The sequence below is a fragment of the Podarcis filfolensis genome (genome assembly GCF_964270895.1).
Source record: "Podarcis filfolensis genome assembly, chromosome: 4".
NCBI lineage: Eukaryota > Metazoa > Chordata > Lepidosauria > Squamata > Lacertidae > Podarcis > Podarcis filfolensis.
The window spans coordinates 21,105,326-21,578,788 of NC_139607.1; the positions used below are offsets into that span (position 1 = coordinate 21,105,326).

At 41.6% G+C, this 473,463-nt stretch overlaps 7 protein-coding genes and 3 long non-coding RNA genes across 44 annotated transcripts; 6 read left to right on the forward strand and 4 right to left on the reverse strand.

Annotated features, from left to right (window-relative positions):
* Nucleotides 1-10,037: 10,037 nt before the first annotated feature.
* Nucleotides 10,038-19,024, forward strand: LOC310761223 (DNA dC->dU-editing enzyme APOBEC-3H-like). The gene is made up of 4 exons (XM_083611068.1): nucleotides 10,038-10,192; nucleotides 13,398-13,977; nucleotides 15,806-15,848; nucleotides 16,364-19,024. Exons 2-4 carry the CDS (start codon nucleotides 13,435-13,437, stop codon nucleotides 16,552-16,554), a joined length of 777 nt encoding a protein of 258 aa, XP_083467194.1. The 5' UTR covers nucleotides 10,038-10,192; nucleotides 13,398-13,434; the 3' UTR covers nucleotides 16,555-19,024.
* Nucleotides 19,025-22,267: 3,243 nt separating this feature from the next.
* IPO5 (importin 5) lies at nucleotides 22,268-59,324 on the forward strand (the record flags this gene model as incomplete). Of its 2 annotated transcripts, none has more annotated exons than XM_083610497.1 (26): nucleotides 22,268-22,573; nucleotides 26,057-26,137; nucleotides 27,898-28,090; nucleotides 28,648-28,750; nucleotides 29,133-29,229; nucleotides 30,705-30,809; nucleotides 32,758-32,880; nucleotides 32,973-33,093; nucleotides 33,931-34,018; nucleotides 39,629-39,735; nucleotides 40,729-40,853; nucleotides 40,934-41,023; nucleotides 41,104-41,277; nucleotides 41,389-41,607; nucleotides 43,696-43,779; nucleotides 44,821-44,953; nucleotides 45,034-45,155; nucleotides 45,656-45,752; nucleotides 47,101-47,273; nucleotides 48,407-48,518; nucleotides 49,101-49,156; nucleotides 53,947-54,069; nucleotides 54,669-54,888; nucleotides 55,066-55,294; nucleotides 56,709-56,850; nucleotides 58,595-59,324. In XM_083610497.1, 26 exons carry the CDS (start codon nucleotides 22,268-22,270, stop codon nucleotides 58,679-58,681), a joined length of 3,510 nt encoding a protein of 1,169 aa, XP_083466623.1. In that variant the 3' UTR covers nucleotides 58,682-59,324. The 2 variants fall into 2 exon arrangements, with proteins under 2 accessions (XP_083466623.1, XP_083466624.1); XM_083610498.1 differs by lacking the exon at nucleotides 22,268-22,573 and adding an exon at nucleotides 22,775-23,538.
* Nucleotides 59,325-64,222: 4,898 nt separating this feature from the next.
* LOC310761390 lies at nucleotides 64,223-67,296 on the reverse strand. The gene is made up of 2 exons (XR_014547459.1): nucleotides 67,224-67,296; nucleotides 64,223-65,681 (listed from the first exon to the last, which is right to left on the reverse strand). It is a non-coding gene; the product is annotated as an uncharacterized lncRNA (long non-coding RNA).
* Nucleotides 67,215-268,410, forward strand: FARP1 (FERM, ARH/RhoGEF and pleckstrin domain protein 1). 14 transcript variants are annotated; one of them, XM_083610515.1, is made up of 27 exons: nucleotides 67,215-67,448; nucleotides 116,188-116,382; nucleotides 188,102-188,206; nucleotides 191,151-191,193; nucleotides 193,868-193,946; nucleotides 195,944-196,041; nucleotides 197,391-197,505; nucleotides 198,535-198,682; nucleotides 199,188-199,283; nucleotides 201,011-201,174; nucleotides 212,754-212,822; nucleotides 213,784-213,847; nucleotides 216,574-216,817; nucleotides 230,178-230,365; nucleotides 233,035-233,124; nucleotides 233,816-233,949; nucleotides 250,119-250,200; nucleotides 252,371-252,608; nucleotides 254,979-255,109; nucleotides 256,421-256,489; nucleotides 257,628-257,717; nucleotides 258,696-258,778; nucleotides 259,183-259,295; nucleotides 260,421-260,584; nucleotides 263,419-263,526; nucleotides 265,244-265,395; nucleotides 266,589-268,410. In XM_083610515.1, exons 2-27 carry the CDS (start codon nucleotides 116,212-116,214, stop codon nucleotides 266,668-266,670), a joined length of 3,120 nt encoding a protein of 1,039 aa, XP_083466641.1. In that variant the 5' UTR covers nucleotides 67,215-67,448; nucleotides 116,188-116,211; the 3' UTR covers nucleotides 266,671-268,410. The 14 variants fall into 14 exon arrangements, with proteins under 14 accessions (XP_083466641.1, XP_083466644.1, XP_083466648.1 ...); XM_083610518.1 differs by having other exon boundaries at nucleotides 67,235-67,448; nucleotides 213,784-213,859; nucleotides 230,175-230,365; XM_083610522.1 differs by having other exon boundaries at nucleotides 67,235-67,448; nucleotides 213,784-213,859.
* LOC310761225 (uncharacterized protein) lies at nucleotides 216,824-227,986 on the forward strand. Its single transcript, XM_083611073.1, has 2 exons — nucleotides 216,824-223,921; nucleotides 224,111-227,986. Exon 1 carries the CDS (start codon nucleotides 217,090-217,092, stop codon nucleotides 217,834-217,836), a length of 747 nt encoding a protein of 248 aa, XP_083467199.1. The 5' UTR covers nucleotides 216,824-217,089; the 3' UTR covers nucleotides 217,837-223,921; nucleotides 224,111-227,986.
* STK24 (serine/threonine kinase 24) lies at nucleotides 268,411-310,949 on the reverse strand. Its single transcript, XM_083610839.1, has 11 exons — nucleotides 310,042-310,949; nucleotides 302,678-302,908; nucleotides 286,656-286,712; nucleotides 285,293-285,401; nucleotides 284,948-285,105; nucleotides 283,725-283,910; nucleotides 281,948-282,093; nucleotides 280,193-280,316; nucleotides 278,042-278,110; nucleotides 275,089-275,225; nucleotides 268,411-274,214 (listed from the first exon to the last, which is right to left on the reverse strand). The coding sequence occupies exons 1-11, from the start codon at nucleotides 310,084-310,086 to the stop codon at nucleotides 274,175-274,177; spliced, it is 1,302 nt and encodes a 433-aa protein (XP_083466965.1). The 5' UTR covers nucleotides 310,087-310,949; the 3' UTR covers nucleotides 268,411-274,174.
* Nucleotides 310,950-311,743: 794 nt separating this feature from the next.
* On the forward strand, nucleotides 311,744-315,088 carry LOC310761396. Its single transcript, XR_014547466.1, has 2 exons — nucleotides 311,744-312,771; nucleotides 312,805-315,088. It is a non-coding gene; the product is annotated as an uncharacterized lncRNA (long non-coding RNA).
* SLC15A1 (solute carrier family 15 member 1) lies at nucleotides 314,773-351,591 on the reverse strand. Its single transcript, XM_083610677.1, has 23 exons — nucleotides 351,573-351,591; nucleotides 343,808-343,836; nucleotides 341,613-341,697; nucleotides 341,367-341,508; nucleotides 338,789-338,908; nucleotides 337,536-337,635; nucleotides 336,656-336,746; nucleotides 335,202-335,285; nucleotides 332,249-332,331; nucleotides 329,804-329,890; nucleotides 328,800-328,889; nucleotides 328,221-328,265; nucleotides 327,952-327,984; nucleotides 327,755-327,843; nucleotides 326,904-326,985; nucleotides 325,466-325,591; nucleotides 323,750-323,896; nucleotides 322,480-322,529; nucleotides 321,374-321,481; nucleotides 319,385-319,484; nucleotides 317,934-318,080; nucleotides 316,881-316,988; nucleotides 314,773-315,552 (listed from the first exon to the last, which is right to left on the reverse strand). Exons 1-23 carry the CDS (start codon nucleotides 351,574-351,576, stop codon nucleotides 315,361-315,363), a joined length of 2,142 nt encoding a protein of 713 aa, XP_083466803.1. The 5' UTR covers nucleotides 351,577-351,591; the 3' UTR covers nucleotides 314,773-315,360.
* Nucleotides 351,592-368,732: 17,141 nt separating this feature from the next.
* LOC310761321 lies at nucleotides 368,733-370,130 on the forward strand. Its single transcript, XR_014547380.1, has 3 exons — nucleotides 368,733-369,158; nucleotides 369,408-369,734; nucleotides 369,964-370,130. It is a non-coding gene; the product is annotated as an uncharacterized lncRNA (long non-coding RNA).
* A 130-nt stretch (nucleotides 370,131-370,260) lies between these two features.
* On the reverse strand, nucleotides 370,261-468,357 carry DOCK9 (dedicator of cytokinesis 9). Of its 21 annotated transcripts, none has more exons than XM_083610324.1 (55): nucleotides 467,845-468,357; nucleotides 435,629-435,745; nucleotides 432,201-432,290; nucleotides 431,240-431,322; nucleotides 429,978-430,047; nucleotides 428,789-428,884; nucleotides 428,288-428,422; nucleotides 425,969-426,143; nucleotides 425,081-425,148; nucleotides 422,367-422,441; nucleotides 422,129-422,269; nucleotides 421,374-421,577; nucleotides 421,157-421,279; nucleotides 419,254-419,336; nucleotides 418,370-418,492; nucleotides 416,991-417,070; nucleotides 416,723-416,910; nucleotides 416,515-416,580; nucleotides 415,143-415,235; nucleotides 413,177-413,300; nucleotides 412,666-412,787; nucleotides 412,002-412,088; nucleotides 411,443-411,532; nucleotides 410,117-410,232; nucleotides 409,910-409,979; nucleotides 409,681-409,806; nucleotides 408,773-408,844; nucleotides 408,003-408,149; nucleotides 406,639-406,722; nucleotides 405,546-405,657; nucleotides 405,184-405,225; nucleotides 402,855-403,033; nucleotides 401,751-401,867; nucleotides 401,520-401,640; nucleotides 400,338-400,471; nucleotides 397,775-397,889; nucleotides 396,017-396,083; nucleotides 393,743-393,790; nucleotides 391,031-391,167; nucleotides 387,335-387,450; nucleotides 385,918-386,055; nucleotides 384,763-384,945; nucleotides 384,124-384,237; nucleotides 383,274-383,489; nucleotides 382,807-382,864; nucleotides 381,334-381,440; nucleotides 380,675-380,797; nucleotides 379,393-379,506; nucleotides 378,734-378,769; nucleotides 377,904-378,050; nucleotides 377,357-377,567; nucleotides 375,522-375,712; nucleotides 373,997-374,097; nucleotides 373,761-373,899; nucleotides 370,261-371,419 (listed from the first exon to the last, which is right to left on the reverse strand). In XM_083610324.1, the coding sequence occupies exons 1-55, from the start codon at nucleotides 467,977-467,979 to the stop codon at nucleotides 371,297-371,299; spliced, it is 6,372 nt and encodes a 2,123-aa protein (XP_083466450.1). In that variant the 5' UTR covers nucleotides 467,980-468,357; the 3' UTR covers nucleotides 370,261-371,296. The 21 variants fall into 21 exon arrangements, with proteins under 21 accessions (XP_083466450.1, XP_083466459.1, XP_083466452.1 ...); XM_083610333.1 differs by lacking the exons at nucleotides 391,031-391,167; nucleotides 467,845-468,357 and adding exons at nucleotides 390,496-390,539; nucleotides 453,128-453,636; XM_083610326.1 differs by lacking the exons at nucleotides 405,184-405,225; nucleotides 467,845-468,357 and adding exons at nucleotides 391,780-391,817; nucleotides 453,128-453,635 and having other exon boundaries at nucleotides 393,736-393,790.
* Between the last annotated feature and the right edge of the window lie 5,106 nt (nucleotides 468,358-473,463).

Genomic DNA, 473,463 nt, shown 5'->3' on the forward strand with positions numbered 1-473,463 from the left:
ATACAGAGAGAAAGGCAGGAAGGTTTGAAAATGACTGATGCAGACAAAGATCAGAAACTGCTTATCTCTGCAAATGTTAAATTTAGGCACCATAGGATATTTTGTTATTTCTTTGGCATGTTTGGTACAAATAGATACGCTTTTCGCTTTAAAAAAACCCCATACGGTTTCTCTCCATAGAATTTGGGTGAAGTATTAACTTAAACACACAAGGAGTGCCATCTAGTGTTCTAAAACCGCATCAAACTATTTTATTTTTTTTTAAGTGTGTCTCTTTTTTGTTGCTGGGAGGGGAGTATTCATACTGAAACTGCTTTTTGTTCATTTATGCAATTCAATTGTCTCACTGTAAAGCTGCAATAAAGCGCAATCAAGATCCACAGAGACGCGTCATGAATGGTTTGATTTATGTTCAAAAAGAAGAAGAAGAGGCAAAGGCAAAGCCTTCAACTGGAGCTTTTAGTTGTAATGATAAATTACTATTTTGGAGCATCACCTTGAAACCTTAAGTTATTGTTGCTGTTATTTTCTCCTGCCTTGATGTGTGCTCTGACATCAGGCTTCGTCTTCGGCATTTATTTGGAACCATTTGCACAAAACTGCAAAAGGCTACACCAGAGTTTCCTGAGCCTGCCCAATACATTTTGGCACCTGAGGCAAACCATAAAATGGCATTCCCCACCACAACATTTTTGGACATTTCAACAACATTGAGCACCCATCACCACCAAGCAACTACACACTGCAACCAGAACCACAAGGGGGAAAGACATGTTTGGTCATTCAACAGCACTGAGCACTTTAAATAAATGAAAATGGGGGCAGGGGAGTTGGTAGTCCCACGGAATTGGGCACCCCTGCCCCCGTCTACTTCTCTGTGGCACACATGTGTGGTGAAAAGGAGCTGGTGGTTGCTGCTATGCTGCGCACACCCTGGCCATGAAGAATGGGAAGAGCTGGGGATGTCCACTTCAGCTAAGTTTTTGGTCACTCCAAAATAATATAATGATACTTTCAGGACTAGGTCTTCTGTTATAGGAATTTTAAGGTCTCAAATATAGAATAAATATTCATAAATGCACACATATCTAAATATATGAACCACATGTCTGAAATAGTATGTGAGAGCAATCCTGAAGCCATTTTGAGTCTCCCAATGACCTCAAATATTCCTCTGCAGTAAGGGAGGCAAATGGGGAAAGCCTTTCCATTGTCTTTTCCACTTATAAACCCTGTCTTATGGTCATATTTGTGTATGAATAGGGTGAGCCTGTGACCTGGATTCAGGAACTAAAGTATTTACCATCACGAAAGAATGGCCAGGCTGCCCAGGTAATGCAATCAGCAACTGTCATCAGGTGTCCTGTCAGACAGGATTTCTGCTGTACACCTCCTCCTTCTGTGATGTATTTATGATTTTTTGGGGGGAAGGGGTCTTGGGCTACAGGGTGGGCAATTTCAAAAGTCTATATAAGGGCTTGCGCACCATTGTTCAGGGTTCTCCTCCTTCCTGCTTGTGGTGAGTGGGGACACTTTTGGAACTGTTCCTTTAATAAAAAATCAGGCTTACTAGCCACTTTGGATTTGATATCCCACTTTTTCACTACCCGAAGGAGTCTCAAAGCGGCTAACATTCTCCTTTCCCTTCCTCCCCCACAACAAACATTCTGTGAGGTAATTGGGGCTGAGAGACTTCAAAGAAGTGTGACTAGCCCAAGGTCACCCAGCAGCTGCATGTGGAGGAGCGGGGAAGCGAACCCGGTTCACCAGATTACGAGTCCACTGCTCTTAACCACTACACCACACTGGCTTTCACACCACACTTGCTTCTCAATATACTCTGGTTGGCCTCTGTTATTTTCTCCTACCGATAGGGAACCTACTTAAGGACTCTAACAGGCTTCGAAAAGGGAAAGGGAGCAGTTTTTCTTACAACATCTTCTATGAGATGTCACGGCAGCACATCCAACATGATGCTTCATTTGGGCAGAAGACACTATCAAGTGTGATGCCTTCATGCCAGTATGTCCGATGTATGTAGAAATGAGCATAAGCTGCCTTATACTGAGTCAGACTATTGGTCCATCTACCTCAGTACTGTCTACAACAGGTTTCCTCAACCTTTGGCCCTCCAGATGTTTTGAGACTACAATTCCCATCATCCCAGACCACTGGTCCTGCTAGCTAGGGATCATGGGAGTTGTAGGCCAAAAACTTCTGGAGGGCCGAGTTTGAGGAAGCCTGGTCTACAATGACTGGCAGCAGTTCTCCAGGGTTCCAGACCTGAACCAGAGACACTCAAGCTTTGTCCTGCAGCCAGCTGCAGTTTGTGATGCGCTCACTGCTACAGCCCCACAGATTTCCTTCTTGCACACCTAGACGGCACACGGATGCTGGACTCAAAGCAGCATGGCACCCCTCAATCAATCCAGCACAGCCACTTCCTCTTAAATCCTGGGAACCACTCTTTGCTTCTTTGGGTTTTCAGCAGTTGATGTGTATGCTCCAACATTTCCCAAGAGGAATTTGGGGCATCCCGCAACACCATCCCACCCCCTGCCACCTCTTGCCTGCTCACTCCCCCGCCCAACACTGCCACCGCTTGTCCCCGGCACCTTACATTGGGCACCTCTCTCTCTCTCTCTCTCTCCACCACCCTCTGTGGTCTGCAGTTGCAGGCGGAGGCTGTGGCACAGCAGAGGAGGCAAAGACTTCAGCGCACTGGAGGTGCATCATCGGAAAAGCCAGCAGCCTCAGTCCTAGGCTGCACCACCGCCTGCAGGGAGGCCATAGCGCAGCAGTGACGGTGTTGGCCAAAACAGGGCATCTAGGATTACTTTCAGAAGCTTCTGTAAACCCAGGATGTCCTGGTAAAATCAGGACCATTAGGCGGCATGGTTGTTGATGACACTTTGGGGCAATTTTGCAGTCTGCAACTCTTTCCAGCATCGTCCAATCACTCTCCAACCTCTTCTGATGACTCTCCAAAACTCCTCCACGACCTTCTCCATCTCCTCCGCAAATCCCTCCAGTCTCCTCCAATGACTCTTCAACCTCCTCCGCAACTCTCCCTGGGCTCCCCTGCATTTCTCCAAACTCTCTCCGAACATCTCTGATCTCTCTGCAATCTCCTCCGCGCTCTCTCCACATTCCATCGACTCTCCAACCGCACCTAAACACTTGCCCAATAGCTCATGGGATTGCAGGATGCTTTTTCTTGTTCTGCCACCCTCAACATTTATTTATTTTATGGCAATCTGCACAACGCTGCGACCACATAAGTGAAACTTGCATAAGATTAGAAATACATAATCCTTTTGGGAGAAAAACTTTCCCTTGAAAGAAACCATGGTTGTTGTTGTTGTTGTTGTTGTTTGATTATGGCTTATTTCTTATTAAATTTATATTATTGTATAAGATGTTTAGTATAAAGTTTATACTGTGCTTAGCTGCCTTGTTGTACCGTAAATCCTTTATGGAAAGAAAAGCCATATATAAATATTTTAAATAATATTTTTAAAATAATCTCTCCAGGCTTTTTAAAAACAATTTTACAAATGCAATTTTCTTCATATGTAAACTATTTGAAGCTAACTACATTAAAGAAGGCTATCGTAATCTCCCCCCCCCCAACACACACACTGTAATTAGATAGCAACAAACCTTTGCAGGCATTGTTGTTATTGTTTAGTCATTTAGTCGTGTCCGACTCTTCGTGACCCCTTGGACCAGAACACGCCAGGCACTCCTGTCTTCCACTGCCTCCCGCAGTTTGGTCAAACTGATGCTGGTAGCTTCAAGAACACTATCCAACCATCTCGTCCTCTGTCGTCCCCTTCTCCTTGTGCCCTCCATCTTTCCCAACATCAGGGTCTTTTCCAGGGAGTCTTTTCTTCTCATGAGGTGGCCAAAGTACTGGAGCCTCAGCTTCACGATCTGTCCTTCCAGTGAGCACTCAGGGCTAATTTCCTTAAGAATGGATAGGTTTGACCTTCTTGCAGTCCATGGGACTCTCAAGAGTCTCCTCCAGCACCATAATTCAAAAGCCAAAAGAGTGGCGAAAGCTGTACTGGGATGCAATCTCAAAAATGATAGAATGATCTCGATATGAATCCAAGGCAGACCTTTTAACATCACAGTAATCCAAGTTTATGCACCAACTACTGGTGCTGAAGAAACTGAAATTGACCAATTCTATGAAGACTTACAACACCTTCTAGAAATGACACCAAAGAAGGATGTTCTTCTCATTATAAGGGATTGGAATGCTAAAGTAGGGAATCAAGAGATAAAAGGAACAACTGGCAAGTTTGGCCTTGGAAATAAAAACGAAGCAGGGCAAAGGCTAATAGAATTCTGTCAAGAGAACAAGCTGGTCATCACAAACACGCTTTTCCAACAACACAAAAGACAACTCTACACATGGACATCACCAGATGGACAGCATCGAAATCAGATTGATTATATTCTCTGCAGCCAAAGATGGAGAAGCTCTATACAGTCAGCAAAAACAAGACCTGGAGCTGACTGGCTCAGATCATCAGCTTCTTATAGCAAAATTCAAGCTTAAACTGAAGAAAGTAGGAAAAACCACTGGGCCAGTAAGATATAATCTAAATCAAAACCCTTATGAATACACAGTGGAAGTGAGGAACAGGTTTAAGAATTTAGATTTGGTGGACAGAGTGCCTGAAAAACTATGGATGCAGGCATTAACACTGTACAAATTGCTCTACAGTAACCATAAAATAGAACTAGTGGATCCAATTCTAGCTCTTTGTTTCATACAATAAGTAAGTATCAAAAGTGAACAAGGTGTGGCTCCTCAATTATAGTATCAAACAAAGATGATACATATACAGATGGTAATCTTACCGAGGTCTTGCTTAGATGATTCATTAATTATGTCAGTGAGAAAGTACGGGGAAGTTTTTGCTTTCTCATGATTGGGCATTACATATAGATGTGAGCCTTATAAAGCAGTGAAAAATCCTTGAGACATAGGTGACACAGTGCTAGTTCCATCTATGTCAAAACCAGTTCCATCCTGTTCTGACTGGCAGCAGTTCTCCAGGGTTCCAGACCTGAACCAGAAACACCCAAGATTTGTCCTGCGGCCGGCTGCAGTTAGTGATGCGCTCGCTGCCACAGCCCCACAAATTTCCTTCTCGCATACCTAGATGGCACATGGATGCTAGACTCATTCTGGCCACGTTTATGTGCCACAGTACACAAAGACATGTCACCCCTCAATAAATCCAGCACAGCCACTTCCTCTTAAATCATGGGGACCACTCTTTGCTTCTTTGGGTTTTCAGCTGTTGATGTGCATGTTCCAACATTTCCCAAGAGGAATTTGGGGCATCCCGCAACACCATCCCACCCCCTGCCACCTCTTGCCTGCTCACCCCCCCACCCCAACATTCCACCGCTTGTCCCTGGCACCTTACTTTGGGCACCTCTCTCTCTCTCTCTCCACCACCCTCTGTGTTCTGCAGCTGCAGGCGGAGGCTGTGGCACAGCAGAGGAGGCAAAGGCTTCAGCGCACCGGAGGTGCATCATTGGAAAAGCCAGCAGCCTCAGCCCTGGGCTGCGCCACCACCTGCAGGGAGACCATAGCGCAGCAGTGACGGTGTTGGCCAAAACACGACATCTAGGATAACTTTCAGAAGCCAGGGCGGCTTCTGTAAACCCAGGATATCCCGGTAAAATCAGGAACGTTAGATGGCATGGTTGTTGATGACACTTTGGGGCAATTTTGCAGTCTGCAACTTTCTCCAGCATCGTCCAATCACTCTCCAACCTCTTCTGATGACTCTCCAAAACTCCTCCACGGCTCTCTCCATCTCCTCCGCAAATCCCTCCAATCTTCTCCAATGACTCTTCAACCTCCTCCGCAGCTCTCCCTGGGCTCCCCTGCATTTCTCCAAACTCTCTCCGAAGACCTCTGATCTCTCTGCAATCTCCTCCGCGCGCTCTCCTCATTCCATCGACTCTCCAACCACACCTAAACACTCGCCCAATGGCTGATGGGAATGCAGGGTGCTTTTTCTTGTTCTCCCACCCTCGACATTTATTTATTTTATGGCAATCTGCACAACGCTGCGACCACATAAGTGAAATCTGCATAAGATTAGAAATATAGTACATAATCCTTTAGGGAGAAAAATTTTCCCTTGAAAGAAACCATGTTGTTGTTGTTGTTGTTGTTGATTTTGCTGTTGTTGTTTGATTATGGCTATAAAATGTTTAGTGTTGTTTGATTATTGTATAAAATGTTTAGCATAGAGTTTATACTGTGCTTAGCTGCCTTGTTGTAAATCCTTTATGGAAAGAAAAGCCATATATAAATATTTTAAATAATATTTTAAAAATAATCTCTCCTGGCTTTTTAAAAATAATTTTACAAATGCAATTTTCTTCATATGTAAAGTATTTGAAGCTAACTACATTAAAGCAGGCTATCGTGATCTTGTCCCCCCCACACACAGACACTGTGATTAGATAGCAACAGACCTTTACACTGTACAAATTGCTCTACAGTAACCATCAAATAAAATAGGGTCATGGGTGGAGCTGTGGGTTAAACCACAGAGCCTAGGACTTGCCAATCAGAAGGTCGGCAGTTTGAATCCCCACGATGGGGTGAGCTCCCATTGCTCAGTCCCTGCTCCTGCCAACCTAGCAGTTCGAAAGCATGTCAAAGTGCAAGTAGATAAATAGGTACCGCTCCAGCGGGAAGGTAAACGGCATTTCCGTGCACTGCTCTGGTTCGCCAGAAGCTGCTTAGTCATGCTGGCCACATGATCTGGAAGCTGTACGCCGGCTCCCTTGGCCAATAAAGCGAGATGAGCGCCGCAACCCCAGAGTCGGCCACGACTGGACCTAATGGTCAGGGGTCTCTTTACCTTTATCTTTAACCATAAAATAGAACTAGAGGATCCAGTTCTAGCTCTTTGTTTCATACAATAAGTAAGTATCAAAAGTGAACAAGGTGTGGCTCCTCAATTATAGTATCTGATCTCTCTGCAAACACCCTCCACCTCTGAGCTCTCCACATTCCATCGACTCTCTAACCGCACCTAAACACTCGGCCAATGGCTGATGGGAATGCAGGATGCTTTTTCTTGTTCTCCCACTCTCGACATTTATTTTATGGCAATCTGCACAAAGCTGCGACCACATAAGTGAAACCCGCATAAGATTAGAAATACACAATCCTTTAGGGAGAAAAATTTACCCTTGAAAGAAACCATTTTGTTGTTGTTGTTGTTTGATTATGGCTTGTTTCTTATTAAATTTATATTATTGTATAAAATGTTTAGTATAAAGGTTATACTGTGCTTAGCTGCCTTGTTGTAAATCCTTGATGGAAAGAAAAGCCATATATAAATATTTTAAATAATATTTTTAAAATAATCTCTCCTGGCTTTTTAAAAAGAATTTTACAAATGCAATTTTCTTCATATGTAAACTATTTGAAGCTAACTACATTAAAGAAGGCTATCGTAATCTTGTCGCGCCCCCCCCACTGTGATTAGATAGCAACAGGCCTTTGCAGGCATTAACACTGTACAAATTGCTCTACAGTAACCATAAAATAGAGCTAGTGGATCCAGTTTTAGCTCTTTGTTTCATACAATAAGTAAGTATCAAAAGTAAACAAGGTGTGGCTCCTTTACTGTGCTTAACTGCCTTGTGGTAAATCCTTTATGGAAAGAAAAGCCATATATAAATATTTTAAATAATATTTTTAAAATAATCTCTCCTGGCTTTTAAAAAAGAATTTTACAAGTGCAATTTTCTTCATATGTAAACTATTTGAAGCTAACTACATTAAAGCAGGCTATCGTAATCTTGTCGTTCTCCCCCCCCACACACACACACAGACACTGTGATTAGATAGCCACAGACCTTTGCAGGCATTAACACTATACAAATTGCTCTACAGTAACCATAAAATAAAATAGGGACGTGGGTGGCACTGTGGGTTAAACCACAGAGCCTAGGACTTGCCGATCAGAAGGTCGGCGGTTCAAATCCCCACGACGGGGTGAGCTCCTGTTGCTTGGTCCCATCCCAGCTCCTGCCAACCTAGCAGTTCAAAAATACGTCAAAGTGCAAGTAGATAAATAGGTACCGCTCCGGCGGGAAGGTAAATGGCATTTCCGTGCACTGCTCTGTTTCGCCAGAAGTGGCTTAGTCATGCTGGACACATGACCCGGAAGCTGTACGCCGGCTTCCTCAGCCAGTAAAGCGAGATGAGCGCTGCAACCCCAGAGTCGGTCACGACTGGACCTAATGGTCAGGGGTCCCTTTACCTTTACCTTTAACCATAAAATAGAACTAGTGGGTGCAGTTCTAGCTTTGTTTCATACAATAAATAAGTATCAAAAGTGAACAAGGTGTGGCTCCTCAATTATAGTATGAAACAAAGATGATACATATACAAATGGTAATCTTACCTAGGTCTTGCCCAGAATCAACAGAGGGCATTGGCTTAGATGATTCATTAATTACGTCAGTGAGAAAAAAAAATTATTTTTTTTTGTTTTGACTATGGCAGACCAACACGGCTACCTATCTGTCAGTGAGAAAGTACGAGGAAGTTTTTGCTTTCTCATGATTGGGCATTACATATAGATGTGAGCCTTATAAAGCAGTGAAAAATCCTTGAGACAAAGGTGACACAGTGCTAGTTCCATCCACGTCAAAACTAGTTCCATCTTGTTCTGACATTGAGCACACATTGTACAGCGTCACCTTAACCAGGTATTCCTCTCCACAAGTCTCCAGCCCACTCCACCTGAGAAGACACAAGATTGTATCTGCAGTCTCTCCAACTCAAATTGAGGTAATTTTAAATTATCGTTTAATTTCTGGAGTTGCAAATGATGATTTCCCCTGCCCCTCCAATGTTTTTTTCAGTTGGATTCTAGTGTTGTCAGTATAGTTCTGCCAGGATCGCTCACTGTTGATATTGCCATGAAAACCTATTTGGAGAACTGAAAAATTAATCTGAATAACCCATTTGCTTATCATCAGTGAGTCCTGAATCAATTCATGACTGTGGGGGTGGGAAGGTGAAAGGGAAAGTGTCATAAATGTTCACAGCTGTCTTCTTCTTCGGCGATCACTTGTAGCCGAGTAAGATTGTCTTCCAGGAACACGGTTTTAACAGTGAGTCTGTAAGTGACTGTGGAGGCCGATTCTGGATCCACATGTCCTTTCACAGTGGAGACACTGGTTTCCAGGCGGGGTTGATCATGGTGAGGGTTTGCCAAATGTGCCTTCCTCTTAGCTCGTTTCTCCCTTTCGTCCTGAGTCTGAGCATCTTCAAAGCCCATGACACTTTTGGTAAAGGCTGTTCTCCAACTGGAGCACTCACAGGCCAGTGTTTCCCAGTTGTTGGTGTTTATACTACTTTTAGATTTGTCTTGAGAGAGTCTTTAAACCTCTTTCCATTTTTAAGTTCAGAATAGAGCAGTTGCTTTGGAAGACGCTAATCAGGCATCCGCACAACATGACCGGTCCAACAAAGTTGATGTTGAAGAATCATTGCTTTGACGCTGGTGATCTTTGCTTCTTCCAGTACACTGGCATTAGTTTGCACGTCTTCCCAAGTGATGTGTAAAAATTTCCAGAAATATCCTTGACAGAATATTTTGAGGAGTTGGAGGTGGTTTTTATAAGTGGTATCCACAGTGCACACACTGAACTGAATATACATTAATAGCAAGCAATTACTCTACTGTGATCATCCTCTCCTCTCTTCATTTATTCGCTCTTCCCAAACACTATATATAGTGAGAATACATGTATATTCATGACATGTCCCTAGCAGCTGCTTAAGATCCTCCCTCTATGAGAAGGTATCCAGATAGGGAGAGACCAACAGCCTTCATGAGAGAAGCGGCAAGATCTTGACTTGAAATCTCTAGAAGGGGAAAGAGTTAGTTGCTTAACATTACCAGGGCACATGAAGCCCAAGGCTTAGCTAAGTCTGCCCTTATAGCAAATAAGCTACCAGGGCAGTGAAAAAAAATCTTTAACAATTTTTTAAAATGCCACCAGGTGGCACTGTGGATAAAGTTCTACTTCTTTATCTCCTGGAAAACCTAAACTGAAAAACATGGCTGTATCTCAAGAGCTGCTTCTAAAAATGTCATCAAAACCTGGCTTAAATAATAACGTAAGTGCACATATTTTGGTAAGTTTACATGCGGTGGAATATGTAATGTGTAAATAGTATGGCTGGGGATTCAAGTCTGGAATGTGATTTGACCGTCTTCTCAACTTGTTCGCTTGTTTTCTTTTTAGAAGAGCCGACAGAACTTTTATTGTATCTGCTGTCCTCACTCCCAACCAAGCTATTTATAACGTATTTGTGCATTATTGTTCTGGAAACACAGTTGATGTATTCTAAAATCCATATGACGGCAATTATTTTATTAAGTCAACAAAAATGTCACAGAATAGATGGCAAGCTTTAGAGTTCTCCAGAACTCTTAATCAGGCTAGACAGTAATAAACCTGAGTCAAAAAATGGAACATGGGAAAGAGGAGAGGCAGCCATCATTCAAAACAGATTTCAGTATGGGGTGCGTGCAGGTTTCAGATTGCACATAAGACTGCTGGACTGAAGAAATATAATAGTAGTAGTAGTAGTAGTAGTAGTAGTAGTAGTAGTAGTTCATTTATACCTTGCCCACTCTGGGCGGCTTCCAACAAAGAATCAGTCATTAAAAACTTCCCTATACAGGGCTGCCTTCAGATGTCTTCTAAACGTCAGATAGAAATACACAATAGTCCATCCCTCCTTTTAAAAAAAGGTAAAATCCACATTTATCTCCAACCTTAGGCAAAACAAGCGGGTTCCAAAATAGCACAAATAGCATGGAAGCATTTTGGAAGTGATTGTGTGGCTCTGGTGGGAGTGAGCGCTCAATTAACAACAACAACAACAACAACAACAACAACAAAACAACAACATGGTCTGCACAGACTAAACTAGCCCCACAGATGGCCATAAAAGAGGGTTGTCGTCTCTGCCAGCCAAGCCAATCACATTGCTGCCATTTATATCCCCCCAACTCCCACTTTCTAATGAGCAAGACACAATTTATATGAATATATTGAAGTTAACACATCTAGCATGTCGCGTGGCAGCGTTTCTTCTGGTACTCTATAAATTCATTTTGGCTTAATTAAACATTAAGAATTGTGGTTCGAGCAGTACCATTTGAGTCACAAAGAGATACTTTTTAGGGTGGGGCTGCCTCTGTGCTGCTCTCACTTCCCCAAAAGTCTTCTTCTGTTTGGAAAGATAACCAACAGAGAGGGTAGAAGCAATAGCCGGGACAGCTGGATAACCAAAGCCAGCTAGAAAAGGATGTGGCTAGTTGAGATCAATTTTACATATACATTTTAATTTTATTTATTATTTAACAAGATGCATATGCAGCTTAATCAACAAAACCTCCAAGCTGTTTACAGAAAACAATATAGAATCTTCATTTTAAAATGCCCATCAAATCAAACGTTAAAAACATGTACAGTGGTACCTTGGTTCTCAAACGCCTTGGTACTCAAATGACTTGGAACCCATACACTGCAAACCTGGAAGTGTGTGTTCCGGTTTGTGAACCTTTTTTAGAAGCCGAACATGCTCCGTTTTGAGTGTTATGCTTTCGATTTGAGTTTTACGCTGAGGTCTGTCTGTATTTGCTATTTATTTTGCGTTTTTGTTTTTGCAGCTCTTTTTGTTTTGTTTTTGTGACTGTGTGGAACCCAGTTCAGCTACTGATTGTTTGTGTGAATGCAGTACATTGTTTATTGCTATCATTTTATGGATCAATGGTCTCGTTAGTAAAATTCATGTTAAATTGTTGTTTAAGGGGTTGTTTTTAAAAGTTTGGAATGGATTAATCCGTTTTGCATTTCTTTCTATTGGAAAGTGCGCCTTGGTTTTGGAAGGCTTTGGTTTTGGAATGGACTTCTGGAACGGACTAAGTTTGAGAACCAAGGTACCACTGTAGACATAAAGCTTAGGTAAAGGTAAAGGGACCCCTGACCATCAGGTCCAGTTGCGGACAACTCTGGGGTTGCGGTGCTCATCTCGCTTTATTGGCCGAGGGAACTGGCGTACAGCTTCCGGGTCATGTGGCCAGCATGACTAAGCCGCTTCTGGCGAAGCAGAGCAGCACACAGAAACACCGTCTACCTTCCCACCGAAGCAGTACCTATTTATCTACTTGCACTTTGACGTGCTTTCGAACTGCTAGGTTGGCAGGAGTAGAGACCGAGCAACGGGAGCTCACCCTGTCACAGGGATTCAAACCGTGACCTTCTGATTGGCAAGCCCTAGGCTCTGTGGTTTAATCCACAGCGCCACCCACCCATGTCCCAGACATAAAGGTTATCAAGATATAAATAAAATTGATTTTTAAAACAAATACACAAAACAAAATTACATGTCTGAGCAGGCTTGCCTAACAAAACATTTTTAGCTGGCATCCAAAACAATACAGTGAAGGCACCTGTCCAGCACTTTATTATAAAGGACCTCTTACAATGTAGCCTTAATCATGTTTACTCAGTAGTAAGTCACTCTTAGTTCAATGGGACTCTCAGGTTAGAATGGGCACTTTGAGTGCAGTCCCAACTCCTGCTACCTACCGGGGGGATTTGTGGAGCAACAGAGCCACAGTCGCATCGACAACTCTGCCACTCATTGCAATTATGGTGGAAGGTGGTTGGGTGGGACAAGTGGACCTGAATTGGGGTCCAATGCAGTCCCGCCACAGCTGTGAGACTGGCTCAGCCCTGCCCCTTCCCTGACTTTTGGGGGCTCTCCGCTGGCCCCTGTAAATGGGGGTACTGTCAGTTGGCCTCTCAACTACCCACACATTTTGAAGGTCACTAAGGGACGCGGGTGGCGCTGTGGGTTAAACCACAGAGCCTAAGACTTGCCGATCAGAAGGTCAGCGGTTTGAATCCCCGTGAAGGGGTGAGCTCCCGTTCCTCGGTCCCTGCTTCTGCCAATCTAGCAGTTCGAAAGCACGTCAAAGTGCAAGTAAATAAATAGGTACCACTCCGGCGGGAAGGTATACAGTGTTTTCGTGCGCTGCTCTGGTTCGCCAGAAGCGGCTTAGTCATGCTGGCCACATGACTCGGAAGCTGTACGCCGGCTCCCTCAGCCAGTAAAGTGAGATGAGCGCCGCAACCCGAGTCGGTCACGACTGGACCTAATGGTCAGGGGTCCCTTTACCTTTACCTTTACCAATGAAGAACTAACCCCCCCCCTACCCAGCCATGTGTTGAGGGTGGTGCTTGTAGTTCTGATGGACAAAAGCAGTGATCCATTTCTATTTTAAATGCCCTTTTTATCTTTACAGCCTTTTGAAAGTTTCTGGCTTAGAACTGTCAGAGGAAATGCCCTTCTTCCTCAAAAAACTATGTCCGAAAGAAGGCTTCCAAGAACATTTTGACAACACAAAATTACGCAAAAAAACATTACTATTGTTTAGTTTTAAAAAGGAAGAAAACCCGATTTGGGAAATATGGGGCCATGCGTACAATGATCCTGGTGACAAGCATGCTGAAGTTTTAGTTTTAGATTATATTAAAGACCAAATCGCAGAAAACATAACCAAAGGAAAATATGAACTGAACTTTTTTGTGTCATACACCCCTTGCCATGAATGCAGTGACAGGATAAAGTCTTTTATGGAAAAAAACAGTGGAATATGCATGGAAATAAAAGCTTCGAGGCCATATTATTTTAACAGAGAAGGAGAACGAAAAGGTCTACACCTTCTGAAGAGCTCTGGGGTTTCGATTAAAATGATGAACAAATCTGATTATGAAGAATGCTTTGCTCTATTTGTACACCCATCAGAAAACTTTACACCATGGTCAAATCTGGATGAACAAAGCAAGGAGAATGCAGATGATCTGGACACACTTTTGAAACAGGTAAAAGGGAGGTGGAGGCATTGCAAAACTTTGACCCAGATCATAAATGATAAAATGATACACAAATTTTGTTGGGTTGTAGAAGGACAGAGGGCCTTCCAAATGCTCCTTCTAAGGAAAATCCACCAAGTGGACTTCCACTCAGTTCTAAGAATGATAAAAAACCCTTCTCAACCTTTTGGTTCTGCATTGTCCCAGATACAGTACAGTCGTACCTTGGTTTTCGAACAGCTTAATTCTTGAACGTTTTGGCTCCCAAATGCCACAAACCTGGAAGTGACTGTTCTAGTTTGCCAACTATTTTTGGAAGCCGAACGTCCGACGGGGCGTCCGCGGCTTCTGATTGGCCGCAGGAGCTTCCTGCAGCCAATCAGAAGCAGCGCTTTGGTTTCCAAACATTCTGGAAGTCGAACAGACTTGCGGAACAGATTCTGTTCGACTTCCAAGGTATGACTGTACAATATTTCCTGTAGGTGCAGATCTATCATTTGCTTTGCAACACAATTGGAAGCTTACTAAGTTTATTATTAGTTTGCCTTAAATTTCAACCAGGTTTATATGAAACACACACAAACAGAAAATCTATTTCACTTTGAATGTAAATTATTATGTTATCAGTGTTAAACACTGATAAAGTACCTAAAGTTTTCTAAGAACTGGAGAGTGCCATCTATTTATAAATTAAATGCAAGCAGTTCATATAAAGTACAGGAAACATTTTGAGAGTGGCACGTTTCCTTGTATACAGTGTTGCTAAAATGATGGCGAATAAGGTTCCTGGGATTAGAGCTGGAAAGGGAGGGTTCAAATCTGCTAGTTTTACTTTCTCATTTTTCTAAATCTTATCTCAGTTCACCCCATATGTACATCAGCTTGCTTTTAAAGAATTAAAGTCCACACAATATCCATACATTTCCATGTGCGTTTGTTCTATTTTGCCTAATATAAGCATTTTTTGCAAGCCATTTCCCCTAATATAATGCATTTTTGCACTTTATTTCTACTAATATATTAATTTGTGTGTATCCCCCCCCTCATGTATGCATTTTCTGTTGGAGAATTGCACTGCAGATTTCAATATGTGGGAATGTTGAAGGAAATCTACATTTAGGTTTGTGTATCACTTTGGGATGTGCAAAGTGAACCAGATTAATTTCTCCCCCACAATCTGTTTTTCATATGCATGAACAAAACTGGCCAACCCTAAACTGCATGCATGTTCAGAATTGCATGGACAAATGTTAATATGAACCAGGTCCTACAACATGGATTTTGCCACAGCAAATTTAATGACAGCTGGAAAAAGAGCTACCACAATTACTGTAATATTATGTTTCAGGAAGTGAGAATTTGATAGATTGGCCTTTAAATGCAAACTGAATAGAATTTCTCTCCCATACCTAGTCAAGGATGATGGGATTTGTAGTTCAAAACATCTGGAGGGTTTCACGTCAGCTAGCCCTGTGCTACAGTCTTGGCTTATTTATGCTTTTATGTGTGTACTATATCAATCTGTTTAATGTTCAGCAACAAGTCAATTTTATACTGTAAAATTCAGTTGTATGGTAACATACAGAGGAGATTATGGACTCAAAATACAGCATTATAAATGTGTTATAACACAGTGACACCAGATGAAATTGCAACTCAATGATATTTTGAATTGTGAGCTTTACAATGGTTTTTTGCAGAGCATGTAAATAGTGTTTTTTAATAGCTGTGTAGATCTAGCCTATGCTAGCCATATATCTTCACGAATGCTTCAACTTAACCAGTGGTCTCTTTATAGTCCTCTTCCCCAACTTGTGTTATTGTTTTTTTACCCCAGGAGGAAGAAAATGACAAAATGATTGATTCAGACAGCATTTCAGGTAATGTCAACAGTATATTAAATTTAATAGAAACTCAGTGTGCTGTATCCAGTGGTGTCCTTAGAGCTGACAACAGTTCTTAGATCCAGTGATGGCTTTCCTCAGAACAATGGGGAGGGTGAGAATTTTTGCCAGTTTCCCCTCTCTCCCAGACAGCTCCCCCTGACCCTCTTGAGCTCATGTTAGGGGAACATTGGGTGCTGCAGGGAGTTACACTGAGAGAACACTCTACTACAGGCATGGCCAAACTTGGACCTTCAGATGTTTTGGGACTACAACTTCCATTATCCCTAGCTAACAGGACCAGTGGTCAGGGATGATAGGAATTGTAGTCCCAAAACATCTGGAGGGCCAAGTTTGGCCATGCCTGCTCTACTAGATCAAAGAGCTGTCGGTATGGAGGACACCACTGGACACTGGGGTCTGATGAAACTTAAAGAATCAAGCCTTCAGAACATTTTATTTCCCAAAGTTCAAAATGTGATTGTAACAAGTTGTTTTAAAAATAATTTTAGCTCGTACAACACAACTTGGTGCCCAAGAAAATTCCAAACCAGATCTTCCTTTGGATGGTCACTGTCAATCACCAGCAATGAAAAGAAATCAGCTATCAGAACCAGAGACTCCTCAGAAATTGAACCGTTCTCCTGGAACAAGAGAAGCGGTCTCAGGAATTAAAAGAAAACTTGATTTCCCAGAAGACTAGAGACGTGGATGTAAGATTTCCCTTTCGATATTAGGACCTTTGCACCTTGTTCTAAGAAAAAAAAGTTATAGGAATCTATGTTGGGCATTGCCATCATTTTCCCGAATGTACCTATAATGGATGCATGACAGACAAAGGGGTTTAGATTTTCTAGTATTACTGGGCTGAGTGCTGTTTGAATGTTGCCACTGGCAATTGCTATCAATGTTTTTTGTTGTTATTTACCATAGTTTTCCGTCTATAGGATGCCATGTATAAGATGCCCCCTATTTTTGGGGACTCCGATTTAAGAAAATGGCGGGAGATAGCACAGAGTAGTTGTTGAGCTTTTTTTGCGGACGATTGCCCAGAGCTATTGAGCTTTTGGGGGGTGGAATTGCCAAAAATCACTCACCCACCGCTGACAATCAAACCCGCTATTGACACAGAGGCAGCCAATCGCTAGCAGCCCTTCACACTGCCACTAATCACCTGCCCTGTCGCCGCAGAAAATCTCCTGCTCGCAGCTGCTACCAATTGCCCAACCGCCCTCTGCACTACCCATGTATAAGACGAGGGCAAATTTTAAAGCTCTTTTTTTAAAAAAGAAAAAAAACACTAGTCTTATAGACGGAAAAACACGGTATGTTGTCCGGTTTTAAATTATGATTCTTTATGCACTTATAAGAACAGAAGAGATCTGCTGGATCAGATCAAAGGCCCATCCAAGCCCAGCCTTCTGTTCTCATAGTAGCCAACGAAATGCCTATGGGAAGACCACAAGCAAGACCAAAACGCAACAGCACTTGTGATTCCCAGGAAGCGGTATGGTATTTAGAGGTACATGGCATCTATCACTGCAGACAATACATAGCCATTCTTGTGTACTGTGTGGGGAAGAACCTCCTTTTGTCTGCTGAATCTTCCAGAGTCAGCATCATTGGATATCCCCAGGTACTAGTGTTACTGCAGGGGGGACTTCTATCATCTTTCTGCACACTATGCACAATTCTATATGCCTCTAACACGCCCGTCCTCTCCAAATATTATAACCTATTCTCATAGGGGAGGTGCTTCAGCCCTTTAATAATAACTTTGGTTACCCTCTTCTGAACCTTTTCCAGCTCTACAATTCATATATCAAATTTTAAATACATGAACAGAAAGTGATGGTTATACTTTATATTTGGCTTTGATGTAGAAAAAATAGGGGTGGTTGGCTTTTGCTGCCCAACTCCCCAAGTCCCCTAAGGTGCCCACACTTTTTTCAAAGTGGGCCAGATTTGATGAAGTGAGGGCCAACCAAAGTTGTTGAGCTTTTTTTAGGATTTTAGGTAAAGGGACCCGTGACCGACTCTGGGGTTGCAGCACTCATCTCACTTTATTGGACAAGGGAGCCAGCGTACAGCTTCCGGGTCATGTGGCCAGCATGACAAAGCCGCTTCTGGCAAACCAGAGCAGCGCACAGAAACGCCATTTATCTTCCCGCCAGAGCGGTACCTATTTATCTACTTGCACTTTGATGTGCTTTCGAACTGCTAGGTGGGCGGAAGCAGGGACCGAGCACCGGAAGCTCACCCCGTCACAGGAATTCGAACCGCCGACCTTCTGATCAGCAAGCCCTAGGCTCTGTGGTTTAACCCAGCCCAGGACATATACTGCATACTACCACAGGGGCTGGATTAAATCGACTGGCGGGTCGGATTAGGCCCCCAAAACGGACTTTGGACATGCCTGCCCTAAGTCCATGATCGGTCAGAAATGAATGGATGGAGGCAGGATGCAGTGAAAGCAAGGCAGATCTTTATTTTCCTGTTGCAACAGAGTTCCCTCCCCTCCTTGCAAGGAAGCAAGAGAGACCCCGAACCAAGAAGAAACATCTCTTTTTAAGGATTTGCATTTTGGCTTGCAGAAGGACACCCCCCCACACACACACACAAACAGCCAGAAATTGCATCACACATAAGGTGGGGTTACTGTGCCTCAGGCAGGCCAAGGCGTGATACTCCTGAGGATTTAGCAAGTTTTACATAGTTCCAGACAGTTTACAAAAAACATTAACATTTGATAAGATAATCAGGACGCCCATCAGGCATCCCTCAATGCAGAGCATCTGGGCAGGCAATGACAATTAATACAAAGGAGGTTCATAGATATAGGAGAGGAATCCCTTCAGGAACTTCCCCTGATTGCTATCTGCCTACCTGGTCTCAGGCAAGGGGGATTAAGGAGGCAGAGGAAATACCTTATTTAGAATCTTTAGGAGAACCAAAATGGCTTTTGGATTGCTCCCCTGTACAGTATGTGGTTTATATACTTAGGTATGTGTGTTTACCTTGTGCAATTATCAACATTTGTTCTATATTTAAGACCTTAGAATTCCTATAACAGCTTTATAATACCCTCATATTTTTCTTTGTATGCCTGTATTTTGATATATATTGTAATTTTTGAAAACTTGGGTTTGGAGGAATAAAGCAATTCTGATGGATTTCTTTGTTTTGTAGCAAGACCCAGCTCCTCACCATGTTATCTGTGCTTGTGCATTCATCATAGATTTCTCTGATTATTTTTTATAAAATATTTATCATGTGCTTGATATTTGAAATTAACAAATGAGACCTGGAACTAATTGGTACTGTCTGGAGAGATGCCGCTCAGGAATAATGCCAACCAGCATTTTTCCATGGCTGCTGGGCATTATTCTCCTGCACTGTTTTTTTCCAGCAGTCCGTCAGCATTCTATATCCACTCAGTCCTCAGTTTGCCTTTTTGTGGGGGGCGGGGAGTCCCTCCTTAGGACTTTCCCCCTAAATATATATTTGTACTTCTGCAAACCTTGGGGTTCTCTCAGGCTTGCTAACCCAAATAATATTGAAGGTGCCAAAACATTTCTCCACTTCTTCTTGCCAATTTTCATGGAATTACGAAGCCGGTACCATTCCATTTCAAACAAGTGTGCAGGTTTTATCTTTGACTTTCCCCCCTTTAACCTGATACCTGAGTAGCAGCTATCATGGTAGAAAAAACTTTTTAAAAAAATACAAAGAAGCCAAAGGTAGAGTTGGAGCAGAATATCTCCAGGGCTAGTTACAAATCTCCTCACAAGGCTTTTTTTCAATGAGAACTTGGGCAGCATTGCCATTATAAGAGAACAAGGAAGGCGTTCATGGCAAGTTCCGGCACCTCTTTTTCTAGAATAATAGCACTGGAGGTCTTACAGATATGTCACTCTCACTAGCAACAGCAACATGATCAATCTTTACTGCATTTCCAATCATAGGGGTTAACAGGACTGAAAAACCTGTCACCATTGTGACAAAGTGGTGATGCAATAATTATGATGATGCACCTCATGTTTAACCCTTAATAAGACAGCCATGGAATAACCTTGATTTTTGAAAACAAAATTTGAACAGCGTTTAGAATAGTTGGGAGGGGATAGGGAATTACATGGAGACAGCAACTCTAGATTCAGTGTAACTGGCTAAAGGCTGCAAGCCTACACACACACATACATCCCTGGGAGTAGGTTCCATTTAATTCTATGGCACTTACGCTGGAGTAGACAAGCAAAGGACAGTAATGAAAGGCTTGCTATCTTACACATGGGAAAAAGTTGTTTTGATGGCTCAAAAGAAAGTAAAAACTACTTTTGCCATAGAAGTGCTCTAAGATTACTTGCACTAGTCTAGGACACAACCATACTGTCATCATATGAAATCATGTACTGTGATTTAATTGACCATGAAATGCTAAGACTAGATCACATAATTTCCATAAAACTCTCAGAACTCTATATTCAATAATGGTCTGGGACTCTACAAAGTTTTGTGGGATACCAATCTTTCTGCGTTCACCAATGTGCATTTCACAGATTATAAAAATAAGGATATTTGTGCAATCATACCAAGTATGTTCTCTGTGGTGTATAATTTTCCTCCTACACACACAAATACCCAGTTGCAGAAGGATTTTCTTCATCCGTTATATGTAGCATTCATTTGCCTTATCTTTCATGGGTGAGAAGCTGACTGCAACGACTTCCTTGGAGCAAAAACCTTAAGCATGCTTAACCACACAACAGAACTACTTGACACACATTCGGCCACATTCTCTATCTGGCAAGATGGTTATGGGCAGTAAGGAAGGCAGTTTTGACAGCTGTGTCATCATTTAGAGCGAGAGCATAGCAAGATGACATGCAGCAACCTATAATCAAAAAATCACAGTGCAGTCCTACAGATGTCTACTCAGAAGTCCCATTATGTGCAATGGGAGTTACTCTCGGGCACACAGAGGTGCCAACCAGAATAAAATACTGGAGGGCCCAGGTACATAATCAATCACGAGACACGGCACACATACATCATGTGAATGGCAATGCCCATCAACTGGGGGGGGCCTGGGCCTCTCACATATTTTGGGGGGGGAGGGTCAATGGGACCTTGGTGCTGGCTCCTATGCAAGCATGTATGATATGTGAACCATAGTGTTGAAAGTCGAAATGTGGAATCTGCCGCCTTCCAGACATCCCTCATCATTCCTGACTATCGGCTACTCTAGCTGGCGCTTACAGGAGTCCCACAAAAATCACAGGGTCCACAAATCAAGATGATGGGAAAACATACCTATTGATCTTAATAATATTAATGCCATTTATATATATGATGACCTATACAGTGGTACCTCGGGTTAAGTACTTAATTCGTTCCGGAGGTCTGTTCTTAACCTGAAACTGTTCTTAACCTGAGGTACCACTTTAGCTAATGGGGCCTCCCGCTGCCGCCGCACAATTTCTATTCTCATCCTGAGGTAAAGTTCTTAACCCAAGGTACTATTTCTGGGTTAGCGGAGTATGTAACCTGAAGCGTATGTAACCTGAGGTACCACTGTAAATAGGCAAAACGGGCACTTTACCAGCACAGGGTCCCCAAAATGGGTCAAAATTCTTTCTCACCCCCAGTCAGGGGCTGCTTACATACCCTGCAACATTTCTCTGATGAAAATAGGAATGATAATAATTTTTACTATTTATACCCCACCCATCTGACTGGGTGGCCCTAGCCATTCTTGGCGGCTTCCAACATATATAAAACCGTAATATTAGAAACCTTCAGATGTCTGCTAAAGGCTAGGGGAGGTCGCATAACTCGCATACATTTCTCCGATGAAAATAGGGAATATAGGGACGTCCTACCACATCCTCCAGCATCTCTCCGATGAAAACAGGGACGTCCTAAGGAAAAGCGGGGCAGATCAGAAACCGCGACGGTTTCTGGAAAAATAGGGGCACTTGGAGGGTCTGTGCTTATAGGACACAGTATTTCCTACTCGGGGCGGTAAGGTCACAACACAAAGCCGACGCGCTCGCTTCGCACAACGAAGATCAGGAGCAACGCGCCGGCCTTTTCCCGCCGGCCAAGTCCCCTCACACTCTCCCGCCTTTTTCCTACTCTGTCCCCCGCCCCCCACTCCCTCCTTATTGGCCGCCCGACTGTTTTCCCGCCCAGTCAGAGAACCTCTGTCAGGGCCTCCCGCCAATGGGCGCCCAGCTCGATGAAGCAAACCGCTTCCCTCCTCCCGCCCCTCCCGCAAGGGAGGGGGAGAGAGAGGGAAACGGACTAAGGGAGGCGAGAGGGAAGTGACTTCACAATGGCGCTCTCCCCCCCAATCACAAAGGCGGCTGGGCCGCGGCCCAATGGGAGCAAGGCCGCGTTTCGCCCTGCACCCAATGGGAGCGCCGCAGCAGCAGCCCGGCGTCGGCAGGAGGCGGGCGGTAGGGGGGGCGTCTGTGTTGCCGGCAGGGGCGGGGAGAAGTTCACCAGAAGCGCGGCGGCGGCGGCGGCTCCGCCTCCCTGTGGTCGGTGCGCGGCCTGGAGACCCCGCCTCCTGCCTCCCTCCTCCCTCCTCCCTGCCCGGCTGGCCTCTCTCTCTCTCTCAGGCAGCCATGGCGGCGGCGGAGCAGGAGCAGCAGCAGTTCTACCTTCTCCTAGGCAACCTGCTCAGCCCGGACAATGTCGTCCGGAAACAGGCCGAGGTGACTGGCGGCTTCGCGTTGTTTCGCCCCCCCCCCCGGTTCCCCGCTCTCCCTTTCCCGCCGGCTCCAGCCTCGGCCGACCGCGCTCTCCGGACCCGGCCTTGCCCTGTCAGCCTCCCAGCGCCGTGTGTGTGTGTGTGTCTCGGCGTGCGCGCCGGGGCGGCCCTGGCGGGGCCCACGTGCTCCGGCCGGAATCTCCACAGACGGGGCCGGCGGCCGTTAAAGCCGTTGGCCGGGGGGCGTTTCGGCCACCAACCGCCCTTCCCCCCCCCCACACACAAAGCCCCCCCCCCCCGGCGGCACCTCCGCCTCGCACCGTTTTCTCCTCTTTCAGCTTGGGAAATCCGGCCCCCGTGTTCCCTCTCTCTAAACGTGGGCCTTTCAGAGGATCCTCCCCATCCCATCCACCCTGACCTTTTCCCCTTCCACGTCCCCTGATTTTTATTTTCTTTTTAATGCGAGATCCCACGTTTCTAGTGCTGGCCACGATTTCTCAGTATTCTCCTTTTTTTCTCTCCCCCCCCCCACAATTCTATTTTCTATTTCCTTTTCCTCGTTCTCCACCTCAAACCTGACCCTGGTCGTGGAGATAAGCGCCCGAGGCTGGAGCCACCATGGCCTCCTCGATCAAGCCCTAATATTATTAGGATGGAACTGTTGGGAAGGGACCACGAGGATCATCCATTCCGACCCCCTGCAATGCAGGAGTCTTTTCACCCACCTTGGGGGGCTATCACAAGGAATAGAGCTGTAGCATTGTAGGGTTGGAAAGGGGTTCCCAAGGGCCATCTAGTTCCACCCCCTGCAGTGCACGAATCCTGCCCACACTCGTCCCTGGGTGGAAAGGGGTTGGGGGGTCGCAGTTCCCTTTTCTATAGGGACGGGCTCAGGAGGTGCAACCCTCCCATTAGATTTACAGGGGAGGGTCAGATGAGGGGTAGTTGGCTGTACCTGAGTAGTTTGTGGTAAGTTGGGCAACATTATATAGCAAACTAATCGGTAGACACAGTAGCTTCAAATACTGCTTATGCTGGCAACAAAAATGACCTCAGCTGCAATGTTCCTGTGTTGTTCTAAGTTTTGTCATTCGTTTGTTTACATAGGCATGCGCCATTCTGGGCTGTGCTGGAGCACCTGGGGGAGATGGGTCTGTTCTGATTGCCATCTCTTTCCAAGACACTGGGCAGGGATGGGGCCACCCTTGAAGAAGAATGAGTCTTATGTCCACAGTCAGCTAATTTGCTGTGTGGTAATCAAGGAGGGATTCTTAAAATAAGTGTCATGTGTGCTTTCCCTTCCCCCAAATTACTGTGGCCGGAGGGATGTAGATCTCTTGAAAACTTAGCAGAGCTTGTGCGAACCGTGAGATAATGAACCTGTCTCTTCAGCTTTGTGTTTTCTAATCTGTGAAGTGGCTTCAGTGTTCAATAGGGTACTGAATGAAGCTTTCCCCCTTTTCTGTTGTATGTGTCTTATTATTAGAGAAAACTCTGAACTACAGGATTTCTCTGTAATTAGTAAATCAGGATAGTGCTTTATTTCCACCCACAGGAGTGCTTTACATCCTTTATTGTAAAGCCTAGTGGGGAATCTCTGTTCCATTGAAATAAATACCGGCGTCTGGCTTAGCATTTTCTCATTGGATGGCTGTGCTGGGGCTTTTATCATTTACATCACTGGAGCGGTCAGTAGAGTTCAGCACATTCTTTCATTGGGAACAATAGGGTAAAAAAATCTGTTCTTAGTACCCTAATGTAAAACAGATCAGTCTGATTATTTTTCAACATTGTACATACCAACACAAGCAATTTAAATATTGTGAAGCTGCTTGGCATACATGTATGTTTTCTGAAACATAGATGAAAGAAGAGGCAAATGGTGTATTTGAGCAAAAATAAATTCTCTTGTGCTGCTCATAATGTGACCAGTTTGTAAGGACCATGTGAGAGGAAAACCTTTTGCCTCTGGACATAGACGGTGGTGGTGTGTGGTCCCTGGAAGGTTACCCAGGATGAAATGCTGAAAAAAGTTAACCCAACCCCTGCTGGAAAGCCAACCAGTTGAGGAGAGCTCTTTAAGTGGAAGTCCACATGGGTTAGGGTCCTGAAAGTAGTCTGAACAGCAACAGCCAGTGTGTCAGGTAGGTGAAGCTGCTGGTAGACAGTGTATGGGAGCAGAAAAGGGAACTCCTGCTCTTCTTGGCACTGGGAGATGGGAGTAGGGTGCCGCGTTCATCACCAGGTATTTGCATATTGAAGGATGTGTCACTGTCTACCAGCACAAAAAGTGTAAGGAAAGGAAATCACTCTCAGCCCTTTGTCAGAGTGCATGGCAGTTTTTCATGGCGAGTCACCATACCAGCCACTACTGAGTATGAATGAGAATGATGTCACCAAATTAGAAGAGAGGATTGAGATCACTAGTTTTTGGAGTAGGTTTGCATACGGAAATAGGCAGTCCTTAGTCTTGATTTCTTTTACTTCTCCACTGTGCTTACTTTGGAGAGTTAGCAGGATCTAGGCTGAAGAGTTCCATTTTTCTTTTAAAATGTCCACAACGCTACATTGAACCTTTTTTGTGTTTGTTTTCTGGAATCTATGCAAGAGGGATGTCTTGAAGCTCTTTGCATTTTGAATATGCAGTGTGAATACACACAACTTGCTTAGCAGTCGCACTGGGGGGGGTCTGCCTAAAGTCGAAACCATGCATGACCATCGCTACCTTTTTGAAGCCAGTGTGAGAAGTGGGCTTTGTCCGCCTTCCTTACTGGGCTCTGGGAGGGTCTTGCATGGGCTCTGAGAAGCTCCAGCGAGATCCAGAGCCCATCTGAGACTTTCCCTGAGGCCGGTAAACAAGCCTGAGAGCTTAAAAGCTCTCTCCACACCAAAAGAACTTTTAAGCTTTCCACTTTGTGTGCATTTAATTAATGCTCTGTCGGTTGACCTGCCATCAAGTTTGTAAAACTGCAATAATGCAAATTGCAAGTCAACTGTATACTTAAATACCTGAAGCAAAGAATATTGGGAATTGTTCATTCCAGCCAATTCCACAAAATCCCATTTCTCAGTCATTCTAATGTTAAAAACGGAAAGCACTGACTGTCTCACAGGGCAAATCAAAGTAAAAGTAAAGAGCTAGATAGAATAATAAGCAGTACTTCATAGGCTAAAGTAACTAGCGCTATTTGGCAGAACAGAGTTAAGAACACAGCAAGCACTAATCTCTTTAGAGATGTTGATAGATGTTAGTCTTGCTTTCTAAAGGAAATGATAAAGTTAATTTTCAAGGTTTTAGTTTAGAATTATACCTTTGTTCAATAGAACTGGTGGATCAAACTTATTCAAATTGAAAGTTAATCTCAACATAGGTGCTTCTGTGATATGCTTTCTAGTAAATTTAAAAATTGAACTTATTGGAGCATATCTGAGGGTCAAATTAATGCCCCATGGTTTTTGTTTTTAATGATTCTCTTTTCTTTCGTAGGAAACATATGAGAACATACCAGGCCAATCTAAAATTACATTCCTTCTACAAGCTGTCAGAAATACTACGGTTGCTGAAGAGGTATTTTCTAAGAAGTAGTCCCTACAAAACATTTATAATGGCATAATTGAAGCATTGTTTCATGTTGTGGTAAAATGAATTAGCATTGTATTTAATGTTATCAGCTGTAATAGGCACCTGAAAAGAAATATATTGCTATCAATGTCAGTAAGTTAAAGAAGAATTATTGGAAACTTGTCTCAGTAGCAAACACTACTGCAGTAATGCTAAACCACAGTTCGGTTTTATGGGAAGAAGCAAGCATGATCATACAGTTCCTTCCTGTCTTTGCCCCATAGATTGGAAGCTTCAGTTCCCATTTTAGTGGCAAACCATTGGTTTTTTCAATGGTTTGATAAACCCATTGGCTTGGATCCTAAATTCCCTTCTGTACACGAGTTAAGGCATTCTCCCTTTCCCTTTGACTCCTGGTGCCGTCTGAAATTCTGTTTTCTGAAAGCAGCCTATCTAATATGCACCTCTGGGCTCATAATGTCTTGGAATCTACTCCTTATTGCATTGCTCCTTAACTTATTTGCTGCCCAAACCTATTATTGCTTGTGCATTAGGTTTTAATTTCACTTATTGACTTAACAACTGTTGTTGTAGAAGCATTTGGAATCAGTAAGTCATGGCAGCTGAAAATGCTATGTGTATAAGATGCACGTGTGTTGCTATACTATGCAAAATTAAGACCAAATATATCAATATTGCAATAAATCACAGTGAGTATTCTGGCATGTACGCTGGTGGAACCATCACATCTGACATACATCAAGAGATCTGTACAATGCCTGTGTTGCCTGACACTGCCATAGATGTTCCCACACAACACAAATAGAAGTGGTTCAGTCTTCCACACATTCTATTTCTGTTGTCCTTAGCATACTTGTCCACTACAATGTGGCTGCTCATTTGGTAGGATTGCATGTTCGCTGTCTCCCTATTCCCTACAGAAGGGCTGTAGCTCAATAGTAGAACATCAGCTTTGCATTTAGACGTTCCCATGTTCAATCCCCAACATCTCCAGGTCGGGCTGTGAATATCCTGCCTGAAACCCTGGAGGGGACCTGCTAAGCTAGATGAAGCACTGGTCTGACTTTATATAAGGCAAAATGCTGTGGTCCTTTGTCAGTCATCACAGTATTTCAAGTAGAACATGCCACCAATTTTGATTCAAATGCCTTGTACTAATTAACTGTCAATATCTGAGCTGAAATAACTGATAATTCATATTACTGTGGTTAGTGTATACCCATTGACCCCCTTCTGAGGAACTTATTCTGGAATTTTTCTGGTTTGGAGTTTGCAGTTATAACTTGCTTGAAAGAATGAATACTTAAGTATTCAAAGTAACATTTGAATTAATATTTTTCAATAGAGTCTTTAATATATACCTAATCTGTACACAATTCACTTTATTCTTTCATGTTAACACTAAGTTAACTGTTAACAAATGATGTTTCCGTATAAATGTTAATATATGGTAGAAAACATTTGATTTAATTTTCTGAAACTATTTACTAAATGCCTCTTAAGTTCTTCTAACATAGAGTCAGTCACCTAGTTTAGTTCTTATACCAACTGTGACATGAAATAGTTGAGTAAAAAATAGCTATGTGACTAAAGATGCCAAAAATAGGTGCGGCAGAGTCAGCACTTTGGCTGAACTTCTAGGTGTTTTGTTTATGCTTTGTAGGAAAACAACAGCAAAGAACAGAAGTGGAATATATTGTGTTGAAATTAATTCTCCCTCATACAATGTATATCTGTCTTAATAGGCTAGACAAATGGCTGCTGTGCTTCTCCGAAGACTTTTGTCAGCTTCTTTTGAGGAAGTTTATCCAACGTTACCCCCTGAAGTTCAAACTGCTATCAAAAGTGAATTGCTGTTGATTATTCAGCTCGAAACACAATCCAGTATGAGGAGAAAAATATGTGATATCGTAGCTGAGCTGGCCAGGAATCTAATAGGTATATTATAATATTATCATTTATTTGTATTTCTGTGATGCTGGCTGTGTCTGAGAACATTTAAAGGCAATGTAAACTTAAATGAAAAATACAGTAAATCAAACAGGCACTAATAATAATTTTAAAGGGTGAACAGCTAGCAGAATCATCATAGGCTAGAAACATGACCATGTTTGACCAGACAGCATCATCCGTTCATAGATGTTTTCCTAAATAGAAATGTTGTCACTTTCTAGAAAAAATCAAGTGAAGGAAGTAGGCAAGTGGGTTATTCTAGAGTGTGGGTGCAATTACAGAGACGGCCTATTTAGCATCTTCTCTAATCTTCCACTGTGCCTGAGCTTTCCCATCTCTCCTCCAAGTGTTGTGGGGCTTTAGAAAATACTCCTGGCAACCATGCAAGAATATAATGTCCTCACAGTTCACAGCCTATAAGGAAATGCTATGCAATTTTGGCAGTTTTTCCCTTTAAGAGAATGAAACAAATTATTACTTTTTGGTTAACTATTGTGGTTTCAAAAATTCCTGTCTTCATGTTTGTATTCTATCTGTTTTAGATGAGGATGGCAATAACCAATGGCCTGAAGGGCTGAAGTTTTTGTTTGACTCTGTCAGCTCTCAAAATGTGGGACTGCGTGAAGCTGCACTGCACATCTTCTGGTATACTATTATTTGCAGACAAGTGCATGGTCATGCAAGATTGTCAGGTTGTTTAACATTTCTGTTAGGAACCGCATCTTCAAACATGGCTTTCTGACTGGGTTGCAAGGTTCCTAGAAGCAATTGGATAATGGTGGGTGATCATCCGCAGGGAAGTTATTGAGTGTATTCTGGTGCATGTTCCAATTCACTTGGGGCAACAGTGAGACTTAACTGGCCTTACCATTGCTCTGTGTGAGCTGTGTATGAACTTTAGATCTTGCATCAGAGCTCTGACTTAACTCAGAAGAACTTTGTGGCAGACAGTTTGATGTGTGGTGCTCTGCATAAAGTTTTTAAGGCCTCAGGGATGCTTAAATGCACATTTGTATTGTCCCTTTAGGAACTTTCCTGGTATTTTTGGAAATCAGCAGCAACATTATTTGGATGTCATCAAACGGATGTTGGTGCAATGTATGCAAGATCAGGAGAATCCCACGGTAATTCAAAACTCATTTCCTCTTTCGTTTGAAAAACGTTGTTAGTCTTGGAATGTTTTCTACTCTAAAAAAGCAAATGCCCGAAATGAAAACATGCCGCCTTTGTTGAACTGTTGAAATCATTGCAGAAGGATAGACTACCTGGTTGGGATAAACTTGGAAGCATTGTTTTACAGTAGTTTTTGTTCTCCTTGGGATTGTGGTTCTGGCATTTTCTTGTAGTTGTCTTGGTTGTTGGCCTGTGGAGCCCTTTGGGGTCCCATCTTGTGTATCATGCTTACATGAAACCATTGGACGTGGACACCTGAGTTTTTGGGGAGTCACAATGTGCTGATGATGCCCAGCTCTGTCTCTCCTTTGCATCTAAATTCAAGGATTGTGTTCAAAGTCTGAATTAGTGTCCAACACTGGTAATGGGTGAGATGAGAGAGAACAAATGGAAGCTTAATTTCAGCAAAACAGACGTGTTCCTGATCAAATTAGAGAGATTTTGCCTGCTTTTGATAGAGATGCACTTATCTTTAAAAGTTGGATTTGTGACTTGGATATTTTTCCCAACTCAGCCCTGAACCTGAATGCTCAGATTTTTGCAATGGCCAAGAATTATTTTGCACAGCTAATGCTAGTGTGCCAACTTCAGCAAAGTATCAGATCTGGCCAAGGTGATACATGCTTAGGTTTCATCTTAATTATATCTTATAGTACTGCAACATTATTTTTATGTGGCTGCCTTTGGGGAGAGCATTAGGAAACTGGTTCAGAATGCTGTAGCCAGACTGACTTGGGACACTTATAAGGAGCATGTGACTCCTATCTTCATAACACCTTCATTGGCTACCATTGTTTCTGGACACAATTCAGAGTACTGGTTGTGACCTACAAGCCCTTACACAGCTAGAGACCAAACTGCCTTAATTACCATATTTTCCCATATGAGATGTTTCTGAGAGACCCTTCTTTTTATCCTGCCTACATCTGAAGCCTGTTTGGCAAGAACTAAAGAGAGAATCTTTCTAACTAGCTACACTTAGTCTCTGAGGAACCTGTTCAGCCCCTTCACCTTACACCACAGGCAAGTACATTTTTATTCAGACAGGCCTTTGACCGAATAGGCTGGTGTATTATAACCACTAAATAAGTTGCATTTGTCCAACATAATTGGACTTAACTGCATCATCTCAACCTGATATAAGACGAAGGAAGCTCAGGATGAGCATATCCTTTCTTCTGAGGATGTTTTCTAGTTTACTGCTTTAGGAGGACACAGTGTCTTGCTTTTTGAGCATAAAGTTTTAGTACTGATACTATGTATTGGATCTCTGTACGCATACCTGTGGCATGAACAAATAAATATCTGATGAGGAGGGAGTGGGTGTGAGTGCAAAAGTTATGAGTACCTTTGATGTACAAGTATGAATTTAAAAGTTTGAGGAACGCTGTATGTTACTGATGTTGATATTTTATATTCCTTCTAGATCAGGACACTGTCGGCTAGGGCTGCGGCTGCATTTGTTCTTGCTAATGAGCAAAATCTTCCTCTTCTAAAACATTTTGCAGACTTACTTCCAGGAATCCTGCAGGTAAAAACTCATCCATCAAGTTGACCGAAGTATGTTACCTCCTATAGGCTCTGGCTTGTATTTTAAGAGTGTTGCTGTTTCCATGTCAATAATACATGAATTCTAGTGTAAGCATCAAGTACACTAGGTGTCAGTAGCAAAAGTTTAAATACAAGGCATAGCCTAATAAATAATACACTGTAAATGCCTAAAATACACATTACGTGCTTCCTGCATTTGAGCTTTACCAGAATGTGTGCAAGGGCAGCTACTATATCTAAACACTATAAGCGTTAATATTTGTAACAGGGAAGTTGGGATTCTGTGGTATAGGAGAACAGAAGAATTAAGTTCCTCATGTGACTCTGTGATCCTCCGTTGCCATATCAGCATTTTTTTCTTAAGCTTCAAATCTGAAAATTTTAATGTTGAAATTAATCTCTATACAGTCGTACCTTGGTTGTCAAACTTAATCCGTTCCGGGAGCCAATTCGACTCCCAAAATGGTTCAGAAACCAAAGCACAATTTCCAATTGGCTGCAGGAGCTTCCTGGACTCAAGCAGAAGCCACGCTGCACGTTTGGCTTCCAAAAAGCATTCACAAACCGGAACACTCACTCCTGGCTCTGCGCAGCTCAGGAGCCAAAATGTCTGGGTACCAAGGCATTTGACAACCAAGGTACGCCTGTAATTGGACCTTTGTTTTTATTGAGAGAGTCCTAACTGAAACAATTATTGCCTTTTTGCTTCACATATATCACAAAATATATGGTCCTATGCCAAAGAGATATTTTGATAAGAATTTTCACAAGGGGGAAATATAATATATCTACAGTCTATCTTCTTGTTTATTGCTAACCTCACAATATGTAATGTAACCCTTAAGAATTCCAGTCAAACATAATAATGTATAGCAATGATAGCCAACCCGGTGCCCTATAGATATTTTTTTAATTGCAAAAGCCATTCACCCCAATCAGTCCACAATATCTGGAAGACCCCACATTGGCTCTTCATGGTGTATAGTGTCTGCAAATATAAAAGATTGTTACCAGTGTGGAATGGAGGATTTTGAAATATTATATGATTGGCTTTCTTTTGACGCCTGTTAAAACCCTTGCTATTCTTCCAAGCTTTTAGTGGGTACTGATGGGTGATATTTTGTACCTGCTTTGGCCATGTCAGGGAACGTTTTCCTATATGTCAGTCAGCTTTTATGGCATTGTAACATGCAAGATGGAAACAATAATCTGAGGTCCTGAAGCAATATGACCTAGTGCTAAGTCGAAAATGAAGTAGATAGCCCTGGCCTAGGTTTTAAAAAAGAAAATAGACTATAGAATAGATCTGCAATACTATCCTATGCATCTCTACTCAGACGTAAGTCCTATTCAGTTCAGTGGGGTTCCATCCAGATAACTGAGTAAAGGATGTTGGTCTTAATAGTTACAGCAGATGTAAAAACAATATACATTACGTTTCACACAAAAAATCCTAGTTATTGCAAGCAAAAAACAGGAAGTGCATATCTTTTTATTAAGGTGCTATGATTTCTTTAGACCTTTAGCCCCAAGGGATATCTGAAAATGGAGACAAATTAGTATTGCTATTATTATTACACCAATTTGTAGGCGGGAGGTGAGAGAGCTAAGGAGCACCCTGTAGGCTTTTAGTCTCCTAATCATAGTTAAGGGATCAGGCGGTATTGCATCTTCACTAGGCAGGAGATTGAGAGGGAGAAGAGCAATGTGAGCAAATAAAACATGCCTTAGTAGGTGAAATTATTTGAAATAACTCGGTGAGACAAGATACATTTTCTACCTTTTGAGCTCTCCAGTATGTCCTCTAGTCTTTGGTTCTGTGTTTTGGTTGCAGTATGTTGAAGCACTGAATGGTGTCTTCCTAACACAGTGCTTGGATTTGAATGTGAATTACAGGTGAAAAAGATATTAACTGAATTCTCTTTTAGGCGGTAAATGACTCCTGTTACCAAAATGATGATTCAGTATTGAAGTCCCTTGTAGAGATTGCAGATACGGTTCCAAAGTATCTACGGCCACACTTAGAACCTACATTGCAACTAAGTTTGAAGGTAAGTTGACTGTCCCATCCCAATTCATGTTTTGGTTGATTAGATAGGTGGCCCGATTTTTAGTACTATACTTCAATATCTTTCTTTTTCAGTTGTGTGCAGATACTAATCTCAGCAACATGCAACGCCAACTGGCTCTTGAAGTAATAGTTACATTATCTGAGACCGCAGCTGCTATGCTTAGAAGGCATATCAATATTGTTGCACAAGCTAGTAAGTAAATTTATTGTCTTTTATTATATTTTTTTCTCAGTTAGAATTAAAACAGTTAATGTGGCATAGGTTTGTAGATTAGGTAAAAGACACATACCCTGGTCTTACACAGTAGTCACAGAGCTGTTTTTTAGAAGCCTACTCTAGTCCGCTACCCAAACAACCAGAAGGACGGTGTTTTGCCTTTTTTATAAGACTCTGTCAAGTATGCAGCCCTGACTGTTGAATCTAAAATGGGGCCAGCATGAAGCAAAAATAAAACACTCATTAACTTTATTAATATGGGCACCACATGCTTATTAAGAAGGTATTCTCAGTGCTGCCTGTGAGCTGTTTTTTGTGACCCAAGAGTGGCTTAATAGGTTGTTCTTGATTTTGTTTTTATTATGTGTTTTGTATTTTTGTATTGTGGTTTTATGTTATGAATTTCCCTGAGATCTGCTGGTATAGGGTGGTATACAAATTTAAATATTAATACTAATAATATTAATAATATATTAAGCTAGTGTATATTGAGTCAGTTGAACGGTCCATCTAGCCCACTTCCTACCTTGCAACCATTTTTAGGTAGAAATGCCAGGGATTTGGCTTGTCGCCTTCTGCACGCAAAGCATGTGATATAATAATCCTTCCCTGTGGGGCCATTGCACAGATATAATTCGGAACTGGTGCCTCACAATCCAAAATTACTCTGTTGGTACACGTTGTGGCAGAGTGAAATATGGACAAGTGCCACATTGCTTCATGAATTCTACTGGGATGTGAGGTGGCTGTTCATGAGCAGTCAGATCTCTGTTAAACCTTTTTCTGTAGATTGAGCAATGTTAATTTCCTTAGTTCCTCAGATGTTAACAATGATGGTTGACCTAGAAGAAGATGAAGACTGGGCAAATTCTGATGAGTTAGAAGACGATGACTTTGACAGGTAAACAAGTTGTTTTTAAAAAAGGAAAAAAATCATATGGTTTGCCATTCTCAAGGGCTCCCTTTCATTGCAAGCTTTTCTTTGGTACCTACTCAGGTACCCAATCAGAACCGGGGGGGTAGAGTCAGAGGGACTATAAAACCAGCTCTGGGAGGGGCGAAAGAGGAGTTCGGTGGGAGTTGGGTGGTTGGTTGGAGTGGGAGTGAATTGAGATAGAGTCTGGGGGTAGGTTGAGTTAGTGTAGCGAAATAAGCTGAGTCAGGAACAGTTAGGAGCTAGGAAGACAAGTAAATATCTGAGAGGTGGTGTTATAGGTCTGGATAGGCACCCTATGATTGTAATTGACCGATACCGTTTATGAAACCACACGCTTGTTAAACTGCAATAAATAAACAGAAGTTTATGTTTCAGTTTAAACCTGACTGGACTCAGTATTGTACCAGGTAGGGCCTGGGTGGTGGCAGCGAGAAATAAAGTGGTGGCACAGGGATCAATAGACGATGAAATGTCTGGGGACCCTGTGTGATCGCCACACCTACTGCTGGCTTGCATGCCCTTACCTGTGTATGCAACATCCCCACGTTGAGCTGCCAGGTTTTAAATGTCACCTTCATGCAAAGGTGTTCAAATGGGAGCTAACGTGATACATAATTAGCCCTTAGGTTGATGCGGGTAAGAAAATAAAGGTGCTTAACTTTTCTCACCTTAAAAACCCCAGATTTTTGCAAAAGAGAATCCTTTCTTACAAAACACACTTTGCTGAGAACAAGTACTGAGGAAGAACTCTCCTACCTGTCTGTAGAGAAGATCTCATATCCTGTAGGGGCCGTAGTGGAGGGGGGAACAAAGGCCCCAGTTGTACATGCTATTCTTAAATCCAAGGCAATGTTGATTACATCTTATAACAGCAATCTGTCTGTCTTACTAGATGCTTCTATAAAAATCATTTGTTATGTGATTTCTAGAAGCAAGCATGGTCCTTCTCAATCATTCTTTTTATTGAAATCAGAGTTTTCAGAAGCATAGAATTTAGTTGTAAAGGGATAACTCTCAGAATACATTAAGGGAGATCGGTGTGTTGATGCATATCAGTAATTTGTTTCATGTTTCCGATTTGTACATCAGCTTTTTATTTAAGTGATTTATTCACATTTATTGATATAGCCATTAAAGTATAGTTTACAACGTGCCAGGAGCGCTCTGCTATATTTAGAACATATCTTTTGCTTTCTTGGCAACTACTTAGTAAATTATGTGTATGCCAGAAACCAAAAATAAATGGCATATTTACTAGAGCAGTTTGTTCCCATGCTGGAGTGTACTCAAGCTTACTTAAAGACTGTAACTGTAAATTTATGTTGAGATTTCAACCATTTAGAATTTGTATAGGAGCAGGAAACTAAATAAAAGATACTTCGTAGGACTGGTTACTTCATGAATACAACAGTCTTTGCAAACAGTAAGACATGGACTGTGTTTGATCTCCTATTAAAGGGCTCAACGTTTGTTTAAGTATCATGTGTAACAAAGAAAAAGATTTTTTGAAGGGCAGAAAAATAATGCACTAACAATATACTGTCAGTATTCAAAGGCCATTAGTATTTCCCTCTAAAATGAAACATAACTCAATATAAACCCTCCAGATGTTCAAATAGCTATCTGCATGAAATTGGCACTGATTTAAAATACGTTCAAATGTAGCAAGGGCCTTGTAAGTTCTCAGACCGTTGCACAATGGACAGTGAGCATTTATCCTTCCAGGATCAAGGTGTATGTCTCTTGACAACCATAAGTGCTCACAATATCCACTTATTGTCCTGCTATTAACGTGCATACCATAGGAATATAGTTTAAAAATACAGCACCTGCAGTAAAAAACAGTAAAAAAAACCACCTGCAGATTGATTTTGCCAGTACAAAATTTATATGAAATTTAGCTTTAGACTAAAAAGAATATATCACTGAGGTCTTTCAGCATTGCACCTCCAACATCTAGCTGTATTAGACAGTGCCTTCCTCTACAAATGTTGTGGAATCTAATATACCTGAAACAACATTTTTGCTGCATCCACCTCGGTTATAAATCTAAAGAAACATTCTGTATAGATTCTGAAGCAATTTCCATTGTCTGGGTTTTGTTTATCTATCTATATCATTACATTTTATATCCCACTTTTCCTCCAAGGAGATCAAAATGGCACATATCCTCTCCCCCTCCCCATATTATCCCAGCAACGACCCTGTGGTGTAGGTTAGACTGAGACTCCAAAGTTTCTGAGCATCTACTTTACAAAGGTCCAATAAGCAACTATAAATAGTAGTCGTGGATTTAACTTTCTGAGAAGATCCAGTAATTCCTTCCAACAATTTAGGAGGTGCCAAAGCACTCAAAGCAGTTGGTTTATAAATAGACACCAACAGGTGTTGTAATTGAAGATATTGTCTCCCATTTGAACCTTTCAACTGTATAAATTCCTCAGTCAACCTATTTCTTCCACAAAAAAGACTGCCACTATCTTAAAATTAGAATTACCCCATAATTTGTCACGTGCATATGGGTCAAATTGTAACTGACAAGGCAATGTATGTTATGTCTCTTTAGTTGCTAAATTTTTAGGTGCTGTAGGTCTTTTTCTTCTTTAATCCTTAGATCCCACAATTAGCCACATCCTGAGAATTCTTAAAATGGCCACTAGCACACAGTCCCCTAAACCAAAAGATAAGCTTTAAGTTTTTTGAGTTTAGAGGGCACCTGTTCTCTTTTTTTAGGATAACCGAAGTCCTTCACATTCCATGTGCAAATTTAAAGTCATATGATGGTTACATTACTAGTATTATATTTGTCACAAATATGTTTGGAACACTTATTACTCTTCCCCACCACAACATCTGTAAAATCTCCTAATGCTCAGGCATGTAACACTACTAAAAATCCATAGTAGTGTTTCCTGCTTGGCAGGGGGTTGGACTCGATGGCCCTTGTGGTCTCTTCCAACTCTATGATTCTATGATATAAATCACAAAGACAGTGTATTTGTTGATAAGCTAGGAGGATACTTTCTAGGCATCTATATTACAGTGTAGAAACCACAAGAGCCTTATAACGTAAATATCTATAGTATGTATCCATGCTGAGCAAACAGATTAAACATGCAATTTATGTAAACGTTGACATAACACCATCTATAAAAACTTGCAAGGCCAGAGGGCAGGGGAAGAAGAAGAATGAATATCCAAAAACCAAGAAAGGGAGGACAAAAAAACCCACTACAACTTTCATATTCAATAACAGCATACCTCATTCACCGCCTCCGCCTCCCATCCCATTGTCTCCTTAGATTTTTCACACACAAAAATAGAACACACTGGAATCCAATACTGCGATAAAAGTATGGGTTGACTACAGACATAATATGCAAACCACTAACAATTTTTCTATTAGTCAGTGCTTGTTTGACCATATCGCAGGGCTGCTGATGGAAGGAGTCCTTAGGTTTTTCTTCAAATATTGGTTCAATAAAGTAATGCTCTCATTTCTGAGAAACTGACTCCTAAATTGAGGGTATCTCAGGGTGCAGCTTAACCTATGCATTTGCTGCTCATTTGACAGGCCAATCAGAGTGATGGAAGCCCTGAGGAGATATGGCTTTATTTGGTATTCATAACATTTGTTCTGTATTTTTTCTGTATCAGGTCGGTTTTTGTTGTAGCATCTAATTCATTCTGTAATCTGAGAATATACTTTGTTTTGAGATAATGGCAGTGAACCTTTTCTTTGTTTACCCAATTTTTTCTCTTATTTATTTTATTTCATAATAAAGTATCATTTTTAAAAAAGGAATGCAAACATTAATAATATGTAACAATCTGTAAGAGCATAATAAAAAGGCCACAGTTCTAAGTTGGAGGAACGTCCTCAGTCACATCACGATTTAATGCCACGTACGCCTTCGCAATGAAGATAAGCCGTAATCACTTCAAATTAGTATCCGCAGTCCAGCAGAGATAGCAGAAGAGAAGGCCTTAAAGCACTGGAACATTTCACTCTGCATCCAATGTTGGATTTATTCCAAGGATGTGTTGTTCCTCTGCTTTGTACTGGGATGAAAAATGAATGTTGCTGATCACCTATACAAAAGCAAAAAGTAGCAGGGAAACTTAACGAGTAAATAATTTCCTGTTGCCATGCTTCATTAAAAATCTCTGTTGATTAGAGTCTCTTTTGTGCAATCTGCAAATAGCATAATATTATGCTGTTCCATTCCTCACCGAAGTTCCCCCTTTCTGGCACATTGCAGCAGAAACTCTCTAACTTAAAATGTAAAAAAATTAAAAATCAATAAATTGGCAATGTTTATCTGTAACTTGTAAAGAGAGGGCTGATATCTGGTGAGCCTGATCTCTACCAAGTTGATAATATTCAGGTAATGCCAATATCTTTCATAAAATATTTTCAATGAACTTAACAGGCTGATCTTACTTTTGGCCAGATTGCCAAGAATCCATATTGCATTTTTGTGTGCAGTTTTCAAGTTGAAGCATTCTAGCCATCATCGCATAAGTAGATTTTGGTAGTGCCACCATTGATGTGTCATTTGCAGCTGCACTGTTGTCCAATTTAGACATTCTGGATTCTGCTTGATCAAGCCTAGCTGCAGTGCTCTACAGAATCATGAAGCTGGTCAACAGATTCTTTAATAGGCTTTTATAGCTTTTATTGTCCAGCCATCTTTTTAAGAGTTGACATTATTGGAATAGGTCAGTCATTAAAGCATGAGACGCTTGAGTTGTGGGTCCATGCCCCACATTGGGCAAAAGATTCCTGCATTGCAGGGAGTTGAACTAGATGACCCTTGTGGTCCGTCCCCCCCCCCCAGCTCTACAATTCTATGATTCTAGAATCTTCAGCAATTCCCACTGTCCCTGCAGCCTGGTGCGAGGCTGGTGCCTGCAAGTTTGTGGCAGATGCACCTGAGTTTTAGATGCCATGATCTCACAGAGAAAATCACTCCTTGAAAAATAATCACCTGCTTTCAGTCCACTGGTTCAGTTTGTGTAATTATCAGGCTATGTTTAAGCCCACAATTGCAGGAGTAACTGAAGAGTATCTGACTATGCCATCATTTGAAACTAGAAGTCAACTTTTATTATTTATATACTGACTTTGGGGGCATAGCCCATCACCCAGTGTGAAATATAAAATTCAGTATATTAAATGTCTTGATGTATTTATATTAAGAACAGAAGTGGGTTTAATAAAAAATCTATGCAAATAGATTTCAATTTTAAAATGTGTCATGAAAGCTGTGCCTCTAAATACCTTTGCATCTAATGGATAAAGTACACATTGTTTTCCTGATAAATCAAAAATACTAGGAAGCATATCTGAAGGAATACAACCAAGTACTTAATTTATTGGGTTGGAAGCAGTTAAGTCATTCTTGGAGGAGATTTCATTGAAATTGGCAGATTAAAGTCAGTCAAGATTAAATTGCAAGCGCATTGATTTTATAGGGTCTGCTTTGAGTATGACTTAGTTGGATGCAATGCATTGGCTATTATCCTAAATTTTGACTTACAGGTTTTTATTTTTTTACAAACTTGCTTTAGCAATGCTGTTGCTGGTGAGAGTGCGTTGGACAGAATGGCTTGTGGCCTTGGTGGAAAACTTGTTCTGCCTATGATAAAAGAACATATTATGCAAATGCTTCAGAATCGTAAGTAATTTAATTTTGGACTCAAGGCAGATGTTACAACATGTTGATCAGTGGTAATGCTTCTGGTGCTGAGCTGTTAAAACAAGTGAAAAATGTCATCAAAGACAGGCTTAAGTAACTTTGAAGCCAGTGGCAAGGTGCAATTTGTTCTTTCAGCAACAGTTCTGAGTGATCTGTAGTAGGAGCTTCTTGTGCAGTTATTGCTTGTAGGAGAAGAGAGCTATTAATTTTTCCTAATATTTAAAGGTTCTGGGAACGGATTCATCAGGATTGATTCTGTTCTGCAATCCAAGATTGTTCTTCATTGTGACTGTAAACCCTTCCTCCAGTTCAAGGAGTGTCCCAAGTGTGTGAACAGGAGCATCAATGTGTCATTCTCCTTATTTGTCCAAACAAATAGATGGGTAGTAGGATTTCATCTGCCTGCCTTGCATTCTAACCTTTGCTGTAATGCAGGTGTGGAGAATTAGACCGAGTCAAATCCGTACTTTTCCCAGCTCCTGTGAGCTAACTTTCAGCATGTGGGCAAGACCACCAATCTGTTACCTGATGTCATAATTATGACATGTGATTGACAGCTTTCAAAGTCCAGTGGAAGTTGCTATAACAGCTGATCTTCGTTTACAGGAATATACTTTGAAATCTGTGGAGGGGGAAATACTGCTAATGCTGAGCACTTAACCTCTGGAAAGGAAAAAAAATCTGTTTTTAAACCACTGAAGGAAGCATGTGCTCCACTTTCCCAATTCACATTGCTTGTGGCTTTTGATATGGCAGACCTTGGTTCCTTAATATCAGCTTACTAACCAGGATCTCAAACCACAATGTGCAGCTTGAGAGAGAAAGGATGAAGGTTGTATTCACAGCTTAGTATAAGAGAGAGAGCCACTGAAATTGCCTTGAAGAGATTCATGTTATGTGTAAAAATATATTCCTAGTTTCTGTATGCTTTTTACTAAACAATATTGCTTCTTTCAATATCTTTCAATGCAGCTGACTGGAAGTGTAGACATGCTGGCTTGATGGCTCTCTCAGCTATTGGCGAAGGCTGTCACCAACAGATGGAGGGGATTCTGAATGAAATAGTTAACCTGGTTTTGCTTTTTCTTCAGGACCCTGTAAGTTTAAAGCACTTGGCTTCTTCAAAGTTTGCATTTGATTCTTTTATGAATTTATTAATCAAAGCTAAATATTTCAGCACCCAAGAGTAAGATATGCAGCTTGCAATGCAATTGGTCAGATGGCTACAGACTTTGCACCAGGCTTCCAGAAAAAATTCCATGAGAAGGCAAGTAGAAAGCTATGTAATTCAATATCAACCAAATTCATTCTGAGACAATTCACTCACAGTAGCCATCTGTGTTGTAGGTAATTGCAGCTCTTCTGCAGACCATGGAAGACCAAGGCAATCAGCGAGTTCAGGCTCATGCAGCCGCTGCTCTGATCAACTTTACTGAAGACTGTCCCAAATCACTGCTTATTCCTTACTTAGATAACTTAGTGAAGCATCTTCATTCCACTATGGTATTAAAATTGCAGGAGGTAAGACAATCAACTGGAGGATGATTTGAAAGCAGAATTGGTTTGACTAAAATCCTGCTTTGAGATTTCATGAAGTTTTTTAAAAAAATAAATGTTTTTTTCTCCCAACAGCTGATTGAAAAAGGCACTAAGTTGGTTCTGGAACAGGTCGTTACATCCATTGCATCAGTTGCTGATACAGCAGAAGAAAAGTTTGTTCCATACTATGATTTATTTATGCCTTCTCTTAAACACATTGTTGAGAATGCTGTGCAGAAGGAACTTAGACTCTTGAGAGGGAAAACCATAGAATGCATCAGCTTAATTGGCCTTGCAGTAGGTAAAGAAAAGGTAAGTTGATAAGAATTAAATAAGCACCTATGTTTTCATGGGAGATAGCTTTGTGTGCGCAAACACCCCAGAATACTAGCAGCTGGGAATCGCAAGGGGGTAGAGTGCTGTTGCAGTCAGATACTGCTTTTGGGCTTCCCATAGGCATCTGGTTTGTTATTATGAGAGCAGGATACTGTACTCTATGGGCCATTGACCTGATGTAGCAAGCTCTTATGTTATTAATGTATGCTGACTATTAATACTACTGCTAGTGGTTACAGGGAACCAGGCAGAGGGCGTTCTCAGTAGTGGCGCCCTCTCAGTTTTTCAGTTGTGTATTGTGACCTCCAGCCCCCAAAAAGTTTTATACCCCTGTCTTAGTACAACATGATCAAGCCTCAGTCAGCCCAAAGCTCACATGCTCCCCTCTTCTCCCACATAGCTAAGAGAAGGTTCTTGAAGCTTTTGGTCTGTTTTTTATGTAACCACTGTTTCCTAGGTACTGTAAACCAGTGCATGCGCTTAAAACAATATTATTTAAGAAATCTAGCTTCAGAAACTATGGTTTGCAGTTGTCTTGTTTCAAACTGCCCATAGTTGGTGTTAGCTGCTGATAGTTGATGCAACAAACCACGGTTAACTGAAAAGATGCAAAAGCTCCCAAATTCGTCCTCAGTCACACAGCAGGAGAGAGGAGGGAGGGATTCCATGAGACCAAGTCATCCTCTGGCTCTTTCATTGTGTAGTGAACAGTATTGTATTCAAGCCAGGAGCAGCTGGCATGGTGAGGTGGTACTGTGAAGCCACACTCCCGAAACTGGCATTGCTGTCACGCATCAGAGTAAGGGCTGCGTGGATGCACTGACAGCTCTCTCTATGTGCCTTTTCAGCTAAAAATCTCACCCCTGTCCTAGCAAGCAGCTGCAACACTGATGTCAGGAGGCAGCCCTGCCCAAGACATCCGAATGACCAGTTCTAATTCTTTATTAAGAAAGTTACAGACCTATAGCTAATCAGCCTGCCAGTTCTCCTAGCCTTTGCAGACATGGGATGGAGTCCACAGCAAGGAGATGACTTGTCCGCACCTAAGCAAAAGTGCCCACATTCTTTATAAACAAAACAACATCCACCATGCTGCCCAAGACCTCCCATTGCTCCCCCTGCCCAGATGAGGGCATAGGTGGCAAATACCCAACTATTACAGATAGTTCCCCTTTCTGGGCTTAGAGCCCAGGACCCCAAGCTCACCGATAAGGATAACATCAAAGCGAGCCAATTAGTTTATATCAAAGCAAGTGAATATAAGCATATATGAGCTCATTGCTACAACTACCAATTAATTGTAATCTTGACTACCAAGATGGCAATAGCAGAGCTTCTGTAACAGTTCATCTTTGGTTCAACACACAAACTGAAAATAAATTTGGTTGTTTTATGTGTTTGGCTATTATTTTATGATTTTCGCTTAGAACCTTGTTCTCTGCTGTATTTCAGTATGTAGTAGGCTCTCTCTGTAATAACTCATGAACTCACATTTTCTCCTGGGATCTCCAGGGTTTTTAAGATAGCATAAATGACTAATCTAAAGCTGCCATTCTAAATGAAGTAGGTTCTTAGAGGCCAACTAGATAGATCCTGTTTCTTCCCTGTGGTGTCAGATTTCTGTAGCTGATCTGGACTCTCCAGTTTAGTATGGATGGTGAACCCATGTTTATTTGCAACACTACTGTGGTGCTTTCATATCCTTTCTGGTCTCTTATAAGAAACTATTGTCTTGAAGTGTAATCCATTCAGGTTGCTTTGGTGTGGCGACTGTTGCATTTGTGCAGGTGTTTGGATTACATAACTGTTTCCATCTGGCGCTACAATTCTTTTCTGAAATTTTGAATAACTATATAAGTTAGCAGCAAGCAGCATCTGAATGTACTTGGTTTCACTGCTTTTGATGTCACTTCAAATGTTCATAACTTCATTGCAGTGTTCTTGCATTCTTTGATTGAAACCAGTTTAAAACCATGAGTATCTTTTCACAAGTTTTAAGCTTTTTACTTAGAAAATAACTATTTAGCTGCCCTGACATAATTTCTTGGTTCTTCCTATTTATAGTTCATGCAGGATGCATCAGATGTGATGCAGCTCTTGCTGAAAACACAGACTGACTTCAATGACCTGGAAGATGACGACCCTCAGGTATATCAAAGCCTTACTTTTACCTTTGAAAGCACCTTATTACTAGAGTATCTCTTGCCTGTTGTCAGGGCGGTGGCTGTTTAGAAAGCTGATCCATACTTTGGCCAAAATTTCTGTTGCCACATGCATTTTTAGTAGGATCTGTAGATTAAAAGGTTTCTGTGGCAATGTGACTTGTTTTAGTTTTAGCTTGGTTTGAGATTTCACTGTACGTAAGTGGCCCAAATCTGCCTTTTTCCAGTTGGTTGTATTTGGAGAAGGGAAAAGCTGCGGAACTAATGCTAGCTTTATACCAAACTAGCTAAAGGCTCATTGTGTGATAGAGCGGAGATGAGATGGGGAAAAACTGAGACTTTTCTCCAACCCCATTCATCATTGTACTGGGTGATTGGTGAGTTCCAATCTTCAGTAGCTTCTGCATTTGTCCCACTGCTCTCTGGAGTCACTTTTTCCTATAGTCACATTCCTTGCCTATAGGGACAGTTCGTATACAGAAAATAGGATTCACTGGGGAAGCCAGATAAGGAATATGCTTTGTTTATAACATTGGTATGGTACAGTTCTGTGGTACTTTCCTACATCTTTATCAATGCAGTATTCAGAAACCACTTTTGACTGGAGTCAAAAGTTTTGACTTTTTAATTTCCTGCTGAGTGTTGTGGCTCCAGCTGATTGCAGTTTTTGTCATCTAATGGGATAGTGGCTTTTGGCTACCAAGATGAAATGTTCCCTTCTCATCGTACCTCTGCCCATGAGCTTACTAGATGGCCTTGGGCAAGCTATTCTTTTTCAGCCTCACCCCTATCTGCAGTATGGGGACTTAGAAGGCTCCCCCTAGAAATCTTCAAAACTACAATTTTGAAATGCTAAGGATTACTGCTCAGCTGTTGCCTGTAGAAAATAATTCCTAACAATGTGAAGCATCTGTACGACTTAATTTTTAAGATGGGTTTGATTTTTTTCTCAGCACAGGCAGTAATGCAACTTTTAAGAAAGTATTCTTGCAGAAAAGAAAAGTAAACCAAGGCTGTTAATTTTCAGATATCGTATATGATTTCTGCATGGGCTAGAATGTGCAAGATCCTTGGAAAGGAATTCCAGCAGTACCTCCCTGTTGTGATGGGTCCTTTAATGAAAACTGCATCAATTAAGCCCGAAGTGGCTCTCCTTGACAGTAGGTTCTGAGACATATTCCATTCTTAAATTAGCTGTAGGGAATGGCACAGCTCTCCTAATTATTTTCTCTCTCGATAGCACAAGATATGGAGAACATGAGTGACGATGATGGCTGGGAGTTTGTAAATCTGGGTGACCAGCAGAGTTTTGGTATCAAGACTGCAGGCCTTGAAGAAAAAGCAACTGCATGCCAAATGTTGGTGGGTATTATTTTGACCACAAGGTTTGAACTGAAATCAGTATTCAGCAGTCTGGAGGCCCTGAGACTGCAGCTCAGGAGCTGAATTTGGCTCATGGGGAATTAAAATTTAGGAGGGTGCAGCAAGAAGGGTGGAATAGCCTGGTGACTCAGTAGGCTCTTTCACACTATTAAAGATAGGGAGCATTTGCCCTTGGGAATAGAGAAGAGAAAGTAGGACCAACTTTAGTGAAGGAAGGGTATGGACAGACTAGATAACACTTGTGGAATGTTATTGTTGTTAAAAGATTTAATTGTTCTGTAAAGTCAAAGATGTTTAGGAATGAATTAATCAGACAAAGTGCGCCAACTTATCACGTGACACAAGAGTGTCCCATTTTCCTTTATCTTCGTAGGTGTAGTTTTCCTGTTTGCTTAATTGTTTCTCAGTATACCTGATGGTCATTTAATAATTGCGCAACAGTATTCCTTTTCTAAATTGCTTACATTTTTTTGTTTTAGGTTTGCTATGCCAAAGAGCTAAAAGAAGGATTTGTGGAGTACACAGAGCAAGTTGTAAAACTGATGGTTCCTTTGTTAAAATTCTATTTCCATGATGATATCCTTTTACCAGAATGTGTCTGTAAATGCCTTGTGAAGTTTTAATATTATAACCTACAAAATGTTCCCAGGTACTTTGATGTCATCCTGTAAGCCAGCAGTTCCCAGTTTGCTAAGTACTGGAACCCCTTGCTTTTCAAAAGCCAAGCCATGGACCCCCCATTTTCAAAGATTTTGGATATCTCTCTGGTAGGTTTTGTAACGTGAATGGTGCTACGGACCACCACCACCACCCCAGCATCTATGGACCACCAGTTGGGTACCACTGCTGTAAGCTATTTGGAAGAGCTGCAAGATCTTGTCATTGAGGCAGGATAGAATTCCTACAGAATCAGCATATTAAGACTCTTAAAGGGCTGTTAGAATGGTACCCCTCTTCTTTAAGGCTTTTCCGTGGCAAATGTGCATAATTCTGCCTTGCTTTCCATATTTAGGGATGGGGAATCTCCAGCTTACAAGCTGAATGTGACCTATAGGATCTCCCCACCCAGCCCACAGCCTCCAAAATAACTACTTCCATTAATGCCACCAGTGGGAACTTTTGTAAGCCTGATTGCCACATGGGAATGATTTTAAGGAGGAGCATCATAGCTGAGAAAGGAAGAGTTAAATCTCCTTTCTCCGTGCACTGTAACACACACACAACACAAAATTCCTCTCCACATATACCAGTTGGGCTCAAAAACACCTTGTGCTGATGGAAACTGATTTTTAATCCTAATTGTTTAGGCTGGGAAGAGGGGGTTGTATATAAGAGGGAGGGAGTTTGTGAGTGAGTGGTTCTGAGTCTCGCCCAGTGTTGACATGCAGCCCAAACAAATTTCACCAAAAGGGTTGTGGTCCTCAAGGTGGTGGGGTAGGTTATCCAACCCCTGGTGTATAGGATTCTAATTTAGCTGCAATGATGCAAAGGCCTGTATTCAGCTAAGGCAACACTGAAGGATCAAACCACCAGTTTTGAACATTATATGGAGGTGTTTTCTAATTTACCTTCATTTTGAAAGGATAGGAAATATTTAAACACCTTTTCAAATGTAAAATTGCTAAGCACTATACCATTTATCCTTCCATGTTGTCCAAAATGTAATCCAGGAATCAATATTGTTTACCCAGATTTTTAAAAATGTGCTATACTTCGTTTATTTTTTACTTCGTTGAGTGGAATCAAATTGTAACAGATATATATAATGTTCTAGGCTTAATTGTAATTTAAATTCGCGTCCTAGGATTCTGAACTGGGGAAAGTGGGATTCGATCATAGCCTCAAGAAGGAAACTATATGGTTGGTGGTTGTCTGACACTGGCAAAAAAAATGTTTGGCAGTCATTTACCTTAATGAATTCAACGTGTTCGTGTGGCAGCTGCAGAATCTATGCCTTTGCTCCTGGAATGTGCAAGAGTTCGTGGCCCAGAATACCTCACCCAGATGTGGCATTTTATGTGTGATGCCCTTATCAAGGCCATAGGGACAGAACCTGACTCAGATGTACTGTCAGAAATAATGCATTCTTTTGCCAAGGTAATATTTTACTTTGCATGAGCTACAATTCCTGTCTCCCTGAATAGAAAATGTTATATTTTCAGTAAGGAGAAATAAAAGAGAATTTAAATTAATGGTTTTCATGTTGTCCTAGTGCTCATGTTTTATCTGAATTTGGACAAGCAGGTACAAGTAGCCATAAGCCTTAGGCTCACACTCCCCCTCCTTACAAGAAGAAATTAGAAATATTCACCTTTTGTAGCAAAGCACTAAGTAACAGCACTAACTAAAAGCAAAAAGTTCTATTTGGCTCTAACGGAGATGAAGGGAAGAGGGAAAGATGAACCTGGAGATCCTTATATATTCCCAATCTTTCAAACCAAGAATACAGTTACTGTCTAAGAATTTTTGCACAAAGGCAGAGCAGTATTAGCACTGTGAAGCAGAGTATATTTAGCAACCAACTTTAGGTGCCTTGTGATTGAGATTATATTGTTTGTGAATTTCTTTTGAAATTGTCAAACAAACTTGCTGGTTTTCTTACAAAACTGATGCAACAGCGAAAGGTTGTTAAAGTTTAAATGGTTAGTGAACAAAAACTCCTAGTTCCAACTGTATGTTTTCTTACTGTACAAGAATATACCGGTAAACCTATCTAGCTTTGCATTGAAAACTGGTAATCCGAATTAGGTAGATTTAGATGTTTATTTCGTTTGCAATTTAAGTGATTAGAATAGTGCATGGAAAGTCCCTGTTGGGGATTGATTGATTGATTGATTGATTGATTGATTTAAAATTTATTTTTAACGCAAGTACTTAAAAAAGACCACAAGTATAGCGGGTAATCTTTGAGAAGACAATTCTTTCACAAGAAGGAATAACTTTTCTAAGATTGTGCCTGTGGCGATGTTTGTTCATAATCTAAAAGCAATAAAAGGGAAATTTAATTTAGTTAAAGCTCATACTATTAATATTTTACACAGACTTTGTAATGTAGCCTATAAAATGAAGTAGAGAGAAGCAAGTACACCAGCTTGAGTTCTTTGGAGGAAAGGTGGGATGTAAACAATATGATTAGTTATTTATATTATTATATATAGAGTGTTTTGGAAAGTATTACTTGAAAATGTTTGAACATCATTTTTCAAGCTGATGAACTTTTATTTCATTAGTGTATTGAAGTAATGGGAGATGGCTGCCTTAACAATGAACACTTTGAAGAACTTGGGGGAATATTGAAAGGAAAACTAGAAGAGCACTTTAAAAATCAAGAATTAAGGCAAGGTAAGCTTAATTAAGGGTGCTTAACGTCATCCAAATACTTCTCAAGGCACAGCTTCTAAATTTTACTAACAATGGTTCACAAAAAAGAGGTAAATAAGTAATACGTCTGGTGAACCACAGCCTATACTATTGATAAACACTGTTGTCAAGTGCCAGCCCAAGAAAGCACTAAATTCCTTAAACAAGATGATAATTCTGTATCTATCTCAGTAGCTACAGCAATATTTTTAGTAAAGCTTGACACAGCTTTTTTCTTATTTTAGTATGTTTATATACTTAATACATAAACATTTATTTAATATGCTGCTGAATATTCAGAATTTCCAAGCTGAATAAGAACAATTAAAATTCATTCTAGAAACATGAAACTATCTTAACTTGTCTCGGGATAGGTTGCCATTTATTCCTGCACGTCGTCATCCAAGGGTCCTTCTATCCTTTTTAGAGCAAATCTCCCGTCCCTTGGGTTGATCTACCAAATAATTGCCCTCTGCTCCTTTTCTACAGCTTTCTTCTTGCAGCAAGCATGAACATTTCTGAAAGCAGCCGTGCTAATACATTAACAATTTGCTTTTTAATTAGTGAAAAGGCAAGATGAAGATTACGATGAGCAAGTTGAAGAGTCACTGCAAGATGAAGTAAGTGTTCTGTTGGTTGTCTTCACAAATAGAATATTCTTAGAAGCCATTTCATATTACATAATGCTATGAAATGGTGCTATCGCTTTTCCTCATGCCCGATTTGCAGATAATTTTCATGTTCTTTGGGAAGCTTCTATCAAGTAAAAACCTAATAGTCTTGGGTAGGCAGTGCAAAGGAGACAAACTTCCTAGATTCTCCCAGGTGCCACTCCACAACATGCCGGAAGAAAGTAGATTGTGGAGTAACTATTGATGGGAGACTGTTTTGGGGAACATCACAGCCTTCTGGCATGCTTCCAAACATCTTCTATGGCAGTAGATCACAGGCTGTTTCTTTCAGTAGGACTCTAGGCCTAGCAACAACCTTGAATCTACAGAACCATCCAGATCATGTTGGGAACAATGTAGGACTGGCCCTGACTTGATGGAGCCAGTGCTTACTGATCTTACGACAGGAAATTGACCGTACACAACCACACACATGAACATGGCCTTCTCTTCCTGATACTGTTCCTTGGGGCCCAGTCCTGGAGAACTGGTGCCCAGGGTTCCACAATTCCACTTGTCTTTTTTTTTTTTTAATAAATGTTTATTAGGATTTTACAACACATAAAAATCAAACAAATACATATCAACACAAAAAACAAAGAATACACACTTAATAAAAAAAGAAAAAGAAAAAAAATCCACTTTTAAATTTCAAGGTTCTATATCCCTCTTTCCTGACCTCCTCACATCTCCCTTTTTTGTGTTCCTCTTTATTCCGTCAAATTCAGCAAATTCTAACCCTCTTTCACATCTCATTTATATTTGTGTACTCCCACTTGTTATATCTCTAATTTCCCCTCTTTTTTAGATCCTTTTTTTTTTCATACCTCTTTTAACCATATCCCAAATGCCGTGTTACCTTTACATCCCACATCATTTTAGCATTCAAACAATTTACTATATTTCTGTAGATAATCCTTGAACTTTTTCCAGTCCTCTTCCATCAACTCTTCTCCCAGGTCTCGAATTCTGCCGGTCATTTCTGCCATCTCCATATAGTCTATCACTTGCATCTGCCATTCTTCCACGGTGGGCAAATCTTGTGTCTTCCAATATTTAGCGAGAAGTATTCTTGCTGCTGTTGTTGCGTACATAAAAAATGTTCTGTCTTTCTTTGGCACCAATTGGCCGACTATGCCCAAAAGGAAGGCCTCTGGTTTCTTAGGAAAGGTAAATTTAAATACCTTCTTCAGTTCATTATAGATCATTTCCCAGTAAGCCTTAACCTTTGGGCACGTCCACCAAAGGTGAAAGAATGTACCTTCAACCTCCTTACATTTCCAACATTTATTATCAGGCAAATGATATATTTTTGCAAGCTTGACTGGTGTCATGTACCACGTGTATATCATTTTCATAATATTCTCCTTTAAGGCATTACATGCCGTAAACTTCATACCGGTGGTCCACAACTGTTCCCAGTCAGCAAACATAATATTATGACCTACGTCTTGCGCCCATTTGATCATAGCTGATTTGACCGTTTCATCCTGTGTATTCCATTTTAACAGCAAGTTATACATTATTGACAAAATCTTAATTTTCGGTTCTAGCAATTCTATTTCCAACTTTGATTTTTCCACCTGGAAACCAATTTTTTTATCCAAATTATAGGCCTCTCTTATTTGATAGTAATGAAGCCAATCTCGCACTTTATCTTTTAGTTTCTCGAAACTCTGCAACTTCGATTTGTCACCTTCTTGCTCCAGAATTTCCCAATATTTTGGCCATTTGGCCTCCATGTTGGACTTTTTCTGAGCCTTAGCTTCCATTGGCCACAATTCCACTTGTCATGGCAAGCATTGTACTATCATCTGGCAAGGGTGATAGGCACCAGGCTTTTTCCCAGTTTCAAGAGCTGGAGAATAGGGATGGGGATCATCCCCACTGTTGGCGCAGCACCCTGGAAGCACTCAAAGCACTTCCAAAGTGCTGCACAATTCCAGTGACTTCAAGGTTGAAAGAAGCATAGCTTGTTTTTGCCTCAAGAGACACAAATTAATAAAGCCCATCCTTCCTGGGGAGTTGCTGTGTTTCTGATGCACTTTGGAACGCCTCTGCACCAAGATACGGCCCAAAACTCCTCTCTAGCTTTGAACGGATGAATGTCCCTGTAATTGGGTTAGGCTATCAGGGTGCATTGCCTCTCCATCTTGAAATGTAACAGTGAGGGAGAGGGGTATTATCCCTCGCCTTGGGATGCATGTCAAGGATGAGATTCTGGATCTGGCAACCACAAATTTGCTTGCTATCTGCCAGCGGTCACAGCATCTCCATCTTTGTGGCAACTATCTGGTATCCATTAAAATATTACATTTAGATTTTATTATACATTGCTGTAAGCAGTCTTAGAAACCAGGTTTGTATGACATAGCCTCATCAGGCAAATACTGCCCCTGCAGGCCTGCCAACAGCAACTATTGTAGGGGACTTCTTAGTAAGATGTAGGGTTTACTTCTGAGTAAGCATGCATAAGGTTGTGCTGGAAGTCCATGACAAGTTGTTTCAGATCAGATATTGAATTACTTTCCTGTTGTGGATTAATATGACAGATACGTTGATATCTTTATCATGGTGGATTAAGGCATGCCTAGGACCATGATATTTATTTCCAAGTTTAAGTCTGTGCACAATATCTGCAGGGCTCTCCTTCATAATGCTTGCCTTGATTTTGTCAAGGTACGTTTATTCCCTTCCAAAAAGCACTTGTTGGGTCTTTGTTTTCCGTGGCCCAGGGAGTTGTCGTGAAAGGGTACAGTAATGGCACTGCTTTTGGGTGAGGGGGCAGCTTGTGCTGTTCTGCCTCAATCGGTGGTTCTACAGATTTCTTAGCTGAACTGGGATTGGGGTTATGTAAAGGGGGGGATGGGACGCGGGTGTCGCTGTGGGTTAAACCACAGAGCCTAGGACTTGCCGATCAGAAGGTCAGTGGTTCGAATCCCTGTGACGGGGTGAGTTCCCGTTGCTCGGTCCCTGCTCCTGCGCTGCTCTGGTTGGCCAAAAGCGACTTAGTCATGCTGGCCACATGACCCAGAAGCTGTATGCCAGCTCCCTCGGCCAATAAAGTGAGATGAGCGCCGCAACCCCAGAGACGATCATGACTGGACCTAATGGTCAGGGGTCCCTTTACCTAATGGGGCAGAGTTAACCCAGTGTTTTCCAGGTGAGTTCTTCCAAAGCAGGTGTTAGATGCAGTCTTGATCAGTTTTTTAGTATTTCAAAACGTTAGCACACTAGTGTGTAAATGCAAAATAATAAACATCTTTGATAGGAGTATAACCCATCTTGCAGAGTGGTCTCTGAAAGAAATTCCCAAGTGAATATCCATTTGGCTGTTTTCTTTTTCTTCATTTCATTGGTTTCCAATGTAAAGCTGCTGGTAGGAGCTGTCCTGGCCTTTTCTTTCTAAGGGCTGTTCCCCTTTCCCCCATTTTCTTCTGATGGACGAGGGACTGTCTGTACTGGAAGGGCTAGGGTTCGAGTCACAAACCTTAAAAAACCCGGACAAGTACCATCAGCCTTCCTTTACACTGGTCAAGCCTTCACTGAGGTCTGGAAAGTTCATTGGATAGACATTCAGCTCATTTCAAAGAAGGATACTTAGTCACATTTTGGGCAAGCATTCTGCAAGATTAATATTCAGCTGTAGTTTAAATTCTTCTCATGTTTGGACAAACTGAGGTAGATACTTTTATTTGTTCATGGAAATAATAATAATAATAATAATTTATTATTTGTACCCCGCCCATCTGGCTGGGTTTCCCCAGCCACTCTGGGCGGCTTCCATAGAAGCCTAACTGGTCTTAATTAGCAGTGGGTATTGGAATCAAAGCAGTCAGTTCTAAAGTATTAGTATTACTATATAAGCAGTCACTGAATTTCAGGTCCTGGCTGGTTCATGAGTATGCATATTGTTGGTTACAATAGATGTGTTCTTCGCCTCCGAGCCATGCACTGGGATTGAAAAGAATTGGTGAGATGACCAAGGAAAAGGCAGTTATTTTAATGTGAGGGGAGGAAGGGTGAATACAGATGACACTTTTTCACAATTGCACCTGATGTGTAGCAAGATCTTCCTTCCCATTTGGCAAGATTATACCAATAACCATTCTTTGGAGTACAGCTTACTCTATTGCAGTTTAAGCATTTGTAGAAGCCCAGCGACCCCTTGTGGAAGCAAGGAAAGCAAACATCTTGGGCTTGGGCTTCAGTGTAGGAAAATGCAGATGGCTGGCTATAGGAAGTAGCTGTGTGAGTGGGGAAAAGGGCTTTAGCAAATAGTGCTAACTGTGAGAAACAGGGTCTGTTGAGGGTGGGAGAGAAGAAGAAAAAGCTAACACTGACCTAGATAAAATGAGTGATATAATACCTTTTAGCCTAGAATATTCTCATCTCCCTGCCATTTCCATAAGATGTCATTGCTAGGAAAATACCAAGTTAGTTCTAGTCTGATGGTGAGAGCCAGCATAGCATGACCAGGCATGTGGCCATGCAACAGGGCTTCTTCCTCACCTCCCCCTACAGCCCCCTAATCTGCTCCATCAAGTAGATGAACCTTCAAGCAGATATTTGGGGGAAGGGGGACCCTGTGGAGCTGCAGGGATCTGCAGAAGTCCCATTGTGTAAGTGGGCAGACAGCATTGCATACCACCCTGAAACTGTAAAAATGTTAAGATCCATCATTCAACATCATCCAAAATGGTAGATACTGATTCCATTGCTTTTCCCCCCTTTATCAGCACGACAGCGATGTCTACATTCTGACTAAAGTGTCAGATATTTTGCACTCGATATTCAGCAGCTACAAGTCAAAGGTGTTACCATGGTTTGAACAGCTGCTACCACAAATTGTCAACTTAATTGTAAGTATCCTGGAGCTCCTCAAGGCTTATTTGGAATGGCACAGAGGACCCTCAAATTAATATTGTCAGCTATGGGAGGATGGGTCAGGGAAGTCTCCTTGTACAATGATGCTTAGGTGCAACATTTATAAGAAATTATTTCAATAGCTTATTGGCTATAATTCTGTGCAGCTTTTCCCTTGACACTAAATGTAATGCTGGTATATACATTTGCACAGAGACATAAACACTGCAACAAGAGGAATATTGGAGGAATAGGAAAATACTAAGGGTAAAGAGTAACTTGGAGCAGTGAAGATAGGCTTTTGTTTTGTAAATAGTGCTGGCATATTTACAGTGAGATGGTACTTTTGTTTTTCTTAAGAAGCAATTAATTATCTAACTGATGTAGGGTGATGGACCCCGTAATATGTATATGTAATTATGTATATGAAACCTCTTCAAGGCTTTAGGGCTGGGCATACAATATTGGTAGGTTAGGAATCTAGGGCAATCTGGGTTTCTAAAGAAGTTCTAGATGTAATGAGGTGGGAGGACAAGGGACAACCTTCAAATAGGTGGAAGGAATGCTGATTATGTGGTTTTTTTCCCCTTTACAGTGCCCACATAGGCCATGGCCAGACAGGCAGTGGGGTTTATGCATTTTTGATGATGTCATAGAACACTGCAGCCCATCCTCATTCAAATATGCAGAATACTTCTTGAGACCAATGCTACAGTCAATATGTGACAACAGCCCAGAGGTTAGACAAGCAGCTGCATATGGTATTGGCGTCATGGCACAATTTGGCGGGGACAATTATCGGCCTTTCTGCACAGGTATCTTACATGCTATTTATCTGGCACATATTTTATCTTTTGCATATGTGACCTTCTGTTCAGGCCTGTAGGCTGCCAGTTTGACAGCTCTACTTGAAAGTGTAATTTTGCCAAAAAATTCAAGTATATAATGCAGTGTGTGTTTTTTCCCCACCAAAAAAATATTGGCATTACCAGAGGCCCTTCCATTGCTGGTGAGAGTTATTCAATCAGCAGATGCCAAAACCAAAGAAAATATCAACGCAACAGAAAACTGCATTTCAGCAGTTGGGAAGATCATGAAGTTTAAGCCTGACTGTATAAATGTTGAAGAAGTGCTGCCTCATTGGTTATCATGGCTGCCACTGCATGAAGACAAAGAAGAAGCTGTTCATACTTTCAATTATTTGTGCGACCTAATAGAGAGGTAAGAAGAAAATGCTGCTTGAGCCATAAAGGTTAAGACTGATTTCTACATGTGTGTGCGTGAAGTGTAACATTTGGCCATGATTTTAATTTTTAGGCATTACATTTTTAGATTTTATTTCAGTTTCCATATACAGCGGTACCTTGGTTCTCAAACTTAATCGGTTCCGGGAGTCCATTCGACTCCCAAAACAGTTTGAAAACCAAGGCGCAGCTTCCAATTAGCTGCAGGAACTTCCTGCACTCAAGCGGAAGCTGCGCCGGGCGTTCAGCTTCTGGAACACTTACTTCCGGGTTTGTGGCATTCGGGAGCCGATTTGTTCGGCCACTAAGCCGTTTGAGAACCAAGGTACAACTGTACTCCTCAAATGTGAAAATGAAACAACCCTTGATACAGTGTCTGCAGTTTTAACCCTCATGTATTATCTCAAACTTTTTTTAAAAAAAGTGAACACCCATTGATTAAAAGTATCAAACAAGTCGAGGCAATGGAGATTAATAATTATACTGCCCACCTCTTGTTCTATTTGGCAAATAGATGCCATGGTGTACCCATAAGGAAAAGGATTAACTTCCTCAGTGCCACAGTTGCAAAATAAAGGGATGAGAGTTCCACTCGTGTCTTTGTTTGGCCCGTGATAACACAATAATTGTATGTTAACATTGACACCTTTTTTAAAGTTTAAAAATGTACAGCAGAAAAGAGTTTCCTAGAGGGGCTTCACATAAAGTTACTGTTAAAAAAATAAGCAACAAATAACTGCCAATTAACATATTTGACCCTGTTACCAGGTTAATAATTGCACACACAACATATTACATATATCTTATCTTGAGTTTATGTTGTGTGTGTATGCCGTGTAATCAATATTAGCACAACATGGTAGATCCTTATGTAACATCTGTAGAGAGTGATAGTTTAATGTGTTGCTGGATATCAAAGGGAACAAACCTGCCTCAGATTTTTATTGCACATTTATTACACTGTTTTGGTAGTCCTAATAAGGTAGATGAAATTTAGTTAATCCAGTTTAGATTAGTTAATTTCCTTCATCCAGAGATCAAAATCCTGAATATGTTTAGAAAATAACATCCACCTGCACTTACTGCGTTGCAGCATCTGCAGAAAATAACTCCTAGGGAGTACCTGATCTCAGATGAGCCCACCACAAAAAAGATGCTTTCTGGTTGCTAGGAAAAAAGGAAGGGCAAACTAGGGAGATTCCAGGGTGTGCTAGAAAATAAGACAGAAGCAGAAAAAGGAGGAGGGAAGAACACAAAATATTTAGGACACCAATAATGGCAACCTGGAATTTTAATATAATACTCTGCATTAAAGTTGTTGTGTTATGTAGCTAGAAACCTTTATAGTGTTAATGCTAGCTAATTTTAATTTTCTTTTGCCTTCCCAACAGTAATCATCCCATTGTTTTGGGCCCCAACAATTCTAATCTGCCCAAAATATTCAGTATAATTGCGGATGGTGAAATGAACGAAGCTATGAAGCGTGGAGATCCATGCACCAAACGACTGGCTAACGTAGTTCGGCAAGTGCAGGTAAATGCAAATTAATATTTTCATGTCTGCATTTTCACATCTCGCCAGTCCAAACCTTGGTTAGCATAAATGTGTGAGCTGTTAAGGAGATCACAGGTGCTTTGCTCCTCTCCAGTACAGCAAGTATGTCAGGGTTTCTCCTGTGATTATAGGTCGTGCTTTAAGAGGAGAGATCTTAACAAAGAGCTCATATGTTTCCAACCACAATTCAAAGTGTTGGTGCTGACCTTTAAAGCCCTAAACTGCCTTGGACCAGTATACCTGAAGGAGCGTCTCCACCCCCATCGCTCAGCCCGGACACTGAGGTCCAGCTCCGAGGGCCTTCTGGCGGTTCCCTCACTGCGAGAAGCCAAGTTACAGGGAACCAGGCAGAGGGTCTTCTTGGTAGTGGCACCCTCCCTGTGGAACACCCTCCTATCAGATGTCAAAGAAATAAACAACTATCTGACTTTTAGAAGACATCTGAGGGCAGCCCTGTTTAGGGAAGCTTTTAATGTTTGATTTTTTATCGTGTTTTAATATTCTTTTGGGAGCTGCCCAGAGTGGCTGGGGAAACCCAGTCAGATGAGTGGGGTATATTTATATATTATTATTTTATTATTATTATTATTATTATTATTAATGACACACTTCTTTACCTTGGCATTCGACACTTGGGGGTGAAATTTTAAAACCCACCTTATTTTTGTGACTAAGTTGTTTTAAACTCTTTTGAATATTGTGTTTTAATGTTGTGACCTTGCCAAGGGACCCTAAGAGTGAAATGTGGATAATTAATAATAATAATAACCACAATTGTAAACTGGGATGATATGCTAAGCCAAACCTTGACTTAGCTGCTGCTTTGCACTAACCCAAAAAGTTCAGAGAGGAGCAAAGCAGATGGCAAGCTGTCATGGTAAGCCATATGCCAGCTTCCCATGACATGCAAACCAGGCTGATGTGTGACGTTATTTTGTCACTTGTCAGAATTGTAACATTTCCCTCAAATGTGGCTGTATCTCTGACTGGAAGACATTTCATTTTGAATGATAGCCACCGTCCAGTGGCCCAGAGCTTGCTCAGATTTGTGTGGCATATAAACACAATTTACAAATAGTAGAAGGAATGCACACGTCTTAGTAGAGTTATAAAGCATAATCTACTCTGCTGGGAGAAGATAAACAAGACAAATAAGATTTCAGATCTTGTGATTCAGCAAAAACCAAAGGAAGGGGAGGTTCTGTAAAGTAGCTTGCCACATTTTTGCTGTGGTTTTGTCCTTCTTACCCTGGTTAATTTATTCCTTGTCTTTCCAGTCTTGTGTCTAAGAATCACCATATACTTTCTCTAGAACAGAGATGGGGAATCTGTGGCCCTCCAGATGTTGTTGAATTCCAACTCGCATGCTCCTTAACTACTGGGCATGCTGGCTGGTATTAATGGAATCTGAAATCCAGTAACATCTTCTAGAGAGCCTCTGATTCTCGTTCCTGCTCCAGAAAACGTGAATCTCTAAAAGAATGTTAGCAATGCTTATTATTTTAGCTGTATTTAGTACTTTTTACCTGTTGTGTTCCAGTCCACTCATTTTAAACTTTAATGTTGTCTTACCTTTACACACCTGAGCACACTTAGCAAAATGAAGTTGACGGTTTTTAAGAGTGGGAAAGATTTTGTGTGCAGGGGTGTCTTCTAAAGCTCCTATTGGGTACTTATTAATATGCATGTTGAACTTACCCCCTATTTTTCCTTCATTCTGTAGACTTCTGGAGGTTTGTGGACAGAATGCATATCTCAGCTCAATGCAGAACAGCAGGCAGCCATACAGGAGCTGCTGAACTCTGCGTAAAGGGCCTTAATTATCATCCACAAGAAAACTCCAAATAAACATTTACCCTTCGGTTTAGGTTTCTTTGTTTTGTTTTTAAGAGAGAAAACTGTAGTGCATGTAGGCCATTCTGCAACCTACAAGCAGTGGCAGCAGGAAGAAACGGTTTCAAATGGTGTTGCAATGAATTTCTACCCATCAGCACTGAAGGAGCTCCCTGTAAAACCTGCAGTAGCACTGAAGAGTATTTTTCTAATGGTATGAACCAACCACATGATGGTGAAAGGGAAACAAGTTGAATTTCCATTAAGCATAAACTTAATTAAGACAGCTTTTAAGACCAGGTATTCAGTAGACACCCATTATAACAGATTACAGGCATTTTTACCCTCTAGTGTTAACATGTATTGGAGTGTGAGTATTTTTGTAGGGTAGAAAACACCCTTCTGCCCACCAAACCAAGTAGATTAAGAGACTATAAACTGACGGCAACATCGAGCATGAAGACTTCATCGATATCGCATTCAGTTCTCTGAAACAGGCTTGTGTAGCGACTCAATGAAGAAAGCCATTGAGCTCTCAGCCCTTGAATGTGAAGTGTCTTTGGCATGTCTGACAGTATCTCATCCACTCCTTCAATAAATGACATTGAAATACAATCAAAGCTTGTGTAACAGTCCAGTGCTGTGTGGTCTCTTGTTTGCCTTCAGTGGAAATAATTGTTTACTTTTCCAAGTGCAACATGTCACGCTCAGAATGCTTGGTCTGTAATCATGTTTTTTCAGTCTTCGTATTTCCGTGTGTAGAGATTTAAGAATCCACTTCTTAGGGTACTTTCATGTTCTCCATATGTCTTTCTGTTTGCTTGTTTTGACCTGATTCCATATTTTGTGAGATGTGCATTTTAGCAACAGAATGATCGCTGAATAGAATTGCCCGGTCTTTGTAAATCGGCACACATACAAGGCTTCATTTCAAAATGGAATTGGTAACATATTTTGATAGGGGGGATGTGACTTAAGCACTGTTCTGTGTAGTGCTTCATTATGGGCCTTTTTAATATGAGATCTTCAGTGTTTAAGTATTTGATTTTGTTCTATGGTGTCCCAAGGAACAGGAAAGAGCTATGCTTGACTCAAAACCACTAGGACTTCTAAGTAAGCACACATGATTGCACTGTAAATGAACTCAATCTGACTTTGACAACTGAAACTGAAAAGCTGAAACACTGCATAAAGGGACTACAGTAACATAGAATCTAGAAGGTGTGTCTAGATCTTGTGTCTGACCTACAAAAACTCATGCCACAATATATTTTAAGTTAAAAAAAATCCACAGTACTTGTTTTTGTCAAGGCCTGAAGAATGGACTTTTCTAGTTCATGGTTAATCATCTGGTACCATGATGAAAGAGAAAGGTTTCTATTTAATCCCTGTGCTTTTGAGGAAGGAAAAGGCTTATTTCTAACAAAAGAAACAAGTTCCACCTCCATCTTCTGTTTTGGACTATATTTTAAAATAATTGTTCATTTTGAGCATCTCTCCTCCATAGTTTCTTCAGGCTGTTTCCACTTGGTATATATATGTGATAGCTACTATTTGCCTTCATGCCAGCTCCTTCATGGAGCCATGCATATTGCATTGTAATGTCACTAAAACTTCCAGAATTGAGCTAAACACATGAAATACTGAGCTTTGGGTGGTTCAACCCCCCTCTCATTCATTCCTCTCTGGAATAGACAGTACTGCTAGGCTCTTCTGATAATGGCTACAACAGTGGATTTGTCTGTATTTTACACCATACAGAAATCTTTATATCCATACTTCTGCTCAAATGCTCCTGCAGATTAAGATTAAGTTATAGGGATGAAAATGGATTGATTCTTTATGGCACAAAGTACCACTATGATCAGCACTGTCTGTCATCTTAAATGTTGGGACTACACAGGAAGCAAGAATATCATAGCTATGGCTTGCTTCAGCATTATGATTTTCTTTCACTAAAAATGACTACCCAAAGTTATATGGGAAAAGGTTGCAGAAATTGTCATATTATTTGCCATATTATATTTGAACCCTGTTCTTTAATATTGCACTTAAATCTCACTGCAAAAATATTGGTCCACAACAAAGCATTTAAATATTCTATGCTGTCTACTTGGAGCATAATCTGGAGTCTTGAAAATCTGTCTGCTATAGGTTCAGAAGGAAGTGTCATGGTGCTGTCCTGCTTTTTGTGTGTTTTATAACTTATCATAGTTTCTTCAAAATTTTCAAAATGATCCTCAAGTTCCTGTACTTTCATGCAACTCCCATGTTCTGGTACATGCATTCTCTCCCTGGCTCACAATACAAATTCACGGTGAAGCACCTTTTCCCAATTTTGACTTGAATGGAACGCTGAGTGAAACACCTTGAATTGCTCAAAACACAACACAAATAAGCCTGACCCAATATATACAAGGATTGAATAATGTGAGGAGACTCTTTCAATGTAGCATTCTCTGATCCAAATATCCATGTTCATAATGCTGTATGTACCATATAATGGTAATCATTTCTGATTTTGAAGCTCTTTTTTTTCTTCCAAAGGCTATTCTGATCAATAAAAATAGGCCATCCTAGCACATGTTTTCAAAACAGTCAATGTGATAAATGGATGGTTAATAAGCAATACCTGAAAAATATCCAGCTGTGAAATTGCTTGTGAAATTGTACTAGTCTTAAAAACTGTTGAAATTAAAGACGTTTCCGTTGTATCTTTTCTTGCCACTAGAGGGAGGCAATTTTAGAAAGGTACACCTTAAATAGGAACATGCATAGCCAATACTGTGATCAGATATGGAAAACAGGAATTTGGTAAAGGAATAATTATCTTGTTTGAGAATATTTCTTCCACAGATGATTTCCACCAATATGTCTTCACCCTGTAGCATGAGGGGAGCGAAAATGGGGCGCAGCTATATCAATATTTGCAGTCAGCAGGAATGGGAACTGCCCTAGTTCATTCCAGTTTTGTCAGCAAGTATACCTTGTTTCTTTACCTTTGCCTATAAGCACAAATAACAGACACTGCATTTGGGGGGTAAAGTACAGCAGCTGGGCCCTATCTTGTGGGAAAAACACGTGTCCATCATCCCTGAGAATAGAAAGCCCATTCGCTACACTCTGCTGGGAGGAGGAGGAGGAAGAAAGCAATATCACCTTACCAGTGCTATTTTTCTAGAAAAAGGGGTGCCAGAACTCACCATGAACATCTCCTTTGTTCTCTTATAAATCATAGAATCATAGCACTGTAGAGTTGGAAGGGACCCTGAATGGCAGTGGTGCCCACCTGAGAGGGGCCGGAACTGAGTTGCCATGAGTTCTGGCAGGAGAAAAAGTTGTGCACCTTACCATTGCGAAAGCATCTTTCTCTGGCTCTGAAAGGGGAAACCTTTTTCAGAAGGTGGAAGCTAAAGTTTTTTTTCACTTATTTACTATATTTATATAGTAAATATACAGGGACGTGGGTGGCGCTGTGGATTAAACCACAGAGCCTAGGACTTGCTGATCAGAAGGTCGGCGGTTCGAATCCCCGCAACGGAGTGAGCTCCCATTGCTCGGTCCCTGCTCCAGCCAACCTAGCAGTTCGAAAGCATATCCAAGTGCAAGTAGATAAATAGGTACCACTCCGGCGGGAAGGTAAACGGTGTTTCCGTGCGCTGCTCTGGTTCGCCAGAAGTGGCTTAGTCCTGCTGGCCACATGACCCGGAAGCTGTACGCCGGCTCCCTCGGCCAATAAAGCGAGATGAGCACCGCAACCCCAGAGTCGGCCACGACTGGACCTAATGGTCAGGGGTACCTTTACCTTTATACCGCCATTCATCAGAAGATCTCAGCATAAAATAGAGGATGAAAACATCCAAATAAGTAAAGCAAAACAGCAAAACAATACCCCCAACTTCCCACAGACCCATATAAAAGGAAGTAGGATATTAATCAGCCAAAGGCTTGAATTAGTGAAGTGTCTGGTGGTGTCTTGATAAGTTTCCCTCCCAATGTGAATTGCAGTCTGGAAATACTCAGGTTTTTTGTGTTTGATTTTTTTGAAAAATGGCTTCCTCTTATACTTATTCCATAATGTGAGGACATTATGGGCATCTTGCCGCTGCTTTCGAGAAGTGAGGTTTGCTACTGACGTGGGCTGACTGAGGGAGAAAGCAGATGCTTTGGTCTTGAGTTCAGATCCTTAAAGAAAAAAAAAAGTACTGGCTTGCACTGTGTGTGTCCTTCACCTGATAAAATAATTTCACAGGCATTTTAAGGTTGCAAAACTGTACAGGAAACTTTGAAAAAGTGTGTTGCTGACATCAGTAGGCAGTGGCTCTCCATAGCATGGTTCAGCCAGCATTCAGACTCCAGAATTCCAAAGCTCTGCAAAACAGGCATTTCTGGACCTTATCCATATATAAATAAATATAAAACAATTAAACCCCAAACCTGAACCTAATTACTATTCTGAGCTCTTGGGTTGATTAATTCCATGTACTATGTGGAATGCAATTCCGAAACACTATTATGAAGGAGTAAGCCCCATTGAAGGGGGGCTTACTCGTGAGTAAACATGCTTATGATTCCATTCTTGTGTGAGTGGGTGGGTTAGCCCTCTGTCTCCTTAAGTGGGAAAGTTAAAAATTTAATCTTTCTACAGTTATGTCTTTCTTTGGAGGAGTATACTGGACTCTTATTTCCTCATGGGACACAAGCCCATTTGAAGGCTGGAGCTTTTAAAATTAGAGAGAAGGAAAACAGATTAAAATGATACGGGTTTATCCATTTCTTCTCTTTCCTCTTAACCCTGTATCAGAGGGACACATACCATTTATTTGTTTCAGTGAAGCTGAAGAAACAGCAAAGATTGCACACCTTATAACAATCTGATCCAACACAAAAATGTCATAATAAAAACATAACTTTATAATAAGCAACTTATATCAAATAAATTAATATTCAATAATTGGTTCAAATATAATGGTACACAATAAAATTTAATGTCAGCAAATAATTGCACAGAAATTCACTCTTAACAATTACAATAAATGGTTTCTGAACTATAAAACAAAAAACAAGTCACAGTGCATAAAATAATACAAATAATGGGAGGCAGGAGACAGTATACCAATGGCATTTACCTAATTGGACTTTTACAGACATACTGTTCTCTGCTAGGCAAGCAACTGATCTCTGAGGCACAACTGCTCTTCCACAGCCACTTTTATGAAACTTGGGCCTCCTGAATTCCTTAAAGCAGGGGCGAAACTAGGCTTTATTTCACTTGGGTCAAAGACCCAGCTTGGCAACCCCCCTCCAAACGCATTTGCGTACACACACATAGGCTGGGCGTCTCAATGGGGCCCCTCTGGAAGTTTCACTCAGGGCCAAAAACCCTGGCTAGCCCCACTGTAGCTACAGGTCTGCCTAACAGCTACCCACTTTAAGAATTGCCTAGTAATTTTCTTTTCTTTTGTATCAGTCCTTGTTGTTTACAGACTGAAATCCAATGCATTTTCTTCCAATAGCACTCATGACTATGGGCCATGGTTCCTTTCAATTACTTGGTGTGTATAACATGTACATTTTAACTTGTAAGAGGTGCATTCTTTAAATCGATGTCGTTGCAAGGATGCTCTGGCCATGCAGCATTTGGATTCCCTTCCTAACCATCCTTGTAATGTGCATTACAGCTATTTTGACACACTTCCCCACTCTGTGGGTTGTAGCAGGGAGAACATAATGAGGGGCAGAAATAGGTTACCAGCCAACAGCAGAAATAATGAGACCATTAACCTCCCCGTCCATCCTTTTCTGCTCCTCTGGAACCTCTGTAATTCAGACAGATGCTTAAGGGATGATTGAGTGGGCGTACACCCCTCCTGGCAAATCTAGTCCTTATCTGCTCATGCTCAGAGCAGTGCATGACCGTGTCCTGCTGTTCAGCAGTCAAGCTTATGAAGAAAAGCATAGACTACTAGAGGAGCAAAATATATTGTGAGGAGAGGAAGGGGGTTGCAGCCTTGTTACCTATCTCTAGATAAGGTGGTTTTGCTAAAGCATTTGGTGGGGGGGGGGTGACACACTAGCACTGATTGGATGAGCTGCTCTGATGTCACAGAAGAGCCTTTAGCTTTCATACTCTGGACTGCGGTGGTATTAGAGGGACTGAGTAGAAAGATGGACAAATGCAGGAAACATAGAAGTTGAAAGAACTTAGGAAGAGGCATTTGTTTTAGAGGACCGCAGGGTAGAATGAGAAAACTCAAGAGCAAAACCAAAGAGAATGGGCAGAGGAGACGCTCACAATTTCTAACCATCTTTTTAAACATAAAACGTGCATTTTTAATGTCATGCAATTTTTTAAATGTGTCTTAATACAGAATGCAGATAAGAAGATCACAATAGTCGGTATTACTTTATTCACATTTGTTGAAATTGTTCTCCTGTATCATCATCCATCTTTGCTAACATGAAACGGCAGTTTCTCTATCTGCATACACAGGTCTGGATTGAGTTGAATTCATTTCCCATTTAAGTCAATGGGACTAGTAAATGATAACTTAAATGTATTTCAGTTCAGATTAAGTTCGACCAACAGGCTGAGCAGCCCTGTGCTTATATACCAGGCCTGGAGATTTGCTGATGAATCCGATACATGCTTAAGCAAGAGGGGAGAAGAATGCAAAGGAAGAAAACACAAAAACAGGGTGGGTTTGGGAAGAGGCACACAACCACGGTGAACACTGCCACAGCTCACCAGCTGGGATTACATGGCAAAGGTTAATTTATTGCAGCTGGGCGTCAGACTCCAGAAAACAAATTTGTTGGCCGTTTTCTACTAAGTGACAGACTTACATGGAGGAATAGTTCATTTTCTGGATTTTGTACAGGGGAAATCCATATTTTAGTCAGTAGACATCCATGAATTTGCAGAAACTACTCAGCGGTGATAACAACACAAAAGTCTGGAGGGTATGAGACGATACCTGCAGGCAAATTTGGTGGTGGCATCGTAATTGTGCAAATATCATAACAACAACAACCATCATCAGGTTAGTCATTTATGGACTATATTTTGTAATACAACATCTTTCCAATTAAAATTTGCTGGTCTCTACATCGAAATATTGTTATAGGTTCTGAACTTCAAGGTGAAGCAGACTAGACATCAAAACACCTTTATTTAATTTTTAAAGCATCCCACTTGTCTCCTGATTAGAAATGGAGTCAGGAGCATCAGCCTCTAGCTTAGAAGAATAAGAATGGTGTAATGGCTAATTAAATAACTACAGTAGCTCTATTCAGCAGTTTTGAAGCTTTTAATTAAAATAGAAAAAGGTGCGGGGTTAGTAGCAAAAATAAAACAAAAGCCACCATTAAGCTGGTGATATTCAAGTAGCATTCCTCCTGGGAGGTAAGTTGGCTCAAGGAAACATAGGGTTGTAGTCAACAAAGTGGACCAATTGAAATTAAAGACCATATCTGTATTAGCTCAATGGGTCTAATCTGAGTAAAGTTTAGTTGAATACCATCACAGTCTGAATAATAATGTGAAGTTTGCTGGTGCCTCCACCTATGCTCAACCTGCATATTTGTAAATACTGGTAAATTACAAAATCTAGCAGCCTCCTTCCCATAGATACCAGCCCCAAGTAACACTATCATCAGCTTGCATCAGCAGTAGTACATATTGAATATGTATTAAGTAGTTCATAGTGAAGAAAAAGACAAAGCCATAGGTGACATGCAGGCTGTTGCAAGTACCGTAGCATCATTTTTTGTGAGTCATTAGAGCTGGGGAAATGGCAAACACAACAACCATATGCAAACACAAAAACCATATGCAAAATCCAGGTCCACCAGGAATTTTTTAATGACAGTTAGAGGTGTTTGACCGTGGAACGGTCTCCCTCAGGAGATTGTGGGCTCTCCTTCTTTGGAGGTTTTTAAGCAGAGATTGGATGGTGATCTGTCATCGATGCTTTAACTGAGATTCCTGCATTACAGGGGGTTGGACTAGATGACCGTGGAGTCCCTTCCAATTCTATGATTCTATGCTGCACACATTCTATGTGTTGCCATCATAAGATGTACCGGTAAGTAACCGAGAACTGTGAGAAAGGGACAATGTTCAGGTCTCCGGATAGTGGTGAATCTGATTTCCCTGGAGTAGGAGTGCCAACTTGGCCCTGTGACTGTGGGTGCCATACAGGGTGCATGGCCCTGGCACCAAAATTTGTGGGAACCTGGCCCCTTCAAGGGGAATTTTGTGGGTGCTGGGGCCCCCAGGGAGTTGGCACCTATGTCCTGGAGACAAGAATGGTTTGAAAGGAACCTGGATTTTTTTTTTTTTTTTTGCAAGGCAGGTACTATAGGAGCCAACTCCTAGGGGCTGACGTCCTTTCTGGCTCCCCTCCCCTCAAAATAAAATATTTATGGGACACCCCAAAAAAGTTGATGGGCGTTTCCATTCGAATAGCGTGTTTGTGTGCCATGTCATGTGATCGATTGTGTGGGGCGGGGCTTACCTGGCCGCCCCCCACCCAATATTTTATTGCAGTTGGCGGTACCCCTGACAGGTACTGAGCCTGAACTGTTGCCTCGTAGCTCGGCTTGAACCCCGCGCCGCTGCCTCGAGACCTTGTGGCCTCCGCCTCTTCGGGCAGCGTCCGAAACGAGAGCCTTGCATGAGTTGACCCTTGTGGCGAGAAGGCGGGAAAAAGGCTCCTCCCGCCCCGCGTTCTGTGCGGAGGGTGAGTCTTGGGTGGGTTGGGGGGCGCTTTGCGCGCGCGCGGGCTGCGCTTATTCCGCGTGAGGAGAAGAAGAAAGGCGGCCGGGGCGGGGGCCGCCTGTGCAGCAGCCGGGGCAGGACTGGCGCGCGGACGCTGGAGGGGGCTCTTCGCCGCCGCGCCTTTCCCCGAGGCGGGGGCCGGAGTGGGAGTGGGAGGGGAAACAGAAGGCGGCGACGGCGGCGGTAGGAGCAGCAGCAGCAGCAGCGCTCGCTTCCCGCTCCTGGGTCGGCGGGGCTCCGCTCCCCTGACCCTTTGGCCTCCCTTTCCCCGCGCGCAAAGAGGCGAGCGAAGCTGGAGAGCCATGGCGCCCTCGTTCCCGTCGCCCGCTCGCCGCCGCTGCTCCCCTTGCCTTCCCCCTCCTCCTCCTCCTCGCCGCCACACCGCCTCCCGGAGCCTTTAATGGCTCGGACCCTTCGGCGGCCCCAAGCCGACTCGTCCTGCGCCACCACAGCGAGCGAGCGAGAGAGCCCCAGCAGGAGCGCCGCGCACGGTGAGCAGGGGCGGGCGGCGCGCGGACCTCGGAGCAAACAATGGGGGAGAGGGCTTGGAGGGGGCGGGCGCGTGGGCGCTTGCGGGGCTGAGGGGGCGGCGGCTCCCGAGTCCGGGCGCGGGGGGCCGCTCGGGCGAGGAGGAGAAGCAGCCCTTTTCATGTTCGTCCGCCGCCGGAGACGCTTCTTGCGGGGGTGAGGCGCCAGCCCTGGAAATCCGCTTGGACCAGGCTGAGAGGTGTGTGTGTGTGTTGTGTTGTGTTGTGTTGTGCGGTCTCTCTCTCTCTCTCTCTCTCTCCCCCCCCCGCCTTTATGGCCCACGCCCCCGCTCCGGTTTTGCACGCCGCTACTTCCAGAAGTTGCCTTTTGTCTCCTCGATCCGATTTGGAAGTTGCTGGGGCGAAGGGCTCCTCTTCGGACTTCTCTCGCTCTCCCCGCCCCCTTCTCGCTTTGCAGTATCTCTGGTGGGCCCGCGCCCCCACCCAGGCTTCAGATGCGATCTTTCGTCTGGGGTTGTGCTTTGAAATGTTTGTGTTTGTGTGATTCAAATCGCCTCACCTACCCCTTTGTATATAAGAATAAGAATCATCCGGCTCGCCTTTCTCTATTGACGGCCGGGCGGTGCGCCTAGGCAGAGCTGGCTGCGCACAAAGGAAGCCGAGGGAGCGCCTGGGATGGACGGACGGGACGGACAGACGTGGGGAGGAGCAGCCAGCCTTGCTTCTCATCTGGAACCGTTTAACTCCGCGCAAGGTCGGGTCTCGACCCAGCGGCGGCGGGGGGCGGGTAGGGGATCGCGGAGCATTTATTAGGGTTCCTCAATATGGGCAGGGGAGGGGTGCGCAGCTAAGGTAGAGGGTGCCATTCAGAGGAGGCCTTGGTGACCAAGGTGTGGTATTTGCCTCGGTTGGAAGATACCTGGTGTTTTTAAGCAGGGTGGGAGGTGGGGAATCAAATCAGAGCTATTGGGCACAATACAGTGTGTCCCGTTGAAGTGAGAGGATGGGTTCGCAAGAGCCTGGTGGTTCATTTCGGAGGAGGGGTGGTTGTTTGCCCCCCTGGTAGATTGTGCCTCATGTTAATTAGTTGGAAGAGGTGCCATTTGGCTTTCCAGCCTCTTGACAGGTACCAAGGTGTTTTAGGTTTTGAATTGACTGAAACACACCCTTTTCTGGCTCCCATGATCAGACCTTGCAGCTGAACAATGCACAGTGTCTTTACAGATCCAGAGTGCAACTGCTGCCTTCCTACCATGGAAGCTCATAAAGGTATGCTTGTTATCTACTGTATTTGCTCAAATGCAGCGCACACTTTTTTTGGCCAAATCAACGTCGCGAAAATCAGGGAGTGCATTATTAGATTTGATTGTGCTGGCAAACCAAACCCTTTTGGTTTCAAGGTTTGAGGTGCGGATTAGATTCGTGTAAATATGGTAGTACAAGCTAAGTGAATTGTTTTTGAAAACGGAGGAGACGAGGGGAAAGTTATGGAAGGGAACTAAAGAATCCAGCTACCAAGAAGGCCCTCTGGACTTAAGCTCACTCTGTGTGTGTGTGTGTGTGTGTGTGTTTGTACACAACAGGCTGTATACACACACACACACACACACACACACACCCCTGGCTGAAAACCTGGATCTAAGTTGCAGCTGATACCCCAGATCTCAACTGAGTCAACAAAGGAGAAAATGCTAAAGAATATGTGACATGCCACCCCACTCTCCATGACCCAATCATTCTAAATTAATAAGAAGTGAAGCTCCAAGATCAGGAGTTACATGACCTATTTGGTCCCATGGCAGTGGCCCTCTTTTTTCTTTTGCCTTGATCACATAGTTTCAGGTGCAACCAAAATAAGACATGGTATGGTCTATTTGGGCCGCTTCACAGATATGTTTACATCAGCTGCTTTCTTATCACTTGATTGCTCAACACCTGATGACTCACAGCTGAATGTGCGAATTGACTCAGCATTGAAAAGAACCGTGCTTGAGGCTATGGGAGGCAGTACAAAATTTGTTTGGGGACTTTTTCACACTGTGGCCAAAGGTTGAGATGCTGGTCGTTGGTCAAATATTCCATGAAGTCAAGAAAGCCCTTGTGGGCTCCTAAATCATGATGTGTTCTGGCAGCAGTGGCAAGGGATAAAAGGCACTTGCTTCCCATGCCTGAAGGTCAGGAGACACCCTGCTTCACCTCATCTTGGAGCAGGCAACCCCTGCCCTATAGATCATTTGGAAGAGTTTCCCCCTCCTAGCTAAACTACATAGTCTTAACTCTACTGGGCTTTTGATAAACTACATGCATCTCACTGCAGAGGAATTTGAAGTATAGGAAAGAGAATGAAACAGACAACAGAATTTTGGAAGGTATTGGCTGCATTTTTACATGCATGAACGGTGAATGCAAATACATGTGCAGCCTCTTAGTAAACGGAGCATGCAATGGCTGGTAGTAATTTGCAGCTACATTCCATAAGGAGCATGCAATGGCTGATAGTAATTTGCAGCTACAGTCCATAAGGAGCATGCAATGGCTGATAGTAATTTGCAGCTACAGTCCATAAGGAGCATGCAATGGCTGATAGTAATTTGCAGCTACATTCCATAAGGCTACATGGTATGTGGGAAACCATGCATATCGATAGCCAGCACAGAGCAGAGCTGCAGATTTTCTCTTACTTCAGTTGAATGGGTCGCCTGCCATGTCTAGATCACTTCTAATGCAATGAACCATCTGTTGGGCCACAACCACCCTGAGGGTGAGATGCAGGATCCATATTAGATAGGTGCAGAAGTAATCTCTTCCCAAATAAAACATGCCCAGGAGCACTGTGCCATCAGCCTTTGGGGGGGGCATTGTTCTCCATTGCAAAGGAACTGTGCACATGCTGAGAGGCACCCTACACAAGCCACAGGTGCACATTGAGTCTACTGCATTTGTTGTGTGTGTGGGGGGGGGGAAGACTTCTGTGCCATTTGGAATAGTACTGTATAAAGCTCTTGGGAGCTTTTAGTTGTGAACCTTCTAGAGAAGTGGTAGAAGCAGAGCTATCATTTAAATTAACTGATCAATGCATTTATATCTCATCTTATTTCCAGAGCCCTTATGTGGCTCTAGCTCAGATCCCTATAGGTTGCCTTCCGGCAAATGTGCGTTATGCAGTTCTGGAAATCTGATAGTCCTCAGCTTACTTGCTTGCTTCCAGATGACCCAGTGGCCAAGGAATCCCCTTCTTTTCAATCTTCCCACTCCTGTTTGCACATGGGCTGACTGGGTTCTGCTTTTGCAGCCTCATAGCTGACTTCATGCCAGCATGTGAACTACTTTAGAAGGAACCACATGGGAGGTGCTAAGGAAACATCACTGCCCTTGGGTACTCTTGGTACCCTCTCCCTATGTAACTTTCTGTAAATTAAGATCTTCATTGTGAAATGACTCCTTCAGGTGTCTCTGCCACATAAGCTGAGTCAGGGGCTGATGAGAGAAAGGGCCTTCTTTGTGTTGGCACCCCAGTTGTGGAACACTTCCCAGAAAGACCCACCTGGTGCCTAATTGCACTTTCAGCACCAGGCAGAGACCTTTTTTTTAATCTTCCATGCTTGTAAGACAATTTCAATCCCACTGTCTTTAACACTGCTTTTACCATTTGTTGCTTACTGTTTAATTCTTCTTTTTGTAAACTGCCCTGGGAAATTAATTGAGGAGTAGTATAAAAATACTTGTAATATATTATTTCTGGATGAGACTGGAAGAGGGAATGTGTGCTTTGTTACTAAGCAACCACATTTGTGGTTCCTTCAGTCAGTCTTCCCCATTCCAGATAATCTTATTGCTGTCATAAAGGAATTATATACAGATACACAGTTTAATTTATTTCCATCTGAACTGGCCTGTGCTTGTTTTGGTTCTTGTTGACTGTCCACATAGGGGACAGGGAGAAGACTTGAGATAATGATGGTTGACAAGACCGGCATCTCTGGGATGCTAAGGATTCACAGCATTGACAAGGGTTTTGCCTTTGTGGTTTGATGGTGTTTAGCAGTAGTATCCGAGGAGCACTTTGTGCAGCTTCCTTGCTTATACCTCGTGTGTTGTCAGAGTGGCATCATCTCTCGCTCTTGCCTTTGCAACCATAATGCTATTCCACAATAATGCAGTCTCGTGATTCTTAAACAGAGCTTCCCTTATGCCTTGACAGTTACCCCTGGGCACAGTGAAATTCATTTCACAGCACTGACGTCCAAAAGGGTTGTGAAGGACCGTTTCACACATTACATGTTTTGATGTATACCTAAAAATAGGAGGCATTTAATGACATAGATAGGTCCTCAGAAATGCATGTGCACCAACATGTATGTCATACAGGTACATGTCTCAAGGTGGACTGTAACTGCTGGTATATTCAGTGGGAGACCCGGATTTGCCTCTGCATCTTGTGTGACATGATCTTTGCATGACCTTGGAGGCTACCTCTTCCCTTATGTCTCATTATGCTCCCTTGTATCAGCTGTGAACATCCCAGTTCAGGCAACAAGGAGTTGCAAGAACAGTGGCTTCCCCATGTTTATGCCCTTCTGTTTTTCTGGAATCCTGATGACATGCAGAATCTCTTTTAAAATCACTTTAGGTTCTTTTAATTTGGGATTGCATTTGATGGTCACAGAGAAACTTAATCATGGAAAGAGCTTTTGGCATATGTTTCGTGTGGAGTCTTAGTTCTAGGTTTGTTTGTTTTTAATTCCTTTTTAAAATTGAAAGCTGTACTGTAAAATATTTACAACACAACTGAACAAACACAAAATACTTTGCATGAAGTTTGGTTTATTCTGGAATGTTAAAAAGTTCTAAATTCCTCTCCCTACCCATCACCAGACCAATCCACAGTAAGAAAGATTGATATTAAAAAAAGGAGAGTGAGTGATTATTGGCTAACCCAAAAATGAGGTGAGGATCTGAAGGCACCTGAAAAAGGCTTTTATGGAGACTAGAAGCAAACCAATACAGTCGTACCTTGGATTTTTGAATGGCTTAGTTCTCAAATGTTTTGGCTCCCGAATGCTGCAAACCCGGAAGTGACAGTTCCAATTTATAATAATAATAATAATAATAATAATAATAATAATAATAATAATTTTTTATTTATACCCAGCCCTCCCCAGCCAAGGCCGGGCTCAGAGCGGCTTACAAGCAATAATAAAAACAAGATGAATGATTACAACTTAAAAACAAAAATAAAAAACAACATTAAAATAATGGAACATTAAAATATTAAAATGTAGCCTCATTGCAGGAGGAGAAGGAAAAGAAAAAAGAAAGAGAGGGAGGGAGGGAATCAAATTGGCTCCAAGCCAAAGGCCAGGCGGAACAACTCTGTCTTACAGGCCCTGCGGAAAGAAATCAGATCCTGCAGGGCCCTGGTCTCATGAGGCAGAGCGTTCCACCAGGCCGGAGCCAGAGTTGAAAAGGCCCTGGCTCTGGTTGAAGCTAATCTAACTTCTTTAGGGCCTGGGACCACAAGGGTGTTGTTATTTATGGACCTTGAGGCTCTCCGTGGGGCATACCAGGAGAGGCGGTCCCGTAGGTACGAGGGTCCTAGGCCGTGAAGGGCTTTAAAGGTCAAAAGCAGCACCTTAAATCTGACCCTGTACTCCACCGGGAGCCAGTGCAGCTTGAAAAGCACTGGGTGAATATGCTCCCATGGCAGAGACCCCGTGAGGAGCCTCGCTGCAGCATTCTGTACCCGCTGGAGTTTCTGGGACAGCTTCAAGGGCAGCCCCGCGTAGAGCGAATTACAGTAGTCAAGCCTGGAGATGACCGTCGCATGGATCACTGTGGCCAGGTCGGGGCGGGAAAGGTAAGGGACCAACTGCTTGATGCGGCGAAGGTGGAAAAATGTCGCCTTGGCTGTTGCTGTAACTTGCGCCTCCATGGAAAGGGAGGCGTCAAGGATTGCACCCAAACTCTTAACGGAAGGCAATGGCACTAATTGGGCCCCCGCAAGAGAAGGGAGTTGGTCCCTCATCACCATGCCATCCCGACCTAGCCATAGGACCTCTGTCTTCGAAGGCTTTAGTTTCAATCGGCTCCCACGAAACCATCCAGCCACAGCTTCCAAGCATCTGGTCAGTGTGTTCAGGGCCGAGTCGGTGTGGCCATCCATCAGCAGATAGAGCTGAGTGTCATCAGCATATTGGTGACAGCCCAGCCCAAAGCTCCGGATAATCTGGGCAAGGGGGCGCATGAAGATGTTAAAAAGCATCGGGGAGAGAATTGCGCCCTGCGGCACTCCACACACCAAGGAGTGGCGCGACGACATTTCCTTCCCTAGTGCCACCCTCTGTCCCCGACCAGAGAAAAAGAGCACAACCAGTTACGTGCTATGCCCTGTATCCCCACGTCTGCGAGGCGGTGGTCCAGAAGATCATGATCAACCATGTCAAAGGCTGCTGACAAATATAAAAGGATCAGCAGTCCTGACCCACCTCGATCCAGTTGTCTACGGAGATCATCTGTTAGGGCAACCAGAGCCGTCTCCGTCCCAAAACCAGGACGGAAACCGGACTGAAATGGATCTAATGCCGATGTTTCCTCCAGAAACCTACCAAGCTGTTCAGCAACCGCTCTCTCAATTACCTTACCCAGGTATGGAAGATTTGAAACTGGGCGGTAATTGGATAGGTCTAAGGGATCTAATGAAGTTTTCTTTAAGAGTGGACACACCACTGCTTCCTTCAGTTCCCCTGGGAATGTCCCCGTGTCAAGGGACAAATTGATAATTTCAACCAGGGGGGTCCGCGCAACATCTGGACACTCCCTAATCAGCCAAGATGGGCACGGATCAAGGAGGCAGGTGGTGGGCCTACCAACTTGGAGGAATCTATCCACATCAGTAGGGAGTATCCGATCGAAATGGTCCAACACTGGACCTGAAGTCAGCCGAGGGGCCTCCAGTTCAGTCACTGTATCTAAATTGGCAGGGAGGTCACGGCGGAGCAACAGGACTTTCTCCGCAAAAAAGCTCGCGAATGCCTCACAGCTGTGGGTCGAATTTATGCTTAAATTTGGTTGTCCTTCTAAGGACGTTATTGACCTAATTATTCTAAAAAGTTGTGCCGGGCGAGAGCTAGCGGATGCAATGGAAGCTGCAAAGTAAGATTTCTTAGCAGCTTTCATAGCCATCTCATAGGCTTTCATAAGCGTCCTATAAGATTTGCGAGCTATTTTTGGAAGCCGAACGTCAGAGGGGGCTTCTGCGGCTTCTGATTGGCTGCAGGAGCTTTCTGCAGCCAATCAGAAGCAGTGCTTTGGTTTCTGAACGTTTTGGACGTCGAACGGACTTCCAGAACGGATTTCTTTCAACTTCCAAGGTACGACTGTATTGTCCACACTGATTGCTAGTGACTCTTTGGCCTATCAGTCAAAAGCCTTTTACAGACCTACCAGGTATCTGAGTTACTTGAAACTGAAGATGCTGAGCATTGTACCTGGACTTTCTGTGTGCAAAACAGGAATTCTATAACTGAACTACAGCTTAAAGCAGAGGGATCTGTGGCAGAGGACAGTGTGTACATGGGGATTTTTTTCTGACCTATTTCTTTTCCTTGTCGTCTGCCCTAGTTTGCACTGCCAGCCAGTGTACTTGACCATTTGTATGCAGTTGTCCATGTCCCTTACCAGGCAGAAACATGAATCTGATGTTCTTCTCCTTCTTTTTAAGGGTGCACATTCTCTCCAAGGTTATTTCGCGTCAGGATTGAGAATACCCATAGTGGGTTATGTGTAATTAGGACTGCAAGCTTTAATCGATTTTAATCAGTGTGATTATTCAATTTGAGTTTCAGTGGCTGATTAAAATTTGCCCCTCAACTAACCCGTGATGTTGACAACAAAAGTCAGATGGGGCACTTGAAGGGCATGTCACTCGCTGGGCTATATAGATGTGCCATTTTCCTTTTCAATGAGCCAAAACTGATAGAACTCCTTGAAGGATAACTTTTCCCATAAGATTTATCGATAGCTAGCAAAGTTTTCATGGAACACTTTCTCTCCTTCTAAAAATAAGAACCAAAAGCAGTTGATAGACATGAGGGTGAATTCTGTGCCAATATACAGTGGTACCTTGGGTTACAGACGCTTCAGGTTACAGACTCTGCTAACCCAGAAATAGTACCTCGGGTTAAAAACTTTTCTTCAGGATGAGAACAGGAATCGTGCTATGGCGGCGCAGCAGCAGCAGGAGGCCCCATTAGGTAAAGTGGTACCTCAGGTTAAGAACAGTTTCAGGTTAAGAACGGACCTCCGGAACGAATTAAGTACTTAACCCGAGGTACCACTGTATCTTGATCTTTGATTGGAATAGATGAATCTTGAAGATGTTCATTTCAGAAGCTGTTTGGCATCCTACTACATCTGGGGAATATTATGGATGCTGTCATTTTAATGTGGAATAGTATCTTTTATTTATTGCAATTTATTCTACCTTGTACTTAAGGAAAATGTACTTTTCCAAGAACTTCAGAGTCCTTTCTGTACATTACAAAATGTCAGTGATTGACTTAGATTTAATTGGCTGAAAAGCTTGACAGCAAATCGATTTGAGAGTCTTTAATCAGTTGGCATTCCTTGCTAGTAATAAATAGAAGTTTTAAAAATCTGGAGTTCCCCAGTCCAAAAATTGAAAGCAAGACAGAGCAAGTTTTCAATTTTTCTTTCCTTTTGTTAAGAAATGTTGTTGTTGTTGTTCACTGCAAATTGTATAAGTGTAGCATGATATGTTGAAAGTAACATTCTATTAAACCATGATATCTTCTTAGGCCTTCTTTTAAGTAGATTGCTCTCCTGAGGATGAGGAAATAACTGTTTAAACACGGGGGCTAGTTGGTTGTTTTAGTGTGTGTGTTTTTCTTCTAAGTGCATAGACATTTTTGCCTTGTAACATATCCAATATAAATCTTTGGATAACCTGTTGATATTGGAGTAAATCCATTTTAAGTAATGTTACGCTGTGTTATAACTCTTCCACCATCAAATACGTGGCCAGTCGTAGTGAGTTTGTATCCAAAATATAAGTTTGCCACCAGACAACAGAGAATATACTTGGTTTACAGATACAGTGGACGCTCGGGTTGCAAACGTGATCCGTGCGGGATGCACGTTCGCAACCCGCAGCGGCGCGTCTGTAACCTGAAAAGACGCAACCTGAAGCGTCTGTAACCCAAGGTATGACTGTAGTCATATTAACTCCATTCAGATGTCATGCCCAATGATGGATATCAAGGAAGTTTCTCTGTAGTGTTAGATGCAAAGCTTTCTTGGAGCTATGCCTGTATAGATAAAATAGAATTGGAAACCTTGATTTGAAATGGATTTTCAAACTATGTTTTGTAATACCTGTGCTTTGCAGTAATTTATTAAACCATAGTTACATCTCAGGAGGTTGCTGCATCAGAGAAATGGGAGTGCCAAGTAAATGTAAACAAACACTAAACAATAGTTTGCCTGATTTTTAAAATTGAAACTGTGGTTTGAGCTTCCTAACTATTTTAGCACAAACCATAGTGTAATGTTATGTCTTGAGTTGAGTTGAGACAACTGAAATGGCCAAGAGCAGCTTGGCACATGGAGACTGCTGTTGGCAATCTACCGGCATATGAAGCTGTACTTTATTGCAGTTGCTGTTTCAAAAATGAGGAATTGCATGCTGAGAACTGTAGTTCTTGAGCTAAATATTTTCTTTCAAATGAGTTTTCTGCGGCCACTCAGTTGACAGTGCAAAATTCCAGCGGTAGTACTTGACACTTGGGATACCCCCCTATCTTTAAGGAATATGTTATTCATTGAAAAAGCTGACTTTGCATCTGTTAGAATGGGATTTGAATGTTCCTTTGTAAAGTAACTTTCTGTGGAACTGGATAGAATTAGAGCCATTCAGATACCTTAAGAACCAGTTATGTGTGTTAAAGGCAAGTCTGTGAGCTTAAGCTTTAAACATGCAAACATCTGAATATACATTTTATTTATGGATTGCAAACTTACTCCTGAGTACCCTTGCGATTTCAGCCTACTGCTGTTGGCAATTGTATATATATTTTATCTTATTAATAACTGATTTCACTACAAAGTCTGATTACACCTCAGGTGAGAAAGTATTGCATTAATACAAGTTAGATACCAGGATGGCTTATGTTACAATATTCGCTATGCCTCTTTTTTTGGTGTTGATACACTTTGTAGTGAGTTCATCGAGCTTGTTGTAAGGGGCGGGGGGAAATCCTGATTTATGACAGAAAATAAACCAAATGATTGTGTTGAGATTACTTCTCTCCCTCTCCCTCTCCCCTTTGTCCTGCTAACACAGGCATAGTAAGCCTTTTTCAGTCTGAGAGTCACATTTCATTCTGGCCCAAATATCAGTGGTGGGTGGGGCCAATGTCAGAATGGGTGGAGCTAGCGGAACTTCCAGGTTGGCACCTCCAGCAATGGCGGAGCTCCTCCGATCGGGAGGAACTTGCTCCGTGAAAAGCAGTGTCTGACCGCCATGGCGAAGGCGGAGACCCATTGAAATCACAAGCGGGAGAAGCTTGTGAACTTGGGATTCGGCTGGCACCTTTTGTGCCTCCCCTACTCGCGGGGAAACCCTGTTTTGGGGATCCGGAGCGACGTGGGGTGAGTGGCGCGGTGCTTCGAATTGACTGCTTCTTTCACGGAGTGAAGCCGCATTGCTGTTGCCGGAGAGCGCTGACTTTTTCCTGTGGACAATTGGACTTTAAACAACTACCCGTGAGTAGAACGGAAAATTGGATCCTTAAATACCTTAATTTGGCACCGAAATGGGAAGGTCTTAAACAGGAAGTCCGCCTTCCTCTTTTGTAAATAGATTGAAGCAAAGACGTTACAAGCTAAAGTCTTGGAAAGCCTTTGGCAAAGGATTAAATTTCCATCGGTTAAAATTACAAAACCCCCCTTGGAAGCAGGAGAAGAGGGGGGAAATTTTGGACCTAGCGAGCCTGCAGGAGAGAGTGAAAAATCAAATTACAGTGGTGCCTCGCAAGATGAAATTAATTTGTTCCGCGAGTCTTTTCGTCTTGCGCGGTTTTTCGTCTTGCGAAGCACAGTCCGTTGCAACTGCACCTCTTCGAGCGGCTTTAAGAAAAAAGGAAACAAACTCGCAAGACGTTTTCGTCTTGCGAAGCAAGCCCATAGGGAAAATCGTCTTGCGAAGCAGCTCAAAAAACGAAAAACTCTTTCGTCTTGGGAGTTTTTCGTCTTCCGAGGCATTCGTCTTGCGAGGTACCACTGTACCACTGCTCTGAACCTGGAAAAGGGCTGCCAGAAAGAGTGACGTTTTGGGAGAGTTCATTGACTGCGAACAGAACGTATTTGACAGCTAGCTAAATAAGAGAAAGATACTGTTTCCATTGTCCTCTTCTACGTTTAAAAAGGAGGAAAAGTAACTGAAAATTGAAACTATCTTTATGGCTTGAGTTGTGTTTGAAAGGATTGATACAAGTGGAGATTGTTTCCCTCTAGAGGGAGCTTTTGAAATTGTTACAGGAGTGTAACTGGGGAATCTCCAGCTGCAAGATAAGAAATTGTGAGAACCAGAGATTGACCTTGGACCATTTAAAAATGTTGACAGGAGAAGCCATAGTGACTGTATTATGCAAGATAAGCTATTCGCTGGAACAGCTTCATAAGAAGACGGATGACATGGCTTTTAAAATTGACAACTTGGGACAAAAAGCGATTAATATGGGACAAAAAGTGAGCACCAACACAGAAATAATTCAGGACTTGGTACAGGAATCTACTTTGGCAGGACAAATTGTAGAGGAGAAGGAGAAAGCTGTTGTTGTTGAGCCTAAAGTAATACAAGTGGGATCTTCAGTCTTACAGAAGAAAATTGAGGACTACAAGTTGAGGCCTTTTATGATCGAATCTAGAAAAAGTCAGATTCTGAGGATCGGATCCCGGCCTGGACTGAAGAAGGAAAGTTGGAAAGATCCCTCTATGCAGGGATTAACTGACTTTTGGGACATAGACTTGGGTCTGGAGGAGATTGAAGTTCTGGGGGCCTTTGGATTTGGAGGAATCTTGAAACATGTCCTGAAACACTTTATGGATCTTAGCTTCAACTATGGAAATTTGGCTGACCTGTCCAGAAGGAATAAAAGTATTGTCCGGTTGGAGTCTTCCAGAGATCTGCTCCTTAGAATTAAAGAATATGAAGAAGACCTGCAGAAGGGACCTGGAAAAGAGTTAAGAGCCTCGGACATAAGATCTCCAGGTTGATGGACTATATGGAATTGACGGAAAGGACTGGTAGAATCCGAAACCAGGGAGAGGAGATGGTGGAAGAAGATTGGAAAATTTAAAGTTTATATCTAGAAATACTGTAAAATTAATGAGTGATAGAAAAATGGTGGAATGAAATTTTATGGCCTTAGCAGAAATGTTATAAGGAGTTAAGCATATATAAGTATTTTAGTCTTAATGGAAAATAAGGTTAAAAATATGTTGAGATATTTATAAAATGATAGAAAATAGAGAAAGATGGAAAGGATTTGCTGAAACAATTAATAGAAGTGGAATACAAAAAGGGAGGTGAGAGGAGGTTGAGGAAACAAGGGAATGAAAGATAGAGTATGGAAAAGGTGTGATGTATGTTTTTAAATTGTTTTTGTTTTGTTTTATTTAGGGTTAGGATTTTGTTTAGTTTAGTTTAATGTGTTTAGTTTAATGTGTTTAGGTTGTGTTTTGTATTATTTATATATTGTATTGTATTGCTTTTTTCTCTTTTGTTTCTCTTTTCTCTTGTCTTTTCTTTTCCTTTTCTGTAATCTTTAAAAGTAATAAATATTATTTAAAAAAAAGAATGGGTGGAGCTAGCTTCTGCACATACACAAACTCTTCACTGTCCATCATCCAGGCAAAAAAAAGCATTACAGGAGTTCAAAATTCTAGCCAGGCAAAAGCACTCAAGGAGGGGGGTGCAGAGCAGGGGCTGGAAGGGTTGTGGGCTGGAGAAGATTGTAGCCTGGAGAGAGACCAAAGGACCAGATAGAGAGACCAAAGGGACTTCCGGAGGCGGCGCCATCGGCAATGGCGGAATCCCTCTAGCTCTGAGGGACACAGCTCCGCGGAAACCGGGTCTTGCCGCTACGGCGAAGCGGGGACCCCTTCGAAATCACAGGCGGGAGAAGCCTGTGACCGTGGGACTCGACGGGCACCTTCAGCGCCCCCCCAATCTGCAAAGGAGCTCGGTTACGAGCTCCGGAGCGTAACGGGGAGTTTGGCGCGGTGCTGAGAGTCAATTGCTTCTTCCGTGGAGTGAAGCCGCACAGCTGTTGCCGGAGAGCGCTGACCTTTTTCCTGTGACAATTCGGCTATTAAACAACTACCCATGAGTAGGTCAAGTTTAAAGACCGGGGATTAAAGAAAAAAATACTAAATTTGGTACCGAAGCGGGAAGGTGCAAACAGGAAGTCCGCCTTCCGTTTCTTGTAAATAGATCAAAGCAAAGACTGCCTAAGCTAAGACCTTGAAAAACGCTTAAAAAGACTTAATTCCTAACATCAATAAAGGAGAACTCCCTCCCTGAGGTGCAGGAGAGGGGAGGGAGAAGGGGAAGTACTTTTTGCCTGCAAAAAAAGAGAGAAAAGGGAACAAAGACCACCACTTAATGCCTGGGAACGGACTGCCAAGGGACAATAGAACTGCCGCACTGTGAATCGCGCTGTTTAAGGACAATGCAACTTTTTGACAGCTAACTCTGTAAGAGAGATACTTTAAATCTGAAGGGTTTCTCCGGACTTGAAACTGTTGCTTTTTTCGTTAGAGGGGGACCTGTGAAAGTTGGAAAAGTTACTTTATTGTTACAAGTTTTAACAGTTACTGTGTCCCCCTAGAGGAACTTTGAAATTGTTACAACTGGCCAAGGAATTTTCCACTCTAAACTGGCCAGGGGAATTTCCCACTACAAAACAAGCTCTAACCGTGTCATTGACCTTGATCCTTAGATAAAGTGTTATGGCAAATTTGACTCAGGAAAAAACAAGATCGGGCAAAACTAGACTGCAGCAGCGTAGAGCATCAGCATCTGGCCCTCCTGCCCCATCAGGGGAAGATTCTGCTCAAGTGGCGCTTAAAGGAATGGCATCTGAAGGGGGTTTAGCTTCAGCATTAGAAAAAAAATTTGAATCTTTGGAAAAATTAAGCAAACAAGTTGCTGAAGCAACAACTAAAATTGATCAAAACACTTCAAGTATCAATAACTTGGGGCAGAAGGTGAACTCAAATACTGAATCTATTGAGAAACTGCTGCAGGAATCCACTTTGAATCGAAAGACAGCTGAGGAAGCAAAGGAAAAAGTATTGGCTGTAGAGGAAAAGATACCACCGATATGTAGGCAGCTTGAGGACCACAAGTCATTGCTGTCTATGATTGAATTAAAAGAAAAACAGACAAATCTAAGGATCAGGGCTGTACCTGAACTTGAGAAAGACAGTTTGAGTGATTTTCTTACGCAGGAATTTGCAGACTTTTGGAACCTAGATGCAGACAAGTTAGATTTCAAGATAGTAAGCGCTTTTAGACTTGGAAGAGGGGGGAGAAAGAACAGGGTGAGAAATGACTGGCAGAATCCGAGACCAGGGAGAAGAGTTGGTGGAAGAAGATTGGAAGAAATTTAAAGACTATTTACAGAAACATTGTAAAATTAATAAATGTTAAAATGATGCTGGATTGAAATTAAGTGGCCTTAGCAACAAAGATAATAAGAATATGTAAAAATGGATTGATAATGGATGAAAATACATAGTTATAATGTGTTGAGATACAGTGGTGCCTCGCAAGACGAAATTAATTCGTTCCGCAAGTTTTTTCTTCTTGCGAGTTTTTCGTCTTGCGAAGCACGGTTTCCCATAGGAATGCATTGAAAATCAATTAATGCGTTCCTATGGAGACCGCTTGCCAGGCTGGCGGTGCGGAGAAGGGCTTTTCTCCCCACCGCAAGCCTTCAGGACAGGTCCGGGAACAGAGGGGAAGGCGCGCAGCGCTTCTCCTCTGTTCCTGGGGCTTGCGGTTGGAGGAGGGTTTTTCCTCCCCACCGCCAACATTCAGAACAGCATTCTGAATGTTGGCGGTGGGGAGGAAAGCCCTCCTGCCACCGCAAGCCTTCAGGACAGCCATCCGAAGGCTGGCGCGGGGAGGAGGTCTCTCCGCCCCACCGCCAGCCTTTGGAGCAGCCTTCCGAAGGCTGCCGGTGGGGCAGAGAGACCTCCTCCCGCCGCCAGCCTTCGGAGCAGCCTTCCGAAGGCTGCTGGTGGGGCGGAGAGACCTCCTCCCGCCGCCAGCCTTCGGAGCAGTCTTCCAAAGGCTGCTGGTGGGGCGGAGAGACCTCCTCCCGCCGCCAGCCTTCGGAGCAGCCTTCCAAAGGCTGGCGGCGGGAGGAGGTCTCTCCGCCCCACTGCCAGCCTTCGGAGGAGCCTTCCGAAGGCTGGCGGCGGGAGGAGGTCTCTCCGCCCCACCGCCAGCCTTCGGAGGAGGTCCGAGGACAGTGGGGAAGACGCGCTGCGTTTCCCCGCTGTCCTGGAGATTTCCCTATGGGCTTTCGTCTTGCCCATAGGGAAATTCGTCTTGCGAAGCGCATCGAAAAACGGAAAACCCTTTCGTCTAGCGGGTTTTTCGTCTTGCGAGGCGTTCGTCTTGCGGGGCACCACTGTATTGAGTCAAGATAAATGAAAGAGGGTAAGGATTTGCTGAACTAATGAATGGGAATACAAAAAAGGGAGGTGTGAGGAGGTCAGGGAAATAAGCAAACGAAATTTAAGATAGAAAAAACTAATTTATTTTTAATTTTATTTATCTTTGTATGTATTTTGTATCTTTTTCTATGTTTTTTTGTATTTTTTGTATTTTTTCTTCTTTTCTCTTCCTGTTTTCTTTTACTCTGTAATTCTTTGTTTTTTGTAAAATTTCAATAAATATCTTTAAAAAAAAAAAACAGATGGAGAGACCAAAGGCCACATTCTGTTCCTGGCTTTGAGGTTCCCCAACCCTGTTAAGTTATCCTAACTCATGGGTATGCAAACTAAGGCCCAGGGGCCAGATCCGGCCCAGTCACCTTCTAAATGCGGCCCACAGACGGTCCGGGAATCAGCGTGTTTTTACATGAGTTGAATGTGTCCTTTTATTTAAAATGCATCTCTGGGTTATTTGTGGGGAATAGGAATTTGTTCCTATATAGTCCGGCCCCCCACAAGGTCTGAGGGACAGTGGACCGGCCCCCTGCTGAAAAAGTTTGCTAACCCCTGTCCTGAATTTTGTGGTGCAGAGGTCCACCCGGTTGTTGCTTTTCCACTGGGTTTAATTTTCTGCACATTTTAAACATGCCTAGTAGGTGTAACGGATGAAATCAGTATTTGGGGTTGGAAAGAAAAAAAACTAAAGTGTATAAGAAAAGAATCTGCATAGGGCAATTACGTTATTATTATTATTATTATTATTATTATTATTATTATTATTATTAAAAATCAACAACAAAACAAAACTATTGACCCATCCTTTCCATCAAAGGATAGGGCAGCACCTTTTGGTTCAGAGAGATACTGTTTTGGCATGGCAATTTGTAATATTTCTTGCCCGTTCCATTAGAAAACCTTGATAATTCTCCAGACAGTTTTAGAAGGACGTAGACAGAGAGATTGAAAATTAAATTTGCAAAATGTGCTAGGCAGTTCTGCTGTGCTTTATACTTTTATCTTAATTCTCAGAAATAATGGATTTGGTTGGTAATAATTAATCTTGCAAAAATGGTTACAGTTTATAAGTGGCGTATACTTTATGGATCGAGAGATTGTTCTCATATTCAGCGTTCACTTGACATGTAAAATGTGAATATGACTTAGGTGTGTCCAACTCGTGTATAATATTGATGAACTTCTCCGGGAAGTTGGCCGCAATTGAGTACAGTTCCATATTAAGTGTCTACTTGGCAAGAGACCTGGGTTTGCTGCCATGCAGTGTGTGAAATGTTCCTGAACAATGGAAGGACAGGAAAGCAAAGGAGAAACATTGACTAGGATCCAAAGAGCTGCTTGAGCCTACCCCAACGGCTTGTTCTCACCCAGCAGATTTTCTTCTTCTTGCTTTCCTTTGAGCAGTAGATCACCATGTGATACCACAACTCCTTTAACAGTTCCTTTCTTAAAAGCCTTTTGTGTCATGGTGGGGTTACTACTGTACAAGAAATCTGTCCACAGCACCTTCAGATACACCAAACTGGTTGGACGAGTTATTTGGATTCAGGCCATGGTGTGCATTGTATTAATTTAACTCTTTTTTCAGTTGAATGTGTGTGAGCATAGGTTTCTATAGGTTATTCTCTAGCAATAGATTTTTAATCATCAGAGGAAAAGAGCATGCTATAATTAACATGGCAAAGGTAGTTTGACAAGGCAGTGGTAAAGACTGCTTGCATATGTGTCACCTGTTTCTGAACTGAAGCTAATGAACCTTTTAAAAGGAACTTGAATAAAGTGAGTAGAGGGGACTCGGGTGGCACTGTGGTCTAAACCACTGAGCCTCTTGGGCTTGCCGATCTGAAGGTTGGCGGTTTGAATCCCTGCGACGGGGTGAACTCCCGTTGTTCTGTCCCAGCTCCTGCCAACCTAGCAGTTCAAAAGCATGCCAGTGTAAGTAGATAAATAGGTACTGCTGTGGCAGGAAGCTAAACGGTGTTTCTGTGCGCTCTGAATTCCGTTGTGGTATTATATAGAGTACAGTGGTACCTTGGTTTAAGAATGGCTTTGTTTATGAACAACTTGGATTCAGAACGCTGCAAACCAGGAAGTAGGTGTTTTGGTTTGTGAACTTTGCCTTGGAAGCAGAACATGTTCCGCTTCCTGTTGAGTGTGTTCCATTTGTAAATTGAGTCCCCCACTGCTATGGGAAAGCACGCCTTGGTTTAAGAACGCTTTGGTTTAAGAACGTACTTCCGGAACGGGTTAAGTTCGTAAACCAAGGTACCACTGTAAAGAGCATCAATGTAATACATCATTATTCAAAGGTTATTCTTGGCAACTAAATCAATTGAATAATAATAACCCAGGCTTGTAAATCTTAGCATTCTTTCATTTTTGTAACGTGGGTGAGAAATGTATTTCAAAAAACAAGCAAGAGTACGTCATCATAACTTGTTATTGTTTAAGATTCCACAAGACTCCTGGTTGTTTTGGCTACAACAGCACTAATGTGGCTACCCTTCTGAATGAAGTATTTCAGAGGAGTCTTAAGGTACTTACCGGTGCTAAGAACAGAATGACTGAAAAGTATAAGTAAAGGAATGCACAGAATATACATTAGACTTCGAGAGCCAGTGTGGTGTAGTGGTTAAGAGCGGTAGTCTCGTAATCTGGAGAACTGGGTTCGAGTCTCCACTCCTCCACATGCAGCTGCTGGGTGACCTTGGGCCAGTCACACTTCTTTGAAGTCTCTCAGCCCCACTCACCTCACAGAGTGTTTGTTGTGGGGGAGGAAGGGAAAGGAGATTGTTAGCCGCTTTGAGACTCCTGAAGGGGAGTGAAAGGCGGGATATCAAATCCAAACTCTTCTTAGACTTCGAAGGATTATTTTACTTAGAATTGTAGGGTTGGAAGGGGCCACAAGGATCATCTAGCCCAACCCCCCTGAAATGCAGGAATCTTTCAACCAACATGGGATTTGAACCCCAAACCCTGAGATTAAGAGACTCATGCTCTACCCGACTGAGCTATCTCTTTTTTTTTTTTTTTTAAATATTTTTATTTTTCCATATAAACACAATACAACAAACATAAACATACAAAAACAAAAACAAAACAAAAAACATGTATCATTTCATATCCTAATTTCATATCCTATCTTCCCCGACTTCCTCATGCTTCCCCTTTCTGTATTCCAAATTCTTATCGATTGTTCAGCAAATCTTCCCTTATTTTAATTTAAATTTAGACTATTCTTCCTTATTTTCCTTGTCTTAACCATTGCTAATAGTAACCATTTACTTTCCAGTCCAACATCATTCTAACTTTCATTAACTTTATGATATTTCTTTAAATAGTCCTTGAATTTTTTCCATTCTTCTTGCGCTGCTTCTCTTCCCTGGTTTCGGATTCTGCTCGTCATTTCTGCCAAGCCCATATAGTCTATCACCTTCATCTGCCATTCTTCCAGTGTGGGTAGTTCTTGCGTCTTCCAGTACTTCGCAATGAGTATTCTAGCTGCTGTTGTAGCATACATAAAGAAAGTTATATCCGTCTTTAACACCCCTTGGCCGACAATACCCAAGAGAAAGGCCTCTGGTTTCTTGGGGAAAGTATATTTAAATACCTTTTTAAGTTCATTATAGATCATTTCCCAGAATGCCTTAATCTTCAGGCAGGTCCACCAAAGATGAAAAAATGTACCTTCAGTTTCTTTACATTTCCAACATTTGTTGTCAGGCACATGGTAAATCTTTGCAAGCTTGACTGGGGTTATGTACCACCTATATATCATTTTCATAATGTTTTCTCTTAAGGCATTACATGCCGTAAATTTTATCCCGGTGGTCCACAACTTTTCCCAATCAGCAAACAAAATATTATGACCAATGTCCTGAGCCCATTTAATCATGACCGATTTAACCGTTTCATCTTGTGTATTCCATTTCAGCAGCAAATTGTACATTTTGGACAAATTCTTAGTACTGGGTTCTAACAGTTCTGTCTCCAATTTTGATTTTTCCACCTGGAAGCCAATTTTACTGTCCAGTTTAAACGCTTCATTAATTTGATGGTAGTGGAACCAATCTCTCACCTTCCCTTTTAATTTCTCAAAACTCTGCAATCTCAATTTGTCCCCTTCCTTTTCCAAAATTTCCCAGTATCTTGGCCACTTGGGCTCCATATTTAACTTTTTAACTGCCTTAGCTTCCATTGGCGACAGCCACCTTGGAGTTTTATTTTCCAGCAAGTCTTTATATCTGTCCCAGACATTTAGTAGTGCTTTTCTGACAATATGATTTTTAAAACTTTTATGTGCTTTAACCTTGTCGTACCACAAATATGCATGCCACCCAAAAATGTTATTAAAACCTTCCAAATCCAAAATGTCTGTGTTTTCAAGAAGTAGCCATTCTTTCAGCCAGCAGAAAGCTGCCGCTTCATAGTAAAGTTTAAAGTCTGGCAGGGCAAACCCCCCTCTTTCCTTTGAATCCGTTAGTATCTTAAATTTAATTCTGGGCTTTTTGCCCTGCCAGACAAACTTAGATATGTCTTTTTGCCACCTCTTGAAACAATCCATTTTATCAATTATTTGCAATGCTTGGAACAAAAACAACATTCTTGGCAATACATTCATCTTTATAGCTGCAATACGGCCTAACAAGGAAAGCTTCAAGTTGGACCAAATCTCCAAATCTTTTTTCACTTCTCTCCAAGTTTTTTCATAATTATCTTTAAACAAATTCACATTTTTAGCTGTCATATTTATACCCAAATATTTCACTTTTTTAACCACAGTCAACCCTGTCTCATTCTGGAACCTTTCCTTTTCTATCTGTGTCAAATTTTTCTCCAAAACCTTTGTCTTAGACTTATTCAATTTGAATCCTGCCATTTGACCAAACTCTTGGATTATTTCCAAAACTCTTTTCGTGCTAGCTTCTGGCTCTTGCAATGTAAGTACTAAGTCATCTGCAAATGCTCTCAGTTTATATTGTTTAGCTCCGACCTGAATCCCTTTAACCAACTGGTCCCTCCTAATCATATTAAGCAAAACCTCCAGGACCGATATAAAAAGTAATGGGGAGATAGGGCACCCCTGACGTGTCCCTTTTTCAATCTTGAACTCTTCTGTAACCACATTATTTACAATTAGTTTGGCTTTCTGTTCAGAGTATATTGCACCTATACCATTTTCAAACCCTTGGCCTACCCCCATCCCCCGGAGGTTCTTCAACATAAAACTCCAAGAAATATTGTCAAAGGCTTTCTCGGCATCCACAAATATCAAAACAGCTTTAGTGTTTATGTTCACTTCCAGCTTTTCCAAAATGTCAATTATATTCCTTACATTGTTCGACAAGTGCCTTTTTGGGAGAAAGCCCGCTTGGTCCCCGTGAATCTCCTCCATCAAAACTCTCTTCAGTCTTTTTGCCAAAATATCAGCAAAGATTTTGTAATCCACATTCAATAACGAGATGGGTCGGTAGTTTTTAAGTTGGGTCTTTTCAGTCTCTGTCTTTGGTATAAGTGTAATGTAGGCCTCTCTCCACGTATCGGGTGCCCTTTTCCCTTCCATAATCTCATTGCAGACTTCCTTCAAAGGTTGTATCAACCCTTCCTTCAAAACTTTGTAGTATTTGGAAGTCAGTCCATCCGGTCCAGGGGATTTGCCCAGCGTCATGCCTTGAATGGCATCTTCTATTTCTTGTGCTGATATCTCCTGGTTCAATATTATCTTACTTTCATGCGAAACCTTTTTCAGCCCATTTTCCTCGAGGAACTGTTGTATGTCCATTTCTTTTTGCGGCCCTTGTGTGTAAAGTTGTCTAAAGTAGTTCTGAAAACAATTCCTAATTTCCGCTGGGTTGCTTATGTTTTTTCCTTCCACTTCTATATTTGTTACCGTGTTGAGTTTTTGTCTCTTCTTTATTTGCCAAGCCAGTAACTTGCCACATTTATCAGCAGATTCAAAAGTCTTTTGTCTCATTTGTTTAATTCTCCACTCTAATTCTTGATTCATCAGTTCCATATATTGTGTTTGATGAAATTTGATTTCTCTTAGAATCTCTTGGGATTTTGGCTTCGATCTTAATTGTTTTTCCCCTTCTTTTATCTTTTCCAAAATTCTCTCCTTTTTCTCATTTTGCTTTCTCTTCTTTAAAGTATTTTGCTGAATCAAAAACCCTCTCATCACGGCTTTGCTTGCGTCCCATACTATTCTTTTTTCTACTTCAGACCTTAAGTTGATTTCAAAATAATCTTTCAAGGTTTTTTGGGCCTTCTTACAGATCTCCTCGTCTCTAAATAAGGTGTCATTCATTCTCCATCTGAAGGAACCAGTTGTTGTTTGCCTCATCACCATCTTTACAGCATTATGGTCGGAGAAAGTTTTTGGGCAGATTTCTACTTTTTTTATATTCGGAGCCATACTGCTAGTCACCCAGATTTGGTCAATCCTTGTCCATGTCATTTTGGCTTCAGAAAAGAAGGTTCCCTCTCTTTCTAATGGGTGTTTTGTTCTCCAAATATCAATCAAGTCCATATTGTCAGTCATTTCAAAAAAAGTCTTTGGTAGTCTTCCATCTTTTGTTATTACCTGTCTTTGTGCCTTGTCCATATTTGTTGAAACCACTCCATTCATATCTCCCATCAAAATTAAGTTGTAATCCATATGGTCCATCAAAATTTCATGCAACTTCTTAAAAAATTCAGCTTTCCCTTCGTTTGGTGCATAGATTCCCACTATCAAATACTTCTCTCCTTGAGATTGAATTTCAATTGCCAAATATCTTCCTTGATCATCTTTAAAAATTTGTTTCGGTTGCAATTTTTCTTTTGCATAGATCACCACTCCTCTCTTTTTTACTCTGTCTGAAGATATAAATTCCTGTCCCAGTCTTTTATTTATTAATAATTTTCTGTGTGCTCTTGTCACGTGGGTCTCTTGTAGGCAAATCAAGTCCAATTGGTCTTTCTTTAAGGCATGAAATATATTTTTTCTCTTCCTGGGAATATTTAAGCCATTACAATTCCAGGTTAGAAGTTGCAGAGCCATGATGGGATTATTTACTCCTTCCTCCTACAGCTCCCTGTTTTTGTTCCTCGTCTGTCGGTGGTACCGTGTTCGTGTCCAGTGATGGATGCCCTTGTCCTGGAAATGTCTCTTTCTGTAGGTCTTCTTCGTGTTCTCCCAAGAACTTGTCTTTATCACTTACAGTCTTTATTCTTCTCTTCTTTCCCTTATATTTAAAAGACAAGCCTTGGGGAAATTCCCACCTGAATGGTATGTAGTTCTTCTTCAGCAGTGTCACCAGGTCTTTATAATGTCCTCTTGCGTCCAAGATACTCTTAGGGATGTCTTTAAAGATCTCAATAAAAAAGTCTTCAATTCGAAGGGCTGTTTGGTAGTGCAGGTTCAATATTTTATCTCGCTCCTCCTTTGATCTTAAGGTAATAAGACAATCTCTGGGTCGATTTCTCTTCTGTCTTATTCCCAATCTAAATGCACTTTCTATCTTAAAATCTTCTTTCTTCAGCTCCTGCTTCCAAAAGTCAGAAAATTCTTTTGTCAAATCATCCACCAAGTTCTCTCCTTCCTTTTCCGGCACAAGTCTGATCCTCAGGTTCCTCTCCTTGCGTTGCATATCCTGCATAGAGAGTGCCAGTTCATATTCATCCAATTTCTTGTAAACTGGTGGAAATTTTTCCTCCGCAGCAGTTGCAATTTCCTTAGCTTCCTCAGCTATCTTTCGTGTTGTAGATGAATCTTCCAATAATTTCCCAATTGCTTCTGCATTTGAGTTCACTTTATTCCCTAGGTCAGTTATACTTTTAGTATTTAGGTCAATTTTCCCAGAGATTTCTTCAATTTTTTTATTTGTTTCAGCAACTTGTACTTTAGTTTCAGCAACTTGCAATTTAGTCTCCGCACCTTGCTTTTTTAGTTCCTCCAAAGAGTCATTTATCTTCTCCAATACCTTGGCAAATGATTCTTCTGTAGACATTGCTTTCGCTTTTGGCTTTGCAGCCACTATAGTTCCAGAGGCTCCTGTTACAGAAGCCCTTCTTTGCATGTAAGTGTCAATTTTGTATTGTCTGCCAGATCTCAAGGTTGTTTCTTGTAACTCCCCTTTCTCTTTACCATCTGCCATAACAAAGTCTTTTAGTCAAGGTCATTCCCAGACTTTGAAACTCACAAACAAAGTTCTCAAATTTTAAACTCCACTTGTTGCTGAAACAATTTGTAGGTCCTCTAGGGTGCGTAGAGTCAGTTCTATACTTCTCAAAGTAATCCCACACTCTTCAAAAAAGAAGGAATAAAAGTTTCCTAGTCCCTTTCAATTTTTCTTTCCTTTTTCAAGGGGATCCCAGTCAATAGTGTCCTGTAAGTAACTTTGTAATGCCACAGAAACAGTGTTTCAAATTGGAAGTAACCAAAGTCAATTTGAGATATTTTTTAGCTTCTTATGGCAACAGTCCTTAGCCGGTTCCTTTTCTCCGGCAGTCCGATCCCAGGTTAAAGAGCAGCGATACTTAATCCAATTCTTTTAAATTGGCAGGGAAACACTTTTAAAATCTTCTTCCCCCTCCTCCTGCCTTCGGGGGGGGGGAGTTCTTTGCTTTGGTGGTGGATTTCTTAAATCCCGCAAATTTCCTCTCAAGCAGTTACAGCTAGAGTGCCTTTCGCTTTGATCTTGCTACAGAACGGAAAGCAGACTTCCTTTTTAGTGCTTGTCCGTCTCGGTGCCCAATTTCTTTACTTTTAGTGTCCAGTTATATTTTAGCGGTCAATCCTACTCACGGATAGTTGTTCTTTTAATCCAATTTCCCGGGAAGAAGTCAGCGCTCTCCGCTAATGGCGACGCGGCTTCGCTTCGCAGGCTGGGTGAAAACGACTCTCAGCACCGCTCCAAGACCCCTCCGCTGCTCCGGAGCCTTTAAAAAGGCTATTTCGCAGCGTCGGGGGGGCGCAAAAGTGCCCGCCGAGTCTCCAGTTCACAGGCAACGCGCCTGTGATTTTTAAGGGTCCCCGCTTCGCCGTAGCTGACAGGACCCGAACCCGCGAAGCAGATCTCTCCCGGAGCTCCGGTTGAGATCCGCCATTAAGCGCCGGCGCTGACCGGAAGTCCCCGACTGAGCTATCTCAGTTGGAAAGGTTTGCTCATTAACAAGGTAGAAATGTGTTTTGGACTCTAGATTATAGGCCAGGGGTGGGGAACCTGAAGCCTGGGGGCCAAATCCAGCCCTCCAGGCCTTTCTATCAGGCCCTTGGGATTCTCCCCAGGCCACGCCCCTTAATAGCCCTGTTTTTTTGCCAACCTGGAATGGGTCCTTGCTTCTTGCTTGGGTGAAGAATGGAAACTAGCCTACAGCGCAAAAGCAAAATTGTTGCGCCACTAACTTTTGCTGTGGCTCCACCCAGCATTTGCCATGTGGCCCCCGGAAGGCTGCCCTGAAGTAAATGCGGCCCTCATGCTGAAAAAGGATCCCCGTCCCATTAAGAGGGAAATAGCAAGTTTTCTAGGTAGAGTAAAAGGGTGGGACCCTACACAATCTGTTATCAGGAGGTACCTATACCTGATTCATTACTGCCCTTGTCTGTTTCTGTATTCTGGACATACCTTGTGCCTCCAGTTGCTGCATTTTCCACAGAATAGGTATTCCAGACTGGTTTCCCAGCCTCCCAAGGTGTCCTAGGCTGAGGAGGTATTCGCTTCAAAAGCCACTTGTTTTCCTAGGATCAACACAGCTGCTGTTGTTGTTCTTATATTAAACCCAGCTGTGGGTCCCTAAAGTATATAAATAAAATTGCTTTTGTCGTCTCATCTTAGAGTAGTCCTTATTTGTACTAGGCAGCCAGATTAAAGAATCCACTGCGTTTGGGAGAAGCTTTTATAGCCTCCCCACTAAACCCCGACTTCGCTTTTTAGTCTATGAAGTCTGCAGCGCTGTCATCTCCAGAGGCAAGGCAATCAGGCAAAAGTTTGATGGATTCCCCTTTTATTTATTTTTAAATTTATTTAACATAATGCAAAATATAAGCAAAACATTGCAAATGCATACATACATATACATACATACATATATACATATATACATATTTCAAATAAGCACATATATATGAAAAAAGGAACAAAAGAGGGGGGAAAGAAGAAAAGTTGGAAGAATTTCTTCCAAGTTTATTCTACAAATATCTCAATATGAAAATAATAATAAAAGTTCATTGATTGACTTCCATCGCTTACACTGCACTTCCTGTATACATTTTAAGCAACATTGTATCTGTTACCCCGTATTTTTCCCATACAATCTCACACAAATATTCTAATCAATAAATTTTCTAAATCTTTTGTAAATCTTTTCTAAACACAACCAATACCTTACATTTAATCCTTGTCTACATAAATAATCATTTAAACATTTCCGTTGTTTCTGGATTATTATTTTTTTGGTTTTTCTCTTATCAAATCAGTCAACTTTGCAAATTCCAAGTATTCACATAGTTTATTCAACCGTTCTTCTTTGGTTGGAACATAATTTCCTTTCCAATTATTGGCTATCAACATTCTCGCTGTTGTTGTCGTGTACAATAAAATATTACGATGGATTATGATGGCAAATAGATAGATAGATATAGATAGATATACTACTGTGGTAGTAGATTACAGTAGTAGTGAGCAGAGGAAGGAATGAAAACCACTTGAGATCAGTTCTCAAAGTGCACCCTGCCTTTGAACCCTTGCATTTTTTTCTCTTCATCGCACTCAGTATGTGTGAATAATCGGTGTCTCTCTTTGCCTTCCATAATGTATCGGTCAATGTGGCTAAGGTATGCTTGAAAAAAAGGAATGTATCCGCTTCTAGGTTGCATTATTAGTGGAATGAAGATTGCAAATGGGTGTTTATGTTAGCGGAAATGAAATCATGTAGGGATAGCTGTTACAGAATGCATGCCTGTTCCTTTTCACAAGTTCCTAGCTTGGCAAAAATAAATAAAAAATGAAAGAACTACCAATTAACTGGCTAGGGTATTTGAGTGGCTAATATTGATGTGCTTGGAAAATATGTTTATACATTGATCCTGACAGTGTTGGTAACTCGGATCTATAAGCTAGGCGCCAAATGGCTCCTTAAACCAAAGTTGCAGGGCACCAAAATGGAATATCTAGTTGCCCTTTTTGAGTAAGATGGCTCTGTGAAGTCTTATTTTTAAATGATGGACTGGACTGTGATTGATTCTCAGTTAAACGTCTGGCTAGTTCAGATGACAACTTTGAGCCTAGGATTAAGAACCTTGATAACTTGAAAAGTCATTTTATCCAGGGACAGTCCACATATATATTGGCCTATTCCGATCTGTTTTTCTTAATGGTGACTACTACTGCCCAGGCTGCCCAGAAAAAGCATTTTGGTTCCTGAAATTCATTCCAATTGTGCAGGTAAAATATAACTCATAGAATTCAACAGGATGTGGCATTAGTGTGTGAAAACAGCCAAGATCCAATGATCCCCAGGCATGTGGAGTTGTCAGGCGCCATCCTGACATCCAGACATCTTCACTTGGTCACAAGTGGTTGATAGCAAAATGTGCCTGGCTAATTTTGAACACTGGATCTTTGATATCAGCCCCTAGCACAGGGGTCCATAAAAATCTGGAACCATCTCTGGTTTGAAACTTGAGGGATGGTTGGCTATTTAAATATCAAGAGTTTCAATGGCAGCTAAACAGTCAGACTAGGCACAGGATTGCAGCCAAGACTCCAGTCAGTTGGAAATAATTGTAGCAATATCATCAGCCTAGCTTTGTGTTAACATACGGTGTTTGCTTTTCTTCTGTTGAAGCAGCTTATTCATATCTCTCCTGCTCTTTGGGCATGCTGTTCTATATTGTTCTTCATATACATATGGCATAAATACTGTATATAGTTTGCATTATGTATGCATGGTCTGTAATTCAACACTAAACACTAAAGGAAGGTTATACATTGTGTTTATGTGCATTGGTGCTGATGTTTTAATTTTGTACTCAGTGATTTTTTAAATTTTATGTAACTCGCCCTAGATCCTCTGATGAAAGGTGGGGTTTTATACATCTAATAATAATAATAAGTAGTAGTAGTAGTAGTAGTAGTAGTAGTGTTTGTGTGTGATGTATGATTATTTCACACATATTCCATGTGAACAGAGTCGGTCTTTTCGAGACACGGATTAGAACGGGGAAGTGTAGCATGTGAACTGGGTATTTGTCAGAAGTTTCTGTGATTGCTCTTGTAGTTTGAAAAACGTTGAGCCACTGCGATCTTGAAAATCGATGCTGACCACCGAAATGTTCACTTGGCTGACACATTTCCTGGTAGGCACATGGCACATGAATGTGCAAACAGGAACATTGGATTTGTAGAGATGTGTGCTCTTTGCATCAGCTCCCAGTGAGACTCTTAGAAGTATTTTATTTGTCTAGTGTATGCTGAATTCATCATGTTTTGAATGCTTTAGTTTTCAGCATAGAGGAAAATGGTGATAGATATAGATATAAATATAGATATAGATATCCCACCTTTCCTCCTAGGATTTGAGGTGGCATACACACTTCCTTTTTTTAATACCACAACAGCCTTGTGAGGTAGGTTAGGCTGAGAGAATGTGACTGGCTCACAGTCACCCATTGAAGTTCATGGAGGATGAGAGAGGATTTGAACTATAGTCTCACTGGTCCTAGTTCAGCACTCTAACCAAAACCCCACCCTTTGTAATATACTAATCCCTTTACTAATGCATGAGTAAATAAGTTCCGCTTAAAGTGGCATCACAGAGTGCTTCATTGCTTACTCTGTAGTTTGAAAGGATACTTAGCCGAACAGGTGGAACCTGCAACAGAATGTTCCAGTGTAGAATGTTCCTATTCTAAATGCCAACCCATCAGTCATTCCCTTTTCTAGCATATTTCGTCCCTTTGCCCCCCTCACTCCCCACTGGCCATAAGTATTCTGCGGCTACTAGGCATGGTCAGCGGGGGGTTTTGGTGTGTGTGTTTTACTCCCTTAAGGCCTGTGTGTGTGTGTGTTTCCCCCCACTTCTGCAAACCTTGCAGTTTCCATGATCCTGTTGACACCTCTCTTGTACATACAGTAGATTGTGTTTTGGCTAGATAAAGATGGGCTGTCAGAAAACATTGTTTATTGGCATAGAATTATTCTAGTGGATTTTTTTTTGTTCATAACATCACTTGTTTTAGTAAATAGGCCACAGTTGTTGTCAGCGAGTTGTCTTTTTAAAACTTGGATTGTCTTTTAAGCTCTGCCTTTCACTTTAAGATGTATTGAATATATTGCATAACTCATTCCGGAAAACTGGATTAATAATTCTTGATGCAGTCTCGGCGTGATCACAAATCAAGGTATGAAAACATTTGTGCTTTGCGGGAGCTCCATTACTTTCTTCAGAGAATGACAATTCGCAGTCATGACTGAAAAGCAGAAATAAAAGTCTCGACCTCTGAATATTTGAAATTGTTTAGGGATTATCTGCTTCTAAATTAGCTCACATTTATGGGAACAGGAATGGCAGTGATGTGATGCTTAAACAAATATTTTTGCATTGATTTGTGTGTGTGTGTAACATATGAATGAATTTGTGGATATGATAAAATTATGCTTACTATGACACTTAAATATGTTGTCCAATATTGTGGTTTCAATTGTTTAATCCTACTGTGTGGATTAATCAACAATGCCTTTTTAAGAAGTGTGTTGTTGTTTTTCATTCTTGAATATTATGAACTCTGAGTAGTGTACTCTGCGTTAACCCAAATTCAGTGACTTGTGTAAAATTATACTGACTTAGGCAAATCTATATGTAGTTATTTTGCATGATTTATTTTGTTTCTGCTGATAATGTGGAATAGCAGAGAGTTAATCAGGGCATTGAAGCCATGTATTTGACCAACAGGAAGCCTACTGAGTCTTGTTTACAAATGCCAATTACAGGCCAGAAACGTGCTTCTGGACTCTGTACCAGAGATTGTCTGGTGTATGATCAGCTAATTCAGCTGTGAAAATATTAGCCCACAAACATGAAAGAAAAGCTGCTTTCAGGAAGTAAATCACCGGCTACTTCTAGCAACTCTATAGTGTGGATTTATAACGAGCTAAGATTTTACAAGGCATCGTACGTAAAATGCTGTTTGTTGCTCCAGCACAAAAAATTGTGAATCAAAATGTTTGGTGGGCAGGAAACATGAGACTGGAGGCAATTGTTGAAATCATTATAAATACAGTGGTACTTCGGGTTAAGTACTTAATTCGTTCCGGAGGTCCGTTCTTAACCTGAAACTGTTCTTAACCTGAAGTACCACTTTAGCTAATGGGGCCTCCTGCTGCTGCTGTGCTGCCAGAGCACGATTTCTGTTCGCATCCTGAAGCATAGTTCTTAACCCGAGGTACTATTTCTGGGTTAGCAGAGTCTGTAACCTGAAGCTTATGTAACCCGAGGTACCACTGTAGCCTTACAGTGCAACCCAAACCCAAGATCCACTGGATGAGTGAGTTCAGAACCAGTGTTGGAAACTCAGATACAGTGGTACCTTGGGTTACATATGCTTCAGGTTACATACGCTTCAAGTTACAGACTGCTAACCCAGAAATAGTACCTCGGGTTAAGAACTTTGCTTCAGGATGAGAACAGAAATCGTGCAGCGGCAGCAGGAGGTCCCATTAGCTAAAGTGGTGCTTCAGGTTAAGAACAGTTTCAGGTTAAGAACAGACCTCCAGAACGAATTAAGTTCTTAACCCGGAGTACCACTGTATGGTGACTGTAACCTTGGTTTAAGAAGCCAAAATGGAATGATTAATTCTATTAAAGTTTGAAAATACATATGCACTAGTGGTTTGGAATACAGACAATTGAATTCCAGCTGCCATTCCAGTGGATATTGGTTGATAAGTCACCTAAATGTATCATTTGAATTTTCGACCATTCATTGAGATGCCAATATTCGTATATAAATGGCAACATTTACACTTTATAAACTCTTCCCCCATCCCTGGCATTTAATCTTCTAAAAAGAAAAAAAGGCTTTTTGTTTTGAGGAACCTCTTCTGTATGCAAGTTCTCCCTGTCATGAAACCATTCCTCTTTTCAGCCATGCCACTTCCTTGTTTAATCTTTTATCCTGAGAGCTTACATCCTCCAAATACTTGTGGTGTCTGTTAACATGTATCACTTCCCACTCCCTCATAAATGCTTGCAGGAAACCTTCTGTTCTTGACATCATTCTAAGTGCTTTGTCATGCAATATGTAGTATTTGAGTTAGTTTATCCACAGATGGGTTCAGTTTATGGGGCTCTTGAAAGTGACTTCTATGGCCATCCATTTTTAATTGAATGATTTCTCTCTTTCAGTTTGTGAGCTACACTTTATCTCTTCCCTTAAATCTTTTAGGAAGTCTCTCTACCTCCCCCCCCCATCACTTTATTGGTTTGCTTTGTTCTTTTGTCCTCAATCTTCTCCTTTTGATAGGAATTTGAAGAGTGAGGCTATTTTCCCTCTGGAATCTATAAATTTTATAGCAATGATTTACTTTTATAAACAGGTTCCTTTATTATTATTATTTTTCCATCGGAGATTAAAAGTGCAGGTCAATTAAACTGTGGAATATTGAGGAGAGAAAGTACATGCTGGAGCACTTTTTACTCTCATAAAATGTCAAATGCCATTAAGGTTTGCACTTTTGTGTTTTATGAGCGGCTTGCAAACAGATCTGTCGCTTTTATGATGTGGTTGTATTTGTTGCTACAGAGATCATTTAACGCCTTTTGGGATAAGCCTAGCTGTTCAAAAAGTGATGTCAAAAACTTTATCTTGGTATTTCCTCACCTGGAAAGGGCATGCTGGCGTGGAGCCCAACTCTCCTTCTGTGAATGGAGCAGGGCTTTCCAACTTCCCTCTCGCCTCTGTGGCCTCCTGGCCTTCCCAAAATCAAATCCTGGGGATTGTTGTCTTGTTGGGGGTAGGGGGTGGTCAGGAGGACGGCAAATGGAAGGGGAGTTTGAGGAAATAATACCTATTGTTAGGGGATGGCCCAATAAATTTTGGCACCTTAGGCAAACGACAAAATGGTGCCTCCCTCCCCACCGGGGAGGAAGGGGTGGGCCTTTACATAAGGTCTATACATAACATACACAAGCAGTGTTAGAAACTCAGATATACAAGCTAGGCATCAAGATCCAATGATCCCCAAGCATGCACCTCCAGATGGTGATGTCAGGCACTTTCCTGGAGCCCAGGCATCTTCATTTGGTCACATGTGGACAATAAAGTAAAGGGTAAAGAGACCCCTGACCATTAGGTCCAGTCGTGGCCGACTCTGGGGTTGCGGCGCTCATCTCACTTTATTGGCCGAGGGAGCCGGTGTACAGCTTCTGGGTCATGTGGCCAGCATGACTAAGCTGCTTCTGGCGAACCACAGCAGCACACAGAAACGTCGTTTACCTTCCCGCTGGAGCGGTACCTATTTATCTACTTGCACTTTGACGTGCTTTCGACCTGCTAGGTTGGCAGGAACTGGGACCGAGCAACGGGAGCTCACCCCGTTGCGGGGATTCGAACCACCGAACTTCTGATCAGCAAGTCCTAGGCTCCGTGGTTTAACGCACAGCGCCACCCACGTCCCTATGTGGACAATAGCCAAGTGCAGAATGTGCCTGGCACTTGGCTAATTTTGAACATTGGGAACAAGCGGAAGGGATAAAGATCTAAATCGGGACCTGCTGCCCCTTTGGATTCTGCTGCCTGAGGCGGTTGCCTCACCTTGCCTTGCGCCTGGGCCGGCCCTGCCTATCTTTTACATGAATGGAGGAGAAACCTAGGGTCCAAGCCTCTTGTTTTTCCAAATCTAAATGAACGGACTGACTTAACTGCTTTGGCTTCTTGCAATTTTATGCTATTTCCAAGCTGTTTTAACAAGGCTCCTTAGTGAGCAGGCCTTTGACAAATACTCCTGAATTGAAATACTGTTTTGGCAGACTATGAAACTGCAACAAGTTATAGGCAGCTTTGTGTGCTACCATTTCTTTCCCACGGCATTACTGTGGTATCTGAGAACTGAATAGGAATATTGTGTGTGCTTCTTTTTTCTTAAAGTAGCATTTTTGCGCCATCAGAGCATGAAGTTTGGATTTCCTCCACTTGTCAGTTTTTTTACTGGAATATGTTAATGGTGACTTCATTGTTCCTGCCTCCTCTGCAGACTGGATTCTAAAAAATATATACCACCATGGCATTGGCTATTGAATGAGGAAAGGTTGTTTATAAAGGGGGATGAGGCTTAGCTTTAAAAAAATGTGTTTTCCAAAGTGGGTACCACCCAGGGTTGAAGGGAAGAATTGTAGAAGTCAGAGGTGCATAGAAATAAAGGATTGGATACAGCCTAACTGTTGAATGTAGGACCCATTGTAGTTAGTGGACCAAGTTAGTCAAAACTTCACTGAAATCCCATTGATTTTGTCTCCACGACTATTCTTTTTTTACTTCTCTTGTTCTTGACAGGATGAACATACCGTATTTTTCGCTCCGTAAGACGCACCCGACAATAAGACGCACCTAGTTTTAGAGGAGGAGAACAAGGAAAAAAATATTCTCTTGCTCTTTGTGCAGCGCCTCTCCAGCAAAGCGGGAGGAGAAATGGAAGGGGCTCCGTTTCTCCTCCCGCTTTGCTGAAGGGGTGCTGCACAGCTTTCCCTCTCTTCGCAGCAGTGCCCATAACCTAGGTTTAAGATGCCACTTAGCTCCTGTCTTTCCTACGTGTTTCTAACACTGACCCAGATCCTGCCTCCTGTCTTTTAATGACTTCAGTCATAGCTACTGTACCCTGAAACTATCTATAAAAGTAAGAACCATGTTGAGCATCCATATTTATATATATCTATATTTCTCCATATCTCTATCTCTATCTCTATCTCTGTCTATATCTCCCTTGCACAATAAAGGCACTGTTAATGTGCAGCAGTCATCGTGTACAAACTCCTGTCCTAAACTTGAAAATGCTTTTCTTAAACTGCTTCTATAGGATAGTCTTGCCCCTATGAGGCAGCTGTGGAGAGTGAAGGTCCCCACCTTAAGTATCCTCCTCTCCTGCATCTTTCCCAAGCAATCTGAGACTGCGCCTGCATGTCTGCCTTTGCTCCTCTCACTTTATTCCTCTTCTGGTTCTGGAGACCAAGGGGGAGGGGAACTTGTTGCAGCAGGAGGGGGAGACATGCATGCCTCTTCACCAGCCTGACTCATCTCTGCCTCTCGGTCCTTTCTCATCTCCTGCTTCTGATTCTGGACTTTCCTCTGCCACGAACTCTCCCTGCTCACCAAGCCCTGTTACCTCTTCAGCTTCTGACACCTCCTCCAAGTCTTCTCCCTCCTCTTCCTCTGACCACTTTGCTTGGGAGTTCCCCAGCTGGTTCCTCCCACCATTCCTCTTCGTCCAACCAGTCCATAACACCTAGTAAATATGCTTTGTAGGTTTTATATTTTGGAAACTTGGTTGAACAGGGATCTATAGCAAGCTCTTTATCAAACAGCATTCGCTTTTCTGAAAACTATTATCTGTATACAGCCTTACATTCTTGGCCTGTGAGTTTATAAATCTTGATTTTTCTTTTGGCTTTGTCTCTTATGTTCAGAGAACTGCCCTGTCTAATTTTGTTGTGCATGGGTGGGAGGTGGGTATAGATCAGAAGGTGGAGAACTGCTTTGATACTAGAGTACTGAGAAAAATAATTGTCTATTTAGTCTGTAGTGTGACAGCTGTGTTTATCCAAAGGATGCTGGCATATTTTGAGGTCAAATATTGCTGGTAAAATGTGTTCTATTTACGAGGAATCCAAAGGAAGGCTAGATGCCTCTGCCAGATTAGACATTTGAAAACAAATTGTTTTACACAGTATGTGGGATGGAATATCAGACTACATGGAACATTTAAATTAAGGACCGGGGGCGTATCTCATTGTTTGAAGTGCTTCCTTGTCCTCAACCTATCCAGCAAAGGGGAAGAGTTTGGAAGCTTTTACATTTGCTTTTAGTTAACCCTGGTTAAAACAAGTCAGCCAGGGTTTCTGAAGCTGGCTTATTTAAACTAAACATAAGTAATGTTAACAACAGTTCCATAGGTTCAATAATATCTGAAGCCACAGTTATCTAAATGCAGAAATGAAAGCTTCTAAGCTTCTCCTCGTGGCCATATGAGAAGGGAAGAGCATAAGTCTAGGAGGAGGCTAGGTTTGTTCATGTCTTGCTATACCACAGTTTAGTATGAGGTCCAAATGGAGCGAATGAGATGCAGTAGGGACCTCCATGTTACTTTTGAATGCTATTTCTAAACCCTTTTAGGGGATGAGACTCAATATCCATAGTTAATGAGGTCATTGTGTGCCATAGAATCCTGTGAAAGACCCTAGTCTATGCTGGAGTACCCAATTTTTGCTTCCTTAGAATTATTCTTTCTAAACTTGAAATTGTTTTCAGAAATGTGAAGTGCCCTGCCAAAGCCAGTGTGAGTGCCTAGCAGTGGGAGAAGCAGCTCTTTTTGCTTGTTTGTAAAGTTGAACTAAAACCAGTTCACTCCTGGACTAAATTGATCATCTACCCTTGTATGTGTTGCAGCATTTTTGTGTGCAAAGTAGCACAGTAGTAGAGCATGTAAAAAAACAACCACCCTTGTGTGTGTGTTTTTTACAGTGCTTCATATGTAAACAAAACAACAACCCCTCTTTCATCTTAGGAACTATTTCTCACTGAAGCTGTATGTGTAGGTTTCCTACAAATTCAACGTAAAGGATAGCACATTTCCATTTTGAATTAGCTTTATTCCTCTTAAATGCTGCATTAAAATGGTCCATTAGTAGTATCTCTTGCTCGCCACTTCAAGAATTCTTTCACACCATTAGCAATGAAAATGGACTACTGTTTGAGTTACACGTAGTGTGGCTGACCTGAACATCTAATATATCAAATTAACCCTTTGAAATGTGCTGCGATTTGGCACCACTGTTCCAACAGCAGTGATTCGCATTCCCGGCTTTACAGCCTTGTTGCACCAGCACGACAAAACTCACCAAAAAATATCCCACTTAGCATGCATACTACTATTGCAGTATTGTAATGTAGTCAGAATAACTGAAAGCTGTTTATTTTCCATCTCAATGAGCTAGCAGCTAATTTTGGTACTTAAGATCCTGGTTTCCTTTTCTGTTCCCTGAAACAACTGTAAACTTAGATCTGCGGCAATGCCAAGTTAAAACAAAGCACCTTGGGCGTATGCCGTTGTGAATTTGGTGCAACCTGTGCCATCTGGCAAGAAATGAAAGTATCTTCCCTGAATATTGAATTCATTTGTCCTCTTGGATAGTACTGTACTAGAATACACATGTTGTTGTTTGTTTGTTTTGTCTTTTGGCCATATGTTAAAATAGTAGGGGTTTTTTTGGTGGGGGGACCCTGTATGAGCATTTTTATTTATACATCTGATGACTTTCCATATTGTATCTAATGAAATGGACTCTATTCCATGCAAACGATTAAAGCCTGTTGAACCACGCCAATGGCCCATCAAGTTCAGTATCCTGTTCTCAAAGAGCCCTGTGTGAATGGCATTTTCTCCTTTCTCTCTCTCATTGCACTGGTGTCTTGTCTACATTCTCCTTGGGGACTGGGCACACATGTCTGGATTCTTCCACAGTGATGCCTGGAAAGAAATCTGATTACTTGTTATGCACATCTTGCTTGGCTTTCACATGAAAGTGTGTGTGTGTGTGTGTGTGTGAGAGAGAGAGAGAGAGAGAGAGAGAGAGAGAGAGTGAGTGAGTACAAAATCTTCCAGCTGGTACAACAGTTTTATTTATATATATAAAAAATGCCAGCGTTAAAAGACATTCTTGTAAATCAGTGTTGGCCAAAGTTGGGTCTCCAGCTGTTTTTGGACTACAGCTCCCATCATCCCTGACCCCTAGTCCTACAAGCAAGAGATGATGGGAGTTGTAGTCCAAAAACAGCTGGAGACCCAACTTTGGCCAACACTGGTAAATGCTGACTTGGGGGGAAAAAGCTTGCCTAAAATTTTACAGAAGGCACACCTTGGTTTTCACAAACCAATGGTGAATCAGTATAATCTTCGCAATGATAGCACATGGGTAATATTGGTTACTCAGCTGATTGAGAGTGGAACTGTAAGATTCAGATGAAATCCTAAATACATTTTCTTCTAGGTCCGTTGAACTTGTAGAGATTCAGTGTTGTTGTAAATTGGATTTTACACTGTGAAGCAGAATGGTATGTAGAATTTCTAAACTGTATCTGATGTGATGGAGCTGAAACCTATCTGTGCCTTTACTCTTAAGTCATTTTGCATGTTACTGGAAGAACACGCCCCCCCCCCCCGGTCTTTACATTTACATTGTGGTGAACACAAAGTGTATTTCTGTTCCTTGTTACTTTTTAAATGTCCCTACTTTGTAACTGAATACAAAGGAAAGCGGAAGATTGATAACTTAGTAAAACGCTCCTTAAATGTGCTTTTCAGACTGACACTAAATACAAGCATAGACATACTTTGAATAAGTGCCAGAAATCATTTGGATTTGAAGCAGGCAGTGAGCGCAGTGTTTCTGGAGAGATGGGAAACTAAAAATACTTCCTCTTTTGAGCTGCTAAATATTGATCCTAGGTGCCAATACGTTTTAAAATAGCTTTTATTTTTATTTTTGTGGATTCATTTCAGCATTAACCAGAGTCTAGCTTTGGATAAATGCCCTTTTTCTAATTAGATGATGAAAAATGTTCTATGCTGAGCACAGTAGGAAAGTAGGGCTGTGTTCTTGAAACATCCAAACAAGCAAATGTGGAAGTTAAAATCATATTGCCAATCAAAACTCAGTGGGGATTCTTTATGCAGCCTCTTCTAAAGCATCTATTTTTCCTTTTCATAAAGGCAAATCTGTCAAGGCTTTCATATTTGCTCCTACATGATGAGTGATGACACTGGCTCAGCTGATAAATTTTGGTTCTTTATCTCTCCTCTCGCTGTCTTTTGCACAGATAATCAATCCCTTCTCTTAACATTGCTTGGCTGTTTGCCACTCATAAGGTTTTGCATGCAAAACTCATAAGGTTTTGCATGCCTGTCACCACCCTGTGTTAGAAATTCACGTATATAAGCTAATGGCACCCCAACCCCGGGTTATGGTTGTTGCAACAGAATGTCAAGGCACCATTTCCCCCCCCCCCCATCATGTTTATTGTTGTTGTTGTTCATTTCATTTCTATACTTCTTTATATTTTAAAGAAAAGATTGCAAAAGCGCCTTGCATTAAACAAAAAAAATCCAGAATAAAACAAATTCAAGCTTCAAGGAGAATATTTCAGATCCTTGAGAGCCAGTGTGGTGTAGTGGTTAAGAGCAGTAGTCTTGTAATCTGGAGAACCGGGTTCGCGTCTCCGCTCCTCCACACGCAGCTGCTGGGTGACCTTGGGCTAGTCACACTTCTTTGAGGTCTCTCAGCCCCACTCACCTCACAGCGTGTTTGTTGTGGGGGAGGAAAGGAAAGGAGAATGTTAGCCGCTTTGAGACTCCTGAAGGGGAGTGAAAGGTGGGATATCAAATCCAAACTCCTCTTCTTCTTCCTTCTCTAAGTTACACTTTGCTTTCCCCATATTTTTTTTGTCTACTTATATAGCTGCCCCAATTAGAAGTATTCTAGGAAACCAATGTGGTGTAATGTTAAAGAGTGTCAGACCTGGGAGATCAGAGTGCAATTCCCCACTCAGTCTTGAAACTCACCGGGTGATCTTGGGCCAGTCATGGCCTCTTAACCTAGCTCTCAGGGTTGTTGTAGGAAGGGGGTGAACCATGTATTTTTTGGAGAAAAAGGTGGGATACAAGTGCGGTAGATAAGCTCTTCTCCTTAGCTGCCTAAGAAAACTGGAGGGGCCAGCCAGATGGAGGTGTTCGTCGCCTACCCAGCCTCCAGAGATCTCCATGTGGTCACAATTGCATCCATGCCACTCGCAAAACTGGCACCTGGCTACTTTCTATCACAGAATTCCTGACATGAAGGGAGGGAGGGCAAATGTTTTTTAGGAGAGAAACTTCCTCCCCCCCCCCCATTAAGTTCCCAGTTAGCAGAGGATAGGGTGACTAAGGCCTGAGGTTTAGGGAAGGAGCCGGAGTCGTGTTTTGCTTTTGTATTTCATTCTAAAGGACTTGCAGGTTGCCTTGGCAGCACCAGTCTACTATGTGACCCTTGCCCCAATCTTCTAAAAATTCCATGAAGCTCAGAATATATTGGCAGCTACATGTTTCTTCATCTATGTTGTACGGTGAACCAGTAGTCGCATTTCCAGTTTGGGTCAATATAGAATGCATAGCTGTGTGGCAGTGTTAGAAATTAGCCGGGTGCCAGGCACGTTTTGCTACTGGCGTGGGTCCAGTTGCGACTACGTGGAGATTTCCAGGCACCAGGTTGGCGACCACCTTTTCAAAACCTCTGCCTTAGTCCATAGTACCATTTCCACTGTGTGTGTTTCTCCTTTTTGCATACTGGGACAAGTGAATTATTGCAAGAGCAAGCTACAGTCAAGCAATGCCGTTGAGATCATAGAATTGTAATGTTGGAAGGGACACCAAGGTTCACCTAGTCCCTACCCCCTGGCGAACAGGCATTCCGTTGTGGCGACTGTAACTTAGATTTAAGATACCATTTGGCACTTAACTTATATATCTCAATTTCTAACACTGGTGTGCCGCTAGCAAAAAGAAGCAGATTGTTCACTTTGCTGCAGAAGACTTTCACAGCCAACACTGACTGAGGTCAACTGAATTGACAGAATTGGCCGCCCTACATTCATATGTGCTCCTTTCTCTCATCATAATGGGGATGTAATATGCCATGTACTTGGGTAGTTTGAGTATTACATATATACTAGAAAGGTGGGACATACAGTGGTACCTCGGGTTACATATGCTTCAGGTTACATACGCTTCAGGTTACAGACTCCGCTAACCCAGAAATAGTGCTTCAGGTTAAGAACTTTGCTTCAGGATGAGAACAGAAATTGTGCTCCAGCGGCAGCAGGAGGCCCCATTAGCTAAAGTAGTGCTTCAGGTTAGGGTTAGGGGAAATTTTGGAAAAGGAAGGGGATAAATCGAGATTGCAGAGTTTTGAGAAATTAAAAGGGAAGGTGAGAGATTGGTTCCACTACCATCAAATAAATGAAGTGTTTAAACTGGACAGTAAAATTGGCTTCCAGGTGGAAAAATCAAAATTGGAGACAGAACTGTTAGAACCCAGTACTAAGAATTTGTCAAAAATGTATAATTTGCTGCTGAAATGGAACACACAAGATGAAACGGTTAAATCGGTCATGATTAAATGGGCTCAGGACATTGGTCATAATATTTTGTTTGCTGATTGGGAAAAGTTGTGGACCACCGGGATGAAATTTACGGCATGTAATGCCTTAAGAGAAAACATTATGAAAATGATATATAGGTGGTACATAACCCCAGTCAAGCTTGCAAAGATTTACCATTTGCCTGACAATAAATGTTGGAAATGTAAAGAAACTGAAGGTACATTTTTTCATCTTTGGTGGACTTGCCCGAAGATTAAGGCATTCTGGGAAATGATCTATAATGAACTTAAAAAGGTATTTAAATATACTTTCCCCAAGAAACCAGAGGCCTTTCTCTTGGGTATTGTCGGCCAAGGGGTGTTAAAGACGGATATAACTTTCTTTATGTATGCTACAACAGCAGCTAGAATACTCATTGCGAAGTACTGGAAGACGCAAGAACTACCCACACTGGAAGAATGGCAGATGAAGGTGATTGACTACATGGGCTTAGCAGAAATGACGAGCAGAATCCGAAACCAGGGAAGAGAAGCAGCGCAAGAAGAATGGAAAAAATTCAAGGACTATTTAAAGAAATATTACAAAGTTAATGAAAGTTAGAATGATGTTGGACTGGAAAGTAAATGGTTGCTATTAGCAATGGTTAAGACAAGGAGAATAAGGAAGAATAGTCTAAATTTAAATTAAAATAAGGGAAGATTTGCTGAACAATCGATAAGAATTTGGAATACAGAAAGGGGAGGCATGAGGAAGTCGGGGAAGATAGGATATGAAATTAGGATATGAAATGATACATGTTTTTTGTTCTGTTTTTGTCTTTGTTTGTTTGTTTGTTGTGTTGTGTTTATATGGAAAAAATAAAAATATTATAAAAAAAAAAAAGAGAACAGAAATCGTGCAGCGGCGGCGCAGCAGCAGCAAGGAGGCCCCATTAGCTAAAGTGGTGCTTCAGGTTAAGAACAGTTTCAGGTTAAGTACGGACCTCCGGAACGAATTAAGCACTTAACCCGAGGTACCACTGTACATATTTGCAATAAATAAGCAAGCAAAATCTTCCTGGGTATTGAAGCTAATTATATCACTTTTTGGAAGTGACTAGCAAGGGCTCCTTATCTTTCCTGTTCCTTTTGATATTTGTGTTTCATTATTCTCATTTGTAACCTTGAGGCTCAAGTACTGTAATGCATTTGTCGAAGGGCTTCTTGTTATTGCCTGGAAGCTTCAGCTGCTGGGAACATGTTGACCTGCCTCTTGGCAAGGTGAGCTCCACTGCGAGTATTTTCTAGCAGAGCTGTGGTTCTCTGGTGAATTGCGTGTTTCAGGCACAATACAAGGAGCTGGTTTTTTGTTTTTGTTTTAACTTGTAAAGCCTCTTGCCCTTTTGCCTCATCCTGATCTCTAAAGAATGAAGCAGCAAAGGTTTATGCATGACAGACTCACACTTGGGCTTCTGAGGTGAAATTGGAGAGAACGCTGTGTGTATCTCAACTGTAAAGTCTGTTCACAAGCTGTGGTAAAGTTTTGTGGGCACCTATAGATATGGGTTCGGGACGCGGGTGGCGCTGTGGGTTAAACCACAAAGCCTAGGACTTGCCGATCAGAAGGTCGGCGGTTCGAATCCCCGCAACGGGGTGAGCTCCCGTTGCTCGGTCCCTGCTCCTGCCAACCTAGCAGTTCGAAAGCACCTCAAAGTAGATAAATAGGTACCGCTCCGGCGGGAAGGTAAACGGCGTTTCCGTGCGCTGCTCTGTTTCGGCAGAAGCGGCTTAGTGATGCTGGCCACATGACCCAGAAGCTGTACGCCGGCTCCCTCGGCCAATAAAGCGAGATGAGCGCCGCAACCCCAGAGTCGGTCACGACTGGACCGAATGGTCAGGGGTCCTTTACCTATAGATATGGGTTAACCATGATTTAATCATTTATGGTTTGTTTCTGTCCAAACAAACCACAAGCCCAAGGTTCAAATGTTGCAAGAAGCTGGACCCTGGCTTGTTTCCTAGCAGCGTAACAACAACAGATGTGTAGCGAGAACTTTTCAGCAGTGTGTATCGGCACACTATGTGTCCACATTAAATCATCTTAAGCATATGCTCAGTGTGATGTGCAAATCTGACCAGTGACTGGTCTAGTGGTTGGAAAAAAAAATCTAATCCTGCCTTCTCTCCCTGCTTTTAAGCTAGATTTAAATGAATTAATTAAATTTAATTTTAAATAATTTAACAGGCAACTATGGTTCTTAACTGCAACACTTCAAATCTCATTACATTTTAATACAATCTTTGGATTACTTTAAAAATTCTTAAGTAGCACAGTCATTGTCTTTGCTTACTTAAATTTTATTCCACTTGCTCATAGCACGACTGCTTCTTTTGTTTTCCCTGTTTCTAATGACCTTTAAACCTTGGATAATAATTAATTAAGGCCTCAGGTGTCTTATATTTCTCCTGTATGCAGGGTTTGAAATTAGCAGGGCGCCAGGGGTATTTTGCACTTAAAGATTCTCGATTTGCAAGCACATCAAAAAGTCTGGGTGCCGTTTTTTTGCACCTGCCTGACACTCAATGATTACTGAAATGTACGGTATGTGCTTTGAAGCCTCAAAATTTATTTTAGGGACAGACTGTATGTTAAGGAGTAGAGCAATAACAAGTAGAGTGTTTTGCAAACTGAAGTATGGTACCAATATTTTTATTGTAAACACCAAGTTAAACATGTATTAACAATTTATGTTAAAAAATGTAATATTAACAAAGTGTCACTTATGTGAATTGCGTATTAGTTCATGGTTATAAAATTAATAAAAAGTGATGTGTGTGTGTGTGTGTGTGTGTGTGCGCGCGCACGCACACACCCACCCACCCACCCACCCACCCACCAATGGCAACTAGACATTCTGTTTTGGTGCCCACAACCCAGGTCGCAGGAGCCATTTGCCTACTAGCTTTTCTATCCCAGTTTCTAACACTGACTGCATGTCTTTCTTCCTCAAATTTCTTTTCGGCTTGAATCCAGGACCCCACAAATATGGTTGCCACAGTTGCCATGATGACCAGGAATGTAATTCTGGCAGCCAGAGCTGGGATGGAGTAGTGAGAAAAGAGAAGTCAGTATTTTGCCCTTCTGTGTTTTGTAACTGCTAGCAGTTTTCCCCATTAAGCTCCGCTAAACTGTGCTGTAAGACTGCCGTGTCTCTAATTCTGCCACTCCCTTGCTGTACTCCCAATTGATTGACTGAGTAGGAGTCGCTAGCATCAAATTTAAACTCCTTTTCTACTTCCCATTTCTCTGCAAGTGTTTGTTTGCTACTCTCTGCTGCAATCTCCTAACTTCTCCACTTCAGGAACCTCCCCCACCCCCTCCGTTTCTTTGGGACTTGTCTGTTGCAGAGACTGCTTCCAGCTGGCTTCCATCACTGGATGAAATCTCTCTCCACCACTTACTTTCAGAAAACACCAAACTTGCTCCAGTTGCTTGAGATCCAGTTACAAAAAAACCCCCAAAGCAAAAACCAGTTCATGTAGAACAAAGTTTTTGTGCAGACTTTTTTCTTCTTCTTTGCTTTGTTCTTGAGGGGGGTGCGTTTGTTTTTTTGTGAAAAGCAGCTGGATAGGAGTTGGAGGGTATAAACCAGGACTGAAATATTTGGGCAGAAAGGCTGTGTTTGTAGTTGTTTGCAGTATATTTTCAAGGGAATTGGGGGTGGGGGAGTGTAATTTCTAAAAAGAGGAGGACAGGGACTTAGGCCTATGGAAAACCAATCCATTGGCTATTAAGCAGTTCTCTGTAATTCTGTGGGTGGTGAACTGATCTTGCTCAGTGGAAAGGGAAGGGAATTCTGCATGTGCTCAGAAGCACTTTTAGTATATTTCCTCTGGGCAATATAAAAAAATTCTAGCTGCTAAGCTACAGACCTTTGTTGCTCTTTCTATCCCTGTGTTTCTTCTATGTGTTTAACATCATACTGAACTGGATAACTATTCCAGTACATCAACTCCTGAAGAATCCTTTCTTTGTTTAGTTGGACAAAATGAACGCCTCTGGGGAGAGCAGCCCTTGCATAATGGATCTTTATAATGTAAACTTGCTCTGATGGAAACTTATTAGTATCCAACCATTGTTTGCCTTGAGGTTGAAACCTCAAATGAGGAGAGAGAAATTAGGAGACTTCTGAAGGCTGTGTAACTACACCAAACACCCCTTAAGCATCGTGAGCTGCAGGGAAAACCTCAACTAGAGCACCCCCTTCGCTTGATTTGATCCGTAGCATTGGATGAATTGCTCAGGCACTAGCGCAGATGACAGAGCTAGCTTGGCAGAAACGAAGTTTGTGCAGAAACTGGGCAGAGAAACTGGTCCTCATTTTGTATGCCGTAGCAACTTCTCAACTTGACTACCCTAAAGCACTCTCTGTGCAGCTGCACTTGAAGATGAGAAGGAAACCTCAGCTAGTCCAGAATGTTTTGTTTTGTTGTTGTCTGGGCCCTAGGCATGGAGCTTATTACACCAGTTTTGTGAGAGCTCTGTTGGATTCTTGTTCATTTCAATGCCAGATTCAAGGTGCTGATCTTGACCCTTTAAAGCCATAAATGGCCTGCATCAGGAATATTTGAGGCGACTACTCTATGAACAGGGACGCGGGTGGCGCTGTGAGTTAAACCACAGAGCCTAGGACTTGCCGATCAGAAGGTTGGCGGTTCGAATCCCTGTGACGGGGTGAGCTCCCGTTGCTCGGTCCCTGCTCCTGCCAACCTAGCAGTTTGAAAGCACGTCAAAGTGCAAGTAGATAAATAGGTACTTCTTCGGCGGGAAGGTAAACGGCGTTTCTGTGCGCTGCTCTGGTTTGCCAGAAGCGGTTTAGTTATGCTGGCCACATGACCTGGAAGCTGTACGCCGGCTCCCTTGGCCAATAAAGCGAGATGAGCGCCGCAACCCCAGAGTTGGCCACGACTGGACCTAATGGTCAGGGGTCCCTTTACCTTTACCTTTACTCTATGAACTACCCAAAGAATTCAGATACCCCTATTGGAGGTGAGATAGTAATCTGCTAGAAACAAAACTTGCTGTAGTTGCCTTGCACTTGAAGGAAATCTTCTGTCTTTACCCAGCCTTGGACTCCTATAGAAGACCAGCTGAACCCTTTTTATTTTACATGGGGTATTATGTAATTGTCTACTTGACTGCTTTGCTTATTTTTAATTTGGAGGCAGAGAAACTCGGAACAGCAATTGCAGGAAGTAGTTGCAGGCAAAATTGTCCCCCTTCTACAGTGAGGCCACTGTCTCTCATGTTTAGTTCCCGGTTTTCAACACACACATCCCCCAAGCTGATTGGTACTGTACAGTGCTGCTCTTTAATCTCATGTTGCCGCACAGCCACCATCAGCAGACCCAAGACCTGGAGCCTTGCTTCCCTTCAGGTCCACTCTCAACAGTAGCCCCTGGGAGGGCATGTATTTTCTCTCCCAACCCTCTAAATTATAGGAAGAGGAAGATCAACAGAAGATCTCTGATTCCCTGGTTCTTTGTTACATGGTGGTTGATCTCGCCTGGCCCAGACCTTAAAAGAGGGTTAAATCTGCTAGGATCAAGGAATATAAATAAATGTCAATTGTTCACTTTTCTCTGCATGAGTTTGTAGCCTTCATCTGATACTTCCCTAGGGACAATATGGGAAGAAAAAACTCTTATCCCATAAGTGCCTGTTTTTGGAGCTTTCTGAAGCAGGGAGGTTTTTGGGATTATATAGTTCAGCTTTTTTTCATCCTGTTCCCCTCCAGACATTTTGAGGCCCAACTCTCAGCATCCCTGATCATTAGCCATGCCAGCTGGGGCTGATGAGGTTTGTAGTCTGAAACAGCTGGAGGGCACCAAATTGGCCCTTGATAGGCATGCCATTGTTTCAGTGATATCCTTATTTGCTGCCCCAGCGAAACAAGCAAATATTTATTCTTTTGCTTTGTGTGCCATCAGCTTTAATAGCAAGGCAGAAGTTCATTCTAGCTTGCTACCAAATTGACCAGGAGTCTCTTCTGTTTGTGTTAATTAAGCAGAAGAGAAGAAAATTACCCCTAAAAAGCAGTCCTTAGTTTTCCAAATTAATAATTGATTTGTTTACAACAATGCAAAACTTGAAAGTATTTCTAAAGAGATTTTGTAATGTGATTATTATTATTTTAATTGTCCTACATATCTTGGTATACTAAGGCAGAATTATTGACTTTGAATGGATGGTGCATACTACAGAACTAATTTGCATGTGCTGAATTACACCAAATAAGCAGCTGTTGCCACATCTAATTTCTAGGACTGTACAAAGGATGGACAGTAGCAAGGTCCACAAAATTTGGCTGTACCTGGTAGCCAGCTGGAACCTTTGACTTTCTACCAACTCGCAGGTCCTGCTCTGAACAGGAGAGTTAAGGTTCACTGGAAAACAGTTTGTAAAAACAAGAAACAAAACCACTGGTCTGCTGGTGCCCAGGGATTCACATATCAGCATAGGTGCTTTTGTGGTAGAATTTGTATTTTAGGTCAGTGTTGCATTATTTAGGCTGTTAAATTCACATGCTAATATGAAATAATGAATAACAATGAATTAAAAAACAGCAACAGCAGTCATTTCCTTTTTTGCCGTTCTGCCCTGCTTCTGATCCCTGGTGCTATGACTGTGTTTAAAACGACTGGAATGGCTGGGTCTATTATTACTGTATGTTTGTTCAGCCAGAAAGTTAAATTCCTGTTCCTCCTGTTTTGTTACATGCTTGTTAATGATCATCGATCAGGGCATACAAGTCCAGGAGAGATGGAAAGGCAATTACCCAGCTAGACAAATACTGTGGATGGTAGCAGCAGGTTCAGTCTTGGACTCAGGCTGTTTTGAAGAACAAAAGAAAAGAGTGGGATAAATATATATATGAGGTTTTATATATATGGTTTGACAGATCAGACTAAGGGCCCTTGCATTATGTATCAAACGATAAAGCAACAGAAGTAATAAAAAAGGCAAGACCAGTTGCATCAACAATTGGCTTTTCCATGGAAGATAGAAAAATGTGAGATTGCAGAAGAATTAGAAGTTCGTTTAAAGTTGTGTCTTTGAAATAGTTTGCTATCTTTGAGTTTGCTTTCAAGTGTGCAGTAATAAAAGGTGGGGCATTTTCTTCCAAAGTGATGTAGCGATCTTCCCTATTTGGTTATGTTCTTTTATGTGAGGTGAGGGAGGGCATGAAAAAGACAAGTTCGATTATTTCCATTACTGCTTAAGTTTTTTTGAGCTAATTCTAAGTCCGGTCCAGTTTGATTCTAGTTGTATCCTATCCACCTTTCCGTTGGACCTGCTTGGCATGTATATCATTTAATTGTTTCAGGTTCTGATTGCTGAAGAAATGGAACTTTTCATAGTTAAATGCCATTTTGAACAAGTAGTAGTTTTTGTTCATTTAGTTTTTTTGCACATGTTGCATTTAGAATTATGAGTGAACTTGGCCACACAGAATTGCAAACATTGCAACTGGTGAAAGTGAAGATATTTCCTCCCTCCAATTACTGCTTAGCTTGTCTTTATAATGCTTGTGGCATTGCAGATCTTCGCACTAATCTCTTGGTATCTTGAGGGTTGATACGATATATTTCTTGATTCTTCCTCCTTCTGGAGTGCAAGGAGATCAGCGAAACAATTTGAGGTGTGTGGTACCTGCTCCTCTTCATTTCACAATCCGAAATGATGTAAGAAGATGTAGTGCCTGGCTGATACTACTTATAAAATTGATAAACCAAGACTGCAGCCATTACACATTTCCTAAGTCCCACTGAAAATAGCGGGACTTACTTCTGAGAAAACCTACAACGGATTGTACAACACCAGCAAGATACTAGGGGGTTCAAACACCATTTTAAAAAAAAATATTACGAGGACAGATACCCTGTGCATCTTTTGCTCAAAAGGAAAACAATTCACAACTACAAAATGGTGTGAAGTAGTACATTCCTGTGTGCATTATTGTCTTTGAACAGTTTTTAAGTAATGTGGCTTCATATTTTCTTTCTTTCTCTGTCTCCCATTAACAGATATAGAAACTAGCTCCTCCAAACATGGGTGAAGTGGAGCAGAGAACAACAGCAGGATCCCGGTTAGGAGTTCAGGAAAATGCCGGGATCAGTACTTTGGAACATGGACAAAAAATGCCCACAACCCCTACAGGAAAACTTATTTCTATCAAAGTCCAGATGCTGGATGATGCACAGGAAGCTTTTGAAGTTCCGGTAAGATGATTTTCATTGCCTGTGGTTTATTGCTGGCTGGTTACAATTTTATAGTGCACAATATTACTTTTGTATTTTGTGTTTAATGTACACATGGGTTGAAATTGCAATGAGGATCGAGTTACCCATTGTATTTCTCATAGAAAAGTGTACGTTTTAAAGGTTGGTATTATGTTGCATTGTCCTCCATTTTAGGAACCAACGAGTCACACCAAAATACTAGGATGCAAATGAATTAAATTATCTTAAATGAAAAGGTTCTTTTTTTAAAAAACAACAACAATTAGCTCCTTTGACAATCTTGGAGTGGAATCCCTGTTCTTTTTAATATAATACTTTGTGTTCATAAATGGCTCACTAATGAGTTTGTTTCCATTGCCTCGACAAAGGTGGTTACATAACTTCGGTTATCTGAGGACCACTTCTTACAATACTCTTAGTCATTTGGGCACTGATACAAAGTGCACACACATTACGAATTAGTTGTGAATGAAACATGCGCTGAGCTGGAAAGGACTGACCTGCTTCCTTGCCATTCACAAAGACAAGTGGTGATTGCAAGTCATGTGTGGTCCTTATATGTAAAGGGGCTAAATATGCTTCTATTACATTATTTATACAGAGAATTCTACAGAATCGTTCTAAGCACAGTTCTGATTAACCGGTGGGGAACCCTGCAAAATTCATTGGATGCAGTGCGAATTTATGACGGAGCAGAGGATTTTGTTGTTGTTGTTTGTCTCTTTCTCTGTCTCTCCCCAATCGTGTCATAGTGAAAAAGTGAAGAAAAAGGAGAAATGTACCCCCCCCCCCAATTCCCTCGCACTGCAACTGTTGGCAGGGTTGGGGAGGAGCTGCAGTTTCTTGTGCTGTCTCAGCTGAGCTCAACCAACTCAAATCAACTCACTAGTAATAATAATAATAATAATAATAAATAATAATAATAATTTATTATTTATGCCCCGCCCATCTGGCTGGGCCTCCCCAGCCACTCTGGGCGGCTTCCATAAAAACCAAAAATACAATAAAATATCACACGTTAGTCCCTCATATTGCCCTTTGTGTGGAAATGCTCTTGACTTGAACTAGTTGAGGAGATTTTGGGTTAATCCCAACATGTTCTGCAAAGGTAGTTTGACACACACACCCTCCATATTTTCTAGTACTTCACATCTAGACTCCCTGGGTTAATTAGATAGGGTAAATGATATAAAAGCATGGCTGCAAGTTTCTCCTTAATAATGTCTAAATGGTGAATGCATCCCAGTAACAGATTGATAAATGCCTTCCTTAAATGTTTCGGTTTGAAGAACCAATGCAGTGTATGGTTTTCAGATTGGTTAGCATGGTTCTGAATGTCTGGAATGCTAAGAAGAGAACTCTTTCACTCTCTCTTTAGCTGGCTTACGATGTGACCTTAGGGCAGTTGATTAGCCTTACAGGATTGACTTTCCATCTGTTTCAAAGAAGGATTTGCCCTGTATCAGTGCTGTCGTTTTAAGGCATTCCTCCTCATTTTTGACATGAGCAGCCATGAGGTCCCGTTACACAGTTGGCTGATAACACCAAGTCTCAACCAGCAACGGAACCAACAGCACAAGAACTGTAGAAATGAAAGCTAATATAGCAGTGACAACAGGACTTCCAGGATATGGCTTCACCTGGCCTATGAAGTTGCTCAGACTGAAAAGCAAGTCCAATCTGTTGTTCAGTAACAGATGGAGCTGCTCTCTCACTGTACATTTCAACTTGCTTGCTTGCAGTGTTAGGAACTGGGATAGAAAAGCTAGGAGCCAAATGGCTTCTGGGACCTGGGTTGTGGGCGCCAAAACAGACTGTTGAGTCGCCATTTGCGGGGGGGGGTCAGCAACAATTTTTATTTATTCTTTCGATAAGCAAGAAGTAATACACAATTCACATAAGAGACACATGGTCAATATCACATTTTTATCAGAAATTGTTGATACATGTTTGATTTGGTGTTTACAATAAGAATATTGGTACCATACTCCAGTTTTCAAAACACTCTCCTCTTTATTGTTAAACTCCTTAACATATTGTCTATCTTTAACATATACTTCGAGGCTTCAAATCACATACATTTCAGTAATCCTTGAGTGCTAGCCAGGCGCAAAAAAAAAAAAAAACAAAAAAAAAACACCCAGACTTTCTGAGGTGCTTGCAAATGGAGAATCTTTAGGCGCAAAATGCGCCTGGCACCCTGCTAATTTCGAACCCTGCTTGCTTGCCTCCAGGCTGCTAGTTCTGACTATCGCGCAGGGATTTGGTGCTTGAAGCCGGTGTTTTCACTGAGGGCTTCCTCACCGACTGTATTAGACACCGTGGACTTGCTGACACTGATTTGATTGGAACTAGGATGGCGATGCATTACCCGAGGTCAACGCTTTCTGCTTTCATTAAGGCTTTGGGAGATGTTAAATTGTATTAAAAGAAATAGCAGAAGAGGTAGTTTCCTAGTTTTCCTGTCGGATACCGGTGGTTTTTAATTATTATTTTGTTCCAGGGGTTTGCAGCAGAGTGTGAGAGAAAGTTGATTACATTTTCTTTATTCTGCTTATGGATAAAATAAAGGGATTCACGGAGCTCGTATATTATTAAATACATTGGCTGGTTGATCTTCGTTACTCTCCTCCACATTCCGGCTCATTTTAAAAAATAAGTTTAAGATTCAGGAAAGTCACAGCTTTCACTATTTTCCCCTATATAATTTTTATTAAGTTTCCTATTTCACAATTTAAAATATTCATTAAACAACCTTAAAATGTTAATGACTTCCCTTCTTCTCTTTCCATGGTTCAATTTGCATACCGTAAATCCATGCATATTTTACATAGACTAAACCATTTAGTATTCCGTTAATACATCCATCAAAACTTGTTTACAGTGTTGAATTTATCTTAATGCTGCCAACGTTTTCAATCTTCTTTGAACATATGTTCTTGTTCTCTTATTCTATATGTTAGGTCTGCAAGCTGTGCATATTCCATCAGTTTAAGTTGCCATTCTTCTTTAGTTGGGACCTTGCTTGTTTTCCATTTTTGGGCTAAACAAACACGAGCTACAGTAGTAACATACATAAATAGCCTTTTTTTGACACCTGGGAATTTCCATCTGAATTATCCCCAAGAAAAAGGATTCTGGGTTTTTTTGGAAAAGTACTTTTATACATTTTTTTCAATTAAATAGAAATTATTTCCCAATAAAATGTCACAGCTTTCTCCACCCTCTTGCACAGTTTCTCCCTTCTTTGCAGAGCTCATGCTGGAGACATTTGTACTCTTCATCCTCTAATATAGGCATTGGACTGTCCAATTTGGACCCAAAATAGGTCAAGGCAGTATACAGTTTCTCCCAATTTCATCTGGGGTTTGTGTTGGCTGAAACACACTTAATGAGGATATTGTACCATGCAAACCGCCTGCGATCTCTTGAGGAAGGGCAGTATACAGATTTAGTAAATACAACAATAATAAATAAAGGTGTTCCTAGCATCCCCTCCTGCCTGCTCCTTCGGTCTTCTAAGGCTTCAGCAAAGTTTATTTTCTGTGTGCCTCTATTCACAACCTGTGCCAGAGGTTGGCATTATCCGGCAGTTGCAGCTGTGTGTTCATCCATCAGCTGAGGTAAAGAACAGGCAAGGGTGGGGCAGCGAAGGTGGATGCATTCAGAATAGTTACAGTAGGCAATAAAACAAAGGTGTTTTTGCTCCCCCTGCTTGCAGCCGAGATGCTGTGGTGCTGAATGGAATAGAGGAAAGGATTGGTGTGGCTGATAGTTATGGCTCTATCATCATTTAAAAAGGCATGGGGGGGGACGACCTGCACCAGGACTGAAAACACACTGTAGTTCTATGAAGCACCCATAGCCCCTGTGTTTCAAAAAATAAAATCCCCAGTTCACTCATCTGAACACAAATAATTCCCCACCCAACCTCCACGAGACAGATAAGGGCCTCAATTGTAGAATGAATTCACTCCCAGCTCAGTGCCAGGCAAAGATTCTCTCTTCATTTGCCAGGGTTTTCAAACGTGTTTTTAAAGCTTGGGTTTTCGCAGTTCTCGCTGCTGCTGCAGCTTCTTCGACACTCTGCTTTTGTGTTTCTTTGATTTTACAGTGTCTGGTTTTTTTTTAATGGTGCACCACACTGATGAGTCCTCTAAACTCTATTCCCGGGCAGCTTGTAAATGGGCAAAATAACACTGCAAAGAGCTTATTTTGTTGTATCATACAGTTCTGTTCTCCACCCTCTTGCAAGATTTGTAGCTCTAGGTTTTGGGGGGGGGGGTAAGCGTCAGTCGAGGGAGTTGTGCAGAAACCACAAAGCAATCTTTCAGGCGAGTTGCCCTTCCTTCCAACTTCAGAAATGAACAGCAAGTCAAGTGTCATCTATTCATCATTCTGAGGCTTTATTCTCCGTGCCTGAAATTCTCCATGCCTGAAATTATGTGGCCGTCACTGTCAAAACTATTCCCAATGGAAAGTAGGGCATTTAAATATTCACCGAGTAGTTAGTCCCAACAGCCAAGCCGAGTCTTGTGAATTAAGAAGAGGGAAGTGACATTTCTCTTCAGTAACTTGGAACTGCAGTAGTTTTAATTCCTGGCAGAACACATTTGGCACAGACTCCTAAAAGGACGGAAGACTTTTAGCCAAAGTGTAATTACATTGCATTTGTTGAAATGCAAGGGGTCACGTGCCTCATCTTTTAAAATATTAATCTTTTCTTCAGAATGATAAAACATGGATTTAGTGTGGGGTTTTTTGAATAAATTTTATTTGTGCTTATAGAGGAAAAATACAAAACTTAATATTACATATCTTTTCCTCTCTTTTTTTGGTCCAAACTAAAACTGTGATATAAATGCAATAAAAACATAAAGGGGGGGAGAGAATGGAAATAAAGAGAGGGAGAAAGAAAGAAAGAGGTTAAGAGAGAGAGAAATAAAATTGAGAGGGTAAGGGACTTACGAGTCGTTGTCCGCTATATATAAACCATATTCACTTCATCTACTCCCAGTATAACACCCAACAAAGTCACTCCCATTTCATACTCACAACAACCCTATAATTGGGTTAGGCTAAGAGATGGGGACTGGCCCAAGGTCCCAGGCCTCAAGGAAGTTAAACTGGCCTCAACCAGGGCCAAGGCCTTTTTGGCTTTGGCCCCGGCCTGGTGGAATGCTCTGTCACAAGAGACCAGGGCCCTGCGGGACTTGACATCTTTCCGCAGGGCCTGCAAGATGGAGTTGTTCTGCCTGGCCTTCGCTCCAGGCCCAATTTGACCCCCCTCTATGGGACCCTGTAAGTTACCTCATTGGCCCTTTTATGTGGGACCAACATGGATAGCCGGCCCTGATGAATACTTGAGGTTCCCGACCTCTATGGTTGTAATTTCATGGGCAGTCATTTGATTTTATCCTGATTCTAATTTTTAAGCTGTTCTTTAATCAATTGTTTGATTGTGTTTTAATGTATTTGATATTTGATGTTAGCTGGCCTGAGCCTGGTCTTGGCCGGGGAGGGCGGGTATAAATAAAAAATTACCTACTTACTTACTACTATCCAGTGAACTTCATGGCTGAGTGGGGATTCGAACCCTGCCCTCCCATGTCCTAGTCCTAGTCCAACACTAGTCCAACCATTATGTCACACTGGGTCATGTTGGTTCTCAATATCAAAACACTCTTGTTGGCTGCAGCTTTTGTCACCTGGAAGCCAAATTCACAAAGCTACTCCACCTTTGCTGCCCCACCAACCATACTAGCTCCATGACACACAGATAATATTTTTTAGACCTTTTCCCGAGTATTGCCTCCCCCCCAAAGAAAAGCTCTCCAGAAGATGTCACTTGCTGCAATGTGGGAGGTAATGGCACAATATTTGATGTATAAACAAGGTGATGCAAGCTCTGACTAAAAAAACGAGAAAGCAGCCTTTTGTGTTACAAGCAAACTGGTGTAGGAGGGAGTGTAAACGAGTTTCCGGGCTTCCGTGTTGCACATGTGGGGAAGTGGCACATCTTTAGAGTGAGATATTTGAGTTCCAGGTAAATATAGAACTGTGATGGTCCACAATTGCAATCAGGTAATGACAGGAGCGTTTCGCAACAGCAGTAATTTCTGAAATTTAGATCCCACCTTTCTATATCGGGCATACAAGCTTCAAAACTGATTTAATGCAATCAACATACTCCAAGCAATGTAAACCAGCAATGAAATAGCTCTGCATGGTTAAAAGCAGCATTATGATGGAATGTTCAAAGTATATTCATTTATTTGCAGTTTCTTCATCCTAAAAAAAAAAGGTGTTTTTCTCTCTCACCCTCACCCCGCTGCTGATTTTCTATTTCATGTTGACTTTGGCCATCCCTTTTGGCAAGTAGTTTTTGATATGGGCATTATACAAGAAGGAGCCTGCAAAAATCATGCAGTTACCTTGCAAAATCAAGTCCTTGAAGGAGACTTGTTTTTAAAGGTGGGATAGAGGGAGGCTGTTCTAATATCTGGAAATGTGTGTGTATATGGGAGAATGTGGAGAAATAAGGTGATCAAGTAAGTAATGCTTAACAGAAACTGAAGCATTCATTTGTCACAATTTGCAAATACAATGTCGCTGTTCTAAAACAAATAGCAAATGTTCAGTTGGTAGTTTTGTGCCAGTTTGCTTTTCAGTAGCCTAGTGCCAAGTAATTATTAATTTTTTGCATATTTCGATATGAGAAAGCAGTAGCTACAATTTTCCATTTTCTTTCCATTGTAACCTTTCCTCTCAAGTGACCTGTATGTCAGCCAGACATTTCCGTGTCTTTTCACCAGTGGATTTTCCTGCTTGGTTTTGTGTTTCCTGACCCACGTGGTTCTCACTAAATGCATTTTTTATGAACTTAGGGAATTGCCTATGTGAATGCTAGACACTAGACATCAATTGACTTACTGCATTTCAATTTAATTTATGTAACTCTCCCACCCACCCTACTAACACAACTATACTTGAGTTGCTTGGACTTTGAGTCCAGTCATTAATCTGTCTTGTCCCTTCAGTCTCCTTAAATCTTAATGGCTTGATTTCTTTAATAAATTTGTGTGTGTTTTGCATACATTCTCTTAACTGTAAATCTTGCGCACCTTTTTGTTAATTTGTGACGATTCTTTATCTCTCTGCTACTTCTCAGCTCATGGCTGTATTTTAAAATATCTACAACAGGGTTGGGGGGAAATAGTTCAAATTCCTAGATGCCGGCATCATATATTTAGACACCAAGCCTGTGCAGGGCTAAATAAATATTTCACATTCCTAGATGTTAGCAAACACGTGTATGTGCCTGTCTTCCTGGACCCTCAACTCTACTAAGCAATTCAATAAACCAAAAAAGTTGCACCAGAAATTTATGAGGCTACAGTTCTTTACCCATTTCTCAGGGAGTAAGACACACAAGTGGGGCTTGATTTCTAGGTAAACATGCATAAGATTGTGCTGCAAAGCCCATGCTAGACAAGACACTTCTGCTTAGAGGTATATAGAACTGAGCTGTTGAGCAAAGTGAACAGAAATAATTTAGCCTCTTTCGTCAGCTCTTTAAAGCATGCATCTATTTTTGTTAACTAGCATACTTCAATTTGATCTCTGCTGAGGTAAGAAAGTCAGAATTGCCTGATGGTCCAAGTGAGAGGTGCCTGCAATTTTAATGTTGTATTCTGACCTTGCTGTGTGGCAGTCGGTTGGGAACTCTTAGGATCTGGCCGAAGAGTCTTAATGCTGGTTCAATGCCTGTGCACAAATGATGCTTTCTTCCGTTGAGATCAAAGGAAATCCCGTGCAATCCTGTGCGTGGCTTTCCCAGCAGTAAATGCTTGGGTGGTTTCCCTGGCAGGGATCAAAGACACTTGGCTCCATCCCAGTTGCCAATAATAGTATTTAAATTTAGCTGCTGCCGGTCAATCCATTGTTTGGGCTGCCATAGATGAGGCAGGTTGTAATGGCCTGTCACGTAACATTAGAATTTAATGAAAGAAGTCAAGAGATGGTTTGCATTAGTCTGGACCAAGCCATACATCCGAAATATATGCCTATCAAATTGAGTCACAATTTCTCGCATTTCCACTATTCAGCTTAAGTTGCAACTAACTATATATAACATATCATTTGGTGTGCTTGGTGGTTTTATTTCACACAGACAAACTCAAGGACCAAATTAGGTGCTGGAAAGTTGGCAAAGGGTAAGCTGTTCCCACTGAAACAACAACCCAATTTAGGAGTATGTAGCACAAGGAAGGATGTGAAAAGCAATTGTTGTCAGATTGGATGACAAGGCCTTTTTATGAAGTGTTCACCCCTCTCTCTCTCTCTGCTTGTGTCTTTGTCAGATTTAGTTCAAATTAAAGAATGTCTAGGTTAGAATGACCTATTGTTTCCTATTTCAAAACTGGTGATTTAGAAGTACAAAAGCTTCAGGTTTCAGTTAATTTGTGTGCCTGTCCTTAATACATGCAATTCATCCTATGCTCAGTGTTGTCTTAACTTTGCATTGGGCAGAGCATAAAGGCATTTGATATTATGACCAGAACCCTGTTATATGTACCGTATTTTTCGCTCTATAGGACGCACTGGACGATAAGACGCAACTAGTTTGGGGGGGAGGGAACAAGAAGAAAAAAATTCTGAACCCCAGAAGCCAGAACAGCAAGAGGGATCTGGCTTCTGGGATAGCCTCTTGATGTTCTGGCTTCGGGGACAGCCTTTGAACCCTCCACAGAGCAGCAGGGTGCCTTCCCCAAGCTAGAACAGCAAGACGGAGCGCTGCACAGCGCTCCGTCTCCCTGTTCTGGCTTTGGGCTTAGCCACGCAGCCTGCATTCGCTCCATAAGACGCACACACATTTTCCCTTACTTTTTAGAAGGGAAAAAGTGCGTCTTATAGAGCGAAAAATATGGTAGCTTGTACGAAGTGCACCATGATATCTGGGGGGAGGGGGCAATGACTGGCATGGTTACCACTGTTCTCATCCACGAACGTGCCTCTTCCTACAAGCAGATAGCCACGTGGAGAGGAGCCCATGCAGTTTGTGCTCACAGCAGCAGCAACCACAGTTCCTGCACAGTGTAAATCAATATCTTCCTGGTTGTACCATGGTATGTTGCTGCTGCTTTGTCAATTTCAAGAATAATGAGGAAAGATTTGGGTTTCACGACCCAGCCTCTGTAATACGATATACGTGGATCAATGCCAGATGCCAAGCAACTTAGCATTTATAGCTTTTGTAACCAAAGCAGACTTAATAGTGGCCTTTAAGAAGTGGGGGTGGGGAAGGTTCAAGAGTAATCAAATTATTTGATTTTGTTGTTCTGGTTGTTGTACTGTCACCACATCAAAAATTGCATTTTATTTTTTATTTTTATGTCGAAAATGAGTGAGAAGAGAATTGCATGTGAGTAAGAATGTATGGTAGCATACTTGCTTTAGATCAGTGGTCTTTAGATTAGATCTTTTTCAAAGAGGGCCAGATTTGATGAAGTGAAGGGCCGTGGGGGCCAACCAAAGGGCCAACCATAGTTTTACCCCAGGAAATAGGCCCCCGAAATGGACTTTGCTTTAGGTTAATGTCTAGGGTATGGTGTAGTTGTTTGTGTGTCAGGCTAGGAGCTAGGATAAGGAAGGCATAGGCTCCAATTGCCACTCATTTATGAGGCTCACTGGGGAACCCCGGGTCAACCCGCCATCTCTCAGCCTAAACTGCATCATGTGAGGATACAGTGGAAGAGGGAGAGTTGTGGACACCATGTTGAGCATATAAATTAAATGAAATCTTCGGTTGTTTCCCCATTTCTTGCAGTAACGTCCCTCCCTAGCTCATCTCACATAGGAGGGGAAAGGTGGTTATCACTTGCAGATGAAAATAAAAGGGTATCAGATCATTTTCTCATTGGTGGAACTCCTGGAGCCACCAGTAGGATTTTCAGGAGCAAGTTGAGAACCTGCCTCTAAAACAGGGTTTCTCAGAACTTGGGTCCCCCCCAGCTGTTTTTGGTCTACAATTCCCACCATCCCTGAGCCCACTGGTCCTGCTAGCTTAGGCGTGATTGTAGTTGCAGCTCAAAAATAACTGGAGACCCAAATTCTAAAATTCCAGTGCTCCTGCTCCCCTCAAGGGTTTCACCAGAGTATGTTCAGTCTCTGTGCTCAGTGTTCCTGAACATACAGTGGTACCTTGGTTTACAACCATAATCCATTCCGGAGGTCCGTTTGTAAACCAAAACAGGTTGTAACCCAAGGCACGCTTTCGCCAATGGGGCCTCCAAAAAAATTGTGTTCGTAATCCAAAAAAAAAAGGGGGGGGTTGTAATCCAAAAAAGGTTGCAAACTGGGACACGCACTTCCAGGGTTGCCATGTTTGTAATCCAAAACGTATGCAAACCAAGGTACCACTGTAATCCATTGGCAAGAAATTCATTGCAGGGTCTTACTCATTGGTTTTGCTTCCTCCTGTTGCTGAGGAATGTTTAAGGCTATATTATATAACACTTTCCTGGAAGTGGACCCAACCTTTTCACTGGCACAAGCGTTATTGTTTTCTCCCTTTAGAAAGGCCTCTCTCTAGTTCTGCTGCCATGCCATGTTTGGGGACCCGCTAAAGAGAATTGAATTTGAAGGAGAAAACATGTCCTGCCAAAACGCTGTCCCTGGTCCAAGCGCTGCAGCTGAACACTTTTTGAAAGTGCATTAAGCCCAAGTGTCTGAGAGGATAGAAGGCAGCCAGCTGGCTGATAACTGCAGGATATACTTCCTTTTCTCTCTTGACTAGGAAGGAGGGACTGAGAACAAGCCAGCTGAGCGTTCACTTGAGAAAAGGAGAGAACAAAACTCCTACCGCAGTCTTTTTAGTCTGACATATGAAGTGAGCTCAGGAACTCTGTGCAAAAATCTTGCCCAAACCCTTGTTTTCAAAAGGATGTATGCATATACTGTATGGGGAAAACGTGTGCCCATCAGCTTGATTTGCATAGTTAATGTGAATGTTCAAAGTGGGATTTTAGTTACTTGTGGGTTTTTTTGCGGACTTTTGAATTTTCTATCCAGAAATGACAAAATGATGGAAAGGAGATGCACACATACACAGTAGATGCATCAAGAAGAGAAGCTGGAGAATGCTGGAGTGGTCGGCAGCAGGCAAGACACAAACACGCCTGATTTTGAACACCAGTCTGCAAAAAAATTCTCCTTGGAGCTTCTTGCCATATTGCAGTTCCTATTTGGGCAGCAGCCCTACAATTCAATTATTGTATAAAAATGACAGCATGGAAAGAATGCAGTTGGTATCTTGTAGCAGAGATAAGTGTGTCTAAAATTCTGGAGAGTGACTTGACCTATCTTTAGTCTCACTGCATAAGCAAAATGGGTAGGTAGATTTCCGTGCAAAATACTTTGTGTTTTGTTTTGAATGAGTGCTATATTAAGTTTTTCTCTATAGAGAATATGCAGGATGTTATATTCCAGATCAGCCTTGGTATGAGAAATTAGAGAACTATTCCTGCTGCTCCTTGTGTTTTCTAAAGATCTCTTTGATCCCTATATTACTACACTATCCACATCTTAACAGGAATTGAGCACAATAATTGCCCTCAGGATTTAAACCTTATATTCACAGGCGTGAACATATTCTGAAGATGCTGGATTCTGCAGTCAGTATCAAGTTCTGCAGGAACACAGGAAAATTACGGAACAGCAGAACCCATGAACTGTGACCATAGCAGCATTTTTTTTTATAAAACCAACCTTTTAGGAGCCTGAAGCCCAGCTCTGTGTTATGAAACTGATGGGAGTTTTATAAGTGCTGTAATTCCAAAACGTCTGCCACTCCGGGTTCTCTTTTACCGCAAAGATACTAATTTGTACATGTGGGATCTAACAGGATGTGTTAATCTCTTTTAATAGTTTGCGTCAAGTCATAGATCAAGATGTTGCTAAATATTTCATTACTCAGTGGGAGCAGGGAGGGGAAACCCCTTCCACAAAATAACACACGTTTTCCAAGAAAGCTCTCTCGACAGCAGCTGTGCTTTCATTTTTTGTGTGCAATAAAGTAGACTATAAATTCTGCAAAAATAAAAGACAAATTTGAGACGGGAAAGGGCCTTATAATACACTTTCCATGGGTACTAGTTTGGGTGGGATCCAAGCTGCTTTCAAAGCTTTGGAGAAAGAGAGAATCAAACCCTGCCCCTCACACTATCCTATTATTTTACTTCTAAAGCAGAAAAAAGCCAAAATATATATGCAAATTTATCTTATTAAAATCACTTTTCAATTTTTTCTCTTCTCACTTCTTAAAATATAGAACAAGAGTCAGGTGTCTGAGGTGCTATAACGTTTATGCTCCTTTCTTGAAGCCAAAGATCAGCCAAAATTAAACAGAAGCTTAAAAACCACTTATTTTACTCTTGAGAATTTTTAGGGATTATTTGAGCTTACCTAACAGTATAGTTCCTCTCTATCTCAAGTTGCTTCTTTCTTGCAGAAAATATATATCCCCAAGAGAACCATAACCTTTGGTATTCTGCTTTAATTCCCCTTTTCATTTGGGAGTCTAAAAATATTCACAGCAAGAGAAGGGGGGAAGCAAAATGCCCCACTGTTCTCATAATTTGAATCTGCTTTGTTTTGAAAGGGGGAAATATCACCCTTAAAAAAAAAAGTCCTTTCATTGCCATCGATTCCAAAAGCAAGCAACGTTCCAGGAAGTAACATGATAATGAAACCCAGTTATTATTATTTTGATACATCCTCTGCTCCTGTAAAAGCCCTCCCCCCCCCCTCGTGTACCCATCCATATGTTCCATCAACAAGTAGACAGGAGCAAGTCTGCACCTTTTGGAACAATCCCCAACTCCACATGTTAAGACAGACTGCGAAAACAGACTGAGCATAAACGTAGGTTCTGTAAACTTCAGTAACCTGGTAGATTAAGGGTTCCCCAATTGTGCATGTACATGTATACAGTATTTTTTTTTTCATTCCACTCACACTATGAGGAGGTCCTCTGTGTCTGTTCTTGCTTGTAGTTCTTTCCTTTAACCCTGGAAAGATATGTAAATATATACAAAGTATGCAGTTAGCCGAATAGTTTACAAGGGTCTATCAAAGATTGAAGGATTGTGGTCTCTTCTGCAGCCATATGTACTTGTGTTTTTAATTACGCTTCTTGGTTCAAGTCTGTAGTCAAAATCCAGGTCAGCAATATATAGCATGCCATTTCCTGTAGCTTTTGTGTTGCATGAGCTATATTCATTTCCAAGGGACCTCTTTGCATGCTATGTTGTGGATGCATGGAAGCAAAATAAAGTCACAACCTCATTGGCTGGGCAGATCAACTAAATTTTCACAGTTGCCAGTGTGTTGACTTAGAACCGCACTCTCTGAAGCAGCTGAATACAGTTTTAACATGTAAACACTTGACAGCTACATTAGAGCAAAACAATTTCTAACACAACAGAACATGACAGTGAAATGCCAAACATGTCGGACATTGTTCCTGTCCAGTTTGGGAAAAGTTCACTTCATTGATTAGCCCTAGAAAAGCAGTCAATGGTTGTTTCGGAGGGGTGTGCTTTTTTATTCTGAATAGCAACACACTGGGAATTGAGAAATCAGCTTGTGCTTCATTCTTTGAGAATGATCACCTTTTACCCAATTTTAGTGAAGTGCCTGCCTCCCATTGGTTTGATAAGTAAGGATTTATATAGACCGCATGTGAGTAAACCTTTAAAACCGTGCTCCAAAAGCATGGCGCCGTTCCAAACATCTAATGAATTTTTATGGAGCACACGATCTGGTAAAAATGAAGCACTGCTTACATTTGATCTCAATTTGAAAGATTTCAACTCCCAGCAAGTTAGACATATCACTTAAAGTGCTTTGCTTGGACTGCATCATGGCCTTAAGAGTTATGAGTTTGGGGTGGAGGGAAGCAGGCTGTATGCAGAGACCCACTGATCCCTGCATCCAGCAAGTGTTAAAAGCTAATCAAGCCTTCTGGTTCCGGGAAATAGCCAAATTAGCTTTCCTGGTGAGGTGATGGAAATAAAGGGGTTTGGTGCGAGGCGGCAAATGGGTGGGGCCCCCTCCCTCAACAAAACAAACCAGAATTGGGAGCAGAGGTGATGGTGATATGAGCTAGAATAATAATAATAATAATAATAATAATAATAATTATTATTATTATTATTATTTATACCCCACCCATCTGGCTGGGTTTCCCCAGCCACTCTGGGCAGCTTCCAACAACGTGTTAAAATACAGTAGTCTGTTAGACATTAAAGGCTTCCTTAAACAGGGCTGCCTTCAGATGTCTTCTAAAAGTCTGCTAGTTGTTCTTCTCTTTGACATCAGGTGGGAGGGCGTTCCACAGGGCGGGTGCCACTACCGAGAAGGCCCTCTGCCTGGTTCCCTGTAACTTGGCTTCTTGCAGTGAGGGAACCGCCAGAAGGCCCTCGGCACTGGACCTCAGTGTCTGGGCAGCAAGAAAGAAAGCAGCAAGCTGGAGACAGAATCAGAGCAATGTTTGGTTTCTGTTTGCATCCATGGCTGCGCCTGTGGAGGAGGCAGGACCCTCTTGGGCTGTTAATGCTGCAAGCTCCTCCATCACAGGCTCAGGTTGTATATATGTGTAAATAAACGATATATCATAAATACACCATAGTATCCACTGTGCCACATTCCCAAAAGGAAACACAAACCCTGGGTAAGGGCCTGGAGCCCCCGGAATCTCACGCCGCGGGGAGATTGGGGTGGCGTGCAATAATAGTTTTGCATTGTTTTGTTGTGGCTGCTGCAAGGATGCCAACAAAAGTGGTCCCTCATGGTTCGGCTGCATAGCTAATATGCAGCAGAACCTATGTTTTCAGTATTGTGGGCCCATCTAGTCTACAAAAAGACAGCTGATTTGTTTTTAGTTTTTTTGGTCCCTGGAGTACAAATACAGATCATTTGTGTGATGGGGATTGTTTTTAAACCTGTCAGATACCTGGGGGCTCAGATTCCAAGAACTCTCTAATAAACAGTATGCCTTTAAGCCTGTGCCCAGAGTTAATAATGAAATCTGGGTAAGCTTCAAGTTGTTACTTTAAGGCAAAATAGTTGCAGTTTTTGTTTTTGTTTCAGGTGTTTCCCATTTTAATTTCGGAAAAAGGTTATTGGAAAATGGCAAACTTCCATTAATTACTTTATTTTTAGAATAAAGAGGGTCAGATTTACTGCAAAAGGGGCACTCTGTGGGTGGGGCTGAGGAATTTCCACGTGAAAAGAATTACAAAGCTTTTCGTTGCACCAATTAATTTATCTGGTACTGGGCAATAAAGACAAGCCCTGTGAGGATTCGCTCTATGGCACAACCCTTCCTTCCAACAAACTTCCATACAATTGCCAAATGTATTCATGACGCACATTTATTTAACAGAAATCATGACAATCTAAATTAATCCTAGCTACCTCTGTCCACTCCCACCCCCACCACAAATACCACCCTCCCTTCTACAGTGTAGACACACACACACACACACACACACACACACACACACACACACACAGTTTTGGGACTAAGGAGAGGGTTTGTACTAGTTTTGGGACTTCTGTGTCAACGTCTGTGATTTCCATTCTTGGGGAAAACAAATGAGAGCTCAGTTAGACAAGTTGAACGTCTTAATATGAATTGTTTTATTTCCAACAGGCAGGTTCAGGAGAAAGCTACTAGAGGTCTTGTGCCTTTTGAAGCCTTAGTTTTTGATGTTGCAGATGAGTTGAGCGGCCTGGTTTCAAAGATACGGTCTACATTATCGAAAGATAACACAGAAAAGAGGGTTGTTCTTAGGGCAATTTGGGAGACAAACAGAAAGAGGGGGAATTCCATCTAGACAATGGGGTAGCACCTAGAAGGTGAACCTAATCTGTTTCTGTGTATGTTGGAGAGAAGCCACCATTGATGATGTTCCCCAGTAAGATGTTGGGCACAGTGCCCCTTGCCCACTCTACCAATGGGGCACTTATATTCATCTTCAGGTAGTAAAATGCTGGAATGAAGTATTCAAGGAGATTCACACTTCAGCTAGGCAAATCATTGTTAAAACACCAAAATTAATGCATTGTTCACTGTTTGATTCAGGGTGTGAGTGTGTGGTGTTTAAGGACTTGATTAGGCTCATGTTAATTGCTACCAAACTTGTGATAACACAACTTTGGCAGAGCAATACAATAGTTTAGGGTTGCTATTTTTTGGGAAATTTGCCAAAAAAATCAACACCATACACCCGGATTTTCCCGGACATTTTAACCAGTTTCCTAAAATTCCACCAGGACGCCATTTTTGACAGACGAATCCCGGCTATGTCCAGGACTTTCCAGGCGTATGGCAGCCCTGCAATAGTTACTATTAACCCCTCAAACAGTTAAACTTAGAGAAATTGTGATTGTGAAGAAATGTATCCCTCAGTCACATGTCATCAAGGAACAAGCAAAACAGGATACTCCCCACCCCCACCCCCGAAGCCTTAAACTGGAGGAAGATTAAACTCCTGGCATATAATCTTATTTACTATGCTGCTTCAGTTCACACTCATTGATTTCACACTCAACACCTGCTTTTTTCTCAGTTCTCTTAATTAATTCATTGTTTTGCAAGAATAAAAGTGTTATAAGCCTACTGTTCTGGGACTCAAGGTAGGTAAAAATAAGTCTTCTCCCCATTGTTGTTTATATTCAAAAAGGATTTTCTATTTAGGAAGGATAACCATTACTCCTCTGCCTCTCTCTGGAAAATAAGCAAGTATGTTTGAGTTCCAGAGCGAACAGACAAGAACAGCAGCAAGCAGGAAAACTTCCACTATATGGCCTTGTTAGGTTTCCTAACAGCTGCCAAACCAGCAATTTCCTCTGTATGGAGCTGTCCCTTGAATACCCATCAGTTAGAGTGCATCTACTCCCACTGTTGGCTGTAACACATCCATATGTTTTCATTTACAGAATCATGGGAATTCTCCAGACAGCCAGTCTGTTGGAAAGAAATTAATCCCAGCAGTGAAGCAAGATTCTGAATTCTCAGCAGTTTAGGAATTCATGTTTTCATGTTGAGTCTATTTATATCAGGACTGAATCTCACCAGCTGCTTGTGGTTACATGCTTTTTTACATATGTTGGTGAAACTTCGTTTTTTTAAAGGCTTTTTGCAAGCTGAAAATGTATAGTGGTTACATTCCAAAAGCTTGATGCACAGCATTTTATAAATACTGTACATGATTTGCAAGTAATTATACCTGAAAATGGTGAGGTGTTTTATGCATTAGTAAGATACAGTATATATAAATACACACACACATATATATATATATGAAGCTACCTTATACTGAGTTGTGCTATTGTTCTAACTAGTATTAGCTCTACTTTGATCTGGCAGTGTGCTGCAGAGGGTTTCGGCAGACTGATAGCAGATATCCTTTTAACTGGAGATTTAGGGCCTGTACTTGAGATCATCTTCATACAAATTGCCACTGAGCTAGGATATCAGTTGACTATATTTTTGGTGAGGAAAAAGTGTGTTGCTTTCAGATCACCATAAGCCCTGCAAACATGTCAACCCCACCGGATTTACTGTACCAAACTACCTGGGCTGATCGAAGGTCTGTCAGGTTACAAATACTTTTGCCATAAGTGTTTCATATTTACGGATAACCTAGCTGAGTAAGCAGCTTGGTAGAAGCCTTAGGTTTTAAGCTACGTTTCAGTTGTAAAATAGAATGCATGGAAACAATTTGATTAAGAGCTAGAAGTACAATATTTAAACATCTGAAACATAGCATTTTGCATTCTACTTGTTCTGTGTAAGTGCAGAGTCAAAAGAGGGGAATTTTTGTATGTATGTTTAAGGGGAAGTGATGACAATAGGAACCAAATTATCTGAGTGGCACAGGGCTGCTGTGGCTCATGGTGTTCACTGTTGACCTCTTCCCATGAGCGCTGGGAAGCTGCCAGCTGACTTCAGTGCTGGCAAGTACTTGGAGAGCTAAATTGAAACCAGTTTCATGGAAAACGTGCTGCCCATTTGCTCCCATCCAGGGGCTTCTTGTGTATATTCCAAACCTTATGCTCTTACATAGCTCTACCTTTGCACATTCTACTGTGCTGCCCCATACCTTGGAGGGAACTTGATAAATCTGCTCCTATGAGATTTTTGTGCTTGCACACATACATCCACAAGTTCTCAAAACTCTGGAGTAGAGGCTAAGCCAGCCTCCTCAATAGACCAAAAAACCTCACATCATTCTTATTTTTTTTGCCAGTCTCTCTGATCACTTGTTGGTAATTTGTTGTATTAAAAACCCACCTCGTTGTAAATCAGGATTAGCCAGTTAGGTACCCCCCAGAATATGTTGGGCTAAAGCTGCCATTGTCCCTGACTGGAGAGCCAGTAGTGGTTAAGAGCGGAGGACTTGTAATCTGGGGAACTGGGTTCGCATCTCCACTCCTCCACATGCAGCTGCTGGGTGACCTTGGGCCAGTCACACTTCTCTGAAGTCTCTCAGCCCCACTCACCTCACAGAGTGTTTGTTGTGGGGGAGGAAGGGAAAGGAGATTGTTAGCCGCTTTGAGACTCCTTCGGGTAGTGATAAAGCAGGATATCAAATCCAAACTCCTCTTCTTCTTCTGACCATACTGGTTGGGGCTGACGATGGAGTTCTAGTCCACAACACTCCTGTTGTGAGGCATCCTTGCCTTGCCATATGGCAGTGATTCTTGAATATACAGAGTCATGCTGTTGACAGCACCTCAGCACAGTCTCAGTCCTGCTTCCTGAGAACATTTTAAGTTGAGATACCAATGGCAGAACCTGGAGCCATCTGCCATTGATGGAAGCAATCGATCACTGAGCTTCAAGCTTTTCCCAGGGCCAACCAGGGAAGTTCCTGTTCACAAGATTTCATCTCAGTAAATCCACTGCTACAATATTAATGTTCTTAATTTGAATTTAAAGGTCTGCAAATAAAACGTTTTGTGCTTTTATGAATGAAGTTTACATTTTGGATGGAAATTATCAAATTGAAAGTTAACTATCACTCCCCCAACCTGTCCTATCCCATCCTTGTGACCTACTTACTGTGGCCGATCAAAATACTGGAAGAGAAAGATCTTATGCTCATGAAAATGATTAATGACTCTTGAGCAGTTCTGGGATACAACATGCTAATTGCAAATCAATTCACTGGTAAACTACTAACTTTGTATTAATTAAGGATTTGTCTGCTAATTAGCAATTAAGTAGCTGAGTAAAATATTTATAAATGAAAAGAGAAACATCTTAGTATATAGTTTCTTGGGAGAAAGTAATGAATGAACACATGCTGGCTCTGGGTTTTGGCTTGCAGCGCCATGAACTTCCTCGTTGTGTGCTGGTTTTGGCTTGCATTAAACTGTGGTTTCCCACTGCATCCAAACTGGAGAAATATGGCTTAATTTTGGTTGACATACCAGGATCATAAGCCAGGATGTCTTATTACCCTGGTTTTTTAACCGACATTAAGCCAGAGTTCTGCAAAATGTGGCTTTCTGAATACTGAAAGGAACAGCTGTCGGGATCACGCAGCACCAATCCTGAAATATTACTTGTCCACTTCTGGGCCACATTCTAAGTCATGGGTAGGCAAACTAAGGCCTGGGGGCAGGATCCGGCCCAGTCGCTTTCTAAATCTGGCCCGCGGACGGTCCGGGAATCATCATGTCCTTTTATTTAAAATGCATCTCTGGGTTATTTATGGGGCCTGCCTGCTGTTTTTACATGAGTAGAATATATGCTTTTATTTAAAATGCATCTCTGGGTTATTTGTGGGGCATAGGAATTTGTTCATTTTTATTTATTTTTTTCAAAATATAGTCCGGCCCTCCACAAGGTATGAGGGACAGTGGACCAGCCCCCTGCTGAAAAAGTTTGCTGACCTCTGTTCTAAGTGTTGATATTGACCTTCAAAGTACTAAACAAATTGGGGACCAGGTATCTGAGGTAGTGCTGCTTCATGTAATTTTATTGTGGGTGTTTTAATATTGTCGATTCCTGCTATGGGGTTTATATGAAGGGCAGAACGGAAATGGAAATGAACAAATACTATTTTTTGAAATGTTTAAACCAATTCTGTTCTTCTTCACACCCGATGCGACACCTCACATCCTAACTGTCTCGAATAAATCAAGCTAATTTATATGGAGTTGTCATATCCCATAACTTAAAATAAAACAAACCAGAATAGATAACAACATAGCAGAATGGCAGGATTATGTGATCATGGGCTTATTTTGTGTTTTGGGACAACACTCTGAATGTTCCATCCTAATAACTAAGTTGGTTCAGGATTGGGCCATTACAATAATTACTTAAATCAGATGGTTCTCTCAAATTATGTGACACTAAAACCCCAGCTACTGTGTTACTCTACCGTGTTGAAAGCATGGCTTACCTTCACTATTGTGAATTTCTTTGAAAAGAATGCATATGAACCTATCAAGTGCAATTTTAAAGAAGTGGTGCATTTTACAGTACAATTCTTCTATGTCATGCATTAAAATGTTTCATTTCTTCTATAAAACCTACTCCCTCACATACACAAGCTATTCATTTTCATCAGAGTTTATATTGAACTGAAATGAAACTATTGCATAGAGCTGTAGCCCACCACCCAATACATATAGAAAAACAAAATACGTATGAAAATACAGATAAGTTTAACACATTACATCAAATATATTTCAAGTAACACACATAAGAAAAGGAACAGCAACAAAAGACTTCCTTGTGGAACAAAAGGAATCCTGGTCTCTCTATGAATTAGTGCATAGGTATTGCAGATATGAAGGAGCAAAGCCACATCTCTCTCACCCTACTAGAGCATTATTTTGTTATCTCTTGCTCTTCATTTTCTAGCAGCCAGAGCAAATTTTGCAGCCTGGATAGTAATATGTCATTGCCTGCTAGCAGTTTACAAACCTGTTCAGAGGGAACGGAGAGTCTTGTTTGGCAAGGAGCGGAGGATACAGATGAGAAATTTATACCTTGGGGGACTCATACGAGGGACAGCTTAATAAAAGTAGTGTGATATATTCTCAGCTTCTCCAGACTCACAGATACAAAGCCTTTGGTGAGCAGGAATGTTGTGAAACCTTCCGTCCAAATAGGCAGAGAGCATGCACTGAAGCCCTGAAACTGTGAATTGTTTTCTTAACAGAGTTGCAGTAAGGAAAAGTATTGCTCCAATCCAGATGTCATTTTATAGAAATGGTACCAAATAGAATTTGTTCTCTGTTGCATTTTCCTAAAATGATACTACAAGCACAAATGCATATAACACATACGTGGATTTTAAGTTGAAACGCTAAGGCAGAACCGCTGCACTAAACAGTGACATAAGCCGAATTTGATGGTTAATAATAATAATAATAATAATAATAATAATAATAATAATAATTGTATAACCAATGAATACAATCTTCCAGTTAAATTTTACTTCCACACTCCCACCCCCAATTCTCTTGAAACCAGTGTTAACATAATTAATAGCCTGCAGGAGTAATGAGGATCAGCAAATTCTCCACTGGGTCGTGGCACCCTATAGAAAATATCAATGAATACTCAATACCTCTCATTCACACTCTAATAAGCAGCAGGGAGCTGATTTCTCTTTAGCATTGAGGACAAGGAGAGGACAGAAACAGCAAATACTTTCTAGTATTATTTACAGCAGGCATAGGCAAACCCGGCCCTCCAGATGTTTTGGGACTACAGCTCCCATCATCCCTGACCACTGGTCCTGTTAGCTAGGGATGATGGGAGTTGTAGTCCCAAAAATATCTGGAGGGCCGAGTTTGCCTATGCCTGGTTTACAGCCCTGATCTTTTTTTTTTTTCCTTTTTGACAGACCCTCCCTATTTTGTCTTTTTTTATATAAAATATTTATTAGGGTTTTACAAAAAGCAGAAATTTACAGAGTAAAAAGAAAACAAGAAAAAAAAGAAAAATACAAAAATACATAGAAAAAAAGAAAATACAAAATACAAAAAAGAAATAAGTAGAAAAAGTTAAAAACAAATCTATTTTTTTCATATCTTTAAGCTCGTTTGCTTGTTTCCATGACCTCCTCACACCTCCCTTTTTTGTATTCCCGTTCACATAGTCAGTTCAGCAAATCCTTACCCTCTTTCATTTATCTTAACTCTATATCTTAACATATTATAACTATATATTTTCATCCATTATCAATCCATTTTTACATATTCTTATTGGCCTTGTTGCTAATGCCACTTAATTTCAATCCAGCATCATTTTAACATTCATTAATTTTACAATATTTCTGCAAATAGTCTTTAAATTTCTTCCAATCTTCTTCCACCGACTCTTCTCCCTGGTCTCGGATTCTGCCAGTCATTTCCGCCAGTTCCATATAGTCCATCACCTTCATCTGCCACTCTTCCAGGGTGGGTAAATCTTGTGTCTTCCAATACTTTGCAATAAGTATTCTTGCTGCTGTTGTAGCATACATGAAGAAAGTTCTATCCTTCTTTGGCACCAATTGGCCGACTATGCCCAGGAGAAAGGCCTCTGGTTTCTTCAGGAAGGTATATTTAAATACCTTTTTCATTTCATTATAGATCATCTCCCAGAAAGCCTTAATCTTTGGGCACGTCCACCAAAGGTGAAAGAATGTACCTTCATTTTCTTTACATTTCCAACATTTATTATCGGGCAAATGATAGATTTTTGCAAGCTTGACTGTACCACCTATATATCATTTTCATAATATTCATAATATCATGTACCACCTATATATCATTTTCATAATATTCTCTCTTAGGGCACTACATGCCGTAAATTTCATACCTGTGGTCCACAACTGTTCCCAGTCAGCAAACCTAATGTTATGTCCAACATCTTGTGCCTATTTAATCATAGCGGATTTAACAGTTTCATCCTGGGTGTTCCATTTCAGCAGCAAGTTATACATTCTTGAAAGTATCTTAGTTTTGGGGTCTAACAGTTCTGTTTCCAATTTTGATTTTTCCACCTGGAAGCCAATTTTTTTGTCCAAATTATAAGCCTCCCTTATTTGATAATAATGAAGCCAATCTCGCACTTTATCTTTTAATTTCTCAAAACTCTGCAATTTCAATTTGTCTCCTTCTTGCTCCAAAATTTCCCAATATTTCGGCCATTTGGCCTCCATATCGAGCTTTTTCTGAGCCTTTGCTTCCATCGGTGACAGCCACCTTGGGGTTTTATTTTCAAGTAAGTCTTTATATCTTATCCAGACATTAAACAATGCTTTCCTGACAATATGGGGTTTACAGCCCTGATCAGCAACTTTTTTGTAGAGGCAGAAAAAGCCCCTTTACCAGGGTCTCTGCTCAAGAAAAAGCAACAGAATTCATGCTCGTGGGTGTCATAGTTTGGATCAGGGCCTCCAGTTGCCAACCGCTCCTTTACACGATTCTGCACAAAGCAATTCTCCAGCCTCTCAGCAAACACCATTTTGCTAATGTCAGCTACACTGAATATCTCTCTTGGCGGAACATACCGTATTTTTCGCTCCATAAGACGCACTTTTTCCCTCCTAAAAAGTAAGGGGAAATGTGTGTGCATCTTACGGAGCGAATGCAGGGGGGGCAGGCAGGAAAAGACCCCAAGAGCCGCACACAAGCTCCCCGCGGCTCTTGCGGGCTTTTCCCCAGGAGGGAGAAGGGACTGACGCTGCCAGTCAGTGCCTTCTCCCTCCTCGCAGAAAAGCCTGCAGGAGCCGCGCGCTCCTTAAAGGGTGCTCGGCTCCTGTGGGCTTCTGCGGGAGGTGGGGGAATTGCCATAGCTGCGTGCAGCCTCTCCCGGCCGGAGAAGCCACTAAAGAAGCCAAGACAGCGAGCAGGATCCATCCATAATATTTTTTTTCTTGATTCCCCCCTCTAAAAACTAGGTGTGCCTTATGGTCAGGTGTGCCTTATGGTGCGAAAAATACGGTACTTGACCACAGCTGATGCCTTGAAAACATTGCTTAGCCAGGAGAGAAAATCCCAACAGCAGACATGTATGGTCCGTTACAGGAACCCCTAAAGCGGCGGTGATTATTTCAAATAAATCGAGACTGCTGAAAACCATGGACTGCAACTCCAAACAGTGTTTAGCTTGCTGTTTGCATTCACCAGCACCAATTATCTCCTCTCATAACTGCAGTATACTTGCCTTAATTAGTGGTTTGCTGCTGGCAATAGAGGCCTGTCTCTGCTCACAAGTTCTGCACTCCAACGCCCCCCTGTTCCCTTTCCCAGGGGAGGACTAGCAAAGCCAGCTTGATTCTGAAAACAAATCTTTTTCAGTCTATAGTACTTGCTCAAGGCATGTTTGAAAGGAGAAATGAGGAAATGACCATCTTTATAATGTTTTGACACCAAAAGGAAGCACTGTGGTCCATGAAATCAAAGTGCTTTTATAAACAACGACAGTCTTTAACCACTGGAGAAAATGAGAGGTCTAGACTGAGGGTGCAATCTTACCTGGGGGGTAAGTCCCACCTGGTCAGCTCCAGTAAGTTGTCTATCATTCTCCTTTAAATCGAACTGCTTGTTAACCCAAGATTCCATTATTTTCTCCCCATCTCCTATTTTCCCACTTACAGCTAAAGGTCTCCAGCAAACTGTATGCTTACATCAGAGTTCACAGTGTGCAGATATTAAAAGCAAGATAACTAGCACTAGAAGGGACGCGGGTGGCACTGTGGGTTAAACCACAGAGCCTAAGACTTGCCAATCAGAAGGTCGGCGGTTCAAATCCCCACAATGGGGTGAGTTCCCGTTGCTTGGTCCCTGTTCCTGCCAACCTAGCAGTTCGAAAGCACGTCAAAGTGCAAGTAGATAAATAGGTACCACTCCAGTGGGAAGGTAAACAGCGTTTCCGTGCGCTGCTCTGGTTCACCAGAAGCGGCTTAGTCATGCCGGCCACATGACTCAGAAGCTGTACGCCAGCTCCCTCGGCCAATAAAGCGAGATGAGCGCCACAACCCCAGAGTCGGTCACGACTGGACCTAATGGTCAGGGGCCCCTTTACCTTTTTAACTAGCACTAGGAATAAATTTTGGAGTCAGGCAGGAATTCTGGATTTTAGCAGCGTGTTTAAAAATGGAGGAAGAGTTATTCCCCTTCTTCACTGAAGTTTTGTATATTTACATGTGCTTATATGTTATCTGTTTTAAACACATTGGTATAAATCCAGACCATTTAGCAAGCACTACCAAGAAGAGCGGTAGCCAAATTATGCAGCTCATGTGCTCACTTTTGTTTGGATCTTCTATGCCAGAAATTCAGTGAGCAAATAAAATTTGTTCTGCATTTTGGAGTTCAGATATTTTTGGAAACTCGATAAGCCATCAGTCCTCAGAATACCTTGGAATTTATAACTTGTGTAGGCTTATTTTGTCTCTTCCTCCTGATTCTAATTAGAAGAATGTAGCTGAGATTGTGTCGAGGCTCATCTGCTGTGGAGAAATCTAAATATTTTACTTGAATGCTGCTTTTTTGCTGCATTCCCAAGGGGGAACCCAAGAAACTGTTTCTTTAATAAAAGACATTATTATTATTATTATTATTATTATTATTATTATTATTAATTAACAACCCACTTTTCATCCTAGGGTCCCAATTTTAAAAACTGTTTAAAACAACCTAGAATGGAAAATTTAATAAATATTATTATAAAAAGCAACCTAGAATCACAAAAATAAAATCTCTCCTAAAAATATACAGGTTAAGTGTCATGAACCAGGATGCATAATACAGTGGTACCTCGGGTTAAGTACTTAATTCGTTCCGGAGGTCTGTTCTTAACCTGAAGCTGTTCTTAACGTGAAGCACCACTTTAGCTAATGGGGCCTCTTGCTGCTGCCGCGCTGCCGCTGCTCAATTTCTGTTCTCATCCTGAAGCAAAGTTCTTAACCTGAGGTACTATTTCTGGGTTAGCGGAGTCTGTAACCTGAAACATATGTAACCTGAAGCGTATGTAACCCGAGGTACCACTGTAGTTGCATCTTGAGCATTTTCTGGAAGCTGTAGAATGAAGCTGCTCCTCTGTGTGGAGGGAGTTCCACAGCTCAGGGGCCACCACCCTCCAAGCCGCTGAGGGTGGAGGAGCAAGAGGACAATCTCTGGTGACCTCAGCACCCAAGAAAGTTTGTAGGGAAGGAGGCGGTTTTTCACAGGTTTGGGACTTGAGTTGTTTAGGGCTTCAAACATCACCATGAGTGTTTAAACGAACTGGCAACCAGTGTCCCTGCTGTCTTATAACAGGGGTTATATGAGGTCTAAATAAAAGGCCAGCCTGAAGCCAAACTGGCATGGATCCATCTGTTGGCAGGGTTGATTTGTGATTGATCTTGCTTTTCCTTTTTAAAGCAACGAAACACATTTTCATAATCGACTCCTAAACCTAAACTACTTTTCTCTGAAGCAGGATTGTTTTATTATTATTATTTTGAAAATAAACTAATAATTAATACAGCAAGCTGTTGCTGTCTGCTAATTGCCTTTCAAATGTTTCTGTGTGGCATATGGCTCTGTGAAGACAAAATCTTGAACTAAGGGGAAATCCCATTAAAATGTTATTTCCCCATTGAACCCACTGAGCTGGGTTATTCTAGATTTGTATGAAAATTATTTTCAGCTGTATGAATTGTGGGGTGGGGGCTTTTATTGTATTTAATAAAAAATGGAGGTGGGGCAACTTTGCCCTGCCAGCCTCTCTCTGGGCTATTCCAAAGGTAGAATTCTGGCCATAATTAATTGGAAGCTGGCACAGAAACTGAAGATTTACTCTACACTTGTACTGGCATAGAAAAAAACCAATATATTTCCCATTTCCAACCTACTGGAATCTCCTTATAAATTACACATACAGAAATAATTCCCCACATAAATATCCCAAAGCTAATTTAAAAGTCTTACATGATTGATTTGTAATTAAGCAATCTATTTATGTTATGTTTTGTTTTTAACCTACTTGTTTTTAAAAGCCTAACCAGCCTTTACTCACTTTACACCTTGGGGCTTCCATGTTAAGTATATTTAATGTTGCTTATTAAATTCAACTGAGTTTGACTGTTGCCTTTCAATCACATGTGCCAGCAAGGGGGGTGGGAAATGCTTTGATATCCCACCTCTCTGCTGCTCAGGGGAAACAGCAGGGAAGACGGGCTGTGATTGAGTCAACACCGCAAAGCTGTGTTTCTGTGCTGCACTCTTGAGAAAGGTTCACATTAGAATTTAGAAGGAATTAAAGGAAGCTTAGGAGAAGGCTGGGGTCCTCCCCGACACCCTTTATTGCAAGGATGTGGGTGGTGCTGTGGGTAAAACCTTAGTGCCTAGGACTTACCGATCGTATGGTCGGCGGTTCGAATCCCCGCGGCGGGGTGAGCTCCCGTCTTTCGGTCCCAGCTCCTGCCCACCTAGCAGTTCGAAAGCACCCCTAAGTGCAAGTAGATAAATAGGTACCGCTTTATAGCGGGAAGGTAAAAGGCGTTTCCGTGTGCTGCGCTGGTCTGGCTCACCAGAGCAGCTTCGTCACGCTGGCCATGTGACCCGGAAGTGTCTGCGGACAGCGCTGGCTCCCAGCCTCTTAAGTGAGATGAGCGCACAACCCTAGAGTCGGACACGACTGGCCCGTATGGGCAGGGGTACCTTTACCTTTACCTTATCACTATGTAAAGAGAAGATGCGCAAAAAGGAAGGGGTGTTGAAACTGTGGGTTGCTTCTTTAAGAGGAACGTTTTGGGAAGTACACAGGGAGAACTCTATGGGAGTATCCTTTTATCTAAATTCCCACTGAACAGTATGAAAAATGAAAGAAATTAGGATTTCCCACTCTTGGTTTTCTTCCCTTTTCTTCATAGTTTTGTAAAAGCGGAGTTTTGTTTGTTAATAAAAGTTCATCAGTTAATAAAACAAATCTGTCTTCAAGCAACCAAGCTTCTGAGAACCATAATTCCTGTTAAGATAACCTTGCCAGCTACAATAGGTAAAAATAGGTAAAGGACCCTGCACAGTTAAGTCCAGTAAAGGAGACTATGGGGTGGTGGTGCTCATCTCGCTTCAGGCTGAGGAAGCCGGCGTTTGTCCACAGACAGCTTTCCATGTAGCCAGCATGATGAAATTGCTTCTGGTGCAACGGAACACCGCGACGGTAGCCAGAGTGCACAGAAACGCCATTTACCTTCCCGCCACAGAGGTACCTATTTATCTACTCGCACTGGCATGCTTTCGAACTGCTAGGCTGGCAGAAGCTGGGACAGAGCAACGGGAGCTCACTCTGGTGCACGGAATTGAACCGCTGACCTTACGATCAGCAAGCCCAAGAGGCTCAGTGGTTTAGTGATAGAGGTTCTTAAAAATAAAAAGGCTACTGCAGTGGTGAACTAAAATATAAGAAAGCCAATACATCAAAACAATTTCAAAATCATAAAACTAAAATGAAGTTTTAAGGAGCAATCCAAACCCAAGGTCCACTGGGAGGAGCAGAATTTGGAACAGGTGGGTCTCCCTCTGAGCTGGCTGAAGCCCCTCATCCTGGCTCAGATGTGCCCACCTAAACCCTCCATCATGTCTCAGCTGGGACTCAGTTGACCCATGGCTAGCATAAGCCTCCCCCCAAAGGCGTGTTCCTGGGATGGATGAGTCAGGGGGAGAATTTTCCCTATTCCGGACTCCTTTCAGCTTGGTCACATGATCTAGCAACCCAGCAGAAGTTACACTGGTAAGAACAGCACTGCAAGTCCAACCCAGTTTCAAAGGATTGCTGCCTCAGTAGCGACTCTATTGAATGGAGTTTGGAATAGGGGTAAGTTACACCGGCATAAATCACCCTGGTAGAAATTACACTTATTTCCTATACATTGTTCTCTTGAGATTTGTTTTTTTCCCCTATCAGTAATCATCTTGAGCAGCAAGAATTCAAGAGAGACAAGGAGACTTGTGTCTAAATGAAAAACATTCTCATCTGATGCTGAAAAAATCAGCAAAGGTGTGGCTTAGTTGTAGTGGCAAGGTGTGGTTTAGTTGTGTTATAAAAACCTGTGGGAAGATTTTGATTATATGAGCGGCCTAATGAACCACTATGTGCTGATAAAGAATTGCTTACTTAGCTTTTTTCCTTTTTTTTGGAACAGCTAAGTGTTGTGCTAGCAGAGTAGAGATGGTGTAAATATCTATGTTTAACAGAACAATGCATAATGAGAAAATGGGCTGGGAATTATAGGAGAGAATGCTTAACTGTCTAGACAACTTTTCCACTCTCTAATAATTTTGTTCTGAGCGTATCAAAATTGCATAGTGAACTAAAAAAATCTGCTTTGCGTTTTGAGTAACACTTGCAGGGCACTGAATTTCAGCTTTTTCTAAACTTCTCTCTCAAGGTTGTAGCTATTTCCAATTACCGTATTTTTCGCACCATAGGGCGCACTGGACCATAGGGCGCACCTAGTTTTGGGAGGCGGAAAACAAGAAAAAATTATTCTGAACCCCAGAAGCCAGAACAGCAAGAGGGATCTGGCTTCTGGGATACCATGTGGCTGTTCTGGCTTCTGGGGTAACTGCGCCAAGCCTCTTCAGGGCAGCGGGATGAAGGCTCCCCCTGCCCAAAGAGGCTGCGCAGGGCTAAAGCAGAAGCCAGGACAGACGCGTCGCTGAAGGGGCGCTGCACCTTCTCTCTCTCTCTGCGCAGCGCCTCTCCTTCACAGGAGAGGCGCTGTGCAGAGGGAGAAGGCGCAGCGCCCTTCAGCGAAGCTGGAGAAGGAACAGAAGGAGACCCTTCTGTTCCTCCTCCGGCTTCGCTGGACAGGCGCGTTGCTCATGGGGCGCTGCGCCTTCTCTCTCTCTCTGCGCAGCGCCTCTCCTTCACAGGAGAGGCGCTGCGCAGAGAGGGAGAAGGCGCAGCGCCCTTCAGCGAAGCTGGAGAAGGAACAGAAGGAGACCCTTCTGTTCCTCCTCCGGCTTCCAGGACAGGTGCGTCGCGGCGAAGCCAAGGAGCCTGCATTCGCTCCATAGGACGCACACACATTTCCCCTTCATTTTTGGAGGGGAAAAAGTGCGTCCTAAAGAGCGAAAAATACGGTAAATATGGCAAAAAGAAAGGAGAATTCATAGCCTCTCGTGCTATTAATTTCTCCTGCCATCCTGTTCGCTTCTGATTGTGCTCTCTGCATGTATGTTCATAGAATCATAGAATCATAGAGTTGGAAGAGACCACAAGGGCCATCAAGTCCAACCCCCTGCCAAGCAGGAAACACCATCAGAGCACTCCTGACATATGGTTGTCAAGCCTCTGCTTAAAGACCTCCAAAGAAGGAGACTCCACCACACTCCTTGGCAGCAAATTCCACTGTCGAACAGCTCTTACTGTCAGGAAGTTCTTCCTAATGTTTAGGTCCACTTAAGATATTAGGTGATATGTGCGAGTCGGTGTGAAGCTATCAATAGCTGCTGCTTAGATCTAATGCCATTATTCAAATCTGTCGCTACTCAAGACGTGAACACAAATAACCAAGTTGAAAAGGCATCACCTACAAAGCTGGAAAGCTCAGGAGAATAACTCAGAGCTGCGCTTTTGTGCTTGCTTGCTACTGCTGCAGAGAGCCCAGGAATCTAATGTTAATGTCAGCTGCACAGTTATAGTTTGGGTTAGCAAATACAGCACAACGTGTAGATCCTTTAAGAAAAACAAAACAAAACTTTGCGTGTCAATCCTTAAGTTACCGTACTTTAGAAAATGTAGCATAGAAAGCTTGGGGCAGGGCAAGAGGAGAGGAGAGGAGGAGGAAATTGTGTCTTCACGTCAGAGGCAAAATTTGAACCAGGGAATTTATGATTCATTGTCTTATGCAGGTTAAGTACTTAATTCGTTCCGGAGGTCCGTACTTAAACTGAAACTGTTCTTAACCTGAAGCACCACTTTAGCTAATGGGGCCTCCCGCTGCGCTGCCGGAGCACAATTTCTGTTCTCATCCTGAAGCAAAGTTCTTAACCTGAAGCACAATTTCTGGGTTATCGGAGTCTGTAACCTGAAGCGTATATAACCTGAAGCGTTTGTAACCCGAGGTACCACTGTACTTATAGACTGAAGGATTGATGTCTAATCAAGCGACGTCAATTTTCTGGGCCGTCACAAAGTGTGAGGGGCTCTGGGCACTAGGCCCCCCAGTACCACACCCTGGTATCTAACCCCCACCCCTGGCCCAGGTTACCAAAGAATCCAGCATTGCCCGAGCTCTGCAAGAGCAGCTTTCTTCTGATTGAAGTACAGAGTGTTTGAGGACTGGGACATTCACAGGGAAACCAAAATGCTTGCTTACAAAGCTATTGTACTGCCAACATTACTGTATGCTTGTGAAACATGGACCACTTACAAAAACTATCTCCCAGTTCCTTGAAAGATTCCATCAACGGTGTCTCTGAAAAATTTTACACATCACTTGGGAAGACAGGCAAACCAGTGTACTGGAAGAAGCAAAGATTACCAGTGTTGAAGCAATGATTCTTCAACTTGGTTGGACTGGTCATGATGCGCAGATGCCTGTTTATTGTCTTCCAAAGCAACGACACTATTCCGAACTTTAAAATGGAAAGTGTAATGCTGGTGGTCAACAAAACAGCTTTAAAGACTCTCTCAAGGCAAACCTTTAAAAATGTAGTATAAACACTAACAGCTAGGAAACACTGGCCTGCAAGTGCTCCAGTTGGAGAACAGCCTTTATCAAAAGTGTCATGGGCTTTGAAGACGCTCGAACTCGGGATGAAAGGGAGAAACGTGCTAAGAGGAAGGCACGCTTGGCAAACCCTCACCGTGATCAACTCCCTATGTCCCACTGTGGAAGGACATGTGGATCCAGAATTGGCCTCTACAGTCACTTACAGACTCACTGTTAAGACCATGTTCATGGAAGACAGTTTTACTCGGGTACGAGTGATCGCCAAAGAATAAGTATAGCAGGGCAGCATTTGGGATAGGTGATGCCTCTGAAAGCCATGCTACCATGTGAAGAGAACAGCTAGGTGAGGCAGTGGCTCTCTAGGTCAGCCCAGGGCAGGGCCCAGAGGGACTTGGGGCTAAGGTAGATGGCAGCCTCTACCCTGCATTTCTTCTCACAGCACCAAGTCATTTTAAAAATGGTATTTTATTTTAATTTTTTTTATAATATTTTTATTTTTCCATATAAACACAATACAACAAACATAAACATACAAAAACAAAAACAAAACAAAAAACATGTATCATTTCATATCCTAATTTCATATCCTATCTTCCCCGACTTCCTCATGCCTCCCCTTTCTGTATTCCAAATTCTTATCGATTGTTCAGCAAATCTTCCCTTATTTTAATTTAAATTTAGACTATTCTTCCTTATTCTCCTTGTCATAACCATTGCTAATAGTAACCATTTACTTTCCAATCCAACATCATTCTAACTTTCATTAACTTTGTAATATTTATTTAAATAGTCCTTGAATTTTTTCCATTCTTCTTGCGCTGCTTCTCTTCCCTGGTTTCGGATTCTGCTCGTCATTTCTGCCAGGCCCATATAGTCTATCACCTTCATTAAAAATGGTATTTTAAATGGTTTTAAGAGGCCTGCATCAGTAGTGATGGGCCTATCGGGGACCTTGGCTACCAACACTTGCCCATCTATACTGAGTACCTAACTCCTTTTTAAAGCTTTCTTTTTTTTTTGTACACAAGATACTTTACTCTAGTGAAACACTGGGCTGAAGCCAGTGTTCTTCATAGGGTGCTGAACAAAAATCCCTGCAGAAACATTAGGTAGGTCTCAAAGCAGACCTCTTAAGAGTAATCAAATGAAACTTGTAACACATGGCATGATAAAAGTCTGTAATTTTATCAGGACATGTTACTTGTTGTTTACTGCTGTAACAATTGTTTCCTCAACATTGATCTTCTGTACCATGAAAATAAGGGACGCGGGTAGGACTTGCTGATCAGAAGGTTGGCGGTTCGAATCCCCGCGACGGAGTGAGCTCCCGTTGCTCGGTCCCTGCTCCTGCCAACCTAGCAGTTTGAAAGCACGTCAAAGTGCAAGTAGATAAATAGGTACTGCTCCGGCGGGAAGGTAAATGGCGTTTCCGTGCACTGCTCTGGTTCGCCAGAAGCGACTTAGTCATGCTGGCCACATGACCCGGAAGCTGTATGCTGGCTCCCTCGGCCAATAAAGCGAGATGAGCACCACAACCCCAGAGTTGGCCACGACTGGACCTAATGGTCAGGGGTCCCTTCACCCTTTACCTTTACCATGAAAATAAATAAAAACAGTTTTGTTTTGGTTTTGTTTTTTTAAAAAGGCAGACCAAGGTTTTGATAAACCGAGCAACTCCTCATTCTGGGCAAGTGGAAATCCTTGTCTAAAGAATCGGTTAAAGATCAGCAGCAAAGGGAAAGCAGAAAACAAGCAGTTATGGGAGCTGCTGGTCTTTCTGCCAGCGGCGTCCTGCTCCTTCCTCTGAAATAGTGCTGCTGTGAAGTTGAAAACCAAGCTAACTAGGCTGCTGCTGCTGCTGCTGCTGCTGCTGGATCTAGTTGCCATGACAGCAAAAAAAATGTGACAAGAGAAGGGCTGGGAGTGAATCCCGATGCCACCCTACCTCACTATCTGGCCTCTTCAGCTGAGGGAATATTGCCTATTTATATGCCGTTCGTGTTAATTTGCTAATACAGAAAGTGCCAGTTGCACAGAAGCTCGGTGTTCTGTGTTGGACTATACACAAAGATGCCTTATCAGCTCACTAAATTAATAAATAATCTTGATTTAATGGGAGATTGTCAGCAGGGCTTAGAAGGGGGCGGGGGGGGGGAGAAAGCTCCTCATCACAGCTCCAAATTTCTTCTCAGGACTTCAGGCCATGTTTGATGCTGTTTGGGAGCGTGCAAGAACTATATTCCTCAGCGGTGACAAAGTCCATGACCTTTAGCACTGATTGGGGAAAAGAGGCAAAGAATGTATGTATTCTGATTGGAAGGATGATGCTGTGATAAGCATTAGAGAGCTTTTTATTCAAGATGACATACTCCCCACCCCCATTCTGAACCTCTCTCTTATACAGTGGTACCTCGGAAGTCAAACGGAATCCGTTCCGGAAGTTTGTTTGACTTCCAAAACGTTTGGAAACCCAAGGCGCGACTTCTGATTGGCTGCAGGAAGCTCCTGCAGCCAATCGGAAGCCCCACCGGACATTCAGGTTCCAAACGGAATACTCACTTCTGGGTTTGCATCGTTCGGGAGCCAAAACATTCAACTTGCAAGGTGTTCGGGAGCCAGGGTACGACCGTAGTTCCTTATTATCTTGTTACTTTCTTGTGTTACTTTTTCCAGAATTTCCCTTGGGGTTTCCCCCCCCCCTTTGTGGATATTATTCTCATAATTCCTTTGTTCTACTTGTGTCTCTCCTGCGAGTCACTTCTATGATAATTCTTTTAATTGCATAGACCTGGTAACCCGTTGTGACTCCTCATACCTATACGTTTGTGCATTGAACATTTCAGCACTTACCTGCTGTTCAGAACAAGTACCTTTTCCTTTATGGTACTTTAAACACTACTTCTCTTCTTGTGAACAAAACACTCTTTATTCAAGCATAAAGCAAGTGTTTTAAAATAGTATTTTCTTTGAAAAGAGCTTCATACAAAAATGACAATGCGCAGAATAGTTTAACTTGTCGCTGTACAAATTCTAGCCAGGAACTGGAAATCTAGAACTTCCGTAAATCCCAGTTGTATTGACAAAATGACTTTTGCCCAAAATGGAATTGTTTCATTACCCACAAGAGTCAGATTCAGAGAAAGTGTAACCCATTTGCAATACAGTGGTACCTCTGGATATGAACAGGATCCGTTCCGGAGCCCCGTTCACATCCTGAAGTGAACACAACCCGCGTCTGTGCGTTCGCGGGTTGTGATTTGCCGCTTCTGCGCATGCGCGTGACGTCATTTTGACCATCTGCGCATGCGCAAGTGGCAAAACCCGGAAGTAATGCGTTCCGTTACTTCTGGGTTGCCGCGGAGTGCAACCCGAAAATACTCAGCCTGAAGCAACTTCAATCCAAGCTATGACTGTACATGAAACAGACTTATTTATTTACGTCATAAAAACTTACATAACTATTTGATTGGAAAGGAAAACCTCAAAGCTGTTTATAAAAATAATAAAACAATAACATTATCAACAAAACAGCTACAGATTTAAAACATTCAGATAATTAAAACAATCAATAAGCTTAATGATTGAGCAGGTAGACATTGTACATATCTTGTTTAGTTAATCATAGTTAAGACTTGTTCTTGTATATCCAGCAAGGGAGCAATCCTATATACACAGGAAGCTGGAATGACACAAGCCAGTGCAAATTAAGCCAGCATAAAGTTACACCAGATCCAAACTCGGTTCAGCCATGGGACTACTGCTGGCTGAGTCAGCCTAACTAAGCCTGGCAGAGGGAAAATGAGCCTTTAAAATAGTGTTAGAGGAACTACACCATTTTTGCTGGGTCCTGGCTGAGTTGGGATGGGGAAGATATGCCAGTGTATATTCTGCTGAGCTGAGAACCTCTCAGGAAGAGATCCACAGGATTCTAACCCACTCCTCCTGTTGCAGGGCAAATGAAATGTAACTAAATGAGTTTTGGCTAACGACAACTTGTATGCTTCTTTGAATGAGGTAATGAGAATGCATATGATTGGAAGAAATTGTAATGCTTTGTGTAAGAAATCTATAAGTAACCTGCCCCCCCCCCCCCCGGCACTGGGGTTGGGTTCCAGTCTTTGTAGAGTGATCCCGCTGAAACACTTTACTGCAGTAAATAAGCTTTCTGGACTCTTCCTTCGACCCGACTCACGAGTAGTTAATGGTACAAGTGAGACAGCAGATTTGCCCTGCAACACTCCCAGCGGATTTTGCTATGCACTTGCCCCCCTAGTGAGTTTCAAGAAGTAAAACTACGTAAAAGGAGGGAAATATTCTGGAGGAATTCCTTGAGTAAGGGACATGATGTAAGCTTTTGTATAAAAGCTGTACCATAGGTTCAAATTTGCTTGTTTATGATCTGTCTTTTGGGGGGGGGGAATTCAGTGATTTTTAAAAACTTGTCAGACATAAACTTTTCTGGTATGAATACCTTACCTTTTCGGAGTAAGAACTTAAGCTATCAAAGTGACCATATTTTTCTTCTTGGAGCAACCTTTTGCTATTTTCTAGTTATAGCAAGCCTTATTGGTTTCCAATACAAAATAAGAACTAAAGCACTGAGGGTGGATTATAGTTCCTTCCCAGTGATTATTTATTGCCTCTGAGTTTACTGCAATTGATTTTTTTCCAAAGAGCTCTCAGGCGAAATTTGGGTTGAAAACCTAGGTAGAATTACTGTTCATGGTTGAGGCTAGTAAATTACAATTTGCCTTATCAACTTACTAAATGCCAAAGAATGGAAGGAAAAGGGCCAAATCATCTGTAATGTGAGAGATTTGTGATCAGGGCATTCGGGTGTGTATGTGTGAGCTGGATTTTGACTTTTTGCATCAAGGGAGTTTTGAATTTTATCAGGATTGCAATGCTTGGAGAGCCATTTCCCTGATCTAAAATCGCCCCCCCACCTGCTATTAGCATTGTGAGGGGAAAATTATAGTGCGTTTCACATACATCCCCCTGTCAGTCCCATGAGGTCAATAGCCACTGGGAGGTTAGATTGAAGAAATGGAATGTGGAGAAGACATTAAACAGCCTCTCTGCCATTGCTACTGCTCTGATCAAATTGAATGTCCTCTATGCCTTTTTTTAAAGGTAAACAAACAAAACAAGTACTCCTGTATATCCTTACTAGTTTGGCCCCTGACAAAGCAAAATCCGGCAGTTTGTTTGGGCTGCAAATCTATTGATGTCCTAGGACTTTTTGACTGGCACAAAAAAAATCATGATTTCAAGCTTGTCACAACCTCAACAAACTACCCTACTATTCTGAATAAAAATTTGCTCACAAACTACTTGGGGTTTTTGAAAAAGAACCTCCCAGTCTGGAATTTCCTGTTGGTTAATGACTGGCTAGGGGAGATTTTGATTTAAAAAAAAAATGTTGCAGAAGACTCAGCTGTTCATTAACCGCTGTGACAGAAAACCTGACCTTAGGATCTGTTTCACTTTGATGAATGGCAAAAGTCTGGGAAACGTGTAACTGTATTTTGAATTGCTGAGTTTTCACATGGAATTAATGTGTGTGTATGTATGAGAGAAATACTTATGAGGACAATTTTTATCACTTTACCTAATCCTATTCCAGGGAAAAAGCAGAGCAGTTGTCCAGCATTTATAATATCCATTGAACAATACATTCTAATACTTTACATTTTAATATGATAAAACATGTCTCATCACAAATACTTCTTAAACTGTAATCTGGGATAATTTTTCATTGCAAGACCATCCCCAAGAAAGACTGCAATTTTGTGCAAAAAGTCGTCATGGAATTTGGTGGGAAGTCTGTAATTTACGAGACTGCAACATTAATTTCTGCGTCGTTCTAAAAAGTTTGCACATTTCTCTCTTAAAACTCAAGGGTTCCCCCACCCAAATTATTGGTTACATGCATGCATACATCATTTTACTTGTATGGCGCCTTGCATAGTTCAGGCCATGTTTAAGGTGCCTTACAGCATGGGGGGAAACCCTAATTACGAGACAAATGTAACCATGAACAATAAATAAAACATCAAAAAGTACACAACCAAATTAAACAATTTCCACATAAATCACAATAAGGTCTAAAATAAAGGATACCAAAGTTAATAATGTTATTGGCAACAACACCCCTTCCCAACAACCCCGCGTAAATAACACCCCAGCCCAAGAGTCTTTTCAGCAGCCTCGGCTTTGTAGCTGGTTGATAAGATCAACGTCCGAGGATTGTTTTGCATAACTATACAATAAGATGTGTGGTTTTTTTCGTCTATAGGATGTCCCCTTGTATTTTTGGGGACTCAATTTTAGGAAAATGAGGGGAGATGGCCCAAAGTTGTTGAGCCTCTCTCTCCCCCCCACCCACGCAGCTGCGGGCAGGAAACACTGGACGACCCCAGTTTTTTGATGTGATTTTTGAGTTAGAAAAACTTCGTCCAATACATGGAAAAATACAGTAATTTCTTGTATCATATCTGCACTTGTGCTTTTGAAGCACCAATTGCTTTTACAAGCACCTGTTTATTTATTTTTGTAATTTCTTGCCAACAGATTGTGACTTTAGTGTGGGCAGGATGGTAACAGAAAAAGCACACACACAAAATTGACATTTTTTGCTTGTTAATGAGGCACAGGGTGGCGTATGTCAGCTCGCTACCCTGTCTTTATGCATAAATATGTTACGAAAGGGAAAGAAAATGTGGTGTTACATTTGTACCATGAATTGGGGCGTGTGCGCCTGGAATCTGGATTTAATTTTATAAGGAGAATGCAATAAAATACCTGCCACGGCACTGCGGAAAGTGACGAGTTAATAATTGTTGGTGTGACCATCTGCCTTCCAGTTTGAGAAGAACCACCCCTGGTGGTTATTTATGATACTGATAAGATAAATTACCTTGTTGGAAGCTCTAGGCCTCAGTTGTGTTTTATATTAAACTGAACAGTTAAGTTTCACTGGTAAATAGCAGTGTCTGTTCTGACTGGAAGCCTGAGGGCATCTCTGACTCTCTACTGCAGTAGTGAACTTGTGGATTGTAAACACATCTTAATTATGTAGGCCTACCTGCACCACATCCTTAGCTTTTCAAATTATTCTCTTGTCTCTGGGATTTTGGACCTCCTGCCACCTGTAAAGAATCACACTGCAGTCTGTAGTGTGCCTTTAAGCATTAGAAATCTTCCTGGGTTTAGTCTGCAGGCCTAGCACCCCTGAATTCAGTAGGACTTGCTTCTGAGTAAACATGGTCAGGACTGCACTGTTAACGTCTGCACTGCACGATACCTCTTTCACTGAATAGTGATCTCCCTGGCTGTCAGGGTGATAACTTTCTTGGAATCCTGATTTGTGAAGGTTTCAGTCTGTTTTTATGGTTCCTGTGTGGTTAGCCACTTAGAAGCTTTTGGAGGTTTTGGAAATGCAATTTATAAATAGAAAACAAATGGGAGACTGGTCGGCTTCTGTTGCAAACCTGTCAATGTATTATGCAAAGTGTCATGTTTTTCCTGTAATTATTTTCTTTGTGAGGTATGTAGAGGAAATGCCATGCATTGTTTGTGTATAGAAAGATGTCCATTTATGCATGACAGGAAATAATTGGATAGAAACCCTTTAGTCTGGCAGTAAGTTCTGTTTCAGCTCAGTTCTTTGTAGGTGTAGTTGCAAGACATTTGTTCCTAAAAGTTAGGATGATCCTGGAAAACTCTTCTCTCACTTTTCCCCATACATGACTTTTTCTCAAGACTGGAGAAGGCATTTTAAATGAAAGTTAAGAAACTAGAAAGTAATGGTTCATCCTTTGGGGAGTCTTAATTACCGGTAGTATAAGTAGGATTGCCATGTTTCAAATAGTCTGGTCACAAAAGTTGTTGAGCTTTTGTTTAAAAAAAATTTTTTGCCATAGGTCTGGATTTTCCCGGACATTTAAGCACTTTCCACATAAACACAGTTTCTGGATGTATGGCAGGAGAACACACTTAAGGGGTATGTGAAACAGTGCCAGTGGGAAGAAGTGTGACTTTGGAAAGTCCCAAGGCTAAGATACAGAGCTTTATTAAATCAATGCTATATAGAATGGTTACGGAACAGTGATTTCTGATGTAACTGGACAAGTTTGCAAAGCATCAACAGCAGCGACCTGAGCAAATGGATTGGATTCATTCACCATTGCTGTGAAGAAAGGGAGAAGTCAAGAGTGTCCTTTATGGCCCCTGTTCTCAGCTCTATTGAACTGCCTGAAATTTAATTAAGAAATAATAGAAAAATTGCTGGTGTCCCTATCAGTAGTCAAGAGCACAAAATACATCAGTTTGCAGTTAGACATGAACATTATCACTAATTCTCCTGAAATGTGACTTCAATAAATTTAAAGAGAAAGAAGTTAGTACAGTAAAGCTTCATGCTCTGAAATTAATTATGGAAGAATAAGAAATCTTGGCTACAAATTTGGATGTCCAAAGAGGAAACCATCTTAGCAAGATTATATCAATTTGCATGCATAACTAGGTCATGGGAATGGTTAAGCATCAACATCACACAAAAATTATAAAGACCTGGTTAAAAATAACAATTTCTCAGTTATGAAGCAATATGAAATAACATTTTTCCAGGATTTGAGAAGATCACCGCCATTGAAATGACATTGCTTCCAAAGCTTAATTTCCTATTTCAGAACATTCCAATCTATATTCCAGACAATGTCTTATTAGAGATGGCAAAAAGCAATCAACGATTTGATACGGAAGCACAAAAGGCCCAGATATAATTTAAACAAATAAAGAGAAAGGTGGTTCAGGAAATGCATACATCGCAAAATGAGAAGCTTGTTTTTAAATCAGTTTTTTCTTCTTCTTTTGTGATTTAAATGTTCTCTTTTTAAAAACCAGTTCATCCTCCCAAAAGGCACAGGTTGACTTTTAGATCTGCTCTTCCTTGCAGCAGTTAATGGCTAGAGAAGTGACAGTCATAGCTTTATTATGCAGGAATAATACTTAAACAGCTTCTGGGCATGGAACCCTGCTGTAGGTGTTCTGCATTGGGGATTGCCCACTTGGGTGAAGGAAGAATTCCACTTCCAGCCAAGCATACATTTGTTATTTCCCCAATCTCAAATGTTGGAAGAGGGTGACCTTGGGCCAGTAAATATATCCACCTAACATACCACACAGAGTTCCTATGAGAGTAAAATGAGGAAGAGAGGAACCATGTACACCATTGAGCTCCTTGGAGGAAAAGCAGGATATAAATGTGATAATAATCATAGTGGAGAGACAGACTATAGAAAAGGAAATGGCTAAGACACAGCCTAGAAAATGACTGAACAACCTATACCAGGGGTTCCCAAACAGTGGTCCATGGATTACCAGTGACCTGCAAGCTTCATTCAGGGAGTGTGCAGTAAAGGTAAAGGGACCGCTGACCGTTAAGTCCAGTCATGGACGACTCTGGGGTTGCGGCGCTCATCTCGCTTTATTGGCCAAGGGAGCCGGCGTTTGTCCACAGACAGCTTCTGGGTTATGTGGCCGGCATGACTAAGCCGCTTCTGGCGAACCAGAGCAGCGCACGGAAACGCTGTTTACGTTCCTGCTGGAGCTGTACCTATTTATCTACTTGCACTTTGATGTGCTTTCGAACTGCTATGTTGGCAGGAGCAGGGACCAAGCAACGGGAGCTCACCCTGTTGCGGGGATTCGAACCGCCAACCTTCTGCTCGGCAAGCCCTAGGCCCAGTGGATTTGCAGTTGAAGATATATGAGACTCATATTTATTTTTAATCGAATTTTACTGCTTTATTATTTCTTATTGCATTGCACTTTGAATTCTTTGTGATTCAAATGTTAATACCATACAATAATTGTATTGTTAATACAATAAATGATAAGAGAAGCAGTAAAAACAAGTAAGAATCCTTCAGCATCTAGCATAGCCAGGAGCAATGTGTCCCGTTTTGCCACCATGCTGCCACCCCACCACTCCTGAAGCCTTCCTTACCTGGTCTGCAGTGTGGCAGCCGTGAAGCAGCGGCAAATTCCCACAAGAGCTCACAGAGTGCATAAGATCTCACCAGAAACTGCTGCCATTGCTGCTTCTCCACTGGTGGCAGAAAATTGCTATAATAGGTAGGAAAACCATTAAGTCATCTGCAAACCTGCAGCAATTTTTCAAGCGTCCTAGGGAGTTTGGGAAGCACTGGTTGTGCGTCCATAACCCTACAGGAATAACAGTGGGATCATCTGTATCTGAAGAAATTGAGCAGCTTTTCCATCAAGTTATTTTATTATTATTATTAAATAAACCTGAGCTTTGAAGGTGCACACACCAGAAGTTGAATGGGGGGGGGGACAAGAGGAGACTGTTCCCAGTGTTGCGTGGTTCCCCCGTAAAAACAATGTGTAACTATTCCACAGAAGTACCTAGTGCGAAAGCAGTCTGAATATATTTGTAGTACTCTTGTGTAATCAAAGTACTTCAGTTATAGTAACCTTTGTTTGAAAGGTAATTCTTACAACAGCTTGACGAGGTTGGCATTATCATCTCCATGCTGGAGACTGGGACTGAAGCTGAGAGAGGGAGGAGGTGACCTCTCTTGTCTACTGAGTTCAGGGCAGAGGTGAGAGCTAAACCAAGGACTTTCTGATTTTCAACTCATTTTTTAAGAATTAGGCTATAGCAGCTGTCATAGTTGTGAATATCTTCAAAGATGGAACGGGGGGCCCTGTACTGCCATTTTCTTATAAATACGCATTCTTGTTACAAAGCCATAAGAGTCGTCTCCTTTAAATCCTTCTTGAATATAATGTTTAGCTGGATTACATGAACAATGGATCAACTAAGGGTGCTTTGGGAGCTGTTAGATAAGGTATCAATGAGTTTAATTAATTTTAATTAACCATTGAGGAACAAGGGGGCCTGTTTTGTATCCACTTACATGTCTGTGGCATAGGAAATTAATTCTGAATTGCTTATTCATTCAGAGACAAAGGATTTTTTTAAAAAAAACCCTAAGAAAAAATTAATTACTTTGCAAAAATTGTGCAGTGGTGGTATACAGGTCAAACGGTGAACTCTTCATTATATATTTATTTTTTCCTAGGGCAACTTCACCAATTATGGGGAATAAAGGAGCATTTTTGAATATGTATGCTTTAGAGTAGGGTGCCTCAACAAGTTCTTGGCTGCCAGGCATATGTTCTTGTGTCTTGTCCAACACGTGTCTCCCTTGAACTTTATGGTTTTATCCTACACATTCTAAAACAGCGCCAGGCAAAAGTTCCCCTTGATTCACCCAAGTAATGTGTATTCATCTCCATCTTAAGTTGCATGAGAAACAAGATGAGTCCAAGTTGTCTGCTGCTGTGCATTGGTCTGAGCTAACCAAGGACTTTTTACCATGCATCGCAATCCTTTTGCTTCGACCATTTTTTGATGAAAGATGAAATGCAGCAATGAGGGTTTGAGAAACAGTGTGGGGAATTTGGGTGGTTTGGTGAACTCTCGCCCCCCAAGCTTGGAGTAGAGTTGGGGAGCAGGAGCTGAACATCTACCTATGCCTGAATTTTTTTGATCTCACTACAATTTGGGTGTCTATCTTTTTCTATATGATTAGCATACTTACGGCAGTCTGTGGTCTGTAGGCGAGATGGATTTACTATACTGAAGGCTAAGTAGTAAGTAGTTTAACTTAATCCTCAATAGGCAAACAGATGCTCTCACCAAGGGCCTGGCATCTGTGGCTGTCAACAGTTATTAAAGAGAAGTTCAGATGAGATAAAATTATCACTAGCCCTCAAAGCAAGACCAGCGAGTAGAGAAGAGTGTGCTTGTGAGCACACAGGAGTTTTAAGAAAGCCGCTGCTATTTCAGTGTGTGTTTAACTCGTTTGTATTCAGAGCAGAGTACTATTGACACAAAATAATGTGTAGAATCTAAATAATGCAACCTTATCTCATTTGGAAGTTTACTATTCATAGCTACAGTGATTTACATAAAGTAGTACAGTGGTACCTCGGGTTACATAATGCTTCAGGTTACATACGCTTCAGGTTACAGACTCCGCTAACCCAGAAATAGTGCTTCAGGTTAAGAACTTTGCTTCAGGATGAGAACAGAAATTGTGCTCCGGTGGCGCGGCAGCAGCAGGAGGCCCCATTAGCTAAAGCGGTGCTTCAGGTTAAGAACAGTTTCAGGTTAAGTACGGACCTCCGGAACAAATTAAGTACTTAACCTGAGGTACCACTGTACTTACATCAATTTCCTGCAGGTTTGTATACACGTTTAGTGGTGAAAGCTAGGATGATAGGCAAAACCATTTTTTTTAGCCTATAATTGGACTACCCCAAACCTAAGTGTGCTCAGAAGTTCTTCCGAGTCCAGAGAGACATACTTCCTGGCAAATGTGCTTACAGTTGCAGTCTTATAGGGACTAAGAATGCATTAATTTCTAAATGAAGTTCACAATTTACAACCCCCACTCAAATCTTGGGGCAAAAACCGGGATGCCAAACTTTTAATCGTGCAGAACTAATCACAGATTTTACTTATTTGTTGTTTTAAGTATGTCTTTATAATCTGCACTTTTATTTTATTATTTTATTTTATTTAAATCAAGGCAGTATGCAACATAAAACCTATATATAAAAATAATAATAAAACAAGTTAAAAGCAAAGTAATTAAAAACAAACATCAACAGAACTTTGTGGGGGAGGTACTCTTAATTGCCTGCATAGGCCTGGAGGAATAGGGGAAAAATCAACAGGCATTTAAAAGTGTGCCTGTTGCATATGCTGTACTTTATGACCTTACTGATGCTGCAATCCTATACATTGGGGGAAAATGTTTTGTAAAAGGGCCCTTTAATGGAATCTCTCTTTTTCCACCTATTTCCCTTACTTGGGTTTGCGCGCGCGCACACACACACACACTCACACTCTGGAGGCCCAGTGGGATGATATCAACCCTAGTGATATCACTAAGGTTCATAGTTAACATAGTTTATAAGACTAATGAATCCAACTTGGAAGTATTGCAAATCAAGTGCCATTCCTGTTAGAAATGCTTTCTTCTCCAGCTCCAAGGGCAAAATGTGTGTGGTCCAACTTCAGTAGACCAGGCACCCAAAGCCTGCTGCTGCTTGTAAATAATTTTATAATTGCAATAGACTTTTAATTCTAACTCTCATTGACACCCATCCACCTAACCAAGCAGTACTTTATTTGTCGAGTATATTTGACTCGGTTAATCCCGATTTGTTTCTTGCAAGCAGTTGATTATGGCGTTCTCTATCCAGATGCAAACCCAGTTTACTTGTTTTGTTAGGAGTGGAGGTGATAGGGGAAACGGCAAAAATCTCAGAGGCAATACAGTAGTACCTCGCATCTGCGCAGGTTGCATTTTGCTGTTTCTGCGCATGACGTCATTTTGAGCGTCTGCGCATGCGTGAGCGGCGAAACCTGGAAGTAACACGCTCTGTTACTTCCGGGTTGCCGCAGAGCGCAACCCGAAAGCGCTCAACCTGAAGCATATGTAACCCGAGGTATGACTGTACAGTAAGGGCATGCTCGCATTCATAAACTGTTATTCAGAAAGAACTCCCAAGGGGGAGAGGGAAACAAATGACCTTTTCCATTTAGCTGAGAGAGCTGATAAATACAGAGCCAATTCCAAATGAAGCTGAGGGGTATTGGCGTTCACCAGTGCACATGCAGGTATTTTCACTACACTGTGCAAAAGTGGCTCTGTTTTTGCATGATTGTTCCCATCAAGAACAAAAAGCATTGTTATTATACTAAAGGGTTAATATGATCTGCTCTTTACTTGGCAGGCGAGAGAGAGAGAGAGAGAGAGAGAGAGAGAGAGAGAGATAGTTAGTTCTAGGTGCTAGAAATGCAATTTATTGCAGGTACAATACAGTTCTGGAAATTTATTTCTTCAAGATCACTGTAAATATGCAAACAGCATAAATATAAAGTGAAACAACAACAATAGATAGAGGATAAGGTACAAAATGTAAAGAAATAGAATATGTCCTCTTAAACTGATATTAAACTAATGTATATTACCATGTACCCTACTGGTAAAATTTAAAATGTAATTATATAAAACATCAATAAGAATATTTCAAAACAGACTCCTCAGAAGGAGAGAAACAATCCCCTCTCAAAACATATTTTGATGGTCTTTCAAACTAACAAAAAGCCTGATAGTGAGTTTAACCAGACAAAAAATACAACCAGTATCTCGATAGGTGGCCGAACCTCTGCCAAAAAATTGGGCAACATCATGCTGAAGTGACATTTTAGTCCGCCATCTTGATTCAAAATGGCAGCCAGCATCCTAGTGTCAACAAAACCTCTGCCTGCACTTAGGGAACCCTTGGGCCAAGTTTGAAATGGGTGCAATTTGAACTTACCACGCCAAAAATTGAGCAAAGTCACATCCAAGTCACGTTTGGGTTGACCACCTTGATTAGCCAGTATGAAAAAACCTGCCACCCCCATCTCATAAGCTCTCATGCCAAATTTGGCATCAATATCACAAGAGGCGGCTAAGCCTTTTGACAACAAACAGACCATTTCCCAAAATATACAGCAGATAAAACTCTTTTTAGATATAATTTTCATATCCAAGGTATTCTGTGGTACAAAATGCAAGTTTTGATATTGTAGCCAACTAAGTTTAGCTCAGAGTAGACCTATTGAAATTAATGTACCTGTGTCATGTCCATTAATTCATTTCAGTTGGTGTATTCTGACTAAAATGTAATTGGATACAACACTTTATATCCTTTTGAACTAAGTGTCTGCTTGGCCAGATGCTACCACTAAGCAGAATTCTAAAGAGAAAACTTCCACCGGATGCAATGCTTAAAGCTAATCAAATGAAATTGGGGTGGTGGGGTGGTGGAATTAACATCTTTCTGGCATTAAGATTCCTGAACCCATATAAATAGGTGAAACCTGAAAACAAGTGGAAAAATCCAAAACAGGAACAATGAAACGAAGATCTCTTCTATTTGTATTCAAAGCTAAGGGAGGAAATACAGTGGTACCTCGGGTTAAGTACTTAATTCGTTCCGGAGGTCCGTACTTAACCTGAAACTGTTCTTAACTTGAAGCACCACTTTAGCTAATGGGACCTCCCACTGCTGCTGTGCCGCCGGAGCACAATTTCTGTTCTCATCCTGAAGCAAAGTTCTTAACCTGAAGCACTATTTCTGGGTTAGCGGAGTGTGTAACCTGAAGCGTATGTAACCCGAGGTACCACTGTACTGCACTGGGTTTTTTTCTGCACACAGTCTAAGACATGAGACAAAATTCACTACCTCTAAGGCCTTGATACAGACTCTTCTCATTTGATAGAAATGGAAGAAAAAGTCCACCAGCTTTTAGCCTTGAAAAGCAACTCCTTATTTTTGGGCTGAAGCACAAAGCAAATTCAGCAATGCAGACTAATTGCCGTGACTTAAGTCCCTGGGGGGTTGAAACATACCTCCTTTCTGTCCTTACTAATATTGTTGACTTTCTACAGCAGCAGTAACGGTCTCATAGTACTCAGTGTGCGGAAACCTTTGCAAAATTGTTTTGTGGGTGCACTTGTGTAGCCACCAACTAGATCATATACTAGTCATTTCACGAAGTAGTTTCTCTTATTGAGAGAGAACTGTTTGAGAGAAAAATTACATTCAGGGTGGATATAGGCTGTTAACTCAGAAAGCCTGCAGTGATGCCTTCATAAAATAAACTATTTGCATACTAAATTGCTCCGCTTCTTTTCTTATTGCCCTTACCACAGCCTCATGCTGTGGGATTTCGCTATAGCAGCAGCACACCATAAAGCTGAAATGTGCAGGCCTGGGATGACTGTCCTTTAATCCGGCAGAGTCATCTGTGGCCTTGTTTCCTCATTTACTCTCCCTGCTCTTGTCAATTAAGGGCACCACATGTGGGGCTTCGCAAGCTGTGGGGCTGGCATGAGATTCCAACACAAGAGCAGTATTTGTAATTTACTTCTTGATGAGGATCATCAACCAGCATTAGATTGCACGGGAAGTTGTGTTTCATGCATGGCTCATCTCCTAAACTCGCTTCCTGACCCTGCAAACTGGCCATAATTTCAACCTGAAATTGACAACCAGTGGCTTCATAATTCGTTATGTTGAATTTGCATTTTGTTCGTTTAATACTTTTCCAAGTTAAGTGTTAACAACGTGTGTTTGTGCTTAGTGACTGCTAATCATTAAAAGCTACCTGCACTGAAAAGAGTTGGGAGCCTATAAATGATTTATACCTTTTTAAAAAAGGAGTTCAACCATGTGACTGGTTATTAATTTTTACACGTGGATGTTAATGCTGGGCTTTCCATATTATTACCAATCAGACATTTTTAGCATACTGTTTTGTTTTCATCTTGCCTTCTCTTTCTTTCCGTCTTATCGCTGCAAGCGTTCACATATGTCTCCATTACTTTATGGTTAGCTCTTCAAAAACTGAACATGATGAAAAGGAGTCTGTCTGATACATGCACTGAAGACAGTAATGTTTAAAAATCAAACATCAGGTGAAATAATGAGGTCCAGAATTGAGTGGCAGAACTTACTGGGCTTCACATGAGGCTTTACGTAGGGACTCGGTGGTGCAGCTAGGTCCATTGTCTTAGACTTAGTCTAAGACTTAGTCTTACAGGGGCCACATTTTAGACAGCTATGTGCATTGCTTCAGCTGTGAAGCACATGGTTGACATTTATCTTCTCACCCACAGCACCACCCCATGTCTGACAGCTGATTCTACATCCCTGATATATCAGAGAGAAAAACCCCACCAACAAAAAAGTGTGCACTCTGATAAAAAGTAAATACTCTTCTTGTTTTTTTAAACTCACTTATCATGACTTCTCACATCACCATGAATACAGCGATAAAATGGAGCTTGCTTCTGCTGTCGTGGTGCTAAACACAATTATTTGGACATATACACCATTCCTTTTGTAGAAAAGGATAATTGGCCTAGAGCAGAGAAGACTGATGGCATTCTTCAGATATCAGATGGGCTATTACATTGAAGAGGGTGAATGCATACACAGTCTGGTGCCTCAGAGGGGCAAGGCTAAGTCTTAATAAGCTTAAATTGCAGTTTAGTAGACTTTGTGAGAAAGTTTGGAGGAACTTTCTGGCACTAAAAGAATTTTGACAATGGAAACAATTGGCATTCAGTGGTAGTCTTCAAGCAAAAGGCTGAACAGCAATTTTTCAGGAATATGTTGGGTGTATATGCTGCAGAAGCTCAGTCAAGTGGTTAAGTTCACCATAGAAGCCAGCCATTTAGCAGAGTTGTCTTTTCCAAAGTCTGACCATTTTTCCAACTACTTCTTAAGACGATCTCATCAAAAAGTCTTCACTCGAATTCACAGTTCCAACAGATAGCCTTCAACAACTCTGGGTTCTCCTACCAGAACCCACACAGCACACTGTAACCTGAGCCCTTTTATACACAGTTCCTTTAATACATACAGTGGTACCTCGGGTTACATATGCTTCAGGTTACACACTCCGCTAACCCAGAAATAGTGCTTCAGGTTAAGAACTTTACTTCAGGATGAGAGCAGAAATCGCGGTGCGGCGGTGCGGCAGCAGCGGGAGGCCCCATTAGCTAAAGTGGTGCTTCAGGTTAAGAACAGACCTCTGGAACAAATTAAGTACGTAACCAGAGGTACCATTGTAGTTACTTGCCAAATCTGCCCAGTAACACAGATAAAGAGTCACAAGATGCCTCCAAGTGCATTGTGGGGAATGAGTCATCTCTTCTGACTCATGGAGAATCAACCCATTAACTGCATTCCTTAACAGGATCCTCTAGTTTTGAATTTCCTGCACTGAGCTGGGGGTTGGACTGCATGACTTACAGGACCCCCACATCCAACTTTGTGTTCTATGACATTTCACACAGTTCAGTTTTCCAAAACCACATTCTTTCTGTGAAGAGAATTTTGAAATTTTATTATATAAGCTAGGAAAGGGGAGGGGGAAGGGTAGATGTTACATGTGTTGTTTATGTATAAAGGTAAGGTAAAGGTACCCCTGCCTGTTCGGGCCAGTCTTGCCAGACTCTAGGGTTGTGCGCTCATCTCACTCTATAGGCCGGGAGCCAGCGCTGTCCGCGGAAACTTCCGGGTCACTTGGCCAGCGTGACAAGCTGCATCTGCCGAGCCAGCGCAGCACACGGAACGGCGTTTACCTTCCCGCTAGTAAGCGGTCCATATTTATCTACTTGCACCCGGGGGTGCTTTTGAACTGCTAGGTTGGCAGGCGCTGGGACCGAGCAACGGGAGCGCACCCCGCCGCGGGGATTCGAACTGCCGACCTGACGATCGGCAAGTCCTAGGCTCTGTGGTTTTACCCACAGCGCCACCCGCGTCCCCTGTTGTTTATGTATAGGTAACCTTAAACAAGAGAGACAGGGTTGTGCTATTCATGTTTAAAATGTTCCTAGCAGCTTGGAAGTGATAGGTGAGCTGAAGCTACAAGGCCACCTTTTCATACCCTGGAAATGTACTATTCAGTACCAGTGAAGAGAGTTATTCAGCTGGCTGCATGAGTGAATTGAGCTAGCAGGATGTATCTTTTGTGGCAGTTTGTATTTCAAGCTGAGGCAACCTGCAAAGGGTACTGAAGGCATATTCTGGGTGGTAGTTGTAAAATGGAAAATGAGGAAGAGCACAGTTAATAGAAGCCCTGGTGACGTGACTAGGATAATGTGCAGAATATAAGCTCCTTTTATACTTGCCTTAATGATTGAACAAAAGAGGGGGAAAGAATTGCCAAAAGATTATTATATACATAGGGCATGCTGGGAATCTGAATGTCCTGAACCCTGGCATACCTGGACGTAAGTCCAATGGTCAAATACAGGTTCCTCTCCTCTGGTCCTATCCCACGTTCCTGGCTCTCGCACATTTTTTAGCCATGTTTGCAACCTGGCCAACGGCTCACTACGATCTCTTTTTGCTCTCCATTGGTTTTCCAATCTCGCTTCAATTTTGAGGCAAGCTTGGATGAAATTCACCAAGGACTGGATAGTGGGAACGTGTACCAGTTCATCCAGAACATTATGGTTCAAACTATGCTGGTATAAATCCTGTAGTGCTCTTTCGTTCCACCCCACATCCCTGGACAGCAGTCTGAAAGTAGATGTGAAATCAGATTCAGACCAATGCCCTTGCCTTTAAGTTCAGCAGGCTTTTGAGGTCATTATCTCTTTTTCAGGGATCCCGAAAAGCACTGATAAGCTCATTCTTGAAAGTTGCATAAGTTTCCCCAAGCTACAGGATCTAGTATCTGTGGAGTAGCCCATTTGCTTCCAGTGGGCTCAGTACCAATGCCACACTCACTGAGTCAGCCAAAAACTCTGTGCCCCCAAGCCTTTATGTACAGTTCACACTGACCCAAGGAGGCTTAAAATTTATCACAGGATCAATCAAATTTCTCAGGCTTAGCAATGGACAACCATGGATTCTCTTGGGGTTGTATGTTTTGTAGCACCTTCATCAGCACCTGCTCAGTTTCTAGGAGGGGCAAAGGTGAAGATCAATCACTATTTGACCCAAGACACCTCGTCACCAAAATGATATAAGAAGGCACCAAATTGCAGTTGTCGTTGATACCTAAATGACCAAGCAGGGACCAGAAGTGCAGTCAAAAACATCGTGTTTAGTTATGGGGCAGCTGTGTGGACATAACCTAAATCAAATGTAAATGTAAAGGGACCCCTGACCATTAGGTCCAGTCATGACCAACTCTGGGGTTGTGGTGCCCATCTCGCTTTAGTGGCCGAGGGAACTAGCGTACAGCTTCCGGGTCATGTGGCCAGCATGACTAAGCCGCTTCTGGCGAACCAGTGCACGGAAACGCCGTTTACCTTCTCACCGGAGTAGTACCTATTTATCTACTTGTACTTTGATGCGCTTTCGAACTGCTAGGTTGGCAGGAGCAGGGACCGAGCAATGGGAGCTCACCCCATCATGGGGATTCGAACCACCAGCCTTCTGATCGGCAAGTCCTAGGCTCTGTGGTTTAACCCACAGCGCCACCCGCATCCCTAGAGCATGATAATCTGTTAACACTTCATAGTTTCAGTGAAAGGTACACATCAAAGTCTTGAGTGTCTCCCTTGCCCTTTCCACAGATACTCATTTAATAGTGGAAACATCACTGTTTTCAGGTAAACATTTTGGCAGAAAGGAAGGTTGTAAAACTCAGGAGACCATGGGATCCTGAAACTTCCCATTATCTCTCTCCATATGCATCATACAGCTTTTGGTTTCTTTTCATCTTTTGGGAACTGCTTTGGAAGTTCTGAAATTCAGCTCACAGCTTAGAAGCGACATAGCTGCAGATCTATATTTAGCTGGGGAATTGTTATTCAGCTGCAATCTCAAAAGTGGGGGATTTAGTTGAGCAGTGTGTGTGCAGTGTTCTCTCAGTGTTTTGCTTGCCAGTATTGTTCCTAGATACATTTTATCAGTTTCAGAAGATTTATAATTCTTGTTAGGAAAACAATAGAGGAACCATTTAGATGACATTTAGAATTCAGCGATGTGTGCTAAGTGGAAGCACATCCATTTCCTTTCCAACCTTCGAATATAAACATTATCTCTATATTACTGCTTAATCTGGCTCAGGCTATGAGCTCTCCTGGTGCAGACTTGCGTTAAACTTTTAAGTGAATAGTAGACTCCCTTCTGTCCATTCTTGCCATATGAAAATATAAAACAAAATTTATGTAAAAGGGAATAATTGCAGTTGCATTAGAGCCGGACTCTTGGGAAATCCCAACAGTTGAGCAGGGGAGGGCATGGGAAGAAATGAGCTTTTTAATAAATAAAAAAAGCTTAAGGATTCAGTGACATTTCCTCTTTACAATGCATTGAACTCTCTTCCCCCCAGCTACCCATTTAGGATTATGGGTTGGTTTCCATTTTGCTTGCCTTAGATTATAGACGCATTGGTCCCGGAGCTTCAAGAACAGTACATTGCATGGCCGTATAATTCTTGGCCAAGACCTGGGCTCTTCTGGAAGGAAACATCCACACCTGCCGCGTCCTCCTGAGCATTAATAATTATTATATCATGAGGAAAGGACTTGTTTAGTTTTCCCAACGAAAAAGAGAGTAAAGAATGCCTGGAATCCTGGTTACCACAGGATGTGGTTTGGCAGGAGGACAAATGTCATGACTAGGGCAAGGAACAGTCAGAAAAATCTATGGCTGCCTTCTCCCACTTAACTGGAGATTTAAAGGAGTATGTCTACCACCATACAAAAATAGATGAAGAAATGAGTCCCTAAAGCATTAATAGTGGGTTCTGGGTCTGAAAAGGTTGAAAATACCTTCTCTAAAGTAACTACAGACCAGGGCCAGAAGAAATGTCTTAATTGGGGCGGGGGCGGGGATATTTTGTCTTTTATTGCAGTTGGATGGTTGCAATTCCAGGCTAGGGTTCCTATCATAAAACAGACAAACTGCTGTATAATGACAAAAGATGACTGTAACTCTAATCCCTAAGAAAGCAGTGCTTTGAAGCTTGGAACGGAAGCCTGTATTTGACAGGATTACAACATGTTTGCCCTGTGAATGCAGGTTCTCATTGTATGTTAGAATTTGGCAGCACATGAGATATTGGGACAGCAAGCCAGCTACAAACCAGAACACTGGAGATCTGGCAGTGCTCTAAAATACAGACATGTCCTGTTTCGTTTAACTCCATTGGCCTTGCAGTGACTTCTGTATGTATTGCTGGTGTTCTATATATTTTGCATGTGTTCTGATAGTAGCAAAACAATGTGACTTAATTATTTGGTGAATATTTATACATACATACATACATACATGCATGCATGCATACAGCGTTCATCTGGCTAGGTTTCCCCAGCCAGAAGGACAGTGAAGCAGAGTGTGTTTTGGGGAAACCCAGTGGTTTTCCAACTTCCAAACCACTAGAAAACTGCTCAGGGTCTCAGTGGACCATTTAATGATTTTTCTGCATGTTAAAGCAATTGTAATGCACTGTGCTAGATGTTTTTTATTTTATTTCTGGTATTTTCACAGACACTCCACAGACCACCTGAATGAAGCTCAAAGACCACTTGTCGCCCATTGACCATAGTTGGGAAACACCTGTACTAGCTTGTTTTATGTGATCTATGTGAAATTTTTTTTACCCTAGTCATAATCGGGTATTTGTCTGAACACACAATGTTTGAAAGCAGGTGCTGGGTTGCCTGCACAAGCCTTGCACCCATACAAGCATGTGTATCATTTTTAAAAACGACAAATAGTTCATGATGATGTTGAAGTTGTACTAAGTCATGTGCAATAATTTAGGCATAATCTTGTTGGATGCAAGCCCATTGCACTCATTGGGGCTTGCCTTTGAGTCGACATGTGTAGGATTGTGATGCTAATTATCTCATTTACTTAAAGATTCAGTTTTCATAAAACAACAGACAATCTGTTCTCCTGTGACACCACTTGCCATTGAAAATATCATGCTGCCTCTTGCACTTATCTTGGAATAATGGTTGAAGCCAAGGGTAAAAAAGGGATGTCTTGCTGCAGGCTTATCCATCCTTCTGGGACTTTTCCCTCCCGTGCTTGCTGTTTATGCAGCAAGTTGTGCAAAATTTACTGGTTAAACTGAAAGACTTCTCCAGCTTAATCTGCTGAAGTGTCACTAAGAGCTGCTACACATGATAGACTTTAGACAGAGCAGAGGTGGCATAATATTTTGTTCAGGTGCTCAAGAGAGAGATCCCAGGTAACTGCCCCCCCCCAAAAAATGTGTACCCGTGTCATTCCATTGATAGACTGAAGTGAACTATTAAGTTTGCACAATCAAGTGGGGTGGGTGTGTGGGTGTGTTACACAATATTACCTTGCTTATGGGTTTCTTGGTCCAGATTTGGTTCACTCGGGTTGTTCCGATATAACAAACCTTTACATTATACAAATAAGAGATTGCAAGATATTATAGTTAACTTCTGTCCGTTGACTGATTTGGGGGTAATTTAGAGGTTACCAAGTTTCTCTGTGGAACTGTGAACTTGTCTCACCAATGGTGACTTTGCTATAGCTTCCACGATCAGTATTATCATAGGGTGAAAAAGAGGTTAATTCATAATCCTAATCTTGCCAGCGTTTATTGATTCACTTTCTGCTCTGTTCAACTTCTAATTTTCTCCTTGAACATGTACTCAAATCAAATCTAAGGCTGGAATGAATTCAAGTGTTGGAACCCTAAAGGAAACTGATTTTGTAAATAGAGCACAGGCTGGCTAAGAGGTGCTGCCTAACTTAGTTAGTATACAATTGTAGAATGGACTTTAGGAAGGAACTACTTGCTTCTCTGCAGACTGAATGCAACGACTTCCGGATCTACAACAACTTCTAAATCAACAGATTTGGATTACAAAGAATTTCAGATTACTAAGATTTGGATAACAGGCTCCTCGCTAAGCTGCATGATCTCAGGATAGCTTGCTTACAGGATCAAAACTAAAGGTGTGATTTAATAGTACAATTGCACACACCTTTAGGGCTCTGAGGAACAAAAGCATCCACTGGATTACATTATAGCTCAGTATTTTCTTCAAGAATTAGCCAGGCAAACATCAAAGGTAAACTGCAATCCATTTACATCAACTAAATCCAAGCAGTGTTCTAAGATTCTGCCAATTTTGTGGCATTTCATTAGTTGACTGAAAGCTTAACTGGGCTCTGTTTGTATAGCTCACAAGTTCAGTTTCCCTGAAGAGAGGCTTAATGTGAAATGCCTTCCAAAGAAAAGGTCTGAGGTAAGGAAGGAATGTTGTTTGGTTCTGGGAAGAAGAGAACCAACAAACTGCCACTCTTCTGTGGTAGTTTTGTGCCACAATGTTCTTAAAGTCAAGTTTGTGAACCTGGCAAGACTTCAGCTGGCAGTCCAGATAAGCAAAGAAAAATATGCTTCAGGATTCTAGATGTAAGGCATAATTTATACCATTCTAACACATCCTACCTGTCAGTTTTATTAGCCTCTTATCTCCAACACCTCCCTTCAGCAGGAAAGAAAAGCAATATGTGTATTATAGAGATGTTGAAAAGTGCTGGTTATGAAAATATGACCACTGTAGGCCACCAAGCAAGCTGGCTATAGATATAGTGGTTCTATTGTTCTGCCTTGGGAGACTGTAATAAGAGCTTTGTATAAATATTTTGTATGTAGGTGTGTGTTTTCTAAGCAAGTTGTTTTTCCCCTTCCTGGTTTTATTTTTTAAAGAAAACATCCTGGCAGCAGCACTCACTCTAAATAGGCAACTGTTTGCTTTTTGAAATACTACTGACGTGTTTTGAGCCATCCTTCATTTGTATTTAATGTGTGGCCAGCGTCTTAGTTACCCTGTTTCTTCCTCTTTAAGAACGAACCTCCCCTCCTCTCTGACATAGTACTGTATTCTGTTATCAACTCCATTCGCTGCAAAGAGAATTGCCAAATGGTGATGTCGTAAGAAAGGACTCCGTGGAACTTTGAAATAGTTAGAAGCCACTAGACATAGTCCAAGGAAGTCTCACCATTCCATGCGTTACTATTTTGTTGATGCTTTATTGTGGTTTTGGCTGTATTGATTTTTGTGTGATTTACGTGAACACAATCCCTGCTGTATCAAACAAAAAGCCCATCTAGTCCAGAACCCTCTTCTCACAGTGGCCAACCAGGTGCCTCTCGGGAAGGCCATCAGCAGGGCCTGAGCTCAAAGCACTCTGCCCACTTGTGATGCTCAGCACCTGGCAAAACTGGAGCATAGTACATAGCCATCACGGCTAATATCCCTTGCTAATCCTCTTTTAAAGCCATCCAAATAGGCAGATCAATGGGATATACAACTCTACTTCTTATACCTTTCTAATTATTCCTGCTGTACATTTCCTGTTATGTAATCAGTTGCCGATCCATAAGAGGACCCTTCCTTTATCATAATGTTTCCCAAACTTGTGTCTCCGCCAGTTTTTGGACTACAGCTTCCATCATCCCTAGCTTCCAGGGCCAGTGGTCAGGGATGCTGAAAATTATAGTCCAAAAACAGCTGAAGACCCAAGTTTGGGAAACAATATCACATGATTGCCAAGTTTTCTCAGGAGGAGTCTTTGCCAAAAGATTTAAGGAAGTCCAGATACAGTGTTGACTGGCACACCCAACCACATGCTTGTTGATACAGCTCAGAATAATATGGTAAGGCTAGTTAGACAGGACTTGTCTTTGCAGCTGCCATATTGGTTCTTTCTCAGCAAGACTTGCTCTTCTGTTTGGGGGATGGGAATCATCCCAGATGTAGTTGGACCACAGCTCTAACAATTCCTGACCATTGGCTATGCTAGCTGAGGTTGATGGGAATTGGAGTCCAGCAACATCTGCAGGGCCAAAGTTTCTACATCCTAGTTCTGTATCACAAGCTTTCCAGTAACAGATGTTAAACTAACTGATCTATAATTTACTGGATCCACCAGATTCCTTTTTTAAAATTGATATTATACTGGACCCATTTCAGTCCTGAGGCTTGGAAGCCAACTTTAGGGACAAGTTATTTTTGTTGGACGATCATCACTTTAAAAAACATTCAGGTGGATACCATCTGGACTTGGTGTTTTGTTCACTTTTATTTTTGGCAATGCCAGGAATAACCTTCCCCATTCTGGTGCCCTCCAGATGTTTTTCCATCAGCCCCAGCTGGGATGCAGCTTCATTTCTTGTCACCATTATTTGCCATGGTTCTTCAGATGCACTCCCTGAAAATGTCGGTCCAAGACACAGTTAATCTGCCCTACATATTCTGCTGTGAAGACAACTCTTCTGCAATCTGCTGATCTCGCTTTAGTACACTTTTGACATACTTGTTGCCCAATGGTCCCTTCACTCTTAACCCATTTCCTGCTTTTAAAGTATTTATTTCATTGGTGATGGTGTGTTTAGCAAACACTTGTTAGTGTTGTTAACAATACACTCTTCAAAGTCTTTCCCCACCCCTCCCATTATTGTTTGCTTGCAGTGTTCCTTTTTGTTCCCCTCATTTTGGCAATACTTCCATTTTCTGAAAGAAGACTTCTTGCCTCTGATAGCTTTCTTGACTCTGCTCATTAACTGCCCCTGACGTCCTCTTGGACTTCTGCGGTATGCATTTTATTTGAGCATCTTTTGTGGTGTTAAAGAATCCCCGAGCGTTTTGGACAGATTTCAGGCCACTTTACCATACAGACATTATGGGGATTCTGCTTTCTGTGGACAGCATTTTACAAGCATTGCTGACTGCCTAATCACTCAGCCAGTTGTATCTTTAGCATTCTACTCAGATTGGAACTGAACCCATTTAGGGTGAATAAGAAGGGAATGATAGTTTTTTTAAAAAAATCAACTGTAATTTCCTAGTATTTCCAGAGGAATTTTTTAAATTGTCACTTTAAACAGAAGTGGCATTATGGAGAAAGATAGAGGCATGCCTAGTTTAGTGTTGGTTTCTGACCTGCGGGAGACTACCAGCTACTGAGGAGAAGTGGTAGCAGAGGAGTTGCTTTGTGGCTCTTCCCACCATTTCTCCTTTAAGAGGTATCATCTTCAGTGATGAAACTTTTCAGCTTACCTTCATGATAGCTGAGAAATAGTAATTATGGATAGGAGGGATCAAGGAGGGATCAAGGAGAGCAACAGAGGATGGCTTCCATAGTATCCTAGCAACCACATAAGCATCTCTTCTTATTTTCTCCTCTCTCTCCTATCTGGTGTTGACTATTTCTCAGTGCTGAAAAGTTGAATCCGTCCTTGGGCTGTGCACCAGATCTTGTGTGTGGGCTGCTATTTGCTAGTTCCTCACAGGACTATTTGTGTGGTGTGTGTGCCCTATGCCATTTCTTCATGTGGATACATGGCATTCGCTTTGCCAGAGATGTGCATATATTTTATTACTTCCCTATAAATTATGCTGCAGATTTCCTTGGGGGTTTGTTTCCTCAATATTTTTGCAATCTGCGATTTAAGTCAAAATAGACCATTGGTACCTTAGAAAGCACTTCATTCTTTGCTTTCGCTTCTTAACCAACCTCTGTGCAAAGTTCATACAGTAAGGGCTTGTGAATGATGCTTGTTGTGATCACCCCTGAACTATGGCAATATTTTTCCTGCCAAAGCCTGAGCGTCTTTTTGAAGTGTTGGAAGAAATGTCTGGGCTGTCTTCCCAGCGATCATGGGTAATCCGTAAACTGGAAATAAGTTTTTAGTGCTTTTGGTTGTTCTTTAACCAAGTATTCTATCCAGTGGTTTTATATTACAAGCTGCATTGAGCCACAGAGATTGGGCTGCATTAACTAACTAACTAAATATTTTTGAACGCATGAAATGCAATGTATGGGAATTTTCAAATGTAGTAGGAAAGAGCAAAACACAACCACCAATTTAACTATGTTGCCTTTAATTTTGGTAGGACTTGAAAGTGTGATCTCCTTGCACTGGGGCTGCTGTGGTGGGGAGTAATGTTTGATATAAAGGAGGCTATTGAGATCGTTCATTCCATAGAATACCCTGTAATGCCTTGAAACTGTGTAAGCTGGAGGGAAGATGAAACAATTGGTAAAAGCCAGGAAAACAAAAAACTTCACCGATGTTCTTCAACATATATTGGGTAGTCTGTATTGGCCCTATATTGTGGAGCAATCTTGAACTTTACAGAAAATACAGAGACCTGACAACTTTCTGCTTGATAACTCGCAGCATTGCCAGTTACCGTACTTTTGTTTTCTGTTTATGTGGGTTTGTTGTTGTTTTTTACAAAATAAACCCCTGTTTTCAATTTCCAGAGAAGCAGCTATGTTAGTCTGTTGCATCAAAACTAGCAAAGAGTCTTCTGGGGCACCTTAAAGACTTAAAACAATGTACACTGGCATAAATGTTTGTGGACCAAAGTCTGATAAATGAGGACTTTGGTCCATGAAAACTTATGGAATCATAAATCTGTTAGCCTTTAAGGTGCCACAAAACACACTGCTGTTTTTGTCTGGTTATACGTCTGTCTTGCATAGCTTCAGTTTTATATAAGTAGGTGGATAACAGAGACTCCTTGGGTATTGACTTGACTATTTATATCTTGTGTGAAATGAAATGTTAGCAATCAGTTGCAAAACTATCTTGATATAACTGACAGAAGATTGTAGGCAAGATAGGAGTAAAGACACGGTCCTTTATCATGTAATCAGATCCTTTCTTGATGAAGAAGAATGGGGAAACATACACTGCTATTTAGTGACAGCTGGGTAGATGTGATGCCAAATCTACAGTTAATTTACTTGTTCTGAACTTCGGTTTCCACTGTTGTCAATGCACTTTCATGTGAATAATTTAAAGGGAATCCTAGGAATATTCTGTATAGATAATTGCGAGTGCCCTTTGCTAAAATGCATAACTCCTAGCAGAGTATTTTTGCTATTTTGATATTATTACCCATGGGTGTTCTTTCTACTTCCAAGCGCTCTTCATTTCAAATCATTGAAAAGTCCACAGTAGCAAAACAAAAGGAAATGGATGAAATATTTTAATCAATGGAATACTTGGGCAGCCTCACATTTTCTTCCTTTCCATTGTTCAGACTGTGAATGCAATTGCTATTTAGCCAAAACAAACACTAGGGAGGTTTCAGCAGACTCTGGGGAAAGTTTGGAGTAAAGGAGGATCCAAAAAAAAACCAAAAACCCCAGTCTAGTATGGACTGAGCAGGCTCAGTGGCCACAGACTGCTGACTGAATTGAGGGAAATGGAGGGCTGGGGGAATCTTGACAGCAGCATTCCACAATGCAACATCTGGATGCAGTCACCACTTCTCCTCTCTAGTAAGAATGGCAAAGGCAACTCCCTCTCCACAACGCACTGTGATTTGTATCACAAGCTAGATCCTACTTCATCCAACACAAGAGGTTGAGATTGAGTACCTAGGCTCAGGGACCAGGATCTAAGCTAGCATCCACAGGGGGGCATTTTAACTTCCCTTTCGCAATAGCAACCACTGCCCCACTCTACCATGTTCCATAACAGCTGGAAAACCCTGCAGGAACGTACTCCATGAGACTGTTAACGATCATTCATTATTATTCCATAGACCCTAGGGTAGAAATGGAGAACAAATGTCCCCACAGCTGTTGTTAGATGCAGGGGTCAGCAAACTTTTTCAGCAGGGGGCCGGTCCACTGTCCCGCAGACCTTGTGGGGGGCCGGACTAGGAAAAAAATATATGAACGAATTCCTATGCCCCACAAATAACCCAGAGATGCATTTTAAATAAAAGGGCACATTCTACTCATGTGAAAACACACTGATTCCCAGACCATCCTTGGGCCAGATTTAGAAGGCGATTGGGACAGATCTGGGCCCCGGGCCTTAGTTTGCCTACCCATGGACTACAGATTCCATCAGCCCTGACCACAAGATTCTTTTATTCACAGAAAAGACTAAAATACAGTGTAAGCTCCCACTGAAAAAAGGAGGAAGCAGGCAACTTTTGCTGACTCTCTCTCTCTTCCCTTTGTAGCCCCCCTCCTGCTACTTTCCACACTGCTCCAGTGTCCCCCAGCCTCAAGAACAGAATTTCAATAGATACAGGAGCTTGCAAGGTGAAGTGAAAGTTGTCTGTCCCTCAGAGGGTCTCATGAGTGGGACCCCCCAGTATTTTATTATCAGACCTCAGTACCCAGTGTTGGGTTTATTCCCAAAATATGTGAAGCATCCACAACAGTGACCACAGGAGATATGGCCGCTGGGAGGTGTGTCTCTTCCATTGTGCCTCAAGACAAACAATGTGTCTCGAGATGCCAGCAAGATGTGAAGCACTTGGCGGGTGGCAATCCTCCCTTCTGATTACTTAGTTTTTATATGGCAGTGTGTTGTGAAAACTATTTCGGCAACTCATACTTTCGGTATGAAATATCTTGCGAGCCTCAGTGTTTTAGTATGCATGGAAGGAACCTGCTAGGCCTTATAGGGGAAAGAGATTTCTCTGCTTTGAATTGTAGGAGCATTAGCATCAATGGTAGTTGTTAAGCCTGGCAAGCAAGCAGCATCATGCCTCTTGTCTCTGTTTAGAGCCAAGGGCCAAAATAGGCAGCAAGCATTTGCAAAGCTGCAGGGAAAAGGAAAGAAGCAAAATTTGCACTGGGGATCTTTTCCTCTGCCCAGTTTTTTCCTCTTAAACTCCTCACCCCAACTGCTTTGCTCTGAGGAAAGCCTCATCCACAATTCCAGCTGGGGGAAGGGGTTGCACTGGGTAAAGCATCAGGTGGAGAATGATAAAGGTTCTCCCTTCTTTCCTGGCACTCCTTCATTCCAAACTGTGTCCCCCTCACACTGCTTTGCTGCTGTCAAATGGCAGGCTGGGTTTCTAGACTTGGGACTGCCATTAAAACACACAGTTTAACTGTACACTGGTACCTCGGGTTAAGAACTTAATTCGTTCTGGAGGTCCGTTCTTAACCTGAAACTGTTCTTAACCTGAAGCACCATTTTAGCTAGTGGGGCCTCCTGCTGCTGCCGTGCCGCCGCCGCCGCATGAATTCTGTTCTCATCCTGAAGCAAAGTTCTTAACCTGAGGTAATATTTCTGGGTTAGCGGAGTCTGTAACCTGAAGCGTATGTAACCTGAAGCGTATGTAACCCGAGGTACCACTGTAGTAGCCTGCAAAGAAATCAATCAACTGCTTAATTCTCTGAAATTATTTGGATTATTACATCCTTAGTACCGCCCGGTTTGTTTGTTTTTAATTGCCAGTTGTGAGCTTCCATGAGGAAAACATTTTTTTAGCCAACCCTTCATTTTTTTCTTTTTAAATCCAGATTCTAAGTTTGAGTTCTTGTTCAGCAGCCTTCAGTCTGTAAAAGGTCATTTCTCAAAGTTTAATTCCAGGCATATGAAACTCATGTGTGTGGGGAAAGGTCAGAAATAATTTGATTAATTCGCAGTGTGTGTTCTGCTGTCAGATCCTTTTACCCCTTAATTTCATCTGAACGAAGAAAAGAGTTTGTAAAACAGGTAATATAATTTAAAAATCATTTTAAAAATAACACCGTGAAACAAAAGCAGTTATTTTAATCACAAAGGAATGCATTTTTTAGTGCGCAGAGACATGTTTTTCTAAGGGAACACTGCTCTGTTTTATTAATATAAACAACTGCATAGACCTTGCTGTGTTAAAAGTTCATCAAGAGATGCCTGAAAGTTAGTAGTGAAGATGCCTGGTGAATTTCTGCTGGAAGAGTACTCTGTAGTTTGGGATCAGCAACACTAAGCAGTTCACGTCTCCTTCAAGCCAAGTTGGCTTCTGTAGCACGGGCTCCAACAAACAGTACTTCTCCTGATTGCAGTGGTTGAGTTGGGATATAATAGTGCAGCCAGTCTTTAAGGCAGGGGTCCTCAAACTTTTTCAGCAGGGGGCTGCTCCACTGTCCCTCAGACCTGGTGGGGGGCCAGACTATATTTTGGGGAGGGAAATATGAATGAGGGACGATGAGTGGTGCGTGAAAGGGCTCTGGAGAGGGGCTGGCACCAACAAAGCCCAGCCCCCTTCCTCCTCTAGGCAGTGCAAGGGAGAAGCCAGGAGGATGGAGGGAGGAGGCGGCGCCGGCACCGTGTGAGGGAGAGGGAAAGAACATGTGTGCTGGCAATCCACACAGCGATTCCCGGACCGTCCACAGGCCAGATTTAGAAGGCAATTGGGTCTGATCCAGCCCACAGGCCTTAGTTTGCCAACCCATGCTTTAAGGTATCCTGGACCCAAATTGTTCAGGGCCTTTTATATTAATATAAAAGCCTTGAGCCTGACCCAGTAGTATATGAGCAGCAAGTGCAGACATGTCACATACCACCAGCTGTTTGAGCCCATCAGCAGTCTAGCTGCTGCATTCTGCACCAACTGGAGCTTCCAGGCTGGGCCTAAGGGCAGCCCCATGTAAAGCACATTGCAGTAGTCCAGCGTTGAGATTACCAATGCATACGCTTGCTGATTCAAATAAGGAGTAACAGGTGAAGCTGATTAAAAGCACACACTCATACAAGCTTTCTAAATATCTGGGTAAAGGTAAAGCGACCCCTGACCATTAGGTCCAGTCGTGACCGACTCTGGGGTTGTGGCGCTCATCTCGCTTTATTGGCCGAGGGAGCCGGCGTACAGCTTCCAGGTCATGTGGCCAGCATGACTAAGCCGCTTCTGGCGAAACAGAGCAGCACACGGAAACACCGTTTACCTTCCCGCTGGAGCGGTACCTATTTATCTACTTGCACTTTGACGTCCTTTCAAACTGCTAGGTTGGCAGGAGCAGGGACCGAGCAACGGGAGCTCACCCCGCCGCAGGGATTTGAACCACCGACCTTCTGATCGGCAAGTCCTGGGCTCTGTGGTTTAACCCACAGCGCCACCCACATCCCTAAATATCTGGGTAGACTTGGCTAAATAAGAATGTCTTCAGCAGGCGTCAAAACGAAACGGTAAAAGGCACCTGCCTGATATCAACAGACAGGGACATCGCATCATGGTACTTATTTACTTACTGGTTGTTAACACGGGAGGGGAGAGAGAGGAGCAGGAGTCACATGGCGGCAGCTGCTTTCAGTGGCTGTCAGGTTATCTGCACAGTGTCTGTCTGTAGCTATAGAACTATGACCGTAAATTCCCTTCTACTTCCATTGATAATTTGATTAGTGTTATGTATTGATGAATTCAGTAAAGGGTTGTTTGATAATAAAATTGAATAAAGGAAAAACTCAGGCATTAGAGGAAAAAAAGGTTAACACCAAAACCTGCAGAGATTATTTGTGAGCGTGCTGTCAAGTCACAAACTGTCTATAAAATGAATGCATGGTGGTAAAACTGGCCCTTTTCTCCCTTCCAACTTTGGAGGCACATCTTGGGGGCAGGAGTGGGGAGGGGTGGAGTTTGCCAATACCTCATTACGCAGCGTTTGCTGCACAGCTAAACTAATCTGAATGGTACTATTATGCTGCTCTGCAGAAATTGTGGACTATGAAATTCAATCTGAAGTACTTTTAATGAGCATTCTGAACCTCGTTTCAACCCCTGCGAAGAAACAAGGGACACAGTGTGCTTTTGAATAGCTTGGAGGCTTTTGGGGGGGGGGGGAGATGCACTTCATTCAGTACTTGCAAAAGGGGGTGGGGAAGAAATAATGCCAGTTCTTTGTTTAACTTTATACACCCGTTATGAAATTAGCCATTTGAAAAATATATACCGGTATATATCATTTAAAAATTAGACTTGGTGAAATTATGCAGGTGGCCTCCTAGAGCTTAACAAATTTCACTGCTGTTGGGATACACAAGTACCACTTTATGTGTTGCTGCATAACCTCATTGTACTTGTTTTAGTACCATCTGTCAGGTTAGGCATCCTGCCTCAGGTGCCAATTTTGGAGGTACCATTAAAGACAAAAAATTGTCAGTAGTTTAGCTTACGATGATACCTTTACTTCTATAAGGTACATCAAAATGACCTCTGTCAAGCTTTGTTCCTTACTTCCTTGTAATGTATAAGCCATTAGTGATAACAAACTCCCCTTCTACACACACACACACACACACGAGAGAGAGAGAGAGAGATTGCTTTGTAAGTAGCTCAGGTGTTTCTGAGTATACACACAGTGCTTAAAAAATAAATAAATGAGGTGCCAGTACTCATACATTGATAGAAGTGCTGTGGGTGCCAACACAAAATGGCTGCCATGGATAGCAAAAGAAACGGTGATGGTACTCCACATCAGTGAGTTCCTACTCTCCAACATTTCACCAATGAAAATAAGGATGCCCTGTTCCAAAATAATAATAATATTATACCCCACCCAACTGACAGGGTTGCCCCAGCCACTCTGGGCAACTTTCAACATAAATAAAAACATAATAAAGCATTAAACATTAAAAAAAACTTCCCTAGCCAGGGCTGCCTTCAGATGTCTTCTAAAGGTTGCATGGTTAGTTATCTCCTTTGCTCGTGAGTTGCATATGCTCCGACATTTCTCTGACGAAAATAGGGACGTCCTAAGGAAAAGCAAGACATTCCAGGATCAAATCAGAAACCGGGAAGGCTTCTGTAAATCCAGGACAGTCCCTGGAAAATAGGGACACTTCAGGGGTCTGTGAGTTCTATTACATAGAAAAAGTCCTCTCTGTGTGCACACAAACTCACACACTGACTTGGCATGCTGGATCACCTCCGGTTGGTTGCATTCAGAGAGTTGCTTGTTCATTTGAATTGCATGTTACTTCAAAATAATGGCAAGATGTTTTCAAGATTTACTCTTTGACCATGAGATCCATTCCCACAAAGCGTGTTCTCCTTCATGGAGAGCACGTGTTGCGGTGGGGGCTGCCAGGACACTCCAAAGTTGGAGGGCGGGCTAATTGATCGTTGGCCACAGATGCGATTGGGGCTTCCCTTGTTGTTGGGAAGAAGTTAATGTTGCCATTTGTTGATTGACAGCCAGAAATGCTAAAACTCCTTGCACGAGGCTAGGGCTTCCTCTTTTCGCCCGTGCATCGGATTGCCCGTCCCCCCCTTAGAATTCCGGTTGTTCGCTTTGACCTTGCTATGCCTGTCATGGGGTCGTCTGCTCTTGGGGCAGGGGCCCGGTAGGAATTTTGTCCATCTGGCTGATTGGCTGGGGCCATTTGGTTTTTGCCTACTGCGTAGCAAATCGTCACAACTTGTAAGGTTGCGGTTAGGCATTGGTTTATGGTTTGGTTGGTTGAGGGGCAGTGGTTGAGTGCCTGCCCTTGGTAGGTTGAGTGCCTGCCCCTCTAATGCTGCTGCTGCAAGGGATTCTGTTAAAGGAATTGGGGGCTAACTATTGCTCAAAGGGGCTTGGGCCATAGCAATGAGCTCCTGGTTGCATTTGGGGTGAGGGCAGGTTCCCTGCTCCGTCGCTACCCCCAAGTGTATTCCCCTATTCTGACTTTCGCATCGTGCGGAATGTCACTCTGTCCCCCATGGTGGGGGCAGATAGTTGCAACCAATGCCTAAGCAACCACTCACAAATTTGAATGTTAATAAAGTTGTGGCCAAAATTATGCCAAAAATCTTAAACAAAAAATTCTGTGTGATGTGTGAGTTATTCGGGTGGCCCTGGGGACCTCGACACGCAATATGTTATAAAGGCCACTAACTTAGCTGGCTTTAAAAAACATATGTACAGTGGTACCTCGGGTTACATACGCTTCACGTTACATACGCTTCAGGTTACAGACTCTGCTAACCCATAAATAGTGCTTCAGGTTAAGAACTTTGCTTCAGGATGAGAACAGAAATCGTGCTCCGGCAGCACGGCAGCAGCGGGAGGCCCCATTAGCTAAAGTGGTGCTTCAGGTTAAGAACAGTTTCAGGTTAAGTACGGACCTCCGGAACAAATTAAATACGTAACCAGAGATACCACTGTAGTAGCTTTTATTAATGATAGCTAAATGGGACCTTCATTTCCAGAGTCAATATTACTTCCCTGGACCAGTTTCATGAGAAAAACACAGTTATTGAATTCATGTTTGTGGACTTCTAAATGCTGGCTACTGGATTGATTTATCATCAACCTGAAAATTAATTCTTAAAGTTCAGGAGAAGAGAGGAAAAACTCCCTTCTCATTACATACAACTTTCATTTTTAAGCAAAATTGTTAAAAACTCCTTGGGACTTTTTTAAAAAAACGTAACGCCCTCATGGGCAGATAAGCAAACAGAACTTGTTTCCTTTCAAATGATTTTCACTCTCAAGTTACTAATAACAAGAGACATTTGGTGTTTTATATTTAAAAATGATTCTACAGACAAGGTAATTCCTGAAAAAGGTGATTGAACGATAGTAATAATAATCAAAACTGCCTCAAAACTAGATTCTGTACAAAGTTAAATAGAAGCCAGCAAGCAAAGAGAAGCAAATGTAGGACGTGCAATAAAATGATCAATGTGATCAAAATGAGATTCAGAAAAACCCAACCGAGTAGTAGAATTAAGAATGGAGTTTGGGTTTGATTCTCCCAGCCCTCTCTTCACTTGGATTAATAGAAAACCCGTTGCTGAACTGTGTGTCGGGAGCGCCATTAATGAACCTTTCACATTGGTAGCATCTGAACAGTAATGAAGCAGAGAAAAAACCAAACTAGGGGAGGGGAGAATTGCAATAATCAAACGTTGAGGAAAGAAAGAACTTGTAATGTTTAAAAGTAGGTATGGAAAGTCTGAAGAAAAGAAGAAAAAGAAAGAGGTGTTGAAGACGACTCTTAAGGTTCTGTGCTTGGGGTAAGAAAAAGAAAAGAAACATTACTCCACAGAGAGAGAAAAAGCACAGTGATTAATGATAAAAGTATCAGATAATGTGGAAAGAACAAGTAATGAAATATTTGGAGCCAATCAATGTTAATGTCTGCATCCCATTTTGTTATTAAATAAAATTTGATTTTATCTCCATTTAGAAAAATGGCTGACTGGGATACTTTGAAACCCTACGAAACCTCTATTTTGTTATTAGAGCTTTATTGGAGTGCAAGGGATTCAGTAGCCTATGAGAAACTTTGCTTACAAAATCATAATCCAAAATCACTTGGGGTGGATTAAAAACTGTGTGTTGATAGCAGTGTCCAGCTGGGCTGATGAAGAATCTCTTTAAATTAGAAGGATCAATTTGCTCAAAGAAGCAGTGGATTAAAAAAAAAAATAGCTTCCAGGACATGGGTTCTGTAAACATTGCTGAACATTTTTCTCCTTCAACCACTTCCTTATTGAAAGGTCATCTCAAAGAATGAGGTACACACAGTTCTTGACCATAGAAGAAGATAATCTGTTTATTGATTGAGAACTTCTTTAGGGTCAAGCAAATGTTAAAGCTATTGGAGACCCTGAGCTTTTTCTAATGAAAGAAGAATAAATACCCTTGTTCAAGGCTTGGCAGGATCGGGGGGGGGGGGGAGACTGAGCAGAGTGGAAGTGACTAGCAGACATGAAGAATGCTGAACACATAACTTAGGTGGTAACGCTAAACACACGTAGGAAAAAAACTAAGCCCAACTGAGCACAGTGGGACTTTCTTCTGAGTGAACATGCATAGGATTTTACTGTTAACTCCCCTCACTTGAATGGAATATGTATCTGAAGCCAGAAAGGTCAACAGTTTCTCGAGCCTGAAACGGCTGATGACCCTGGAGAGGGACTCTGTGGGTTGGGGATGGGGTGCGTCACAGAGAGTTACGGGTGAGTCAGATCCTGGGGTAGTCCCCCAGCACTCTGCTCTTCCCACCCACTTCACCCCCAGCTCCTGTTTCTCTCTTCACCTTCCATCTCAGTACTGCTCCTCAGCATTGCAAGGGCACACCCCAGCCCATCCTCTCAGGAGAAGTCAGGTGCTCAGTCCAGTTCAGAGGTGCTGCTGTCACCTTTGCTGCCTAGGTCACAGAGACGTCAGCACATTGACGAACAGACAACTCAGGTCCAGCCTGAGTTACCATTTGCTTGCCTGTTTCTGCGCAGAAATCGGGCCCTCCCTTAAAGAGGGCACGTATTGCGGTGAGACCTGGAAAACCGACACCCTGTGTTGTGGGTGGGTACGATTGGACAGCCACAGCACCCGATTGGTAGGTACCTTGAAGCTGGGTACAATCTGGCCAATGGGACGCAGTCCAAACAGTTCGAGGGACCTATTTATGCCCATGCACGTGACCCAGAGCTTCCTCTTTCGGCGCGGGCATTCAAAACACCCACCCACCTCTCCCTACTTTTAGGGCATTTTGCGATTGACCTTGCTATGCCGTCGTCTGTCGTTGGGATAGGGGCACGGCAGGAATTTCCCCCACTTGGCTGATTGGCTGTTGCCATTTGGGTTTCGCCTGCCGCGTAGCAAATTGTCACAACTTGCAAGGTTGCGGATAGGCTCTGGTTCAGGTGATATGGATGGGAGAACGCTCTCGCCATCCCTATGTGAAGGGTATTCTGTTAAAGGAATCCAGGGACTCGATGGTTTGGTCAACCCCTGAGAGGGAGTTGTGCCCGTGCCAGAGTCCAGGGGGACATTTGGGTGGCGGAGTTAGCCTATTCCTGGCTTTCCGCTTATCCAGATGTTCACCCTTGGCTGACCTATGCTGGAACCCTGGGTCAGCGCTACCTGCATGGCAGGGAGCTAGTCGAACCAGAGCCTATGTAACCAATCACATTCTGTAATCAATAAAGTTGTGGCCTAAATTCTGCCATAAACCAAACCAAAATTTGTTGTTGTTTTTTTAAATGATATTTATTGGAATTTTCAAAATGTTACAAAACAAAGACAAAAAAAAATACAGATTCAAACAAAAAAGAAAAAAAGAGAAAAAAAATACAACAATACATCGCAAACAATTAAAAACATTTAAAAAACAAATTCATTATTTCCAAATCTTCAACTGTCATTACCTTCTTTCTTAGACCTCCTCCTCCTCCCTTTCTTTGTATCCTAGTTATTAATTATCCCAGCAAATCCTTTCCATATTTCATAATATTCTGTCATTACATTACCCTAAACTGTTTTAGTCTTATCTTTCTATAATAAGATAAAACTTAAAGCTTAAAACTTAAATCTTGTCCTTACCAGCTTCTCATAACCATAACATTCTTTCATCATTCTTTAAACAATTTTGCTAAAGCCAAGTAATTTCATTCCAACATTTTTCTAATGTTCATCAATTTTATAAAACAGTTCTAATGGTAGAAAAAAGAAATACAAACAAGTCCAATCTTCATCCAACGTCCCTTCCTCCTGGTTCCGGGTTTTGTCAGTCCTTATTATCACGTCAGTCTAGCTCATTAACCTGGCAACCTTATATCCGAGGCCCTCAGGTCTCTTCCATGGCCCTTCCGCAGCTCTTCTTCATATTTGTAACTGTATTTTCCTTTGTCTCCTGCTCGTAATAGCTCCAGCTTGACAATATTTTTAGCCCTTCTCGACAGATCAGCCCCTTTTCCATATTCAACACTAAATTCCATATGGTATTTAACAGCATGTTTCAAAAACCCTCCAAGATTAGGAGCCCCCACAATCCCAACCAAACCAAAATTTGAGTCAAGTGTGAATTTATTTAGGGGGGAGGTTTCTGGGTCTGAACACACAAGTTGTGTTTCGCCAGGAGCTGGGTGTGGTGGTGGGCCTTATTTTTCATTCTTTTTAAGGCTGCATGCATAATCAGATCAAAAATGATTCCTAAATTCATTGGAAGATAAGACTTGGATTTTGCATCCTGGTTTGTTTAAGCATATTTGCATTTCTTCTTTCCCACAGTGTAGTAGTTACTCTGCTGTTTTTACTGTTTTGCATAATTTATTCTGCTACTTGAGGGAAGGCAGAACAGGAAGCTGACGCTTCCGTTTCGGTCCAGTGTGTGTATCTTATTCAGCTCGACTGGTGTGGCTTCTGAAACTATTAAGATACGGATTTGTAAAGAAAAATGGCGGTGCAGTTTTGTGGGAATGGTTACAAGCTGAACTTTGAGAATGGCCATACAAACCTATTAACAATAATCATCTACCTTGCATAATCAGAATAAGTGCAGAAATGAATGTTGAGCACAGAGTGGCTTGTTATAAAGAAGTTGCACACATAACGAGCGTTCTGGGCCAGTCCTTGCCCATCTCAGTTTCAACAATCCTTGCAACAATGAGAAAAATATCCACAACTGAGTCAGTACTCCCAACACTTTGGCATCCAAATAAAAATAGCTACTGCTTTTCCTTCAATTGAACACCTAACTATAAATTAATTGCGTTTTGTGCTCACCGAGGAAACTGGATCTATAACTTTATTTTTCTTTTCACGTGGATGTACAGCGTGTAACCTTTTGTTGTTTTTAATTACAGCAAAGAGCACCAGGGAAGGTTTTGCTGGATGCAGTCTGCACTCACCTGAACCTTGTTGAAGGTGACTATTTTGGCCTTGAGTATCTGGATCATAAAAAGATCATGGTATGTGAAGAAGCATTTTATATGCATATTTTGTCAGCGTAAAAACAACAACATGGGAGTGGGCTTGCAAGCAGTTGCATTTAAAATGCTTCCCAGTTTTCTTATTCTGGTACTGGAAGAAGAAGAACAAAATTGGGCATATGCAGCTGGGTGTAGTTTTTAAATTTTATTTATTTAAAGTATTTCTAAACTGTCTTCCGAAGGCACTAGGGTAGTGTACAATAGACATAAAATTATTCAGAGTACATAAACAATCAAATAAGAGCCTTCAGAGTAAATTGCATACTGAGATGCAACAGAACAATATAGAAAGTAAAAGCAGACACACTGCACAACCTTTTTAATGGTTAGAAAAATCACCTGGTGCTTAAACATATTGTAAAATTGGCACTAACTTTACCTCTTTAGGGAGGGTATTCCAGAGTTGGGATACCACTGCAGAAAAGCCCCTCTCCTTAGTGCTAACTTAGTGCTAACTTCAGAACTACATGTGAACATGTAATTTGTGTACAGAGTTGTTTTTAGCATAACAGAATCATAAGCTCTATCAGAAGGGTTTGTTTTTTTAAAAAAAAAGTTGGTTAAAACAAGAAAGCTGCTGTCTTTATACATAGATGATGAATGTTGAATAGTCTCCATATAATTTGCAATATCTTTGTCCAAACTGCGTTCCAGTAAATGGCATTTGTTTTGTCCATTCATTGGTTTATCTCTGCTAGCAGAGTATTGCTAGAAAGATTGGCCCACCTATCGTAGCTTGGCAATGGCTTCCTATACTACCCTTTTGACTGGGATAAATTCACATATTGCTGGCAAGGAGATTCTGACCTGAGTTGCTTCTTACCCATTTCCAGTTGTAATCTCTGTGCGAAAAATAACAAGGCACAGTTACCTCCTCCTGTGCAGGATGCCCAGTCATTTGTAGCTTAGTTACTCATTTTCTTTAGGAAATTGGCAGTGCACAACATTCTTCACTGTGCCAAATGTGAAGCTAAAAAAACAAGATGTAGAGTTAATGGAATGCCGTCAAACATTAAGGTGTTGCAAACAAATAAATGACCAGCGCTTTAAAGGTTTTTATTGGCTAGCAAAAATAGGGTTTTTTAAAAAGCTTGCTTTTCAAATTGCATCTCAAAGGAATTATTTATACATTTTCATGTGCTTAAGAAAAGAACCTTGAAATGAAAAATGCCTTTGTTAAATTGCTATTTTAGCTCTTTAATAATATAAAAATGGGGGTGGGGGACTGAATAATTTAAATATTTCTCAGGTTTTTTGGGTTTTCTTCACATGCGGCTCCTGGGGCTATGCTTCTGTAACAAGGACACTGGAAATGAGTTTTGCCTTTGCATAATTTAAAGCTGCTCAAGGTCACACTTAACAAATATGCGTACAGGTAACTCGCAGCTTATGCGCATTTAACTTTGGCGCATTCAGCTTTACTACATACTTTGCAAAGTTTGAAAAAAAATTAAAGGGAAAGGAGGCGGAACCCCGTGTGGTTTTTACTGTATGTGATTTTTGGCTTTACGTACTATTCCCTAAAGAGTCACCTGTATTCCTTTCTAAAGCCTATTTTTAAAATAGTTCATTTCCAGGAGAAAGGTGAATTTTCTTTTTGTAAGAAACATATGTTATAGATTTATTTATTTTTAAATAAATGCATGCTCATTTAATGCTGCAGCCCTATGCCTATTTATCTGGGAGTAAGCTACTGTGACTTCCTTCTGAGTAGACATGTATTGGTTTGTGATATAAAAGTTGCATCTAAACCCAACCAAGCATGTATATTCTATTAATATGATATGTTACTGATATCACAGTCCTGTGCATGTCTGCTCAGAAGATAGTCCCATTGAATTCAGTGGGGTTTACTCCCTGGTAACTGTGCATAGTATTAAAGACTGAACCTGTTATCTCTGTTTTGTAAAGATGGTAAGCTTCACCTGTATCTTAACTTTCCAGGTGTGTTCAGCTTTCTTCCACACTTTCATTCATGCACCAGGAATTTGTGGAAGCATCATCAAATGTTGCTCAGGTCAAATAGGCTTTATATTATGGAAGCTGCATGTTTACTACTCTCCCTATGGAATTTTTGGATGCTACTTTGATAGCAGAGGAATTCATGTAAGAGCCCTGCTCTATCAAGCCAAAGGTCCCATGCTGTTTTCCTCAGTGACCAACCAGATGCAGTAGCCATCTCTGATAGTCGGCCCCCAGGACTGGTGTTCAAAGGCATACTTCCACTTAGTCATAGAGCTATCATGACTAATAGTCATATTTCCCCATGAGTATTTTAATGGCACAGCTCTCTGCTTGCGTCCTGCAACAGGGAAGGCTAGAACCAGCTTGTGCAAGTAATGCATCTAATTGACTGGCCAACCAGCAAGCCACCCAGCCCAGGGACTGATCAGAGTGGCAGAAGCCACAATGGAGGGATAAGATCATTTAGCTTTTCTCTTTGGTCACTACTCTGGGTGTCTAACACTGCCATGATCCTCACCCCTTGTGTGTGCTTTCTATATTCCCAAATTACCTAAGAAGCATGGAATAGAGCTACAGGAGAGTAGCAGCTGTACCACCCTCACAGCATTAAGCAATTTAACAGCCTTGTCCCATTTTTCAGTGGGAGGTTTTTGTGACTGTTCATTCCACTACTAGTTGAGGTTTTGCCATGGTCTTTAAATTTTTGAATGCTTCTTGTTACATACATTTCAGGGCCCTTTGGTTGAGGTTTAATGGCGGTTTAGGCTTTTAGTTTCCCTTGGCAGAGAAAGAGGAATCTGAAAGCAGAAAAATGTGTGCTGGGTGACTGGCTGGCTGTTAAAATGTGGTGAAGACTGCTGCATGCTGTATCAAATAATTTAGTTGTCTACACCGCGTTGCTATATTTCTTGCTATATTTGCAGAGATGATCGTGTGCATTTCTCCCTCCTTCCCCTAGGTATGGTTGGATCTTTTGAAACCTATCGTGAAACAGATCAGAAGTACGTAAGAATGGGAACCATTTATATTATATTTGCAGAAACAAAGAAAGTCAATAGACTTGATGGCAGGATTTCAATAAACATTCACATTATTAGTATTAGAAAATGTTTAGAAAATAGTGAAATATTACAGTGTATCTACTTTTATTTTTAGGTTTTTAGGCTTGATGTTATGTGTTATTAATAACTTTTTCTGTTAGGAGATAGCAAAGTGGGTGAAAAGAGAAACAAACCAGAAACGGAAGTTGGGGGAAGCCCTGGAGGGGAGGGAGGGAGGACTATATAATATTTGTTAAGAAATTGAGATGTAGGTAATGAATGAAAAAGAAAAATGAATAAAATTTTAAAAAGAAGAAGTATGTACCGACAGTTTGCTTCATATAGATAAGACAAGCGTGAATCCATAAACAACTCAGCTCTTTCCAATATTTGGTGGAGAGCAAGAGCATGACATCTCTTTTTACCCACCTTCTTCCATGGATGCTCAGGTGGTAGCATTCTGATAGGGCATATGTATGTAAAATTCAACATGTGTAGGCCCTGATTGCATGGTCAGTGCCAGGATTGTATCTGGGCTGCTGAGCATGCAGAGTAGGTATACAGTAATTGGACTTTATATATGCAGGTCCTGTTCAGATATTGTACCCCTATGTGGAAGTCCAGGAATGTTGGAGGCAGGACAAGCTAAACAAGGTGCACTCTCACCTCTCGCTACACATACAGGACAGATCCAGGGAAAGGTATCCAGTCCATGGTGTGTTTGTGTGCACACACAGATCACACTAACACACACTGTCCTCAGCAGTATCCTGAGAAGTCTCTCTCAGCAGCCATTCTCCTCACACACACAGAGAGAGAAAAACAGTCAAACAACAGTTACAGGAATAACAGTCACAACAGAATAGAATGCCTCTCTCACTGTCAGCCAGTTGCATGAGAGCTACTGTCAAAGGAAAAACCCCAAGCTAAAAATACATGGCAATTCAACATAAGTAAACATTCCCATTTCAGGAAATCAAACCATTTCCCTTAACAGTACAGACCATAGTTTACTTGAACTGGATCAGGGGACTACTAGTTCCTTTCGAATGCCGTGTATTGTTTTGACTTTGTGATGGTGAAGTGTTTTATATGCTACCTTTCTAGCAGAACTTTACGATTTTTTTCAGCAGACTGCTTATCCAAATTAGGTTCTGACAATAGCCACTGGCAGCTTTATTTGCCAGTTGCAAAACAGGCTAGATGGACGTGAATGCTGACTTACACCTTGAATTAATTTATATTGAATTAGTTTCTCCTGGTTCAAAGCCTGTCAATGTGGCTTTGAAAAAGAATATGCTATAATGATTGAAACCATTTGCTTACTCCCGTGCATCTGTGCTTGCTCACTTCTCTCTTTCTTCAGAACATTGCAGCAAGTCACAAGGGGTGGTTTCAGAAAGAAGGTTAGAAGCTAGGCAAGTTTTGGAATTTATGTCTGCCGTCCTTAAGAACTTACCTTTGCAGATGAGGTGGCTGAATACACTTCAGTTGTCGGTTGTTGCATTTTGTTAATGTTCCCACACATACACCCAGCATTCCCCACATGTAGTGAATTATTCCTTTAAGGAAGAGTATTTTTTAAAAATCACGTCTTCATTGAGGCCTTTCTTTTCCCCCAGTATAACAATATAATTGCATACAAATAAACAGCATCAACAATACAACATAAAGTACAAAAACATGCATAAGACAGTATGGTGGGATAAACCTGGCCCTGCAGTTTTCAAAACACAAACCAGTATTGTGTTCTTAACATACATAAAGCGTAACAGTTGCACAACAGTGCAGTAATCATGAGTTGTATGTTAGTGGTAGCAAGAATATGATCTTACAGGCTGCTCAAGAAGCCTATGCACAATCACCACATTTCGCAACTGCCTGCATATTTCAAATAAATTGGTTTCATGAAGCACGTAGTTTCTGTAGCTTTCTGCACTGTCAGCTACAGAGATAACACCTTCCCATTTGGAATCCAGGTTTGAACAACCCTAGATATAGTTCTAAAGAAATTATTTTGAGATACTCACACCATCATGGGTCGGTCAGCTTCCGCATTTAATCAGGCAATGGCAACCAAAATGGAAGAAGTGTAGGGAAGGGGAACACTATTAGCCATTGTTTTATTATGCGGTTGCCAGCGGACGTAGAGATCATCTGAGCACAAATGTCCACACTGCCTTTAGTTTTATTAAAAATAAAAGGGCTTTCAGGCTTGGAGTTCTGGTCTGAGATTGCTTCATTGTCATTTTGTGAAGAAAGGAGAATAGTTGTTCTGGCTGGGACTAATGGGAGTGTAATCAAAAGCGTTCTGGAAGGGCACCAGGTTTGGGAGCAAGATGCGCCAACAGAATGGCAGTATAAGGCAACTTTCTATGTTCTTAACACAGCAGCACACACTTGTCAGTGGCCATTCTGATCCGCAAGGATCAGAAAAACGTTGAAAGCTGTCTTTGTGCGATTACTTTGGCAAAATAAGTCTTGGCTCAAAGTGAATGGGTGTCCAATGGTAATTGTGGTTGATGGGTACTAGTCACACCTGAGTTCAGACAAAGGTGTTTGTGTGAGCAGGAGGAAACTACTTAATTCAGAATTTTAGGTTTCTTCTCACCCACCCCCCTTTTCTTCCCCCTAGGGCCTAAGCACGTGATTCTAAAATTCGTGGTGAAATTCTTCCCGCCTGATCATGCTCAACTGCAAGAGGAGTTAACAAGGTCAGTACTGCCATCCATTTTCATTTGTGCCTCATTAAAGGAGGGGATTGACAGCTACTTGAAGCATGCATGTAGATATACTGCTGAATGAAGAAAAGAAAAAATAAACCAGATTATGACGGGGCTAGGAGTTCATTTTGAATTGGATTCTAGTGCCTGGTCTGACATTAATCTGGATGGGGCCATTGGCTGGTATAGCAAGGAAAGGGCCTAGAGACCTCAACAGATTGGCCCTCTTCTTTCCTGGTTTGGTAGCAAGATGCCATTTGTGGCTTCAGCTTTCAGTGACATTTTAGAAGCCTCTGTAAATGTGTGGGCTGTCCATTGTAACTGCAGTTTCCATGACACTCACATGCTGTAGACATATAATTCATGTGCAAGGCTGTTCAAGGGCTATAGGGCACCTTTTGGTCTTCACACTATATTTTGGTGCCTATTTGTCCTCTCCAGTTCTGAGAGACCATGGAATCAGTATCTGGCCCAAGTTGTAGGTATAAACATCTCCCTCCTCCTACAAATTTAGTTGCACTTCTCTGTATTCCAGTTCTGTATTGAGTTTTCTATTTTAAAATTGGGGGGGGGGGGAGAGTTTTTGTGTGTGTACAGAATTATAACTGTATAATCTTCAGGGTGTGCACCTCTAGTGAATATGTAAATGACATACTTTAGCAGGAGGGTTTTACTGTTTCAAATTCTCCTAACATTATAGCGAGCTGCTACTACTGCCAAATGCTGAGTTTCAGTACTATAGACCTTTGAACCATCATTCCATATTAGTAATTTTAATTGCTCTTACTTATCTGCACCTCTCTGAAGTTTTAGCATCACTTTTTCTGTTTGATCTGATTTCCCCCCCCTCCATGATTTCCTGCTTCTTAAACTAACACGTACTAAGAAGGGGTGGTGGTGGTAGGATTATGGGTGGAGAATACTGTTTATATTCCTGAAAGACAATAAAGGCAGGTAACAACAGTCCTGGAAGCTTATCTTAAGTAGCAGGCAAGGCCCTGGAGCAAATATTAAAAGGAAGAACAGTGAATGGAAAATACTCGTTGTTATTCATTTATTCATTTGCTTTTTTAATATGCTGGTTTTCAGGTATAGGCAACCCCTGAAAGTTCTGGAAGAAACTAGCAGATGGAATATAGGGCAGCACAGGTTCTTTAAAAAATCAAAGACCAGACTAATCTGATACCCTCTTCTGAGAAGATGGCTCTCACTTGCTCTCTGAATAAGAAAAATGTGGTGGAAATTTCAGAGAGAGTGGCCATGTTCTTATGCAATGCTAAACTTTTTCTTTTTTTAAAGATTAGTTTAATAAGGCAGCCAAACTGCAATCTAACAGTGGTAGAGTTTTTGTTTTGTTTTTCTTTCCTTTTTTTAAAAAAAGCCCTATATCCAACATAAATAGGATATAATGTTTTCTGGTGCAATTGTTAGCCTACATAGCTTATGAGTTTGTTTTAAAGGGGGGGGGGGGATATCATTTGGTGGTTAAAAATGTGAAATTCCTGCAACAACTAGATTTATTTATTACCCGTCTTGCCTCTCCCCACTCCTCCCAGGAGCTTGTAGTGGGATACATGGTTCTGCTCTGTCTTCACAACAGCCCTGTGAGGTAGTTTAGGCTAAGGGGTCGCGAATGGCCTGAAGTTGCCCTGTGAATGTCAAAACTAAACAGAGATTTGACTCCAGGCCCTAGTCCAACCACTGCACTCTGCTGACAATTGTTGTTTTGCTAGTTGCAAGTTCAGGAAATGCAGATAGTGTTTATATTTCAGACACCCATAATTTGAAAGGTGAGAATTAATTCCATGAAGACTGTACAACCGCTACATTATTCTGCAGTTATCTCTTGTTTGCGAAGTGGAAGGGATCATTGCTAAATCTCCCCATGTTATCAAGTAATGAGTTAACATTTCGATTTCACAGATGCCCTTGCCACTCCATGGAAGCCTTCTTCATTCCTCCACTGCTTTTTCTTTTTGTGTTTTCAGGTACTTATTTGCACTGCAGGTAAAGCAGGATTTAGCACAAGGAAGACTAACCTGCAACGACACCAGTGCTGCTCTCTTAATCTCACACATCGTACAGTGTAAGTAAAACTTGCTCATCTCCAAACCCTTCCTGCATTTTGAAGAATAAGGTGCTTGTCGCCCAGGGAGAATACTGACTTATGAATACATTTTCAATAGATTTAAGGTCAGTTGCCGTATCCATAAATGTATGTTCACAAAGATACATTGGGCTAGTATCTGAGTAGCATCCATTTTCTTCAGGTTGTTTCAAAATACTATGGCGAAATGGAAGCAGGAAGGAATTGCTATTTGCTTGTTTCAATATTCTTTGCCGCTGGAATGTGTATAATTGAAATGGGATTAATAAATAACACACACACACACACACACACACACACACACACACACACCTGGTGGGATTTAGAGTATTCACTTTCAGTTAGCGCAGGTAGAATTTGCCTTCACAATTTGTCTGCCAGATTAGCAGCTATTTCATGGTGGAATCTGTTGTGAGGTATTTTTCTGTTGTGGTTGCCTTCATATGGTTTTGATGGGCCTGCGTGTGGTTTTCTGTGCTCTCCTATGTGTGACTAGAACCTTATACACGTCTTTCCTCATTAGTGTAAATGTGACATGTGCCAGCAAAAATGCCTGAAAGAGAACTACAGTGAGAGCCACATGCCACTATTTTTCTTCATCAAAGTTTCTGCATTTCTCAGTGCATTTTCTCTCCAGAGTATCTCTAACTAGTTATCATCTACTGTGCCAAATCTTCCCTGTCCTTTCTCATATGTGTCATCCGAGTAAGATGAAACTTGTAGGGATAGAAATGCAGACCGGCGGACAGGGTGAGGCTGCAGAAGTCGGGCTGTTGTCACAAGGCACCCAATTATCAATTCTTTCATTTATTATCATAGTTTAACCACTATTTGGGGTGTCACCCTCTGGATTTTCTACTCTGGGCATCACATTGCCATCTACTATTCCCACAGAAGTCCTGTAACAGAAGAAAAACAGGCCTTTTGAGAAAAGCAGCTGTAAAGAACAGCATGCTTTGTGATACGCTGGAAAATGCTGCATGTTTTCAAGAGGAGCTTGTGTAATTTGCTGAACCCTCAGAAATCTCACTGCTGTGGTTTGATCCCAGTGGATCCTTGCTAATTGACAGCAGACCCTACAGCTCAGTATCCTTCCTCCCTGTTTTCAGTCCTTTGCATGAAATGTTCAGGACCACAAGTACAGTGCTCTGTTATTCACTGCATCTTTCAGGATTTTCTGTTCGTTCCACCTCGAGAATAAGAATCCAAACAACTTAAGAGTGCATCCTATTGAACTCAGTAGAGCTTAATGATAAATAAACATGCATTGGGATAGGCTGCCTCATGCATTTCACTTATTTGAGTGCACTTTCCCCCCCTCTCCCTAGCTGAGATTGGGGATTTTGATGAAACCATTGATCGTGAACACTTAGCAAAGAACAAGTATATACCTCAGCAAGAAGCATTAGAAGACAAAATCATGGAATTTCATCGTAATCACATGTAAGTATTACTATTTAATGCTTAAGTAATGGCATTCTTAGTGCTGTTGTCTTATAAAGCAGGACATTTGTCCTTAGGATTTATAAACGTAAGATAACCAGCAGAAAGGTATGAGGAGAAGACAGGGCTTCATAACAGAGTAGAGAAAGAGGGCAGAGGTGGGTTAACAAATAGCAGAAAGAACGGAAGTTTTGCATGCCAATAAGGCATCGCAGAAGTGGTTTTGGGGATGAAAAATTTGTGGTTTTGTCTGATGAAAAATTAAAGGGAGAAAGACAATGTTTGATGTATAAGTACCTGTGTAGTAGAAAGCACAAAAACTAGACTCTGGAGTAGGACACAAAGGAAAGAAGGCGAGTCTCTGTTTTTCCTCAGCTTACTCGTTTCTTCTTTTGTTTTATTTTTTACATTTATTTATCCAGTTTGTGAATAGAGCCACACAAAACCTTTTGTGTTGTTTTAACTACTTGTGTGTGTGAAAACTTAACAAACCATGGCTCAACTTTTCTCTGGGAGTTCACAGGAGTGTTTGGGTATAGTATAAACTTGTCACCTTTTGGGGGAGAAGAATTTATTTATAACATCAACAACAAAATCGTATTCAATTGCCAATGGGAAATCTTGTTTGTCACCATTGGGAAATGGTTCATTTCCTAAATGGGAGATTCCAGGTTTGAGAAGATACACAAAGTTGTGTTGTAGAGGAACAGGAAGTGTGAGAAGGTTGCATGTCTTCATTTTGCTTCACTGGTACACCTGAAACTACTCTTTGACTGGTTAAAATATGAGCGGTCACAATCTAGTGTACCAGTTGTTGCTCCAGCAGATAGTCACAAAGCATGCAAGGACGTGCAATAGATATGGAATTTATTTGTACTAGGTCTTTCAAACCATCAAATTGGTGCTAGGGTCTGTTTCACAGTGACTTTGTATGCAAGTCTGAGCAGGAAACAACATCTGCCATGAAAAGCTCTAACGGTTCTTTTAAACCTTCTTTGTCCTGTGTAAAATCAATTATCATTCCTTCAGTGGACAGACACCAGCAGAATCAGATTTCCAGCTGCTTGAGATTGCCCGTCGTTTGGAAATGTACGGAATCCGATTGCATCCAGCCAAGGACAGGGAAGGAACTAAGATAAACCTGGCAGTTGCCCATACAGGCATTCTGGTGTTTCAGGTGAGAAGCTCTGATCGTAGTTCAGTCTAGACTGCAAATGAGAAGGAGTCAGCCCAAAGCTGCTATCTTGTGAGATCCAGTCTGCTAGTACCCTATAGTAACTGTTTGCCAGTGTAGAGATGGCTTCTTCCATGGGGAAGCCCTAGGGCAGTTGCTCCATTGCAGATAGTTCTCTTGCAGATAGTTATTGGATGTTAAAGCCTTAAGGTAGCTAAGGCTTTAAGGTACCTAACTCTATGGTAGTTAGGCTGGCACTGATAATTGCCTAGTTGAGCAGAAAGTGGAAATAGGTCATTATATTCAGTTTCCTTTATTGTGCCACTGAAAGCGGAATTGCCTTATTTGTTTTAGGCAGCTAAGCAGGCAGACTAAATTAAAATAGTTTGAGTGTAGTGAACTGCACCTTTTGTTAGTTTTGAAAATTAATTTTGCAGATGAATGAATGCCTGTTTTGGGGGAAGAAACGTATTCATACCTTTTCTTTTCCGTTCTTCTTCGTATTCAGGGTCACACCAAAATCAATGCCTTCAACTGGGCTAAAGTTCGAAAACTGAGCTTTAAGAGGAAGCGTTTTCTTATTAAGTTGAGGCCAGATGCAAACGTAAGTCTCTGGAATGCGCAAGGCAATTTGAAGTGGCAGATGCCTGACGAAAACGTAAAATGTATTATTTCCATTCAGCTTATTCATACTGGATTCTTTAAACCACCTTTATCTCTGCATAAAGTTGTGAGCTTATACCTTGCCCAATTCAGTGGGCTCTGAACTGTGACATAGGAAATGAACATTTGTTTTTCCCACCCTGACAGCTGCTGACTTCATTTGGGACACCCCTTTTCTGGGTGTTCCTCTTCCCTCAAATTGCCCCATTAAACCAGTTGCCGGTAGTACCTCTTACAGAATGTACCCTGGTTTGGAAATAGGCCACAAATGGTAAATTCAGAAGAGGCTTGATGGGAGAGGTCGTAAAATATGAAAGGAATGGGCAAGTGAAGATGGTAAAATGGATTGGGGGAAGGGTGAGGAGAGGTAGGAAGTGAGATGAGAGAATATTGCCACTCCAGCGTAGAAGGAGCATCATTAAGACAAAAGGACACATTAATAAATTATTATTATTGTTATTTCTATATTGTAGGGATTCTACTTGCTCTCCATGACATCCAGGTTTAAATCTCAGCTTGGCTATGAAAGTCAAGCCCTGGAAAGTCACTATATATCAGCCTCCGATTCTGCCTATCAGATTCCGGTGTATGTTATCCTTTCCCCTTTTGGTGATCTCCCTAGGGAATAACGTAACAATTGACTACCTCCAAATACTCTGTTCTGTTCACTAGGCTTAGTCCTAGTTCTCAATGAACTGGTAAACCTTCATTTTGGGCTGTGCCACTTCAGACTACAGGTGAGGACTTAAATAAGCCTTAATTAGAAATGCATCAGCATGGAAAAACTGGATGTCAGGAGGATTCTTGGCTAGAACCCTGAAAACTAGTTTTCTGTGTGGGAGGAATTGTTTAGTCATGGGAGTCCCCACCCCCAAACCCGTGGTCCAAAATGGTACAGTCCTACCACATGAGTGGAAGCTAGTGTCTTATCTCTTAGATTTGAATATCAGGAACTGACAGTTCAGCAGATTCTTGTTTCCAGTGAGCTGTGATTACTTAGGAAGCTCTCACCATTCTAAAATATTGCCTGTCACTTCTCCTGTAGCATTCACAAAATGAATGTTTTGAGGCTGGCATTAAATGCTTTGAGGCAGATGAAGTGGGTCAGCAAGAGAAATGATTACTTTAGGGAAACAGATAGTCATGTTGATATAGTTGGAGATCATCATAATATTCCATTATAATGACTTTTCAGGAAAGTTACGTTCCATTATCATACAATCATAGGGTTGGAAGAAACCTTGCGCATCGTCTAGTTTAAACCTCTGCAATGCAGGAATATACAGCTGGCCCTTACAGGGATCAAACCTGCGACCTTGGCATTATTTGCACTGCACTCTAACCAGTTGAGCTAACCACCTGCCTTGTTTTACATTCTACATAACAAAATGAATAGTTCAGCCTCCCAGTAGGGTCCTTTTCTGTCTAGGTACTGTATGGTATAGAAAAGCATAGTAGATGCTGAGTAGATTCAAAAGCCATATCATTCGTAAAATAAATAATCCTAAAAATAAAGGGATCAGTGTTATTGCTTGCTTTAATTTTATGCAATATAAATGTCCTTTTTTACAAGTTGGTGTAGTTGAAAGTGGAGGGAAATGTCCACATTTGCGCTTGGACGATGTTCACTCTCCTTCCAGTGTTAAATCTCCCACCATTATCTTTCAGAGTTCCTTCCAGGACACCCTAGAATTCCTGATGGCCAGTCGGGATTTTTGCAAAGCCTTTTGGAAGATCTGTGTAGAGCACCATGCCTTCTTCAGATTATTTGAGGAGCCTAAACCAAAGCCTAAACCTGTTCTCTTTACCAGAGGTTCATCCTTTAGGTTCAGGTAAATATACTTTACTTTGCTACAGTAATCCATGAGAAAAGTGTGCTCACCCACCCTGAGGTACTGGCTCAGATCGGACATAATGTTCTCCAGCAAACCATAGTATGTTGCAATGGAAACAAGCAATAAACTTGAGCACATCCTCTTCCCTCCTTCCCTGACATCCAACCCCAGAAACTCTAGTTTAAAGGCTCCATACAAAAGTCTCTCCAAGTTCGTAGACAGGAAATAAACAAGGGAGTGCTTGAGTTTGTTGTGAGTTCCCATTGCCACAACCCATGGTTTGTTGGAGCAGGAGCATTATGTATTGACAGAATTACTGAAAGATAGGGAAATTTACAGTGGTACCTCTGGTTACGAACTTAATTCATTCCGGAGGACCGTTCTTAACCTGAGGTACCACTTTAGCTAATGGGGTCTCCCCCTGCTGCCCCGCCCTGCAATTTCTGTTCTCAGCCTGAGGTAAAGTTCTTAACCTGAGGTACTACTTCCGGGTTAGTGGAGTCTGTAATCTAAAGCGTTTGTAACCCGAGGTACCTCTGTGTTTATTTTCCATGGTTGAGCTTGCACTTAACATTTCTATACTGAACAGTTTCGGACTGAGGACTGTAGACTTCATTAAGGCATCATGTATTCTGCCTGAGTACTAATGCGTATGTGCATGAACACAGAGAGAGCCACATCAAAAATGGCAGCACCTATAATTTAATGTTCAGTTTAACAGTGCACATCAGGCCCAGTTTTTGTCATTCTTGGCTTGATGAAAGGTTTATTGAATGCTAGGGGAGGGGAAATGTTGAGAAATTTGCGGATGAGGTTAAAAGTGACATTGAGATGCACCTGGTGATTTCTCTGTCTCTTCTTTGTGGAATCAAGTAGACGTTGTTTATGACAGTGAGGCATCATAGCCCTTCAGTTGTCTCTGAGTGTGGATAAATGCTGAGAATACCTGCGAAGGGTTGCCCATACTGAGGAATTATTTCTTAAATTTAAAAAGCCCATCGTGGAATATAAAGGTGGTGTGATGGGATGGTGAGCTGCTTGTGCGTAAAATCCTGATCCCTCAGAGTTTGGCTAAGTTCCCAAACCTCTGTCTGTGATGGAGCTCCTTAAGCATGGCTCCATCAATCGCTCGTTGAATCGGACAGTGGGCGTTTACGGAACTTCTTCCAGCATAAAAGCTCCTTAACGGAAACGCGTCTTCTGGACTCTCGGCGTGACAGTTTCCGCCGAGGAGTGGGTGTCCCTACGGGAGGTCCTGAAACCTCTCCACTGTTCTCGCTTGAAGTATCTCTGAGCCCTCCCTCCGACTCACTTTCCCTTGTAACTCCACTTCTCCCCCTGCTGGTCCCCTCCTCCGCTGAGTGGTCTCTCTCACCCTCCATGAGCCCTTTCACCTCCTTCGTCTCAGATGACAGTTCCCTGACATCCACCTCCCCTCTAGGGCCCCCTTCACCCCCTTCCCTCCCCTCCTCTGCGGGAGGCGAGGGAGCAAAACCCCTGAAGGAACCTCCCTCATCTTCCGAAGTTTCGAACACTTCCCTCCACCTTTTGCTGTTCCCGGTTTCCAAGTACTCCTCCTCCTCGGAGTCTGTACCCCCTTCCAACTCCGATTCCCTGAATCCCTCCAGTTCCTCCTCATCGTCGGTGGTGCCAAAGTACCCCCTCCGGAACCTCGCTACTGTCTGAGGTTTCCTGGGGAACCTTTGGTGGAACGTTTCGATCAAGACCTCGTCATGGACCTCCTCTGCCTTCACCCAGGTGTTTTCCGACTCCGGTTCCCCTTCCCACGCGACCAAATACTCCACCTGATTACCCTTCCACCTGGAGTCGATGATTTCCGCCACATAGTTGCGGCTTTCCCTTTCTTCTATGGCTGGCCCCCGTGTGGACACCCCTTCACCTTCCCCCCTGTATGGTGACAGTAATGACCTGTGGAATACTGGGTGCAGTTTCATGTGGTTCGGTAACCGGAGTCTGAAAGCCACTGGGTTGACCTGTTGGATGACCTCAAATGGTCCCAATCTTTTGGGTCTCAATTTCTTGCAACTCCCCTTGAACGGCAACCCTTGGGTTGATAGCCAGACCCGACTCCCCACCCTAATTGTTTCACCTTCCCTTCTGCTCTTGTCTGCCTGCCTCTTATATTCTTCTTTGGCCCTTTCTAAGTTGTGTTGGAGTTGACGATGGATCGCTTCCATTTCTTCTACAAAAAGTTCAGCGGCCGGAACACTCCATCTCTCTCCTCCTTCCCCTGGAAACGCCCTGGGGTGGCACCCATAATTAGCCAAAAAGGGGCTCATCCCGGTGGACACATTCTCTGCATTATTGTAAGCAAATTCCGCTAGTGCCAACTTTTCGACCCAATCGTTTTCTCTGTCATTGACATAACACCTCAGGTATTGTTGAAGGATACCGTTTGCCCTCTCCGCCTGCCCATTGGTCTCAGGGTGCCTGGCAGTCGAAAAGTTGACCTCTACGTGCAACAAGCTCATAAGCTTCCTCCAGAATCTGGACGTGAACTGTTTCCCTCTGTCGGAAACCAGCCTCAAGGGGGCGCCATGCAGCCTAAAAATATGTTCTACAAACAATTTTGCTGTCTCTTCCGCCGTGACTGCATGTGAGCAAGCTACAAAGTGACCCATCTTAGTTAACTGGTCTACTACGACTAGTATGGCGGTTTTCCCCTGGGATTTGGGCAGATCAGTCATAAAATCTATCGACACCGCCTCCCACGGTCGTTCTGGTGTGGGTAACGGTTCTAATAACCCAGCTGGTGCCCGCCTTTCTCCTTTGGCTCTCTGGCATTGGTCACACCTTCTCACATACTCCCGTACATCCTCCCTCACCTTGGGCCACCAAAACTCCCTGGTCACCAACCACATGGTCTTGTGTTGCCCAAAATGCCCCGCTGTGGGATTGTCGTGCAGCTGTTTGAGTACTCTCCCCCTCAATTCCCCTTCGGGTATATATAGCGCCCCTTTGTAATACAATGCCCCGTTTCTTTCTTCAAAACCTCCGGGGTCTTCTCCCTCTCTCCTTAAACCTCTGAGCTTCTCCTGGGCGTACTCATCATTTACCGTTCCCTCTACCAGTTCTCTTTGCCCCACCCAGGCCGCACCACACACCCAGTGGTCCTCTGGGATGATATGTCTCTCTTCTGGCGCTCCCTCCCCCTCCAAATATTCAGGTTTGCGAGAGAGCGTCCGCTCTGATGTTTTCTGGACCTGGCACATAGCAGATTTCAAAATGGAATTTGGAGAACTCCTGGGCCCATCTCACTTGTCGTTGGTTGAGCACTCGTGCCGTTCTCCAATACTCCAAATTCTTGTGGTCCGTACACACTTGCACCTTATGCTGTGCGCCAATTAGTAAGTGTCTCCATCTCCGGAACGCTTCGTGAATGGCGAGTAGTTCTCGGTCATATACCGTGTAATTCCTCTCGGATTTGTTCAGCTTACGCGAAAAGAAGGCACACGGTCTCCATTCCGACTTATTGCTCCCTGGCTGAAGCAGCACCGCCCCCACCGCCCGGTCTGAGGCATCAGTTTCCACTCTCATGGGTTTTTGTAAATCCACATGCAGGAGCTGTTCTTCCGAAGCGAATGCCTTTTTCAATTCCTCAAAAGCGTGCTCCGCCTCCGCCGTCCAAACGAATTTCTTCTTGCTGCTTAGACAGTCCGTGATGGGAGCCGTTAAGTGGGCAAAGTTCTTGATGAATTTACGGTAAAAGTTCCCAAACCCTAAGAACCTTTGCACATCTTTTTTCGTTTTCGGTGTCTTCCATTCCAGCACCGCCTGTACCTTGCCTGGATCCATGGCTAATCCCTTGTCTGATAAGCGGTACCCCAGGAATTCCACCTCCTTGGCGTGGAACTGACACTTCTCCAATTTCACCCACAACTGGTTTGCTTGCAGCTGGCTCAGCACTTCCCTGACATCCTTTACATGCTGCTCCTCATTCTCTGAATATATCAGCACGTCATCGAGGAAGGCCACGCAATTCTTGTAGAGCAAAGGTCCCAGTACATGGTTCATGAGCGATTGAAAACAGGCGGAGCCTGCTTGTAATCCAAAGGGCATAATGAGATATTCGAAAGCCCCTCGGGGGGGTGAACATCGTTGTCTTCCATTCATCCCCCTTCTTTATTCGTATCAGGTTGTACGCTCCTCTCAGGTCCAGTTTCGTGAATATCTTTCCCTTCCTCACCCTGGTCAAAATGTCATCAATCCTGGGCATGGGGAAAGTCACTGGTTCTGACACGGCATTTAGCCGCCGGTAGTCCACGATCAATCTCGGTTTATCCGTGTTTTTTTTGTCCACAAAAAACACTGGGCTGCCCCCCACCGCTCTGGACTCTCTGATGAAACCTCTCTTCAGGTTTTTGTCAATAAACTCCCTCAACTCCTGCATTTCCCTGTCTGACATGGCGTACAGCTTGCCCACGGGGAGCTGGGCCCCAGGGACCAGGTTAATTTGGCAGTCAAAGTCTCTATGCGGTGGTAGTTTATCTGCTTCCCTTTCGCTGAAGACCTTGCTCAGGTCAGCGTATTGTTTGGGCACCTTCCCTTTGTCCGCCACTTCCATCCCTGCTAGGGAGGCTTTTGCCCCTTCTGGCACCTTTCCCTCTTTGCAGTGTTCCAGGCAATGTGCTGACCCAAAGGAGACCACTCTCTGATGCCAGCCCACTAGCGGGTCATGCAACGCTAGCCAGCTCATTCCCAAAATGACTGGCGCCCCTCCCAGGGTGGCTACATTGAACGCTATCCTTTCAGTGTGCCTTGCCACCCTCATAACCATTGGGACGGTCTGTAGGCTAACTTCTCCCCCCAACAGCTCCCTCCCATCAATCGTGGTGACCTGCAGGGGGTTGCTTAAAGGGAGTGTTTGTATCTGGTGTTCAGCTGCAAACTCCTTGCTCATAAAATTACAGGAGCTGCCTGAGTCCAACAGCGCCTTGGTCTTTAGTGGGTATCCGTTTGCCAGCTCTAGCAGCACCTCTATTACTAGAGCTGGTCTTGGAGGTTCCGGAGTGGGCACTTTTACTGCTCCTTGGCCTGTCTGCAGTGCCCTGACAGTGGCAGACAGGCGTTGGCTTTTACTGGCTCCTGGACTTCCTCCTCCTTCCCCCCAACAGCTCCCGCCATCCCTTGCCATTCCTTTCTTTGCGGGCAGACTCTGGCAAAGTGACCTGGTTGCTGGCAGAGGTAACATTTCTTGGCGCTCTTTCCCTCCTTCTTCCTCCCTTCACTGGGATTTGAAACTGCGCTCGCGCGCGCTGTTCCAACTTCCATCGGCTCTCCGGGCGGGAAACTGGGTTCTGGAATCTCTGGAATGCGGAAATCCCTCCAACGCTCTCCTTTCCCCTCCCGCTTCTCCAAGGCTCTTGCCTCCTGGCGCGCTCCAATGGTCAGCGCTGATTTGGTCAGCTGGTCCATAGACTCCGCCCTGGGCGCCCGGGAAAGTTCGTCTTTCACCGCCGAAGAAAGCCCCTCTTCAAAGAGCATTTGAATGGGTTCCGCCGATAGGTCCCACCCCAATTTATGTATCAACATTGTAAACTCAGTCCAGTACTCACGAACCGATCGGCTCCCCTGTTTGCAAGCCATCAATTGTCTGCGCACCAGTCCCTGTTCAATCTCGCTGGAAAACATCAAATCCATGGCGCGAAAAAACTTCCTCGCGTCCTTCAGCATGTCACTATTCCCTGCCATCAGGGGCCGGACCCAGTCTCTCGCCCCCCCTTCGAGATGGCCAATCACAAACGCCACTCGCGATGCCTCATCGGGAAAGTCGTTAAACTGCAGTTCAAGAGCATACTGCATCTCTGTCCTAAAGGCTTGGTAGTTCCTGGGGTCCCCCCCAAACTTCTGCACCATTCCTGGCATCTTTCTTGCTAGTGTAGCGCCTTTTGCCTTTTCTGCATCCTGCGCCCTCCTTTCTTCTAGCCTCGCCGTTTGCATTGCTAGCTGGAGTTCCAAAACTCTGTACCTTTCTTCCAGAGTTGGACCTTCTCCAGCTCCTGCTGCTCCTCCGGCTCCGGCTGGGTTGCTCATGATGCCTCTCTGCACAAGCTGCTTTCAGGGACTGTCCGATTGCTGTGATGGGATGGTGAGCTGCTTGTGCGTAAAATCCTGATCCCTCAGAGTTTGGCTAAGTTCCCAAACCTCTGTCTGTGATGGAGCTCCTTAAGCATGGCTCCATCAATCGCTCGTTGAATCGGACAGTGGGCGTTTACGGAACTTCTTCCAGCATAAAAGCTCCTTAACGGAAACGCGTCTTCTGGACTCTCGGCGTGACAGTTTCCGCCGAGGAGTGGGTGTCCCTACGGGAGGTCCTGAAACCTCTCCACTGTTCTCGCTTGAAGTATCTCTGAGCCCTCCCTCCGACTCACTTTCCCTTGTAACTCCACTTCTCCCCCTGCTGGTCCCCTCCTCCGCTGAGTGGTCTCTCTCACCCTCCATGAGCCCTTTCACCTCCTTCGTCTCAGATGACAGTTCCCTGACAGGTGGCATACGTAATGTTCCTAGGTGGTCTCCCCTACAGCCAGCTTCAGCTAAGCGGGTAGCCCCGTACCCTGGAACCAGCATAGTAATTAACAAAATATCTGAGGCCTGTTAGGAAATCATGTTCATTTCATGGAGTCCCAGTCATAAGGAGGCACTGACCCAGGGGAACACCCAAGCTAGCACCTCAAATATATGATACCAGAGATACTTTTGGAGAGGAATTGGGACACAGTTTTGGCAGCAGCGGATAGGAAAATTCTGATGCTGAGCAGAGTGAAAGGCACAGGAGATAATGCTATGATGTGATTAAAAAGGTAGGCCACCACCTACACATGGACATTATTGGCTGTAAAAGGCAACCAGGTGACTGCTGCTCACTTGACAAAATTAGAAAGTATAATACCTCCTAATAGCTGTCGGCATTGTAATTGCCCGGTTGTAGGAGAAGGAGAAATTCCACCGGAGCGAATTTGGCAATAAATTTTTGGTCCTCAATAAAGTGCCTGAAACATAACCCATGTGTTTTGAACCAGAGAAGGCAGAATGATGAACATATGAAAATAATAGAAAAGTGATTTTGAGTTGGCAGAAAGATACAATCATTTTTTAAAATAGCCGGGTTAAGAAACTCAGTAAATAAATAAATGATAAAATTAATCAAATCTGACAATGAAAGATGTGTAATGCTTTGTGACGGGTTCTACAGTGTCTGAGTGAAATCTTACTGTCTTGCAGTCTTCAACAGTGTGTGTCATAAAACAGCCTTCACAGGCCTGTTTTTGGATGTTTTGGACTACAGTTCCCATCAGCCCCAGCCAGCACGACCAGTTGTCATGGGTGGTGGGAGTTGTAGTCTAAAACATCTACAGGGCACCCAGTTGGCAGAATATTGTTAAGCACATTATCAAAGATTATATGACAATATGATTTCATCCATGTTTGGTTGTTATTGTATAATATTGAATTGCTTTGCGGGGGGGGGGGAGAGTATTAAGGGTGCTGCAATATTTTACTGGTTTTACTCCAACAGATTAACATAAGCATCTCTGTGGAAGTTTTATTTATCAACTACATTACATAAAAAGCCATTTCCTTCTCATATATATGTTTAGGCTTCCTTTTGAGGGTTGAGCTTCAATCGGGTGATGGAATGTGGGGATTTAAATTTATTATATTTATCAAGGAGAGTTTATATGCCATATGTCATGGGTAGGCAAACTAAGGCCCGGGGGCTGGATCCGGCCCAATCGCCTTCTAAATCCGGTCCGCAGACTGTCCCGGAACCAGTGTGTTTTTACATGAGTAGAATGTGTCCTTTTATTTAAAATGCATCTCTGGGTTATTTGTGGGGCATAGGAATTGGTTCATTTTTCTCTCTCTTCAAAATATAGTCTTGCCCCCCCACAAGGTCTGAGGGACAGTGGACCAGCCCCCTGCTGAAAAAGTTTGCTGACCCCTGCCATATGTGGCTATTTCAAGATTCACTTTTTATATTCCAGTTCCTTTTTTAATTACATTATGACCTAGATAAATTAAGTTAAATTGAGAGAAATGCACCAGAATTGGGATTTGCTCTGTTTCTTTTGCTGTCTCAGCTCTGTGGCTCATCACATATGTTCCTTTCCCATTTATCTCGACCGCTTGAGTTCTGTGTGATGTTTCCTCTGCATACCAAGCTTTTCATGCTTATTTTCAGGATAGCTGAGGGATGCAGTTTCCCAAGCATGTAATTTGCGGTGGCCGTTTATGCTGATCTACACACTACTCGCTGAATGTCCTAGAAATTATTCAGACTCGTAGTAAAAGTCTGCCTGAAGCATCTTTAATAATTAGGGGCTATTTCATTTCATGCTAGATATCTCTCCCCACCCCCAGCCTCCAAAGTCTTCAGATAAACATTTCTGAGAGTAAAAATATGTGTTGCTTTTCTTGGGTGCCTTGCACTCAGAAGGCCAACGCCACTCACCCCAAGATGTTCTAGGAGGCCTTGGAGAGTTAGATGCTGGTCAGGTGTCACCAGTGTGATGCTCTCCAGATGTTGTGGAGTACAACTTCCAGTCATCTCTGCCATGATAGCTGGAGCTGATAGGACTTGTGTTCCACAACATCTGGAGAGGACCACATTGGCTAACTCTGGGCTAAAAGGGCCAACCAATAGTCTGACTTATCGTATTTGATCATATGTTTGACTTTCCTCTTGTCTTAAGTAGCAACTTTAGTCTACAGTGGTACCTCAGGTTAAGTACTTAATTCGTTCCGGAGGTCTGTACTTAACCTGAAACTGTTCTTAACCTGAAGCACCACTTTAGCTAATGGGGCCTCCCGCGCTGCCGCTGCACGATTTCTGTTCTCATCCTGAAGCAAAGTTCTTAACCTGAAGCACTATTTCTGGGTTAGCGGAGTCTGTAACCTGAAGCGTATGTAACCCGAGGTACCACTGTAATTGTTTTAGTCTATATGTTTGAATTGTATTTAAGAAAGGGATGGGAAACTTGTGGTCCTCCAAGTCCCATCAGCCCAGCTGGAAGGGCCAGTAGTCAGTGATTATGAAAGTTGTAGTTCCAACAACATCTGGAGGGCCACACGTTCCCCAGCCCTGCTTGCAGAGTCTTAATTAAAGCAAAACCATGGTATCCTCAAGTATTCTGAAGAGCTTAGTAAGAGACTGACAATAGCAATGCCTCAGGTACTTTTTTATTTTAATGCAAAGAGAAAATTGACATCATTCTGTCCAAAGGCATGCACTATTTGTTAATCTTCTTTTTTTTAAAAAAAATTCATACAGAGACAGAACCATCTTCATTTGAATCTTTAGTACACTTTCACTTAGTATCTATAGGGACAGCTTCCTAACAGAAAATTAAAATGGCATGTTAAATCATAGCTTTTCAGCTGATTGCCTAGTTCGCAAGGAAAATATATTGTTCGGATAATAATGCACACTCTTGATAGCACACAGTGTGTTTTGCTTTATTTATCCACAGAACTAACTTTTTGAGACGTTTCACGCTTGGCAGATTTCTTGCACAAATACTGCCTCTGTGCAAGCGGTTGCATGCATGGCATCATGTATGATTGACACATACATGTCTCTTGTGACATGTGCACACGGGGCAGGAGACCCTGGTTACTAGCTGGCTACTACCAGTTTGTAGATGTGGTGAAGCAGACGATAGTGTGACTAGCATTATGTATTTCTAATGTTAAAATAGCATTAAATTAAATTATTAATGTTTTCGTCCATTTTGAATAGCTGAACATAGTTTTAAGCCAGATATGAGTTTCCTCAGATGCTTAATAGGACAGAGTTTCATAGCTCCAGCTTCAGTGCCTCTGTATGCAGCCTAATGCATAATTCAGTGTTCCCTCTCTGGAGAAAGGGGTGTGGGAATCAAATAAATACGGCATTTAATAGCAGCGACCAGCAGCTTTCACCACCAAATTTTCTGAACTGGAGCCACCTGGGCAATTAAAATTTGGAATTTCAACAACAGTATTCTTAAAAATTCATAACTCGTTGTGGTGGTGGTTCCTTAGAAGTGGTATAAGAGTATAGAACTGCCTGAGGCAGGTACATAAGTAACTGAGGTCCTTGAAATAGTTCCCACAAGAGAATTCATCAGTCTTTGCGATAGGTTAGAAATGTACCCAACAAGGGAGTTGAATGGCACGGAACACAAGTTTTCTCAATGTCTGATATATCTTTCTGCTCTTAAGAGTGGCTGGGCAGTGCTGCAAGTTGCTAAGCTTCACACTCACTGTTTCAGAGTAGGCAGATAACATCTGTGTAAAGGTTTGGATAGAGTTGACTGCACCCCATCTTGGCTTGTAGTAACAAACCATTTGACCTCTTGGAGAACCTTACAGCTTATGGAACTCATAGGGGTGTGGGTGGGCGTGGGTGTGCAGGCGTCCCCCCACTTAACGTGCAAATCACTTGCATGCAACTATATACAGTGGAACCTCAGGTTAAGTACTTAATTCGTTCTGGAGGTCCGTACTTAACCTGAAACTGTTCTTAACCTGAAGCACCACTTTAGCTAATGGGGCCTCCTGCTGCTGCTGCGCTGCCGGAGCACGATTTCTGTTCTCATCCTGAAGCAAAGTTCTTAACCTGAGGTACTATTTCTGGGTTATCGGAGTCTGTAACCTGAAGCGTATGTAACCCAAGGAACCACTGTATATGCACAGTGCCAGGAAAGAATTAAATGAATTCAATTCAAACCCAGAAATGGCAGAAGAGAACTTGAGAGTCCTTGTGGCTAATGAGGGGACCCTCCTTGGAGCCCCCAAAGGACATCAGTGAGGGTGGAGGAAGTCCTGAAGAGACCCAAGGCACAGCGGGGCTTTCTTTAAGCTGCTCAGCCTCCCCGCCTATCAGCTGATGTGTGGTGTAGCGCAGCATTTTTGCATTCTCAGGCAGCAAAAGCCAGAGGATTACTGGGGGACGCATGGCCCACCATACACAACCAGAGGACTGCATTCAGTTTAATGGGTACCAGTTGTGAATGCCTGCAATCATGTCGTGAGCAGCTGAACATAAAATCACTCATATATGTAAAGGAACATTTTTATGCTAAAGAAGTAGAAAGTAACACAATGGTTCTGTTAACCTTTGGACATCCGGTTCCGCCTACCCGAGGCATGTAGGTGAAAATTCAGTTTTGCTTTTTTGCAAGAAATGAATGGTTTTAGCAGTAGCCTGAGAGCAGGGGCTTTTGTGGTGCCAGAACATGCTGAGCGATAAATCAGTGCCACCACATTGCGAGGCTCCTTGCCTCTCCGCGACACTTCCAAGAATCTGCAGCCGGTGGGGACAGAGTCTTTGACAGTGATGGTGCTGATTCAGAGTGATGAATACTCCCAGGCATTGTGGATGAGTTGACATCAGAGGCATTCTCATAGCAGCAGATTCTCCAGCTTTTATTTACCGTCCCTGGTAACTAATAACCATGCCTGGCATCAGAAACAGTCCAGAGTTAAGGATGCACTAATACTAGAAGAATGTACTTCCACAGCCTTTTATTTTCATGGTTTTAACTCTTGGTTTTGTTTTGTTTCCTTCCCAGTGGCCGAACTCAGAAGCAGGTTCTGGACTATGTCAAAGAAGGAGGACACAAAAAAGTACAGTTTGAAAGGTGAGAAAGAGTCTTTGCAACAACAATAAAAATAATTTGCTCTGTTTACTTTTTGAGGGTTTTCTTGGGCCTCATGCATGCTCATTCAGCCCAGTTAGCCAAATGACACAGCTGCAGGAAAATAGGGAGAGTGTTCTTGGCTTGAATAGTCTTCCCAGAAGGAAATGGCAATATACACAAGAAAAAAACAGTGAGACATAGATTTTTCTTTATCTCCACCCCGCTTTCTGGCTTCTCCTTCCTGCTTCCCCAGTTTTGTGCTTAGGTGTTTTGGAGTTTTGGAACTTTTTGTTTATTTGTTTTTGCCTTCTAATTAGCTATCTATTGCTTTTTGTCCCATGTGTTTGGGTTATAACGAATGGTCTGTAAAATAATTCCTGCTTGTTAACAGTGAGGTATTACAGGGCTTGCTGCATCTTGACCCCAGGTCCATGAAACCTGCTCAAATTACTGGTGTTGTGATCATAGGAATTCAGGCCATCTGTGGATAGGTAGACAGTTACTTCTTAATTAAATAAACAAAGCAGAATGAGGAGAGCAAATTGGCGCAGCTGGCTACAGGCAGTGAAATGTTGAGACAATAGAAGGTTGGATTGTTGCATGCTATTGCCAAATGTGTTTCTAAGCCAGTCTGCCACATGATGAGTTCAGTGTTTTTGCTAAACTGTAGAATGATCCTAGAGACAGGTTTGTGTTCTGAGTCATCTTTTGGAGTTGGTGGATTTATTTTTTAGTGACTTGTCCTTTCCTTTTATGCCATTTATGTAACGCATAGCTTCACTGAAATACCGCATACATATACGACGACAGAGAGGAAATCTTTTTTGGGACAAGAAGTCTGTTTGAAGCTGGGTTTAGAGACATGATTGTCTGCCATTGATTTATTCACAGGGGTGGGAAATAACATGCATTTTAACTTGTTGCAAAATATGTTCGCTTTTTTCTTTTCACCCCTTTCCAGGAAACACAGCAAGATTCACTCTATTAGGAGCTTGACAGCAAAGCCTTCAGAACAGCATTCAGAGGTGCCAAAACAAGTCAGTTATATTTCATGCTTTTGTAAGCAAAAATGTCCAATAGTTCTGTTTGTCTTGCGTGGGCCATGTTTAGCATTGCGCACTGTACCATAATTCACAGTCAGGAGAGGCCAAATGAATGGCCACACTGCAGCTTTAAGCAACTTTGTCCTTTTCTCTGGTTTGGAATGTTTCCAAGCCAAGTAGAAAGCAGTAGCAGTATTTTTATTTGTGTTTATTAATTGTACTTCTGAGGCAAGCCTTACACACATTAAAATATTTAAACTGCGTGCCTAGCAAGTTCATATGTCACTCGTTGATTAAATAAATACATTATGCAGATATGCATTGCTGTACAGTGGTACCTCAGGTTAAGTACTTAATTCGTTCCGGAGGCCCGTTCTTAACCTGAAACTGTTCTTAACCTGAAGCACCACTTTAGCTAATGGGGCCTCCTGCTGCCGCCGCGCCTCCAGAGCACGATTTCTGTTCTCATCCTGAAGCAACGTTCTTAACTTGAAGCATTATTTCTGGGTTAGCAGAGTCTGTAACCTGAAGCGTATGTAACCTGAAGCGTATGTAACCCGAGGTACCACTGTATATAATCTGCATGTGCACTTACGGATAATTTTTACACAGGGTAGGCTTCTTCTTTCCAAGGTTTAGAGGAAGAGGACATGACAGGTTTGGAGAACATGCCATCCTAATTAGGTCCTCCAGGGTTTCCCATTTGAGCCAAGGCATGCCCACTTCCCCTACCCCTGCCAACATAGATGAAGTTCTTCCTGACATTGTGACATGTAGTGATTGACAGGTGGGTGACACTGCCCACTTGCCAGACTTGGCCCATGAGGCTTAGAGTAAATAACAGGCTGGCCCTCGGGGAGACTCCTGGATTGAATGTGTTATTTTATGATCCATGTAAACAGTTCCATTCTACTTTCTGAGAATGTTGAAGAAATTGACCCCAGATTTAACCCGGTTTCACTCAGTGAGCACAGGGAATAAAACAATACTCCCCCCCCACCACAATCCTGATTTTCAGAATTCTGAAGGGTAAAAATAAAGCCAAGCCAAGGCAACCTGTTCCTAATTTGTGGTCGAGGCTGCCTTCTGAGAGAAGCTTGATCTGTTGCCTAGAAGCAGCTCAAAAGAAGAGAATGTCTGTTGGTGAAATTCCAGTTAAAGCTAGGTGAAAAAATTAATAACCTTGCTGAGAACAGAAACAGTAATGGTCTTTATAAGCATTTTGGCTAAAAGTTCTCAATTCATAAAGAATTTTTCCCTTAAGCTGGATTGGCTGATATGACTTCCTGTGGCATGTAATGATTTTTTAAAAATGTTTGTTTGAATCCCTCTGGTATAGCTCACCTAAAGTACAGTGGTACCTCGGGTTAAATACTTAATTCCTTCCAGAGGTCCGTACTTAACCTGAAACTGTTCTTAACCTGAAGCACCACTTTAGCTAATGGGACCTCCTGCTACTGCCGCACCACTGGAGCACGATTTCTGTTCTCATCCTGAAGCAAAGTTCTTAACCTGAAGCACTATTTCTGGGTTAGCAGAGTCTGTAACCTGAAGTGTATGTAACCTGAGGTACCACTGTATTGCCTTGTCATAGTATTTGCCAATAGTTTTGACACACACACACACAGATTATTGTAATATTTATTTATACCCTGCCTTTTCCCCTGGTGGGTCTCAAGGCAGTTTACAGATAAAACAAGAATTGCTAAAAACATAGGAAAAAATATTTTTTTAAAAAAACTTCAATAGAATTAAAACTACATACATATATAAAATCTGTTTAAAAACATACAAATAATTACAATAAAAACAGCCCAGCGCCGGCCTTTTCATTAAAAGCAGTCAGTTCCCCAAAGCCTGTTGGAACAAAAAAAGTCTTGGCCTGCTAGCAGAAGGACAGCAAGGAGGGAGCCAGTCGTAACTTCTCAAGGGAGGGACTTCCACAGTCTCAGAGCAGCCACCACCGAGAAGGCCCTCTCCCGTGTCCCAACAAGCACGTCCTTCTGTATTATCTTCATTCTAGTGCATGACTTAGAGATCCATATTAGACTAGAGATGGGGAATTGGTGGCTCTCCAGAGATGTTGCTAGACTACAACTCCCATCGCCCTTCCCCTCACAATTGGCCATGCTTGTTGCAGCTAATGGGAGTTAGAGTCCAACCACATTTGAAGGGCCACAGGTTCTCCAACCACATAATAGGAACAACAAGATGGCATTTCACAACCTTTTAATCTCCTTTGATAATGTACCATAAGTGAGAGACAATCCACAAAACTGTTGTGGGACATTAGATTTTGTTCTCATAGGCAGCCTGCCATCTACCAGATCAGACTGTTTTGTCTGTTTAGCCCAATATTGTCCGTGGTGAATGGCAGTGCCTCTCTAGGCTAGGATTTCAGGTGGAGGTCTTCCACATTACCTGTTTACCTCTCCTAAGGTGGCAGGGACTGAATCTGGTACTTTTCACGCATGCAATTCCAAAGCATGTGCTTCTGCCACAGTGTGGTTTTCTCTTTCATGGGTCCTATGTGCTGCAGAAGTTGACCAAAGGAATGAGCTCTCCTCTCTTCTATTTTCTAGGCTTGAAGGCGTATTTAAATTTGTAGCACTATGTTGTATGGTGCATTTGTAAAGCACTTGATGTTGAGATTGGTGCTGATTTGTCATCTTCCTGTCCCCTCTCATCTCTTTCCTTTCTCTTTCCAGAGCTGTAGTTTTACATATGGAGACGGTGCTGATTCCCCAGCAGTCCAAAGCTGCCGGCAGGGGAAGGAACTAAAAGTTTCAGTGGAAGATGGTGGACACCACATGAGCCCTTCCCTGAAAAAGAGCCCCGAAAAAGAAGGCAGGAGGCTGGATGGTGCTGTCATGGAAGCCATGGAGGAAGAAGAGGAGGTCGCAAAGGACAGATCACAGCACAGTAGATCTCAGACACAGCAACCGAGCACAGGTCCTGCATCCCGGGCTGCTCGTGGCAGTAGCACATCAATTCCTTTCATTGACTGCAGTGATGTAGATAGTGAATATGACCTCCTCAGAGGGCAGATAACCTGCTCACAGTCCCAAACAAATGACAATTATGAGGGTGATTCGACCAGTGGTGCCTACGTTGATTATAGAGGTGAAAATCGTAATAGAATTAGATACAGGGATTCTTCCATCTCCTCTATAAAGGCATCTTACCATCTCACTGAAGACTGCAATGATGGCAGCCCTTCTAGTATGTCCTTCTATGTTGGTGGGAGTCCCAGAGTCCCACGGCACAGCACTCTAGTTGATGAAATGTTTAGAGGTCCAGATACCCGCAGTCCATTGGCTACTCCCTTGCCTTCCAGTAGCAAAGGATCAAGTCCTCACATGAGTTTCAGTAGAGCAGGCTCCCAGGGTTACATCTCCGAAAACGGGCATGACTGTAGGGTTAGGAGTAAAGACGATGATACTCGTTCATATAGCTGCCACAGTTACAGCAAGCGCTCCCCAGTCTCGCAAAGGCCACACATGGATGTGGTTTCACATGCGCGCAACAGATCTGAAACAGACCCATTTATCTTGAGCCAGGTATCTTCCACTCCAAACCAAGACTATAGAGCAGATAGGTATCATAAAGGAGGGACGGTTAGAATGGTCCCGTCACAAGGCAAAAACATGGCAAATGGTGTGCCAGCTGCTAGTCAGTCGAAACAAAGCCCAGTTATACAGTCCTTGTATGCTAGGGGCATGATGGACCATATGTCTACCATCCAGATATTGGAAGGTTCTACCAGCAGTGGAACGGAGTCTAGTGACTCAGATTCAGAAATGGTCAATCCTTTCACCCACCCTCTTGTGTTTGGAAATCCTATAGTGCTCAATTCATCCCCTATGCCAAGGAACAAGTATTCATTTGGCAGCCTCCAGCTAGAGGAAGAGGTAGAGGATGTGTCTTTGGCCCTCAGTGATGAAGATGGTGTTCATGTCTTCAGTTGCTGAGAAAACCAAGCAGCACTTCCAGGAATAGACCAGCCTAACAGGAAAGTGATTTGTTGGAAGGTTGTTCATCGAGTACATAAACAAAGCAGCATGTCAACCTCTTAACCTTCTCCTTTTGAGAAGTTAGAAGGAGCTACTGCTATACAGAGAGGTGGTGAAATCTACTAGTGACGTGGGTTTTTAGGGGGGCAGGAAGGAGACCCGATTCCTCATCTAACAACCCTGTTAGTAGATTTGTTCATTAAGAAGAAAACTATACTCTAGTTGTGTGTCATATTTAATGAAGTATAGGCCAGATAGAGATGACTTGTAGCCCCAACCTATTAATTTTTACTTAGAAGCATCTCCCACTGTTTTCAGTGGAACTTAATCACAAGTAAATGTACATAGGATTGCAGTGTTCGTTATTTGAGAAGCAACGTGATTTGAGTTCATGGTACACACATGTGCTTTTCTCTCCTTCTAAAGGAGAGCTTGCCCTCCAGTGCCTCAGTTTAGAGTTTAAAGTTTTACATTGCAATCAAAATGCAAAAAAAAAGGATATTATCAAATCTAGGCATTTTTTAAAATAATAATAAAAGAGCTTAATGACACATTTTTTAAGGAAGCAATACTATATTTTGCTCAACAAAGCCACAAATCATTCTAATGCTGAAAGTATGAAAAGTTTCATTTGTGACCTGAACAAGTTTTTTCCTATTTGAACATGTTGAAGAATATGGAACATGCAAACTTTAAATAGGGTGTGTGTGTGTGTGTGGAAGCAGTCTTTTGAAAGAAGCTCAGTTCCTGTAGTTATTAATGGGCTTGTTTAAACATCAGAAATCATAATTTCTATACATTGGTTGTAAGATTGCTTTCAGCATAGTAGATCTTACTTGCAAATGTTCTTCTCGGGTATTTTGTCATTATTAATCATGGGGCCAATTCGAAACAGGAACCCCAATGTATCTAGATCAGATGCTGTGTTAAAGCAGGCTTTACACATGCATCCCTAGCTGGTTGGGAAACCAAGTGTACATACATTTTCAGACATGGTTCATATCTTGATCAAGCCGTTTCTGAAAACTAAGCATTCAGCTAATTGGGAGGGCAGTAGGATACAAGAGTTAGTCTCCCACACACACCACCTGACCGCTGGTCAGCATTCTTGTAATTATCTGAAATGGTTTTGCACAAGCAGACCCTGCCAGCTGCTGCGTTCTTGGACACGGGGGTCAGGTAGACTCTGAATATTGCATATCTAGCAAGGCATGGAATGCTCCAGTCTTTCTTTTTCATTTAACAATGTAATAAGATAAAGAACATTGGAACCAGGAAATCTGTAAGGAGTAAGAAAAATAATTTACCTTTTGTTTCAGGAAACTTTCTTGAGTAAAGAAAAGCAGCAAATTATACCCATTGACCTTGCCACCATTGCTAAATGTGGGTCAGAGGGGAAGTATGGGAAAAAGTATTCTCAAATGAATGTGTCAGAATTAAATAATAGAGGACAGGTTTAGCTGAGTACAGTTGATTCCAACTATTCATTCATTCTCATGAAAAACAAATGAGCCAGTTACAGGACATCTTTTAAGCCTGAGCAGTTCTATATTTTGATGGTTTTAGATTTTTATAAAACAAAATCGATACGTTTTATAACCTTTTTCTGATGCCTTGAACCAATACATGTTAAGTGGTACATCTGAGTGTAAGAATATTTTAACAGAACTCAATCTATAGTTGCCTAGTCCTCTTCAGTATTTTACATATTCCTAGAACAGGGTAAATGGCAAGCATGGGCAACATGTTTGCACTATAGACTGCATTGGAAATACTTGGCCATTGCATGAGCAAACTTATTTCTGTGATTGTGAGGGCTGTTTTTTATTTAATGGGAACTGGGATTTACAGGATTCTAACAATCCAAAGGGTTAGGGTTTTGTTTTTTAAAGGCCTTTGGGATGCTGACATATGCATAGGTATATTTAACCTCCTCTCTCTCTCGTTTTTGTTATACTAATGTGAAGTTCAGTGCAGATGTAAATGCAGTTCAGATGTTTTGTTTAGTTAGTAGACAAGAGAACAAGTAATCAAATCTGTGACTTTGTGGTTAGGCGGCAGCATGGGCTAATAAGGGAAGGTTTTATTTAATGTTGTGCTGAGAAGGTGATCTGTGTTTTGGGTTTAGAATAGTTTGTCAAATCATTGCCTTTAACTACTGAATGTTTAATTTAAAGCATAACTAAACAAAAGCCCACTTTGGAAAGTGTAGATAGAATGTACACAGTGTGTCCTTTATTGGCATGTTTGCTGACTTCTGGCGATTATGGCATAGAAATAACGTACTGTGGAGTAAAGCGCTGGCTTGTTAGGTGCTTCACAAAAGCACTAGTTGTTTCAATTATTCCCCCCCCCCCGGCATTCTCGAACAGATTGCACGATAGTTCATTTCCTCCTTAAGCTAAAGCATCTTAATGTTATGATTAGAAGTGGCCATTGGTCTACAAAATGTCTATGTTGTGGTGGTGATGTGGATTCAGTGGAGAATGTACATTGCCACCTACCGCTGTGTGCGCATTCGCTAAGCATTGTAGAGAATGTGCAGAAACGAAACAGCATAAATAGGATTTTGTATTACCCAATCCAAGTGCATAGCCTCCACATGATGTGTTTGGGGTCTGGGGGGGTGGGAAGGAGAGAAATGGGGTATTCCGTACATTGCCAGTGAATATGCATAGGAAACCCACAAGCAGAATATGAGTGCAATATAGCCCTCTCCAGGTTGTGATCCTTAGTAAGTGCTATTCAGAGGCATACTGGGCCTCATTCTCATGCAATGCTAAGCCTAACCAAGAGTGAGCAAGCATACAGGTACCCAGAGGGAAAACCGCAGCCATTTTGCTCTTCTCCCAGTTGTGCTGCTGCCATGCTACTCGTAAAACATGGTTTGGATTAGTATTATGTGCAAACCTGGGCTAGTGCTTTGTCTTCCCCAAAACAAACTACAAGCAGGAAAGGGAAAGTAACCTTGGTGGTTGTTTGTGGTTTGCTGGAAGTGAGACAAACAATTGAGTTCATGTGTGATGCTAGACCAAATGAATGGCTTTGTGCCAGGTCGTACATCATCAGTAGGAGCAGGAGAGAAGCAAAGCAATTTCTCTCTGGGTAGAAGCACACTTGCTCATTCTCACTAAAGCATGATACCACTTAGAGTTGCATGCAAACTGGACCATTGTTTCTGATGCTGGAGGCAATATATAAGGGCTTCCACCCATTGATAGCCTTGTCATCCACGGATTTGTCCAGCCCCCTTTTAAAGCCATATTAAAGTCTCTGCATCTTGTGACAGGAAATTCTAAAGTTTAAATATGCCACTGTTTGAAAAAGTATTTCCTTCTGTCTAAAATCTCCTATCATTCAACTTCATTGGGCGACCCTGGGTTCAAATATTACTAGAGACCACCCATCATGCTTCTCTTTGTACTTGCCTTTTTAAAAAGACCTAAATGTTGTAGCCTTTTCTCATAGGGAAGTTGCTTTAGCCAGCTGATCATTTTGATTGCCCTTTTTGGCACCCATTCTAGCACTGCAATGCTCTATTTGAGGAGCGGGAACCAAAACTGTACACTGTATTTTGAGTACAGTTGCACCATCGATTTGCAGAGAGATATTACTAATCACTATCATGAAATTTGCCCCTCTCACACTAGATTTGCATTAAAGGCATCGTGTTATAGGCAGCTCTATTTTTTATTATGATTTCTTTTCTAATGATTCCTGATTATTGTCCTTGTTTCAGTAACAGAGATGTTACCTTGATCAATACGTAATTATATAATGGTGTTTTCCATCACTGAAATATCCTCAAAGGAAATGGCACAATTTAGCTTTACCACTAACCATAGGGCTGGTATTGCCGTTTCAGCCACATAAAATCATGCTCTTGTTTGTTTTTAAATTTACAGTCCTATTAAACAGTGCAGCTCAGATCAAAAATATGAATTGTGTAAATATGAAAACGACAAGCCTGTTGCCAATTAGAATTCTCATTGTTGGTATCCACTACTTTCTTTATGTCTGCTCTCTGTGTTGTGCATAGAGTTAGGAGTAAATTGGAATTTTGCTACTAAAGCAAAGTAAAATGGGCATTTTTGATGGTGGGGAGAATCCCAAACTGAGGCCCACTTTAACCATTCCATGAAAGTAGCAAAAGAGGAACCATTAGGGGAGTGACACTTCCTGTCTTCCTCTCTACTTTTCTGGCTCTTGTGGGGCGACAGTTGATGCACATTTACCCTAGAGAGAGTGGTGCACATTCTGTCTTCTTCATTTGGAGACTAAATAGCTTGCCCGTTCACATGAGTCATCAGTGTTGGGAGAGGACGCACAGCCAACAGTTCTTTTCTTGTCACTTCTATGGTGCATACAAAGTGAACCCAAGAATTTCCCAAGAATGACATGGTTTCCCGTTAAAGTCTCTCACATGCTCTGTGGTACCTGCACATTCCCTGCAGATTTGTTTTCTTATCAGAATCTACAGAATCTTTGTGGCTGTCCATACATTGGTCTTCACTTTAGATTATTATTTTTTAAATAAAAAAGTTGCACTTCCTTTTAACGCTCCTCTTAAAAATTAATGTAGTATTAGTAGTGTGTGGCGATCAATATTTTTTGTGTCTCCATTTTTTGGAGGGTTCACTTTCTAAATACGGCAGTATTTATTTATTTTTTTGTTAATGAACCCACCCACCCCACTCTCAATCATCTGTTCTATACATGTGGGTCGCCCCCCCATAAGATTCTTGCAAAGGTTAGGAATAGGTCTGTTTCTCTGATTCTTGCAAAGCAGTCTAGTATACCCACCCTTTCAATGGGTTTTCATCTCACTGATGAGGAGGAGCTTTTTGATTACTTGTCTGTTGTGCTTTATAGAAAGATCAGTTTTAGCTAACTATCTGTTAAAGCAGCTCTTGCATTTTACTTTTTCCAACAAGGGGAATAAAGTTCACGTCAGGAATCCGTGCAAAAGAGCATTTGTTAATGAAAAGCAAACACTCTGTTTTATATTTGCATGGAGAGCATGCTACTCAGCATAGGGTCGCCGTATTTCAAAATGTGCAAATCCAGACAGAAAAATTGTTGGGCTTTTGTGCCAGAGCTGTTGGGCTTTTTTTCGGCTGCAGTATTCCGGATATGTCCGGGAAATTCTGGACGTACGGCAACCGTAACACAGCAGCTGCAGCAAAACGCTCATGACATCATTCAAATATTACTTTTTATGCAGAATTTCCAACATAATTATCAATCTTGGGCTTGAATAGAGTTACCTATTTCAGAGCTCACTTTTCAGGAAGGGCACGAAATATTCCACTCCAATTTCTTATCTCTACCCCACCCCTTATTGCTGTTCTGATAGTGACTTGATCTAAAATACAAACTTTGGCTGTGTTTCCTATCATTGGCAGTTCCCTGATATATTTCACACATTGAATTATATGTTTGGAAATTCAAAACTTAGAAAATACCAATTCAAAAAAATTGCTGGGGTCTTCATTCTCATTCTTGTCATTTGTTTAACAATGGTTTGTTTGTTTTTTAAAAAAGAAATATACCACTGTATGTTTTTTCAGCATGTACCTCTATGGGAGGAAAAAGCCTTTTTCCATTGTTCTGTCTTTATACTCAAAGCATGGTGTATCTTCTGTTCCTTGCATTGTTTGCCACGCTGCCCCAATGACCTTTTGCTAGAGGGGGAAATGGCCCACTTGGAAATGGAAATATCCTCCTAGCACAGTGATCCTGCATTCATCTATAAAATTCATTATTTCGCGGTCACCCACTGCAAGAATCCTACTTTGCAATAAATAAATAAAAAATGGAGAAACTGATGAATAAACGAATGTGACCTTCTGCACAAATATTTGGACCGTGGTGATGATATGGAGCCACCATGCCCTTCGCTTTCCAGTGAAGGCAGCACTTAAAATGATTGGATCCATTACAAAATTGCTTTTTAGCAGGATCACTGCTTTCTTAGGGAGATGTGAAGCCAAAACGGACAGTAGCTGCAGCACATGCTTGCTTGCACATGTGGATTGGACCAGTGCAGTGGCGTAGCGTGGGTTGTCAGCACCCGGGGCAAGGCAAGTAATTTGCGCCCCCTAACCCGTGGATTTGCGCCCCCTAACCCGTGGATTTGCGCCCCCTAACCCATGGATTTGCCCTAACCCCAGATGTTGCGCCCGGTGCGGCCGGCCCCCCCTGCACCCCCCACGCTACGCCACTGGACCAGTGTCCTAGACTGTGCAGGCAAACATATTCTGTAATGTTTAATATGCATCTTATTTAGAATAAGCAACTATTTCTACATGCATGTGTGCTTTAAGGAACTGTATTCAAACCACTATATTTTTTTCCTGTCCCTTTTCGTTTTGCTTAGTTCAGCGATGGAAAGAACAAAAATAGACAAGGGACTCTAAAAGTCCCCCCACCCATATTGCTATTAGACTTACCATGGTGTACATTGTTTTCCATCAAAGGGTAATCCATTATCAGCTAACTGCTGCAGTTACTGTCCAGTTTTGTACCTGCCACTGTCTAATACTATTATATATCACTTCAGCATGGATTTTCGTACCCAAGAGGAAGGGGTTCCTGGCTACTAAACCTAATGCTGAATTTGGTGACTGTCTGTAAGCATGTCAGGCTGAAGTTATCCTATGTATGCATGACATTAATTTCGTTTTGCTTTTTTATTACCTGTACTGAAGGCTTTACCCTTTCTAACTGGTGTCTTGCTGTAAAACTTTTCCTTGCTTAATTGTTGCTCAAATTGTTGACCCAAGTGCAGGGGGACATGTTCATTGGTACGTTGCTCCATACTCTCAAATCATGCCCTATCACCACTGTCACGGGTATCCATTTCAAGCCTTAAGAACCCAAGAAAACCTTTTTGTCCTTCCTCTTTCGTTTATCTCAGCAAGGCAGCCTCTGTCCCATATCTTTGCTGAAATTGCATTATTTTTATTTTATGTTATTTTTGAAACCTCTTGCTGCATCTCCCCTTTGAAAACCTCTTGCCCAATAAATTAGCTCAAGAGCAAGCTGTGGCTTTGCACGTTCCATAGAAATTGTAAGAGGGGATGCATGACTTTCCTGGGCCCCTCTGCACTATACATTTAAAGCAATATCATCCCTCTCTGAACCATCAAAGAATCCTAGGAACTGTAGCAGGAACTCTGTGAATTGTAGCTCTGTGCAGGACGCAGGGGAGATCTTCCTGATACAGAAATGGAATACTCGTCTGCCCCCAAAGATATGGGCCTCTCTCCTCCCTTCCCCCCACCTTTGCCCAAGGCTCAGAAAGGGATGGATAGGGCCACACAAAGCCATTTCTCTGTTCCTTCTTATAATCTTTGCAGGCTCCTCTTCTTTAAATTGGGAAAGGGAGATCTGTGAAACAAAAGAACACTCAGAATTAATTCTGTTTTAACTGTCTTGACACCGTTGAGGAGTGTATGAACTCAACTATCTTAGCTATAGCTGTCAATAGTACCTTTATTTGTTATTATTGAGTGCTGGTTATAAATCTACATTTCTTTAACACGTTCTTACTGAATGTGTCTGCTTTCCATCAGTCTTTTGAGTACGTTGTCTGTTTTCATTTTCTTTTTTAAAGAAAAGGTGGTTAGATTTTTGGTGGTGATTCTTTAATTAAAAAAATAGCTATACATAAGCCAATATAAGCAACCTGTCCCTACCCCATTCCAGCACTTCCACCTCAAATTTTGCTTGAGGGAATCCTTATTTTGTTGTTGATGATCTGAGGAATGACAAGAACACCGCTTGATTTTCAGGTTCTAAAGTCAATCTGGATGCTTTGACATGAAGCTAAAATTACTATTCACCCTCCATTTTATAGTATGAGGAATGTGGAATGCATCAGTTTGATTTAGAGGCATTTGCATTTCTGACTCTAGTGTGTACCAAGGAAAAAAATTAAATAACCAGCATTTAAATATTTTTGAGGTCCAAAATAACAATCTTACGAGTATCCCAGTTCAGTGATGCAAATTTTTTAGTTATAGAAGTCTAAAGGAAATTTTAATCTTATTTGAAAGCCTTTTTTATAGACTTGCTATGAATCCTTCTAGGGATTAGTTCACATTACACATCATCTGCATTATTCAGCTGGGCATCAAACAGATTGGGGTGGGGAGTTATGCAGACATAGATCTAAGACAGTACAATCCTATGTGTAATTACATATGGATTAGCAATCCAAATGCTTGCTTGGGGTTAAATATTTATATAAAGACACCCTTCAAGGCATCAGCTGAGTCCTTGCTTATGTGGAGAAATGAGTTTTGAGAGAGAAGAGTTCCAGAGAATCTTACTTTTTTTGGCCAGTGAATAAGCTTTCTACCAGGAAAATACTGCATTCATTACTTCAAGGCTAGAGTTACGTCTTTGGCTACCTTACAGCCCCCTGAAATACCACTTGTTTTCTACAGGGCAATTATATATGTGTTCATAGGAAGCATTTCTCAAAGGTGCCCCATTTTACAGAAAGGCACCATGTGAGCCGTTCTCCCAAAGCTAATATGACTGAAGTGAACTTCAAATCGTACAATATGTTTGTAATGTGTTGTGATTTTCTGCAACTCCTTGTAGGAAACAGCAGACTTTGAAGACTTGACAGATGGTTATTAAGGAGAGAAGCCTTCCACCTTTGTTCTCGCATGAGCTCTTGGAAGTTACATAGCATTTCTAGGATGTAGCTTATCACATGTCTTGGTATGCATTGTGATAAGTTCAAAGCAGTGCATCTGCTTGGCAGGCAAAGAGCAAAAGAGTTCTGCTTAAAAGGCAAGGCTGATTTTAATCTAGATCATAACGTACAGCATGGCGAAAATGCTGTGAAGCCTTCTGTCCATTTTAGTTCCTAGCCTTTGGCCTTCAGTAGATAGAAAGATAGGTAATTTGTCGATATTGGTACAGATATGACATCCAATAACTCTCACAACTGAGGCAGAATTTGCAATGTAGCATAAGATAAAGCAGGCGTAGGTTATGCTGCTATCAATCAAGCGTCCATGAATGCTTAGGAATTGCGTCTGACCACAATGGGGTCTTTGTGAAATTAGAAGGAGCAATTTATCATCTTCTTTGTCCTTATAAGCAACGAAGGGGTACCAGGTAACAGAGAAATACTTCTGCATTTTGACTCCTATAGCCTGTCCCTTGCTAATCCCCAGATTCCAGTCCACCAACCCTGTAGCATAAAATGTGTGTGGCATCTTCCACACATGCAGCTGCAAGTAAGAAAATGATTAGATCTCAATTCTATGCAGTATTTGTTTAGTCTCTTCTTCCTGGATATTTTGACAGGGGGGAAACACTGTATTAATTAAGCCTTTGGAAACGCAACTATCTTACATTTGGTGGTCACTGGGTGATACTAAATTAAGAACGCTCAAAGGAATCTTGACTTTTTTGCTGTGAACTGTCCCCAACCAAACCTTAGTGGAGTTTAGATTCAGAGAACTGCGAAACACCAGTTCTGAATTGCAGTAGGCTGCACAGAGAGACCCTTTGCTGAGGTGCTGATTAATGCCTTTGGAGCTTCCATGCTATCTAGCTGAGCCACGAGTCAGACAGGAACCCTCAACAGTACAGCAAGTGTTTTGATGGGACAGCCCAAGCATTTGCATCAGGCTGCCATACGGATGCCCTCCTCTATAATGGCAAATACACCACTTCAGTTGTTGAAGATCTAGAGAAATAAAAGCAAGCTTCTTGGTCATGTATAGCTGCTACTTCCTATGATTAGCTGTGGCCAGTTCGTAAACTTAGATTTCAGATGCTTAATGTCTGAGAAGCAGAAAACTTCACATATGGATGCTAATGTTTCTTTTCTTCTGTCATGTGGGCAGGCACGGTGCCAGAATTTCTGTGTTTTTACTACATATTTGAGGTGATACTATGATTCTTGTAGGTCTTTTGTACATGTCGTTTGAAAACATACCAGTTGTAAACTTAGAAAATACGATTTCCTGACCTTAGGGCCCCTCCCTCCTTCTTTTTCTTATAACTGCATTAATTTTATTATGAAATTATTGTATACAGTTGTGTACTAGTGTCAATAAAATTGACATTTGTGTAACAAGCTCTGGCTTTCTCTCAGATTTTCCTGAGCATCTGCATAGCCTGGAATTGTGGGTAAATTTATTTCATTGAGGCATATATATATATATATATATATATCTACAGGCAAGTATCCCATTTGCTCTGCATAATTTGATTTGGTGCTGATAAAGATGATGAGATAAATATGAAACTTGCTAGTGCAGCTCAAAAATCTATACACTATTTAGGTCCTGCTGAAAAACAAATTGATCATAATCTCTCTGAATTTTTGATGCTGTGCTATATTTTACTGGGGCTTCCAAGATAAATTTCAGATGAAACTTCTTGATATGTTTGTAATAAAGAGCCTATCATTTGTGCGTGAACATGATGGGTATTGTTAGCTGTACTAGCTGACAGCTTATTTGTTTCCCTAAATTAAGATGCTTTTGTAAAGCATGAAGGAAGATTAATGGGTTGCAGAAATATGTGGTTGGAAATATATAGTGAATGTGAGCTTGATGACTACTTTATGTTAAAAAGAAATGGTAGATTTCATCCAAGAAAGGAGGACAGCATTTAAAGCCCTTTGGGGCCATTGTCTTTCACGTAGCCACCAAAGTGTGCAATTGTCCATTTTCACACTTTTTTGTACACTTTTCTTAGGCTTAACAACAGCGAACATTTTGAAGTGGTCCTTCCACATGCTTTTTTAAAAATAACATCTATTGTATCAATGTAATGCTAGCATTTCAATCCCAAAACAGTCAGAGGAGCGTGGAATAACTTGAAAAGGTACACTGTACATATTTATGTTGTACGTAGCAAGAGGGCTTGAGTAGTTTGCTCCCTTTGTTCTAGATGTGACATTGACATAGAAAATCACTTTCCTCCTCTAGATTCTGCTCTTTCTAATGCTTATTCTGTTAGCACCCTGTGAAATAATTTTAATCAGTTGCATTTCTGGAGTTTAAGTTTGTAGGAGGGTGAATAAAACGCCAGTTAACTATAGGGTAACTCTCTCTGTTTCTACATTTATTATGTACTAAAACTAATAGTAGAGCACAGAGAAAATTTACAGCTTTGACAACGTCCTCTTTGGACAGTATTACTCTCTCCCACACAACTTGACTGCTTCTTAAACATCTCATATTTTTTTCTGATTACAGGATTTCCCCAACCATCTGAACTGAATCCCACCCCTATCCCCATTCGTTTCTATTTAGATTAAGTGATGAGGAAGACAATGAATTTTCAAATAAAATTGTGGGGAGAGGACAGAGCAGGACACTTTGCTTGTATCTCTATGCATAACAAGTGTTGGGGGTTGGAGTTCAGTGAGAAAAATGTCTCTCTTTCTTTGGGTGCTGCTAATTGGGTATTAGTACTAATGGATGATTAAAAACCATACATTTTGAATTTGTAGTGAAAGCTGCAAGCTTTACCTCTTTTTTTGAGCTGGCTGCAGATCGGACATTTTTATTGCCTACTGGAACAAAGACCAAGGTCCTTTGACCGTATGGCTCAATTCAAAGTTATGAAGATGAGCAGGTCTTAGCCTCCGATTCATGTGCTCCCCCATTTGTGTGCAAGAGGAGGAGGTTTAAAACTTCCCGTCACGGCTTTGAACAAAATGCAGTTTCCTCTTGTGCCTGGATCCAGGAAACGGTGACTGGTTTTAACCACGGTTAATTGGTTAATCTGGGATCTGAAACCACAATTTGATCCCGGTTTGCTTCGACTAACTTGAAAAAGCCAGTTCCTATAGTCAGATATAGTGGGAAGCTGGTTTGCTTAAAACTAAAAACAGAAGCTTGAAAACTTCTTCCTTTTGTTCATGAAGGGGGAGAGGGAGCAAGAATAATTTATTGTGGCATCTGAAATGTGTGAGTGGAATAAGATCTAACAACAGAAGCTCATACATCCCACAAAGCTGCCTCTCTAAAGCTGTTCTAACTTGATTCATCACATGCTAGGAAAGAAGCAGATGCTCAAGCAAGGCTACATTCTTCTTTCTTCACTGCTGTAATACAATGCGAATCTTACTCAAGTCCGTTCTCCATACGCATTAAATAGGCAGATTAGCTCTTCAGATAAAACTAGTAGCTTGATTTAACTAGCTGGAACCATCTCATTTACATAGGCTGAGGTTCTTGGCTAGAATTCTCATATATGCTAAAAAGTAATATTTCTAAATTGTTCTGAATTTTACTCTGTTGTTCCTTCAGCAGGCTCTCTCACTGGCAGCCCCCACCTTTCAGAACTGTCCATCAATTCCCAAGGCGGACCAGCTATGACAAATGCAACGTTGTCTCCTAATTTGAGTCCTGATAACAGGCAAGCTTCTCCATTAGTCAGTCCTCTGATGAATGACCAAACTGGTGTCCGCACTGATGATGAAGAGGAAGTCAGGAGGAAGGTACTTGATGCTCTTACCGTTTTGGTTACGATATCTGACATGTCTGAAACACATAGGATTATAACTGCATTTATTATTCTGTCAGATTCCGTCCAACCAACCTTCATTTTTTATACAAGGAACTAGCATATGCTTAACAGAGCATAAGTGTCTGCTACTAATTTTTTTAACACTTAACAGATCTAAAGGGCTCAAGCAGTGATCTTTCAAAGTCACTGGGCTGCTGGGAAGCGAGCCTTTGATTTGCGGCATTTCCTTTCCACAAATGACTTCTCTTTCCTTTTTTAACTTTAAAAAAACAACAACTGAAAAATAAATTCCTGTTACCACAAAGTAGGTGATGCAATGAATTTGTGTGGTCAAATTGATATAGTGATTCACAAGTAATGGAGGCCACATCTACCACAAATATTGTCCACCTGCCTCTGATGTTGAACTACACCATCAGCAGATTCATGTGGTTGAGCTCTTGGTGCACTGTATTAGTCAGACCAAGGGTGTCTGCTCGTATCTGAATGCTTCCCCATAGATGCAAAGAAAAGCTTTCTGTACATGTTAGGGAACAGGGTTCCTATCTTCTCCCACACACCCCAATCCCTTGGATTCAATGCCTTTTTCTTCCTATTGCCACCTCACTAGGTCCCCTTTGCCTGATGTTGCTTACACCCACACTGATAATATCCAACTCTCTGCTCTTGCTCTCAGTCGCAAGGCACGATTAGGCAGCTCTTAGCCTTGATTCTTCTAATGGAGCACACAGTAGGGTTCAGCTGCCTTCTTCGACAAGGCAGGCAAAGTGCATGAAGAATGAAGTCAAAAGCCTGGAAGCGGATTTTCCATTCCACGTGTTGGCTAGTTGGCTGACTGTACAGCTGATTTGAGCTTTTTCCTTGCACTTTGTAGACAGCCAAATCATAATACATCCACGTTTGACAATGCCCCTTTGACAACCATCACAATGAAGAAAACCTGGGCTGCAATCCTGCTTTGTGCTTACTAGAGAGCAAGTGCCAGTGAACTCTTGATTACTTCTGCGTAAGCTTGCTTAGAAGTGCTCCAATGTTGGCTACAGGGTGTGCTTAGCACATCACTGATCGTTGGATGGAGGCAGGGCAGTAAAAGTTGTTGCGTTGCCTGGAAGAGTTTATGTCTTTAGGGTAAGGTAGCAGGAGAATGCAATTTCTTTATATGTAAACCTCAGAGCTTTCCTTTGCCATTTGTGAATCATGAAATTCATTAGGTTTCTCGGAGGTATGACGTGTACTTCTTGCCTTGTTTGGAATATGGATATGAAGTCATTCTTGGTCAATTACTGCATGGAGTGCTAACTGTCCTGCATGCAAACAGTTCTTGCCCATATTTACATACATGGAGGAAGCAGTATGTGCCCCTTATTGTATCCTAATACTGAAAATACTAAGTACATATAAGCCAAAAACGAATCTTGATCCAGAAATAGATAAGAGGGAGAGTCAATTCCTGATTGCTTCTCTCCTCCCCTCCCCTGGGTCACTCCTTCATACAGAAAGAGAAAGGACATAGAGATATATTTTTTGCTTTTCCACAGGGTTCAGACAAATGTCACATCCAGGAGAATTAAAATGGAACTTCTGACATTTGCATGATTTTACATGGTACCCGCCCCCCCCCCCAAAAATCCCCAAAATTCCATCAGAAAACTCTATCAAAACAAAGCTTGCAGTGGCAGCTTTGTGCTAAAAACCACAGCTCCAGTGCTTTTCAGCACCACAAAAATGACTCAGGGCACAGATCCTCATGGATCTTTGGATCTTCTTGATTCTTTTTTTTTTTTTTACATAGGATGACAACAGATCCAGGAAATTACAGGAGGCATCCATGGGCATGGGAGTTTCTTACTATTTCGTGGGGGTTTTGAGAGGGTCCTTTGAAAAATCATGTTCTCACAAATCCTGCGTTGGAAGCCCCACGACCATAAAAAGTTAACCTCAAATCTTTAGTTAAAATTTCATATTTCTCCAACATTTCTCCAGTGAAAATAGGGACATCCTAGGGAAAAGTGGGACATTCAGAGATCAAATAAGAAACCAGGACGGCTTCTCTAAATCAGGGATGTCCTTGGAAAATAGGGACACTTGGGAGTTCTGCAGCCGCTGTGTCCAGTTGTTTAAACTTGTTAACATTTTTGTGGTGTACTATGATTTACTGTATATTTTGTTGTACAGCACCTTGATTTTTTGTATGAGAGAGCAGTCTAAAACCATTTTTAATAAAGACATAGCAGCTAAAAAAGTTTCATATTTTTGAAAATATACAGTGCTACCTCAGGTTAAGAACTTAATTCGTTCTGGAGGTCTGTTCTTAACCTGAAACTGTTCTTAACCTGAGGTACCACTTTAGCTAATGGGGCTTCCTGATGCCGCTGCACCGCTGCTGCACAATTTCTGTTCTCATCCTGAAGCAAAGTTCTTAACCAGAGGTAATATTTCTGGGTTAGTGGAGTCTGTAACCTGAAGCGTATGTAACCTGAGGTACCACTGTATCACATTGGGCAAGGCTTTTCCAAAATTCTCTGAATTATAATCCTCTAAATTATAATGGACCCACTCCTCCTTCCTTATTATTTTTCTTCAATTTGTGAACTTACTCTTTGGGTAAAGACAAAAACCTATGTTTCTTGCTGTTTTTAGAGGTTTCCAACTGACAAAGCATACTTCATTGCTAAAGAAGTTTCCACCACAGAACGAACTTACCTGAAAGACCTTGAAGTTATCACGTCGGTATGTCTGCTTTTGCATTACGCACACCGCCATGAGCTTTTCTGGACAAAACTTAACTTAAGGGATTCTAGGGGGTTGTGCATTCCCTCCCTCGCAACCCTCTTCTTGTGGTAGGGGGGAAAATACCAAAAATTAATTGATATATTTTGCTCAATACCTTCTCCCTACCGGATGGGGAATATGTGAGGCAATGGCCGGCTCCTGATCTACCCCACTTTGAGTGGCCTCTCCTCATCAAGTCACTTTTCTCATCCAATTAGTGACCAAGAATTTCTATGCAGCAAACCAATCAGAACTGAAATTTTACAATCCTTTAACACAATAAAAAGAACCCAGCTTTTCTTGGCCACCAACATATACATGCTATTTTAAACTTAACCCCTTCATATAACGCTGCCACCCCAACATACTCTTGACCCCAACATAGTAAACTCTTAAACATTTTATACATTCCCAGTAAACACATTCTAGAAGCTAATTTACTTTGTTTATAAGGCGTGCTGTGTCTTTTTCTCCGTTATATATAGCACCCTTTGGCTGAGCCAAGATGCAAATTTGTGATGTGATATTGCTGGGGAGAGTCATTCACCAAGCAGAACCTATGCTCTTTTAGCCCCATGGAAAGGCTATGCTACTCAACAGACTTGGACCCAAAGGTGACCTGCCTTATTGCTTTTCCTTGTCTTTGTAGTGGTTCCAGAGCACAGTTAGCAAGGAAGACTGCATGCCAGAAGCACTGAAGAATCTCATCTTTTCCAACTTTGAACCTTTGCACAAATTTCACACCAACTTTTTAAAGGAAATAGAGCAGCGGCTTGCCCTGTGGTAAGCAGTTTTTTTTTTAATTAACGTTCCTTTTCCATGCTAAATAGGTTCATGTTCTGTTATGCCAGTGTGGTGTAGTGGTTAAGAGCGGTAGTCTCATAACCTGGGGAACCGGGTTCGCGTCTCCGCTCCTCCACATGCAGCTGCTGGGTGACCTTGGGCCAGTCACACTTCTTTGAAGTCTCTCAGCCCCACTCACCTCACAGAGTGTTTGTTGTGGGGGAGGAAGGGAAAGGAGTATGTTAGCCACTTTGAGACTCCTTAAAGGGAGTGAAAGGCGGGATATCAAATCCAAACTCTTCTTCTTCTTCTTCTTCTTCTTCTTCTTCTTCTTCTTCTTCTTCTTCTTCTTCTTCTTCATGTCAGAATGGGTTGGCTGTCAGTTCCAGCAAGAAGAGTGTTACAAATCTTCGGGTGCACCTAGACGTGATGCAGGAGATCCTTGATTACTTAAAAAGATTAATAAAGGGGGAAGGGCAGTGACTGGATTTATACCAAAGCAGTGGGATCTAACCCTTTTGTCGTTTTCTGTTTTCCAGTTCCAAATTCCCTCACACTGTAAATGTACAAATAAATGAATAAAATCAGAAGGTTTTCCTCTCCATGGCAAAAAGCAAACCAGATCATAGGGTGGAGAATCAATCTTTGAGTGAGAATACAGCGTGTGGAAGAAAGGATTAAGCCCTGCACTGTCAGGATCATTCTCCCAATCTGATCTCCTCCAACCCAAAGCTGCTATTAATTTTCTTATTCCCTGTAGGAGATCTTTATCAGATATTCTGCACTGCTTCTGTTTGTGCCTTTAGATGTTGCATTCTAACCTGTTCAGCCAAATCCACTTGTTTGCCTAAATATACCCTTTTCTCATTCATCTTTTGTAAGTTTTCTTTGCCTGTGGAGTGGAATAGGGGCATACAAGGTTATGATCTGCTTCTGCTGAGTCGGGTCTCCTTCCCCAAACTATTTTCTATCAGAGGAGGGCAGTGCCATGCTCAGCTTCTCGAATATCTTGCTGTAACTGACACCCCATTATAGTTTCAGTTCACCAGATGCTTCCACCTCTGTCCATGTCTTACTTTCCCCCCCCCCCCAGGCTTGATCTACCAGTTCATCAGAATGAAATGTAGACTGTTGGGAGGCCATATTTTTAGTGTTCCCCTCTTCTTAAAATATTCTGCAAAAACGGAATATTGGGGTTCCAAGCCCTTTGAAAATCTGGATTGGGGGAAGAATATCAGGGATATGTGAGTTAATGTCATGTGAATGGTTTGGTGTAGGACAGCTATAGAAAAGCCTCCATCTTTTAACACACCCACCCCAGTTGTGATACAGGTATATTACAAAGCTGGATCGCCTTGATTTGTTCAAGATTTGTCTCTTTATCTAGTACAAATGCATGGTAGCAAAACTTAATGTTATGTTTTATTTTCTCTCTTTTGTGTGATGTTTACCAGGAGTAAAATAATGAGATCCAAGCATTAGAAGATTGTAGTGCTAAAGCTTTTGTCTCACTGAAATTAGTGGAACCACCTAGAACAAGCTGCAAAGCTTTATAAAATAATAAAATAGAACATCAATCATGGCTGAAAACATTCATTTGTATGATAAATCAGTAAAATTAGTTCATCTAGATCATCAAATGTGGGCTGCTGAGTTCAAAGCCCCTTAAATGATTTCCAAAACTGATTTTGTTGAACCTGTACATCTTTTAATTCAGACGAATTTATTTTACAAATATATAATAGTGGCATGCATGCCCAAACTGTTACCTACATTGCATAGTAGCCTTTAAAAGGTACTGTTATTTTAATTACTTGTTTATTGTATTGGATGAAAGCAAGACAGTTAATCAGCCAGCGGGGCAGAGGGACACACCTGTTAGCTTTAGGAGAAATAAAATAACACTCAGAGAGACATGCCACTTGAAAGAAATGTTCATCAAAGGAGACGTTTCTTTGCTGGCAGAAATCTAATCAATGATCTGAGCATGTTCAGAATTCTATCATTCTTCGTAACCTTTATTCTTTTGCCTCTGGTATCGCTGTGCAATAGGAGAAGCTGGTTGACCTCATTTCGGAAGTGAATTGTAATATGAGGGAACTGTAATCGTGCAATCAGACCTGACGAGCGCTAATCAATTTAATTTTGCTTTAATCAGTCACTCGAAACAAAAGCAAAACAAAGGATTGGAGAAGTCTAGTATTTATGGAAGCAAAACATTAGGATGCCGAACACAAGTGTTTAAGTCTGTAGATGTTCTCCTTGGGGAATATTTCTCCCTAAACATTCCTCCTCCAGAACAATGCTGTAAAGGATACTTCCCCTTGTTTCTGAATTAATGCTTTTGCAGCACCAATGAAAGCTAAGCACCAAACAGAGGATTTGCTCTCTCCTCTATCATGAATGCTGTTGAGAATGTGTTTAGATTATGTCTCAACTCCCATCCCCATCGTACCCAAGGAAAGATCAGAAGTGACCCTGCCTTCCTTAGTCCCCTCACAGCAAGTAGGTGAGCAACCCAATCAGTTGTTTCTTATTGGATGCCGTGACAGAAAGGGAGTTGTATTCAGAACACGGTCTGCAGCTAAAGAATTGTGTTTGTGTGGTACTCATAGGATCTCCCAGGATCATTTATTTCAACTTGCAGTATTGCAGTAGGATTCAAGCTTCCCAGATTTAAAATGCATCCCCTCTTTGCTGATCTCCAAAATTTGCCTGCATTCTTGTCTGTACCCTGTCAGATGGGTGAGGTAATAATAATATAATCGTCATCTCCAAAGTGACATAAGCAAGTAAAGCTCATTTGGTTTTGTATGTCATAGTCTTCTTTGTCAGTAGACAAAAAAATGCCGTCAACTTTACTCAGACAAGCCCCTTTGCAAGTTAGACAGCTTTTTGTAAATATGCAGTGACATAAAGTGGCAGGTAAGACGATGAATTGTACTTCAACAACCTCGGCAAAATATTTATTCAATATATTACTGAAAGAAAGTTATTTCACAGAGAAGACACCTACTTCTGATGCCTCACATGCCATTTCTATAGCAAAGGTGTCCATTTTCTGTAAAAAAAAATAATTAGATTTCATAGCAGGAGTAGGCTAAACTTAATAAAATTTATGAATGTGTGCCTGATTGTGTTGGTTGTACTAATGTGTAATTTCACTTAGAGGTGGCATTGTTTATCAGTGAGTTAGCTCTCATAATCCACAAAGGATTTCCCAAGTATTAGGAAAGAAGAGCGGCTGATAGATGAGGGTTTGCGATTTAGATTAACCGTAGCCATATGTCTTACGCTACAGCGATATAAAGGAGGACCCTGCAGTTATCATACTTCTCTGAGGCTGATTCTGCTGAAACCTGGTTGGATTCCGTTGCAAGAATGTGGAGTACAGTTTAGTCTTTTCGGCAATCCCAGACAGCAAGCCTTGATAGAGCCCACCAACTTCTGCAGTCTTTAGCACGGTGTAATAAATACCTATCCAGAAATGATATTTTGCTGTTACATAGTCTCAAGTGAAAATTCGAAACTAGGGCAATGGCGGGTAGATAAAAACTGTCTCCGAAGCAAGGTTTTTTGACGTGTTCGTTTGACAGATGTGATCCATTTGCCAGGCATCGGTTTGTAAGCCTTCCAAAAGCACAATGTACAACATGGTGCCACGGCCTTGCTGAAAGGCCCACAACGTAACAAAAGCTATATTTAAACCTCCCACCATAGCTGTCAAGTACTCCCAAGCATAGTTTGAAATTGTGTTCCATTAAAACGTTGTGTTCCTTGGAGATTGTCGGGGTCTAACGATGAAAAGGAAGGCAAGCTGCTTAGCAGACCACTTTCCCATAATTTCCCATTTCCCCTCTAGAATATGTAGCCAGGTGACTTCTTACCTGTCAGTTCCACCTTGTATGAACAGTGTGCAGCCTAGAACGTTGTCATTTACAGTATGCAGGGATAGGATTATGTAGAAGGTTAGGCACCTGAGCTTGTGTAGAAAGAGTATTCTGGAGGTAGAATTTCAGGAAACCATGGCCCTACCTATCCACTGCTTTATGACCAGACCCTGAACCCAATGAAGCACATATAGCACTTGCATTAATTTTTTTCCTTCTAAAACCATTACTCTATCTTCTATCCCAGTATTGGCAGCAGCTGCCTAAGGTCTCAGGCAAAGATGCTGATGATGCTGATGATTTATTTATATCCCGCCCATCTGGCAGGGTTTCCCCAGCCACTCTGGGCAGCCTCCAACAGAATATTAAAATACAATAATCTATTAAACATTAAAAGCTTCCCTAAACAGGGCTGCCTTCAGATGTCTTCTAAAAGTCTGGTGGTGGTTTTCCTCTTTGACATCTGGTGGGAGGGCGTTCCACAGGGCGGGTGCCACTACCGAGAAGGCCCTCTGTCTGGTTCCCTGTAACTTGGCTTCTCGCAGGGAAGGAACCACCAGAAGGCCCTCGGCACTGGACCTCAGTGTCCGGGCAGAACGATGGGGGTGGAGACGTTCCTTCAAGTATACTGGGCCAAGGCCGTTTAGGGCTTTAAAGGTCAGCACCAACACTTTGAATTGTGCTCAGAAACGTACTATTACTCATGAGATCCTTTCAAAATGGCGGGTTGTAGCCAACATTGCACAAGCAGAAGGTAGCTCGTGCAACCAGTAGTCCAACGCTTCTGCAGCTTTCAGTACCCTCTCCTGGAAAACTTATTTGGATGACCAAGGCAGCAGCAAATGGGTGGAGCCTACTGAACATTCTGAACTATCTTTTTGGGGGGAGAAATCACATGAAATAAGGAGTCATGTGACAGTAGTACAAGATTCCTCTGCCTGATTTTAGGCACACACCCCCCAAATTTCCACACCATATGCCACATCCCAGAATGTTCTGTAGCCCCTTCCCAGATGGTCCAATGTTCAGAGGGTTGGAGGATATCAGTACTATGGGAAAGGAAAGAGAGGCTGCTCAAATTGTTTCCTGCATGTGCAACATTGGCTGGAACCCAGAGATTGGATTCGGAGATTGGAATTTGATGCAAAGGATAAAACGTTATTCCTGAGTTATGCACACTTTTTCTGTGGTGGCACCTACAGGTTTGCAGCTCCCAAGTTTACAGATTCCTCCTCTTCTACTGTTGGTATTAAGCTTCACCAATCTGATAGCCCAATCATCTCATCAACTTCTTAAATCCCTCTAGATCTTTAATGTAGACAATATATTTAAACCTCTGAGCAGGAGATCGATTACGAGAAGGGATTCAGCTCTAAGGTCAAAGAAGCCCTTTTTAAAAAGAGAGGTGGAATGGTGCCAGAAGGAGCTAATGGTTTTTATAAGATTAGTCCCCACTGTGTGATTCTAGCTAATCCTGATTTATTAAAAACAGAGGCAATAAGAGGCAGATCTGGTGACTTATCAGAATCGGCTAACCGTTTAAGGAACCTTTTCCCTACCTATAGTGAGTAATTTGGAAATGTTTTTGTTTTGCTATTCCATCCCTGTTAAACCCTCCCTTCCCACATTGTGCCCTTGAGCAGATAGATTAATATATATCTCAGATAGTAGCCTTACTCTTTCAATTGATCACTGATCTTTAATGAATCTATTGGCATCTGTAATTTTCTTCATCAATAGTCAAAGAAGAAAAAACTGAAAGGAATTAAATTCTAATGTACTCTAATGTACTCCTTAATCATTGGCATAGTACATATCTATAAAACCTGGAGTTTAGTAGTGTTACTCAGGAGAGTAAATTCTATTTGGTGGCGATCAAAGAGAAACGAAATCAGTTTTCCTTTACAATGCCTTTACACATTGCTTGCTGGGCATGAGCCAAATGTGATAAGTAGTATTGAGCTGAATAGCAGAAATAATAAGAGGCAGGACAAAGTTTGCACCCCTTTTTATATTTTGTAAAAGTGCCAGGGGATAAAAATGAAACGCTTTCTACTAAGCTTTTTTGAAACAAAAACAAAAAAATTAGCTGAGACCAAAAGGGTTGTTTCTTTATTTAATTCTACTCTTTTTCTGTCACAAAATAGATAAGTTGTAAAGATTTGAACTGCTATGTTTTCTTTGTCCAATACTTCAGTTTACAAATAGACTTGCAGAAATATAAGTGTTTTATACTGAGCATACTCAGCTGTATGGCATATTAACCTAAGATTTCACCAATCGTCTGCCTGACAACTCGAGTGAATATGCCTTGGAAATAATGTAGTTGGCAGAGCTGGAGCTTGTAGAAGGACTTGTTTAGCTTATTTTATAACTTCTTATATATAATATAATATTTCTTGCTTCCTCTGACTTATTCCTAAATATTACTGGAGGCAGAAGCCTATTTTACCAGTGATAAGATTTGCTTATGCTTAAGGATGTGCTTTTATGGATGGTGGCATCTCCCAACCTGATGCCCAGCAGAAGGTGTTGGACTGTAACTCTAGCTTGAGGGTACAAGGTGATGAGAGCAAGAGACTCTTAATCTCAGGATTGCGGGTTCGATCCCTGCATTGGGCAAAAGATTCCTGCATTTCAGTGGGTTGGACTAGATGACCCTCGTAGCCCCTTCCAACTCTACAAGTCTATCTGTAAACATCTGAAGGTTGGGATCCTGCGGCATTCAGTTAAAGGACACAATTGTCCATCATGAATGCTGAACAACACTTTAAAGTCCAGCCAGATTTTCAGGGGGGAATTCAACATTGCACTCTTATTTTGTTGGCACAAACTTTTCTGCCTGCGAGATGGGACGACCCCCATTCTCCTTCCCCCCTGCGTGCTGTTCTGGGAGTTTCCTGACCCTCTCGCACAGATTTTAGGGAGTAGACCAGTGGTAATACTGGTACTGCTCCCTAGCACACTGGGTTAGTTGAATCCGGGCCTTAGTCACTCTCATTTTCACAATGATAACCCATTCATTTGCTTTCACTTTAGAGGTTTATTCTCTACCTGTAATGGCAACAGTGGTTGTCTGTGTTGAGCAGGTATTCCGTGTAGTGTTTTGTCTGTGGTGGGAAAAATTAACCTCTTGCACCAGACGTATTTTTTCCTCCAGCCCTATATTTGTGCAAAGTGAGTTAAGCCCTTCCTTAGAATGAGTTGATTTGTAGGGTTGCCTGTGCCCAAAAGGGATAGGGGTAGTCACCCTATGAATATATTTTCCAAATCAGTGGAGCCAAATCGATACTAAGGCTTTCTTCTGTTAGGAGTATTTCTTCTTTCTTTCACATTTAATTAGCCAGAAGCACAAGTTAGGAATTGTCTCTGCAGCAGGGCACCCTGCCCGTTCTATAGTAGTGGGGATGCAGAAAGCATAATTTGCTAAGACTTCCTCTCTTGGCATTTTTAAGGAATGTTCAAAGGAGGCCTCAGACAGGCATTTTTGCTCACGGACATAGAATTGTTTGAGATGGTGAATGATTTCAATATGGGCTTAAAGCTCTTTTTAAGAAAGAACAATATGATCTAGTCCTGGAAGCCATAGTCTTGTTTCATATTCACCCTTTTTCCTGTTTTTTATCTAACGTCACACTTTTTTTGTTATGCATTCAAATATCCGTTACTTTCGTTGTGCATTCATAGGTAATAGAAACTCTTTAGTCGTTCTGCAATACGAAGTAAGTAGGCCACTGGGAAACCTCTCTGGAGACAGCGCTTGCAAACTGTTGTTTATTGTGTTCTGGAAAGCTGTACTAGTCCAGGGGAATGTGTTAACCCCAAACTCATAACAATTTATAGGTCTGTCTTGGGAGGTTTTGACTGAAAGCAAGGTCAGTAACAAACTGCAGTTTTGTTTCTCTGGCCTGTGATTTAAATTTTATGTTTCGCATGAGGAAATCCTGTGCGTTAAGATTTATCCTAGATTATTTTTTATTTTTTTGCACAGCGAGTTCTTTATTCTAATGTAATAGTTTTCCCAGGCAGGCTAAAACACCACAGGGGGGTTTACTAGTTTTTATCCATTGCGCTGAACAATAAGCTGACTGAAAATAATGAGGCAAGTAAAATATGTAGAGTGATTTTTATCTCCTTGCAGTTTCTGCAAATAAGCCTTGCTAGTTGCTTTCAGCATATACAGTATAACCTGTATGTCAGATTAGTCTCACCAGCTGTAGAAAGCCAGATTGTTCCTTCCATTTTTACTGTGCATGTCTACTTAGGGTTTATTTCCAAGCAAGTGTGTGTATATAGGGATAGGACATACTTCGGAGTAGTCATACATAGAACAGAACTAGTAAAATTGAATTTGCACATAAGAAATTCCACTTTTGGCTTGAATAATTTTTTTAAAAAGGAGGTCATGAATACATTTCCTCCTAGCATTCTCTCCCTCTTTAAAAAGACTGTTTGTGATTGATTTCTAAGGCCATGGCTCATTACTTAACCTATGCTGGATGTGGTCTGTTTTGTCTTCATTAGAGTCTGAAATAAGAAGACAAAGCTTGACCTCAAGGGGCTTCTTGTCTTAACATTTTAATATACAAAGACTTGGCTGTGTTCCCCTTAATTCAATGGCTGTATTAAGGGAAGTTCACAGTGGGGGTGGGGAATTCCCCGGTCCCATTGTCCTCTCAGCAGTCACCAGTGTCCCTTTCTACATTGTTCAGGGATCATAGAATTGTAGAGTTGGAAGGGACCCTGAGGGTCATCTAGTCCAACCCCCTGCAATGCAGGAATCTCAACTAAAGCATCCATGGCAGATGGCCATCTAACCTCTTCTTAAAAACGTCCAATGGACCACCACCTTCAAAGAGAGTCTGTTCCACTCTCTTCCTGATGCTTAGTTGGAATCTCCTGTCTTGTAACTTGAATCCATTGGTTCACATCCTAGCCCTCCGGAGTAGGAGACAAGGAGCTTGCTCCATCTTCTGTGAGACATCCCTTTAGATATTTGAAGATAGCTATCTTATCTCCTCTCAGCTTCCTCTTGTCCAGGCTAAACTCCCTCATAAGGCTTGGTTTCCAGACTCTTGATCATCGTGATCACCCTTCTCTGCACACATTCCAGCTTTTCAATAACCTTCTTAAATTGTGGTGCCCAGAACTGGACACTGGATTCCAGGTGTGGTCTGACTGCTAATAGAGCAGTACTATTACTTCGCTTGATTGGGGCACTATACTTCTGTTGATACAGCCTAGAAGAACATGAACTCTTTTTTGCTGCTGCATCACACTGATGACTCATGTTAAGCCTATGGTCTACTAAGACCCCTAGGTCCTTTTCACATGTACTACTTGCAAGCCGGGTGTCCCCCATCTTATATCTGTGCGGCTGATTCTTCCTGCCACAGTGTTACATGCCAATGTGATGTTGTTCATCTGAGGTTGTATTCACCTAATTTTAAAGACCTGCTAAGGAACAGATTGTTGTTGTTATGTCCTCATACGTTAAACCATAGAAATCAAAGAAAATGTACTTCCTTTCCCCCCATGACTGTATATAGTAAGCAAATAAATAATAAACTCAGTTGGACTTGTGTATGAGTAGACATGTGCAAGACTGTGATGCAAGTTAACTTCTTTTGGAGTTAACTATACTCACCAAAAGCATCAGTAACCTGGAATAAGCATTTCTCATTTTAACTATCAGGTACACTTTGTGCTCTCGCTTCAGAGCATGTTAAAGTCATAATACGGGGGTACTTAGAGCGCTTTTACCTGGGTGCTGGATACCACGTTATTTCAGTAATCCTTAGTAAAGGTAAAGGGAACCCTGACCATTAGTTCCAGTCGTGGCTGACTCTGAGGTTGCGGCGCTCATCTCGCTTTATTGGCCGAGGGAGCCGGCGTACAGCTTCCAGATCATGTGGCCAGCATGATTAAGCTGCTTCTGGCGATCCAGAGCAGCACACGGAAACACCATTTACCTTCCCACTGGAGTGGTACCTATTTATCTACTTGCACTCTGAGGTGCTTTCGAACTGCTAGGTTGGCAGGAGCAGGGACCGAACGACGGGAGCTCACCCCGTCGCGGGGATTTGAACCGCCGACCTTCTGATCGGCAAGTCCTAGGCTCTGTGGTTTAGCCCACAGTGCCACTCGTGTCCCCCCCCCCAAAAAAAATCCTGTAAAATAAACTCTGGAAGAGTGGTCTTGAAGGCATCAAAGCTAAAATGTCTGGCTCTTGGTGCCAATTGAATGAGAGACCAGCTGGGCACCATGTGTGCAAGTAACTCTGAGTGCCTTGGAGGAACAGCTGGGTGTCAGCGCAAGAAATAGTAACAGTAAGCTAGTATTCTTCCTGCAGATGCCCAGCCACTATATTTCATCTTGCTTATTTTATCTCAGAGGCCCATTTGATGAAGATTGGTTTCTAAAATCTGAGTTGATTAAAGAAGGTAGTTAAAAGAATCCCTAGGTTGTAAAAACAATTATTGGGTTTTTATCATCTTTGATCCCCTCTGCTTCATCTGTCTTCTTCCTGTGTTTGGAGATCAGTTTTCTTGAAAAGATGCTGCAGATTCCTTATGGCTTCCTATCGACTCAAGCAACAAGTGGTGATCAGATGTTTTGCCTTGGGCTTTATCCTTTTCTGTTCTGGTCTCCATTTTCATGTCAGGACAAGAACAATATTCCCTTACCAGGAAAAATGCCATAATTCAGTCATTCTGCATGTTATTTCAGGATTGCCTTCTGTTTTGAAGGGGCTGTGTGTGAATTAGATTTTGTTTTTCCTTATTGTAGTTTGGAACGCATGACCCTTTTGAGCCATTGTTTGAACTAATGCAACCTTTGGGTGTAGTCCTGCAGTCAAGGAGACCAAGGGGCAGAATTACTTCAGCATGTCAGCATCCAACAATTTCTCCTTCCCTCTCACCTCAGCAGGCGACCTACTTGCACTCAGAGTAAAACTAGGAAATCAATTCAGTCACAGCAAAGGTGTGTAGTGTTAAAATGACCTTTGCTGCATCTGAATGGTCACATCATCATTATTATATGTACATCTGCTCAGAGCTTTCCCCAAAATCTGAATTCTCCTTATATTCAAAGCTTAATTTCTGGCTAAGCTTTTATGTTGATTTCTATAGGACCAGTTCAAGATTTTTTTTCTTTAGCAAAAAAAAAAAAGAAAAGAAAAGAAAAGTCACTACAGGTATTTATTCTTTACTGCTCTCCCAGTGTAATAAAATTAGCATTGAATATTGAGATGCCGATAAGTGGAGAGTGGAATTATTGCTGTAAAGCATAGTTTCTAGCGCTCACAGGCAAATTACAATATGTTGCTATATTTCTTATAGCATCATAATTTTTTGTTGGTTTTGGGTCCCGCTTTGGGGCCTTTTATACCACTTTTTGATAAAAAATTAATTTTACCTTCTTTTTTGGGAGGTATAGCACCATTTTATGCTTCTATTTGGGTAGAATATCCTTCGGCAGAGTCAGGGATAATGTCAGTGGCAATAATGTTGGTAGAGAAAATAAGGGTGTATTCAACTAAGTATTGCTCATAGTAGAGCCACCGGAATTGACAGACATAATTTATTAATTTCAATGGGTCTGCTCTGTATAAAACTTAGCTGAATTTCACACATCATTTTAAACATTTTTTCTCACAAAATTTGCATTTCTAAATATATTTTCTGTCAGAACTGCATTTCATCTAAGAAATACATGCATTTTAATGAATCATAACACTTTCTTGAGCTGAAAACCTACCTCACAGAATTTGGGGAGGTGCTAATTCTGAAGGATAACCGTTTTGTTCAGATCTGCACATTAGTCTGGAAGGTGTGAACCAGATCATTCTTAAAATCCCACTTATGCTGAAACAGGGTGTGACAGACTTATGAATGAACATATTCCAAAGTGACATGGATTAGAAAGAGACAGTTCTACCCACCCTGAGGTCAGGCTAGCCTCTCCTGGCAATTGCGCACACTTCCATAGGCAGCTCCACCTCATAGGTTTATACGTGGTCCTGAAGCAAATGCCAAGCTTGTGACATTCATTACATTTTTTAAAAGAAAATCATGCAATATTCATGTCTTTCTTGTAGCACAAACTGGTCTTTCAGGTAGAAATTATTTTTTTTAGCTTTGTTCTTCATATGGAGGTCTGAGAGCATTTGACAATAAAGCTAGAAGATGCAGCAGTCTGGGGTATAATATAATTAGAAAATGTGAGATACCGCAGTCTGGCTTCACTGGTCCACTAATATGAAATAGTTTAGCTTCTTCTTTTGGAAACTCTTTTTTAAAATTCTTGTTGGGCAGAGATAATTCAGTGGTTGATTCTCTCTGCAATATTTGTTTTTCCTCTTACGCTTCTCGTGTAGAAAATAATACACAAGAGGCCTGTGTAATAAGGATGCTGAATGCAAATGCATGCTCGCCCAGAAGAATTGTCTCAATAGCATTATTCTTTTTATCTTAAAACGTTGTGGATTCAGGAAGCTTTGTCTGCTCCACAATCATAAGAACGTTTATTTGGAAAGTGGCCCTGTTGAAATGAGCAGGAACAGACGCGGGTGGCGCTGTGGGTTAAACCACAGAGTCTAGGACTTGCCGATCAGAAGGTCGGTGGTTTGAATCCCCACGACGGGGTGAGCTCCCATGGCTCGGTCCCTGCTCCTGCCAACCTAGCAGTTCAAAAGCACCTCAACGTGCAAGTAGATAAATAGGTACCACTCTGGCGGGAAGGTACACGGCATTTCCGTGTGCTGCTCTGGCTCGTCAGAAGCGGCTTAGTCATGCTGGCCACATGACCCAGAAGCTGTATGCTGGCTCCCTCGGCCAATAAAGCGAGATGAGCGCCGCAACCCCAGAGTCGGTCACGACTGGACCTAATGGTCAGGGGTCCCTTTACCTTTACCTTTACCAGAGAAGTACACAGTTCTTTGCGCCCAAGGCAGCTTAGGGCCCACTGTTTATTGAACAGCAACCTCTCCCCGCCCCCCAATGCCACACAACAAACAACTTTTGAAAGAGAAGGAAAATTACAGCAGCAATTTGAGCTTGGGCATGGAAATGTTCTGCTGAAGGAACACCCTCAGAAATCTCACTCGGCTGGCACAAAGGCCTTCAGCATTCTGGATTAGCTCTTTGGATCACACGAGCCTGGCTTGGTTGGCATACATCTGTCTCGGGAGACAGTCGAGGAGTGCACCTTCGGGGGTGAAGCCAAACCATTGGAGAGTTACTGCGCCTGCTGTGGCTGGAGAGACAGATATGGGGGAGACATGTTTTGTTTCAGCTGGGGCAGATGAAGGCGTCCAGTTGTGCTGATGCAGGTGTACCATGGCGTTTCTCATCTCTGTGCTTCTCCTAGCGGTAATTCCTCCTCTGGTCACTGCTGTGGATGCACACCTGATTTAATTGTCTAATGTGTTGCAGTCACAAGGGATTCCCACACAGCGGGGTTAATGGTTCCACCCTTCATTTCACGTTTGCTGACAACTTTGTAACACAAGAGTTGGTCTGGGGCCTGAAGCCTTGTAAGGGCATGTCCTTGGGGACTTGACCATCATGCCAAACAGGAGGGCTGGCTCCCACAGAAGGAGTTCACAGCCTCTTGGCTCCTCCCTGGTCCTTTTAACTCGGTGCAGCAGCTAAACCAAAATTTGGCTTAGCATGTTGCCGAACCAGGATTGTGGTTAGCTGCCTCTGCTTTACCCATGATCTATAGAAAAGAACAGTTTAACCATGATCCTGGGTTCAAACCTTGGTGCTAGATTGACCTAAAACAGCTAAGAGGAAGCAATGCTGCCATGATCTCCTCCCCAAGAGCCAGCACATCTGCATTAAATCATAGTTTGGCTTAGTGTTATGGGCGAACATGGTCAGTGTTTTATTAGGTGTGAATTCTTTCTTCTTTCTTTCTTCCTCCCAGTTAAGCCTAAGCGAAACATACCCCCTCTTTTTTTTTTTAATTGAAAGCAAGATTACTTGTTTGCTTTTAATCCCCAAATTCCAATCCCCAAACTTGGAACTGAAGTACAGTGGTACCTCGGTTTAAGAACAGTCCCGTTTATGAACGATTCGGTTTGCAAACTCCGCAAAATTGGAAGTAGTGTCCCAGTTTGTGAACTTTACCTCGGTCTAAGAACGCAATCCGAATGGTGGAAGGACACCGGTGGCGGGAGGCCTCATCAGGGAAAGCGCGCCTCGGTTTAAGAATGGTTTGGGTTTAAGAACGGACTTCCGAAACAAATTAAGTTTGTAAACCAAGGTACCACTGTACTTGCATTTCAGCATATTTGGCCGCATTGCTGTAACCGAGAACCTTTGTGAATTGGGTTTTAATTCAGCTGAAACCTATAGGTGCTGAATTAACTTGTGGCTGAATTATGCACTCTTGCAGCAGAGGTTAGTTGCCTCTAATTCAGTTATTTAAGGAAAGAAGAGGAAAAGTCTAACTAGATCTAGCTTTCGTTTTTACTACAAAAATAAGTAAACATCTTGAATAACTCCTAATGCCTTGAATAACTACCATAGAAAAATGGGTTTTCAACCAAATATCTCATTGCTTCTAGCTACTTTTGGGGGGGTGCATTTAGATTTCTTACAGAAAAAGTGTTTGCAATAAGAGAGTGCTCACCTTGTGCGAAATCACAATCTTTTACAGTATGTTAGAAAACAAATGAAGAAGGATCTTCCTGCATTTGGAAGATTTGTGTTTGTTCCCATTAAGTGATTGGTTGTTCAGAATAGATCATTATTTCAAAATCAGTTAATGGCTTGCTTTGGCTTTTCCAAATGCTGAGTGAATGGGGAGTCTAAATATCTCCAGTGGAGAAGGACCAAATTTATTTATTTTTTTAAGTGCCTGAAAGTAAAGGCTTGCACAATATACTGTGATACACAAACTAAAGTCTTCACTCTGATCTGGAGTTGTCTGGGTGCAGTCCGATCAGTTTCATCTATAGAAGTTCAGACTAACTTCCAAGGTTTGTAGCAGTGCACCTCAAAGTAGAGTCAGGCTTTTAGGAATCCCTGGTGAGGTGGAATCCATAACTTTTTCTGGCTTAGATCCAGGCAGGTGATAGGTGCTTTCCTGCCTTACCACTTGCTGCCAGCCACCAAGCCCCTTGCTTTACTTATTGGCACGTGAGAACAGCAATTCATCCTCTTTTCCTCTCCCTCCATTGTCCTAACATGATCCGTAGCACACCAGAGGTGATAGAACAGCAACCTTTGGAAAGAGACCCAAGGGTCAGTGCTGTTTCGCTGGAAAGGAACATATCAGGGCAGTGGAGAAGGGTATTCTAGACCCTCCAAGGGTCTATCCTAGACCCTCTGAGTCTCCCTATTTTCCAGGGACAGTCCCCACTTTACAGAAGCCATCCCGGTTTCCGATTTGATCCCAGAATGTCCCACTTCTCCTTAGGACGTCCCTATTTTTATCAGAGAAATCTTGGAGGGTATGCAGTTATGTGGCCCCCAAACCAAGAAAACAAGTAACTACATAACATTTAGAAGACATCTGAAGGCATCCTTGTATAGGGAAGTTTTAAAATGTTTTATTATGTTTTTAAGTATGTTGTAAGCCACACAGAATTGCTGGGGAACCCGATGGCTGGGGTATAAATAAGAAAAATTATTATTATGGAAGAGAACATCCTTATTTTCATAGGAGAAATGTTGGAGGGTATGCTATCCCATTCACGCAAGAAGTAAAATGAATGGTTGCACTTGTCACTTGGATTGCCTTGGGGGGATTTATTAATTTGTTTTCCAGTTTGGCAGGGGGGTCAAATTGATTCATTTCCAGCTCAGTCCAAGGAGACAAGGGTTTCAAATAGCATCCTTTAAGTCTATCCCAGGATACTGTGGGCTGGAACTTTTGAATCGAACATTACAATTATTCGGCAAATGCGTGTGTGTTTTCCCACTGTGTGGTAAATTTCCTTTCTGTTACTATCCCAGCATTTCTTTTTCCACCCCCCTCCAGTTGTCGGTCCTTGTAGCTTTCAAAACGTTGCATTTGCCCTTTTGTCTTCAAAACTTTGTAGGTTTGCAAAGTTCATGGCCTTGGCACTGTCAGAAACACAAGCTGTTGCAAAGGAAGAATGTACCTCGTGTGGGAATTAACAGCACATTAATAAGACTCCTAAATAGCAGCACAGAGCAATGTTGGGGGTTTTATTTTGTTTTTAATGTAGAAAATCCTTTTTCTCTTTGAGTGATGATACGGTTATAATGCTTGACTGACATGGGATAATTCTGTTGTTGGCAGGGAAGGCCGCTCTAATGCCCACTTGAAAGGAGATTACCAAAGAATTGGGGACGTTATGCTGAAGAACATCCAGAATATGAAGGTATGAATTATGCACAGCCTTCAAACCCTAGTGTGGGTCATATGGGACCAGTTTATGCATGCATGCACACACAGGTGTTCATGCAGCCTTGCTTGCTTGCTCTCTTTTTGAACAACATCACACAGTCCCTGCTGTATTTCTTGGAAAAACTTAATAGGTTCCCTTCTACAGTTATGTCTAGTTGGCTCAACTAGACACGGCTAGTGTCGGTGTGAACAACCAGCCGTGGAAGAGCTGGAACATACAGTGGATGCAGTGCGGTCAATATAATTGTCTTAGACATAAGCGTATAGCAAAGTGATTGGAAGGCGAAAAGGGTTGAGTAGGAGAGGACATTTTGGTCTTCTTGGTGACAAATCAGACCCATAGGACCATATGAGACTTAGCTAGCTTCCTAGTTCTGGGCCAAATCCCCTATGATGGATCGCCAGCATGATTTAGAATAATGAAGGTGGATGAAGAAGGTGAAATAGTAGAGGACTGTGAAGCCCCTGCATTGTAAAAGGATATGATCATTTTTTGTAGTAAGTGTTTATAGTTTTTCTCATCATGATAATTGCAAAAGATATTGGATCTTTCAGTGGATTGTGCCTTTCATCGTATTTTTTTTTAAATTATACCGTTGTATGATTGGCTAAGCAATAAAAATTTGTGATTTCTGCTGCAATTGCTCACTGAAACAAAAACAAGTCAATGAATTTCTGAGCAATTAGAGTGGAGCTTCTGCAGCTGAAAACTATGGGTTGTCTAAAGCCCAAGTCATTATAGAAACAATAGTTATTAAAATTTGTAGGTCACCTTTTTGCCATAAGGTTTTCAAACACACAGGGGTAAGTTTTCCTGTAAGTAGAAGCATAGGATCACCAATTCAAAGCTGGTTTGGAAATGGTATCATAAGGGTCAGTTTTTTGAGATGCAGAACCCAAGATCTTTATATGAAAGCACCATTTGTTTGTGCTTCTGGTCCACACATGCATGGAGGTAAATAGGTTTGGAGAATACTTGAGCAGCATCCAACTCCAACCAGAAGGAAGTTAACTGGGTGGGAAAAGCTACTGAGGCAATATTCATGTCTGGGCTTACTCCATCAGTTTGTGGAATGCTCTTTTATCCATGACACTCCAAGCTCTCCTTAGCCTTTGCTGATGGATAGCACACAGGGCGTACAAAACTGTTATTTTTCCAAGGCCAACCATAGCGTTTAATTTGAACATTACAACCCCATGTGTTTGCTGCTGTAATAACCTCCACATGGTAAGTGTAATATTCAAAAGCTTCCCATCTCAGAGGTTGAGGGAAATTCCACAAAACACCTCCAAACCAGTGTCCAAGATGGTCAGAGATGTTTGGGCCCAAGTTCCTCACAGCCTTTCCGAAAGTGAGTGTTGTTGGGACACTGAGCATTCCATAGGGAGGATGTCACAACAGAGAAGTGACCAGGCAGATCTTTGAAGGCACTCAGAGCAGAAACTCATTGGATTTGTACCAGCAGAGGAAGACTGATGTAGGGCTAGGAGTTCCCTAAGATATCCATGGTGTCAATCAGAGGTAATGAACCTGTGGTCCCTCGTCTGCTGTTGGACCACAGCTCCCGTTAACCCTGCCCATTGCCTGCATGGTCTGGGGCTGATGGGTGTTGTGGATCCAATACCACTTGAAGAGCTACAAGTTCCCTATCCCTGGTCTAAACCCTTTACATTGCCGGCATGAAAACAAGAAAGAAGTAGTAGTGGTATTCAGTATGGCAACAACATGGTGCTACTCCTTTCCAATCTCACATGCAGTTCATTGCCAGTCTGCCTAGTTCCTGAGATCACTGTCGGAAACATTCCTCCAGGTACTTTCACCTTTTGAGCTAAAGCACATGGCAACCAGGGACAGAGTTTTTGTGGCACCCCACCTCAAACAAATCTGACCTTGTTTCAAGCAAAGATCTTTCTATTCTCCTAGCCTTGTAAACCCTTTTAAGCCACTACGGAAGCAGTGTTGTTATTATATGTGTTTGTATCTACTGTGCATTATCTTCTTGTGACGTTGCATTGTGTTGCCCTTGATTTTATAGTTATGCCATCGTAGTAGCTCTTTACTATACACCTTTGCACTGAAGATGCAAAGTTAAAGATGTACTGAATAATGACTATGTCTCTCCCCAACCCCTTTCTCTCTCTAGCAACTGACGGTTCATTTGCGGAAGCACACCGAGGTCCTGGTTGAGCTGGAGAATGGGATCAAGAATTATCGAAAGCTGGAAACCTTATGCAGAGATTTTGAGTTGCAGAAAGTCTGTTACCTACCCCTCAACACCTTCCTTCTCAGGCCTCTGCACAGACTTATGCACTACAAGCAGATAATGGAAAGGCTCTGTAAACATTATCCACCGAATCATGTGGACTTCAGGGACTCCAGAGGTGAGTTGAGTATTGGAGGAAATCTCCCTCGATTAGCAGATCCATACCTCTTAGCTCCTAAGGACATATTGCATGCAGATGTGTGTGACTGAACCCTGACAGCCCTTTATTTTATTTTTTATTCTGTGGCTTTAGGAGGAGGTGATCTAGAGTAGAAAGAGGGGGTGGGATTAAGCAGTAACCTGCTGTGCTGTGTCACCAGTCTAAGGTATGTTGGGTATGTTTAGCCTGGAAAAGAGGAGAGTCAGAGGAGATATGATAGCAACCTTCAAATATCTCAAGGGCTGTCATATGGAAGAGGGAACAAGCTTGTTTTCTCCTGCTCTGGAGGGTAGGACTCGGACCAGTGGCATTGAGGTTCTGACTAAACATCAGAAAAAACTTAAGAACTGTTGGACGGTGGAATGGTCTCCCTTGGGAGGTTGTGGACTCTCATTCCTTGGAGGTTTTAAAGCAGAGGTTGGATGGCCATCTGTCATGGATGCTTTCTCTGATATTCCTGCATTGCAGGAGGTTGGACCAGAACTCTATGAAATTGTCTTCTGCAGAAGCTGCTTCTTGAGAAAAGGAGAGGTGGAGCTTAGTTATATGCATTTTTGTGTAATGCATAGTTGGGTCCTTAACAGAGTGATCCAGGCATATCTCTCAGAAACCCCGTAAGTTCAGTGGGGCTTGGATCTTGGATAAATAGGTATAGGATTTCAGCCCACCTCTCCCATACGAGTCCATTTCACAAACAACTGAACAATTGTGCAGAATGCTGAAACGAGGGTGGAAATGCTAAATAATTTATATTTCACTACAACAGGGTTATCCCTTGGGCTTCATTGTAAGTAATGATGCACTGGAAGTCATGGCACTCCAATAGGTTCCTTAGGTAGAGCCTCTAGAGAGAGATTTAAAAATACAGACAAACACAACACAATCATTGTTTATGGGCATTAGCATTTCAATCTTTCAAGCTTCTTATGACATTTCTGGGCAGCCATCCAGAATAATGTGATGACCAGTGAGTGTAAAAGGTAGCTGAAATGTGTGGTTTTAAATACAGAATAGAGAAGCAAAAATGCCTGAGATTGAAAGATGCATGAAAGGTGCTTTAAAACAAGGAAATGTGTGCACTAAAGTTATGTGAACTGCAGACCCACAAGCTAAAAAAATCAATTGATGGACGACTAAGATAATTTAATTATCTTGAAACCCAGAGGAACCATTTTTTTTAATCAGAAATAACATTCCTTGAAAGAATCCCAGTGTAATAAAAGGAGACAAGAGAATCTTATAACAAAATGTTGCACTTGTTATTAGTCTATATAATACTTAAATGTGTTTATACAGACCAATGGGGCAAGTACAGCTAAAGTAGAACCTGAAATTATTTACATTAGCAGTTGTGGGTTGCTAAGTTTTCGCCCCGAGATGGAGACTGCTGGAACTCATGCCGTGCTCCCTACACCATTAGCAGGACTGGCAGGTGGTGCTGTGGTCTAAACCACTGAGCCTTGGGCTTGCCGATCAGAAGGTCGGCAGTTCAAATCCCTGCGACGGGGTGAGCTCCCATTGCTCTGTCCCAGCTCCTGCTAACCTAGCAGTTCGAAAGCATGCCAGTGCAAGTAGACAAATAGGTACCACTGTGGCAGGAAGGTAAATGGCGTTTCTGTGCACTCTGGTTTCCGTCACAGTGTTCCGTTGCGCCAGAAGCGGTTTAGTCGTGCTGGCCACATGACCCGGAAAGCTGTCTGTGGACAAACACAGGCTCCCTCGGCCTGGAAAATGAGATGAGTGCCGCAACCCCATAGTCACCTTTGACTGGACTTAACCATCCAGGGGTCCTTTACCTTTGCCACCTCCTGGCTCACCTACTAAGTGCGGGGCGGGGGGGGGAATCAGTCACCGAGAGAAATGGCGGGGCAAAGGGAATGGTGGATGAGAAATAGGAGGCCCCACTATTGCCTGCTGTTTCCTTGCTTTGGTGCTTTTGAAAACAAAAGTGCACCATCCCTGAGTGAAGACCTGGCTACGGGAGCTGGCAAGACTAAATCTGCCCCCAGAGCGGTAACATCAGATCTTGCATGCAGTCATGGTCCGTGTAACGGCCCTTGTATGACCTCCCTTCCCTGCTGCGGCTTCCCAGGAAGGAGAGGGGCAAGGCATTGGCGAGGTTGCAAATGCACATGCAAGAACAACAATTTGGCTCCCCGGGTGCATTATTGCATTGCACGAACCTTGCTTCTCTCCTTCCCGGTATAAGTCGCAGTGCCTATTATGTGTGGTTCTTGAGGCATTTGGCAGAGGGAGACCCATGGAATGCAGATCCGGCCCAGGTAGTTCATCTGCTACCTTCTTCTGCGTATGTGTTTCATTTTGCAGCTGCTCTGGCAGAGATTTCAGAAGCGGTCGCTCAGCTTCACAGCAGTATGCTGAAGATGGAAAATTTCCAGAAGTTGCATGAGTTGAAGAAAGATTTGATAGGTATTGACAATCTGGTGATCCCAGGAAGGGTAAGTGACAGAACAACGTTTGGGAGCATATCCCTGTGGGGGGGGGTGTTTTAAAAATACTGTAATTGGGCTGAAGGAGAAGTATCTTGAAAGTTGTTACACTCCTTATATGAGCTTGGAATGTCTTGTTTGACTATGGTTCTGCCCAAAAGGGAGCATGTTAAACCAAAGGGGTGAGAAGCAAGGGGGGCAGGTCTCCTTACCCTTACCCTTTTCCTCTGAAAAAGCAGGCAAAGGCTTATCTCTTTATCTTGACACATTGGTACCACAGCATTAAGGAATAAGATAAATCCTGTCTGCTCTTGGACAGTAAAATGCATTACTCTTACCTTAGCACTACAGGACTCCTTTGTACACATCACCCCCTTCATTTGATTAATGCATAAAAGGATCCTGTTTCTCAACCACTTGCTCTGCGCACTGCTTCAAAACACTACTTTCCAGAAACAAACAAAATACAATTATTGCATATGTTGGAGGCAGGTGACTTGACAGTCAGAATTGGAGCGCCAGTTACCTGCACTGGTAAGGGTGGGTGGGTTCTGCATCAATTGGACTAGGAAAATAAATGCACCATAGGTGGATTCTGTACCAAGAGCTGTGATTCTCAATAGACCATCAGTGTATGCCATCACCCTAGGAGATCTAAGCCCTTGCATTGTAAAATATATTTTTCATGTGATGATTCCTGTTCCACATCCTGTCTTTGTGCCGTCGCTGCTGAGAGCGACATGCGGAAGCAGCCTGCTATAAATGGACACTTTGAGGATGAGCCAGTTGTACTTCTTTCCACATTGAGCTGGCATTTGCTCAACAAGGCTCTCTGTGTAGCCTTCCTGGCTAATGTATTGCCAGCCTCTCATGGAGGTGCAGAAGGAATTAAGGGATGTTTGGTTCCCCTCTGACTTAGTTAGTTAAATGACGTTATGCGTTCCTGGGTTCTGTTTATTGCTCATTACCATGGCTCTTATTTTTTAATTGCATCCTGTCCTCTAATTCCCCCCTTCCCCTTTTGCTCAGTGCCCACCATGATAGACAATCCCACTTACCACCTCATTGCTCTGCAACCAGTTCCGACTATTTCCTAAGTGTCACCCAACTTCCATTTCATAACTTCTGACACAATGACAGAGTGAGGCCTTATGGGCAGAAGTGGCCTAGAGGATATCGCATGTGTGTAGCTGAATTAAAACAGGGTGGGCAGGCGTAACATAATAAATCGAGTGATGCAACATTAATTAGGCCCAGACTTTTAGCCAGATGTTTGAATACTGCTCTGACATGGCATGTTTTGTTTCCATTCCTGCACAGGAGTTTATTAGACTGGGTAGCCTTAGTAAGTTGTCTGGAAAAGGCTTACAGCAGCGGATGTTCTTCCTGGTAAGTGGCAGGAATGTTTGTGTGTAATAATCAAAGACAACTGTGCAATAAATGCCAAGTGATGGAAAAGGCGGGGGGGGGGGGGAGCTCACAGAAGGAGTTTGATGCAAATTGTAAAATAATCTAAGAAAACAACACTACACTAACACACAGGGGAAATCACAGCCCCTGGCATAGAGTTGCATCCAACTTAGGATGGCGGTTTCACTCCCAACAAACCATGATCACTCAGCCAAGAACAAACCTTGACTGCAGATATTGTTTTGTTGGGAATGAAACAAGCCATGCTCCCTGGTTCAGACATGATGGTAAACCAAGGATCATGTTTTGTTTCCTCAGTATGGGTAGCTCTTCTTTGGCGATTACTCATAGCCAAGTAAGATTGTCTTTCATGAATGTGGTCTTAACAGCATGGGTAGCACACAAATGGGCAAGAAAGAATTATGGCAAACCATTAACTATGGCTTACTGTTATTTGTAAACAAGATCTATGTCTGAACTGGGCTACTATCCTGTCCTTTCGTCTTCCTGTTTTATTTGCATAAATGTGTACTAGTGACAATAAATCAACTGGTACTTTCAACCTTTGGTGCATCATCTTTGAGTCCCAAAGACCACAGATGCATGACTTGAAGGGTCTGCACCCGGTTCCAGAATGGAACAAAGCCAGCTCCTGAAATACCAGAATCTGCTACCTTGCCAGTACGCAGCTTAAAAAGCAAAGCAAGCCATCTTTAGGGATGGCAAAGCAAACTTCCCTTTGTGTCCTGTGTCTCTCAAGATTTATTTACTTATTTTTGTGATCTTAAGATATCATGAAATTCTGAGATATATTTGGGCTATTGAATGCCAGGGATGGGGACAACAGCCCAATACTGGAAGCATGTCTAAGTGTTTCCCACACTGTTGGATCATGTGATTAGACCCCTGAAATAGTGTGTGCTCTGGAATGTGGGCCCATTGGGCATAAATAGTGGGATGGTTGCAGGTACATACTGATGATCCAATGTACATTACACACAGAGTGGTGGGTACATTTGTAGGCTCTGTGTGCTTCCTCCAGATGGCTAGACCTATGAACCAAACCTTTAAATCTGTTTTCAACCAAGTTACGTTGCTTCTTGTGTTTGCCTTTTAGTTCAACGATGTCTTGCTGTACACAAGCAGAGGCCTAACAGCATCAAATCAATTCAAAGTCCACGGGCAGCTTCCGCTATATGGTATGATGGTAAGTATGAGCTGTGGATTGATCAGTTAGCTGCTGGACGTCTCAAATCACATTACGTTGCAATTGATACTTTTTTGTCTTTATATGAAATGAAAGCCATTTCTGGAATTTTTGAGACAAATTAGAAATGAGAATGCATGCGTGCTGTTCTAGGGGACTGGAATAAATGGTCCAGCGTTAAATCATAGCCATTTTTTTATTTGTAGACTCTGTGTTGGAACACAGTGGCTCTGTTGGCTGAGAACCATGTGAAATCAGTTGATAACCAAAGCCTAAACAAGAGGATTCCCTAGGAACATGGAAAATAATAGTTTTCAAAATAGAAACTTTGCATTTGACACCCACCACTGAAACATAACTGCTGCTGCCAGGGGTGTGCTAATACTATTTGATGCACACAAACATCCATCAAGTTACCTTTTTTGAATTGTTTTTAGTTGTGATTGTGAATCCATGCAGGCTTGCTCAAAATCCAAATGCAATTATTTCCTGTGGTCATGATGAGGTAGGCCAGGCATAGGCAAACTCAGCCCTCCAGATGTTTTGGGACTACAACTCCATCACCCCTAGCTATCAGGACCAGTGGTCAGGGATGATAGGAGTTGTAGTCCCAAAACATCTGGAGGGCCGAGTTTGCCTATGCCAGAGTAGGCCATGCCCAAGTCATTGTGCATTTCCTCCCATTTGCTGACATTGAAGCGAGTGTGTACTGCTGGAATTGTGAAGCTAACATGAATGGCTAATAGCCTCAGAAGGGCCTAGATCCAGACAGTGCTTACTCCAATCCTCCTGTATTTTTTGCCAGATTATCCTGAGCATTGCAATGGGAATTCAACCTTAGTTTTTTCCCAGAAACAAAACTGTCCACGTATTTATTCCTATAGTGCAGAACTGTGCTGCATTCTGCAGCTTAACATTTCTGCGGATCGTTGTCTCCTTTCCTGTCTTGTGAGGGTCTCTGTATGTCCATATCCTCAGATTGAAGAGAGCGAAGATGAATGGGGGGTTCCTCACTGCTTCACACTGAGAGGTCAACACCAGTCCATTGTTGTGGCTGCAAGGTAAGTAATTTCCACTTTGCGCTCTCTTTTTTTGCAACTTGTCAAAAGAAGAAGATTATTACTACAACAACAGTTCACTGTAAATACCTTTGTAATCAGTTGTTTTCACCATAAGAGAACACACTAAAACTAGGGTGTTCTTAGAGTGTAGCTCAGGCATAGGCCAACTCGGCCCTCCAGCTGTTTGAGGACTACAACTCCCATCATCCTTAGCTAACAGGACCAGTGGTCAGGGATGATGGGAGTTGTAGTCCCAAAACAGCTGGAGGGCCGAGTTAGCCTACGCCTGGTGTAACTTAAGGAAACAGGCTGAAAACTTGCATTCAGCTAAAAAAAATTGACCAGCTTGTGAAGCTCATAGTTGCTTGCAGTAAAATGAACAAGATCTCCCTTCGTGTTCCTAGCAGCCGCACGGAAATGGACAAGTGGACTGAGGACATACAGATGGCTATTGACTTGGCAGAGAATTGTAATGGCCCAACTCCTGAATTCCTAGGGGGCAGCCCACCAGACACTAGTAAGTACAGACTTAAGGCTGCAGTTTGCAGAAAACACAGCCACGTAGTATGAAGTCTGCTGCATGACAATGTAGCTATAAATAATTCTTTTGACTGCACATTTAAAGATCAGCATTACCTTTATTCGACTTTAGTTCAGATAGTGTGTGTGTGTGTGTGTGTATAAAAACAGTGCCTTGAATTGCTATTTTTATTCAGCTACAGCAACCCTAGCAAGGGTGCATTTTAAGAAAGTTAAGGAACTACAGTTAGGTTGCAATCGCATACCTACTTAATATTGCTAGCCAGCTCCACTGAATTCAACAGGACTTATTTCTAAGTGAGATGTACAGGATTGCATTAAAGTACCGTTAAGTGCTCCAAAACAATGCCACTGAGAATGTATAACTTTCCATGCAGAATTGGGTGAGCTTATCCCCAAAACCAGATCCTATGGTTTTTCCACTTGCAAATACATCCCGCTGTGTTCAGTGGGGCATACTCCCCACTATGCAAGTGTGCATAGCAATGCACCTTTGAACACATTCAACTAAGTTGCTGGCCAGTGGAATGCGACCTGCTGCACAATGTGACCTTTCCCCCCTCTCCTCCTCCAAGGCTGTGCTCTAGAGGGTCAGGAGAACAAAATGCACGCAAAGTTGTTTGACTTACAGAGGTCACAGTGCAACAGTGAATTAAAAGTGTGCTCGAGCCTAGAGAAGCAATAGACGAAGCGTACAAATTCCATGTTGGATTGTGGCATAATTTATTTTTTTTAAACCTACTTCTTTCCCCAATACAGTGGTACCTCTGGTTACGAACTTAATTTGTTCCAGAGGACCGTTCTTCAGCTGAAACAGTTCTTATCCTGAGGCGCGTTTTTGCTAATGGGGTCTCGCGCTGCGCGCACCCCTCTAACACACAATTTCCGTTCACATCCTGGGGCAAAGTTCGCAACCAGGAGCAGCTACTTCCGGGTTAGCGGAGTTCATAACCAGAAGTGTTCGTAACCAGAGGTACCACTGTACTTCACAGGTTTGGAAAGTTTTAAGCTTTACCAGAAGTAGCCTTTTGCTTAATGTTTTCATAGTTTGTATCTTCTGCAAGGGGGGAAAAAAGAGATGGTTTCTCCCTGCGTTTCATAGAATCCCCCGAGGAATCCACTGTAGACCAGGAATCGGAAGACGATCTCAATGCATCCCGCACCTCCCTCGAACGTCAGGCCCCTCACCGTGGCAACACAACGGTGCACGTCTGCTGGCACAGAAATAGCAGCGTTTCCATGGTCGACTTTAGTATTGCTGTGGAGGTATCTGCCTCAGAACAACCTGGTCTGCAGCCCCTGTTCTTCAGGGACAATTTCCTTTCCGTCTCCTCAGAGGAAGCAACAACCAATCATCGCCTCCCTTTGTTCCTGGGGAGTTGGCATTCAATTATATATTAAACCTCATTTTAACAAATTCCATTTTTTAGCAAATTATGAATCGTTTTGGTAAACTTTGAATTTTTTCACAGTTCTAATTTAATTTCCAAATATTGAGATAGTATTTCCTCTGAGCATTTTGTTGCTGTTGGCTGTTTTGTTTTTAATCCCGGAAAGGATGTTGTTCCTGACTCTGGCTGCTGCATTTTAATGCAACTTTATTTTTAGGCTGTTTTTTCTCCCCCCCCCCCCTTTGGATTCTTGAAGTGTTCTCTTCTCAGTCTCTCATCTGTCTCCCTCCACTTGTGTCCTCTCTATCACAGGAAGTCTCTGTGTATTTTTTGATGATGTATTTGACTACAGCTAAACCAATTTTACACAGATCAGTTGGCTATTGAATCAAAATGCTTCAGCTCATTGAAATGCAGAATACACGCAACAGTATTGCATTTTAATGACAGCTAATTTCAGCTTTCTTGTGAAACTTCCACAATTAATTCCAGCTCTTTAGAAGAGACTATTTGAAGAGATCATGAGCCTTTTGAAAGTCAGTTCCTTGAAGATAATACTGCCTCAGTGTTCCTGGAAAATAACAGAATGAGCAAACAGTTCTTGTAAAGCGAATAAATCTTCAGTAAAATTGGTTCCAGACGAAAGGATAACACGGAACTTGAAGTAAACTATAAATTGGTTTAGCTTCTTCAAGGTACCTGCAGACACCCATTCTCAGAAAGAATGCCTCTAGGATGCTTTTAAGTTGTATTGTGTAATGGGGCGGCTAACAACCATTTGGAGATTTACCGATTAGCTGTAGTGCACCTGCACTGATTCACCAGAGCTATCAACTAAATCATGCAGGTACAAAATTCGCCTCCTGGGCTGCAATTCTATACAAACCTAGTTAGCAGTGCATCTCCTTGGAACTCAGTTAAATGAGTACTTCAGTGGACATGTTAAGAGGACTACATTGCTAAGCCTCCCCCCTATGCATTAACATCATTTATTTTGAGTTTAAATGATCGGCATGAACTATTGAGCAACCTAGAAGCAGATTCCACTCTTTATACATCTGTCTTCCGTTCCGCAACTGCCCCTTGGCAGGCAGAGTCGCAGTCATACTGTCTCTTAAGTCTGTGGGTAATGTCACATCAGTATCGTAGTTTATGCTTTCTTTCTGTGTCTCTCCCTCCTTTCTTTCTTTCTTTCTTTCTGTCTATCTCTCTCTCTTATGGTGGAAGATCCTCTCACTGTCAGTGACTGTCCTTCCCTACCTGCTGGACTGATCAGTGATCAGCGGCCTGTTACCATTTCATATGTCTGCTGGTACCGAATGCAAAGCCTGTCCGTTTATGATACCCTCCAAAGTGCTGAGGTAACCGAAACAGAAATTAGGAACAGTAAAAGGAGAACATGCACTTTTGTACTCCAGCATACTCAACACCCTGTCAGGTTTTTAGAATTCAGCTGGTTTCCAAAATGAAATAGAAACACAACTTTACCAGTTCGCTGCTATCATTGGTGGTGATATGAGGGACATTCTGTTTGTCTGTCCCTTTGGCAAATTCTATTGGAGACAGCTTATTATTAAACCAGAAGCAGAATAAAATATATCAGCAATGGTTAATATATTCCACTTGGGGAGCAGAGGCAGTGTATATTTTCAAGTTAAAACGTGTGTTTATCACTCCTTTGTCAGGCCGGGATCCAGCGGGTGATCTCTGCGTGACTTACAGCAGATTGGCAAAGCTCTCTGGACTCCCAAATCCCTAACCATCGCAACAAGTAAAAGCCCCTCCCAGATTAGGCTATGAAACAAAGAATGCTTTGGGGCAAGGATGGAGGAACTAGACCCAAGTTTTTGTCCAGGACTGAGCATGTTCACAGTGGCACCCTGTCCTTAATTCATTGCGCAAGTCCACACAGCCCTGAACATTTTACACACAGCACTGCTTGGTGAACCTTAGGATTCTGAATAAAAACTTCAGTATATCCTACTCACCAAAACAAATTGGATTTTTGCGTCCAACAGAACGCCATCCCTCAAATTAGCTGTCAATTTTTCCCTTCCTTCCCAGAGAGGAAGTTTACAGGTGCTTATGTTTGAAGACTGCCAACTTAACTTGCTCATTTATTACATTCATACCTCAGCCAAAACCCTTATAATCAATGACACCACAGTCCAGGCTCCAGGTTTTTTCTCAGGAGTAAAACTGTTCCAGACCTGCAAGGGGGCAGGGAGCCTATTTCCTAGGGTTATTTCTGTTCGTGCATTATATCTGGTGCTTTCAGTTAATTAAAGGATGTGCTTTCATTTTTCCTAGTAATTTTAAACATCTGTGCTTGTGCACAGGACTTAAATCATTTGTGTAGAGATGTCTGTTCCCGTAACAAGGTTGCTAAATTGGTATAATACTAAAGCTAACACCCTCCCACCCCAATATAGATATATAGATATAGAACTTCTTCCTGGAATGAGGTAACAGCAGATGATTTCTTTCCTTAGAAAATCAATTTACAAGCAAGCCTCATTTAAAGAATGATAGGGAATTCTGAATCTGGAACTCTTAATCATGGTAAATGACCAATGGAGCAAAAAGTCAGCCAGTTTCAATTAGAAAAGTATGATTTTACATGAGGCTTGCCTGTTTTTCCATCAGCCTGTTTTTCCACCTGCATATGACTTAACTCAAGTTTGCTGCACTATCTCTCGTCATTTTCAGAACCAACTCTCTGGAAACCTTTTGAGAAAGTTCAAAAACAGCAATGGATGGCAGAAGCTCTGGGTGGTATTCACCAATTTCTGCATGTTTTTCTACAAATCCCACCAGGTAGGTAACTGATGGTTGGAAGTCAGAGATGAATATAACTGTTAACTGTTCACACATTACAAAAAAAAGTTCCTTGCTATGCACTGTTGATTGCCCCAAAGGATGCATTTGCAGAGATAACTGAAGCTTTTGTGAACTTCATGGATACAGACAAAGTTCTTCCGTGCATGGAGAGAAAAGTTGAAAATGCTTAACTAGGATCAGGCTCAACCCTAATATTAATGAGGCAACTGCTTTAGGCAGAAGATGTTCAGGAGCAGTCTCTGGTCCCCTAATCTGGCCTGCTGCCTCAGGTGTGGTGGTGGATATCATCCTATCACCAATGTCAAAAGAAAGTTTCACTGCCAGTCCAGTCTGGAATGGGGAAGTGTCATCTTGTCCGCCTCCAGTGCAAAATGTATTGGGCTAGACCCTGACTGTGATCAGCTTGGAAGCCGCTACCATATCAGTAGAGGCTTTGACTCAATACACTTTCCCTAGAAATGTGAGGTCAGGGGCACATGGGGGCAAAATAAGACAGAACTATTCTGTAACAGATGGTCCAGCCACTGTCCTCTGCAAAAAGGTCAAGTCAACATTTGTTCACTAGGATGGGGCGGAGGGGAATAAAAAAGATCACCATGTTAATTCGAGGCCACTTCCCCATTACTTTGAGCAGTTGGGAAAGAAAACATTAGCGTTCAACAGAGGCTTAGTCCAAAGGCAGTGCAGTTATTTAAAAACCACGTCAGTGTTCAACTTGGGAATGTGTGCTTATTATTCCATGGTGTAGTTACTGCTTTAAGAGGTCAAAGTTCTGCAATACAAACATTGCTTATTTGCATGAAACAACCACACAAAAACCTTTGGGGGGGGTATATTTTTGCTGAGAAGAAAAATGACTATTGAAATTGGTGCAGACAGGTGTATAGAGAAAATCAAGGGAATGAGCAGACTCACAGTGGACTGGCCACTGTGGGTGGAGATTGGCAAGGCTTTTGTGTCCATTTGCCCCATTCAGCAAGAGCACTGACAGATTCCCACCTGGGGATGTGCTCTATTTTTTTATTTTGTTTTTAACACTGACATTTAAATTGCTGTCATACACACACGCATGGTGCCTTGGGTGAAGGGTGAGGTAAGAAATTGATTAATAATAAGATGACAAGCTACTTGTGATAAGAGGGAGAGGGAGATGCAGCCTTCTTGTGAATAGTCCCCACACCCCATGAGACACGTTTCCACGCAGACTCACTTCACAGCATCTATCTAGGGCAGTGATGGCCAAACTTAGCCCTCCAGCTGTTTTGGGACTACAATTCCCATCATCCCTGACCACTGGTCCTGTTAGCTAGGGATGATGGGAGTTGTAGTCCCAAAACAGCTGGAGGGCCAAGTTGGGCCATCACTGATCTAGGGGATCAGAGGAGCCAGAAGAAAGGGATACTCACACACACCCCCAAAAAAAACCCACCTGCTGGCCAGAGCTTTGAAAGGCCTTTGAGTGACTCACTTCAAATAGTGCCAATCTGATGAGGAAGATTGTAGCTTTTGGATTTGCACCCAGATGCCTCATGTCCCTCCCAGCTGTGAGCCTACCAGGGCCATATATGAGAGGCATTTTCTGTTTAGGTCCCAAGAGTCAGTGAAAACTGGGGGGACACAGCATTCTGGATAAAGAGAAGTGACTTCTGGGGGGGATGGTCCGTTTGGTGAACAATTTCTCTTTTGTTTTTAGGACAATCATCCTTTAGCTAGCCTCCCTCTGCTGGGTTACTCTCTTACCATTCCTTCCGAATCTGAGAACATTCATAAAGACTATGTCTTTAAGCTACACTTCAAATCCCATGTGTACTATTTCAGGGCGGAGAGCGAATACACGTTTGAAAGGTATGTCAGTTTTCCGTGAGCTGAAATGTCATTGCTTTTTAATTCTGTACTGCAAGGCAGAATTATTCATGTCCTTATGCAGCTGCATTTACACCTTATGGATGTCCCATGAGCTATAACATAAACACACAACTACTATTATAAAGTAGTTGTTGTCTTGTGTTATAAATCAGGCACTGCTTGGAGTCATTTCTTTGTGTTTCCCGTCAATGAAAAATACAGTGTGTCGTGATCAGTGTGAGCCAGAGGAAAAAAGTTAAGAGAACCAGTGGTCTATGGTGTTAAATGTATGTATGTACCGTAGATTCCGGCGTATTAGGCGACTGAGCGTATGAGACAACCCCCCAAATTGGCAGCTGAAATTTGGGGGGTCATCTAATACACCCAGTCGCCTAATACGCTGGGCAGCTCCGCGCCGGGAGAAAGCCGCCCGGCGCGGAGCTGAGCCTGCCCACTGCTGCTTCCGAAGCAACAGCGGCGGGCTCCTTGCCAGGCAGCTTTCTCCCAGCACGGAGCTTGCCCACCTTATACCCAGCGTATAAGGCGACCCCGACTTTTAAACCTCTTTTCCAGGGTTAAAAAGTCGCCTTATACGCCGGAATCTACGGTAAGTCCCCACTCCGTGCCAGAAATAGAGGCATCTATGAATGAGCACACAAATACAGTGGACGCTAGGGCTGCGAACGTGATCTGTGCGGGATGCACGTTCGCAACCCGCGTCTGCGTACACGCAGGTTGCTCTTCTGCGCATGCACGACTGCCAAAACCCGGAAGTAACCCATTCCGGTACTTCTGGGTTTCAGCGGTCCATAACCTGAAAAAAAGCAACCTGAAGCATCTGTAACCCGAGGTATGACTGTATCCCACAGGATTAAAATACTTGAGGTGTGTGCATGTTGTACAGTACAGTGGTACCTCGGGTTACATACGCTTCAGGTTACAGACTCCGCTAACCCAGAAATAGTACCTCGGGTTAAGAACTTTGCTTCAGGATGAGAACAGAAATCGTGCTCTGGCGGCAGCGGGAGGCCCCATTAGCTAAAGTGGTGCTTCAGGTTAAGAACGGACCTCTGGAACGAATTAAGTACTTAACCCAAGGTACCACTGTATTTCATGTGTTAAAAGGCACACCATCAAATCTTAAGGGGAAATGCACTGTATTAAGTATTCGTTTCTGTTTTTGTATCGCATAGATGGATGGAGGTGATCCGAAGTGCCACTAGTCCAGCCTCGCGCATCCACGTTTTAAGTCACGAGGAATCCCATGCTTATTGATGACTGAACTCCAAATTGTTCATTCCAACAATTGCTGCTTTTCTAGAGGACAATTGAATTCTTTCTCCTTTTAAAGTTCAGTAAAAACATAAATTCGTTTTTTAAAAAACTTGTTTTTTGTAATATTGCCTCAAGCAGGGTTGTTTACTATTATCGGCCAAGTGACTGTCTCGTATTTGTCCTTTGGTGTGGTTTTTTTTTTTTTTTTAGCTTGTGCCAGTATTAAAATATTGTCCTTGGAGTGCCAAAAGAAGTTTTCCTTGCCTCAAAGATTTGCACCAGAAATAATAGAATTTTTGGAAAGCAAAATGCCTTTTCTTTCAGACAAACCCCTCAAAGTGATTAATTAGTAAACTGCCATTTTTTTAAAAAATATATGTATTTCCTATGTATGCATTAACAGCCTTCAAATGTTCATAAGGGGCAGTCTCAAAGCAAGGAGGGGTAATTTTAATTACATTATTCAGTGTTTCTACACATTTTACTTCTAAAAATTAAAGTTACCAACCAAGGCCGTAGACTGCTCATTTCATCTTACCAGAAGCCGAGAGCATTTGCTTCAAATATGGTCGGAAGGTTCTCTCTACTCTTCCATGGCACAAACTATGTTCCAGTACATAAAATTCTGCAAGGTGAACAGTTTACATGATTAACCTGTGCAATATTTAGAACACTGATGTCCTGTGAAGGTTGAGAAGGGGAATTTGAAAGCTGGTCTAACATGTCAACAGCTGTCTGGTACAAGAATTGTGGCACTAATTTGTGGTTCAGTAAAGACAGTAACAGCATCGTGAGTTTTGGAAGAATCCTTTTCTCTCTCTCGTGTGGTATGTTTCCACACCTTTATTTAGAAATGCTACTAGAAACCAATCCACATTTTGTGTATATATATATACATCTGAAAGCAATTAGACACAACATCCTTAAATGTTTTTGCGTTTGCTATGTTTGAATCAAATGTAGCCCAGCTGGAAAACACAACATTTGCCCTTTTCACAATGTGCAAAAACGGTTCAGAATGTGGCTTACTGGAAAAGGGAATGAAGTATATCAACATCTTAAAGAACCCAATAATTTTAAGGTAATAATCTGTCATATTTCTCTACCTACTTTAAAAAAAAGTATGACGCTGAAATCTTGAAGACAGAAAATCTCATTTTTAAGAAATGCCAAAATACATGACTTGCCAGTGGTATTCCTTTAGGGAATAACAAAACCAACCAGGTTTGATCTTGCTATTTACTACTTTCAATCCATACATGCTAATTTAGCATAACTAATAGAGTGACTGTCTTGTAAACATGCCTGCAAGCTATTCAGTCCAGGTTAACTGGGCACCATCTTCCAGTATAATAAAAACAACCAATATACACCCCAGGAGTGCAAGGCAAGGGACATCTAGTTGCAATTTGTAATTGTGCTATGTGTGAACCTCTCACCTTCCCCTAGTGCTGGGTTTACCACTCCCACCTACCGGTAATTTAGACAAGTATCGTTTCTTACCTTCTCATATGACAGCAACCTACAGGAACAAACAACCACAAATTAATGTATATTTACCTGTATATAAGTAAAATTCCTGCGCATGATGGCTATAAAGTTTCAAAATTCTCAGATGCACATATAAATGAGCTGCTTTGAATCCCCACTATGCTGTCCCTTCTCTCCCCGTGTTCCTTAAACTACTGGAAACTGTTTTCCTAGATAATGTTGCCCATAAACACACTCACACACCCAAAATTGTTGCGTTTCTTTATTTCTGTGTCATGTAACATACAAGGAGTTGAAGAACAGCTTGATGTGTGACCATAAGCAATTTTTATACAGGCTTATAAATAGAGAACAGCATTACAGAAGAAAATAGAATTTGATAAAAGGATAAGGGGGGCTATTCATTGGGTATTTCCTCACAATAGCTAAAAATGAGACCTCCATGTACAGAGACAATAGATACCCAATTACCAGACACTCGGGGTAGAAGGAGAACGGCTAGTTATCAACAGAATGCTGTGCTTGTGTATTTCCTAAAGGCAGATGGCTTTGGACTAGGTTTTGATCTGATCCAGCCAGGAAATTCTTTTAATTACCTGTAAAAAGAATCCAACACATGCTGAGGGCGGCAGTAACCACCTGGGCAAATTCCTTAGCCAAGTGATCACTCCTCATTATATGAAACATATCCTTAGCACGTACTTGGTTAATAGACACCCTAGCCTGATATGTTAAGATCTGCCTTCCTCACCAAAACTGGTTTTATACGGAAAGATGCCCCATGTCTGTTTACTGTACCTTTTGCTTATGAACTAAAGATAAACTCTACTTTACTGTAACGGATTCAAACGGGGTAGCTGCCTTAAGCCTGCTGCAGCAAACACAGTACTGTCACATCTCAATTGATCTATTGTGGCGTAAGCTCTCCTGGACCATGTAGGGTATAGCACACGTTTTTGCGTGCCCAAAGGTCACAGGTTCAATCCCTGGCATTTACAGGTAAGGCAGGGGGGAAAAACAACCTCTGGAACAATGCAATCTGGGGGAGGGAACCTTAGGCCCCCCTGAAGTTATTGGAAGTACATAAGCCCCAGCCAGCAGAGCCATTGGTCAGGGATGATATGAGGAGTTGTTCCAAAAACATCTGGAGGACTGCAGGCTCCCCATCCCTGATATAGACAATACTGAGCTAGACAGAGTTAATGATCCGAGTCAGTATAAGGCAACGTCCTATGTTCTTAGTGATTTATGTTTACTGGAAGACTTTCAATTAGGTTTTCCAGGGGAAAAAATTTCCAGAGAACTTTCTGATGCCCTAAATTGATGGAGATCTGCTTTAGCATGTTTAATTTACATTTTGAGTAAAAGGAGATGGTTTTATGTGCTGTATAAATATCGCAATTTTCCCCCAACAGCCCAAAGTATTAAGTGAAATATTTGATGGGGGGGTGTCAATAAAGCAAATGTGTTTAAATGTCATAGTCGGAACAAATTCAAAGGTTTACATAAAATATTCCAATAAAAATTATTTGTGACTTAATAGCATATATCACCTCACATGGTTTAAGTTTTAGGGGAAGGCACTGAAACCTGTCAACGCTAATTTTCTGCACACCCAAAAACTATGTGTTTATATTATATATGCATGCATTCTCCCAAGGGATCGTACCTAAAATAATAGTAATTAATAATAATTTCAACTCTTGATACTGCGTAAGTTAACTAGTTCTGTATCTGTTTATTATGTTACTAATTTTATGGAACAACTTGTTTTTAGAAGTGGAAAATCCTCCGTTTCAAAATATTTGTGGATTTCTTATTTACAAAAATTTAAATCCTACGCTGCTTCTTTAAATTGATTACGGCAGTGTTTACTTTATCAGATGCATAAAGGGTCGTCTAGAGGCACACAAGTACCGAAGAAAAGTTGTAATCAGTGGCACCAAAAGGTCACGAAACATGAGAGGCAGATGAAAGTCTGCTGAATCCAAACAGATACAAGACCCACCACCAGGCCTTTTGTAGACCTGCTATCTCTTACACTTGGGCACACTGGTTACATGTATGTGCATCTGCTAACTGATAATCCTACATGCATCTGATCAAGAGGACTCTAGCCAATGAAAACACGACAACAAATCTTTCAGGTGTCATGGGGCAATCCTTTTTCCAATCTTTTTCCCCACTGTGCATTTGCAACTTCAATTCAGTAGCAAATGTCTATAAAGAAAATATGGGGCCAATTCAGATGCTTCTGCAATGGCTACAGCAAGGTGAGGTGTAGGAATAGGTCTCGGGATCTACAGTCCTGCAGCTGCCTTGATCCTTCCTCTTCAAAACGGGTGACGGAAGTGGTAATCATGTTAATCATCATTATGTAGAAAAGCCAAGACAGACATTACCCGCCCCAATCAATAAGCAGAGGTGGGTGTGCTGTGTGGAGGGGACAGCTAGAAGAATAAACCTCCGAACTTCCCCTAAAGATGTTAACAAAAACGCCCGTGCTGCAAGGTACCAAAAACACAAAACGCTACATGACAAGAACAAAACAAGACCAGATGCAACTCCCAACACGACCAACCATTGGGGGAACCAAAGAGCCCATGGCACCTAATCAGAAAACAGGAGACTTTCACTATTTCACCAGAAGTTCTGTGCACCAACACAACAGCCACCTAACCTCCTACACCCAACTACAAGAGTGCAACGGCAAGAGAAGCAGATTTCTAACGAAACGTGAAAAGTGACCCGACCCACACAAACAGGAAGCCTTTCTTGTTCAAAAGACTTGGGTTTATTTTTACAGCTCGCTTAGCGCCCTAATTATACTAAATCTTGGAAAAGTGGGAAATTTCTAGAGTAACTGTGGAAGTGTTTGGTGCTCACTAGGCAAGAATATTTTAAGACCGAAACTCCCCTGGCCAAGGGACGAGAAGCTGTATTAGCTACTCCAGCCTTTCCCATAGTGGTGCTCTCTAGAGGTTTTGAAGTGCAATTCCCATCCGCACCAGGAAGCATATGCTGACACCATGCATGTCGAAAATGCAGAAATCATACATTGCAATGTTGCATTTCCCTAGAAGAGCACAATTCTAATACGACGTTTAAAACGTGACACCCATTAACTTAAAAGGCCAAAGTAAAAAACATATAGCAAAGTTTGAGAGGGGATTTGGAACTACAATCCAAATTTGACCATAACCAGAAGAGAATTGCAATTTTACTTTATCTTCTAACAGGAGGGTAAGAGTGAATATCATGACATCAAACGCAACAGGAGTTTCCCTCCTGCAGCCTCCCACCTGCAAGCAAATTTTGGAGGTGCACAGGAGGGGGAGGAACCCCGCGGAAGTACAGTCCATTGTATAAGCAGGACACAACAACTGGACATTCTCACCCCCAAAAATTATTGTTCTGTAATCCTATGCATGTTTACTTGGGAGCAAATGCAACTGAATTCAGTGTGGGACTTAGGTAAATAGATATAGGATTGGATGCAAATCCCTAAATCTTCAAGCAAGTCTTCAACTAAACACCTCTGTTAAAAGCCATCTTTGTATAAGATCTGCCCAATTATGCAAATATAGTACTGCAAAAAAACCTACCAATTAAAAGAAAAAGGCCACAGTCAAGGTGTCTCTTGAAGTCCAATGCCCAAATCTTCAAGAGAGTTTTCTGCCTCGGTCTCAAACTGTGAATACTCCTAACAAAGTGAATTGCAATTATTTTTCTTACAGTAACAGATTGTTCACAAATAATTTCTAGAAGCTCCATTTGGAAAATGCTGTTAGGTCTTAGGCTCCATGTAGACTGGAAACTGGATCACGTGTGTGTGAGGAGTTTTCCCACAGGGTACCCTCTTCAGACTAAAAGTTGCCTCTTTTTCACCAGTACTCTGCTCATATGATTCAGGCAGGCTGGTCTCACTTCCAGATGTTACCTCCTCTCTGTTTTACAAGATTCCCCCCTTTCCTTTGTGCCTCGTGTCACAGCCCACCGCAATCATTAGAGCGCTCCAACTCTCAGGGAAGTCTTTTCAGGGAGCCTTAGGGGCAACCCTATAGAGGAGGAAGAGGTGGCAAAATCAGTTTACAGCAGACCATTTTAGCAAGCAGAATATGGTATGTGTTGAAAATGCATTTTCACACCTGGCTCATCTTTAGTCCATACGGCATAGGAAGTTCTCACTCAAGGTGTGATCAGGCATGGTTGGACTCAAAAGGGTACGTTCCGAGTTGGACTTTAACGTGTTCAATAATATTAAGACTAAAACAAAGATTTCACGTTCACTCGGAACTGTGAAATATTAAAAATGTTGACTACAGCTGCAAGCCTACCCTCCTTTACTTAGGAGCAAGTCCCACTGAAATCAATAGGACTTACTCCTGACTAGACATGGTTGGATTGTGATGTAAGTCATTGTCAGCAACCTATTTTCTTTTGTTAGCCCCTTTTAATAATTCTTGAGAACTACATCTTCACACGGATGTATTCCATTCACCTCAAGGAATTTCTTGAAAAGAAATAAGAGTCAATGGAATATCTTATCAGATATTTATACAGCATTTACAAAAAAATATTCCCAATAGGCAAAATGTTGACATTCTACTGATTTCTGCCCATTGTAAAAGAGGCCGAGTTCAGAAGATGAACCACAAAAGATGTAACAAGCAAATATACAGATATTTAACTAAAGTACAGCAGTGAGAATATCTATTTTAAGTTTTGATGAAATTTCAAGTATTCTCCCCCTTAACAATGGATCTTGGATACCAAGTTAAATCAAATGTATCTCTCAATGATCATGATTAAAAGTTTTCATATACATAAGCTTCATATATTTTATATTGTTTTTAAGATCACCATCTTACAAATTGCCATTATCCAGCCAGAATCTCTTAAGTGGTGTTTCAAGAGAGAAAAAAATATTTAGTTGTATGAGATGTTCTGATTTTACAAGGAAGTTTAAAAAAACCAAAAACCCTAATAAAACTGAATTCAGACTTTGGATTGGCACAATTTAGACTGATAAAAAAAAAACCACTAAAGCAAACAAGTATTAGAGAACCTCAAACCAAGTGATTCAGGAAACTGAAATAATCAATGTCGTACCATGATTAGAAACCCAACTCTAGATTAATAAAAAGAATAACACCGTGTAACAAAACTAGAGCAAACTTTGCATCTGAGGTACAAACCAGATTTTTTTATAGCACAGCTTTTTGACCTACAAATACAAGGTCAAATCAAACCTCTTGTCATACGGTTCGAAAATGTCATATAACAAAAGGCAAGCCAATAAACAGTTGCGACCTGCCAAAATATTTACCTCACTAGCATCATCTACAGAGAACTTGGCCATTTGTACAGAGGGATTCTATATGCACATTGAGCAAGTTTTGAGTAAAAAAAGTGACTATATACAAATCTGTACACAGAGCCAATGGTATGTTTTCCAATTCACAGATTCATCGACTTAAAGCAGTTGTCTTCAACTTGTTCAGGTCCGAGATCCATCTTAAATCCCAACCTAAAATATGATACCCACTTAGTCCCCCCCCCGCACCCCTTTATTTCATCTCCCAATCTTATGCATTTTGTTAAAATAAGACCCTGAAAGAAAACAGTGGCCGTACCATTGGGGTGCCCACTTTTAGATTGAGACATAAATCGCTTCTGAATCTGGATCGTTGAGTTGAAGACCAATGACTTAAAGCAAGATACCTGAGATTTCACAATAGCTTTAGTTTCCTAACTGCAATCCTAAATATACATCTCAGAAATTTAAAAAGATACCTCCTTTGAATATGTGCATTATTGTTTTTTTCTTTAAAAAAAAACTATACAGAGCTGAAAAACAATGCCCTTGCTATGTTGTCCATTTGTGTTGCTGCACCTTCAGGAATGTCCACACACTGGAGAGCTCACCACTGAAAGCAACAGCGGCAGACCAGCATTTGAGGAGGTGCCTATAGGAGCCACATCGAACAAGCAAACGCCGCGAAACAATACTTTAGTGGGATGATGTGCTTCCTCCTCCAGTTACTGAAAACCTGGTGGCGGGGGAGAAATGGTGTCATGAAAGCAAAACCGGTGATCAAGCTATTTTATAATGGCAGTTAAGATGATGCTTTTCAAGCCTATGGCTCTAGAGATGGAGGCAACCTCAGAAGATTCCAAAATCAATCCAAAACACACCCAAGTTTGAGAAACGCTGTTCTTAAAAGTGCCCAATTGGCCCTCCCCTGCCCCTCATATGCTCTGGTAATTTTACTCTCTTTGCAATTTGCTATGCTCTCATAAGACATTTGCTCAAATCCAAAGTTTGTGGATGTCTTAAAACCTGCCACTACAGTGGAACCTCGGTTGTCGAACGTAATTTGTTCTGGAAGACCGTTCGACTTCCGAAATATTTTGACAACCAAGGCGCAATTGCGGGTCAGCAAAATCCATTGGGGGAAAATGGAGCAACCCGCCTCGGAAGCCGTTCAACTTCCAAGGCACGTTCAAAAATGGAAGCATTCACTTCCAGGTTGTCGGCGTTCGAAAGCCAAAACGTTCTACTTCCAAAGCATTCGGCAACCGAGGTTCCACTGTATACCCAATCTGATAGCAAACAGTAAATTAGTGAATAACTCAAGACTATTCCTTAGATTAAAGAGTCAATGGTTCTGCTAATAACTTATACCCTGTGACATCCTTGATTGTAGGAATGTTCCCCACTTACTAAGTCATACAATATTACCTAATAAGCATGAGATCAAACAAGCAGGGATTTCTGCTAGGAGAATTCACATCTCCTTCTGGCAGAGAATTCAGGTTTCATACTCCTTGGCCATGTGAGTTAGGATACCACTGATACATTTACGTTGAAGGAATCACACTGAATTGGATACTACTGTTTCCTGCTAGGTGGTTTTACTATACCTCTGAAGCCTCTCCACGAGCTCTGTCACCATGGTATCTGAAATGCCTGGACATGCTTCTTCAGCCAAATAGATAGCCTCTCTCAGTTCTTCTATGGATCCCATGTTCCCCCCGCAAGCTTGACTCCTCTCTTTCAGCTGAATCAAAACAAAAAAAGGGTGTTAGCCATGTAACCATTTGAAATGCGTATACAATCTAAATGAGCAAAAGGAGTTTTTTAAAAAATCAAGTACCACCACACTTTAGATCTACAGACTGCATGGAGATCTACAACGTAAATTGAAACTATTGTATGTTATCAAGCAAATCTCAAGGAATCTCTAAAAGCATGAGCAGGGCTTTAACTTGACAACTACTTATAAATGCATGGTTTAAGAGCCATAATGCAGGGCAACATTCTACACAGACAAATGTATAGCAGGGTCATGTCCCTTATTTTCAGCACAATAGCCTTTCCCATCCTGATCTCCCTCCCTGAACAATATGTTCCCTTTAAAAGCACCAGGAACTCACAGAAGTAACCAGGAGGCTGCTGTGCCAAAAAAGGAAAGTAATTTTACTGCACAAATAAATTGCCTCTAATGGCAACGAACACATTTAGTGAGTCACTAGGCTACCTTTTCGTTGGGAAAGAGTCCTTTTTCGTCTCCTAATAGGAATTTGCCACTCCATACCCAGGACTCAGAGTGGTTAACAGTTTTAACCCAGCAAAATAAAAACTGCAGAATCGAACACACAGCTAATATATAAAAAGTAGCCATGCCTGTGTGTTATGGGGAATGGTTGACGCCTCTCACACCACAAGGTGCTTCTCTGTGGCACTGTGGGAGACGTGGGTGGCGCTGTGGGTTAAACCACAGAGCCTAGAACTTGCCGATCAGAAGGTCGGCAGTTCGAATCCCCGCAACGGGGTGAGCTCCCATTGCTTGGTCCCTGCCCCTGCCCACCTAGCAGGTCGAAAGCACGTCAAAGTGCAAGTAGATAAATAGGTACCGCTCTGGCGGGAAGGTAAATGGTGTTTCCGTGCGCTACTCTGGTCCGCCAGAAGCGGCTTAGTCCTGCTGGCCACATGACCCAGAAGCTGTACGCTGGCTCCCTCGGCCAATAAAGCGAGATGAGTGCCGCAACCCCAGAGTCGGCCACAACTGGACCTAATGGTCAGGGGTCCCTTTACCTTTAACTTAAGAAATGTGGGCTGCACTACAGCAACTGCCCCCCGCCCTCTTCAAAATAGAGGTGGGAGAAGGACTTCTACTGCTTCTCCTTCTGGCTCACTAACATAACTGCTAATGTCTCCACCTCCCACCATGAGGCCCTTAAAACCAGGAAGGGAACGGGAAGCAGAGGGGGCAGGAACAAATGCCGCTTCATCACAGCACTGCGTTTCTCTAACCAGGGTTTCCCAAACGTGGGTCTCCAGCTATTGTTGGACTACAACTCCCATCATCCCTAGCTAGCAGGTCAGGGATGATGGGAACTGTAGTCCAAAATCAAATTTGGAACCCAAGTTTGGGAAACTCTGCTCTAACTCTTGAAGACCAGAAGATGGACAGATACCCGCTTTACTCTGCAGGCAGTAATGTGTACTCCCAACTCTGGTGCATATTAAATTCAAGTTTCGACAGTCTATCTGCTGCTACCATGGTGTAATCTTCCCCCAACATGGAGCTCACCAGATATTGCTGAACTACAGCCCCAATCATTGCTAGATAAGGTGAAAAATATGCCCTAGTGCCTTTCAGCATCAAGTCCTGGTTCAAACTTACATCTCTCCCAAAATCCTCCTAGATCTTAAGCTAGGAAGCTGCTCTATCTCAGCTCCAGCCTCCCATCTGCTGTGCAGCTAGAATGCTGTTGATCTTCTTTGCAGAGTTATTGCAAAGACAGGATAGTCTTTGAGCTTCTGAACAGGGCTATATAGATATTTAATTGTTACTACTACTGTTTCCAATATGAAGGGATCAAAATATCACTGCAACTCAGGGTTTCCCAAACTGGGGTCTCCAGCTGTTTTTATACTACAATTCCCATCATCCCTGACCACTAGCTAGGGATGATGGGAGTTGTAGTCCAAAAACTGCTGGAGACCCATGTTTGGGAAACCCTGCTCTAATTCTCATTTTTTTAAAAACGCAATCTTTCATTTATCCTATATGTACTTAAAGAAGCAAAACTAATTACATTTGTTTTCCTGTATTTTCTCTCATCATTTCTAAAGCAAAGGTGGGGAACACCAGGCTCAGGGACCAAATAAAAGGTAAAGGTAAAGGGACCCCTGACCATTATGTCCAGTCATGGCCAACTCTGGGGTTGCGGCGCTCATCTCGCTTTACTGGCCGAGGGAGCCGGCGTACAGCTTCCGGGTCATGTGGCCAGCATGACTAAGCCGTGGCGAACCAGAGCAGCGCACGGAAACGCCATTTACCTTCCCGCCGGAGTGGTACCTATTTATCTACCTGCACTTGGACGTGCTTTCGAACTGCTAGGTTGGCAGGAGCAGGAACCGAGCAACGGGAGCTCACCCCGTCGCGGGGATTCGAACCGCCAACCTTCCGATTGGCAAGTCCTAGGCTCAATGGTTTAACCCACAATACACAGACTCTATTTGTTGCTTGGGACGCTTCCTCAGGCCCTGCCTCTCCTACCCAGACCACAACCCTCACCATGCCAGGCTCCACAGTCTCTCTGAGAACATTTGCCTGGCTGGAAGGGTTCCTTAAATGGTGAAAGCACCTCTAGCTTGCCAAGAGAGAGGAATGTACGTATATAGAGAGACTTTTGAATGTCAGGAATGTAGCCTACTATACAAAAGGGAGGCTCATATATTTTGCTCCGCCCATTTTGTACCTGGCCCCACCCACCACAGGCATGAGTCCCCCCACCAGGAAGGCCGACCACAAGGCAATGTGGTCCTCACGTAGACTGGAAAACGGTGAACCTGATGGAAATTTACCTCTGTGAATAATGGCGATATGATTGTTGATAAGCACCGAGATAAAGGACGCCTCTGAATGGTATTTTCCTTTGGGAGAAAAAATAAAGAATTCCATGATACATTAAGCGAGATACACATACTGAACATTTTCTCATTCTTTTCCTATATTCTACATTTTATGCAACACACACTTCCAAGTACAAATACATCCAGAATTCATTAATGCATTATTGCAAGCTGAAATTCAATTTTGAACAAGTGGAACTCCTTCAGTATATCACATAACAAAAGTTCTATTACAAATAACAAGGAAATGTAGTTAAACAGACAATTAACTATGTAGCAAGGTGTACTTTAGGATTATGAAATATTTCAGATGTGCAATACCAAATAAGTTAAATTTGAGGTGGGTGGGAAGTATGTATCTGATGAAACTTCAGGAAGGAGTTGGTTTACTATTTGCAAACATATAAAACAAAGCAAGGGAAGACATTACAGGAACACATGTGCACATGCTTAATGCGTAAACAGGGGCACTGGCACACTGAGGATGGCAAACAACTGCTGCATCACTGCCACATGCCAACCCAGGAATATCCTTCAGTGGCACTAATACAGTGGCTGCTGCTAGCATCATCAGATGCAGCATTGCACAAAGCAATCGCAGGTTTGGGTAGACAGACTCTGTGACAGGGATAGCATTAAAAATATCCCATCTGCCAGCTACTTGACCCAGAGATCTGGCACCGCCCTTTTTTCACTGTTGTTCCCAAATGCCCAACACCCGGTTGGTTGTCAGGCACTGGGGAACCACAGTGAAAGGGGGTTTACCTGCGCCCAGGAAGCTGCTGCTTTGAAGGCCCTTTTTTCTGTACTTCCAAAGGGCTGGCAAAGCTGCTTTCTGCAAGGATCGGCTGTGCGATCAGGTTCCAGCTGTGTCTATCTGTCCCACATCTGACACCGCATATAAGGTCAGGTCTCGGGTAGGTGGGCATGGTTTGGGGGAAATTGCCTCTCAGGCCAAACTGGGCCCCTTGCCGGGTCAAAATTTGCCCAGGGGCCAGAGGTTCCCCAACCCTATTTCGTATGGGATGATTGATTAGTAGCTTTGCTTGCCCCCGGAGTCCACACGCTTCCGCTGCGGTGCTCTGCTCCAAAGGGCTCCTCACAGCTTCAGCAGAGTGCATACACAGCGTAGAAACAGAAGCTGTTGCCGTGTGTGCGTAATAAATCAGGCGTAACGCACGGTGTCTTCCTTATCTTACAAATAGCTTTATTCTCGTAGCAAAAACAACAGTTCATAACTCTCCTGGTGACAAAGCACACATTTCTGCTCCTCTCTCGCAACGGAGCAACACACACTCTGAGAGACACAGTAGAACACTCCCCTCAGTATTCTAAACCACGCCTCAGAATGTGAGACGTCACTCAGAACTTCTTAACCCTGTAAGTTCTGATTCTCTCCATATTTCGTTGCACAGGAATTTTGATGGAACCTATACTTAGCAGTCTGCACACTGAGTTCTGAATGTGCAGAGAGTTACAAAGGGTTGCACCCAATGCTGCTGTTCTGCTTGCACAACCGACACCTGCTTGTGCAATGGAACGTCCCCCTCTTCTCCTCCTGCAGCCCTCTGCACACCACCTCGACTGCTCCACAAAGTTTAGGGCAGGGGTCGGCAAGGTTTACCTCGCCTGGGCCGGTTCACCCCAGCAGAAATCGCCCCATGGGCCGGATCGTGTGCGTGTGTGTGAGCACACACGCCTGTGATTTCTGGCGTCTGCGTCAACACAATTTCCAGCGTCTGCGCAGACGCGATTTTCTGCGCTGCAGAAGCGAGTTCCCATGCTGTGCTCTGCCGGTTTAGAGCAGCACGTGGAGACTCACCGAGCGGGCGGCTCAGGGTCCGGTTTAACAACCCCCATGGGCCGCTTGTGGCCCATGGGCCTTAGGTTGCCTACCCCTGGTTTAGGGCACCTCCTGGAGCTAATTGTGTGGCTGCACAGAGAGGAAGAGCAAGTCGTGTTAAGCAAGAGAAACACTGCATACAGGGTATAACCTGAAACCTCACATGTAAGAGCCGTAAGCTGTGATAATGAAAGTTGAAAAGCATGCGTTGCTTCTTAAAATACTTTCAGTTTCTTGTTTCCTCCAGTGTCTATAAATACCTTGTTCCTTTCCCACTCGTGTAGCTGAGTAGCTCCATTCTCGAGGTTCTTGGGATCTTTCTCTCGGATTGTAAATATCCAGTCGCCTGAATCACTGCCACCCGAGGCTTGGCCATCTGTTTCCCTTTAGCACAAATATTTTTTCATGGGTTATTGCAAAGAAAATAATCACTTTATTCATATGATCGTCATCGGCCGTTAATAAAACTAAACTGGCAAACTCGAACGTGATTACTTTAAACCAACACCATCAACAAAATTATAAAATTATACAAAGAAAAAGTGGTCTGAAATAGGTTTTCAATAATTAGGCGCCAGAATTATTACATCTAGCATAAATTACAAATCTGCTCCATGATCCGTTTCTGGATTTATACAATCTTAAAAGGTAAAGGTAAAGGACCCCTGACAGTTAGGTCCAGTCGCAGACGACTCTGGGGTTGCGGCGTTCATCTCGCTTTACAGGCGAGCCAACGTCTGTCCGCAGACAGTTTTTCTGGGTCATGTGGCCAGCATGACTAAGCTGCTTCTGGCGCAACCAGAGCAGTGCACAGAAACGCCATTTACCTTCCTGCTGGAGTTGTACCTATTTATCTATTTGCACTTTTGGCGTGCTTTTGAACTGCTAGGTTGGCAGGAGCTGGGACCAAGCAACGGGAGCTCACCTCGTCGCAGGGATTCAAACTGCCGACCTTCTGATTGGCAAGTCCAAGAGGCTCAGTGGTTTAGACCACAGCGCCACCCACGTCCCATGACATTATACATCTTAGCAGCATGCAACAAGCCCGACTAAAGCAGCACTTTTAAAATCCTGTCCTACAGCTCTCTTATACACAAGGGTGCCATGCTTGGGGCATGCTTGCTTCAGAGTATTCCTCCTACATTTCATTGGGGGGGGGGGAAGATTAATTTTTAAGTTTTTAAAAAAACAAAAACAAAAAAGCAACAACAACCAGATTAACAAATTTAACAAATCTTAAGATTAACAGTTTAAAAAATAAAAATTAATTTCCAACTGAATAAATCCTTAGAGGTTGACTTCCCACTCTTATCTTCATGTTGTTTTTATCGCCCAACCTTTCCTGCTGCATTATACAAAAAAAAATAATCTTATCTATTACAAAACTTTGACAAAATTATTTTCATAATTCTTTCTCAAATCCCACTCATGGTTTCGTTTATCTATGATTCTACCCCAAATAGTCCAAAAAAAACAAAGAAATGCACTCTTAAAACAAATTCCTTGTCTTGATCTCTTACTTGCTGTCCTCATATTCTTTTACTTCTAAAATCCAACTTTAATTAAAACTTTCCCTCCCACACTTCAGATAACAGGTGACTGCTCCTCCAGTTATTTCTGGTTACCCAAAGCACTGAAAAAGGAAGGATTATGTACATACAGGTGTACCTCGGAAGTTGAACGAAATCCGTTCCAGAAGTCCGTTAGACTTCCAAAACGTTCGGAAACCAAGGCATGGCTTCTGATTGGCTGCAGGAAGCTCCTGCAGCCAATCAGAAGCCGCATCGGACGTTCGGGTTCCAAAGAATGTTCGCAAACCGGAACACTCACTTCTGGGTTTGTGGTATTCGGAAGCCAAAACGTTAGACTCGCAAGGCATTTGGAATCCAAGGTACGACTATACTCTTAAAGTTATGTTACTTTTTAGCAGTTTAATTTTGAGTATGTCCAATATATGTGTTTTTTTTTAAGCTTGGCCTACCACATCTGCAGTATTCTCCCGCTTTCACGCTTACCCATCTGAATCTTCGGAGCTGGAGTTATCATGATTCTGCTCAGACTTCCATCTTTTATGCCTGTCGATGAGATCTGTCAAATAAGAGGTTTTCTTTGCGTTCCGTATTATAAACTTGTGCTTCAGCAGTTCTTTTGCCGTTGGTCTCTTAAAAATAAAAGCAAGTTGCTTTGCTTAATACACTTCAGTTGATTTACAAGGAGATAACTGAGAAAAAGAAACTGCTAAATGTTAAACAAACAGTTACTGAAGACAGACACCAGGCATTGGTATATTCTAAGAAATGTGCATTTGTGGATAATGAATGCTTAATTTTCCTGTATCACTTTTATTCCTTTCTCAGCATATAGCAGGGGTAGGCAACCTAAGGCCTGGGGGCCAGATCCGGCCCAATCGCCTTCTAAATCCGGCCCGTGTACGGTCCAGGAATCAGCGTGTTTTTACATGAGTAGAATGTGCCCTTTTATTTAAAATGCATCTCTGGGTTATTTGTGGGGCCTGCCTGGTGTTTTTCCATGAGTAAAATGTGTATTTTTATTTAAAATGCATCTCTGGGTTATTTGTGGGGCATAGGAATTCATTCATGGATTTTTCTTCCAAAATATAGTCCAGCCCACCACATGGTCTGAGGGACGGTGGACCGGCCCACGGCTGAAAAAGGTTGCTGACCCCTGGCATATAGATTTCACTAATAATATACGTAGATGAGCCACAGTAGACTTTAGGCATGGATTCATTAATAATTTTAAACGGACTCGTCAATTCAATTCATGCACAGCTACCTAAATCCCTAGCTGCCAATCAAGCATTTCCCTATTCCACATTCCAGAAACAACCATTGCACACAACAGGAAGGTGGTCAATGCATTGGCTGAAACCCTTTGCCCCGTCCAAGTCCTTCCACGATGAAAGTAGTTGCTAATCAGTAGTATAGAAGGATCATTAAAAGTTAGAAACAGATTAAAATGTAGGTAGCTTGTAAACCTCCATCAAAATATTTTGATCCTAGAGAATATAAGAAAGCTAAACAATTTTGTGGAAGTGACACCTGTTTATCATCAGCCTGAACTGTGGACTGAATAGACAAAGTGAAACCCACATGAAATGAACATGGTTTTGGCAAAGATTTTTGTATTTGAAAGAAACCCTCTCAATTCTCCTTTATCTTAACTGAAAGAGGCTGATTTGAATGAAATGCTTCGGCAAGCCAGTTGGATAGGTGAGGTACAAATAACATTATTATTATTACAGTGGTACCTCGGGTTACGTACTTAATTCGTTCCGGAGGTCCGTTCTTAACCTGAAACTGTTCTTAACCTGAAGCACCACTTTAGCTAATGGGGCCTCCTGCTGCTGCTGTGCCGCCGGAGCACGATTTCTGTTCTCATCCTGAAGCAAAATTCTTAACCTGAGGTAATATTTCTGGGTTAGCAGAGTCTGTAACCTGAAGCGTATGTAACCTGAAGCGTATGTAACCCGAGGTACCACATTATTATTATTATTATTATTATTATTATTATTATTATTATTATTAAATTCAATGTGTAATCAATTTTTTAAAAAGTAATATGGGAAGGAGAAAGGCAGACATTTTCAGGATAAAGCTCCACAAAAAACAGGGGCATGTCAGAATAAAATTATTTTGTTGTTAAAGAAAAGTATATACAATACACAGAACATTCAAACGTTATCTACAGTTCAGTCTTCCATTTTCCCACATGTGCGTTAAGCAACATGACCAAAGGTATATGGGGTGTGGAAAAACCAAAACAACTTACAAAACTTGGGTCCTTGTTCAAGCAGGCTTCAACAAACTCCTTCAGAGGTTTGCTATAGTTTCCTTCTAATGTTGGTGGGTTGTTCTTTGGGATCAGGAAGAGAACTTTCATGGGATGCAGCTCTGAATGTGGAGGCTCACCTTTCGCAAGCTCTATGGCTGTTATCCCCAGTGACCAGATATCTGCCTGTAACACAGAAGCCATCTTACTTACAGCAGGAGGGAGACAAAAAGGGAGCCCTTTCGTTGAAACCAACTGCAACATTTCATTCATTTCACTGACTGATCATTCATTAAACAAGCACACCCTTCCCTCTGCATCTTAATTTTAGGTATTTGAAATAAGCACTCAAAATAAACATGAGCGGTCTGTTTTTCAAACCCGTTTACGTAACAATTCTGGAAATATTATAATCCTAAACACTTGGGTGAGCAGTAAGGGCTATACAAAAGGGATCCAGGTAAATCCTCCTAAGAAAATTTCAGCGTGATGAGCAGTCTGAAGGTCCTTGTGTGAGAGACAGGGAAGCAGAAATCTCTCAGGATGAGAGGCTGGGAGAAGAGAGGAATACCCCCAGGTGAGAGCTGGGAGGACACGCCCTTTTCGGTATGGGACAAAGGTTAAGATATATTGGGGAGAGAGGATCCTGTACTTTTTATCTCTTCTATCTTTTCTTTCTTCTTTTATTCTCTCTCTCTCTCTCTCTCTCTCTCTCTCTCTCTCTGTGTGTGTGTGTGTGTGCGTGTGCTTGTAACTAGCTTGTCTTTTATTGTACTGTGATAAGTGTTAATAAAACATACAGTATATATACAAACCTATATATAGAAAATATACAGTATACAGTGGTACTTGGTTCTCGAATTTAATCCATTCCGGTAGTCCGTTCAACTCCAGAAACCGTTCAAAAACCAAGGTGCAGCTTCCGATTGGCTGCAGGAGTTTCCTGCACTAATCGGAAGCTGCAGAAGCCGCGTTGGACATTAGGCTTCCGAAAAACTGGAATACTGACTTCTGGGTTTATGGAGTTCGGGAGCTGATTTGTCCGGGAGCCAAGCCGTTCGAGTACCAAGGTACCACTGTGCGTGCGTGCGTGTGTGTGTGTGTGTGTGTGTGTGTCTCAATATCAGCATGGCAGAATAATATTATTTCACCTAACAAAGACAACAGAAGAAAATATTTTCAGGCCCAACTCTGAACCCTAAGCAGTCCTCCTTTAATCTTACCTTTGAATCATACGCTGACTGCTTTATTACTTCTGGTGCCATCCAAAACGGTGTACCCACAAAGGTATTTCTCTTTATTTGTGTATCAGTTAGTTGTCCGGCTACACCAAAATCTGCTAGTTTGACTTCTCCTTGTTCAGACAGCAGCACATTAGCAGCTAGAAAATATTTTTTTTGAAAAAGAATGTTGAGTTCGAATGTTTAAGCTAAACAGGTTGACTTTGTCAAGGACCCACAGAAATAAGGACTAGCTTATGTGATTTGATTTCAGTGGGTCTACTCTAACCATGACTAAGACTAGATCCAACTCAAAGCATTTGAAACTTAAACCCTACAAAGTTTTACCTTTAATATCTCTGTGGATTTTCTTTTCTGAATGCAAATAATCAAGGCCTTTCAGAATCTCTCTCAATATCGTAGCAATCTGGATTTCATCAAGAGACCCTGGTTCTAACTAGGAGAAAACACAACAGATTATTTTTCCAAGATAAATGTTGCACAAATACAGCTGATAAACCTTTGCGGGTGGGGAAATTGAAGTCAAGAATTTTAGACACTTCATACACAATAGAGGAGAAAACGTGAGCAATCAGCAACGACACAAAACTACAGAAGTATTTATTTTGACCATTTCTGCACATTCATGTTCTCAGACAGTGGCATTACAAAAAGCCAACTCGGGGTGTAAGCTTTTCCCCTTGGGAACTGGGATAGGCTGGGAGGAAGGCTGCGAGGAATCGGAGGGAGGGTGCCGAAGAATCAGGCATTCAGCTGGAAGGGAATCTGCTCCCCTATAATCAGTTCAATACTGAATCACTTGTGGAGTTTTCCATGTTTGACTGGGCTGCTCTAGGAGGACAGAGCCATTTGAGGCAAACAGCCTCTGCTCACTCATCATTATTCCAATTTTATTACAGCGGATCATGGCTCACAGTTTTCCTATTCAATATCCAAGGAAGATGATTAAGAATGGGGCATTTATTCCAATAAAAATCAAATGACACAATCAAAGTACTTTTTCCTGTATTATTAAGCCAAGAACTAATGGTTCAGGTACATAAATTTACCCTTTTACTAAAGTTAGTTAGTACAAATTTATGAGGCTTACATGAAGCTGGCTTGGAATCATCAAAGTGAGGGTGGGAAATAAATGCAACAAATAAATACCGTATTTTTCGCTCTATAAGACGCACCAGACCACAAGACACACCTAGTTTTTGGAGGAGGAAAACAAGGGGGGGGGAATCTGAATCTCAGAAGCCAGAACAGCAAGAGGGATCACTGCGCAGTGAAAGCAGCAATCCCTCTTGCTGTTCTGGCTTCTGGGATAGCTGCGCAGCCTGCATTCGCTCCATAAGATGCACACACATTTCCCCTTACTTTTTAGGAGGGAAAAAGTGAGTCTTATAGAGCAAAAAATATGGTAAATTCCTATTGGGGAGATCCAGTGTAGCAAAAACTTTTCTTCTTCCCAACTTCCCCCTTGCACCTCCTATGCACTCTCAAGATCTGACCTGGAGGGTTGGGGCACACCAGAGCAGTTTTTGGGGTGCAGGAGTGCTGGAGAGGAAAGAAAAGAAGTTGGATGTCTTTCTGTTTAAGCAGTCGGACATCACTGTACATCACTCTGAATTTATAATGCACATAGAAAGAACTGCAAATTCAGATAAATACCCTTTAGTTCCATTACTATAAGCTGATTACTTACAAGGTCAAGAGCAGAACCTCCGCCAAGATATTCCATTATTATCCATAATTTTGTATCCTGTAAAGGTAGAAAAATATTTATCTAAATATCAGCCAAAAAAAAATTAAGAATTTAGATTTTTTTTTTTACATCGTTTTCATTAATGCTTTATATATAAGTAAAAAATAGTGCCCAGTCCCTTTTCCTTTTGTGCCCTGCCTTTTAAAATGTAAGCCTGGGGAGCAAGCATTGTCTTACCACAAATATTCATAAGCTACTCTAGGAATTGGTTTTGACTGAAGGGAAATATATAAACACACACACAGCTCTCTCCTGCAATTTTGCTTCTGCAAAACTAAGGAACATATACTTTTGAGGCCCTTATCCTGGAAATAAGTTCTACTACTAAACAGAGTGAGTCTTCAGAGTAAACACCCATTTTGTAAACATATCAAACAGTATCACTTTGTATATCAACTTAAAAATGATGTGTTTCAAGTTAAAGCAGTGAAGTAAGTTAATGGATATATTTCAATTTCCCAAAAAGTTTCAGTTTTCTTCCAAAAGGGGCAAATTGTCTTGAAAATTCCAGAAATTTTACATCCATAATTATATATATACTTGAGTAGAGTAGATACATCCGTAACTATATATATACTTGAGTAGAGTAGCTTTCAAGCTATGTTCTAAGGATCCCTAGGGTTGCCCAAAAACTCTTCAGGGGTCCCTCAAACCAAAGATCAATAATGGTTGGCAGGTGTTCCTCAAAGGACAGCTTGCCCATTATTCCAATCTTTGTCTACAGTGGCTTAGGACCACAATACCTGAAGGATTGCCTCTTTCCATGTGAACCTACCCGGACCCTGAAATCACCTTCTGAGGCCCTTCTTTGTGTGCCCTCTCCTCAAGAGGTCCGGAGGGTGGCAACATGAGAATGGGCCTTCTCTGCAGTGGCTCCCCATTTGTGGAATGCTCTTCCCAGGGAAGTTCACCTGGCCACCTTCATTATATATTTTTAGGCACCAGGAGAAAACTTTCCACAACTTAAGAAGGTTATTATGAAGACGCCATTTCCTCTTTCAGCAAGTCTGCTAAGCGGTGGTTTTTATCCTAATCAGTATCTGTGTTAGATCTGAAATTTTTATATATGCTGTTGTCTTATACATGCTTTTATTGTATTGTGAAATTGCTTCAACGTGCTTCAACAGAAACAAGTAATAAATGAAGCAAACAACAACAACACCATTAACATTATTTTGCATTTCTACCATACGTGGATCTGAGGCTTAGGATATTTTTCCAGCACAATCATGGGTGCACAACCTCAGCAACCCTACACTTAAATACCATCCAAGCACAATTCACTGCCAGCAATCAGTTTGTTTAATATTAGCAGTTCCGTGGACTCGTGACTCATTCCCTCCAAATACAGAAGCAAACAGTTTCTTAAAGAGTCAATGGATGCAATCCAAAAAAGTCTGCAGCTCACTCAACATGCGCATAAGAGATTTTAACTTTTCTTTTTAAGGCAACTACAGTCTCTCCTCCTCAGCCATCGAAGCTGCTTCTTAAATTCTCAGAAGCTGCAAAAGCAGTTTGCAGAGAGGGGCAAGGCTGTAAATTTTAAAAATAAATGGAAAGCTCTCATTGCTACATGCACTCTTTTGTGTATTCAAATGCGCTTTCAAGGCCAAAAAGCCAAACTTGCCTTGCTTGCAATACTGCTGGCTCAATTAAGTGAAACTATTTACTGAGGAAAATATCCCTTTATACTCTGCTTCTCTGACAGTTGAATGAACAAACATTTTGGCCAACATACAATATCATATTTATCATTTACTTGAAACATATATAATGAAAGGGAAACTATCACAGGGTAACCTTGGGGACATGGTCTTCTTACTCTGCAAACACAGTATTAGTTGATATAGCAAATGTTAGAGGAAGTCAAAGAAATAAGCAAACGAGTTTTATGTTATGAAAAATAATTGTTTTTAATTTTTCTTGTTGTTTCTGTATGTTTTATTTATCTTTTTATTTTTATTTTGTCTCTTTTATTATTATGTGTTTTTGTATATTTGTCTTTGTAAAATCTTAATAAATATTTCTTAAAAAAATAAAATAAAACAAATTCCAGTCAGTTTCTAAACAAATCCAGAGCGCCAAGCGACCGATTATGAAGCTGGCTTGCTTAAGTAACCAGAGTGTGTTTCCAACCACCAAGCTCTGTTTGTACATAAATGACAAGCCAGGATTAGGAGGGAAACTGCAAGGAAACTCCACAGAACCTCCTAGACCAGGAGGAGAGAAGTGCATGTGAGCCAAAGACTTCGCCCAGGCTCCTAGATGATGCCTGTAGCACAAACCAGGGTTTAGTGTTACTTGTGAACCAGCCCCGTGTTCTTATACCTTTACTGTTTTAATAATATGATTTGATGTGGTGGACGTGCCCAAGGATTAAGGTTTTCTGGGAAATGATTTATAATGAAATGAAAAAGGTATTTAAATATACCTTCTTGAAGAAACCAGAGGCTTTTCTCTTGGGCATAGTCGGCCATTTGGTGCCAAAGAAGGATAGAACTTTTTTTATGTATGCTACAACGGCAGCAAGAATACTTATAGCAAAGCACTGGAAGACGCAAGATCTACCCACTCTGGAAGAATGGCAGATGAAATTGATTGACTGTATGGGACTGGCAGAAATGACTGGCAGAATCCGCGACCAGGGAGAAGAGTCGGCAGAAGAAGATTGGAAGAAATTTAAGGATTATTTACAGAAATATTGCAAAATTAATGAACTTTGAAAGATGCTGGATTGAATTTATGTGGTCTCTAGCTGTTATGGTAAAAAGAATTGGTATAAATATTGTTTAAGTTACAAAATTTAAGAAGTTGATTGGAAAATAAGGTGTTAGTTAAATGGAATGTTAAGAGATTAGGATTTGCTGGATAAACAATTTGAACTAGAAAACAAGAAGGGGAGGTATGAGGAAGTCAAGGAAATATGTTATTGAAAAATTGGTATTGAAATTGATTTGTTTTTTAATATTTTTTTCTTTTTCTTTTTTGTTTGTATAAAATTGAAAACTCTAATAAATATCTATAAAAAAAAGATATAGCAAATGTTATTTGCAACTGCTTTTCACCAACTCTCCCCCTCAATTTACCAATAACCCCCTCTTAACCTCACAGAATCATAGAACTGCAGAGTTGGAAGGGACCCCCAACATCATATAGCTCAACCCATTGCAATGCTGGAATCCTGTCCAATACTGTCCCTTGGTGGGATCAAACCACCAACCTTCTGGTTCAAAGCCAGATGGATTGACCCATTGCACCACCTAAGATCTCAATCCAAATGTATTGCCCATGAATGTCTTACCATCATTTCAATGAATATAAGGGGGAGGGGGTTTACTACATTCTTGAGTATTTGGCCTATTTTCAGAGCAACGGTGCCTCTTTGCCCCTAGTCTAGAAATAGTTTTCTCTATAGTTTGTTCCTGAACATGGAAGATGATATTTATGGAGGAAGAGCTCAGGGAACTACCCTGTGTCCCGCAAATGGCACAAGGAGGAATTACAATATTAAAATATGTGGGCATGAATGTAAGTTTTAGAACCAAAGAAACAGTTTGGGGGAAGCCAATCTCACATGTGCTGCATTATTACAAGTAAGAAAGGACAGGTGATTCATGCTAATTATCCCATTACATTCAAATGGATTATGTCTGTGTCATATTCAACTCTGGTCACATCCATTTGGGACAAAAACCTGGAAGTATCCATAGAAACGAAATAAAGAATATTAGAGGCCTAAAACTGATGGCCCATAAATAGCAGGAGGAAAAACCAGTATGTTCGGTTTGGAGGAGAGAAATGGGAAATAAGACTTCTCAAAAACAAGGCTGAGTTTTTCTCCAATATGAGATGACAACATCCTGCACCCACAAAGGGCTAAGACTCACATTAGGAAGAATTTTTGAACTCCAGGAGTGAAGAAGCATGGGAATCAATTGCCTGAACTTACATGAAATCTCTAGCCCAATAGAATATGTCAAAAAATACTGATTAAATGACTTGAAGCAGACTTGATCCCCAAGGCAGAAGGAGTTAGTGAGTTAGCTTCTTAAGATCAAAGTCCGGCAAAGAAGGGAATCTGTCACTGAAGTTGAAAGTGGACCGTTCTTTGCAACACAGATGCTTTAGACCAGATCCTTGATCTATGGATGGGGAACTAAACAATGGCAGGCAAAGTCCTTCATTTCCATTTCTGTATTAGTTCTAATAAAAGGTGTAACCTACAATGTTCTAAAGTCCTCTACAAGTAAAATGCTTGGAAGTTGTCCACTAAGAAAATGAGACTTAAGTACTTTAAGTTGCCCAAATGTTTTACTCCTACATTCACAGACTGACCTCTGCAACCCTTTTATCTATGTTTCCTTTGATCACTATCTTCCAGTTGTTAAATCTCACTTCTCCAGGTAACATTATAAGCATTAAAAAACAAAAACACCTTTACAAATCAAGTATGTAGCATCTTCAGCAAAAACTAGGGTTGGAAGATGCTTCTTTTAAAAATTGCAGCATTAGTCTCTTGCAGCAAGAAATGCAGACAACTGGTTTACTGAAGCCTAGGTTTTTATGGGCAGGAGCAGATTTCACTAGATGAGTGAGTAAGCTGTATTTCTTCCAACCTTGCTGAGTTCCACTTAAGCAACTTGTCCAATGTTGTGAAAAAGGACTGGTAAAGATAAGAGGGAGCATAAAGCAGAAATACTCATTTGTGGTATGTCAAATCAACGTGGTATCCACTTAAGAGATGAGCCCAGACACCGAAGCTCTAGTCTTGCTTCAGATCCAAGGACCAATAATGCATTTCAATGATTTCCTTGTGTTGACTAGATTGACTTTGCCAATTGTAGTGTACCACCTTTAACACGAAAAGGCCTGGAATCAGAAGGTGCAATCTCAGGGATTATAGGGTTTCTATAATCCCACAAGGAAACCTTTGAGAGATGAAAATGTTGGGCTGAAGATCATTCTCAAGACAGGTTGCAGAACTGATTAGAAACCATTGGCTGGTGAGCATTTCTAAGAGGCTTACCTCTTTTTAAGTCCCTCGAATCATGATGGATGCTATCTGCCCTTGAACTACATCCCTTTGATGGGAGAAATACTCAGCTCCAAATGTTATCTTCTAAACAACCAATTCTTACTGCAAGCTGCCCCAAAGATCCCTGCTGTCAGAGAAGTTATTCTGGTTCTGCACATAGCACATTTGCCCTTTTCATTGAAAGATCCCCATCCATCCAAAATAGTAAACCACAAAGGGGGTCGGGGAGGAGAGAGAGAATCCAAAGCAGAATGCAAAGAAAGCAGAAACAATTTCACACCTGAGGACTGATGCAACTCAGACATGGGCTAACAAAGGAGCTGAAACACAAATAGCTTTTCCCTGACATGAAACCCGATGTGAAGGTTTTTATTTATTTATATCATTTCTCTATCGCTTAAGATTAGATAGATAGATGATTGATAGATAAATGATAGATAGATGATGAGAGAGAGAGAGAGAGAGAGAGAGATATTAGTGTGGTACCTTGGTTCCCGAACAAATCGGCTCCCGAACGCCGCAAACCCGGAAGTAAGTGTTCCGGTTTGCAAATGTTTTTTGGAAGTCAAACATCTGGTGCGGCTTCTGATTGAGTGCAGGAAGCTCCTACAGCCACTTGGAAGCCATGCCTTGGTTTTTGAACGGTTTTGGGAGTTGAACAGACTCCCGGAACAGATTAAGTTCAAGAACTAAGGTCCCACTATAGGTGGAGATGAGATAGATATAGATAGATTGATAGACGATGGATAGATATCTTTTATGCGGTATGCGAAATACTAAAGCAACAACAGACAGCTTAAGCAAGAAATACTACAAAAACACAGAGCTGACATATAAAAATATTTTGCATTAATACAACATTACTAATAAGTATAAGACAATATCAGTTCTTTTGCCTCTGGACACACCCTCCCTATCAGCTTCCTGGCTCTCACCCAGGGCTCCACCCTGGAACTCACCCAGAGTCCAAACAAACTCTCAGCCCACGTGGCCACAAAAGTCTCACAAAGAGCAGGGTTGCTGCGGACATAACCCTAGTCTCTCGCTCTAGACTTGCTTTTTCATGGGCAAGGTGGGCAGAGCTTCCTCAGTTTGTCCAGCACAGCCATGTTCATTGAGCAGTTGGCTGCACTCTCTGTACCCAGTTGCAGGTGCAGCAGGTTTGGCGAGTTTCCCAGAGGAAACTCCAAGAATGGGAAAAGGACAACACTCTTCTCTCCACTAACAGGTCTTTCTTCAGCTTCTGCCTCCCTTCTCTTCCAGCTGCTTTCTAGTATGAACTGCCACCTGGATGATATTTGCATGGTTACTGACACATTACAGTTGGTTATGAAACAGAGTATTTGCCTAAGTATATGAACACTTGCCCAAGATCTCATCCTCCCTCTGGCTCATTTTCAGTTGTCAAAACTGTGTTTCCATTCCACCTTGTCGCAGGCCCATTATGTAAGCCTCTTGGACAGGTGTCGCATATAATAAATAATAATAATAATAATAATAATAATAATAATAATAATAATAATAATAAAGGTAAAGGCACCCCTGCCCGTACGGGCCAGTCGTGTCCGACTCTAGGGTTGCGCGCTCATCTCGCTTAAGAGGCCGGGAGCCAGCGCTGTCCGGAGACACTTCTGGGTTACGTGGCCAGCATGACTAAGCTGCAACTGGCGAGCCAGCACCAGTGCAGCGCACGGAAACGCCGTTTACCTTCCCGTTATAAAGCGGTACCTATTTATCTACTTGCACTTAGGGGTGCTTTCGAACTGCTAGGTGGGCAGGAGCTGGGACCGAACGACGGGAGCTCACCCCGCCGCGGGGATTCGAACCGCCGACCTTGCGATCAGCAAGTCCTAAGCACTGAGGTTTTACCCACAGCGCCACCCGCATCCCAATAATAATAATAATACTTTATTATTTATATGCTGCCCATCTGACTGGGTTGCCCCAGCCACTCTGGGTGGCTTTCAACAAATTAAAACACAGTAAGACATCAAACATTAAAAACTTCCCTAAACAGGGCTGCCTTCAGATGTCTTCTAAAAGTCAGATAGTTGTTTATCTCCTTGACATCTGATGGGAGGGGGTTCTGCCCAGCAAGAAGGCCCTCCGCCTGGTTCCCTGTAGCTTCACTTCTCGCAGTGAGGGAACTGCCAGAAGGTCCTCGGAGCTGGATCTCAGTGTCCAAGCTGAATGTTGGGAGTGAAGAGACGCTCCTTCAGGTATGCAGGGCCAAAGTCGTTTATGGCTTTAAAGGTCAACACCAACACTTTGAATTGTGCTTGGAAATGTACCCTCACACCTGCATGCCCCCTGTCCCCCAGAAACAGTACTTCTCTCTTGTCAGGATTCAATCTCAATCCATTTGGCTCCAAGTAGCTTGAGCTTTAGATCCTTTGGATCTGGCAATATTTGTAAGTAGTCTTTTTATCACATCCATACGTTTATTTTACTTACTCTAAACCCTAAAAGTTGGCAGAATGAGCAGTATATTTCCCCCTCTCCTCCATCTGAGTTTAAATAGACTTTTAAAAGAAAGCTGGCTAGCCAATAAGCTTGAGGGGGGGGGGGGACCACAAACCTTCCTTGCACAAAATAGACTAATAATTCAGGGCCATCTAGTGGTGAAATAGTATTCCTATTCTGATACAACAGAAGCAGGTTTATTAAGTACAATCGTACCTTGGTTTTCGAACAGCTTAGTTCTTGAACGTTTTGGCTCCCGAACACCGCAAACCTGGAAGTGAGTGTTCCACTTTGCGAACTGTTTTTGGAAGCTGAACGTCCAATGGGACTTCTGATTGGCTACAGGAGCTTCCTAGAGCCAATCAGAAGCCACACTTTGGTTTTGGAAGTTGAACAGACTTCCGGAACAGATTCTGTTCAACTTCGAGGTACGACTGTATACAGTTATAGAGTATTTTGTAGTACAGATAAATAAAGACATTTACAGATATCGACTGGTTTTTTAAAATGCAGGCACTAAAACATGTTACGATGTGTTAACTACTTGTTTTCCCCTTGGAAAGGTATGAAAAGTCAAACTAGTGAGCTGTTACTGAATAAGGTCAACACAGGAACAATGGAATAGCATTGATCCTGCGTACATCCCTCAATACCATACAACATTCCAAATGGAATGTACTTAGCAGTGTTCGAAATAGCCAGGCACCTTTTGCACCTGTTTTTTTGACCACTTGTGACCAAGTGAAGTGGCCTTGTCGCCAGGATGGTGCCTGACATCTCCACCATCTGGGGATCATTGGATGTGGAAAAGCTTCCACACACTTACACCCCAGCCTGTAGAATTCTATCAGTTGTATTTTATCTGCACAATCAGAATGAATTTCTGGAACCAAAATGCTTTTTCTGCGCAGCCTGAGCAGGAGCAATCACCAAGAAAAAGAAAAAGTCGGAATAGGCCAATAAACATGTGGACTGTCCATGGATCAAGTGACTTTTCTCCTTTAGGTTCTCAAAGCTCTTAACCTAGCTCAAAGTTGTCATCTGAACTAGCCAGATGACAGTCCCGTCATTTGAAATTTAGCACCTAGCTTATATATCTGAGATTTTAACTAAGTGGGATAGTACATGGGATTTGTGTGACTACACTGTATGACCCATAGAGGATGTCTAACTTGGGTTTCATAGTCTTGCTTTAAAAAGCCAAATGGTCCACAGCTACCTACTGGGACATGATACAGACTCAAATACACAGATGGATGTTATAGAAGGAAGAGAGGATATATTCCCCAAATCACACAACAGCATAGGGAACCTGTACCTCAGTTCACCTACGTGGCAAAGGTGGCTCTTCTTTCTCATCAGGCAAGTGGAAGGCCTCCTGACTCAACTTCCCCCAATGATGCAACAAGTTCCTAACTAAGAAGCAACTACTACTTGCACCAAGGCTGAAAGATGGACGCAGATATGCTATATATATATATATATATATATATATATATATATATATATATATTAAAGCAAGTCACTGTTCTGATTCCAGACCTATACCTATAGTATGATGTAAATATTGGCCATCTAGGTGGTTCTAGAGATTAGCAAGTACAGAGCAGGTACTGCAGTCTTTTTCATTAGACCAACTTGTCTCTCTCATCTACTACATGAAAAACCCTTCTGCAGCACAAAAAGCCTGAATGCTGAGCAAGCAAACAACCTAAAGCAATGATCTGAAGGCATGCAGAGCTTTTCTACCTTTTTGAGTCCACGGCTCCCTTGACCAACTACATTCTTTCTGCAGCACCCCATAGCAGCTCAGGCGCCCAGTTATGTCACAACTTGCCTGCAGAGCTGGCAGCCTCTCACCCTTTTTTGAACACCCTCCCTTGTGGAGTGTTCCCTCAGCCTCCTCTCCCCTCTCCTTGGGAGTCCTCTGGGCAGCTGCTGGTGCCTTCCCTGATCTATGAGCTCCCCCACCCCCTAAGATAGGTGCCTCCTCACACTGCCCCACAGGGGCCTGGGACTTGTTTGTCCATTCCCAAGGACTGGCAGGCAGGCTGGCTGAGCTCCATCACCCACTTGCTTGCTTACTGTAAGGCCACCTCAGCTCCTGGCACCCAGCACCCTCTGGCCAGCACCAGAGGCACCATTTGCCTGGGGAGCTTGTAGGCAGGGCTGCTGCAACAAACAGCTGTGCAAGCCTTTGGGAGGCAGGGACACAAGAGGGAATCAGAGAAGAGAGGGAAGGAAAGAGGGGTGGAGGCCAGTGTTGCCCACAGCACCCCAGACTATCATTCAATGCATTCCAGGGTGCTACAGCACAACGGTTGAAAACCACTGCAATAAGGGACTGTGATTCTGCTTTTCTTCAAGAGGTTCTGCATACCAAGGCTAGACGCTTCTAAATAATGAAGCTCACCGAGTGTAACGCCCAAGAATGCTGCAGAACTGGCCTCAAAAGGCCTTTCATGAAGGCGTAGGAAAGAGCCAGGGAGGTGATCACAAAAAACAGGTTTCATTGCCAGAACAACTCTGGCTTCTACTCTACTGCTCAAAAGGTATGCAATGAGAGTAGAATTTTGACAGATTAAGGTTGCTTGTGCAACACCCAACTTCCCCTGTTCTAGCCATACCATTTCTGTGCCAATCCCTGGCTTGAATCGGAGAAAAGACCGTGGAGCATCCAGCATAATGCAAAATTGAAATTCAAGCAATAAATGCAATGCACATGGCATTCACATGGTGCTATGAGACAGAGCTGGTGACATTCAAGTGCCATCACCTATTATTAAGGCTGAGAACATGTTAATAATAATAGTAATTTTATTATTTGTACCCCTCCCATCTGACTGGTTACTCCAGCCACTCTGGGCAGCTTCCAGCATATACAAAAATATAATAAAACATTAAAAACTTCCCGACACAAGGCTGCCTTCATAGTTCTTCACATCTGATGGGATAGCGTTCCACAGGGTGGGCACCACTACCGAGAAAACCCTCTGCCTGGTTCCCTGTAGCTTCACTTCTTGCAGCAAGAGAACTGCCAGAAGGACCTCAGAGCTTCCTAAACAAAGGAATCCTTGCGGCTGCTGCATTTAACACTGATAAGCCCTGACTACCCATGTGAAATGGAAAGGGGCACTACAAGCCAGAAGTGCATATGCTGATCTGGTATATTCTGGGTCAATGTCTGCTTTGCAGTCAACCAGCGCTTTCAGAGTCAAGCTGGGGGAAAAAATGAAGAAACCATGCCTGTGTATATACAGCAAGCAAAACTATAAGTGAAAACAAATCTCTCTCTGCATTTCCCCGAAAGAACTCCATCAAACCTATCAGCTGGCCTTGCGGGAACTGCCCGACTTTTGTAACCCTGGCCTTGAGCAGCAACTAGGTCACCAAATCAAGGGAAAATACCAGACAGCTCTGAGGGGACTTGTGATTCCACATCCTAATAGCTGTCAACTGTTTCCTTTTTTTAAGGGAAATTCCCTTATTCCGAATAGGACTCCTCGCAAGAAAAGGGAAAAGTTGACAGCTATGCGTACGGTAATGCTGCAAAAGAGTCTGCCACACAGCCCAGCACAGAACCACCACCAACCCAAACACTCCCCACCCAAAGCTTCGCAACCCAAGACACCAATGACTCCATAGGGAAGATAAACAAATATACAAATAGTATAGAGGTTTGTAAGCCAACACTGTGTGGGTGGAGTTCTACTCAAGCAATGGGGCTGCCCCTTTCTCAAATCCTCCCTGCAGGCTCTCAGTGCCTCCAATATCTGTTCTGGAGGGGGCGCCCAACAGTTTGGAGCAGATTTCAACAATGCATGGGGGAAAGGAGAACGGTTTGTTCCATCGCACAAGCAACGTTCCATCGGTGAACCAGCACCTTTGTATACAGTTCACAGCATAAGGTTCCCGGCAAAGAAACAACCCCGCTTAAGGTTTTCAGTCCACAGAGAGGAAGTGGCACCTGTGACAGGTAGCAGGACCCACAGGGAAGATGTTATGAGTGTGGCTATGGAACCTGCTCGAGCGAATTGTCCACTGGCTGGAAATCATTTTGGAAGCTGCAGAACTGCCTCATCTCATGTTGATCATCCATGACATTCCAATGGACTTATGTATTGGGGACTCCTAATCACTTATGGGAGGATGGCCCAATGAGCAACCCCTGAGGCTTTTTTGGGAGCCCTTCGGCAATGTTTGATGCCTCCAGCCCTTGCTCTGCCTTCCCCAAGGTGGGTGAGTGAAGTGCTGGGCTTTGAGAAGGGGGCCCCCAGAGTTTTGCCTTCCCAAAGTCAAATTAGTGCTTTCCCAGCTTTGGGAAGGAGATGAGAGGGCTACCCCTGAACATATGGGGAAATAATATCTGGGATATAGCAATGTCTGAGCATCACCAAACAGAGGGCAGGCACATTCGAGGCATAACAGACAGACAACTTTCAAGAAATGTGGAGCCTTTTCTTTAACTATGTTAATGACCAAAAATCAAGACCTTTCCTATACCAACTGCTCAATATTCTCCATGGAGGGGTCACGTTAAGTACTATGTTTGAATGTTGAAAGTGTACGTAAAACAAACACCATTAGATGTACTGCTGGAGAAGTGTTTATTGTACAGTGGTACCTCTGGTTATGTACTTAATTCGTTCCGGAGGTCCGTTCTTAACCTGAAACTTTTCTTAACCTGAAGCACCACCTTAGCTAATGGGGCCTCCTGCTGCTGCCTCGCTGCCGGAGCACGATTTCTGTTCTCATCCTGAAGCAAAGTTCTTAACCCGAGGTACTGTTTCTGGGTTAGTGGAGTCTATAACCTGAAGCGTAAGTAACCTGAAGTGTAGGTACCACTGTATTTGTATTTTTAAAAAACCAATTAAAATGGTTTGGTTTGGTTTGGTTTTTAAGGAGATAGGAGGGCTCTAGGACCCTACCAGAGCCTTGTGCCTCTTTCCCAGAGCCTGGCACCTTGCTTTGGGAAGGCCCAATGAGGGCTGGGGGGGGGGGGACTGTCAAATTTTGGCCTTGCTCCTCACCCCACGTGACAAGGCAGTGTGTGGCCCCTGGGTTCCCGGTCAAAGTACTCTTGCAGCCCACTTGATGTGAAAAATTGGGCCACCCTGATTTATGAAGTAATCTCAATTTAACACCTCCCTGCAGGTTCGGATCTGCTAAATCTGGATTAGCCAAGATTTATTAAGACCATAAACTACTAGAAGTTTGTGCTCTCACTCCTCCCACGAAGATCTATATCACAATTACTAATTGCTCTGCGGCCTCTTTCTGGAATGTTTTCAAAGAAGGGTTGTGTTTCTTTCTTTCATTTCCTTTCTAAAAATATAAAATTACACATATTTGTGTAAGCTTCCAGAACCCATGGAATTAATGTGAAATGTAAACCTAAATGTTTAAATAAAATGCCCTTGGGATTTGTGGGGGGAGGGCAAAACGCAACCATGCTATTGTAGTTTTTTCTCTCTTTTTTTGGCCATCAAGAATATCACTGACATTTACTCACTTGAGATATAGAAAACTGATCAAGATAATCATTTCTAATCTATAGCATATTATGCATTCTCACCAATAAAGAACATACAGTGGCATGACAAATGATCATTCAGCAGATTAAAACGGAAAAAGAGATATAAGCACAATCTATTATACTGAACTGGGAAGTGTTGTAGAAACCACTCAAACACTGCAGAGGAAGGAAAGACGATGCTAAGTCTACAGAAGTCTGTGGTTTTGTTAAATGTTTTGTTTCATCCCTCCCCCCCCCCCAATATTGGATTTTCCATTGAGATTTTAAGCTTTGTGTATTATTTGTAAGCCTTCTTGGTTTTGGTTTAATGAAAGATAGAATAAGAATGCAGTAAATACGGGACAAGGAAACAATTTTATTGCATTCTTTCCAATACAAGAGCCGCCTTCTCCCTTTTTCAGCAAGATTTCATTTTCCTGTTTTTGAACTTGCTCGGCTTTTTAGAAGAAACACGTATTTGAGTAAAGTCTATTGGTTTTAATCACTCTATGGAAAGCTAAGACGAAGGGATTGATAAAAACGGCCAGTTTTCTGTTCAGTACAGCTCTAATATTCCATCATCATGGCACCCAGCACATCAAACCAACTCACTTTTAGATGTTCCACCATCTAAGAGCCAGCAGTAGGTTAGACAAAGTACAAGAGCACACCATCCAACCATATTGCCACTCTATTTTCACCCTATCATTATGCTTTAAAAGACCTCACAGCCATATTCTAGTTTCACATACATGAAGGCCTGAGTAAATATGTCTCCAAGCTGTATCATTCTGAGGTAATCATCATCAGTGACGCAAAAAGAAAACCTTGCCAAAAACAGTTCCTCATTCTGGTTTGCTAGCATCCAAGAGAACCAGTTTCTGTACATTCAAATGCAAGTACCTGTACGTAACTTGTGAAATAAAATTGGTCCCAAATGTGGTGGCCAGATTCCTAGCTCAGGTTCCATTCAGAACTCATATATGCAGCTCATGAAACAGCCGCAATAGCTGCCAGTTTATTTCTGGGTCCAACATGAGTAAGGTGCTCACACTAGTGTACAAAACCCTAAATAACTTAGGCCCCAAATATGTGAGAGATCACGGCCTTCTTTACAGACTCTCTCAGGTGTTAAGATCAGCAGCAGAAGAGGGGTGTCTTGGGAGTTCCACTGCCACTACCCAGGTGAGGGCAGTTTGGGTAAGGGAATTCTCTGTGGCAGCCCCTAAATTGTGGAATTCCCTCTCCACACAGGAAATGCTGAAGATGCACTTATTTTATCTGGGCCTTTGACACCTGAAATGTATACAGTGGTGCCCCGCAAGACGAATGCCTCGCAAGACGGAAAACCCGCTAGACGAAAGGGTTTTCCGTTTTGGAGGTGCTTCGCAAAACGAATTTCCTATGGGCTTGCTTCGCAAGACGAAAATGTCTTGCGAGTTCCTGCGGGGTTTTTTCCCTTTTCCCCCCCTTTTTCCCAAGCCGCTAAGCCGCTTATCAGCTGATCCACTAAGCCGCTAATAGCGCTAATCCGCTAATGGGCTTGCTTCGCAAGACGAAAAAACCGCAAGACGAAGAGACTCGCGGAACGGATTCTTTTCGTCTTTCGAGGCACCACTGTATTTTTAGGATCCACCTTACTTAAAGTAAGAGATTCTAACTTACTTTAAACTGTTTTTACGGTTGTGTTTTGAATTGCTGTAACCTGACCTGGGACCCTGGAATGAAGGGTGGGCAACAGATATTAAATTATATTATTAATGGCGACAACTAGTATCTGCAATCTAGTTAAGACTTCCATGTTTACATATTTTCTAACTGAAATACATGAGTGGAAATCAGACAAGACTCCAGAGCCTAAAAGCTGCTTCCACGTGATTTTCTCCAATTCTCCTGTCATTACATCCCAGGCCTTCCTGGGGGTTCAAAAACCTGAAGCTTGGGGTGCCAAGGGGACGCGGGGAGCTCCACTGGAGAAGCAGCTAGGCATTCTCCATTGCGCAAATGGAATTTCACAGGCCCAGTTCCCAGTGCCATGCAGGCAACCCTGGGTAACATAAATTTTTGAAAAATTATAACCCCCTTTTCACCCTCTAAGTCTCAAAGTGGCTTACAACAGCAACATAGGTAAAGGTAAAGGGACCCCTGACCATTAGGTCCAGTCGTGGCCGACTCTGGGGTTGCGGCACTCATCTCGCTTTATTGGCCGAGGGAGCCGGCATACAGCTTCTGGGTCATGTGGCCAGCATGACTAAGCTGCTCTGGCGAACCAGAGCAGCACACGGAAACGCCGTTTACCTTCCCACCGGAGCGGTACCTATTTATCTACTTGCACTTTGACGTACTTTTGAACTGCTAGGTTGGCAGGAGCTGGGACCGAGCAACGGGAGCTCACTCCGTCGCGGGGATTCGAACCGCCGACCTTCTGATCGGCAAGTCCTAGGCTCTGTGGTTTAACCCACAGCACCACCCATGTCAGCAACATACAGAATACCTAATTTAAATATAAATTAAAACCTCAGAAATTAAAAACCTCAGAAATTTAAACAACACTAGAGTAGAGGCATCGAGGATATCAAGTAATCAGTGCCCTCTCTTTTCAGGAGTTTAGCATTGGTGTAAAAACAAGCAAGAGTGTTTATGTATAATATCATATGTAACACACACATACACAGCCTCCAGGATTGTTCCATTTTACCAAAAAAAAAAAAAAAGGTTTACTTTTATCAATATTCAACACATAAATCAATAACACTTCAATATCTAAATAAAGAGACACTATGTAACTCTTTCAAAAAAAAAAAACCTTATGGAAACGATAAACAATCCATTTAGTCTAGTACTCAAAACATCCTTCTTCCGATAATTGCTATTCTGTAATTTCACAAATATATTGATTTGTAAAACGTGCATATTTTAAATAAGACAATTCAACATAAAGCCTCTCACCTTTAAATAAGATCCATAGTATTTGGTAACATATGGACTGTCGCACTGACTCAGCACTGTAATCTCTTGTTGAATGTCTTCTATTTCATCTTCAGCTTCTTCAAGATCAATAATTTTTATAGCAACAACTTTCTGACTTTGATTGTCAATTCCTTTAAAAACTTCACCAAATGAACCTTTGCCGATCTTCTCCAGCTTTGTAAAGAGCTCTTCTGGATCTGCTTTCAGATTCTGCAGAAATACAGAAAAGAAAAAAAACACCTTTGATTTTATGATTCTGAGTTCTTGAAGGCATGTCCACTCAGAAGTGAGAGTTGCTCGCCAGTAGCATACACAGGATTATGGCATCAAATAATTTAATTTACACTGTAGATCTCAGATCAGTACAAATATTCTAGGTTGACAGTTTTAATAACAATCGTTTTAAACAAACATGGGAAGGCCTATTCTATGTTCAAACTATTTGCAAACAAGTTTTCGTACTTCAATTTTGTAATATTCTCCTTCCTAGATACTGAGTCCCATGTGATCTACCAGCAAAAGCAGGGTCATCCCTAAATGAAGTGCCAGAACCCCAATGTCTAAATGAACCCCAAATTTCCATCGTGAAAACCAAAGTTCTATGCCAACCACAAGCTAAAGAATAGGATGATCTGCGCTTAAGAATTTGGATTTATAGAGCTGTTGCAGTTGAGGGGTTGAAAAATTAAGGTGATTTGGGCAAGTCAAATTTATGCTGGTAAAAAGTAATAGGGCAGACAGGAGGATAATCTTAGGAAGATAAGGGTGTTAGAAAGGCAATAATTCCATTTTACTCATTATAAGTCCATCCCCCAAGTTACTAGGGGCCAAGTCACACTGCCAATGTATGCTGTCATACTACATAATATACATTATACTTCCTCAATATAGTGTCCTCCAGATAATTTGGATCACAACTCCTATCAACCCCAGCTAACGTAACTTCCACCAACCCCGAAAGTTGGCTATCAAGTTGAGGAAGGCCGAAATAGCCTCACATATAGGATTGTTGCTGCAGTCGTAATGCAGTGCATGTGTGCATCGTGAGAACTTTGCTCCATGAATGCATGCTGTGCAGCTTCATACAATTCCACCTTTTAATAACAGAAAAGCATAGAAATGGCTGACATCGTTTACAAGGCACATTTAAGAAGCCCACATGTGCTTGGCCGTAACACATGCAGAGAAACAAAGCCCCAAGCAGAATCTGAATCCTTCCCCTTCAAATGACTGGCTTCTATGGTGCCCAAACTAACCTTAACACATCGCAGTATGCGAGATGAGGGTTGATGCATTAAGATCAAGCAAAGGTATGTATAGCTTGTGTTTAGAGTTGACTAGTAGCGGACACCAAAACTACTCTGGGCAACTGTCAAATTACAGGGACGTGGGTGGCGCTGTGGGTAAAACCTCAGCGCCTAGGACTTGCCGATCGCATGGTCGGCGGTTCGAATCCCCGCGGCGGGGTGAGCTCCCATCGTTTGGTCCCAGCTCCTGCCCACCTAGCAGTTCAAAAGCACCCCTAAGTGCAAGTAGATAAATAGGTACCGCTTTATAGCGGGAAGGTGTTTCTGTGCGCTGCGCTTGTGCTGGCTTGCCAGAGCAGCTTCGTCACGCTGGCCACGTGACCCGGAAGTGTCTCTGGACAGCGCCGGCCCCCGGCCTCTTAAGCGAGATGGGCACGCAACCCTGGAGTCGGACACGACTGGCCCGTACGGGCTGGGGTGCCTTTACCTTTTACTTTAGTAGCGGACACCAAAACTACTCTAGGCAACTGTCAAATTAACTAATTAATTTATTAGAACTCTGCCACATTATCGAAACTACTGTCTCTGAGAAGAACTCAGTTCTTCCTAGAAGGTCAATGGAATATTGTGCTAAATTTTATGCAAACTACTACTCAGCAGTAACAGAAAGTGTTGATGAAGCATCTAGTATTAGTTTTAAAAGACAAATTACATGGCCAGAGAAAACAGAGACTGTTTTCTACCAGTTTTCCAAAAGTGTCAAATCTGAATATGACTAAAGGCATTATGATTATTAGCCACCCATCTGACTGGGTTGCCCCACCCACTCTGGGCAGCTCCCAACAAAATATTAAAAACACACAAAAAATCAACCATTAAAAACTTTCCTGAACAAAAGTTATCTGTTTGATATGGAGGGTGTTCCACAGGGAAGGAGCCACTACCAAGAAGGCCCTCTACCTGGTTCCCTGTAATGTCGCTTCTCACAGTGAGGGAACCGCCAGAAGGCCCTCAGACATTTTAGGACATTTATATTCCACATCATGGGACTCAAGGTGGTGTACTAGGCACTAACGAAGCCTGCTTACTTTTGGTAAGGCCTTCTTAGACCATACCCTGGGACCAATCTTTTATCCTGTTCAAAAATAACAAGGGCCCATCAAGTCCACAATATAAGCACTAACCACACAAAGAGGAGTCCCAAGGCCTGTTCCCTCTCCCCCAGCAATGTAAATGTACCACAAGACTGGGACTGTGAAGTTTCTATATACACCCCCCTCATATTCCCACTCATTTTTACAAGTGGCTTCCATAAGAGTATGTATATAAATGCCAAACTGAACATTTCTGTTTAACTATAGAATAACTAGCTAAGAGCAACAGAGCTGCACACAAACATGCTAATAAGAAGGGGGCATATGTGCTTTCTCTGGGGAGGCAGGTTTTCTATTACGAACAGCAATAAAGTTTTACATTTTCAGCTTTACAGCAGAGCTCTACAGAACCAGATTCGCAGAACTAACCGAAAGAGCTATTAAAATTGATGAGAATGTAATCCTTTACTGTGTGTGCTTTATTCAAGCTTATAATTAGCCTGCAGAGCATATGAATTACTCCCAGGCAACTAGGCCCAAAAACTTTCTAAAAGTTGGGGTTCTTTTTGGGTTTCTCCCCAACTACAAAAAAAGAGCAGTCAAACCAAGATGGTGTGCGTGTGTGTGTAAAACTAGTTTTTGCTAACTTATTTCCAAGACTCATAGTTTCAATAACGTTACCAACCCTAGAGGGATATGGCTAATTGACAATATAAATTAGCGTTAAGACAAACAGGTAACCAACAAAAACTAGCAGTGAATTCAATACCTAAAGTACATATAGAAAAGCAAAACACAAACAAGATTATTATTGTTATCTGATTACAGCAGCAAGTGTAGAAAGAGGCATTTGTGAGGATTGGTTAGAAAAGAGATACATTATATTCGGTGAAATTTACAGTATTTGTGAGGGCAGTGAGAATGCTAAGATTAAGACTTGTTACAGTAAAAACTGTAATTGTATTGGAACAGATATAATCAGAATGTTCCTATGGAAATATTCTTATCTTAAAAGAGGCATAATTTCCTTTTGCCATTCAAAACAGGATGATTAATTTAAGGGGAAATGTGCTTAGATTATATATTGTCTACAGTTATCACTATTTTCGGTTCCCTTTCCATGACAATGCGCCAGCACATGAACTATAAAATGTATGTTTTGCAGATCTAAATAGGGTTTCAAAAAACACAAATCTAGAAAACAGAGCCTCTGAGTTTAACCAGGAAATTCTAGTGTTGCATCTTGGCCACTCTCTTGCACCTGGCCCCTGCAACTCTTGTCTAACCTGTTTTAGTCAAGAACTTCACCAGATTTCAAAAGGAGGAACCATATCCTGCCTAATCCCCCCCCCCCCCCCGTGTCCTTTAACCCAGCTGATCACATGATGTCAGCAACCCTACAGGGCTTAAATGACTTCTCTCCAGTGGTTCCCAGTAGCTGGTCATGAATAATCCCTTGTTACTCAACAACCTCCAAGACCTTTTCTGAAACAGATGTTGCCCTCCTTGCAACACACCATTTATGAAGCAGCTCGGCAAAACATCATTTCTATAGGCCCAGTCCAACTTGTCAAAAATGCCTCCTCCCTTCCAAAATCTATTGTCCGTTTTGAAAACACTTGAGGATTGACTGCTGTTCCTCAGCTTCTTTTAGTCCCCTGTATTCAAACCCCTTGCACTTTTGACCACCTGACTTGCAATAATAATAATAATAATAATAATAATAATAATAATAATAATAAAATTACGAATACCCGCCCATCTGGCTGGGCCTCCCCAACAGAAAATTAAAAACACGGTAATACATCAAACATTAAAGACTTCCCTAAACAGGGCTGCCTTCAGGTGACTTCTAAAAGTCAGATAGTTGTTGATTTCCTTGACATCTGATGGGAGGGCGTTCCACAGGGCGGGTGCCACTACCAAGAAGGCCCTCTGCCTGGTTCCCTGCAACCTCATTTCTCACAATGAGGGAACCGCCAGAAGGCCTTCGGCACTGGATCTCAGCGAACGATGGGGGTGGAGACGCTCCTTCAGGTATACCGGGTCAAGCCGTTTAGGGCTTTAAAGGCCAGCACCAACACTTTGAATTGTGCTCGGACAGAGCTGCAAGGCATGCACGTATATAAACACAAATGCACTGGCAAATGCCATTTAGAGCTGATTCTATTTCTAGAATCTACAGTGGTACCTCTGGTTACGAACTTACTTCGTTCCGGAGGTCCGTTCTTAACCTGAAACCATTCTTTACCTGAGGTACCACTTTAGCTAATGGGGCCTCCTGCAGCCGCTGTGCCACCGGAACGCGATTTCTGTTCTCATCCTGAGGTAAAGTTCTTAAACCGAGGTGCTACTTCCGGGTTAGCAGAGTCTGTAACCCAAAGTGTTTGTAACCGGAGGTACAATCTCCATTCGTATATAGATGCTAGGGGACCAGCGGCCTAACACATACCTCAAGGAATGCCTCTCTCCTCATGAACCAACCCAGAACCTGCACCTGAGGCCCTTCTTTGGGCTTACTCTCCACAGGAAGTGTGCAGGGTGGCAACATGAAAACAGTCCTTTTCCACAATGGCTCCACTTGTGGAATGGCTCTCCACAACGAAGCATGCCAGGAGTCATTGCTGTGCTTCTAGGTGCCAGGCAAAACCCTGGCACCTAGAAGACCCAGGTTTATGTTTTTTAATTGCCAAGGCAGTTACCGTGGCCTTTGTGAGACTTATCCTTTAAGTGGTGTGCGTAGGACTTGTTCCTTTTAAATTCAGTGCTGGAATGAGTGTTTAAGGTTTTGTTTATTGCTGTTTTTACATTATTTCAATTCCTTCCATTTTTATTTTTGCTGTGCAAGTTGCTTTGAGGGGCCTGGGTGCAAGCGGTAACAATCACAGCTACAACTCACATCTGTGCTGGAATCTATTTACTAAATGAGCACTATTGGTCTCACCTGTCCCTGAGACCTGACTGTCCACAATAGTTTTTCTTTGTTTTTCTCTTGCTATCAGTCACTTACTACACCCCGTTAACTCCTAAGTGTCTGTGCCCAGGAAATGCCAAGCAGGAATTAAAAGAACTCTGGGCCGTGTCATTTTTGAGCATGTCGCTTAAAAAGGCTCATATCTGCCACTCACGAGTACCAGTACTAGAGTTTCCTGTAGAAGCAGCGTCCCTCCATTCTAGAGGGCAGTAGCTCACTCTTCCTAACCCTGCTTGCTCTTTTCGGCTTCTGATTGGCTCCAGAGCCTCACAAGATCCAGAAACTCCAGTGTACTGGGAAATAAGTTTGCAGAAAAACCCTCAAGCATGATAGGTAATGCAGCCTCAACACTTTACCTCATAATGATGGGCTTGTAGTCTCAGCTGTGCCCCAATAAAATATACCTGCTTGTTTCCAAGTAGAGAACAAGGAAGCACACACTTCTCCCCAGCTTCTCCTTCCCATTTTTGGCATAGTTACAGAAGAAGAGGCAGCTCAACTCTTGGGCCCCCTTTCTAGCCAAGGCACAGCCAACCCATTCAGATCTACTGCGGCCTGCAAAGATCAGAAAGCTGCAGTCTGGGTTAGTTCTGCTACTCAGCTTGGCTGAGAAGAAAGTTCTCTCATCTTGTGTCACTTATCCCTTGGTCTGGTGAAACACGGGCCTTCTTCCCTCGCACCACTTCTCCTTGGTAGGCCATAGCAACCCCAGGCCAGAATAGGAAGGCCTACATGTTTGCCACCACTTCCTGGGATCCTGCAGGCCATCAAAATGCAGCGCTCTTGAGTTTGGAAAACCGGACTCGCGTCCCAACATACAAAATAGGAATGCACATCTGAATTCACAGCAGAGTTCTTCTTCCCTGTTTGCCACTCACACTCAAAGAGATGTTATTTTAAGCTACTTAATGCAAATACTACAACACTACAGACGCAAAACAAGTTTCAAAGAAGTTTTCCAGAGAGATGGAAAACTCACGGGTAATAATAAATGAGGCCAAAGATGGACTCCTTCCTTAAAGCATGAAAAGAATTCCTGAAACGGCTAGTATTTTAAATACGCCACAATTAAGTCCCCCCCCCCCCCGCACAACAAATATTACTTCAAGGAGACCATATATGGATTTTGCTAACAAACAAAAAAATAAGGGAGAAAAACTTAAGGTAAAACTTGCTAAATCACACTCATTCACTCACTCTCTGTCTCACACACACATACCAGCCAAAAAGTTACCTCCCAATCAATATAATATATATCCCAATCAAAAACCTCATACACTACCTGACCCTTACCCAGATGTGATGACCATGGTCATCTATTGTGCCTTAACTGTAGTGGATCAGAACCTGGGTTTCTTGTGAGTGGGGGTGTTGTCGTTTCTAAAGTGAGCCCTTTAAAAGATCTTGTTTACAGGATACACACCTGCATTACTGCTAGCCGCTCCCAGGTGACAGCAGAACCCAAAACAAATTAAGGGTTGCCCCTTTATTTAAAACAACAAACTATCCGGATTGTACCTTGAGCAAGGCACCAACCCCTTCCCTTTGCAAGGGGCGGCCTGAATAGCTGGCAGAGCAGGAGATTCTTAAATATCAGGGTCGTGGGTTCGATCCCCATGTTGGACCAGGAGATTCCTGCCCAGCAGGGGGTCGGCCTAGCTGACCCTCGAGGTCCCTTTCGACTCTGCATTTCTAGGAGTCTGTCCCCTCAAACTCCCCCCCCCCCACTGCTCATTTAGACGCTCCCTCCAGCTCCTTTACAAGTTAGCCAGGTTCACCCAGCCCCCACCCTCACCCAACCCAATGTTAGCACCCCCGGGGATGAAACAAACCCCTGCATACCACTAAATTAGCCCGGGGGGAGGAGGAAGTGTGTGTGTGTGTAAAGGACCGTTCCCCCCTCAAAAAAAAAACCACCTCCCCCTCTGCGTTCCCATTTGGGGGGCCTCTTGGATTGCAGTTTGAAGCCCATGCAGGGAGGTGGGTTAGGACGGGGGGAGAGCCCGGAGGCGGCGGCTGGTTTCTCACCTGCATGCCCGGCAGGCCAGGCTGCTGCACCGGGGAGTGAGCCATGATGACGGAAGCGGCAGAGGCAGCGCTGCTACCGCCCCTCCTGCGCGCGGGCCCCTCTCCTTTCCTCCTCTCTTGCTTTCCTTCCCTCCTCCTCCTCCTCCTCTCTCTCGAAGCAGCTCCAGGAACGGAAGGATTCACCTCAGCCCCATCCCCAGCCAGCACCCGCTTCCTCCTTCCCCCTCGTGCACCCCCGATCCACCAGGGCTAGGCGAGCTACCAGCCGACTACGGAAGGGACGGGCGGGCGGAGGACTCCCGGGTCTCTGTGCGTCTGTGCGCGCGCGCGCAAGCCAGCGAAGAGGGCGGGCAGGCGCACAACACAGCCGGGTTTGGGAAAGGGGTGAACCTGGAGGAGGAGCGAATCCTGACCCTCCTCCTCCGCGCACGGGTCCGTAAAGGGAAAGGACGAGGCCACGAGGAGGAGCCACGCTTCTCGCGCAGCCCAGCCGGGCCTATTGGCGCGCGGCGGCGGGGCGGGCGCCCCTCCCTTCCTCCCCAAAAGAGTTCTGTGAAAACTCGGAAAGCGAACTCGCTTGTAGATGTTTAGATGCACTATTTATATGCATATATAGGTATGTCTCGCCCGCATCAGCCTCTGCAACCGCAGCGCTCGGCTTCGCCCCCGATGGCGCACTCTTCCAATCATAGGTCCGAGGTCCCTTCGGCCCCCCAAATAAAATATATGCCCTTAAAGTTGATGGGCATTGCCATTCAAATTGTGTTTGTGTCGTCTTGGGATCTATTTTGCGGGGTGGGGCTTACCCGCCCCCTCCCCATATTTTATTCAGATCGGCCCCCTTGTTTCTCAGATGGACGGATGCCAATATATAGGTCCCAATCGAAGCGAACTCTTGATGACAAACGTCTCCGTTTGTGTCGTGTGTTTTCCCAACTCCACTTTCGCTCCTCCCTTTCGTGTGACCCTGGGCCATTCGGAAGTGGGCGGAGCCAGGCGCAGCTGATGGGGTGATTGCCAGGATCCTGAGGAGGGCGGCGGGAGGAGAGGGCGCAGCTGCGCGCGTCCTCCTTTTTCTCCCCGCCTTCCCAGCACCCTTTTCCCGGATTGGGGAGCGAAATCGGTGCAGGAATTCGCACGCGCTGACCTTGAGATTCGATTTCGGAGGCATCTGCGGCGAGCAGGTGCATGGCTTCTTCAGCTCTGCTGTGTGGAAATGGACTGCCGCAGTTATGGCTGTCTTAGGTCCACTACAGTATTCATCCAGCTAGCGGTTTAGAAGTCGTGCAGGTTTTCTAGTGCCACGGTCTCCATAGCTCAGAGTGTGTTTTCCTTCTCTCTCAGCCCAAGCCAGCTAAGCGAGAGGCTACTTGCAAGTCTACCTTACAAAAAGCACACTTCAGTTAACTGCCCTGTGTGATTCATGCTCAAAGGGATTTCTTAAGGCTCTGGTGCAAGGGCAAAAGAGGAAAAAAGAAAGGCACAGATTGAAAAGAAGAAATGATAGTCATGCTAATCTCAGACGCTCCCAGTGTCCCTATTTTCCAGGAACAGTCCTAGATTTACAGAAGCCATCCAGGTTTCTGATTTGATCCCAGAATTTCCTGCTTTTCCTTAAGGTAAAGGTAAAGGGACACCTGACCATTAAGTCCAGTCGTGACTGACTCTGGGGTTGCGGCGCTCATCTCGCTTTATTGGCCGAGGGAGCCAGCGTACAGCTTCTGGGTCATGTGGCCAGCATGACTAAGCCGCTTCTGGCAAACCAGCACAGCACACGGAAACGCCGTTTACCTTCCCGCCGGAGCAGTACCTATTTATCTACTTGCACTTTGACGTGCTTTCGAACTGCTAGGTTGGCAGGAGCTGGGACCGAGCAATGGGAGCTCACCCCGTCATGGGGATTCAAACCGCCGACCTTCTGGTCGGCAAGTCCTAGGCTCTGTGGTTTAACCCACAGCGCCACCCGCATCCCTTGCTTTTCCTTAGGACGTCCCTATTTTCATTGGAGAAATGTTGGAAGATATGGAGTTAAGTGATCCCTGAGCCAATAAGATAAGTAACCTTTAAAAGACATCTGAATGCAGCCCTGTATAGGGAAGTGTTTAATGTTTAATATGTTGTTATATATATGTTGGAAGCTGCCCAGAGTGGCTGGGGCAACCCAGTCAGGTGGTCAGGGTATAAATAATACAATTATTATTATGGAGTAGGACATCCCTGTTTCCGTCGGAGAAATGTTGGAAGGTATGTGATCTCAGGTAGCAGGTTATCCATTCTGTTCTTCTGTGTGGGGCTAATTGACAAAGACGGCCAATCAGTTTCCTAACAACTCTTCATGCGGTTATAATTGCCTACATTCCTTTCTTGGGATGATCAATTAACCATTATCAGAAGTTTCTGTTTTAATGCAATAAAAGCGTCACACCCACAACCTCAACACTTACACAATCAAAGAGTTTGCAGATGCTTAATGACACCAAGAGGGCTGGATGAAGTTTCAGCAACACACTCAACCTCACTGGTTTCACAAGGGAGGCTGTCGAGATAATTCGGCTCAAGAATGTGTAGTGTTTATGCCTCACATAGAGTGGCCAGTTGGCAGAGGGCAGGGCTCTTGCAACTTTCATAGTTATGTAAAAGCCCCACCTGCTGAAATTCCCTCTTCTGGCATACGTCCATATATTTCCAATTTAAACCCATTTGACAAGCGATCTCTTGCGACAAAAAAAGGTGGAGGGAAATGATTTTGAAGGTTCCTGAAAGGTTAGCTTTGGCTGAAATGATTGTTCCTCCTAAGCTAACTTTTCTTATTCAGAGCTTACCAATTTCAGTTTCTTTTAAACAACTTTGGAGCTGGCAGCGGCAGCTGAATTATTTTATTTTTGCTTGCAAATGACCTAGAAAAGGTGGAAAGCTGCTGTCCTTACCTTTAAAATGAGGGGGGGGGAGAGAGGGGGGCTTCCAGATTTAACTAAGTATTGCCAAGCAAACCAAATTAGACATTTTGTTTCCCACACATTGGATGATACCAATAGGTGAGTACAATTAGAAACCCAAACTATTAAAGGGATCACAACTATATCATGTTTTTTTATTTTTCTTACGTATTTCCTGTTTTCATATTTTGATTTTATGTTGTAACCACCCTGAGACCTGTGGATATAGGGCAGTATACAAATAATAATAATAATAATAATAATAATAATAATAATAATAATACAGCATAAAGGTAAAGGCAAAGGGACCCCTGACCATTAGGTCCAGTTGTGGACGACTCTGGGGTTGCGGCACTCATCTTGCTTTATCGGCCGAGGGAACCGGCGAACAGCTTCCGGGTCATGTGGCCAGCATGACTAAGCCACTTCTGGCGAACCAGAGCAGCGCATGGAATGCCGTTTACCTTCCCGCCAGAGTGGTACCTATTTATCTACTTGCACTTTGACATCTTTTCGAACTGCTAGGTTGGCAGGAGCAGGGACCGAGCAATGGGAGCTCACCCCGTCGCGGGGATTCAAACCGCCAACCTTCTGATCAGCAAGTCCTAGGGGCTCTGTGGTTTAACCCACAGCGCCACCCGTGTCCCTAATAATACAGCATACCCATTAAAGCATAAATTCAGAACCCATGGCTCATAGATTCATATAAGCCAAGCTAATGTGCTGGAAGGGGACTGCGGGTGTGTAGTTCCCATGTCGCTGGTGATCCCTCGCCCTTCTACTCTTTGTATCTAAATGTACTGTATATCTTATTTATTATGCAACTAAGTGGAGGGCTAAGGGATTTTATAGGCTTTTAGGTTTATATGTTGATGGCCAGTGGATGATTTAATTATTTATTTTACTTGATCTGATCCTTCCTTCCACCCACATATACATGGATCTCCCAAAATCCTTCTACCGATGCTTCCGACTTTTAACAAACTCCTACGGTCCCGGTAGCAGCAGTGTATAATTACTCCAGCCTAACATCCATGTGCCTGGAATTTCCAGTAATGTGGCTGAAGAGAGCCCTGGTCTGTTACCACAAAAAGGAGGCCAGTCCGTCTCTGTTATACCTTAAGAAATCTCTTTAGATTGTTGCTTGTTTTGATAATTTTTTTTGGTTTATAAGATAGTCTGAAGATGGGGGTGGTATGTAAGTCATACAGACAGGCCTTTTTTTAAGCTGGGACTTAAAAGTTGGTGCCATTGCCATTCTAACAGAATGAGGGAGGAGTTTATGGCAAGTTCCAGCACGTCTGTTTTTCTAGAAAAATAGCACTGTATACAGACCAGGAGTAAATAACCCTTTGCAGTGCAAAAGGTGACATTCCCTTCTGGACAATCTTCCAAAGGCCACATGAGAGTGGACGGCAAGGACAAAGGCAAAAGTGGGCAAAGCAACAAATGTAATTTACCTTTGTGCAGCAGGCCAGGTTGTATATGCATTCCTCTCTATCTTCCACCAAGGAGCATTGTCAGAGTTCACGGACATGTTTTAGACAGGCAGAATCACTCAAGCCAGGGCCGATGAAGGCTGTAAGCTTTCCCTGGTGCCTCCACCCTCTTAAAGTAGCATTTTATTGTAATGAATATGGTGTGTTCCTGGTTGCGGTGATGTCGTGGGGCCATGGATTTACAAAAGGCTGCCAATTCCTGTGCTATCCTGATCCTCAACAGTAATGAAACAGAAAGCCCAGCTCTCTTCCTCCTCTGAGAAAATAAACCAAACCATTCATTTTTGGAGTTTTATTTCGTTTGCCCTTGCTTGTTTATAATGCAATTCCTCTTTGTTCATCTCTACCACAGTAGGCACCTGAAGCTAGATTTGGCAGTCCTCTGGCAGAAAACAAAGGAAAGAGGTGTGCAGTGCAATACCAGGGTCATGAACATTCAGCTGGCTCAGATACGTGTTTTTAGGAGGAAAAAAACCCCACATATGTATAATAGCAATCATTATCTGTAGGACAGCATATCAAAGAGCCTCTAAAGCCTGTATGTTTTGTGAGACAGGAGCACTTGCCTTCTGCTACAACATGAAATTAAAGCAGTTCTGTATAAAAAAATAATACTTTGAATGTCTTTTCATTGTGGCCAGGTGTAATTAGGTTCAGATCCCTTTTTAAGTGCAAAATCTGCTGAGAAAGAACTGGGGGGGTGGTCCTCATTTTCTTCACAGGAGAACAGATTTCTTAATCTTCGCCCTCGGGAGGGAAGGTGTGTTTTGATGGTGTTCACGAACCATCCCTGCCCAGTGATAAGGCAGCACTTATGTGTCTTGGACTAGAGATGCAATTGTCCCAATGACAGTTTATATTCTCATTCAGCCTTTAGTATACGCTCACATCTGAGTCTGTAAAACGGGTGCATTTCCATTTTCATAAGATGGCGGTTCCTTTTCCCTCTTCTTTTCATCCTCTACCATTTGAGCTTCAACCTCAACTGGATCCACATAAGTGTAAAAATAGGCCATGATGGCAAAAACAAGGGTAACTGCAACAAGTAAAGCTGCAAACAGAACGTATTCTACCCACTGTAAAATAAAAGTTAAAAAAAGGTTTTAGATTTATATATATTTATATTTATATATACAACATGCTATTGCTAACGAATAAGCATCTATGCATTAATTCAAAGAACAAGAGGATTTTTAGCAGGTCATTACATTATTTTAAGGCTTGCTTCAAACATTAGCACAGTCACATGAGATGCCCTTGGGAATCCAAACTGCCTAGCTTGCCTCTTTTAGGAAGTAGCACATGGTTCAGGAAAATTGAGATTGCAATCCTAACTGTGTCTACTCAGAAATAAGTCCTGTTGAATTGAATGTGGCTTACTCTCAGATAATCGGGGTTGCAGCCTGATGGGGAACAAATTTCCTTGCACTCCACAAAGGCAGTGGATAAGGAGCAGGGGTAATTTTTGTAGGATTGTGTCTGGCACTTAACACGGAAATTCTGGTATCTAGAGATTTCCATTTCTATAGGTTTAACAGAACCTTTCTTTGGCTATGCTATTATTACTACTGCTAGTACATGGGCTACAAAATTGTGCTCTGCAAAAAGTCTTCCATCTTTAGATTTGCAAGTCATGCCACAATTGCTAGCATCCAACTATCAGAGGTTACAAAGAAAGGAAAAATATACGATAACAACAAGAAGAGATGAGGAAAACAACAAAGTGAGGAATGGACAGAACTGTGAATATTAATTGGACAGAACTGCAAATATCAAATCAGCAGCAATAGAGATGATTGGATCCCTTTCTGAGCTCGAAGCATGGGTACCCCCAACAAAAATTTTAAATTTGGCTCTGTAATTTGGAACTAATGTGATTTGATTGGTTTGTTAATAAAAATTATTAAAAAAATAAATGCTACCATTCAGAATCACCAGATTTCCTGAAGTTCTCTGACCTAACCATATGCTTTTGTACAAAAATTAAAGTTCCAGATGTTGAGTGTGAAGGTTCTCCAGTGACTTATCCCCGCTCCCCACCCATACAGGATACAAGATATACAGCCCATATGAACACACAAGCCTTATTGAACACAGCAAGACCTGTTTCTGAATGCATAGGATTGTGTTGTTAATGTACTGGACCCCTGCTAGCTTCATAGAACCTATACCAAAGATTCCAACACGTAAAACTAACATTAGAGATCAAGGATTCAAAGCCATCTGTGTTTCTTGCTGTGCATCATATTGACATCTTTGCATGCTCAGTATTCTACTGAAACTACAACTCTGCCATAGTAAAAGAGCTGTGTTTTAGTGACTGTTCTCCCTATACAGTAGTGTTCACCAGTATATCTATATATAAAAACTTGTAGCCCTGATGTTAAGACAAAGTTTACTTTACCTGTTCTTCAATTTTTGAAGCTCCAGCTATAATAAGAACAATGATATTCCCCACAGCCACTGTCAACAGCCATCCAGCTTGCAAAACAGACTTCATGTTTGCAGGAGCCTACCGAAACAAGTTATTTAATTGCACATTGTTTTGAGGTACAGTATCGAATATTTATGATTCAAAATTGGCTTTTCAAGGGCCAGTTGCATATTTAGCAATTATATCAAGGCTATGGGGATTGATTAAATACCAAACTCAGGAGGCAGAGGATGCAACACTTTCCTTCCCCACTGTGGTTCCAACTAAAATCACCCCTACACTTGTTTTTTGCTCTTACTAGGGCGAATGCCATCCACACGTGGCGGGGGGTAATTACTGGGGTTGCAATGGGATCGCAGTTCCCATGGAGAAAAAAATGTCAAGAAGCATCCACCCACCCACTCTGCTGAGCTTTCTATTAATTGTTTTCAACAATCCTGATGTGATTGCTATATGCACCATCTAGTTTTGGCCTCCTGGTGGTTGGATGTAGCTCGTAATCGTTTGCAAGCTAAGAAATTACTTCTGGAACAGAGTAGAATTCTTTGTTCTTTTTTGATCACACCTAGTCACAAAAAAACCCCATAGCTTCGCTTTACTGAATCACATGCTCTATCAGTGGTTCTCAACCTGTGGGTCCCCAGATGATGTTGGACTACAACTCCCATCATCCCTGAGCTCTGGTCTTGCTAGCTAGGAGTGATGGGAGTTGTAGTTCAACAACATCTGGGGACCCACAGGTTGAGAAAGGCTGAACTGTATCAGTTTCTACATGGGAAGTACAGTGAAGACTAGAAAACTATTCATAATGAGAACACCGTTGAAAAATACAAATCTGAGTTCACAGAACTATGCTATGTGTATCAGATGGCTTAGGATCCATCTGACACACACAGATTCTACAAGCTCACTTGCAAACCCTACTGCCGGTCTTTCCTTGGGAACAGTCTGCATGCGTTTCTATGTTATAACATCTCAAAGCTACCATTGCAACTGAGACATCTCTCAAGCAAAGTCATCTACCTGGTCATATGAAAACGATAGTCCAGTGACTGAGAAGACCACTTCGGCGCAGGTGATAATGAAATACTGAGGAATTTGCCAGGCCATACTGATTGTGTTGGGTTGAATGTCTTCAACATAGTTGAGGAGTACTTCACTGCTGTTGCACTGAAAGGAAAACCAAATTATATTAATCCACACAAAAGCCCTGCGTTTTAAATAGGCAGCACAAATTAAAAATGACTTTAATCACAGCGTAAACTGACACTGAAGACGTAAAATACGAATAACTGCAAAAGACTACCCCTTTATAAAAGGAAACATTCTTTTTTAAGTTGTTCACATTAAAAAAGATTATTATAAGCAAATCAACAATGAGAAACACAATGATCTCAGGTGCACTCGTCCAGAGATTCTGATGGCTACAAAATCTCCACTGTGCACACTGACAGAGCTTCCATGTCACCAAAGACTCCCCATTCATTTCAATTGAAGAAACAAGGGAATGCTTGAAGGGAGATATAGTCTCCACTAAAGTGAATGGGAAAGCATGTTCATATAAAGAGATCAATGTGCAGAGAAGAGCACATGACTATGGATTAAGTATGGGAGTTGTATATTATGAATATACAAATAATAATAATAATAATAATAATCCCAATTGACTGAGTTGCCCCAGCCACTCTGGGCAGCTTCCAACAAATCAAAACACAGTAAGATATCAAACATTAAAAACTTCCCTATACAGGGCTGCGTTCAGCGGTCTTCTAAAAGTCAGATAGTCTGTAGTCAGATAGATAGCAACTAAATCTTCAATAGATAGCAGATCATCCAGGTATATTTTAATTTGAAACCAAAAGCCTTTGAATTATAAAATGGCTTGTGTATTTTAAGTTTAAACAGATCCTATTTACATTTACTGTGACTTCCATCATTAGCTATACCAACACTTCAGTGCTAATCTTTTACATGTGTTTACAACGGCAGTATACTTGTAGTCATATATATTTTGCTTTGGTAACTTTGGTATGGTTATGGTATGATATTTGTTATATATCGGTACTGGTGAGCCTATGGCTCTCTGGATACTGTTGGACTCCAACTACCATCAGTCTTAGCCAGCATTGAGAATGGTCAAGGATAATGGCAGCTGCAGGGTCACAGACTCCCTAATCTTGATATTTATGGTCAGATAAAAACACCATTATAATTCATGCACCATTGTTAACAGGTACCCAGAGACAGTGGCGTAGCGTGGGTTGTCAGCACCCAGGGCAAGGCAAGTAATTTGCGCCCCCTAACCCGTGGATTTGCGCCCCCTAACCCGTAGATTTGCGCCCCTAACCCTAACCCCCAGATGTTGCGCCCGGTGCGGCCGGCCCCCCCTGCACCCCCCACGCTACGCCACTGCCCAGAGACTTTCATTCAACTGCCAGTGGTGTTTCAATATTCCTTAAAGAGAAACAACTTACCCCATCTACTACAATAGTGTAAGCGCTGCCATACCCAAATGTCAAAGACTTGCCACTGCAGTTACGAAGATCGCTGAGAATGGTAACAGTGATTTCTTTTCTGGGAAGAAAGATGGGAGGGGGGAAATGAAGTCTGATCACAACCTACCCAATTTAATTCACTTATATGAAGCTATAGAAGAAGAAGGGGAAGGGGAGGAGGAGGAGGAGGAGAAGAAGAAGAAGAAGAAGAATTGCTAGTATTAAGAGCAACAGCCTGAGCATTGTTTGTTCAGCTTACGATCATTAACCAAGTGCATTTTGGGTTAATTGCTTACTCCCAGTTCTAAAGCTTGCTGTGGCAGGATATTGTCTAAGGAAGTTTTTCTGACCACTCTCCCAGTGCACCATCGTTACTAGTGATCAGAATGAATTATAGTATTCCATAGCACAGGCATAGACAAACTCGGCCCTCCAGCAGTTTTGGGACTACGACTCCCATCATCCCTGACCACTGGTCCTGTTAGCTAGGGATGATGGGAGTTGTAGTCCCAAAACCCAAAGCTGGAGGGCCGAGTTTGCCTACGCCTGCCATAGCATTTAAAAAGTAAAAGCTACCCCAATGAATGCCTGTTTCCTTAATGATTTCTCACCAGGAACTAGGAGGCTCTAGAACAAGAGGGGGCAACCTTTTCGGCTTGGCAGGCTAAATCTGTATCTTTGACAGGTGGGTAGGAGTACCTACCTGCCAATAATCCGACACCATGACAATGATTGGCAGGCCCTGTCAAAGCTGGCCTGCAAGGGTAAAGGGGAGTCACTGACCAAGTTTAATCCTGCTTTCTGCAAGCAGTCGATCTAGTCACATCTGTAACTGTCCCGTACTTGACATTACATATGACTTCAGGTATGGAGCAGGTGGATGTGGTTTAGGGAATATGGCCTTGGCAGGTGAAATGGAGAGGCCTTGTGGGCCAAAATCCACCTACAAGCCAGAGGGTCCCATCCAGCTTGTCTAGAAAAAGAGCATTTGCTTTACACAGCTTTCTCTCCTGCTAACCCCAATGCAATCTTCCAAAACTCACCCACGCTTATTGGTCAAGCATGCACCTGTTTTCTCACATTTGGATCTTCTTCTCTCTTTTCGAGCTGACTCCCACCACCACCACCTGTCTTCTGGCAGCCAGCATTTTATTTACTCATAATTACCTTGGACTTTGCATTTGTTCCAGGGCATGGTGGGGAAAATGGAAGCCCCTGACAACAGCAGTATTTTTTTGTGGTGGCTGCCGTCGTATTAATACAAAAAGTGTGCACATTTTCTCCCTCACAAGACTAACAGCAGTTTGAAGGGGCTATTTAGAACAGGCAAACAGTGCCGCGCAAGAGGGACTAAAAATATCTCCACCATCACCAGTGTATCAATCAAATTCCGGGCCTCATAGCTCTATTGCAGTGAAAAATAAACAGATTCAGAGATCCAGTCACAGATTTTCTGCCTAATATACCCTAGTCTATTGAAGCACACATCCTGTGAGTATTCCAAGTTCCTTAAAGATACTCAGATTTGTTGTAGCATAAGCTTCCATGGACTAGAACCCACTTCATCAAACGAATGTTGGCACTGAGACAAATAATTGCAATAAGACAATTATCTGTTTTATAACTAAAGTTTTTACCTGTACCGTATTTTTCTGTGTATAAGACGATGGTTTTTTCTTAATTTTTTGAGTAAAAATGGGGGGTCATCATAAACACGGTTTTCAGTGGGGCGATCAATAACTTTGAGGGCAATCACCTCAAAGTAGCTCAACAACTTTGAGATCCCCCCAAAAGTTCAAAAATACTGATTTCTTAATTAGGGGTTCAAAAAAATAGGGGTTGTCTTATACACAGGGGCATCCTATACATGGAAAATTATGGCATATATTATATGGTAGTAACCCACCCCATGACCTTCCAGTGAAGGACAGGTTTAAATAAATCTGGCAAACAAACAGTAATACTTACTCTCCTCTTTGGAAAGCCGTGTAGTTTGTGGCAGAAAAATAATCCACAAATCCAAAGGTAACTCCATCCATAGTGATATTAATAGTTGAATCCATATTGTTTATGAACCTTTAAGACATGATTTAAATGAAGTGTTTTTAAACAGCACAATTTATCAGTTATTGTTGACGTGGGGAACTTTTGGCCCATCAGTTGATGCTAAACTACAACTCACATCATCCTTGGCCAACTTCTATGAGCCCTAGCAAGCATTCCCAGACGTTTGTATCAAACTATTAATATAAACTATGGAGTCCAGAGACTCCATGCAAGGTAATATGAATTTGTGACAGCCAAGATTGAAGGTTTGTGTAACTTAAATGAAAGGACATATTTCTTATTTCATTTATATACAGTGGTACCTCGGGTTAAGTACTTAATTCATTATGGAGGTCCGTTCTTAACCTGAAACTGTTCTTAACCTGAAGCACCACTTTAGCTAATGGGGCTTCCTGCTGCCGCTGCACCACCGGAGCACAATTTCTGTTCTCATCCTGAAGCAAAGTTCGTAACCCGAGGTACTATTTCTGGGTTAGCGGAGTCTGCAATCTGAAGCGTATGTAACCTGAAGCGTATGTAACCCAAGGTACCACTGTAATGGATAACTCAAGAATGGTGAACCTTTGGCCCTCCAGATGTTGCTGAACAACTTTGTTAAGAAAGATTTAAAAATGTTTATGTAGCCGAAAAGCTCAGTTTCTCAGATGCTCCAATTTTTCTTAAAGGAAGTTGTTATATCTTATGAAATCCCATTGTTGTTGAAGCATCATTCAGACAGGAATGAAACATAATAGTCCATGCATGCATACTGCCAAAAAGTTCAGCCCCACTACACTAGGCCTAGGGATAGTCAACACGTCATTACACCGAGTTGTTCTGTACCCACAAGTAGGCAGCAATAGGGGGACAGGCCGTGTGGGGCAGAGCGGAGGAACTTGCAGCAGAAAGCCCTATGTTTTGAAAATTACTAGTGATTAAGGTGGGAAAAATGACACAGGACTCGTTTCCCTTTGAACAGAAGTCAATTTCTAAAATAAAACTAAAAAACATAAAAACGAATATATTACCTGATCTCATTGTTTCCTTGCTCTGGTTTTTCTGTGAGGCCATCCACAAGCTGAGAGAACAGAGATTTTGGGTTAGAGGAGTCTAATGGCTATTTTATAATGCCATTCATTTATAACCAATGCTTTGTACAAATGATAATTCAGCATTCATAAACAGTTCTTGTTCAACTTGAACCAATACTCCCATATTAAATGCTTATGCAACTGAAAAGAAGGGTGGATTGTGTCCCCTTTTGAAATATGGGTGAAGATGGAGACCTATGGATCCTGGGATATCCCTCCATGGACCATAACATCATAGGCAGTTTTAGACCTTGGATTTAATGGTCTCACAAGGTCTCCTTCGGGCAGCCATGTGTGATATTTTAGTTGTGAACCACATCATTAACATTTCCCTTCTCCCTGGCCCCACCACTGCTATTCCATGTTTTAGAAATGCTTCTTCGTTCCTGATATGTTAGAGCAGGAGAAAGCTTGCCAAGCCCATTTTAATAATAATAATAATAATACTTTGATCATGTGTGGTTTTACATTTCAAAAACATTTCAATCATCGTAGCATCGTGATTATGCTGAACACATTTACCTGGGAATAAGCACCACTATGTTTTAGAAAAGGGTGATATATTCTAAATTCAAAACAATAGCGTGAGCACCTGTAACAAGGTACATGCCTAGCTGTCTGCCTCCTGACCAAGTGCAGATGTTGGGCCTGTTTGTCCCTGCCCCGAACAACTGCAACTCTCAGGGTGGTCCTGGGGGAGGGCCTTGCAAACCCTGGCTGCACCTCTGTATAGAATTACAAGCCAAGTGTTAATTTGCATCAGTGTTAATCACCGTTGAGGACGACAGACTGCCCTCTTAAAAAGGATTTGAAGTCAGCTATCAACATTGGTGAATACAGAACTCTAGTTATCCTTAACCAAGGTTAATGTCGGTGGAATCTAGACACAAATAAAAAACGTTGCGGAAATGTTTTTTTTAAAAAAAACGTTTTGAAAAATATATTGAATTTTCCATAGCTCACCATCACCATCTAGTGTCACATTTGTATAATGCACTTACAACACACTGAAAATGTTTTATTTGCAGCTGTACAGCTGTATCAGCCCTTTTTTGTGTTTCAGTTTCTCTCAGGCTTCCAACGAAGACAGTTTTTTTCCAGAAAGTTGCCAGAAGTATCTACCTGGCATTGGACTTCCTGAGTATTATTTTCATATGCAACAGAAACTAGAAGGCTGGTTTCTTAACTAGCTTTTAAACTGACTTACCAGCTCAGCTTGGACCCCAGCTCTATTTGATATTTGAAGGGTGTGACGTTCTTTTCCCACGTAAACAAACGTTTGATTAAAAAATTCATTCCCAAAGTTTATATCAATATTTTTTAACTCGGTTGTGTCAAAAGTGAAGTAGTCTGTCTATAAACAAATACAAAATACAATGAAACAGTTAACATTACGTTCACCAAAGAACTTTGATAAAGCTCAGCTTGCCTCTTATATTACAGATCACAACAATTACAGCTACACACAGTGCATGTGAAGTTCATAGGGTGTTTGTTTGTTTGTTTGTTTGTTTGTTTGTTTGTTTGTTTCTCTCCCTCCCTCTCAAAAGAGGTAGTAAATCAACACTGATGTACAGTGGTACCTCGGGTTAAGTACTTAATTCGTTCCTGAGGTCTGTACTTAACCTGAAACTGTTCTTAACCTGAAGCACCACTTTAACTAATGGGGCCTCCTGCTGCTGCCGCGCTGCTAGAGCACGATTTCTGTTCTCATCCTGAAGCAAAGTTCTTAACCTGAAGCACTATTTCTGGGTTAGCGGAGTCTGTAACCTGAAGCGTATGTAACCTGAAGCGTATGTAACCCGAGGTACCACTGTAACCTTTTCCTTCTTCTCATAACATGAAAAACTGGAGTATAACAACCTTTATGGTAATCCAACCAGTGGTGGAGGAAGGGGGCGGTGTGGCGGTCCACCACAGGTGTCACCACTGAGGGGGTGACAAAATGCCTGGCGGCACTCACTGCAGGGCCTGCAGTGCACCCAAGCCATGCATCTCTCCTGGGAAAGACGCAGTAGCTTGAGTGCATCCAGGCTCTGCGGTGCTCCAAATGGTCCACCGGCCGCCTCCCCATCAGGTGTAGGGCGGCTGAGTGGGAGGAGGCAAGCAGACTCCTTGGAGGCCCCACGGAGCGTCCTGCCCTGGGTTCAGGGAACACACGCCGCCCCAGGCGCCCAATCGGCTTGCTCCGCCGCTGAATCCAACTGAGATAGACCTGGAGCTACGGTGGATGCTGTTAATAAAACAAGAAACCAAAAACAATATTTGGGGATATAACAGAAGCACCAGTTCCAGGATAGAAGAAATTACACTCCATTTAGGATACCCTGTACAAGCTATCACATTTTAAGAAGGATAAGCAGTAAGCAACAACTCTACAGAATAAGTTTTACCCAAAGCTGACCCATTGAAATTAATGGACTTTAGTCCTGTTCATTCATTTTAATGGGCTTATTCTAAGTAAAACTTAGATTGGTAAAACCACCCTTAGTTTAGAAAAAATAAGAATGAAGGGAAATATTTCTGTTGCAACAGAAAATATGGAAAATAATTGTTTTGCCTAGCTACTGAAGCCAGTGCTTTTTTTCTGGGGGTACTCACAGGTACTCAAAGGTACACAGTACCAACACCTTTTTTCTAGATGTTGTGGCACTTATGGAAACAACTTCATGGTAAGCACCTTTTTTTTCTTAAAGAAAGCACTGGCTGAAACTGTCCCGAGAACCCTATTGGACATTAAATTGGGATCTAAATGGAATTTCAGTGTACCATTTCCACTTTTGGACTATTTAAATCGCAAACCATCCACCAGTGAAAACACCAAAACATGAATAAATCGAATAGTTTTCCAAAAACACACATGCCACAGATTCAAATAATACAAAAGTTAAAATTAAATGCACAATTAATTCTCAAAACTTACTGAATTTGCAGGACCCACTTCAGCAGTCTGATTGGTACCAGTAAAGTTAACTGTTGCACTGGTGTTCCCCATATTTATTATTTTGATTTGGGACTGGCCTGCAGCAGGAAAAACTGGAATAGTTTTCTGTAGAGGAAGAAAAAAGAAAAGCGTCACCTTTTTTTTAAAGCACCTCTTTCTTTCCCAGGGCAAAACCATACATTAAAAGAAACACCTAAAGTTTCCAAATCTTTTGTTTTTCATAAAATACTAATATGGAAGCAAAGTCATTTGCTTAAACCTTCCCACTGCTACTGATTTTCTCCGGCAAATCCCCAGGCCTTTAAAATAGGTGTTTCCCCTCCCCCCTCTCTCAGCTGGGCTCCGAAGGCAAATTAGTCCATTTCAGGGTAAGTTGCATAACTGAGGAGGAAACTTGCATGGAAGTATAATGGGTGGGAGAAAGGAATGACTAACTCACCCTACATTTCTCAAATTCTGCCCTGCAAATGTGTCTCTACCCATATGGCCAATATTTAATCACATATAAAATAAGAAGGGAGTTTGCACGCCACCCTAATCTCCAAGCAGTGCGAAATTCCAGGGATCCTAGTCCAGGGCTTGTGTTTCCTTTGGAAATGAAGGAGATCGTGGTGTCCTTGTGATATATGCAACCTGAGTCTACGATGCAGGGCTTCACAGCATCAACACCCCAAAACAGCCTGTTTCCCCGACAGCCGCAGCCTTGGATTCAAACAGGAATCAAGCATTGCTCTGTCTCTTTCCAGCTTACTGATTTGCCTCTAGCAAACTAGGCTCTGCCTCTCTCTCTTACTAACTATTCACAAGTTGAAAGAGGGGCCCTCAACCGTCTCCCATTTCCCACAGAGCCCCTTTTTTTGGTTCTCCTGAGTGGAAAAGAAAGAGAACCCGAAAGAACCAAAATTGACAGATCTTTCCACCCCTTTTCTCTGTAGCATTTTATATCATCATATGAAAACATGAAGCTGCCTTAAGACAGGTCATCTGTCAGTATGCCTAGTACATTATATCCATTTAACTAGATGTACTGGTGCTGTAACTGGAGACCATCTGAATGCAAAGTATGTCCTCTGCCACTGAATTGTGGCCTTCCCTTCTCAGATGAATTTTGACCCTATTCAACTCCATGTTCTCCAAAGTGGTCTCTCGTTTTCCCCATAAATATAATTCACCCTATCTTTTCAGCATTCCCTCATATAAGAATTCACTAAGAAGGATGTTGGGGGCGGGGAGCATGTTAAATATTTTCAAATTTTCATAGTATGCTTCATTTGCAGGATTTGGTATTTCTGTTTGTCTGATTTGTATAAACATTTTTTAAAACTTCAGAATCAAACCTCTGTTCTTTGCCTTAGTGGTAAAAATGAAGACAAAAAGCTAAATGGTTAGGCCTTGCTGGATTTTTTTTTTTACTTACGTCTATCTGCACCTGTACCACAGCAGCAACGACAAATGCCAAAGCCGCCAACAACATGCCAACTGTCATCTTCCTCAGAGGGCTGGTGAAGGAAGATGGAGAAAGCAGATTTTCAGAAGCATACTTGGCTTGGAACAATGACAGGGAACTCTCTGAAACTCTCCAGATATTTGTTGGACTAGAACTCCCATCATCCCTGCTCACTGGCCGTGCTGGATGATGTTGATGGGAACTGCTGCCCAATAACATCTGAACAGCCACAGGTTCCCTGCCACAATTTGAAATTTAAACCCACTGCTGCTTACAAGTCTTTGAAAATGATTAAAATTGACCCTTTGCACATTGTAAACTATCCCTGTGAGTATCTTAGCAGTATTCTCCAGTAGTCCATGGAAAAATTACTTGCAAAGATGGAACTTATTAAGTATCCCCATGGCTTTTAGGGTCTCTATAACACTAATTACTAAATTCTCGAGAAAGCCAAATTATTTATAGCTTTTTCACTACATTATTTATAGCGCTTAAGGAAGATGGCAGGCTCAAAGCTCATTCTGGCCACTTTCAGACATCACAAAATCTTCCCTTGGCATATGAAGCAATAGCCCATAGAATAAGTGCTCTAGTTTTAGTTATGGATGCTCAGCAACGAAGCCACATTTTTTCCCATTTGCCTGAGGGCAAGACCAAAATTCATCTGAAGATAATTTTCAGGAATTTTTTCTTTGTGCGGTTCTGCCTAAAGTTTGGAGAGCAATTGTCATATTAAAAATGTTTTTAAATACCAACCCCACCTAGTCTGTATGTTTTCCCCACTGCCGCCCAACTTGCTGAATTTCACCACATTCACTTACGTGAAATTAATGTGACATTTCTTAATTAGAGGATAAACAACAGCATCTACAACTGGGACCATTATAACAATGAGGATTGGGTTTACAGTCTGTTGAGAGGAAAGGGGAAAAAACACGAGAAAGTTAATAACTTTCAAACAGCTTATATAAAGGTCGCTTGAAATAGCTGAAAACATAAATATAAAAGCTTACAGCACCTGCATCTGGTCTGGCTGAATCTGAACAGGGCCCTGGAGAAAAAGAGAGAGATGTATATCTTAGTTTTAAGGTACTTGTAAGTTGAAACTTTAAATATCCTTGCCCAATCTAGCCAAGAGTATCCATGCATGTACAGCTGGATCAGACCAAATTCTGTCTATTATTATTATTATTATTATTATTATTATTATTATTATTATTATCCAAACATACAATCTAAGATCTGCCCAGAGCTCAAGCAGGTGTGAAAGTTTAAGAAACAACTTACAAAATCTCCATCCATTGTTGTGGCCTGCAATGTCCATCGTGATCCCTTTGAAAGAAAACATTAGAAATTTCTTTTAAAAAGCAATTGTCACTAAATATCCTGAGGGTACAGTAAGTGTCTGCAGAATATCAAAAGTATTTGCTGTACTAGGACACCTTGTGTCCATGTTGTAAAGAACTATGGGTAAGAAACTGAATAAGTAATTTTATCAACAATGCCAAAAGGCAAGAACAACTAATTTTTAGAAGCTTTTGCCAGCCTATAGGCATACCGAAAATAAAAATAAGACTCGGCAAATAACTTCTAAGTGGACAATCATAGGTGAAAAATCTGCTGTGCCTTCTCTCACACATAATCACGTATGTTACATCAGTGGACACATAATTAATTAATTTTTTTACAAGCAAGATTGTTCTGCCGGCTAAAACACCTACCAATAATAATGAAAAGTATTATAACAAAAACATTGGAAATAATAAACAGTGCATATCCAACAGTACATCATGACTTAGATGGGGTGGGGATAGGAGCTTTTTAAACACCTGAATAAATTGTTACCAACTTTCTTTCCAAAGTTACCTGCTGATCAAAAAGTGCCCAGAACATGGGAAGAGGAATATACAGGAACAGCACTCTTAAGACCATCTTTGTCTGGGCAATAAGTCGTTTCTATAACAAAGGAGTGAAACAAATCATAATAATAATTAAATACAAACTTTTTAAGAATGAGGTTTACAATGAGATTAGAGAAGGTAACAGCACCCTTCAGAAATACCAGCGACCAACTCAAAGGCTAGGAAAGGAAGTTGTGGAAGGTGGATTTATTAATAGTCCATCTGGAGAATGACCCATCCCCTTATCACAAAGCGACCATCCTGTAACTCTTGATGATCAACATTATTGGAATACATAGAAAGATAATCCCAGGCTTAAAATTATGTCAGAGGGTAGAGTACCAACCTAGGCAGAGCCCAAATGTGCCAGAACAATAAGGCTGATGAGATAACACAACTGAGATACAGAATATAAGAAGCACATTTCCAATTGTGGCCAATTTGGACCACACATAATCTAGGCTGCACCAGGAGGAGACTCCTGGTTCTATTTCAGAAACAATGCAGTATCTTTATCTGCCAAAGACTGGATCGGTAAATTAAACACCTGATCTCCATTGCAGATTAGGCACAACTGTGTCAATTGCATTTATTGATTCTGATCTTCTGCTTCCCTTAGATCAGCTTAGTGACTTACTGGACACAGAGAGCTGCCTTACACTGTTTAAGGTCTTAAGTGATGCTTACGCACAGAGCCCTCTTTCTTTTAATTTGACACTAGTTCAAGCACTTATTTAAAGCTCTGAACTCTGTGTATTCAGATCTTATTTGATGGCTGTTGCCTTTCCAATCAGCTGTAAATCCCTGTGTGATCTACTGGACTTGGAAGCGACAGGCAGAGAGATTTTACAAAGGGTTCAAGATGCCAGAAGTCATGGAATCTCCTTAAACTTTGCACTGTTAAGGCAAATATGTCATATAAGGGGCCAGGTTTTTAAGCTCTCTGAACAGACAACTAGCACAACTTACATCATACTTCTCGCTAGCCCAGTCCAACCAGTGCTCCCTCTTGGGGTATTGCTTGCTGCGATGTCTAAATCTGTTTCCAATAGAAAACTGCAAAGAGACCATTTACAATTGGTTAAACAATGTTGCTGTTTACCCCCAAAATTATTTTCACAAATTCTTGCGGAAACTGCTTCCCAGCAGACCGAAATGCAAAATGAAGCAAAGACAGAAACACTGCCAACAGGATATGGCAACTGTCATCACTGCCCACCTCCCCCTCCTTTCAAAGGGTTTGCTGTAAACTGTTTGAGCTATTTTAGTAGCTTTATTAATAAAGTTGTTGCATTTTAAATGCAAATGTATTATTTTGTACTTCACAGAGTTATATCAGCAGAGACCTCAAAACCTCTGTTATCTGTACTATATATTTGTCTAGACGTAGGTGCTATTGGCAGCTGTTTGCTTTTTAAAGATCGCTTTTCCACAATGTTTCAGACAATCTAGATCAGGGTTTCCGAATCTTGGGTCTCCAGCTGTTTTTGGACTACAACTCCCATCATCCCTAGTTAGCAGGACCAGTGGTAAGAATGATGGGAATTGCAGTCCGAAAACAGCTGGAGAGTTTCCCACGTTTGGGAAACCCTGATTTAGATGTTCCTGACAATTCCAGAGTGGAATTTAGGAAGAACCTAGAAGAGTAATTCAAACTAAAACTAGGCTCCTATGTTAAAGGCATGTTGTTGTTGTTTAGTCGTTTAGTCGTGTCCTACTCTTCATGACGCCATGGACCAGAGCACGCCAGGCACTCCTGCCTTCCACTGCCTCCCGCAGTTTGGTCAGACTCATGTTTGTAGCTTTGAGAACACCGTCCAACCATCTCGTCCTCTGTCGTCCCCTTCTCCTTGTGCCCTCCATCTTTCCCAACATCAGGGTCTTTTCCAGGGAGTCTTCTCTTCTCATGAGGTGGCCAAAGTATTGGAGCCTCAGCTTCACGATCTGTCCTTCCAGTGAGCACTCAGGGCTGATTTCCTTCAGAATGGATAGGTTTGATCTTCTTGCAGTCCATGGGACTCTCAAGAGTCTCCTCCAGCACCATAATTCCAAAGCATCAATTCTTCGGCGATCAGCCTTCTTTATGGTCCAGCTCTCACTTCCATACATCACTACTGGGAAAACCATGGCTTTAACTATACGGACCTTTGTTGGCAAGGTGATGTCTCTGCTTTTTAAGATACTGTCTAGGTTTGCCATCGCCTTTCTCCCAAGGAGCAGGCGTCTTTTAATTTCGTGACTGCTGTCACCATCTGCAGTGATCATGGAGCCCAAGAAAGTAAAATCTCTCACTGCCTCCATTTCTTCCCCTTCTATTTGCCAGGAGGTGATGGGACCAGTGGCCATGATCTTTGTTTTTTTGATGTTGAGCTTCAGACCATATTTTGCGCTCTCCTCTTTCACCCTCATTTAAAGGTTCTTTAATCCCTCCTCACTTTCTGCCATCAAGGTTGTGTCATCTGCATATCTGAGGTTGTTTATATTTCTTCCGGCATTCTTAATTCCGGCTTGGGATTCATCCAGCCCAGCCTTTCGCATGATGAATTCTGCATATAAGTTAAATAAGCAGGGAGACAATATACAGCCTTGCCGTACTCCTTTCCCAATTTTGAACCAATCAGTTGTTCCATATCCAGTTCTAACTGTAGCTTCTTGTCCCACGTAGAGATTTCAAAGGAGACAGATGAGGTGATCAGGCACTCCCATTTCTTTAAGAACTTGCCATAGTTTGCTGTGATCGACACAGTCAAAGGCTTTTGCATAGTCAATGAAGCAGAAGTAGATGTCTTTCTGGAACTCTCTAGCTTTCTCCATAATCCAGTGCATGTTTGCAATTTGGTCTCTGGTTCCTCTGCCCCTTCGAAATCCAGCTTGCACTTCTGGGAGTTCTTGGTCCACATACTGCTTAAGCCTGCCTTGTAGAATTTTAAGCATAACCTTGCTAGCGTGTGATGTTGAAGGCATTAATATCTATCTATCTATCTATCTATCTATCTATCTATCTATCTAGAATTATTGTAAGGACTTATAATGTAATCCTAATGTTTGACTGTGTGCACAACATATCTTTAAAGGAAATTATTTTCCTCAAATAATTCTGGGCCCTGTATTTCAGCCCTCACAGTTACAGTTCTCAGCAAACAAACTACAGTGCCTAGAATCCTTCGAGGGGAGAAATGTGCCTCAAAGGTGCTTTAAAAGTATAGTGAGTACACAGCATTTGAGTGGCATGACCACTCAACAAGCGCATTAACTTCAGTTTTAAACTGAAGTTAGTGTAACAAACTATTCTCTCTCTAGGATCAAACTCAGGGGGGTGGGGGATGAAATAAAAAACCAATTATTAGAGACTTAATTTTGTGACACTTAACAGTTGTCCTTGAAAATGCTAGCCATGAATTGTATATTGCTTACCGTAATACATTTAGCAACTCGGACCATTACGTTGCCTTGAGGTTGAACTTTTTTGTACATTGTGCTTCCAACTATGAACACAACTGCAGAGAAAAATAAAAACACCAAGATTTGCTGAGGTTGTAGCAATCTGCGACAGGGCAAGACCATGCCATGCAAGGAGATCCAGGGTGAATAATAATAATAATAATAATAATAATAATAATAATAATAATTTATTATTTATACCCCGCCCATCTGGCTGGGTTTCCCCAGCCACTCTGGGCGGCTTCCAGCAAAACACTAAAATACAATAACCTATTAAACATTAAAAGCTTCCCTAAACAGGGCTGCCTTCAGATGTCTTCTAAAAGTTTGGTAGTTATTTTTCTCTTTGACATCTGGTGGGAGGGTGTTCCACAGGGTGGGTGCCACTACCAAAAAGGCCCTCTGCCTGGTTCCCTGTAACTTGGCTTCTCGTAGTGAGGGAACCGCCAGAAGGCCCTTGGCGCTGATCTCAGTGTCCGGGCAGAACGATGGAGGTGGAGACGCTCCTTCAGGTATGCTGGACCGAGGCCGTTTAGGGCTTTAAAGGTCAGCACTAACAATTTGAATTGTGTTCGGAAACATACTGGGAACCAGTGTAGGTCTTTCAAGACCGGTGTTATATGGTCTCGGCGGCCTCTCCCAGTCACCAGTCTAGCTGCCGCATTCTGGATTAGTTGTAGTTTCCGGGTCACCTTCAAAGGTAGCCCCACATAGAGCGCATTGCAGTAGTACAAGCGAGAGATAACTAGAGCATGCACCACTCTGGCGAGACAGTCTGCGGGCAGGTAGGGTCTCAGCCTGCGTACCAGATAGAGCTGATAAACAGCTGCCCTGGACACAGAATGTACATTACATTAAGTTTATTTGATCCACAGGCCATAAACATCCAATACAGTGTAGGTTATCAAGAGAAACCACAGCAAGAAACAGAGAGAGGGAGAAAGTGAGGGCTGGCACTGCACACAAAAATACATGCACACAGACTGAACATGAGAGTATTACAAAACCCATAAGCAATCAAAAATAGTTAAATGCAAACAATTTGAACTCATCTTCCTTTTAATAATTGTGACCTAATGTTGATGGTTACAGGGAGGGGGAGGAGCCCTTTATTTTCTGTGATCTTAGGGTTGGAATCTGCCATTAAAACTGATATGTAGAATTCATATCATATGAGTTTCCCAGGAGAAAATAATGTACTGAGGAAATACAACAATAACTTATATTCCTGCGCAAATTACAATAGAGGGAAAGATATGCAACAACGTGTTGACTGTAACACTTCGACAGGGACAAATTCTCAAGTGCCAAAAGGCAGTCTGGTAAATCAAATTTTCATAACGGCTGACGAAGTCACTTTAAGATCTAGTACAGAAATCACAGCGTTCAGAGTTTAATACTTTCACAGCTTAGCTCAGGTAGGAGCTGTGGCAAAGGAGTTCCTCCTCATTGACATCTAACTCATTTCTCCACCAAAAGCTTCACACAGGATGACACTGTAACTGCCCGTAAGCATCAGCAAGAGATACCATTGTAAAATACAGAGGTTTAGGTCTCCACTGGCAGCACGAAGCATCAGGCCTTGTGACTAGTATCTGGATTCAGTGGAGGTTGGTTCATTAGAGCAAATAGGACCACTGACCTCAACCTGCCTTCTTACAATTAGTCTAACAGGTGGAACTGCTTCCAGCTCCGTGTGGCCCTTGCAGAATTAAGCAGAGAGGAGGATGTAGACAAAACTGTAATTAGTTGCCTCTGCTTCTTCTTGGCTGTAGCGCCACCTACTGTTGGTCTCCCCACCTTGTACCCAACCAATACCAATAGGCACCAACCACCACTACCTGGGTTGCTGAAGCAAAGAGCGAATGTGTGCCCCTGAGGATGTAGGACTGGCCACACACCCTTCCAACACCCTTTCCCCCCTCCAAATAAAGTCCTATCCTTGTCATCCTTCCACTTTCTTTACAGCTGTTTTTGTTTGCTAACTCTTTCCCCATCTCCTCCCAGTTCAACATAGCATGATATTCCTTCCCAACGACACACGTTTCATTTTTAGCCACCCCAGTTCTTATCTCCTCTCTCCCACCCACTCCTTCGTCAGCAGCACATTTCTCCTACTAAGTCTGACAGCTTCCCAAACATTAATTTAAGAACAGCAGATTCCTGGCGTGCTGCTCCAGAACCTAGTGTAATGTTAGGGTTTGCTCTCTAAAAGTCACAAAAAAGTTTACAGGCTACTGAGCACTGCCTCACTGGAGGAACAGACCTCATACTACAGACTAAGGCTGCAATCTGATGAGGAAGACCTACGCAGATGGGAAGATGAGGGAGTTGCTAATCCTTTCTGTCCAGAAACTGGTCCAGTTGCTTTTACTTTAGCTGTGGAAAAGATGTGGGAGCCTGCCAGTTTCAGAGCTGGGTCTAAAATAAGGTTTGCATGGACGTAGGCAACTTGCATTTCCATAGGTTATACACAGCTGATCCAGGTAAGATGAAACAAGGAAGTGGGTACCAGAAAACCTGTGGGTTCTATCCAACTAAGTTCTACTCAGAATAAACCCACTGGAATGGACATAAGCCATGTCCATCAAATTCAGTGGGTCTACTCTGAGTAAATCTGATCTGATGATCAACAGAGAGATTGCATCCCATTTCTGATATTTCTGTTTTAATAGTGCTACTACATTTTTTCTTTTTCTTTCTTTCTTTCTTTAAAAAAACCCTCATTTTCAAAATTGCAGAGCAATTATATTCCTGTCATTGTCCATCCTACCCTTGCGGCCCCTGCAGGTAAAAAAAACGTTAAAAATCAATGAAGAAAGAGCACAATTGCTCCCTCTGGAACCCAGACTGCAACAAAATTCAGCAAATGAGAGTTAAAGCAAATACGACAGGTAAGTGGAAAACGAAAAAGCATTTGACTTACACAGTGCAACAGCCATTAGTATAGCAGGAACGCCGAATGCGAGAGGGTAACATTTTTGTCTGACGTGAATTCCACATTCCACCCCTAAATCGAATAAATAAGCAGTATATATTATCATGACTCTTTCCTTGAGTAGAAGCCTGTGTAGGCTACATTTTACCCATCTACCTCTATCTATCTATCTATCTATCTATCTATCATCTATCTATCTATCTATCTATCATCTATCTATCTATCTATCTATCATCTATCTATCTATCTATTTTCTCACACATATTCAGAGTAACCGCTATAGATATTTCTCAGGAGGAGTCTCATTCCAGATTTGTATGGGAGAGAGTAGAGATTCTCAGTGTGGTATGGAAGCATGCTCCTCCATATATTCAGGATTACATTGAGGGGGAAAGCCCTGTATTTTATGAACATTTGGTACAATGACTTTATGTTTACAAAACCATAATGTTGATACTATTAACACAGGCAAGTTATCCTCTTTTTTCCCAGCCAAAAGATTTGTACCTCTGGCATGCATAGGCCCTTTTAAATGTTGCTAATGGTGGTCTCCTTACTACGCAGAGCCGGTGGCTTGCATCCAACAGGACCCTGCAGAAGTGGAACGAGATCTTCGCCCGACAAAAGAGGTGTGTCTCCATTTTATGCCTCACAAACCTCCATGCTGCACCACACACTTGCTAGGCAGTCCCTTCACCCTCCAAAAAATGTCTTTTTGGGTGGTGGGGTGGAGGGAAGGAATTGAAGCAGCAGTGGAATTCTGTTCATGCAGCTCAGTGAATGGGCCAGAGGCAGAGATGCTTCTAAGGATTAATTCTACCAATAACACAATGGCCTAACTCCTGCTGTGTCATCACTAAATGGCACCACTGAAACTTTTGCGTACACTTTTGCCCAGTCTCCTTGCCATCATTTCTTAAGGCTGCTCACAGACAACCTGTTCGCTGCGCAAAGTTTCTAGGGAGGTTAGACGACACAGACTATTTATTGGGAATTCACCTTGATTTGTTTTGGGGAGGTTAGATGACATTGTGTCAAGCAAGTTATCTCACGTTTTCCAGTGCCGTCTCTTTCCTTATCGCTAAAAGTCTAAATTTGTAGGGAACTTAATACTTGCACAACCTGAATTTGGTGGTGTGATTGAATCCCATCTGAAAATACCATATTTATGCGCATCTAATCTAGCCACCAAATCTAATGCGCACCTCAGTTTTAAAAACCTTGAAACCAAAAAAGTATTATCTGGCGAATGTAAAGGTGCCATCAAATCCAATGCGCACCCTAATTTTTGTGACGTAATTTGGCCAAAAAAAAAAGGTGTACATTACATTCAAGTAATTACGGCAGTAGCAGTATGGACTACGCCCTTAGAACCCTGTGCATTATACTGGTTGGTTAATATTCTCACACACACACACATTAATTAGAAAAGCAATTTTTACCTCTAAGGATTGGTGTGATTATAGTAGAAAGAAGGCTTCCAGCATTAATGGACAGGTAGAATATAGAGAAGAACCTATTTCTTTGTTTTTCCTGAAATACAAAGGAGAACATTAGTGTAAAATATCTTTTTGGAAGCCTATTTTTTGAAAAGCACAAAGTGCAAAGTAATTGCTAATTCAGCCAATGGTCAGAGAATAATGGCCAAGCGCTTGACTGTGTGTGCTTTAGTTTTTACAGTTTATGCTCATATATGCTGGCATCTCTCTGTCTCAGGAGACAAATGTCCATCTGTACATGTGTGTGTTTGTGTTTGTGTTTGTGTGTATGTATACACACATACATCCATGCATACATGCAGGGCTGCTATAAATAAAACATGATTTTGCAAAACCACCATGATAGATTTTAGGAAGCAAATTCTACATTTCAATATAGTGTTGTGACTTGGGTGGATTATTATGATTTGGACAGGACAGGGTTAATGGAGCGGTAATGACTACAAACTGATACTCCATAATAGCCATTGGTAGAACTGCCTACGTCTTATGTTAGGGAAATTACAGGGAGCTAGGCTAGGAAATGGTTGGAGAAAATTTCTCATCTTCATTCCTTCTCCTGCACAGCAATACTCCAGTGAGATGGAGAGGACAAGGTAGGTGTAAGTGGAAAAAAACAGCAGAAACATTTTCAGATATGAGTTTTAGATGAAACAATGAGAAGGCAAGCTCTGGAGAGTACATTTGCAGAGCTGCCTGTCTCTGGAGATCTGATGTGGCTCAACCAGTATGTTTGTAAATAAATTACAAAATGCCAATAAGCTTTTAGTACTCCAAATAAAAATGAAGCCCAATTAAGTGCTTCGCCTCTGGAACTTCTTACCTGATGATCCTCAAACTGGTCTCCACCAAAGGCTGCTACACAAGGCTTGATTCCTCCAGTTCCAAAAGCAATAAGGATCAAACCAACCATAGAGAAAGCACTGCAATAGCATAAATAGGTTAATAGTTGTTGTTTCAGTTTATTACCCACCCTTCACCATAAGGTCCCTGGGTATGCTACAACTATTTTAAGTATACAAATATGCTCACAGCAAAGAATGCTCTTTTAAGAAACTGGGTTGTATGCTGGTAGGCGATCCAAATGCAAAGCAATCACATGTAACAGAGGTAAATGTGAACATGCTGAGCTTCTCCATAAGTATACAGATATATAGGGTGGAGAGACAATAGATCTGGGGCCTAGCACAGAAGACTCCATGCCTGAGCTCCTTGAGTCACAACCTAATAATGACGCTGACCTATACTGTTCTCTGGTTTGCTGTTGCTGATTCACTGAATGCACAAGTTTTTCCTCCTTTTGTATGTCTCTACTCAAACATATCCATTCTTAAGGAAATCAGCCCTGAGTGCTCACTGGAAGGACAGATCGTGAAGCTGAGGCTTCAATACTTTGGCCACCTCATGAGAAGAGAAGACTCTCTGGAAAAGACCCTGATGTTGGGAAAGATGGAGGGCACAAGGAGAAGGGGACGACAGAGGACGAGATGGTTGGATAGTGTTCTCGAAGCTACCAGCATGAGTTTGACCAAACTGCGGGAGGCAGTGAAAGACAGGAGTGCCTGGCGTGCTCTGGTCCACAGGGTCACGAAGAGTCAGACACGACTAAACGACTAAACAACAACAAACTCTGACAAGAGAACTTCTGCTGACCTATGGTGCCTCGAGGGGCAAAAGTTAAAGTTAGTTTTCAACTGAATCTCCATCTTGTGTATCTGGCAATAAGTTTTCAGGCATATGCAATTATTTTTCAAGCAGGTAACAGGATTATCTGACAGGATTGCGGAGATTACAAAAGTTCTACGCCAAAAACAACATGTCTCACGCAGTTTTCAAGGCACGAACAAAATATGATAATTGACACACTTCCTCCAAAGGATAGCTGCAGTTTTATTGAGATAGCAAAATAAAGCTCCTTGGACTTTGCCATGTGATAGGAGTCATATGGTTATGCAAAGAAAGGAACAAAGGCTGCAACAGTTCAAACCACAGTAAACAGAGGATTTGTGGGTACATTGAACCACTCAATTCCAATTTGCACTTACAAGGAGAGCAGAAGTAACTGCTGCAACTTACATGGGAATTGCAACGTTATCTACACGACCATCCCCATCTTGATCCAGCAAATCATGTATGGAGCCTACCGACAAGACCGCTTGCCCAATTGTGTACACAATCGACAAGGAAATAATGGTCCTGTTATGAAGAAAGCAGACAAAAGATATATTTTTAATGACACAATCCCTTTATCTTTCTTGAATATGCTGCATTTTGCTTAGACAACTAAAGCATGACAACAAAGAGGTGAGCATGTTGTTGTTGAACATGAGCACTCCATGACCGTTCAACATTTGTTTGCTGCACTACTTCCATGCTCAGTATCCTATTTTGCTCTGTATGTAATGACAATATACCAAATATGTAAAGCACGGTGAACAATTAACTGCTCAGTCCTATCAACATCTGCTCAAAAGTAAGACCAGTTGATTTCAATGGGGTTTAGCTCCAACTAAGGGTAATTCCACAGTTTAACACAGGGGTGGCCCTCCAGATGTGCTTGGACTCCAAGTCCTATCAGACCCAGTCAGCCTGCCCAATGTTCAAGGATGACGGAAGTTGTAGTGCAGCCATATCTGGAGGGCACTAGGGTCCTGCTCCTGCTTTATGGTTTCACTAAGGAAAGCAGCAACATACGTGCAGCAACTGTGTTTGCTATACAAATTGTAATAATCGTGCCTACGTATATCCCTGGGACTCGAAATTTCTATGCACCCAGAGCAGTAGGCCTCTGTGCAAAGCCCGTTTTCTGCTTTCAGATTGCATTTGCTGCATTGCAATTTTCTTCAATTAAAAGAAAAACATCTAGGGATTTACTTAGCATACTTAGCAGAAGGTAGGAAAAGTACTATCACATAGCTAGCTCAAAAAGAAAATGCAAAACACTGCACTGACTAAATTCAGGAAGAGAAACTTCTTTCCTCAGGAATACATTTCAGGAAGATTGGAATGTGCCTTATGGTCCATCTAGCTTCGTGTTGACTTGACAACACTGACTGACATCATCTCTCCAGGTTTTCCTAGTCCTACCTGGAGAAGCAAGGAACTGAACCTGGGACCTTCTGCATGCAATGTGTTCTACCACTGAGCTACAGCCCTTTTCCTGACCAAGGTGAGTCATCATGTTGGAAAAAGGGATAGAAAAATGTGCTGATTATTATTTGTAGGTTATTCAATGCTACAGTAATGACAGCATGACCTACAACGTATTGCATCTTATGTAATTGGCGCTGTTCAATTTGTACATGCAACAGGTATCACCCATGGCATCTACTCTCTCCCACAAAACTGGAACGCCCAGTCTAACTGAGTAGAGAGGAACTTCAAGGTACGCTCCTACTCACACAGGGTAAAACCGAGCAGGGACTGGCAACATGAGACCTGAACATTTCTTAATTGTTGTGGCCAACCTGCCTGATACTCATTATAATAGTTAACAAGCTCTTGTACACATCCTCTCTCCGATACAATTGTTTGGCAATCTACACTTCAGTTTCTATTTGTATAAGATACATAGATATAGATAGAGAGATGATAGATAGATAGCATTCTTTTTTTAAAAAAATAAGCTAATACATTTTATAAGTAAAACAAAAGGATGATGCCACATCCCAAATGCACAAAACCAACAATGATACATGCCTGAGTTGCAAGCTGAAATGTGGAACTTATAAAAAGGTTTTACAAATACTATTAACTACTAAGTAACTAGTCTCATAGGGACACGGGTGGTGTTGTGGGTTAAACCACAGAGCCTAGGACTTGCCAATCAGAAGGTTGGCGGTTTGAATCCCCGCAACGGGGTGAGCTCCCATTGCTCAGTCCCTGCTCCTGCCAACCTAGCAGAAGCAAAACAGACAGAAATTCAATCTCATTGTCTCCATCCCAAGGAGAGGTAGATTTGGTGGATTTCTGCCTGCCTTGCTGTTGTCATTAGCGCACAGCATCTGCCTGGAAGTTAACAGGGAGAAGCAGAAGCTCTACTGCATCTTAGTATTAGACCAAAGCTTTTATTAGCTCCACAAAAGCTCCTTTCCCCATCTTTCAGATGTGTGTGTATATGTAAAAAGATAAAAGGTAAAGGACCCCTAGATGGTTAAGTCCAGTCAAAGGCGACCATAGGGTGTGGTGCTCATGTTGCTTTTCAGGCCGAGGGACTGAAAAGTTTGTCCACAGACAGCTTTCTGGGTCATGTGATCAGCATGACTAAACTGCTTATCACACAACAGGACACCATGAAATGCTGTTTACCTTCCCACCACAGTGGTACCTATTTATCTGCATGTCCTGGCATGCTTTCGAACTGCTACGTTGGCAGAAGCTGGGACATAACAACAGGAGCTCACCCTGTCACACAGATTCGAACTGCTGACATCGGAAAGCTGGTGGGACCCCAGCTACTCAACCCCATTAATTTGCCTAGAGGCATCTATACATATAAATTAATATGTGCACATTTTATATAAAGCAATGTCACAGGCCTCTGTGCCCAGAGTTCTTTTAAGTAATGCCCCTTCAAATGAAACAGCTTGACTCTCTTCATGCAATTCAGATGCGTCTTCCGCAGAATTATTCTGGTATTCTAAATTGCACTCACTTGAACTTTCCCAGCCAGGAATCAGCTACAAGCGCTCCAAGGATAGGTGTGAGGTAGCAGAGGGCAACAAATGTGTGGTAAATGGCTGTAGCAAGATTGTCGTTCCAGTTGAGAAAATACTTGAAGTAGAGCACAAGCACAGCTATGGAAAGAAAACAAGGAGAGTAATTAGGGAAAGGAGGGAGGGGAGAAAGCGCTCTGTCGCTATATCCACAAGCATCCAGCAGAAGTAAAGGCAAAAATCACCTCGCATTCCATAGTAGGAGAATCTTTCGCAGAATTCATTGATGACTATGAAGAAGATGCTGAGCGGGTAGCCAAAGCAACCGGGCTGATGGAACAGAAAATCAAAAGAAGATTAGCTTGAATAATTAGGACATTTCACAGGAGAGGTGGCGACTGAAATACATAATATCACAGCGGAACAACATAACAGAAACAGATTTCGCTGGAGAGCAAACAACAACAACAACACAACCCACACCTATTTCTGCAACAAACAGAAAATATGGATTCTTTCACTCACACACTTCTTAGGCCTTGTTCTCTTTGGAGAGCAGAGTCCAAGTTTGAGTGGACCCACCTAAGTGGACCTCCTCCAGGTGACCTTGGGTCAGCATCAGGTCGCTGAGCCCAAGAGCAGCCATGTTAATTTCCCACATTGTAGCCCATTGTGGGAAATGAAGATGGCAGCCCCCAGACCCAGATAATTTTCTAAAGGGGAACACAGGGGGTGGGGAGAGCGGCAGGCATCAGCCCATTGGCTGCTGCCCAGAGATGTAGGGCTGATGTCAGGCATTCTGGATAAACTAATGACTGAGGCTACAATCAAACCCATTGGTTAAGTATACTAAAGCCTTTTAAAAATTATTTCAATAGGCCTGAACGTGTCCAACTCAGAGCTAGATTGTGCTAAGAGAATGTACTTTTTGCTGGAGTCTGTGAGCAAGTATTTTGCTTGTTGGAAAAATAATGCAATTCCTCCCTTGACAGACTCGGTAATTGTTTTGTGTTGTGTTTTTTTTTTTAAAAAAAAGATAAGCTACAGAATACTAATTGATGGAAAAATATAAGACAATTTTTTTTACCTATAAAATACTGTGACTGCTTTTTTAAAATTAAATATTTAAATGCCACATTGTGTAAACAACTGGAGGAACCCCTGTTTTGCCACACCCATAATTTTCATGATACTTTCTAAGGCCACGTGCCAATGTACGTGTTAGGCTTTGCATGGGTAAGCCTGGGCCAGACATGAAACATCAAAGCAGTTACAAGCTTGCATCAATACAATCATGTTTCCAGAAATTCTGGTACATCAGACAATGATTGCATTGCTTAAACATTAACTGATAAGCTGAACAGGTATTGGCTGTCAGGAATTGTCAGAGCGTCCTTCCTCGTCCATTAATATGAAAAACGTGTGGGCAGGGCCCAGAAAATGATGTGAAAGTGTGAGGTGCAGTTTCACCCCTGGAGCAAGGCTGGCCTAGAGGCCTAGGGAGTAGCTGGGTGGGAAACAAACTACCTATGCATGCTGCTCTGAACTTCGTAGGAAAAGATCGTGAAATGCTCATCTAACAAATACAATTTAGATTTGTGGTTGCTGCTCTGTTTGGTTCTAAGTAGCCTTTTCCATTCATTTCCAGATACGTAACAGTTAAATGTAAAACAAAACTAAATTTTGCTCATCCTTGAGTCACAGAATCACAGAATTGTAGTGTTGGAAGGGTTCCCCAAGGGTCATCTAGTCCAACCTCCTGCAATACAGGAATCTCAGCTAAAGCATCCCTGACAGATGGCCACCCAACTTCTGCTGAGAGACATCCAATGAAGGAGAGTCCACAACCTCCCAAGGGAGACTGTTCCACTGTCAAACAGCTCTCACTGTCAGAAATTTCTTCCTGATGTTTAGTCAGAATCTCCTTTCTTGTAACTTGAAGCCATTGGTTCAAGTCCTACCCTCCGGAGCAGGAGAAAACAAGCTTGCTCCATCTTCCATGTGAGAGCCCTTGAGATGTTGGAAGATGGTTATCATATCTCCTCTCAGTCTCCTTTTTTCCAAGTTAAACATACCCAGCTCATTCAACCTTTCCTTATTCCATTAAGGTTTTTTAAGATGTGTCCTGTTGCTTCTAGGAGAGCATTGTGCTTACATGTCAGCAAATGTTTAATTGAAGAGAACTGCAGATATGTGGAGCAATCACCAAGAACAGCATCTTATCTGTGCTTGCCACTCACTCCTGCAGTACTGGAGGGACGAGCAAGGAGCTTTATAAATCATATAAATAGTAATGGGAAATAGTGATGGAAGCAGTTGCTTTTAAAAAAAAGAACCTAAGTTACTTCAGACTTTCTAGATGTGTTCTAGGCAAAATTCAAACGTACTCGCAACACATGCACATACACAACCTGCCAAACTGTGCAGCACAAACACTTACCGAACGGCTTCGAGGTCCGGTATTTTTCTCTGCAGTGAGACAGGGGTGAGGGGAATGGTGGAGAAAAAGCAATAAGTAGCCTGAATAAATTTAATACTAGAATGAGCACATACATTATTTTAATTTACTGTTGAGGAAATTGGATTTTAGCCACATTTTTGTATAGAGACATAAGGACCAAATATGAAATTAAGGGCCTATGAAATGCATGAAGGATAATAAATGCCATCTAGCCACAGGTTCCATATCATAGGATAAAAAGGTGTAAAAGATTAAAAGATGCAGATGTCTATTATAAGTAGATTCGCTCATAATCCGCACATTAATCTTGTAAAATATGTGGAGCGCACAGCAGATTCATGTGTAGCAGAAATAGCACACACACTTTTGAATGTGATCCACCACTGATCAACTCTAAGTAATCCTCTCTATCTCTCCCTTCAGCCAACTCACTGTGGCTTCCACATTTACTCACTATTATAAAGATATAGCAGGCATGATCAAGAGCTCAAAATCTCTTTGCCTTAAAAAATGTGCAAGTATTTATGCCAAGCTCATATTCCAATATTTATTAAGAGGTGTAAGCACACACATACAAAATTCTTAACCAAGACTGAACTCCCACCGTTTAATTTTGTACGTAACCAAATATCAGCCTTGTGAATTTACCAATTTGCTTGCAACTAACCCTCCTGCAACTCCACTCCAATATCTGAAATGGTGCCCAGTAGAATCTACTGGGGTTGTCAATAAAAGAAAATCCCATTTTTAAACAGGAGTTACAGAGACTGGAGAACAGATCCTATTGGTCTTCCTGACCTGCTAATGCAATGTAAGTGGTCATCATATGTGCAATGCTCTCTGCTTTCATTCCAACTGCAGTGGTCCCCCCCTTCCCTATTTTCATTAAACCTTTAAACTGTTTGTTTATATTAGGGATTTCAATTTTAAATAAGTGATAGTTGATCAGCGTTGTTGATGTTGTTGTTTCTGATTTGGGGCTACCTTCCCAGGTTGGTGTTCCCCAACTGCCCCTCACTTCCCTTCTTGACTGTTGAACCCACTATTGCTCTCATCTGCTCAGTCTACCGGGGGATGGGAAATAAAGGTGTTTTGACATAATAAAATTTAATTAAACTTTAAATTAAATTAAAAGAGGATGGTTGTGTGGACACGCAGCACACAGATCATGATGCACTTTTCACATTTAATGTGTGATATTTAGAGTGCAATAGTCAAATTTGGTTGCCCTAAGCACTTTTTCAATTTGGGAATTTTAAAGTTACATTTTTATTCCATTTCTATTTTTATTCCAAGCTTGCCCTTCCAGGAGTGGTCTGCTCCAAGGAATGGTCTCCCCTTTTTATCCTTACACACTTGCTGCTTCAGAGATATGTACAATTAATTATATAGCCTTGTATGGGACACTGTGGAGTTTCTTATCATTGCTATCTCTTGCCGTGCATTGGCCCTAATCCAACTAATGGTAGCAGTTATACTTAAGTACTGCTGGAATCAAACAGTGGGTTTTCATTAGTTAGCGGTGATGAATTTGCTCCTAGAATTCCAGTGTCTTAAGTACAGGTAGTATGTACCTGTGACAGAATGACTTCTTTGCTTCCTGAAAGTGAGATCCCTAAAGCAGGGCAGCGAACCTGTGGCACTCCAGATGGCATTAGGCTCCAATACTCATTGGGGGTGATGGGAGTTATAGTCCAACATCTGAAAAACCGTGTGTTAGCTACCCACTTCTAAGGTTTCTCAACTTCCAGGTAAGTTTGCCTATTGTAAATATCATGGGAATAAAGAAATTAAAGTATATGTCCCCTCAGGCTTTTAAAAGTTTGCATGACTAATGTCAGCACTTATTGTGCTACTATGTACCCAACTTCATTATCTTGAAGATAAGACTCTAGAACAAGAAGGATTTGTACTTTAGCATCCTGATTTGTGAAATAAGCATATTTCTATCACAGCTATATTCTTGGTCGTAAGAGAAAGCTATTGCAGCTATTAACATGTGGTCCAGAGTTCATAAACAACTGGCAGTACTGTTAGCTAATCTTCAGACATAACACAGAAGAAGAAAAAATAAAAAAATACTTGGTGGGACTAAGGACCTACTCAGACTTCCACTTCAGTGCATTGTGCCCATTGGAAAAACTGTGCTATTCTGTTTCCATCTCATTTGGTCCATGATAAGGTAGTTCTGTACATCACTTCATAGATCCAAGAACCAGCTTTTGCACGAAGTTGCAAAAACTGATAAAAACAAACAGCTGGAACACACTTGAGTGATAATGCAAAACTGATGGTGCTTAATCACTCCTGAGCATCCTATAAGGCAAATTCTGATTTTCAGATAATGGGACCTAAATGTACAATAAATGTTTCAAGCACACAATCACCTCTTCTACTTAAAACAACAAAACAAAAGTTTGTTCCTGTGTACAAAGGAAAGATACATCACTGATTGCCAGTTTCCATCTCTACCACAGATGAACAGTTTGCCTCTGGGGTGAATGGCCTTTTCTGCACTTGCAAATGGAAGTGTCAATATTTGAACATGCACAATATGAATCAGTGCAACACTGCTGCACCGATACGGGAAATTCAGGATGGATTTAAGTATTCCTGTGCAAATGGATAGAATTAGCTACAAAGGGAATAGCAATGGCATAACGTTCACTGTTACCAAGATCAGAAAAAACTAATTTCTAACTTTGTTAATATTAAGACGGCCTAGTTTCTCTTTATTCTTGTTTCAATTAGCAAGGAAGTTGCAGTTTCACCTAAGGATGGAGACAGACATGGGTAAAAGCAGGCATCCTCCACCCTCAGAAGATGCAGGTCAGGTTTGTCATGCCTCTTCTCAGTAAGCCTTGGTGTCTGGTACCTAAAAGAGTCTGATTTAAATGTTTACTACCTTCTCCTACATTCTCCTTTAAGACACTGATTAGGTGCAGATTCATGATGTTACTGCAAAAGTTTTGATCCCCACCATGCTTTGTTTACTATCTAGTCCAGGGGTCTGCAACCTTTAAGACAAAAAGAGCCACTTGGACCCGTTTCCGCAGAAAAAAAAACTGGGAACCGCTAAACTCGTCATTATAAAAATAACTTTTTTGTCACTTTTTTATTATTTCTTTGTTCGACCCCTCAGAATTACTCCTCCTCATAGAAATAAACGTTAAATTAACAAGTTACCTTTTTTTGTGTGTGTGTTCTTCACTCCCCTTCAAAACAGTGACCAGCGTACATGCCCCCTTTCAATGGAGTGACCAGCGTACATGCCCCTTACAATGTAGCGGGCGGGCGGGAATGTGACGTCGGGACGGTGCGTGACTAACGCACGCACCGCCCCCATGCGACGTCACAGCCAGTACAGCGCCCGCCACAGTGGAGAGTGGCACAATGCGCCTCCTCCCCTCGTTAGTATCCACCCCAGAGCCGCGGCAAAGGTGTAAAAGAGCCACATGCGGCTCTGGAGCCGCGGGTTGCAGACCCCTGATCTAGTCTGATTAAGAGTTCTGGAGAACTCAAAAGCTTGGACACTACATCATGGTGTTTAAAGGTAAAGGTAAAGGACCATTAGGTCCAGTCGTGACCGACTGGGGTTGCGGCGCTCATCTCGCTTTATTGGCCAAGGGAGCCAGCATACAGCTTCCAGGTCATGTGGCCAGCATGACTACGCCGCTTCTGGCGAACCAGAGCAGCGCACGGAAACACCGTTTACCTCCCCGCCGGAGTGGTACCTATTTATCTACTTGTACTTTGACATGCTTTTGAACTGCTAGGTTGGCAGGAGCAGGGACCGAGCAACGGAAGCTCACCCCGTTGCGGGGATTCGAACAGCCAACTTTCTGATCAGCAAGTCCTAGGCTCTGTGGTTTAACCCACAGCGCCACCCACGTCCCATCATGGTGTTTGGGTTGGCCTAATAAAGTTCTTTCCTTGACATGGACTTACTTGTAGTAAGTCCCTCTAAGTTCAGTGGAGCTTCCTGCCTTAAAAGTATTATTTAGATTGTAGCCTTAACTGAATAGTAATATGGTCCAAATACCTCTCTCTGGGCACATGTGGATATACACACCCACACACCATAAAGGTATACATTCTGGTTTTTAAAATACACACTGCATCTGTTTAAAAAAAAAATATTGAAAAATATTTTAAACACTAATGATATGTGTTAATAAAAAGTATGTATCACAAGAACACACCATGAGACATTTGGTTGCACTTCTAAAACCACATGCATTGTCAGAATAGGCTTCACTGGACACAACTGAGATGTCTTTTTGGAGTCAATTGAAGCTAAACTCACCCCTAGGGTTGTCAACTTGTGTGGGGGGTGGGGGAAGGGAAAGAAAGACAACCTAGGTTGCTTTGGCCTCTTTCTCAGAGTCTTGTTATGCAGAAACCATCAGGTTTACCTTTTTGCTTCATGGCTAAACATCACCACCTATTTATTTCAGGAGGCCTACAGGAGGCAGCAACAAGAGAGTTGACAAAGCTACTTGCTGCAAAGATGAGGAATGAAACTGATTCTCCACCCCTTCCCTGTGGAAACACAGTGACTGAACCAAGTGTCACTCATTTAATCTGAGTCTGATTTGCAGCTGTTAAGGGCACAGGAGCCCTGCCAGGAAAAGGTAGTAGCAGTTGCATGCACTAATAACTAATTATCTTAAGACCAGCACATTAGCCGAACAACAAACTCATCAGCCCCAGTTTCTTCAGTTGGCTATATACTTGACCCTTCTGTTTTCATGCCAAATCAGTATTTGTGTTGATCTTTTTAGAAAAACAACTCACATAACTGAAAGTATAAAGGAAAAAGAAATAGCTCTCTCTTTAGTATCCATATGAACTTCTGAATACATGAATACCAGTGACCTAAATATGTTGATGTGACTCAACCCTTTTCTGCATTTCATTATAGGCTGTTGCCTCTAAGTGCAAGAGTGAGTTTAAATTTGATGTGCCCAAGCTCTGGTGAAAACCGGGACTGCAAACCTGTCTTTGGGAGTAGCTGCCAGAGAGCCAAGTAAATACAAGGAAAAGGAATGTTGTGACACCTTGAAGACTGACAATAGATTATGATGACATGAGTTTAGGAATAGGAAGCTGCCTTATATCAGGGCCAGATCACTGGCTCATCTTTTTCAGTACTGCCTTAAGTGACTGATGAATGACAAGCAGTGTTGAGGGCTAAACCTTTGCATAAGAAGCAGTGGTTCTGCCTTTGAGCTTGTGGACCAGAGTCCATTGAATTAGACTCTAATCTGGGAAAGTTGTAAACCTGTTAATCTTTTAAAGGTGCCACTTATGTGAGAGGAAGTTGCAAGACCAGGGGTTCCCAAGCTGTGGTCCACAGGCTTTCTTCAGCAACATGTCCACATTAAATATTCACATTGATATAGTTTTAAACTGCATTGTTGCTGCTTCTTCAATTTCTCAAACTGTATTTTACTGCATTACAATTCAATTTCTTTGGAATGCTAATGCAACAAAAGAAAACACTATAAGAAAAGAAAGCAGCAGTAAAAATGCAATTATAATTCAGAGAGTGTCCGGCATGGCACATTGCAATTGCTACAACAGGCGGATAAGCGATTAAGCGGTCCAAAAAAAACCCTCAGCAATATTCAAGCAGTTTGGGAGCTGCTGTCCTAGATTTCAGAAGTGCAAGCCACCTCTCCCACCACGTCTCCAGGCCTCTAAGAAGCATGCCTGGCTTTAGACTGCATGGTGCTCTCCAAATATTGCTGGACTCCAACTCACTTCGGCCACAGCCAGCATGCTTGATGGCCGAACATGGTGGGAATTGTAGTCCAGCAACATCTGGAGGGCACCACGTTAGACTCATTGATTGTAGAGTTGGAAGGGACCCCGATGGTCATCTAGGCCAACCCCCTGCAATGCAGGAATCTTTTGCCCAACGTGGGGCTCGAAACCACAAGCCCAAGATTAAGAGTCTGATGTTTTGCCGACTGAGCTGTTCTTGTGGGGGCTCCAAAGCACAATTCAGCCGCCTAGAAAGCAGAGCAGACCCTCATCGGAAGAGAACCGAGCGTCAACCAAGGCCAGCAAACTCCTCTCGTTGCCCTTGGAAGCCTGCGCTTGCCCGCAGACAACCTGAGAGCTGGCTTGCTCAGAAAGGAACTTTTTTGTGGGGTGTCTCTCTTTCTCTCCCCACCCCAATATCCCCAGGGCACTTCCGCGCTGCTCCCAGGCATCTGAGAGTCCCTTCTCACGGTTTCGTGTGGGACGCGGGTGGCGCTGTGGGTTAAACCACAGAGCCTAGGACTTGCCGATCAGAAGGTTGGCGGTTCAAATCCCCGCGATGGGGTGAGCTCCCATTGCTTGGTCCCTGCTCCTGCCAACCTAGCAGTTCAAAAGCACGTCAAAGTGCAAGTAGATAAATAGGTACCGCTCTGGTGGGAAGGTAAACGGCGTTTCCGTGCGCTGCTCTGGTTCACCAGAAGCGGCTTAGTCATGCTGGCCAAGAAAGCGAGATGAGCACCGCAACCCCCGAGTTGGCCACAACTGAACCTAATGGTCAGGGGTCCCTTTACCTTTTCTCACGGTTTCAGCCAACGCGCCCATGCACCATTTCAAACACGTTTCCCGCCTTCACCCCAATGAATCTTGGGAACCGTAGTTTGGCCCCTCGCAGGGCTGCAGCTCTCAGAAAGCTTGGCAAACTACAGTTCCCAGGATTCTTGTTTGGGGTGGGGTGGGAGCGTGGATCAGTCAGGGATACAGTTACGGGGAGGGGGGGAGGCATCTCCTCCCTTTTCTTGGGGAGGGGAGAAGAGACCTGTTTCAGCGGTTCTCAACCTATGGGTCCCCAGATGTTGTTGGACTACAACTCCCATCATCCGTGAGCTCTGGCCTTGCTAGCTAGGGCTGATGGGAGTTGTAGTTCAACAACATCTGGGGATCCACAGGTTGAGAAAGGCTGAACTGTGGTATGTGAGGTGGGGCTTAACTGTCCCCCCCCCAATATTTTATTCAAGTTGGAAGAGGGACGGAGGGAAGGGAGGGAGAGGGAGAGCTCAACCTGTGGGTCCCCAGACGTTGTTGGACTACAACTCCTATCATCCCTCAACTCCCATCTTCCCTGAGCTCTGGCCTTGCTACCTAGGGGCGATGGGAGTTGTAGTTCAACAACATCTGGGGACGCACAGGTTGAGAAAGGCTGTCTGAAATGGGCCTGAGTCAGAAGCCGGCGCTCGTAGCTTTCCTGAGGGAAGTCTTCCCCTCAGTGCTCAAGCCCCGCCATGGCTCGCCCCCCCTCCCACTCCAAGAAAAAGACAACTTATTCATTCAGGGCGCGCAGGAGCGCTTGGTGACACGGGCACCCGCACTGACAGGCGGCAGTTCGGACGGTTGTGTGGAAAAGGCTATTTCAGCAGGTGCAGCTTGCAGGAGTGCACGGCTCTTTCCCGCCTCTCGCCTGGCAAGGAGAGCGCCCGTCTCTTTTCTGGGCTCTCCTTGGCTGCGGTGTTTGAGCAGAGGCTGAGCAGGCAGCGGGCGAGGATGCTGCGCTGCAGCAGGTCGTCGCCTTCGACGGCTGCAGCCCTGACAAGAGGCTACCCTACAATGAGGGAAGTGGGTATATAGACGCGCGCAGACGCAGACGCGCGCACGAACAGCGGGGTCAGCTCAGGCACCTGTGGGAAACGCGGGAAACGCGCGCAGCCCACACAGGTGCCTCGGCTGCAGCGCCTGGCGCCAGCCCTTCCCACATACGTACCCATCGGGGCGCCCGCGGATGGTACTGCTGGTCCTGCTGAGGCGAGCGAGCGCGCGCTGCGGAGGGAAGGAGGACGCGGACGGGGTTTTGTTCTTTAAAGCCTCTGGCCCTGGGCCCGGCGCCAAGTCCTACCCCCCACTTACCTGGCTGGGCCAAGGAAGCTGAAGAGGTGGTAGGCGGGGAGGAAGCTGGATCATGGGCCGCCCTCGCTCCCGAGAGAGAGAGAGAGAGAGAGAGGGAGGAACCACTTTTCCCCATCACCACAGAGACATCGTTGACCTCGCCGACCCACTAAGTTACACAAAGGGGGAGGGAGGCTGTCAGAGAGGAAGAAAGAGCTTTGGTCCCTCTCGCAGGAGGAGAGAGGCCGCCACCTTTTCCCTTGGCCTTGACTGGCATCCTGGTAGAAACCCAACAGGTGCCATCGCTCCCTCTCACTGCACTGCCAGGACACGACCTGTTGAATTTCCACCTGTCATGCAGAGACTCCGATGGGAGAGGGAGAGAGAGAGAGAAGTGCTTAGCTGTAGGAGCTGAAGGGTTTTAGGAGGTGTATACAGTAAGGTGAAACAGTATTTAAAAAAACACAAAAAACTAGAAGATGGAGAAAAGGAATATTTTAGGAGGAGGTGGAGACACTGGGGAAATGTGCTTAAGAGACTTAAGAAGGGGGGAGGGAAACTAAACTGAAGGATTATGTACGAATAGTTTTTTTGGGGGGGATAATAGAAAGCCCTCCCCCCTCCCAGCTTTTGTTTTTTTAAAAAGTTCTGCTTTTTATCCTGTCTGAAGGAACATGAGCTAGAAAATGCATTGAGCAAACACAGAAGAAAAGGTAGCTGATAAGAAATGCAGATACCAAGGAACAATGGGTGGACATTTATATAATCTACTTAAGCACTTGAATTATAAATTTATATGAACAGATCGATATAGTTTGATACAACAGCATTTCTTTGCATTATTTGTATTTGTGTATGGCACTAGTTGAGTTTTCTGCTTTAATAATAATAATAATAATAATAATAATAATATCAATTACTTTACCATAAAGTCTCAGGGTGGGTCTCAACAATAAAAAACTGTTTTCAATAACAACAAATTACTACCACAAGAGTAGGGTAAGCTCTCATACACATACACACACACGTATGTCAATAGTAACTTACCTTGATTATTAATACATTTCTGGATTACATTTTCAGGCATTAATCCTAATACAACTGGATATACATTGAAGATGGATCCAAACATTTTCTTCTTATGGCTGAAAGAAACATTGTCTGGCTAAGATGTTAAACTTTCTTGTTATTGGAAATTTGTTATAAAATTGCAATTCCAATGCCTATAGAATACATTAAAAGGAATATTGCAGAACAGGAAAATTACAGCAGAATTCTACCCAAGTTTTCTCAAATGTAAGCCCCACTATGTTCCATGGGGCTTACTCCCAAGCAAATGTGCATAGGATTGAAGATTATGGTTAAAATTATAAATACAATGGTACCTCGGGTTAAGTACTTAATTCGTTCCGGAGGTCCGTTCTTAACCTGAAACTGTTCTTAACCTGAAGCACCACTTTAGCTAATGGGGCCTCCTCCTGCTGCTGCACTGCCAGAGCACAATTTCTGTTCTCATCCTGAAGCAGAGTTCTTAACCCAAGGTACTATTTCTGGGTTAGTGGAGTCTGTAACCTGAAGCGTATGTAACCTGAAGCGTATGTAACCCGAGGTACCACTGTACCGGGGAACTTAAGCCGCACAGAGACTTAACTTTTGAGATAAATGTGCCTAGTACTGTTAATTCACATTAGAAATGACCACATCTGGTCTTGGATTAAAGAAAAAATGGCTGAACTGTAATAAGTAGTAAAAGTAATATTGTAAAGGTTTCCAGAGGGGGTAGCCATGGTAGTCTGCTGCAAGAAAAACAAAGAAGAGCCCTGTGGCACCTTGACTTAAAAAAATAATGGCATAAGCTTTCATGGAATAGAGTCCACTTCAATGTTACAAACTGTATTTCTTTTAATATACTACAAAGTAAAGTTCTGCTGATTGGAAGAAAGTGGTGGCAGCCCATCTTATGTCTGCATTCTGAAGCAGTTTGCTTCTGGATACACATGTGCAGATTAAGCTGCAGGTTATGTGGAAAGTGTTTCGTTTCCCTTAAAAAAATGTTTTGCTCACATTGAGATAGTCTTGGTAAGTTGTTGCAGCCAGTACATAATCTTAACAAGCACTGCTTAATTTTTATTTTTTAAAGAAAGCTTCTGACTTGGTTGTGGAATACAGGAAACATAGTGTGATTCATAGAATCATAGAAATGTAGAGTTGTAAGGGACCACGAGAGCAATCTAGTCCAACCCCTGCAATGCAGGAATCTTTTGCCCAACGTGGATCTCAAGCCTCATGAATCACATGAATCACATGAGATTAAGAGTCTCATGTGTTTGAAAACATGAAGGCAGCATCCACAAAAAGCACTGATATCACACATGGAACTTTTGAACTTTGCTCAATTACAGTGCAATTCTAACTATGTCTACTCAGAAGTAAGTCCTACTGAGTAAATAGGTCTTACTCCCAGGTAAGTGTGATTAGAACTTCAGTCGTACATGCCTTTCTCTGATGAGGTTTAACAACTCATCCTTAAGAATATACCTTTATTTTCTAACCCTTATTCTTAGTACACCTTTAACCATTTCTTTATGCATTAAATTTAATGTAAAACAAATCCTGTACAAAAATAGCAAGAAACCCAACTGAAGTTTCAGGTGCTATGCTGGCATATTCCCCTGAATTGTTTTCAGGCTTGCGGTGGGGGGGGGTGTCCTATGTATATACTCACACCACACAAAACTATACAAACCTTGGGTTAACTTCTTGTTCTCAAATGAATTGCTTGTGTAATCATTAATCTGGAAAACATTGCTGTAACAGAAGAATATGGGTATAGATTGCTATATGTCATAATTACTGGCGACATCCCCCCCCAACGCCTCCTGCCTCCTGGATTTCATCAGTGGTACTCTTAACCATGGGACGTGGGTGACGCTGTGGGTTAAACCACAGAGCCTAGGACTTGCCGATCAGAAGGTCGGCGGTTCGAATCCCTGCGACGGGGTGAGCTCCCATTGCTCGGTCCCTGCCCCTGCCAACCTAGCAGTTCGAAAGCACGTTCAAAGTGCAAGTGGATAAATAGGTACCACTCCGGCGGGAAGGTAAACGGCGTTTCCGTGCGCTGCTCTGGTTCGCCAGAAGCGGCTTAATCATGCTGGCCACATGACCCAGAAGCTGTACGCCAGCTCCCTCGGCCAATAAAGCGAGTGCCACAACCCCAGAGTCGGTCACGACTGGACCAAATGGTCAGAGGTACCATTACCTTTACCTTACTCTTAACCATAGTCCTAAACTTTATGTATCAATGCAACTTAAACACTTTTTAAAGCTTGTTTGCCATTCCCTATCCTAGCTCACTCCTAGCTATGTGAAACTGCCGAAAATTTCAAGATTCCTGAACAGCAATAGAGCATTAACTAGAACCTTGAAAGAGCAAACTATCCAGGAAGAAGCAATGTGCCCTTTTTTGGACAACATGAGATTTCATATCCGCTTCGTTATTCTTGTTATCTATGAACAGTAAAAGGTACACTATGTGGCTACATGAAAGACTGTGTAGGTTTCTGGTTAAATTTTCAATTCCTGCTTGATGCTGTCCTAAGGCAAACTCACTAAACAAACAAACAAACAAATTCATATATTTGCCAAAGACAGTTAACTACAGAGAAAAGTGGTGGTTGATCCTGTTTTGAAACCAGGTATTATTAAGCATTGTTTGGAAGTACTGCCAAAATAGACATGCACAGGAAACAGGAGAAGTGTTGCAATAATAGCTGGATCAGACCAAAGTTTCTTCTAGCTCGCCATCATTCAAAATAGTGCTTATGGTATTTGACGTGCTAAGTGCTCATGAACACTGCTTCAAAGTAAAGCTGTGTTCCACTGATTTTTACCTGGCACAAGTGACATCAAAGTGGAAACTGAAAAGAAACATATTTTTAAACTATTTGAAGGAAGATAATTCTTGTACTTAGCAGCCAAACAATCTGTAAGGTAAGGGTAAAGGGATCCCTGACCATTAGGTCCAGTCATGACCGACTCTAGGGTTGCGGCGCTCATCTCGCTCTATAGGCCGAGGGAGCTGGCGTTTGTCCGCAGACAGCTTCCAGGTCATGTGGCCAGCACGACTAAGCCACTTCTGGCGAACCAGAGCAGCGCACGGAAACGCTGTTTACCTTCCCGCCGGAGTGGTACCTATTTATTTACTTGCACGTTGACGTGCTTTCGAACTGCTAGGTTGGCAGGAGCAGGGACCGAGCAACAGGAGCTCACCCTGTTGCGGGGATTCGAACCACCGACCTTCTGATCGGCAAGTCCTAAGCTCTGTGGTTTTTGCCACCCTGGCTCTCTACAAACAGTATATTTAAAATCAGCCACTGAGCTCAGCTTGGCCCACCTATAACATGCCCTGGCTATAGGTATTAAGATGAGGCCTGCTGTCTCTGATCCTAGAAACAGTATATAGTATCATGACTAGTAGCTACTTGTTGAGAAAAAGAAACCAATGTCCTACATGGGAGCAAAGGGTCCTCCATTCTAATGAGAAGCTGGGTCAAAGAGATAGCATTGGTTTAAAGGAACATGGCTAGTTATCTAATCAGGCCAGAAACAATATATAATCTTTGCATAATGTTTACAAATCCCTGGCCATGGTACTTAAAGCAGGAAACTTGGTATTTAAAGTATACAGTGGTACCTCGGGTTACATATGCTTCAGGTTACATACGCTTCAGGTTACAGACTCCGCTAACCCAGAAATATTACCTTGGGTTAAGAACTTTGCTTCAGGATGAGAACAGAAATCATGGTCCGGCGGCGCAGCAGCAGCAGGAGGCCCCATTAGCTAAAGTGGTGCTTCAGGTTAAGAACAGACCTCCAGAATGAATTAAGTTCTTAACCCGAGGTACCACTGTATATCCAAAAGCCTCTCACTGTGAGAATACCAACTCTGAAGATACCCTTTTGTATCAACTCAACTGAATCCTTTCAACTGCAGAAAAAAAGGGGAAGCCTGTAATTGCTTTCCAAAAAAATGTATGGGAAGTGGAACTATCTGGTGGCCTGACTAAAATGCAATTTTGCACATAGGCATCTGGTTATGTATATAACATAAACTTAATTACAATTGGTAAAAGACCTCAACACAAGTTTCCTACTATCTGTTAGGTTAACAATTTATTTAGGTTAAAAACTAAAGCACAACATGCAAAATGTCCACACTTCTAGTGTCCAACTGGATCGTCTAACCTGGGTGTCCCATGTAGAATATATGAACAGCCATATAGAAGCTTACAGAAGCTAACACATCTGTAAGTTGGCTTATTCATTTTGATAAGGTTAATTTCAGTTGATGGATGTTTGTACATAAATGGGTGTTGGCTTGTTGATAAAATATATGTCCTAAATTACTGTATTGAACTTGGAACTTCATGCTAAAGACAAAACATGGTGCCAGGAGTGAAATACCGGTACACTGTGTGGAGGTACTGTGGAATGTTTAGTGTTCTGCATGCTTTATCTCTGACACATGAGGCAGCAGGAATCAGAAAAGACACAGGAAGAGGTGTGAGATTAGTGGGAAAAGAGGAACCCTGAAAAGGGAAAAGTGGCTGTTTTAAACCATAATAGAAGTTTAAGTAGAGTGAGCAGGGGGTAACATTGAGTGGGGGGAAATGGCATTTAAAAACAACTTTTGAGTACATCAATAAGGGAGTTGTCAAAGTCTCTGTTGTGTTAGCTTTTTGGTGCTGCCTTCTGTGTTGTACCCATCTCAGCTTGGTGTCTCTCCATTCCAGCTTTAGTCAAACTTCTTTTGTTTAAAACTACCAATTATTTTCCTCTCAGTGTTCCTCCACACTCTAAGTTTGCAATCTGGTTTGATTTTATTAATGATTACAGAGTATGGTCACCCAGCCATATCTGCTTGAGCAAATGTCTGGATATAATAGGAGGCTATCTCAAGATAAATGGATGGCAGACCCTGGGTCGAAAGCAAACAAAATGGGTAAGTTAATGCTTAAAATTACACCACATTCTTCCAGACTTGATTTCTTAAGGAACTGCAATACTGGAAATCCTTTTGGTTTCTGTACTTAATTCAATCATGTGATATACTGTTATGTTGATGACGTAACTTCCTTCTGTACTGCTGCAGTTGCTATTTTGTTTGGTTTATGTGCGTGTGCGCCCCCTCAGCGCTTTTTATTAGTTTAGATTTTTAAAACAAAAGTATTTTTAAAAACCAATTATATTTGTAGAAAAGGAAAACAAATACGTGATACATAAATTGAAATATTCTGACAAGAAATACAAGTGGAAGCTGCAACATTTGTGTTCTTTTACCATGAAAAGCTGTTGAACAGCAAAATCTTATGCATCTGTGCCCAAAATAAGAAATCACAAGTCTAAACATGGTACACATATGCCCAGTGTAATGGTGTTGTGAGCTGACCTGCCTTGTTAGGAATATCATCCTCCCTTATTTGGCAACTACTGACAAAGACAGTAAGGTAAAGGTAAAGGGACCCCTGACCATTAGGTCCAGTCGTGGCCGACTGGGGTTGCGGCACTCATCTTGCTTTATTGGCCGAGGGAGCCGGCGTACAGCTTCCGGGTCATGTGGCCAGCATGACTAAGCTGCTTCTGGCGAACCAGAGCAGCACACGGAAATGCCATTTACCTTCCCTCTGGAGCGGTACCTATTTATCTACTTGCACTTTGATGTGCTTTCGAACTGCTAGGTTGGCAGGAGCAGGGACCGAGCAACGGGAAGTCACCCCGTCACGGGGATTCAAACCGCCGACCTTCTGATCAGCAAGTCCTAGGCTCTGTGGTTTAACCCACAGCTCACAAAAAAAAAACTTGTTCCAAGCATTAAGAAATATTCGGAATAGGGGCTGAAGATGAAATCATTTTTTCTAGGTGTGGCAAAGAGGGTTTTGGTTGGTTGGTTGGTTGGTTGGTTGGTTGGTTATGTGTGTGTATGAGGGGAAGGTTGTTATTTTGGTTAGGAGAAAGACGTTTTTGAGATTCTAGGATCTTTCTTGCTTTGGAATGTAGTTGCCCACATATGTAATTGTTATTGTACCTCTCTTTTTTCTGAGCCTGTACATTTAAAATTAAAAATATGGTGTCTTTACATAAATATCCTGTGCTCTCTCTTCATATTGTGGAGGCTGCCTCGAACATCCCTGGACTCTTTAGGGAAGGGGTGTTTGCAAAGTGTGGGCATGATTCTCCTCTGTTAAAATGCATTTTCATAGTTTTGGGATTAGGAAATTTAAGAACAATTTTTGTATAAACAGTAAAACAGTTAGACAGATGCAGAAAATGCTACTGAAGATTAAGGATTCCCACTGATTGAATCAAATGTTGAACTGTCAGAAGATGGAAATCTTGGATTTCATGGAACAATGCTAATTATTATTCTGTTTCCTGAAAGTATTGCACACACCACTCAATAAATTAAATTATGTTGAAACTAGTGATAAAGGATGAGTAATTCAGAAGTCTAAGAGGAAGCAGTTTGATTATGTGGAAATGCTTTCTAACAAAAAACAAGTACAGGGGATTTCAGTAGTTTTGCAGCCAAACGACCTGAAAATTTCAGCATTGATGAAAAGGCCCCTATGAATCAAATTATGATCAATAGAGAAATGAGTCTTGTGGAGCTGTGAATGAAATGCACGTACGTATCTGGTGGGAATGACATGAATCAAAACCACTGCATCACGATTAAAGATATTATATAGGAACAATAAACTTACAAATTCCATACAAGGCGTACTATTTATGATATAAAGCAAAAAGGGCTAGTGGCTAGTTCAGTGGTAGAGTAGAAATGTAAACCACTACAATTAGCAGAATTATTGTTGTTATGATTTTTATGTGTGTAATGGCTGCTCACTAAACATGAACAAAACTGAACAGAACAGAACTTTGCATGGAAAGGTCTCACATTAAACCCTGATATCTCCAGGTATGGCTGGAAAAGACTTCTGCTAGAAACCATGGAGACAGCTGCCTGTCATGCATGGACCAATAGTCTCAGTTGGCATAAGACAACTTCCTATGTTCACCTCAATTAAGTGATGTAAGGTAGTAAACTAAGAAAAGGAAAAAACAAACCACAGACAGACATTACACTATATATTTAGTACATTTTTATTTCCCTAGGAATCCAGAGAAGCTGAGGTGAGAAGTCCAGAAGGGATGAATAAGTAAGTAATTTGGATATTGTTAAATTATTGAAAGCTGAAAATAAAATATGAAAAATAAAGGAATGCAGAGAAGCGCAGGATTCTTTCTCAACTCCCAACTCCTTCTCCACAGCTGAGAAGCCAAACAAAAAAAATACAGCTGTTTAGTGCGGGAAATGCTTTTGACAGATGATTGTTGCTATGTAAATTGTCTTTATTATATAAGAATTCCCCACCCGATGTTCTTTAGAACATATTATGGTTTGAGGAAGTTCATGGCACATTTGAATATGGTGTTGAAACGGATGTTTTCAAGGTCAGGAAACCAGTGCTATATGACTGTCGAACAGGTTGTGATTAGTTGCCTAATGCCTGGTTCTTGTGACTTCTTTCCACCTTCCGTGCATAAATGTAGATGCCAATATTGAAACACACAACATTAAAGGCCCATTCCATTTTGCTGCCTGAGGTGAAATGGGAAGGTGTTGCTGTCCCTCTGCTGAAGCCTCACCTGGGGTCACACGACTTTGGTGGCAGGGACAGGCAGGACAGCCATAGGGAAAGTGCCCCATAGGATCCTGCTACAGGACAGCGCATTCACTCTGTCTCATGGGCAGAGAGACCCTGATTAAAGGTGTAAGTAGTAACCACAGAGCCTAGGACTTGCCGATCAGAAGGTCAGCGGTTCAAATCCCCGCGACGGGGTGAGCTCCCGTTGTTCAGTCCCTGCTCCTGCCAACCTAGCAGTTTGAAAGCACATCAAAGTGCAAGTAGATAAATAGGTACCGCTCCGGCGGGAAGGTAAACGGCGTTTCCGTGCGCTGCTCTGGTTTGCCAGAAGCGGCTTAGTCATGCTGGCCACATGACCCGGAAGCTGTACGCCGGCTCCCTCAGCCAATAAAGCGAGATGAGCGCCGCAACCCCAGAGTCGGTCACGACTGGACCTAATGGTCAGGGGTCCCTTTAACTTTACTAGTAAAAAAATTGCACCCGCAGTTAAAAGTTAAAACACACAGAAGGTCCCACTGCTAAACAAAAAAGGTCACTTCATATTCACGAGTGGTTTGGGATTCTACAATATATGACTGGAGCTAATTGAATGGCATCCGAGAGAGAGAGAGAGAGAGAGAGAGAGTGCAGAAGGAAGGGGCAGAGCTTAGGTGTTTAGTGGGAAACCACAAAGTGTATTCTCATTGACTTATCTGCTAGTCTCAACTCTGCCCTTTACTGATGGGCGGGATGCAAGGTTGCATATACCCAACAGAAATATAGGGACATTTTTCTACCGGGTAACTGATTCTTATCTAAAGATGCATAAGGTTTACCTTTAACTTTAGCGGACCCCACATGTCCCCCACCCATGCCTTAGGAAAAGTCCAAGACTGAAATCGCAACCCTGCTCCCTTCTCCTGCCTTGATTCTTTTTCTTCTGTGTTTAACAATTTGAGATAGCCTTCTGCTCACAGAAATGAGTTTGCTGTCTAGTAAAAGGAAATGTATCGACATATTGATGAGGTAGCCACCCCACCTACTTACTCTGTTGGTGCCAAATATCAGAATTTCTGTGGAGGGTTTTTCCCTCTGAAAGAAGGGATGGTTTAGCACAGCAATCCCAACATAAACACAAAAGTGTACAAATGAAAATATGGTGGCATGGAATCATAGTGAAGCGAACGTAGATGCAGTAATGTGAAAACATTAAGGAAGTACCGTATTTTTCGCTCTATAAGACGCACCAGACCACAAGACGCACCTAGTTTTTGGAGGAGGAAAACAAGAAAAAAAATATTCTGAATCTCAGAAGCCAGAACAGCAAGAGGGATCGCTGCACAGTGAAAGTAGCAATCCCTCTTGCTGTTCTGGCTTCTGTGATAGCTGCACAGCCTGCATTCGCTCCATAAGACGCACACACATTTCCCCTTACTTTTTAGGAGGGAAAAAGTGAGTCTTATAGAGCAAAAAATACGGTATCTCAGAACAACTGATGAAACGGGATGCAGTATACATCCACGTCAAATGTAGTCTTAATGCATCAGTGATGTTGCTGCAAACTCCTGCAGTAAAACAACAGATTGGACAGACCCACAATTATTTATTGGTCTAATCTTCATCATCATGGGTGTTAGCCTGTTTCTATTGGAAGAATTAGATAGAAACTGAGAGATAAGAAGCATCATGATTCCAAAGTACGTTTCAAATCTTATCTTCAATAAACTTTTATTTCCAGGCCAGATTGAAAACATTTTTTTTAATCTATGAACTAATAGCCTTGATTTTTCACAAATAATTAGATAAATTGTGCCCCATAGGAGTTGGATGGTCTCAAGTTTTGTTTTGTATTTACACCAATATTTCAAAGTAGGAAAAGGCAACTTTTTTTTTAGTTGTTCTTATAGGGGTTTACAACAAAATTATTATTTTTTAATTGATTCTTTGACATAATTTCCAAGCTAGTGGATAGAAAGAATGCAGCTTTAACTCCCTGATTATTGCTGCTGGAGTAGGTTAGAAAATAGTATACTCTATACATGCTCACCTACTGCCTTCTACCAATCATTAGAAAGCATGGCACCTGGAACATTACTATTGGTGGTGCATCCACAAATGGTAGCAAGTATAGGGCCCTAAAATGGGGAGTAATGGGGTGGTGTGAAACAGAGCTGAGCTTTGGTCCACTGGATACTAAGAAGCTCCAAGCCTCTCATCTGTACCAGCCTGAAACCAGCACTGGGACAAGGGGCAGGTTCAGGGGAAAAATGCCCCGCCCTCATCCAGATCAACACTAATGATACTGGCGATTGCAAATGCTGAGCTTAGCTGGAATTCTTGCTTCACTGCCATTGCTCTGGTAGGGATAACTGGGGATGCTGGAAGGAAGGCTCCCTCTCCTTATAGGAACAACTGAAAAGGACAAATCCCTTCCTCTTCTTCATGCTTCCTAAAGGTTTAGGAATGCCCTCTGGAGTCTAGGGAGAAAGGCGATTACTTACTTACTATTTATTTATGCATTTATATTATTTGTAACCTGCTCTTCATGATTCACACAATCTCAGAGTGGGGAACAACACTAAAACATAATAAAACAATATTTCAGTTAAATACAACATCAAGTGAAAACAGAAAACATTTATTAACAACGCAGCTAGATTTATGTATATTTATGTCCCTGCCCATGCTCCAAGGAGCTCAGGATGGCCCACGGTGCTATTTTCCCATTTTATTTTAAAACAGTGCGAATTAGGATAAGAATGTTAGTGAGCTGCCTACAACAACATCACAGAGATTTATAGCTGGACAGGGATTCGGGCCTTTTCTCCCTGCTCCAAGTGCAACAGGCTCCCTCCATGTTGTGTTTGTTTTGACGTACTGGAATTCACTGTGAAACTTTAAACACCTCTAAACAGAAGCTGCCCACAGTTATGTTGTAATCTAAATTATACTGTCCTAGTTGGAGGCAAAAGGCTTGACCTCAACTCTGATTTGATGAGGAGGAGGAGGAAGGCATACAAAAATATACCAAACATTGGTAAGTGCTACTGACTCACCTGGCGGTGTCAATTCTGTCTTGGATTTCTTTCTAGTCTTCTGGCGGTTCCTGTGTGCAACTGTGACTGATAGATTCTGACAACTTAAATTTGCTGCTTAAGGGTAAAAGGAATTAAATTTGCTGCACAACATTAGAAATGGAAGCTCAGGAGCACGTTCGGCTTCTGAGGCAAAGTTCGAAAACCGGAACACTTACTTCCAGGTTTGCAGAGTTCGGATTCTGAGTTGTTCGGGAACTAAGCTGTTCAAAAACTGAGGTACCACTGTACTGTGGTTTCCAGTGCTGGGTTTTAAATCTGTGCTCACATGGCTTTTCTCACATTGGATTTGGGACAGCATTTAGGTGCTTGCCACATTCTGAATATGAACAGAACTTATGCACAAGATAATGTCTCACATTTTATCTCCTTCTAGACAAACATCACTGACACCAAATTGGCCTGGAAGGTTCCTTGCTTCAGTAAAACATCAAGGAATGTTGAGAGAAGCAGAGGAATGTCAAGAAGACTAAGGGAAACTCAGTGGGTTTCCACTTAATGCCAGATTTTGCCTACCTTGAAATATGAGGCAAATTCAGAGATTTCTATTCGGGTACAATATCTGCAAAATTCTAAGGGGTGGTGCAAGGATTTTAATCAGTTTCACACATCCCTAACTACTGAAGATGGAAGCACAACCAATGTGAGTCACCTCTGTTAAATTCAGGCAAAGGTTATAAAGGTATTGGCCAAACCCGAGTGATTGTGTTACCTACATTCCAAACATAGACCTTATGAAGGTATAATTTCTTCCCTTTAGCTGTTATGTAGCTTTAAATTCTAATGTATTTTCAGATAATCTAGGTTGAAAAAGGTTCCATACACTCCCTCTGACCCTACAGTCAGCAGAATGGGAACTCTTTTGTATAGTGCATGTGTGAGCTAAGGCTGCACAGCATGCACACAGACTGTACATTTAAAACACCTGACTTCCCCCAGTCCTGGGAATTGTAGTCCTGGGGGATAAATCCCAGTTCCCAGGATTTGGGGGGACGGGACAATGTGCTTTAAATGCATGGTGTGAGCACAGCCTTTGGCTCTAGGTTGAAGCCAGAGATCTGTTAGCATAGTTCTCCTTACAGAGAGCACTACTCTCTGTAGTAGTAGTAGTAGTAGTAGTAGTAGTTTATTTTTTATAGCCCGCCCATCTGGCTTGATTTCCCCAGCCACTCTGGGCGGCTCCCAACAGAATATTAAACAAAATAAAACTTCAAACATTAAAAACTATCACCATCCAGATGTTGGTGGATTGCAGCTTCCACAATTTCTGACCACTGACCATGCTAACAGTGTCCAACAACATCTGGAGGCTCACAGGTTCCCCATTCCTAATGGGGATGGGGATCAGCAAGATTACCACTCCTGTGAACTGACCTGAGATCTATGGGTATAAAGAGGTATACAAATTTTAATCATCATCATCTCTAAAATATATGAAGAGGATTAGTCAAGAATAGCAAATGATAAGAGTAACTGAATTAGAAATTTCTTTCTCCGTTACGCTTGTGTGACCTAAATAGATTAAAATATTGTTTCAAAGACTGCTGCTTCCAGAACGCAGTGTCATCTCAGTTGACAAGACAAACCTTCTGCCACTAGGTGGATATTTTCCAGTGCGCGAAACAACTAAGCTAGAGAAACTAAATATTAGGTGTTAACTCTCACAAAACCAGTTCTGCCAGCCTAAATGTGAAACACTTGGGAGGGTGTGTCCATTCTTAAAATGTGTCAGTGAAACTGCAAATAGTAGGCAAGATGATCAACAGTAAAATGAGGAGATTGTCACTGTCATTGTGATGGATTTTAATTGTAAGCTAAGAAGTGTGCATTCACACGAAAGCTCATACCAATAACAAACTTAGTTGGTCTCTAAGGTGCTACTGGAAGGATTTTTTTTATTTCGTTTCGACTACGGCAGACCAACACGGCTACCTACCTGTAACTAGCTGAAATAGTGAGATATAAATTAGAGGCAACAAAACTACAAAAATCCTGATGTAGCAAGAATTTCAAATTATATTTAGAACCAATATAATTGAAGTCAAATGATACATTCAAAGTAAAAATATCTTCAAAAAGCACCCTAAACATCGCACAAAGACACACCCCCATATATAGGGGTCTCTCTCTCCCTCCTGTGAACTGACCTGAGATCTATGGGTATAAAGAGGTATACAAATTTTAATCATCATCATCATCATCTCTAAAATACAGTGGTACCTCGGGTTACATACGCTTCAGGTTACAGACTCTGCTAACCCAGAAATGGTACCTGAGGTTAAGAACTTTGCTTCAGGATGAGAACAGAAATTGTGCTCCGGCGGCGCAGCAGCAGCAGCAGCAGCAGCAGGAGGCCCCATTAGCTAAAGTGGTGCTTCAGGTTAAGAACAGTTTCAGGTTAAGTACGGACCTCCGGAACGAATTAAGTACTTAACCTGAGGTACCACTGTATATGAAGAGGATTAGACAAGAATAGCAAATGATAAGAGTAACTGAACTGTTAAATTAGGAAGGAGGAGATTCCACTTCAGTATCTGCATGTGTATTGATAAGTCTTGGGTTGTATTTTATACTTTTGGAATGGGGTTATCTGCCCTTTATGCATAAAGAGCAGGATGCTGTGTTTGGGCACTGTGTGTTTGGTGCACCATTCATAAAGGGTGCACAACATCATTGCGGATTCAGGGTCAATGGCAGGGTGTGCACAGACTGCTTCCAGTGACAGAAGAAACCATCATGACTCTAGCAAGTGTTGTGCAAACACCTCTGCCGAAGGCCTTAAGAGACCTGCTTCCTGTCAGAACAGGCAATCCTGGGCTAGATGGACAAACAGGTCCTATGTATTAGCGCCACTGGTGGGTGGATGTGCTGGTTTCTAGGAACACTGGGTATCGGCCTACCCATGAACCTCCCTGAGGCGCCCATGTTGGGAGCACAGTCTATGCATGGCTAAGATTCAAAATGCATGCAATGGTGCAAGGCTGCATGTTCAAACCCGAATCAGCAGCAACCTGAAAGGCAAGGGTTTTATTTAAATATGGGACACTTTGCCAAAGGATAACGAGCTCTCTTCCACACTTCTCTCAGGCTTGGTCTATATGCAGCAAGATAAGAGTGTAAGTTTTTATTTTACAATTTAAAAAATTAAACCACATAAAAAGGTCCCACTAAGTAAAAAACCCACAAGTACATTAGAGAGAAAGGTTCTAGACCCAGCCTTTTCCCTGTTGTGTTAGTTTTCTAGCGCTTGCACAAAGTCCCCCCCCCCCCTTATTTCTGGCCAAGATTCAGTGACACTCCCCCAACTCCAAAACCCAGAAGTCAGCAGTATCAACCCAGCTATCTTTTTAAAATCTCTCCACTCAGATGTCTTGGCCACAAGGCCAGCTGCTGCAAATCACTGAGGAGTGGGTACCTTTTTCTCTTCTTCTGTTGCTGGGGACCCATATTTAAATGTGTTATTCCCTCTCTTGCAATTTGAAGTGCACACAGTCCATTCTATTTCTTCTGGACTCGACACCACATTCCATGGAAACCATAGAACAGGCTTACTTGGGGGTGAAAATGAGGCTAGGGGCTACAGTAAACCATGGGAAGGGGACAACGCATCCCTGATGTATCTTTGTTGCTGTTTAATAGACTGGGCATACCTTTTACATAGCCATTTAAGCCTTACAGGTATTTCAATGGTAGTCACAGTGTAGGACACAGTTGTGCAGTGTTATTGAGAATAAAGTTTAAATTGGGATCTGCCTCAAGGGAGGGAGGTGGTACTTTACTTCCCCCCCCAGCTATCTAGTCCTCCTAGTCTCCCTGGACTGATAATGCCCTGTGGGGACATACCCTTTTTCTGGGTCTGATCCTGATTTCCTCCTGCGGGATCCAGGTGCCTTTTGGTGGGGCAGGGATGAGGCTTTGCACACGACGAGATGAACTGTAACACTGGTGGGCACTGCAGAAGAGGTTTCGGTCATTGGTGAGGGAACACTGGGAGATACAACACACCCAACAGTCTATAGGAAAGGGGTGGATCTAAATTCCTTCTCCTTTGTTTTGTTGCAAATGAGTTGAGGCTTTCAATATACTCAGTTGAGTAGTAATTTCATGCTCCTTTCAGCTCATAGAAACAGCGATTGAATCCCCCCCCCCAAACCTCAGGCTTTATATACATTATTTACACAATGAGTACTGTCTAAGTGGTTGATTATGTTTCCTGCTGCAGGCCAATCAGTTGTTGCATCCTAGTATCCTACCAGCCTAATAGGCTGATTAACTTCCTTCTGGGGTCTGATTGGGCTGCTCCTGCAGGCCAATCAGGTTGTTGCATTCTAGGATCCTACCTGCCTATTGTTCTAGAATCCAAGCTTAGTACATAACAGGAAATAAATATCCAATGAAGATTTGCTGAGGATAAAATGTTGACGGGACTTGGGCTTTCTCTTTCTTTTGCAAATTAAGAGCCACCTTTGTCCTGTGAATCAAGGGCAGCCCAGATAGCAGAATTTCATTTGTCCCCTTAGACAAATGCCAGTGTGGTGTAGTGGTTAAGAGCGGTAGTCTCGTAATCTGGGGAACCGGGTTCGCGTCTCCGCTCCTCCACATGCAGCTGCTGGGTGACCTTGGGCCAGTCACACTTCTGTGAAGTCTCTCAGCCCCACTCACCTCACAGAGTGTTTGTTGTGGGGGAGGAAGGGAAAGGAGAATGTTAGCCGCTTTGAGACTCCTTAAAGGGAGTGAAAGGCGGGATATCAAATCCAAACTCTTCTTCTTCTTCTTCTTCCCCTTAGCAAAGGAGGGAAGTATGGAAGCATTTTGCTCAAATCCAGCTATTTCAGAGCAGGGCAGCAGGAGAGGTGTGGTGCTCTGTCAGTAAATTACATACCCAATGCAAATTTTCATACTTATTTTCCCCGCTACTGCACAGTGTATCTTTAAGCCAGGAGAACTTGGCAAAGCAATGCAGAGTAATTTCTCAAGAAGAGCTGGGGTGGGGGCTTCTTGAGGAGAGGAATTCAAACCTAAAGGCTCTGCACAGTAGCCGCATATGATTCACATCCTGAAACAGACAGTGGGATTGCAATTCCTCAGTGACCTCACTTTCACTTCACTCTCCTCCCTCAGAGGAAATGGATGCAATAAAAACCTCCTTCAACAGAGCAATTAAGTGTCAACTGCAAACCTGATTATTATTATTATTATTATTATTATTATTATTATTATTATTAGCGGGGATGGGGTTGGAGTTGGAAGGCCGCTGTTCTTTTTGGCCATAAATTGGAGAAGCTGCCTCAGGAAGCCCCTTAAGCCATCCTCATCCGAAGATGAAGGAGAGCAAAAAAAGCTGGGATGGATCCTGTGAATTTAAACCATCCTTCCCCTGAGCTGGGAGAAATGAAGAAGCATCTGGGGAAGAGGAAGTCCACATGTGGGCAAGGGAGGGTTGGGAAGATCTTCGCCTCTCCCTTAACAGTTGCCTCTTTCTTGATTCAAACTCCGTTTGTCTGGCCTGTCTCCCACTGGCATGCTGCCACTGCCTCCAAGGCTTGATCCTTCTCCTCCTTTGCCCGGAGAAGCTTTCCAGGGCAGTGAAGGTCATGGCTAACTGGGCCTGTTGGACTTCTTGTCATGGAGAAGAACTTAAGGCCAGGGAGCCCGGGAAGACAAAAGCTTACCAAGCTCAGTACAGTGGTACCTCAGGTTAAATACTTAATTTGTTCCGGAGGTCCGGTCTTAACCTGAAACTTCTTAACCTGATGCACCACTTTAGCTAATGGGGCCTCCTGCTGCTGCCGCGCCGCCGGAGCACGATTTCTGTTCTCATCCTGAAGCAAAGTTCTTAACCCGAGGTACTATTTCTGGGTTAGCGGATTCTGTAACCTGAAGCATATGTAACCTGAAGCGTATGTAACCCAAGGTACCACTGTATATCAGGAGGAAGGAACAGAGCTCAGAATACCATGAGGAGACAGAGCTCAGCAGGTCATGAGGAGACTCACTGGATCGACAAACCCTGAGGCCACAAACTGGGAGAAATGGCGCTCCAGAGCGACTGGGGCTGAGGCCTCAGTCCAAGCAAAGGACCTTCCCTTTAGCTTTTGCTTCAAAGGTTGTCTCGCCCAATATGCCTTCCTCTCTTTCTGACCCAAAAAAGCAGGCAAAAAAACCACACCCACCAGCAAACAAAGCAAGGGTGTGTGTGCGCACGTGCATGCGCATTGGAACAAAAAAAGGCGGGAAAACAGAACACAGAGGGAATCTGAGGTAAATAATTTTTGTCTCCCTTCCTTGTGTAGAAACAGTTTCTACACAAATGCAATTCTGGTTCTAAACGCAGCATAAGGGGTCTCTATAGTATAGTGTATTTTAAAATGGGGTTTCAGAGTTTTTAGGGGTTTCTGAATGTTTCATGTAGTTTTCCAATTTCATTGTTCTGCATGGGACAATGACAATAAAGATATCGTATATCGTATATATCCTTTTTTTCCCCTAGTAAAGGAAAGGAGATTAAGGGCAACTGATATCAGCAGAGCCAAGAAGAGATTTGGAGAAGGCAAATAAAGAAAAGATAGCGAAGAAAAGTGAGTAAACCTGACAGAAAAAACAGAAGTGACCTGCTCATTGGAGGAGCGGAAAAGTGATGGAGAGCCAATCACGTCCCTGAAGAATTTTGCTCCTGCCTTGTCATCCTAAGACCAACCTGATAACCCAGCGACACCCTCCATAAATTGATTTAATACACAGTGTTCCTTTACAGCAGCAAAATAAAATGATCCAACCACACTCTACATAAATTAATTCCTTTTTAATATAGATGAAGTACATGTTTAATTACAGCAGGCCAGTGATTCCAGTTAAATAAAATTAAAACCCTTTATCTTTCTCAAATATAAAATTACTAATTCATGTCTTAAAACAATATAGCAAAAGCTTTAAATTACATCACCATTTAGCCACAGTAGTTTATCACCGCTTATATACTCCATCACTTTGGCAAAAATTATGTATTCTTTTTAAAAACAGTGCATAACGTTATAGAAACTGTATACAACCTCATATTGCACTTACTGTATTTATATACAATAACTGTAAAAGAAAATAGAGCATTTACTTGGAATGAACATGAATTTATCACAATTGTAGAAGGATGAAAGCTGGTATGAATATTAAAAATGTTTAGAAATGCATTTCATTTATGTACAGGGTTTATGAGTTGTATTAACAAATATGTACATGTCTTGCTTAATATATAGTTAGTAACATATGGTAACCTTTGGTTGGATGCAACTGCTTGATCAATTTTAAGCTCATATGCTCTCCAAAATGCCAACAAGGTATAAAATGGTGCACAACTGTTATAGTCAACAGTACAAAAAACTACTTCTACCTACATTAACCCCTCAAATTAGTGCCTATTAAGTCTAATAGTGTTTGTACTTTATATCAGTTTGTATGTGCATATATCAAAGAACACTTTTATGGTTTATGTCTGCAAACTTACATTCCATAACACTTGCCTATAATGTGCCATTTATTTTAGAATACCATTATCAGAGCAGAAGAACCAGTTAAGTTCCCCAGAACAATTCTGTGTTGGGTGTTGTAATATTGCCAGCAGAATATAAAAAATATGTGCACCATCAGTATATGTTTTAGAAATCTACCTCTTACTATTTCCTTATCCCTGACTGACCCAGAGATTTAAGCATGCTCAGTTGTTAGTATCTTCACAGTCCTCTTTCAGATTTGGATTTCATCCTGAGTTTGCAAATGTTCAAAGATCCACTTGTATTCCAAGGTAAGCAGCGCTTTCCGTCACATAATTCTTATGCAACTGAAGAAGAGCTGGGCATCCCATGAACTGTTGTGCTTGTTGGTGTCCCACTAATGGCATTGAAAATGTGTAGCGAGTTGGGCATTACACTGGCTTTTTCTTCCATAGCGGTAATCTTAAAGAGAGAGAAAACACATGCCTTAGACATGGTTGAGGGAGGAGAAGGTTTTCAAAAGAGTGGGGTAACCATGGGCTTGTCCTTTGGCTTCTAGCTAAAATGTGAACGGGGACCTAACTTCAGATACAGCAAGTAGGGGGGACACATTTTAGTATGCAACTCTGCCTAGCACATATATCATTGCAAAGCATATTTTCTCTAATATAATGCAGTTTTGTATATTATTTTCACCAAATAAGCATTTTTCTACATTCTGCTTGGCAGGAGAACTGCATTACAAAATTGGGAAGCCTGCGAATTTCCAAGGATGGCTGTTTTCTGGTTTGCATACTGTTTCAAAAAGTGGGAATTAGGTAGATTCAGTTTTAAATGCAATCAGGATTAAATTTCTCCCCCATCTCTACTTGGAAGCAAAGTCCAACTTGATTTAAATGGAATGTATTTCTAGATCATTGGAATTATGATAGGGAGCAAGTCTATAGTGACACAAAAGTTAGATATAGGTCAGATGACCTTCTTAATTAATATATGTTTAATTTTGTGACTGGTTCTGAAAATAGCAAAGATGTTTAGCTAAAATTCACCCTTCTCTAATGACTTCTGTCAAGAAACTAGATCCTCCTTCTTTTAAAAAAATCTGATTGCCCTATTAGTTATGTAAGAAGCAGTGTAGCAAAGCATTATTATTTGACTGATAAACATTCTGTTAAGCAACAGTGATATGCATAATGATTGACTATTCAACATTAAAATGAAATAAAGCCTAAGTCTCCCCTTAGTTCTGCACTACAAATTCCACATTATATATTGTGTAAAGGAAGTTAAACAAAACTCAGAACTCGAAAGAGAAACTAAAAGTGTATTACCATCCCAGCTGATCACATTTTCAAAGCAGCATAGGGGGAAAGGGAAGGAAGAAAGAGAGATGCCCATTAAGATTTCTATAAAATGTATTAAACAGGGGAAAAAATATCTCTGAAACATTTATTTAAGAAAGCAAAATGGACATTCCAATGTTTGCAGAATAGGTAGTACAACCAAATTTACATGCAAGCCATGCACTTATATTTCCATAAAATGACTGTTTCCTTGGTATTTAAGAGCTGCTTCCATTATGATTACATTTTCCAATGGAAAAATACATGACCTTCAAATCGAAATTAAATCTGTAAAAAACAGGAATGGGGAACCTTTTTAGCTCAAGAGCCTTCTAGGCAGGGGAAAGTAGCCTGAGGTGGGCAGAGTCAGAGGCAAAAGTGGGTGGAGCAGTTAATGTTAATTTTATCTTGATGTGGTAGGCTAAGTTTTACTTGCCTTTGCCTACCCCTCTTCTCTACGCTCTGCCCAGACAAACAAGAGGCACTGTCCGAGTTCAAGGGCACATTCTAGCCGGGCAAAAATATTTAGGGCATATTTAGGCTCAGAGAAGTAAGTAGCCTGGGGAGAGTTCAAAGTCTCAAATACAGAGGCATGCAGCCCCTGAGCCTGAGGTTCCCCACTCCTTGCTGTAGAGGAATGGTTAGAAATCTATTACTTCTTGAACATTCACCCACATCATGCAATGTTGGAACACAGTCACAGCAGAAGTCGTTCTTTTAGCAAAGCAAATTATGGTGTACTTGTGGACTGACCATATTCTAGTGCTACATCGCCATGTATAGTATAATAATCAATTAAGCTGTTTTATTAGGGGACAAGAATGGAAAAAAAGGGAGAGAAAAGTGCTCATTTTTCATGTTAGAACTAGCAGGCTTAAGGCAAGATAGGCTACTGCATTTAAGTCTGATTCATGTGCCAACTAAACCGATTTTCTTTGTGATTCTGTTATTTTAAAATCCCCCATACAACTGAATTCATGAAAGTGTCTGCATTGTGCCAACCAGAATGGAAGAAATCAAAGGATTTATTGTTAGATAACTCTGTTACAGCAATTAATAAATCATAGCATATGCTTCAAGGGCATTATCCATTAACATCTATTATAAATATTAACTTTAGATAAAACATTCCAGGTTGGAAGTCTTAACCCATTTCCTTCAGCATCATTATATTATTTAATGTCATAAAAATACATATTATAATTGTTTCACATTTATTTATACCTCGTCTTTCCCCTAAGGTGACTTACAGAAAGAATCTTGAGTGTAAAAAACAACCACCACCCTAAAAGCAATAAATTGGTATTGGCAATTTACAGCAATTTACAGTTAGGAATGTACTAAAGACTTGGATCCTCTGAATTAAATACTCAGATAATAAAGAATTCCAAGAAAAATATTTGGTTCTTCTCAACCAAAACAGGATGACCTGAATCAAATACTTAACGTTCAGTACATACTTGTTCATGCATGATTTCAGAGAGTTCTTTTGCCATTTCTCTGTAATTAGCCTTCATTCCTTCTTGATATTCTATCTGATCTTCTTTTATAAGCCGCTCATTTACTTCTAAGGCCTGCCCACAAGCTTCAACAAATTGTCTGAAATAAATTTAATTTCACAAAATGAAATACATTGAGAATGGTTCTAATCTCAAAGTTCCAAAAAGAAACTTAATAAACTTTCATATTTTTTTACCTGAAAACTTCCTTGAGTAACTTTAGTTTATTGTCTGGATACCGTTTGGTGCTTGTATCATCCAGAAAAGCTCTGGCATATGCCAATGGCCCAGCATTAACCTAAAAATATATAAACAGTTATAAATTATGTTCCCACACCCCCCTGCAATAATATTAAAATCAGTTTTGCCCATCCCTCTGAATAGGGCTATACACAAGTCAAATACATTTCTGAAAAATAGCCTGTATTTATTAAAACATTTATAAGGGATGTGGGTGGTGCTGTGGGTTAAACCATAGAGCCTAGGACTTGCCGATCAGAAGGTTGGCGGTTCAAATCCCTGTGACAGGGTGAGCTCCCGTTGCTCGGTCCCTGCTCCTGCCAACCTAGCACGTCAAAGTGCAAGTAGATCAATAGGTACCGCTCCGGCAGGAAGGTAAACGGCATTTCCGTGTGCTGCTCTGGTTCGCCAGAAGCGGCTTAGTCATGCTGGCCACATGACCCGGAAGCTGTACGCCGGCTCCCTCGGCAAATAAAGCGAGATGAGCGCCACAACCCCAGAGTCGGTCACGACTGGACCTAATGGTCAGGGGTCCCTTCACCCTTTACCTATCCTGCCCTTCTGGTGCAAAAACACTACTGAGTTCATACCCACGAAAGGAACAAGTTGCACACAAGTGACTAACTAGACAGAAGCTCTGCACAGGCATTACCCTTCATCTGATTAACTTCTCCATGAGGGAAGAGTGGGGTTGTGCCTGCTGGCACCAACCCTGCGTGGGAGGGCATGCAGGAGATTGTCTGAGCCTTATCCATGAGATGTGCCACCACAGTGCCGGCACCTAATTTGATCTGATGCTACACACTCGTATGCAGTAACGCAGGTCTGGATTTTACTATCGAAGCCTTGCAGTGCATACGGACAGACATGCGTGCTTCACCCATTAGGTTCCTGGTCAGTTGGGAGGCACAGGGCATTCCTGGCATGACTGTAGGTATTGCAGGCCCCTGGCGCCCCCCCAGTAGCCTTATCCTCCAAGGCCTGGGGCAAGTGTACCCAGCTGCTCTCCCCTGTGCATGGGCTTGCCGGAGGGCACACCTGTAGTAAGCAGCTTGCTCTACAAGCAAAGCCCTGCTTCAGGTGATTTATAAGCTTATGCATTAATCTCATGAGGGATAACACCCAAACAGAACTACAAATGAAGGGGCTTCCTGTGAAATAAGGTTGAGAATTAACAAGTTGCTCAAGTGATTGCAGTGTTGAACCTGTGGTGGTATTCAACTACGTTTTACTCAAAACAGACCTACAGAAATAAATGGACATGAATAGGTTAGGCCTATTAATTTCAATAGGTCTATTCTGAGTAAAACTTAGTCTCAAATTCAAAGTCTACCACTCTTATTCAATGGCCATTGTTGCGCTGCATATTATTTTATCGGTGTGACACAAACACACAAACGGAATTCTAAAGCGGGAAGAAGCTTATTAGCCGATTTTAAGGTAAAGGAAAACTCCACACCATAATCAATTTAATCAACATACCTGAACGCTAACACTACCCTGCAGCTTCAACTGAAGTTTGATCATATCTACTTCAGCTGATGAACAAAGTTGCCGGAGCTCAGCAACCTTCTTACTCATTTCATCAATAGCGACTTCAATTGGGTTTAAATCTGTATGGTGTTGATACATTATGGGAATCCGCTTCTTTACATATGGAAAACAATGTATAGCTAGGGAAAGAAAACAATGAAATTATGTTTACACGACTATACTCATGCTATCTTGAAATATTAAGAAACTTGCAAGTCAATGCTTTTTATTTTGGGAGCAAGTAGACTTGTAAACAAACAATCCTATATTTTAATAGCATAATTCTATAGAGCAAGGCTAATCAATGTGATGTGTCCAGATGTTTGGAACGACATTTCCCACCAGCACCAGTTCTCATTGCCTGTGGTCTGGGATACTAAGAGTTTAGTGCAAAACATCTGGAAGGCACTACATTGGCTACCCCTGCTCTGCAGACTGTGCTTCTTTTGTTTTGTTTGCCCCCTGGAAAAATTCTGATCTGCAGAAGAAGACTAGCCTGTATCTTCTCATTATGTGGGACATACATAATACTGTCTGCTGGCCCATGAAAGTTACATGCTGTTCTATCCAGAAAGGACTAATGATTAAGTATCAACTGGGTAAACCAACAGGTGGTTAAAACTTAGAAAAATGTTAAGCATGGGTCTTTCTATGCTTTTCTATTTGTTTAGTTTATGTAATTCACATTTTGTTATCTAAAGAAGGATGACAACACTACTGTTTCCACTTGGTTCTTTGCCAGGAGATTAGCTATTAGCAATAACAGTTGTTCACATGCAGTGTCAGTCTTTAAGCTACCAGTAATCCTGGTGCAAAGAGTAGCCATGAGTCAGCATGCAAAATAACTGGACCCTGGCCTTGACATATTGGCGCATGAACATAAGGCAATTGAGAGGCAATAAATGTTTGAGTCAACTTAAATATCTACCTATCTACCTATCTATTAGCTATTCACGGGACTGCAACAATACATACTAGGCCAGTTTGGGGATAAAGCAAAATGGGGTAGCATATTCCAGTGAGCCTAAGGGTAGTAGACTAGTTGTATGGCAAGCCTGTGGCACACATGGCTCTGATCTCCAATAGAAGGGAATGGCTCAGGAGGAATGAATGGGGAGGCTCCTGTTTCTGAGCACCTGCTGCCAGAGGTGAATACCTCTCTCTAATTTTACAGCCGACTGCCCTGAACATAAAATATCTCCCTTTCTACACAGCTTTTAAAATACACCCGAGACCTTTCTCTTTGAGTTGGATCACAGTTACAAGTGTTTCTAAAACGTGACCTTGCTGTTAAACAGCTTCCTGTCAGACCAGAGAAACTGAATCAGTAACATCCAGGGTACTGATAGAGCATCAATCTGTGTGTCTTTGTTTCACACATTATATTGTGGTAGCCCGTATTTGTCAGAGTGTACCCTTATGTCAATTCCAGCTCCCCAGAAAGTATAGCAGTATAGTTCACGTGGCTGCAAAACATTAATTTTATTAACACTTTACGTGTACAAAATGTGAGTGTACTGCATGAAATAGCTTTAACTTGGTTAGTTGTTAGTTATAGGTTAGTTTCCTGCTGAACAGTTAGGCTCCGATAGGTTATTAGGACCCTAAACATGCAGGATTTAGCAAAGACTCAAGATTTCTCTGTGGCTTTTTTGGATTAAATGGAAGCATGTTACAGGTGCTATAGACAAAAACATCAATGAAAGGTCAAGTGTTCTCTTTTGGTTTTTGGTTTTTAGAAATCAAAGTACTGTCCCAAAGAACTGCAAATTTTGACCTAGTACCTGTAAGAATGGTGCGTCGTTTACATTGTTCCTCCACTCCCCCTCTTCTTTTGCCCATCTGAGTAAAAGGCATCTCAAACATAAAGCGACGGATGTTGTGATTTCTTTCAAATTCTGTTTTTCTCTCTTGTAGTTCCTTTTCCTCAAAGTATGGAACTACATGAGTAACTTGAATATAGGCATATTTTGAATCCAAATCCTTAGGATTTACCTTAAAAGAATTTGAGAGAATTAAAATCTCAACTATGAAAATATGCGATTATTTAAAAGTTACATTATTAAAAGGTTACAAGCTAATACGCTGATCATCATTAATAAAATTTTAAAACTCTTATGGTGCCTTCAATATAAAAATTATCAATGTATGCCACCAAGGCCCTTCTTGCTTCATTCATTTGGTATTTTTTGTACTGCACAAGTAGATGATCATCCTTAGTGGAACCACATTTTACTGTGCTTAAGAACTGGCAGGCTAGAAAGAAAATTTTGATTTGAGCTCATGTTAATTTATATATAAATCAGTTGTATATTATTAGTTAAGTCCTACTTTTCCAGAGTCCTGGATCATCCTGACATTTTCAGATCCAAACTTATCTGAGTAGAGTTTTTGTAGCCTCTGGGAAATCTCTGAAAGGCATGTGAGTTTAGGCTCTTTGTATATATATTCTTTTCCATCTTCATCTTCAAAAAATCCCTTTAGAAAAGAAAAACCAATAACAACAGTTAAGTTCTAAACAAACAAAGGTCCAAAAAAGAATGACTCCTAATAATTAAAGCAAGGTCAATGTAGAACACAAAGGTTGCAAGCAAAAAGAAAAAGAAAAAAGCGATATTGAAAAGTCAAGATAAGGAGAGCAAAACAGCTATTATATTATGGATGCACTGAAAATTATTACAATATTATTGAGGGAATGCTGTAAATTACATGATATGTCAACTTTAATGTTTTGAGGGTACAGCACTCTATTTCCATATTCATTGTTCGCATGCCTGTTTCACATGCCAATATGGTGGTCCTCTCAGAAAGCTGTGTTATTTTGAACAAAATATGGCCAAATAAACCAACCTTATCTAGATAAATTTTAATGTAATCCTATTTTATAATTAACTTTGAAGCCCAAAACACAACCAAAATAGGTCCCATGGAAGGTGAAACAGGTGTCTGCTTTCATACAGAATGTCAGATCTGAGTTAATGTTTTAAGTTGCAAAAATAAATATTCCTATCTGAAGATGAAATGGACAATGTAGTGCAAGGATCACAACATAGCATGTATAAACACAAACTAGACTTGACAAAAATACCCACAACAAACTAAGCTTATATGCAGTAGTTTTTACTGCATTGCTTGTTTTGGACAGCAGTTTCTGTAATTACCTCCACATCTGTTTCACTGTCTGTAAACTGGTATTGCTACAGTCATAAGAGACAATAGAATAAATGGAATGTTATATCACTCAAATTGTACAATTCAGTGCCCTGACTGAATATTTTTTTTTATCAACTATTTCTATCTAAAACTGTGTTTCCTCCATTGAATACACATGCTCATGTCACACACACAAACACACATCCTGCAGTCACTGTATTTTGCCACTATGGAATAACATATAAAAGTGAAAAAGTTTGATTCTTTGTATAAGCATGCAGAACAAAGATTGAACATGTGCAGTTTTCTTCTGCAAGTGGAACTAAATATATTAATATTTTAAACCAAGATAATACAGATCAGAAAGTGAACCAACATAATATATAAAAACACCAAAGGCAGTGTTTAAGTAATAGCTATGAATGGCTATTATTGAAAAACTTACCGCTGCCTTAAGAAAGTAATAGAAAAAGGAAAAAAGGAAAAAAGAAAGTTTACTGAAGAAATTTCTCATTCAGAATAGTTATTAGTTCATTAGTTTCAAATACATGCAAGTAGAAATATACAATGCAGTTAACGCATGCTGTAAAAAAGAATACATTGCAAAAAAATTGCAATTTTTCATATGCTAAGTTAAAGTTCAGGAAAGGCACTGGACAATGCTCACCTGTCCAAAAAATGCAACTCTGAAATAGGTTCCCAACAATCTTTTTCCTGTATGCATAACTTCTGTAACTTTGCTGTACGCCCGATGCAATGTGTCATATAAATGAGCTAGCCTCTAAAAAAAAATGGGAAAACACGTTTTGGTAAATGGTGGCACTGAGATATTTAGTATATTCTGAACAACACAAAACAGAATAAAAAACATACAAGCTTTTATATAGTTAGCAAACTGTATCAAAATAATACAGTACTTAACGGCTTGGAAAACCCAATTGTCTCAACTTAGCTAAAATTAGGGATAACTAAGTACCACTGAAAGCAATGGAACAGGTTATGATTACTTTTTCAGGTGTCACCTTATATTTGAAGTTGACTTAAGTAGTAAATATATATTAAAAACATGCAAGAATGATAACTAAAAGTGAACATTCCCCCAAGTATACACATATCCTACCATAACATTATCATCACTGTAAACCAGTAAACAGCTAACCATCCATTGAATGAGCAGGATGCAGATATCAAAATTTCCAATGCCTTGGAATCTAAAGAAGTCTTAGCCTAGTTCCAAAAAGATGGTGGACTAAGGGCTTGCTGCATCTCCTTGTGAAGAGCATTCCAAAAATGGGAACCACTTCAGAAAAGGCTCTTTCTTATGTAGCCACTCTCCGCACCTGCCTTAGAAGAGGTACTTGGAGAAGGGCCTCCAAAGCAGATCTGAAGAGCTGGCCAGATTCATAGGGGAAAAGAGGCTCCAAAAGGTAATGGGGTCCCAAGCCTTATAAAGTTCTATAGGTTAAAAAAACCCCAGCACTTTGAAGTTAGTAAAGGTAAAGGTAAACGGACCCCTGACCATTAGGGTGCAGTTGTGACTGACTCTGGGGTTGCGGTGCTCATCTTGCTTTATTGGCTGAGGGAGCCGGCGTACAACTTCCGGGTCATGTGGCCAGCATGACTAAGCCGCTTCTGGGGAACCAGAGCAGCGCACAGAAATGCCATTTACCTTCCCACCAGAGCGGTACCTATTTATCTACTTGCACTTTGATGTGCTTTCGAACTGCTAGGTTGGTAGGAGCAGGGACCGAGCAACGGGAGCTCACCCCGTCGTAGGGATTCGAACCGCCGACCTTCTGATCAGCAAGTCCTTGCAATCAAATGAATCCTCAGAACTTTCAATGAGACTTTGCTGTAACTTTAGCTGAACATTACCTATTTCAATGTCCCACAGCATTAACAGGTCTCAAATGAAATCATTATAGCATAAATAGATCTGCATCAAATACCTCAAAATCTCTCCGCTTTTCATAAATAGGAATTATAAGTTTATAGATGTCAGCAATCAGTTCATAACGTTCAGCCTTCCACAGCCCATCTGCACACTGTTCTAACAACTCCATCAGTACATCCTAGTTACAGAAAGAAAAGCATACAGATGTGGATAAAGACTAATCTAGAGCAATCTAATTTTATTTTTCTCAAGCTGCATAAAAAAGGATTAATTTCCAGTACAGTGTGTTTCTGATCCAGTAAAGGCTCCTGACAGTGGAAGGGGAGAGGCAATTTTCACCAATTCTCCCTTCTTCCTACAGTCTGCAGTGTCACTTCACACACTATTCTAAAGGGTTCTGTGGAAATCCCGTCTGGTTAACATTTAATTGCCAGGTTCAAAGTTCCTCAATGCTCTCTCCCCAGGCTCTCCCCTGAACTTATGCCTTGCTTTTATAGCATCTCCAGCATAACTTGGCCTCTTTGTCTTAACATGCTATAAAGTGAGTAATGGTGTATGCTATTTATTATTTAGTTGTGTTTCCATGGGTTAAAAATATTTTCAATGTGTTATGAACTCTTCAGGTTAGACAGCAAGCAAGACATTTTAGAATTCAATAAAAAATAAATTAGTATTATAAGGATACAGAAATAAATATGAATTAAGTTTACATACTTCATTAAAGTGAACATCTTGCATCCCAACATCTTCCATCATAGAAGCCTCTTCATCTATATTTGGAGTGATTACTCTGAAGCTTATACAGCCTTGTTTAAACATTCCTATTTATATTGGATGGGAAAAATGCAGACAACACTCTTGAAGTAGATCAACGGAAGAGAGGAACAGCAAAACCCACAAATGCATGAAAGAAATTTTCAATCTTAAAGTTGCAGTGAATAGATCTAATTTCAAGTTACACTTGGTTTGTGGGGGCGGGGGTATTGGATTGAATAGAGGCATCCCTTCACTAATTTCTGCAATCTCAGCTGGTTTCCTCTTGCCAACTGAGTAGTGCTTGTGCCACTATGCTGGAGCAGCCCCCACCCCTTTCTGCCTGCTGAATGTGTGGGCGGAAGGCAAATTGGCAGTATCCTTGCCAGCATACAGTCCCCAAATAGGGCATTCAAGGGCAGGCCTGAGCCAGCCTGGAATCTATTGGATCCCAAGCTGCTCTTACAGCCAGTCCCAAAGTCCTGATCCACCCTCTGCCCCACTGCAAATCTTCTGCTGCCGTTGCCACTGCCTAGGCTGCAGATGTGGCAGTAGCACCACTATGCAGAGGGTTAGCAGCAGCAGGTTTGGATTTTATTCTTAAACGGTATAGTGTTTTAGTAAAGACTTGAATAATCAGAAGCCATGCTCTTGGGTTTCTGAACCATAGGACAAATTTCTACTGATTGCAAGTTAATAGTAAGCATGTCTATTTTCACAACCTTGGTTGCTTCAAATCCTAAGATGGAAACTTGGGTAACAGGAGGGCCTCTTACACATGGTTACTAATGACTATTCAGGGCTGGCATTAGATATAATTATCTTCAGTAACCCAGTGTGGCAAAAGAGAAGTGAGGTACCTTCATAGCAAACAGAAAAACTGTATGGGGGTCTTTAGACAATATAGATAAGTAAAGAAGCTGTTTTTCTGATGGTACATCCTGTGATGCTGATATGTTTAAAAGGCTCACCAGTGCAACACAGCGGTCCACTGATCAACTATTACCATGCAATCACTGCACGGACAAGATTGTTGTGAGAATAAAAGGAGGAGGGAGGAGAAGAGAACCCTAAGCTTTTTGGAGGAAGGCAATGATAAAACTATAGGAAACAAACATTCTGAGTGACAGTTTAACAGATGGAGTGTGATGAGATTACATTGGATTTTCCTTTCTGTAACAGTCTTGTCTTAAGATATTTCTTTAAATGTTTTATTGCTATTTTTTAAATAGAAAGAATATTAATTTAATTGTTATTTATTAAACTATTTTTGGACCTTTATCCACATGGATGCGAGGGCAATACACAATATGCATAACTACAACTGGCTAGACAAAACATAAATGCACAAACTATAAAGCAGACTGGTATATAACCACTTAAGCAGCAGTTTAAAATATCCCAACAACAATGGAGTAGGTGCATGATACATACCTTTTCGGAGAAGGTACTCTGCCACCAGAGCTGTTACATGGACATAACACATTGCCGCCTAAAATACGAACAATAGCAACCATTACTACACAATTTTTGATGTGACTAAGTTCTGTATACAGCAAGCCTGCAACATTCAGCTTTACATGCTTGGCAATTAAAAAAAACCAACAAAACACTTTGGCAATCCCATCTACCATTGTACCCATAATATTTTGACTATATGCAATTTTGGCTTTAGGCACAATCCCTGGAATGTAACCCCTGCATAAGTTGTGGGCTTACTGTATATCTTGAATAAATCTTAAAACGTTGGAGCAGCACAGCAATTATTTCTAATTTCTGTTGGCACATTTTTCTCCAACCTCTTCAATGTGTGTGTGATAGATTTATAGAATTATTTTGAACTTTAAGAACAGTATTTCCAGATCATCAAAAACCAGTGGAGTACTTTCTGTCTTGCTTACCTCTGAAAGATCTCCATTTTTAACATGAATTCTTGCCATGCTATCCAACCATGTCTTCCTGAGTTCAGGTGTACTGGCATAAGACTTTGCCAAACTGTACTGAAGATCCACAAGCATTTCTGGATCATTCTCATGCTCCTTCATTTGTGCTGTAGCCATTAGGACTGTACGGATGCGTTTTGTCAAATCCTTGACATCAGAAGGAAATGTCGTGTGCTGTAATGTGAAAACAGCGGCAAGATATGCAAAATGAGCTCAACAAGGGGAAACTAAACTGTACCTATCCAGTTAGTGACCTATTGCTTGAAATTCCTTTAGGAATAATCAAGTAGTATCAAAGAAGAGTAAAGTTGTGTGGACTATTCCTCAGAATCCTAACCACATGAACATGGCCTTGACTATTAGTTGCATCTACTCCTGTTAATGTTACATTGTTTCCTTCAAAGCAAAACAACTCTAAGATGTAACTATTTTAAAAGCTAATTTTGTATGTACTTATATTATACAATGAATATTTAAACTAGTGTCTCAAACATGGACTATTGTGATCTGAAAAGATTTTACAGAGATTTTCCTTTTTCTCTCAAGCATCAAGAACAACTTGGTATTTTTGGCATTTTCAAATAAGACTTCATCAAGGTCCCTTTTGCAACTGCTTCTGTATTTTTCATTCTACAGCATTTCTGTACATTTTGTTCTCTGCTTATACATGACTATAACCTTCTTATGGTTCATCCATAAGGGCTGTTTACATGTTGAGGTTTCAGCATCAATGCCATGGGAATGAAGCTCATGATCCAGACCCTTCTTTATAATTTTATAATGAAATGGAAAAAAGCCTACTACAAACCTTAGTAAGTCTGTCACTGTTAGCACAGTTATTGATGATAGAAAGAGACTGCTGAAATCTGGTTCCACCAATTCCGACAACATCTGCAATCAGCTGACTCACAGAAATGATAACCTTGTAAAGAAGCAGAAACATAAATCTTGAAGATTTCAGGTTGGGGTTTATATTGTATGCATTATAAATTCTGTATACAGTTTTGGAGCTTTCCTAAATATTAAGCAGCCTGTAACTTTGTGTAAGTAAACAAATACAAAAAAATTTAGATTTGTAGACTCTTCTGGGGAAAATGCAAACCTGTATATGAATAATTTGCATTAAAACTGCAGTGATACAATAGGGCATGAGTCTGAATATCTAGAAACACCAGCTACTTGTTCCAAAATTTGTGTATAGGAAGTACATATAGAGAGTGCAGCAGCAAGGGTGACCTTTTCACATAGCTGCTGGGCATGCAGCATTTATTATCACACATAACTTACAGTGTGTGGGTGTGCTGCTCAATGCACTATGTAGCAGCAGTCTGTTGTAAGATTATGTTGCTAAGTACACACAATCCAGTCTTTAAGACACGATACCAGAAAAGGTCAGCATTTCATCTCCTTAAAACCCCTTAAATACATAAAAACAAACTGTACTGACTTGTAGGTGTGTCCTCACAAACGATCTCTTTCCTGTGTAATCAAAATTATTCCTCATCAAGAAATAAAGGAGCTGTGATGCTTCTGTTCGTATTGAGCTCAGTTTGGAATTGCAGCACTTCAAAATTTCATAGCACAGTGAAGAACACATGTCAGCCCTTCCTTCATAAAATGTAGAAGGAAACTGTAGAACACACAGAAACATTTACTCTTTAAAAGGTAGGATAAAATGAAACCATCAGGTAACAAGTTTCAAATAGCAAAGTGTTCAAAAAAAGTCACATGGGAGTTGGCTGTTTAATTTGTAACACACTAGAAAGGGTCACTGAAAACAAACACCCTTGATATAGATATGTCCATCCGTTTGTTTACAGGTCCCAAAATCAGCTTTGCAAATAAGTGTACAAAGAGATAGCTAGCTTGCCTACCTCACAAATCCAGTAATTCGTGGTCTGTGCAGAAATTTGCAACTTTGTAAAGCTTCACCCTTAAAGTGACTAGAAAATATATATTGACAGCCTGACAGAAGGTAGTTATTGTCTCAAAATAAGACCAAAGCTTCGGCAGGATTTCAGTGTTTCGGGGCTGTCAGATTTCAGATCTGCAGCTCCATTTCCCAAAAAGAAAGCAATTGTGACTTTGTCACCTGTTTTAAAGGGTGGACCATATGGCCCACATTCTAATCTCTCCCATGACCCCTGGAAGTAACCTCTGTAAAACTGGATGGCCAAACACTATGTTTACATACCGGACTAGCACTTGTTGGTAATCCAGTTCTGGGTTCTGAACATACAGTGGCCTGTTCAGTTAATGGGTCCACCTGTTCTATCAAGGGATTCGGGACCCTGCTTCTTTACACTGGCTGGACTGGAATGTCAGTCTACTCAACAAGACAATGACTTGTCCAAATTCAAAAAAGCAATTAACCTGGCATCTAGTTCCCAAGCTAAAGCTCCATGAACACAACAGAGTCCTCCTTCACTCAGTTTCAGAAATATATACTCTGATTGAACAAAGAGAGATGCTGTCTGGAGAAAAGCAATACCCTGCCCTAGGCTCTCCACATTTAGAGGCAGCATATAAGTAACAAAACAGAACCCCCCCCCCCCAATCAATATAACATACAGAGAGAAGTTATAAATTGAAGACTACTTACCTTAAAAATTAGTGATCTTAAGGCATTGAAGACATTTTTTAATGCAGTTTCTGACTGATTTTTTTGCAGAAAGCAAAGGTACACATCAAATACTTTTTTCATCAGAGGATTATGTCCATGATCCATCAGGAGCTGATTCTTAAAATTAAGAGAATTATACTTTGATACCTACACAGATGAATTACTTTAAGGCCTCAAAAGCCATTATAAACCTTATAGACTTGTTAATGGAATGCTTCCCTGGTGGCTATCTGCACACAAACATCTGGGAAAGAATTATTGGTCTTACTTGAATTGAAGATTGGTTAACGTGGACAATGAAGGCACTTGATTGGGTAATCAAGTGATGGAGGCAGGAGCACAGAATTGTGGGAGGCAGGCTTAATCTCCTCAGTTTTTCAGGCTCACCAAGCAGCAGTAATCAATGTTGAAAAGAAATCTGAAATACCTGCCTACCTCCTCCTGGCTGATGACATGCCCCCAAAATAAATAACATAACCCCTTAAACATAGAAACTAAGAGAACTCTTAAATAAAGCCTTGACAGCAGTCTGAAATTAGCACAACTGCAGACCACAGCAGGGAGGGCTCTGGTGTTTTCATCTGTTTGTCACCTTACAAATCTACTCTTCAGGTAAGACCAATTGTTCTATTTATTGCGGTGGATGATGAAGCCCACTGGATTGGGACATACCACAGTGATTCCCAACTGGATGGGACCCAACTGCAGTGGTGTTGCTTAAAGTGCTTGATGAACGAGCACGAGCATGACTATACACATTGTGTCAAACTCAGAGGTGACCCGGAAACATCACAAACAGGGGTTGTTTGAAGGGTTTTTCAACAGGTGTTCCGATTATACATGATTTCATGTAAGTGAAACCCAGGCACAAATTGGTTGCTGCCTGTACTCCAGATGTTGTCAGATGACAGCTCCTATCATCCCTGATCATCAGTATTGCTGACTGGGGCTGATGGGAGTTGGAGTCCAGCAACATCTGGAGAGGACTATGTTGGCTAAAGGTAAAGGTAAAGGGACCCCTGACCATTAGGTCCAGTTGTGGCCGACTCTGGGGTTGCGGCGCTCATCTCGCTTTATTGGCCAAGGGAGCCGGCATACAGCTTTCGGGTCATGTGGCCAGCATGACTAAGCCGCTTCTGGCAAACCAGAGCAGCACACGGAAACACCGTTTACCTTCCCGCTGGAGCGGTACCTATTTATCTACTTGCATGCTGACGTGCTTTCAAACTGCTAGGTTGGCAGGAGCAGGGACCGAGCAATGGGAGCTCACCTCGTCATGGGGATTCGTCCTAGGCTCTGTGGTTTAACCCACAGCGCCACCCGCGTCCCACTATGTTGGCTACCTCTGGATAAAAACTATGGCTACACCTAACTATACAGGTATCTAAGCACATACCTTGAATGCCATTGTGAATAAAGATAAAGTGTCCAGAATTGTAAGGCAAACTTCAGTGGCAATGTTGGCTTCAAGTAAAGATTGGTGAAGGACATCTGCTTCTGAATGGCCATAACCTGTGGAAATTTGAGGCTGTTGTTACTTTGAACTCTGTACCAGACTTTGACTCCAACCTTTTAATACCAACACTACTAATCAAATAGTAGCAAAGCTGGAATTCTTATGTGTGTTACAGGAATGCTGCAGTTGCAGGTATATAACATGTGCACCTATTTGCAAGCTTGGATCGTGTAAATGATTGCTTTATGTTTCAGATCTCTTGAAGCAAAAAATAAGGGCTGAGAGTACATAAATAACAAATGAGTTACATTAAGATTCCAATTGTATCCCAGACCTGTGGCCTACACATAGGCGGAATTAGCCTAGGTAAGTGACAACTGAAAAATAATTTTCAAAAATTCTGAGACCCATTCAGTTTGGTCTAGGACAGTTCTGTTCCAGACTTCTGATAGCTGAAGCACATTTTTTAATGATTTAAAATTGAAAGCATATCAAAAAGTCTTACCCTCATACTAAGAATGTAAGATTAAGAATTACCCACCTTCAAAAAACACAATCCATGCGTTTCTTAATGAGTCCTCATTCTAGGATATGCCTGCTTGTTGGAAGGTGACAAGTCCTGAGCAGACTCATGCAGACACACAACCGTTAGCCTCCTCTAAAGGCAGATAATTCTGCTGCATCAGGAGTCTTTAAATGCTCTAATCATTTACAACACAGACAGAAGGAAATAAGTCCCCAGCATGCATCTCTGAGAGATGCAGTGGGCAATCTCCTTCATGTTTGCATACAATGGGCTCACAAGTCCATTTACTTTCCTTCTTATCTGAATATATAAACGGAACCGTTGTAATACTATGCCACGGATGCTCATCTCACTAAGTCAATCCAGGAGAATAACATGGCCAATGGTATCAAAGGCTGCTGAGAGATCAAGCAGAAGTAAAAGAGTTGCACTCTCCTGTCCCCTTTTGTGATGAAGGGCATCCATCAGGACAACCAAGGCTGATTCAGTTCTGAAACCAGGTCTGAACCAGATTGGATTTAGATGATCAGGCTCACCCAGGAACACCTGCAGTTGCTCCACAACCACCTTCTCTACCCAGTGGCGTAGCGTGGGAGGTGCAGGGGGGGCCGGCCGCACTGGGCGCAACATCTGGGGGGGGCGCGCTCGCACTGGCAGCTCTCTGCCCCTACTAAAATCCATGGGTTAGGGGGCGCAAATTACTTGCCTTGCCCCGGGTGCTGACAACCCACACTACGCCACTGTCTCTACCACCTTTGCCAAGAAAGGAGTGCTGACGACTGGTCTACAGTTATTGCACTCCATTGGGCTTTCTGAGGAGTGGATACACCACCACCTCTTTAAGGGGAGTGGGCACCACCTCATCACACAAAGATGCATTTACTGCACCTCTGACCCATTCAGTCAGCTCACCCCAGCTAGTTTTAATAAGCCAGGATGGATAAGGATCTAATGAATAGGTAGTTAGGCACATCATTGCAAGTATCCTGTCCATATCATCAGACTGCATTAACTGGAACTGATCCAGCAACACTGAGCTTCATGTTGCATTAGGCACCTAACAAAGCAGCATCTAAAATCACTGCAAACTCAAGCAACTTAGTGGAGTTAACCCTTTTTTAGGTTAACTACATTTCATTCTGTATCTCCACTTTGTTAGAACAATTAATTTCTGGATTTTTTGCTCACATACAGTTAACTGAATTTGCAGTAAAACTGTATGGCAAAACCAGTAAAAAGCTAGACTAGGTATGTTAGAAATGTACATATCTCTTGTATTGCCCTAACTGAACACCATTATTTCCTATCTTCATAAAAGCACTATTGAAACGAGTTATTTGTTTAAATATTTAATGACATATTACTCCAGGGGAGCATAATATCAGTAAATAAGATGCTAAGAAATAGGTATAGTCATTTTAAAGGGGGGGGAATACCAATTAGCAAAATTTAAAATCAAATTTTCTTCCCAGAAATATGAAGCATTGATCAACCAGATGTTGCTGAACTACAGATCCCATTATCCTTGGCCATTTGGGAATGTTTGCTAGGGCTGATGGGTAGTTCATAAACATCTGGAATGCCAAAGGTTCCACAACCCTGCTGTACATTAAAGGAAGCAACAGAGAAGAACTGTCCTTGAAACATCAGGTGAATGGCAAAGGAATTTTGGCAAACTGTGATATATGGCTACAAGAAGAAGAAATCTAAGGATCTCCTAAGGCTCAGGCAGAGACACAGGGGGGTTTGCATGCACCCATTTCCCCCCTGAATACCTTCCTTCTCAAAAATTGTCCCAACCAAATTCCTGAAGCGCTCTTTAAATGTCTGTGTTCAAAATGGGATTTGACATGAGGGTTTTAAAATAGAACAAAATGATGATTTTGGTCCTAAGTTCCACTTGTGGCACAGGGGTTTTCTGCCTTCCGTCTGCTGCTTCTGGGGCCCTCCAGAACAGGTGGTGTGGGAGTTCCAGATGGAGGGGGAAATCCCCCCCCCCACTTTGATTGAGTGGAAATCACAGTACTTCCGATTTCACAAGGACAGTGTTCAGTCAAATCAATCTGCATGCAGCAGTGCCATGTCCATATTTAAAAAGTGTATTGGAAAATCTCTTCGCCCCCACCTAAAAAAATTGAACTCAGAGATAGAAGTCTTCTGGAGAATAATTCTGGGGATTCTGTGAGGTATTTTTGAGAAAGATCTGCCAATCTGTCAATCTTTTCTGTGTCTGGTCTGGGTGAGCTTTCAGTTTTGGAAAATTTGAAAAATGGGGAATACACTGCTAGATTATAGCCTTAAAAACAGGATAGAATGAAGAAAAAGTATCCAAGACTTAAATCAGCTCACTACTAATTTCCAGAAAAATAGAGGCATTGTTAAAAGTATTGAGGCAGTACACAGTTAATGTGGGTTTTATTATTTCAGCAAGCAGCCCATTCTTGAATACTGTGAAGCTTCACAAAAGTCAAGTGATATTCTTAATGATGCAGCTGAAATATTTCCAAAGATTACTTAAATCTAGATTTCATTTCAAGAATTCCAACAGAAGCTGACTTCAACCTGATTGTCTTACCATTGTCTACAGAAATTCCAAGCAAACTTGATATTTTTCTCACACTGAAAACACAGAAAAAGTCACTTCATTACTGGGTGCTTCTTCACATCCAAACTAAATCATGGACTTTCACAGTACTTTTATGCTACTTCAGAGTATTTCCTCTTAAAAGCTTTATGCCAAAACATGGTCACATGATCAACCAAGCACATTTCACCGTTTTCAAAATGTTCTTGAGAAAGAGTATAATGAAAGTTCTCAATGGCAGTTGAAAACGTTGTTCAAGATGAACACCACAGAGTGCATAAATTTGAAGTAACATACATCAAATACCAGCGTATACAAAATTTTGAGTATAGCATGTTAAAATGCTGTAGTTAACCATGTTCCACATTGTGTCATCATTTGGTACTTCCACTCAGCTGTAAACAGAATTCATGTAGGTGCTTGACCTTGAAAAATAAAGTCCATGACATGCTCTGGTGTGGGTTTCGACCTGCCTCTGGTGTTGTGGTACTGGATGAGATTTCAGGTGTTATGTCATGGAACTTACTGTGGCTAAATGTGAGAGAGTTATCCAGGCTGCTCAGCTGCTGTAATCTGGCATGCATCATCCCTGTTCTGTTACGGGAAACAGGCAATGTCTGAGATTTTCGATCATGAACTATGGGTCCCAACCCCTCCTGGTTCCTGCAAGATGGGTGAAATGGGACAGAAGCAAAAGTTAAACATGTTGCACTGCAGCAAGAGAGGGTGAGAGTTAGTTAAGCAAGCCAAGCAAAAACTCTACTAGAAGATGAAAATACAATGCAGCCTATTATCTATTTTAGCTAAAGTTCTGGGAAATTTATCCAGTCAGTCAAGGCAGTACATAAAGGATGTGGACTATAGTATTTACTTCTTGACCACAATGGACTATTTACAGTTGGACAGACTGGAGATAGTTAGCTATAGTGAGAGTCTTAGGAAGACAGACTCAGTCAGGAAGACTAACTCTACCTGACCACTGTACTTTGGTCATTTTACATTAGCTTAAAATAGGCAGAATTCCAAAAGCATCACAGCAAGTACCTTCTCAGTCCAAAAGCTTCAAAAATGCTTGAAAGCAGCAGCACACAACTTGCTTTAGAAACATTTAGTTCAGAATAGTAAATGTGCTACCGTGTATACAAATAATTTTTAAGAGAGCTCCGTGTGATGTGAATTTGTTACAGAAAGTTTAAGGAGGATCTGAGAGAGTATTTAGTAAGCACACATGCAGTAAGAGCAAAATTACGTGATATACTAATGCCTGTATCTTACCGAGGCAGGAAGGGAGTAGAGCCATATACTTTGTTAAACTTGCCAGCAATCAAGTGAAGGAAATAGAAAAGTGATCTGTGTTAGCAATCAGTACAGACTAACCTCCTAGTGTGTACCACCACCAGAGCTGACAAGAAATGAAAACCAATACCAGAATTACACACATCCCTGTTTCCTCAACCATAGGGTGTGTAAAGATTGCATGCACTATTTTTTTGCTAGCACATTCCTTTGGTGCATCTCAGTGTGAAATATTTGTGAATCACTTCAATAATCACAATTTACATCAGAAACGTGCATAGTTTTCAGTTCAATGTTTTCACATGCAACACAACCAAGTGGTATGTTATTGGTGAAATAGTCTCTTAACAAATTCATCAAGAGCTATTTAATGCATTTTCATGCATTATGAATATTCCTACTTATACAACCATATCAAGTGGGCAAAAGCTCAAACTGCAATTTCAGGAGCAACAATATGTATTATTCTTAAATAAAACGGTTAAACATCATGTAGTACATTAAGAAAAATGCAACAATAAAGAAATAAAGTATATTTTACTCCAGCCCAAAGAAATAACACAAGTACCCGTGCCACATTAGAAATGTGTGGCTTAATTCTGGATGGCAAAACCATGTATGTGCTGTATCACTTCAGTCTGCATGTGAGGTCTTACTCAAGAGTAACCAGCACAATGCCCTCTGGATGCTGAACTTTAATTCTCATTAGCCCAGTCAACATAGCCAATAATCAGGATAATGGACGCTATAGTTCAAACAAAAAAATTTTTTTTCCTTCCAGTAGCACCTTAAAGACCAACTAAGTCTTTGCTTAGTTGGTCTTTAAGGTGCTACTGGAAGGAAAAAAATTTTTTTGTTTTGACTATGGCAGACCAACACGGCTACCTATCTGTAACTGGAACTATAGTTCAACAATGTCTTGAAGATAAGATAAATCCTTCTCCCTGACATCTAATTTATTTTGTGGAGGGATCTTTTGGTCAGAAGAGCCCATACCTGCTATCTGAAGTGATTTACAGATCATACACTGCTTTACCACCTCAAGTGCTTTATGAGAACTAGGCACAAACATTAGGAAGCAGGCGGAACAAATCTAAAGCAGGGGGGAAATCCAAGGTTCAAAGAACCCCAAATGGCATTTTCCCCTGGGAGCAGGCTGGGGAGATGGGGGATAAATAGCCATATAAGTGTTGCAACACTTTTAGGTGAGTTCAAATACATATTCAGTTTGATTCACAGAACAGCATGCTTTATTTTGATTTTTCCATGCCTCCTTTCAAGACATTGTCAAAGATTAAAAGCAAAATCAACCAATGGCAATAGAATAATCTTCTTTTGGGAGAGAAAGAAAGGCAATGTATGTTGTACATTTCTCTTTCATATATCCAAGTCATAATTTCCTGTATTTGTGTCTGGTGTAAGTCACAATAACATCAGCTAGCAAGTAACAGGCTTGTGCCAAAAGTCCATGTGGAGGCTGTCTCTAACATCAAAATATTGCAACAAACGAGGTAAATTTCCATACAATCAGCTAATGGAACTAAGACCAGTGTGGCCAGCACTGGATAGGATGAAAAGATACATGTGGTGTTACAAAGCCTTGTTTAGTCTGACTGGAGAGTGCACAGGAGGTAGGAATAATTCACAGGCTATCATTCAGGTACTATGCACGGTTTTGAGAATGTCACAAGGCAGTTTGGGCAAACCTCCACAGTTTTAATAGCCAACACAAAAATCCCTAACTATGTAGTGCAGCAATTTGGGATGAGTTTTCAGTGCTAGTAAGGCAACACAGATAACATGTGTCAGGCACTACAAAGCCATTTACTTACCTTCTAATACAAAGACATCTCTTTCCAGTATTAACTGAACATTATTCAATTGACAAGAATTTAAGGCATTCTGTCGCAACAAAGTTACACCATTAGGTTATACACAGTACCTGGCGATGTATCGTTTTCCCATGTATTGAAACTGATGCAAGCACACTCTGCAAAGAACACAGTGAGGGTTAGTTTTAAAACTAAGACATAATTTTAGTAAAAACTTAACTGGTGCCAGCTCATGATATGATAAAATAATGAATGTCCATGATTTTAATGATCGCTTGGCTTAATTCCCATCCCAAACCAGAGTCTCTACCTCAATCCCATGTTACAGCTGTCACCTTTCTGCCAAACAAGTTACGTTCAACACTTTCTGCTCTCATGCAGAGTGAAGCCAAGATGCAGTAGTTGCTATGCCTGCCTTGTTTATTAAAATAGAATAGCCATTATCACTGACAATTTTTTCCACTTTCTTCAGTACTGTAGTGCAATCCAAACCATGTCAATGAAAAGTAAGTTGTTAGGATTGTACCTGTGTCTTCAATGATCTCTAGTACATTTAAATTCCTGAACCCCCAACAGTGAAGAAACCGTTCACAGCCGATCTGCCTTCCTTCACAAAAATATTTATGCCAATGCTATGGCAGCAGCATCAGTCAAGTAGTAATGAATGAAAAGCCTACAAGCATGTGGTCTTCTTTAGGGTCAAATTGCATTCTTACCAGGATCTGTCTTGGGCTCTACTTATGCTAGAGAGGTCATGATAGCAACCTCTAATTATAGAAGGCAGTCTAGAGAACATCTCCCACACACAGATACCGTGTGATGGGGGCATCATAGAACATGTTGTTGCCCTGTGGAGCGACCTTTCCATAAAAGTTCACTACCTTGAGCATCTTCTCAAAGAGCTATAACAGTGTACTTATTTGGGTTTCTAGTAGCTGGCATCCCATCATTAATAGATAATGGAGCAGGGGTAGTGAGTGTTTTATTCACATTATTAGGTAGCTTCACTGAAAACATTAACAGGCAGTCAGAAATGTCAAAAAGTACATCAATAAATGACCAGAAAACAGGCAACCTAAAATATTTAATAATAAAAGAACTTTGATCATGACTTAAAGGTAAAGGTTAGGGTTAGGGACCCTTGACCGTTAAAACAACTCTGCGGTTGCAGCGCTCATCTCACTTTATTGGTCAAGGGAGCCGGCGTACAGCTTCCGGGTCATGTGGCCAGCATGACTAAGCAGCTTCTGGCGAACCAGAGCAGCGCACAGAAACGCCGTTTACCTTCCCACCGGAGCAGTACCTACTTATCTACTTGCACTCTGACGTGCTAGGTTGGCAGGAGCAGGGACCGAGCAACGGGAGCTCACCCCGTCGCGAGGATTCGAACTGCCGACCTTCTGATCGACAAGCCCTAGGCTCTGTGGTTTAGACCACAGCGCCACCCGTGCCCCTTGATCATGACTTATAGAATTCAAATTAGTTCGGGATTTGGTATATCAAGAGATACGACCTATGACTGATAAATGAATCTCCATATTCAGAGGCAGTATGGCTGAATATGATATACTGCAGACACATAATGCAGAAGAGCTATTTCCTCCATGCTCTGTGGTCTTCCTGGAGTCATCTGGTTTGCCACAGTGGGAAGCTGGGTAACAGACTTGATGGATCTTTGGTCTGATCCAGCAGGGTTCTTTTGCTCTTCTTAGGGACAGACAGATTGATGTAAACAACCATGTGTTAGTTTTGTATCTGACTGAGGGCCTTCAGTTCCCGTCAATGTTTATAGAAATCTGATAGCACCTTAGGTGTATCAAGGGTATTCACAGATTTTTGAGGAGTCACCAGTGGATTTGCAGCTGGTAAGCTAAGGGATTCATCTTTTGTACTCTGTATTATCCTGTGTTTACAATAAAATGTTCAAAGCAGCTCACAAGACCTTATTAATATACTGTATAATGATAATAACACTTGGAACAACAGAATGCAGCAAGGTAAGATGGGGAAAGGGAATAGGTTTAATGTCCCCTCATCTGTGCATCCCTTCTCATGAAGTATAAAATGATAATTTCCATCTCCAATTTATACGTGAACAATAGTAGAACAGAATACACACACAGGTTTGCTTACATCTTGTTGGAAAAAACTGCAAGCTGATTTACTTCTAATTGCCAACATGGTATTAATGTTGAATGTGTGGAGATAAATGTGTGCATGTGGGAGCTTGTGAGATGTATTGCAGATTTCTTCATTACCAGGACATTTTGAAAAGTTGCAATGCTATATAGAATATACAATATTTACCACGGACTTTAAGTTCATGTCTGAAATGCAATAACCGTACTGTACAACGAATTATAGTAATAGCCAAGCCAACTCACTCTGCAATTGTGAAAAAATCCATAAGTTCTGATGTTGAGGCCTTGTTCCAGTATGTGAAAAGGGCATCTACAATGTATTGGAAAAAGCAATTAATAAAATGTGAGTATCACTGATGTGAATAGTTTTAAGGACAGGAAGCAGGAAAGCTAGTACGTTACACAAAGCAAAACCTGGTTTGAGACTACACATCTAACAGCAGACAGCCTTCTAAATATGCATTTGAGCTAAAAGTGCACAGCTTATTACTCCACAGCTCTTCTGTATAGGCTCTCTATTCTATACTATTCAAGATTACATAGCTTGAACAAGAGATGGGCCAATCTATCAATTTCTCTCCAGTCTTAAGCTCATTTTTTTCCAGTCTTAAGCTCAGTTCACCACATTTCCACATTAGCTTGTGATTTAAAAAAAAACTACTCAGGAATATTGCTCTGCATTTCAGCGCACATTTCTCCTAATATGCAAGCAATACCCCCTAATATGAAGCATTTCTGTATTGTATTTTTACCTTTTGCTCATGGATTACAACATTTGTAGAAATGTGAAATTCAAAGGATATTTTGGGAGATACCCATTCGGGAAGGATTAGGTAGGTTTTGCAGGGGAACTAGGATGAGATATCACCTAAGTGTGTAAGCTGGATGATATGGAAGGAAGCGTTCCCTCAGGTCTCCAGCCGTGTAAATGTATGCCAGAGCTTTGAATCGTGCTTGACAATTGCCAGGAGTTTCTGAACAGTCTTCAAAACCAGTCCCTTATAGCATAGCAATAGTCTAATATGGAGGTTTAGCAGAGCATGGATAACTGAGCCAGATTCTCCATTTCAGACCAGAAGGAGCATCAGCTGGTGGAAGATGCTCTGTGCCACTAACACACGTCGGGTATCCAGTATGGAGAGAGTCAGAACTTACAGGGTTAAGAAGTTCTGTGTGACATCTCACATTCAGAGGCGTGTTTAGAACACTGACTGAAGTGGGAGTGTCTGACTACGCTGACACACAGAGTGAGTCTAGCCAGATCCGGGAGAGGATCGAAATGGGGGCTGTGTCGCCGGGATTTATGATCTGTTGATTTGTACGAGATTAAAGCTCTTTGTAAGATAAGGAAAGACACCGAGCGTCTGACTGATTTACTGCACAAGGCAATCATCGGCTCTGCTTCTGTCGCTGTGCTAAGCTCTGCTAACTGCAGCTGGGGGCCCAGAGCAGCAGAGACACGCAGGCGGAAGCGTGTGGGCTCCGTGGGCAAGCGAAGCTGCCAGTAAATTTCACCAAATCCAGGAACAAAACTGTAGCACTCCTAAACCACAAACCTGATCCTTTTGTGGGGAGAGGAATCCTATCCAGCACAGGCTGAACCCCACTTCTGTAGAGGGATAAACTACCCACCAATGGTACCTTTGTATTGTCTGGATTAAGCAATCATCTTGTGGACATTTTCTGCTCATTTATATAAGTTTACATCCCCTAGCAAGTATTTGGTTGGTAGAATGCCAAATTCAGAGATGAGTTCTGGGGCAGGGAAGCAGGAAGCATTGAAGTAATCAAGTCTTCAGCCCCTGATAAATAACAGCAGAACCAGAAAACTTTTTGCAGAATTAAGCACGAGGAATACAAATCAGAAGAGAATCTAACAGAGGCTATTACATTTCAAGTTACACATGACATGTTACAGCTGTTACTGAACAGGGGTTTAAAACACCAAGTTATTGTGTTAACTCACTGTCAGAATTTAAGAAGTGAAAAGCTTTTGCTTACCATCTGACATGCTTTTTAAAATATGAAGGAAACACATCAGTAGACTCCTGATTTCAGCTTGATCAAGCTTGTCACATCGAACTACAGAACTTCCCAAAGGGCAGATCTGTTGGTTCTGAAAAATACAGGAATACAGTCGGACAAGAGGCTCATCTTAATGCATTAAGGCACAAACACAGCATCTCAAAACCGATTGAGAGAGAGAGTTGGGTATCCAAGGACAAAGGTGGAACACTCCTAAATCACAAACCAGATCCTTTTGTGAGGAGAGGAACACTCACATGTTGATAGACACACCAGCATATAGACCGATCTAAGTTTGTACATTGTGCCCAGATCCAATTCCCTTTTTGTACACATTCCATGGTTACCTTTCTCAAGCCTTCAATTTGTAAACAAGAAAAACTACTTAAGGATGAGAGTTAAAGTAAATGCATATCTTCTTTAGGGCAACTGGTCAGTATCTAAACGTGTATGATACAGTCATGCTTCAATATGTGATTTGTATGTGGAAATGCCAAACCATAAAGCAATTACTTCTGAGTCTCAAACTACAATAGCAAAAGTACTACACTGCAAACACGCACAAACAGCTTAAACTAATGTGGAATTAGAGAAGACTATGAGCAAGGAATGAAGTGTCATGGTATAACTTTGAACAATAAAAAGAGCCAACACAAATAATGCATCATCATAACTGCCAAAAATGGAATAGAAACTATATGGAAGTTTCAGAATATTTGGTAGGCATGCATGATCATCTGACACACAGGAAACAGGAATATCACACAAAAGCCAGACAATTTGACAGTAAATGCTTAAACTTGCATTAATTAATTAAATAAGCCTTACAGATGTTTCAGACCTATGTTTGCCTGCATGCCTTCCCCCAGGCATACTAATTTTGAGAAAAAAATATACAATTACATATGCAGAGTAGTCTTTCAATCCTATTAAGATCAACTCAGGTCTTCTGACTTCCATTCCTGAGTTGTAAAGACTTTCTGCAATATTTGTTGCTGCAGGAAAGCTCTACACCCAACACTGTAGCCTCAAAAGGCAACTTGCTTTGAAATCAATCAGCCCAAATAAAATATTATCAGCCAGGAGAAAAGCTTAGAAGTAAGTCAGCTAGGATAAGTACCATCATGAAATGTATAATAAAATAGCAGCTATGTCAGGCAAGAAATGAGTATAACCTGAACATATGATATTAAAAAAGGCTACACCAAGTTTTAAAATTTCAGTACTACTGTCAATTGCTTCACACTGCAAATCAAGCCATTACCGTGAAGAAAAAAAATAATTAATGACAATTTTGCCATTTAGCAGAAGCAGCCTTACAGTGTGCAGATCATTAACAAATCTGATGGTGTGTTTTTTTACATTTCAGTATACCATGATACTTTCAAATAATTAAGATACTGTTTCCTCTCCAATAGAAGCTTCTTCAATGCTCAGGGCAAAATTGGCAACAAGCTGCACTCAGAAACTTAACCAAATAAACCACACAAAAATGAATACTTCTTGTAATGGAGGAGACACAACAGCATGGAAATCTCTCTCTGGTAAAGACGGAACTGTCAATAGTGAAAAATCCACTGTAACACGCTTTTTCTTGGATGAATGGTAGTGTTCTCGTTCCTCTCCACTAGCAAATAATGTATGAGCAGAATGCCTTCTGAGAAGTTTCTCCCTCTGCCACAAGGCAGCATGTCAGGGTCAAGAAGAAAACATTAAACCATGGTGTGACTGCCACAAGATCCAACCTCAAAACGTTAGCAATATGACAGGTGGTTCAAAATTTGCTCTTTGAACCTATTGTGCAATAAACTTTGGTCTACAGCTAAAAAAAAAAAACAAAACAAAAAACAATATGACAGGTAAAAGGCAAATGCAACTGAACCTGAGAGGCTAAATACGCTTCATTATTAAAACTCTTTCACTGAAAGCAACTATGTGGATTTATACCAGTGAACTAAGACAAGTAGGGCTGTATCCAATGGTAGTCACACTAAGCAGATCCATTGAAATAAATTAACCTAAGTTATCCCCCTTAATTTTAATGGCTTTACACTTGAGTATGGCTACTATTGGAGACAGGCCTTGGTGAATTAAGAGTGTCCTTCAAAGAATGGTACTGTATTTTCTAAAAATATTAATTTATTGTAAATTTTCCTGCATTCATGCAGTCTAAAAAATAGTCAAAATAAGTTGGTATCATATACACGTATATAATACCAACTTATTTTGGCTATTTTTTAGACTGCATGAATGCAGGAAAAATTATGGGGTCCCTTTACCTTTATATATACACATAGATAATACACATATACCATATTTATTGAGACAGTGGCATGGTTTTCTCTAGAAATTAATGTTCACTCAATAGGGACCTCTCCTTACAGCTAGACACATTTTATTTAATGTAGAATAAGAGAAGAACTAGAAATGGCTACTCATTTTCCCTCAGCGGAGCAAGTTATACAGTAGTAGCAAAAAAGCAAGATTAGAGTGTGTAGAAGCTTCTCTTACAGGCACAAATATATAAAAGTACCCTTACCTTGTCAAGGGAATTGCTCTTTTCACTATGTCTTTCTGGGAGACTGTTTCCTGAATCTGTACTTATAAGAGACCCTCTTGAGTCTGCATTTCTTACACAATTAACATTTGGAGTCGAAGAGGTATATGAGGATGCTGAATAATAAGATGGTAGAAAAGGGATACATTAGAGGCTCTGCTAGTGTGAGATTCAACCTGCATTCAACTGCCCCTCTTTTATTCAAATGACCCTTCCAGTATCTATATGCTAGGTAGATGCCAGAAACCTGGCTTGTAAAGGGGTTGCCAGCTGGGTGCATATTTCAGCTGACAGAATTCAACATCTGGATTTATCAGTAGGAGATATCTGAATGCGAAGAAATACAGACTTACCGTATTTTCCCGTGTATAAGACTAGGGTTTTTTCCCTTTAAAATGTCAAAAATTAGGGGGCGTCTTATACACAGATACATCTCCTCCCCATTTTCTTAAATCTGAGTCCCCCAAAACAGGGAGTGTCTTATACATGGGGGCGTCTTATAGATGGAAAAATACGGTATTTAGTTATAGGATATACATATACATATATATGACTTCATTATTTTATATCCCATTCAAGAAACTAATGAGTACCCAATTTTTTCCTTATAACCAACTGATAAAGTAGATTTGGCTGAGAGAGTTTCATGGGAACAAGCTCTGTAACTGTGTGGAAATTCATTATTTTTAAGTAATATAAGGTCTTAAAGGGACGTGCAGTTAGAAATAGAACGCAGAAATGGAAAGAAGGAGAAACCGTAAGGTAAAGGATGAAGAAGTATATGGGAAAGTTATCAAAATTAGATAGAAAATTAATTAAAAAACCTAACTGAAAAGAGAGATCAGCGAGAGCAGGAAAATGAACTGCTCTGTCAGGCAGGAGAGAAAAAACTGAGGAGTGACTACACCTGCCTCCCAGAGTTCTTTGCTCTCCTGCCTCCATCACATGACAAGATAATACCCCACCCATTCACAGCATCAACAACAGACTCAAATTTTGAACCCATGTCTCAGTGACCTAAGTTCAAATACCATCCACTATGCCACATCAACATTACATCCCTCAAAAGATAATTTTCACCAATAAAAGATCTACATGTAAAGTATCAAATTTCATTTCTTAGAAGAATTAAAATAAGTGTAAAAAATATTTTTAAATGGTTACCAATGCCTGATATAGCACCAAACACGTCCTTGTGGAGGTTGCTATCAAGGGTATTCACAGATTTTTGAGGAGTCATCAGTGGATTTGCAGCTGGCAAGCTAAGGGATTCATCTTTTGTACTCTGTTAAAAAAGAAATAATTTCACTTCCTTTGATATGCCTAAAAGTGGTCTATTTTTACACTAGAATTTTTTCAAGCTTTAAAGTTTCAGAAATAAAAATATCCACTCACACTGCTGGAAGCATTAATAGGGAAAGGTGAAATATCCTTGACATCAATTCGATGGGCATTTTCTATCAGCACCCCAAAGGTTGGCAAATACAACGTAGCTATTCTCGCTTGATGGCTCTGTACCAAAACATTTTAGTTCTCATTATTCAATGGGAATATACACACTCACATTTCAGATATTCGCTGTTGTGGAGCTAGAGTTATAACTTGATTTTTGGTTCTTGCACATTTTAAAGGAACAGATGTTAGCTGAAAGCCCTCAAACATATCCTTTTTGCAGTCAGGTGGGAGTCACAAGTTTACTGAATCTAAATTTGCTAATCACAATGTTAGCAATTAAGAAAAAGCTCAACAAGTATGGCAAGGTGAGAATAAATAATATATTTCATAGTGCAAGAAGCATATTTTGCCAGGTAAGCAAGTCTATCTTTGCCCAATGATTCACTCTTGCTTGAGCTGGTAATAGAGGCAAAAGGCTCTTTGATCATCTCCCCCAGTGTTCTCGAACCTCATCTCAGAGGATCTCTGCTTACAAAGAAAAAAGAGTTCTGGTGCACAGACATGCTTTAATAGTAGAATAGGGGGAGCCTGAGTAGAGAAGCCCTGGGATTAGACTAACTTTATTTGTGAAACTTCAGTAAATAAGCACTGCAGGTATTTTGTAACATACACAGGCTAGCTTTGTGAAGTTCATAGAGGGAAATATTTCCATCCCCTCCTCCCTCTTGCAGCTACCTACAACCTCCACAAAGCCTCTCCAGAGAGGTGGTGCCTCCTCCTGAGCAATGTGGGGACAGAGCATGGAGGCCTGTTGGGAGAAGGATGGGAAGGTGAGATTTCATTTCATGAACTTCAATTTATCTGTGAATTGCAGCCTAGTATGGGATTCCCAATAGTCCCATATACGCACATCCCACATCGTTCAGGAGAGCCCCTTAACCTCCTACACAGAGGATTCTCATGGGGCACAGGCGGTTACAATAAGGAGGAAGGGATATAAAATATTTCTTCAGTTCATTTCCTTAAATCAACTTTTCTTAGGACCCAAGTCACAAAAACTTCTGCACTTAATATAACTAAAAAAGCTTCTGAAAATACACTTACCCTGGAAGCATATCTGTCATCCAAAGAATGCTTTATCATCAAATTCTTCAAAACACTGATTGCAATTTGACGGATGTCTCTGAACTCTTGCAGTGCATTTCCCACCTCCCTCAGCAGCAGTCCTACCAAGAAGTGATGCTTGCAGAACTCATCTGATAAGGAATAGTCAAGCTGAAGGTCTGAAAGCAAACACCACAGTTAAGAAAGGGTATATTCTAATACAGAAAGATGCAATCCATTGCCATTTAGAAGCACCACAATGTTCACTACATTCCATGTCCTCTTATTTATTAGAAAAACAAAATAGTGTATCTATAGATTGTTCTTTTGCTTTTTATAAGCAGAGCCAAGACGAAAAAATGAAAATATTTAAGCAGTAATGAATTACAGGCAATTCCCAGTTTACGTACATTCTATTTGCGCACTACTATGGACACACAGTGCCAGATACCCAGAAGTGGTACCAGGAAATGGGGATCACCTGGTCAACGGAGTTGGAGGGATGGCGGAGCTTCCACAGCTGACACGAGTGGGGAAGAAGCTTTCCCACGCACGTCAGCTAGGTTAGTCAACCAAGCCCTGACATCCCTCCGGCTCCCACAAGCCAGAGGGGCAGGAGGGCTTTGTTGAGCAGCCTCAACATGCCTCTGGCTCATGAGGAGACCCTTCCCAGAGCCCAAAGAGGATGAGATGGGAAGGCTGAGCATCTCAACAAAGCCCTGCAGCCCCTCCAGTTCACGAGAAGACCCTTCCTCTTTGGGCTCTGGAGTAGGTCTCCACCTGCTGAGCCAGGAGGACTTGCAGGGTGCTCTCTATTTTACATGATTTTGCATATGAGCATGGGGCCCCAAAATGGAAGCCCCATGTAAATGGAGAGTCACCGGTACTGAGAGTAATTCAGTAATTTACTCTCTTGAGTACATAGTAGCTTACTGACTAAATATGAATTCTTGGAAAAGAATTCAATTGGTGGTCTGCTGTGGTCCAAGTCAATCTCTTTCATGCTTTATGTGGCTACAGAGCAACATTTGTGCATTTTAAATAATTTTCAGACAACCACACTTTCGCACAAATATGTTCTGCTAAAACCAAGCAAGTGTGGGTGACTACAAGCAAAAGGTCAGCTATCTGTGACAAAACTGAACATGCATTTTTTAAAAAGAAAACAACCAATGGTGTACCTAGTAATTCAGTGGCACTTGTACTATCAAACTTCTTGTTTTTAATATTACTTTTTTTATTTAGCCCAAGAACTGGACACACAGCTAGCTAGCCTTCCTTTTCTTAGTTGGAAAAAAGGCAAGCACTGCCCCTAGAATGTGATGCATTGGACACAGATATTTCCAGGAAATACATCTAAAGAAATGTAAACAGAACTTGGAAAATGGTGGAAAAGGCCTTATTTTGCTTACGCACTGTGAAACAGAAGAAAAGCAGGAAGAAAACATGCCCCATGACTCCAGCTGTAGTGAGCGTCTACCATCTGTGTCAGCATGTTGTAGACAACAAGAGGCTGATGAGGCAGCTTTTGGAGACCCCATAATTAATATATCCTTAAAAGGCTAGGCCTTTATATTTGTGTGCCTCGCTTCTTCCATAATAATTCCATTCTGTTGGTCCAATGACACCATCAGGGTGCATATGCGTATAGAATATGTCCAGTAGGTGGAAAGACGGAATGAGTCCTTTTGAATTTTGAGAACTTGAAATTTCACTTTAAAGGATAATTTAATATTTATGACTGCTGGAGAAAGTTAGGTATGTGATTCATTGCAAAGTACCCCATAGTCTTCATTGAATCTGAGTCACTCAAAAATGATTCACAACTAATCCCACCCCTGCTGCTCCACAATTAGCATCAGCAAAGCTTGCTGACACAAAACAGGTTCCAAAGAGAGCATGAGCATACCCAGAGGGAATTTATTCCCTTTGAGTAGCAGGCCACATCACAAAATACTTTTGAAAACCCTTTCTGTATCAAGGATTCTGCAATGAAGTGCAGGGGAGCTGCTATTCAATACACACAAGCTTGAAGCATCCATGCAAGCACAGGACAACTGAAAGAAAATAAGTGTTTCTTGATACTCTGGCTTGTACTAGCAAGATGAAAGCTCTGGAATGTTTTCAATCAATTTATAGTGACATGTTCATGCATTCAATTTGTTTCCAAATAAGCACGTCAAATTTATTTTAAAAGCTTTATTTTATCTATAGCAGTGTAGCATGACTCACAAATGGAATTACTGCACATTCTTCCTTTTTACACAAGTCACCATGGTTTTTAAATTAGAAAGTCAGTGTAGGATCAAACAGCACACTCCACACCTACCTATAGGAGTGTCATAGGATTCCACTGTTGGTGAAAGAAAAGCTAATTCAAAGGAAAAAAAGAAGCAAAGTAGGACAAAACCAATAAGTAACAAATAGCTTTTCTGGTTTGAGACAACACAAAGAAACAATGCTAATGAGACAGTGTGTGTGTGTGTGTGTTACACCAGAACTAAATTACTTACCTATCTGCTTTCACTCTATCACTTTATTATACAAACTGGTGAAAATTAGAGGAGACAGAAATAAAATCTCCATCTCACAATTAAAGAACCCCAATATACATGTATCAAGTCACAATAGATTTCAAGATTTTTCTTACAAGACAACAATGTCAAATTAACTTTTCAAATGTGAATTTACCTTGATATCGCTGAATCCTGCCTTTTCCAAAAGGCATAGGCAGATTCAAAGGAATGTAGTGTTCATGATTACATACTACTCGGAGAAATTCAAATTTGAATTCAAAGAGGGTCTGCAAAAATATGTTGAAGTCATAAAATTGGTTGTTTAACAAAATTAGTATATTTAAATTCAATAAGCAAGCAAAAGATTTTTAATATCTGGTTTCAGTTCTTTGAAAGGATGGCTAAGAAGACCCAATAAACAAACAGCACACTGTCTGATTTCCATACAATGTTTTCATACAAGGACACACATATTCTGATAACAAGAGGGCTCATTATATTTTTTCTAATTTTATTAGAAATATGAAATGTAGCAGATCTTTTTGTTTAACCGATTTCCAGCTTACACATGGTGAAATCTTGCCTGCTTTGTGAGATAAGATGAAGATATTCTTGGAAACTAAAAAGCAAGCAAGCTCTGCTGTGGAAATGTATTTAAATATTGCAACTAAGAAAAAATCACTGCCCATAAAATGTATGTATCAGAATGCTACATGCATGAAGGCTGCAGTTACAGGACACTAAGTTACAGACACAGACCTTTCATGGGTGTAACAAGGACACAACTTTTACTGGGTTTGCTCTAGCATGGGGACAAGGAACTATCCATCGTGCAGCCCCATCTGCAACCAGAAATGAGGAGCTGGCCTGAGTACAGGGCAATCTGGGTGTGGGCAAGTCCAGTGGGCCTCTCAGGCAAACTAGGATTCATGCCACCCGTGAGCTCTGTTTTAGGTAGAAAGCAACAGTCCAAGATCCCTTAAGGAGAGCTGCTCAGTGGCAAGTAGGGTTAAACTGCCAGGCTCTGGTCCTCAATCAACCAAATGGAAGCTCACATTAGTTCCCTGCGGAAGACCTGTCTGTGCTATGAGTCAGTCAACACTGCAGAGGGGATCGCATCCAGGACAAGCCTTTTCCACCCACTCTGCCCACAAAGGGAGCCAAATGGGGTTCTCTAGGTAAGCTGGGGACCTGGGACAACCCCCCCCCCAAAAAAAACCCAAAATGGCAATGGCAACACAATTTCTTACAACAAAGCTATACAGTACCTTTGGATCTCCTGGAGCAAAGAAGCTGATATAGTTATTAATTTGCTTGAACACAAATCCTCTGTCCATAAAGGTGAAACATCTCTGCAAAAGCAGAAAAAGTCACAAGAGCATTCTAAATGCATGGTAGCTAGTAAGTTATATTTTTATAGTTATTTCCAAGAAAAAAATCTATAAAAACTAAACTAGCCTAAAGCAACAGTTGGATGCCAAGCATCAGATGCTTAATACATGACTCATAAATTATATATTTCTAAATTAAATCAAAGATTTAATAATCTCATCTGAACTTCTTATTGTACACCACATTTCAAACAAGGTTTTATTGTACATAACCACTTATGATGAGAGACTATGAATTCATAGTCTTCACTATCAATCCAGGATCAATGATAACTCGCAAAATACCCCAGAACTGCAGGATTTTTATTTCAAAAGTGCTGCCCCTTCTATCATCTCAGTACTATCTATAATTAATAGCAGAACATTCAAAATCAGGTTTAATCACGAAGATTTACATTATGGGTTTTCTTGACACATTATTTCACATTCCAATTTATTGGGGGGTGGGGAGAGAGATTGCCAGCTATTGCCTTCTAAACCTGCTGCATCATGTTGACCATGAGAGAAAAGAAAAGCTTAAGAACAGTTGGAGTTCTGAATGAGCAATTGCTAAGACACTGGTGGGGCACACCCAACTACCTGTCAAAATCTCTTGCTTAGGGTTCCCAAGCCTGGTGGCTGTTGGGTGCTTGGGAATGCTGCACATAGGAGGTTACTAACCCTGTGTTCAACACTTCCCAAAGCATCAAACACAGGACAAGCAAAGTGGTTCTTTCTCCCCTCCCCATGGGGAGGTGGGGGCACAGAAGCTGGCATTTTGCAGGCATCAACATGTGCAAGAGAGGTCCCTCCCAAAGCCCATTTGCCAAAAGCTGGTTTCTTCCCCCTGCATTTTGCAGATCAGCTGAGAAAAAGCACTCCTCTCACAAACACTTGTAAAGTTTTGTTTCTGAGATTGCTGCTGCTGTTTAGCAAGAGTCCAATACAACCCTCCTCCTGAATGAGGAAGTAGTTTCCATGGAATCCTGTCAAACTGAACAGGATTTAACCCCTAGTCATTAACTCATGACAGCAGGGGAGTTAAAAACCCCAGCCGTGCCTTGGCCGCATGCAGCCTGTTCCCTACTGGATTTAACAATGTGCTCCCATCCACCCAGGGGAATGGTTTGGGGCAAATTGGACCTCCTGCCAGGCCAAGATTGGCTTGTGGGCCAAAGAGAAATTTTCGTAACACTTCAGGTACTGCTATGTTGACTAAGTGAAGCCTTCTTCAAGAAAGGCCAACAAAGAACCATACTCACTTTTATGAAGACAGCAAGGCTATGGTTTGCATTTTTTGAAGCTTCTGGGTTGTCTTTATACTTCTGGGTAATGTGTGGCATCAACATGTTTACTACAGTTTCTACAGCGTGATGATAAGATGCTGGAAATCTCTGATTTCGTAACAACTAGGGGGGAAATTAACCAACAGAAATTGACAAAATTATCCTTTTACCCTTACCCGGTGTTTGAGAATTGGTAGTTTAAAAACTCAAACCAAGAGGAAACGACAAAAAAAGTTTCTGAATATCACTGGCATCTGTTTATTATTAACTAGACTTATATCCTGCCCTTTCTCCAGCCAATGTGGTTCTCTTTCCCCCCTCTCATTTTATCCTCTCAACAATCCTGTGAAGTATGTTAAACTAAGAGATAGTGACCAACCCAAGGTCATCCAGTGAGCTTCATGGGTGAGTGTGACATTGGACTTCTGTCTCTCTGGACTATGTCAAGCACAACTATTCCACATTGGCTCTAATAAAATGTATGCTGTTGGATTATTTAGAGCAGGAACATCTTTGATATAATTCTGTTTGATACTCCTTCATATGTTACAAAAATATAAAAATAAACTGGCCAGGCTGGCTGCGGCTGATGGGCACCAGGTTGGGAGGTTGTGGAAGGCTGTACTAAAGAAATAATTAGACTTATGCATTGTTCTGTTTTCATACAGCAAAAAATCGGAAGTGCCTAGAATTAAGGGGACTAAGAGCCTAGCCATTACCAAGCCTCTTCAGAATATTATACGTACCTTTACTTTAGCATTTTCTAGCAGGTGCTGGGCCATTGATTTGATTAGAATTTCAAAGAAAAACCAGGAGTACTATTAAAACAAAACAAAATCAACACATTATACAAGCAGTCCATTTATACCTGTAATACATAAAATGTTTATTGTTAATGGGATTATTGTTAAATGGTTTTCACTGGAATTACTACTCTTTGTTCACTCATTTTTTAAAATAAAAAATGTAGATAACTTTGTCAAATTGTTGCAGTCCAGCTTTTTCTGTCATGTCTCCTCATGCTTTTTTAAATATCTGATTTGCCACCATTTTTATCTTTTGCAATAGAATGCAGTTGCAGTACAACCAAAGTGTTATTGAGACTTTTTAGGTCTTCTAAGCTTTTAATTAAAAGTTTATTTTTTGCAGACCCTGCTCAGTTGATTGCTTCCTGTCAATTGTGGCTGACGGAATAGCAATGAATAGTAACTTAACTGCCATTCAAAAAGTTTTGCTTAAACTGAAAGGATATAAGAAAAGCAACATAAAGAAATGGATAATTAAAGTTCCTCCTCACAAGAAAAGAAACCAAAACTGGGGCAACCAATAGACAGTAATCCCCTAGTCATAATCATCAGAAAAGAAAAAAAGATGTAGGTCCTGCAAACAAGACACTTATAAACACTGGATAGGGGCTTTGCTGAACAGAATTTACTTGTGAGCGAACATTATAGATGGTTCATAGCCATGAAGAAGGACAGATCCCGGCTAATATATCTGTATATTCAGTGTGGAATCGCCACTTAAATTCCACTTTATGGAAAAGCAATGCCTCAGCAGCACTAAAGACTCCAATCTGGTTATAGAACAACCCCGCACAGTTAAATAGGTAATACCAAGAAAAGCAGCAATCAATGTTTTTTTCAATATATACCTTTAACAGCTTGTTGCTTGTGAGAAAGTCAGCAGATGGCTTCAAGATTGTTGTCATGGATTTGGCAAGTTCTTCATGTACAGTCTTATATTCAGTAGCAATGTAAGGCTCTGCTTTGTAAGCATACTTGGCAAGACAAAAAGTGAAATTAGCTTTGCATAATGCAGAAGTAATTATTACAGATGTTAATGGTGCAATTTTTGATAAAGCATCTTTGTATGAATCCTACCTTGACATAGGACCTCAAGTAGCTATCCAGCCCTTCTTCATGACACTGGGCAACCACATGGATAATAACCCTAAATAAAATGAAGTGACCATAAAATATCATTGCAAAGTACTTTGACAAAAATTAGAACAACCTTGGCAAATTAATACCCCAAAATTGCTTTTTAGGTGATGAAATGTACCAGGACTGTTGCATCAAAATGCTTACCTTGTCACGTTCACTGCAACTTCTTCTTGGGTTGCTCTAGTAAGGACTCTAAACAATTGGTTTAAAATAGTAGGCAGGAAAGCTATCATCACATGGCCCTCCATAGCATGAAGACTCTAAATTAAGAAAATAATAAAATAAAATCAGAATTGTATGAGAATCAAAACGTACTTAAAAAAAAATCTTTAAAAAAATCAGAAGTGTAAAGCTAACAATCTTCAGAAACTTTACTTGGAAGCAAGTTCTATTGAAATAACAGGACTTATACATAACTTATCCTAGGAGGAAACATGGAAATCTAAGAATATAAGTAAATGGTTTCCTATGCAACATCTGATGCTATTCCATAGCCTGTCAGATTTCAAGCAGATGGGGTAAATGAGAGAGTGCACTGGGAGTTGAAGGTATACATATACAGGATACATTATTAAATAGCAATTCAGCAGCAAAGACTGAAATCAGCACAAAAGCATCATGCTGTGGGATAAGATGACATGTGTTCAATATGATAGTGGCTAATGCTGCCTTGTTAAAATACTTGCCAAGACATTTGTGAAATAAATGTTGATTAACTGTTGAAAATACTTTGCAGCTACAACATTGCAATGTGCATATTTTGCACGGCAAAATATAATAGTATGGCTAAAATATAAAGGAAGTCTAAAATATGTGCTAGTTACACGTGATCCTTTCCTCCCCGCACGTTGCGTTGTGGCATACCACAGGAAGACTCAAATTCAGGCTACATGTCAAGCCACAAATAAGGAAGATTACTGTATTTTTTGCTCTATAAGACTCACTTTTTCCCTCCTAAAAAGTAAGGGGAAATGTGTGTGCGTCTTATGGAGCGAATGCAGGCTGTGCAGCTATCCCAGAAGCCAGAACAGCAAGAGGGATTGCTGCTTTAACTGCGCAGTGATCCCTCTTGCTGTTCTGGCTTCTGAGATTCAGAATATTTTTTTTCTTGTTTTCCTCCTCCAAAAACTAGGTGCGTCTTGTGGTGTGGTGCGTCTTATAGAGCGAAAAATACGGTAACTATAATCTAGTATGATGTCTACACTAGCAAGCCATGATATATATCAGGGATCAGCAAACTTTTCCAGCAGGGGGCCAGTCCACTGGTTCTCAGACCTTGTAGGGGGCCGGACTTTATTTTTTTTTTGGGGGGGGAGAACAAATTCCTATGCCCCACAAATAACACAGAGATACATTTGAAATAAAAGGACACATTCTACTCATATAAAAACATGCTGATTCCCAGACAGTCTGTGGGCCGGATCCGGCCCCCAGGCCTTATTTTGCCAACCCATAGTATAAATTATATACCTTAAGATACTTCACAAGATCAACTCCTAAGGCTTGAGCTCCAGACTCAGTTTTTTGACAATAATGGAAGAAATTGTTTAAGTGCTGGTCCTAGGAAAAGAAAGGCAAAAACAGGTTAAGTCAATTAACACATAATCCAAATTGATTTGATCAAATGTGCCATTGCAATGTCACTACCTCTAGATAAAAGAAATCCACTGTAAATACAACCAAAATGTTCCTCCCTTCAAGCATCCATCAAAATTAAGCTTGAAAAGAATAAAGCAATGTGACGGAATTCTCAGCAATTTAAACTTTGCATAACTCCTGATTCTTGGAGCTACATTAATCTCACAGCCCAAGCTTATGAAGTTTGCTTTTGCTTGCTTGGTGTGCTATAACAGCAAAGATTTTATAATATGCACCAGAAGACCAAAAATTATTTTTCACTTCTCTCCCCCCTACCTACTCCAATTCAGCCTGAACACGGACTTTAGTCATCCTGCCCTCCAGTTATGTACAATCTAACAGCACATTCAACTCAAAAAATGTGGTAAAAAACTCTAGTGGAATAGCCTACCTGTGTATACACAGTGGAAACCAGATGGGTTGAAATCTTTAACAGTGGTTTGCCTCCATCTACCCATTTAATTTCAGAACCAGAATGCTGTATATAGAGAAGACAGTTAAAATACTGTTGATATTACATAAGTATTATTATTACACCAAATATGGACATGTTGGCTGGGTCTGCACATGCAGAAAAGCCATGCTTTTTTAAAGCAAACCATGAATTAACCATAAGTTGTCCAATAATGGTTTGTTTCTTTCACACAAATGAAAGATTTCCCATCTACTCTTGAGTTAACAAATGCCAAATATGGATATACCGGCCTGGTTTAAATATAACACTAAACCATGGCTTGTTTGGCAAACCAAGGATTCGAAATGCATGGTGTACTTTCTGTAGCAAGAACCATAATAAATTATTGGTGCTTTCATTTATTTGCAAGGAAAAATTATTTCACAGTCAGTCAGTGACACATGACAGTGAACAGGTATACAGTGAGCAGGCTTGACACTTTAAAATTTAAGAATGACAAAAATTTAGTAATGCACTTTGAACATCTTGCATATTTAGATACAAAAACTAATGTTTGCTTTTGTGTGTGTGTTTTAACTACTCTGCCCTATCAAGTTCTATGAAAAATAATCAATCATTATTGTGTTGTTGGTTTTTTTACTTTGATCATGCCAGGTTCTTGATTGTTGAGATATCCACATGGAAGGTATGCAGCTACTGGGATATGTTGTTCATTTGTCACTACTCTTCCATCTTTCAACAGCTGAAGCCAAGAATACCCAACTACAAGAAATGCAAAGAAAAAACATTTCTAATATTCACACCTTTAGTATATAATGTAACACAACATAGCCTCATCTAGCAAGACTTGGTGAGTCTTATACTTCATCCGCTAAAATCCTGTTAAACATGTAAGAAAGGCTCTACCCAATGGAACAAAGCACCCATTTTTATCTATAGCAGTTAAGAGTGCAATTTCAATTTTTAAAAGCAATTGACAGTCAACTTATTTCTCTAAAAATGCTATTGAAGTCAGTAAATATATTTAGCATTGAACTCTTTTTATTGTAACCCAGCAACAAGAAAATGATTGATTTAATGATAAATCTTCAGAAGCTAAGAAATGAGTGTCAGACTTTGAATTCAACACAGAAAATCCAAGTCAATCATACCTTGTGCTTCAATTATGTCCTTCTTTTTGGTAGTCCCTTTGCTTGTACTATCACAGCTGACATGGTAGAAGGTAAACAACAAATGATGTTTTTCGTGTAACTGTGTGGGCAACTCTATTTTAATCTAAGAAGAAGAAACATATAAGTTTGGCTTCAGAGAATATTCCCAATAGTGTCGTGGTATGCCTCATAAAATGTACATATAGGAAATAATTTTCAATGCAATTAAAGCAAGATTTAGAACAAGAGATCATACATTGGGAGCAATTGGTGAAAAGTGGATTATATGCACTTAAAAAAAGACAGATATATGTGAAACTCTAGAATCATTTCAATGGAGGTCGCAGCTGTGATCATGCAAAGAAATACACACAGTGAACTTTCCCTCCAATATAGTGGAGTGCACTGTATGATCAAATGAATTAGGTGGGGGCTATCTAAAATGGAATGCGTAGCATATACAGATTTTGACTAGCTTGCATGATTTCAGCTTAATATAATCTTGTGTGCAGTATTAAAATACAGTAGTAAAGTGCTACCCTTAAAAGTTCTAATTAAATTACAAAAGTGAATATATGAGTTTGAATATGCAACATGGCTGGACTAGAACAATTATACCCAACAGAATTCTAGCTTCATATGTGTAGAAGAATTTTAACATGAGACGTATTAATGACAATGTTTTTCGATATGTATATCTGAGGCAGTTTTGAGACCTATTTACCTTGGGACTCAGCTACACAGCTGCAAATAAAATGTTTTAAGTGTGCAATATACAATGTGACACTAGATGGCGATGGTGAGCCTTATGGAAAATTCAATGTATTTTTAAAAACACTTTTTTAAAAAAGCACTTTCAGAACGGTTTTTATATGTGTGTAGATTTCACCTTGATTTTTGGCTCTAAAAAGGGCTCAAAAAGACGCTCACAATAAAGACACAAAAACCCAATAAAATTCCTTTTTTAAAAAATTGGACATCATTCAACAGTTACACTAATGTAGTGGCTTTTATCGCACACCCTAAATTTGCTCTGGATAGTTAGGGGAACCCCTGGGGCAGATTTAGGAGACATGCAGGGAAAGGAGAGGGGTATGCAACCTTAAATCTCTAGGAGATTTCTCCCAGTGGTTGCAGGTGCAACACCAGATAGGCATTAACTTTGCTACCCAACTGAACAGACCTCCTCTGGAAGCTTTCAGCAACTACAATGGGCTTCAAACCTCAAGCAGATACCATGGGCACAATCAGTGACCTTCTTTCAATGAGAAGTCAAAATCAAAATGGATTCTAGCTGTTTTATCAGTAAAGTTTTCCACAAACTATTCATAACAGACCACAAAGGGTTCCTCTTCTTCTCCTAAATGATTTAGATGTACTAACCCCATTAGTATGCACAAAAGCATCACAAGCCAACATGGAATTTATGTAATGGTGATAGGCAAGTAAGATCTCTTTTCCACTCATACATCCATAGAAAAATCCCTAAAATGAGCTGTATCCTGTCGTGTCCCCCCCCCCCACATTCTTCAGAAAACTATAGAGCTCTGGTTTTTGTAGATAAGAGAGGTAATTTGAGAGAGATTATACCATCTCATCCTACTATCTTCCAAAATGTTTCTCTGTTCATTTTTCTGTTCCAGAGATCATCCAGGGCTTCTGACAGGACTGTCATTTAAGGCAGCAAGCAATTTATCCAAAGTAGTCAAGAAACCGTTCAGATCCACCACTTATTTATTACTAGTTACTATTTTACTATACTTTCCTAAACACTCAAAGCGCTTAACATGCATTATTCCAGGTATGCTTACAACAGGACTGTAAGATGGAAACTGAGGCAGACAGATGCTAGCTTGCCTACGGCTACCTGATAAATTGATTAAGACAGTTGCGCTCTAATTCAAGGAGCCAGTTCCACTCTCATCTCACTATGTTTTTGGAAACTGGCAAGTGTACAATGGGTTACCTCATCATAAAACTCTGGGTTTTGGTGATGATGCAGAACTGTAGCAAATGCTTGTCTTGTAAATACTGATCCACCGGGTCTGCCATAGATGCACTAAAAATCAAATAACAAAAGAAAGACTTATTCTATTGTATTTTAGGTCAAGAACATGAATGAAACATTTTTTGATGTGCTGTTAAAAAATCCAAAGAGAACTTCAACTATCATTACGTAAACACAACACTTGCAGCAACATGCCAAAATACAGCCTAGTGAAAGGATCTCAGGTAGCAGGGCTGGAAAATTTATCCGCCTGATACCTTATATAGCAGGAGAAACTTTCTCAGCCAAGAGTCACATTCCCTCTCGGGAAAGCCTCCAGGGGCTGCCTATGGGATTAACTGATCTGACTCTTATATTTTAAGGTGGGCCACATTCCAGCCATACAAAAGTCTCTGTCTCTGTCTCTCTCTCTGTCTCTCTCTCTTTCTCACACACACACACACACAACCAGTCTCCAGTAGGTAAACAAGATGTGTTATCATGTTTCAAGGTCACATTCTAACCAGGCAAAAGCACATGAGGAGCAAGCAGAGAAGGCCTGAGGATAGGTAGGGAAGAGTCCTGAGAGGCATACTGAAGTGCATTGCCCCCTGGACCCAAAGTTTCCCACCCCTGCCTTAGAGAACTGATTTTAGTCAAAGTATATAGTCCTGGGCCTAGATAAACCAATGCTCCCAACTCAATGTATGACACAAGAACTATAGTTGTTTTATGCAACTAGACTGATGTCTACGATTTTAGACCATAAGCTCCTGGGGGCAGGAACCTGACTTTTTGCCAAAATTATTCTATAAATTCACATATATATGTGATGGCACTGCATCATCTAGAAACTACATTCAAATGTAAGGGACACATAAACCAAAATTAGGTAGCAGCTGTGATTAAAGCATACTCTGCATATTACTTTACTGAGAAAAGAATGTCTGAATAATCAGTACTCTATTTTTTCACTGAAATCATCAGAAGGATCACATACTCAATACCAGGCTTCCTCAACCTCAGCCCTCCAGATGGTTTTGGCCTACAACTCCCATGATCCCTAGCTAGCAGCACCAGTGGTCAGGGATGAGGGGAATTGTAGTCTCAAAACATCTGGAGGGCCAAGGTTGAGGAAGCCTGCTCAATACTTGTCTACAAGTACAAAAAGCCCTACTAAAGGAAATGTTACTCAATCTAATTGAAAAGGCCATAAACGTATTCTGAAGCAAACTGATTCCTGCCTTCAACTACTAGGGGGAGGTTGAGCTCCTACTTGAGGACACCTTACCTGCACAGAATAATAAGCAGTGAGTTTTTGAATAAATATCTGTAAGTCAGATCAACAAACCTTTAGAGGTATGGAATCTTCATCATCTGAATCCTTGAATTCAATGCAAACTGCAATATTTCTTGCCTAAAAAGAACACATACAGAGATTTTTGTTTTACCTAAGAAGTGCCAGACAAGCAACCAAATCTTCCAAGAAAGAACACCAAATTCAATTCAGATTCAATTTGGTCTTGAATCTGAATGTTATTAGTGGCCCATTAACTCACCTTTGCAAATGACTTTTGACTGTCATATTTCAAGTGCTTTGGATAAACATAAAGGTGATTGTTGTAGATGGTGAAAGGCTGAGTGTGTTTTGGTATACAGGGAACAAACTCCTCTACTTCAAACGTTACTACTGTCTTGGTACTGTTTTCAAACTGTTTCATGGGAATGTATGATGAGCTAACAAAATCTGAAAATATATTAAAAACCAATAAAAAAATTGAAGAAAAAATGCTTCTCAGCTATTTAAAAGTACTTTTCTATACTTACTTGGGATGTCTGGAGAAATATTATCAATTGTTATGTCTAGATTTCCTAAAATAACTGGTAGCTTGGCCATCTTTTCAGGTCTATGGAAGAAGGAAAAAACAAAGTGACTCAACAGAAAAATCACTAGGGATGGATAATACAGCAGAACTCAAAAAGGAAAGGAAACACCCCAAAGGCTTGGAAAGCATGACAAAGTCTTTTTTCCAGAGAGATAGGTAAGCACTACACTCCTTGGCAATACTTATATCTCCTAAATTTATGCAGCTTTTCACTGAAACCGCATCAAGTCCAATTTAGCAACTTCCCTTGACGACTTGACCCTCACAGACTTGACTTTTTTAGCCTTATGACAAGAACAGCTGTACTGACCACTGTCTCCAGTCCAGGCTTTTCACTTACAGTTTGTTTGTAAAAAAAAATCATTCTTCCACAGCACCCATTTAACTGAAACTTTAAAACAGGAGAGGCCAACCCAGAGCCTATGTTATAATGGCATTCATTAAGGCCTTCTTTGGTGCCTCCACCCTCCATGACAAACAGCAAGCACTTGACAGATGTACCGTATTTTTCGCCCTATAGGACACACTTTTTCCCCTCCAAAAATGAAGGGGAAATGTGTGTGCGTCCTATGGGGTGAATGCAGGCTTTCGCTGAAGCCTGGAGAGCGAGAGGGGTCGGTGCGCACCGACCCCTCTCGCTCTCCAGGCTTCAGGAAGCTATCCGCAAGCCCTGGGAGCCCGGCGGGAGTTCCCACCATGCTTCCTAGGCCTGCAGATAGCAGCCTGCATCCCGAAGCCTGGAGCGCGCTGGGCCTGTTCTGGGGGCTGGGGTCGGGGGAAGCTCGGGCTTCCCCCGCCCCAGCCCCACGCCTGGGGGAAAATAATTTTTTTTCTCTTTATTCCCCCCCCCAAAAAACCTAGGTGCACCCTATGGGCTGGTGCACCCTATAGGGCAAAAAATACGGTATATGAAAACAGATTTGGCTCTGAAGTTGTACTTGCATGAGTAGAAAGCACTTCCATGCATACTCAGATTGTTTTCTTTATGGAAAGAAGCTTGCTGCAGACTCAGTTCAAGAGATATTACTTTATTTGTTTGAATTAGTCTTAGCCACATTACTATTATTTATTAAATTTCTATACCGCCCTGTACAGAATATAAAACCACAAAAATATACAACATAATAGCAAACAAAAACAACACCCCACAGTTTAAAAGGCCATAGATTGTTTAATTAACCAAAGGCTTGGAAGAAGAGGAATGTTTCTACCTGGCGCCTAAAGATATATAACAAAGGTGACAGGTGCTGCTTTAACAGCCCTTAAGGAAAATAATGCAGGATGTAAGTATTCTAAATAATAAATATGTACAGTACTCACTTTTTGAAATCAGCTAATAATTTAAGCATGTCTTCGTTTGAGAGCTTGTTACTGTCTTGTTTGTAGAGTGCTGAAAATCGTGCATTTTTGTCTAGTGTCCCAGATGCATCCTTAAACAGTGTCCTGAAACATTAACTCTTATATAAGAATCTCATTACAAAATGAAACAGAGAAAAAACGTAAAAGTGAACGCTTGACATCCTGAAATTAGATTGGCAAACTCTGATCCACTGAAATATGCATAAATGCTCCCAAGAAAGGAAGCCAAAATTTATTGTGTAACAATACATATTACTACCTACACCAGTGGTTTCCAAACCTCTTTCCCCATGGAGCATTTGAAAATTGTTGAGGGTCTTGGCAGACTACTTAATGATTTTTCTGCATGTTGCAGCAACTGTAATGCAATGAGCAAGAAGCAACATGATTTTAAAAAATTGTACTTTTAGTGCTTCTTTTATTTCTTATATAATGCATTTTATTGATTATAATTTGAATGCTGTAGAATGCAGATTGTAATGAAATAAAATACAACAAGAAGCAATAAAAACACAATTAAAAATCAGCATGAATATTTAATACAGTGAATTTTTGTTCTCAGCCACAAATCCACAGAAACACCACAGACCACCTGAATAAAGCTCACAGACCACTGGTGGTTATCAGAGCACAGTTTGGGAACTCCTAACCTACACAATGTATTTTTCTAAAATAGTTTCTGGTTTTTTCCAAGTCCTGTGATTTAAATACAATAGGTTGAGAGTGACTTTAGCCTTGCCCACTAAATGCAAGGAATTCTGTCCCAAATACTAAATTGAGTTTTGACTAAAATAAAAAGGCACACAAATTAATACACTTTGAAGAAAAGAAGCCCCCGTCTTTACCTAGCTGCCCATGCGAATGGCATTCTGTACTGTCCTAGCCGCTGACATGCCTGCTTTGCATTTTTCAGAACTTTTTGAGCAACCTGTAAATGATAATAGAAATACATAAGTTTTTCATCAAGTAACATTTGGTTTATTTATTTATTTAACCTCACTTCCACTGATAATGACTTATCTCAAATACTCATCCTTCATGATACAGTGGTACCTCGGGTTACAGACTCTGCTAACCCGGAAGTAGTACCTCAGGTTAAGAACTCTTCCCCAAGATGAGAACAAAAATCATGCGGTGGCGGCAGCGGGAGGCCCCATTAGCGAAAGCGCGCCTCAGGTTAAGAACGGACCTCCAGAACGAATTAAGTTCATAACCAGAGGTACCACTGTATTCTTCTTGACAGGACCACAAGAAGGATCTCTTTCCCAGACTGGGAATTTTGGATTGGAAGGTACTGGTGAAGATTTTAGGTTTTTAACACTATTACTCACAATAGTAGCCAATACACAGTATGGAGCAAGACACATACACATCTATATGTGTTATAATTATTCTCACCAAGTACCTGGTTTCCGTTCCTCCTTTTCCCATTTCTGTTACTTTACTTGATTATTAAAATGCATATATACATGGTATTATTTGTATTCTGCCTTTCCAGTTCCAACCATGCTCAAGGCGGCTTGCAACACAAAAAAATATGCAAGTACAACATAACAAATTATAGGTCGAAAAAATCAAAGGGGAAGAGGAATCCTACACACAAATGGTGAGGAGCCAATGGTATGTTCTTAAGTTTCCAAATATGATTTGGAGGACCAGGTTTATAATGTCTGAATTGAGCTAGGGGCATCAGAGTGAAATTTTGTATGTGTGTTCAAGGCAACCATGAACCTCAGCTCAAGTTCTGCAGGGCCCGGACTGATTTCAGCTATAAAAGCTGGGGCTGCTGAACAGATTATTGAGTTGGGGTGTTGTTTGGTGGTGTTGGGGGTTTCCGCTTAGTTTTTTGTATCTTTATTTTACATCTTGTGATTTATTTGGAAATTGTTCAGATTGGTTATGTATTTTTTAATGATTTATTTCTTGTTTATGACTACTTTTGTTATGTTGGTGCCTTTGACTATGGCAGGTTTGAAGTGGGTCAGCAAATGATGGCTTGAAAGCAAGGCACTAACAACAGTTCTCCAGCTCTGGTAAAGGTAAAGGGACCCCTGACCATTAGGTCCAGTTGTGACCGACTCTGGGGTTGCGGCGCTCATCTCGCTTTATTGGCCGAGGGAGCCGGCGTACAGCTTCTGGGTCATGTGGCTAGCATGACTAAGCCGCTTCTGACGAACCAGAGCAGCACACAGAAACGCCGTTTACCTTCCTGCCGGAGAGGTACCTCTTTATCTACTTGCACTTTGACGTGCTTTCAAACTGCTAGGTTGGCAGGAGCAGGGACCGAGCAACAGGAGCTCACCCCATCACGGGGATTAGATCCGCCAACCTTCTGATCGGCAAGTCCTAGGCTCTGTGGTTTAACCCACAGCACCACCCGCGTCCCTTCTCCAGCTCTGATGTCATAGCAAATTACAGTTAGAAAAAGCCAGGAAGTGAAAGATTGAACTTTCGAGAAAAGAGGGAGAAGAAACAGAACCTGAAAGCCCCTAGTGTATCTCCAAACCACAGCTGAGAAGACCTGGTTTGTGATGTCTGCACTGAGCCATAACATTCAAGAGAGATATTGCACCACATTTTGAACTTTCATGTTTAACAAAGGATTCAGAATCTGATCTGACCTTTGACTCTGAAAAGTTCATTTGCCTTGAATATATGTACCGGTACTACATTTTAATACTCCAGTGTTTATGGCATTGCAAAGAAACTGAGACTTACAAATGGGATGTCAAACAGTCATGAGTATACCTTAGAAGAATCAGAACTTTTCATATATGGTTCAGCACAGTGGGTAATGCTCCCTTGCAGGACTTTCTCTATTCTGGCCACTAGAAATATATCAGGATGTGGACACGTCACTGAGAATATTCCCTGAAAATAAATGCTTGGTTTATTGACACTGAAATGAAAATAGAGGTCTTTATTTTGCAAAGAAGTGGAAATGGTGACTTCCTTTATTCCTTACCTGTTTGGGATATTGTAACATTATCTCTGGAATAATATCCTGAATCCGATGTAAGCAATCACTGCTGTCATTTAATACCTGTTGAGATGTACTACCTAGCATATTCCTCACTGTGCTATGATTCAAATCCACATGGAAATCTGATGAAATCTTCCGGTTCTCTTTTATATCAAAAAGTGACAGCGTTATAAAAAATGGCTCTACCTGGGCATTTAAAAAAACAAAACAGTAAACATGGCCATCAGGCAAAGAAATAATGGATACTTGATAATTGGCACATAGAGCAGTTATTATATTATACAGTGACTTTTACTTTATAAATTCAGTGTGTTGGAATTGTATTTTAGAACCTCTATAATTTAGAGAGCCAAATACCTTATACCACTGAATATGTAAAGATTTTATGCTCTCTTTTAGGAAAATGTATTTTATTCAACAACAAAAATACACACACTATAATATGACACTACAATGTTTGCTATGTAATCAACAACTAACAATTACTCATGAAGTTCCGCACAACTTATGCCTTTCCTGTTTTCTCTCTTTCTGCTGGCAATAGCCACTCATTCTGCTTCTGGGCTGGTTCATAAAAATCTTGACAAACATCTACAGGTGCAGTTATGTCCCTCATTGTTTTGTTTTCTCTAAACATCCATTAATATATCAAGGGGGTAAATGAAGGGGAGATTTAGGCATGATATTGATTCATCATTCCAACATCAAGGGACTTGAGAACTCTCAGAAGTATTTACATTTGTTGTCGGTCCTTCCTCATTTTCAGCCACACAGCTTTGCAGATTGAAAGATAAATCATTGCACTTCACCAGAATCTTCTTCCCAAACTTCTCTTCAAATGGTTTTACTTCTGGCTCAATACCAGAGAAGTCAAGTTTCTTTAAGATAAATAGAAGAGAGAAAGCAATGTCTCACTTGCCAAAAAAGAATAATTATTTCTTTAAAATTTTCAATTTTCCTACCAAATTATCTAACCTGTGCATCCGGATCCAATGCAAAGAGTTTAACTCTGCTTTCACTTTTGAATTTGATTTCAGAATCTCTGGAACTCTGCAAAATAAGAAGTTAGTATTTTAAAACAGGATTTTTACTACAAACACAAAAGGTTGTTTCTTTAACTGTAAACATATGTTACGATTTTTCTTTGCAGTAGTTTACTTATGAAATATTTCTAGAGAAAAGTGAATAATTGGTACCATTTCACAGAGTTCTCACAAATATAACAGATTAAAACAACATAAAATCACAGAAGCAAAGTGGATGCTAAAAATGTACATCTCAAGCATCAAAAACCAGAGTAAAGAGGTGCATCTTCAGCATTCACTGGAAGCTGTATAATGAAGGCGCCATAGGCATCTCTGTGGGGAGGGAGTTCCAAACCTTAGGGTATGCCATAGAGAATGCCCTCCCTGGGGAACCAGGCAGAGGGCCTTCTCGGTAGTGGCACCTGCCCTGTGGAACGCCCTCCCATCAGATGTCAAGGAAATAAAGAACTATCTTACTTTTAGAAGACATCTGAAGTCAGCCCTCTTTAGGGAAGTATTTAATGCTTGATGTTTGTAGTTTCAGTATTTTGTTGGAAGCCACCCAAAGTGGCCAGGGTATAAATAAATTATTATTATTATTATTATTATTATTATTATTATTACCCAGACACAATCCAAGTGGGTGCTTCCAAAAGTACATCCTCAGAGATTTTGTAACCCTGAAGCATACATATTTGCTTACATTGCAAAGTATGGAAAGGTATATCAGGTATATCAAGAGTGTGAGCAGTTGAAAAACAAAAAGTTGAAAAGGAATCACTGTAACAAGTGCCAAGGTTAAGGAAGTAGTGCAGAAAGACTGCCTGTTCTTATGAGAAGAAAAACTAATAAAATGAAGAGGAAGTATTAAGTCATTGAGGCAAAGTTTATAGTGTAACAATGGGGCAAACTTTCACATTTGGCAACATATTCAGTTCTGCACAGTTCTCCAGGAATAAAGTTTATTTTTGCAAGAACTACTTTTCAGTTATTTTTGTACTAAAACACAACCTTCCTGACCAACATACATCCTGTCCAGAATTATTTTGGTTCGAAACTAAAGAAGAAGACGACTGTGACAGGAGATTTTGGCACTACACTAAGAATTAGGATGGCACCGTGAACTCTGCAAAACAAAACAAAACCTCTGCAATGATACTTTGTGAAAATGAAGAGAAGAACGTATGATAAGTAGCATAGTACCATTGGAGATTCTGCTACAAAGTTTATTAAAAACAAAACAAAACAAGAAAGCATCCAAAATATATCGGGCACACATTGTGTCACTTTTGAGAATGCTTAAGACATGGATGGAACACCTGTACATGCTCTCCAAATGCTATTGGACTCCATTAAATCCTCTGTATGGCCAATAGAAGAGGATAGGAGTTGGAGCTCTACAACATCTGGACGGTTACAGGTTCTCCATGCCTATATAAAATGTAAATTTGTTTCTGTATAGAAAAAGATAGCTAACAGATTGATGGTGAGCATTAGAGCCTAGTTCACAGCACTCAGGAATTTTCTGGAGAGGTTCCAAAACAAAGCAAAATAAGCTGATTGTAAAGAGCAACAAAAAGTACACAGCCCCTGGAAGGCAGGGGAACATAGCATACAAGAAAAACATAAGATGCCAAAATAGATTCTAGCATTCACGGAAACAGGAAGCTGCATTTGTGGCACCAAGATTAGATATAATAAGCAGGTGTTCAGACTTTCAAGGAGGAGCCAAATCTCAATTATTGCCTATAAACAAAACATTTCCTATTTCACAGTATATGTGCTTTAAAAAGTACAAATTTTAGAATTCTTCACACTTGAAGCTTTATATCCAGTTTAACTTCAATAAATTAACAAAATGTAGTCCAATCTATCACAGATAGATGATTAGTTTATGCTTGTTAAATTCATCCAGCATCACTGGGTACTGGGTGAAGGGAGCAACTTTCTGTAGTTGGAGGAACTCCAAGGAAGTGCACTTCTATGAAGAATGCTACTAATGTGGCTCTACTCCCTCTCTTTCTCACTGATCTTGCTACCCAGCGTCTGGAATCACCAAGCACTGTTAGATAAGTAACTTTTATTTGTCTTATTTTAGGAAGTTCAAGGCCAGCATATTGTTATCTAGGCACACTCATGATGGCACAGAGAAGCTTATCTTAAAAGCTCAGTCTTTCCATTGCCCAGACAGAACAAGAAGTCTGTTTTTCAGCAGGGAATGCTACCTTTTAAAAATAAGTGATTAATTTGAAGCAGCAAAAAAAGAAAATGGCAGAGCACAGAGGCTTTAGTTGATGAATCACAGATCTGATACTGGAAACTATCATCCATCTTACAGTTGAGCCTCCATAGATTGCTTTAGTTAAACTAGACATACTAGTCATTACACTCTTCAGCATAAGTGGTATAAACGTGCAAAAAAGCAACTTCATGTTGGGGTGGTTTTGGTTATCAACATTAACTTCTTTGTAAGATTTAGAGACTATTAAATAACTATTTCAGAAATACTTGTCTGATATACATTCAGCAAAAGAACATTTATGATGTGAAGGTATCATAAATCAAATTGCAACACAATCAGCAGTGCTCCCATAATTAGGATTAGATTTTGTAATTCCTTTATTGACATACTATACTTTAAAATTTTAAAAAGCGCAACATTACCTTGGCACTTTCAGTAAAATAGCTATCTATACTGGATGAGGAGTTGTCCATCTTGCTTTGCTCATCATCTGGAAATTTTAAAAAGTGAAACTGTAAAAATTCACTGATGACTTTAGGAAAGTGTTATAACCAAAATGTTGTAAGAATTAACCTGAAATATGGAGAAGGCAAATTCTAACTTGAGATGTTTTCGCTGTAACCAGCAATTCCCTCAATACTTTTTTCTATCCTAGGTACCATCTAATGGACCAGCTGCTTTTTACCATGATAACTCTAAGCACTCCCTAAATAAAATGGTTCACAGTTTAGTCATCTCCAAATCATTCAGAGAATTCTTTAAGGCCACTTCAGATGATGGCAAGCATAAATCTTAAAAGGACTAGACATAGTCATGGTAGATAGATGTATTAACAGGTATTAGTAATCACAGGTAGATAAAATCGCCATGTTTACATAACTCTTGAGTACCAGATACTGGGGAGAAGCAACAAGGGAGGGCTGCTGCTTTCAGCCCTCTGAAAGGCATCTGCCTGGCCACTGTTGGAAACTGAATGCTGAACAAGATGCAGATTTAACCTGACCCCTTCCCCTTCCCTTCATAAGGTTGACAATATGATCCCAAATCTAAAGGGGAAATGGTCCAACCTAAGAAACCTGCCACCCCTGCAAATGCAAGAAGACAACTGGGGCTTTAGTGGAAGGGGTAATCCCTTCAAGAATGTTGATGTTAGCTAGCAGCAGCACAAAGAAACAAAGTATTTCATGCAGTGGCTGAATAAAGTGAAGTGTGTAGTTACTATATTGTATTTAGTAGCCACAAATCCTTACAAATCTTTATTTTAGTGCATCACATTTTCTAAATTACTGAGCAAACGTAACCGCATTTACCCTCATGGGAGTCTCCATTTCTTTTTTCTTGCATAGCAGCTTCAAAGTTTAATTGGAGAATTTTATTTAGAGTTGCAATCCATTCTTCCATTTCTACTTCACTGTCTGCTGCAAGAAGATAGCTACTCTTGTCTTGCATTTTAAGCTCAAAGGCAAAACGCCGGACTTTGTTGTTCTGCAATATAATAAAGGATATTAACATGTTACCTGCAACGGATTTATTTATTTATTTATTTATTTATTTATTTATTTATTTATGTCATCTGAGGTCATCACACATATATAAGCATTGGGCAAATGTAACTGTTTGAAGTGGAGAAAAGTATCGTGCATAAACATGTTCAACCTAAATCCCTGGAGCTTGCAGAACTTGTTAACTTTTTGAAGCCCTTTTTTATTGCTTTTTCTTGGCAAGTGGGAAAAAGATTCTAGCTTCACATTCACAGAATTAAATCTAAGCATATGTTTTAGGCATGGTGTAATTTTTGGTGTGTAGCTCTAAACATATAACAATCAAAACAAATACAAAATGTGTAGATATAGGATGATGTAGAGCCAATATAAGAATTGCTTTTAGGTTAAATTATTGTATGAATTGTTTTATAATAGTAAGATAAATAACTAATTTATTTAATATATATAATATCTGTGTGCATGCCTCTGAACATTTTGGAAGGGAATGGGGAAGAAAAGAAGAAGGGAAGCAGCTATTTTCTTCAAGCAAGTGATAGGCTTCATTTGAAAATCTTAACTTTTCTAGTCCTTACAGCTCAATAAAAATTACTGCACTGTGGACACCCGTGATTAAGAGTAAATTTAATGAATTGTGGGCCATTGGCAACATTTCCCAAATGTGCGGCTATAGCCCATATTGTACTGTGGAGAAGGGACTTTAAATACAGGAAGTAGGAGAATTATGGACTATGAATCAACTATGTAAGCAGTGAAGGGACCTAGCAACTGTCTGGAGTGGAGAAAATTATTGTGGATCCCAAAGAGGCAAATCCCCAGACACTGAAATTTATGATATGGAGTAGCCATCATGGTGCCCTTCAGGTGCACCAACCCCTGCCAGCAGGACCAGCCATTAGGAATATTGGGAGATGTAGTCAAACAACACCTAGTCAAACAACTACTTTTTGGGATTCAAAGGTGTAAATGTCAGCTCTTTTTAAAGTTTTGTGATTGAGCTATGTTTCAAACTTTCACACACATAAAGAATTGGAACTAGTAACCAACTTTATAATATGGGGAGGAATACTTACGACTATTTTCTTTTAATCCTAAGATAAAATTTAACACATGGGACCATTTATAAATGAATGAATGAATGAATGAATGAATGCATACATACATACATAAATATCGATTTCACACATTCTGATGCAGGTCTACAAAATCTGTAAACTAGAATACTACAAAATATAAGCAAAAGATGTTTATTGCTGCAAAGCAATTTGTAAGAATGTATGATTGCCATTAAGACTGAAATGCAATAATCATTAGGAGAGATCCAAGAACCCAATTGTTTCCAAGTTTGTTCCATCAGAACAAGTCCATAGTGTTCTTTGAGCAGAACACAGATGCAAACAAGCCATTTTTGGCATTTGTTGCAAGATTTAGACTTGGAGTTTACGTTATGTTTTGCTTCAAAGGGTTGGGTTTTTTTATAAAAAGAAGTTAATATCGGAAAGGTCAAGTGAAAACATTTGGGAGTACAGCTATGTGATGAAGCTCCTACAACTGAAATCCCACACAAGAAGTTATGCAAAACATTTTACAGTCATATTGCAGCACTGTTTGTGCTTCTATTAGATCTTCATGCAATCTTAAATTCCATTCTGTGATTTATTTATTTTTCCATTCTTAACTCCAGAGACATAAAACTTAAGTCAGCAGATAATCACAAATAATCAGTTGACAGCAGCAACCAACATAACACTTAGTGGCAATATTTCTTGATTGTTTTATATAAAAACAGAGCACTCTTTGAAAATCTTGACATGAACTGTGCTACCATTACTGATTTTTTAAAATAAAAAATGCACACATTATTTTAGACTATTTGCTCACTAAAAGCACAGAAACACTATGTTTATCTAAATCATCCCTATTATTCAATATGCACTGAGGGAGCAATCGTGTATATTCAAAAGTAAGACAGTGTGTTTAACGAGGTAAACATCCTACTATATTTATGACTGCCACCTAAACCTATTTATCCACTCCAAAAGTACTGAAGAGAGAGAAAAGAAACATATAGATTTAAGTTTGTACAATACTTAAACAACATATTAAACAGTATAATTCTCTACTTACCTGGACTACTCCCATGCAGGAATCCAAAAATATTGACCCTTTTGGTTCTTTCGATATTTTCTCATCTTTGTAGAAATTTAGGTTATATGATCCATCACCAAGTTGGAGTAGATGAAAAAATCTTCTTTTGAATGACTAGTTATGAAAAAGTAGTCACATTAAAAATATGAAACTAACAACACACACACAAAAGCACTCAATTTCCATACACCATAATCCAAAGACCCTATTAGGAACATGCAAGGGCTTGCAAGCCCCCAAACAGGAACGGTCATATTGCCTGGCCCAAAAGCAGCTTCAGAAACATCTTGTAGCATTGTGAAGAGTGGTTGTCAGAGGAGAAAGTGAAAATGCACTTTCACAGATCTTTAGTAGGGAGTTCTTTGGATTTCAACCCCAATGCTACAATGCACTACACACGCTGAAGTGCTGTTGAAATCTATAATATTGACAATGTGCAACTGTGTGCACTGGAAGTCTAGCAGAAGAGATAAAACCTACCCGCATAGTAACACTGATAGCACTGTTCATGTTGCCTTTGTATAGCCATCCTTGTTTTGTAATTCCTCCCTTCTGAGATCCTAGAGAGGCTGCATCCTGGGGTTTGTTTGTTTTTTAAAAAGAAAAGGCTACAATAAGACAGCGATACATATTTGGGTCATTTATCATGAGCTCCTGGTTCTATATATACAATGGTACCTCGGAAGTCAAATGGAATCTGTTCTGGAAGTCCGTTTGACTTCCAAAACATTTGGAAACCAAGGCATGGCTTCCAATTGGCTGCAGGAAGCTCCTGCTGCCAATCGGAAGCCGTGGAAGACGTTTGGGTTCCAAAGAACAATCGCAAACCGGAACACTCACTTCCGGGTTTGCAGTGTTCGGGAGCCAAAATGTTCGACTCACAAGGCGTTCGGGATACAAGGCACAACTGTACTAGAGATCGATAAATAAGTCCATTTCAGTTTCTTTCAGTTTCTCATTTTTCCAACCTTAAATTCAATTCACATTTCTACATCTTTGTGGGCCCTATTAACTTGTCTGCCAATTGTAGTCAACAGTTTGATGCTACTGTGGTAGATCAAGATTGCATCAGCTTTAACATATGTTTCCTTGAGGGAATAAGGCAGGATATGAGAATAAAGAATTAGTTTACAAACTTTGAATGTACCTCATATCACGCCATCTGTTAAATCAAGAAGACAATGCCCTAACTAATTACACAATAATTTTATAACAGAAAGTGACTTTCTGGTTCCTGTAGGTCAGGTCATTTCCCCATCAAAGTTGCACACAGGTCATGTTTTCAAATGTCTTTTGAATCAAGCAAAAACTACTTAATGCTGATAGGTTGTGCCAATGGCCATATTAGATTATTATTTAAAATTTTGTTTGTTTCACATTTAACTACTGAGATTTAATGACACTTTCTCTAGTTTTGAGTTAGAGAGACATAGCCTGAGAGAATTTCCACCAGTTACAGTGAAGTCACCAGGAGCTGACAATAGCGCTAGGATTATTGAGCTGCCAACTCTGGGACCAGATATGCACCACAAACTAAAAACTGCGTTTAGACGGAGATTTTACACATCTCTGATAACCATCAGACACTCTACCATGCTAGACTATCTGAATAATTATTACGTTACAAGAGTTTAAACTGACAAGTTGAAAACAGAAGTCATATGCTTACCTCATCCTTATCTGCTTCTTCATCAACTTCATAAACATGAACTGGAAGTTTATCTAATTTGGTCCCTTTGCTAAGAAAAAAAGAATACCACATCCCACAATAATCAGTTCAGGATCACTAGGGTAATGAATGGTCAATGCATATATGCACAGTAAAATACAGATGTATACTTGAAAGAACATATATTATTAGTTTGCCTAAATGGAAGTAAAAGTAGTAGGGCTTTTTGTGGGGACAGTGGCAGGTGAGACACTGTGCATGGCATTAGCCTTTCAGGTTCAGCACAATTGTATCTTATTAGAAAATGATATTCTATTTCTCTTCAAAAAATATAAAAAACAAAGTTCCTATTTGCCAAGAAACCATTAAAAGGAACTTTTCTTCAAGCTGCAATGATCCTAATTATGGCAGAAAATGTGTTTGGGGCATACTCGCTATATATTCCGCCAGTATTAACACAGAGATCACATTCACCCCTTCCCATGTTTACTGGGGTTTTGCATTATTTGGCACATTCTATGCTCTTTAATAAAATGGAGTTAGCAACAAGTATGTCCTCTCAAAGGAGAATTTGTTGCCTTCTAAAAAATGTTTGACTCTCCAATCATTCCCATTTGTAGTACCTCCCAAGTAACAAGTTGCTATTTTCAGAGGTGCACTGTAAAGGTAAAAATGAAACTAAGGCATTTAAAATGAACATTCCTTATAGCGTTCCCACCCATAGCAACTTCAGATACAACATATGGCAGTACAATGAAATAGCATAAGAGCGCAATGACTCCTGTGTCCTGCATTGTTTCCAATGAAATACGTAAGTTGTACCTACATCTGGAACTCAGGGATCTCAAGCCCCTTTCAGTAATTCCAAAGAAGACGTACCAAACATGTTTAGGGCATGCAGGATTTTTCTTTCAACAGGACTATAAATCTCCCTGTGATGGAAAATCTTGAAGAAACAGGGTTCCCAGTCATAGGCAGAAGTGCCTAACAAAGTATGTTTGGGATACTGTGAGCATATAAGGAAGCACATGGATACAGCCTACTGCTACAGTGCTGCTCTCTGTGTTCATTGAAGGACCTCTTGAATATCCGAAGGGGGCAAGGAAGAGAAGCAAAACTATTTCAAACATTACATAAGCAGCACAAAGATAAGGAATTGTCACTCACCAAATCACCCACACAGCCTCAGATTAGTTATCCAAAGTTTACAAACATCTTATTGCAAGTACAGAGGTAGTATAATCCTAGAAAATCCTACTCACTTTGGAAGCTGTCGAAACTCTCCTGAGTAATCTTCATATTTATAATTGACAACATGCCAGTCCGAGTTATATGTTTTAATGCACTGCAAATAAGGAGGAAAAATATGATAACTTTGAGTGAGATTCTTTATAGAACAGTGTGATTTTCTTAGCAGTGCGAGAGCTTCTTTTTATTTAAATTGTTGCCTTTAAAACTGTCAGTTTTTTGATGAGATTTGTTATTAGTTAAAAAAGCATTTCTCCCCATTAAATAAGGATACCGTAGTAAGAAAAAGTATAAAAATAAAAATGCACCCATATACTGTACAAAATTTATCACAATTAATATTACTGAATATCCATCTGAATATACAACTAGCTTGTTCTGCTGCTAATCTGGCTAAAATTGCAGCAAAGCCTTTTCAACCCTCGATCAGAGGAAGTACATTTTTACTCCACCCATGCTCTGCTAACATAACAATTCTCATTTATTTTCACTTCAACACTAGATTATCTTGCATGTTGGTCAAACTCGTTATAAGAACTAAGGCTATGCTAGCAACTAATTTTTCATAAAAGTTAATTTAGTAGCTGCCCTTGAAAGTCCTATAGTGAAATGATACAGCTAGATAAACCACACAATTCTCAACTTGTAAAAAGTACTGACGTTCACAACTGTGAAAATAACACATGTATGAACAGACTAGAATGGGTGATTTAAAGCAGGACAGTCAGAATGTCTTTACCACTTCACAGAACACACTAAAAAGTGAGCGCTTTAAAAAACTCTTCTTAAAACTCCCAAGAGGCATCAATAGAACTACAAGTCTTCTGTTCCAACTAGCTGGAGCCCTGAACAGGATCATTCCTTTTAGGGTTGATAACTATGTAACAACATTTTGCTGCATGTTCTACTTGCTACATCATAAAATTAAAAATACAAAGCATGGAAATCAAGTAGCAAATACACTAGAAGCATTACCTCTTTAACAAATAAACTCTGAGCTTCTTTCTCTGCATTATCAGGAATCGTAGAGCATACATATCGATGCTGTCGTTTCAGTACTGCTGTCTTTAGTGAGAGATCAAAGTATAATTAATTGCAAATAGTTTTCACTTGTATTTATAAGTGCTAATTACATCCTCCAATGCAATTCTATCAAGGTCTACTCAGACCAAGCATCATTGAGTTCCATGCGGCTTACTCCCAAATAAATATGGCAAGGACTGCAGCTGAAATGAATATAAAATTCAACTAAAATCATTTCTAAAATCAAATAGCTCACAATTTGTTAATTCTTTTTTTTGGGGGGGGGAACTATATGTAAAATAGCAAAATACACACTATGGAAATAAATTGTCATTACAGAATTATTATAATTTACATTTCTATCCCACCTTTTTCTCCAAGGAGATCATGGTGGTGTACACTCCCCTCCTCATTTAATACCCACAATAATGCTGTAAGGTAGGTTATGCTGAGAGGCACAACTGGTCCAAGGTCACCTAGTGAGCTTCAATGCCAAGGGGAGATTTGAACCATGGTCTCCCAAATCCTAGTCCAACCACTACACCACACTTTATAACTAATACATTTTTATTGTAGCCTGGATTTTGTTAGTTTAGCCATCATACATATCATTCTGAGACAGGGCCCTTAGTGTTCACAATCCTGTTTTTGAAATACGAAAAAAGCCAAGAGAAATTGTCCCAGTTTTTTCCTACCTCTCTTATCTCAGGTTCAACTTTTTAAGCGTGTTTATTCTGCAGTTGTTAAGGCTGTGTATGAGTTAACAAAGCTGAAGACTAATTTTCACAAGTGTGTAGACTGGCTGGAAGTTTAACAAGGAACCTTGCCCTGATTTGCTACCTGAGACAAAATGGAAAAGTGTTTTGCCTCACCCAGCCACTACCGCTACTGCCACTTCCACTGCTTGCCCCTGCTGAAGCCCTCTCCCATCAGAGAAGCAGTGGCAGCAGCAAGAGCTCACTAGAACCCACCGCTGATGCTGTTTCTCCTCACTTCTCTCATAGCAGCTTCTCCTCTTCAATTCCACAAACCTATGTTTTGTCTGTTGGGGTCAACAGAGGGATGGCCTTCATTTTCTTTCACTGAGTGCAGATGAAAAATGCCCTCCCCTAATTCATCACCCCATTTGTGGGCAGCAAATCTGGGAAAATATTTTGGAACTATTCCTGGGAGTGAAGGTTAATTTGTATTTAGCTTTCCTCATTTGCTTTGAAAAGAAAAAGAATAAAGAAGAAAAAAAACAATCTTACTTTGCCCTCACAAGATGTGGTGGACTGTTACAGGACTATGTTATGACATAGCACTGGAAAAGGGAATAGCAGCTGACAGAAAAGCAATTTAAAGAAAGAGAAAGCTCTAGTTGCTACTGAGAGGCCCCCCCCTCCCAAAATTATGGGGAGTTACCCCAAAAATATTCTGTAAGGGAAAATCAGCCCCCACTTTTGCCTATCCCAAATTCAAACTGAAAGAACTTTTTGTCTCAGCTCTACTTTTAGTCAAAATAATTATTTCCTCCCCTAAATCAAACCTCCCATGGCATGTCCTATTTCCCCCTCCTCTCATCAGTGTATGCCTGAACTATGAGACTCATGCCTCTCCTATCCTTCTACACCACAATAATCCCTCATCTACAAATCTTCATATACATAACTTCAGTCAAACAAAGGATCCCCAAGTGATTTGCCTCTTTTGATGTAATAGTCCTCTGACTCTCTCCATAGCTATTAGCAATGGAGTATTACATTACATATTATACGGAGTACAGTAACATACTATGGTTACTACTGTATTACAAATCAAATTGTGCATCAGAAAGTCAGTTCTGTGGCAGAACTGGTAGTTTAATTTGTTTTGTAAAGTACATTATGTGTATTAACTTTGATGTCTTTCCAATAATTCTTATCAAGATTATGGCCTACACTCTAGGATGGTTTTAAACTTATTTGGAGTCTTACTGGATTGCTAACAATTCCCAAGATGTTTAACTTTCTTTGAGCCACATATACATTTGCTATTGTTTGCAGTTACACCTGCTTCCTGCATTCAATACTGATCTTTCCATGGATACTCAACATACTTCTTCCTTTGTTCTGCTAAAAATAGTATTATCCAAACATACAGATAAACATAGTTCAAACCCTTTAAAAAAGGAGGGCATCCTTCTTTAAAACAAAGGCCATTTACCAAAAAGAAAAAGAAAAAAGAAAAAAAAGTAACATGCTCATATCCAGAAAAAAATATCAGCATTCCATGAATTAAAACCAGTATTTATATCAAACATTTCAGGCAAATATCAACAAAAAATCACTCATTTTACTTTGCATCAGGATACATGGGGCTTCAACAAGAAACAGAGAAATCTCACAGCCAGAACTGTGATCATTTTCTTAAAGGACTTTAATGAATAGTAAAACCCCAGTAGATCCTGCAAGTCTCAAGAAGATACAGCAAACACATGAAGCAGGTCTGCCACGCTATGTTACATGTTCATTTTTTGCACCATCTCTGTCAAAATGGTTACATATTAGTTTAAGTTACTTCCATGACAGCTGGAGAGCCTTCAGAATAGTTTTTGCTGTGTGTTTTTAAAAACAATGTCACCATGCCACAGCCAGTTATAGTGGTCAATCCCAGAGCAGTTAAAATACTTTCACATGGCTGCAGTAAGAAATCCAAGTCTTCTTGTGAGACAAACTAACCCCGCTGGTTGTTTTTTTATGCTAGCTGTACAACCAGGTTTTAAGTAGTGGATGGAAGACTATATCCGGGGTGGGAACATCTGGCCCAAGCGACAAAAGCAGTTGTCCAAGCCTCTCTATCTGGCCCTTGGGATTCTTCCCAAACTACACTCTCTTTCTAACCACCTCTGGCTCTGCCCCCTAGTCCTGCATTGCAACCTCCTTGAGTGTTTTTGACTGGCTGGAATATGTCCTTGAACTCAATTAAAAAAAATGTTTTTTAAAGATTCGGACCAAGACATTGAACAGAGTCTGGAGACAAGCAAGTAAGCAGCACAGGAGAAACAATAGCCTTGTTTCTTCATAATGGTAAATCATTAGTTTACCATATTTCTAATTTAAAAGTACACACACACACACACACACACACACACATAAAATACACATATATACACATACACTGTGTGTGTGTGCGCGCGCGTGTGTGTGTGTGTATGCATGTGTGTGTGTGTGTGTGTGTGTGTATTTTCACACACCCACACCCACACCTAGGAGGAGAGGAAGCAATAGTAACCAGTAAAATCAGTTAGGTTATAGCCTGAATCTAAGTTTAAAGGAAATAGCATTTGATGCTTTATAGCTAACAAGGTAATACACAATAACTTTTTAAAAAGCTGTTAGTGTTGGAATTAAAGACGCTACCTGGAAGTCATCATAAGGGAAAAGCAGCATCTCACGCAAGGCATCATTGAGGATTTGAGTTTTCTTTTGAACAATGACATTTTCATAGTCTATTGGTTCAATGAGCTTTGGTTTTGCCTAAAAAAAAAAAGAAATATTTAAGTTATTAGATAACACAAATTTATTTATAAATATACTTATGTGGATTTATATATACCCATGGGCTACTGCAGCACAATTCTACACATTAAGCTCCATTTAAGTGTGTATAGGATTGCAGACTTAATAAAGTTAGAATACCATAGAAACAGAGTTAGAACTGAACTACAGATAACAAAGTGTTTGTATAAAAAACAATATAGCCAACATGTGTGGAGAAATGGCTCTACACAATAGAGACACAAGTCAAGTTTTACTTAAGTTCAAAATGCTTAAGAAATTATGCAGGTTTATGTATATAAAGCAATCCATTCCTTTTAATCAGCACAGTATTATGTCATTAAGCTGATGCTTCACTTTTATCTAATAGCTGCTTTATTCTCAAGTATTCTCCTAGTTTACAAATGAGATATTTTACTCTTATCACTGAATATTGTGCAGCCCTTCTTAACACAAGGCAAACACCTATAATACCTTTTGCTGCAATTAAGCAATCTGATTCTAATGGCTTGGAAAAAACTGTAATACCACTATCTAATCTATCTATCTATCCATTATACATATATACAATTTAAGCAAAATTATTCTACATAACATAGATAAAGAAACTATGCCAATTATTGCCCAACTCCAAGTGAGCAACTGATTCTCTTTTATAGAATCCCTGAATAACAAAAAAATACTTTTGGATCATGGATCCAAGTAAACCTCTAGCTGAAACTGTGAATACTAATTATGCTGCAATAGGACACTTTACATGTCTTGATAAGGTTTTTATTGCTATCTAGAAAGGCTCTAGTTGTGTAAATAACATGGAAGGAAGCTTGCAGAAAATAGTATGAGAATGGTTTAAGTTCACTTTTCTGCTTGAATTCCCATAAAGTACCGTATTTTTCTCCTGAATGCTCCTTTTACTGAAAAATATGTAAAATTTCTCTGTATCAGCAACAATATGTGGGAATTTAAGTTCCAATATTTAACAATTACATGAAGTAAATTAAGGCAAATCAGAAGACTTTCTATCAAAGATCATTTTTTCCTATCTCAGGATTCAGAGGAAGATACAGCATATGTTAAGATTTTCTTCCAAAAAGGCTTCTTTGGAGACACACTGATCTGCACACAGGTTAGTCAAATTTAATTCAGATTTTCTAATATCTACCACATGGGAACATTCCTGTTAAATAAAATGTCATATTGGATGGAGTTCAAAAGAACAAAATGTTATATTTGGAAAGAAATACTATCAAAGGAGAGGCTAGAGAACTGGGAGTGTGCAACTAAGTTTTAGTTTTTGTTTTTTTACAGAGAACACAATACATTATCACAGAAAAGAAAAGTATGCTTTAATTGTTTGTATAGCGGAGCATACTTAGTTCAAAGAATAATAAGAACACCCACATGCAAAAGAATAGGCAAAGTTAACTTCAAAAGTAAACGTGGAAACTGTCGACGACATAATAAAATAGACCAAGCCCTAAAGAAATATGACAAGGCACACACACACAGCAATTTTCTGGCTGAAATACAACTTGACCATAATATCCCACTTGTTAATATCCTACTTGTTACTCAACAGAGAGATAACTAAATCATTACATCTCTAGTTATACATATTTTCGACGAAACCACCAGCAAAATCTAACGATTTCTGCAAATGAACAAATCAGCATGAGACTTATTAAAAGCAGCTGACCATTGCCAATGAATGTGAAAGATAAATTCCTTTAATCAAGGAACACTGATTAAAAAGAACATAAAGGTAACTGACCCTACTCTGAGAAAGGCGTACTGCAGACAAGTATCAAAACTTTAACAGACCTGATATAGCTACCCATCTAGGGTCTATTAGAAACAGATTGCCGTGACATAGGTATTTCACACAACTGTATGTGAAAGCAATAACCACATTTGATAGCAAACCAGAAATGTTTTTATTATGTTATATAGGAATAAATAACTTTTATGTGTATTATTTATTTATTTATTTAAATATTTCTATATCACTGTATCATAAAAAACATGAAAGTTTACAATAAAATCTATATATAATACAACACATACACATTTAAAATCAGTGACCATCAATTTTCTTAATTGCCTGCATAAGCCAGGTGGCAGATTTTAAATGCTGGAATGTGTACAGTTAATAGTTGCAGCAAATTTTCTGCCTTGCTTCTAAGACAGAACCATGAAGGACTCCAGAGACATTTTCCCAAAAGAGTATTGTAGACACAAGTTTACTTAGTATCTTCATTTTTCTCTCAGTGTTTGAAACAGCAACAGCACGGCGCAAAGGAGTAAAACACAATATAAGTCATTTGGATTCAACATCCTAGTATTAGGACACAGAACAACTTTGACTTGAGTTTTTGAGCCAATAAAAGCCAATAAATCTGTTAGTGAACTATTTTTGTTTACTCCTAATCCAAATTTAATTCAGAATCTTTTTCAAAGGAAATTGTTTCTCAATTCAACAGTATTACTGCTAAATTTGTTTCTGGTTTTAAATGATTAGCCTGCCTTATAAATAGGATGGAAAAGGCAGCGTCTCCCAGGAGAGACGCGTGGCTGGGGCGCACTGCAGGCCCCACGGTGAGTGCCGCCTGGCATTTTGTCACCCCCTCAGTGGTGACACCCAGGGCAACCGCCCCCACTGCACCCCCCTTCCTCCACCCCTGGAAAAAGAAAATACATACAGCTCAATGATAGCATCTCTCTTCTAGCTGAGATCCAATCACACCCCTTCATGTCAATTAGTTCCATTTGGTGCTACTAACAAATACTAGTTCTTCGTTAATCTCAAAAGGGAAACAAGCTACCTAAAGAATTGTTACCCCTGTGCATGAACTGCTAACCATAACTGTTATTTCCTCCACCAAAAAAAATATACACAAACAAATGGAAGAGCTAGATTCTGTAATTTGTACTTTTCACACCACTATTTAGATTGATACTATGGGGTGGGGAAATAATTACTATTAATCCATGATCAAATACAGTGGTATCTCGGGTTACAGAGGCTTCAGTTTACAGACTCCGCTAACCCAGAAATAGTACCTCGGGTTAAGAACTTTGCTTCAGGATGAGAACAGAAATCGTGCTCCGGGGCACGGCGGCAGCAGAAGACCCCACTAGCTAAAGTGGTGCTTCAGGTTAAGAACAGTTTCAGGTTAAGAACGGACCTTACTTAACCCGAGGTACCACTGTACCCACTTGTTACCACTGGGAAGCAGAATGATACTGAAGCTCTTTCACAGCTAGTGAAAGAGCTTCCAGTTACATACATCCAGAGAATGCAATTCACATATGCAGATACAGGTATCTTCCAGATCAGCCTTACTACAGGTGCAGAAGCCAACTGTGGGGAGGGCTATGGTGAACCAGTTAGTGCTGTGTCTCAGACACAGCTGCCTGTATGTGCACACTTGAACAACTGCCATCTTTGTGCTCTCCTCACCAGTCTAATAGGTAAACATGCGAGAGTCTTCACTCTAAAGCTTCATAATGCCAATCTGCAATAGGAGAAACACAACTAGAGGCACACCCTTCCCCTGTTTATACTCCTTCAACTGTGGATCAGCACTGTGTTAAGCTCCTGCTTCAATTCCAGTTGGCACTGTAAGAGAACAAGCCCATCTATGCAATGTTCTCTTGCTTTTGTGGTTCTCTGGACAAGGGCCCAGGTCTATTAGCAACACTAAGAAAGAACACAGGTTTTATGGTATCAGGTGGAAATATCTCCTACAAACACAGCTCAGACTATTGTTTTTAAATATGCTTCCTGAAATTCTATTTCCTGAAAGCTTCAAAATAAAGCATATCATGGAAAGTTTCCTATGAAAAAGGCATCTGGTGAGATTACAAGATACTGATAATAGCACGAAAAGTTCAAGCAAAGTATACACACACAATGTAAATGAGAGGTTCAAGCCCCAATAAATACACATTTCCAATAGAAAAATAACTAATTAAAGCAGCTAGAAATATTACCGTTAAAGCCAAGCCTGGAAAAAGTTACAACCTCCTTCTTTCTTCCTCAGTTTGGACAGTTATATTCCAGATCTCTACCCACAACCAGTTTTAAACTCCTTTCCTCATTTACTTTACTATAAAATTTGTTGCTTGAATACAAGTAAAAGTTATTCTTCCCTATCATGACAATGTTTTAAGATTTAAGGCACTGTACATATTTACTTCTATGTTCTAGCAAAGTAGTTAATCTGTTGAATAAAAAGCTAAGGTTTATGAATAACGGATATTATTTGTTGTTTGTACTGACATGTGTTGATCCAAAAAACAGGATTATTTCCCCCTTTCATCTTGCAACCACATGTAGGTACACAATAAAATAAAGAATGTATTTCAAAGCCTATTGTCCCAGAATATTAATAAAGCAATAAACTGAAGCCAATTCCTGGTAAAATGGAGGCTCTGTGGGTGAGTATCTGTGCTGTTCTGGATATAGGTCAGTTACCTTTTCAGCATGGGGTTATACTACCTCTGAAGGAATATTTATATAGTCTAGGAGTACCTCTTGATCTGTAATTGTCACTGAAGGCTCAAGTGGCCTCAATGGCCGGGAGTAGTTACTGTAAGTTTTGGCTGGTGTGCCAACTACAGATATTCCTAGACATTGGTAACATTGGTAAAATCACAACTGAATTATTGCAATGAGTTCTATGTGGGACATAATACCTGTGTTGAGAAACTGTCAATAAGCTACTGGGCCAAACTTAATATTTTACTGTTTATATATAAAGCCCTGCTTGTTCACTGTGCTCATCTATGGGGGCCCTGCTTGTAGTGTCCCATGTACCAGAGGTTTGTTTCACAGTGACTCGAAGTCCTTCCACACAGAGTACCTGCCTTGTGGAATACATCACCCATTGAAGTTAACCCAGCTATGAGATTGTACATATTTTGTCAGGTGCCAGAAACTCTCCTATTTCTACAGGCTTTACAGGAAGGATGAGCTGACTCATGGGCAGTAACTGATTTCTCTTGGGATAACTGCTTTATTTGTTGTACTTTATTTGTTGTTGTAAGCTGCTTTGAAACCTGCATGGTGGAAAGCAGGATATGACCTTTAAACAAACAAATAGAAATTGTTGTAAAAACCACTGTGGTGTTTTGTAAGGTTTAGCAGTTTATAAATATAAATAAAACAAGCATATAATGCCTACTAGCTATGATGGCTATGTTGTATTTCCACTGTCTTAAGTGGGAAGTGTTCATACACTCAGGTGCTGCTTGTGGTCTGGCTGGTCCTGTAAGAGCAAGATGCTAGACCAGATGGTCTTTTGGCCTGATCCAGTGAACCTGCGCTTATCTTCTTTTGAATAGCATGGATTACATTTGGCTCTAATGGACAAGATTCCTATCCTTTCTACCCTACCGAAACATATGGAAATCTACTAACCTTAGCCGCGGGGCCCTCGTTAAGACTGCATGCTATTCTTGAAACTAATGCCTCACACACCTATGCATAACCCTAACAATAATCATCTCATTTAAGAGAATATTCTGATATGTTTTCTAGAGTTCACATCCTCAGTAAGAGGAAGGATATTTCATCATTCTCAACAAAAGAATAGAGGACAACATATTGACTTTGGCACTACTTACAGTGACACACTTTCCAGGAAAGCAGATTCTCCCCTGTGCTCCCTCTTACAGATATTTTCCATTCTATAAACCACTGTCTAACAGGGAAAAAGTTATAGGCTACATACAATACTACCTCTAAAGCGATTATTTTTGGGCCTCAAGAAGCTAGGAAATAACTTCGCCCCTTTAAAACACACACATTTGGAAGCACAAGTTTCACTGTAGTTACTCCACTCTTTAGATGTATTCAGAACTACATCTTGTGACCTTTTGGGGTAAGTAATGAACAGAGGTATTTGTAGCACAAGAAAAGGGCCTGCTGAAAAGTAATGAACCATGCAGCAGGTGTGGGGCAACTCCCACCCCCCTGCCTGGAGAGCTACATTCCCTCTGGGTCTGTAAGGCTGCAGTTCAGCACTTGTACTATCACAAGAACATAAGAAAAGCCAGTGACCTATCTAGTTTAGCATCCTGTTCTTGCAGTAGCCAACCAGATGCATATGGGAAACCTGCAAGCATGACCTGAGCTCAGACATACTCTGCCCTTCTACAGTTTCTATTAACTGGTATTCAGACGCATACTACATCTGACATACTACATTCAGACTACATCTGAATCACCACAATTGGTATTTTTTCCACACTGCACGTGCTAATTGGCTTATCAATGCCGTAATTTCTGTATTATCAACTACTTTTGTGAATGGCCGTTATTAACAAGGTAATGATCACCATTTGTGATCACCACCATTTGTATTTTTCTATATTTCATTTCCTTCTGTCCTCATCTTTACAATCCTACTCTGTATACATGTGCCTGAATTTGGAATCTGAGACCCATTCATGTGAAGTTAAGTCAGAAAGGTCTCAGTAGAGTCTGCATTTCTGCTCCTTCCTCACTACTTTGTTTTGTACAAACCATACAAGAGAAGTTATATAATTAAGGACTCAAAAGGGTACTGGTAAAAATAATTGTGTGTCCAATGTGGTAAAAGCATTTTAGCATTACTGCTCTAACATGGGATGCGGGTGGGTAGGGGCGTGGGTGGCGCTGTGATCTAAACCACAGACCGTTGTTCAGTCCCAGCTTCTGCCAACCTAGCAGTTTGAAAACACATAAAAGTGCAAGTAGATCAATAGGTACCACTCCGGCGGGAAGGTAAACTGCATTTCTGTGCGCTGCTCTGGTTTCGCCAGAAGCGGCTTAGTCATGCTGGCCACATGACCCGGAAAAACTGTCTGCGGACAAACGTCGGCTCTCTCAGCCAGTAAAGTGAGATAAACGCCGCAACCCCAGAGTCATTCCAACTGGACATAACTGTCAGGGGTCCTTTACCTTTACCTTTTACTCTAACATGGATTACAGCAAGAAGGTGATCTGGTAAAGGAGCTGTGGAACTTGAAGAAAGGAGAGAGGGAAGCAAGATGTAGGAAAGCAGCATATACATTCCCCTTAGTTACACAATTAAAGACCAGTCTTCTGCCTCACCACCATGACTTCCCCACCCTACTGCAAAAACATGGTAAGCTATGAGCAAAGTATCTGGAGCATTCCTCTCTCCCTTTATGAAAAGCATGAATGACAAAGAGGTAGGAGAAAACGCAGTATTTCCGTACATGACTTGTCCTTATCAAGCTTACTTTCATTTGGTAGGATTTAAGTATAAGTAGTTGTGTGGGCTTTTGCTAGCAGGTCCAATGAGTTGAATTCTGCCCTATGATTTTTCTAAGAAAATACACAAAGAAATAACACTACAGTACTCAACTTTCCACCTTAAACTCACATTTATTTTTTTATGTCAACCATAATGGACTGACTTTTCATGTTACTGTTTATAGTTTAGCACTACATGCACAATGAACCCATGTTCTGAAGTTGGTTTGTTTAGAAATTGTGTGAGTGTGTTTTAAACAACAATTTTTGGTTCACCCAAAAATTGTGTGAGTGTGTTTTAAACAACAATTTTTGGTTCACCCAGTCACATGAGGACAGGATAGTCCCAAGGCTTTGCTTGGGTTCATTCTAACTTATGTACATAGCGTGAAGCAACAGCTTACTATTATGTTGAACAAGGATATTATTCTATGGTTAACAGAAATCCACCTTGCGATACGGTTTCATTTTTGATCTACCTTTAACCGTTACAAAACATTCTGAAATTACATGTGAAAGGCAACAAGCCATGCTTGTTTCCCTAGGTGGGAAACAGAAAGCCCTTCTTTTTACAACCGTAATTGGCATCTTCCCTGTGAACTAAATGCACAAGCATAATATGTGCATAATATGTGCATAATATGCAGATCTCTCCACATAGTTCCCACTTCAATGTTACACAACAAATATGAAGTTATGAATGTTTCATCTCCCCCTTTAACTCATTTGAAATGTACAAAATAATTTCAATAACCAGCATGCAGAATAACTTCACTTTTAACATTTAATTTGTTTATAACATAAGGGTGAAAATGCAATGTGTCTAAATAAAGAAGCATTGCAAAAGAAGGGCTGAGAGAAAGAAAACTTGCTTAGAATATCTCTGATGAAAACCTGGATGTTATTTAGAATATACACCCACTGATTACTAGTTTCTCAAAACAAGGGATGTGGCTCACTTCTCCATTCAATTTTGTTAGCAGTGTGCACTTCCTTTGGGGTCCACTCATGAGCTATTAAGGCATAACATGTCTCCTTTTCCATCCCCCACTGCCCTTCCCAAATACTTAGGAAAGTACAATGCATCCAAATACAAAATCCACAAGGATTTTACAGGAAGGATATTCAAAACAGAAGCAAGCAGGAATCTAGCACGCTGCTCATTGCCTTCTCCTTAAAATGCATCTCTTTCTGGCAAAACATTTGCCATGTTTATTTTATTTCTCCATGGAGAACATGCATGTTTGAAAATTGTCTAGTAGATATTAGCCATTTATATATTAACAAACAATACACCTAGGTCTAATGAAGAGTGCCTGCCAATTGGAACCATTGCTGACTTGCAGCTGTTTTGTTTTAACACAATGTTCTAGTTAATGTCTTGCCAAACAGCTGAAAGAACTAATTATCTGAGTGCAGTGTGTTGGTGGACCTTGCACACAATAAGGTCCAACCATACTTCCTTTGGTGTCACAACTCATGAGCTATTAAGACATAACATTTTCATTCCCCCCCAAAAAACCCCCCAAAACAAATGAAAACAATACATATAAAAATTAATGCAGATTTTACAAAAAGAGTACGCAACCAGAAACTTCTTGTGCAACTTGTACAACTATACAGGTCGCCTGTGGAACATAGAAGCTCATCAGTCACAAAAAGCATAATATTTTCAATGATTCCTCAGAAGTGCATTGCATGCCTTGTTCCCGCACCCCTGAATATAATCAAGCTAAACAAGAGGACTAGAATTCTCAGTCTGCACATACAAAAAATGTTTCCCTTAAGAAGTGTACAGCAAGATAACAAAGGCAACAATATCTGTACTGTACATTTCAAACACTCAAGTATTTTAAATGCACCCTACATTGAAAATTAAACTGGGGACAGCAGAACATTTGCTTCATCATATTATTTAAAATATCAAAGGATTAAGAGTTTCCACTTTAGATTGCTTATATTAATTTAATATTAGGCAGCCGTTTAGAAAAGAAATTAGAAAGTGTTTTTACCAACTATAAAGAGAGACCAAATGTTTCATATAGAAATTAGTCACTGAAAGTCACACCAGCAGATTGCAACAGAACAGTGAACAGTAGAAGATGCAATTGTTTATCACAAAGAAAATTAAGAAACTTTACAAGCCTTCAAGGATTTCTAAATAGAAATGTTTCTGCATAGCCTCTCTCCCTTTTACACACACACACACACACACACACACACACACACACAGAGAGAGAGAGGGGGGGGGGATCACCTTACCGAAACTTCAACTGGACTGTCCACTTCTGCCTCAGAACTTGCTGCGTTTGGGCACTTTTGTGGAGATTCTATAACCAGTTCCTTTTTCATATTTTTACTATTTGTTCTTGCCAGCATTCTTAACCAAATGGCTTAACACAATTGTAGAATTCAGCAATTTTCTCTTCCAACAGCAGCATACCAGTGATCTCAAGGAAATGAAAGCTTCTTCCACCCTCAAGCTAGAAAGAAAACCAAGTATTTGTGCTACTCTGCAGCAGTCTGAGACAAGTTAGGGTGGGAATGCATGACATATGAAGGCCAACCCCTTGGGAGGGGGAGAAAAAGAGTGTGGGAGAAGAGAAGGCGGATCCCTTTCAGTGTTAGGAACAGAAAGCAATTTTCCCATGAAATAAAGCTAGCAAATCTTACAGTTCAGTATTGTCATTTCAGTAGATTTTCAAAATTATTAACTTAAACCATGAAATTAATTACTAACTCAAGTCAAAGTTAACACTGCTGTTGATTATGAAATAGCCAACTTTTCTCAGGAGCATGCAAAGAAAATTGTCTGAACCTTTGATGTGGCACCTCTGCACTGATATTACTGAACTGAGCCACCCAAATATGTCTCTTTCTACAATATTTTGCAGAGTAAAGTATTGTGGCTACTGCGGGGAGAGGAAACAGTGTGGTCAAGTTTTAAAGAGGATGTGGGCAATATATGCATATCACAAAAGGTTCAGGGCAGCCACAAGATTACAGTAGGATGCAGTAGTGGCTTGTGGTGGGGTGTCGCACTCATCAGGATGGGGAAGGCCAAGGTGGAGGTCAGGTCAGGAGAGTTCTGGTGATGGCTCTGCAACTGTGTGCCCACCTGCAGAGCCGCAATTACCAATAGCTTCTACTGTTCCCCAACCCAGTAAACAACATATACGCTAACTTGTCCTGATAAAATTACAGACCTTTGTCATGCTATGTAATAAAGTTTCATTTGACTGCTCTAAAAGATCATACCACATTCTCCCATGAATATTGGGCGGATTTCTGCCACAGTCTGAACAAATTATGTATTCAATAAACATTTGACATATGTTACTAGGAATAGGGATTGTGTTGACATTTTAGTTTCCGATATGGAAAATTATGAGTTTACTTCATATCCTCCATACCTTGAAGTTCTCACTTCAGAAGCAGAATTCATTCAACAGGAAGAAGGATGTCACAGATAACCCTACCACTGCTTGCTCTCTCCTCCCTCTCACACCCATTCATTTTCTTCTTATTCAGGGTCATATACCTTAGACAACTTCACCGCTCCTTCACCCCAGATTAGTCAATGGTCCTCTACTGAAGCTGATATAGGAATGGTTTCATACTGGTTCAGCAGCGCTATTAGCCTAGGCCTTGTCAACAGGTCTTCTAACTCTCAGCCTTGGTTCACCCCATAAGTTAATGAACCAGTGATAGTTTTCTGGACACAACCTGAGAGCAAAGCTTCAAGGACTCACCCCTGTTGCAGCCTAGCATCAGTTTTTGAAATGTAGATAGCCCTGCTTAGCTTGGTGCTGCAATAAGTCAGGTGGCCCAGGTATTTGAGACCAGAACCTCATTTTCTGCACCTAACTGTTCCAGCATTCAGCACTTGGAGGAAGCTGAAAGTTAAAAATAATATATTCTCTTTCTAGAGTGAAGTTAAATAGGCAATAAATAGATGTTAATATATTTATTGCCCATTTAAATATATTTAGCGATGCTACCAATATAGTACTTTCTCTCAAACAGTACTTCCACTGCTATTCTGTTTACCTTGTGGAATGTGGCACATGTGTATGCATGTGTGGAAACAGAAAGAAGGGGACACTTGCTGCACATCTTAGTGATGATGGTACTGATGAACAACGCAATCTACCACATTCTCCTGATCTTGCTTTCTAGCTTGTTTTAAAAGGTGTTTTCACAGAGTACCACTGATCTGGAAAACTGTAAAACAAAAACTATTTGATAATCCCTCTACCCATGTGGGTTCCCTTTCACCTTTCACCTGTATAGCTGCCAAAACTATCTGACAGAAACAAGCTGATCTGTATTTGGGGATAGCGAGGCTTGGCTTCCCTTTTGCAGTCATGAAATTTACAGCTACTTTGCTAGTAAAGATAGCCATTTTTCAGTTATAAATCGATGACCTACGTACCACACTGAGGAGATTCTGATATTACTGATGGGTTTAACATTTGGCTGTCAGCCACTTCTTTGTATAAACATGTATCTGCACAAACTGTCAGAATTTCCATTTGTTTAAAAAAGCCCAATCATTAGGGATTAAGATCTGGACAACAGCCTGATGCTTCCTCTGCAGAGCTCTGCATAAACCTACACATGAAGTGGATCTCATCATGATAAAACACAGATGTAACATTAAACATTATCTAAAATGTATGCTAGTGAATTTATGTTTGACGTTTAAAAGACAAATGAATGTATTTAGTCACAGAAATGGGTTAAATTTATCACTGATTATTTTAACAACAATAAGCCACAGTAAGGTGCAGAAAAGAGTTCAAGATAAAATGTGATGTCATATTTCTATATAAGGATTATTGGAATGAATAGCATCATTTTGTAGATAAAGGAGATCTGACAGCCTAACACTATTGTCAATGTTGATTTATAAGAAAAGCAAACATAGTGACTTAGAAACAATGTTTAGCCTTAAATAGAAAGCTGAAGGATTATACAATTAAAGTACTTATATTCCAACTCTCCAGTTAAAGCTTTGAACCAATGAAGGCAGCTAAAATAAATTAAACACAGAAACATAAAACATTATTAATAATCAGTTGATAAAAACTGCAAAACAAAAGACAGAAGAGTAAGCAGAATTAAAGAAGTGACAACCTACTGGGAAAAAAAAGAAATGTTCAGGAGATAATGGGATGCCAATAAGTAACTTATTTAGTGGATTTATACCCCAAATATTAGAAAAAAAGCAACACAAGGTGGCTCTCAAAATCAAACTAACATATAAAACACATAGGGTTAGTCATACTCACGAGTATGACCACTGAAATTAAATTTAAAAAGTTAGTCGAGTCCATTAATTTCAATAGGTTTACTCTGATATGACTTGGACACCACCACAAATATAATCTACTACAACATACTGATGGCACTTCAGTCCAAATCTCTGGATGACTTCTCCCAATGTTTGCATGGAGATGTTAAAAAGCATGAGTGATAGAACAGAACCTTGAAACGGTCATTAAGTCAATTGTCATTGTGGGGACAGAAGTCACTCTTCAGCACTGCCTGAGAAGAATAATCCACAAAGGACCAGAAACACCATCACAACATGCCTCTCATGCTGAACGACAAGTACTCCAAAAGGTTCTATGGGCAGTGGTATTGAAAACTGCTGAGAAGTTCAAGAAAATCAACTGGCTTGCATTTCCTGTATCCATTTCCCCAGTGTGAGTCATTCACCAAGGTAACCAATACTGCATCTATCCTAAAACCAGGCCAGAATCCAGATTCTGCATCCTCCAACACTGTTTGGAGTTGAACAGCCAGCATATGTTCCAACATTTTGTCCAAGATAGAATATTGGAATCTGGGTGACAATTTTCCCAAACCAGTAGGTCCAATGCTGTGTTCACATTACCACACTGTTTAAATTCAAATTTGCATGTTGTTTTACAGATCCTCTGCTTTGATGTGTTTCCACATCTTCTGCTGTCTGTCCACACCAGAGGGTGAAGAGGGAGTGAGGATGTCTTTGCCTGATATGAATTGCCTGGTTGGTTTCCCTGCTCTTTCACCCATTCACATCTCCTTGAAGCTTTCATCATTTCAACCCTACCCCACTAGAAATCATCTTTGTGCAGCTGTCATCTTACTTCCAAACAAGTGTGAAAGCATAATGTTGCAGTCTGAGAGTGCAACCCTGTACAATTCAACTCAGAAGTATTTCACACTGAATTCAATTCTCCTGGGAAGACACAACCAGCAATGCATCTGGTAGGACCCCGCCTCTTCATGGGAAACCCAATGCATGCCTCTTCTTCCTGCCTGATGCCCTACCCCATAATAGCCCCAGATCCTTTGGGCCATCCAACCCAACTTAAGCAGTCTGTGGCTGTCTCAACTCACTTTGACTGAGGCCCAAATCCTTCTGATCTGATTTGCCTGAGACTGAGGCAGAAGCTGGGAAGAATGGCAGATGAAGTTGATGGACTACATGGAACTGGCGGAAATGACTGGCAGAATCCGAGACCAGGGAGAAGAGTCGGTGGAAGAAGACTGGAAAAAATTTAAAGTTTATTTACAGAAATATTGCAAAATTAATGAATGTTAGAAGGATGCTGGAAGGCTTTAGCAGAAATGTTATAAAGAATTAAGTAAAAATAGATTGTTAATGGGCCAAAGTGGAAAATTTAAGGTTAGATTGTGTCAAGATAAATTATAGAACAAAAATTGAGAAAGATGGAAAGGATTTGCTGAAATAGCTAATTGAATTAGAATACAAAAAAGGGAGGTGTGAGGAGGTCGATGAAACAAGTAAATGAAAGACAAAGATATGGAAATATTGGATGTGCTTTTAATTGTTTTTGTTTTTCTTTTTGTTTTGCTGTATTGTTTTTTGTTTTCCTATGTATTGTAAGGTATTGATTTGTTTTGTTTAACTTTTCATCTTTTCTTTCTTCTTTTTTCTGTAATTTTTAAACCTCTAATAAATATGATTTTTTTTTAAAAAGAGACTGAGGCAGAAGCCAAATCTGGTGCACGGCCCTACTAAAAACAGATGCTACACTTGATGAGAAGGGCTACAGAAAAGGAACATGGACCGTTACTACAATGGATATTCAGCTGTTAAGACTGTGTGTGAATAAGTGTTATGAATGGGTGGCATTCGCAGTGTGTGTTACTACTGTGTAAATAGAGAATGGATACAGAAGGTACAGAATATAAAAAATAAATTTTCACTAGTCTCTGCTTATAAACACTGAGGCATTGTACTGGGTGACATGTGATTAGCATTAACAAAACTAAAATATAGAAACATGTGTATTATTGTACTTAACAGAAACTTTGTTCATATCTGGTTATTAAAATCTCTATAAAAAACCTATTATTTGTAACCAAACTAGTTTAGCCATAAACTGTTTTTTAAATCACAATGACAGTGGCATTTTCAATTGTAAACAGGATAACCAAGCATATGTTTTTCAACCAACCACAGGTATTACTTCTACCAATTTATTTTATGCATAATCACATATCTTGGCCTGGTTGGCAAATCACAATAAGCCAAACTATTGTTTATCAGGACAACACAAACAAGCTCTTGATTACAGCATGTGCTTAGGGATGAGAGAGCTTGATGATAATCGAAGAGAAAAGCAGCAGTGAGTGCCTCTCTCACAGCAGCCTACATGTTTGCAAAGTCCCAGGAACCTGTAGCCAGGCCACTGTCAGAAATTATGTCAAAACTCACTTGTTTAAAGGCTTCCCCAACCGTTTGCCCTCCAGAGGTTGCTGGGCTACAATTCTCACCATTCACGAGCATTGGCCATGCTGGCCAGGTTTGCTGGGAGTCACATCCAACAACATTTGGAGAGAACCAGGCTGCAGGAGGCTGTTTTAAACCAATTATTATTTCCATCAGCAAGTGGGTGGTTCTTTCCCAGTAACTGGGGAAATGATTGGAGGCCTTGCAACAAAATCTCTTCTAGGTAATGCTATCCTCAAAGATGCATCATACGCTGAAACAAAATGATCCAGAATAATTCACATTTTTCAAAAATAAAATAGCCCAGAATGCTGACGTGCATGCACTTGAATATTAAATACACTCCGGCACTAAATGCTGTTCCAATCACCACCAACTCCACACACGGCACATATAAATCTGCATAATCCAAATTGCCAGGCATTCTATTCCTTCACAACACAAAATATTAGGGGAGTCTGCTGAAATAAAAACATTTTGACCTGTCACCTAGTCACACAAAGTGAAGTTGATTACCACAGACCCTAACAAGTATATAATCTATGTGCTTTTATTGAGAAAGCCAAACGCCACACACCTATCTTCTGCATCATACAAGGCAGGGCATACTATAGTGCCTTGAACGAAGTATATTCCCAAAACAGGTAAGTTAGGAATGAGCAGGCTCACTAGTCACAGAGTGTCTGCTTAAAAGAGAGAGACATAGAAAACGAGGAGAGGGCAAAATAAAATGGAATGGAGTAGTCTGGGAGAAGGCACAAGACTACTGAGTGTAAATTTATATTAGAAACTAGCTTCAATATTCATCCTGGTAATGTATTCCCAAGAGCATAGAGGAAGAGTAAGGAGTTTCTTTTAGGACAAAGTCATGATTCAGTCTTCTGATCTGCTCCTAGGCAAATTTTATATTTGCTTACATTTAAGAGATAATTTGGAATTTTTCAGTGTCCTCAGAACAGCACCCAATAACCTTCATGTCTAAATATGCAACTTTTTCTAGCCAGTATTTCCTTTCGAACTTTTCAAGGAGAAATTACATCCACTGATGTGGTAAAGATTAAAGAAATTCAGTAGTGTAACCTAGTTCTCCTTATACAGCCTTTTCAAACCAAAGTGTCTTCCTAATTAAGGCAATGAGATTTTTGGTTTTTTGCTTAAGCATATTCAAATGAACACACCTTCCATAAAATATCAATGTGTCAGACCTAGGATTGACACTTACCTCCACAAGTCTGCAGGCATCTAGCTACTTTAATATAAGCACAATGCTATTTTAAAAAGGTGAATTAAGATGATTCTATATCTAGATTTTCTTTTGACACTGGATGGTTATATGATTCAGGATCATTAGCTATCTAATTTTCAGAACTTCTTTCTTCAATAAAATTGCTTGCACTGTATCAGTAACCCACCCAGGGGGTCCATGGAACCATTCACACAAAAAAACTACCATAGAGTCACCTAAATTTTCAAAAGTAGGGGGGTCCATGGCTTGGCTTTTAAAAACAGGGGATCCGCAGTGCATAGCTAACTGGGAACCACTGCACTATATCATTTTCTCTTCAACATTTCTGATTTTATTAGAAAATGTTAGACACAGATCAATTCCACAAAAACTAATGAAATTACTGTCTCCTGTTATCTACAACAAAACATAAAAGTACAATCCATATTGTGTTCAATGGGACTTGTAAAGGATTGCATATTCCCAAAACAGCCGTGCTAAACACAAAGGAACAAGAATCAGCCTTAGGTAATTCCAAAAACTATTCAAATGAGCTTTTACAGTGTATAGTTAGGCGAGTGGTACCTACCAGCCACCACCACCAAGTACTAGTTCATGCACTGTTATGCCAAGAAGCATCAGTAAATGAGTGATGCCTATTTCCTAAGCAGCCCTCGTTATTAACACTTACCTACAAAACACCTGGCTATAAGAAATAAAAACCTGCCTTAGAGGCTATGTCTTATTTTTGTCTTCTGTGCATTCAGTTCATCCTTTCAATCAACCACATATATTGTAGAAGAAAGAGAAATAACTTTCCCATCTACCCCAATCATGGTTTAGTAATACCAATATATCCAAATGTATGATTTGGACATTTGTACAACAACAAAGAGCTTCCTATAATTATGAATAAGCATATCTATGCAAGATATGTTGCTTTCCACAAAATAAGAGCAGTATTAAAATTCTATTCCAAATAGCATTTATAGTGCCAACAAAGACTCAACAGCATTGTGTTCCGTAGTTGTTGGACCATTTCTGAAACACCAGATATTAAAAAAACATCATAATGATATTAAGTCAGTTTAAAAAATCTTAATGAAACAAGTGAACGTTTACCAGTAATGAATGGCTCAATAGTCCAGAATCTTCTTTTGTCAAACTATTTGCTGCATATTCCAGAGCATTGTTTTCTCCTTGATGTTTGCAAATATATGAACAGTTTCTCTCAATAACTGTACGAATGCCTTTAAATAAAATCACGCTAGTAGTGCAACCCATTCCAGAAACAATTCAGCTTGCATTTCTTGCTAAATGATCTCTTCAGAGACTAATTCCTTTGCTTCACAAGCACAGTCTTCTTTACCAAGTCCAGCTAGTAGCTATTCAGATTAAATACCATCAGTGACCGTATTGTAAGCTTGCTTAGCTGAGTGCTAAAAATCCTGTGGTTTCAGCAAGAGCCACACCTCACAATATAACCCTCTCTCAAAGAGAATGCTCTCTCAAATGCTATTAATACAATAGACTGAAACATAATATTGTTAAAGAAATTGCCTCAATTCCATTTGTCAAATATCCTCAAATCTTATTAAAGCAAAGATGCTGCTGCAGCTTCTACTGTCAGGCACAAAGAATTCTCATCTGCTGCAAGAAAAGGCTAGCCCAGAATGCTTAGCTTCAAATTCAACGTTTCTTTGCTTGACCTAAATATTGCAGGGTGGGGGAGTACTGCATTGGGTGGTGGAACTGACAGGGAACCATATCCCTTTCATAAAAATCAAAATTCAGGAGAATTGTCCCACCTACTGCTGCTATGGAAACACTTTAACACATATTAATGTGCAAGCCTATTTCAAATCACTTTATTATACGCTTGTACTGTAAGTAGAAAACCACTAGGGAGCATAAGATTTTGTTCTGTCGTTTTTGGTTTTTCCCCTTGTCCAAACAAAGAGGACACACCTTGTTATTTTAACTGGGGACACACACAAACAAAAAATATATACTAAACTCTATTTTCTGGTCATAAGCCCTACTGAATTCCATGTGACTTAAGGTAGACAAGTATAGGAATGTGCTGTAAACTTGCAATCCTATGTCCACTCCGAATGGAACAAACATATTTAACACTTCTGAATAAAACTGTATTTGAAAGTAATTCACAGTGAATACAGACAACAAGACTATGAGGTGTGTTCAACTAAGACCCATTTATACAAATGAGCATGTCCACATTAGTGCCATTAAGTTCAATGGATCTACTCTAATTAAAACTTAATTGAATACCACCCTATGGGAGGAATTCATCATCATGCTGAAACAAACATTCTGTTAGCGCACATTGCTACTTGTGTAATGGAGCAATCTTCACTCTACTCTTCCCATGCACTGTTTTCAGGCTTCTACCAAAACCCCCAAGCCAACAGGGCGTAGCAGGGAGAGGGATGGGGAAGAAACACTGCACTAGCGTACATTATTATGAGGGCTTCTGCTAGCAAGACCAGTTAGCCGAATCCAATCCCATATGTTTAATATCAGAATTGAAGTCTGAATTTAAATTTAAAATATTATTGCAGAAGTCGCGTGCCAGCAGCGGGAGGCCCCATTAGCGAAAGCGCACCTCAGATTAAGAACGGTTTCGGGTTAAGAATGGACCTCCAGAATGAATTAAGTTCGTAACCGGAGTTACCACTGTACAATAAGGGTTGATGAGGGCTATGGCCTTGGGAAGAGAGAACTGTCCTGGGGAGAGCTCTGAGGACCAGAGAGAGGTTTGGAGGGCCACATTCAGCCTCTGGGCCTGAGGTTCCCCTCCCTGATATCAAAACAGATATTTTTTCTGTTTCCAGGGTTGGAGACAGGGTTATGTTGGTTCCCCCAAATGAGAGGCAGGAAGGAAAAGGAGGGATCCCAGGTGAGAGCTGGGATGGGCTGCTACCTTCTGTAGCTTGTGGGGCTGAGAATTGCCTTTAGGAGAGAACTTGGTATTCCACTTGCTCTGCTTGTATTATGAAAATCTTTAATAAAAAAAACACCATTTTTTTTTGAAAAAGATATTTCCTGTTTCTTATATTCATGTATGTTGCATCTGTGCTTATTTTTTGGTACCTGGCCCATGCAGTATCATTTTCTAGCTTCCTGTCCCCAATTTCTTTGTTTTGTCTTTGAGAGAGCCTTTTAAAATTTGTTAGCATATGCATTAAAATTGGTGAAACAGCTATTGACTTCTACCCGTTAATGATGTGCTGGGAGGCCACTGCACCCAGCCCGGGCTGCAAGAATGCTGCTTGGAAGCATCCTCACTCGGTGTCACCTAGCCGAGAGGGGCAGCAGTTTGACCCAGGAGTGGAGTTGCCAGGTGCAGACCAACTGCTCGTGGGAATGAGGGCTGGGTTAAATAGAGGGTTAAGACCGTGGGCAGGCGTGAGGCACAGAGGGTGGTCTTCACTCTCCGCACTCACCCAGCTGCACACCGAGGATCTCTGCGGGGTTCAGGCACCCCTCTCTGTTGTGCACCTAGGGCAATGGCCCCCCCACACCATGCCAGTGGACAGACTACCACCAACACATAACTCTGGTGCCTAAAAGTCTGCACTGGCTGCGGCTGTGTTACTTGGCAAAGTAAGGGGAGCGGGTGGCACTGTGGTCTAAACCATTGAGCTTCTTGAACTTGCCAATTAGAAGGTCGGCAGTTCAAATCCACACAACAGGGTGAGCTCCTGTTGCTCTGTCCCAGCCCGTCAACCTAGCAGTTCGGAAGCATACCAGTGCAAGTAGATAAATAGGTATTGCTGCAGCAGGAAGGTAAGCGGCGTTTCTGTGTGCTCTGGCACTCATCACAGTGTCCCGTTGCCCTAGAAGCAGCCTAGTCATGCTGGCCACATGACTTGGAAAACTGTCTGTGGACAAACATTGGCTCCCTCAGCCTGAAGTGAGATGAGTGCCGCACTCCATAGTTGCCTTCGACTGAACTTAACTATCCAATCCTTAGACTTCATCTATTTACCTACTTGGCAAAGTTCAAGTTTCTTGTATTAATTTACAATACCCTTGACAACTTGGGCCCAAATACCTTAAGGACTGCAGAATTCCTCACATTCCTGCCTAATAATTGAGCTTTTGTGATGGGGGAGTCTCTGTTAGAGGTTACCAATACATAGATAGATAAATCACTGTGGTCAAGCTATCCCTGTCCAAGAACAGCTATACAGTGGTACCTCAGGATGCGAACGGCATCCGTTCGGGAGCCCCGTTCACATCCTGAACAGAACGTAAGACGCGACAACGCATCTGCGCGTGTGCGAGTTGCGTTTCGCCGCTTCCGCACATGGGTGTGACGTCATTTTGACCATCTGCGCATGCGCGAGCAGCGAAACCCGGAAATAACACACTCCGTTACTTCCAGGTCGCCGCAGAGCGCAACCCGAAATAGGTCAACCTGAAGCGTATTTATCCCAAGGTATGACTGTAGTTGGCATACCAGCCATAGCTGATCAAAGGCACTCCTAGCCTCTGAGGCTACTTGAGCCTCAAGTGAGAGAGATGGAGACTGCAGCACTCCCAAACAACAAACCTGTTCGTTCAGAGCAAGTGCAACCCTACCCAGAACATCAGTTTGTATTCCCTTCTCTGTCTATTAATTATTACAGCCACTCCAAGCAGGCGTTTCTTCTTACAATGCTTGATAAGAGCCTAGAAATTGGAAATATTTTTTCCAGCCTTTAGAGTAAGCACTAGAGACAACTGCTTATACTCAGTTGATCTTAATTTTTTTGTACATAAGATCAAGGAGTGCATAAGATCAAGGATAAGCATTTTTATTCTATAGTGTATAAGCTATGCTGTTAGAGAGTTTATTTTAAAGCAAAGGTAAGTGTGGTTGCTGACCTTGAGCCAGACATCCTGGAGAGTGAAGTCAAATGGGCCTTAGAAAGCACTGCCAATAACAAGGCCAGTGGAAGTGATGATATTCCAGCTGAACTACCGTATTTTTCGCTCTATAAGACGCACCAGACCACAAGACGCACCTAGTTTTTGGAGGAGGAAAACAAGAAAAAGAATATTCTGAATCTCAGAAGCCAGAACAGCAAGAGGGATCGCTGCACAGTGAAAGCAGCGATCCCTCTTGCTGTTCTGGCTTCTGGGATAGCTGCGCAGCCTGCGTTCGCTCCATAAGACGCACACACATTTCCCCTTGCTTTTTAGGAGGGAAAAAGTGAGTCTTATAGAGCAAAAAATATGGTATTTAAAATTTTAAAAGATGATGCTGTTAAGGTGCGACACTCAATATGCCAACAAGTTTGGAAAACTCAGCAGTGGCCAAAGGATTGCAGAAAATCAGTCTTCATCACAATCCCAAAGAAGGGCAGTGCCAAAGAATGCTCCAACTACCTCACAATTGCACTCATTTCACACGCTAGAAAGGTTATGCTTAAAATTCTACAAGGCAGGCTTAAGCAGTATGTGGACCGAGAACTCCCAGAAGTGCAAGCTGGATTTCGAAGGGGCAGAGGAACCAGAAACCGAATTGCAAACATGGACTGGATTATGGAGAAAGCTAGAGAGTTCCAGAAAAACATCTACTTCTGCTTCATTGACACAAAAGCATTTGATTGTGTTGACCACAGCAAACTATGGCAACTTCTTAAAGAAACGGGAGTGCCTGATCATCTCATCTGTCTCCTGAGAAATCTTGGTGTGGGCAAGAAGCTACAGTTAGAACTGGATATGGAAGAACTGATTGGTTCAAAATTGGGAAAGGAGTATGACAAGGCTGTATATTGTCTCCCTGCTTATTTAACTTATATGCAGAATTCATCATGCAAAAGGATGGGCTGGATCAATCCCAAGCCGGAATTAAGATCGCCGGAAGAAATATCAACAACCTCAGATATGCAGATGACACAACCTTGATGGCAGAAAGTGAGGAGGATTTAAAGAACCTTTTAATGAGGGTGCAAAGAAGAGAGCGCAAAATATGGTCTGAAGCTCAACATCAAAAAAACGAAGATCATGGCCACTGGTCCCATCACCTCCTGGCAAATAGGAAGGGCGAAAAATGGAGACAGTGAGAGATTTTACTTTCTTGGATTCCAAGAAAAAGCGATGACAAACCTAGACAGCATCTTAAAAAGCAGAGACACCACCTTGCCGACAAAGGTCCGTATAGTTAAAGCTATGGTTTTCCCAGTAGTGATGTATGGAAGTGAGAGCTGGACCATAAAGAAGGCTGATCGCCGAAGAATTGATGCTTTTGAATTCTGGTGCTGGAGGAGACTCTTGAGAGTCCCATGGACTGCAAGAAGATCAAACCTATCTATTCTTAAGGAAATCGGCCCTGGGTGCTCACTGGAAGGACAGATCCTGAAGCTGAGGCTCCAATACTTTGGCCACCTCATGAGAAGAGAAGACTCCCTGGAAAAGACCCTGATGTTGGGAAAGATGGAGGGCACAAGGAGAAGGGGACGACAGAGGATGAGATGGTTGGATAGTGTTCTCGAAGCTACCAGCATGAGTTTGACCAAACTGCAGGAGGCAGTTGAAGACAGGAGTGCCTGGCGTGCTCTGGCCATGGGGTCACAAAGAGTCGGACAGGACTAAACAACAACAAGCTGCTTCTTGATTTGAATACTACCTTCTACTAGAAATATTTTGGTTTATTATGCACAAGCTTAAAAATGTTACAGATATGACTTGAAAAATATGTTTCTCACTGGTGATAAACAAATATTTCATATAAAACCCAAAAGAATACAATTTAAGTCTTCAAATATAGTTTTTTGAAGTATGATGCATCTTATTTAAAATGCTTTCATATTACTCCATCTAGTGGTTGGAGTACATACATTTAAAGTCATGTGCAGTACTATTCTATGAATGTTACTTCAAAACATTACAGTGAATTCACTGTTGCTTAGTCCAATGGTGCACTTTCTCAGCACTATATTAAAAACACAGTATGTTAAAAATCAACAACCTGTATTGGTCAGGAACATGGAAGTGAATTCACACAATACAAAATAAATCATCAGTGCTTCAGCTACTAAAATGTTCAAGTGCAAATTAATTATAAATCTTTCATTTAAGGATATTGTTCCTTTTCTCTCATTATAAAGTACACTGTTGCCCCAAATTTCAATGGTTGGGGAAATCTTGAGGTTAATTAAAATGAGCTAATAGTAAAGAGGTTGTTGTTGTTTAGTCGTGTCTGACTCTTCGTGATCCCATGGACCAGAGCACGCCAGGCACTCCTGTCTTCAACTGCCTCCCGCAGTTTGGTCAAACTCATGCTGGTAGCTTCGAGAACACTGTCCAACCATCTCGTCCTGTCGTGCCCTTCTCCTTGTGCCCTCAATCTTTCCCAACATCAGGGTCTTTTCCAGGGAGTCTTCTCGTGAGAAGATGTACATTATTCATATAAAGCATATTTCAATTTAGATAAAAGTTAAGAGTATTTTAGGGACTTGGTAAATTGCAATGTGTAGATGAAAGCAGCCATATATTTTTGTCTATTGCAACCAATCTATGTTCTAGAGTTAGATGGCAACATAGATGTGTCAAGGATAGATACCAATGAATACATTTAACTCTAAATTTACTACTCTGTGAAGCCTGGACATACAAGCCTGGACACTGCTCTCAAGTTGACAGGAATTCCTATTAACTACTGGGCAGGCACTAGCCCTCAATCAACCAGGACTAGAAGCTTAAAGGAAATAAGCAGCCCATCACTAGTTTCCGTTCAATCTTGGACTGGGAGAAGGGGGCTGGAGTGGCCAATGGGGCTCTTGAGGACGCAGTGCCTTCTCCTCTAAGGATCATTTGGTGAGTGAGAGGAGTACCTTTTTACCACCAAAAGATTTGAGGGAAGAAGAGAAACATGCTTCTTAAAGCTCAAATTCCTACTTAGTATTCTGTGAATTTTCATGAGCTCTAATTAATCCTCAACTAATGACAAGACAAACGATGTGTAACTGGTTTAAGTCAGTAGGGTGGAATTCAAATTTGCAGGCATGCTCTCTCAATTTTTTCTGCTGCTGATCTTGCCGAAAGGCATTAAACTGTAGGTAAAACCAAACAACTTCTGAAAAAAAATGTTCAACAAGTTTCTACTGGAATAAGGAATGCAGAATTCCTCATCAAATTTTACCAGTTAAGTGGGCACCAAGGTATACTGAAAAAATGTTTAGTGAATCTACAGGTAAAGGACTTGAAGCAGAATAGCCCTGCAGTGGCTGAAAAACAGACATAGATCTTACAGAATTTTCAAATAAAATCTGATGGGGGACTTAATCATCAAAAATTTCAAGCCTAACTTCAAATCTCACTTAGCCATGCTATCAGTTCATATATTCCAGTGATGGGTGCTCTCTATAAGGATTAGGTTAAATTGTGTGTGTATATATGTATAAATAATCCAACAATTTTGCTAATTCTTAATCCATTTCCAAAACATTTTACAAGTTAACACTACAGAAAAGTTAGAGTTTATCTACTCAATCCACGTACATGGAGCTGATTCCAATTGTGGTTTATAGGGCAAGCACAATCAATAAGTCTGTTTATATTGCCATTCAATTGTATTCCTGGAACAATTTACAAAAAGTGCCCCCCCCCAAAGCATAAAACATAAGAACAGCATAAAACACCACGATTAAAACCGTATCTAAAAAGCTCAGTCTCTGCTTGGTGCCAAAACGACAATAGGTTGGCACATGGCAAACCTCTCTAGGCATAGGAAACTGTGGTTTGATCAAACCACAAAGCAATTTATTGAAGCAAGGAAGGCACATGTGAGCATAAGGTTAATTCCCATAGCACCAAATCATTTTTTGTATTGTCTGGCCTGAGCCATAGAATTGAATCAGGAGTCTGATTAAGAGAAGGATCTTAGATATGTCCATAAACTAAAACAATTTTTGAATGAAATATATGTTCAAATAGTTCCATTTTGTTAAATTCTCATCACTGCACATGGGCTGCAAAAATTCAAAGAGTATTCACAGGAGATTCACTGAGGTAAAGTAGCTAGTGATAAATCTCATGAACCAAACTGACAGCCCCAGGATTATAATGGCATTTTATCCTGCCGCTCCTAGATTACAGAATAATCCTCTGGAATTCAAAAGAAAAAAAATATGTATGAACACAAATAGATTAGGGTCTATCATAGCTCTGGCTCTCAAAGCATATTTTAAGTGTGTACTTAAAAAACAAAAACAATAATTTTAAATATATGTCTTATAATTTGAACTTTTGCAGCTACATACTTCCTCTAGAATGGGTGCCTTTCATTTAAGAGACAAGTTGTTCTAATAAGCAATAAACATGTTCTCTGATCCCACATATTGTATCCTCATATCTTAGGCTTTACACTTCCAATCTTCGTATTTCCAGGTGAGGGAAATAATGACTCTCCCCTTCTTCCCCTACATTATTTCATATGAGTTAGAGAAAGGCATTAGTAAAAAGTCATACTAAGGACTCAGCTATACAGCTGCAAATAAAACGTTTTAAGTGTGCTGTAAAGTGCATTATACAAATGGGACACCAGATGGCAATGGTGAGTTATGGCAAATTCAATGTTTTTCAAAACATTAAAAAATAGCATTTTTCACAATGTTTTTTATAAGTGCCTAGATTCCACCTATATACAAAGGAGAGAGAATAAAGATGATAGACCAAGGATGAAGAAAAGGACACAAGACTGGAGGCAAACAGGCAGTGGGGCAAATTATTATTTAGTGATACACAAAAGAAATAAGAGGTGGTGAACCCAATATTTATGAATTAAACTGCACAGGACTAGGCTCTCTCACAGGATGGTTCTATTTTAATATTATTAAATATTTAGATTTTTCAAGCAGAGCATATCTACAAGGAGAATACTTTAATTATGATTAGGTACTCTGCTGGTTTAACTTTTGGTTAAAGATTGCGCTCAACTTAAAATAAATTTTGCCAGAGGTTGATTGTCAGAATTAATGGTTTAGCATTTCAAAGCATATGTTAAAATTTGACATACCACAAATTTCAGCAAGCGATGCCCCAAAAACTCCAAACAAGAGGATAAAAGGATTGGGCTGAAAGACCAAGGGTAAGTGTGAGCAAAAGGAGATGAATTTCTAAGTGATCATTATGACAGACTGAAGTACATGTTTACTTTTTATAGCCAAAGTGGCAAGCCAACAGTCTGTGGGGTTGATCAGATCCGTCAAGTGGCCGGCCAAGCCCCTATCCATCGGTAAAAAGTCAGTTTTGCATACAGAAAGTCCCAGGTTCAATCCCTGGCATCTTCAGGTAGGGGCAGAAGATAACCCTGTCTGAAATCCTGGAAACCACTGCCTGTCAGTGTAGACAATACTGAGTTAGACAAACCAATGGTCTGACTCAGTGCTGGGTACCTTCCTATGCAAGTTTTGTCTAAGCATCTGGTGGGCCACTGCTTTTCAAAAACAAATGGGGAATGATAGGAAAATTGGGGGAGTCCTTCATTTCCCCCCTCTTTTTTCAGGCATTCACATCTCTAGATGCCACTATCCCCACCTTCTGCTTGATTTGATGGCAGCTAGGATGCAGCTCTACCCTGGCAACTCCATCTGCCAAATCAGGCATGTGCTGCATTTGCCAGGACTTCCTTCACTTCTTTGCACCCACAGAATTCCTGACATGCATTGTTTCCCATTTAAAATGGGGTCTTAGAAACTTGATAGTTTTAGAAATACACAATGCATTTCCACTGAAGGGCAGACTCCCACAATCTCTCTGATTATCTTATATAATCTAAGAAACAAAAATGAAAATTTAAATGCATATATGATGTATTTGATGACCAGAAAAACACTTAACATTTGAAGCACCTATAGTTTTAAAAAGCAAACTTTCTAAAACTGCTGTAACTCAACAATTTTTATAGAATTTTTCTGCAATTTGCTCAAATTAACCTACTAATGAAAGTAAATTCCCATGTCAAATGTCATATTGATAGGATAAACCATCTTATCTTCACAACAAAGTTTTTGGGGTTTATAATGACTGAATGTTTAAAAAGCAAGTCCCCTTAAAACTATGGAATCACTAAAGTTCCATAATGAATGCCTCTACCAGTTCACAAAGTTTTTTTCAATGAGGTTATTATTGGTTAATATAAGCATATGGACTTTGAAGACAGGCTGTCAGGCAAGCACGGGTGTACGGAGGGGGGTGTAGAGAGTGTGGTCCGCCCCGGTGTCATCCTGATGGGGGGTGACAAAATGGCGGGTGGCACCTGTCACCGTGGGGCCTGCGGGATGCACGAGCCACACGTCTCGGAGCCCGCAGGCTCTCTGCTGTCCGCCCACTTCCTCCCCCCCAGCTGTAGGGTGGCTGAGGCCCCGCTGTGTGCCCATCCCTATGGGCACTGGGTGCCCTGTTTCGTCCCTATGGCCGCTGCACGCGGCCCCTGGACACACCGCCCCAGGTGCCCGAGAGCCTTCCTCCACCACTGTAAGCACTGACAATTTGCTGATTGTTGGTACTTGCAAAGGAACAGGACTGATTGACAATGCCTGCAAATGTTGCTTTGCAACAGGTATGGGGCCAGTGAGCACTGTTTAGCAAAAGCAGCAAACAGGGAACTTACTGGGCCCAATTAGGCCAGTGCGCTGGAGGTTGCCCAATGCAAGATAAAGAAAACATGAGTGACTCAGATCAATAGATGTGAGGGTTTATGACTTTAATTCCTCCCCCCTGATTTTCTGAAAACTTTTAATTGTATTGTTTAACTACTCTGTTGTTTGCCGCCCTGGGCCCTTCAGGAGCAAGAATGGAATCTACATTTAGTAGTAGTGGTGTTAGTAGTAGTAGTAGTAGTACTGTAATAGGAGCAGCTTTGGAAGACAGAGGTGAGAGGAAGTATTAGTATGAACCAATAACTAAAATAATGTTAGTGAATGGATAAGAGACCAGAACAAATCGTAACTGAAAGCAAAGAGCTTTCCCTCACTAATATAGTGCTCATTATCATATATGTATGACCTTATTGCAAGAAAACACTTCCAGGGCTCTCAGCATAGTGCTTCAGGTTTCCCCAAGGCCCCATTGAGCACCTGGTGATATAATGCTGTTAGGTTAGGAAACCCTGGAATGAAGCATCACCACAGACCCAAAGCTTCAAAGTGGTCTAATAAAGGAATTCACTTAATTCACTGATGCAGTTCAGGTATAACAAACCATGACTCAGGATGAGATCTAGATTTGATATCCTGGATTGTAAAAAAAACAAAAATCTGATCTGCAAAAACCACTGTTTACAGTGTTTGTAAGAAGAAACAAGGGCGGGGTGCGCTCCCGTCGTTCGGTCCCAGCGCCTGCCAACCTAGCAGTTCGAAAGCACCTCCGGGTGCAAGTAGATAAATAGGGACCGCTTTCCAGCAGGAAGGTAAACGGCGTTCCGTGTGCTGCGCTGGCTCGCCAGATGCAGCTTGTCACGCTGGCCACGTGACCTGGAAGTGTCTGCGGACAGCGCTGGCTCCCGGCCTATAGAGTGAGATGAGTGCACAACCCTAGAGTCTGGCAAGACTGGCCCGAGCGGGCAGGGGTACCTTTACAAACCACTGTTGGTTCCTAATGATGGCAGAAACTATAAATATCCTCCCCTCCAATATACAGGGGAATATAGTTGTGCAAGCCAGAGTTTCGTGCCAGCTCTCATGTTTCTGTTAATAGTTTGTTATTTCTGAACCTATGCACTGTTAAGATTCTTCTTAAGGGCCTTGATTAGGAAGGGTTTGTTATACCTGTCATTTTTCAAGGACCTTGAGGAAGACAGACAAGAAGATACTACCAGTATTGCAACCAAAATCAGGGGAACCGATTATTCTTCAGTAGGCAATACTTTGCCAACTGACCAAGCAGAACAAATATGTACAAACATGAGAGACAAAAGATGATAACAAGGATCCAGATGATAGCACTATATCCAAGGAAGATCAAAAACAGATGTGAAATAAATGATTTGAATGTTTCCAAAAAAGCAAACTGAAGACTTTAGTAGAACTAGATTGAGTGACAGTGATTTAATTTTTTCACCAGGCTTCAACTAGATTAGGTGGGCACCAGCATGGAAAAAAAGAGTATTTTCTAACACAGAGGATATTTCCCAGATCCAACTTGACTAGTACCTCTGCTGGGAAACAATTTCACTATGGTAGCCAGTAATATACAATAAACAGAAGAACTCAAGCCCAGAACAGCAAGATTTTAGAACATATTAACTAGATGTGGTATTATTTGCCAACACATCCATAGTATTTTCAACATATTAAGCAACATCAACTCTAAGAAATATATAGAATAGCACAGAGGGAGGAATACCTCACATAGTAAAGAAAATGCACTATACAGTTTTGACAGTACAAATGAAAAATATACAATGAAATTTACATGGAGGGGAGAGAAGGTAGAAAGACAGCTAAGAGATCTGTGAAGCAGTGGTCTGTCATATTGCATTGCATAGTAAAGCAATTCCTTTAAAACCTGACCATTACACTACTTATGGTTCAGCCTTTAACAGCTAAGAGTTATGTGGTGATGGAACAGCTTGTAACCAGATAGAATCTAGCTTCAGCAGTTTCCAAAGGCTGTACATTTTCATACCTTTATGTTTCTTTGTTTAATCACATTTTATTTCTGATAAACTGGAGAACAAGTTAGTATGTCAGAAGAACCTTCAAGTCACTGAGAATGAAGTAGTCAACAATGCTGAGAGCAAGAATTTAAAAACATTTCTTGACGTATGTCCAGCTCATGGTGGCCATGTTTTCCACAGCACATTGCAGATGTAGTGAACAGGTTTTTAGAATCTGAAACTCTGCCAGCTACAACAATCTTCTAATTATGGTAATGCAATGGCATTTCTGCTTGTGACAATAAAAGTAACATGATTATGACAATCAAGCAATTGACGTGCACAAAAAGTTTCCCCTATCAGCACGATAGTCATGTGATACATACCAATCCTCATCACAAATTCAAGTGCCTTAGCAAAGTGAATATACATCACTGAATGAAATGCTAAAGCTCCCTTTCTCCCTCTTTTTACCTATTTGCAGGCAAGACTGGTCTAACTTTTGTTTTACTGTACAGCACTTTGTTCTTATAAATTAATAAACACATCCATGGCCAAGAACTATCTGAAAAATTCTAGGATACTAAAAATATGTTTAAGTGCCAGTCCTGTCAAAAGGTAGAAACAGGATTAGATAGCAGCATCAAATTCTTAAGACAATTAATTGTGAATGACTATACCAAGTTATTGTTAATAGCAAATGTCTTAGAATAATAATATCATCACACTAAAACCTTGCAACAAATTCAAGGTGAATAATAATGCAGTAGGAATTAAAATAAAGGCTGCCAAAATATAAATTCTATTCTGTGTAGATTATGAAAGATTTTATAACACATATTTTGCTTGAAATAAATTCTATCCTTGCTGTGAATCTTCAGTTTAGCTTACCATATAGCTACAGTATTATACCCAGTGTAAAAGGAGTCAGGGAAGCAACAATTAAGCTGCCAAACTAAACACAAATAGAAACACAATGAATGTGCTCCACTTGCCATTCCAAATAAGACACCAAGAGACAGCAGATCACAAAAAATCATAGAACTGAGGACAGTGGCAGTAACAAGAATGCGGTCCAGACTTTCAAACATAAATCTGGGGATGGGTAAAACTATTTAAACATTAAATCAAACATTCACCCAGATATCAGTGTATGAATGTACAGCCACAACTTTGAGTGTTGGGTTTTGTGATCTGATGTGGGGTGGGACTGAACAAATCTGCGGATTACCCATAAATGTTTCCCTGCCTTTATTCGTGTGCGGGCAGGCAATATGAAATCCCCCTCCAAAGTTTTCCAGCCACTCATTCATTCATAGATATCGCGGGGAAGGAAGCAAGGGCGGGACTCAATGTGAATGGACGGAAGTTTTCGCAGGGAGAGAAAGAAAGGGGGGGGTGAGAGAGAGGGAGAAGCGCACGTCTGGAGACAGACGCCGCAGCTAGAAAGGACCACCCTCTCCTTCCCGTTCCTGTGCGCTCAGCATCCCGATGCAAGGAACGGGAAACAGAAGGGTTTGAGCGACGGGAAATGGGGTCTAAGTATTATATACGCAGGTTGGAATGGAAAACGAAAGGAGGAAAGGCCGGCCGGAAGCAGGCTGCGTCCCCCTTCTCTCCACCCACCCAAGCGCTCCTTTCCCCCCAGCTGATTAGGTTAAGCTGAGCCATGCAAATTCCGACATGCGGATTAGGAGAGAAAAGAGAGGCAAGAGGGGAGAGAGAAAGAGGGGGGGGAAAGAGAGAAATCTCCCCAAGGCGTCCTCTCCTCTTTTTGCTTCTTCTGCCTTGGGCTGCGCCTTCACGCACGCTTTCCTGGGAGGGAAGCACAGTTTCCCCCTTTTTTTTAGGGAAAGGGTTTCCTTCCCGAGGAAACGAGGCCAGGATCCGGCCCCTGGATACGCCCTGACTTGGAAGAGGAGGAAACCCCCACGGGGGGGAGGGATGCGGAGCGAGTGAGGCTTCCGAGAGGAGACGGAGGATTGGGGGGGGTTGTCAGGCCAGGTGGGGAGATGGCGAGGAGGATGAAGTGCCCCAGGAGGCGTGTCCATCTCGGCCAGGTCCATCCGAGGGTGGGGGGAAGAGAAGGGAGGAAGGAACAGGGCGCCAGGTTCAACGTCGCCACCCCCCCCCCCATGAGAGAAGTAATGGCGGGGCAAGAAGTGGGCGCGAAGTGGATATCCCTGTCAGGTGTGCGCGTTTCCCACCCGCGTCGCCGTCAACTCACCACAAGGACGGAGCCTCTCACCACCTCAGAGACGCTCTGCCGCAACTCGGCGGCCGTGCCGGGCTTGCTCAGCGCCCGCGTGAACTTGCGAGTCTCCGGGGGCCCCAGCGCCGGCTGGAAGGGCATCGTTGCCATGGCCCTCGCTCCTCCCGGCGGCCCTGGCGGAATCCCCGGCCCTCTCAGGGCGCTGCCTGGAGGCTCCTCAGGCGGCGTCCCGTCGCCGTCGCCGCCCCCACCATCCCCTGAACAACGCCGCGCGAGCGAGAGAGCGAGCTGCCGGCCGGCCAGTCAGTGTCGCAGCTGGTCTTGGCTCGCGGCGGCTCCGCTCCTGTCAGGCGGCCCCTCCCTCCGGGCGACGCGCGCACACACACACACCAACGGCGCCCGCTCGCGCCAGCCCCCAAACACTGGCACGCGGGAGAGGGTGGGCGGTCGAGGGTGAAGAGAGCGAAGCGGAGGCGGGTTCGCTTGAGCTGATTGGCGCGGGCGCCGCCGGAGGGGCGTGGCCCGGCTGCTCCCTCCTCGCCCCGCAAGGAGCGAAGTTCCCAGCCGCCTCCCCAACCTGCGAGGTTCCTGATTGGGCCTCGCGTTACCTGCCCGGCTTGCTCTCCTGCACCACCCTGGCCCCGGCCCCCTTATTGGCTCTGCCTGGGAGGAGGGGGCGTGGCTGAGAGGGAGCGGAAATCCCATCCCAGAGCGGCGTTTATTCTCTCCTGGCTTTCTCTGAGGGCCACAGGTCATTCCAGTGGATGGCGGCGGGCGGCTGTGGAAGGGATGCCCTTGGCAGAGCGCTGTGCCTGCTGGTCTTTTTCCTGAAGTGCAATACATATAACTCCCAACCAATGGGCGGCGGTGCGGATGTGTGTGTATAAATACGATTTGCACGTTCTATAAATAAGATTTATTACTTTTAAAGCTTTAGCGGTTTTTTTGCATTCCGATCACCTTTGCGTTGTGAGTACTTTCCCCCGATGCAGTTTCAAAGGGCGGCTTCGCGAGGAAGCTCTTTGCCGTAAGTGATGCATGTTGCTAGAGAGCTCTAGCATCTGTGCTGGCTCCTTAAAACACTCCAGGAACAAGGCCAGTTGCCGGCTTCAATCCATAATGGCTCAGGCTCTGCTTATTTAAAAGGCCGCCACCTCATTCTGTTCCAAGTCCATAAGCACTCTTCCAGATTTCACCCACAATTTTTTAAATATTCCAACTACATACTGCCAAATTCCTGTCTCCATAGTACAGAAGTAGATTTGGTAGCGTTTCTACAGGGGTCGGGGAAACAGCAGTACTTTCATTTAGAATTAGAATTTATTTATCAAGGCCACACAGCCTTTTATTTGTCAAGTATGACACAATGCTGCAAAGAATAATCAAAGGCAAGGGGAAAGGTAGCCTTTTTAACGTTTTTCATTTTTTAAGTTACATCATTGCTTTTACACTTGAATGTTTCAGCAGGAGCATGTGGGTGTAGCCAGGATTTTTGTGGGGGTGGGGCAGAACCAATGTAATTGGTTAGTTAAGTATTTTTATTGTTTTATGCCCATGAGCAGGAGATTGCCTTGAAAAAGCAACATCTGGCAACCTGCCAGTTCCTCATATTCTAGCCTGGCATGACAGACCCAGCTCAGGGCTATGCAGGTGGTTCTCAGCTGAGTTGTACGGCTGGGAACCTGGAAAAGTAGAGGGGGACAACCTGCTTCTCCAGTCCAGAAACTATTGCCATCAGACACATCAGATAGGTTTCACATTCTCTAAACCTTTCTCCAAGAGAATGGCTGTCAGTAGGGCTTGCCCTAATTGACATTTGAGCTACTGGAATCTACTGTATTGCTGATTCAAATATACATTTTATGTTAGATTCTTAACAATTCCCAAAAAATTATATTCACAAGAATAAGGAAATTTCAAAGGGAAAAGGTACTGCATAAGGGGCTAGAACAATCCTAGACACCTCTTTAAAGGTCAGTCCTAATTTCATGAGTAACAACAGAACTCTCTGAGGGTTTATCATGAGTAATATGATGGAGCGAAGTAACTTAGGGCACATATTTTAATAAAGTGGTACATTGGTTCTCAAACTTAATCCGTTCCAGAAGTCCGTTCCAAAACCAAGGCACGCTTTCTCATAGAAAGTAATGCAAAATGGATTAATTTGTTCCAGACTTTTAAAAACAACCCCTAAAACAGCAATTTAACATGAATTTTACTATCTAACGAGACCATTGATCCATAAAATGAAAGCAATAATTAATGTACTGTACTATAAAATACATAAGACAGTATTGTAGCTGTTAAAAATTAAAATTATTATTTTTTCTTACCAGCACTAATGATAGTCATTGTTTGGATGGAGGGCTTTTATCCATTTCCACAGTCACACATTCAATCAATCAGTAGCTGAACTGGGCTCCGCACAGTCACAATAACAAATTAACCGAAAAAGCCTCAAAAACGCAAAATAAATAGCCAAAAACAAAAGCGCCAAACTTAATCAATTCTGGAAGTCCGTTTTGACTTCCAAAATATTCAAAAACCAAGGCACAACTTCTGATTGGTACAGGCGCCCTGGAAACAATAGCCAACAACCACATCGGACATTCAGCTTCCAAAAAAAGTTCGAAACCAGAACACTTATTTCCGGGTTTTTAGCATTTGAGAACCAAGGTACCACTGTATTGGGTAGAGTGTGTAGGATGAACTGGGTGACTTAATAAACCATGGCTAGAGATATGGAATAAAATTCACTAAGGCATGTTTGCAAGTCGTATGTTGAGGAAGAAGTGATTTTTTTTTTGTTACCATCTTTAGACTCATCTGTCATACTCTGGAGCTGACTGAAGTGGAACACCGGATGAGGCAAGACTAGTTAGGGAAGGTTTCATGATGTGCTGTACCCCACACAGAACACACATAGCTCCCATGTTGCTTCATCAAGGAACGAACTGAGGCTCAGCCCTATATAGGGTCAACACAGTTGCCTCCTAATTGTGAGCCCTTCCAGTACTGGAAGCTGCTGCTTTGCTTTAGTATCTGACTGCAGTAGAGAAAGGGAGTTTCTGGCTACTCTGACTCTTCCATGCTGTCATCGGGTGGCAGTGCTTCTGGGGTGTGTTCAGCAGACCCTTCCCCTTTTGTTTTGGAGTTTCTCCACTTCATCACCTGAACAGGATTCCTGGTGTTTGACATCATCAACTGGAAATGACAAAGACAGGGGTGTCTCCCCCTCTCAGTGTGTCAGGTTTATTCACAAAACACTCATCGCACACTGAAAACAGAAGCGAGATAGTCACAGTGGCAGCAGTATGCAGATCCCTAAAAAGGGCTTTTGAACAGCTAGGGCAATAATATCTGCTTCATCAAGCCCCGATCCATGGAGGCAGCTGACTGGAAGCCAGGGGAGAAACAGAGTCAGACCCGGGCTATGTGCTGGCAGCAAGAGTGATTTTGCAATTTGGCTTTGGAGCCCAGAGTGAATATACCCTCCTAAATAAAAACTTCAGATCACATTCCAGAATTGATTGGATATAGGAAGGCACGAATTCCTGGGCATCCTTTTGTTCTCTACAGCATAGTAAAACTCTATTTGTGGCAAGACGGGGCAAGTCCCTACACTGCCAGGATATTCTTAGTTTATTTTGTGGAGAACAGTAGTGTTATTCACTCCTTTGTTAACATTATTAAATATGTACTGCTGAAAAATTGACCCATCTCCAGAGGGGAATCTTCTTGTAAGGTGGGTAGATTGGATTGGATTGCTCAAGCTATGTCCTGCTCACAAGATATATAACATCACCTCCACTGAGGTGACCAATTTGATCCCTTCAGCTACTTTTCCCATCAGGCAGGCCTCCAGAAGCCTCCATGCTTTTTCTGTGCAGGAAACCATACTGAAGCCACTTTTAAAATCATAAATGCAAATCCAGGGGTAGACTCCCAGGCTCTTGTATTTAGCAGCCTGCCAACATGCTCTGACCACTACTGCCATGTGGCCCTCAGAAAGCTGTCCAGAAAGAAATGTGGCCCTTGGGCTGCAAAACAGTTTCCCATCCCTGCTGTACATTGTAGAAGGTTCAAATATTACATATAAGTAAAAGGTGGAGTATGTGAACTCCTATCTCTTTGCCAGGAGAACAAAGCCTCCTGTTAGCTCTCCTGCTAGTGATGTTATTTTAGAGTAGCCCAAAGGCTGCTTTGAGTACAGTTTGGAATCACAGTAGTTTTTGGCCTCTAAAGGCTTAGAGTGTATTTAAGAATTTGCAAACCACCCAGTACACATACTAGTCCAACCAGTAAAATCACGTTTTGCTAGGTGCACCTAGACATATTGTGTGGGAGCTATTCTCCATAAGCAGCTTCCGTGAGACTGGGAGAACATTTAAATGAGCCATTCATGTGGACGTGGATCAGCTGGATCTTTTTGCTACAGCACCAAGCAGTTGACCCACACAACTCTAGTTGAGTCATCCTGACTGTTGCTTTAGGGATAAGCTGCATTTTGCTCAGTGGAATTTACCTCTCGGTAAACATGTACAGTATAGGATATTACAGTGTTCGGAATTCTCTCAGCTGGGTAGGAGCTGCCCACCCACACAGCTGGGAGGATATTTAAAGAGTATGTCGAAATGGGACTAACTAGTAATCAGTACTAAAAATACAGTAAATCCTAGGTTCTGACAGGTTCTACCCATGTGACCTATCCGTGTCTATTGCTCTGCAAACTTTAGCCTCTGGTCCCATCCATCACTGGTATGTTCCTGGAAGGTTAACCACAAAAAGAATGTGGACCTTGGTCTGAAAGAGGTTACACACCACTGCAATTGCCTAGGTGTGCTGTCTCGTATCCCTTGCATAGTGCTATTGTATTGGAGGATTTGTTTGGGTGGTGTCATGGATCCCAACCAAGCCTGTGATTTCATAACTGTAAGGTTGTAGTTTGTAGTAGAACCGATCAGACCAGGTTTGTTTTTTGTTTGTTTTTTCTGTTAATTGCCCTAACCCGGCCTGTCACCCTCCATTTGCATGTCTGACAAGGTGGTGAAGAACAGATGTGTTGACACAGAGACAACTGGGTACTGATGCTTTTTCTAGAGGAGGTAGACTTTCCTCCCTACTAGCTAGAGGCCACATCATCTTATAGGTAGGAGAACAGTAGGCCAGGAGCTAGTCTTTTGGTTTAATACGGGGCCATGGGTGAAAGCTAGAAGGTCACAAAGACTTGAGTTGCCCTCTGTGCTAAATCCAAAGCTCTGGGTTTGGGGACACAACTAGAAACAGTTTAGCAGGCATGTCCAAAGTCCGTTTCAGGGGCCCGCCGGTCGATTTAATCTGGCCCCCGTGTCAGTATATGTCCTGGGTAAAATCCTAATAAAAGCCCAACAACTTCGGGAGGAAATCCTAAGAAAAAAGTTCAACAACTTCAATCCTAAAAAAAGCTCAACAACTATAGTTGGTCCTTTGGTTGGCCCTCACGCATGTTCACTTCATGAAATCTGGCCCTCTTTGAAAAAAGTTTGGGCACCCCTGCCTTATAGGAAAACAAGATCTGTTGGAGTGTTTAATGCTGTGAGGAGCATTTCCAGCTTATGCCCAGGTTATATATGTCAATCTATCAAATCTTTATTA

Coding starts and splice junctions, on each gene's coding strand:
- LOC310761223 (XM_083611068.1), top strand. CDS start 13,435: ATGCCCTTCTTCCTCAAAAAACTATGTCCGAAAGAAGGCTTCCAAGAA. Junction 13,978..15,805: donor TGGACACACTTTTGAAACAG/GTAAAAGGGAGG, acceptor TTTTTACCCCAG/GAGGAAGAAAATGACAAAAT. Junction 15,849..16,363: donor TGATTCAGACAGCATTTCAG/GTAATGTCAACA, acceptor AAATAATTTTAG/CTCGTACAACACAACTTGGT.
- FARP1 (XM_083610518.1), top strand. CDS start 116,212: ATGGGTGAAGTGGAGCAGAGAACAACAGCAGGATCCCGGTTAGGAGTT. Junction 188,207..191,150: donor TGGATCATAAAAAGATCATG/GTATGTGAAGAA, acceptor TCCTTCCCCTAG/GTATGGTTGGATCTTTTGAA. Junction 216,818..230,174: donor GACACAGCAACCGAGCACAG/GTCCTGCATCCC, acceptor TTGTTCCTTCAG/CAGGCTCTCTCACTGGCAGC.
- LOC310761225 (XM_083611073.1), top strand. CDS start 217,090: ATGTCCTTCTATGTTGGTGGGAGTCCCAGAGTCCCACGGCACAGCACT.
- STK24 (XM_083610839.1), bottom strand. CDS start 310,086: ATGGCTCACTCCCCGGTGCAGCAGCCTGGCCTGCCGGGCATGCAG. Junction 286,713..302,677: donor ACTATGGATCTTATTTAAAG/GTGAGAGGCTTT, acceptor CTACCTTTACAG/GATACAAAATTATGGATAAT. Junction 280,317..281,947: donor AGCTCCGAAGATTCAGATGG/GTAAGCGTGAAA, acceptor TTTGTGCTAAAG/GGAAACAGATGGCCAAGCCT.
- SLC15A1 (XM_083610677.1), bottom strand. Junction 323,897..325,465: donor AAGTGGGTCCTGCAAATTCA/GTAAGTTTTGAG, acceptor ATTTGTTTATAG/ACAGACTACTTCACTTTTGA. Junction 321,482..322,479: donor CAAGGAAACAATGAGATCAG/GTAATATATTCG, acceptor CATGTCTTAAAG/GTTCATAAACAATATGGATT.
- DOCK9 (XM_083610326.1), bottom strand. CDS start 453,289: ATGGGTTGCACTACTAGCGTGATTTTATTTAAAGGCATTCGTACAGTT. Junction 425,149..425,968: donor AAATGGAGACTCCCATGAGG/GTAAATGCGGTT, acceptor TAAAATTTCCAG/ATGATGAGCAAAGCAAGATG. Junction 393,791..396,016: donor GATTTTTTCACAATTGCAGA/GTGAGTTGGCTT, acceptor TGTTCTTTGCAG/AGTGTGCTTGCATCAGTTTC.